The sequence below is a fragment of the Talpa europaea genome, assembly GCF_964194135.1.
Source record: "Talpa europaea genome assembly, chromosome: 1".
Taxonomy (NCBI): domain Eukaryota; kingdom Metazoa; phylum Chordata; class Mammalia; order Eulipotyphla; family Talpidae; genus Talpa; species Talpa europaea.
In genome coordinates this window covers 47,470,479-48,036,899 of record NC_140073.1, presented here as the reverse complement: position 1 = coordinate 48,036,899, position 566,421 = coordinate 47,470,479, and the positions used below count along the sequence as shown (strand labels likewise).

The 566,421-nt window shown below is 43.1% G+C and overlaps 6 protein-coding genes and 3 pseudogenes across 12 annotated transcripts in view; 5 read left to right on the top strand and 4 right to left on the bottom strand.

The window, feature by feature from the left end:
• Positions 1 to 25,099: 25,099 nt before the first annotated feature.
• WNT11 (Wnt family member 11) lies at positions 25,100 to 42,173 on the top strand (the record flags this gene model as incomplete). Of its 2 annotated transcripts, XM_084238657.1 has the most annotated exons (5): positions 25,100 to 25,182; positions 33,290 to 33,525; positions 35,025 to 35,302; positions 37,885 to 38,177; positions 41,999 to 42,173. In XM_084238657.1, the coding sequence occupies 5 exons, from the start codon at positions 25,100 to 25,102 to the stop codon at positions 42,171 to 42,173; spliced, it is 1,065 nt and encodes a 354-aa protein (XP_084094783.1). The 2 variants fall into 2 exon arrangements, with proteins under 2 accessions (XP_084094783.1, XP_084094784.1); XM_084238658.1 differs by lacking the exons at positions 25,100 to 25,182; positions 33,290 to 33,525 and having other exon boundaries at positions 34,983 to 35,138.
• Positions 42,174 to 84,515: 42,342 nt separating this feature from the next.
• On the bottom strand, positions 84,516 to 342,601 carry UVRAG (UV radiation resistance associated; the record flags this gene model as incomplete). 2 transcript variants are annotated; one of them, XM_084256101.1, is made up of 15 exons in its annotated part: positions 84,516 to 85,218; positions 108,560 to 108,651; positions 148,062 to 148,140; positions 186,339 to 186,504; positions 194,556 to 194,616; positions 195,509 to 195,596; positions 197,462 to 197,546; positions 206,635 to 206,761; positions 224,173 to 224,278; positions 273,012 to 273,094; positions 292,562 to 292,636; positions 297,543 to 297,704; positions 311,052 to 311,086; positions 317,375 to 317,492; positions 342,485 to 342,601. In XM_084256101.1, 15 exons carry the CDS (start codon positions 342,599 to 342,601, stop codon positions 84,516 to 84,518), a joined length of 2,097 nt encoding a protein of 698 aa, XP_084112227.1. The 2 variants fall into 2 exon arrangements, with proteins under 2 accessions (XP_084112227.1, XP_084112228.1); XM_084256102.1 differs by lacking the exon at positions 297,543 to 297,704.
• Positions 98,905 to 99,720, top strand: LOC311180283 (non-histone chromosomal protein HMG-17-like; annotated as a pseudogene). The gene is made up of 2 exons: positions 98,905 to 98,914; positions 99,006 to 99,720. The product of its transcript is annotated as a non-histone chromosomal protein HMG-17-like (transcript).
• Positions 279,094 to 282,354, top strand: LOC311180264 (large ribosomal subunit protein uL30-like; annotated as a pseudogene). The gene is made up of 2 exons: positions 279,094 to 279,183; positions 281,686 to 282,354. The product of its transcript is annotated as a large ribosomal subunit protein uL30-like (transcript).
• Positions 342,602 to 359,868: 17,267 nt separating the features above from the next.
• DGAT2 (diacylglycerol O-acyltransferase 2) lies at positions 359,869 to 389,072 on the bottom strand (the record flags this gene model as incomplete). Of its 2 annotated transcripts, XM_084254526.1 has the most annotated exons (8): positions 359,869 to 360,023; positions 361,574 to 361,776; positions 362,747 to 362,921; positions 363,512 to 363,716; positions 369,309 to 369,379; positions 369,708 to 369,815; positions 374,835 to 374,963; positions 388,952 to 389,072. In XM_084254526.1, 8 exons carry the CDS (start codon positions 389,070 to 389,072, stop codon positions 359,869 to 359,871), a joined length of 1,167 nt encoding a protein of 388 aa, XP_084110652.1. The 2 variants fall into 2 exon arrangements, with proteins under 2 accessions (XP_084110652.1, XP_084110653.1); XM_084254527.1 differs by lacking the exon at positions 374,835 to 374,963.
• A 36,181-nt stretch (positions 389,073 to 425,253) lies between these two features.
• MOGAT2 (monoacylglycerol O-acyltransferase 2) lies at positions 425,254 to 441,388 on the bottom strand (the record flags this gene model as incomplete). Its single annotated transcript, XM_084254550.1, has 6 exons — positions 425,254 to 425,408; positions 427,123 to 427,322; positions 428,003 to 428,177; positions 428,504 to 428,708; positions 435,525 to 435,703; positions 441,298 to 441,388. 6 exons carry the CDS (start codon positions 441,386 to 441,388, stop codon positions 425,254 to 425,256), a joined length of 1,005 nt encoding a protein of 334 aa, XP_084110676.1.
• Positions 441,389 to 458,535: 17,147 nt separating this feature from the next.
• On the top strand, positions 458,536 to 459,415 carry LOC311181511 (heterogeneous nuclear ribonucleoprotein A1-like; annotated as a pseudogene). Its single transcript has one exon. The product of its transcript is annotated as a heterogeneous nuclear ribonucleoprotein A1-like (transcript).
• A 21,743-nt stretch (positions 459,416 to 481,158) lies between these two features.
• On the top strand, positions 481,159 to 531,706 carry MAP6 (microtubule associated protein 6; the record flags this gene model as incomplete). The annotated part of the gene is made up of 3 exons (XM_084243995.1): positions 481,159 to 482,123; positions 529,219 to 529,432; positions 531,376 to 531,706. 3 exons carry the CDS (start codon positions 481,159 to 481,161, stop codon positions 531,574 to 531,576), a joined length of 1,380 nt encoding a protein of 459 aa, XP_084100121.1. The 3' UTR covers positions 531,577 to 531,706.
• Positions 531,707 to 565,498: 33,792 nt separating this feature from the next.
• The window catches only part of SERPINH1 (serpin family H member 1), a gene marked incomplete at its 3' end in the record, with an annotated part of 4,843 nt that continues 3,920 nt past the window's right edge, over positions 565,499 to 566,421 (bottom strand). The window contains exon 4 of the mRNA XM_084239982.1: positions 565,499 to 565,801. Within this exon, the coding sequence (XP_084096108.1) occupies positions 565,499 to 565,801 (303 nt within the window). The remainder of the gene's footprint in view (positions 565,802 to 566,421) is intronic.

The window sequence follows — 566,421 nt, the reverse complement described above, 5'->3', positions numbered from 1 at the left end:
AAAGAGTTAGGCCAGGGCCTCCCCTGTGCCCTTAGCTCCTAAACTCCCTGCCCCCTTGCTGCATGACTCCTGTCACAGCTGTGTTTCCACCAGTGTGTCAGGGAAGGGACTCCCTCAGGAAAGACAATGACAGTCTGAGCACACGGCCAGGCACAAAAGACCTGTGGAGAAGTGTTTGTAGAATGAGTGGTAACTTGTCTCTTTTTAAAAAAGCTAAAACCAAAGAAAAATGTCACAATCCCTCAAGCCTGGTGTGAGTCAGAGGTCCGAGGTTTGTTTACCCTCTCAGTTGGCACAAAATGCCTATTAGCCAGGAAACTCTGAGGGGTCTCTCTGTCCTCTCTGCCAGAGCTCGGACCCTGGAAGATGATGTCACTGGACAGAGGGGTGGCAGAGCAAGTGGGACCCTGTATGTGAGGTGACTTTCCAGCCCAAAGGGCTTCTGGCTCAGAGGCCTCAGCAAGGAGCGAGTCGGCCCAAGGATGTCTTGGGAAGACCAGCGCAGAGGCCAGAGCATGAGAGGGCCAGGCATGGGAGCCCTATGGGTGAATCTCCCCAGAGTCTGCAGAGAGGAAAGGGACAAAGGTATATATATATGTGTGTTTGGGGTTGGGTGTGGGAATTGTCTCTGTGTCTGCTAAGCCAGGAGGTGGGATTTTTAGTGCCATCAGGCCCAAAGGCCATGTCTTTAGGCAATTGTGGGCTCCTGACTGGGATATCTGAGTCGATGGTGTGATATAAATATTTCGGCCTGCTCACTATTCACATTCTACTCTCAGGAGGACCAGAGACTTCACAGATGCAGGGTTGTGATTAAATCCACGAACTTTGCAACAGTTGGAGAAGTGGCTTGGATATTGGAAATTCTTGGCCCTTGGAGCAGAAGGGAAGGGGTAGGAGAGAGAAAGAAGAGGAGAGAGTAGACCTTCACGCAAACCCTCATTTGTTTTGTTCCTTCAGTGAAACTGAAAGACGCACACAGAGAAGCTGCTTCCTAAGGTGCTCTGTCTGCCCAGGGTGCTGGTGCTCCAGAGAGGAGAGCATGAGTGGGAGAGAGTAGACAGGGAGCTAAAGGTGAGAGGTGGAGGAACTGGGGAGAACGAAAACCCAGCTTGTTGGTGGCTTCTCTTTTTTTAAGAGCCACAAGCTGAGATCAAAGGTGATATTTTTATAGCAACTGAAATAGAAAACCACTGGACACACAGTGGGAGGTGAGCGGCCAGGACACAGGCCCCTTTATACACCCTGTGGTCACTGCAAGCTTGCGGCCCTCTGTCCAGTGCCATGGGGTCTGGGGTGAGGGGAGGGCAGTGCAGCTTCGATCTTCCCAGCTCAGGTTTGAGAAGGAGTAAAGGGGATGAGCTGTAGCCCTCAGCGCCGGGAGAGGAGAAGAGCAGTGGTCACGGCCACCAAGACCTTGCGGCCATTGTTACTACTGGCGTCACCGCTGTGCTGGCCCCTTTTCATCCTGCAGAGCCCTTCGAGAGAGTTACCCTCTGGACAACGAGGAAACCAAGGCCACAAGGAAAGAATGACTTGCTCAAGTCCCGCAGGGAGTTGGGAGCAAATTCTGGACAAGGACTCTGGGGTTCCGGGTGCGACATGGTTCTCTCTATAATCACTCACTCACTTACTCAGCAAATTATTTCTTGAGTGTCTGCTATTACTAGTCCTAGCTGACCCTGGTAGAACAGGGGCCACACCCTGGTCTACGAGAGCACTGGTTCTCAAAGTGTGGGCCCCGAACCAGCAGCATCAGCAGCATTTGGGAACATGCCAGAATTGCAGATACTCAGGCCCCAGTCCAAATTCACTGAACTGTAGCTCTGGGTGTGGCCCCAGTCCTGGGTGGTTCAACTAATCCCCAAGGTGATTCTGATGCGTACCGAGTTTGAGAATCACTGTGCTTCATTCCGTTTCCACATCTGTACTGCAGGGAAAATGACAACATCTAGATCAAAAGGTTGAGCCTAGTACCAGCTAATTCCTGTGCTGGTTGTATACTCTATGCCTAAAAAGGCATCCTTCTAAGTCCTTTACAAATATTAACTCGCTTGATTTCATAACTCTAGGAGATAAGAACTAGTATCATCCTCATTTCATAGATGAGGAAAGGAGGCACAGAAAGATAAAGTAACTTGCCCAGGTCACACAGCTAAGAAGTGGCAGAGCTCTGGAATCTAAGCTTTTAAGAGCTGGCCCAACCCTCAGAGGAAGCTCCCGGGCGGGCGTGGCTGGGGATGTGATGATGGCAATTAGTATTACCTCACCGGAACTTGAGCTGATGATCCCTATTTTGTAAACGTGGAGTTGCTCGCTGCCTTGTCAAGATCTGGGAGTGAGTCAGCTGCAAAGACAGCCTGTGTCTAAAAATCCATACAGCCCACAGGCCCCCGCCATTTATGCAGCTCCGAGACCACAATATACATCCTGGTCTTCTGGATACATCCCACTTGCTGGGCTCTGACGGAGATGGGCTGGAACCCTAGTTTGGCGATTCGGGTTTGTCAAACCCTAGTTTGACATTGAGCAAGTCAGCTCACCTCTCTGAGCCTTCATGTCCTCACCTGTAAAGTGCGTGGCGATGTCCTAGCCTGCAGGGTCCTGAGAGGGTTGAAAAAGATGACATTTGTGCACAAACCATGCCCCTCCTATTTCTCTCTGCTGCTCCCTCAGTGGAAAGACCAGCTCTGGACCCAGAAAAGGTTTGAAAGAAGATATATTTTCAAATGATCAAAATGCAATTGCGCTCTGGCTTCCCTGACCTTTCTTAGATTTCCTTGAAACAACTGCCCTGCCCAGAGATTCTGGGGTTAAACATTGGCACCTGCTGCATCCGATTTGGGAATGAAGAAATCTGTGAGGACAGAGGCAGAGTCCTCTGTGTCACTGCCACTAGCCAGGCATCTGAAATCATCAGGAGCACCTGAGCCGAGAGGCAGCTTGGCCTGGACATCTGAAGCTCGTTAGCTGCCTGCTCCCAGGCGGCTGACTCTGCTTGGCTAGAAGTATCCCAGACAGAGTCACAGAGGATGGAGCAAACGAAGACCAGGTGAGGTGTGACCACAAAAGAGGGGGAGCATCTTTGAGCAGCCTCTGGGGACTCTGGAGAGCAGAGGGGGCTGGAAGAAAGTGCTGGGCTGGGCCTAGCTCCAGCTCAGCCCCTGGCTCCCTAGCTGTACATACTGGATCTAGGCAGTGGGGAGGGGCTCTTTTCCCGCTTTGGGCCTCGGTTTCCCATATGTGCATTGAGGGAGGCCTTCCACTGGCACTCTGGGATCCCAGCCTGACTAGCATTCCCCGCCTCTGAGGTTCAGCCCAGGGCTGGTGGGAGGTGAGTGAAGGGAGATGACTCATGTCACAGGAAAGCTGAGAAAGGAAGACTAGTTAAGTGACCCTGAGTTTCAAAAGAGTCAGAAGATGCCTTCTCAGTGCCCATGGGTGCCAGAAACAGCACGCTGCTCAGAGAGAAGTAAGAGAGTGGCGTGAGCTGAGCCTCCCTGAGATAGGGCTCCTGTTGGAGGGATGGCAGGATTGGGGGGTGCTTCCCTTCCTGGACTCAACACTCCACTCTGCTGTCCAGAGGGGCTGAGGCTGCTTTCACGCAGCAGTTTTTATTGACTCCTTATTTATGCCAGGAATTGTCCTAAACAATATGCACACGGAAGGCTCTTACCCCTTCCACAGGTCCTGGGTGCTTGACCAGCCTGGAGTCGCCCTCACCTGATGGTCCTGACATTGACCTTCTCAACTCACCTAGAGAGGTCAGACAGGCTGGCCCTGACCATGTCACCCGAGGCTGCTGCCTCCTCCCTGCACTGTTCTATCTGACACTGGCGAGGCAGTCTCCCTGTCCGCTCACGTGTGCGCTCTTGTTCCCTCCTCAGTCTCCTGCCCTCCTGTGAGCCGGGTCTCTGGGAAGGTGTTGCCTGGTGGGCCTGGAATCTGAACAAGGGGGCGAGGAGGGCTAGTGTAGAGGGTTGTCCACAGCCCTTGGCGAATTCTGCCGAACCCTCCCCATCCAAGCAGAGAGGCCCTTTGCGGGGACGGGGATGGGCACATCCCTCGGGCAACCACTCGCACCTTCCGGGGCACGCTGGATGTGCACATGGCCCAAGTGGGCTTGTCTGGCTTTCCTCTGAGTCCCTCACTCCGCGGGCGCTGTATCCTTTCTCTCGCTGGGTTAACATCTTTGGCGATCAGGTTGGAGAACTGTTTCCTGAGCTAGAGGGCCTTGCGATGCATTTTCTTCTCCCAGAGTAACCTTGTTACTGGCATTTCTAAAGAAAGGCCCAGAGATAAGGTGGGGAGCTGCCCATGCTCTCATGGACAGCCTGGATTCTTAGACCATTCCCAATTAAACAGTTTCTCACTTTCACATATGGAAAAGGAATTCCAAAACTGCAAAAAAAAAAAAAAAAATATGAGAAAATAGAGATAAGCAAAAGCAAAAGAAATAACACCTTTCATTGTTCTTTTTCTTTCCAGAGAAACTCACTGTCTTTTCCCATCTCTTCTCTCCCCCAGGCCCAGCCATAATCAATACCTCACCTTCTTTTGCCAACAGTGGTTCCCTGAGGAATAAGCCTTGACAGCACATCCTGGAAGACAGCCTTAGACCGGATTCTGGAAGGCCTGGCGTCTCTTCCAGAACTTCCGCCCAAACGGAACTGTTTAAGTGCAGGATATAGTGAGAAATACTCTCAGCCAGGAGTCACAGCCGGCATCCAGGCCTGCCTGGTGTGCCGGTCAGCTGTGTGACCTTGGACTAGTCCCTGCCCTCCCTGCTATAAAAGGAGACTTGAGCTTCACCAAGTGGCTTCCCCACAGCCTGTCTCAGTTTCTGGGCTTCTCTCGGGCGAGGACTATGCCCTCTCCTTTTAAGTGAACCACAGAATTTAGAATCAGAGGGCAGGGTCCCAGTCCCCAAGGCTGCCACTCTCACGCCGTGCTCCGCTCTCCCATGGAAGTACAGACCAGAGTACTTGCCACAGATCCCATGAGAAGTGATCCAAAAGACCTTTTTTATTTTTTTAAAGATTTATTTATTTATGCATACAAAAACTGGGGTACAGGTCAGAGGTGGGGGGGGGGTGAGAGGATTCACCAGAGACAGAGTGGGGAACAGAACAGGTGGATCTACTGTAATACACTGCTGAAGGGAGCAGCGGGTGAGACAGGAGAGGTCTGCTGCGTCATGTGTGTCACCTCCCTGGCTGGGGTTCGAACTCGTGTTGTGCTGCAGTGGCTGCAGATAACTTCATAGTGCTGCGTCTTAACCCTTTTAGGGAGGCCCCCTAAAATGCCTTTGGATGACACAGAGCAAGGTGTGCTATTGGGCTGTGACCCAAGGGTGCCCCTGCCTGCCTAGTGCCTGGCTCCATCCTGGCTCAGGGGGTCTAGCCTAGGCTTGTAGATGGAGCCACTGCCTGCCCGCAGGCTCACGTAGCTCTGGCAAGAGGAGTGTGTGGACCCTGGGCCCGGCCCACCATATGAAATGTCAGTAATGTTGCCCAGAGGGCCTGAGGGCCCATGACATCATGGACAGTAATTACCATGTTGGAGGTGAGACCATTTTAAAAAATAGCACTGTCTTTCTTTCTTTTTCCATGTTGACTAAGGCATGGAATGTCTAAGCTGCTAAATTACTGCAAGGAATAAAGGCTGGGTTCTCAGACTGACTCTGCTTTCTGGGGTCCTACAAACAATGGCAAACCCAGGTATTCTGGCTCCTGATTCCTCACACTCACTCCTACCCTACTCCAGGCTCCCCTAACAGGACAAAGCTGGGGATTACAGGACAGGGCGGGACAATCCTGGTCTGCCTCTAGTTCCCAACTGACCTCTCCACATCTCAGCTCGCCATCTGTTATGGACTGGGTAACTGTGTCTCCCCCAAAGTCATATGTTCAAGCCCTACCCCCTCCATACATACATAGTGTGATGGTATCTGAGGATGGGACTTTAGGGAAGTAATTAGATTTAGATGTGTTCATAAGGATGGGGCCCCCATGATGGAATTAGTGTTCTTATAAGAGAAGGAAGCTCTCTCCCTCCCTCCCTCCCTCTCTCTCTCTCTCTCTCTCTCTCTCTCTCTCTCTCTCTCTCTCTCTCTCTCGATCGCTCACTTGCTCTTGCTCTCGCTCTCTTGCTCTCCAAGCCCACAAAGAAGCCACATGAGCACACAGTGAGATGCCAGCCATCTGCAAGCCAGGAACAGGGCTCTCATGAAGAACCGATTTGCCAGCACCTTGATCTTGGACTTCTCAGCCCTCAGAATTGTGAGAAATACATGTCTGTTGTTCAAGCCACTCAGTCTACGTTATTTTGTTATAGCAGCCTGAGTGGACTAAGACACATCTATGAAACAAGCATGTAACCCTCCCCTATTGCTGACTATCGCTGATAGTAATAAAATGCAATAAAAATAAATAACCATTCATGTAGTCACTAATTCATTCAACTAATATTTATGAAACAACTTCTATGTGACAGGCGCTGTTCTAAAAGCTGGGTTTAGCAGTGAGGAAGCAGACAGAAATCCCTGCCCTGATGGAGCTGACATCTAGTGAGGGAGGCAGATAGTAGCCAGTTACAGAGGGGAGGGACACAGCGTGGCCTGCAATGGTGAGATGATCATGATGATCATGACGATGGGGTGGTAAGTGCCTGGAGGGAAATCCACCTGGTTAGAGCTAGAGAGTGCCAGCTGGGTGTTGGGGGCAGGAGAGGGCTCTTTGCATTTTTAAATAGGGTGGTCAGGCAAGCCTCCCTGAAAAGGGGGACATTGGGGAATACAGATGAGGTGAGAGGAGGCCATGTAGTCACTTAGGGGAAGGGCATTCCCAGTTAGGAAAGGACACGGGCTATGGTAGGAAGTGGGGTACCCATTGGAAATGATTTCTGGGTGTGGCTCCTTGCCTCAAAAGACCTCAGCTCCATTCTGGGCAGGGGCAGGCCCTGGCGGTTGAGGGTATGGCTACAGAAGGAACAGGCTCATCTTACCTGCTAGACTCATTCTAATAGCCTTCGTGAAACAGCTCTCTATGTCACATCCCAGAGAATGTCTGTGGTCGCCAGAGAGCTGAGACCAGCTGTCTGACCCAGGGGACTGGATGCCAGTGGCCAGGGCTCGAGTCCTGGCTCTGCCACTGCTGGTGATGTGACATTAGATAAGGCACTGCCACTCTCTCTGGGCCTCACTCTCTCTGTGGAAACTGAGCCATCTTAAAAATAAGATGGCTGGGGCCTCCCTGGTAGCGCAAGGGGTTAAGATGCAGCACTATGAAGCAATCCACAACCTCTACAGTGCAAGTTTGTTCCCTAGTCAGGGAGCATCCCACATGGTGCAGCAGACCTCTCCTGTCTTGCCCGCTGCTCCCCTCAGCAGTGTATTTCGTCAGTCTGCCTGTTCTGTTCCCCACTCTGTCTCTGGTGAATCCTCTCACCCCCTGCATCTCTCACTGTACCCCAGCTTTGTATGAATAAAAAAAAAAAATATGGCGGAGTGGAAGGGGAAAAGATGTCTGACCATTACTGGGTATGGGTTTTCTTTGGGGGTCTGGTAAAAATGTTTTGGAATTAGAAATAATTGCACAACTGTGTGAATACACTGAATCCACGTACACTTAAAAATAAAACTCAAAAAACAAAAGGGTGGTTGGTTGGACAAGACGTCTTAGAGGAAGAACACCGATATTTTTTGTGCCTACAGTAGCCCAGGTCCTGGACTCACCTTCCACGTGTTATCTTCTGATCTGAGGGTTCCTTCTGTCTGTCATCCGCCACGGTGACATTCACGTTGTGATCACTCATCAGTAAGTGCAGTTTCAGGCCCTGTTTCAGCCCAAAGGTAGGGTGGAGCCTGGGGGGAGGAGAAGGAAACGGGTGCGTCTCTCCCTGTAGGAGCTCAGAGCCTCTGAAAAATCAGACGCTACACTGTGCCCACGAGGTTATTTTCTTTAGAACTGACTCCTTTTTGTCCCCTCCCCTTGTCAAGGGAGGAACCAAAGAAAATAAGGGTGGCAGGCCAGGGGGCCCTGGAGATTGATTTCTTCATTTCGGCTTTGGTGCCAATTGGCTGGGTGTTCAGGATACAACAGTGAGCACATCAGACCCAGCCCTGCTTAGGAAGGGAGACAGACTTTAAAACACTCAGATACAAAATTAAAAATGCATTTCATTATTGTGATTGTGACCGCACCATGGAGGAAAACACACCCTGTGTTGAGTCACTTCACACGGCCATGGGTCTTATTGGAGTTGAGTTCTGAGGGTGGCAGGAACAATGAAGGGGTGTGGAGAGGTGTTGCGATGGCCTGGGGGGGACTCCAGAAAATGCCAGGCCCTGCGTCTGTTGAGAAAGGCCAGTATCAATGAAGTGTAGAAGCTGGAGCTGGGCTGCCACAGAAACAGGTCAAACAGGACTTTAAAGACCAGGGGCCCTATGGTCCCTCTGTTGTCCCCACTCTCTCACAAGTGTCTTAGTTTGGAAAATAAACTATTTACTGGCCATATTAAGGGGGTTGTCCTAAGAACACCCAGAGTTCCAGGAAGGCCTGGTCATCACTCCCTCCTCCTGGCCTCTAAATCTGCTGCCCAGCATGTCTTGGAATCAGGGCCTGCCAGCCTGAATAGCCACCACGGTCATTTGAGCTGGATGATGTGTGAAGAGCTCTGCCTGGTCCCCCCTGACATCTGGTCCTGCTCCTTTCCTCCCAGGCAGACCCTGACCCCCACCATGCCAACTTGTCCCCTTTCAATATCATGAGGTGAAGGATTTTCAGCAGGTCTCAGGCCAAGCATGGCTTTTGGCTCCAGGGTTGGTAAGCTGGTTTCCAGACATCTCCGCCCTCAGCTACTCTCCAAGGACCCACTTCAGGCCTTGGCCTCCGCTGTGGCTTCCGCCAGGCCCTTACGCTCTTTCCAGACTTGTTTTTTACTTTCACCTCTCTATTTTCCTCTCCATGTGACTCTCTCCCTCTGTGGGGTCTCTGTCTTGTCCTCCTTCTCTTTTTCTCTTTTCTCCCTGATCATTTGGCATTATGGGAAAAGTGGGTGCATCAGGATGCATGGAAATGGGTTTCCAGCCCTTGTTCTGTCACCTCTTGTCTGCATGATCTCCGGCAAACATGGCCTCCTCTCTGAGCTAATTTCTATGAAATGGAAAGGATCCTCCTAATTTTAGTTTCTCTGGGTGGTTGTGAGTTAACACGAAGTTAACAAAGTGCTTCCTACGAGTAGTAGGTGCCCAACCAATGACTGTTTCCTCTTACCTTCCCTTTGCCCTGTCTTCTACTTGAGCTTCTGAATGTTTTGCTTACTTACAAAGAAAGCGCAAACCAAAGCTCTGCCAAGGACCCTACCCACCTTGCTTCTAGGCAGCCCCACCACCCTCAAACTTGAATGGAGCCAACAGCATTGATTCATGGTCAAGAGCAACCTGCTCCCTGCTAGCCCTGTGGCTGGGAGGCATGGCTGGAGGTCACAGCTGGATCTCTTTGCTTTGGGGCTCTGGAGGGGGACTGGATGAGAGAGATGTCTTCTGAGCTGTGCTCTGATGCCTTGTTCTTACCCCTCATCCCATCTTCAATATCCTTCTCCCTCCCTCTCATTTTGGGCCTCACACCAGCTCTAGACCTAGACATGACAGAGGAAGAAACTAAGGTTCAGGGACATCCTGATGTTAGTTGTTTTACTTATTTTTAACAGAATGTGATCAGTATAATGGATTGTGCTGTTTCTTAAAAGTTAGATGAAACAGGGCCTCCCCGATGGCTCAGCGATTTAAGCGTAGTGCTGTGAAGCTGTCCCCAGCCTCTGCAGCGTAGGTTCAATTCCTGGCCGGCCAGGGAGATACCCACATGGCGCAGCAGACCTCTCCTCTCTCGCCCGCTGCTCCCCTCAGCAGTGTTTTTGGTCTGTCTGCCTGTTCTGCTCCCTGCTGTCTCTGGTGAATCCTCTCACCCTCTTGTGCTTCTGGCCTGTACCCAAGTTCTTGTACAAATAAATCAATCTTTAAAAAAAATGTTAGATGAAACAGCTTGTTTGAGGTTAGAGGGGCTCTGGTATTGAAACACAGGTCTTAGGGACTTTAAATTTCTCACTCTTCCTCCTCCCTCTGTCACACCATTGTGACAAGGTAAGACCCTACAGCAACGATTCCTGGGTGTCACTTAAAAGGTATTTATAAATAAGCCCATACATACATGTGTGGTCAATTGCTTTTGGAAAGGAGACCAAGACAATTCAGAGAAGAAAGAATGGTCTTTTAAACAAATGATGCTGGTACAAAGGGCCAAAAAAATAAAGATGGATCCCTGGCTCATACCATATACTAAAGGTAACTCAAAACTGAATTGAGGGCCTCCCCGGTGGCGCAGCGGTTGAGCGCTGGGTTGCAAAGCTGCCCGCAGCCTCTGCAGCGCCGGTTCGATCCCCGGCTGCTCCCCGGCCACCAGAGGAGGGTCCCACATGGCGCGCAGACCTCTCCTGCCGCCCGCTGCTCTCCTCAGCAGTGTACTTCGGTCCTTCTGCCTGCTCTGCTCCCTGCTCTGGCTCTGGTGAATTCTCTCACTCTCCCGTGCTTCTGACTGTACCCAGTGCTTGTATGTATGTATGTATAAATCAATAAATCAATCAATAAATAAATCTTAAAAAAAAAAAAAACTGAATCGAAGCTCTAAATCTAGAACTAGAAAACTCTTAAAAGAAAACATGGGTATAAAATCATAACCTTTGGATAAGACAATTTTTTCTTAGATATATTATAAAGCACAAGCAACTAAAGGTTAAAATAGAGAAATTGGACTTCATAAAAAATTTAAAATTTTGTAATACAAAGGACACCATCAAAAAAGAAAAAGACAACCACATAATGAATGAAAATATTTGCAAATAATATTATCTGGTAAGGATATAATAGTCTTGTATCCAAAACACATAAAGAACCCCTACAACTCAACAACAAAGGGCAGGTAGTCTAACTTTTTTTTATCCAATGGGCAAAAGAATGTAATAGACATTTCTTCAAAGAAGATACACAAATAGCTACTAAGCACATGAAAAGATGCTCAATATCATCAGCCATTAGGGAAATGCAAATCACAACCACAGTAAGATACCAATTCACACCCACTAGAAAGGTCAAAAAAAAAAAAAAGGAAAATAGCAAGTGCTGGTGAGGATGTAGAAAAATTAGAATTTCATACATTTCTAGTAGAAATGTAAAATGATGCAGCCACTATGGAAAACAGTTTGGCAAGTTCCCAAAAGTCATGTAGAGTTACCATGTGATCCAGCGATTCTACTCATACACATATTCAAGAAAATATAAAACACATTTAATTTAAAGTTTGTGTTTGAACATTCATAGCTGCACTTCTTATAGAGCCAAAAAGTATAAACAACACAAATGTCCATCGGCCCATGATAGGATGAACAAAATGAGGTATATCCTAGTAACCAGGTATGAGAAGAATAGAAAAAGTTCTGATACATACTACACCATGGATGAAGTTGACTTTGAACTCAAAATGACCAAATAGGAAAATGCGTAGATATGAAAAGGAAATTAGCAGTTCTAAGGGCTGAAGCAGTGGGTGGAAAGGCAGTGAAAGGTATGGAATCTCCTTTTGGGATGATGGTAAAGTTCTGAAATTAGGAAGAGGCGATGAGTGTACCCCTTCATGAATATACTCAACGCCACTGGACTGTACACTTTTAAAGGGTGAATATAGATTATGTGAATTATTTTTTCAAATTGTTAAATAAAAGTAGTCTCATAGATCTAAAGTGGATCTTGAAGAACATTAAATCCAACATCCACCCCAGCCTGCCCCCGTGTTAAAGACAGAGGAGGGAAGGGTCAGGACAGCCCTCATGGCAAGGGACTAGGTGGAGCCCAAGGAACACGTTCACAGCCCCACAGCCCCTCATGCAACTGAGGCCTAAGGGTATCTCAGGGACTCAAATGACTGCCCTCCACCCTGCCTGTTTCTTCTGTTCCTTCCTTGCTCTCCCTGCTTTCCTCACAGGGAAGGAAATATGGCAGCTGGAAGCTCTGGGGCTCACACGTTTAGAGCATGCATTCCAAGGGGGCACTTTCTCCTAGAATTCATTTGTAAACTGAGGGAAACTGCTCAGTTAACCCATATACTGTATCTAGGAAGACGCATTCTCAAAAAAGGCCAGGCCTACTGGGCTCTGTGGCTGGCAGACCCAGCAGAACCTCAGAAAGTGGGGGAGGGAGGGGGAATGGAGGGAGGGAGCATATGGGGAGAAGGTTTGCAGGCAACAACTCAGCTTCCGCCTCTTCTGGAACTCAGGCCACTGAGTAGCAGGATGACCTATGTGTGGGCCAGAAAGCAGTCACCTTTTGGGGATGCAGAATGACCGGAGGTTCAATACTAGCTTTTCGCTTTCTGTGAGCAGGTGGGCAATTGAGTGCCCAAAGCCTCTGTTTTCTGTGCCACAAAGTGAGAACAGCAACTCTAGCCCATTGAGCTGAAAATATTTGAGAACAGGAACATGGAGTGACAGTCTAGAGCCTGACACACAGTAGGTCTGGGCTAAGGGCAGCGATTACATTTGCTGGTGGTGCTTTGGGAGGGGTGATGACCAGGGCGGCAGGAGCCAGGGATTCTGAGAAAATGCTTCCGACTACAGAGACTTCCCAAGGCCTGGATCCTGGCCCAGGACTAAGAGGATAGCAGGGAGAGGGTCCACTGCTCCCTTGGTAAGGATTGTCAATGTGTCACATCTGTAGGGCATGGCTCAGGGTGAGTCCAGCTTGCTGGTGACCTTGACCCGATGGCTTGTGCTTTCTGAGCCCAATGTCCCTTGAACCAGATAGAGCTGCTCAGAATGTCTGCTCAGGGCTACTGTGAACTCAACAGTCACCTCCCTGGTTGGCCTGCACCCCCGTTCTAGAAAGAAATGAGGCAGCCCTTGCTGCAGAGCTGAGCAGCAGCTCTTAGTAAGGTCCTGTACTGGGGACCCACAGAAGACTCTGACGGGCCTGAGGAAGGGGGCCTACTGTGTGACTCCCTGTGTGACATTGCACACATCACCACCCAGTGCCGGAGCTCCTTGTGGTCCCATCTGTAAAGGAAAGGGTTAATGGAGAAGAGGACAGCCCCTGGCCAGGCCCACAGCCCCATCTGGTCCCAAAGAGATAGGTGGGTAGCCCACCACCCCCACACACACTCAGCCTCAGAGTCCAGTGACATCATCCTCAACCCATTCGTTTCCCCGGCAACTGGGGTGCTGGCCGAGGCTCCCCAGGGGCCCACACCGTCTGGATTTCCTTACACATAACTGTACCTCATCCACATTTTCACAATTAAATTGTCAGTTTGGGTTAAGTGTTGTCTGCTGACGGCTGTCAACCTCTCCCTGGCTCCCCTCATGCTTCAGCCAGAACAGGTAAGTGAGAAGTCTTTCCATGCGGCCTCTCAGTGGGGTGGAAAGATGTAAGGGTGTGAGCAGGAGGCAAGAGGTCGGGGCTCCAGCTCCGCTGTGCCATACCTTAGCTATGTGGTCTTGGGCAAGTCACTTCCCTTCTCTAGGCCTACGTTTCCCCATATTAAAAACAGAGTTAGTTCTCTCTGCCCAGCCTCCCACTCTCCCAAGGCAGCTGCAAGTCTCAAAGGAGCACGTAACCATGGTGGGGCTTAGAAAACTGAAAGCTCAGGTGCCTCCCTGGTGGCATGAACAGTTAAGCACAGCACTGTGAAGCTATCTGCAGCCTCAACAGCATGGGTTTGATCCCCGCCCGGCCAGGGAGCTACCCACATGGCGCAGCAGATCTCTCCTGACTCACCAGCTGCTCCCCTCAGCAATGTATTTAGTCAGTCTGCCTGTTCTGCTCCCCGTTCTGTCTCTGGTGAATCCTCTCACCCCCACCCCCGCACCTCTGGCCTGTACCCCAGTTCTTATATGCATAAATAAATAAATCTTTAATAAATAAAAATAGAAAACTGAAAACTCAGCGGATAGGCCAGGATGGTCCATAGTGGGCAAGCAGGCCGTGAAAGGCACTTCACTGCATCCCTGTCTGAAAAATGGGTAAGGTTACTTCCCCCACATGGTACTCTGCATCCCGCCTGCTGCAGATCTGGCCCAGGTCTTTCTGGTCTCCCTCACAGCCTCCTCCTAGACTGAAGAGGCGGCAGAGGTGCTCTTTCCAATAGAGTCTGGCCTGAAAGATGCAGAGCAGAGGTACTGGGCCAGAGGGTCAAAGACCCTGCTTCACATGATGGGCGTGCCCACGCTCCTGCCCCGCAATGGGCCCTTGACACTCACGCTCACACCTCAACTTTCCCCCGGACTCTCACTCCCAGGAACTCTGTCCTCCCCTCCCAGTCCACCCCCACATCTGCCCAGACTTGAATCCCATGCTCCCCTTCCCTGCTTCATCCCTCCTCCATGCACACTCTGTAGCCCAGGCTTCAGGGCCCTCCCTGGCATGGGCCTGTACCCTCTAGTCATTTCCCCTCTTGTCTCCCTCCTTGCCAGCAGCACCAAGCCCCCAATTGCCTTCCCCAAAACCAAACTTCTCCCTCTCGCCTTAAATTTTCCAAGTGCTGGGAATGTCCTCCCCCATCTCCGGCCAGCTGACAATTCCTCCCCCACCTGCACATTATTTATATAGACATGGATGCTAAGAACAAATGAGCTCTCCATCTGGAACTATTTATGTACCTGGCAGAGAAGGAACTAACCTTTATCAAGGACTGATTACGTACAGAGTATTTTCTGTATATCATCTCCTCTTTAAACCCACAGGAACCCCAGGCAGTAAATTTCACTACTCCTATTTTCCAGATGAGCAAACTGAGGCTCAGAGATAGGAAGTGTCTTTCCAAGGCCATGTCGAGGTGGGTTTGGAGTTGAAACTCCAAGCTGTGTGACCCCAGAGCCCATGCTTGCTTTAGGCCCTGGTAGAAACACTTCTCTTAAGTTTCTTGCTGTGGCCCTGATTCCATGTACATGAAATACTTGCTATTAATGGAGGTTGTGCTGCTTTGCAAGTGTCAGGGACTACTGTGATGTACTCAAGGCTATCACAGAAGAGGGAACCTCAGGGAGAGAGTTATAGCTCTTACCTCTGGATAGAGAAGGACCCTCTCCCAGGCAGAGCCACACTATAATGGAAGAGCCGACCTGGAGGGAGTGAGCACCCTTCCCTGGCGGTGTGCAAGCAGAACCTGGGGGAGAACATTCACTCATTAATTTGGCAACCTGGGAGCAACTACTGTTCTTTGGCCCTGGTGGAGCACGAGGGAAGCAGCGTGGGCGAGGCAGAGCCGGTGGAGACATTTCCATGGGTTCTGGAGGTCAAAACTTCAGGAAATGAGAGGTGGTAGCCTGGCTCTGAGATCCTGAGAGAACCTTACACAAGTGCTTATTTTTAGCTATTTCACTATTTGCCTGGCTGCTTCAGGTAGCTTTTGCTATGTAAAGAAGCATGACTGAAAACAATTGCTTGAGTCTCCCAATCCTGTGGCTGACGGAGGTTCTGACCTCATTGGGCTTTCTCAGATGCCATATTTGGTGTGCCCACCAGGCTTGGTTCTGTTGGGCAGCTGGGCCACTCTCCAGGTAGCCTCAGGGCCTCTCTCTGCACTGGTCTCATATCATTGATAGCCCAGCCTGGGCTCTGAGGTGTGCCTGGGCTGGGCTCTGAGAAGGTGACAGCAGAAGCTGCAAGTCCTCTGAGGCCTGCACTCCAGAGCATGTGCTGCTCCACCTCTGTCATGTCCATTGGTCCAAGTCACTGGCCAGCCCAGATGAAGGGGACTGGAAATAGACTCACCTCTGAATGGAGTCACATTTCAAAGGGGTGTGTGTGTCCTTGGATGAGAGGTGTTGGTGCCATTAAAGAGCTAGCTCACTGGCCTTCCCAGAAAGAGTTCCGAACCAGTGACAAATTGCTATTGGGTAAGGAGGATGGGCACCCCGGGACCCCCAACCTGCCCACTCTAAATGGGTTCTGCCATCTGTCTCATTGAGACAAAACACACTCTAGTCCAGAAGACCTTCAAGGAACTTTAATGCAATTATTGTGCAATAAAGAGAGAAAAGGGAAAGGATGTAGTTAAAATAGTTTCCAATTAAACACCCAAAAGTATCCATCTCCTCGTGCCCAGTCAGACAGGGTTGGCCCAAAGTGGGGCCACTGAGGCCCAAACACTTGCCACTAGTCTAAGGCACCTTCTGGTGGGGCCCATAGGAAGGGGCAGAAGAGGCCAGGCAAGTCTGGAGGGAAAGCAGCAAAATCAAAATCCAAGTCAAGATAAAAGCTGCCATGGTCAGCCTCCCCACGGGTCTCTCACCCACGGCTCTGCTCCTTTCTCGGGTCTCCTTCCCTGTCCCCCAAGTCCCTGCTATAAGTCCAAGACGTGAAGGAAGCGTAGTTTCCTCGCCTGTCTCTCTGCTCCACAGGCCTCCTCTGGGTCTTTTCCATCCTCTCTCTTTCCTTCTCGCACCCCTTTCTGACCTCTCCTTGCTCTTCAGCTCCACCCTTCCTTAGGGTAGGGCAGGGAACCTGGAACATGCCCTATACCCAGGGATTACCCTCTTACAGATGACAGCACAGCCTAGAGGTCAAGATTTCTCTTTTCTCCTGCACCGTATACATGCCAGGTGATGTGAGAAAAATTGCTGTCACCTCTCAGCCTCAGTTTCTCTGTGGGCGTAATGGGGCGCGCTGGGTGTCATGGGTCTCCTGCCCTGTGTGGTGCAGGTTAGACCTGGAAACCGGGACTGGCATTCATATCAGACAAGTGGAAGCTGAACTGTAAATGCAACTGCCAGCCCAGACACTAGCCCCCAGTGCCCCACTGCTTCCCATTCCTCCCATCCTGGAGACAGGCACAGCCCTCTGGCCATTCTCAGGGTCCTCTCCCTTTGGCAAGAACAGCTGTCAATCAAAGGGAGGGTATAAGACTCATGCAGGCCAATCAGTAGCTTCCCTGGGACTGCTATAGAGGCCCAGAGAGGTGGAAGTTCCCATCTGCCTGGAATTCCAGACTGGGGCTGTTAGTGGTTATATACTACAGTGAACAACACTTTCAAGGGGTCCCAGAATCCAGCCCCCAAATCTGGGGAATACAGTTTTTCTGGCAGGACACTAGGCACCCTGATTTCTCCTCCAACTGTGGGAACCATTTGGCTTCTCTTTTGTCTAAGCTAGTTGGGTTTGGGTTTCTCTCCTGGAGCTGAAACAGGCCTGGGAATCACAAACATTGTCTCCTGAGCAGCTACCACCATGATTAAACAATGGTGAGTTGAAAGCAGCCTTTCAGAAGCAATGCCCTCAGGTTTTATTATGCGCATCCAAGAAAGAAAGCTCCCCACTGACCCTGGCTCCACCCTACCCCCCAAGGGTGCTCTCTATTTATTCTTAAAATAATAACCTCTCCCCTGCCACAGGTAAATGAGGAGGATAACATACCCCAGACTCATGGGCCCACTAGCCCTGGGTTTGCAGCCAATCTCCACCACTCACTGGCTTGGAGATCTCCCATAAATTACCAGACAGGCCTGGGATTCTATGTGCTCACCTCACCTGGGCCCTCCCCCACAGGCCCAGAAATTGCCTGGCACACACTAGGTGCTTACTTCTTTCTTGCAAGTGGTTTAGGGGTTTTCCTAATTTGCAGATGATGAAGGATCATAGAAGTTGAAAGACTTACTCAGGGCCTTACCATGAGTGAGTGAAGGAGGAGAATCTGAGAGCCAGGCCCAGGGCTCTGACAGCATGCCTGTTGCTAATCCCCCTCTCTATTGCCTGGAAGGTATGGCACCATGGGCATGCCAACCCCTGGGAAGGGGGAGAGCTGGTCTGGTCTGCCCAAACCTCCTGCTTCCCAGGAAGACCTGTCTAAAAGACACCCTGGACTGGAAACCACACTCTTGAGTTTCACTGTGTCCACCATGCTCGTGGTTCATCCTAGGACTAGGTAAGAGTCAGAATCCCCAAGACCTGGGTTGTATAGCTGGAAAAGCCCTCAGAGGTTATCTAGTTACACACAGATGGGACGACAGGCTCAGAGAAGGCAAAATATATCTGTTATCACACCGCAAACTACAGACAGGACTGAGGCCTTTAACCAGCCAGGTTGCCCAGCCCCCACCCCACCCAGGAAGCCTCACCCCCACCCATGTCCACTCCTCCCCAAGGCTCTCACCTCAAGGGAGGGAAGCTGAGATGGGGAAAGGGGCCCATAGAAGTCAGCATGGTGAGCGGAACTGTGGCATCCCCCATAATTCCACCCCAAGGCCTTTCATTCTGCGTGGTGAGGGAGGGAGGGTGTGTGCAGGGGTGGGGGATGGCAAGGTGTGTGCCCTGACCAAAAGCAGAGGCTGAGAAGCCTGCTGACAGGAGCCCCAGCACATCTGGGAGATCAGATAATCAGAATTACCAGGAGAGGAAAATATATTAACATTAGCAGGAGCAGCAGCAGGAACACAAGCCAGCCCAGCCTGCCCAGCTCAGAGCTCCTCCCCTCTGAAGGGAGCTTCAGCCGAGGCTGAGCATAGCCTGCCACACCTTGGCCTGGGATGAGGCCCTGGTCAGGGGGAGGGAGAGGAAAAGGGAATGGGAAGCCAGTGGATTCTAAAGATGAAAAGAAAAGCCTCACAAGTATTTCAGAGGCTCTCAGAATGCCTGAGGTGATAAAGGGTCTCACCGGAAAGAATGGAGAGACTGGGGTGTAGGGAGAAGCAGACCTTTACCCCATGTCTCAGCAGACCCTCATTCCAAGGTTTTGCTTCCACTTCCTCAAGTGGCCCCTCCCCAGCAGGGCAGACATCTAGTCCTAGCTGATGCAGAGGTCTGGATTCCCCAGGCAGAGTGGGCGGGGGCGTGGGGGTAGCTGGATGGGGCCTGCCTGGAGGGGTCAGGGCTGGACTTCAGGGGTCCCAATTTCTTTCAACTCGAAAGACAATAGAAAGTCACTATCCTCCCTCCCAACTGTTGCATTTCATGTTCCCAGCTATAGGGCACGCTGATCCAAGAGAGCTGGGTTCAACTATCAGCTCAAGCCTTGCCAGCATCTCTCTTTTGAGCCCCAGCTTCCATATTGATGAAACGGGGATACTCATCCCCATCTTGAAGAATAGAGAGGATTTCATGGGATTATATTAATTCCATTTTATGAATGAGGATACTAAAGCTCATGGAGTTTAAGCAACTTGCTCAAGATCATTCAGCTAAAAATAAAATTGGGCAAATCCATCTTAGAACCCAAGTCTACTTCAAATAGCAGGAGCCAGATTTCTGACTGAAGGATTGCTTATGCAAAACACTTGCAAATTTAGCTTTTCAAATGACCTGAGAGTCAGACCCAGAGGAGTGCACCCCAGTTCGACAGAGGTCGCCTGGAATGGCTCTGGCTGTGGAGGCCAGAGCAATTTGGGGTTGAGGACACTCTTGATCCTCAGAGGCCTTTGTCCCCTGACTCTTCGGTAGAACAACCTTGTTTCTATCCCTCCAACTCCCACTTCCCCGTTGCTAGACACCTCACCCAAAACCCCACATCCTCCCCAGGGCTTTTATGATGGGATAGACTCCAATGCTCTGGTGAGGGTGTCCTGGCAAATGTTCAATGGAAATTTCTGTGATGGTGTGTGGCAGTGGCTGTATGTTTGGTGTTGCACACTTGGAAGTTGTGTGTGCATTCTCACTGGGCATGGAAGCACACAAGTGTTTGTGCACAACCTTGTTGGGGGCAGTAGTATGTTTGGCCTCATCTTGAAGATATGCAGGGTTATTCCATTCATATGTGCTATTGTGTGTGTGTGTGTGGGGGGTATATTGTGTGTGCAAGTATCTCCTGGGTATGTTTGGGACAATATGTCCCAGCTCTGTGTACAAGGGGGACTTGCTTTCCACACATGTAGGGGACTTTTGTGTTTAATAGCCTGCTATGGGCTTGTGGACACAGTTGACAGTGGAGGAACCTGTAGCCAGGTTGGGTAACCTATGGGTGTCACCTCATGCACAGCAAGGAATCGGGAAAAGTACCAGGCATTTGGTGAACAGACAAGCACTTTTCCATTAAGTGTATGTCTCCCTTTCTTTCTACCAATAAAGTTTGGGATTGAGCTCCCTTGGGTGGGGTGGGGTATGATAGGGTGGGATGGGAAGGAGACAGAGCCAAGGAAATCACAGCCCCTGACCCAGGAGTTAGAAAAATGGTGGAGGTTTGTCCTACACCAGGAAGACCAAGGTAGGTGAGGGACACCCAGCCAGTCCCAGGGAAGTTGCCCCCAAACACAGCCCTAAACCCAGGCCAGATCTACACCCCCAGGAGGCACCTCTCTGGTCCCCTTAACTGTGAAAGCCCTGGGGGCCAGGCACAAGGTACCTAAAGACTCCCAGTGGTCAGCCCAGAAGGTAGGACACCTGCCTCCTGGGTGCCTAAGATTCACAGGCTTTCGTAGGGCAGAGCCCTCCTGCCTCCTCTCTGAGAGCTCAGGATGGTTGATCCTTTTTCCTGAACTGGAAGCAGATCGGTAGAAGAACAACTGGGTCACCAACTCAACTCCTGGGATCCAGAATGCCTATCGCAACCAGGCAGCCAGACGAATGCCTAATGATGCCAGGCCCGAAACCGGCCTTCTCTCTGGGCCTTGGCTTCCTTCTTTGTAAAAACCTGCGGGGGTTGAGATTTCTTGCCCGGTTTGCTGCGAGGTTTAGAAACCCGCCTTGCCAAGCTGCACGCGCCTGAGACACACAGTAGGTTTGCTGCGGGCAGATTTAGTAAAACGTCAGCTATAGCCAGCAAGTCCCCTTTGTAACTCCACAGCCGCGAAGTCCTCGCGTGCGGCTGGCGCCACGGATCGCTGGTATCCGCGGGGACCCCGCCCCGCCCCCCGCGCGCGGCCGGAGCCACCCGGTGGGGTTTCGGCGCGCTGACGTGGGCGGATCAAAGCGGCTGCCCGAGCCTTATAAAGCAGCTCGGGCTGCGGGCGCAGGAGAGCGCGCCGGGCGAGGTGGAGAGCTCCGGCGGGAGGAGAGCGCCGGCGAGCGGGCAGCCAGGCCCGGGGAGCAGCCCGATCCGCGCCAGAACCCCCTCGGGGCCCGAGCCGGCCGCAGCTCGCCAGGACCCCGCGCGTCCTCTCCCCCCGCTCGGCGACAGAGACGCCCCCGCCGCCTGCCCAGCTCCGAGGGCGCTCGGGTCCATCGCGGGCGGCGCTCGCAGCCCCCCGGCCGGCTCCGGAGCAAGGCGCGCAGGGCGCGCGGGGTGAGCGCCCCAGAAGGCGAGCAGCGGCCGCCGGCAGCGCGCGAGGGCTCAGCCGGGACCTGCTCGGGCGAGGGGCCCCCGAGCCAGAAGGGGACGGCGCGTCCCGGCGAGCACCCACTCCCGGGTAAGCAAAGCCCCCCGCGCCTCTCCTCTGCTGCGCCCCGAGGAGTTTCCCGCACGGAGCGCAGCTGCGGGGGAACTGGGGCGCCGGCGTTACGCGAGGCGGCTGTGCAGCTCCTACCCAGCGCCGGGAGCTTTCGGGTCCCGCGCCCGCGGCTCGCCCCCTCCCTCCACCCGGGCAGCAGTGAGGTCACGCCAGAGCCTGGCCGGGGTGGGAGGCTTGGATCCCGCGGCAGGGCAGAGGGTGTGAGTGGCGGGGTGGGAAGGGGTGGCAGAAGGCAGAAAAATACGGCAAATCCTACCAAATTGGGGGGTGGGAGCCAACGCAGCGCTTTGAGAAAAGCTCTTGGGAGAGGAGGCAGGGGAGCCCAGAGTTTGTTTACAGACCTGAGGTCCAGGCTGGGGGTGGGGGAGTGGGCAGGAGGAGAGCCCAGGTCCTGGCCCCCGGACATTTCTGGAAGCGCCGGGAACACCTGGCAGAGCCCCCCACGGGCCCACACCGCCCGCCTCTGGGTGCCGGGATGCCACCGCGACCCTCACCCTCTGTGGGCGCTCGGAGTCGGGCTTCAAAGGGGTGGTGGGAGGTATCCCTAATCCCCTCACCCACCCTCCCCCTTCCAAAATAACCCGGCTCAGGGTGACCCGGCGCAACGTCGTAGCCGAACAGACTGTCTCGCAAGGCTCCGGGCTGGGGTGAAAGTTGGGTTGCGCGCCCGCCGCGTTCGGGGCGCAGGTAACCTTGAGCGGGCGCCCGCGTCCCCGGCTGGCTGGGGGTTCTGAGCTGCGCAGTCGAGGCTGCGGGCCGGGGTGGGGCTCACTTAGCCCGCGTCGTGGGCACAGACGCCCGCGCGGGGCCCGCTCGTGTCCGGCGTGCGCCCGTCTGGGTGGCGTGATCCCACAGCCTCGGCTCCGAGGGCCCCGCCCTGCCTTTTAGGCTGCCAGGACTTCCAGAGCCGAAGCCTTCAACCACCTGTTGGAGAGGGCTTGGGTAGCCGTTGCCGCGGGTGCCAGCGTGGGCGCAGCCCCGGCGCTGCGCTCTTTCTCCCCCGCCAGCAGCGCAGCTTTCCCCACCGGGGAGGGAGGTTCCCTCTCCAAGACACTCTGCCTTGGTCGGGTTCGCTGCGCTTTGGTCGGGTCCCCAAAGGCGCCACTGCGCCCGCCCTGCAGCAAGGGGTCGTCCCGGCGAGGGCTGGCCACGGCCAGGGGGTGTCGTCGCGAGCGACCAGAACCGAGAAGACGCTACCTCCACGCCTCCTCCCATCTCCAGACGGGGGTCCTGGGGCCCTGGAGAGGAGGGGGCTTGCCCAAATTTCCACCGCGAGAGGCGGTTGCCAATTCCACCTCGAACCCCGGCTTAGCGCCCCCTGGCGGCCCGAGGGCTCGGGGGGTGCCGAGTGTGCCCCAAGATGCGCGGAGCGCAGGCCGAGGGTGACCCCGCGCCCCGCGAGGCCGTCCTGGACGCTCTTACGCCCGGCAGGAATAATCCGCCAGGACCCAGAGGCCCGGGCCAGGTGCCGCATCCCATCTCCGAACCCCACGCCCACCCCTCACCCCCAGCGACTTGCCGGCGGAGGGAAAAGCTTGGAGCCCCGGGGCCCCTCAGAAAGAGCCGGGAACAGCTGGGGGCTGCTCTCGGTGCACGGCGAGACCCGGCGCCCCTCCTCCTTCTGCACGAGCTGGGCTGGCCAGCGACCTCCCGCCGAGTCCGCGCCTTCCTCCCTCCGCGTGAAGCCCTCTCCCTGCCTCGGAATGAGGGGCGCCTCACCGGGGAGCCCCCACTTTGGGAGAGAGTGGGAACAAAGACAGACAGTGACTAGAGTTTTGATTCTCTTTCTTTGCCCCATATTCGGGCGAGGCTTCTCTCCTTCTCAGGAGTGTGGTCAACTCGCAGGGCCAGGAAGACAAAGAGTTGGATGAAGACTGGGTGGAAGGAGGGGGCTCGGTGAGCCTGAGAACCCCGCTGAGACCCCCAGCCTGGACTTGGCACGGTTGCTGGAGCGGGCGCCGGGTTAGGTGCCCAACGAGGGGCTCTGCGGAGGGAAGGTGCGGGGGAGAGACTATAATTCAGGATTTCTCCCTGCCTTCCTCTGGGTCATGCCGAGGGCTCCAGAAAGCAGTGGGGTTTCAAATGCGCGCGTGTGTTTAGGGAACACAACACACAGGTGTGGGTGATGGTGGAAAGTCAGGCCGAGCGGAGCTCACACACCCGCAGGACTCGTGGGAGGCTGCAGAGACCTCGAGAGATGCTTGGCCAAGTCCAGCTCCTTGTTTCTCTGAAAGGGGGAAACTAAGACTGAGCGAGCCGGTGGAGGACTCGCCTGAGCTCACACTGGCAGAGGAGAAGGTCCCTTCCCCGCTCAATTACCCGCCTGCAAAGGCAGGAGGGCCCCTTCTTTTTCGGACTCCCCAACCCCTCTGGCAAGGAATCCCTTTGTGCTCCTCCCTGGGGGCGAGAGGCTGCGCTTTCGAAGTCTTCGGGCGAACACCAGGTGTTAGTAAATTTGGGAGAAGCTGGGGAGGGAGTTAATGAGGTGAGAATGTAGGGTGGGGGCGGTGGAAGAAGAAGAAAAAGAAAAAAGCCAGAAAAAGCCCCTCCGGGGCTGGCTAGGCCCTTGTGGTAGCCGCAGCTTCGCGGCCCAGGGCGCCTCCTGGCGGCCGAAGGCGGCATCGTGCCAGCCCCGCGCGCCCCTGGGCCCAGCCCACGCCGGGCGAGGCCGCCTTCGCGCGGCGCTGGGCAGCACCCGACCCCGCGGTCCTGAGCAGCCCCTGCTGCACGAAGACGGTGGCCATTGCAGCTCTCACCCTCCCCTTCACAGACTGAGGAGCTGATGCGCAGGCTGAGCCCCCATGTCCGTGTCCTCTCGTGCTTCATGATCCACGATCTCGCAGCGCGCGGGTAGAAGAGGGAGCGGCCCCTGGGCGCGTGGCCGCCGTGCGCTGGTCGCGAGCCCACCTCACACCTGCGGGCTTCAGTTTCCTCACCTGTGTGATGGGCCAGGGCTAGTAACCTGTCCCAGAGTTGCTGTAAGGAGCAAAGGTGACCTTGGCAGGTAAACAGTCTTAATAAAAGGGAAATGCATTGTGTCCGAACCACAAAATGTGTGTTCTCAGCTGACCGGGGGGCTCCACTGAGGCCCCGCGAAGAGGGAGAATTGCTTATTATTGTAGGGGAAATAATCCAGGTGCGGGCCGGAATCTGTTCCAGCCCCCAAGCTGGACCCCTTGGTCCTCTCCTTTCTGCGCTGTCCAGGTCCACGTCTCTTCGGGCTTCTCCTTCGGCCTCTGAGCGTCTGGCCGTCCCGCTCAGTCTCTCCCTGCCTCTCTCTGCCTCTCTGCCTCTCTGTCTCTCTGTTCTGGTTTCTTAGGGGCCTTTGGTCCCGACGCCCGGTCCTTCCCTCCGCAACCGGGCCCCAGCCGGTGCGCGCCAGGCAGCGGCCCGACGGCTTGGTGGACACGGCCCGCCGCGCGGGGGCATCTCCCGAGCCAGCCCCGCGGGATCGCGGCCGCGGCCGGGCCAGTGCGGGGCTGGAGGCGACGCCCGGCGCGCGTGCGGCCTCGCGGGTCCCCGACCCCTCCTTTGTAATTTGAATAAAACGCCCCCCCTCCGGCCCCCGCCCCGCGCGGCCCTAACCCGCCGCCTCCTCTCTCCGGCTGCAGGCGGCGCGCGGCGGGACTGTGCGCGGCTCCTCGACGCTGCGACCCCGGGCGCCCGCCGCGCCACCACGATGAGGGCTCGGCCGCGGGTCTGCGAGGCGCTGCTCTTCGCCCTGGCTCTCCACACCGGGGTGTGCTATGGCATCAAGTGGCTGTAAGTAGGGACCCCACGTCCACGCGCGCGGTCCCGGGGAGGGGCGGCCGGGAGGCGGCAGGGAGAGTGAAGGGGCACCCTGCGCGCACGCAAGACCCGGGGGCAGAGGTTGGCTTGGGGGTCGGAGGCCCCAGCCATTCTTCTCTTCGGCCTGCTTTTCCTCGGTGAAATACTGTCCCTGGCTCCCCGAGGGCTGGCGGCAGGAGCGAGACTGGGGAGACTGGACGTGGAGGGCCCCTGGATGCCCCAGCCCTGTGCCCTGAGGAGCGCGCAGGTCCTCGCAGGGGCGGCTGGAAAAAGACAGCGCGGAGCGAGGGGCGCAGGCAGGGAGGTCTGGGCCTTGCACACGGGCTCCTAATGTTTCCTTGCCAGTCTCCTTGCTTTAGCTGGAGATCCTCCAAAGCAATCCTGACCCGCACACCTGGGAGACTTTGGGCAGTGGCACCCCACCTCTCAGAACCTCAGTGTCCTCTTCTGCCAAAGGAGGCAAGAATATTTACCACCGCAGATCAGAGGAGAGGCGGCGCATGAAAGACGCCCCTACACTGTCAGATGTTGTGCACATGTGAGGGGTATTGCTTCAATGGCCATTATTAAAGGAGGGGTGGGTGGGAGAGGAAGCGCCCCTCCATTCAGCAGGAGGGAGTGCCGGTTCTGCGCAGGACTGCGGGCCAGTGCCGGCAGATGGAGAGAGGATAAAACCCAGCCCTTTCCTGGAGGAGCTGCCCTCCCGGGCTGGAAGAGATAAGCCCAGGCTGTAAATAACTCCAAGTGCCCAAAGAGAGACCAGGGCCTGTGTTGTGGGGGCCTAGAGGAGGAGAGGCCACCTGCTTGTGGGGGGGTCCATATTTGGGGACCTGGGGAGATTTTTCAGGCGGTGCCCTAGACCGGGCCTGAAGAATCTCTGGAAATTTGTTGGGTGGGGGCAGTGGGAAGGAGGGCACTTTGGGTGGAGAAGTCCAGGACTGGAGGAGGTCTGGAGTTCGGGCCGGGGTGGGGAGCCATGCAGATAAGACAGGCAGGGGACAGATTATGGGGGCTGGGGAGAGATTGTGAGGAAGGTTCGTGGATTAGCTGCAAGACAGGGCGATAGTGGCTGGGCCACCAGCAAACAGTCTCGAGGTCACTGGCTCTGCCCTTTCTATGACTGAGTTATCGATTAATTAACTGGTGATTCAGGAGGGGAACCCCTTCTTGTGTTTCCTGTTAGCATGGAGAAGTCTGGGTTGAGTGGCCTCCCACCCTGGGGCTCCGGCTCTACTTAACTCCTCCTGATTAGTTTTATTGAACAATCAAGCTCCTTCCTTCTGCTGACCCTGCACCGTCCCAGCTGATGGGAGAGTCCAAGCTGTCTTTGCCCGTTGCTAGCATTTAACAGATAAGGAAGGAGAGGAAAAGGTTCTGCTGAAGAGCGTAAGGCGTGGCAGAGGCTAAGATGGGGCTTGGGTAGCATTTGCTGCTCATCAAGCACTGTGGACACGGCTGTCACCCCCTCTGAGAGGTGTGACTTGCTCGAGCCCCCAGCCTGGCATGTGACTAGTAGGAGCAAATGGCCAATTAAACCCAACCCTGCTGCATAGCTGCCACAGGCATGGCTTCAGCTTAGTGATACTTTACAGGCGCCTCTTGGGAGAGATGGACACATGAAAACTATGAAGCAGACTTTGGGCTCTGTCCTAGGAGAGAAAGAGTGGGACCCCAGGGGAGAAGTAGTTCGTTGCACCTCAAGGAGTGATTTGGGGCTGAGTTTGGAAGCGCAGGTAGGATTCTGATGATCAAGGATGGACTGGAAAGGCGGTACAGCAGGAGGCAGGACCGTGCCTGGGGGGAAGCAGAAGCCAGGAATCCTATTCCTAGAGCTTTGGTCATTTACTTTTGAGGTCGATAATAAGACCATTTTACAAAGGAGGAAACTAAGGTACAGAGAGTTTCAGTAACTGGCTCAAGGTCACACAGCTAGTTTATGGTGGCTATGGGATTAGAACCCAGGTGGAGGCTGAATCTTTTGATAAATGGTTAAACACTTGCTAGATCTTAAGCTAGAGAGGGACACAGGAGAAGGAATGGAGTTTAAGACTAACAACGATGCCTGTGTGCGTGTTTGTATAGATTTGTATATGTTCATATGTACTATTTCATTTACTCTCCCATCCGCCTTGGGAAGTGGGTCCTGCTATCACCCCCTTTCAGGAGAAAAGACTATGGAGACAAAGGTGTCTCTAGCAGTGTCACAGCCAGTAGGCAGCAGAGTTGGGACTGGGAGTTAAGTTATCTGCTCTGTGTCCTGTTGGTCACCAGGATCACCAGGTGGTTGGGAACAGAGAAATGGACGGTGGGGGTGGGACCTAGAGCCTCGTCTAGGAGACTCAATGTCCTACAGTTGTCCCCGGGGCTCTGCTCCCGGGGCTCTGGAAAGTAAACTGAAGATGAAAGGGGCGTTTGCACAGGAACTAAAAGCAGATGTGGCCGCATGACCTGGAACGCCCACCTGTTGGGGACCCGGGACAGCCTGCGCTTCCTGGTGGGAGGATGTAACAGAGAGGGGTCGGAACCTGGCTGCCCCTGGAAGCACCTGACGAGAAATAACCCAGGGACCCCTCCCCTACCTCATCCCTACCCAGACCAGTTGCTGGGAGACTCTCACACCAGCCAGTGTCAGGGGACCCGGGTGGACCACCAGCCCCTTCTCTGGCCACCCTAGGCTAAGGGAGGGTAGAAAAGGCCCCAACTTCCTATGAACCCATAGGCCTGCCTAGCAAGGAGAAAGGCTCAGGGTAGCCAAGAGGGCCCATGAAAGCCACCCATTCTCTGGGACCAGCCTTTGGAAGAAGAACCCTAAGACCTCCCAGAAAGTGTATAACTGCTCAGAGTGCATGAAGGAGCAACAGACCAAGGCAGGAGCCGGGCCCCAGCCTGAGCTATCCCAGTTCACTCACCAGAAGCCTAAAATGGAACTGAAAGAGGCCTGGTGTGCAATCTGAACGTCGGCGCTAGCTCACCTCCACCTCACATTGGCTGTGGATGTGTCTGGGTAACTCCTGCCTTTCTCGGTCGCCCCGATAACAGAATGGAATGGGGAAACTGAGGCCTGGAGAGGGGCAGTGGCTTGCCCGAAGTCACATGTGGGGTGAATGGCCGAGTGAGTTGGAACCCAGGGTGCAATCTCTCAGCCAGTCCCAGGAGAAGCCGGACTCCCAAAGCAGAGACCCTCAGCCACCCCGGAGCACCCTTGGCACAGGCCTTGCCTGTGAACTCTCAGTTCCCTCCTGTCCTCTCTTCCACCCTCTCCCCCAGACCCCCATCCCTAGATAACCAAAATGTTTTCAATTAGGGGTCTGCTACAGTGAGGCAAGCTGGAGGAAAAGTCCAGACGGGTAACTCCCCCGCCTCCCGCTCTACTCCTTGATTACCTCCCCAAGGGGGACTTAGTTAGAAATGGTCATTACCACTAATTACCAGATGACCGCATCGCCCTCCTCAGGAGTGGAATCTGCTGTCTCCCGCCTCCTGGTCTCCCGGCCCGCATGCTCCTGTGGGCCAGCCATTCCCAGCACTCTAGCAGGCGGCCCCCCACACCCTGCAGGCCTCTCTGTCCCCCACCACATTCTTCAGCAGCTCCTTGGGCCTCCACCCGCCCCTCGCCCACAGGAGCCTCCCTCCTGAACTTTAGCTGGGAGTGCCCTTGTAGCACCTTCTCAGAGGCTGATGTTTGATGACTTTGGAGTGGCCCGGAGTCCCCAGCCGGTAGGACCCCAGGCACCAGGACCCCAGGGCACCCTCCTCAGGAGCGATGCAGCTGGCTGGCACTCAGGAGTTGTCTGAACAGAGGCCCTCCTTATTCTACTTGACTTTAGCAGGATTAAGCACCCACTGTGTGCTGGGGTTTTCTTGTGTGTCTCATGATTCTTTCCACTGTGAAGCAAGACTGGCCCAGAGGGGAAGGAGGAAGTTGAACAGAGAGGCTCAGGATGGGCTGAGTGTTGACTCCACCAGAGAGGAGACCCTGGAGGGAGGGAGAGGCCAGGTCTGCAGGAGGATGGCTACAGGAGGAGGTGGAACCCAGGTACTGATCGGATGGGGTGCCTCAGCGTCCCCTCTGTAGACAGTGGGGGGATAGTAACCCCCCAGGACAACGCTTCCAGTATATTGTGGTGATGGAATGAGGCATGAAATGAACAGCTCTGTAAACTGGAGGTGTTGTGCCCGCGTGCGGGCCTTATGTGTGGACAGTGTTTGCTGAGTGGGGGTGGAGAGGTTGTTAATAACCAAGAGGATGACATCACCCACCTCTGTGTGGCCACACTCACTCAGCCTGACTGCAGAAAATTAGACAACAGGTTCTCTGAGAAGGTGCCCCAGTGTAGGTGGCCCTGGTGGCTCAGAGGCTCGGAAACCAGATAGTTTCGTTTAGGCCAAGAAGGCAGGCCTGAGTCTGCTCTGTCTCTGCGTCCAGATACACCAAACATTTCCTGGTTCAAGATTTGGGAAGTGAAGATGGGACGAGGTGGCAGTGAGGTAGATTCCCCAGGACATCCACAGTTGATCTCAGGCAGGCTAGATTGTGTCACCTGAGCCACAGATCCTAGGCCAACCCCTCTTGCCCTGGGAAGATTTCTATATTTTGGAGTTGCAGGAGGGCATGGCAGGGAGTGCAGGCAGGAGGAAGCAAACTACCTTACTAGCCCTCAGTGGAGCAGGCATTCAGCCCTTACAAAACCTCTGGGGGTGTGTGTGTATGTGTGTAGGGGGATTGTCTCTGGACTCCCTCTGCCCTAAATTCACCTGGCAACAAGTTAGCGGATCCCTTTAATGAATGTTCCAAATGCTTCAATACATTTTTTTATCTAAGTCTTACCATCACTTCTTGAAGTAGAAATAATCATTTTCTTATACTGCAGATGAGAACCATGAGGCCAGACAGGCTGGATAGCTTGCCCATGTCACATAGCTAGTGCCCGGAGCCTGTGCTCTTCCTGGGCCAGCCCATGAGCTGGAACTTCTGGGCCATTACCTTAAAGATCTATGTCATGATGTCATGTTCATTATCAATAGTCTGAGAAGAATTGGTGCTTAGTGCATATTTCTTCCATAAGTAGGCCAAGTTCCTTTATTCATTTGGGTGCAGGAGCAGAAGGAAGGGCATTCCTGGCATCAGGGAAAGCTGGGGCAAAGGCATGGTGATAGGGCCCTCTGGGAGAAGCCAGGGGTCTGGTATACCCGGATCTATAGCACCTAGAGGATGAGAGACTGGAGAAGGTTGGGGGACAGGTTTCAAGGGGCTTTGGATGTCAGGTCATAGCCTTTGGCCTTGAAGAGATGGTCACCAGCAGCCCCTGGGGCAGTTACCATAATCGTCCACCTCTGAGCCCTTAGCATGTCAGGCCTGGACAGAGCATGTAATGCTCTTTGTCTGAGTTAATCCCTCAGATAATGCTGGGAGTTTGTGGGACAGGAGAGGTTAAGGGGCTTGCTCAGGGTCACAGCGAAGTGATAGGGCCAGGAGTCTACCCAGGTCTGTACTGTTCCCTGCTCACCAGGCTGCCTCTTTAGGGACCTCGGGCCAGGGGTTCTCAGAGCTGGGCCTCACCACGTCTCAGCCCTGCCTGGGTGACAGTTGCCATGGTCACACAGTACCGCACCCTTCTAGCCTCTGATTCGAGGAGGTGCTGCTTGATACCACCTGCTCCTCAGAGAAGGCCTGAGAGAAAGGCAGCTCCAGGCTGAAGGGCCTCAAGGACCTGGAAAGAAATTAGTTCCAATAATGTCTCCAGAGGTCATAGAGACCCTCTAGGCCAGCATGTCCCAAAGCATGGATGAGGTCTGCCCTCCTCCTTGTGCTTCGCAAACTTGAGTTAAACAAAACCAAGCCTTTTCTTTGCTACGAAACTCAGGGTCTTTATTTTATTTTATTTTATTTTTAAAGATTTATTTTTCATTTTTACAAGGCCAGATACACGGGAGGGTGAGAGGATTCACCAGAGACAGAGTGGGGAACAGAACAGGCAGACTGATGAATACACTGCTGAGGGGAACAGCGGGCGAGTCAGGAGAGGTCTGCCGCGCCATGTGGGTAGCTCCCTGGCTGGCTGGGGATTGATGTAACCGTATATCATGACTCTCCAAGGCAGAGGGGGGTGGGTTTGGGGGGTAGTATCTCATGTTCCTCTAAAGTACTTGACCATGGATCCCTTTTTTCAGTGTGTTTTACTGAAACTCATTCTGGGAATTACAGTTGGCAGGTACAGACATTGAGGCCAGAAGAGATTTTTTTTTTTTTAAATGAAATACCATTGTTTTACATCCTTGTTAATGTCTTGACAGTATACAGTTTCTCTCCTTGGGCGTAGTCACTGTAGCTCCCCCACCACCAAAGCACCCATAGTCCTCCACATTAGTACATTCTGCACTCTCTCCGCTGCAGCACCCCCCACCGCCCCGACTCCACTAACCCCCGCCGCTCCCCTGATACCTCAGCAATATGGTCAGTTTTCCAGGTTTGGTTTTAATGTTTGTCTTTGTCTGATCTTTTGTTTAGTTTCTCTCTATTCCACATAGAAGTGACAGCAAACAGTATTGCTCTTTGTCCTGACTTATTTTCCTTAGCACAATCCTTTCTAGTTCCATTCATGTTGCTGCAAATGACATGAGCATATCTGTTTTGATTGTTTAGTATCCTATTGTGTATATACACCACAACTTTTTTTTTTTTTTAAGATTTATTTATTTATACAAGCACTGGGTACAGTCAGAAGTGCGGGAGGGTGAGAGAATTCACCAGAGCCAGAGCGGGGAGCAGAGCAGGCAGAAGGACCCAAGTACACTGCTGAGGGGAGCAGCGGGCGGCAGGAGAGGTCTGCGCGCCATGTGGGACCCTCGCCCAACGACCAGGGATTGAACCGGCGCTGCAGAGGCTGCGGGCAGCTTTGCAGCCCAGCGCTCAACCGCTGCGCCACCAGGGGAGGCCCACACCACAACTTTTTGATCCAGTCATCTGTTTTGGGGCACTTGGGTTGCTTCCATATCTTGGCTATTGTAAATAGTGCTGCAGTAAACAGAGGTGTGCGGATTTCCTTTTGAATTTTGATCAGTGTTTTTTGGTAGATCCCTAGGAGTGGAATTGCTGGGTCTTATGGCAGATCCATTTTTAGTCTGTTGAGGAACCTGCACACAGCTTTCCATAGGGGCTGGACCAGTCTGCATTCCCAGCAACAGTGTAAGAGGGTTTCCTTTTTCTCCACACCCTCGACAGCACTTGCTGTTTCTGGCATTCCTGATATGGGCCACTGTCACTGGAGTTCGGTGATATTTGCATTTCCCTGATGATAAGTGATGATGAGCATTTTCCCATGTGCCTGTTGGCTATCTGTGTGCCTCCTTTGGAGAAGTGCCTGTTTAGCTCTTCTGCCCATTTTTTGATTGGGTTATTTATTTTCTTTTTGTTGAGTTGTATGAGCTCTTTGCAGATCTTTGATAAGAGTCCAGAGACAGGAATTTTCCTAAGGTCACACAGCAGGTTAGTGTTTAAGTCCAACTTATCACAAAATTGAGTCACTCTTTAACCCTTTAAAAAATCCTTTGCATGGATGCGGGCTTAATAATTAAATGAAGCAATAACTGGTTCATCATCGCTTAAATGAAGCGATGATGGGAAATTCCTAACACATATGGTACATCTAATAAGTGTTTGATTAATAGTATGATTATGATGATGATGATAATCTAGCACTTAACATGGTGTCTGGCACTTACGGGTGCTTGGTGTTGAGTGAGTGGTGAATAATGGGAAATAATTCACAGCTGTGGATGTGAGTGCTTGTGAACTGGAAATCTGTTTTTTTGTTATTATTATTATAATAAAGCTTAGGTAGACAGAAGTCATGATCATGTGTTATAAATGAGGTCTAGGCCCTTGAGAGGGACAGTGACGTCCCCCAGGTCACATGGGGGACAGGAGGAGTGAATGTCCTGCTGGAGACTGTGCTTTGCCTTCCAGCAAAGGCTTGCAGAGCCCATTGAGTTAAGGAGAGGCAGAAACCAGTAGAAGCAACGCAACTTTTCATGACCTTGTTTTCCCTTCCATTGGTTATTGGTTTTTGCCTACTTACAGGGCATTGTCCAAGACACCGGCGGCCCTGGCACTGAACCAGACACAGCACTGCAAGCAGCTGGAGGGCCTGGTGTCCGCGCAGGTGCAGCTGTGCCGCAGCAACCTGGAGCTCATGCACACCGTGGTGCACGCCGCCCGTGAGGTCATGAAGGCCTGCCGCAGGGCCTTTGCTGACATGCGCTGGAACTGCTCCTCCATCGAGCTCGCCCCCAACTACCTGCTTGACCTGGAGAGAGGTAGGGAGCCAGGCAGGGCCACCCGAGAATGTGGGGTATAGGTGGATTGGGGAAGGATGGGATCAGATCTAAATATATATGTGTTTAGATATGTGGGTAAATTCATGGGTGGATGGATGGGTGGGTGGGTGGATGATGAATGAATACAGAAGGATACAGGCATAACTGGGGTTGGTATTAGGCATACTCTGGTGAGTGAAGAAATACAAAGTGAGTGAATTACTAGCCCAGGGGAGGTTGGACGACAGACAGTGCAAATGCACGTGTATCCTAATGCATGAATGAAGGAAGAATGATTCCAGGGAGGCTCTAGGGAAAAGAGTATGTAACAAGAATGCCCACCATCGGGGCACACAGGTTTGCAACAGGTTAACTGGAGACCAGGGTGAGTACAGTTTCTGTGAGATGCACAAGGTGATGCAGGGACCAGGGAACATCTGTGGAGAAGACTTCCTGAAGGAGGTGGCCTCTGGGATAGGTTTGTGGGCAGCGCCATGTTCCCCCTGAATGCTCAAGGGGAGAAGGTTTCCTTGCCTTGGCTCTGGCGGTTGCCAGCTCTCCTCTGCATTCCTTGTTTCGTAGCTGCATCACTCCAATCTCTGTTTCTGTCATGTCGCACACCCCTCTCTGTGTCCAAAATTCCCTCTTCCTGTGGGGAGACCAATCATTGATTTAGGACTTGACTTGGTATGACTTCATCTTAGCTCAATTACACCTACAAAAAACCCTGTTTTTAAATGAGGAGTTATTCACAGGTGCCAGGGTCAGGACTTGAACAGATCTATTGTTGGGGGTGTGGGGACAGATTTCAACCCACAGCAGGCTCTCTTTGCATACTCATCTTGCCCATTGGTCACTGGTTCTTTGTAAAGGTTTATTTGTTTGTGCATATAAGAACTGGGGTACAGGCCAGAGGTGCAGGGGGTGAGAGGATTCACCAGAGACAAAGTGAGGAACTGAACAGGCAGATTGGCTAAAATACACTGCAGGTGAGGCAGGAGAGGTCTGCTGCACCATGTGGGTTACTCACCAGCGATTGGGGGATCAAACTCTAACTCGTGCTGCAGTGGCTGGCGATAGCTTGATAGCACTGTCTTTAACACCCTGTGCCACCAGGGAGGCCCAAGAGTTCTATGTGGAGCTCAGGGAGGGGCCTTCATTTCTGTAAAGGGGCCCCTAACTAGCATGGAGTACAAGGCAGCAGGTGGAAGTATGGAACTGTGTGTGTGAGTGAGTGAGGGTTGCCTGTGGGTGTGCACGGCTCTGTGCGCCTGCCGGTGCGAGCGTGTGCGTGGCAGCCAGTGTATTTATGGGAGAATGGGAAGGTGACAGATTCATGGCCAGAGTGTTGCCCAACCTCCCTCACCCTGGTCACAGTCCCTGTCCATACCCCACCCTGCAGAGGCCACTAGGCACCAAGAAGGAACCCTTCAGGCCTGGGTGGAGTCCTATCCCTGGGTCAGCCACACCCCACTGACCCTAAACCTGTGGCCCCACAGGGACCCGGGAGTCGGCCTTCGTGTATGCGCTGTCGGCCGCCGCCATCAGCCACGCCATCGCCCGGGCCTGCACCTCCGGTGACCTGCCCGGCTGCTCCTGCGGCCCTGTCCCAGGTGAGCCACCCGGGCCCGGGAACCGCTGGGGAGGATGTGCGGACAACCTCAGCTACGGGCTCCTCATGGGGGCCAAGTTTTCCGATGCTCCTATGAAGGTGAAAAAAACAGGATCCCAAGCCAATAAACTGATGCGTCTACACAACAGTGAAGTGGGGAGACAGGTAACCACCCACCCCACCCACCCCAGAGGGTTGCCATTCATTGGAAAAGGGCCACCAGCTGTGCCCTGATGGAGGGGGGAAGAGAGAGGGGGGATGGGCCCTGATCCACCCAGACTAATGTGCTCCCTGACTCCCTCAGCTCTGCCCTCGCCAGCTGCTTGGGCCCTGCTTGGCTCCTCCTCTTCCAGGGGGTGCACCGGGATTTGGGTTGGTGAAACGTTGGAGCAGAAGGAGCACTGAGTTTGGAGCCAAGAGCTCTGAGCTTCTGCCTTGGCTCTGGCACTCCACTCGCTGTGTGATGCTGGGCGAGTCACGTCCTCTCTGGCCTCAGTTTTTCCCATCTATAAAATGGGAGGGCTTGGTGCTCTCTAACCCCATCGGCTGTGTTCTTCAGGCTTTTCCTGGGCTGCAGTTGGGTGTGGGAGCAGGTGTGGAGTATTCCTTACTCTAAAGAGTCGTCTCCTTGGCTCTAACAAAGACTCTGAAACTCACACCAGCCCAAAACAATTTTCCCTCTCGTTTGTTATTAATAATGTGTCACTGATTCCCCACCAGTTCTACAGAAGGTTGGGAGAGTGAATGTTAAGTGAATGGAATGTTGTTACTTTTTGAGAATTGAAAAAAAGAACAACTGTATTTTAAGCTGCGCACCAGACACTGTGCTGGGTGCTCGGCTCCTTTCCTCTGCTGTGGTCTACAGAACAACCCTTCTTATAGATGGTCCCGGGAGAGGGGTGTCGGGTGCAAATGGCACCTCCTCACCTCTTTCCTGCAGCCTGTAAACCCCTTACAGAGGCACCAGGTGCGGCAGAAAGAGCTTAGGGAGCTCCACCAAGGATACACAGCACCGGGAGCCCAGGTCTGTGGGACTCCAGAAGTTTCCATGTCCTCACCACCTTCCTCACTGGTCTCCCACATGGAAGAATTCTGGGATGTCCAGTCCATCTTTGGGCTTTTGGGGAAACTGAGGCCAAATCATAATGTGGGTCTGTAGCAGACCCTGGCCAGGGACCCAGGACTCCTGCCTCCCAATCCTGCCTAGCCTTTCATCCATCCATGGGAACCTAGCAGGCCCTTCACCCATCCCTGTCCCCACCCATGTGCAGGCCCGAGCCTCTGGCTGCTGGACATGGCCATCCCTTTGTGAAATGCAGTCTGTAAACAATGGCCTCAGCGGCAGGCACACATTGGGCCTGTCCCTGGGCCCTGGTGCAATGCACTGGGCTCCCTGAGGCCATGTGCTAAAGGGCACCTACCCCTAACTGCAGAGCCTGAGGGCAAACTGAGTTTACTGCTCAGGCCTCATGAAGCCCTGAGGAATTGAACATAGTTTTCCTTTATTCCATGACTCAAAAGTACCCTTGAGAGGTTGCACATGCCCTGCCCTCACGTTCACACCAATCCTGTGCTCTCTACCTGCTTTGCTGAGCCAGTTCCAGATTGTTGCCCAAGTGAACTCCCTCATTCCTGGCCCTGCAAAGGAGGAAGGAGCCTTGGGACCTAACCATCTCCCTCACTAATTCTCCAAAGGCCTACCCTCTGTGTGCCTCAGTCTCCCAATCTTTCTGATACAAGGGTAGGCCTGGGTGACCCATAACCCCTGCAGCCATGTGCACAGGGCAGGCAGGAGGGCTGGCTGGGTGGAGGACTCCAGTCTTAGGTGCCAGAGGGAGGGTTAAAAGGCTGCAGAGGCATGTAACTTAGGTCCTTCGGGTACACATGGGGAAACTGAGGCCCAAGGAAGGTGATGGGGCAGATACTCACACAGCGAGGGCTACAGTCTCCCAAGCCCGGAGCCTAGCTAGTCCTTCCCGCTCAACCATAATTATTATTTAGACTGAGTTTTCAAATCCAACATGTTTGTAACTTTTATAGCTCACAAAATCCTTTCATATATGTCACCTCATTGAATCCTTAAAACTGCCTGTGCAGAGTAGCAATTACCTGCCTGCGCTGATGTGGGGAGATAGGGCTACTGGGGAAGTGGTTGCTTCAGGTCATGCGGCAGGGACACCCCAGGAATTCACCTCCTACCTCTTCTTCCCTCCTTTCCTTCTCAATTTTTTTTTACCCACCCCCTTCTTTTTTTCCCCAGCAAGCCATTAGCCTCAGTTTTGTGTGAGAGGAAAAAAACATGGAACAATTAAAGCCATGGCTTTTGGAGTCACCCTCAGATCTGGGTTCAAGTCCCAGCTCCATAATTCTATAGCTGTGAGACCTTGGGAATGAGCCAGCCGCTCTGAGCCTAATTCCTCTTTTTGAAATGGGGGCAGTAGTATCTCCTGTGAAAGGCTGTGGTGGTGATTAAGCCACACTATACGCTAGAGTACTTGGTAGACAGTAGGTGCTTGATAAATGAAATATTTTATCCCTGCAAATATCACTATCTTCCTGCCCCCCAGGTTGGAAAAGGACCTGCAATGCCCCATATTTAGAGCAACCAGTTCAATCACTGGAGGTCTGGGGCTGCGATGACTTCCCGAGAGCACCCAGCACTAGGGGAAGAGGGTGTGGACAGGGTGCTGGGGCAGGCCAGGGAAGGGGGCCCGGCCACCCAGCCCGAAACCCTCCCCTGTCCACAGGCTCTGCGTGCCTCTCTGGAAATGAAGTGTAAGTGCCACGGGGTGTCTGGCTCCTGCTCCATCCGCACCTGCTGGAAGGGGCTGCAGGAGCTTCGCGATGTGGCCGCTGACCTCAAGACCCGCTACCTGTCGGCCACCAAGGTAGTGCACCGGCCCATGGGCACCCGCAAGCACCTGGTGCCCAAGGATCTGGATATCCGGCCTGTGAAGGATTCAGAACTCGTCTATCTGCAGAGCTCACCCGACTTCTGCATGAAGAATGAGAAAGTGGGCTCCCACGGCACGCAGGACAGGTAAGGAGAAGGGTGGTTGTGTTGCTTGTGCCCCACCCCAAGTCAGGGCCAGGCCCACAGTGGGGCCTTGGTTGGCATTTGGGGCGTGGGGAGTCCCCATGGTTAAAGGGGATGGTCGAGGAATGCCGAGTGGAGGTGCCAGGGTCCAAGCGACCCTCAGCAGGGCTCTGGGAATGGCTGTTGTGTGTCTTGCCCAGAAGGGGGCCCCGGAGAATGGAGGCTGGGGTGAGTCTCCTAACCCCACCTTTCTCCTAGTGGGGGAGACAGACAGGAAGAGACCGTGACTATGTGGGTAAACTGGCCAGGAGAGAGGCTGCTCGAAGGCCTGGCTGAGAGCAGTTCTGAGGGGAGATTTGCTAAATGAGTAAGTGGAGGCTAAATATCATACGACTTGCTCATCAGACAAGTAAAGAACTGAGGCACAAGGAAAGGTGGGTGCAGCAGCGAGTCCCTGGCCACACAGGAACCGGGCAGTCACTTTTCAGAGGGGCAGCAGGGACGCCCCAGCATTCTGCCCAGAGATGGTGCTCCCTTGTCCCTGATATGCATGCACCCCTCCTGGGCCCAGCTGTTTCCCACTTTCAGAACTGGACTGGGGTCCTTATAGCCCAACGTGGCTGCTGCAGTCAGCTCAGGATTTGGGGTGGAGGGAGGCGGGGAGGAGCAAGTGGTGATTGCAGACCTACTGTGTACCCGGCAAAGATTCCGGGAAGCAGCATTTCCCAGAGGAAGCGCAGTCCCGGCAAGCTGCACCAGAGTTCTGTGATCACATGTTTGGGGAATTCTCTTTGGTGATTCACAAGGCACGAGAACATATCACAGGCTCAGGGGCTCCGTCTAAGCAATGTTTCCGAGAGGCGTTTGCTGTGGAACTCTTTTATTAAGGAGCCCCTAATAGCATTCCACAAAGCTAGTGTTCTGCGGGGTTAAAAGAATATTGAACCAGAGAGAGGGTGTCTGAGAATGTGTCTGGCACATAGTTGGGGCCCCGCCAGCGTTTGCTTCCTCCGCAGCCCACGTTCCTGTCTCCAGAAGAGGGGGGGCTGCTTTGGGGGCTCCATCCTCAAAAACCAGGGGAGCAGGGTCTTCAAGGAGGCCCGGGGTCCCATCTGGAGGCCAGATTGAGGGGTTCAGTGGAGTGAAGATGAAACCAGGAGAGGCCAGGGAGACGGAAGGAGCGGGAGTCTGGACTGAAGCAGCAGGGGTCGGGGGAGGAGGATTCCAGAGCCCAGAGGGCCTGGCAGGAGCCTATTGAGGACCCTGGGCAAAGAGAGGGTCTCCCTGGCTGCATGGAGGTCTGCGTGTGGTGGGGAAGGACAGTGTTTACCCTGATGCCACAGCTCTCTAGCTGGGAAGCCCTGAGCAAATCCCTTCACTTACCTGAGGCTCAGCCTCATCTTTCGTGCAGTGGGGACAGTAACCCCTTTCGTGCAGTGGGGACAGTGCTCCTGGAGGGTTGGTGAGTGCTCCTCGGTGCTAGACCACTGTCCCTGGGAAGGATTCATTAATGGCAGCCCCCTCCTTCCTCCCTGACTGCCAAGGCTCTTCTTTCCCAGCTTCCCCCACCCCACAGCGCCCAACCCCTTCCTTGCTTTTGCAGCACTCCCACCCCTCCAGGTCTCCTTCCATGCTCAGCTCTGCGTCATTTCTCTGGGTGGGCCTTTGCAGACATCTGTGTTTGTCAGCTTTTTTCTACAGTGACTAACGGCCCCAATATTTCAGTAGCTTACATTACAGACACAGTGCAATATATATATATATATATATATATATATATATATATATATATATATATAATAGCCAACCCTCTACATGAGGCTTTGCAGACCCAGGGGTGGGAAGAGACATCCAGTGCTCTGATTGTCACAGAGGAAGCCCAGGGGGTCCTGACCCAGTACAGATGTCAAGTAATATTTCCTGGAGGGGGGATACATGAGCTTTACTAAGTGAGGGGATTTGGGGTGCTGGAGGCTGGATGTAAAAGAACTTTGTTAACTAGAAAAGACATGTGTACCGGTGGCGTCTTTCCAGGGGCTGGCCCTGGCCGGGGAGGTTGCCCTGCAGGTCTCCTCATCTAGCCCCAGGAACTGCCGCCTCGGCAGCATCATTGTGCCAGACCCCAGCCCTCTTGCCCTGCTTCTTCCGGAGGCCCTTGCGACCTGAAACCTGCCCTCTGGCAGCTTGTGCCACCTCCGTCTGGGTGCCAAGCATTCCAGTAGTCCTTCCCGTCCTATGATCCGTTCTCTAGGCCTTCCGGGCCCTGGCACTATCATAGGCCTGGTCTGGCTCTGGCGTGGAGGCCGGGTTTTCAGACCTTGTGTATCAAGGTTTCAGAAATAGAAATGAACTTTGCCCCCTTCTTACCACCCAATCCCGGAGGAGTCATCCAGAGACCTTCAGGATAAGGCTGAAGGGAACCAGTGGGGTAGTGACTAGACAAAGCTCAGAAAGGCTAAGTGACTTGCCTTAAATCCTAAGTGGTAGAGCTGGGGCCTGAACCCAGATCTGTCTGACTCTGAGGCAAAGGTTTTTCCCTCTCTTTCCTCCTACCTCCTGCCCAGACTGCTTGCAGCCCCCACTGCAGGCCACCTCCTGACTCTCCCTCTAGGTGCTCTCCTCCTTCCCATCCCATGGCCTTATCCCAGCTCAAGCCTCCATCTCTTACACAGCTGCTGCCTGAGTGCCTACCTCCCTGTCTCCATCCCTACGCCTTCCATCATTCTCTCACTATTCTGACATTAGGTTAAGTCCTTTGCCTTTGCTCAGGCTGTTCTTTTTGTCCCCAACACCTTCCTCTTCCTCTACAGCTTAGATTCCTGCTCATCTTTCATGATATAACCTAGATGACCCCTCCTCCTCCAGGAAGCCTTCCTGGACTGTGTTTACCCTATGTGACCTTGGGCAAGTTTCGTCCCCATTCTGTGTCTTAGTCTCCACATTAATAAATATGCAGGTTGGATTTGGTCATCTGTAGAGCTCTCCCATCTTAGATATTCAGGCATTCCTTTCACCGTGGGACTTTGGGGACCCAACTGTCTAGCCTGAGTTGAACTAGAGGCTCTGCCAACCTGCACAGGGGTTTTTCACTGGATAGAAAAAGTGAAGGCAACAGAAGAATACTGTTTTAAGGAGCTTCAACATCTTCTGATGTTGTTGATGATGATGCAGCTGATCCAGGAAGAAATGTAGTCTTGGCAGACATGGGGTCTTCCCTTTTGGGGTAGAGGGGTCGTAGGACTTGGTTCTAGGACCCCTGGATTTAACCCTGCCTGCTCGCAGACTCCCATAAGACCTTGAGCAGTCTGCTGTCCCTTTTCCGTCTGTGAAGTGGGCTTACTGATTCTGCAGGTGCAGGACCCCACGTGCCTCCAAGGACCGGAGCACCTGGCTCCTAGGGCAGCTGACCGACAGCCCCCTCTCTCGACAGTGTGTCCCGCACTCACTTTGCCTCACCTTCAGTGCCATTTTGTCTATTTCAGAATTGATCCTGGGAATTAAAAGTAAAAAGGACCTTTACTTTTGTGAGGGTACAATTAAAACTTAAACATGAAGATGGCATTTCTAGACAGACTCATTTGAGGCTCCTTCAAATATTTAACAATAGAAGAAAGGAAAACAGACACATTCAAATAAAATACCGCTATCATTTTGACAAATGTTTATTAAAATACAGGGGAAAGTTAGAAGTGCCTTGGGGAAGAGCATCCTTCACAGGTTCCTGAAGTTCACGCACCTTCTGAGGGGACGGGGCTGCAGGCTGGTGTGGGGCTCTGAGCTGTGGAGGGCGTTTCGAGAGCACTCACTGATGTCCCCTCCCCCAGGCAGTGCAACAAGACATCCCACGGCAGTGACAGCTGCGACCTCATGTGCTGCGGACGCGGCTACAACCCCTACACGGACCGCGTGGTCGAGCGGTGCCACTGCAAGTACCACTGGTGCTGCTATGTCACCTGCCGCAGGTGCGAGCGGACGGTTGAGCGCTACGTGTGCAAGTGAGGCCCGCGCTACCCCTGCGGGGCTCAGCCCCTCTGGGGCCCCCGAGGCCAGCCGGCGTGTCCTGGTCGAGGTGGAGCACAGTGGATTTTTGCTTGTGAATTCCAGATGCCAGGCATTGAGGCGGCTTGGCCTTTGCCTCCACTCAGAAGCCACCAGAACAGAAGGCCTGGCCACCCTGCACGGAGGGCCTGGACATCAAAGGAAATGGACAGGATTAAAAATAACCTGGCAGCCCAAGGCCCTTGAGTGCCCACTTGCTGCCTTGCAGGCTGGTCTAAGAAGCCAAGGGCTTGGCAGGACTGCTATGAGCCTGACCTTTCAGGGCCAGGGACACCAACCTCCCAGGAAGGGAGTCTGCCTGCCCTCATCAGAATGTTCTGCAGGCCCAGCCTGTGCGACCCCTTGGCCCCCCGGGGTCTGAGCCCTCTGGGCCTTGACATGGAACCACTAGCTTGGGTTGTAAATGTTTTTTTTTGTTTCATTTTTTCCTTCCTCTGGGATGTGGGAGCTACAGAAATATTTATAAAACATAGCTTTTTCTTTGGGGTGGCTCGCCTCAATTCCTCTTTATATATTTTATATATATAAATATATATATATGATGATCTATATTTTAAACAAGCTTTTTAAACAGCTGTATGAAATAAATGCTGAGAGAAGCCCAGCCCGCCCCTGCCGTTTCTGGCCTTCTCAAGTGAACTCCTAAGATCCTGGGGCTGGCGGGGTAAACGCTCCGGTTTCCAGGCCAGGCGGCTTCCGATTGATGTCCCTTAACTTCCCTACTCCCCCCACCACGCTCTGGCCCCATCTCCCTGTAAGATCTCTTGGTCAAGGGCGAGGACAGACGTCTTGAAACATAAACCCAGCTGGCAGATTCTTTGTTCCTCAGGGACACGCACACAGGCTTGCAGAGCCTGGCCTTGTCGTCAGACCTGCTGAGCTGGCTTGGAGAGAAAACCCACCCTGGTGCTGAGGACACAGCCTCAGGAGGCTGTGCAGACCCAGACTCCAGTCAGCCCTGGCGAGTTCTCTGTGGGATCCCTTAGGCCTCAGTTTCCCCATTTGTAAAGAGGATGGTGGTGGAGAAGAAGGTCAGAAGTTGGGGAAAGCCCCTGCCTGCTGCCTGGACCAGGCTGGCTGCAGGGTGTGGGTGAGAAGTGGCTGGTTTCCGGTGCTGCTTGGAAGCTGTGGTCATCAGGATTTGTTCCTTGCGTGCATGTGGGGTGCGAGGGCATGGAGGGTCAGAGGGATGGCAAGGGTTTAGAGCAGAGCGCTCAGAAGGATGCTGAGGTGGTGGTGGAGAGAGGATTAGGGTTCAGGCTCAGACACGAGGAGATTGTGAGATCAGTTTGGTCCCAAGTGGAAACACTGACTAGATGGGCAGACAGTGGAGTTCTGGGGGGAGGCCAGGGCTGAGATAACCTGTTTGGGCATCATCACTAGGGGTGGGGCAGAAAAGCAAAGAGGACCAAGGCTTGGGGTCAAGGAGATGACAAGGAAAAGAGGCAAAGGGACTGAGGAAACAGCCAGGGAGACGGGAGAAGCTTGGGCTCCTGGCTGTTGCTCAGTGCAGACAGGTCCCGGGGCAGGGTCTCCACGTGCACAGAGGATCCCTGCAGCTCCAGCATCCTGTCCTGGCACATGGGCAGCAGGGATGAGCAAGAAAAGCATCTTCCTTGAGCTTGGTCCACAGTAGGTGTCCCCAAAGCATCTAATAACTCAGGAACAGATATTAATCTCCTTCATCTCGTTCTTCCTGTGGGGTGACCACACAAGACAAAGGATGTAAGAAGATGTTGTAAACTGAATTCCTGTGTGTGGGAGACACAAATTCTGAGGGGAGGGCTCTTCCCTGCTGACAGCCTGCCGAGACACTGCCTGCAGGGGCTGTGGCAGAGGGGCCCTCAGAGACTGGGGAGGACTCCGTGAACTGAAGCAGGCCCCCAAGGGCGGGCCACATAGCCTGGACACACCCCCAGGGATAGACCTTCAGAGGCTGGAAGCTGGGAGGGCTGTGTGGCCATCCCCCAAGTCCCTCCCGAGAGCTTTCAGTGGGGTGGCCGCACCGAAGAATTACAGGCTAGAAAGAACTTTGAGGTCAGTCTTCAGGCTGCCTCTCAATCTGTTGTGCAGATGAGGACATTCCAAGATGGCAAGGGCCTTTCCTGTGGTCATAGAGCTGATAAGACGCTGCAGGCTGAGGGGTGGGGAGGTGGGGGTGGGGGTTGTGGTACAGCCCAGCATGGGATTCCTGCCAGCATGTCCGCTGAAGACTCAGCCTCCACTGCACACACCCCTGCCTGGAGCATGCTTACTCACTGGCCCAGCCCTCCCCTGCTCCAAAACCTTCATTGGCTCACTGTGGTGCACAAAAGCAACCCCCAGTTCCCTTACCTGGCATGCGAGGCCACCCCACCTTCAGGGTGACCCTTCTAGTCTTATTTCCTGCCACTCCAAGGCAGGCCCTCCGCTCCAGCCACAGGCAGGCCACTCGTCCGCACCTAGACTATAACCTGACTGCCGGCATCTGCCAGTTCTCCTGCAGGTCTGCAATGGCATCCTCCCTGTCAGAGCCCCACTCAGCATTCACCGCCACTGCCACAGAGCCTTCTCGGTGCCCTTGGGCTCCCTGCAGCCCTCTGAACCTTTAAAGCAGCCTCATGCTCACAGCGGCCAGCCAGCCAGTCAATGCCCATTCTTTCTTCAAGGCCCAAGTGAATGTCCCCCTTCTGGGAGGGCTTTCCTGACTACACTCAGCCTGGGTCACTGGCCACCTCTGCGTCCCCAGTTTTCTGCTCCTGTCACATTGCACTGAGAAAAATTGCTGTACTGGTCCATATTTTGTCTTTGTCTGCCTCGCCCACATGTCTGGGCCTCCTCAGGGGCTGAGACCAGCCCAATGCACCTGTGAGGCCCTGGGATCTGGAGGCGGCATAATAATTCAACAAAAAAGTTGAATTTGGGGTGTCCTTTGTACCTTAACCAAGACAAGTAAATGAGGAAGCCAGACCAAGGACCCAGAATGACTCTCAAGGGGTGGGTGTAATCATATAATGCTCCGTTATTGCCAGCCCAAGCTGTGCAAGTCCTCATAAGCTGCACAACAGCCCCAGGTGGCTGTTGTCATCACCATGTGACAGGTGAGGAAAGTGAGGCTTTGGGAAACGAGGGAACTTACCCAGACCTTCTGATGAACTTCGCGCAGCTGAGGGCAGCTCAGGGCCGGCTGCCCCTGCTTCTTTTTCCTGAGTCCTCACTCTGCGAAGCAGGGGATGAGTAGGTGGAAGGCAGAGAAGACTATTTCTGGCTCAGGACAGGAGGCCTAGTTGGGCCCTGACTCAGTGGGCCCAATGTACTGCAGCTGGCCAGCGCCTGGGCCTGTTGTGAAGCCCCGCACCCTTCGGGCTGCTCAGGGGCTGGGCCACCGCTGGGGCCTGGAGGGCTGGTTCCTGCACTGCTCCTCCCCAGCCAAGTCCAGGTTCTAAGAATGTAGCCAGGCTGAACCCCCTCACTTGGGGGCTCAGTCCTCTTCTTGTATGAATTTCAGAAACTCAGGGTTCAAGTGTTATAGGATCTCATTGTGTTTAGAGATTTAGCACCATAAAACCTTGATAACTTGGACTTTCAGGATAAAAATTCTCAAACCATTGTATCCAAAGCCCTGTGAAGGCCTCTTGGGCCAATAACCAATCCAAAGACGTGAAAAGTCTCAGGAGTTGAACTGTGGCTGTCAGAAAGCTTGTCGCAGGCAGGATTCCCAGCCTAGGCCGTGGGCAGCCCTCCTTCCTCTGGAGGTAGCACTCCCAGACTGGCTCTGTGAAGCCCAGCAAGTCCAGGAGAGAAGGAAACTCCTCAGGGGTGATAGTACCGGTCACTCTAAGGAGGTTTCTGAAACCAAGTGTGGGAGGCTGGCTGGAGGCCTGGGAGAGAGGGCCTGGGGAGGGAGACAAGAAGGCGGCAGAGAGGAAACAGGAACTCTGGAGAAGAGGGAGAGATTACTTTGGTGGGAAAGGAGAGAATGGACAGATAAGCCCCCCTGGGGAGGCAGGGTTAGGCCAGAGGAACAACCCAGGGAGGTGGGGCCCAGCCCAGCCCTGAACTGCCTGAGGTCTGTTATTGCTCAGGTTATGGGGTCCAGCTGCCAGGACACTGACCACGCCTCCTGCAGGACATGGGCCCTCCCCTGGGGCCCCAGGGCCAAGAGGGGATGGGGGTGCTTAGGGATGGGAGGCAAGAATCCCCACATCTTTGCTGCTCTCTTGCTGTGTGACTCCAGGAAGCCACTGTGCCTCTCTGGGCCTTTCACAGCCATTCTGAGGGGTAAGATCCAGTATCTTTTTTTCATTTTTTTAAAGATTTATTTATTTTTTTAATACAAGAGCTGGGGTACAGGCCAGAGGTGCGGGAGGGTGAGAAGATTCACCAGAGACAGAGCGGGGAGCAGAACAGGCAGATGGACCAGAGACACTGCAGAGGGGAGCAGCAGGCGAGGCAGGAGAGGTCTGCCGCACCATGTGGGACTCTCCCTGGCCGGCCGGGAATCGAACCCACGCTGCAGAGGCTGCGGACAGCTTCACAGTGCTGTGCTCAACCCGCTGTGCCACCGGGGAGGCTCCACCAGTAACTTTGTTTTATTGATGAGGAAGCTGAGTCCCAGAGAGAGAAGTTGACTGACCCAAGGTTACAGAGCAATAACTGGTTCAGGATTCAGGATTCAGACCCTAGGCTGCCTGGCTTCAAGTCCTGAACCTGTTCTCACCTCCATGATGGGCATACCAAGGAGGGAGGTGGCCTTGGGCAGAATGGGTAGTGACCGCGCCGCTGGAGTGGCTGGGTAAGGCATCTCCGGGAGGGAGGAGTGATTAAAGACTGAGCAGTTCTTTGACATCTGACAGCAACTGAAGGCTGCAGCCCAAGCCCAGCATTGGGGGCCCATCCCCATGGCCACAGTCTTCAGCTCAGTCAACATTTTCCTATTCTGTCCCCCTCAGCTGAGCATTCACCATCACCTGGTGCTTGGACTCTAAGGCCCCACCTCTGCTTGGGGTGAAAGTGGGCAGGGGGAGAGGGTGTGAATAAAACAAGCATCTTCCCCGTCAGTGGGCCGTAGCTCCTTGTTAGTGTAGCAGAGAGGACAGAGGCAGAAGACCAGCAGTGTTGAGGGTTAGGAGTGGAAAATCTGGAAGACCGTAAGGAGGAGGTGTCATTTGAGCTGGATCTGGAAAGCTGCACAGAATTTCAAGAGGAGGAGGTAAAGCAGAGAGGTCTGCATGAGCAAAAACGGTGGTTATGATCAGAGATCATAAGAGGGGTGTGGCTGGCGCTCAGGGGGCCAGGGACGCACACGTCCAAGTCGGGCTGCCACAGGTCCTGTGCTGGTACACAGAGCCGGAGTGTCTAAGACTACCCCCGCTAGGGCGCCAGCAGCCTCCTGGCCCGTCCATGGCCCACCCGCCAGGCCACCCGCCCACCCGCAGAGATTCTGGCTTCAGGCAGAGCGATTTAACAGCCACAATGTTTAATGGGTCCCTTCGCTCCCGTAGACCAAATCAATATCCGCTCGACTCCCTAGGCCTATATTGCTGAAGACATTCTTCTTATCGGCCCCTCGGTTCCCATTGCCTCACCTGCTGGGCTCCAGCAGAGGGGCGGCAGGACTGGGACGGGGCCTGGGGGGTGGGCCATCACAACCATCCCAGACACCCCTATCCTGGTGGCCTGCCTTGCCCCACCCTGCCGTGGCCACGGGGCTGGCAGGTGAGGACAGGGCTCGAGAGAGGCCAGATCCCAGGGCTCCTGGACAGGGCCAAGGCTGTAGTTAAAACCCACGCGTTTATTTCATGCCTCCACCGTCTTTGCATCCATAAAATAATACCATCCTCGAAGGGGCTGTTGGGGAAGCGGGGGAGGGCTGTCTGGAGGTGCAGGGCCAGCAGCCTGTTAAGTGCCATCCCTTAGAGGTGCCTTCTAAGGCTCTGATTCAGCTTCTCTTAGACTCCAGACCTCCACCCAAAATTTTCTACTCTGAGTTTAGAACTCAGAGTTCAGTCACCTAGAATCTGAAAAAACCCAAATTTTTCTCACTTGAAGTGCGGGTGTCATTGTGATTTTTCTTGTGTTTATGTTGTCCTTCCCTCTCAGGCCTCCCCTCCCCCACGAGCTGTCCTTCCAATCATGAAACATCTCCCCGGATGTTTCTGGTGAGAGGATGGCAGCGTGGGCACCGTCAGACCCCAGGCCAGCTCCCTGGTTTCCACGTGGGTCTGTGTACCCACCAGCAGCCCACCTGCTCTTGGGGGCCAGTCAGGGGGCATCGCCTTCTTGGTCATCGCTGCCTTTCCCTCCTGCTGGCCCTGGGGGCCAGGGACGCACACGTCCAAGTCAGGCTGCCACAGGTCCTGCGCTGGTACACAGAGCCAGAGTGTCTAAGACTACCCCCGCTAGGGCGCCAGCAGCCTCCTGGCCCGTCCATGGCCCACCCGCCAGGCCATGGGACCTTCTCCCTACAAACAGAGATGCCCTGGTTGCCATTGCTGGGGGCCTGGGTTCTCAGGAACGGGATGAGTATGGCTGCCCTGACTCTTCCTGTTCAGGCCGAAGCCCAGGCTGCCCTGGTGCCACTGCACCTGCACCGCTCACCTCCACCCCGACTAACACACACCAGAGTCACCCCCGCCCCACCCACCACCCTGTCTCTTTGCAGAGCACACCCAGCAGGCAGGGGCATGGCCTGCTAGAGTCTCACAGCCGGGGTTTTATCCTGCCACTGCCCCTGACAAGCTGAGTGACCCTGGACAAGTCACAGCCCCCATGACTCCATTTCCTCAGCCGTGAAATGGGAGTGACCACGAGCTTGTTCTGATCTCTCGGGAGTGCCACACCAGAGCAGGGTCAGTCCCTGTTACTCATTCTGTCTTTCCTTTACCAAAGCTTCCTGAGCTTTGGCTCTGTGCCCCATCAGTGCTGGGTGCTGGGGACGTGGGAAAGCAGGTTCCAGCTCCTGATGACATCCCTCAGGGACCCCTAGGCAGGACGACTCCTCTGCAGGAGGGACTGGGAGCACAACTTTGTGGTAGGCCAGGCCTGACTCTGCTGACTCTGCTGGCTACTGTGTGACCTGGGATAAATTACTTACCCGTAGTTTGTTTGAGTCTCAATTTGTTCATCTGTAAAGGGGGATGAATAACAACACCTACCCTTTTGGATTGTTTTGAGCTTCAACCTAGATGATGCACATAAAAACACTTGGTAGACAGCAAGTTTTATTCCTTAGTAGCCATTGTTACTAAATCAGAATCGATCACTCAGTCAGTCAACAAACTTCTGCTGAGCACTGTACTGAGTCAAGAGCTGTACTGAGCAGGGGAGCAGAACTGAGACCAACATGGTTCTTGCTCTCAGAGCCCCAGATTTGGAACAAGCAAAGCAGGCTGGCAGACTGGGGTCAGGGTGTGGGGAGGCAGTGAGGGCAGCCCTCCCAGAAGTGGCCAAAAGGCCTTGTAGCTGGATCTGGAAGGATAAGTAAGGACCAAGTCCAGGTACCCAGAGGTGACAGCGTGGCACAGAGAGAGGAAGAGCAGGACCTCTTCCTTTGGGAGGAACATGCTTTGGGGCCTTGGGATTTATGGAAAATTCCAGCTCTGGGAGAAGAGGTCCCAAAGGAGGCTGTGGGGCAGCAAGGCCCAGCTCTGCCCACATGCACTGCTCCCTGGAGAGCTGGCACAGAGCCCAGGGAGAGGGAGTGTTTGTCTAATTCTTAACGTTGTCCTGGAGTCCCAAATCCTCGCACTCCTGGTTCTCTCCCCAAGTCCCCTTATCCCAGCTCTGCACAGAGCCCCCACTGGGACCTCAGACATTCCTGGGCCTCCTGGGGAGGCCATCTTGTCCCACTTTTCCCAGAACCCCAGGCTTGACTCTGAGATAGAGAAGAAGCACAAGCCTTGACAGGAGGAGGATCCACACCAGAGGGGCAGCCATCTCTCCAGGGACTGAGGCTGGGGTCCAGGCCACAGCTCTAGGCGGTGTTGCTACCTGACACACTGGGAAATGTGTGACTCCTGGAGGATGCTGCCCTTCTGATGACTGGTGGGCACCAGGGAGGCAGCCAGACTCCATCCTCCTCAGGTTAACTCCAATTTACAGATGGGGAAACTGAGGTGAGAAGACTGTTCCTTAATAGCCCTCACTCCCAGTGGCTCTGACACCCAGCCTGTGCGAAGGACATCTGTGCCCCATCTTGTCCTGTGTGCTGGGGCTCCCCCAGTGTCTGTGGTGGGAGCACCCCTAGGGCATCCTGAGGACCAGGATCCATGGAGAGTTTGAGGCAGTCAGGCATAGCAGAGCTCAGAGCCTCCTAACTTCGGCTCTTCTGAGGGCACAAGGCGGCTGAGACTGGACAGAACTCCCATGGGAGCAGGCAGGGGAGCAGAAGGCGTGCCTTGGAACATGGAGCTGAGACTGTGTCTAGGCTGTGGAGAGATTGCACAGCCAGCCTCACGGCGTCATGCGCATTCTCAGGGCCGGGCACACGTGTCCTGCTGGCTTCACCTGGCGACAGCCCAGGAGCCGCTCATATCGTTGTTTACTTGGAAGTAACTCCAGGGTGAGGCCAAGGCTGAGCCCCACTCCTGGGGGGCTTGTGCACCTCTGTGCCTCACTTTCTCCCTCTGTAAAATGGGGACAATCACAGCCCATCCCTCAGGGCTCCCAGGATGTTGCAAGGGTATGTGGGTCCAGGGCTCAGGCTGCTCCTCCTCCCCAGAGTCAAGGTCGTGTGAATATGAGCCGTGAAGATCACGGTGCTGGGATTTGATGCCTGGGTGCCTCAGACGCAACTTGACGCGACGTTGGTTCCACCAGACCGTGTCCACGGGCTTTGCACTCCCTGAGGAGTTGGAGGCCCAGCCTCCTGCTCAGCTCCCACCACAATTCTGGGCACAGAGCAGGAGCTTACAAGTGGCCGCCTTTATTATTTTGGGGACAAGGAGGAATAGGAATTCTATTTGGAGGTGCTTTTATGTTTGCTGACCCTCCCCCACAAAACACCCTCTGTCCTTTGTATAGACCCACATCTGTGTTGTCACCGGGCCTGCCGCCTCCCTGCTGAGCAGGGAGGGATTGTGACATTTTCTACGTTCCCTTCCCCAGTGCTCAGTGAGCGCTGGTTCTGCAGCAGGCCCCTGTGTGTGTGTGTGTGTGTGTGTGTGTGAGAGAGAGAGAGAAAGAGAGAGAGAGAGAGAGAGAGAGAGGCGGGAGGAGGGGGTTCTGAGAGGGAGGCCACAGTCACCAGAGAGCTAAAGGGGCCTTGGCTGGTAGCCTGACCAACACTCCTCTCCCTGCCCCCACTCTGCAGATGGGGAAACTGAGGCCCAGGGGGACAGATCTGCGGGTGCTACCACATCAATTGCAGATTTCAGTCCAGGCTCTGGCCTTTGAGGGACTGGCGGGCGTTGGGGCGTGGGCCAAGCAGGGCCTGCTGTGATCAATCTCCGCCACCCTGCCTGCCTTGTCCTGGGGGCAGGGCCCTCCCCCCCCCCACAGTCCCAGAAGCCAGGGTGGCCACAGCAGAGGGGGTCCTGGGTCCCGCCAGGCCGGGGAAGAAGCCCAAATATTTAGTCTATGCGGAAGGGAGCTGGGCTCAGATCCTGGCCTAGTGGCCCGTCGTCCCCAGGCCCCGTGCCAGGAGCCACATCACAGAGGGGCACGAGCCCCCTGGAGGCCATGTCCCAGGGCCCCCACCCCAAATATTTGTTTGCACAAAGCAGTTGTGGTGCCTGAAATGTCACTATTCATTATTCTTCTGGGGTAAGTTACAATGTGGCCCTGCCGAGTGCCCCTTCCCGGAGCAGCAGGGCAGCAGTGGCAGGAACAGCTCATGTGTTCCCGGGACTCGCAGCTTGCACAGCGTCACAGCCCCCCGCACCACGCAGTGGCTCTGTCAGGTGGCACTAGCATCGCCATTTCAGATGAGACCCGGGCTCCGGGGGTGTGAGTCGCCCATGGTCACAGAGCAGTCGCTGCTCCACCCAGGCCCAGGTCTGAGCCCAGCACTGGTCTCCTGGACACTGGCAGCCAGAGGCGGGGGTGCCTGGGGGTTCCTGAGGAGGGAGCCATCGCTACATCACTTCCCAGGGAGGTCTCCCAGACACAGCAGGGCAATTGTAGCCCAAGTCCTCCCCTTTTCCTTTGTAGCCAGACCCCTGTCCTGGCCTTGACTCTCGCCGCAGAGTGACACCCAGATCCTCATTCCCACTGGTGTGCTGGGACCTTCAGACTTACTCTTCCCTACCCTTTGGGTCCTTGTCTCCGTGAATGTAAGCTCACTATTCCCCGCCTCCCGTGTTAGAAATGCAAATTCTCAGGCCCCACGCCATTTCCACAGAATGAGACATTCTGGGGTAGATTTCTCCAAGTGAGGCTGCCTCTGAGCACCTTGCCTCATCACTCTATTTTACACCCTCCACGGCTGCCCACGGGTAGCAGGATAAAGCCTACCTCCCCAAGCTGGCATGGAGGGCCCCTCTGATTCAGCCTATGACCCTCCCCCAGACTGCCCCTCTCTACACCCCCCACACACACCCTCCACTCCTTCCCACCTTCCTGAGCGCCACTCTAATCCCAAGTGTCATCTCCTTTCACATCTCCCACCTGAGTGGGGCAGCCTGGAAAGCCCTAGATCCTGTAATGCCCTCTGTCTCTGGGAAGTCCCCCTCGACTCCCCTAGCCAGGGAGGGCCCCTGAGTGGTACCCATCACCCCTGCGCTCCCTCTGGGACAGCACTAGTCACCCTGTGTGTTCTGCTGGTGTCTACACAGGCCTCCTCCAACCGGTGTGCTTTGGCATCCCTACAAGCCCTAGCCCCGGGGGGCCTTGGTGAATGCCCAGCTGTAAAGAACAAGGATTTTTGGCTGTAGGGAGCAGGAGCTACATCTGCTAAACTAAGCCTGATCAGCTTAGATTTTCTATGAGGACCAGGCGCCAGGCTGCCCTACCACCCTGCCTTAGTGGAGGTCCTAGATGGATACTTGCCCCTTGGCCTTTGACACCTCACATGTGAGGGAGGCAGCCTTGAGCCTGGTGGCCTCTAGGTGTCCAGCCTCTGGGTCAAGGTTGCAGTGTCCCTCACTCCAGGGCCCCAGTTCTGACCGTCACTGCACACCTCCACGTGTGGTGCCCACAGCCCCTGTGGCCCACTTTAAAGGATCGGAAAATGAGGTGGGCAATGAGGTGGGCTCATCTCCTCTGGGATCTCATTAGGCAGCTCCTGAGGCAGAAGGTTGGGCGCTATGACTTCTGTCATTCTGGTCTTGAAGATGAACTTCTGGGATGGAGAGTTTGAATGCTCTTCTCCAAATCACATAAGGTGTGAGTGACTGAGCTGTTAGATCAATGACGCATGGGTAAATAGACAAATTGAAAGCTAGAAAAATGAATGCTCCCGTGGACAGATGGAAGGAAGGAAGGAAGAGTGGATGGAAGGACGGATGGATGCACACATGGGTGGATGGATGGATGGATGGATGGATGGATGAGTAGATGGGTGGATGGATGGATGGATGGGTGGATGGATGGATGGGTGGATGGATGAATGGATGGAGGGATGGAAGGATGGATGGATGAGTGGATGGATGGATGGGTGGATGGGTGGATGGATGGATGGATGGCTGGCTGGAAGGATGGGAGGTAGGATGGATGGGTGTGGGGGATGACTAGATACTTGGATACTTATTTACAGTTAGCCGAAGTCTCACCTTCACCAGGAAACCTTCCTGATGCTCTGCCTGGGCCGAGGACTGGTAGAGTATAGGCCCTGGGATTTTTTGTCTCAGGGGGCCGAGCACCAACTGGACAGAAATCTGGGTCATGTGTATCCTTGAAACTCAGGAAGAGGCCCCTGGGGAAGTTCGGGACAATGGATTCTAGACATGTAGGTGAGCCGGTCTGACAGGAGAGGGGCAGTAGGGCAAGCCCCGAGAGGCCCGCAGAGCAGCCGCAATGCTCCTGCTTGGGCTGGGGAGGGCGGCTTGAAGCGGGACGCGCTGCAGTTACCAGCAAAACCTGTCCCTGCCTTCGGTGCATGTGCCTGCACTGGTCTTTATTTACTCCTCCCAACAGAGACCATCGATGCCTGGGGTTCCCCCGTGTCTGAGAGTAGAACGTTTCTATCTAGTATGATTTGGGAGGTGATCTTGGAGGTCCTGGAATGCTATTACCATTCATTGATTTGAAAAACTATTTTGAGCACTGAGAGAGAGAGAGAGAGAGATGAGGTAACTAGTCCAGAGTCACGAGGCGAGGAGTAGAGGTAGGTGTTCAAGCCTGAGTAGGCAGAGCTGTCTGCATACCGGCCAGGCTGGAGCCGGTGTTTGAGGGCAGCGTGGGGCCTTGGAGGCGTCGGACCCATGGAGGGGTGAGGTCTGAGCATGAGGGGGGCTCTCGCACACTCTCCATTGCAGGAACCTCAGGGCAGCCCCCATCGGCTCCTCCAGAGAAGAAGTTATATGCCCCAGGCCTTGGTTCTGAGTTTGTCATGCTCCCCTTTCCAACCTTTTCCCCTCTCCACAGTTTAGAGGTTTCCGTCTTCCTGCAGCTGGAAGTCCTCTAGCCCCAGCTACACGGTGGCCCAAGGGCCCTGGAGCAGGACAGCCTCCCCTGGAAGCCTCCTACATAAACACCCTCTCCCAGCACCCCTTCCTGCCTCGACCTTTGGCCTAAGTGCCCACCCTGGTTACCCCCTCAGCCAGCCTTCCAAGCGGACGGTCCTTGCTTGGAATCCCTGCAACTCTCCTTACTAGTCAGGGGAACTCAGCCTGTGACTTCTCATTTCTGAGCCACAGTTTCCCCAAATAGTGCTGAAATGTGATAGCACAGAACCCTCGCTGAGTAGAAAAAGTGGTGGCTGAGTGACAGCACCTGGTTTGCGGGGGCCTCCAGCTCCTCCACTCGCCCCGTCACTTTGTGATGAGCTCTTAGTGCTCGTCCTCTCCTAAATGGGCGCGCTTTTATTTCTTCCCCAGTCAGACAATGCTAAGTAATTAACCCATCATAATTTCCTTTATTGCTATGGGTAACAGGAAGTTCAGAGCTAAACTTTATCTTAATCGCCGTCTTTATATAGGTTACTCTGTGGTTGACAGGTTTACTTCCGACTCGTCTAAGGAGTTGTAGCTGAGATTTCTATTGCATCCTTTCTTTTCAATGACATTCTAGTGGTGGAAAGTGAGAATAAGCAAACACTGAAACTTCGGGTGTTTTTTTTTTTAATCAGGTGGTGACAAATATTAGAAAGTTAATATAACAGCCTGAAGCAGGTAGAGGATGGGGCTATTTCTTTTTTATTTAGGTTGTCTGCAAAGACCTTACAAGGTAATAGGTGTGAGGGAGCAAGTCACATCATGGGGGGAATGTTCCAGGCAGGGGAACCCCGGGGCTGGTAGAGGTAGAGTGGAGAGAGTGAGGGGCAGGAGCTGGGCAGGGAGTCAGAGGTGAGCAGGGTCAGACCGAGGGAGCATGGGAGCCAACGCAGGCTCGGCAGCAAGGCGGAATGTGACGTGCCCTAGGCAGGGCGCTGAGCTGGGGACTTGATCTTCAACTTCTCATTTGCTCCTTCTGGCAATTCTGTCATCTGGGACTGGTTTTCTGATCCATGCCAAAGGCAGCCACGGTCCAGAGACGGAGGGGACTGTCCGAGGTCACCAAACAGTGAGGTCTTTCCCTTTGTCCTGAATCTGTGGCCGGGTGGCTGCTGGGGACAAGGAGGGGAACATGCCCTGAGACTGCTTATTTTTCCCCAGCCTCTCCTCTCAGCATCTGCCCATAAATCACTCTGACACCCCGACGAGGGGGGCACGGACAGTTTCAACATCACCTCCGTGGATGAGCAGTTCCCAGGCCCTCGAATTCCAGCTGAGCTTGTGGTTCTTGGCTGCGGACACTGGCTGCCCGGCCCAGGGCTCCGCACGCTGGGCTGAGAACACCAGGGGAGTCGTGTTTGCCCGGGGCTGGAAGGGGGTTCAGGAGAAAGGGGAGGACACACAGGGCCAGAAGATCTGTCTACCAGATGAAGGGTTGGAAACACTCGAGTCCTGCTGCCCTAAGACCCCCCCTGAGACCCCAGCCCGCTCGCTGGAAGGTCTGGAGCGCCAGAAGCCCCAGGGAAGGCCTGATCTCCCAGCTGGGGGCCTCCTCGCCCTTGGGTCACCTCCTCCCTGCCAGGCTGAGAACCCCGACTCCTACCAGAGACATCTGGGATTGTTTTAGGGCTGGCACTGGAGCAGAGGTACATAGAGAGAGGGGAGACTCTCTTCAAACTCCACTGTCCTCTGCTCCCCAACCCCGCCAGTGAGTTGGCAATACAGGGACCATCAAATACTTTTCCCCAAAAGTAGGCTGGGGGCTTTTGGGAGAAGATCCCGTGGCTTCCCAGGGCCTCTCTGGAGAAATGGGCTTCATCTGGACAAACCTTGGGGATTTAGAGCACTTACCCTGGATGGAGCCCCCAGTTATGCTGGGGCGGCAACAGGAATAAGCGTCCACACCGTCCACACCGTCAAGGATCAGCTGGTCTCCCACTGCTCAGCCCGCATTCAGGGCCTTGGCAGTGAGCTGAGCCAGCCTTCTCACTGCTTCTTCCCGCCGCCCCTCCTCCCCAGAGGCACCGAGCAGCATTGGATGGGGGATGCCGCCACACCCTCTGCCAGGCATGCCCTTCCTTCCACGACCATTCACCAGAGCCCATCCTCCCTTGCGGTCTGGACCACCCCGTCCCCCCTCACCCCGCATGTCACTGGGTCACACTGGATGGTGGGAGGAAGCACAGGATATGGGGGGTGGGAAATCATAGATTCTGGGACCTGCCAATCATCTGGCTCAGCCAGTTACTGAACATTTACTGGGCAAGTGTCTAAACCTCTCTGAGCTCAACTTGCTGCTGGCACACCAGTTACTAACCCTTCAGGGCATGCGGGGGTGTTAGAGGAACGTGAAGGGTCAGCAGGAGTTGTCATAGCTTTGCTGATCGCTGACAATTCAACTGTTCTCTCTGCAGTGTAGCCCCCCAGCCCCCCGCTGCTGCAGGCCTGGCTGAAGCTCTAGCCGCCATCAGCAGCGGCGGGACATGTGCCACAAGGAAAGGTGATCCCGGGATGCTGCAGGGAGGATGGGTGGACCCACATTTCTCTCTTGCATCCTCAGGAATGTGAGGCTAAGGCAGGCCCTTGGCTCAATGACTGGCTGTTAGATGGCACCAGAGAATGAAGCTTGTTGTCCAGGAGCCTCACCTGCTCTGAATTTGTGGGGTCCTGACCCCCCACAGCAGTTGTGCCGCGGAGGGAGCTGCCTGAGCCCAGCTCAGGTCCGTGGGGAGACTGACCTCGCGGGTCTGTAGAGGAGTCCATCCAAGTTGATTGAGGCTCCCTTGCTCAGTCAGAGCTGTTGGGACACTGCGGGGAGCAGAGGGGAGGGGAAAGCAGGGGCTTGAGGCAAGCTGGCAAGTCTGTTGGGGGCTGAGTAGAAGGGACTCTTGGGGGGTGGCAGGGGGTAGGCAGGAGGGCAGTGGAGGGTGAGCCGAGGTGGGGGTTGGTGGGTGGCCAGCCTCACCACAGGCCTCCCCGGGGTCCCCAAATGGACCCCACAGAGGCTGCCAGTCAAGGCCTCTTACCTCATTATCAAATCGTTCCCAGATCCCCTCCCATGGCCTGACCTCCTCCCAGCCTGAGTCTGTGAGGAAGCATTAAGCCCAGCCTGGGGTGGGGGACACTAGATTGCAGGGCTGCAGGGATCTGCCTGTATCCTCCCTCACCCCACACTCTTAATGAGCTAAGGGGCACTCTACCTCCCCCCAGCTACTTAGAGGCCCCCCAGACTCCTACCCCCTAATCTCAAGTGGGGCAAATGTTAGTTTAGGAGTCATCCCTACTAGGGGGACTGTGACTGGCTTCCCTGGTTCCTGGTTTGTTCCTCTGGAATGGGGGTTTCAACCCAGACCTCCCAGAGTCATTGAGATAGTTGTGTTTGCTCCCTGGGGGAAGCTGGTGCCCCTCTCCCTATACCCCAAACCAGACTCTGGGGATTAGAGTATAGACCATAGCAGACCACACCCCTCTGCCCAAACCTGTCACCGGCTCTATTTGCGCTCAGCAAGTGCTCCTGAGAGACTCAGCAGCCCCCCCTAACTCCCACTTCTGAAGCAGCTGAGGAGGATGCTCTCTGCGGGCCCCCACCCCAGGAGAGCGGGCACATTTGGGCACAGCCCTGCCGAGTGCCTGCTCTGAAGCGCACCTCTCAGGAACAAGGGGACAAAGACTCAGCTGGGCCTTTCCTGGGTCCACCACGAGCTCCTGTACAGCCAAGCCCATCTGTGAACCCCTATTTGGTGCTTCCCCAACTTCCCAATGAGTGCACACACACACAGCCTCACACATGAGTGCACACACACAGACACACGTGCATCTGCCCACACGCACACAGATGCACTCATGTGCGTGCACACACACAGGGCCCGGGGAGGGGTTATGGGGAGCTGACATCTGCCCGCCAGGTGCGCTCCAGCTGTTAATCAGGGCTTGGAAGGAGCTGCTGGCCCAGCAACCCCCTGGGGAGATGAGGGCAGCCAAAGGTCACCTGAGGTTCCCACAGCCCCTCACAGTGGCCCCATGGAGCAAGCCAGCAGCCTGTCAGCCCCTCTGCTGCCCTCTCCAATTTCCAGATGGGAAAATGGGGCTCAGAGGGGCGGGGACTTAGCTGGGGCTGCACAGCAGTGGCAGGTGGGGCAGGACTCCCTGACAGACCTCCTTGCCTTATTGGGGCCTCTTCCCTACCCCAGCTGCCTGGGTCTGCCGCACACCCATGATGGCCCGGGGCTCCCTGCCTGAAAGTGTAGGAAAAGAATGGGACCGGGGGCCTCGCCTGCTGTCTCCAGTCAAGGAGGCCACATAAAGGTGCAGGTGCTCACCTCTGTGGTACAGACACCCTTCCACCAGCGCTGTCCCATGAAGGCAGGGGCTGCCACAAACGGGAGGGAGGGAGCTCCCCATCCCTGGGGGTGTTCAAGCAGAGTCAAGAGGCTACTGGGGAGTGAGGCGGGCAGGTCCAGCGACTGTTAAGAATCCTAGGCAAGGCATTTCTCTGCTCGAAGATTCTGAGTGTTAGTGAGCCAGAGTGACAGTTCCTCTGAAGTTTGAATTAAATGTAACCCCTCTCCCAAGCTACTTCCAGAAATTTCAGTCTCTACAATCCTCTCAGCCAAGCCCTATGGAGCCTGAACAAATGGAAGGGGGCTCCAATCCCTACTCTATCGGGGCAGCCAGTGACAGACAGCCTCTCCAAGTCACAGCGGCTGCCTCTGTCAGTCAGGGCCATGATGGCAGCACATACGGCTCACATGAGGGTGTGATGGGAATGCAGTGAAAGCCTCGGTCACTCCGTCATGACTAGACCAGGCGCTGTGCACCTGATCCTAGCTTGGAGGGCTATGGAGGGGGAGGGATGGCTGGGGAAAGTGAAGAGGCTGAGGTGACAAGAGGGCTGGGTGTGAGCGAGGGAGTCATGCAAGGACGAGACTGGGGGTTTCCGGTGCCAGGCAGAGGCCCCAGGACCTGTGAGAGTGGACATGTGTTCCCCAGCAGGGCGCCAGGCGGGCACATCCATCATTGCCGGGGCCTGCCAGCCCAGGCTCCAGCCACTGGAGCTGGCGGCAGATCAAAGGGTGTTGAGGGGGAAGCCGACAGCTGAGCCAGGCCCACTGACCTCATTGACCCTCGTTGGCTGCCCAGGCTTCAGGAAAGTGGGGCTGAGAGGTGCCTGAGGGTGAGGCTTCAGGGAGGCAGATTCCAGTTTCAGCAAAGAGCTGAACTACCAGGCACAGACTGGCCAGAGGTGTGCCTTTATCATTGATTAGATACCCATTTTACAGATGAGACCACCGAGGCCCAGAGGTCTCCTTCTGCACCCACCTTCAGCCACAAAAGGAGGGTAAAACCCAGAAAAACCCAGGGGAAGCACCAAGAGCGAGTGGAGAGAGGTACTGGCACGTGGAGAAGCGGCAGGGTCTCCGCAACACCACCAGAGTATGTCTGACCCAGTCTGCTGAGCTCCCCAGAACCAGGACACCCCTCTCCTGGCTTGACCTCCTGATTTCAGCACCTACAGTGGACCAGGAGCGCCTCCCCCCCCACCAGGCCTCTGTGTCCCCATCCGGGAAACGGGTGGGTTGCTTTCACTGCTCTCCATGAGGTCTCCCAGCCCTGGAATGGGCCGGGGAGGACTGGCGAGGGGTTCCAGAAAGGAAAGGAGGCCTCTTCAGCTCAGATTTAACAAGCCGCCTGTTCGGTTGGAACTGATCAAAACCAGATTTGAGCTCAGCCGTGTCTCTGATTTGCACAGACTGAAGCCGCCAAGAATTCATCCCTCACTGTTTCCAGTAAATAATTGGGCTCCCGTGGGGTTCCCAGGGCAGGCCGGACGTCTCACCTCCTCTCTCACAGTGAACTTGACCAGGGCAGGCGGGTGGGAAGGAGCCCCAGCCAGTTGTGCTCCTACCACACCCCCGGCTCGGCCCTGCCCCTCACGTGGTGGGGCGGCCGCCAGCTGGACCGCCAGGAAGTCTGGCCCTGTTCCCCCTCATTCACGCACTCCACGAACCTCAGCTCCACCACTGTGATGGGTGGGTGGACCCGAGGGAGTGGCCCTGCCCCTCCGCGGGACCCCCCCCCATCCCCATCACTCCCCCCTGTCCCGGAAGGGTCCTCTTTTGCTGGTCCCTGACTTGTAAAAAAAAAAAAATGAAAATGAGGAAATGCCAAACCGGGTTCAAATAACCCAGCGTGAGCGCTGGGCTGTGAGCGTCTTTCCTTCGGCCCGGGGTGGCCTTGGAGGTGGTGCCAAACTGTGCGAGGCTCCCGCAAAAGCCCTAGAGGCCCTGCTCAGTGGAGGCGATGTTTTGAAAACACAGGGATTCTGATGAAGTGAGGTGGGTGGGGTCTGGAGCCTGCATTTTAATAAGCGTCCCAGAGGGTTCCCCCTGCCCTGGTTGGGAACTAAGGCTATAATAGAACTGTCCCGGACAAGAAATCCACCCTTACCTCCAGATTCTAATTTTGGAATTCTCGGGGCCCCTAAGTCACCCTTGTTGCTCCAGGGAAAAAAAGCAAAGTAACAGAGAGTATCCATATGGGTGCTGCCATTTCACACCCACCTGGGTGTGGGGTTCAACCCCATGGAGGAGAGTTGGCAGCTGAAGAGGCCCTGGCCAGCCCAGGGAGGCTGGGCTGTGCCAGGACCGTGTGAGCAGGACGGCTGGCCTCCTGCAGGTCCCCTCCCCTGAGAAGCGGGTCATGGGAGCCTCCTGGGGTCCTGCGAGGTCTCCAGCCGGCGCTGACCCTCTGCAGGGAGGAAGGCAGGAGGGGCAGGCCTGCTGCAACTCAGCACAGCTAAGCCCCCTGCTCTCATTTACATTAGATACAGGATTGAATTCATTTTGAATTTCAAATAATTTAAAAGATGGCATGAGATTTAGCAAAAGGGAGGATGCGTTTTAAAAGTTTCAGAAAACTTGTGAGGGGCTGATGACTCGGGGTCCTCCTCCTGGGCGCCACATTTGAGTTCAGGTGCTGAGTTACTTTTGATTCTCAGCTGCAGTTGGTTCAAACCAAGGCCTGATAAATCCTAGATGGTCCTCTGGGCCCCTCACAACATTACCTGAATAAACTGACCAGCTAAGAGGGGTCGGGGTAAAGGAAAGCTGAGGAAGGAGGATGTGTGCCAACCTGCTCCCCCCTCCTGGACCTGGGCTCTGAGTAGGGGCTCCATTTCCTCAGGATGCTGCTTATCTGTCCTCTCCTGGGTCTCAGAGTCCCAGTTAGGGGAGGTATCCCAGGTATCCCTAGAGAGCAGGCCACTCATTCTTGACACCCTGGGAAAGGAATTTGAATGAATCTCACTCTCCCCCACCAACTGGACCATTTTGGGCTCCTGCTTCCTCCTGTGCCATGGGCCCTTCTCTGACAAGCAGTCGGTCTGGCTGGGAAAGTAACTCTAGGCCTTTCCTGCTCAGGCCCCTTGCATGGCTCCTCGGGGAGCAGGGCCCCAACCACACTGCAGAGCTGTGCTGGAGGAGGAAGAGGGAAGGGACTCCAGCCTCTGCTTCCACCTCTGATGGACAGCTCTCCAGGAGATGAGTTGGGGGGACCTTAAAGATGGAGAGGGGGTGCTCATCAGGCATTGTCTCAGTCTCATGGGTTCCCTTCTAAGCCCTTCCTTGGACTCTGGGACCCTGAGAGGAATCCCACCAGGTGAGGCCCACGGGGGACCATCCCTGGCTCTCCTTGATCCCAGACGGGGGCACCACGTGAGTAAAAGTTGGGTTAGATGCTCCTCCATATCTCAGCACCCAACCCATGCAGGGAAGGTTCTGGAAAATGTTAGCAAGACTCTAGCCTCCCCCCAAACTTATCCTGTCTACCGCAAGATGAACCAGGAGAGAAAATGTGAGGAGCAGGGAACGTTCCTGCAGGGGCCCCTGCTGAAGATGGCACTGGGGATAGAGGCTTGGTGGATAGGGGAGCTGGACCCACACAGGAGCTGACCTGCTGTGCCCCAGCACCCTTTGTCCTGAGTGCCCTCCTCTCTGGGGAACCCCTCCCCACTCCAGGAAGCCTGTACTACTTGCCCAGGCTGCCAGGGTCTCTTGCCTCCCCAAGGCCTCCAAGTAGCTCCCCTGGAGGGGAGAGGTGACAGCCTGCAGACATCTGGCACAGGGCTAGCAGCAGAGCTTGCCCGTGGACCGCTCAGCTTCCAAGGGGCCAGCCTGCCTCCCTGCTTCCCTCTCACACCTGTAACAACAGGCGCGTGTCTGTGTTTCCAGTCTGTGACTTTTACTCCCTTGTTACCTCCCTAGTTTGACAGATTAATACTCGGGGAAGCCCCCGGGGATAATTGGAGGAGAGGCACTGCCCAGGCTCCCTGCCAGCTCCCCAACCAAGGGGACTTGGCTGCTGAGAGGCAGCCCCGGTTCTGCCTCATCTACATCCCAGACCTGCAGACGGATGGCAGACAAGGGCCTCGTGTCCCTGCCACCTCCCCATCCTTCCCAAGTTCAGCCAGAGGAAGTCACTTTCATGCAAGTAATTGGCCCCTGAGTGTCTGTTGGATGCAGTTCTGGGCCACCCAAGGGGAGGGGAGCTGGGCACCAGCCTGGGTACACCTGGCCTGTGCTCCTCCAATGAGGAGTGTTCCTTGATTTCATCAACAGGCCCAGTGCCACCCCCCTGCTGCCACAGATCCTGACCTCTACCTGGCATTTGTGATTCCTGATCCCGAGGGGCCCTGCCTGGATATCCTCTGGCAGCAGCCACACCCAGCTCCTCATTCCTCCGGAAGGGGTCAGGAAAGGGGCTGTTGATGGACACAGCATGCAGGACCCCGCCAAGCCTGGGGTTTGGGCCCATGTTTGGGTTAAAGACAAGGATGAGCCTTGCTGCAGTGGTTCCCAGCTGGCCCCATGGCTTCCAGCCAGCGCAGCCACTCCCTTGACAGGACAGACCCAAGGGCCCTCTCCTTCCTTATCTCCCACGGTTAGATCTGTTCACAGGTGCACATGTTGGCTCCCTGTGAAAGCTCAGATCCCCCAGGGCACACTGTAGCATGCTGAGTCATGTCCAGACTCCACCCTGGGACTACTCGATTCTCATCCCAGAAATAGTTCTTGACACTTCTCACTACCTGCTTTCAAGGGCCTCTCAGAGAAAGATATGGAGTCAGAAGAACAGACTTTATAACCATGAACCAGCCCTAAGAGCTGTGTGACCTTGGGCCAGTCACTGTCCCTCTCTGGGCCTTAACTGAAAAGTGAAGCCCAGTTTCTGGGCCTATTATGATCTCATTTTTCACTCCTCTCACTTCCACATCCCACCTTATGACCTTTACACAGCGGCTCAGCAGGGTCTCACACTATTTTCGCAGAGGGAAATGGAGAGTTGACACATCCAGACCATGTCCCCTTAGGGACCTTAGGGGCTCATAGCAACAGGCCTATGAAGAGGAACCAGGGCGCAGAGGGCCAATGATTGACCACAGCAATAAAAACAGCCAACATCTAGTGCCCGCTGTCCTTGTGCCATTGACTGGGCTAAATGCTGTGCTTTCTCATTGTTGTAAACTCTTCCCCCCACCCCCGTCACCATCTCTTGTACCTGTCCCCCCACCTTGATGTCAGAAACCTCCCTTCATTCATCAGTGGCTGTCAGCCTTTGTAAGTATTTGGCTTTGTTGATTCCTGCACATTCCTTGTTTTATGCTTTTATATAAACATCCATATTTTGTTGACACTTTCTATTGGGAAATATGCCGCTCCAATTACGACACTTTCGTGCCCCTTATAATATAAATTGCACCCTTCACAATTGGGGTCCCCAAGATTTATTGGTTATATATATAAAAAAAAACCTGGCATAGAGAAAAATGGAACTGGACTTTACCTTATTTGTATCAACACTCGCCCCTCTTGGAATCCAGGGTTTGCAGGCTCTACTGTCAAGATGCGTTGTCATAATACTACTAGATGCTCTCCATTCAAAACCAAGATCTGTAAAACTGCTCTTCTGTTCTTTCCTTACATTCTTTGACATGGTCCAGCCCAGTTTAAGGAAGAAAAGTTTCTATGAAATTTTACTGAGACACCTAAGTTTTCACGTATCTGCACCTCGCCCTTATCTATTTCTCCGAACTCCTTCAATTCCAGTTCCTCAAGCCCAACCCCTGACTTTCCCACCGGGTATTATTATTTCCTCATGCATCGATCACTCCATTCTTAATACATCTAAGTCTATTTTCTCTATTAAAGAACAGATTCGTGCCTGGCTACCAGTAAACCTCACCAGGCCTTGGGAGGGTGGATCACCCTTGATTTAAATAGTTAATGCCGTAGAATTACATTGAAAGAGAGCACAGAGTTTTTTGGCCTCCCTGATAGCAGCTATAATTTTTTTTTTGTTTGTTTGTTTGTTTTAAGATTTATTTATTTATTTATACAAGCACTGGGTACAGTCAGAAGCGCGGAGGGTGAGAGAATTCTTTCTAGTCTCACTGGCCGCTACTGCAGCTCTGGCTGCCACAGCTCTGGCAAAGTCTCTCCATATGGCCAGGGAGGTTCATCAATTTATGCATAACATCATAGAGGACCTCCTTGCTCAAGCCCGAATTGATCAGCAAACTCTTACTGGGCTCGATGCTCTTGAGTCCGCTGTCCTCTGGCTTGGTGAACAAGCCTTGTGGACTCTCTCCTGCAGCATGACGTGGGTTTTGACCGCTTATGTGTAACTAATATCACTGCCAACAATCTTACCTCCTATTTCTGGGCCCTCCAGCAACATAATTTGTTACAAGCCTTTGATTCTCCTTTGGAGGGCTCTGTTTGTGACCTTCAGGCCAAGTTGCTAAATCAGCTCCGTAAAATTCAACAAGTTTCCCAACAATCCATTGATGATCTTCTCTCATTTGCCAAACTTGCTAACCCACGTATGTGGTGGACAGGCTTCTCTTTACAAACTTATGTTCAAATATTTTTATGCCTCCTATTTTTTTTTTCTTGTCTGCCTAGGACAATGGTACCGCCTTTACCTCCAGTCACGGTGCTACCAACAAGCCATGGTGATCGGCCAGGCCCCTCCTTACCTTCCCCGTCTCCCCCTCACCCCCATAACAGAAAGGGGGGACATGTGGGTTCCTATGAGCTGGCCACTCATGGGCAATTGTGACCTACTTGCTACCTACACATCACAGCAGAACATTCCTCGACTCCCTACAGAGTATAGCTCCTATCACAAGGCAGGCCCGGGACGCCTAGGCCGCAGTTGACCTGAGTACGTGACTATCTCCATGGCGGGCCCGGGATAACTCTGCCTGTGATAACATCATACTTTGCTGACGCGAACGTCTCTTGACACATGGTCACAATTGTCCCCTTCCCTGTCCCTCGTAAAACTTTGTCCCCTATTCCTATCCCACCCTCCGAACCCTATTCCTCATAAAATTGTGGCACGATCAGCTTTTACTAGCCTGTATGCTTTCAATAAATGGCACAAGAACTTCTGCACAAGTAGCAGAGTCTTGCCTTGCCAACCTGCTCCTACTGTTGCTTCCCTCTGGCGTTCCCACCCCAAAGTGGCAACAAATTTCCTTTCCCAACAACCTCATTAGCAAATCTGGAGGTATTTGCTTCTTTTTGATGCAATTGTGAAAGGATTTATTTTCTTATTTTCTTTTCTTCTCTCATTTGTATGTAAAAATGTGTTGGATAAAAATGTGTATATTGATTTTACAACCTTTGCCACTTTGCTGTATTCATTTGATAATCTTAACAGCCCTTTTGGTGGGGCCTTCAGGGTTTTCTCTATAGATATACCATCCTGTCATCTGTGAATTAATGACAGTCTCACTTTATCTTTTTCAACATCAATTCTTTTTATTTCCTGTTGTGGTCTCATTGCTATAGCTCAAATCTGTAATACTGAATTAAACAGAAGTGGTGGCAAATGGGCAAACTGGTCCCGCTTCTGATCTTAAAGGGAAAGCCTTCAGTTTTGCACCCTTAAGAATTATATGGACTGTAGCTCTGTGCTATATGGTCTTTATTATCTTGAGGTAGGCTCCTTCCCATCTGTTAAGAATTTTTATCAAAAAAGCATGCCAAATGGATCAAATGTTTTCTCTGTTAAATGCTTTGCATTTATTAACTCATTTAATCCTCCAGGGAGTTTGGCCATGCTATTATCCTATTCCACAGATGAGGAAAGCAAGGCTCAGAGAGGTGAAATTATTTGCCTACAGCCACACAGTTTATCAGGTGCAGAGCTTGGAGTTGAAGCACGCTGTGCAACACCCAGAGCTGTCCCTGGCAAGACTCAAACCAGCTGCGCCTGCCCAAAGCGCTCCAAATATGTCTGTTCCAGTTTCTTCCAGTCTGGAGGAGACGCCAGCATGCAGAGTGGGATGGCCAGCAGGTACCCGTCCCCTGGGGTCCCTCCACACTGAGCATTTCCCCACTGAGACAGTGATCCCCAGGGAAGGAGGGTGCTGGGGGCCGCACAAAAATTCCTCAGAGGCGAAGAGGGTCTCCCTGCCCAGGGATGGAGAGGCTGAGGGCCTGGTGTCCCTGGGCAAGCGGAGGCAGCTGTCCTGGGGGCTCTGTTAGCTTAGAACCAGGAAGGGTTTTCTATGAGAAGGTGAAGAGAAGCTCATAGACACAATCAGAAACCCCCAAACCAGCCAGCATTATATAGCCACAGAACCAAACCCTGAACCCCCACTTCCATGTACCGTCTGGCCCTTCACTAGCTCTGTCCCTACCCACAGAGGAGAGAGGCGATCTGCCTATTGCCCTGGCAGGATCTCCTTCTCTGGTCAGGCGGGCCCTGCCAAGCATGCAGGCAGGGAGGTGACACTGGTGTCCCCATACAACTGTGTGGCCCTAGATAAGTCGCCTAACCTCTCAGTCTACAACACAGTCACCTAGCCTCTCTATTCTATCATGTCGTGCTAGTCACCAAGACCTCACAGGTGGCTTTGAGGCTTAAGTGAGAGGAAGGGTACAAGGGATTTGATTCAGTACCAGGTGCTCAGCTGCACAGTCACGTCACCCACACACCCCATGGGGGTCTGATGCAGGCTCGTTTCTGTCATCAGGCCTAGCCTCATGCTGGGCACTGGGAGAAGGAAGTCAGGCGGGTGTGGCTGCTGGGAGGTGGGACCCCAGCGTGGGATGGAGAACCTGGATACAGTGTGAATGACTCACCCAGTGTCATGGAGCAAGTCCGTGTCTGTTTTTGCAACTTTCTGGGCCTCAATTTTCCCATCTGTACAATGGTTCCTCTCTTCTGCCTGCTGGAGGAGGTCAACTGGAAGAGACGAAGGCAGGGCCTGCTGAGCAGAGCCAGACACGCAGAGGCTCTTTTCAGCTCCCACTGGGATCACCGGTCTCAGGATCCAGAGCCAGTGGAGACAGAATAACTCAGGCCACAGCACAGAATAACTCAGTGTCTCCCATCCCAGGGTGCTTGCTTGTTGCAGGCCGCGTATAGAATAGGCTGGCTCCCTCCTTCCACTCACTAGGACTAGAGATGTTGCTGTACTGAGGGGCAGAAGGGGGCCACCACCCCATATGCATTCATGAGTGTGGTGCCTCCCCCTCTTGGAGGCTCAGGAAGAGGGGTACTCTATCTCACCCCCAAAATGCAGGATGCATGCTCACAACATGCCCACCTCCTGTGCAGACCTGGCTTCCTCTGGGGAGGAAAGCGCTGCACTTGGGACAGAGTCCTGGCCCCACAGACCAGTGAACTTGGCCTGTGGATGGGGAACCAGCCTGGATGAGACAGAGAGGGAGAGACAGACTCCAGCTCCTGTGAGGTCCAGCCTGAATGCTTGTGGGCCACTTTCCCTCTCAAGGCTTCACTTTTCATGTGCAAAGTGGGGACATGAACCCTTGTTTGGTGGGAGAGCTAAGTGAGGGTTGCTGAGATGGTGTATTGAGGGCGTCCTCCATAATTTTAAGGGCATTTTTCTCAGTTCAGTGCTGGAGCCTCCCTACTGCCTCCCGACCTTCTCAGCGTTTACCTATCCACGTGTTTCATGGGGAAACTGCACTGAAGGATCGAGAACACTGCCTCTTCTTACAGGTAAGTCATTAGTTACCTCTCCAGCTGGGAAGTGAGACCCTGCAGGATTTTGGAGGAGGGTCTAGAGAATGTTAGAAGTTAAGCTGGGCCCCCAGAAGTGAGATTCTGTGGTCCCCTGAAAGCTTGTAGAGTCCAGCAGAGCCCCCGCCATCTGGAGCAGCCTGGACCAGGGCCAGACCTGCCATGCTGGAGATGAAAATGGCCCTGGGGTCTTGGGTGGGGATGGGGGGGGTGGTCTATCACCCACCGGGTGGGCGGGATGAGCGAGTCAAAATAAATCACTAACACAGGGGTGGAGAATTCCTTGAACAGGCGCCCAGGATTATGGATGACAGAGGGGGTGGGGATGAGGGAGGCCTTAGGGGAACCGTGCTGCGACCCCCTCCCTCTCAGGCACCTCGGCCCTTCCCCCTCCTACATTAGGGGCTGTGACTGTGGCTGTCTCTAGGTGGGAGTGGGGGAGGGGGTGGGCTCAGTTGGGGGCCTGTAGTGCCCAGGCCCAGCCCCTGATCCATGTGTGAGAAACTTGAAAAACCCTGAGACCATCCTAGGGGAGGGAGGTGTTGAAAGCCGCATCCTGCTCCAGGGTGGAGCCAAGGCCAGAGATAATATCGCAGGCTGAGGAGCACTACGGCTGGTTTACAAGCCCCCACCCACAGCCCAGCACTCTGCACCCCGCAGGGCCTGGGCCTGGACTTGAGCCTGAGCTGTTGGGCAGGGGGTGCTGCTCCCACCCTGGGAATGAGCCAGGTCCCTGTTTGGGGACCCGCAGGTCAGGGTCAGCGGTCAGCCTGGGGAGGGGGAAGCTGAGGTCTGCAACTGTCAGATCATCTTGGGGTTCCTGCCCACACCTCTCTGGACCTGTTTCCACATTTGGAAGGTGGAGTGGGGGATCCCCAGTTCACGTCTAAGGGTTTGTAAGTGCCTACAGGGCCTGCACTGGACCAGGGCACCAGGCTGGCTCTGGATTGCGCTGTCAGGCTTAGCTGTAGCTCCTGGGGCAGGGTTGGTGGCTGAGGAGTGGGTGGGTGGATGAGTGACTATTCAAGAAATAGCTGAGGGCCCATAAATCCTACAGTCCAAGCATGACTAGAGGTTGGGTTCAGCCTTTTTTCTGGCTCAGTAAGGAAACCTCACACTTCACAGTTTACAAAGAGCTCTGCATTCTCTCCCTTGACCCTGGGAGGAAGGTACAGAGAAGGCCTAATGCCCCCTGTGCCAGATGAGGAAAATAAGAAAGGCTTAGCTGAGCTTGGCACCTGACAGTCTCCCCCCAGGATTCCATGAAGCCCAGAGCAGCCAACAAGGCAGGAAATGCCACACTGCTCAGCAGATGACACCCCTGGGTCCAAGTTGGTCAATGCAGGGGATTAAAGGCCCAGTCAGGGCCAGAAATCAGGTGTCCAGCTCCCAGCCCGGTCTGCCCAGGCCCAGCTTGAGCCTGCTGTGTCTGCCATTTTCCTGAGCGCTGGCCTCATGGCAGGAAGGCCCTGCTCACAACCCTTCCATGCTCAGGAGCTTCCACAGCATCTCAAGCCCCTCATGCCTGGGCCCCACCAACCCCTGTGCTGTGCCTGCCTACTGCCCCTGCAGTGCTGAGACATGCCAGGCAGTGGACAGAGTCTTTTCTCACATATCAAATAACCTCAACACCGGCTCCCAGAGCTACTCCAGACTTCAGCCCCCTGGTGCCTCCCCACAAAACACATCTGCCCGAGGCCTGAAAATGCTGCACTGAAGGTCAACAGCCCAAGTCACCAACTTTTGTGTTGTTCCCTGGGGTGGAGAGAGGTTGGGCTTTAGCTTGGGGTTGGGTGGACCCTTACTACTTGGGTAAACTTGGCCCACTCAGCAGCCTTCTCTGATCCTTGGTTTCTTCATCTGTAAAACGGAATGATGATTCACTCCTCAGGGGATGCATGGTATTGCAAGAGATGTGAATGTACTTCACAAACTGTAAAGAGTTGTTCAAAATACAAGGAAATGTGAGGGAAGAACTGAGTGGGACTTCCCAGGGGCACAACGAAGTGGAGGACATTCCTGTGCAAAGGCCTGGAGGTGGACATCTCTGCCCAGGTACTGACTCCACACTGACAGGGCCCCACCACAGGCTCCTGGTCTGAGACATGGAAGCCTCTGTAGGGCCCGCTGACGAGCACATTCTCAGGGGACCACTCGGCCCTGGTTGGACGGCTCCTTCTCTTAGAGCAGGGATAGATCCCATCTTGTAACCTTCTAAATAACCCCAGTGAACCTCTTACAGGGTTTGAGGTTCAGGGGAGGGTTCTCAGGGGCAAACCAGGTCATAGTGTCACCAGCTGGGTGAGCACTGGAGCACCCTATAAGCACCCACATCTCCTCGGGCCGAGGAGCTCAAAGTACCACCCAGCCCTCCCCAGGCCATGCCTCCATCTCCAACCTTGAGTAGCCCGACAAGGTCCAGGCAGTGGCCAGGCAAGTGCCTGGAAGTACAGGGAGGTAGGACAGGCAGAGAGGTACCAGAGCGGTGCTGAAAGGGGTTGGAGGAAGCTGTTCTGGAAGAAAACAAGAGAACAATCATGGATATCAGGGACCCACGGGAGGGCTGCCCTGCCCTGGGCTCTCCCTGGCTGCTTACCCCTCAAGGTTCAGTCGGGGAGACTGAGGGCTGGCCTGGAGCCCAGCTCATCTTGGCTCCCTGGCTGCTGCCTCTGCTACCCGCTCACTGGGAGGTCCCCAAGGCAGGGTGGTGACTGGGAAGTCAGTGCAGGGATGTTGTGGGGGACAAAGCTGAGTGACTCTTCAGAATACTTTGTGGAACTAATAAATAAAGCCAACATGATTGCTTAACCTATAGAGGAGGCCCAGGAGGCCCTGAGAATGAATGAAACTAGGCAAATGAGTCCAGTGTCCTCTCCCTGCTGTGTGTCTTTACCTTCATGACATTGGTTTTATTTGCTCTCACAGGAGCCCTGAGAGGAAACAAGTATATCCGGATTTAAAGATGAGGACACCTAAATTCACAGATGTCAAGTCACTTGGGCAAAGTCACACAGCCAACAGAGGAAAGAACAAGAACTTGAACTCAGGTCCCTGGCGTCAGGAGCGTGGGCACTGGCTGGCCCTTAGACCCTCAGTTCTCAGGCCAGAGCTTCCTTGAAGACCAACAAAGCTCTCTCCCCACAGGCACCCATGGGGGGCTACTGATCATTGAGGCCTGTCATCTCTGCTGTCCTTAGAGCTCACCCTTTGGCTCTCAGTTTTTCCTCTCCCCCACAAAGCCTACCACCCCACAGCTCCTCAGGAAACAAGGGGAGCAACGGAGCTTCCAGTGATCGTTGAGGATATGAGGTCTAATTCTCTGGCTCCCTGTGACCTCCACCCACCCATAGCTTTTGGTCTATCCCTTGACTCAAGCAGAACGAACCCAACCTCCCTCTCACATCTGAAAATTCCTACTTCTACTTATCCTTCAGGGCCTAGTCAAACATTGAGGTTTTCCCTGTCTCTAGCTCACCTCTGAAGTTCAGGAGCTCCCCAGAGAGCCTTGCAATTACCGACCTACATGAACCCAGAGCTCAGTTCTGAACCCCCTCTTCCCTCTCTGTGGTCTCCCTACTGCCACTGACCCCTTGGCTATACATCCAGCAGCAAAGTCTAACAGGGACAAGTCTAACGCTGACGTCAGCGTTTCTGCAGATAAACCTGCCTCTCCTCTTCTTTGCATTATGCTCCCCAGCCTGTCTCTATTCTCCCTTCTACCCCTGAGTAATTCTGTGATCTACTCTTCTGAGTTACTCTTCTCCCTTCTGCCCCTCAGTAGCCACTGTGATTAAAAAAAAAAAAATCCACCTTGAGGAATAATTACATATAATAAACTGCACTCATTTAAAATAAACTATACTTATTTCATAATTTTTATACAGGCACACCCCAGAGATATTATGGGTTTGGTTCTAGACCACTGCAATAAAGCTATTATCACAATCAAATGAGTGACACAAATTTTTTGGTTTTCCAGGGCATAAACATGTTACGTTTCCCCACTATGCTGGAGTCTATTAGGTGTGCAATACCATGTCTACAAAAGCAATGTATGAGGGGCCTCCCTGGTGGTGCAGGCGGTTGAGCGCCGCACTGTGAAGCTGTCCGCAGCCTCTGCAGCGCAGGTTCGATCCCAGCCGGCCAGCGAGAATCCCACATGGTGAAGCAGACCTCTCCTGTCGCGGGCGCTGCTCCCCTCAGCAGGGTATTTCAGTCAGTCTGCCTGCTCCGATTCTCCCTCTTCCTGCACATTTTAGCATGTATACTAGTGATGCTTGTTCTAATTTTTAGAAATAGAATTTAATGGATCTTGCTTTCTTTGTTAATGGTAATTAGATCCTCTTCATCCAAAGAGATTATGATCATCCCATGTCTCTTAATGGGTTACTTAATGGTGCCAACAGACTCACTCGAGGCAGGTGGCCACAAAGCTCCAATTTGTAAAAACCAGTATCTGTGAAGCACAATGAATCAAAGTGCCATAAAACGAGGTATGCCCATAATTCCCAACCTACAGAGATTTTTATAGTTATTATGGCATGTTCTCCGTTCTGCCATTCTCAGGTCTCCTTCGCTTGATATTCATATGGCCGCTCCAGCTGTGTCCTGCTTGCCACTTGCATGCACTACTTCCATCCAGCCTCTTGTTTTCAGTCTGTGTCTATGCAAGTAGAATATGTCTCTTTTCAGCCTCATAGAATTTGCTCTTTTTATACCGAGTCTGACAATCCCTGTCTTTTGATTGGAATATTTGTTCAATTTGCATTTGTTGACATGGTTATAAGCCTGCCACTTGTGATTTATCTGATCTAAGTTTTGCTCTTCTGTTTTTCCTTTTCTTCTATTTGACCTTAAATGATTTTAAAAAGTACTTTGTCTGTATTTTATCACCATTATTGACAGGAAGACTCATGCAATCACTTCGTGCCATCACCATTACAGGCTGTCTCTCCTACTGCCTTCTTTTCAAAATACTAGAAGAGGTCATGCTTCATGCATAAGATCCTTCAAAGATTTCCACTCAAGATAAAATACAAAATCCTAGTAAGAACTGCAACACTTTTAGTAGACTCTTTTTTTTTTTTTGGTTTATACTTTTTTTTCTTTTTTATTATTTTTTAAATTTTATTTATTTTTTACATCATTTTTCATTTTTGCACAATGTCTGCATTTTCATCTTGGTTATAGTCCCCATACAATTCCCACCCCCCTTATTTTGACCCTAATCCTTCCTTCCCTCCCCCCAACCCCAGTAGCATGTCTCTGGTTTATAGTTGCTTGCTGATTTTGATTTTTACTTTAATATAGTTAGTCTTTCTCCTGGTCCCTTATTTAAGTTTTCTAGATTCCTGCTATGAGTGAGACCATCCGGTATTTTTCTTTTTCTTTCTGGCTTATTTCGCTGAGCATGATCCTTTCCAGCGCCATCCATGTTGCTGCAAATGGCATGAGTTTATCTTTCTTGATTGCTGAGTGATATTCCATGGTGTATATGTACCACATCTTCTTGATTCGGTCATCTTTTGGGGGGCACTTGTGTTGTTTCCATAGCTTAGCTATTGTAAATAGTGCTGCTGTAAACATAGGGGTGCAGGTGCTCTTTTGTAGTATAGACTCTTTTAAGGTAAGACTCTCCTGTAGACCACCTCAAGTTGAAAATTTGCCTTTATTGACAATATTGCCCAAGCAAGTCTGTCCCAGCAGTGGATCTCTCTTCCTCTCCCCTCCCTTCCCGGGGCCTGGCACTCACTGAAGCCAGAAAACAGAGGGGGCACTTGGGAGTGTGGCCAAGGTGAAATGAGAAAGACTCCTTGGCACAGCGATGCTAGGAGGGGCCTTCTCTGGAAACGTGGTGGGGCTGGGCGGTGGGTGCTCTGCCGCCCAGGCCCTCCAGAGGCTGAGGGGAAGGAAAGGTGGACCCCCAAGGCAAAGGAACCCAGGAGTTAATGGGACTAAGGGAAATGGGTTGGGGGGAGAAAGTCAGGGGCTATGCCCAGGGGGCACGCAAAGATCTAGCACAAAGGCCAAGGCTAGAGGGGTGAGCGCCCTGTCCACGTCTCAGGATCCTGCTTGTTTGTTCTGTTGGGGGCAGGGGTGCTGAACAACTGCAAGGAAAAGTTGTCCAGTGTAGAGTGTTCCACCCTCCAGTTTTTACCCTCAAGCACAATTTTTGAACAAAAAACTGAATATAAACCAATGTTTATAGCTTTCCTACAGCCATAAAACCAAAACAAGTTTGCAAATTAAAACCACAGCGATTTACAAAGTCAATTAAATCATATTAGCAATATTAATCTAACGTGATGGCTGATGTTTTGCTGAAACCAAATCCCCCCCCCCGTCACGTGACCCCGGCACCACCCACAGCCTTGCTGAGCCCCGCACACCCGCGGTGACTCACTTCTCCCACCCTCTCAACTGCTGGAATTCCTTTGTTCGGGCCACAGGCCCTGACATCATGTGGGCTTCACCCCCGCAGGAATGCTTCGGTATGTGTCCAGTTGGCCTCCTTTGTCCCCGCTCCAAGGCAGGGAGCGCTGCAGCGCTGAGAGGTGTTTTTCATTCCTTGCACCCTGTCCCTTGCCCCACCATTTACAGTCCCCGGGGCAGAGCGGATCCAGACAATAGAGGGAACTGAAGTGCTGGATGTCTCCAAAGCCAGGCTTGCAGCGCAAGGCCAGGCTGGTTACACAAGAGCAGCACTCGGGAGTTCTGACCAGACAGAGCTGGGAAGCTGGAGGATGCTGAGTGCACAGCCAGAAGAGGAAAAAAAAAGGGGAAGCGGGGTGGAAAGGAAAGGGAAGGGGGAAAAAGAAAGAAAAGAAAAAGCCATCGGGAGAGAAGAATGCAGGTGGGTGATGAGCCAGGGCTGTTTTCCCACCTCTGAGAAAGGAGAAGAGAAAAATGTAAAGAGCTTCGGGGTTGCTGTTTGGAGGGGGCAAAACTAGAACCCAAAGTCAAAAGACCGGTGAGATCTGAGAGGATCCTTCCTCCCCAGTCTGTCCCTATCTGGGGCCTACACAGGCGCTAATTTTGGGGCACAGACAAGGGACCGAACTGCCCAGGGTTGGCCAGGAAGACGTAGGCCCACCTTTGTAGGAGCTCCATGCTCCTCAGGCTGCTCGGCGGCCCAGGGGCAGTGGGGAGACGTCCCGGAGGCCCAGAGGGCAGTCTCACAGGGCAGTGAGGGAAAGTGGGCCGCGAGGCCTAGCCCACAGGGAGCTGACCCTATGGAGGAATGACACAGGGAAGGAGGACCTGGGGCCAGAACTGCAGAAGGACCTTGGCCAGAGGCTGGCGCCAGACACCCCGGGAGCAACACCACGGGCAGGTTGGAGAGAGTGGTCACTTGTCAGAGAGAGGCCCCGCACCTGGGGCAGGGCGGCCGAAGTCAGGGTCAGAGAGGAACTGGGAATTTGAATCTCACCCTAAAATTTTTCAGACAAAAACGACAGAACTGCCTTGCGGTGGCAGGATCAAGAGTTCTCTGTCACCAGAAAAGAGCATTCGTGGGCTTGGCTGAGGGCAGCTCTGGGGACATTCATACATCTTTGCACGCTGGACTCTGATACCTGTGGCGGCGCTCCTCGTGCCCGCCGGGGGACAGCGCACACGGGTCAGGGCCGTGCCGGAGCTCAGTTCTAAGGGGCCAGACGGGTCAAGATGTACTTTTCCTGTTAAAAAAAAAAATCAACATTAAAATATAAAATAAAATCAGAAAGAAACATCCCCGGTGGTGGGGTGGGGGAGGGTGATGCCTGATCAGCGGCTGCCCACGGTGACCTTTGAGTCCTTCACACGCGCCAATGCTCCTTTTTACTCCACGGCTTTGCACATGCTGTTCCCCTGGAATGGACTCTTTGGCTTCCAATTTATTTAAATTTTACTTCCTCAAAAGTGTTTTCTGAAACAAAGGGCAGGCTGTGCTTTGATTTGTTCAGTCAATGTTAGACCAGCAGCGAGCGCCCAATCAATGCTAACGAGATGAATGGATGAAGGTGGGTGCCCCATGTGTCAGAGACAAATGACTCCCAGGCTATAGTTTTAAGTCTGAGCTCTCATGTTGCAGCTTTGTGAACTTGGCTACGACACTGATATCTCTGGCCTCTACCACTCCATCTGTAAAATGGGTACTCAGCTCACACGCAGATCTAACAAATGTGCCAGAGCGCTCGCTGTGCCTTTTGACAATGCCTGTCCTCTGGGAGCTCACAGCCCCCCCAGCAGGTGACAGATGGGGGATATAAACTTAGAGAAAAAACAAGGAAAACCTGTGGTGAGGAGGTCACAGGGGTGTTGGAGGACCTCCTAGGAGGGAGAGTCAGGTGTGGGTTACGAGGCCACAACTACCCTTCACCCATCACCCCGGCTATCTATACCCCACTATACACCCATATCCGATCTCAAACATGTGCATTTCATCTGTAACTATTTCTCCGTGTCTCTAAAAGATGAAGACTCAAAATAATATGCCGCATTTTATTACTACTATTACATCACACAATAAAACACATAAATGCTGGTAGGATGTTTAGATGGTGAGGGCAGAGGGAGCAGGCTATATAGGGCCTTGATAAGCCTTGGGGTGCAGAAGAGGCCCTGGGGAGCTATCGGGCCTGGGTTGGTCCCAGTGTGGCCTCAGGAGCTGCATGACCTGGGCAGGTCATCAGGCCTTGGGGGCCCGCTGTTGGCTCCCTGGTCAAGTGGTGGTGGTAACATGTCACCCACCTCTTCCCAGGGCTGTCCTCACCATTTAACGTTATCAAGTAAGGGACTAGGTCAGGACAGTAAAACACCGCCCAGGTTTAAGGGGGTCATGCATCCCGGGAGAGGGAAAGCGAGTGACCCGTTCAGAGCTCAGCCGCTGTTCTGCTTTCCCAGCTGGTGGTGGCTCAGGCATCTATGGAGAACCTATGACAATCCTTCAAATATGTGGTTCTTTTCACTGTTAACAAAACCCCAGCTCCACAGTCCACAACTGATCCTTTAACAGCTCTGCCTGTAAAGGTCACATGTGATTTCTGATGCCAACTCTGGGCACCCTGGGCCTTCCTAGAGCTCCTGGGACTGAGTCAGACACATGCATGAGTTACAAAGTCCTTGGCTCTATGTTCTGCCTCTCCTCCCCATACCCCCCAATTTCATAAGCACCTACTGCGTGCCACTAAAGTGCTTAGACAGAGGGGGGTGCAGAGCAAACTGACTGGTGGGTTTCTGGGAGAAGAGGGGCTGGTCCCAAAGGTCAGCAGCCCCGGGGCCCTCGGTGGCGTGAGGAAAATGTCACTACCGTGGGCATGGAAGGTGGCCTGGCCGGGTCCTCACATCACAATAACCAAGTGAACTCAAGACCCTGACTCAAAGAGCAAGAAATTCATGAAAACACACGGTGATCCTGTGCTGGTTTCTTTGAGGAACAGGTGTTCCCTATAGAGAATTACAAAAAAGGTTTTGCAAATGAATTTTTGTGAGAACAAGTTGATTCTCTAAGCACCAATACTTGTCTTAAGCATTTTGAAAAATAAACTACCTTAAATTTTTATGCATTTTCCTGTCAAGCTAAAATGAATTTATCATTTTCCTCATGATTGAGGACTGTCTTTAGGAGGTCACACTCAGCTCGACTCTTGTAAAGCTATTTTATTAATTTTTGTTATACATTTCACAAGCCCGGTGTCAAGGCTCTGGAGTAGATAGGAGAGGAGTAGAAGGCTCTGGAGCAGATGGCAGGAGAGGAGTAGAAGTCTCTGGAGAAGATGGCAGTCGAGGAGCACTGTGCTACACATGAAACCCTGAGCAGACGCAGGCTGGGTCAGATGGTGTGTAGCTCAAGGTCCATGTAACAGGCAGGGTCATGGCTGGGGGTCCTCTCCTCTCCTGCCATGCTCTGGACCCCAAGGCGATGTGAGAAAGTTTTAAAGAATGAATAGCAATTTGTCCTAGGACAAGAGGTGTCTCTGTTCATGCCCAAGGGAAAACCTGAGCAAGGGGCTGACTTCATTTTTCAGAGGAGCATCTGGGCTCTGCCCAGGTCACACAGCAGCGAGAACAGGCCTGGGATCTAAGTGCCCTGCTTGCTGTTGTCAGGCCGCGTCCTCTCTCCGTGCTCAGACTGCATTCTGCCTGCGTACCTGCTGCTTGTTAGGTCATCTCTGAGCTCTGTCCACTCACGCCTGCCTCCGTTCACTTCTAATCTGCTATTTGCAACTTAACAGGGAGTGAGAAAAGCTCATTAGAATTGTTTTGTAGAAACCCCAAAGTATCCAAGCCTCAAGAAGATGTGGTACATATATATACTCAATGGGATGCTACTCAATGATCAAAAAAGATAAATTCCTCATGCCATTTGTGGAAACATGGATGGAGCTGGAAGGAATTATGCTCAGTGAAATAAGCCAGAAGTGAAAGATAAATATTGGATGGTTTCACTTATGTGTGGACTATTGAGAAACCAAACGAAGGGTCAAAGACACATTTTAAAACCAACCCTTGAAAGCGGATTATAAATCTGAGACTTCCAGGAGTGGAGGAGGGGGGAATGGATAGAAATTGGGGGGAACACAATGAACTATGGAGGACCTTGGGTGCTTTGGTGATGGGAGGGCTATGGTGACCGCATCTGAGGGAAGAAATCCTACATTGTCAAAAACTGAACAAGGATGCAAAACAACAGCACTTAATTAAAAAACCAACCAACCAACCCAGGCCTGAAGCCTGCCACTGTCACTCTTGTAGTTCTGTGCCTGGCTTGGCTGGCTATGCAGTTCACCAGGTGGCTTTCTTTCTCATTTCATCTGGATTGATGACCCTCTTTTTCTGGACATTCCCAGCCTCTAAGAAGTATGGAATTATTTCAAAGACATGTAGTTTTTATTCATTTAAAATCCACAAGGCTGAGCTATTTACCTACAAAACTATTATTAGATGGGTTAAGAGGAGGAAAAAAAAAAGAAAATGCAAGCTTCTATCTATTTCAAGCAATTTTTTTTTTTAATTTTTCTAGAGGCATGTTTTTATTTATTTGTTTGCTTGTTTATTTTGTTTATACAAGCACTGGGCACAGTCAGAAGCGCGGGAGGGTGAGAGAATTCACCAGAGCCAGAGCAGGGAGCAGAGCAGGCAGAAGGACCGAAGGACACTGCTGAGGGGAGCAGCGGGCGGCAGGAGAGGTCTGCGCGCCGTGTGGGACCCTCCTCCGGTGGCTGGGGGGCAGCCGGGGATCGAACCAGCGCCGCAGAGGCCGCGGGCAGCTTCACAACCCAGCGCTCAACCACTGCGCCACCGGGGAGGCCCTATTTCAAGCAAAATTAAGAGCTCTGGGCACCAATTCAGCATTCACGGAGGCCCCCATCCATATGTTAAAAAAAAAAAAACTTACGGACGAAGCGGTTCTAAGTAAGATGATGTCTGTCACACAAGAATCAAGCTAATTAGGCTGATAGGCCATGTCTCAACACTGTGTCCATGCCATCTCCCCTCTACTTTGAAACATTTGACATTTGTTTAGAGCTTAGATTTTCAAGACCATTTCAGCCCTGACACATTCTCTCCATGCACAGAACGAGTATCTGTATTTCAATTGTCTTTCCAATGCTTGATACAATGGAGGCAAGAAATCCTTCTTAACACCTCCTAGTGTACATGGTGCTTTGCAAAAACCATTAGTGCTTGCACAAAAATATTTTCCAACATCTATTCCAACCTGGGGGCAGGATGTGTGTCTCTGTGTGTGTGTGTTTTATCCCCGCTTCACACATTAGGAGTCAGATGCTAAGAGTTTTGGTGGTCGTTCCCAAGAGCTCAAACAGGGATTGGTGATAAAGGGTCTCCTTACTTCTCTGTCATAACACAGGGCCTCTCAGAGGACAAAAGGCATCCAACAGTGATGGTGCGGGTCTCATACAAAGTCAGGGAAGGCAGAACCCATTCCAATTTTTAAGACTAAGAAATGGGGTTCCTTAGAGGTTCGAGGATTTGACCAGGCGGATGAGTTGGGGGCATTCAGAATCAGGCTTGTCAGGAAGGGATGTTGGCCACACCCTGACCACAGAGTAAAAAGCCAGCCCTTTACTAAGTATTTACCATGAAAACATCAGGGACACCAGGATGAACCACACAGATTTCCCCCCCCCTAAACATAAAAGGAAGATTAAATAGATTCAAACATGTATTCCCAGAGCCCAGTCTCAACCTGGCTGCTTATACTGCCAGATCTAACCAGATCTTACTCTTCTGCTTTCAAGTTTGCAAGGTTGGAAAAGGCTGCAGGCATCACCCAGACCTACTGACTTGGCACCATCAGTCCTCCCCACTGGCCTGCAATTCAATGTCTTGAGACGTCAATGTCGCTCACCTTTCTTCACCTCCATTTGGGCGTCAAGCAAACTCCTTGCTGTTTTGCAAACACACATAAGGGTCTACTTGCCTCTATGCCTGCTCCTTCCTTCTGAAATGTGAAATCTAACCTATCTTTCATCTGCATTATCTCCACGAACATTTCCTGGTTCTTGAGTTAGAATAGCTTCCTCTGCATCCCACAGCTTGAGTCTGCATCAATTAGAATTGATCACAATGAATTTTAATTATAAATATACCTGTGCTCCTCACCCCGACTTGAGAATGTGGCAGAGGTCAAGGCTTAGTCATCTTCATGTTAACCTTGTTTAGTCCAGTTCCTGGCAGAAAGAGAACTAACTTAATAAATACAGAATTGCTGGCTGACTGTTGAAGAACAAGGCTTTCATAGTTAACTTAGCTTCACTATGAAATTCAAAACAATGAAGAAGACAGAACTCAAACATAGCAGGGAAATAACATACACTTTTACTCTTAAAATAAATACTAATCAATTTTATTTTATAAATACAGATGCTGAGTTTTCTTCCAATTACCAAAAGATCAGTTTCACATGCCATTTATTATTGGTGGTGGTTTAAAAAATTATTTAAATAACCAGTTAGGTCAGGATAAATGGGCACCATTAGAACTGCTAAAAAAAAATATAGCTGGATACAATCTTCCAAAACTAATATTCTGAGGGGGACAAAAAAAATCTCTGGAATTTCTAAAGTGGGTAAGAGGAAGCAGAAAGAGAAAACACAATCAAATACCCATTTGATAACATTTGTCAGCTGTTAGAAGTGTCTCAGCGACATGAAAACTGAAAAAGCTCTCAGCAGTTCAGAAATGGATAGTAGTAAGTTTTCATTTCAACTTATATCCTCAAAGCAAATTTTAATTTTTTGTATGATTTTCAAGACCAATTCAAAAGATTAGCAGAATATAGCAATTTAGCCCATTATTTTTAGGTCTTGGCCACTTGAAACAGAGGCAAAACAAATTCTGCAGCTTTGTAAAAAGGTTGAACAGTAATTCCTGGTGACGTGTAACACTGGAGGTTCTACCTAGGCCACAGCAGAAGCTGCAGACATCCAACTCAAAGGAAAATCCAACCCCCAAACTAAACAAACCCAAACCTAAGCGGTGTTTCATGGCACTCAGGACACAGTGAGATTCAAGCAATTGCATAGGTGACTGTTGGTCAATCGTCAGCAAGGTGATCACATTCTGAGGCAGCGCTCCATGCTTGGGGAGGAAACGCTGTGAACCCCCAGAGTCAGGGAAAACAAATGGGAGACTGAGGGAGGGAATCTCAGGGATCCTGGCTTATCTTGCTGTGTGGGACCCAAGGTGAACTGTCCCCCACGGGCACTCTGCACGGCTCCTGAGTCAGCAGGAGGGGCTGCAGTTGAATGCGCCTTGCCTTTGAATGTGGCCTGCAGTTTAAGGTGCACTCCCTTCTCTGCGGAAATCACATTTCGCACAAGATTCACCTTCTGTCATTCAATCCTAACACAGTCCTTCAAACACTTTTTTGGATGCAGATGTTACTTCATTGGAGGACCCCCCCCCAGCCCAGTCTGACTTACACCCAAGACCGTGTCTACCGTCACTCCCTGACTCTAAAATGAATGACAGTATCCTACAAAGAAGCTGTGTACATGCCTTCTGCCCCAGGTTTGTGGTAGTCCTACCTCATGTGGAATAAGATGGATTTCTTCAGATCAAGCTAAAGCTTTTAATTGCTTGCAGGTCGGGCCTGTCTGTCATGCAATGTTTCTGTGAGTTTCTACGCAGAAAAAAACAAATGAACTATTCTGTTTAACCATGTAGCTATAAATTAAAATTGAGTCCAGGAGTGCTCGGACAAAACATGAAAATGATTATGAAATCAATGAGTTAAGACGTTATGTAGGATGAATGCAGCGACTGGAGACCACACCTGTGAAGGTGTCTGTGTTGCTATACACACAGAACGTAAACTCAAACGAAGTCAAGGACTTTAGCTTAGATACAGCCATTGTTTTGTTCAGGCTAGTCCTGCCGTGATGTAATACATAGAAATGCAGGTTCAAGAGGAATTCCAAAGCTGGAAATAAAAATCAGGTCAGGTGATGTAAACTCAATTTTTATTCTTCTATACAATACACGGATATATGGATAAATTTCCCTTAAAGAGCTTGCAACCCTGAGGCGACATCCTTGGGTATATAAAGTATAAAGCAATAGCAAATAAAATCTGAGCTCCAGGAATGACAATTGGATTTCAAAAACATAATTTAATATTTATGCAATTGCACACATACCAATAATATTCTATGCCTCATCTAGTCTCTTAATCCAACTACATCAACTGCCTTGCAGTTTGCACATTGGACAGCCTGACCCTACATATATTTAATCACATACAATGCTTTCCTTTCCAACTAAAATTTAATAAATTAACATGGGATTTACATATAGGCATTTGTGTCTATTGAGTGCACTGCCAGGAAGCATGCCTAGTTGTTTATGGCAGCATCTACCCACGTAAATGCTTTGGTCCCCAAAATGGGTTGGACACTCTCTGACTGGAGCAACTTTGGGGTCCTTGAGGGTCCACTGGGCCGGAACAGAGGTGAGGTTTTCATCTAATTTGAGGACAATTTCAGGGTACAGCTGACTACAGGAGGTGGCAGGTCATGGTTTCTGTGTTAAATAACCAGTGAATCTCATGTCCTCAGTTTTCAGGATGCAGAGCCCCATCTACTGTGAGGTGGGGCAGCAGTGTCTGAGGGTGAGTGGCGCCAGGGGCAGGGACGGGGTGGATGAGCCTAGGTATCTAAGGACACCATTGTGCTTATTCATCAACGGTAGGGGTGGCAAAAGATCCTTCAGTAAATGGTGGAAAGCTTCTTCTGAATATTCATTTCCCCAAAGTTTTATAAACTATGGTGAGAGCAAATGCTTATGAGAAACTAAAGGTGAGTTCATTATATTATTTATATATTATCATCTTCCCTCTGAGGATAACGCAGAAGTGTAAATAAAAAAGCAGACAAATATCTATAAGGTGACTCGAGCTAGAGAGCAACTTTTGCTTTCAAACAATCGTCAGGCCTGAAAAGCAAGTCTTGCAAGCAAAATCTAACTTGTCTGGCCCACTGGTACACAATGACCCTGAGTCCCTTCTTGATTCACAAGGTCTATTTTTCCGAGGAATATCCTCCATTAATATTCATTTTGTGTCATAATCACTGAAGGGCAGCCAGTGCAGCTTTCTCTTCATTTTAGGCAGCAACTCTGTCCTCGTCCTACTGTCTGTCTGTTCACTTCACTTATCAGAGCTCCGGCGCGGCCTGCGGAAGCTGGACACATTTTCATTCAGCGCATAGATCCTTCGGGAGAACTCTTCAAATTCTCCCAGAACTTGCTCGTCACACTCCACTGCCACGGCGCTGTCCACCGGGATGCAGTTAAAGGCTTCCAGCTGATCGCCTGAGGTGAAACCCGTGGCTTCCATCCCAATGATTTCTTCTGCTTGCTCCACCGTGCAGCAGAGCTCAGCTTCTGAGGCGGGGGGGAGCTCACCCGGAAGATGGACGCCGGAGGAGGCGGCCCGCTCGCTGGGCAAGAGAGTGCCGTTCACTGTGGCTGGATGCCCAGGGAGCGCTTCTCCTTGCTCTTGGCTAGTGTCCACACTCACATGGTCCCCAGCTGAGCTGTCACCCAAATCTACTCCTTTTTTCTTATTTTCTTTGGAGAAGTCCAAGGAGGTGTCCAAAGAGGAGGACAGAGATGCTGTCTTCCCCTCAGATTCTCCCATCGGGGGGGTGGTGGTCACGGGCTGGGCCAATGCTGAGTTGTAACTGGGAGGAGGGGTTTTGTATTGGAGTCTCTCATTCTCCGAGCTGGCTCGTTTTCGGTGTCCTTTGTCTGGTGAAGGGATCACCCCCGAGAAGCCCATATCTGCACCCCCAAATATGGAGCTTTGTCTCTTTGGAACAGGGATTGCACTGGAGGTATGATGTCTGTCGCTAGAAGGCAAACAAAAAAATGAGAAATTACTTTTTCTACTTCAGAATACAGCATAAGCTTTTTATATCCAGAGACAGGAAACTGCACATTTAGGTCTGAGTTAATAAAAATTAGTAATAATCCTAATATTAATGGCAGTGTCTGAACACATGAAAAACATAAAGCATTCTGGGTTCAACTTGGACGCTTCCTTCAAGAAGGATACAAGACATGCTAGAACACATCCAGGAGACTGAGTGCCTGGGAGGACGGGGCATAAAAACCAGGTCACATGGCGGAAGAGTTGAAGTAACGAGAATTAGAACTGGAAAGAAAAATAGGGATATAATCAGTTTCACAGTTTGAAGGGTTACCAGTGTTCTTATATTGCTTTTCATATTCAACTCTCATTTTCTCTTCACAAAGCAGGCATCATCACTTGTCAGAGAAGTCCAAGGACTTGCCTGGGATGCCTCCCTGAGCCAGCGGCAAGACTAAGACGACGACTCATGACTCGATGATCAGCAATTTTTCCAGCAACAAATGCTAATCCCCTTGCAGTAGAGAACTGGTAGAAGAGCCCGGGGAGATATAATTAAATATACAAACTTTTTTTAAATGAAAATTTAACTTGGGAAATGACTTGTCCTTTATAAAGCTGGTCACACTGGTGTCTTCGGTCCTTCTTTTGACCTGAGTTCTCAGGAAGGGAGCTTTGGGCCAGCACTCACGATCATGACTGAGCTTAACAAAGCATTTTAGTTTTTGAAGAATTTCATAAACATCATTTCACTCAGTGCTCACAAAAACCCTGCCAGAAAGCAGGCTATGCATTATTACTCCTATATCTGAAATAATAAATAATTAGTGAATGGAAATAGAGTATCGAGGCCCTGGGAGGGCTATTTCAGGCACCCCTGGATGCTGAGCACGGGTCTGGGGGCTCGCCAGCGGCAATACAACGAGATGAACAGACTGAGGGAGGCAAAGGGAGGTGCAAACCCAAGCTCCAGCCGACTGCGATGAGGAAATGCACGGAGAATGGCTTGCCAGAAAGCAATTACTAGGCAGGGGTAGAAGCTAGCCTTGCAACTCTACCCACCCAACAAATAGCTACTATAAGTGCAGGCCTTGGGGAGGGTAAAAATGCAAGACAGAGCAGGCCCTGCCTCTGTGGAGTGTCAATTCTGCAGGAGAAAGACATTCATAATTAGTGAAATAATACATTTTCAAACTACAATAGTGATAAGTACCTGGGGGAAAAGAGAGCCTAGAGCCCTCCGACCTGTGCCCACAGGCCCTTACACCAGCCCTCTCTCTGTTCCTTCTTCTCTCAGGATTTTTCTGGTGCTGGATTATGCCTATGGTCTCAAATCCCTAGGCGAGGGTTATTCTCCTTGAGAAAAGCAACCACAGGCTTCCAAAGTGTGGACTGGTCAGACTCCCTTGCTTGGCTGTAAGTATTGGAGCCAGGAGAGATTTCATAATTAGGGGTGGTCACTGGGGTGCACCTAGAACTGTGTGAGTAGACCAGTAAATTACTGTTTTTAGTTCTCAAGAAGAACAAAACAAAACAGAGCAACATCTGCTGGTCTTAATCCAGGTTTTCAGTTAATATGTTGTCAAAACGCACGGTAATTGGGTAAGCCGCACATTTCTGCCAACCTTGTGTTTTCACTCTACCACTTGCTGACAGTGTTCCTCTCCAACGATTCTGCAGGGGGCCGAGGTAATCAGACCAAAACAGAGCATCAGCACTCCCCACAGACAGTCTGTTCTGGGCAGACAGGCCATGCTTTCAGTTGCCACCCCTACCTAGGAGGGATGGGACAAGCCAGGGTAGCAGGGAAAACAGAAGGTGACGCTGCTGGTGTGCCACTAGAGGCCAGGCACTTAACCCCTCATGGTTTTGAAGGGTCAATGACGTGAAACCCTTGCTGCCACCATCTCTTGTCCCCCACATGTGGGCTGGTAAAAGGCAGGACAATAGGAACAGGTTAGGGCCCAGCAAGCAGTGCTCATGATGCAAGGAGAAAGGATATTCTGTGGCCCTCTTTGATTTTGAAACTCCCCAAAAGTTTTCCTTAATAGCACTTGACACGAAGGGAAAGTAATAAAGTGTGACCTGCTTCCTCCCAGCTACAATGGGATGGGAACCACCATTTTCCTGAGCGTCAATGATGTTGAACCCTCACATTTTCCCTGTGAGAAAGATAGGCAGCTAGGAGGCTTATGTGATTTGTGCAAGGTGGCAGGGCCTGCATCTAAACTATTGGGTTATCGGAAATGCCATGACGCATTTTTGCTTGAAAAAATGTCATGACTTTTCTAACAACGCAACAGATTGGGTCTTATTCCGGAGTCCACACAGTCAGTTACATCCCACATGGGAAAATGATATTCAAACTCAACTAACATTTGCTAAATGCCAAAGAATGCCAGACATCAAACAAAATGACATTACACAGGCCTCCTTTAACCCACCCAACCTATAGGTAACTTCTAGGGTGTTGCCTCCATTTTAATGGAGAGATACTAAGACTCTGAGAGGTAGAGACGTCGATATTTTCTGATTTTGTACCATTATTTTCCAGTTCCCTTGGGTTTTTAGGAGAGAGCAGGCAATGACAGTGTCAGACACAATCTAGAAAACCCAACTGACAAGAAAACATTCTCTCTTAAAAATGGTAATGGAGGGCCTCCCCGGTGGCGCAGCGGTTGAGCACTGGGTTGTGAAGCTGCCCGCAGCCTCTGCAGCGCCGGTTCGATCCCTGGCTGCTCCCCGGCCCCCGGAGGAGGGTCCCACATGGCGCGCAGACCTCTCCTGTCGCCTGCTGCTCCCCTCAGCAGTGCACTTCGGTCCTTCTGCCTGCTCTGCTCCCCGCTCTGGCTCTGGTGAATTCTCTCACCCTCCCACGCTTCTGACAGTACCCAGTGCTTGTATGTATAAATAAATAAATAAATAAATAAATAAATCTTAAAAAAAAAAAAAAAGGTAATGGAGTGAGTCGTCTTCTTTTCCCATTTTAGTCAGAGACAATAAAACCTTTATTTTTTTTTTTTATCAAAGTCTTTCTTATAATCATAAAAAGAATAAGTGGAACAAAAACAGCTTTTTCTTAATCATGTTGGATCAAACAGGAACACATATCACTAAATGGTGGCGACAGTAGAGAGACTGGGTTTCCGGTGGCAGCAGCTTCTCAGGACATGACTCTGAGTTCTAAGGCTGCACCTCAGTGCTGTGCTCTCTCTTACTGTCAGTGCGACTTTGTCAGTGGCTTTTGTCTGAAGGGACATCTCAATTTTTTTTTGGGGGGGGGGTGCTTCCAATTTGCTGTATTCTTGTAACGCTAGATTGCTGAGAATTGTGAGCAAATAGGACTTGAGTGGTAGACCAGCAGATGTCACAGGCATAATACGCCTTCTTACATGTGTTTTATAATATTAGTTTTGGCAGCTCAGAATTTACTATTTCTAGTATTTCAGCAATGTTGCAGACTTTTAAGCTAGCTGAGTTCTAAATAGCTCAAGTGTTGAATGATTACATTAAAATATATACAAACACATGCATTTTTAATTATTATAATAATTTATAGTCTCTGGAAAACTCAAAAATTATAAACCATGTAAAAATAAAAATCACTCACAAGCCTATACCACTATTAGTTTTGGATATTTTCCCTTTAGACTTTGATTTTATATGTGTGCTTTTAACTAAAAAAAAACCCAAACAAACCTAAAGTTATATTTGTGGTATATCAAATTCTGATCCTGCTGATAGATGTTATTAAAATCTCTTGGTAAACAATCTGAAATGCTGGCTTCACTGAATAAAATATCATAATTCACTTAATAATTCCCTCATTTTTGTAGACTTAGAATATTTCCAAAATTTTACTATTAAAAAACAAACTGCTACAAGCATTTCAGTATAAAAACAATGTATAGATTTTGAATAAAATGATTTTGATTTGCATATGTAACAGATTTCCAGAAGGAAACTTCCCTATACATTTTGGTACAAGTTAAATTCTTACAAGAAAGAAGAATTTTACTTTTACTGCCTAAAAAAAAAAAGAGAGGTAGCAATTAATATGCAAAACAAATACAAATAACAGATCAAAAAATAATGCCCAGAGGTTGTTTCAAGATGCTTTTTGTCTGATTACAGTTGGCTCCATGATTATTTCATCTGATGGAAAAGAGGTTAAAAAAAAAAAAAACAAAAACAACCCACACAGAGTCACTAATTTTATGACCAGTTTTTAAGGGCTGTTGACAATTTACTTATCAAATGAAATTAGCACATTATTTAAGTTGTGATGAGTAACTTATAGGGAATTTCTACTCTTAGAAACAACCAGAGTAAAGTGGGTGTTTTTGAGCACAGTGGATGCAGCAGGACATGGGGGGCTTCCGTGTGTCCTACAGCACTAGACTTGAGGGCACAGAGCCTCAGTTTTAAGCAACAGGACTGAGTCTCCCAGTTCACTGCACATTCTCCTCATCAGATGTCTGCCTCGAGAGAATGTCTTACAGCTTGACTTAGATCCAACATGGAAACATAACACCTGGGGTTTAATGCTGCAATTAAAAGGAATTTATTAGAAAACAACCACCCGAAGATATTATAATTACATATTTATTGGGGTCTGATTTACTTGAAAGAAACATGTATGGGCTGCTGAGTCACTGAACCATATTGGTGACTATTGCTTGCTTAATAATGGAACTTCTGCTACAAGTGAAAAGGGATATCCCAGGGTCCTGAACAATAGCAATGAGGAACAAGTCAGTGGTTTGGAGTTTAAAGGTCTCGTTTAAATTTGGTTTCTTTGGATCAGGTCTTCTCCGATCTCTCGAAATTAAGGCAATTCATTTTTCATTCTGTGAGCTCTTATTGATGGCACCAGCTACCTTCCCTCATCTCTTCAGCTGTATCTGGAGATACAATGATGATGAGAGGGATGTTTAAAGACCTGGCTTCTACTCCTAGCTCTCTCACCACAATCCTTTCTATTTGGAGCTTAAGGGCAAACTCACCACTTACTAGTTACGTGACTGTTGGTAGTCACTTAGCTTCTCTGCGCTCCAGTTTTCTTTATTGGGAAGCAGATCACTGGGCAACAGTAAGTATGAAATAAAGAAAGGCACTTCAAGTCCTTGGCAGAATGCCAGGTGCATAAATTGATGGCAGTAGTAGCTGTAATTGTGGTTGCTGTCATTGTATTATTATTAGCTTCCATGGACTGTGGATTCTAAAAGTATTACCCTCATTTTACAGCAGAGGCCAGCGAGGCTCAGAGACATTGCCATCTTAGGTAGGAACACAGGGTAACAGGAGGCAGAGGGAAGGCCAGAACCTAGATTCCTTCCTTCCACTGTCTTCTCCTACACAAAATGCTGTCAGAAGCAGGAACAATCAGAACTCTTTCCACCCACCTACCCATGTCCAACTTCTGTGCATCAGGGTGCTAGCAAGAGGAGCAGTTAACAAATTAAGCCAAATATAAAAAGTTTTGAAGAAAAAATGCTTTATCAATCAAAAGGTTTCTTATGCCCAGCGGAAATGTCATTCTAGTTTTTTCCCCTTTGAAGACAGCGGTGGGACTGGCTTAGAATAAGATAGAAATGGTCAAACTGCTTCTATTTAGATAATGTGCCAAATGCTTAGGGACTGCAAGAATTTCCCAAAATCCTTTAAGGTGCATCCCAATTACCCCCGAACCTCTGATGTACCATTTCTTTTTGGTATGAATTTAACTTCAGGGAGAGAGAATTTTTAAGAGAGAGAATTTCTCTATTTTTCCCAAGCTAAGTGAGGAGAACCACCTTCGATACTCTCACAACCATCACACAAATACCCTGCCGGGAAGCCAGCCTGGGACACGGTAGAACCCAGTTCACTCCATTCCACCATCCTTATCCCCACCACCCCCTCATCCCTCTGTCTTTTTTGGTAGGCTTTATGGTCTGAAACTATAGCCCCCTTTTATACAAAAAGGGATGGGAGTATAAAGGAGAGTAAGAAGGCACTGGTCTAAAATATTACATATTACCTTTCATATGTAATATTCCTAGCTTCCCAATGTAGCTCCACCGTTATAAAGTCCAGGAAATTGGTAATCACTTCACTGCTGCAGACCTATGCTTTCCTCCTCTATAAAATGGGTGTATCTATTGAACAACTGTTGTAGTAAGGATTAATCTCTTACTACAATGAGTAAAAACTCCATAAATTATTATTAATGATAAGACAATCGCAACTGATATTTATGGAATATTATGGAGTAAATACACTGTTGACAGCTTTATACATGGTCTAATTTGATCTTCTCGTGTCTATGAAGTATGACATACATCATCATCATTTTACAGGCGAAGAAACTGAGGCACACAGGTTGGGTAACTTGTTCAAGGTCACACAGCAACTACTGTGATTTAAGAAAGGCAGTCTCACTAACTAAATATTAGCTCTCTTCTCTCTCCCAGTCTCTAAGACTTGTGACCAAAACACTATTTCATCTCTACGTCTATTTGAGGGAGACGTGAGAATAAGAGGAATTTTTAGATCAAGTGGCTTGGCATCTTTCCCTTTTCTTCTTGCTTACATTAAGTTTGGATGGTTTCTTTGACTTCTTAGGGCTTGCTATGCTCTTAGGCATTCTAAGTATCAATTATGAACAGAAATACATTCTGCCATGAAGTAAGATAAATGTGGAAACTTAGAGAAAAGTGAAATGAAGGGAAAATGTAAAGATTTATCATATAAGAGTTCTTGAAGCTGGGGTGAACTTTTAGGTATCTGAAAAGATTTTTTCCCCCTATTCTCTTTCAGAGTCACTTGTGCTTGTTTTAATCTGTCTACAACCAGGTCTCACACTATAAAGTATTAGGAAAGAGTACAATTCACAGTCTCAAATATGTGTCTTTCCCCCTACAAAATGCTTCCTCTGAGGAACATTACTGGATTGCAGCTGGTCAAAATGCGAACTCTCGATTGTCTGGATCCTGGCCAAAATCTACAGCTACAACTCAGTGGAATAAGAATACTTAAAAAGAAAAAAAAAAACTTTTAAACAACATTTGATCTTCTTCTTTCTCCCCCTTGTAGCAAGCTATGACCTCATGGCAGTGAGACCTCTACATGGAGGTGTTTAAGTTGGTTTACGGCCATTAGAAATGTTTGAAGCTCTAGCTACTACTCCGCGCCAATATCATGTCAACTGTGCTAAAAAGCAATAATAGTTTCTCACCTTCTTAAAGATTACTGCTTAAATAATGCAGAGCAACGACAGGGCTGCACAGAGTGCCAAAAGCAGGTTGCCAAGGCGAAGCTGAGGTAGAATTACGTCTTTTGGCAGCTAAGAAATTATGACATAAAGTTAGTTTTTTCAAAAAAACAACCTTCATAAGTTAGGCTACTATCCTTTTTCAAAATCTAGCAAAGATTAGAATTGCTCTTTCTCCCTTTTGACTCTCTTAGTTCAAGTAGAGTCACAGAATCCCTTTTTGGGAAAAGGCAAATTTAATAATTAGATCTTATCTCCCAGGAAGTAGCTGGGAGTTAACAGTTTTAAGCATGCCATCTCCTGGCCACAGGCAAGCAATCTAAAGCCCTCTCACCATTACCAGATAGTGAAAGTGCTTAAGCTTTGCCCTGGATATGCACACAATCATGAAACAAAATAAAAATACAAACAACCTTGGGCCAAAGGCATATGCCTAAATCTGTGCCAATGGTCACTTTCTCCTGGGCTGTTTGGAAGATTTCCTGCCAAAGTCTGACTACATAAAAACAGTTTTAAAAGATATAACTGAACAAGAGAGTTTTAGATTTTATTTAAACCGAGTATTGATGGCAAGATGAATCTGTGAAAGAGAAAGTTTCACAGGCAAAGGATAAAACAAGCAAACTGAAGAAATCCATTTCCCGAGGCTATGAGCCTGGTAATTAGGCCTCCATGGCCCAGGATAGCTTGGAAAAGGGAAGCCCCAGTACAGACCATTGGTTAGAGACTAAGGGGATCCCACAGCCTGGAACCCATCTGGAGTCCAGCTGGGTGTCAAGATTGAGCCCCGTGGGATGAGGGAATAGACAGCGATCATTCAAGGAGTCAAAGAGAAGTCCCAGGATGGGTCAAGTCAACTACTTCACCCATTGATTTTCACTTTAAGAAATCATCACAGAAATTAATGTATGGAAATGAGAGTCAGGCAACAAACATTATGAGGACTGTAAAATGGTCTGCAGAAACAGAAAGAGATGCCAGGATGATACCTGGGGACTCCTAAGTGTCTGGACAGCACTTGAGACATGGGATTAATAAAGCACTTACGCTGAAAACTAGAATAACAACCTTTGCCAGGGAAACTGGAGGAATAGCAATCTCACAGAACCCAGTCCTACAAAGAACTCAACAGGGAAATTAAAGGCTTGGTCAGAGAAAGCTTTCAGAATTTAAACACTAGACCTGCAAAGAGAGCTAAAGGAAGCTTTAGACTCCAGAGGCCAATGACAGAACCTGTGAAATGAAGTCTTTGAAAGATACTACGAAAGCTGAGCTACCACATTTCTAATAAGCTCTGACATGAAGTGAACCATGGGGCTTTAGGTGCCTGTTATTAAAAAAAAAAAAAAAAAAAGGGTAGCTCTGCCACCACGCTCGGAGGAGCTGAGGCCTTCGGAAGAAGTGACTGAATTACAGTCAGCCACCATTTCAATCACTGCCAATAAGAGCCTGTGAGCATCTAGGGATGACTTCTTGGGAATCTCACTTTCATAGTTCTCTGTTCCACTAAGTGTGTAGTATAAAACTGCATGCAAAGTAACAGAATACTTTAACAAATTAAGTGGTTTACTCCCTATTAAATATATATTGAGGGTGGACCACGCACTACGTGCTGTGCTAGACTCAGGATACAATGACTGAAACCAAGCCGTGGTACCTGCTTTTGTGGGGCTTACACTGTAGTAGGAGAGGACAGACAGGTATCACAGAATTACAGTCACAAATATAAAAGAACAAACTCTCTGACATGTGCTGTGTAGAAGAGGACACTGGCTAAGACAGCTTATAGCAAAACTGACCCAGAAAAGGCCAAGATTCAAAGGGCTAATAGAGCTCTTCACAGGTGAAAAATGGGCTGATGGGTAAAAGGATCTTCTAAGCAAAAGGAATAGCCCGTGCTTAGTCTCTATGTCAAGAGAGAGAACAATGTTTGTGGTCTCAAAAGTTGCGAGTTAAGAGTAGCACGGGAGAAGATAAAGCTGGAGAGGAAAACAAGGTCCCAACAAGACTACACAGAAGGCTGTTTAGAAGTTTTCTCTCTGAGTTATTGGTGTTTTAGGTAAGGTGTGCTTGTATGGGCGGATGTGCTTGTGTGTGTATGAGAACACACATTTGCACACACAAACACAGAGTTATCTATTTATATCTATATATATATTGATTTGTGCTTTGGAAAGTGCATTTGGCTGAAGTTAGAGAAAAGACTGGAAGGATCCCAGAGAGGAAAATAGGGGGACCACAATAGTAGTACAGGTGAGACTTGACGATGGAGGCTTGATCCAAAATGAAAATTACAGACACAGACAAATATACTTATAAAGGAAAGCTGGTGGCTAGAGTTAGCTATGGGGGTGCGCGGGAAAGGGGGGAACCAAGGATTATGTGCCCGGCTTTCTGGTCAGTGTAAAAGAACGGATGGAGATTCCATGTATTGAAAACAGAACACTGGAAGATCACAATGTTTATGGTGGTCTGGGTGGAAGACAGGAAGAAAAAACATGGGCCCACAGAATAGGCTGTGAAAATAGCCAGGAGGTAATCTGAAAAGAGATCAGATTGAAGGCATACATTTGTGCTCCATGGCAATGTGGATGATAACAGAAATAAAGGTTGTAGATAAAGAAGGTTGAGATGAAGAATAATGTGGGAGGAAAGTGGGCACAGGACTACACCTTGGGGAACTCCAGGTTTTTATGATGAAGTAGGAGTCTGCAAATGAGACAAGAAGGAGCAGTCAGGGAGGAATGAAGAAAAACAGGAGAAATTATAACAATAAACATTTAAAAATAAACATTTTATTTTTCACATAATTATGAGAGGCTGTATTGAAAATTAAAGTAGGGGCCCTAATACTGTTGTATCTAGGTTCAATTCTTAGCTCTCCCATTTGCTGGTTATGTTATCTTTAAGTTATTTTAACCTCTCTGTGTCTCAGTTTTCTCATTTGTAAGGTGAGAGGGGAGAATGGGCCCTAATTGACAGGGCTGTTGTGGGGATTAAAGGAGTTAACCCCCAAAAAATACATTTAAAGTACTCTGGAAGAGCACCTGGTTTGCAGTAATAGTCATTTGATATCAGCTATAACAATATTATTTATTATTATATATTGCTATCCACTAGCACAAGAAAGACCCTTGAAATAAACACCATATAATATGATCTTTACCAATTCCAAAGTGAAAGCACAAGAGACTACATCTAAGCTGGACTTGAAAGTCACACTGGCGCAGTCAGTGGTCATTTCTAAGGCTGCAAACTCTTGTTAGCTTTTGATGGGCTAAGACTATCTCTACAGCCTTCTTGAAGCTTTATAATAGAGGGCTGATCTAGAGGATGCTGGTCTGCTGACACTGAGAGCATGTTTAAGAACTCCTCCTGAAAAGCTCTGAGTTCTTGGTACAAGTTGCATAAATGACTTTTCTGTTAATTTCTTCTCTCCAGTCATTTAAGTCTGCCCATCTTCCAAAGACCAATTCTTACCTCCATCAAGCCTTCTTCAACTCTGAACAGCTACAGTGCTTGTAATTTTACCATACAACTGATGGTATATATGATCACTTGTATTTCAATGCATATATCAGTGCATACTATTGAAATCCACATCCACTCACTAACAGCCTGGTAGGCTCTGGGAATAAAGAGATGTATGATAATGTTACCTACCATTAAGGAGTTCTTGCTCTAGTATGGAAAGCAAAAAGTCTACCATAACCAGAACCCACAGTGCTTTGTACAAATATATATTACTTTATATATCACAATGGAGGAAGGAGCCACTAATCCTCTGGAAGATTCATCAGCGTCTCACTGGCACCTTGAAGGATAAGGGAGCATTAACGTGTGTGTGTGTGTGTGTGTGTGTGTGTGTGTGTGTGTGTGTAGAGTAAGATATTTAAGGAAGAATAAAAGACAATACGTGTGCAGCCCAACTGTGGAGTCAAGTCCCAGAAGCACTGCACAAAGGGACATGGCTTACTATTTCTTGAAATCCAGTCCTTCACTTTCCAATCTAATGTAGTACAGAGAACACAGTAAATACTAAGTGAATATACTAGCTTTATGAATAAATGGATTTAATTAGTTGTACTCAAAAGGAATAATTTGTGTTTTTCTTCTTTTGGCAGTATGTTGAGAAACATTAGTTAATATCAAAAAAGGAAGAAAAGAACACTACAGGGTTACTTAAAACATAAAAAGAAAACTATTAATAGAGGTATAGTATATTTAAATGCCTCCCTAGTGGTGCAAGGGGTTTAGACGCATTCTATGAAGCTATCCACAGCCACTGCAGCACGATTTCAATACCTGGCCAGGGAGCTACCCACATGGAGCAGCAGACCTCTCCTGACTCGCCTGCCGCTCCCCTCAGCAGTGTATTTCAGTCAGTCTGCCTGTTCTGTTCCCCACTCCATCTCTGGTGAATCCTCTCACCCCCCACAACTCTGGCCTGTACCCCAGCTCTTGTATGCATAAATAAATAAACCTTAAAAAAACATACACTAGATTAGTATAAAAAAAGATATGTAACATATCTTATAATTTAAAAAATATTGACCACATGCTGTCAACATATTATTTTATTGGTGTTAAATAAAATGTATTATTAAAGTTAATTTATTTCTTTTTACCTTTTTCAATGTGGCTGCCAGAAAATTTAAACTTACCTATGTGGCTCAGACATTAATTCTATTGGACAGCACTGGCACAGATGGTATGATGGCAATTACATAAGAAATACAGAGAAAACCTACAAACAGTGGTTTCTGTCCCTGAATTTCTGGGCTATAGTTTCCCCCTCTTCTGTGTATTTTTATACCTTCCAAATTTTATTCCTTGAACACATATTATTTTATAATCAAAAGGAATGAATAGGAAAAAAAGCAAGACACAAACAGAGAGAAAAAGACCTCAACTTGGTTCAAAGTCTTAGTTGCTGGAAGTTGAGAAAAGCAGGCCTGGGATACCCAGATGACTTTCTGTCACTGATGAAGGGTTAGTGCACAGAGGATGTGGGCCAGCTGCTCTCCATCCTAACTGGAGACAGAAAAAAGCGGAAATGGGTGTTAACCGCAGGAGGGGGCCTGTAAGTTAAATATAGGGAAGAATTTCCTGAAGCGAGGGTGTTTAAACTCTGGAATGAGTTATGGAAGAAGCCTGGTCCCCCAAGGTCTTTTAAAATACTACAGATACCCATATGCCTTGTGTGTTCCTGTCTAGAGGCAATGAGATGATTTGTCAAGGTTCCTTCTAAAACAGCTATCCTAGAGTAAATAATTCCAATAAAACTTTCTTTTTCATTTATTTTTGACTGGCCTTCACTTTTTTGATTAAGGATGCCAGCCTGCCAGAAGTACACTGAGAAGCAAGCACATCTGACACAGCTACCTTAAGAAATACTTCGCAGCCTTCAAAGACCCAGTCATTTGATCTAAATTTAAAAAACAACATCAGCTAGACAAAATGTTTTTTAGGTCCTTCAGGAGTCATCTCCCAGAAACAAATTCTGAATTCGGCACACCTGTGATAGAGGGAAGAAAAGAGGAAAGATCTACTTTTAAAAAGTAAGGCTTTTAAAAAATGTTAATACTGGATACTGTCATTTTTAAAGGTAGATGGTTTGGCCAAAGAACAGACCTGTCATATCTTTACCCTCTGACTTTAAAGGAAACAGATTGACTCACTTGTGTCAGGTTTCCATGATTCTCAAGTTTACTGGAAACGACACATTTTCTTAAATGTGAACAATATACTTAGGTTCTTTTTTCTTATTTATTCATTCATTTATTTATAAAAGCTGTTGAGTTTTATTCTATTTATAAAAACAAATGAGAGCAGATTAGATACAGGTCAGCAGCAGCCCTAGAGCTTTGACCATGGAAGCGAGACGGCTGACATAATGCCACTAGAGGTTTCTCTCATAGTCACATCATTAAATGCCAGAAGGAATTTGGAGAAATATTCTGGCAGGCTGCAGGATAGCCAAGGAAACTTCTCTTCAGTGCTCCATCCTCATTAAGGTCACTGAAATCGATTCAGTCTCTACATAAAACGGTACACCTGGCCCATACCCATCATATAAGTCAGTCTGAGGTTGCCTTCCATCACTGTAACAGACTGTCCGCCGCAGCTAGGTCGCAGCCTCAAAGTCCCACAGGACGGTGAGAGCCAAAAACGCATGGGGATATTTTTGCAAGTCATGGCCTTCAAAATGTTTAACTTATCCTATCTACTCATTTAGATTATAAACAACTGTCAACAAAGCAACGGCAGGGCCAATCTTACACTTTTGAAATTTCTCTCGATATGCAGAAGAGACACTTAATGAATTGTTAAATGTATGAATAATACTTAATAATCCTTCTCAGTTTATAAACCACTTGGACAGACAGTGTCTCGTTTGCTTCATACAGCATGCTTTCGGGTTGGTGCTAGTAGCACTGTTAAAACGACTCATACTCAGAACTGGAGATGACCAAGGCCCCTGGCCTGACAAAGCCTGCGTGCTGCTGCAGCCTGCGTCCAGGGCCTCCATTCCACCACCACACCCAAGAGAAAGGCTGAAGTGGGCGCTACAGGAGACAAAACCAAGATGGACAAACAACAGGGACGCTCTGCCAGGTTATCTGTTAACCCTGCTCCTCCAAAGCCAGAGTCCAATTCTAAAAAGGCCCCTGCAAAAAAAAAGGGGGAGAGAAGATATCCAAAGGGAAAAAGGGAGGAGCTGATGCTGGTAAGGACAGGAAAAACCCTGCAGAAAATGCAGATGCCAAGACACAGGCACGGAAAGATGAAGGTGCTGGAGAGGCCCCGTGAAGCCGTGTACTTGTGGTGACTGTACGTCTGAAATACTATTTTTTTTCATTTTATCAAGTTTTATAAAAATGAAGAATTTTGCTGCTGCTGCTTCTTTTTTTTTTTTGTTTAGCTATGTACGCTGTGAGCACTCAGAACAGTTCCCTGTTGTGTCTTGGGGAAGGAAGGGCATGTGTCATTAATAGAACGTCTCTGAAGCTGAACTGGCATCAGGGAAAAAACTCCTTCCCTATCTAATTTTGAGAGATGTCTTCTTGGTTCCCAGGAGAAGGGGGGAAGGTCCTTGATACTGACACATACTAGCCACCTTGCCACAGATGCCTTGTGCTATGGAAAGACTAAAATTCATTTTTGTACCCTCTTCTGCCTCTCTGCCTGAGCAGTTCTTTTTTTTTTCTTTTTTTTTTTTTAAGATTATGGACCTTCAGATTTATAAAACTGTTATTTTCATTTCACTTCCTCAAAAGTCAGGGTTGGCTTGTGAAAAGTTGTTAAACAACATACTAAATACGAAATGTTAGCCCTCTCCCTAAATTTTTTCTGTTCAGAGCATCTGATGAAGACTTCCCTGGGTTTTATTGTGGCTTTCAGATTTTGGTAGTTCAAGGAAAATGGGAGTCTGAAAGATGTATGCTGTTAACGACTGCTTACCCATGTCCTACTGGAAATACCATGATTTTTCATGAAAAGTATCTTTAATAATAAAGCTGGAACACAGTTTGACTTGGAAAAAATAAAAATCTGATACTCAGAAATGATAAATGAAAATTAAATAGTAGAGCTGAAGTTGGAGCCGGTATTTTCAGATTTTTATATCCAGTGGTCCTTCCGCTGTATCACACTGCCTTCCATGAACAGTAAGATAGCTTGAGGTTTACAGTCAGAAATAATTAAACATAGAATATGAATAAAGCAGGACAGATGGCTTTGAAAACCTGCTTTTATCATGTCTTATTCTGAAAAAAGAACATGAAATTTGAGAAAGACAAACACTATGGGCAAATATATGTTTAGGCTAGCCCATGTGATTCCTTTAGTTTTCTTGGTTCTTAACCAATGTAGTTGAAACATATAATCATTTTGTTTCTTCTGGTCTTAAAGTTCTTAAATTCTTCATAAAGTTTTATGACTTGGTTTCCTGCCTTTCTGAGGTAAAAGAGGGATGTGGAGGGAGGGAGAATAAACAACAAAGGATATTTTTACTAGAACCGTTGCCTAGATTTTGCGGTATATCTGTCTAGTACTTTGGATTTGACTTTGGGAGATGTCCCTGTGGAAGGTAACAGGTGTTAGAAATTAAGTGGCACCGAGACTGAAAGCCTGGGGGCAGGCAGAGAGGGGAAGAATGACCACTAACTAATAAGGGGAAGCTTGGTATGGTCAGAAGAACACGGGACTAGGAATGAGATAATCTGGGTTTCTGGTCCCTGGTCCATTACTTAGTAACATGTGCTCTGGGCTAGTCACATTTCTAAGTCTCAGTTTTCTGATCTCTAAAATAATGATCATCATCCTTGCCCTGCCTCCCTTGGGCTTATTACAAGTTTAAATAAAAACATGGGAAGTTTTGCAATTAAGAGTATCTTATTTTTCATAATTTCTAACTGTAGGTGGGTTATCTAAGAGGGCAGGTACCAAAAAAAGGGAGGTAGGTAAATAGACTTGTAGGGCACTAAACGCTAAAGCTTCAGAAAGGTCTTAAAAAGGACTTGAGGAAAGTGAGAGGGACACGGTGAATATTTTGTAACATTAACATAGTAGAAGCGTGAAACATCATTTTAAAAGGTATACAAGAGCCACAGTCTACGCCTCTCTGTAAGGAGGAGTATGTAGATTTTAAAGCAAAAAAATAAAATCAAGGATGGATTTAATTTTTAAAAGAGTAACTACAATTCATCTATCCATGATATATTTATAAGAACGGATGCTATTGATTCAGACCTACTATGTGCCGTGCAGTATGCTAGGTTTTTACATATTTAATCATTGTGGCAAAGCTATCAGGTTGGGACTTTTATTCCATGTTATAGATAAAGTTAAACTGACAGTGTAAACTTGCCTGAAGTCACTGACAGTATGTGTGGAACTGGTATTGAACCTGTAGCCTTTACATGCTCTTTACAGCTGTGCAGCGGCTTCCTTCACCTCCCCTATTAGCCTACACCATAGTCTGCACATCATCCCCGTGCTCCAGGTCCACTTGGACGCCAGCTCATCTCCTGAGTGCAGGCCTGTCCAGGGGCATCCATACCCCTCATCCAGGGAAGTACATGCCTTCCTCTAAATGTTTCAAGTCACTCATCTATCTTTCTTGTAGGACCTCATACATTCTATTATATATCGTTTGTTCCTATTTCATTGCCTCAAGAAGCATCTTTCAAGAAGAGGACAGGTGGTTTGTTCATTTATTCATGGGCTCGTCACCGACGAACATGTTTCCCTAATGTCAGGCGGGGACCGCAGGATGAGTAAGACACGGTGCCCAGTCTGAAGCCACCCACAAGCCGGTGGGAGAGTGAACCCAAGCTGCTGAGGGGTGGATATTTATCTCTGTGTCTGCCACCATGTCTCTTGGGGGAGTGAATGAATGAGGTAGGATATGAGCTGGATCTTGAAGTGAGAGTAACGTTCAGCTAGGGCAGAGGCAAGGGCAGGTTATTCTAGATAGCGGGAACTTGTCTGAGGAAAGAACTGAGATCAGAAATGAGCTCGGCATGTCTGAGGGTCAGTTGCGATGGGGTGAGAAAATAGTAGAGAGACAAAATCCAGGCTCTGTCCCAGGACCTGGAGACTAGGGCCCCGTCATACAGCCCATTCACAGCAACCACAAAGCACAATCTCCTCAATTCAGCTCTGAACTTATCATTCTGGCAGCCATCAAGCCACAACTTATGTGTGCATTCTTCCCTGACCATAACTCAGCACTAGCACCAGCCGTGCATGCACATGTCCATGTGAATCTCGGACCACTTGGTAGTTAGTAGTAAGAGAAAGAAAAATGGGATGGGTAAGTGGCAGTCTGACGACTCTTAACCAAAATATTCTAAGTACAACCTCTGAAATGAAATTCCCTTTTTCAAAATTGTGTTGCTCAGCAGTTACAGTGGGGTGAGTGATACTAGGGGACTTCTTTTGGAAACAGCTGGCAGAAAGCACTGAGGACTGTGCCCCCTGTAACTGTGCTCACGAGACAAAGGAATGAGTTTTAGGATTAACCAGGTCGATACTTTTGATATTACATTTAAACTCTGTAATGTGAAAGAAAGGCAATTGCTTCATTAAAAGAATTTTAATCACTGTCTTTTCTTAAAAAAAAAAAAAAAAAGAGCTGTCACATAACTTTGAAACTTTCCATAAGGTGGGATTCAGGGACTACAGTGATTCTTAGGTTGAAATCCTTAACACCAAAAGAACATACAGCAATCGGCTTCCACAGGGACCAATCTGTGCGTGGTAACAGCCACACAGAAAATGGCAGTATTTTCTTTTACAAAAGATGTAAGAGACTCCCTTAGGAGGGGTAAGTTTTTTTACCCTTTGCCCTAAGGAGCACAGGCACAGGAGGTATCTCCTCAATCCAAGGTTGCTCTCGGAAATTCTCAGATTTCCTCTGAGGCTAAAAGCGCTTGTTTCAGCTTTGTTTAGATTTGTAACTTCCAGGCCAGCTTCCTGCGGTGGTCTGTACTTAGAATCATTAACTAGCATTTATTTTGTGGCACTTCACATTTACCTTAGTAGCCCATTTTTCATCAGCGCACCATAAAGGGTACCATACTATTCATACAGTGTTAATGTGTGTGGCACAGTTGGCACAGAGGGCACTAGTGAAACATGTACTTCTGGGGCTTACTCAGTTTACAGCGTCAGTGCTAGGAGCCCTAGATTCTACTTTTATTGCAATAGGTTCATGAGACTTGGAAAGTCATTTAATGTCTCTGTAATTAAGAAATGAAAAGTTGCTGGAAACTACAGTATTTTAGGAGAGGAAGTGCAATCAGGTTACAGCAAGGAAACATTTCTTTGTAAGCATTTTGGGAAAATTGTCTAAAAAGATCTCAGAAGAAAGGGATATAATTTCTAAAGTCCCAGGAATTTGCTTGATTTTGTTTTTCATTTTAAACATTTATTTTTTTACCCTAATCTTATATTGGTAATTTAGCATTCTTTTTCTTCAAAAGGGTTTCCAAATCCTAAGTACCACATAATTTGGATTCTTTCTGTTCCTAAAATGAATTTCCACTTTAGTCAAGGTGGTCAATCCTTTGTCAGTGAAGCTGCTGTGTCTTTTCTTAAACTGTTTCCTCAAGGAGACTGGCAAGTTGGCGCCAGTGTGAAGACACCAGGCTCCCCTCCTCCATCCACTCACAACTGGATGACAGCAGACAAAGCCAAAATGCCCTGAAGGAAAAATAGGTGAGGACCGTACACACCAGGCTCCCAGTCCAGAGGAAAGGGCTGTGAAAAACTGAGTCAACTATGAGTAGTATGACCCAGGAGAGGATAGGAGGCTGCTGTGTGGAGGCCCCCACTATTGCTGACACTGTGACTCCCTGAGATCTTGCACTGGGCCGGACAGGGTAGCCTGCAGAGCTGGTGCCCAGGACAGAGGGTGCACTATAAGAGAGCTGTGAGAGCAGAGCAAGGACTACTGGTTTGAGCCATAGGCTCTCAGTAGATAACTGGAGCCTGAGAGAGGGGCGCAGTGTGGGGAGGAGACAGCAACACAAAAAACATATCCTACAATGTCACGGCAGCATTACATACGGTAGCCTGGACATGGAAGTGGCCTAAATGCCCACCCACAGATTATTGGATCAAGATGTGGAATATTCACACGATGGAATACTACTCAGGCAAAAGGAAAGATGAAATGCAGCTGTTTTCAGCAAAATGGAAGAAATTTGAGACAATGATGTGTACTGGAGCAAGTCAGGACAATGGCAACAAATACTGGACATTGACACAGGAGATGATTTGAACGGGTAAAATAATTGTAAAAATAATAAATAATAAGCATCAGGAGGGCTTAAAGGTTAAAAGGGAGTGGTAAGGGAAAGCAACAAGAGGATATAAGGGATGGAGGTTGGAGAAAAAAATAAATAAAATAGGCCAAAAAAAGAAATATAACAACAACCCCTGTTCTTTCTATATGAGGATGGTAGTAAGAGCGAAGGAAGAGGGAGAGCACATTCTAGACAGAGGAACAGTGAGTACTGAGGACCTGAGTCACAAAAGAACTTGTTGAGGTAACTAAGAGGAAGCCAGTGGAGTGAATGCACATGAAAGGAGAGCAGATCAGTGTTAGTGCAGTGGGCAGAGGTGGGGGTCAGGGAGACCATAGAAAAGAGCTTGGATTTTATTCTGGCCACTGAAGCTAGGAAATGGTTAAGAGAGAGCTAAATTTTAAAATGTCAATGTCAATGTCACAATGTCACAAGGAGAATGAACAGAGGTACAACAAGAGTGAAGTCAGCAGTACTATCAGGGGCCTTCCTTGTGGCCGGGAGGTTACGTCTCAGGACTACCACCACAAAGGCCTGAGTTCGATCCCCGGCCAGGGAGCTAACCCACATCCGGTGTGGCAGACCTCTCCTGGATGACTGACTGGATAGAGCACCTGGGGACATACGGTGCCATCTGCTGAAAGGAAGGCAGTGAGAGGAAGGACAGTTTCAGAGACACTGTGGCTGAGATGCCTGTGCCCCTCCAGGGTGAGGTGTCCACAGCTCACTGGCCACAGAGTATACAAGGGAGTTTATGCTGAAATTATAACTTTGGGAGTCGTAAGCACATAGATGGCTTTCGAAACTGCGAGAAGGGATGAGATCAATGGAAAGAGAGTAGAGAGAGGAAAAAAGAGGAGGACCTGAGATGGGGTGAGAGAGAACTCCATATTTAATGATCAAAAAAAAGGAAGAGAAATATGAAAAAAGGAAAAATAGCTGAAAGGAGAAAAACTGGGGGAGGGTAGTCTTCTGGAAGTCACGAAAGGAGAATGTTTCAAACAGGTAGTAAAGGTCAGCAAGACCAAATGCCACTGAGATGAAGAACAGAAGAACAAAAAAACGACCTTTGGATCTGGCAACAGAGTTCAGTATGCACTAAAAGGATTAAAGGAATTTCAATACACACAAGTAAAAATACTAGGTCTTTGCTGAGTTCTATTAGACCTTCAATCAACATAGAGATGATTCCTATCTCTTAAAAATGGTTACAGAGAGAAGAGAAAGAGCCTTAATTTATTTTATGACAGTGTTATAACCTTGTTACCAAAACCAGAACAGGATTATTATGAGAGAAAGATTATAGGCTAGTTTCATCCTAGTTCACAGATGTGGATTTTCTAAAAAGATCAGCAAATTGAAACCAATAATATAGGGAAAAAAATAATACATCACGACTAGAGTTTATTCCAGGAGACAAAGATGATTTAACATTTGAAAATGTATTACTTATTAACAAACTAACATATAAAGGACAACAAATATAAAGTTATCAATAGATTTAGAATGAGAATTTGATGAATACACACATACACGATTAAAAAGACAAATTTAGCAAGCTGGGGGATAGCAAGAAACTTCTTTTTGCTGATAAAGGATATCTATCCAAAACTTTAATAAATACTTAATGGTGAAAAGTTAGGAACATTCTCTTTAGGATCAGGAATAAGATAGGGATATCCACTCCCATAATAAGACACGAGACAGGAAAATGCAATAAAAATAAAAAGACAAAATTCCATCACTCACTAAGAACAAAATCACTCTCACAGAAAATCCAAGAGAATCTAAGACAAACTGTTGTAATTAATGTTAGTAAGGTTGCCAAACGTTTTAAGGAACATGTCCTCAAAGTATAAAACTCAGTGGTATTTTTATATATGAGTCACAAAAAAAAGTTGAATATTGTAATAAAAAGCTTACAATAAGAATCCAAAGCAGTAACTAGGGCTAGATATCTAGTAAAAGATGCAAAAGACCTTTATGAAGAAAATTTAAAACTTTACTGAGATATATTTAAAAAAGATAAAGAAAACATATATAAAGCGATACTGTATGCAGAGTTAGGAAGACACAATATCATAAAGATGTCAAATCACTTAAATACGATTCATAAGTCAAGAGAAGCCAAGTTCTGAGGAGGAACCACGAAGTAGAAGCCTCACCCTACCAGATAGCAATGAAGTTGAAGGCTCTTCATTTTCCCTCCCTATGAAGGAACATGATTTGGGGGTAATACTCCTGGCCTCTCTTCATCCTCTTATTCACTGTCTCTTAGAGGAGGAAGATCTTTTCTAATTGGTAGACTTAGAGGGGAAAGCAAAACCCGGATTTTTGTGGCTTAGCCCCACCTGGGTTCCTGTAGGACTTATCAGACCACTCTCTCCAGCCTACGTAAGGGCCTGCCTCTGTGGGGAAAGCCTGGGGTTCTCCAATTCATAATGTGACTGTGAGGGTAAGTTTAATTTTGAATGACATCTTTGCAGGCTGTTTTTATTACAGATCTAAAGCCACATTTTCCAAGAGGCTTTATCAGTAATAAAACTGACATTTTGATTTCTATTAGTCTGTCTCCTGTATTCTCCTCTCAAATGATTCCAAATGTCAGAGGGAAAAGGGATGCTTTATTGGACATCCTCAAACCTCAACAAGATGTATAGAAATTACATTTTACAATGATTAAAATTGTGATGCTAGCCTAAGGACAGACAAATAAAACAATGGAGCAGAATAGGGATCCTGGAAAAAGATCAATGTGTATAAAAGTGAACTTGGTATATGAAAGATATGGCATTATCAAACAGCAGACAAAGGACAGACTCTTCAATTAATGATAATGAGACAATCTGTCATTAACTGAGCAAGATTCATTTAGTTGTTAATCAAGTAGTTCCATAGCTTGCCTACCTTTCTTTTTCTTTTTCTATGTTATTTTAGATTATTGTTTCCAGCTAGATCACAAATCCTTCAAAGGTAGGGCTTGAGTCATATTGTTTTTATTATGCTCCAGAATAACTATCACAGAACAATACATAAAAACTGCTAAATAAATGTCTGTTAGTGTACTTATTATTTTGCATAAAAACTCAATGCCTATTCCTAATTTCTCAGCTCTCAAGGTCCCATATCTTTTATAAGCTTTTATAATTTTCTTGATATTCTGAGTAGAATGTTTGAAACAATTGTGTATTTGCTTAAACGGGAGTCCTATCTACAATCAGACATCTGGAACTTGTATTTTGAAGATCATGTAAGACAAAAATTTAAAAAACATCAAAATAAAGCTCAAGCATAGACATCACTTTTTATTATCCCCGAGGTCTATCCTTTCATCACAGAAGAAAATTAATCCAATCTTGTACCTTCTTTCCCAAAACAGTGCTTTTGTCTACTATCTCGTTTCATCGTCACCGCAACTGAGCAGGGATTACAGATGAGAAATTAAGTTTCTGAGAGGTAGGGCTTTAAGTTTACACAGGAGGTTAGAAAAAGATACAGGATCTGAAGCCAGTCCTCTTTACATGAAACTATGTGATTTTCAGCTATCCAGCTCTTAAGGTTTGATTTTCAGTTGCAATGTTTTGAAAGTTTCTGTTCATTACCCAAGGATTCAAACTTCAAGAACTATTAAGGGGCTAGAGCCAATAGCTTTCCATTGATTTAAGTCAAGTAAAGTCAAGACACTTCCTTTCCCCCTCCTTTTTAAAATGGTCTCATCTATACCAACAAAGCATTTTTAAGTAGCAGCCTGCCCATATGGTACAACAGACACTCATAGCCAATATAAGAAAATTCCAGTATGTGCCTCCTGATCTCAGACTAGGTCCTGACAAACTGATCTATTCCTTATGTGGGTCCTTCCCTTAACTCTCAGCGGCAAACGTTCTTTTGCTCCTTCCATAGTTATATCCTCCACTTGCTCTTTGGAAAAGACCTCGGGGCTCCCCATGTCTCCCTTTCGTGAATCACACTGGCTGGACTCCCGTCTCTGCCTCAGCAATCCCACAAGGATTCTTGCCCCATGAACTATCTGCTGTTCAAACCCACCCTCTGTCCAAGGGTGCTTCACCCATCTTTGCCAGGCTGGGGCTTACACCTACACAAGTATGGTGGCTGCCCTTTCTTCTCTTCAGATCGTCCTACAGTAGAAACCCTGAAGGCAGATGTGGAGCAATGAGGAAGTCAGCACAAGTTTCTCAGGATCACTACCTACATTATAGTTTCTGGTTATCAGAGATAAAGTTACTTACCACCTGACCATTAGTCCATGTTCCATGAAGTTTTTCAGGTTCGGAAGGGTTTGCCTCAAGTCTGGAGTCCCTAGTCCATGTTGGTATCTTAGCTGCAAAAGTGGAAAACAGAATGAAAAGAAATTCTGGCAGATGCTTATGAAATATCCATTAAACAAGTGTTTCATTTGTTTTTGTTTTTTAATTTAACTCTCAATAATTTAACTCTCAATTTTTTTTAACAAAAAGTGAATGTATGATCCCCATATCATCAGCCACACTGAGGATATTTAAAAGCAGCCTCTTAAAAGAAACTTCTCTGAAGAAGAAATGCAAATGGCCAACAGGCATATGAAAAAATGTTCAACATCACTTGTAATCAGGGAAATGCAAATCAAAACTACCATGAGATACCATCTTACACCAGTGAGAATGGCACATATTAAAAAAACTGTCAACAACAAATGTTGGCGAGGGTGTGGAGAAAAAGGAACTCTTCTGCACTGTTGGTGGGAGTGCAAACTGGTCTAACCACTATGGAGAGCTGTGTGGAGATTTCTGGACCTACTAAACATAGAGCTTCCATATGATCCAGCAATTCCACTCCTAGGTATTTACCCAAAGGACACAGAAACATCAATTCCAAAGAACACCTGCACCCCTATGTTTATAGCAGCTCTATTTACAATAGCTAAGCTTTGGAAACAACCCAAATGCCCAAAAATAGATTGCTGGATCAAGAAGATGTGGTACATATATACCATGGAATATTACTCAGCATTCAAAAAAGATAAACACATGCAATTTGCAGCAACATGGATGGCGCTGGAAGGGATCATGCTCAGCGAAATAAGCCAAAAAGAAAAAGAAAAATACCAGATGGTCTCACTCATAGCAGGAATCTAGAAAACTTAAATAAGGGACCAGGAAAATGAATAACTATAAGAAAGTGAAAATCAGAATCAACAAAAAACTATGAAACAGAGACACTTTTGGGGGGGTGAGGGGCGGGAGGGGAGGGATTGGGATCAGAATGGGGGGGTTGCAATTGTATGGGGAATATAAAAATAAAATTTATTAAAAAAAAAGATTTTTGATGATGGAAAAAAAAGTAAAAATAAAAGCAGCCTCTTTATTTCCTGCCTCCCTTTCCCTGTCAATTTGGGAAAGATGTGAGTGACCAACTATGGGGACAGGAGATTTTAAAACCCCCCACAGGGTTTGCTAACATCAACTCCAAGGACTTAGACCATAAAATCAGTATTTCACTTCAGATACTGAAGCCTGGTATCATGTACTCTGGGCATTCAGGCATTCCTTCACTGACGCTTCCTTTTGTATGAGCAAGGGTAAGGGTCATGCTGTATTCACCTCTGACTCCCAACCACGTCTGACACAGTGCTAGTGCTCAGTCACTCACTAAACAAATAAATCTCAGGCTATGTTTGACAGAGGCTGTGCTCTGTAATACCCCTGTATCCAAATTTTCTCTTTGTTGAGAACCAGAGCACAAAAGTCTAGAGCCAGTATGAGAAAACTATTGGTTTGTGAGCTATATCTGCCTTTCGTTTAACTTCTTTCTGATAGAGGTCAAGTTTCTGAAATGAGTGTCTTTCTACATACCTTGGGTAACTTGCTGAATGGTTTTCATCTGTCTGTTCCTTGTCTCCTCTCACTTTATCTCTAAATATCATTTGCTTCCTTAACTGGCCAGCAGAGAAGTGAGTAAGACATTATGTGTACAGTCACACACACGCTTACATGCATAATATCCAATACACAGAAAGTGTACAACACAGCCCTACAGAAATGAACTTTCAAACAACAGAAAATAAACAAAGAGAGGCCTCAGTAAACTGAATGCTGGTGTATAAATGCAAAGGGTGATCAGGTATTTTGCTTTTCCAGTACCTAAATTTAAAAGTAGCCAAGCAGAACTTTTAAGTATTTTCCTCTCTTAAAAAATAAGACTAACCAATAAAAAAATGAAAGTTTTTTTCTCCGAAAAAACGGAAGTTTTATTTATATCTAGTTCTCAAGTTGAGTTTTCTGGGTAATATTGCATGGAACGTTGTAAGGAAAACCCCCAAATCTAGTAGGTAGAAACACAGAAAGCTAAAGCAAAAAGCTATCTTGAATATTATTTAGGCTGATCCTTTCCTTTTGCAGATGGGGAAACTGAAGGCCAAAAAGGGAAGGAAAATCTCTATGGCCACATTTTTCAATGACAAAGTCATTATCATCCAGAGTGGCCTTTTCACAACCATATTACTCTACCATCTAATCCAAAGTCTGAGGGGAAAATTCATAAAAATACTTGAGAAGACAGAAGGAAAATATTCTTTTCCTTTTTTTCAAAGCTCACGTGGTGACCTAAATCACCTCCTGAGATTTGCTGACCTTGAATTATAAGCTCCACTCCATATTAAATGACATCATTTCTTGTATTAATATAAAAGCATTTTTTCCATACATTGATAAAAGCAAAATGGCTGATAGCCCAATATGACATTCCTGAATTCACTGTTTCAATAAAAAAGTCAAATTGTTTACACATGGCATGGAAATTTCACCTGTGATTCATACTGAAAAATATTAAATATAAAAAAAAAAACCCATACTGAAGTAACACCACGTTATGTGTCCCTGAGCCAGTACATCATCAATAGTCTGCCCCAGGCTCCACAATGGAAGTGGGGGTTGAATTCTTTTCAGAGACTACAGTGAAAATTTCTCTCCAATCTGATTTCAACCAAAAAGAAATAAAGGAAGAGAGAAAACACAGGACTCTCAAGCCTCCAACCAGCTCTTAACTTTTCATTTGCTGCTTAGCACTATTATTTTTATCACTGAATTGTAGGATACTGTAGCTTAAAAAGATTCTGGAGATCATCTTTTCCAACCTCCTTCCTTTCACAGAAGACTCAGTAAGACAAGTGTCCTGCCCAATGTCACAGAGCTGATAAGGGACAAAGCCCAGGCTAGAAGCTCTAAATAACTCTGAATTCTTTCTACTGTGTCACACTTTTGATTTTCAACATACAGAAATAAAGAGATACACATGTAACACATGTTTACTAATTTTTTATTAATAAAGTACACATACTGTTTAAAAGTCTAAAGTGCTATAGGCTCTTTTGAAAAGGCAAAAGTTCTTTGCTCTTTACTAGTATCACTTCTAATGTTTCTTCTTTTCATATTTCTAAACCATATGCTTACATTAGTATTTCTCACTCTCCCCCCACCCCAGTTTCAGACACCATCTACTGTGCTCCTTCTGTGAAAGACGAGAATTCAGCTCACCTATATTACTCTGCTCTTACACACTTTATCTCCCCACCCACATATTCTCTACTGACTTTTGTTTGAAGAATGTAAGGACTTAATTCTACCCTCCTCATGCTCTCAATATATTCAATAACATACTTTTTGTTTTAAATCAATACTTTAGCGTTCACCTTAGTACCCCTACAATAATTCACTGCTCAGTCATGTAATACACTATTCCTTTCTTGTGCTTTTTTTTTGTTTTTCCTAAAGTGATTAATTGCCATTTTCCCCACTTGCTGCAGAGCGCATGCGTATCTTGTTGATAGTGATGCTTATAGAGAACCTATGTACCCATCAGTACATCCTCCTCAAACCACGACAAACCCTGAAAATCCTTCTTAACCTGACTAAATATACCATGTAACCTATCAAGTCCGTTTCCTCTCTTGGAGACATTTCCTGAACTCCTTTTCTTTGCTCCAATCAGGACTGACTGCTGCTTTATTATCTTCCTAGAACTTTCCTCTACCATCATCCTGGAAATTCTGCTTACTTGATGTCTATATTGAAACTGTTCTTTCCTAGATGTCAAGGCTTCTTTCTCGAGTTATTGCCTCATCTTGGCAGAGAATCTCTCATAATAGCTGTCTGGGAAAAGGAGTATCTTTTTGACATCTGAATATTTAAAAATATCTTTATTCCATTCACACATGTGAATGATTGTTGACCTAGGTACACAATTCAAAGCTGAAATAATTTTTTCAGAATTTTTAAAGTTTTGTTTCACTATTATTTAACTTTGCAAAAGGTAATGAAGGAACTGGACTAATGTTCTGATCCCTGACCCTTGGTATAGGAGTTGATTCTTCCTTCTAGAAGCATTTAGGATATTTTATTCTTTAACCCCAGATCTTTTTTCATTCATTGTGCTGGGGACTAAGTGAGTCCTTCCAATTTGAAAACTCTTATCCTCTAATTCTGATTATTTTCTATTTTGTCATATTCTACTCCATTTTTTGCTACCTCTTGGTTTCTTCTTTCTTGTTTCAGATTCAAATGTTAGAAATTTTTCCTTTAACATCCAGTAATCTTGGTTGTTGGTTCATCTTTACAAATGAGACTTTATAAAGCTGACCAGATAGTCTAGACATAGGCTGTTTTTGCTGCCTAGGGGCTCTTTCTGTGGGGAACATATCAGTTCCAGAAGCTCTCATTGCTGGGACTACTTGTATTTTTTAGAGGGAATCCTCCAATCTTTTGTCTAGGGATATAATCTGGACCCCATTTTGGGAGTTAAGTAGGAAAAAAGCAGTGGGGAATTGTGTCGTATTGGTATATCAGGCTTTCACTAAATCCCCTTATGTTCTTGGGGTTTGATTCTTTTTCTGAATGTGAATCTCTAGTCTCCCTGCAGCGGCAGTTTCCTGGCTATGCAGGTGGGAGAAGTGAACTGAGAATCTTATTTCTCTTTTTATAGACTTTCAACTAAAGTCCTTACCCTACAATCTATGAGGTACTGTGTATCTTCTGGAATTCTACAGCTTGAATTGCATATTGCTTCTTGAAGACCGTAGGTTTTGGTTTTTCTATATTCTGCTAAATCAGTTTATCATTCATTTATTTGCATGTGATTTTCTAAAACTTTGTCAATTCTATTACCTTCTAGTCTCTTCTGTTCTGTTCATCCTAGAGTTTACAATTTTTAAATTACTTAACCTTTATTAGAAGCATTTCACTAGGGAGCTGACATAAATGAGTACATTCAATTTTTTTTTCTTATTTATAGTATTACCATGATGCCCCCTATATATAAGTCTTTCAGTTTGGGCTAACAACCTTCCTTACAATCTTTTACACATAACTCAGCACTCAGGCAGTTCTTTTCTGACTCTAAGTCTTTCTCTAGGCATTCCCCATCTAGTCAGATTCTATTCATTTTTTTTTAATATTTTATTTTATATAATTCTTACATCATTTTTCAATGTTGTACAATGTATGCATTTTCATTTTGGTTATATTCCCCATACAATTGCACCCCTCCCTTATTTTGAGGCTAGTTCTTCCTCTCTAACCCTCCCTCCTCTAACCCCCCCCCCCATAGAGTGTCTCTGGTTTATAGTTGCTTGTTGATTTTGATTATTACTTTGCACTGATTAGTCTTTTTCCTGGTCTCTTATTTAGGTTTTCTAAATTCCTGCTATGAGTGAGACCATCCGGTATTTTTCTTTTTCTTTCTGACTTATTTTGCTGAGCATTATCCCTTCTAGCTCCATCCATGTTGCTGCAAACTGCATGTGTTTATCTTTTTTGATTGCTGAGTAATATTCCATGGTGTATATGTACCACATCTTCTTGATCCAGTCATCTATTTTTGGGCATTTGGGTTGTTTCCATATCTTAGCTATTATAAATAAGGCTGCTATAAACATAGGGGTGCAGGTGCTCTTTGGAAATGATGTTTCTGTGTCCTTTGGATAAATACCTAGGAGTGGAATTGCTGGATCATATGGAAGCTCTATGTTTAGTAGGTCCAGAAATCTCCACATAGTTCTCCATAGTGGTTGGACCAGTTTGCACTCCCCCGGGGTAGGGGAACAAACCAGCACTGCAGAGGCTGCGGGCAGACTCACAGCCCAGCGCTCAATGGCTGCACCACAGGGGAGGCCCAGATTCTATTCATTTTCAAAAAGCCAACAGAAGTTCCATTTCCTATATAAGCTCTCTTTGATTAACTTCAGGCTAAAGGAGCATTTTACCCTTCTCTCCAAATCCTGTTATATACTACTTTTTTATTTGCTCTCTGCAGAAAGCCTTAACTAATTGACTAGGTACTTAATAAATATTTAATGAATGAAGTAATTCAGTATGGGCGGGAAAGAGACATTGTGACCCAGTATACGGAGTTAAATGTAGGAGGTCTGGGTTTGAGTATCAGTGCTACCATTTACTACTTGTTTGACTTTGGGAAAGTTACTTTACTTCCCTGAGATTCAGTTTCCCCTCATATAAAACAGGAATGTTATCTGCCTTGTAGAACTGTTGTAAAGTTTAAATAAGATAAAGTATATAGAGTATCCTACAAAATACTGGTACATAAGTGCTCCAAAAAAAAAAAAAAAACCACCTATTATTTACTGTTATACACAGTCTCTCTATGGTATCATCATCACAGCATCTATCACGAGGCTTGGCCTGAGGCTGATGCTTGATTATGACTTACACCTGCTAATTAGAATGGGAGTCAAGGGGCCTCCCCGGTGGCGCAGCGGTTGAGCGCTGGGTTGCGAAGCTGCCTGCAGCCTCTGCAGCCGGTTCGATCCCCGGCTGCTCCCCGGCCACCGGAGGAGGGTCCCACATGGTGAGCAGACCTCTCCTGCCGCCCACTGCTCCTCTCAGCAGTGTACTTCGGTCCTTCTGCCTGCTCTGCTCCCCGCTCTGGCTGTGGTGAATTCTCTCACCCTCCCACGCTTCTGACTGTACCCAGTGCATGTATAAACCAAACAAACAAACAAATAATAAATAAATAAATAAATAAGACATGCCTCTAGAAAATTAAAAAAAAAAAAAAAAGAATGGGAGTCAAAACAGGAAGAAAAGAAGAGTTCAAATCAGAAGAAAAATCTTAAGTACACTCTTCACTTTTTAAGTACTAATTTTTATTAATTTACTAAGCTTCTGACAGCAAGCTCTCTAGGGAGGCAGCAATAAGTCCATAAAAATGCCAGTATCTTTAGGGCCTCCCTGGTGGTGCAAGGGGTTAAGCATCTCATTATGAAGCAATCCACAGCCTCTGCAGCAAGAGTTTGATCCCCGGCCAGCCAGGGAGCAATCCACATGGTGCGGCAGACCTTTCCTGTCTCACCCGCTGCTCCCTCAGCAGTGTATTTCAGTCAGTCTGCCTGTTCCGTTCCCCACTCTGGTGAGTCCTCTCACCCCCCGCATCTCTGGCCTGTGCCCCAGCTCTTACTTGCATACATAAATAAATCTAAAAAGAAAAAAAAGAAAAGAAAATGCCAGTATCTTTAAATAACTAGATAGTGAAATAGAAAAGACCAGATATGATGAGTGTGGTCACATGTGGGTAATATACCCAGCTCTGCTACATGGCTACAGTGAATTCCTTCCCTGCTTGAACTAGTCAATTAATTTTCAAATTTTGTTTGTGGCCTTAGAATCCTCTGTTCAGAAGAAATACTATGTAGAAGCCCATAGTGTAAAACAAATAATAACAACTTGAATTGTAAGAAGTGTGATAGAATAGTTTGTAGCCTGCACAGGCACAATTTACATTCCCTTGGACTAGATCATCTTGAAGAGCCTTTCAAAGGTCTATGGGTCAACTTTAAATGCTCTAAAAATTGCAGGGTTTGCACCATGCATCTAAGATTTTGATATAAAGACATGGATAGGTAATGCACATTTACAAGGTGCTCCAGGAAGGAACATTAGCCCATTAGCCCCGTTTCTGGTTTTGCCCAGTTCCAGTGGTGTCAGAAGTGAAGCATGGCTAAGAGGATGTCAAATCTGTACATATTCACCTAAGGGGTAGATAAAATGGAAAAGTCCGCAAACATAAAAATGGAGATGTAGAATGAGGTTCGGTCTTATACTATATCAGATAGAAATGACCCACTGTTAAAATATAAATACTTCAGGAAAGGAACACATCTCAATTTTTATTAATTCTTTAATAAATTTAGTCCCTAGTAAGGCATTAAGTACAGACAGGAAATGGATAGAACATGAGAGAAAGAACTATACTTACTATGTTTCTCTAAGAACTATTTATTCATTCAACAAGTATTTATTTAGCATCCACTAAGCTAGGCACCGTGAACCCACTTTCGTCTGAATGCCAGGCACTGGGCTCAGTCTTTTCTCATCATATAATGTATATTACCTTGAGCAAGTTACATAACTAATCTGTGTCTTGTCTAGAAACGCAACCTACCATATTGGTCTCATAGGGTTGCTGTAAGAGTTAAATTGGAATTTCTATAGAGAATGGAAACTCCTGCAGTCTGACTTTTAGAGGGTATTCAATAAAACCAGTTAAGGCCTGGGGCTCTAAGTTCAAGAGTTAAGACTTTATCTCCCTTGTCAGCAGTAAGGATCTACTTCATGGTTTTATGCAGGAGAGTCAATGAGGAAGACAACTTCAGAGGCTGCTATGAAGGACAGGAACAAATGAAGTCCTCTTTTCTTTAGAAATCTTACTGCATATTTCATTAAAACCTGTCTTCATCAACCACTATCAATGCTACACTCCCCTAAACAGAGCTCCTTCTGCTCTCACTTCTGATTGGGAAAGGCAGATGCCAAGAAACCCCAGGCAATAAAATATTGCTTTGGGTCTGTCTAACTGCCTCAAATTAGTCTCTGAAATAAACACCTTTTGTAACAACTTCCTACTGCAGCACCATTCAAAGAGTCTAAGCAGTTTTTAAGTGGAATTTTGGTTTCAATTAGCTTGAATTTCAGCATTACTCTGATTGGTTTAAACCTCTATGGGAACAATGAAATTTCTGTTCAGTTCTGTGGCAGACTGGTAGGTGAAAACTGTACATAGATGATAAATCAGATGGGAATTGGGGAGAAGCAATGTTCCTGGTTATTCCTGGGAAAATGGTCAACTGCTATTGTCTACTAACAAAAGAAAAGCCCCCTACTAAAATAACCAGGAAGATCTGGCTTTATAATTACTGGAACAACAGAAGAAAACTGAGCAAAGAACACATTTAGAATGAAAAGACAATTACAGTCATGTCCATTCCACCAAGTACCTACTTTCTGTTTTTCTCTCTACATCATCTTTTTGCATAAAAATACAATAGTTTTTTGAAAACCACATGTGAGCTTTATCTGGAATCACTACACATTCCCAGTGAATTTCACTAAATAAGAGAGAGAGATCAACTATGATGTTAGAGCTCTTGTAGTTGAAATTAACTAGTTCGTACAGCTTGATAAATGGTGCGCTACTGATTAGGTAAGACCATTTGCAGTTCTGGAGATCATTATTTAAAAATAAAGTGCGATTGTATTTCTAAAAAATAAATGCTAAGTTCTTGTACTCAGCGAGCATCTTATTGAGCTAATTTAATATCAAAGTGCTCACATTTATTTTTATTTTTTAAACAATTTTGCTAGGCTAGGAAAGACTCTAGGCATTCAGGAATCATTTTGTTGTTTAGGTTTTGGATGGAAAAATTCAGCTTAGACATCACACACACATACACACAACCTTCCAAGTTATATTCCTCTACACAAGGCCACTTATTGCACGGCTTATTAGTTCCATATGGGGCTCAAGCTAAGCTGCATGATATGTTTGATACAAACCTTCTGTTACCATGAGGGAATGTGGATTAATACAATGCTTCAATAAAGGTTACTAAAAGATCAACACTTTCGTGATGAGATTACAATGAATTTGAGAAATGGTGTATGGAAAGTGAAAAAATAAGAAATTAAAAATGTACATATGCATCAAAGACTTAACTTTGGAGTTCTGGCTTATGGAGTAAAGGAAAAATCTCAGTAGGTCTAGTTACTAGTCTCAATTCATTTTTAAATGTTTTGGTTTCAATGGCACAAAAAGAACTAGATTAAGAACTTGAAAAAAAGGGCAACACCCATTCAAAAACAAAATTTGCCTTCCTAGAAAAAAAATACAACTCTTCCAGAGATGTGGAAAAGTTAAAGAATACTTAATATGAGCAATAATATTGTTTCTTACAGTGAGTCATTGCAATATATATCTCTAAGGAAAAGAATAAAAATCTGATTATGGGCCTCTGGTTGCAAGAACAACCTAAGTACTTTTCCATCTTCATCTATAAACCATGCAGTTCTTTTCCAAAATAGATATGTTATAATGTAAATACTGGACACAGCCAAGACCTGCCATTCTGGGATCTAAAAAGCTTAAAAGTAACATCTAAAGCTCTGAAGTCCAAGAAATGGAAAAGTTTCTTCAATTCTTCCACCCAATCAGATTATCAGCTCCTTTTAGAATCATGGAATGCATGTTAAGAGCTGAAAGGCACCTTGGAGAACATCAGCCCACCTGTTTCACTTACCATATAAGGTAAGTGAGAGGCTACATGTCCATGGTTGAACAGATGGAGTCCAGAGACCAGAATCTAAGTTTGCAGAATTTTGACCCTGGGCTCTTTTCTTTATATCATATGTTGCTTTGTTATATTTTTGAGCCACATCTGTCATATTAAGAACACTACAATTTTTTTTTTGCTTTGGAATCTTATGTTAGCCAGAAGACAACCGAGAAGCACTGTGACAATGACAACTCTGGGGTCAACCCAATTTATATGTGTGGTCTCTAATACTGCTAACTGTGAATTGCTAAAGAGGGTCACTAAAGCATATTGCAAATGAACAAGCAAAGCAGTGGAAATTTGTCAAGGCAGGGTAAACATACCCTTGACAGCAACTTTAGTTAGTTTTAATTAAGGATTACCAGAGAAAGGTTATGTTCTCTGGAGGCTAATGGCTGTAGGAGACAACAAACTTGCACGGGATCCATGAAAGCAGATAGATATTCACGCTGTCAGGTCTACCAGGCTCAACCTTGGCTCCCTACCCTTATGTTTATAGTCTTAGGCACCTTAATTTACCCAAACTACCTTCTACTGACCTATGACCCAATTTGAATTCCTAAATCCTTTAGGAACTAAACTGATCAAACTTAGCATTTCTGCATCATTTTCATTGACTGATGCAATCTTGGTGGGAAGAACAATATCAGATCAAGAAGACCACAGTCTTAATAGGATAGAATCAGTATTCTTGAATATCTAATAAATGGAATCATATGTAGTCAAGTGTGCCTGGATCTTTCATTTGCTTTTGAGATTTATCCAGGTTGTTGCATATATGAGTAATTATTCCTTTTTATTGCTAAGTAGTAATCCCCTACATGGAAGTTTTTGGCTATTAAGGTGCACAGGTTTGGGTACAGATTTTTGCCTGGACTTTTATTTTTGTTATTCTTGGACTAATAACTAGGAGTGGAATTTCTGGATTAAATGGTAGATATATGTTTAATTTTATTTTTAAAATGCTGAACTGTTTTTCAATGTGCTATTTGTGTGTTTCAGCTGTTCTGCATCAGCAGAAGGCCCTAGAAGCTAAGTGGTACTTGGATGGAAGGCCATGATCAGAACTTGATCTGTCAGTTTAAACATTTCTAGCCATTCTATTAAGGATATAATATTAAGTTTTAATTTGTGTTTCCATAATGACTAATAATATTAAGCATCTTTTCATTTGCTTTCTTTGCCATCTGTCTCCTGACCCCCCTGCACTTTCTGTGATAAATATATGAAATCCCATTAATATCCTCTGATTAATCTTAATGCCTTCTAATTAGTAATACTCTAACACCACCTCTGCAAGGCACTGGTTGCAGGCATCCAACAACCAAAGATCCTAAAACTTGTGATGTTCAAGTTCCTTATAAAAAGTGATGTAGTATTTGCATACACCCTACTGCACCCACTCCCATATACTTTAAATCACCTCTGGATAACTTATAATACCTAACACAATGCAACTGCTATGTAAACAGTTGTTACTATGTATTGTCCAGGGAATAATGATGAGAGGGGAAAAAAAGGTCTGTAAATATTCAGTACAGATTCAACCATTGTAGGTCCAACTACATAGTACAAACCAGAATCTAAGGTTACCAAGAGGGCCAACTGAATGTAATGACACTGTTTAGAACAGGAAAGATTTGGAAATAATTGAATACATGCTAGATCTTTTGCCAGGTTCAATGGTTGGAATGATGATTACATTAATAAAATGATAACGAAAACGCTGCTCCAGTTACAAATACATGTATCAAGTGGTTGTGTCCAGCATTATTCTAATTAAGCATTTCATATTTCATTATTTCATTTTGTCCTCATAATTCTCTTATTGTTGAGACTCAGAGATAGTTAATAAATGGCTGAGCTTGAGTTTGCACCCCTGGTTTGACCCTGGCACTCTGAACTCTTAACCACTTGAGAATGAAGATGACTATGGTAGTATCAATACCAATCACTGGTTTTCTCAACATTCAATCTGTGCCAGTCACAGAACTTGACCGCTTGCTTATGTCATTTCATTTAATCTTCTTAACAGGCCCATGAGGTAGCCTGCACAATTCCCATGGTGCATATGACAAATTTAAAAGGTTAAAGGAGTTGCCTGACATTTCACAGGTAGCAAGTAGAAAAGCTGGGACTTGAATTCAACTCTGATACTTTACATACTAGCACAGTCTAAATATTGCTTCCAAAATGGTTAGAAATGACTGTTTTCTCATTCCTCAGCTAGTTCCCATACTTAGAAAAAGCCCTTCAACTCTTCAGAGAAACACATTCCTTCTCTTGATGTCAGACATGTGACAACAGTTACATCTCCACTGAGCTGTTGTTCAGTTAAGCTGTACACATTTAGTCTTTTAAAAACTTTGCTTGTAAGTTAATCTCTACAGCCTGTTCATCATTCTTTATGTCTCTGAACTCCCTCCAATTTCCCGTAAAGAATCTGATGATGAGGTGCCCTAAACGGAACACAGTTTTCCAGAATGCTCCTTTTTTCTCACTAATGATTTTTCCTTTAAAATATTAATTTTACTATAGTATCTACTTCGTGTCTTTTAAGTTTTTTGTGGAATTCTTTCGACACACTTGAATTGCATAAAATCCAAACCCATGTGTCCACTGTTTAGTCTCTATGGTTGACCATAAATAAATGTAGCTTTAAAAAAGGAAAAAAGAAAAATGGCAATGTATTATCAAGTGCACATTGCTCCTCCAACTGGACAGATGTTCTGGAACAATTTTACTCATGTTTTAATTTTACAATTCATCTAACAAAAAGAAATTAATTCACTAGATATGTGCCAAACACCTACAAGGTATTCATGGTCTGATGGAGTATCATAGAATGACTCACCCATGAATGACACCCTGAAGGAGGTTATCTCTTAATGAACAATAACTAAGTGAAACTAAAAGAAAAGTAGAACCTTCTATGAGAATTTAAAGGATGAGGTAGTGAGTTTTAAATTTCAAGATGGCCCCAAGACCTTCATGCCTTGATCATTTTATGTTAATATCAAAGGGAGATTATCTGGGTGGGTCTAATCTAATATGGGCCTTTTAAAAGTAAAGTTTTCACTGTTTGAAAGCAGAAAATTCAGAGAGATTTGAATGGTCAGAAGTGCTTGATGGGACAGTATTGGTGTGAAGCTGAGAGGTCACTGAGAAGGAATGCTGGAGGCCTCTTGGAGCTAAGAGTGGCCCCTGGCTGAAAGCCAGCAAGTGAAAGGGAGGCTCATACCTATAGCTACAAGGGAACTGGATTGTGCCAATAATATAAATGAACTTAGAAGTGGATTTTTCCCCAGGAGCCTAGTCTGACCAACTGGGAACTAGCTCACCAACACCTTGGTTTTGGCCTTGTGAGGCCCTTAGCAGAGAAACCAGATGAGCCCACCCAGAATTTTGACATACAGAACTGTGAGATGGAAATGGAAGTTATTTAAGCCAATAACTTTGTGGTAATTTATTAAGGAGCAACGAAAATACCAAAACATGTGAAGATTACCTTTACTTTTTACCTGAAAATATTTGGAGTGAAATCATGGGTAGGATGTCACCCAAGTAAACCCTGACAGACAGATAACACATTTGTGTATTTACTATGTTATCAAGCACAATGAGGATGACTCTATACAAGGGCACAGAGGATTTCAGTTAGCAAATAATATTTTAAACATCAATCACTGCTGGGTCATACTTTTCCAATGGCTAATTTAAGCTCTCAGGGAGAAGGGTTTATGATACTGAAGAATCACCCCTAACTTTATCTATTTTGGGAAGTCTAAGTTTGTTCTCCAGAGATTATGGTTCTCTAAAATATCTGGAAGATTTTTTCAGGTTAAGAGCCAAATTTCAATACTCAAGTTAATGGAAGAGTGACTGAAATACTAACAAATAATGAATAACTTATTTGGAACAAGAAAAAAAATCTGCTTTTTAATAGAAAGCACACAGCATTATGTGACCTTATTTATAACACTGGGAAACCACAGCACATGAGCAAGCTGTATAAACTAGCTCTGGTAACCCCACTAAGTCTATTTCTTTTTGTTTCACCTTCAGCGTTATGTAGGTACAAGCAGCTGTAATCATGCAATCATTAGTCAATAGATGTTGAATACTTTCCATGTGCTAGACCAAGGGCTGAAGTTAAAACAGCAGGAATTTAGAAAACCTAAATAAGGGACCAGGAAAAAGACTAATTGCGATAAAGTAAAAAATCAAAATCAACAAGCAACTATAGACCAGAGACATACTACTTGGGGGCGTGGGGGTAGGAGAGGCGGGATCAGGGTCAGAATAAGGGGGGTGGGAATTGTATGGGGAATATAACCAAAATGAAAATGCATACATTATGCAAAAATGAAAAATGATGTAAGAATTATATAAAATAATTTATAAATAAATAAATAAATAAAGAGTTTCTGTTTTTAAATGAACCATGATATAAGGGAAAGACATTTAAAAATCAGAAATATGTTAAAGAATACATACCACATGAGAGGAAATTATAGGAACACAGTGGAGGAATCCCTAATCAAGTCTGGGGGTGCTTACAAAGGAAGTGATAACCTATCTAGATCACACAGCACTGGTTGGGTTTTACAAGGTGAAAGGGTAGGGACAGAGCAGCCTGGCATGCGAAAGACAAGGAAGGAGGCTAGAGTAAGGAAGGGTTACCACGGGAAGGCAGACCTCAAGCAAGGTGCTAAATAGTGAGTATCTCAAAGAAGTAACCAGCATGTCATAGACTAGATATGTCAGAGAACGGAACAGTTCGACAGCCTCAAAGAAGGATGATGGTTTTACACAAAGAGGAAAATGATGCGGTTTGAGAAAATGGACAAGCTACCCAGTCCTTCCTTCATCGTCATCACCTTCTTATTCTAGTGGAGTGTCAGAAAATGAGTCTCCACTGGAAGGGGTGGCAGATTTCAGTTAAGGTAAGTCTGGGGTAAGGTATCATCAGGAGCCTGTTCTAGTGAAAACTCCTGGAGGTTTTTGAAGCAGTTAAACCTGTTGAGGAAGAGACTACCTCAGAGTATTTGTGACAATCATGAAGGTCTAGAACAGGTAGTTCTGGGCAAAGTCTGAGGCAAGTATTATACCTAGATGACAGCAAGAGCTCTGATTAGATGTAGAATCATAGTGAATAGAGCATAACCTTAGAAGACAGTTTTTCTTTTTTGCACAGGACAGGTTTTGTTATAGCCTCTCTGACAATCATCTAGTTTTGGCACGTACACCGCTAGTGTACTTAATTCATGTCCAGGATTTCCATTCCATTGTTGGACAGTTTATCTGTTAAAAAACATTTCTCATATAAGCTAAAATTTTCCCCTTTCTAATTTCTACCTATTCTGTATTAACTTAATCCATGAGCAAGGTCTAATTTTACTCTTCTTCCTCCTGACACATTTTCAATATAAAGATAATTAGCTCCTTCTCTGGGACATTTTCTTTACTTACATTTTTGACTTGTCCAGAAAAATCCATATATTTAATATAAGTTTTTCATGTATACAATCATTATGATATTGATGTCTATAAGATAAAATTGTTAAAAAATGCTGCATTAAGTAAAAAAAGGGATCCTTGATTCCCCTGAGGGATCTTTGTTTAGTCTGTGTCTCTCTGAGTACTGCAATGTGTGAAAACGCCAACTTCTTTGTTGTTGTAGTTTATGTTGCTCAGGTGCCCTTTGTCAAAATCCTCTCAGTCCCACTTACATTACGCTGTACCCTGTCACACACTCTAAAATCCAAACACCTAGTAATACTTGCTATTCCTAAAATAAATCTCAGATTTTGATTCTTTCAGTGATTCCTTTGTCAGGTTATTCTTTCAGTCTGGAAAGTTCATCCTAGTCCATTTCTGGTTTATCTATTAAAATTTGACCCTACAGGTTTAGTCAAATGTTCTATATGAAAAGCTTTCTCTGACTGATCATTTAATACCAGCTTCTGTGTACCAAGTTCTTTGCCAGGTTCTTTAATACTGTATCTTATTTAAAGTTTATTATCTATGCCTACCAGATTGAAGATTCCAGTTTAGGTAAGTAATTCCTAAAGGTTACACAATTAATAAAACACACTGAAAATACACCAATAAAATGCTAGCCTTTTACTTAAAGTTCATGAACATCAAATAATGCTGTTCCTTTCTTTTATGGCATGTACGTTATGGACAAACATTGGAGAGACATACCCAAACTACCAACTTCCTTCTACTTCCTCTCTTCTTTCCTTTACAGTCTAAATGTATGAACTGTTTTAGAAGGTAACAAATACTTTGTTAATTGGAGTTTTAAGAAGAATCTCAGTAATACTACAGAAGATGAATCTCAGTAATACTATAGAAGAGGGTTGACTGTTCGAGGACATGTTGCTGATCTCTAAATTCTGTGACTGTATGGTTTTCAGTTTGTGACCAGGAAAAGATAAATATGCAGAGAAGACTGGTTGTGATTCTGGGACATCACTAGTTGTATTTGGATCTCATTCTTCTACTGTCGGAAATACAATAAAATCAGACTAAATAGGATATTTAAAATAAAAAATATTTTAAAGCCCGCTGTGTTTTCTTATATCTATTGAAAAAACCTTCCTCCTCCATTTAAAACTTTCTCTTAGGGACAGGTGGGTCAAGATGGCAGGTGGAACATTCACAACCTCCTGAAATTTGAAAAAACGTGCCAGTAATGGGATTTTCTATCTTCATGTTGCCACTGTTTCTAATGAGAAGGCAGCAGTGTTTTAAATTGTTGTTCTCTTGTATGCAGTTGTGTTGTTTTTCTCTGTCTGCTTCCAAAATACTCTTTTTGATTCTAACCATTTGACAACTATGTGTGTTGTGTGACCGTGTGTGTGTGTGTGTGTGTGCATGGACATGTGGGTATATGGTTTGGTTTATATTTATTCTGCTTGGGGTTTGTTGAGCTTTCTGAATGTATATATTTAGGTCTTTTTTGAAATCAAATTTGGAAAAATTATATTTTTCACTTATCTTTTAATTACGTGTATGCTAGACATTTTGATATTGTCCCACAGGTTGCTGGGACTGCTGTAATAAAATACTACAGTCTGAATGACTTATAAACAACAGAAATTTACTTCTCACAGTCCTGGAGACTGGAAGTCTGAGATTTGGAGCCATTCAACATGGCTGGGTGAGGGCATTCTTTTATGGGCATTAATTCCATTCTTGAGGGCTTTGCCCTCGTGACCTAATCACTTCCCAGATGTTGCACCGCCTATTACCACCACCTTTGGCACTAAATTTTCAGTATATAAATTTTGGGGGGACACACATCTTCATCTAAAACACGGGGATTCTATTAGGCTTTTTTTTTTTTTTAAATTACTTTCATTTCTCTTTTCTCGCAGTTGCACATACGCTAGACTCTGACACTGTCCCAAAGGCTGCTGGGGCGCTAATCATTTCTTCATTCAATCTTTCTATTATCTCTCTACTTATTCTTCAGATATGGTAACTTCTAGTGATCTACAAATTCACTGACTACTTTTGACATCTCTATTTTACTGTTAAATGCATTCACGTATGGATATTGTATTTTTCAGTTCCAGTATTCCTAAGTTGGTTCTTTTAAAAACATTTTGTTTCTCTGCTGCAGTTTCTTTACCGTTGCAGTCACTAAAAATAGATTTCCTTCACATATTTGATGGTTACAATAGTTGTTTTAAAATTCTTGTCAGCTAATTCTAACATTTGTGTTATCTTGGAGTTAGTTTTTACTGATTTCCCTAAATAATACGTCACATTTTCCTGTATCTTTGTATGTCAAGCAACTGTGGGTTATGTCCTAAACACTGGGAGTGCACGCTTTTGCTTAGCTTTGCTTTGCTCATCAGTCAATTAACGTCACTGGATTCAAAGCACAAACTCTGTCTCCCCTGTAGCGGGAGGTTTCTCAGAGTCTACGCTGCGCACGCATGGTTCGTGGAGCAGTTAAAGACTTGGGCAAAGGTTATACATAGAATCAGTTATCACTTTTATATAATTTGCTCCCTCACTTTCCAACAGCTAAGGTTCCCTGAGTTGTTTTCTGATTCTTCAAGCCAGAAAGATGATGAGTTCTATCAGAATTATGGCTGTCCTGCAAGGTACAGCCTGGGACCTACTGGGACTACAAATAAAATATTCACCAAGTGTTCCCTTCTCCCAAGTGATAATTTTGCTCTAGCACAATTGCCTGCTTATAGTCACACTCCAGTGCCTTCAGATAGTTTTATTATTATTTTGTCCTCAATTTATAGCATTTTTTACTCTTTTATTTTTCATTGATTGTATAGTTTTTATTCTGTAGGTAGGCTCATTTGATAAGTTACTCAGTAATACATAAACATAACCTCCAAGGGAAAGATATACATATGCACATATGTAAGACAAAGACAGAACAAAAACAAAATTTTGGAAACTAAAAAGTAGATGGATATGTGGTACATAACTTAGCAGACTTAAAAGTAAAAAAATAAACAAGCAAAAAAGGCTGACTTCTCAGCCAGAAGGGAAAGAAGAGGGGCAATCTGAACTAACCTCAATAATCCCCACAAGGATTAAGAACTGGTGTCCTCACATACTTCTTAATAAAGTGATACTAAAGTAGGGGCTAGGAACAGGAAGACTGGTTGAAAAATCTGTAAGTTCTCCAGATGCCCTCCCAACTCCAAAGAATCAGGCAACATCCCTCTTTCACCTGGAAAATAAAACTGGAATTTTAATCCTTCAGAGAAAGAACTTCAGCATAATTAATGACCCTAGGGTTGACAGACCCTACCCAATGAGCTTCCAATGTTTTCCAGTCCTCTCTTCTTAAAAATCAATATGTAATCAAATATCAATAAGCTTCTAAGAAAAGCCTCTAAAACAAATAATAACACTGCAAATATCAATATGAAAAATGATTTAAATCATTAATGTGCATACGAAAGATACTACATATAAAAAACAAGATGATATTCAGAGAAAAAGAGCTTTTATAAATTAAAATATTAAAGCAGATTATGAAAATGAAAAACAGAAGGGCAAGAAGCTCAAGTTAAGGGAATCTATCAGAAGGCAGAACAAAAACACAAAAAGACACCTCCACATGCTTTCTTAGGAAGTTATATTCGATGGTCTCTAATGAAACAAAAAAGTAAACTGAGAAAGAAGATGACATGGGTTCCATTCAGGAAATAGATTTCAACATGAGAGAAGTGGGGAATCCCGAGGATGCTGGTAAAGGCACAGAGAGCTATCAAGCAGATGTGAGCAGGTCAAAAGGCTCCAGAAGTTTCTTCGAAATATGAAATTTATTGAATACCTAACATGCAAATGACTGTGTAACACGTAAATGTCTGGTCATATTGAGAGAAGATTTAGATAACCAGTAAGCAGTGTTTGAGGTGAAATTAGTTATAAGCACACAGAAAACTGAGTAAAAAAAAAAAAAAAAGAGAAAATCATGCATTTCAAAGAAAACAAAAAAATCATTAGGTAGAAAAAAAATCATAGTACCTCAGGGCTCATCCATCAGTGGGATTTACATAGATGCAGTCATTTAAATATTAGCCTATACTGGTAAAATGGGGGATGGAAAAGGGATATGAATGCTGTAAAGAGCTGGTGAAAGAATGTCAAGTTTTCATCTGAAAGAAGCAGTGATAATCCTCAAACAAAATGCAAGAAGTAGCAATAGTACGAGGCTATTAGTGATGTGTACGCAGTTACTAAGAGACTCTGTTAAAATTGTTGAGAGAAGTTACATTTGGGGAACAAGGAAAGGTAGCATTTTTCACAATAAGGCTTAAAGAACTATTTGACTCTTGATACTAATAGCATGTATAAATTTTATAAAACTAAAAACAAAAGTGTTAATGGACCAGAACTCTAGGGTTAAGTTATCTAAAGACAAGACCCCTTCTCCTGCATTTTCCATTCTGCATACAGCTTCGTGACATGCATCCTCGTAAACCAGTAACAATGTCACCTATATTGCCATTATAAATACACTAGTTGAATTACACCAGGCCAGTAATTCACTACTATATCTGAAATAAATAAATTTGTCAGTAGGAAACAAACTTATTAGAGAATTCTGATAATACTCTGAAATTATCTGTCAACTCTGACTATAAGGAAAAAAGACAAATTTGAATATGTTTTGGGGAAAGTGCTCCCTCTATATAATTTCTCCTTAATCTCACCCCACTTTTCAACCCCCTGTATTGTCTTTCCACACACATGCAAAGCCAAGCGCATTTGCAAGTGAAGATAGTGATTTCATCTGGTACAAATGTGCACTCCCTCTCTCATTCAAATCACAGTCTATTCCTTTCATTAATGAATTCTTAGTCCTTACTCCAAGTAGGAAAGTCACTGATTCAGTCTACCTTCCACGCACAAACCTTTTCTGAGTCCTTATTATATGCTAGATATTGTGTCAGGATAAAAGGATGAGTAAGTTTCAGTTTCTAACCCTTAAGGAACTTGTTAGGACACACACATACACACTGACTCTGAAATAATAACAGAAATATCCACAATTTTGATTGATTTTTTTTTTTTAAAGTTCAGCAGGGCGAATAGAAGATGAATGATAACTGTTTAGAAGGGTAAAAAGGCTTCACAGACAAGAAGGTGGCCTAGCTGGAGAGCGGAGAACAAGAAGTGTGGCACATGATGACAGAGGAAATTCCAGGCACAGGGAGTAAAAAGCAAAAGCAGAAGGTGGGCCTCACCTCAGTGAAGGAGTTCAGCTTTCCTTGCATAAGGGGCCAGTGGCAGGGGTTTTGGGGTAAATGGCAGCAGGAGGTGAGGCTGAAAGGGAGGAAGAAGATAGATCGTGTGAAGCCTTTGCCATGTTAAAGTTTTTATTTTTTGAGGGGGGAGGATTATAGGAAGGTAGTGTATGGAAAATCATTAAGAAGTATTAAGCAGAGGTTTGACATAAACAGATTTGCCAGATATTTTTTCATCCCATTGCTTTTTCTCAGTATGAATGCTTGCTTGAATGTCAAGTATTTGAGACTGGACTCTCCGTTGGAGGCAATGAAGAATCTCTGAAGCAGCAGCCAGTGGGAAACCACCGCCAGTGGGTCACTACAGTGGTATGACCAATACCACTACTGGCCCATTAGCTTTTATAAATACCCAATAATGTCAAGGTTCAGAGAACAACCCTGAACTGTACCAGGTCTGCCACTGTAGTGACCATCGGTAAATTACTATACTTCTTTACTCGGTTCTAAAATGAAAACAGAAAAGAATGTATTCTGTCCACCTCAGGGACTATTATAAAGATTGAATTACTAAAACAATGGACATAAAAATCTCTTGATAAAGTATCCTGCTCCTTCATTTGTAAGCAGTATGACTTTGGGCAAGTTGTTGCATTTTTCTAAGCTTAAAAGCCCTCATTTGTAAGAGGGGATTAATCCATCTATCTTACATGGTGCCATGGGAACTGAAATGCTTTGTCTGACACACAGCATGTGTGATAGTAACTTAGCTATTTATGCTGGTTTGTGGAAAAAGCATTCATTGAGGACATTCACTGAGTTCTGATAAGTCAGAAGTCCTAGGAAAAATAAGCACAACTAGAATAAATTTAAAAATAATACCACATTGCTCAAGATCAGGTCGATTTAACAGCAACCAGGATCTATAAATTTAAAGATTTCTCCAGGATCTCATGCAGGAATTAACTAAGAATACGTCTGATTTCCTCATTGGCATATCCATGTACCCACACACATTCACAAGCATGCGGGGGTGTATGTGTAAGTGCGTGCGTAGAAACATTAGGACTCACTAAGGAAAAATAAATCTCTCACACTTGAAAATTAAGGAACTGCACAGGCAGCAAATCTCTGGGTGAAGGTGATGCAGTGGGTTATACAAGCCAATAATTTATGTTGGGGCTTCACAAAATGTTAGACACTAGGAAAAGAACCAAAATAAGTCAAATTACATCAATAAAAAGGTATGACTGGCTGTGCTGCCTGGTCTGGGATGCTATTTCTTGCTATAAACAGCAAGGGCTAGAATTTGGATGACTAAACAGTGCAATAGTAAAAACAAAGCATGTTATAATAGCTGCCTCTAGATCCACAACCTTGGGGATCAATGAAACAATGCTTATGGCCATATATACACAATCCCGTGGGTGTTTGTTTTTTGGGAAAAATAAGTTCACATCATTTCCAAAGTGTAATTTGTCTGCCTAGGTTTTGTTAAGACTGTTATGGTTACGATAAAATATGATCTTCCTTATTAAATCAGTTATGACCTTGGTAAAATATTACTTTATATTAACAGACTCTTGGGAAACTTTAATTTTATGAAACAAGCACTTTAGTTTTTAAAAGTATGAAAGCAAAACTAGATATTCCTAGTCTGTTATATCATGTTAACAAGCCATCAAAGATCTGAGGCTATATATTAAAAAATACACCAAATCTCCTTATAATTAGTTTTAAATATGAAAGGCTATCAACAATTAAAAACAATATATTGCTACTACTTTAAACGCTTAAACATCCAAAGCACAGTTCTGATTGGCTTCCTGGATTCAGATCTCCATGCCCAAGGTTATTCCATGGAAGAAGGTGGCCAAATAAAGTAAAAAGGTTGTGGGAAAACCTAACCACCACAGCTTTAAGATGTGTGATGACAAGTATTTCTGGAATAGTAAAGAAAGATTTTCTAGCCCATGGTTTAAGTTAAAGCATTCACAGTTCAAAATATATCTTACATAGTTCCATTAACAAGCTTAAATTATAAATTATAAATATGTAATGAAGAGGCAAATCATATTTATTTATAGAGCTTATTTAAATCAGTTTACTTTCTTAATTAGTCACCTATCTGCTTACTGACTCTGAGGGAAAGTGGATTTTGGTGGACCTCACAAGTTGAGGGCTCAGCAAAGTCGAGGAGAATTGTATGAAATCACTGGGCATCAGTGGGCCCATGGTATCTGGCAGGTAGCAGGAGCTCAACAAATACATGATGGTAAGTGAGTTGGGAAAATGACACATGAAAAAGAACCTGGAAAATATAACAATGACCAAACTACCTACTTTGATATTCAATCACAGTCCTTGAAGTTGACAAATGCTGAAGTTGCCCCTGGTTGCCAGTGACAACGTTCACATATAGCCAACGTTCAGTCTAGAATGATTTCTATATAGCAGACAAGCAGAGGTACATATGATAAAGCCCCATATACCGTGAAAAAGAAATTTAAATTTTTTAAAGGACATTATGTTTTGTTTTCATAGCTGACTAAACTCCAATGCTGCTCAAAGCGCCAGCAGGCAACAAATAAGGAGCTTGTGCCAGAATACAAATAATGTGCTGTTTCCTTCACTAAGAATGTTTTCATATGAAGAAAAAAGTGTCTGAACTGATCAGCATATTTACAGACATAGCTGATTTGCATTTGGTACAAGTTCATTACCTTGCTGCAGAATGGGAACAAGCAGCTCTGGTCTGGGGACACCACACTTTGAGCAGCGCCGGCACAAACCTTGCACAACCTCGCACAATTTTATTCCCTCATAGATGTTTTTCTAAGGGAAATATCTGAAAAGAACCATATGCTAATGGAAAGGTCTTAGGCATAAAGGAAATTAATTTTTATTAGGTATTATTTTGTTGCGAGGTTTTTATACATAATTTTTTTTTAAAGATTTATTTATTTATACAAGCACTGGGTACAGTCAGAAGCATGGGAGGGTGAGAAAATTCACCAGAGCCAGAGCGGGGAGCAGAGCAGGCAGACTGACGAAGTATGAAGTACACTGCTGAGGGGAGCAGCGGGCGGCAGGAGAGGTCTGCGTGCCATGTGGGACCCTCCTCTGGTGGCTGGGGAGCAGCCGGGTTTCGAACCAGCGCTGCAGAGGCTGCAGGCAGCTTCGCAACCCAGTGCTCAACCGCTGCGCCACCGGGGAGGCCCTATACATAGACTATTTTAATTAACCTTTCCTATTAGTCTGTGTCGGCAGTATTACCATTCTGAGCTCAAGTTCAGAGAGGTGATAAATTTAGCTAAAGTCGGGCAACTAGCATGGAAGCCATGAAATATGTCTTCAAATCTCTTCCTCCTGCAGCAAGGAATATACCTGACTGGTTTCTTCAGGTTTGGAACCTTGCTACATTCATGCCAGACTTCCTGCAGGCTGCTCCCAGTCCAGGAGTATGTCGAGGAGGGATGGTAAGGCAGGCCCACCTTGGTGAGACATGGGATACTTCCAATGGACACCTTTGACTTGAAAGCTGGCATCAACCCAGATGAAGGCCTACCAGCCTTCCTTTCTTCTTCTCTTCTTCCGTAAGTACCAGCATATCTGAAGGTTGTTCCCACTCTTTTCCCTTCCCTCCTCCAATAAATCTTTTATAGATCTAATGCCCTCTTGAAGTCTGTTTCTGTTGAAGCCAAAGTAATGCAGCTAGTAAAGGTATCATATGATGAATCATGATCATTTTGGGAGGAGAGAATATGAGTACAGAAAAGAGTCCAAGATATGGTTGTTATTTTATACACACACACACACACACACACACACACACATTATTTATTTATATTTTACATCAAAATTAGTGATGGGAATTTTATGGGGACTGCACCTTGAGAGGAAAGAGCAAACACTGTACAAAATTTGACACCTCTTGGTTTTATTAACTTCATATCACCAGTTATGAAAAAATTAGGAACAGCAAATACCCAAAGTAAAACAAAAGGGCACTTATTCTGCCACAGTTTTGCCATAGTCCATGAAGGCAGTTATTTATGGACTTTTCAAATGGAAAGTCACATCAGCAACTCTTCCAAATGTCTCCAATGGATATGAATGGAACTGAAGAGATATTTATTGAACATCTGTTCTGGTTAAGGTGATGTAGTGAGTAATTCATCAGACTAATTAGATTTTATACAAATGTGGACTACTTTTCATATAAGGCAACTTCTGGGATTCCTCATCACATCCCAATGCTTAGTATAGTCCATTCAATGAATACTTTTTGGCTTATATAGCCAATAATACACAAATTTGTGTGTGTGTGTGTGTGTGTATACATATATAAAACTCTGAATAAACTTAGAAAACCAAGATAACTTATAAAGACAAAATACAGGGAGACTAGAGTAATATATTTTGTTTTTTGTTTTTTTTTAAATATTTATTTTTCATTTATACAATACCTAGGGTACAGGCGAGAGGTGCAGGAGGGTGAGAGGATTCACCAGAGACAGAGTGGGGAGCAGAACAGGCAGATGGACCAAAAGCACTGCTGAAGGGAGCAGCGGGTGAGACAGGAGAGGTCTGCTGCGCCATGTGGGAATCTCCCTGGCCGGCAGGGAATCGAACCGGTGCTGCAGAGGCTGCGGATAGCTTCGCAGCAACCCGCTGCGCCACCGGGGAGGCCCTAGGGTAATATATTTTGTTTAGAAGAGATTACATGAAAGATTTTAAAGTAAAGGATATTATGTATATCTTAATGGCTATTTTTAGGAAAGAAAAGAATAAAAATGACAACATAATAATGAATGTCTTTGCTTTTCACATCTTCCACTTCTGACCAGAATAAAAGATTTTAGATCATTGCTAAAAGCTTTGTATTCTCTTGGGCTCAAATTCAGATATTACTAACTTCTTTATAGAAATAAATAAAAAAGCACTGATGGAAGATGTAAAGTGCATTAGTGTTCGAGTTATCTCTTGTGGTATGAATTTAATGGGTATCTTAATAAGGAGATATAAACTAATGTCACTGATTAGGAAATATATCCATTCACATCCTTGAGTAGCCTCCAATGAGGCTTGATGATGACGTCTGAATGGAATTCTATAAAGTAAATGATGAATCAGTATTGGGGCAAAGGAACACATAAATGTGCTTCAGAGATGAAACAATTCTATTCTGGATCACAAGTTAAAGGTCAGCTCGAAAGACAGTACAGTCAGTCCTAAAGCAGGGCTCACCCATTTGGCTAACCCACTACTTGGAACTTGCTGAAGTTAAGCTGTTTTGATAGCTGGGCCACAGGCTTCCTTGGCTTTAATAACCTGCAAGTAACATTTACGTGTTTCAGGTTTCTTTTAATCTCCTAAATACCATGAAGTGATGTTTATCAGATTTTAAGACACAGGCACATTCCACTCCAATGATTTCATTCCCAGGGGACCTCGTCATTCTGAAGTCTTATTAAAAGAAGGCGAAGGTTCATAAACCTTTAAGAAGAATCCTAACTAGCACTATACACCAAATCTAAAAAAAGCCTTGTTTGACTTGACTATGCAAAGTAATTTCCTTTTCGTGGTTAATTTAGCAGTCACAGTTCAGCAAACTTTGGATAAAATCACCAATAAATTAGTGCATCATCTCTCTCATCTTCCTCTTTTAATTAGGTTCAATTTTAGTACTTAGTGCACAGGCTGATGTACACGTGGTACACGCCCCAATACCACAAACAAATTTACAACTAGACATTTGGGAAATCTTTCATTCTCTTAGATACACTCTTTTTGGCACACATCTATCCCAAGCTCAGTCTATCTGTTTATTCAGAGCTTATTTTCATATTACCGATCTCTAAAAGACACTAACATTGTTTCTAAGGTTTCTTTCTATAACACCAAGGAGGCCAAAATATCAACAATTTGTTTCTGTTCTTTACTTAAAATTCTCCTCCACCAATGAATGAATGAATAATTCTAAGGCTCAGTATCCTCACTTGAAAAATGAGGGTAATAATAAAACCCAAAAGGCTTATGTGAAGATTACAGAAGAAGTGTTGGGCACACACAGGTAACCAGTAAAAGCAGATCTTATTTGTGAAGCTTAAGACAAATGAACTTCCAAGTGCACTAGTTCAAAATTCTTTCTTCTGGTACATGACAATGAAATATTAAGTCATTAGTAATGGCAAATTTTTCACTGGGACTACAAGAATTCAATGATATAGTGTCACACATACTTTTTTACTGTTATCCTATAATTTTTAAATGTCAAGATAAAACATATACAGCAAAATGCTTAAGACAGACATATTCATTGTTTAAAGGATCATTATAAAACAAACGCTGTGTAACCACAACTCGGTCAAGAGACAAAATGCTGCTGGTGCCCCCAAACCTCCCCATGAGCCCCTTTCTCATTATAACCCCTTCGCTCTCCCTGCTTTTTGTATAATTTTCATCCCAGACAATATAGTTTAATCATGCCTATTTTTGAAGTATATGTAAACAGAATAGCATTTTGTAGATACTCTCTGGGTTTCCTTCTTTTACTCAACATTGTGCAATTTGTCCTTATCATTTCATATATGGTTCTATGACTTCACAGTATCCCATTACATAAACATATTATGATTGATAATAAACCATTGCTGACAGACTTTAAGTTGTTTCCAGCCTTTGGCTATTACGAATAGTGTTGCCATAAACATTCTCATATGCAGATCTTTGAATTCACTGGATAATGCCAAACTGCTTTCTAAAATGATTACATGCTCCCATCGCCTCTACTTTAAGAATAACTAATTTAGTGTGTGTGTATGTGTGCTTTTTATCAAAATAAGATTGGGAAGAATCAGAGACTGCCACTGATAGATGGAAATGGAGAGATTATTTATTTCAACATTAGGCAAGTTTCTCTTACAGTGAGTAAGAGGCAAAATGAGTCAGAGAACCAAAGAGTTAAAGAGAACTCTGAGTTAAGAGGCTAGAACACAGTTTTGGGCTCTTTCTAAAACATTAAACAGCCTTGCAAGACAGTCTAGAAATAGTGGGATACAACTATTATGTACTAATGTGAACACAACGGGGACAAAGACAAAAATGTTTTAGGGCAGTTTAGAAAAGTTGCCAACAACATAGAGCTCTGTTGTACAATAGAGCTTTGTGAGCCTTGTAAGATAAATGAGGATATTGAAGTCATAGTTATCAAACGGCAACAATGAACCAGGAGTTGAACCCATGTCCATTTATGCCTACACTCCTAACATTATAGTGCCCTGAAACCTACCCAAGCTAGGGGGAATATTGTCTTATTTGATAAAGTATGAATAAAATGTTGACTGCTAATTTTACTAAGAACTAGTAAATATCAAAGGGAAAGTTCACACTATTAATTTAAAAAAGGTACTATCATTAAAAGTTCCAAAATCTAGAATTTCAAAACAACTGTGCTATCTTCTCCCAAAAGACAGCGATTCTCAGATTCCAAGTTTTGGCTTGAACACTTTAAGTTACAGGATCTGTGTGACCTTGACGTAGTGCACTTCTTCAAAGCTTAGTTTCTCTATTAGCAAAAAAGCACAATAGTAATCCTATACCTTACAGGGTTTAGAAGATTATAAGGAAAAGTGTCCCATGACCTGTACAACGCAAGGCTATAAATATTATTACTATCCAAATAGCATTATACAAACTAATAGAGAAGAGATACAAGTTTAATATTCAAAGTCCAATCTGCCATACTGAATCAAGTTCAGTTTTTAATCTTTTTTTTTTAAAGAGATTTATTTATTTATACAAGAACTGGGGTACAGGCCAGATGTGCGGGAGGGTGAGAGGATTCACCAGAGACAGAGTGGGGAACAGAACAGGCAGACTGACGAAATACACTGCTGAGGGGAGCAGTGGGTGAGACAGGAGAGGTCTGACATACCATGTGGGTTACTCCGCAGCCAGCTGGGATCGAATCCGCACTGCAGAGACAGCCTTACAGTGCTACGTTCAACCGCCCTGCACCACCAGGAAGGCACAAGTTCAGTTTTTAAAGATGAACAAAATAAAAGAGGTTATGTATGTACTTATGTTTTAACACACTGAGTACATACCACCACATTTTTTATACAGTTCTAAATGGCTTTACTTTATTCCACTTTAAGTTAAAGTATACTAATAGTAAAACAGAAAGAATACTGCTAAATGTTGGGGGAGTGCTCTAGGGATGCCATATTCCAAACGTGATTAAAAAATGCAATGTCCCAGAAAAGGGCAACATGTTTTAACAGATGTAGCGATAAAGAGAAGGGGACTTTATTGTCCAGAAACGCAGAGTTAAGTCATGTCATCAAGAGGCTGAGAGGAGGGAGACTAACCTAGCCTTGGGTGTCTGTCACCTCCAAGCTCTGTTCACACTGGCACCTCTGTGTGGAAGTCTTGACTTTCCCCTTTATCTTCTTCCCTCTCTTCTACTTCTCTCAGAGAAAGCTTTGATGGCCTTACAGTCCCGGCTTGTGAAGTGTCTCCATTAGGAATACTTCCCAAAGAAGTTTCTCATCTCTCATTACTAGTGTATGCTACACTGTGATGCGCACCAGGTTGAGGAGCCAAGTCCTGTTCACACCTTAACTCCCCTGTACCCAGTTCAGCACCTGACACAGAACAAGTAGTAAGCAATCAACCGGCCCTATTTAGAATCACAAAAACTCCAAGAGAGTAAACAGAAAGTCACACTCATCTTAGGATTCAGATGGAAAAAAAAAAACAAAACAAAACCCAAAGAACAGACACACACATAAAACCATTTTACAGTGGTTGAAAGTGCCAAGCAGAGGAAAAGAATGAATAAATGAGCCAGGCAGTGGGAGATAGGTGTTTAGATGTTTCTTCCAAAAGCTGTCCTGAGTCTAGTCTAGTTTTTGCCCTACCGCCATCGACTATTTATACATAGCAAAGGAACTGACAATCTGAGAGAGGATGGGAGGGAAAAAGGAGGTAAAAATAGACAAAAGACAGACATAAGTCTGTGACTAAGCAAATTCTGCACACTTAGTTGCAAGGCTTAAACATAATTTCCTTATATCTTGTACCATTTTAGGGTTTTCCCAATTTACTTATAATTTTCAAAAAAGGGGGAACATATTTATTGAAAGTGCACTGGTTATTCACAAAACAACTTAAAACAGTAAAAATACCTACAATATTAAATATAAACTTATATAAATGACACAGATTAACCAGCCACTAACAATCAAAGAGCTACAAATAAAAGCAGAGATACTATGTTTTTTCTCTCATATAAAAAGGTTATAAACAATGTTGACAAGAGGGTAAAGAACTGTGTCGCATATTAAAATGTATGTATTATTTGACCCAGCAATAGGATATTTACCCTCAGGAAGTAACAGAACATTTGTAGAAATAGTGAAGTTGGACATTTAGTCACGTCAATTCCATAACTGGGAATCTTGGAAATAATTTAAATATTCATTCATAATCGAAGAAACTGTTCACAAAACAATGCAAAGTAGACAACCAAGTTTTATACAGCTATATTCATCAACATGAAACTATCTTCACAATACAGTTAGGTGAAAAAGAAGTACACACAATAGAATGCGCAGTATGAAACAATTTATGTAAAATTTTACACGTTTAACTTATGTGTGTGTATTTGCAGAGATATTTGGAAAGACACAGGCTAAAATATTACAATGTTTATCTCTGAGTAATAGAATCCCAAGTGGTTTAAGTTTTTCCTTAATGTTTTGCTATATTTTAAAACAAATTTATATGGAGATCAGATAATTTATATTATTAAGAAGTTATTACTATTAAAAATAAAGAAAAACTATTACCTTAATGTGAAACTAAAAGCTCACTGATAGTGAGCAAGGTGTCTGAATACATTCTTTCCTTACACACAGTATTCTCACTGATGCAGTTAAAACAGCAACTTAGGCGCCCTCTTTATTTTCAACTTCATTTAGCCTATATAATACCCCCATGTTTTCACCTCATTTCATAATTTATGGAATATGAAATGTTTTTATCATAAAGATTCTACTGCACTTTGTGTTTTATTTATTGAGCAAACATTTTAATACTGTTTCAGGCATTATTCCAAGTGTTTTAGGAAGACTATTTAATTCTTAAAACAATTCTAACAGAGAGGAATTATAACCTATAATTACAGACATTCTTCTTATTTTTCCCATCACACAGATGAGGACACTGAGGCACAAAAAGATTATCTAAAAATCACATAAAGTGATAGTACTGGCATTTGAACACTTACAGTATAGACCATAGTACTTGCTCTACAACAGTTATATATACATTTATTTTAGTTCATTCTACTATAGAATTTTGGTCTCTCACTTGATACGTTTACATTAATTAGGGTACTAATTTTATCCTTCCTGGAAAACCAAGTCTGCACATTTAGAAATGCTTTCCTGTAATAGGTTCCAAAATTTACATAACAATTTTTTGAAGGCCATTTCCTGAAATAGCTTAAGCCTAAGTTATGCTGGCTACTTTGAGTCCAACTAAAATTAAATGAAATTCATTTTTAATATATATTATTTCTCATAATTCATTTCATGAGGCTTAACAAAAATTCAGAAAAATTATTTTCTGAACTAAGTAGTGTATTTCACTTCAGTTGAGATGCATTCTTTAAATATTTTTCTCCCAGCAAAAAATGTCACTCAGGTTGGCATGTACAGAATAAGTAATTTGTTTCTTTAGTTGAAAAAAAATTTGCTAGTTTAAAACACTAAAATTTGCAAAGTGCAATGCTAAAGTGAATCTTTTAAAACAACTAAGATAAAGGAGACAGAGAAGTTACCAAAGATGCTAAACTAAATAAGGTGCTACTTTTATAATTAGCTGTTAGGCACAGATAAAAGGGAAGGAGCAAGTATGGTTCCCTCCGGGTCCAGATTTCCTTCAATTATCTAAAAATAAAACATGAATAATACTCTTTCAGGTTCTCTGCAAAAGATAAAAGATTTAACATGTGGAAGATCTCTGTAACCTAAGTAAAGTTATATAAATGTAAGTTACAATTGTTATATTTTTCATTTGGAAAGCTATTTTTGGCACTGAAAATCCAGTTTCAGTTTAAAGTGGGAAAAATGTCCAACTGAGGTTAAAATAAGCTGCTTTATCTTGTCAATTTATCACTCTCAGCATTTGAAAAGTACAGTGATGACAGATGATAATAATACAGCATTAAAAATGTATAGTAAAGTGGTTAAGAGTTGATAGTTCTTTCAAAAAATAAATACAAGAACACTTAACCAATAACTTGCAACAACAAAAGGTAGCACATTATTCCTTTAAATATAGAATGAAACTTTTGGAAAACAAATATAGTTAGGTAGAGGTAGGTAAGTAGATATTCTTTCTCTCTCTCTCTCTCTGTTTCTCTCTCTCTATAATTTTTCCTCAATTAAAGTCAATTATTTAAGATTCATTTAAATGCATATTGAAATGCACATATTTAAATAGAAATAGATTCATTAATTATCAATATTCAGGAAGAAAGACCAATATCCTAACTACTCATTCACTGTTCATTCTTTTAAATAAATACTTACAGAGCACCTGAAGCATGCCCAGGGAGATTACAGACTATGATTAAATCCAAGTATAACAACCAGTAACTGTATGGTGCCAGGGCTTATGGTGTTTAAACAACAACAAAAAAATCTTTCCTTTGTCCACTATTAAGGTAATCTGTTCCAGACTGCTGGTATACCTTAAGCAGTTTTTCTTTCTTTTTTTTTTTTTTTTAAAGATTTATTTATTTATCCACATAAGAACTGGGGTGTAGACCAGAGGTGCTGGGGGTGAGAGGATTCACCAGAGAGAGTGGGGAGCAGAACAGGCAGATCTACTGAAATACACTGCAGAGGGGAGTAGCGGGCGAGTCAGGAGAGGTCTGCTGTGCCATATGGGTTGCTCCCTGGCTGGCCAGGGATTGAATTCATGTTGCAGTAGCTGGTGATAGCTTGATAGTGCTGTGTCTTTAAACCTTGTGCCATCAAAGAGGCCCCTACTTTTAAGCAGTTTTTCCTACACACCTCAGCTCCCTGTCCTCTCTCAATATTCAGATACTTCCATTCCTGAATTTCCAGTTCAGCGGCCATACTTTTCCACTGAAGTATTCCCTCTCCACATTAGCTAACAAGAATAACAGTAACAACATCAATAGCAAAAAATGGCCACTACCATTTATCAAGTACCCTTTTTGTGGACAAATCCCGAGCTGCAAACTTGACATTTATCATTTCTAGTCCCCACAAAAATCCTCATGATCCAACCTTACAGAGAAAAGGAAATGGAGGTGCAGTGAAACCATATGCCCAAGTCCATCCAGACAGCAGGTGGGATGCACATCCAAGTCTGCAGGAATCTAAACCCTACTAAGAGCTAGAACTGCACTTTATTTCCCCTTTTCTTTTTTTATTTTTTACATTAAGTTTATTTATTTATTTATTTTCTTACATTGTTGTTCATTTTTGTACAATACTTGATTTCTCCCCTTAGGTGCAGTCCCTGTAGTTCTCCAACTACTACAGTACCCATGAACAGGCGCTAAAGTCCCTTGTGCTCTACCCTTCCAACCCCTCCCTGCTGTACGCCCCAGACCTATGGTCAGCTTGAGATCTTGTAGAACTGCACATTGCACAGAATTTCTCCTTTGATGGTGATCACAGCATGTTTTATGCCATTGGCTATTAATGTATTATGAATATTTTTTATGCCCTCCCCATATTTAATCACCCTGAGGGTTGAGTCAGAATCTCACAAAACTTGCACCACTCAAACATTCATATGTTTGCAGATGAAATACATATATACACACACGAAAACATGACTTTTTTTACTCAAAGAAAAAAGTCACAGAAAGGAATAACTATAAGTGGAGTTAATTATCACCTTTCAAAGTGAAGATCTAACTAAAAAATTGTCCACAGCAGGATTAAGTCTGAACTGATTTATTGGGAAACTGTCAAAAAAGTTTAAGAGGTAGAATTTCTGTCACTATGAAATGCTTTAATGCCTACCTTATTAACCTCTTACATCTGATGTCACTCTAGAGAGCAGAAACATATTAATATATGTATATGTGAGACATATATTAGTGCTAACATAATAAAAAATTTTACTTTTAAGAAAAAACTTGGAGGTGCAGACAAGTCAATGCTAATAAACCCAGAGCACCAAATGCTCACGGATATAATAGTTAAATTATGATATATGCACACAAATGAAATATTACATATTAAAAATATTAACAGAGTTTATAATGGGTTGGGGAAATGCTTCTGTTCAGTAAAAATATACATACATATAGAACAGTATGTATCTGTCTTTTTTATATTTTTAAATTTTGTATCTTAAAAATTACTTAATCCAATATGCTTGCTACTGCACAAAAGTTCAGGTTGACAGGTGCAGCTGGGAAGGTGGATTAAAGGTAGTAGAAGACAATGCTTTTTTTCTCTCTCTGCTTTTTAAAACCTTTTATACAGAAATAATGCCCATACATTGACGACCAATAAGGAAATGAAAGTACTGGTCAGAAGATATTGGCAATTTCAGAAAAATATGTTGAAATATGTTTTATGAACAAAAGAAGCTTTTGTCTTCTGCTTTCAGCTTTCAATGTACTCAGAGCTTACAAAGTAAATTAAAAAATAACTACCTTGCCACATATTGCTCCAAAATTAGTTACAATATAAACTACATATCCTGTTCTTCAAATTCCAAGTATTTCAAAGGACAGGATTCAGATAATAGCTGTGCTTCACATAGTTTGGTATCTGGCCATCCCAAAGGATTTCATTTCTATTATGGAGACATTACTGATATATACAAGGGTGATTTCTTCCTGTGCAGTCTTCCAAGTACCCCAAAACTACTATTTTTTTTTAATTGAGGTAACACTGGCTTACATTATTATTGGTATTTTGGAAGTATATAGGATTCCCCCCACCCCAACCCCCTGCCTTGTAACCTTTAATCTACTTTCTGTACCTACGAATCTGCCCATTCTAGACAATTCATATAAATGAAATTATACAATATTTGCCCTTTTAATGGCTAGATTATGTATGAGGAAGGGATCTTATGGCCTAATCTGCTGAAATCTAACTCAGTAGAAAAAACAGAGTAAGTGTTCAACAAATACCTGTTGAATCAATTAATTCATCATTTTCAAGTAAGTTATTTGCCTTTTCTGGATCAGTTTCTTAGCTATGTGATAGTGTTATATCACAATCATTTATGAAACACCTTTGGAGAATTTACAGTGTTTCAGGCATTATGCTTACTAATTGAAATATTATAATATGCAAAAACAGATATTGTCTGTTTCCTTACAGTTCCCTCGCTCTGAGAATGTCATCTTCTTTGATTCTGTGACTTTTTAGCATAGAAACATGAATGGCAAAGACATATATGGAATTAGGGAAATCTCCATCAAGCCTGTCAGATTATGTGATATCATACCACTGTGATAGATGTAAAGATCACAGTACGGATGGAAGATCACACTGTCTATAAATTCATTTAATATTTCCTGCCCTTTTCACTTTACAGAGTCATGATGAGGGGCACATGGATATAAAATGTATGTATGTTACAAAACTATAAAGTTCTCTATGAGTGTTAGGTGAAAGCATTAATAAATTTTGACTTCCTACTTTTTACGCTTTGAGAATTAAAAACAAACTACTGTGCTACACACAAATATGAATATACTATAAACTGACTAAAAATAATGGCATGACCTGGTTTTTTAAATCAATGCTAATTAAACTATACCTGAAATTTGCCATGTCTGTGCTTATAATGCTACATGCCGACAACAAAGAAGCCGATTTCCATTCAAAGAGACGGGCACTTGAAAAATATCAGTAAACAGTGCTCTAAGCAAGACATTTTGCTTTATTCATTTTCAATACCCAATCCAGCACACACATACCTTTAGTCAGTGGTGACAGGAAGAGGGCAAGCAGGCCTTACCAATTCTCTCAACTCTTCAAACAACACTTGAGGGTTTCTACTAGAAGGGCTGTCTTTCTAAGTTTGTACTTTCAAGACTTAGGTTGGACTGATCCCAAAAACTGAAGTAACAAATATTACTAAATTCTGTCATTTCCTCTAACAAAAAAGTGATTTTACTACTACTTCTGGTTGTGATGAAAGGTCCTATTGACTATTCAAATCCTCAACCAAGTTATGGATGCAGTATTAAATGACTTCACTCCTTTTTCTCTGGTACTTTAACACATGCCAATGCTTTCATCCACCTCCACTAACGTGGTTTATAAATTACTGAGGTGGGGCCATTTTAATAGTATGATTTGTTCACATCTCTAGAGATGGAGTATAAATGAGGCTGACTGAGAAGACAAACTCCCCTTTGACAACATGTACTAATATAAATATATATAAAAACAAACCTTCAAAAGTTGCAAATATCTTATTGATATATAAATAACGAGTTAGGAGTCATAATAACTAATGGCGCTTTGATTTGTTATAAAGCGAAAAGTAAAAAATTGATGGTAGTAAGGCCAAAGACAAAATGAAACATTTCTCACACAAAATAGTTGTAAGAGATGGGAGATGGGACAGAGTTGAAGAGGAAGAAATGTTAAAGGTCACAAATTTGCCACAAGTTTCTTTCTAAGGGGGATCGGAAGGAGCTTCCTGAATGTACTCTGAAACTGAAGAGAGTCTGTTTATAAGAACTTAATTGCCCAGAAACATAGGTTTTGTACCTAGTTTACCACAAACACTGTAAAGTGACAAATGCCTTCCCACAGAACGGCAGTGGGAGACTGGCTTAAATTTGCATTCTTTGGTACCAAGAAGTAAGTTTAATAGAAGATCTTAGTTCTTACATTTCAGGTTGGGGCAATTTGGTTTACAAATCCTTTACATTCAAAGGCCTTGCTTGGGGAGGGGGCTCAGGTTAACCAAGAAGTCCTACAGCATAAAAGCAACCCTAGCAAAGGGTGTGGGGGTGGACTGTAACTATTAATGTGACTTCAAACATTCAATTTCCCTGAACATCCAAAGCAGAAAAAAATTGTGCTTTTAAAATAAAAGTATATCCCTTCGCCTACTCTTCCTAGCAAAAGAAAGAACTAGCATTACAGAAAAACATTCACACTTTGGTGGCGCAGCAAATGAGTGCTGGGTTGCCAAGCTGCCCGCAGCCTCTGCAGCGCCGGTTCGATCCTCGGCTGCTCCTCAGCCACCACCACCAGAGGAGGGTCCCACATGGCGCGCAGACCTCTCCTGCCGCCCATTGCTCCCCTCACCAGTGTACTTCGGTCCTTCTGCCTGCTCTGCTCCCCGCTTTGGCTCTGGTGAATTCTCTCACCCTCCCGCACTTCTGACTTGTATAAATAAATAAAGAAATCTTTTTTTTTTTTTTAAAAAAAAAGAACTTAATTGCCCCTCCTTTTAAAACTGCCACAATGGTGATTAAGAAAGAGAGAGAGAGAGAACAAGATGCCTGTTCCTGGATAACAGTGGTTAACCTATTGTGCATAGACACAGGTAAGTTCTCAATTTTCAAAATGAGTGTAAAATTACAGAAGATACAAAATTATTGTAAGTCATCCATTTTTAAACATATGAATAAAACTACTTCAGCATACAGTGGTGTTGGTTCAATTGAGAATATAGCCATAGGCTACTTGGGAAGTGCTAAAAGTTTAGACTCTGAGAAGGAAGAACAAAGTTTATATTTGTATGAATGCACATATGCATGCGTATGTGAACATAGGTTTTATGAGGTAACTCAGGCATTTAGCTCCATCTTAAGCAGAAGTAGGTATCACCTGGAAGCTTCCACCAGACTTCTGACCCTAGGGCCTATGTGCTTACAGCAAGAACTAGAAAATGGGGCAAGGAGAGAGGAACTTGTAAACTCAGATCAGAACTTAATTCTACTAAGTGAGTCCAACCCTAGTGACTGTGTGGCTTCACAGTTTGGATTCCAGTATTCAAGAGCTCTTTTCCATCTTGGGTGACATGATTGGGGATACTCTTTAATGAGATATCTTCTCCCTTCATGCACTCTTAATCTGACTAATCTTAAACAGACCTTTCTACTAAGCACTACCTTTCCCATGGTATGACAATTGTGATCAGTAGTAAGCTAAGTATTCTAGAGTCTTCTTTTTTTTATCTGAGATACTTTTTTACCAAAAATGGAAGGACAGAAATCATCAACTATGGGAAAATGGCATGTGGAAAAGTGAGTCATGGGTCGGAGACTGAGCAAGGTTGCTTGCCTGGAGTCAAGAGCATGCACTGGAGTGTCAATAACAACGAAAGCTGTATGAGTGAAAGGGCAGTGAGGGTGAGGTTATAAAGCAAATAACTATAAAAAGACAGCAAACTAGAAATTTGATCCAGTATCAGAAAAGGAAAAGAACCTTCAAAAAAATACACCGAGGCTGGATGAGAAGAAGAAAGGCAAAGATGATACCATATGGAGGAATAATTACAGATCTATTAGGAATTAATAAGCGAGTTAGCCTTTAGATTTATATGGATAAAAGGAAACAATCTATAAACACAAATGCATTGCAAAGCTTACTGCTTCTATAAAAAGGTTTCAGGATACAGCTAATAATGCCAAATAGCAGCCAAACCATGGGTATTTCTCCACTTGATATTCCATTTGGATGGATGTTCAAAAAGAAACAAAAAAGCATTCAGCTAAACTTTTACTCGAATATTTACAGAATGTCTACTTCTTGAAGTTGAATCAAGTATGCTAAACAACACTGCATGTTTCCTTCAGGAAAATGCCAACCCAAGCATTTATTAGTTTTTCTATGGCACATGGAAATACATTATTTAAGTATGAAACAGAGATACTAACTAGTGAGATGAGACAACAACAAAAATCCAAGATGGGCTGGAAAGACCATGTGCTTGGTCTCCCTTTTGGCCCTGGATATTAATTGAGATCACTGAGGATTTGTCGAAGGCATTCAATTTTTACTCCATAAATAACCCTCAATGTGAAATGAATCCCTACAAGTAATCTAAGAAAGCTGTGAGAAGAAAGCTATTACTAGTCAAGCTGCAGAGGCAGAGGTTATTACATATAAAACCCATATATTCAAATATAGTCTACTAGCAAGGAATAACTCAGTAAAGGGAATCTCTGTAATATTTATTACGGCACAAAATAAAACTGTGGTCAAGAAAGAACTCTGCATTATCACTGCAACTCACTAAAGAGTCAACTGTAGTAGTTATTTATAAAGTAAGAGGGTTAGCAATCCAAAGAAGGAGATTATATGTGTGAAGGAAAGGAGTGAAGAGGAAGGAGTTACTTACCTGCGCTATATTTTTGTTCAGAAGATAGACACCATAATCAAATTGTAACTTCTCCCCTCCTTTTGGGTATAATGGAAACCTAAAAAAGGTAAAGTAGGATCAGAAGTTTCCTAAAACTTAAGTAAAACCACCTGCAAGTTGTTGATGAAGTTTCTCGGATACGGCATAAATATCTGAAGACTTGTACTACATCATTTACTAATGGGTTTTAGAAACTATTATCTTAATATCTTCATAACATTAGTCAAATAGAACAATGGCTGCTTTGTTTCAAGGAATGATTGAACAGAGCATGCAAGTAAGGACAAATATATAAGAAAGTGACTCGCTGATCCCAAGAAGTTGAGACCACTATGTTTCCTATTTACCTATCACAAACTACCACCCTAAAATTAAGATCCTAAAAATCATTTTCCTCTAATGACTTGGAGCTCATCTCTCAACTTATAATAAATGTACAGGAAGATCAAAGGGAAAAAGCAAGCATTAGGCAATATATAAGATTTCCTTTTCTTTTAGGGTGGGCAATCAAATCAACAGTCAAATCAACAGCCACAAGGAACAAAAATTCATCACAATTTCATTTACATTTTCATGGATGTTTAATTTGGATGTCACTTCTCCAAAGCAATGTAGTTATGCCCTAGAGTTCGTATCAGACTTTCCATTTCAACAGGATGCAATGGAGCAACAAGGCCATGAGATCTGTGAATCTTTATAAAAAGGTTGAGACATTTTAGGGAAAAGGTTTTCTTCATTATTTTCCTTTCCCTACTCCTGCAAATGAAGAAAAGGCTAGAATGTACCTATATTCTAGTCATTTTTCTTCTTGATTCTCAAGAATATCTTTTATCCTCAGAAAGAGATTTTTTCATGTACAAATAAATCACAATTTAGAAAGGATCAAGAAGAAAACTTCATCTTTCTCAGTTTTGCAAAATATGATTGTTTTCAAGAATAAAGTAATCTTACTGAAATGTATGATTGATGACAACTTCTGGGTAGACTTAATTTCATTTGTATTTTAATTGCCTGAGGAAAAAAGATATTATAAAATTTAGAGGACATTGTATTTAGGAAAATAAGGGGAAGTGAAAAATTTAAGAGTTTTATATTAAGTTCTTGAAAGTTGCTGATTAATAGTGTTCAAAAGGTAAATTTATTGTGATATAAAATTACAGGCGGTGAGGAGTGAACAAGATCATAAACGGTCTTTATATTAAAATAACAGAATACCAAATGCTTAATACCCCCATCAAGAAGACACAGCTTTCACAATGGACTAGGACTAAGGCTACCAGAAGGAGGATGTGGTGGGGTGGGAGCAAAAGGGAGAAGGGAGTCTAATAGAGGATTATTGAGGCTTTGGTAGTGGCTGTGGTGAAAAAACATAGATTTGTAAATGTGTAAACCTATACCCCTAAGACATACATTGTGATGAATCCAATATTACCTCAATAAATGTAACTTTAAAAAAAAAAAATAGAGGGCCTCCCTGGTGGTGTAGAGGGTTGGGCTCAGCGCTGTGAAGCTGTCTGCAGCCTCTGAAGTGAGGGTTCGATTCCCGGCCGGCCAGAGAGAAACCCACATGGTGTGTCAGACCTCTCCTGTCTCACCTGCTGCTCCCCTCAGCAGTGTACTTCGATCCTTCTGCCTGTTCTGCTCCCTGCTCTGTCTCTGGTGAATTCTCTCACCCTCCCGCACCTCTGGCCTGTACCCCAGTGCTTATATAAATAAATAAAAATCTTTAAAAAAAGAGCTTTGTATTTAAAGTAATAAAAAATAAACTAGGACATGTGGTTTGGCCCTAAATTGAGATGCATAAACATGACAGCAAAGCAAATTCAGTATAAACAAACTAAATGACAATCATTCAAATTTATATGGGTATCTTGTAAAGAAACTACCTAACTGCAAAGGTATAACACCATCTGCATCTGGGGTAACTTGGAAGACTCTGTAAGAGTCTTAAAGCACTACAATGTAGTAATTGTTATTCTATAAACCATCAGAGTATATCTGCATAGCTCTCCAAACCCACAAATATCTCCATTTTCAATCTATCCATACAGCAACTCTTTGAAATGTTGGGACAGAAACTTGAAATAAGCATAAATTTAAGTGAGCATACATTGTATGAAGTAAGTATACAAGGCTCTAAATTCCTGAAAAGGGATCTCAAACATCAACTTTATTGTGATTTCTTTATAGAAAGAGCCATGAGGTATGTGCGTAACATCAAAATAAAACCAAATCTATCCTTCTAGGGGTGAACTCCAGTGGTGAACTAAGAGTAGCATATATGTGTGCTGATTTCCGATGGTGCACACCTGAAACTTCTGTAAGGCAAAGAAAGTTACTGCACTTGGGGGAAAAAACCCCACCAAACTGAAATACAGATAAGGACCAAAGGTTTGAATATGGCAACTGTTAAGACAGATCAAATATTAGGACAGAGTTCACATTTTATTTTGCTTTCAAATTCTTAAGTGGTTACTTCAAGTTGAACAGTATTAAACCTTCACCTTATTTTGCAAAGCCCATATACTTATAGATTTATAAGTGATCTAGAAAAATGAAATCTACTTTAAAGGGTAAAACCTATTACATCAGAGGATAAGATATAAATCAAAGGTACTCTATTTCAATATAGGCAGAAACTCACTTCAGAAAATTGTCAAAGCTTCTATAGGAATATGGTCATTCAAGTACAAAAAGAGAAATGTCCTTAGCACCACAGATAGGACTCACTAAAGGAGAGTATTACATTAAATAACTGGAAGAAGAACTATGTATCTCCTATCGTTGCATTCTTACAGAGAGGGTAATTAAAATAACCACTATTAAATTCTATTTCAAAGCAAATTAAATTCTATTTCCAAATTGCTTGAAAAATTCCTTGATTCTATGTGGCAAAAATAATGAAGCAGATTATGTGGTTTGGAGCTCTTGGTACATAATATTTTGGTAGGAATAAAGAATTATAACATGACTACCCAAGGAGCTAATGTGATTCCAGGCTATATTAACAGAAAACAGAGTAGAAAATATGGGGACATGCCAATTACTCTGTACTGGTTCAGACTATACTGAGAGTTCTATGTTCTGCTCTGAGTTGTCTTTTTTTTTTTTTTTTAACAATTACATTTGGGAAACCTTTTATAATTCTTTTTTTTTTTCATAATAAATGTTATTTTTATATTCCCCATACAATTGCAACCCCCCACATTCTGACCCCAATCCCTCCCCCCCCACCCCCCAAAAAGTGTCTCTGGTTCATAGTTTTTTGTTGATTTTGATTTTCACTTTCTTATAGTTATTCATTTTCCTGGTCCCTTATTTAAGTTTTCTAGATTCCTGCTATGAGTGAGACCATCCGGTATTTTTCTTTTTCTTTTTGGCTTATTTCGCTGAGCATGATCCCTTCCAGCGCCATCCATGTTGCTGCAAATTGCATGTGTTTATCTTTTTTGAATGCTGAGTAATATTCCATGGTATATATGTACCACATCTTCTTGATCCAGTCATCGATTTTTGGGCATTTCGGCTGTTTCCAAAGCTTAGCTATTGTAAACAGTGCTGCTATAAACATAGGGGTGCAGGTGCTCTTTGGAATTGATGTTTCTGTGTCCTTTGGGTAAATACCTAGGAGTGGAATTGCTGGATCATATGGAAGCTCTATGTTTAGTAGGTCAAGAAATCTCCACACAGCTCTCCACAGTGGTTGGACCAGTTTGCACTCCCACCAACAGTGCAGAAGAGTTCCTTTTTCTCCACAACCTCGCCAACATTTGTTGTTGCTAGTTTTTTTAATATGTGCCATTCTCACTGGTGTAAGATGGTATCTCATGGTAGTTTTGATTTGCATTTCCCTGATGACAAGTGATGTTGAACATTTTTTCATATGCCTGTTGGCCATTTGCATTTCCTCTTCAGAGAAGTTTCTTTTTAGCTCTTCTGCCCATTTTTTGACTGGGTTATTTTCTTTGTTGTTGTTGAGTCTCATCAGCTCTTTGCAGATTTTTGTGATCAGTCCTTTATCATATATTAGTGTTGGGTGCAAAAATGTTCTCCCAGTCAGTGGGGTTTTTCTTTGTTTTTGTTATTGTCTCTTTTGCTGTGCAGAAGCTCTTTAATTTGATGTAGTCCCAGCTGTTTATCATTGCCTTCACTATCACTGCTTTGGGTGATGTGTCTGTAAAGATGTCTTTAATGTGCAAATCACGTAGTGTTTCGCCTATATTTTCTTCTATATATTTTATGGTTTCAGGTCTTATGTCTAGTTCCTTAATCCATTTTGAGTTGATTTTTGTGTATGGTGTGAGGTAGTGGTCAAGATTCATTCTTTTGCATGTAGCGACCCAGTTTTCCCAGCACCATTTATTGAACAAACTTTCTTTGCTCCAATGCATAGTCTTTGCTCCTTTGTCAAAGATTAGTTGACCATAAATCTGTGGGTTTATTTCTGGATTTTCTATTCAATTCCATTGGTCTGTATGTCTGTTCTTGTTCCAATACCATGCAGTTTTGATGATTATGGCTTTGTAGTATAGTTTGAAGTCTGGGAGTGTGATGCCTCCATTCCCTTCTTTCTTTTTCAGGAGAGCTTTGGCAATTCGGGGTTTTTTTGTGATTCCATATGAATTTCATCAATAATTGTTCTATTTCTTTGAAGAATGACATTGAAATTTTGATTGGAATAGCATTGAATCTGTATATTGCTTTTGGTAGGATGGCCATTTTAATAATGTTTATTCTTCCAATCCATGAGCAGGGGATGTCTTTCCATTTCTTTGTGTCTTCTTCAATTTCTTTTAACAGTGTTTTATAGTTTTCTTTGTATAGGTCCTTTACCTCTTTTGTTAGATTTATTCCCAAATATTTGATTTTTTTTTTTGTTTCAATAATAAAAGGGATGGTTTTTTTTGATTTCTTCTTCTTCAGATTTATTGTTTGTGTATAGGAAGGCTACTGACTTTTTTGCATTGATTTTGTATCCTGCCACTTTACTGAACTGATTGATGAGTTGAATTAGTTTTTCTGTGGAGTTTTTGGGGTTCTCTATGTATATTATCATATCATCTGCAAATAGTGATAGTTTGACTTCTTCTTTTCCTATTTGGATTCCTTGGATGTCTTTCTCTTGTCTTATTGCTCTGGCTAGGACTTCCAGTATTATATTGAAAAGCAGTGGTGAGAGTGGGCATCCTTGTCTTGTTCCAGATCTTAATGGAACAGGGCTTAATGGTCCTGGGCTTTTGTTTTTGGGGAGGTTTTTGATTACCATTTCAATTTCGCTGCTTGTAATTGGTCTGTTTAGGTGTTCTATTTCTTCTTTATCTAGCTTTGGGTGATTGTAGAGTTGTAGGAATTTGTCCATCTCCTCTAGATTGTTGAACTTGTTTCCATACAACTCTTCATAGTAGTTACTGATTATTCTTTTTATTTCTGCTGTGTCCGTTGTGATTTCTCCTCTTTCATTTCTGATCCTGTTTATTTGTGCTTTCTCCCTTTTTTCCTTTGTGAGCCTGGCTAGGGGTTTGTCTATTTTATTGATTTTTTCGAAGAACCAGCTCTTGGTTTCATTAATCTTTTGGATTGTTTTTTCAGTTTCAATTTCATTTATTTCTGCTTTGGTTTTTATTATTTCTTTTCTTCTACTGGTTTTGGGGTTTTTTTTGTTGTTCTTTTTCTAGATCTTTGAGCTTCGAGATTAGGTTGTTTCTTTGAGTTCTTTCTTATTTCTTGATGTGAGCTTCTATTGCTATATATTTTCCTCTTATTCTGCTTTTGCTGCGTCCCATACATTTAGGATATTGGTGTCCTCCTTGTCATTCAATTCAAAGAATTTTTTATTTTTTATTTTATTATTTTTTTTTTAATAGAGGCATGCTTTATTTATTTGTTTGCTGGTTTGTTCGTTTGTTTGGTTTATACATGCACTGGGTACAGTCAGAAGCACGGGAGGGTGAGAGAATTCACCAGAGCCAGAGCGGGGAGCAGAGCAGGCAGAAGGACCGAAGTACACTGCTGAGGGGAGCAGTGGGCGGCAGGAGAGGTCTGCACGCCATGTGGGACCCTCCTCTGGTGGCCGGGGAGCAGCCGGGGATCAAACCGGCACCGCAGAGGCCGCGGGCAGCTTCGCAACCCAGCGCTCAACCGCTGCGCCACCAGGGAGGCCCTCAAAGAATTTTTTAATTTCCTCTTTGATCTCCTCATTAGTCCAGTGGTCTTCCAGTAGTGTGGTTTTTAGTCTCCATGAGGTAGGAAAGTTCCTTGCCTTCTTTTTATGGTTTATTTTCTTATTTTATGGTTTATTTCTAGCTTGATGCCTTCATGGTCAGAAAAGATGGTTGGTATGATTTCAATCTTGGTGTATCTGTTGATGTTTGTCTTGTGCCCCAGTATGTGATCGATCCTGAAGAATGATCCGTGTGCGCTTGAGAAAAATGTGTACTCCGTTTTTTGGGGGTTCAGTGTTCTATAGATGTCTGTTAAGCCCAAATGCTCTAGGTCCTTATTTAGAGCTTTAGTTTCTTTACTTATTTTTTGTCATGTTGATCTATCCATTGTTGATAGTGGTGTGTTGATGTCTCCCACTACATATGTGTTTTCTCTGATGTCTGTTTTCAGAGATGACAACAGTTGTCTGATATATTTTGGTGCTCCTTCGTTTGGTGAGTATATGTTAATTAGTGTTATTTCTTCTTGAAGTATTGTCCCTTTGATCATAATGTAGTGACCGTTGGGATCCCTTTTTATTTTTTTGAGTTTGAAATCTGTTTTATCTGATATAAGTATAGCTGTTCCTGGGCCTCCCTGGTGGCGCAGCGGTTGAGCGCTGGGTTGCGAAGCTGCCCGCGGCCTCTGCAGCACCGGTTCGATCCCCGGCTGCTCCCCGGCCACCAGAGGAGGGTCCCACATGGCGCGCAGACCTCTCCTGCCGCCCGCTGCTCCCCTCAGCAGTGTACTTCGGTCCTTCTGCCTGCTCTGCTCCCCGCTCTGGCTCTGGTGAATTCTCTCACCCTCCCGCGCTTCTGACTGTACCCAGTGCTTGTATAAATAAATAAAAATAAATCTTTAAAAAAAAAAAAAGTTTGAAAAAAAAAAAAAAGTATAGCTGTTCCTGCTTTCTTTTTTGGTCTATTTGCTTGTAGGATTGTTTTCCATCCTTTAACTTTGAGTCTATTTTTATCTTTTGTAGCTAAATGTGTTTCCTGGAGACAGCAAAAGGTTGGGTTTTGTTTCTTAATCCAGGCTGCAACTCTGTGTCTTTTTATTGAAGAGTTTAGTCCATTTACATTTAGGGTTAATATTGATATGTTAGCATCTGTATTTGCCATTGTGTTTGTCTTTCCTTTGATTTTATTTATTCTTTTATTATCTCTTTTTTTCCTTGCCTTCTTTCGTTGTTATTCGTCCCTCTGAGGTTCTGGTTTTAGGATTCCTTGTAGTATTTTTTGGAGTGGGGGTTTATTGGTAATGAAGTTCCATAGTTTCTGTTTGTCTGGGAAGGTCCTTATTCTTTCTTCATAGAGGAAGGAAAGCTTTGCAGAATAGAGTATTCTTGGTTGACCTCTGTTTTCTTGGAGTCTGTTGACTATGTCCTTCCACTCTCTCCTTGCCCGTAGTGTTTCTTCAGAGAAGTCTGATGTCAGCCTGATTGGTTTTCCTTTGAATGTTATTTGTTTCTTCCCTCTTGTCAGCTTCATTATTTTTTCCTTGTCCTGGATTCTTGGGAGCTTCACTATTATGTGTCTTGCTGTATTTTTCCTTTTGTCATGGAAGTTTGGTGTTCTTCTTGCTTCTTGTATATCAATTTTCAGCTCCTTCTTCACATTTGGGAAGTTCTCTTCAATTATCTCCTGGAATATTTTCTCTGTTCCTACATCTCTCTCCTCTCCTTCTGGTATTCCTATAACTCTTATATTTCCTTTCCTCATGGTGTCCAATAGTTCCCGAAGTCTTTCTTCATTCTTTTTCCTTCGTACTTCTCTTTCCTTTTCTGTTTGGTTCTTTTTATTTCTGTGTCTTCAAGAGAACTTATTCATTCTTCCATTTCATCTATTCTTCTTTCTTTGCTTTTCCCAGAATTCTTTAGTTCTTCCATTAATTCTTTGATATCCTGCATTTCTTTTACTTCCCTCTTTAGGGACTCAATTTCATTCTTCTGATCGTTGATTATTTTTCCCTTATCATTGTTTTCCTTTATGAGTTCTGTCATTTTTTTAATCATGGCAATTTTAAATTCTCTTTCTGGAAGGCTCAGAAGTTCTTCCAAGTTACTGTCGTTGCAATCTGGGGGCTGGTTTTCTTTTTGTGGTGTGTTTCTTCCCTGAGGAGTTGCTATGTTGCATGTGGTTCTTCTACTCCCTACTGTCTGTTTTCTAATTTGCCGTATGCGTTGGGACATGTGTTGCTGGGACTGGCCGGCATCTTGGGTGAGCTTCTCTGCTCCCCTCTGGCTCCTCCGGGAGCCATCTGTCAGTTTCAAGCAGTCTTTACTGAAGAAAGGTCCCTGTTCTAAAATGCCGATGTGGGGACACACTCCCCTGTGCTCCTGGTCTGCCCCGGTGGTGGGTTCCCTCTCCCCCTCTGGGCCTGGACTGCAGGCCAGAGGTGTTCTGGTGTGGGCGAACTTCCCCGGCTCACCTCTGGCTCCTGAGGGAGCCTTCTGCAGGCAGTCTTTACTGAAGAAATGTCCCTGTTCTAAAATGGTGATGCGGGACACACTCCCTGCGTGTCCAGTCTCAGGCACACTCTTCCGCAGGCCTGGTCTGCCCGTGGCTTTGGGTACTCGCTCCCCCTGTGGGCTCAGACTACTGGTCGGCAGGGGCCCGGCGTGGGCTAACTTACCAGCTGGCCACTGGCTCCTCCAGGAGCCTCTGCTGGTTTCAAGTCGCTAGGTGGTGCCAGAGATCTCTCCTAGAGCCCTTGGGGAGCTGTTTTTTTTTATTTCACCCCGTGGGACAGGAAACAGAGCGGGAATGGTAGGGTAAACCTCAACGGCTTTGGGGTGCTGTGTCTGCCTTGTGCCCCACCATCGTGGAGAACACACGCCCCGTATTTTGTGACCCGGATCTCAGTTCCAAAGCCCTCAGGTCCAGAACGTGGGCTGTAGCCCAGTTCAGTGTCCACAGAATGGCGTCTTTTGCACCCCACTCCCGTGCCTGGGTGCCTGGTTCCTGGATACCCAGTGAGGGACTTTCACCTCAGTGAGGGTCTTTGCGCGCGTCTCCCTGCAAGCCTAGGTCGCAGGCGCGGGGACCTGGGCAGCCGCGATCCCAATCCGTGTTTGCTTTTCAACCTCGCTGCTTTTCCGCGCGATCCCGATCCGCGTTTGCTTTTCTAGCCCGCCGCTTTTCCGCGCGATCCCGATCCCAATCCCGATCCGCGTTTGCTTTTCCAGCGCACCGCTTTTCCGCGTGATCCCGATCCTGATCCTGATCCGCGTTTGCTTTTCCAGCCCACCGCTTTTCCGCGCAAGCTTACTGGCCGGCCCGGGGCTGTGTGCGCGTCTCCAGAGTCTCTTTGTTCTTCTCTAATGGCGCTGGGAGCCATTCGCTCACGGCAGCAGCGAATCCTGCAGGGTTCTCCGCAGCTCCCATTCACGGGGTGTGGTGGCTGCAATAGTTCCTTTCCACTCACAGTCCCGCTTGCTGCGTAGTTTGTTCTTGTTGGTCGTTTTAGTGTGTTTTTTTTCCTCCTCTCTGCCGGTGGGAGAGTGCCGACTCTGTGGGTGGGGGAGGAGAGCAGGGTTCTGCGCTTTCCTCCCTTCTAGCCCTCTTTTATGGCAACTTTCTTCTTCGGGTAGTTTGCTGGAGTCGTCCGTTTATCTACCGTGTCCCAGTTCTCACTGGGACCTGCTGCTTTTCCTCCCTATTAACTTTTTTTAATGGGAGATCTTACTTGCAGCGTCTCCTCGCCGCCATGTTGCTCCGCCCTCCAAGACAGTGATCGGTTATAATTCTTATAGGTGTTGTAATAATCTCATCTTACTATAAGGAACATGCAATGAAGTAGAATGGTCCAGTGTTCTGTGTAATTGAAAAGGAACAGCCTTGCCTTGGTCACCTACTTAGTGGAAGAGACAGGACCTCAGTATTAGGTCTTCAATTGTAAATTCAGTATTTTTTCTATTGCCACTAAGTTCTTTAGAGACGAATAGCCAGAATGATTAAAGGATGTCCCAGTCCAGAAAGAAAGAAAGAAGTTGAAGAGGTATTTAGCCTGGATGATGGTGGAGATAAAAGGGTGGGCAGACAGACAGAGGAGCATAGAGTCCAGTGAACTAGAGAGATATTGCTCACATAATCACATTCACAGATATTATATTTAATTTATAAATTAAGTACACTGAAGGAAAGGAAAACTGTTTCAGGAAAAAAGTAGACAGAAGACTGAGTCAGGGATAATTTATGAGAGAAAGTGACTCTTTAACTGAGATCTCAAAAATGGATAAGACTAAGGGAAGAAATATTTCAATTAGAGGAAGCTACCTAAGTTAAGACTAGAATGACAAGCACTGCAAGGAACTGAAAGAAGGCAACTTGGACTGAAGGGAGCAGTGGCTGGATAGGAAGCCGGATAGGAAGGTAGATTATGGCAGGGCACTACAGACCATGTCAGATAATGGTGTGATTTATTTTTCCTAAGAGAAGTAGGAGATAATGAAAGAATTATAAACATAGTAACTTGCTCATATTTGCATTTTTAAAAAAATATTTATTTATTTATTTATACAAGCACTGGGTACAGTCAGAAGCACGGGAGGGTGAGAGAATTCACCAGAGCCAGAGCGGGGAGCAGAGCAGGCAGACTGACGAAGTATGATGTACACTGCTGAAGGGAGCAGCGGGCGCGGCAGGAGAGGTCTGTCATGCCATGTGGGATCCTCCTCAGAGGCTGGGGATCGAACCTTCACTGCAGAGGCCGGGGATCGAACCTGCACTGCAGAGGCTGCGGGCACCTTCTCAGCCCAGCACTCAACTGCTGCACCACAGGGGAGGCCCTCATATTTGCATTTGATACTTTCCTTCTTAAATTACCATTTCTCTTTGAACTTTGCATAAAATAGTAGATTTACATTTTCATGAAGATTATGTAGATTGTAGAGAATGGTTCAGAGAAAGCAGGACCAGGTAGTTACAGTAATCAGTTAAGAGATCACAATAGCTTGGAGTTAGGTGGTGGTATTGAAATGGAATAAAGGAGACTAATTGTAAGAATTTTAGGAAACAAAAATTTGGTTATAAGCTGGAAGTAAAGGGTCATAGGGAAAGATGATGGATGACTCTTAATGATTTGTTTTACACAAATGAATGTAGTAGGTTACTAGGGGCAGTCCAGAAGGGGATGCATTATGTGTAAAGATTTTTAAAATGATTTAATAAATAATAATAAAACAGATTAAGAAATCTTTTATCTAAGTTCTAAACAATTGCAATAGTGACTTTAATTTCAACATAGAGGTAAACTTCAAATTGGGATATTTTCATTATGTATTCATTTGTACACATAGATGTACTCATTCTAACATATATTATTTCTACATGGAAGTTAATTAGGAGAACACCCAATTATACAGTCTCCCCAACACAGCATACAAAGCTACACACTTCATTTCTAAGTTCTGAATGGTTCAGAATCTTTCAAACTGGCTTTGGGCACAGTTTGGGATCTTCAAACTCTGGTGCTACATATTCCTGTGTTAAACTATGGGCAATTTTTCTTCTATTCTTGTTTTTTTTTCTGGGGTAGAGTTACAAATAAGGTTATTCAGATACAAACATATTTGCAGTCTGCCTTGAACAAAGTACAGTGAAACATAAACCTTTAAATCTTCCTTGTAGATGAGCACACAGAAATTGTAGAGAAGGCTATTAACAATAAAATATAAGGGAAAGGATGTTTACATAGAAAAAAATCAAATCTCAAAAAAGAATACTATGAAAATGACAATAATCTTACATTGCCAAAAGAAATTCAAAGGACAATGTTTGAAATGCTTTAATAGTTTTTAAGAATGCGATATGAATTCTAAAGCAATGGATAAAAGACTGTCAATGTTCACACTCACTTGGCCATTCTACATTTCCTCTGATTTCCTGCAGAATAAAATCTCTGGAAGTTTTCTTTATTTGTTCATTTTACTATTGTGATAAAAATGGGGTGCTTTTTCTAAGAAAGATATTTTAATGGAAAATTTCTAACAGTGGAGCTCTTTCAAAGCTCTTCAAAATTGATCCTAAAAAAATATATATAACTACTCTATGCTGATTGCAGTGGTTGTTAAACAAATCTATAAATGTACTCAAATTCAAATCCACATACCTGTATACCAACAATAAAAAAGATTTTCTCTTATATGTTAATTAAAGAAAAACAAGGACCTGGATAGATCTTCAAATTATGGACTTTATTGTGAAATATAGCCTTCTGTTTGTGAATCTCTGCCAAATATAAGCCTTCTGTTTAAGGCATTTTCTTTTTATTTGTGTATCTGTTGCTCTATGTGAAACTTTGCAAAATTATAATAAAAAGGATTTTTCAATCAACTGTGAAAGTTTGATAAATCGGCCCATGCTGTCTACTAAACTTCAGTACAAGAAGATGGTATTGATGAAGATATTGACAAATTTGCAGAAGTTACAGCATGAAACATTAACTGTAATATTATTAATGACTATGAGATATCAGTATGTAGTTGCTTTTGAGTATATTACAGTAAATACTAATTTTTTTTCTTTTCTGCACTATATACTGTTACTAGTACTTACTGATACATTTACTGACATAGAAAGATCAATAAAAGGTAACATTCTACTTTTCTGGCTATTATTATTTGTTTCATTTCATAATCACTATTGAAATCATTTTGTCATATAAAGAGGCGGTAAATATCCAATCTAAGTGTCAAAAACACTTTGTACTGATTTACTAAAAAATGATTTTAAATTGCCATAGGGATACACAGAGGATATTAACTGCTGTGAACCCAGAGAAAGGTGGTGTGAGACAAGAAAATCCTCCCCATGAGAAGGCTCCAGAGTGATATTTTTAGAAGCGAGCCAGTTAATTTACTTACATCTATTTTACTTATATACAACTACAGTTGTATATTTAATTGTATACCACAGTTGTATACACAGTTCTATAGTAAAGAGGTTGAAGACTTGTGTATGCTATAACCATTGCAGAGGGATTTCAGATACCACGAGGAAAGATCTATAAGGGAAGTGAGAAACTAATATATCAGAGCAGAAGATGTAAACACAAAATAACAATATGGAAAATAATTCAGAGACAGAGGGTAACCAAAGTCCTTACAGGAGAATAAGAGTGGTTCTTCCCCTCCCCACCCTTCATCTACCCTCTTCTGGAGAAGGAAAGAGAGATTATACAAAAGATCATATATGGAAGTTCAAAAAGATTAAATTTGATGGCAGATAATAAGATGCTATCACAAGTTTTTAAAGGAGAATTACATAATGAAAAAGATTTGTTTCAGATTATTTGTAAATATTAAATATAGTTCTTTACAAATAGCTGCACAAAAAAAAAAAAGAATGGAACATCAGGGAAATAGAATTGCAGACAATTTCAGAAAGAAGTTTAAAAATAAACCCCATTTTTTTTCCCTTGGTAAGTTATAGGGTTATAGACACTGTTGAAGAATTCAATATCAACTTCCTTGTAGAACCCTTCCAGTTTTTCAACACCCTTTTGGTAACTGAGAACAGTACAAAATTAAAGGATGGAAACCATGTCCTTTTAAATAGTCAATTCTATAAAATAAAAATTCTGCCAAGTAAATCAAAATCACATTCCACAACATTAACAGCCATCCTGCATTTGCCTGACTTTAATAGCACCTGTTTCCCACAAAATCTGTAAATGTTTAAAAAAGTAGAAAAACAATTAGCATGCAAGGTACGTAAATCTACCATACTTGGTAATACCAGAATATATTTCCATCTGGAACATGAATTTGCAAGAAAAACATTCACCATATTAAATTTCTATAGACAATATTTTCTTCATTTGTTGTCTCCTGAAATTACAAAGCATTCTTATGTACCTGGCACTTCCTACTCTATATTTTAACTGTTTATACAAAAGTCTTATTTCATCTACTGGAAGGTAAGCTCCTTTGAGGACATAGATGTTAAATTCAGAATCTTATTCATAGTAGGTATTCAACAAATATCTGCAAATAATTGAATAAAAAAATAAATGTGAAAATTAATTAAATACTGAATGACTACTATCTAGACAAACAACCTTGTGAATTTAAAAAAAAATAAGATTTTAAGGTTCAGAAATACGTTCTTAAACAAGACAAAGAGTCAGACAAAACCAAAAATAACACTCCCTAGAAATCTGACTGTGGGATTAGGGCTACAAGACAGGGAGGGGAAGGGAGCAGTGCAAGAGGAGAGGGGGCACAACGGACTATGAGAGAGGGATGGGATGGTTTGGTGGTGGGTGTGGTGTGGTAACACGCCTCTGAGGAGGTGTGAGCCTTTGCCTTTGAATCATATACAGTGATGTAACCAATGATGTTACCTCAATTTAAAAAAAAAAACAATTTTGATCACTCTTCTTTCTTTCTTAACTTTACTATATCTAAAATATCCAACTCTTCTTTTTAGAAAATGCTTTGAGTTCTGCTAAAAATAAAATTGCTTGGTGGAGAGAAAATTTCAAGTTACAGAGAGTTATTTGCTATGGATTACTAGATAGTCTTGAGGGAAAGACAATTTTGACCAGTGGACACTGCCAAAATCACAGCATCAATAGTGCTGTTGATGTTGAATGGAATTTACTGAATATCTATCATGTATTTGGTATCACACGTAGCATACATTATCCATACAACCCATGCAACTGTCCTATAGGCAGTATTATTAAGGTGCCCAGAGTCACACAGACTTCCCTAACTCAGACACAGATCTTTCACGCAACCATAACTACCAATCCCACCCTTCCTCATTCCTGCCTTAATTTTGGATCCATTATTCCTCTCCCATGTGTTTTCACAGAATCCTGTATACTCACTCACACAGTACCTTTCACATTGTATTATAATGGTTCATCTTTTTGAATCTTCCACAAGAACTGAAACTGTGAACATAAGTCATTAATTCTTTATCACTGCATCTGGAACTCATTTGTGGAATGAAGGAAAAGGTGAATGTATGGATGGAGTGGTGAAGTTAGAATTCCAACTCCTGCCTATTTGCCTCCTCGACCTATGCTTGGAATTTTACCCCAAGTTCCCCTCTAATAAAAATCCCATTTTGTAAATTTGTATTATTTTGTAAATTTCACTTATCCAAGATTTCTATAAAATTTGTGGGATTTTTTCATCTCACAAATCAGATTTTCATAAACCAAATTATTACCAAATCCATCCTCCGATTTGATAAACGTGCACCTTGAAAAACATCAAATGCAGCTTTTATATGAACACATTCTGGCTTAGCACTAATTCAAAAAGTCAGAGTTCGTCGACAATAACAACTATAGCCCTCATTAAAGTCCAAAATGTAACTTAAAAAGTTCGAGAAATAAACCTGCACACGTTTATTTTTGAGGACTTATATAAGAGAAAGTGAATTTAAAAATTTGGAAATAAATCCACAAGTTTTTGAAATGTCCACTTTATTTCACTACATTGATTTTTCAATAACTGCGTACATAAATCTGCTAGCTATGTAAGTTTTAATGGTTAATTTCAGACCATCTATCGTAAAGCCTAAAAACTTGTACCTGCTTTCTGCATGTCAAAACTCAAAGTTATGTGCATAAATTAACTAAAGTCAGCTTTCTAGAATGAATATGATGTCTAGGGATTCCATATATTCAAAATATTTGAGACTGATTTCAATTATGAAATTGCAAAAGGAATCATCTCAACTCATGATTTTAGCCAATTTCAGAACACAAAAAGACAACTTACGAGACTCCTATGACATTGTTTAACTACAACTTCACAGGAGAGGGAAACTCAGAGCATCACTGATGTGACAGCCACATCTAGGTTGTCATAATCAATCTGCTTTAATTATCAACAAGTTTTTCCCATTTCTGACCAGTCATTTGTAGTTGACCTCTGACAAGTACTTACAAGTCATCGAAATCTCATTTTATTTTATAGCCTCATATTTGTTATTGGGCTAATCTTTACCTGTTCTACATCACACAACAGCTTAAATATTTGAATGGCCCAGCAATAAATTTCCATGGTCCCCCTGGGTCAGTCAGATGTTAGCTGTTAAGTAAAGCTAAAAGGATCTATGCTTCATAAATTTCCTTCAGGGTCCACATTTGCTCTTACAGACTAGGCTTTCAAGCCCAAACATCTTTATAGCTATGTGCGGTGATTTATTAACTCCTCCTTGTTTTTATCCAAAAAGATCAATCACATATGTATCAATAAGCTGGTGTGCTGGTGACTGCTTTTTATTGTACATATAACCACCTGCCTTTAATACAAACTTGAGTCTAAAGCTTTTGTAAGCGCTTGCTGGATTTTAACAACCTTCACCTGTTTCTAATTTGGTATATAACATATGGTTTAGCTCTGCTATTTAGTTCTAAGCCAGCCTTTCCTCTTATGGACCCAACAATATAAAAGAAAACAAATTCAAAGCACAAAAACCTAAATTTGGAGGATCTCTCTCTGTCTGTCTCTCTCTCTCTCTCGCTCTCTCTCTCTCACACACACACACAGACTTACTTACCAATTACTTTTGAAAAGCACTTGTGACAAATAACAGGAATATATTATTTTACAGTTATGCAATTAGTACATTTTTTTGCAAACAACTAGATATGCCCTACATTATTACTCTTGAGGGTTCTAAGAATCATGTTTAAACTGTGAAAAACAATGTTTAATCTCAGCCTCAAATAGACAACATCCATAGGTCAGGGAAGAGAATTCCTGCTTTTACATTTAGGAATCTATATTTGGTTAGTTGAAATGTAGGTTTTCTTTTCCTTTCCCTTATCCCTCTGTAAATTAGACCAAAAATTTAAGAGGCAGATTGCCAGTAGAGAGAGTACAACAACCTATCCCAGCATGCTAAAGTCAATACTAAATTCAGAGTGTCTGGGTGATAGGACAGGGAGGAGCAAATCCTCAGGAAAAAATGACTAATAGAAATGTCTAGGAAAGACAGAGAAGTCAACACAACCTCCCACAGCTCTACCAGACTTCTTTCCTACACACATTTACTTTTCCAGTTATGATGGGACCTGACAACACTGGTCACAGCTGGCATTTAATCTCCCATTCAAATGCCTCTCACCCTCTGAGGTCCAATGCAAATACTCCTAACCACCTGACGTCTTTCCAAATCAGAATTAATGGTGCTTCCATAAGATTTATCAGTATTTACCCATCATTTGGAAGCATGTAATCACTTTAGGTTTTGCAATCATATATTTATATGCCACTCCCTTATACAATGATCTAATAAAGCAGGCACTAAAAAAGTATTCACTGAATTGTTTTAAGTGGGTTTATAGACAAATATGTTTTGTATAAATGAAACACATAAAGTTAATCTTTATTTTTATCAAAATGATAAAAGTACATGGTTTATAAAGTCAAACTATTCTTCAAACATGATAGTAAAAACATTAGTTGACATGTTTATGAGCTTATAGCTTAATTCTACCTTCAATTCTTAGAATGCAAAGGCAGTTATTTTCAAAACTTTAAGCTTCTTTTTTTCTTTGGCATTTACCCTACATGTATCTAATTAATTTCCTTATGTTCCTGTTTCTTAATTCTCTGGGTTTAAAAATAACCTAATGACAACATATTGGGGGAAGATGAGGATTTAGCTCTCTTAAACATTTCATCCCCATTTCTTCCCACACTTCCTGTTCCTGCTATTCTCTCAACAGGGTCAACGTTACAATTTCTGGTTAAATCAATATGTAATGTTACAGGAATATAACCATGTAGTAATTATTTTGAGCTGAGCCATATAATTTATAAATTTACTGTTTATATGTTATTATATATTATTCTATCTTTTAAACTTTTTTCCTCTGGAGTTAACCATCCAGTTTCTTCATTTGCTAAATTCATTAATGTACTTCTCACTAACTTATTCCCTGACTCCCTGAAAACAAAAATTGTTGCCTCCTAATATAGTTAAAAACAGCAGATAATTATCAGTTTTACTTCCTCTGAGAGTCCAGTTACAAGTCTGAATTTCATTTTAATAATTAAATATCCATTTCTTTGTTTTAAATCCCTGTCAGGTTCATATTCTGTGTTTTACAAGAACCATTCAATTTTCATTTATTTTATAAATGTATTCATTTTTTAATTGAGTAATACTAGGATCACCCCCATGAGGTTATCAGTGCCAGCCTTATGGCAGGAGCTGCTATCATCCAGCAGTCATTTACTTCTATGGTTAACAGAACCCCTAATATTTAGTAGTATACTCAGAAAAAAATTTCAGTCTCTGGAGAATGTGGAAGACTTCACAGGAGGACAGAGAACCCATTTTCCTGATGGTTGAATAATGACTGTCTATACTCCAACAACCATCTTTGGCAGATAAGGGCCACATTCTAGGGATGCAGAGAAGGTGCTTAAGGAGCCTGGATTTTCTGAAGCATTTGTGGAATAGCCATTCCAGCTGGATTACTGATTCCTGGATTTTTATGTGCCATAATAAAATTTTATATGTTTAAGTCATTGTTAATTTGAGGTTTCCATTGCTACAGACAAATCCCAAACTGATACTGTTACCCCAAATAGAAGCCGGAAAATAACTTGCTCAAAGTTAGGGTGAGGAGGAAGAGAGCTAGAATTCTAACTCAGATCTTAAATGAAAGTTCATACTTTGAGTTACAGGATTTCTTCAGGTTATATCCTAGAATCAGAAATGCAATGCCATGATTTGAGTTTTGAGCATCATTTGAAAGAACACAAATTTATTAGTCAGCGTTTTGCTCACTCTTCCACCAGAGACAAATTTTTGTTTTGTAAATTTTACTTAGATAAATGATGGGAACAAACATGATTGTTTGTTTTAAATCATGCAAAATTGCTTAGATACAGTGGTGGAGATGATCAAATTTAAAATGTAGGTTTTAGGGCCTCCCCGGTGGCGCAGCGGTTGAGCGCTGGGTTGCAAAGCTGCCTGCAGCCTCTGCAGCGCTGGTTCGATCCCCGGCCGGATCACCCAGGTCCCACATGGCGCACAGACCTCTCCTGGCGCGCCCACTGCTCCCCTCAGCAATGTATTTTGTCAGTCTGCCTGCTCTGCTCTCCCCTCTGGCTCTTGTGAATTCTCTCACCCTCCCGTGCTTCTGACTGTACCCAGTGCTTGTATAAATAAATAAATAAATCTTTAAAAAAAAAATGTAGGTTTTAGTGCAGGCATATAAGAAGCTATTATATAGAACACTTTATAGAGACACATAACAATACATTATGATGGTCTTAAAAAATGTCAATTTCAATTGATTTCAAATACAAGCCCCAAAAAATGTCACAATACCTTACACACAGTGACTATTTATTAATTGGATACTAAACCTGACTTTTGATTTGCTGGCTAAGATATATTTCCCAGTTGCCCCTCAACTTAAAATAATCATTCCCACATCTTTGCTCCTAAGGTTTACACAGCTCATCTGGTACTCTTTCTTCCTTTTAAGTTAGAGAATAACAAGCAAGTAACTACATACCCACTACCCAGACTTGATAATTGATATTATTTTATAAATTTAATTAAAATAAATAAAACATTACAGATAAAGTGAGCCTCTTTTGCTCCTCCCATCCCTACTACCACCCCACTTCTGCTCTTGTTTAAGATGCCCTCAGAACAGAAAACCCAAATCAATTCACTTAAATAAGAAGAATGGCGACAGATTAGTTGCAGTATTGATTAACTCAGGAGTCTAGTGACCTTATCCAGGACCTGCTTTTCCTGTTTTTCCACGCTGCCATCCTTAGAAGATTGGTTTAGGCCCATTCATGGTTTAAAAAAAAAAAAAAAATTGGTTGCTATAAATCCAGGTGTCATCTATGGAGAAAACATCTAGTAGATGACAGACTTTTCTCCTTTGTCTCTTCTACAAATGCATGTGTCATATGTGGCACATTTTTTAAATTAATGGACAATAGATAGGTAAGTGAAAACCCACTACATTTTCATAAAATACTTCCATAAAACCAGTACTCAGATCAAGAAATAGAATATTGCTAGCACTTCAGCACATCTCTTAGTGCATAAAACTATTCCTAGGAACACCCAGAGAACTGTCCAGAACTGTAGAATTTATACCTAAACCAGTAAGTGGTGAATGTAATGGGATTACCATGCTGGGTGAAAGGTCAAAGGTAGTTTTCTCTTAGGCTGGGACTCAACTTTCATATAGCAAATGAAAAATGACAAAATAAAGCGCTGATGATAAACAGAAAGCTAAGAATGGCTGAGGGTAGACAACAAACTACATGTCATAGCCTCTTCTACAAGCCACGAGTTCTATAAATTCATGAACATCTGGGTGTATCACATTTTCTACTTTCAAAATACAAATGTTTACATGAATAGTAATGGACCATATATATGTATCATTCTACAGCTCACTTTTTCACTCAGTATTGTTTTCTGAAACCTTTCTGACATTCCGCTGTTATGTATACACACACACACACATCTAGTCCATTCCTTTGAATTCAATTATTATTCTATCTTTATGGATAGCTCAGATTTTATTTCCCCACTCCTTTACTGTTGAGGGATTTAGCGGTTTCTAATTCTTTCAAGAACACAAATAGTAAGCCATTTAGCATCTTCCTTTGAATAAGTTTCTGTAGCATGTATGTACAGTTTCTAAATAAGCTGTACATACATGCTACAGAAACTGAAGACAAAAGTTAATGATTAAACACTATAAGAGACACACAGGGGCCTTCAGAGTCCATCTGATGCATGTGCTCCGATTCTACATCTAGGCTCGTTTCAAACTCTGGCCTTGTTGTCAAATAGTAACTCCAGACCTACCACAAGATGCAGTGGAAACAATCTTCCATAGATATCTTTACCTGCTCTCCTTTGGGGTTGCATTCTGAAGCTGAGTTGTCCACCTGCCCTAGAGCTTCTGAAGAGCTATTTTTGGGACTTTGATCCTCCAACTTCCCTTTTTGTACTCTTCTCCAGCTTCTCTCACAGTTAGCAAGATCTATTCCCATAATAAATTCCTTATACCATAACACTCAGTGATTCTGCCTTCTTGACTGAAATATGACTGATATAACAACTTTTGATAATTTTTTTGAGGTATTGCTTTTAACTACTGAATCACAAGCTTCATTATAGCATCTGGTTGGTGTCTTTCTGTGTACTATTTATGTGCTAAGGTTTTCACATACTAACTTATAAAAGGAAATTTTATTGATTTCTCTGACAGAAAGAAGGGGTTCCCTCATGATTTTTTGAACAAAAACCAAAATCTCAAAAAAAATTTAGGGAATTCTATTTATTTTTGATAAGATGGTGGCAGAGTGGAAATGCCAGGCTAGCATCCTCCATATATTCACAATTAAACTGCAGTAGAAAAAAGTAAATAACTCCTTAAAGTTACCACTACAATATACAATAAGATCAACAGTCTGGCAGAAAGGAACAGTAATAGCTTTAATTGAACTCTGTTTGCTGCAATACCAGAGCAGTACAACTCACAATGAGTGGCAGCTGGCATATGAAGCCCACTTACAGCTTCAGAGGGACAAACACACTTTGGGGACTTTAGAGACCCAGCAGCACTGCTGGATAAGAGTTGGCATCCAGGGCAGGGGTGTACTATTGGAGAACTATAGGAGGAGGAATGCAGAGTGATCACAGGCTTGAACTCGAGACTCCTAATACAGAAGAGCTAGAGTCCAAAGCAGCAGAAAGAAGTAGGTCCATCACCCTTTCCTCCTCATAGAGAACACTATTACTTGCAGCCTAAGGCTATGATAGTCTAAAGACCTGTAGCCCCACCACACCCATGGGCCCAGTGTATGCAACTGGATTCACACACCCCCAGGCCAAGTGTAAGCACTTGGATCTTAACAACAGAAACAAACACCTCTGGATAAGAATCTGTACTGAAAAAGCAAAAAGAACAATGTTCAGCATGTGGCCAGGTCACAACTATAACTCATGCCCAGCACTGAAGTTAGTGCACAAGCATAGTCTAGAGGTTAAAACTGGCAGGAAACTATATGAGACACTCAGGTCAAGAGGAAGAAATTACTATGCACCTTACCACTCAACTCTGGCACCCATAGCACAGTAGGAAGTTTGAATCCATGATTCTTACTAGAGGTAACCTTTAGGTGCCCTACTGCCCTGGTCCTTATTAGAACCAGGCCAGCACCAGTTCTCCAGCAACCTCAGAAGTACAAAGGAGGCAGTCTAAAAGTTTATCCCTATTATAACCTGTAACTAAAATCGAAGGAGTAGAGCATATCACAAATGCTGGAGCAAAGAAAGCAAAATACCTCTGAAAGAAGCGTCAATCTAGCAGAACTGTGGAATACACCTGAAGAAGAGTTCAAGTCAACAGTTACAGCAATGCTTGCTGAAATTAAACAAGGCAAAACAAAACAAAAACAAAGATGAAAAAGAGAAGCAAAATAAAAACTGAGAAAATATGAGACAATTAGAACTAATGGATGTAAAAATACTAAATTCAGAAGAAGGTTAAAAGGGCAAACAAATGCAAGTAATAAAGAGAATTAATGAGCATGAAAGCATGTCAGAGAACACACAAATAAAATAAAGAGTAAAAAGAATTTAAAAAATGAAGAGAGTATAAAAGTCCTTTGGAATACCCTAAAGAAAAATCCCTATCATGGGGGGGGTGGGTGTGAGGAACAGGTCCCAGAAGGAGAAGAGAAAGAGAAATAAATAGATAATTTATTTAAAGAAATAATTGCTGAAAGTCATCTCAACTTGGGAAATGAACCAGACATCCTAAACCAAGCGGCCCAAGGAATTCCAAACCAAGTAATACCATACAGACACACTTCAAAACACATTCTAATAAAACCATCGAAAGCCAATGACAAGACAGGATACCAAGAGCATCAGAGGAAAACAGTGTAACCTATAAATAGACTGTCCATAGACTTTTCAGTAGAAACCCTACAGGCAAGAAGGAATAACATGGTATATTTAAAGTACTCAAAGAAAAAGATATACAGTTCAGAATCCTTTATCATATAAAATTAACATTCAAGATAGAAGGAAAGTTAATGAGCTTTGCTAAAAAGCAAAAACGAAAGAATTTATCAACAACAAACCCCCCTTGAAAGAAGTTTTAAAGGGATTATGATAAAGCAACAGAAACAAAGACATAAAAGATACCTCAATTATATAACATGGAGGATGAAGAGAGAAACAATGTAACCTAATAGAACAAATTGCTGAAGGGATTTTAAAACAAAGTACAATTCTGCTGCTATTTACAGGAAATCCATCTTATCACCAAAGACAAGAGCAGGCAGAGTTAAAGGCTGTAAGACAATCCTGGATGGATATTAAAAAAAAAAAAAAATCAAGAATAGTTATACTTACAGCAGATAAAATAAACTTCCAATTAAAAAAGGTAATGAGAGATAGATGGATATTATGATTAAAAGCATAATACAAAAAGAAGAAATAACATTCATAAATATATATACACCAAATGATGGAACACACCAAGATATATAAGATAATTACTAACTGAACTATAGAGTGATACTGACAATAACATAATAATACTAGGGAATTCAGATACAGCCCTTACAACCATGGACAGATCTACAAGACAGAACACAAATAAGGAACAAGAGCCTTAAATAAGGAACTAGAAAAAAAAGACTTAAAAGACATATAGAACACTCCTCACCAACACTTATGCATACACATTGTTCAGTGCACATGGAACATTTTTAAGAATAGACTATATGTTGGAGTACATGTCAACAGCCAATAAAAACTATGAAGATTAAAATTATATCAGGTACTCTTTCTAACCACAATGCCATAAAGCTAGAAATCAGCTTTAAAAAGAAAAAAAAAAAAGAAAAAATATGAATTCATGCTGCTTAATAGCTATTGATAAAAGAATAAATTAAAACAAAAGTCAAAAAAATCTTCATACTAATGAAAACAAGAATATAAAGTACCAAAACACACTGGATGCAGCAAAAGTGGTCTTAAGAGGGAATACATTAGGAAGAAAAATTCCAAATATATGACTTAATATTATAGCTAAATTAATTTGAAAAAGAGGAAGAAGACCCAAAATTTGTTTAAATAAGGAAATAATAAAAATCACAGTGGAAATAAAATAGATCAAAAAGACTACATGAATTATTTATGAAATGAAGATTTGGTTTCAGTTGGTAAGTATGTGGAGAAAAATCCTCACGCACTATTAGTAGGAATGTAGATTGGTTTAGCCCCTGTGGAAAAAAAAAAAAGGAAGTTTCTCAAGATATTAAAAATGCATCTACCACATGACCCAGAAATTTTTCTCTTAGGTATCTACCTGAAGAATACAAAAACACTAATTTGAAGGGAAAAGTGCATTCCTATGTTTACTGCAGTACTATTTATAATAGCCAAGCTATGGAAACAACCTAAGTGCCCAAAACAGATGAGGGTATAAGAAGATATAGTATCTATGCACAATGGAATGATACTCAGCAATTAAAAAAGACAAACTATTGCCACCTGGGACAACATGGATGGCCCTGGAGAGGATTACGCTAAGTGAAATAAGTCAGAAGGAGAAAGACAAATACAGTATGGTGTCATTTATATGTGGAATGTAGACAAGTGAAACAAAGGGTTAGACAAAGCCAAACAAATTAACACACCCTAGAAATCTGACTGTAGAACTGTCAGAAGGGGCTGGGGAGGAGTGAGGCTAAAGTGGGGAAAGAGCTCAATGGAGTATAGTGGAAGACAATGGGTTTTGATGAGAGGACAATGCGTTTTGATGGGAGGACGATGGGTGGTGGGTATGGTGCACCTGAAGGAGAAGATCTTACACCTGTAAAACACAATCAAAGTTGTAATAACTTTAAAAATAAATTTATCTCAATTAAAAAAATTTGGTTCCTTGAGAATATAAGCAAATTAGACAAAACTAGCTAGGCTAATAAAGAAAAGAGAAAACATTAATAAACAGAATCAGAAATGAGAAAGAAGAAATACAGATGGCATAGAAATACAAAGGATAAGAGATTACTGTGAAGAATCACACATCATTAAAGAAGTGAACAAATTTCTAGATCCATATAGTTCACTAAAGCAGGAAAACACAGAGGAGTCAAATAAACTGATCACAAATTCAAAAACTGAAACAGAAAAAAAAAAATCTTACCAATTACAATAGCCCAGGACTAGATAGCTTTATAAATGATTTTATCAAATGAATTTATCTTTAGGAAAAGAAAGTTATTGACCAATATCCCTGATGATATAGATGCAAAAACCGTCAACAAAATACTAAAATTTCAAATTTGACAATACATCACAAGGATTATACATGATGATCAAGTGGGACTTATTTCAGGGATGCAAGGATGGCTTAATATACATAAATCAATCAATGTAATACCTTATATTAAAAAATGATAATATCTTTATTATATCATATGATAATATATCAACAAATGCTGAGAAAGCATCTGATAAAATTTAGCACCCATTTATGATAAAAACTTTGAAAAAGATGTGAATAAAAGGAACATACCTCAACATATAATAAAGGCTATGCATCACAAACCTACAATCAATAGACTACTAACTCATGAAAAACTGAAAAGCTTTCCCTTTAAGATCAGGAATGATAACAAAAAAATCAGGAACAATACAAAGATGCCCACTTATGACTTCTGTTTAATTTAGTATTAGAGGTTTTGGGGAGAGATATCAGACAACAGCAAATAAAGGGAATTCAAGTCAGAAAAGAAGAAGTGAAACCATCAATATTTGCAGATAATGTATTAAGGAAACCCTAAAGACTCCATCAAAAAGCTTTTAGAGACAATATAGCCAAGTGGCAGGTTACAAAATTAACATACAAAAAAATCCGTTGCATTTTTATATACAAACACAGATGAGAAGAAAAAGAAATTAAGAAAATAATTCCATTTACAACTGCATCAAAAATAATCAAATACTTTTGGAACAACCTAACCAAAGAGGTAAAGGCCCAATACAACAAGAAAGAGAAAACATTATTATATGATTTAGATAATAACATAAAGAGACGGAAAGATATCCCATGCTCATGGATGAGGAGAATCAATACAATCAAAATTATCCTACTCGATCAAAACAGTACATAAATTTAATGCAATCCTCATCAAAAGAACAAAATTAGTCTTTTAAAAGAAACTGAATCAAAAATTGAAATTTATATGGACCTGAAAAGGATTCAAATTGCAAAAGCAAAAGTCCTGAGGAAAAAAGGAGAGAAACAGGAGCTTCATAATACCTGACTTTAAAATGTACTACAAGGCAACAGTTCTAAAAAACTATATGGCACTGACATAAATACAGGCACATGGATCAATGGAACAGTATCAAAAGGCCAGAAATAAACCCATGAAATATCAATAGTTTATTTATGACAAATCAGCTAGGACCATACAATGGGAAGAGTCTCTTTAATAAGAAGTGCTGGTAAAACTGTAAGGGCATATGTAAAAGAATTAAATTGGATCACTCTCTGACTAAATGCACAAAATAAATTCCAAACAGATTAAATACTTAGACATAAGACCCTAAATAATAAAATATATTGAAGAAAACATTGGTAACATTTTCCATGACATCAATATTAACCATATTTTTTTTGGGCACCTATGGCCAGGGAAATATAAGCAAAGATAATTAGAATTACCTTAAATTTAGGATGCAGACTAAAAAAAAAAATCTCAAATTAAAAAGTTTTTACACAGCAGATAAAAAAAAATGTATCTATGACAAGTGGTTAATACCCAAGATATATTAAAATAACTTACAGAATTCAACAACAGAAAACAACCCAATTATTAATGGGCAGCAGATATGAACATATGTAATTCACCAAAGAGGATATTCAGAAAGTGAATAGATAAATGGAAAAATGTCCATCATCGCTTCCAATAGGAGAGATTCAGGTTAAAACCACAATGAGATACCACGTCACACCTGTGTGTATGGCACATGATCAAAAGACCCCAAACAACAAGTACTGACGAGAATGTGGAGAAAGAGGAATCCTATTATACTGTTGGTGGAAATGTAAACTAATTCAGGCATTATGGGAAGTGATGTTGACTAACTTTAAAAAACTGAAAATGAATACACTCTATGACCCAGCATTCCCACTCTTGGACATCAATCCAAAGAACGTGAAACCATCACCTCAAACAACTGTATGCTCTACATGTTGATGGTAACACTACCTACACTAGCTAGGACAAATATTGGATTTTACACAGTGGACAATTCAACAAAGTAAGATACTTATAGAAACTAACATTAATAAACCAAGTGAGGTTTCCGAAGTGACGAAGGAAAGAGAAGCAGAAAGTGTCAAGGAGATATAAGGGAGGGTGAAAGGGTATAAATAAATGTTTGCTATCATTCACACATACCTACATATACTTTTTTTTTTATAGACACATTTTTTTTGTTTTATTTATTTGTTTGTTTGTTTGTTTTTTGTTTATACATGCACTGGGTACAGTCAGAAGCACGGGAGGGTAAGAGAATTCACCAGAGCCAGAGCAGGGAGCAGAGCAGGCAGAAGGACCGAAGCACACTGCTGAGGGGAGCAGCGGGCGGCAGGAGAGGTCTGCACGCCATGTGGGACCCTCCTCCAGTGGCCGGGGAGCAGCCGGGGATCGAACCGGCACCGCAGAGGCCGCGGGCAGCTTCGCAACCCAGCGCTCAACCGCTGCGCCACTGGGGAGGCCCCCTACATATACTTTTGAAGGAAAGGTTGGATTCAAACTCATACCATCTGGTTCCACAGTATTATGTTCCTAATCAAAGTCCATATTGCCTTTCTAAACAAGTATTCAATTTTACTGAATTCTTTGGCATTTATAGAAATGACCATATGATATATCCAATAATTTGTTAAAGAGAATTACATGAAACATTTTTTTTAAAAATGCTGAGCCTCTAACTCTTCCCTGAATTAAGAGGCTGAGCTTTCATACATTTTCTTTATTTTTTATTTACTTCATAAATTCATTGGTCTGTCAATTTTATTTTTTATTTTGATTTATATGATTCAAATTTGTATGATTACATGTCTTCAAGGCAAAAATAGCCCCAGTCTTTATTTTCTCTCTTCAGGTTCCTGCCTCACTGAGTTTTTTACCTAAATTTTGAAATTTTCTTGTAAACAGACACACTTATTTTTTTTCTAATCCTGTTTTTAGAGTTGGTCTACATATGAATTCTACCATACAAAGAAAACAAATCCTATTCAATTTACCCAATTCTTTTTAATCAATTTTGTTTTACTTTCCAAAAGAAATCCATTCCATTTAACTTTTATCATTTGTTCACAATCTTACGAGTATTCAATCTTCACTGTATCTAAAAATGTCCCCTTGTTTTTCTCTGTCATGTTTTCTCTGTATTTTTTCACTCAGTCATTAAAAAGTTTCTTCCTTGCCATTCCCTCTAATTCCCATTTCTAGAATTATTATTTTTTTAAGATTTGTTTTTATTTTATGAATACAAGAACTGGGGTGTAAGCCAGAGGTACGGGGGTGAGAGGATTCACCAGACAGAGTGTGGAGCAGAACAGGCAGCTCTACTGAAACACACTGCTGAGGTTGAGCAGCGGGGGAGGCAGGAGAGTTCTGCTGGCCGTGTGGGTTGCTCCCTGGCCGTGGGATTGAACTTGTGCTGCAGTGGCTGGCGATAGGTTGATAATACTGTGTTTAACCCCTGCATCACCAGGGAGGCCCCATTTCTAGAATTTTTATTAGATAAATGTTTATAATTCTTTATCATTCTCTATGTCCTATGATTTCAGTTTCATAATTTATGTGTTTGGGTTGTATTATGGGTGATAGTTTCATTTTTATTTTACTGTATACAAATTCTCTCTTTTTTTAAAGATTTATTTATTTATTTATTTGATTTATTTATACAAGCACTGGGTACAATCAGAAGAGCGGGAGGGTGAGAGAATTCACCAGAGCCAGAGCGGGGAGCAGAGCAGGCAGAAGGACCGAAGTACACTGCTGAGGGGAGCAGCGGGCGGCAGGAGAGGTCTGCGCGCCATGCGGGACCCTCCTCCGGTGGCTGGGGAGCAGCCGGGGATCGAACCGGTGCTGCAGAGGCTGGGGGCAGCTTTGCAACCCAGTGCTCAACCGCTGCGCCACTGGGGAGGCCCACAAATTCTCTCCTTATGTGGGTCTAGTCTACTATCTGATGCGGATTTTTATTTTTTAATATATAGATTTTTCTTTTCCAACATGACTTAAAAAAAAATCTACTTTTTGAGTCACAACTGCCTATTTCTGATTTATAAAATCCTATTCTTGTTTTATGTATGCTATTTTCTCTTTTATCTTTCAGAATTCTGAATATACTTAAAAGTCTTTTTGCAGATGATTTCTATTTTCTTAGGTGTGTTTTCCCCTATATTTTAGCTCTAGATTCTCTCACACCAGTATTCTTGGATTTCCCCTTTGGTTTTCTATCACCAAGATATTACATAAAAATGGAAAACACTTCAAGTGAAGGAGCCATAAATAATTTAACTTTCAGTAAGTGTAGTACTCCTAGATGGAGATAGTATATTGGATAATCCTTCAGTGTATCTATGATTAAGCTGATTTTCAGTATGTTCCAGGAGTTTAAGTGTTGAAAATAACATTAAGAAGAGGAATAACAGAAAAAAATGACATCTGGTAACATAATGATTGGTTGTTTGGGGACTTCTATACTTTTTCTAGTAACTCATATTGCTCTGTGTGTGTGTGCATGCATGGACTCAAGTACGCCCATGTGTGAAACTTATGACAATGAACCATGGTATTTCTAATTTAATATTTGTAACCTTTTGTTTCAACAGCTAGTTTTGAGTGGAAAAACACTATTGTTCCTCTGACTTTGTCTCATCGAATCAGTAGGTCACGACTGCTAACATATTTTGCAGAGAGGAGCACTTGGTTATTTAAGCATAATATTGTCATTTTGACTTAAAAATCAAAAGGCAAGCAATAAAAAGGGCACTAGAACTTTGGGAGTAGGTAAGGGGAGGCTTAAATACACATAGGGGTAAAGATGCACACCTGAAATTTAAAAGGCTTATGAATCAATAAAATTTACTCAAATATAAAAAAGTGCATTTACTCAAGTTATTAGATCTTTATATTTAATGACAAAATGTTGAGACTGGTCCCAAATCACCTAAATCAATCTAACCTTTCTCCTCTAAAAATCAGATTGTCTTCCTTGCTCTTTCAAGGAATTTTCTAATAAAACTTGCAATGTATTCACAAGACAAGGGTTTCGATGAGATTAAGACAGGAGTGTAATAAATAAAAGGCTCGAACAACGTAATTTTTGTTATCTCTCAAATTAGATAAATAAATTTAGGAAGTATGTTCTTTTTTTTCAGTCTGTATATGTTTTATAAAAACATCTACCATAAAGCATATTCATGTAGTAGGTATTTAGTGTTTACAGAATTGATTTTAAACCAATCATTTCTTCTAAAGAAGAAAAGATTGTTGTAATTGTTGATGTTGGTCACTACTATATTCCAAAAACCTAGAACAAGGTCTCTTACACAACACATATTTACTTAATTTAACATTGAGTGAATGAACCAGTAATTGAGCAGATTCATTTGTATATTTATAATTCTGAGACCATGAACTTTATTGAGAAGTATTTAATAATACAAAATTACATAACAAAAAGATAAGTAAATACTTTAAAAAATGATACAATGATAAGGAAAATGACTTTAAATTAATTGTGATCAATTTATATCTTCCTAAGATGGAATACCTATCATTTCCCTTAGTACTTGCTGAGGGAAAATCACATATTATTTACCCAAGTCCCTTTCAACCAACTCATGAATCCCCCAATTTGTGATTTATACAGAAAACACAATAATAATAAAAAAACAAAAAATTTCAAAAATTTATTCTGTCCCTCACAAACAGAACACCATTTAGCAAGCTCAATATTAGGAGGTGGCTTCTAAAAAGGTTTTCCTCTAGTAAGTAACTTTTTTAAAACCAGAAATGACAAAATTATGCTACTGCACACTTGAAAATAAATGTTCCTATATGGAATATCTTACAAGAGAAGTTTTCTCAATAAATTCACTCGTCATCTACACTTTTAAAAAGAGTTTTAGTATAGATGTCAATCAAACACCAAGAGAACTGTCATTTCTTATTAACTTACCAACCTTATTTTTATACAAATTAAAATAACAAAATGCTCCAGTTGCTTACTGGTGTGTTTAATTAACTTACAGCAGTAAATTCCTACAACTAACTACAGTGAACACTTGTAGTATTTCATTACTAGATTCTTCACATCATGAACCTGGGAGCCATCATTTATATTAATTGGAGTTACTAACATGGAGCATGAAAAAAATTAATTCTTTTGTAAGTCTTAAAGATTTCCAATAATATAAATAAGTAGCACTCAAAATTCTAGGCATTGTTAACATCAATATTCACTCAAAAGGAGCAGAGAGAACTACTACCACCACTATAAATTTAAAATGAATCAAGAGGCAGGAACTAGTGAATGAAAAGGACATGAATTATGAGAAAATATAACAATCCACACATCTATCCTGTGTTCATAAGGAGAAACAAAAAAAGAAACAGTCTATCAAGTCTTAAAGGAAGACTAGAATAAAGTCTATTCTAGTCTTAGAATAGAATAGAATAATAGACTTTATTCTAGTCTTAAAAGAAGTAGCTTTAAAAAAAAATGTTGCACAGTAATGGATATTCTGAAAGTAATTTTACAAGAGAACAGAAAAAGTTAAAAAAATTAAATACTAGCTCTATAATCATAAATAACCATAATACAGAATAATAGAGGTAACCAAGAGACAGTTTGTTTGATTTTCTATATAATACAACTGACCCTTGAGCAAAAAAAGTTTGAACTACACAGGCCGAGTTATTGAATTTCTTTTTCTCTGCAGGTTCTACATTCACAGATTCATCCACTCTGTTGGAAAGCCAACTTAGGGATTGGAATATCTGAGGATTCTGGCTTTGAATAAATTGATGACTGCATCTTGATACTGACCATTTAAAGCTTATAATTTTTTTAATTACCTTTATTTTTACACAGATTAAAGATTGAATTATAGACTCATCCTTATTTTATATGTGCTTCAAAGAAATCTGCCGAGTAATAAAGTGAAGTTGACTTACAGGCAAGGTAAGAAACTAGAAGATTTGGTCACAGAAAGGTGCAATCTGTGCCCATGTTATGTCCTTTTGTTGCTTCTAGTCTTTGCTGGGACAGATCTTAATCCTCTTCCACACTCAACAGCTTACATATTTAGGCCCCATCTCCTGAAGCACACCTTTTTGGGCCACCCCCAACTCAACCCCATGTTGATCTCCAATGTGGCCCTTATTGCACTCATTACAACTGTCTGCTGATTTGCCTTCTGTCACTGATGCCACTTTAGCAGTTGAGTGATTTTACCCAATACCAGCATTCTATACAGTGACTAACATGTACTCGTCCTTAATACATGACTTGACTGTTGTGATATAACCCTTTTGTAACTTAATTCTCTTGTGATTTAACTATATGTGAATTAAGTATCACATCAGTTTTTTATTTCAAGGAATTAAAGAAAAACACTATGAAAACCAACTAATTGTGTAATCTGATTCAGAAGTCACATTTGGAGATCTTATCCAATGTAAACTGTCACTGGGGAGAAGCATAAAAATTTGGCAGCGACAGAACTATCTGGATAAAAGAATGACATAAATTTGTTTTACACTGATACCGTTATCTGGGACATAAGTGTTATCCCTGGAAAACGGTCTAGAGAACTATTATAATAGCTTTGGGAAGTTAAGATAATTTCACATCTACCTAACAAATAATTTTCTTGCTCTTTCCATCCATCTATTTCTCCAGAATATCAAAAGATTCCACAAATCATCTGCTCCAAACTCTCTGGACTGATACACTGATCCTCATCTCTCTCATTGTCTATCAAAAATATCAAACATTGAAAGAAAAATGGTGCTCCTTTCAACATATAAAGTCATATTTATTAAAGCAAATATTAATTCACATCAGAACCCAAAGCATTTATGCTGGTCATGTGATATGTATTCATGGCTGCAAAACGCTTGTCTGTGGACTACCTGGAAAGCTCAGTGATGCTCTTGGGACCTCAAGCTGAGAAACACTGATCTCACATATTCTAAAATTGTAGCAATATTTAACCCATAAAAACACACTATTAACTAAATATATTTTTCCTCCACCCCATCCCAAGCATTACACTGAGTCTCTATTCTGATTTGAGTATTGCAAGCCAGAAAAGCAGTAAGTTCAAATTGGGGTCACATGTCAGAGTCATCTGGTTTTCTTTCTTATCCCACTGTCCCATTACATTACTGTATTTTAATTTAGTTGGTTGCAGAAAGCTGAGATGACAATAATACCAGAGAAGACTTCCTCATCCAGATAATAACATCAGCACTATAAAAGCACACTTCATTAAAAACACACACAACAATATGCTTCCAAGTGTCAGCAATGAAATAGTTGCCCAATTACTTTGGACTCACTTTCCACATTTCCCCTCTCTCAGTGGAATGCCTAATCTTCACAAGGTGTTCATTTCCTGTCTCACCCAGCAACCACCTTCTGCATTTTTATTTTGTTGATCTCTCTTGCCTGAATTTCCGTGGGGATTCCTCATTTTAAAACATGCTCTTTGCTCTCACTCCTGGACACCCCATCAGCACTGTTGCCTGTGCCTTCCATTACAACAGGCATAGACGTTAATAGCTTGCTCTGGTCCTAAGGGACTGCGTGAAATAATGATTGTCCTGGCCAGAGTATCTAGAGTTAAAACTATGGACTCAAGTCTGGAGTGTCAGATTACCTAATAGCATTTGCAAAAACTGAGCATCCCTTTTGCTCTTCTATTCAATTCCAGAAATATTTATTGAGTGTCTACACAATACAAGGCTCTCTGTAAGGCAATGGAGTAAGCTTAATTCTGAGTGAGATGCAATTTCTACAATGAAAATATTTCAGACATGAGTAAAACAAATAACTCTAATACACCTCCACATCACTGGGTTTTGTTAAGATGAAATGAGAGTATATTTAAATGCACTTTATTTCTGAGGTACTACCTAAAAAAAAAAATTGTTCATAGGATCACAAAGGCTATGAATGAGAGTACAACAAACCATGGGAAATCAAGAATTTATAAGGAAAGTTTCAGACTATAAGGAAGGGAAGGTCTTTATGTCCAACCACAATTTTGATCCTAGAGATATGGTTGGGGAAGGCCAGCCATCTGGCCTTCTGCTATTCTGATAAGCAGAATAGCATGGGCAGCGTATCAAGGTGGGAAATAATGTGATGTGTCTGGAAAACAAGAGCTTGGCTGAAAGCATAGGCTATAGACTGAGGGGGCCTGGGATAAGACTAAAAAAGCAAGTAGTGGGCCAGGCTGGGAACTCTTTAGTTTGAACATTTTCTATACTCCTTTGAAGAATAAGAGCTTCTGCATTCACTAACCATTATTTCCAAAATACAGATACTTGTTTTACTTATTAATAGGTAACAGATAACTGAGTAGTTGAAATAAAAGAGACAAGCTTTAGACCAGTTTTTCTCCTTGCATTCTGGGAAGTTCCATTAGTCCTACACATTTATACCACTAAGAGACAAAGTACCTCATGGCACTATTACAAAAGGAAACCTAGTAGCATGCCAGTGGTTGCACTTTGAATATTCCTTAACCATTTCTAAGGTCTACTCTTCCTTTTAGCAAGAATTAGTAATAATTTATATGGCTGCCTGGAATTTGTATTGCAAAGCTCAATATATACATAATAGTATTTGCAAAATTTTGTTCAGCATCGTCTATGAGCTAAGCACTATGTTTCATTTAATCCTCAGAGTAACCTAATGACTTAAGGTATTACACCAGGAAAACTGTGACTCAGGTCATTTCCATAGCCACTGGTAAGAGGTGAAGCTGACAAGATCCAAATGATTTAAATAATTGGAAACAAAAACCAAAAACAAATGAACTCCACCAAGTTTAAGCACGTTAAGGCAAGAGAGAAGAAAAGAGAGGTACTTTTGTGTTGTACCTCTTAGAAACAACTGATAAATAAGGCTTAAATTAACATTTTTAGTGAGAACTTAAAACGGTGATTGCACAGGAATTTACATTATGACACTTTTCACCAGGGGTCTTTCCTTACGTCAGGAAAAGGGGTAATATAGTGTCACACATAGACTCATTTAAGTAAACAAACTTTCATCTCCCATATGCTTGCTTAAAAGTATTATACTCAACAGAACATCTGGGTTGCTCTCCTTAGTGGGCTATATCAAAGTGACTTAGGCAACTTGCTGTGTGACCTCATTTTATCTTTCAATCTGCTTCTCCATTTGTAAAATGAAGAGTTGAATCATACAACCTACTAATAATCTGTCTTGTTCTAAAACACAGTAAGTCTGAAATTTTGCATAGACGTGAACACTTTTCTTAAAGCTTCATTTTATTCCATGGTGCATCCTTAGGTACCCTTATATCAGAGTTGGACTATAGACATTTAGAAACATTTTCACAGAAAAAAATTTTTTTGAGATTTTTTTTAACTTAGGGCACATTACTATAACCAAATGGAAAATGTGAAAGAACTAATACTTTCATTCATTTCAGTAATATTAATCATCCTGAAAAATACTTGTTTGATTATATTTTAAGATGCACAACAACAAAAGAAAAGAAAGCCAAAGCGTTTGGTCTGCCCTTCCCCACTGCCTCAAGTCATCACAACTCATTGTTCAACTTAAAGGTCTGAGGTCTGGGTGGCTAGGTACTCTAAATGCCAGCATCTGAGAAACAACCTATAATAAAATGAAGATGAAAGGTTATAAAAAATGCTCTAATTTATAGTATAAACAGCAGAAGAGTTGGAAATTAAAGCCACAGCACTTAAGCCTATACACGTTGTGAAAATCCCTCATTTCTGAAAGGAGGTCATCAGATTTAATTAGATACCATGAAAGCAAACAGATGCTAATTTAGTGGAAACAGCAACTATTTCTGAACTCTCTGCAAAATAAACAGAAGCTGAGAATTTTTATAGGAAAGAATCTATAATTCTTAATATAATATGTTGTCAACAGGTGTTTAAGTATGCCTGGAACACATAATAACAGAAATAAGAAGTCAGAATTATAGCAGTATGAAACTAGAATAATCTGAAAACATCTATGTTTTCAATGTAAGCTTTATACAAATGACATCTCAGTTCTAGTAATTATTTCTACCAAAAAGTTGTTACTTACATCACTACAGTTGAAGGTATTCTAATTACTTCAAGGAGACACCATTAGGAAAAAAAAAAACCTCATCCACTTATTCAACAAATCAGGGTTGCCAGATTAAGAGGGGCCAAGAAAATATGGATATGGAATCAGTCTGCTCACTGCCACTCAGTAAATTTCTTTTTCTCCTCCCCCCTGGCAAAATGAAAACTAGTTATGCTAAAGGAGAAGCTCCATAAACCTTTAGATATGTCAAGGTGGCTGCAAGAAATAAAAAAAGACTCAAGTCACACCCTTTCTGTATGGACAAGTATGTACAACTGCTCCAGGTACCCAATCACAGGAAAAAGATGGAGGATCATTAAAATGGATCATTTCATTTTTCAGATCCATGTGCCATGACTATGATCTGTGCCCAATACTGTCTGATTTTGGACACAACACAATTTCTTTGTACTATAGAATTTCTGTCTCTGAAATCCAGTTTAAAAAAAGGCAATTCTTGGGGTTTTATTCAAGGAATGAACAGAGTACAAAAAAAATCAAGCACTAACATTTCTCTAGGTTTCAATAATTCTACTATAGAAAAATAGCTGACCACTTTTGTGAGATCTGTAAAAGCCTTGCCAGCAGGTTTTCAAATTGCCTGCCAATTACATCACTCCCAATTTTTCATCTAAGATTAAAACAAAAACTTTCAGCTATCTGTTGAGGACATGAAAAGCCATATGTTCTGACTAGCTTAATTATTGTTTCACTAATCTGAATGTATTATCCAACAGACAGTCAGGAAGCACAAATAACGATGACTAATATATTTTATTTCAAAAAAATCATTTTAAAACCTACTTCTCAGTGGGTTTTAGTGAAAGAAGAAATAAAGGAGGGTGGGGGGGAGGGTGGAAACACTGCAGCTGATCTCTGGTTACATTTCTTTGTGTTTTGGGTCTAAGACTCAAAATCCAGTGAAGATTTCAGTTTCCCTTTACAGACTGCAGGTGCACAAGTAATGGTCTAGTCAAGGTATCAGTCCTGACCCATGTTTCTAATAGGTCAAAAGAAAGAACTAGATTTCGCCCCTTCTCCCCAACAAAACCAGCTAAATAGGGCTTTGAACTCTAATTTCACATGCCAGTAGCCACATGAGGCAGCTAATCAGAGGGCAGGGGCTGAGAATTCATAAGGCTATTACATTAAGTATAATTTGCCAAACGAGTAGTGCAATTCTTATTTTTCATCTCCCATAAAGATCTGATTCCATCTAAAACCCTGTAAAAGCTCCGTCAAAGTTGACACATTTAGGAATAAAGAAAACAATGTCTGATCTGCTCTTTCAGTGATATGTACAATCTGCTGCTGTCTCTCTTAATGAATCTTTAACCATTTCACTCATTCACAAATACTACATGAATATTTGCAAAGTATATGATACTTGTCCTCACAAAGCAAATTAAACTTAAATGGGTGAATTTTGCTACTATTAGTGATTTTAAGAAGTGCAGAAGTTGAACCATTACAAATTAAATGAATGAGTACATCCTATTTAAAAGAAATGGAGGACTTTATAAAAGATATACAAAATTTACCAAGATCTAAACCACATTTTATATTTTTAGTGTATTCCATGTTTCAAAACTGAATTGATGTCAAAAGTATAAAAAAAGATACATACTCTCTCTCCTTTTCAGTCAGTTTGTCATTGATATTATCTTTGATTGTTGATCTTGATCCCTTGTGAATTATAGGATATCTGAGGGGCACTTGTAGGAAAAAGGAAATCATGGAGACCAAATGTGCAGTATAACCAAGGGCAACAGCAATGCTTCCATCATCTTTTGCTGTGAATTCAAAAGCAGAGAAAAAGAAAACAACTATTTACCTTACAAATGTAGCTATGAGATCATAATAAAGCAATTTCAAAGGAGATTTTATAAAAACTGTTTATAAAAATTATGCACTTCATTCAAATCTAAACATATAAACATATGTTGACTTGCAATTTCAACTGCTGTATGTGAAACTATTTCCCAATAATTAATTTGATGAGATTAACATCTGATATATATGTATGTATGTATGAGTGTTTATATATAAAGAGTTCTCAGTGTCCTCAAATATCCATTACATTCTTTCTCAGCATTTTTAAAGGCAGAAAAACTTCTTCAGTGATCTATTACACAACGTGATAGAGGTTCAAACATAATGTACATTATATAAGCAATATACATTTTATTTATTAGCAACTTTATAAGCAAATACAGTTGTATTTTCTTACTACTATACAATACTATTAATTTTAAAGTGAAATGAAATAGCATAATATATATTTATGGGGTATGTTCTCAATATTCATAAAAATAAGTGTTGTGTAAATAAGTCTATGAAGTTTGAGAGAAGAAAAGGGGGAGATATTTTAAACAGTAAAAACATAAGTCCAAAACCACACTGTTAATACAAAACCTATTTATGCAATTCAAGTGCAACTAACCATTAGAAAAAATGTACAAACATAAGTATCTATCTTTTAAGAAGTCACAGATAATTGTATTTTTAAATCACCATCAAGATTTCTGGGGCTACCTATCAAGAGATAAATCATCACTCAGGTAACTCAGAACTGAGACTAATAAAACAAAAGGTTTTAAATTTGTCTTAGGAGGAAGGAAAAAAGTAACTGCTTGGTATACAGTGTTCTTAAAACACTTGAAAAAGTTCACAAAAAACGAATGAACACCCTCCCCCCACCCACACCCACACCGTTAAGACTTAATATGTAACTGGAATAACTCTGGCTAGAGAAAGACTAAAATGACTAAGATAACCTTGGTTTGCGTATTTCCTGACTTCTAAAGGTACCTTTAATGTCAATTATGAGTAATATTTTTCATATTTATAGTTATTTAAGCACTAGCTTCTTATTAAAGGACAGCCACAACAGTCATCTATAGCTCAGTGAATTTATTACCCTGGAATACCACAGCAGATTATACTATAAAAATAGGTAACTTTTTGAATACTTTTCTTCCATCAGCAATTGACCACAGTAATTTATTTATGACAATCATCATTCATCAACAATTAGTAAACTGGTCATCTTTCAAATTCCACTTAATTCATTTTACAGGTTAAGAAACAAACTCAAAAATTAACAATGATGTAGGAAGATAAACTAAATTAAAAAAATAAAAAAGAAACTAAAGCTCAAAGTAGTTAAAGAATCCATCCCAAGTAACATACTAACAGGCTGGACTGACAACAATGTCTGTCCTAAAGCAACCTACCATACTTTTTTAGAACCTTATTATGGGTTATATACTAATTTCTTAAATGTCAGAGCCTAGAACATACCAAGCATGAGACACACATGTACCATGTCAATTTCTTCAAACTTTTGTAGTAAGGGCAACAAATCTAAAGTCTGAGTCCTCAGTGACTTGCATAGATTTAAATAAAGAATATGTCTCTCAACTCATGTTTGATGTTTTCTCAAATCAAAGTGTTGAAAAGTTAACATTCATTTCAAGTGATGACTGAGTAATGTCTGACTGAAATCATTTTTAGTGACCACCTCCTCTTACTAAGTCCCACCCAAGGACCTTGAGCACCACGGCACTTGACTTCTGAAATATTCTACCCAAGTTTCTGTATGTCTACTTTAGAAACTAAAATTACATTGCAATTTAAAGTCATCACATTACAACTTAATCATATAGGAGAGGTAGGAGAAACCTTAGGAATCACTGAGTCTGGTGTGTTCAATTTAGAAGTGAGAAAAATGAGAACCAAGTGGTAAGCCAAAATCATATATAGAGATAAAACCATGAGTGATGGAGTAAGAGGGAGAACTGCATCTACACTTCTGTCCCCCTTAGTCTACCCCAGGAGTCACAGCTGGCATTATGAATTCCACGAGAGGTCGCTACAAGGAAAAAGGTTTATTGAATTTGAAATATTGTTTTTACAAAACTTCTTTTGAAAAGAAGAAGAAGAAGACTTACAGTAACAAAGGATAATACTAGGCTAAGCTCAAACTTTCCTGTATGGACTTTACACTAAGCTTTTCCTTTCCTATAAGACCCGATAAAGAACAGGATTTAGAAACTTTCTAAAAGTAGTAAAAGCAGATCTCTTAAATAGGCTTCAAATGCAAACTATGAATGTAAAATAATTTCTCCAATGCTAAAAATTCAAGCATCTGCATTTTTCCATATTACTAAAGGAGTAAAAGATTTATATTGCATATTTTGAGACTATATCCAAATATGTATTAAAAGGACAAAAATTGGTCTTTCAACATCACCTCCTATCAATGATCAAAACAGTTCTGCTTAAATTTAAACATAAAAAGGTATCTCTAAAAGAAACCTACACATGCAAATCAAAAACCAAACAGAAACAGCAAAAATTGAAAATTGGATCAAATCAACTTCGATTCCGGTTATTTACACTCACCACAGGACTCCTCGCTCCACCTCTTAAAACTTCTAGGTTGTTCCCCATGTTGGGGCACAGTGCTCAGTCATAGCATCACTGTTAAACACCATGGTGTTGAATTTCCAATATTGAAGCTTTATATTAAAAAGCATTTTAAAAGGACCACGGGTGCGGCATTACAGGACCCAAGGGTATTCCAATACCCTCAAAAGGAAAACCACCTCCTAGTAGGGAAGTTACTTTCATCACCCCAAGACCACTGAACCTCCAGTGGGAAAATGTGAGCTCATGTGGTTAATTATGGCTATTGCTGGCCACGAAACCTCAGATGTCACATTCTGTTGCCAATCACTTTAACTAAAAAACCAAAAGGTTTAAGGTTTCCAGCATTCCAAGATCTAAAAGACTTTTTACCTGCCAAAGCCAAAACCTGGCTCTCTGGGGTGTGCTTTTCCAGTAAGCATTAATGACGTCCCTAACACCTAATGCAGAGCAGAGGTTTGTGTGCCTTATGCTACTCTGGAGGTTGCAAAGGTCATAGATGATAGTTTTGTTAGTGAGACAAAGTTGAAGGGGGTGTGAAAAGGTTCAGGGAGGAACAGGAATAAACTGCAAGATTCAGGTATGTGAATAAGATGCTGATTAAAACAATGTGTGAGGGATCTTAAAAAAAATCTAAAACCTGTAGTTTCCTCTAAAATCTGTAGTTTCCTCATAAAAATAATTTCTGATTTGCTTTTTAAATGCAGAGATAGAGTCGCAGCTTTTTTGTAATTTTCATAATAAATTCCACAAACACATAATAGCCATGACATTATAAAATAATTCAAATGTTCCTTTGACTTATAAGTTGGATAAACTATTAATATTCAAAAGCATCCAAGTACAGTAAGTGATCTAAAAGCTCTTACCATCCTGCCTTCCCAATCACTGAGGCAGCTGATTTGTTAAGGAACCAAGCACCCACTGATCCAGACAGGACAAAATATTTAAGACTCTAATCACTGCCACAGCATCTATGGAATGATTCCATGTTCTGAATGAGACACTGTTTGACATATGGACTCTCCTTTCCAAGAAATCATGCCTGCATAAAGGGATACAGACACAGAAGGAAATCTGGGTCTCATTACCACAAAAGGCTCTCGTGTTATAGAGTACTTAAAAAAACACATACAAACTTTTTTTTTTTTTTTTAATGAAAATGTCTCAGTCAATGGAACTCAAATGAATACCCTTCACTGGACAACTTTCTGCCTGCAGGTTTAGGGCATACTTTCACAGTAACTTACCTAATTAGAAAAGCACAATAAATACTGGGCCACTGTGATGGAGTTTTCCAAACAGTATCGACCCATTCAGTGTAAAGCTCATGAATATCATAGAACACCAGTGTGGAGTTCCTTCACTAGAGCCTCACCAAGAATGCAGCTGCTACAGAACATTGAAACATGTTCAGAAGTTTAGAAGAGATTATCATTCAAAACAAGGAAGACAATTGCATCTTGACAGGAAATAGATTTTTAAATCAGGTAACCAAGGATGACTTTTTCCTCTGTCACTGACTAGTATGACTCTTTGGGAAACTTAACTAAGTCTCAATTTTCTTGCATTTGAAAAAATTGAGTTTAATTCTTTGCCCCACAAAAAGAATTAAATATTACAGTTGTGAGAATGAAATAAATAACATTGTACATGATATTCCATATTATGATATTTCTACTTACGTAACCTAGAATATCCTACCCTTCTTTCAATAGGGGAATACTATTTTATCTTTTAAAGACAACTTAAGCATTTTCTTCTCTATAAAGGTTTTCCTGAGCATCTCTTGATAAAATTGATTACTCCTACTTCTTAAAGTCCCAGGTTTAAATTGAAAAGTACCTGATACCCAGGTTGATTTAAATAAATATTTCTTGATTGGTTTGAGCACAAGTTTAATGTCCTCAATTAGACTTAAATCTCCTTGTCTTGCTCATTTTTGTATACTCTCTGTACTTAGCACAGTAGACATCGCACAGGAGAATATTCAATAAATTTGGTATATGCAAATGCCTGGTGTAATACAACAACATGTGCTTCTTAAATTATCAGATCCCTAGGAATCATGGGGCATGAATAGGGTCAGTCAAATTAAACATGCATTTGTTTTATCTCCCATTTCTTTTTTTAGCAACTACAATGAAATGTTAAACTAATTTTTTAAGTGGCAGAAGAATGTATTAAGTGTGTTAGGTACACTAAATATAGATAATGAAAGATACGTGAAAGTCATAAGGAAACAAAACACTTCAAAAAAGACAGAAACAGAAGCAAGACCTTCCCAGAGTAGACTGGGGTGACAGACCACCAACACTGACATATATCCCTGCTTCCCCTATTGCCTCTCTTTAAATCATTCTATATTTAATAGTCAGAGTGATTTTTGAAAATATAAGTTAACTTGTATCATTCCTCTTCTTGAAGCCCATCAGTGATTTCCCACTCTACTGACAATTCAAAGAAAAACAAACAAAACCTCTCCTTAGGCCAGCTTTCAGCCTCTCCTAGTTCCTCTGACATAAACCTTCCCTTTGCTCACTACTCTGGTCTTTTTTTTTCTTTTCTTTTCTTTTCTTTCTATTTTTTTTAAATGGCTGCTTGTATTCTTGATGAGCATTTATTCAAGCACCAAAACAGGTCTATTAATGATCACTCCATACCGTGCATTTTCTGGATAGTCCCCTTATTTTTTTATAAATTTTATTTTTATATTCCCCATATAATTGCAACCCCCTTATTTTGACCCCAATCCCTCCATTCCCCGCCCCCCACCCCCCACAGAGTGTCTCTGGTTCATAGTTGTTTGTTGATTTTGATTTTCACTTTCTTATAGTTATTCATTTTCCTGGTCCCTTATTTAAGTTTTCTAGATTCCTGCTATGAGTGAGACCATCCGGTATTTTTCTTTTTCTTTCTGGCTTATTTCACTGAGCATGATCCCTTCTAGCGCCATCCATGTTGCTGCAAATTGCATGTGTTTATCTTTTTTGAATGCTAAGTAATATTCCATGGTGTACATGTACCACATCTTCTTGATCCAGTCATCTATTTTTGGGCATCTGGGTTGTTTCCAAAGCTTAGCTATTGTAAACAGTGCTGTTATAAACATAGCGGTGCGGGTGCTCTTAGGAATTGATGTTTCTGTGTCCTTTGGGTAAATACCTAGGAGTGGAATTGCTGGATCATATGGAAGCTCTATGTTTAGTAGGTCCAGAAATCTCCACAGAGCTCTCCATAGTGGTTGACACTAGGTACGGTCAGAAGCGCGGGAGGGTGAGAAAATTCACCAGAGCCAGAGCGGGGAACAGAACAGGCAGACTGACGAAGTACACTGCTGAGGGGCGGCAGGAGAGGTCTGCGTGCCATGTGGGACCCTCGCCGGCGGCCAGGATCCAACTGGCACTGCAGAGGCTGCGGGCAGCTTCACAGCCCAGCGCTCAACCGCTGTGCCACCAGGGGAGGCCCTACTCTGGTCTTTTCTGCCAATCCTTCACTTATCTCCTCCTTCCCTTCCTCCTTGCAACTAATTCCAAATACAATTATTGAGTGCCTTCTATATGAAAGCCTTTTCAAATGTTATCTTATTCAATCATTATAACAAGGTGAGATGTAGCTATTACCTCATTTACAGGTAGAGAAATGAAGCTCTGAAAGAATGTATGATTTGTCCAAATTATACATAGATCTTCTCCCAAACCTTTACCCTGAGTTTTTCAGATATATAAAGGCCATTCCTCCATCATGACCTTTGACTCTTCCAAGGACTGCTCCTCCCCTTAGCTGTAGCACATTAGTTACTTTCAGCCTTGACATCTTCTGTTAATTGTTTATCCTCAGAGACCAATTTATCTAAAGTAAGCACCCCTTATTTTCTATAAGAGCATATTATAGAATGATTAAGTAGTTGTATATATTTACTTTCTTGTTTATTGACTGCTTCCCACAACAGTGTGTATGTTGCATGAAAGGACAGAACAGTTTTGCTTTTTCAGTCACTATATCTTCAAAACCCAGCACAGTGCCTGGCATATAGAAGCTCAACTAATATTTTTTCAATGAATAGATATTCTTTAGCTCTGGAATCTGGAGCAGGAATGAAAGTACTCAATGGAATAATGAATAAGGAATAAGACTCATGGAATGAATAAGGAAAATGATGTGTTATGAGCTTCAAGATACCCTGATTCTGCCTAAGATTAACACCAAAGCACATCTGAGTGAGTGACAGAGGGTGGAGGTAATGTAACACTGTACAAATGGGAACCATCAAATCCAAGTCAGCTCTTTACCTAGCTTTTGGGGTCTTGAGCAAGTCACTAAAATAGCTTATTTACCCATCATAAAATGAGTTTATAATACCTTCCTTAAAGGCTTCCTTTGTGTGTTTTGTGACCTCAAGCAGAACATGAATTAATCTGTTCATACAATCGAATAGGAAATGAACTCAAAGCTTAGATGACTGGTTCCAAATTTCATGGTTTCTAAAAGGAGAACCAGGGCTTTAATATAGGTTCTACTATCCTATTTTATCACCCTTCTAGCATATCCCAAACACTTGTAAAGACTGTAAAGGCCAAAGGAGAAAATATATTAAAAATCTTAAATGTTAAAGAAACACAAATAACAATATTTTCTCAATAGGGAAATGGAAAAATGTCCCAATTAAAACTAGTAATGTTCTCCTTTTGAACAACTTCTTCCAAACAAATAATATGCTAGCTTTGGGAATAATTGATAAAGCTACTTAACAGAACTGAGAACACTGTTTAGACAAAGGGAAAGGAACCTACTTTGTTAACAATAAAAATCTCTTTAAAAATATGCTAAATAAATTATTTTCTTTGATAAATTGGTAAGGAGACTAGAAGAAATAAAATATTCTTTAAGTATAGCAGTTACTATGAATCCTACTCTATAACACCTTCAATGTAAAAATTCGTTTCATTCAAAGGGAAAAGAAATGACGATATAACAACTAAATTTTCAAATACTTTTCACCCCAGCAGAAATACGACTTTCTAAATAACAGTAGAACAGATTAATGTTTGTTCTTCTTTGCTTCCAACCACATACAAACCCTTTACGAAAAATCAAACCAAAAGTATAGGGAAATTACTGGTATTCTGAAGAAATTGCTAGTATTCTGATTCTCTTAAAGCCCACATGAAAACTATTTGTTGTTAAATTTCAAATATAAGATTCAATAAATTTTCCCTCCAAGATTAAACCAAATATTCTCTTAAGTCTCTCACCATGCAATATTTATCTATCTACATATATTTATACATTTAGAATTGGGATGGGACAGAAGGCTAGGAAACCAAAATTTCAAGTGTCTCTTATTTTCCCCCTGCAACATACCCATAAATTAAATACACCAAGTCTTTATAAGAAAAAAGAAATAAAATACCTTGGAAGTCCTCAGAATTGGGCAACTTAACACCACAAACAAAGTAATCCTTATGATCATTCTGTGAATATAACCAAAGAATGATCTTAATTATTTTTATTTATGAAGCAAAGAAATTCTAAGCCAAATCTTAAAGAATTCAGATCAATGTTAACTCAAAGACAATACTGTCCTAGAATCAGATTATCATAATTATTGAAGCTGAATGATGAGTACATGATGATACATTATACTATTCTCTCTATAGTCACATATTTGAAATTTTTAATAAAATAAACATTCAAAACATCATGTCCAAGTGAAAAGTCATGTAAATTTTTATCATAAAAATATCCTTTGACAAATTCATAACTATAAATGAAATATGCTGATTGGAATTTAATATATGAGCAACTGAAAAACCTATTAGTCTTTTAAATCTCTTCATTAAAAAGAAAATGAAACTATTAAAATGAGCATATTTGGTTTTCTTAAAAAGAACCCTAGACAATCCTTTTTTTTAACTGAAATTTTACTGTTTATTCTAAGAAGTTAGATTTAAAAATTTAACATCCTGACAGTTACCCCACAAATATCTTCAGAAATATCAATAAATATAAATTAATTAGCAGTTAAATTTTTTAAGGTGTGCATATGTATCTGTACACATATGTCAGGAATGGTGATAGTGGATAATCTAGTTGAGCAAAAAGATCCCAAAAAAACAAGAAATAATCTGGTATCATTTCCTATGAAGATGAGTACATGCCACCATCAAATTGATATAAAAATCAAATGGTGGGACCTAATGACAACTAAGTCTAAATTTATTTTTTATATAGATACTAGTTTCTGAATGAATCATGACAGGATATGATAAAGATTAGAGAAATGAGGATTTTCCACTGAGAGGAAGTTTTAAATGGCAATCATCTTTTTAAAAAGAAACTATTTAAAGAAAATTTGAAACTTACCAAATCAATAGGATAAATGTAGGAAAGCTCAGAGAGTAATTGCCTGCAACGAATTGTCAACTGTGCATTAGTCTTCAGAAAAAGTTCTCTGTGGAGGAAAGAAAAAAAGCACAGTTGTTTAAAAAATATATACTTGTATGCTTTACAACATTTATTTCCACAAAACTGACAGAGGAAGATTAAATGGTTTGTAGAAGTCCACAAAAACTCAGAAGTATAGGCAAGAATAATAGCTATCACTAGTCCTTGACCTATCTCTAAATACTGTCAATAAGCTAAACTATACATTGAGGCCTCATGTGTGTCCAGCACCGTACTGATACAAAGGGTATAAATTATCACTGACTGAACACCTATCATTAGGTGCCAGGAACTTTACAAAAGACTTTATTAAATTATAATAACAACTCAAATAGGTTGGTATTATCACACCCATTCTACAAATAAGGAAAAAAGATTTTAAAAGGCTGGTTAAGCTAACCAAGGTCTCTTCCAATGTGAGACTGATTTGATTTCAGGAAATAGTGTTTCCTCAAAAAAGCATTCTATTTTTACCTCACATTTACATGTCACAACTACCTTGAAAATAACCTGTTGTGAAGTTAGAAAAATAAAATGAATAAAAAGAAGTGAGCAAAAAGTTGGGGCATGATATGCAGCTTCTGTCTTGAACTACTTAAGAAATATGACCAACAGATAAAATATCCATAAAACAAAATTACCAGCTGAACTGTATTTACAATTTAAGAAAAAAAGGTAATTATGGAGAACCTGTGATCAAAGTCTAATGTAAAATTAGCAGTACAATGTATTCCTCCTTTCCTTGTGAGCTGGACAAAAAAAGAGTAACTTTCAGCACCTTGCTTTCCTATCTGCAAACTCAGAGGACTACACTAGATGATCTTGAAAGTTCTTTCCAGGCCTACCATTTGTGAATCCTCAATTGCTAAAGTTCCTTGAAGCAAAATGCAGGATGGGATGATTTTCCAGGAAAAGTGAGTGAAGATGAGGAAAAGAACAAAGTTGGCAACAAATTATGTGTGTGCTGAAAAAAAATAAAAAGTTTTTTTGGGTGGGTTTTATTTAGCATTTTTTAGAGGAATGTTGGTTGTGGAGTAAAAGATATTAGCTACAGTTGCAGTGCAATTTATTGAAAGTAAGTTTATTTGAAATTTATTTGAAAGTAAATTTATTTGAAAAATTTATTTGAAAATTTATTTGAAAAATTTATTTGGCAAAACTAATATTTTAAGAGCAAAAGTCTGAAAGCAATATGGGAGAGGAATTGGAAAAAAGGAGAGACCAGTGTTGAGAGAGATAATCTACAAACTGTTGAGGTAATCCAAATGAGCTAACACTAAACGGGAGTAAGTCTGAAGAAATTACTGAAAAAAACCCTATAAACTCTACATGTAGAAGACAGTCAGAGAAGATTCAAACATTTTTAAGTCATGGTGCTGTTTGAAAACCAGAACAGCAGTATTCAACTTGCTGATTATGAATTTATACTAGAAGCTTTTTTTAACTATCTCTAACAGAAAATGACAGAAAATTTCCAATTTATCTCCTTTATTGCTATCAGACCTCTCCTCTTAAACTATTAGTTTTGCCATATTTTTTCCTTCTCTTGAAAACTCATGTTAATTGTTTTACTTTCAAATTACTTTCAATAAATTGCACTGCAACTGTAGCTAAAATCTTTCACTCCACAACCAACATTCCTCTAAAAAATGCTAAACAAAACCAAAAAAAAAAAAGTTTGTTTTTTTTTGTTTTCAGCACACACTTTTTTTCAGTAGACACTTAGAAAGTATTTTTTGAATAAATGAATGTGGCACTAACATATGTGTAATAAATACAAATACCAGCAGATTTTAAAGAATGCTTATTTCCAAATCCTATTTTCAAAGTAAACTCAAAATTTATAAAAATTATTCCTTGTTTTGTATTTACCTTTTTGCAGTACATTCCTTCCTCAGCTCATTTAGGGATTCCTTCTGGAGCTGAAGTTTGAGATGCTCAGTGGAAAATGCACTTCCTAAAGAGGGATCAAAGGAGACAATTCCAGATGTTACATGGAAGACAGACTGTTCAATCACAACCAAATATGCTGAGCCCCGTTCCCTGACTGTGAGAAGAAAATAGTTAAAAGGTAAAGTGGGTGGGTGGCCCAGGGTGATTAAGTAGAATAAACTGTTACTGGTTTAGTTTTTACACAAGTTCAACCTCCAGCAGGAAAACAAGAGAAAAAGTCTTAAGAGTCTTTGCCTTCAGAATTCTGGATTGCAGACCAGGAAACCCTGATGAGAATTTATAATTCAGATAACTTCATTTAAAGGGGGAAGGGACACCTTATGAATCCTGGGTGTTAATGACAATTCACTAAAGTTTCATCAAATATAACCCATGTACAGCTTTGGTGGGAGATGTTGGTAATGGGGGAGGAAATACATGTGGGGTGGGGTGGGGGCATATGGAAAATCTTTATACCATCTTCTCAATTTTGCTATGAATATAAACCGCTCTGAAACAGAGCTTTTTTAAAAGCAGTTAATTTCTTTTCAATCACAAATGCTATATAACATTACTTTTATTACTTTAAAGTATAAAAAAAGAGCAGTATAAAGTAGAGCAGGAAAAATTACCTGCATTGACTACTATAATATGTCTTCATAAATATAAGTCGCTTTTTATGAACTTTCATCTTGTTCATACATATAAGTAGTTTTAGTCACAATCATAGTATACAGGAAATGTATATTCTGATTTTTCCATATTATGTCACAAGCATGTCTATATGTTGACAGTCTGAGTTATAGTATTTTATTACTACGTAAAACTCAACTCCATGGATATAAATTATATATTCTACATTTTAAATGATAAGTTCTATTCTAATCCATTACAGAATATTTCATTTCCTTTAAGTATTTGCTTTTAGTATTGTAGTGATTAATATTCATGTTTATATGCCTGATTTATTGTATTTACATCAACTTTTATACCTTTCATTTCCATTTACATGATCATAAAATTCTTACATTGAAGAAAATGAGAACTTCTAAGTTCCTGAAAATCCAGGCGTGGTAAGTTCAGAGATTCTATATGACAGAGAAACAGTCTTAATCCCCAAACTTTCAGTTCTAGATCTTATAAAGAACATTAGTTAAATAAACTGTGATCTACAATAGGAAAAGGTACCCTAAATTCTTCTGTGCATGTCCTATAGAGAGGAAAAAGAAGTAGGTTAATTAACCTAATTATATTTTGGAACTTATCACTAATTTTACCAACCTAAGCAATTTTATCAACATATTTATAAACACTCCACTCTTCTCTATCAACTATACTAAATAACTAGTGAGTTGGTGATTCTATCCCCAAAACAAAACTCAATGAAAGAACACCACATAATTTTCTTTAGCCCCTTGTTATAATTTCTACCTCAAATCTTCGCACTCAAATGATTTCAGAAGACATTTAGGTTGACAATCTTCACTCTCTACCCTCTGTACTTTTGCCAAAAGCATATGAATTTTCCCACCAATAAAGAAATCTGCAATATTATTCTTCATCCCAGATAAATTAAGTTGTCTTAACTCTACCAGTGAAACTAAAAACAAGGACAAAACACATTTGGGCTTCAAAATGCAAATGTATATACCCGCCTCAGTTCTGAAGAGTCTTCAGGATATATTATATACTCAAAAGAAAAAAATTTTTGCAAAGTGACTAAAGAGAAATTAAACTTAGAAAAGTAAAGTAGGCAGCTAATGGGTAAAATGTTAACAGTAAGTAACTCTGGGTTAAGACCATAAGTGTTTTCAGCATATATATTCTGTAATTTTTCTATAAGTCTGAAATTATCTCCAAAATAAGTAAATAAATAAAAGAGTAGACCTAAACCCAAAAAAGGGTCATTTGAGGGGCTACGGTTTCCTATAGGCTTTATCAGAACAAAGACTTTTAGATAAATGTCTAAAGTCATCTCTCTAAAACATAAGGTTAATTTTTCTGTCAAACAATAATATAATTTAGTGGTTATAGGGTGGACTCTGGAACAAAACTGCATGAATTTGATTTAGTTAGACTGATATAGGAAAGAAGTATTTAAAGATACCTCAGAAAATTCAATCTAAATTCCAAAGGTTACATCACAAGGAATAAAAACATTGAAGCAATGATTTGTTCCATTTCTTTAGATGTTGTTCAGATTATGTATTACTAGCCTGAACACTACATGATTGATGATATGTCCTTCTAAGAATATTAAACATAAAAGCAATGATGTTCATCTTTAAGACTATATATACATTCTCGCACTCATCTAAATTTCTCCCTAGACTTAGCATCAGTTGGTATATTCTGCTTGATTTAATCTTTAATCTGAAGATGCAAACTAATATTCCAACTTCAGTACTCTCTCCATATTTATCAGTCAGTACTCAGCATTCTTCTGAAGAAAGAGCTCTCCCTGATCCATTAGCCCTGTATTATCAATAAATATTATGGATTGCTTCTTATTTTTCAATGATAGTCAGTTCATTACTATATGTAGTTATTTTAGTACTCAAGTGGCTCCAGATTTGGCTGGTGGAACTTTCTACAGTTTTGCTCCAGTGTCCTTGTGACATGTTATCATGTAGTATTTAAAATACCACTTTGTTATTTTAATTTCTGTAGGATTTCTAGTGATGTCCCCACTCTCACTCCTAATACTATTAATTTGTGCTTTCTCACTTATTTACTTAGTCTGGGTTGAGGCTGATCAATTTTAATAATCTTCTCCAAGAATACCTTGATTCTCTACTTTTTTTTTCAATTTCAATGATTCATGTAATTTGTTATTCCTCTCTGCTTAATTTGGGTTTAATTTGGTTATCTTTTCTAATTGTTAAGGTTATAAGGTTATAAGCTCATATTATTGATTGGGAACCTCTCTTCTTTTCTAATACAAGCATCAAATGCTTTAAATTTCCTCTCTGATAGTCCTAACATTTGAGTCATTTCTGAATTTTTTTCTGTTAACTTCTCTTGACAACATTTTCTTGGTGGTGGTAGTGGTAATGGTGGCATGAAGATTTTGTTTTGTTCCAGTTTTTTTGTCTCAAAAATTCTTACTGTTGAACATCATCTGCTAGAAAACAGGAATGATAAGGTATGCCTCTTCTTATGTTAATTTGGGGGGTTGAGACAAAACAATCAGGAACTGAGCTGGTTTTGGGTTTTGCTGTTGCCACGACTGTTTTCAGTGCACCACACTCTTCAATTTTCCTATAATTTTTCCTGTTGTGGGCTGGTGATGGTAGAGATGGTTTGCTGTTGGTTTTTTCTCAATGATCTTGCTCTGTTCTCAGAATTAGGTTATTTCCTATGTACCTGCACCTAAATAAGGGTGTCTCCTCATGTTCTTGCCTCTCCTCAAGTGGTAAACTCTGTGGCTTGTTATTTCATGCTTTTTAGCCTGACTAGGGAGAAAAGTAAGGGATTCTGCTGTAGTCCTGGTTGAGCAGGGACACCCTGACTCCCTAGGGTTCAAGTTAGGTTTTCTCAGTGATACTGTCCCTCTTTCCTAGAGATAGGAAAATTCTGATCAATCAGACCCAACACAGTTTTCTTCAACTAACAGTAGCGGTATTTTTCTTTTTCTTCCTTCATTAAAAACAGATTTTCACTTACACCCTCAGGACTATTGGGTGGTTATACTTCTCTTAAAATAGCATCCACTCACCTCCTCCAGACCAACATCACTGAAAGTGGTTTTCTGTAATTTTCTTCCTTGATTGCAATCTTTGTTATGAAAACCCAATGTAGGTTCATGTAGAATAAACTGTGAGTAGGTGTGAAATACTTTTTATCTGCCATAGACTCGCAGTATCTTATACTTGGTAATAACAATTTTTTAAAAATTGTACGTGAACTATTTTACCTTCTTATACAGTGGCCCTAACTTCCCTCCATGCTCTGGTAACTCAATTCTCAGATTTGGTCTCCACTTAGAGATGCCTGTTTTTCCTTACATCCAGGATATTTTGGTTGCCCTAAAGTCTAATCTCTCTGATAGATTGAAGAAAAGTTATGATTTTGTATATTATTCAGCTTTCTCATGTTAAGGTGAAGGCAAAGCTTCTTTTACCACTCCACATCCTCAGCAGAAGTCATGGAGATGCAGGCAAGTAAATGCATGTTCAAAAGCACTCTCTGAAATGTTTTGCCCTGTTCATACATATACCAGTGTTACAGTCTATTAAGATGGCCCTCTGTTCAGCAAGAACTCAAGTCAGGCATGTTAGTTTTAATAACCAAATGTCAATGCTGTCTCCTATAAATCTAATAGCCAAAGAACATGAATCTTGCTTCCATCAACCAAACAAAATGCAGATTCTTTAGGCTCTCTCTCACCAGAGAGTTTGGTCTCATTCTGGCCAATGGCCAGCTTCTGTCAAAATTAGTTAAAACCAATAAACTGCCGTTCTTCTGGGTTTTCTACATTAAGCCAGATAAGCAAGAAGCAATATACTTTGACTTTTTTACTTTCCCTCCCTACAGAAATGCCTTTTCTGTGCTATGATTTATGATGCTGCCCTTCTCAAGGGTTAATAGATATTTCTTGCTATAATTTAGCAAAATTGCAATTGACTGTATTTCATTATGATATTTAATATCTTGCACATTAGAAACTACATGCTAAATTCCTCTTGGAATTCAGTGCCAAGAGAAGATTTTTTTTCTCCCTAAAGAACTGATATCTTCTATATAGCAGGCAGTGGAAAGCACATGATACCATTCATGACTATATAATTGGCCTGACAACTAAGAAAGTCAGACTTAATTTTAGTGTTTAAATAGAACAGGCAGATCCTATCCACTACCTAACATGTAAACTCCCTTGCCCTTGTGTCATTTTCTTAGCCTCCTCTCCAGTTCAACAGAAAGGGCAAACATCTTCATTTCTGCTCTAAATTACTTCTCATTCCAATCCCATCTCATACTACTCTCTTCCTAACAAATTACACTCCAGCTACAATGAACTAACAAGGAACTATCAGAAAGCAAATTAAGAAAACAGAATCACTTACAATTGCATCAGAAAGAATAAAATACCTATGAATAAATTTAACCAAGGAAATGAAAGACCTGTACCACAGAAACTATAATACACTGATGAAAGAAACCGATGACACAAAGAAATAGAAAAAGATATTTCATGCCCATGGATCAGAAGAATTAATATTGTTAAAATGTCCATGACTCAAAGCAATCTACAGATTCAATGCAATCTGTATCAAAGTCCCAATGGCATTTTTCATAGATATAGAGCAAATGATTTTAAAATTTGTATGGAAATACAATAGACCCTGAATAACTAAAGAAATCTTGAGAAAGAAGAACAAAGCTGGATGTCCCAAGTCACCTGATTTAAAACAATTACAAAACTACAATAATTAAAACAGTGTGGTGCTGTCATTAAAGCATATACCTATAACAATGGCACAGAATAGACAGCCAAGAAATGAAAACACAAAAATAGAGTCAATTTATTAAGGAAAGTGGCAGCATGAATATATACCAGGGAAAAGATAGTCTTCTTAATAAATGGTGTTGGGAAAACTCAACAATCACAAGCAAAAGAATAAAATGGGATCACTATCTTACATCATATACAAAAGTTAATTCTTACAATTCTATAAGAAAAACATACATAGTAAGCTCTTAGATACCAGTCTTGGTGATGTTTTTCTGGATTTGACTCCAAAGGCAAGAGCAACAAAAGAAAAATTATACAAATAGCACTAAATCAAACTAAAAAGTTTCTGTACAGCGGGTACAGTGAAGGAAACCATCAACAAAACAAAAAGACAACCTATTGAATGGGAGATGATAATCATAAGTTTTATATATATGATAAAGGTTTAATATCTAAAATAAAAGAATGTCATATAACTCAATTTTTTAAAGAAAAAATTGGTATAGGCACTGAACAGACATTTTCCCAAAGAAGACAAGGCCAATAGGTACACGAAATAATGCTCAATATTACTAATCATCAAGATGATGCAAATCAAAACCACAATAAAATTAATACCTCATCTATCAGAATGCCTATCATCAAAAAGACAACAAGTTGGTGAAGTTGTGGAGAAAAGGAATTCTCATGCACTGTTGCTAAGAATGTAAATTGGTATAGCTACTTTAACAAACAGTCTGTAAATTCTTCAAGAAATTGAAAATAGAACTACTATATGACTCAGCAGTTCTACTTCTGGGTATATATATATATATTATATATATTATGGATATGGATTCTTTATTTGAAATATACAGTAAATATATGTATTATACTCCTGTGACTTGCTAATTCGACTTTAATAATACCTTCACATGAACATAAGCACCATTTATCAGAGACTTCTCTTTTATATTTAAGATTATCATTTGTTGTCTTTGTTTACACAAAGAAAACAAAAATTAACTTGAAAAACTATAAACATTCCCATGTGCATTGCAGCATTATTTACAATGGCCAGACTATGAAAGTAACGTGAGTTTCGATTGATGATTTAATAGTGACGATATTACATGTGTATATATGGCATTTTTTCATAAATGCACATACAGGAATACTACTCAAATGTGAAAGAAATAAATATTACCATTTGTGACATCGAAACTAGATCTTAAGGTATTATGTTAAATCAGAGAAGCAATACTGTATGATATCAGTTATATATATAGAATCATAAGAAAAAATAAATAAAACTAAACTAAAATCAAAGAGACAGAAAACAAATCAGTGGCTCATAGAGGGAAGGTGGGTTGAAAGAGGGGCAAATGGGTGAAGTGGACCAAGAGGTACAAATACCATTTATGAAGTAGACAAGTCAAGGAGCTATCAATAATACGGCACTGCAAATCTGAAAGCTGCTAAGAAAAGATGGTGTCACAATAGACTCATTGTGATCATCATTTCACAATGTATACAACTGTGAATCTTTGCTATAGGTCTGAAACTAAAAAAGAACTAAGTTAAAGAACTTTAACAAATATCAAGACCAATAATAAAATGAGAGAAAATAAAACGGTAAGATAATGGCAAAAGAATGGGCAGAAAGATCCATGATACCAAACAGGACATCCTATGACAGACATGCAGGTATATAGTCACCTGATTGATGAAAAGTGTTACTGCAGCGTAATAAAATTATGGTTTTCAAAAAATGGTGCTGGATCAACTGACTATGAAAAGAATAAAGCACACCTTGACTCTTACCTTTCACATCATACACAAAAAATCAATTCCTGATGAATTACAGACATAAAAAGAAATAGTAAAGTATTTAAAACACAGAAGAACATCTGCATGACATTAAGATAGGCAATTATTTCTTAAACTGGAGACAAAAAGTCTTAAATGTAAAAGAACAGGCGAAAAATGGTACTTATGTTCATGTGAGGATATTACTAAAGTATGAATTAGCAAGTCACAGGAGTATAATACATATATTTACTGTATACTTCAAAGAATCCATATCCATAATACATAAAGAATTCCTATTAAAAAAATTTTGTCACACCAATTTTTATAAAGTGGAAGATATCAATGGATTGTACTTCACAAAGAGAGTATCCCAATCAGTATAAAACACATGGAACACTGTTCAAATTCATCAGTTTTTAAAGAAATCAAAATTAAAACTGCAAGGAGATACCACAATATACCCACCAGAAAGGCTAAACAAACAAACAAAAAAAACCAAAAAACACAAAGTACCAATTACTAAGAAAAGATGGTGTCACAATAGACTCATTGTGATGATCATTTCACAATGAACACAAATGTTCAATCATTGTTATAGGCCTGAAACTAAAGAACTAAGTTGAAGAACTTTAACAAATATCAAGACCATTAATAACACGAGAGAAAATAAAACAGTATAGATGGAACAAGAGATCCAATACACTGCCAGATGTAAAGGGCATAAACTGGCATAACCACTTTGTAAAACTTTAGGACACAATCCACTAAAACTGAAGAGATGTGTATTCTATGTCTGCATTTTTGCTCTTAGGTTTATAGCCAAGAGAAATGTATTAAAAATCACATTAAGGGGCCTCCCTACTGGTGCAGGGGTTAAAATCTCAGCGCTATCAAGCTATTGCCAGCCACTGTGACATGAGTTCGATCCCCAGCCAGGGAGCTAACCCACACGGCGCAGGAGACCTCTCCTGTCTCGCCGGCTGTTCCCCTCAGCAGTGTATTTCAGTAGATCCGCCTGTTCTGCTCCCACTCTGTCTCTGGTGAATCCTCTGACCCCCTGCACCCCTAGCCTAGACCCCAGTCCTTACGAGTTCGATCCTAGCCGGCCAGGGAGCTACCCACATGGTGCAGCAGACCTCTCCTGACTCGCCTGCTGCTCCCCTCAGCAGTATACTTCAGTCTCTCTGCCTGTTCTGTTCCCTGCTTTGTAGCTGGTGAATCCTCTCACCTCCCACACCTCTGGCCTGTACCCCAGTTCTTGTAGGCATAAGTAAATGAATCTTAAAAAAAAAAATTGTCACTAAGAAACACGTATCCGAACATCCACAAAAACATTATTTTTCAGTCCCAAACTAAAAATCACTTAAAAGTCAACAGCAAAAATAAATAAATTCATATTCATAAAATGGAATACCACTAGCAGTCTGAATGGTCTAAGACTGTATTACACACTAGTAAGGATAAACCTTAAAACAAAATGCTGAACAAACATCATTTGTACATCTATATGATTCTATTAGTAAATAGATCAGAATTATGTAAGACTAATATTTGGTATAGCAAGTCAAGGTACAGGTTAGCCTAGCTGGAGAGCTACTGAATGGAATGGAGCACAAGGAAACTGTTGAGGTTCTGGGTTCCTGGTAACGCTATTTAGGTGTGTTCATTTTGAAAATGTGTGCTCTGTGTGTGTGCTCATGCACACCTTTCTGTATGTACCAATTTCTGTATGTACCAATTTCAAAAGATTTCAAAACAGTAAAGAGAACTACATAAACACATTTAGAAAAAGACAACTATTGCCACCTATGAAGAAGAAAATAAAACTACTGAAAGTGACGTAAGTCTGTATGGTGTTTTTACTCACCTTTGTCCTGTAATGCAATTTGTTGTTTATGCAATAATTCCACCTCCCGTCCCAAAGCTTTCTTCTGTCTTTCCAGTTCATTTCGAAGCACCAAAATTCTTAAATGCAGGCACTCACTTTCTTTTTTCTAAATTAAAAATAATCCAAAAGTAAATGTATGAATATATAAGTCACAACTATGAATAACTACATTCATAGTATTTCAAAATGAGCAATCATTTAGCTCTTTAATATTCATCTAATTTCTAATCAGTAACTTAAAACTGGCACCTGTCATTTTGGTGGCAACAACACAGATTAACAAGGAATAAGAGTGTAAAGAAATCTAAAGTCTAGGGACAGTTCTTTCTAAGAACTCAAAAGACCTTGCAAAATATTCTAGATCTCTTTATTGACATCACAGTATAATAGGACAAAAAGAAATGGAAGTTCTCAAAAAGTGAAATATCAAGTACCATAGGATCCAGCAATGCTACTCCTGGGTATATACCTGGAGAATGGAAAATATGCCCACAGAACTAAAAAGCATGTTTCAAATAAAGGAAGAAGAAATAAAACACTTGGCAAAGAAATAGAAAGTTCTGATAAAGAAATAGTAGATACATAAAGAAGTGATATTTACTTAAAATTTACTGAAAATAACTGGAATAAAAACTCAGTGAATGAGCTCAACCACAGAACATAGCGATAGAGAAAAGAATTTTTAACCTGGAAGATATAACAATAGGAACTGCCCAATCTAAATAACAGAAAGAAATAGACTAAAAAATACAAATAGACCCTCAAGGTCATGAAATTACAGCAAAGATCTAACATTTGTATCAAGTGCAGGGAGGAAAGGAGAAAGAGGGCAGGAGTAGAAAAGCACTCACAGAAGTAATGGTCAAAACTTCTCAAACTGGGCAAAATAAATATATCTACATATTCAAGAAGTTAGTGAGCCATAAAGAGAATAAATTAAATGCAGAAAATTATAAAATGAATGAGACAGAAAGCCAATTCTTTGGGGGTGGGGGGGAAGACAGTAATTACGAATATGAGGAATGAAAGAGCAGTCATCGCAACTGCTCCTGTGGACTTTAAGATATTAAAGAATACTATAAATAACTCTATGCCCATAAATTTGATAAGTTAGGTGAAATGGACCAATTCTTTCAAAGGCAATCTACCAAAACTCACACTAGGAGAAACAGATCATCTGCATAGGCCTACATATATTAATGTTTTGGAAAATCTTTCCAAAACAGAAAATTTAAGACCCAGAGGTTTCACTGGAGAATCCTATCAAACATCTAAATAAGAAATATTAACAGTTCTTGTAAAACCTCTTCCAAATATAGAAGAACTTCCTAAATCATGCTGTAAGGCCAGCATCACCCTAACCTCAGAACCAGTATCAACAGAAAATTATAGACCTATAGCTCCCCTCAGCTTAGATGCAAAAATCCCCAATAAAATATTAGCAAATCAAATCCAATAATGTAAAATTATACATCATGACCTAAAGACAGGTTAGAAATTTAGTAACTGATTAGTGGAATTCATCATGATCATCAATCAGGATATAGAAAAAGAAAAATCTATATATAATTATATCACAAGATACTGACGAAGCATATAACAAAACTGAACACCCATTATGATAAAAACTCTCAGCAAACTAGGAATAAAAGACAGCTTCTTCAGTTAAAAAATATTTAACAAAAATCCTAAATTAACATACTACTTAATAGTGACATACCAGAGGCTCCAGCACCATTTGGTGACAAGGCTATCCTTTTTTTTTTTTTTCAAAGATCAGTTGACTGTATTTGTGTCTATTTCTGCTCTCTATTCTTTTCCATTGATTCGTCTATTTTTTTACCCATCTCACACTGTCTTTATTACTGTAGTTTTATAGTAAATAAAGCTTGATATTAGATAGTGTTAGTCTCCAAATTTGTTCTTTTCTAGTATTGAATTAGTTATTCTGGGCTTTTGTTTGTTTGTTTCCCTTTCTGTATAAACTTTAAAATTGACTTTCTGATATCCACAAAATAACTTGGAATTTCACTGAATCTATAAATCAAGTTGGGAAAAACTGACATCTTAATAATGTCTTGCTCTCCATGAAAATGACAATCTTTTCATTAATTTTGGATCTCCCTTGATTTCTTTCATAAGAGTTTTGTAGCTTTCTTCATATAGATCTTATACATATTTTTTGTTAGGTTTATAAATGAACTATTTAATTTTGTTATGTTAATGTTAATGTATTTTTATTTTAAATTCCAGTTTTTTTTGCTGTTGCATAAGAATCTATTGACTTTTGAGTATTAGCCCTCTGCCATGCAACCTTGCTGTGATCATTTAGTACCAAGGTGGTTTTTTTTTTTCCTGTTGGTATTTTAGGCATTTTCCACATAGACAGTAGTATCATTTGTAAATAAAGATGTTTTTTATTTTTTTCTCAACCTGTATAACTTTATTTCCTTTTCTTGTTTTTTGCATAGCTGGGACTTTTAGTACATCTTTAATAGAGTTGAGAAAAGAGACATCTTGTCTTATTCTCCAACTTAGGGGGAGAGCCCCCCCCCAAAATAAATAATAATAAAAAAGTTATTAAAAAAAAATAAATAAAATCAAAGGAAAGACAAACACAATGTCAAATACAGATGCTAACATATCAATATTAACTCTAAATGTAAATGGACTAAACTCTTCAATAAAAAGACACAGAGTTGCAGCCTGGATTAAGAAACAAAACCCAACCTTTTGCTGTCTCCAGGAAACACATTTAGCTACAAAAGATAAAAATAGACTCAAAGTCAAAGGATGGAAAACAATCCTACAAGCAAATGGACCAAAAAAGAAAGCAGGAACAGCTATACTTATATCAGATAAAACAGATTTCAAACTCAAAAAAATAGAAAGAGACCTTAATGGTCACTACATTATGATCAAGGGGACAATACTTCAAGAAGAAATAACACTCATTAACATATACTCACCAAACGAAGGAGCACCAAAATATATCAGACAACTGTTGTCATCTCTGAAAACAGACATCAGAGAAAACACATACGTAGTGGGAGATTTCAACACCACTATCAACAATGGATAGATCAACAAGACAAAAAATAAGTAAAGAAACTAAAGCTCTAAATAAGGACCTAGAGCATTTGGGCTTGACAGACATCTATAGAACACTAAACCCCAAAAAAACCGGAGTACACATTTTTCTCAAGCGCACACGGATCATTCTCCAGGATCGACCACATACTGGGGCACAAGACAAACATCAACAGATACACCAAGATTGAAATCATACCAACCATCTTTTCTGAGCATGAAGGCATCAAACTAGAAATAAACTATAAAAAGAAGGCAAGGAACTTTCCTACCTCCTGGAGATTAAAAACCACACCACTGAAAGACCACTGGACTAATGAAGAGCTCAAAGAAGAAATTAAAAAATTCTTTGAATTGAACGACAAGGAGGACACCAATATCCTAAATGTATGGGACGCAGCAAAAGCAGTAATAAGAGGAAAATATATAGCAATAGAAGCTCACATCAAGAAATAAGAAAGAACTCAAAGAAACAACCTAATCTCGAAGCTCAAAGATCTAGAAAAAGAACAACAGAAAAACCCCAAAACCAGTAGAAGAAAAGAAATAATAAAAACCAAAGCAGAAATAAATGAAATTGAAACTGAAAAAACAATCCAAAAGATTAATGAAACCAAGAGCTGGTTCTTCGAAAAAATCAATAAAATAGACAAACCCCTAGCCAGGCTCACAAAGGAAAAAAGGGAGAAAGCACAAATAAACAGGATCAGAAATGAAAGAGGAGAAATCACAACGGACACAGCAGAAATAAAAAGAATAATCAGTAACTACTATGAAGAGTTGTATGGAAACAAGTTCAACAATCTAGAGGAGATGGACAAATTCCTACAACTCTACAATCACCCAAAGCTAGATAAAGAAGAAATAGAACACCTAAACAGACCAATTACAAGCAGCGAAATTGAAATGGTAATCAAAAACCTCCCCAAAAACAAAAGCCCAGGACCTGATGGATTTACAAATGAATTCTACCAAACATTCAGAGACGAATTAGTGCCTATCCTTCACAAACTCTTCCAAAAAATTGAGAAGGAAGGGACAATACCAACACGTTCTATGAAGCCAACATTACACTAATACCAAAACCGAACAAGGACTACACAAAAAAGGAAAACTACAGGCCAATCTCCCTAAAGAACACTGACGCAAAAATCCTCAATAAAATTTTAGCTATCAGAATCCAACAATGTATCCATAAGATAATTCACCACGACCAAGTAGGATTCATTCCAGGGGCACAAGGATGGTTCAACATCCGAAAATCAATCAACGTTATCCAACACATCAACAAAAAGAAATATAAAAACCATATGATAATGTCAATAGATGCTGAGAAAGCTTTTGACAAAGTGCAACACCCATTCATGATAAAAGCCCTTGAAATTCTTGGGATACAAGGAACATACCTCAACATCATAAAGGCCATCTATGACAAGCCAACAGCCAGTATCATTCTCAATGGTGAAAAGCTGAAAGCAATTCCATTAAGATCTGGAACAAGACAAGGATGTCCACTCTCACCACTGCTTTTCAGTATAATACCGGAAGTCCTAGCCAGAGCAATAAAACAAGAGAAAGACATCCAAGGAATCCAAATAGGAAAAGAAGAAGTCAAACTATCACTATTTGCAGATGACATGATAATATACATAGAGAACCCCAAAAACTCCTCAGAAAAACTAATTCAACTCATCAATCAGTTCAGTAAAGTGGCAGGATACAAAATCAACACGCAAAAGTCAGTAGCCTTCCTATACACGAACAATAAATCTGAAGAAGAAATAAAAAAAAAATCCCTTTTATTATCGAAACAAAAAAAATCAAATATTTGGGAATAAATCTAACAAAAGAGGTAAAGGACCTATACAAAGAAAACTATAAAACACTGTTAAAAGAAATAGAAGAAGACACAAAGAAATGGAAAGACATCCCCTGCTCATGGATTGGAAGAATAAACATTATTAAAATGGCCATCCTACCAAAAGCAATATACAGATTCAATGCTATTCCAATCAAAATTTCAATGTCATTCTTCAAAGAAATAGAACAATTATTGATGAAATTCATATGGAATCACAAAAAACCCAAAATTGCCAAAGCTCTCCTGAAAAAAAAAAGAAGGGAATGGAAGCATCACACTCCCAGACTTCAAACTATACTACAAAGCCATAATCATCAAAACTGCATGGTATTGGAACAAGAACAGACATACAGACCAATGGAATCGAATAGAAAATCCAGAAATAAACCCACAGATATATGGTCAACTAATCTTTGACAAAGGAGCAAAGACTATGCATTGGAGCAAAGAAAGTTTGTTCAATAAATGGTGCTGGGAAAACTGGGTCGCTACATGCAAAAGAATGAATCTTGACCACTACCTCACACCATACACAAAAATCAACTCAAAATGGATTAAAGAACTAAACATAAGACCTGAAACCATAAAATACATAGAAGGAAATATAGGTGAATCACTACGTGATATGCACATCAAAGACATCTTTACAGACACATCACCCAAAACAGTGATAGTGAAGGCAAAGATAAACAGCTGGGACTACATCAAATTAAAAAGCTTCTGCACAGCAAAAGAGACAATAACAAAAACAAAGAGAAACCCCACTGACTGGGAGAACATTTTTGCACCCAACACTAACGATAAAGGACTGATCACAAAAATCTGCAAAGAGCTGATGAGACTCAACAACAACAAAGAAAATAATCCAGTCAAAAAATGGGCAGAAGAGCTAAAAAGAAACTTCTCTGAAGAGGAAATGCAAATGGCCAACAGGCATATGAAAAAATGTTCAACATCACTTGTAATCAGGGAAATGCAAATCAAAACTACCATGAGATACCATCTTACACCAGTGAGAATGGCACATATTAAAAAAACTAGCAACAACAAATGTTGGCGAGGGTGTGGAGAAAAAGGAACTCTTCTGCACTGCTGGTGGGAATGCAAACTGGTCCAACCACAATGGAGAGCTGTGTGGAGATTTCTGGACCTACTAAACATAGAGCTTCCATATGATCCAGCAATTCCACTCCTAGGTATTTACCCAAAGGACACAGAAACATCAATTCCAAAGAACACCTGCACCCCTATGTTTATAGCAGCACTGTTTACAATAGCTAAGCTTTGGAAACAACCCAAATGCCCAAAAATAGATGACTGGATCAAGAAGATGTGGTACATATATACCATGGAATATTACTCAGCATTCAAAAAAGATAAACACATGCAATTTGCAGCAACATGGATGGCACTGGAAGGGATCATGCTCAGTGAAATAAGCCAGAAAGAAAAAGAAAAATACCGGATGGTCTCACTCATAGCAGGAATCTAGAAAACTTAAATAAGGGACCAGGAAAATGAATAACTATAAGAAAGTGAAAATCAAAATCAACAAAAAACTATGAACCAGAGACACTTTTTTGGGGGTGGGGGGTGGGAGGGGAGGGATTGGGTCAGAATGAGGGGGTTGCAATTGTATGGGGAATATAAAAATAAAATTTATTATTTAAAAAAAATTTTTGAAAACCACATATTCAATAAAGGAACAGCATCCAAAATCACAAAGAACTCTAAAATCCAATAATACAAAACCAACCCATTTTAAAAATGTGCAAAAGATCTAAACTGTCACCTCACCAAAGAAGATTTATAGATAGCAAATAAGAATATGAAAACATCATGTCATTAGGGAATTGAAAATTAAAAGTTAGAGTGCACTATATACCTACTGAAAGTAGTTAAAATAAAAAACACAATACAAAGCTGACAAACGTGGAACAATAGAAATTTTCATCCTTCATTGATGGCAATGCAAAATGATGTAACTACTTCAAAAAATGGTCTGGCAATTTCTTACTAAACTAAACATACGTTCACTATATGATAAAGCAATTGTGCTCCGAGATAGTTACTCAGATGAGCTGAAAACTTAGTTTCACACAAAAATCTACACATGAGTATGTATAGCAGCTTTGTTCATAACTGCCAAAACTTGGAAGCAACTGAGATGTACAACTAAACTATGGTATATCTATACAATGAAGTATTTATTATTCAGCATAGAAAGAAGTGAACTATCAAGCTATGAAAAAATATGGAGGAACCTAAAATGATTAGTGTTAAGTAAAAGAAGTCAATCTGAAAAGGCTACATGTATGATTCCAACTATATGACATTCTGGAAAAGGCAAAAGCATGGAAAATGACTTTTGGCAGTTGTGTGGAAAATATTTTATAGCTATCATTTCTCACCCAAAATGCTTTCTTCCTATCTCTGAAATGTTGATTCCAAACAGATGGCAAAATCATCTGTTAAAGGCATTCGAGCCAAAGGGGGACGGGGGGAACCCACCAAGCAGAAATGCTTATCTCCAATCATCATTACTGTGTTTGACTTGAAAATTTTATGAACTGTGAAACGTTCCTAAGCAACTTTTCCTGAGCAAAGCAAACACTTATGAAGAGCCTACTAAGTGCTACTAGATGAATGAGAAATAGTAACTGCTCTCTAAGAGCATAGATTTAGTGGAGACAAAAGTTACTTAGCCTTGCCAATTCCCTGTAAAAACAAACATCGGAAGTCAAGGAGGTTGTTTATTAATAAAGAAAAGCGAACCAAGAAACAATGTGTTTCCAATAGTGTGATCACGAAGTCCTAGGATGTTTTCACATCATTAAGGAAAAAATTATGTAAATTTTTAGAAAGCTTTTTCCACAAAGAGTTCAATTCTTTAAACTGAATTTTCCCAAAAAATATATAAACTGAATTCTACCTGGGCAGAGAAAGAAGAAAAAGAGTAAAGCTGCTCTTCAGAGACTATAGGGATATTCCCGGGTAGTAAATTAACCTGCACTATTCCAGGGGGCAAGCTCAAATTGGAATACATTTTCTAAAATCAAAGAACTAATAAGGGTAAAAGTAAGCTACAACTAAGCTAAAACTAACCTAAAACAGAAAGGCATGTATATGTTTGTGCTATGGTCTGATTGTAGAAACTGGCCCATTTACAGAAATATAGCAAGTCATTATAACCAAAATTGTTGGCTCTAATATCTGTTGAGTACAGCAAATAAACCCTGCCCAAGTGAGATTTGATTCTGCTTCCTAATGTATCAAAGACAATGCTCAAAGAGCTTAATGTTCTGTAAGTATTTTGCAATAGGCTTTTGTTAATGTCACATGTACATCACCAATGGATCAATTTTAGCTGGACTTTATTGTTTTTATACAAATTTTGTTGGATCCGAAAAACCACAGATACAAGCCATCTATTTATAAGCCCCAAAACTGCTGAAAGACAGTTGTGGAAATGATTAAAGACTCATTTTAGAATGATAAACTAATCTATACATGACATATTAAAGGAAACAATTTTCTTCTCATCATATGGGAGTTAAAGAGCCTCAAGGCAAACATTCTCAAAGCGTGGTCCAGGAAAGCATAGTTCCAGAGACCATTTCAGAGTCTGTGACTTAAAAAATATTTTCATATTAACACTAAGCCATTACCTCCTTTTTTTCTTCAAAACTGCATCGTAGAATATTCCAGAGTCTGTAAGATTTGTGATATCACATAAGATTACAGAAGTAACCATAAGAGCCATTTGTCTTTTACTAACCTAAGTATTGTCAATAAATACACCATAAGTTCTTTAAGGTATCACAACTTCTAAGAGTAAAGCTTGTGAGTTGGCAGCTTAGGGCATATTCATTTATATTAGTTTTCCTACCAAAATTGGAAATAATCAGCAATTTGAAAAAATCTTTAGAACTATGGCAGTTGTCCTATAAGTACACAAATTGGTTTTTAAATATTATTTATAAGTTGTCCCTATTACATTTAGAACTATAGAACCATCAAGAAAGGGAAAAATTTCCTTTGAAAGTATTTAATCCAATCCAATCCAGTGGCAATACCAGGTCTAAAACCCAGGTTCAGCTATGGAGATAAAGTAAAATGTGAATAATAATAAAATGTATAGGCATTCTACTTCTGGTATATGAGAATGTACATCTAACAAACTGGTCCTCCCATAAATAACACCTACAGACTGTAGACAATACTTAAAAATTACTACCTAAGGGTTCTGGAGATTACTCAACAGTTGGCCAACTTTGGAGGAGACTGTATGTTCTTGCAATTGGAATAAACCAGAAAAATTAAATAAAACACATAAAGCAGTCCAAGTTTGCAGGTATGGCTGTTTACATAGAAAATTCCAAAAATCAATAAAATAATTATGAAAACTAAACTCTTAATATAACCTTCAAGACACAAGGTTAATAAATTTAAATGAACTGTATTCTCATATACTATATACTAGTGTAACAAACCAACATAGAGTGAATTTCCCCTTTTCTGTGGTTCTCCCTATGGGTGCCCATAGTCAAACTCCAACTGAAAGCCAACTATCTTTCTGGTCAGAGAACTAGGAGAAAGAAATTGGTTAACAAGGTCACCAGCATTGAAGAAGTCAGAGAATGGACAACCCAAATTCTGTTTAAATTCATTCTGAGTCTGGCTGAATGTTAAGTAACACATGCATGAGGCAAACAGAAAGCAATCTGTGTTTACAGAAAAAAGTACTGAATCGCAATTGGAGTCAATGTCCATCGCAGGCATGACAGTTTGAGTCCAACCAAGATAACTGCTAAAATAAAAACCTCAACATTCTTATGAGTAAAGTAATAAAACCTAGAGATTTCACAAAATTACACTGCAATGTCCAAGATACTATGACATTATTATACAATACACAAAGAACCAGGAAAATGTGACTCCTTCTCCAGGGAAAAAAACCACCAACATATATCAATCCTGAGATGATCTACATGTTAGAATAATCAAATACCTTAAAGCCACTATTACAAATAAACTAGGTGAGAAAAAGTAAAATATCCCTATGAGTAAAAAGATAAGAAATCTCAGCAGAGAACCTGAAAATTAAAAAAATCAAGAAGGCTTCTGTTTCTGGTCAAAATGAAGTGGAAGAAGGAATATAACCCAACTAATTTTACCAGATCACTATTATCCTATCACTAATATGATAAAATAAGTCAAAATGCTGCATCCTAATATCCCCAATAAATACAAACACAAAACTCTTACATTATTACCAGATATAATACAGCAAGATACTTTAAAAAATTGTGTATCATAATCAAGTTCAGCTTTATTCCAGAAATGCAATATTAAACATGTGAAATTAAATCAATGTAGATCACTATATTAATAGAATCAAGGAGGAAAAAAATCAAATGATCACTAGATCCAGAGAAAACATTTGACAAAACCCAACATCCATTTATGATAAAAACTCTCAGAAACTAGAAATAAGAAGAATGTTTGAAAACTAACAAAGGGAATCATTAGCATTATATCTAGCAAAGAAAGAATTAATTGTTCCCCCCTATGATCAAGAGCATGGCAAGGATTTCCACTTATATCGCTTTTATTCAACACTATACTGTATGTCCTTGCTATTGAAAATGAGGCAGAAAAATTGATCAAAGCACATAAAGTAGTCTAAGTTTGCAGGTATGACTGTTAACATAGAAAATCCCCCCAAAACCTATAAAATAACAATGAGAACTAAACACCTAATACAAAGATTGCAACATACAAGGCTAATAAATTTAAATTACCTGTATTTTTATAGACTAGCACAAATAAAAGACCGGCCTCTTTGAACAAGTAATAATTCTAGCAAAAGATGTCCTAAATTAATTTCTAGTAAAAGTTGCAAGATATTACTGAGAGAATTAAAGAACTTTAAATAAAAAGGATACATTCACATTCATAGATTGGAGAATTTAGTCACAAACTAATTTACAAACCCTTGTCAAAATTCCAGCAAGTTTTTTTTAGAGAAACTGATAAAATCATTCTCCAATTCACTTGGAAATACAAAGAACCCAGAAAAGCCACAGGAATTTTTTTTTTTTTTTTTTTTTAAAGAACAAAGAGAACTTACCCTATCTGGTTTTAAGATGATGAATCTATAATATTAAGAGAGTTTTTAGTATTGGTGAAAGATAAGCATACATAGATTAGTGGAACAAAACAGAATCTAGAAATACATGCACACATGAATTGTCAACTGACTTTAGACATTTCAAAACAATTAAATGGGGGGAAGGAAAAGACTACTGAACAAAAGATGGTAAATCAAATGGATGAAAAAATTAACTTACATTTAAAAAAAACTTGAGATGGATCATAGATCTAAGTGTAAAGCTCCAAACTATAAAACTTCTTGAATAAAACATAGGGGAAAACTTATGTTACTTTGGACTGGCAAAGATTTCTTATGAAGAATACAAAAGGCCCGAACCATAAAATAAAATTTTAAATGCTACATTGGGTTTTATCAAACTTAAAATCTTTTTGCTCTTTAGAAAACACCATCATTAAGAACACAAAAAAGCAATCCACAGAATGGAAGAAAATACTCCCAACACATATATCAGAAAAAGGATTTGTATGCAGAAAGAAAAAATAATAAGACACAATCATAGACACTTTTGCAATCCCAAAATAAGAAAAAAATACTACTTAAAATGGGGGGGGGGGGGAATCTAAAACTATTTTACATACATAAGTAAATAAAATGTAAGTAATGAAAGCTAGTCCCTATCAGAAAAAGATACTTCAAATAATAAATAAAATTAAAAGGAAGGCTAGAATAAACTCTGTAGTATTGCAGCTGAATATATTAGTATCACCTCATGTTTATATATACATACATACATATATATACAGGTACTGTGTATACCAGCTCCCTCCAATGTGGAGGCCCAGAAGCAGTTATGGTCCAGTCAAGAAGCACACCAGTGTCCAGATCTTGTTTCTAAACACCACTACCCAAAAAAGAACAAAGGGCTCCTTGGAGAAATGGCCAATTTTAGGGCTAAGACAGGAAAAACACAAAATAGCTTATATCATATAATGCCAGAAATTAAGGAAATACTTTAAAAAACAATCAAAATAGTGATGAGGACAAGTTGAAAGGACGCAGGATATAATATGAAAGCTCTCTGAATGGCTAAAGCCATGAGTTGAGCAAGAAAATAACAATGTTGAATTATAACCTAAAGCACAAAATAATATACACAAGGCCATTACTAACAAATGATTAAATAAACAATTAAATAAACAGGAGCGGGGGGGGGGGGGGAGCGCAGATAGATTTTCCTTCCAAAGAATTCCAAATAACGTATGTAGACAGTCTGTGCTCCAGGAGGTAGAGATTACCTCTCTTTGTGACTGCAGGCTGGACTTAAAAGTTTCTTTCAAATTGTTGAATATGAAAAGGGAACTTTATAGTAATAAACCTGGGAAACACTATCTTAACGAAATGATCAACCTGAATATCAGCAGTAATTACTGAGGATGATTTAAAGATGGGGTGATTTCAAGGAAAGAATGAGAAACTGTCATAGGTCAGAGAAATCTAGGAAGACATGATGACCAAATCCAATGTGGTATCCTGGACTGGATACTGGTCCAAAAAAGGACCTGAGAACCGAGTCTATTCATGATAAAATATTAGACAAGTCATAATCAAGTGGTACTCTATAAAACAACTAATAGTCCTCAAACTATCAAAGTGATCAAAAAATGAAAAAGAGAAATTTTCACAGCCAAGAAAAGTCTTAAGGAAGCTTGACTACTAATTTTAGTAAGGTTTCCAGGGTGGGATCTGGAACGGAAAAGGGACATCAGCAAAAATTAAAGAAATCTGAATAAAGGATGGACTTTGGCTAATGAGATTTATCAACATAGATTTATTAATTGTCCTAGCTAATAATGGGAAAACTTGGAGGGAGGATAAACTATTGTAAAATTATAGGTTTGTTTTATTTTTTAAAAAAAGACACTAGTGGCAACACTAGTGAAAACTGAATTTAAAGTCCATTTTTACAATAATATAGCAATACTAATTTTGTGCTTTATGATATAGCATGTCTCATGTCAAATGTAACGTGGTTATTAAAAAGACAACACAAGGGTAAACAACTGGATGATAGGTATATGGAAACTAAATTATCTTTGCAAGTTTTCTAAAAATTTATATAAAGAGTATATATTATATTTTTAATGGACAAAATTATTCAAACTTGCACATCTTGAAAGATACACAAGTGACTAATAAAGATAAAAAATCTTCATCATAGAAATGCAAGTATAAACCAAAATAAGAAAACATTAGAACCCTTTACAATTGCTGAAATTTAAAAGACTGGCCTCTTAAATAAAATGGACAACTCTTTGAAAGACTTAAGTTACCAAAACTCACTGAGTAGAAAGGTAATTTCAGTAACCTAAGAACCACTAAAAATTGAACTCCTGCTTCAAAATCCACAAAGAAAACTCCAGGTCCAGAAAAACCTCCTTGGTAAATTCTACCAAACATTCAAGAAACAATTTCAGTTCTAGACATCTTCTTCCAGAAAACAGAAGTGGAAACATTTCTCAACTCATTATTTGTCACCAACATTAGCCAGACAAAGAGATTACAAGAAAACAAATCAGCAGACCAATGAATACAGATGCAAAGTTCCTTTAAATTGTTTAGCAAATTAAATCTAGTAAAATACCTAAAAAGACTAACTGATCATGAACAAGAGGCAATTTCCCCAGGAATACAAAGTTGGACTAACATCAAAAATCAGTTATATTTTATTATCACAATACAAGGAAAGAGAAAAAACATGCAATTGTCTGGACAGACACAGGAAAAGTTTTTGACAAAATCCAAAATACATAAGCAGGGCCTCCCTGATGGCGCAAGGGGTTAAGCACCGCACTAGGAAGCAATCTGCAGCATAAGTTTGCTCCCCGGCCGGCCAGGGAGCTACCCAGTTGGTGCAGCAGACCTCTCCTATCTCGCTCGCTGCTCCCTTCAGCAGTGTACTTTGGTCAATCTGCCTGTTCTGTTCCCCACTCTGTCTCTGGTGAATCCTCTCACCCCCCCGAATCTCTGGCCTATACTCCAGCTCTTGTATGCATAAATAAATAAATCTTAAAAAAAATACATAAGCAAAAAAAATCCATATGACAAGAGCAGAAAAATCATTAAAAAAATAACGAATGCCAAAAACAAGTTTGTTGGACATTGATATAACATGAAAAGATTCTAGATCTTTGAAAGTCATTAAGTAGGAATGCAATTTCTTATAAGAGTTAATTAGAGGGCCTCCCCGGTGGTGCAGCGGTTGAGCGCTGGGCTGCGAAGCTGCCCGCAGCCTCTGCAGCACCGGTGTGATCCCCGGCTGCTCCCCGGCCGCTGGGCGAGGGTCCCACATGGCGCACAGACCTCTCCTGCCGCCCACTGCTCCCCTCAGCAGTGTACTCCGTCAATCTGCCTGCTCTGCTCTCCCCTCTGGCTCTGGTGAATTTTCTCACCCTCCCGCGTTGCTGACTGTACCCAGTGCGTGTATAAATAAATAAATAAATATTTTTTTTTTAAAAAAGAGTTAATTACATTTGGTCTTAAGAGGTAATCTGATTTCACTGAGTATCAAATATTCCCTCTGACTGTATTTTTATATAGGTTAAAATTAAAATTAATTCTTATACACTGAAAATGCTTTGGTTGTTGTCTGGTAACACTGCATCATTTGGAAAGGGAACAAGAAGAAAAAGATAATAATAAAGGTTTCCAATATGTTGCAGGTAACTTAAATAATTAAGAAGTATAAGCATCAGTCACTGAGAGGTGACAAGTAAACCAAAATTTCTGTCTCTGTTTATGAAATTACTAATGGAAAATTTTTTCCTTTCTTTAGGTCTTATTTTTCTATTCTTTTATAAGAGGAAATTATGCTAATTCATTCTTAAACTCAGCAAATATTTATTGAGCACCTATTATGTGTCAAATGCTTTTTTAAAATTTATTTTTATTATTATTTTTTAAATTTTATATATATATTTTTTTAAACATTTATTTATTTATTTATACAAGCACTGGGTACAGTCAGAAGCGCAGGAGGGTGAGAGAACCCACCAGAGCCAGAGTGGGGAGCAGAGCAGGCAGAAGGACCGAAGTACACTGCTGAGGGGAGCAGCGGGCGGCAGGAGAGGTCTGCGCGCCATGTGGGACCCTCCTCCGGTGGCCGGGGAGCAGCCGGGATCGAACCGGCGCTGCAGAGGCTGCGGGCAGCCCTGCAACCCAGCGCTCAACCGCTGCGCCACCGGGGAGGCCTAATTTTATATATTTTTTACATCATTTTTCATTTTACACCATGTATGCATTTTCATCTTGGTTATAGTCCCCATACAATTCCCATTTCCCCCTTTTTTGATCCTACTCTCTCCTCTCCCCACCTCCTGTAGTGTGTCTGGTTTATAGTTGCTTGTTGATTTTGATTTTTACTTTATTATAATTAGTCTTTTTCCTGCTCCCTTATTTAGGATTTCTAAATTCCTGCTATGAGTGAGACCATCTGGTATTTTTCTTTTTCTTTCTGACTTATTTCATTGAGCATGATCCCTTCCAGCTCCATCCATGTTGCTACAAATTGCATGAGTTTATCTTTTTTGATTGCTGAGTAATATTCCATTGTGTATATGTACCATATCTTCTTGATCCAGTCATCTATTTTTGGGCATTTGGGTTGTTTCCATAGCTCAGCTATTGTAAATAGTGCTGCTAGAAAGATAGGGGTGCAGGTGCCCTTTTGAAGTAATGTTTCTGTATCCTTTGGGTAAATACCTAGGAGTGGAATTGCTGGATTCAAATGCTTTTTCCAGACACGGAGGAATACAAAGCAGTGTTTAAAAAAAAAAGACAAACCCCACCTTGCCCCATACACACAGAGTTTAAAGAGACAAACAAAATACATATGTAAAGTATACATCATATAAAAGGGTTAATAAATGCTACAGAGAAAAACAAAGCAGGAAAGGAGACAGAATGCATGAGGAGAGATTGGTTTTAAGTAGCATTATAAAGAAACTACATGATTTCTAGGTTCACGTTCAGTTCAAACAGCCAATGATTTTCTTCTGTGTTGAGTAGGCAGCATAAAAATACACAGTGAACCTCTGAACCTGACCTCTTTAAACTCCTACATTCTATCACCTTGTTCTGTGTGTCACCACTTATATTTTAGAAAAATAGGATTAAATATAAACTTTTCCATACTGAGACAAAGCATATGCTGTCATTTAATGAAATAAGTAATTTCCCAGTCTTGCCTTGGGAGAGGGACATAAGAAAAATAAAACTTGGCAATGTCTCCCCAGACAAAGGTTCTAAAAATGTGGCATTTCTGTACACTACAGAAAGGATTCAAATTAGCTGTTTTTTCCCTCCTCCAATATATTTGTGGTCTGGAATTCAGTCCTTTATTGGGTCTAAGTTACAACAAGAGGTGGTTTAAGAGCTTCTCCAAAATGGAAGATTTTCCACAGGCAAGAAAAGTTCTATGAGTAATACTACTATAGTTATTGCAGCTACCACATTTTATATGCCTGCTATGTGCCAGGTACAGCACCATTTTGTATATTAGGTCAAATTATATGAAACTGCCATTTATAAGTCAGAATCAGCAATTTTATATAGTTTGAGTATACTGTCATTCATTCATTTCAAATTCCATGAGAAAGAATTCTGTGTGCATTTCTGCTTTTTCATAGCTCATCTATTAAATTACCTATCTATTACAGAGTTTGTGTAAACAAATACACAAAAACTTTCATTATAACTTAATCTGAGGATCTGACTTTTAAGTATCATAAATTTCATCTAAGCAATATGGCTTCATTTGAGAAAAGCTCAATTACTAATTTATAACCACTATTCTGCTTAGAAAGACAGAATCTTCATTCCAAAATTAACACTTTTTTCTCTACTAGGAAGAATACAAAGCATACCAATATTATGTTAATATCTTAAATCTGTCCATCTTGGATTGAAATTTCTATTTTTTTGGAAATGGATCATTAAAAGGATCTTTCCCTAAAGAGAAGATTGAGCATAAACCAACCTATTAAATTTAATCCAAATAATTTTTAAATCATCTTTTAAAAGTAGATTAGTCCCTAAAGTTTATTTCTTTTTCTTCTGGCAGCTATTTTTCATTCATTATACAGTTCATGTCTAGAGTTCACTTTTATAGGACATTAATAAAATAGCTTTTAATTATCTTGTAAGTAATTACATGTAATCTAAAGTTTCATCCAGCAGAATAAGGCAGGCACTTTGTATGTTACATTATTAGCAGATGGGAAAGTTTATTTTCAACCTTTAAATGCCAACAGAAGTCTTAGTGAAACATTTCAGGTTAAAAAAGAAAAAACAACAAAGTCTTTTTTGGGAAAAAAAGCAATCTAAGAAGAATATAATGATTACTTTTAGAAATCAAGACGTTTAATTATACAGGTAAATATATAAAACCTACCAGCTCATTGCTTGTAGATGTGAGTCTTAGTTTTTCTTCAATTTCCTTTCCAATTTTCTGAACAGTTACCTGAGTCTGTTTAATTGCACACTGGGCTCTATGAAGCCTAGAAATGAAAATTGTAGAAAAATTTAAATAAAATAACTATAAACTCTGAACACAGAACCAAAGACATAAATGGACATTAGAGTATAAACAGAATTAAAAATGAACCAAGCTGATCATTTCACAATTCTCTAACGTTATCTACAATGAAATAACAAGTATTACAACATGCTGTAAAACCACCTTTTCTATAAACCTGCCTCTAATGTATTGAGAGCTAAAATGAAAAACTCACTGGAGTCTAGAAGTGACTTTGGAAAATAATATGGCTGGATCTTATGATTTTACAGAGAAATTAAGAGAACATTGCCACTACCCAGAAAACTGAATTAAAGCAGACACTATTTTGAAACAAGCAACATTGCCTCTTTCAAATGAGCTATTGTTACTTCTTTTTTTGCTTTAATTTTGTTTTTTTTATTTTTAGTTCTCTTTGTCTTCAAACATAGCTTATATATTCCTTATACATTACATAACAAAAATGAGCAAGTTGTCTTTCATCATAAATGACATGATTTCCATGTGGAAAATCATTAGAGATCTATAAAACAACTACAAGAATAAAATCACAGGGAAAAAAAGGCAATATACAAAAATCCTGCTGTATTCCATATATAGTGCAACACTATCACAATTCCCCTCAAAAACACAATAGGCTTTTCTTTTTTGGTAAAAATTAAGAATCTGGGACTATAATTTATACTACAAAGAATATTATATTAAAAAAAAACCAAAAAATCTTGAAGCACTAAATGTGATTTCAAATCTCTCTTTTTCATAAAGCTACATAACCAAAACAATATGCAATTGGCATAAGGACTGAAAAACTGATCAATGAAACAGAATAAAGAGTATAGAAACAGGCCTACATATAGATGGTCAATTGATGCTGGACAAAGGAATCCAAGCAAATTAATGGAGAAGGAAATTTTTTTTAAATAAATGTTGCTGGAACACTGGAAAAACACAGGAAGAAAAAAGAATTTCATTCCCTATCTCACAGCACACACACAAAAATCAAGTCAAGGAGATCATAGTAAATATAAAAACTAAAATCATAAAACTTCTAGAAGAAACCAGGACAATCTCTTGCAACTTTGGGATAGGCAAAAATTTCAAAAGAACACATAAAAAGCACTAACCAAATAAAAAATTAATAAATTGGATTTTACCAAAAAAAAAAGTTTATTCATAAAGATACCATTAAGAAAATGTAGAAACAATGCTCAGACTGGGAGAAAATACATGCAAAACATCAATCAGACAAAGGACTGTGTCTGAAGTATTTTAAGAAGTGTCAGAAATTACTAACAAAAAGACAATCCAATCAAAAATGGGGCATAAGAGTGAAATACTTCACAAAAGAAGATATAAGGAAGGTCAATAAATATAAGGAAGGGTACTCAACATTTTAGTCATAGTGGAAATGCAAATTAAAATAATGAAATACCAATTCAACCTGTTGAAGATAGCTAATATTGAAAGAACAATGTATTGTTGGTAAAAGTGTAAAACAGTACTATCATCTTGATAAACCTTAAAGTTAAACATACATCTAATCTATGACCTAGCACTTCTACTCTGTGGTATTTATTCAAAAAACCTTAAAGTGATACATTAAGATTTGTCTATGAATGTTCATAGAAAACAATACAAATGGTTATCAAATATGAGAATTAATAAATTGCAGGATATTCATACAATGAAATTCTACTGAGCAATAAAAAGGAACATACCAATGATAAACACAATAATACAAATGAATCTCAAAAACACTATGTTAAATTTTTACTAAAAAATGCCAACAACAGGTAAAGGCAATCTATCATGAGAAAGCAAAAGAATGACTACTTGCCTATGTGGGGCAGGGTTTGCCTGGTAGGGAGCAAGGGGAGCAAAGGAACTATCTGAGGGGTGGAAACGGTTCCATATCTCATTGGTAGTAAGGGGCATATGGGTGTGTATACTTAGCAAACCTCTGAAGAGTAAGCAAAAGATGTACATATTTCAATGTATGTAAATTTTACCCATTTTTTTTAACCTGGTCAGCAATGCTAATCTGAAAGTTATCCTTTATATGAGGTCAATTTTATTAGAGATCTGATGGCATCAATACTTTTACCAACACCATTATTATTATTATTGACACTATGTATTCATATCAAATACACTATGTATTCAATATCAAATATTCATATCATATTCTGCACTTTCAGAAATTGCCTAATCATTTCTGAGGATTTCTTAGGTCAGCAACTCTTATAATAAGTTTGCTTATGAGATCAATTATTCAACAACATCCTCAGGGTTCTCAAAAAATTCAATACAAGAGATTATACTCCATCTACTGTCTCTTGCTCTATGTGTAAGTCTCTTTTACTCTGTGTCTCTTGATCTCTTATTAGTAATACTCTCTTACAAAGATAGTTCTAAAGCAAGGAAAGGTACTTTGTGATGTGGTCCCAGCATACACCTGCAGTCTCATATCCTCATAATCCTTACTTTGCATACTCTACTCCAGCAATATTGAAACTACTGATATTTCTCCAAACATGTCATGCCATTTCTGGCTTCTCAACCTTTGAGCAGTTCTTTGTCTATAAGTTCTCCCTGTCTCTTAGCAGGTAAATGTATTCCCAAATTTATTAAGAAGCAACTCAAGTATAAACACTTGAGTTTATAGGCCTTCCTTGACTGCTCCAGACAAGTTGAGGCATCCCTTCCTCTGGAAATTTGCCACATCATGTATATAACATCACTAAAAAGAATACAAAAGAGCATTTCACAGCAACTATTCTTCTCTACTTCCTTACTAGATCTGAGCAGGAAAAAAAAAAGTCTCATTTTTTAAATAAATCTTTTCAGTGCTAAGCATAGAACATGGTACAAAGGAGGTACTCAATATATTTTCTACTGAATGTCAACCAATGTCTGAATATAAAAGCATCTTTCCAAGATTTCATATTTACAATGGACATCAGTAGGAGAAAGATTAATGTGATCAATTTCTATATTTAGTACTTCAAAATATTCTATTCAAAATGTAATTCATATAAACAGTGATCATTAAAGTAAGAAAACAAGGAATTTTTACTAAAAATGTTATCAAAATTCTAACAATAGTTGGTAGGCATTATCAACAAGAGCAGAAATCAACAATATATCCTGTTACTTTAAACGGGGAAAATGCTGCCTAAAATTCACTGGTACTATGCAAACAACCTTGTCAGATGGTAAAGACTTTAAAAATAAAAATGATTCATGACCATAATTAATGTATGACTTCAACTATTTGGCTCTCACTGCCCCAGACGCTTTCTGATCTTACCTTAGGGGCTTTAAACACACAGACAGAGTCACATTTCCTCCAATCTTCAGTGTTATCCAAATAGACTTTCAGAGTCCCTGCTACATCAAGACAGAGCTAATAACACCGCCCTCCCCTCCCCCCACCTTTCAAATCGAACAGGAGAATAAAAGTTTGAAGTGTCAGACTTTTAAACATAACCTGGGACATCCTGATCCCCCTAGGGGTTAGGAGGTGCAGGACTAACAAGAAAAGAAACAAATGCTTTACCTCCAAACCAGTTTCAGAGAAATGTTTCTTGATTTTGTAAACCATGAAAAGACACTATAAAGAAAGAAATTTACATGATCTGGTCACCTGGGTGATTGGTCAATACCAACACACTCCCAAGCTGACCTAAAACTCATCATCACTGGTGAAGGAAGTAGTGTATCTATCTAATAAGTAGTCTGATTATGGTAAATTAATGTATTCCTATTATTTTATTTTTTAATAGAGGCATGTTTTTCTTTATTTGTTTGCTTGTTTGTTTTTTTGTTTTTGTTTATACATGCACTGGGTACAGTCAGAGGCGCGGGAGGGTGAGAGAATTCACCAGAGCCAGAGCGGGGAGCAGAGCAGGCAGAAGGACCGAAGTACACTGCTGAGGGGAGCAGCGGGCGGCAGGAGAGGTCTGCGCACCATGTGGGACCCTCCTCCGGTGGCCGGGGAGCAGCCGGGGATTGAACCGGCGCCGCAGAGGCCACCGGCAGCTTCGCAACACAGCGCTCTACCGCTGCGCCACCGGGGAAGCCCTGTATTCCTATTATTAAATACGATTCTAGAAACAGAAAAATGGAAACTGAACTAAAAAATAATTATTTCAGGTTAGAGATAGAGCTGTTAAGATACAAAGAATCAGGGCCTCCCCGGTGGCGCAGTGGGTTGAGCACAGCGCTGTGAAGCTGTGCACAGGCTCTGCAGCGCGGGTTCAATTCCTGGCCGGCCAGGGAGATTCCCACATGGCATAGCAGACCTCTCCTGTTGCACCCGCAGCTCCCCTCAACAGTGTACTTTGGTCATCTGCCTGTTCTGCTCCCTGCCCTGTCTCTGGTGAATTCTCTCACTCTCCCCTACCTCTGGCCTGTACCCCAGCTCTTGTATAAAAATAAATTAATCTTTAAAAAAAAAAGATACAAATACAAAGAATCAAAGGTATTATGTCAAATACACATTAATAAAGAATGAGACCATGGCAGTCAATATTAATAATAATAATCTCAGTAAAGAAGTTAGGAGACAACTGAGTGGTAATCATATCACATCTGAAATGTTGTATTCAATTTTAAGATAGAGAATGACAACTTAGAACCCCTTAGAAAGGCAATGAAGAACGGTTCCCTCAATACCAAACACGTTCTATGAAGCCAACATTACACTAATACCAAAACCGAACAAGGACAACACAAAAAAGGAAAACTACAGGCCAATCTCCCTAATGAACACTGATGCAAAAATCCTCAATAAAATTTTAGCCATCAGAATCCAACAATGTATCCATAAGATAATTCACCACGACAAAGTAGGATTCATTCCAGGGGCACAAGGATGGTTTAACATCCGAAAATCAATCAACGTTATCCAACACATCAACAAAAAGAAATATAAAAACCATATGATAATATCAATAGATGCTGAGAAAGCTTTCGACAAAGTGCAACACCCATTCATGATAAAAGCCCTTGAAATTCTTGGGATACAAGGAACATACCTCAACATCATAAAGGCCATCTATGACAAGCCAACAGCCAGTATCATTCTCAATGGTGAAAAGCTGAAAGCAATTCCATTAAGATCTGGAACAAGACAAGGATGTCCACTCTCACCACTGCTTTTTAATATAATACTGAAAGTCCTAGCCAGGGCAATAAGACAAGAGAAAGACATCCAAGGAATCCAAATAGGAAAAGAAGAAGTAAACTATCACTATTTGCAGACGATATGATATTATACATAGAGAACCCCAAAAACTCCACAGAAAAGCTAATTCAACTCATCAATCAGTTCAGTAAAGTGGCAGGATACAAAATCAACACGCAAAAGTAAGTAGCCTTCCTATACACAAACAATAAATCTGAAGAAGAAGAAATCAAAAAAACCATCCCTTTTGTTATTGAAACAAAAAAAATCAAATATTTGGGAATAAATCTAACAAAAGAGGTAAAGGACCTATACAAAGAAAACTATAAAACACTGTTAAAAGAAATAGAAGAAGACACAAAGAAATGGAGAGACATCCCCTGCTCGTGGATTGGAAGAATAAACATTATTAAAATGGCCATCCTTCCAAAAGCAATATACAGATTCAATGCTATTCCAATCAAAATTTCAATGTCATTCTTCAAAGAAATAGAACAATTATTGATGAAATTCATATGGAATCACAAAAAACCCCGAATAGCCAAAGCTCTCCTGAAAAAAAAAAGAAGGGAATGGAGGCATCACACTCCCAGACTTCAAACTATACTACAAAGCCATAATCATCAAAACTGCATGGTATTGGAACAAGAACAGACATACAGACCAATGGAATCGAATAGAAAATCCAGAAATAAACCCACAGATATATGGTCAACTAATCTTTGACAAAGGAGCAAAGACTATGCATTGGAGCAAAGAAAGTTTGTTCAATAAATGGTGCTGGGAAAACTGGGTCGCTACATGCAAAAGAATGAAGCTTGACCACTACCTCACACCATACACAAAAATCAACTCAAAATGGATTAAAGAACTAGACATAAGACCTGAAACCATAAAATATATAGAAGGAAATATAGGCGAAACACTACGTGATTTGCACGTCAAAGACATCTTTACAAACACATCACCCAAAGCAGTGATAGTGAAGGCAAAGATAAACAGCTGGGACTACATCAAATTAAAGAGCTTTTGCACAGCAAAAGAGACAATAACAAAAACAAAGAGAAACCCCACCAACTGGGAGAACATTTTTGCACCCAACACTAATGATAAAGGACTGATCACAAAAATCTGCAAAGAGCTGATGAGACTCAACAACAACAAAGAAAATAATCCAGTCAAAAAATGGGCAGAAGAGCTAAAAAGAAACTTCTCTGAAGAGGAAATGCAAATGGCCAACAGGCATATGAAAAAATGTTCAACATCACTTGCCATCAGGGAAATGCAAATCAAAACTACCATGAGATACCATCTTACACCAGTGAGAATGGCACATATTAAAAAAACTAGCAACAACAAATGCTGGCGAGGGTGTGGAGAAAAAGGAACTCTTCTACACTGTTGGTGGGAGTGCAAACTGGTCCAACCACTGTGGAAAGCTGTGTGGAGATTTCTGGACCTACTAAACATAGAGCTTCCATATGATCCAGCAATTCCACTCCTAGGTATTTACCCAAAGGACACAGAAACATCAATTCCAAAGAACACCTGCACCCCTATGTTTATAGCAGCACTGTTTACAATAGCTAAGCTTTGGAAACAACCCAAATGCCCAAAAATAGATGATTGGATCAAGAAGATGTGGTACATATATACCATGGAATATTACTCAGCATTCAAAAAAGATAAACACATGCAATTTGCAGCAACATGGATGGTGCTGGAAGGGATCATGCTCAGCGAAATAAGCCAAAAAGAAAAAGAAAAATACCGGATGGTCTCACTCATAGCAGGAATCTAGAAAACTTAAATAAGGGACCAGGAAAATGAATAACTATAAGAAAGTGAAAATCAAAATCAACAAAAAACTATGAACCAGAGACACTTTTAGGGGGGTGGGAGGGGAGGGATTGGGGTCAGAATGGGGCGGCTGCAATTGTATGGGGAATATAACAATAAAATTAAAAAAAAAAAAAAAAGGAAAAAAAAAAAAGAACGGTTCCCTATGGCTTGCAAGGAAAGATAAAATGGGAGAATGTAGGAAAAGACATGAATCAATTGGGAGAAATAGATAACTTAGTCATTAATGACTTTGTATTCCATATAAGGAGCTTAGATTTTTTTTTAATTCTAAAGGAATTAGGAGTTTTAAGTTGGGAAAGATTTAATTACATCTGCACTTTAGAAAGATCTTTCTTTCTGTAATAAGGTGAATATGACACAGAGAAACAGACTATAAGCAGGAAGGCATTGCAAGTATCCCAGTAAAAGTTGAAGCACTGTCTTAAACTAACACAGTAACAGGAAAAATAGTATAGATACAAAGAGTGAGAGAAAAGGAGAGCTGAACAATGATGCTTGAAAATAAATCACCAACATAAAGATTTCAAAAGAAGACATCACTACAGATCCTATAGATGTTTAAATGGTGTTAGGGGAAATTATGAACATTCTATTCCAGTAAATTCAATGTAGATGAAATAGTAAATATGCTAATTAATTCCTAATTAATATACAAAAATCAGTAACTAATAACTAATAATAAAGATAATGAAAGACCTGTACACTGGAAACTACAAAACATTGTCAGGAGAAACTAAGACCCGCAATTGGAGATATTTTATATCTCCAATTTATATAAGTCATTTTATAATCTGGAAGTCTTAGTATTGTTAAGAGGTCAAGTCTCCCTAAATGTATTGATAGAATCAATGCAAATCCAATCAAAATCCTAGCAATATTATCCTCTTAACTCAAAAGGATAATAGAATTTTCTTCAAAGAAAATGATGAAGAACAACAAAGTTGAGGACTTATGGTACTAGATTTTATGATATTGGAAAGCTACAGTTTATAAAGCATTAGAAGTTGCACATGGCTAAGGACATAGATCAATGAAATAGAATTCAGACTATAGAAAAAAAAACACTCAAACATGACTTAATTTCTGATAAGAGAAAGAAAAGTTTAGCCAATAAATGACACTGATTAACTGAATATCAGTTACTAGGGGTATGAACCTTAATCACTATCTCACAGCATATGCAAAAAATAACTTTTTTGCAGGTCAGAAATCCCAACGTAAAAACTAAAACTACAAATATTTTAGAATAAAACAGGAAAATATATTTATGACCTTGGGCTAGTCAAAGATTTTCTAAGCAAAACACAAAATGTAGTATCCATAAAATAAAAACCTGATGCACTTTATCAATCAAAATTAAAAGTTCCTACTCATCAAAAGGCATCGTTGAGAAAATTAAAAATCAGAGTGGGGGAAATACTAAATATATCTAAAAAAAGATTTGTATGCAGAATATATAAAGAACTTCTACAAATCAACAAATATAACCAATTATAAAAATGGTCAAAATATTCGAACATTTCACAAAAGAAGACATATTAGAATGGCCAGTAAGCACAGAAAATGGTGCTCAACATCATTGGTCATGATAGAATTAAAAATTTAAATCCAAAACAAGATACTTGTATAAGCCTACGATAATGGTTAGAAGTTACAAAACTGATGATACCCATCCTGACAAGGAATAGAGCAACTGAAACTTTCAAACATTGTTAGTAGGATTACAAAACTGTATTACTACTTTGTTCACAATTCCTTAAAAATTAGATATATACCTCCCAAATGAACAGGTATAGAAGAAATGGAAACATGATCACACTTATATTCTATAAGAATATTTCTAGCAACTTTATTCATAGCAGCCAAAAAAGTGGAAACAACTAAAATGCCCATCATCAGGATAATGAATAAGCAAATTGTCAGATAGTTGTAGAAAGAAACACCACTCAGAATAAAAAAGAATAAACTATTGATCTATACAACATGGAGACATTTTAAAAATTGTATATTGAACAAAAATAGAAACCAGTTTGAGTTGTAGTCAGTTTGAGGTGCCTGTGCAACATTTAGGAAGAGGTGTTAGATATAAGGCTCTGAAGCTCAGGAGACAGATCTTGGCTAGAGATAAAAATGTAGCAATTATTAGAACACAGATGGTTATTAATGCTATGAAAGTAAATGAAATCATTCTAGAAGACTTTGAGAATGACAGGAAACAGAGCCTAGAATAGAATTCCAAGGTGCATCAATATTTAAGGATTGGGGGGAAAAATTAAAGATGCGAAAACATTCTGACCTGAAATAGCCAGAGAAGTAGATAAGCTGGAAGAATTGGCATTACAGTTGTCAAAAGAACTGCCTTATAGCAGTCACGAAGGAATGAGCACTGTCATAAAATCAAGCAACCTAACAGTCAGTATCTACAGATCTAGCAACGGGGACTTGACTAAAATCCTTTCAAATCTGCTCCACTCTCTCCAAGTCTACCACCACCATCACCTTTCATTTAATCAATATCCTCCTACCTGGTTTCTCAGCTCAAACTATTGTTCTTTGCAATTCCACTCTCTACTTAGTACCAAAGGTAACCTTTTTCATTTGGTCAGTAGTTGCAGCCTGCTCCCAAACAATCTTCATAACGCCAACTTTATAAGAGCTATATCCACAATCTGACATCACTTAAGTCACTGTGCATGTTGCAGCATGTCAACAAGAGTCCTAATGAAAGAAGAGAAACAGACTATAAAGACTGTTTCCCTCAACCAGCAGCATATTCCAGTACTCCAGGTTTCTCTTCTCATAGGCTCAAGAGAGAACAATTTCTCATTTAAATTGCAATTATAGAGGCTTTGATACATGTCTAGGATTAAATTCCCCTAGAGACAACTAGAAATATCACTACAAACTTATAATTTAAAAGGCTAGTACTAATGTGGCTATACCTAACCATGTTATGTTCATTTCTGATAAACACTAAATGCTTTAGATATTCTAAGTTCTCTAAGAGTGTTTGTCTATACAATTCCTTTCATTATGTAACATACCTAAAGGTAGCTAACACATATGTACTTCTAGTCATGTTTATAATATTTTCTTTCGTTGATGATAAAAGCGTTTTCTGGTGACTGAAAAGACTGCTAACCTACAATTTTTCCATTAAATACAATTTTCAATCTTTATATAATTCTATTTTAATAAGCCTAAACTCCATAATCATGAATCAACACAATGCTCCCAAACTGTTAACGGATAGCAGTATCACATTTGTCAAGTGCCTGCCTTTTCCTAAATCTGTTGTCATGTAAATCTATTCATTCTTCTTTCCCAAAGCTATCATCTATATCATTTCCTTTTCATTATTCCCACTATAAGCATTAATGTAAGTTCTTCTCTTTCTAGTATCTGTCTTCTTCAATTCACTTGTAATAATGACGTGCGATTATTCTTCCAAAAACATGTATTTTGATAGTGATTTACAGAAAATCAAAATACTGAATTGGGATAACAAAGACCTTTCAAATCTCAATGTCTCAATTACTAGAATGACTGCAGGCAAACTACACAAAAAAACAGGGTAATATATTAAATGATCATAAATTCTATGATTAGATGTTCTTCTTTGTCTGAAAACATTGCGCGGCTATTTTCATATAGATAAAACTCAACTGGGTTAGCCTAGAAATTCAAAGTCTAATAGAATTTAGTCAGGCAGAATAATATTAATATTTATTAAAACTCTTGGGTCTCATACAGTACCTGACACATAGTATATATATATATATATATATTTTAAAGGTTTATTTATTTATATAAGCACTGGTTTCAGTCAGAAGCGCGGGAGGGTGAGAGAATTCATCAGAGCCAGAGCAGAGAGCAGAACAGGCAGACTAACGAAGTACACTGCTGAGGGGAGCAGCGGGTAGCAGGAGAGGTCTGCGCGCCATGTGGGACCCTCGCCAGCGGCCGGGGATCGAACCAGTGCTGCAGAGGCTGTGGGCAGCTTCGCAACCCAGGGCTCAACCGCTGCGCCACTGGGGAGGCCCAGTATATATTTATACTAATAAAACATTCCATGAATAAACATTTATTAGAACTTGCTATGGGCCAGGCACTGGGCTAAAAACTTGAAATTGATGCAGTACTGCATCAGTCTTCACAACTAACCATCGATTTGGAACATTATCATTCCCATTCTACATGTGAGAAAACTGAAGCAAGTGACAGAATCAGGATTCATACCCAGGTTTATCGGACTCCAAAGTCGATGAACTTCATTGCTACGCTATCTTCTACCCATAAATCCATCATTCCTAATCTTGCCACCATCTCCCCAAAAAACCTTAACATCATTACATGTTAAATAGATTTTCAGTTTCCAAACAGACTCTTTTTAGGCTGAACCTATCAATGAGTCCGTTTAGTGTACCTACCATAATTTGCTGTGTGCGTTTCCTTCCATTAATCTCTGATTGCACTCAGAGATTATATACCTCAAATTTCATCTAAATCTGCTACCGCTTTCTACCCTGCTATCTTTGTGGTAAGCAGAATTCTAAGACCTCCCCACCCCCACCCCATCAGATTCCCATCCCCTGTGTTCTTGCCCTGTATAATCTCCTCCCCTTGTACATTAGCAACTTATAAATATGCTAGGGTATCAATCTGTGATGTTACTTTATAAGGTCAAGGAATTTGGGGGTTGAAATTGAGGGATATACTTAAGGATCTAAATCAGTTGTGTTTGAGTTAATCCGAATGAACTGAATTGTGTCCCTCAAGTTCATAAGTTGAAGCCCTACCCCCGCGGTGTGAGGGTCACCCTCAACAGCCCTAAGAGCACAACTCCATCCAGAACTCATACCATGATACAGTGGCCTTTCTCCAGCACTGGATTCCACATTCTTTGAAAACCTAGACCTACATCTTATTAGTATTTGTGCTCCTGAGCTTGCTTTGAGTGCTTGGAACAAATCTTCAATATATAGTTCCTCCCTACCTTCCCTCAGCAATAGGGAGGGGGGCCCTCACCCTTCTCTTAAGTTTCTGAAGTATAGTAGACACTCAATAACATATAATTATTTTGAAATTTCTTCTGATTCTGTTTTTCTCAGATTTTGTGAAATATGGGTTACCTGATAACTATATTATGTTTTTTAAATAAGTGTACCAAGCACAGAAAAACTCCTGGAAAGTGCCTTGAGAGTATTTTGCAGAGTTTGCAAATCACAAAACACTACAGTATAAATTTCTGACTGTCAAAATCCCTCACAAAGAATGATTTTTATACAGAAACACAGCAATCCAGATTGGTTTGTTTAAAACAGAGTTTCTATATGCTACATGCCTTATCAATATAGTCTTAACTTTTTCTACCAGTCACGTTTCACTGTTTCTTAACATTGACTTCACTAAATGTTCTATATCTTTTTTCATTCAGGTTGTGTGCCCATACTGCAAGTATTCCTCTTCTCAAACAGGTGGCTTAAGGCTCAAATATAAGACTAAATTTTTATCCTAATTAAATTTCACCTTGAAATTTAAGATGGGCTGAACATATATTCTACTTTTCTAGTGCCAAGATATTCTTATATACTGATTCTGTTATACAAAGTAATCACCATCTCTATGAGCTGCATAATACCATTCTAAGAGCTTTTAAATTTTTAAGCTTTACGTAAGTGTTCAATATCTCTGTTCAAACACACAGATTTTAGATATTCTAAAAGGAAGAGCTATGTCTCCCTTGTTCACTATTTTATCATAGTATATTACAGTATCCCAACATGCAGTACTCAACAAATATTTGGCAAATAAATAACTGAATAAACACATTGAACTAAATCAAAAACAGAGCCCTATGCCATGTTGTTAGAAATTTCCCTCTAGGTTGACAGCAAGTCATTAAGTAGTTATAAATCTACCTATCTTTACTATGATCTTATTTATACTTTTTCATCTTCCTTCCAAAGCTTTCATTACACAACTTGTCAAACACTAGAATCAGTGTTACCTGGATCTACAAATCTAATTACCCTTTCAAAATGGTAACATAAGTCTTAGGGAACTGGTTCTTGGGAAAGGTTCCTAAAAGGAAGAGATTTAAGCTTCAATTTGCAGGAAGAGAAGGTAGGACTCTGACAATTATGTGGAAGAGAATAGTCACCTGGGGCACAGGGAATACCTTCTCAAATCCATTAAAAGAACAAAGTGCAGCACATGCTCGGAACAGGACGTTGGGTGTGCTAAAGAAAATGTAGCAATGTCATGAGAGTCTGAGAAGGTTATCAGAGACAAACTTCTGTGGACTTTAAATGCCTGAGAAATCATGTGCATCTTCACTGCACCAACAGCAGTCTTGGATACATAGGAATCACTCAAATACTTGTTGATGGGCTTATTAAATATGATAGTTTCCCTAAAGACCAGAAGTCTACCCTAAAGCCTGCTTCTACATTCCTATGTCTAGACTGTGCACATAGTTGAGAATACATAGACTAATGGTAATGGCAGCAAATAAGACAGAACACTGCTGCTATTTATGAAATTAACATAATCTCATGAAAAGTAAATGGTAGCATCGTGGGTGGGAAAGTTCTATTGAGGAGCTGGTAGGTGGTGTGAAAGTATGTGATAATGAATGTGTCAGGTCTAGTCTAACCAAGATGAGTCCTCAAAAACTAACAAACAACGCTGATGAAGCAACAGTTATATAACAATAACCAACTCTTCAGATTTCCAATTTACATCTCAAGTAACTTATTTCAGGAAAGATTAACCACATTTGGCATATGAACATGCTAAATCATTCCCAGATTTTTTCATAATACCACCCATGTGCTAAAATGCAGGTTTAATTTAAAATATATTCATTGTATAATAAACATACTTGAAGAAGTATTCAGAAAAACACTTTAGAATCAGAAACAAGAAAGGGAACAAGCTACGATATGGGTGAGATTTTAATAATTAAAAAGAATATTACATACAACTTTGCATCAAGGAACTAAAAAACCCAGGAAAAGTAAAAGATTTTCTAACAAACTACAAATTACCAAATTGTTTCAACAAGAGGCTAAAAACCTGAATAGTTCAAGAAGGAAAAAGTTAGAAGGGTAACCAAAGGGTCATATTTTGGGAGACTGTGGGCACTGATGATTTTATAGGTGACATAACACCTGGCCTAGAAGTGTCTATTTACTCTGGAGTAATTTCACTCGAGGAGGAAACCAGCCTCCATGTAAGAAAACTGACAATTCTAAAAATGCCCTATATGAGAGGAAGCTCAAACTAGCTGAATGGAGAGGCTGACTGGAGAAAAAGGAGAGATGGTTGGCCAGTTTCCACTGTTCCAGTCATCCCAATTGAGGCAGCAAATATCGGGGTAGTGAAATATTCCTATGTCCAACCCAGCTGAATCTCCCTATGACACCTGTCACAGCTACCATGTGAGTGCAATGACATGAGAGCCTCCAAGTGAAAAACCATCAAGTTAAGTTCAAGTCACCCCACAAAATTGTGAAGATATGAGATTAACAAATCATTGTTTTAAACTACTAAATCTGGGGATGATTTGATATGTAAAAATAGAATACTTGCTATGGAGGACCTAATCAATGCAATCAGGTATAAGAAACAAGAGGTATATATGTAAAAATTAAGAGACAAACTGTTGCCATTTGCAAATGCTATCATTATCCACCTCATATACCCAAGTGAGTCAATGAAAAACTCTTAGAATAAAACCTTTCAGTAAAGTTACTGGATATAAGGTCACATGCATAATCTATAATGCCTTTAATTTCAAGAATTTCTCCATTCACCTCGGATGATACATTGAACAGACTACCTCAACTGGTGAAATCATGGTGCCGATGCATGATGAAATATAACTGCATTACCACAAATACACTGTTTGACTTTGTTCTGGCTGATGGTCACAGACTGTATCCTGGTTAACCAGTTTATAAATTTGAACCTTTGACCACAAGAAAGATGAGACAAGAGGAATATATTTGAATTAACAAATTCATTTATAAAAACTGTTTTAATCTCATTTATCTTGGACCTCATTAAAAACAACCCACCACGCCTCCATACAACCTATCACACCAAAATTTACAGTTCTCTATGTGAATTTCACCCTGTCCTACACTCTCATAACTTCAAGATGCTCCTTCTACTCCAATAGAATCTTCCTGTTATACTTACCTCCTCCTCTATCCCTATTATATGCTCTTATCCCTCCCGAGAGCCCCTCAAAATTCTTCTTTTAATTCAAGAGCTTTCCTCATTTCCTCCCTGAAGACTTCAAGAAAATCATATCAGCTTCTCTTTTTACAAGATCTGTTTAAAGACTACTAAAAATAAGGACATGATATATATGGTATTTCTTTTAATAAGCTTGTGTACCATGAAGTTCAACACTTGCTTATGTTTGTCTTCCACTAATTTTTCCACATATGAAATCTTTTCAACTAGATACACTTTATATCTTTTGTCATCTTCTCTTGCATCCTCTCTCTCTCTCATTGTATCTAGTAAAGGGGTTGTATACTTAGCAACTGTTTGATATATACTCACTAGGTCTTTTGTCATTTAAATAATACTCTTGAAATAATTGGCTTTCACATAAACAACATTTGAAAAAGAAAATCCTAAACTCGATTAAGTCTTCATGGAAAGTACTGGTGCTGAGTCATCAAAAAACATGGATTTGTAAACCACAGAGAGAAATTCTTCCCACAGGAGATGGCTGTGGAATTCCCAAGGAGAAGTTACCATTATCACATCTAAAAAAGAGAGGAAAGCTTGCACCAAGGAACTGACACACAAGAAAGAATACATTTAATTCCTAGTCATCAGATAGGACAGCAGCGAGATTTACTTCAGGTAAAAAAAAAAGACAACCCATCTCAGAAAACTGAAAAAAAAATAATCACACTTTCAAATTCATAGAAATATCATTAATCTATTCTTGTTTCTTGTTGAAGACTAGAAAAATCGCTGATAATCTTACTTCAAAAGCACTGGGAATAAAGCAGTACAGATATAATTAAGGTTTTTCAGGAAGAAACAAGGGAGGGTTATTCAGTAAATATTTTTTTAACTTCTTTTTATTTTTAAAAATATTTCTTTTCAAATGTAGTATTCAACTGAATTGCATCTGGTACCCCATATCTTTAAAATGCCTTATTTTGAATTCTAATGTTCATTATTACCATTAATTTTCATTGTTCTAATCTTCTATGAACAAGCCTCAGTCCCCTTCAACTTCTTTTCAGAAATTATATGGGTACATAGAAACTACCCTTTCTAGGATTCTGCATTTTCAAACTTATGACCAATAAGAGAGGCCAATACAAGGGGTCATGATGATTTTTCACTTGGTCTTGAGGTTCAGGCATGTGAAGTTCTCCTGGAATATGGTTTACAGTATAAAATGAAAGTTGGTCAGATTACACAAATGTGGGGAAATAAAACATTTCCTTAATTTTAATCTAATACTCTGGACCAAATGAAACTATCAGGTTAGTAAGAAAGATGACAGATGTGAGAATAATAATGATTAACTTTAAAGGAAGTTTTATGAAGAGACAACACATTTTAAGATGTGTTTTGAACTTGTTAGAAGCTCCCAGAAAAGTTCTAATTTCCAAAGAAGTTAATAATAAAGAGGGGAGAAGTAAATACAACAACAAAAATTTGAACAAAAAGAGATGGTTTCAGCCATGTTACTGGGTACACACAGGCTTTGACAAAAGCAAAGTTAGAAAGGTATTTTTAATGGAGCTTACTCCTGAGTGTAAATGAATAAAGCTTCTTTCATTGAGAAAAAAAATGCCTATCAAAATGTCAACTGAATTAAAGTGTGCTTAATGACACAGCTGAAAACACAATGGTGCAAACTCATTTTGTTGCAGAATGGTGATTAACATTTCAGACTGACAGACAATCCAGAGACTACCCAATAATTCATTATTCAAATGTGTATCAGAATCACCTGAGTTGCTTTTTCTTTATATAATACTTCAGCATAAATGATTCATTCTTGAAGTGTCTCAATCAGAATAATTAAAATGGTAATTATCTATAAACATGCAAAAATACACAATAAATACATATACACAATAAAGTCATATGATTTTTAAGGTAAAATTTTAGGAAGAGTATTATCTATTTGTTGAAATAGTATAGGCAAATTGATACATTTGGATTTTATGGATATAATAGGTAGTAAAGTACAGTAGTTTAAGAGGGGAGATTGTGACATCAGTGGTGGTTCAAATTCCAGCTCTATTTTTTATTAGCCATTTGATCCAGTGGAAATTACCTAACCTTTCTGTGCCTCATTTGTAAAATGAAGATAAAAATAGTACATTCCTCAAAGGTTTATTCCAAAGATTAAATACTTACAAAGCATCTATAGTATTATCACTTGAGAAGTACTCAAATGTTAGCTATGATCTAATTATTATTATCCTCTTAAAACCTATGTATTTATTCTAGCAAGAATGCCACTTTCCAAAGCATTTCGGTGAGTTGCCCACAAAATTTGCAGTTTAGCTCTATAATGGCAAATCTCTGCCTTTGCAGGTGGACTTGATATTACAGGAATCATCAAAATTGATATGAGCCAAAGTTTTGTAAATTAGATGGGCAATCAGTGCGGATAATAACCTTTTAACTGAAAGATAAAATGTGACAGCATAATAAGGAAAAAAATGTTATGCTGTTAATTCTAGAAATAACTAGGTAATTTGGCTCTTGTCCAATGACGTCACCTTTCTAATCAAAGGATCATGATAATGTTAGTAATGAGTTATTTTAGAGGTCTTTTAATCAATATTCCCATTTTAAATATGAAAAGGGAACCCCAGTTAGCTTAAGTGACTTCCCCCAAAGTCTCAAAGCTATGCCAGCCAGAAACCTGGGACTCAAGTCCAAGATTCCTAAAGTCCACTTCACACCTCCTTCTTGCACACTACACTGCCTCGTTGTCCTTTTTGTCACAATTGTATGCTAGATTTATATGTATGTAAATGGTCTTATTACTGGCATAAGAACGCAAAAAAAGTTGTCCCCCAAAATTGAAATGTTTTCAAGGAATCCCCTACTGCCAATATATGTGATTATCTTTGCTCTTTTTAGTTTTTGGTATTAATATTTCAGAAGTGATTTAACAAATTTCTCCATTTGGCCTAGTATCTAAAGAAAATGACCAAATACAGAATTCTTTCTAGATTGGCAGTTTTGTTAGAGTTTTAACTGGACACAAATCAAAATTACTGCAGTGTCTCCAAAGACATGTTCCTACCACCATACTACTACGTAGGATTCTTGAAGTGTGTTCCAAAAAAAATAAAATAGTGCAACTTTCTTTTCCCTCCCTTTTCATCCATCTAACCTCCAGTTTATTACCAGTCTCACACACTCACAAAAAATACCTCACAAGTATTTTAGTCATTGATAAGGAAAAAAAAAACCCAAAACTGAAGGTGAGAGTATAGTCTTGTAGTCTTTATACTATATATTCTGAGGTCAACTGAGTTCTACAGAATATATATGCGCTCGTGCATATGGCTTTTATGTCTATATATGTATGTGTAGAGAATCGGGTAAGGGCAATTTGCTACTGTGAAAAAGTTTTTTGGAGATCAAAAGATCTAGTTCAAACTCAGTTCTATCAATTTAAGAACTATAATTTAGAGATGATATAATCTCTCCAAGTATCTCTAGCTCTGAGTTCTCTATGGAAAAGGATTAGATAACATTAATCTTTTTAACTCCATTTCTACTGTGCCTGGCCCATAGATTTTCCATAAATTTGGCTCAGTTCAAATCTGAATGGGAAGAAAGGGAGACAATGAAAATGATATACAGATACAAGGTAAGGTCCACATTTCTCTAAGGAAGAATGTAAAGTCATTTTTTTACACTGAAGTCATTAAAATGTTGTTCCTCAGGACAATAAAACCTTTAGGACTAGCATTAATTTATTCCATTTCTATACAAAATAAAGTAACAGACTGAATTTATTCTCCCATCTGAAATGACTTAAAAAAAAAAAAACCAACTAAGAAAACATAGGAAAGAATTGTTCTCAATACACTGGTCTGGCTGTCAGGTAACAAAGGACAGAAATACCCGAGAGTGAGGAAAAAAATGAGATGAAACTAATGGTTGCCCCAGCTGACAGCCTGGAGAAAGGTTCTAGGCTGAGGCACAGGGAGAGGGTATGCCAACATAGCAAAGTGGTTTCTCCTAGTTGAGGAGAAAGTTGCAAGTCAAAGGAAGTCACGAGTGCTAGAGTCCTCAGTAGGCAGCACCAGAAAAGAGAAAGCTCTATAGACTACTGTCACACTCAAGATTTCAGTGGCATACTGACCAATGAATCGCCTGAAGAAACTGTCCAAAGCCAGGAAAAGACCCACCTGAAAGGACAAGAAAAATGGGCAGAGAGAGCACATGGCCAGAAGTAGTGCCTGTTCCCCAGAGTTTGGCACATAATTCACTGGTCATATAATAAAGTGCTCAGAAGTATTTAGTTTCAGGGGGTGGATAAAATTAACCCTAGATGAAATGCTATTCCAGCCCAGCCTTAAAGTTTAAAGCAAAAAAATGAAGGATTAAAATAGTTCCAAGTAACATAACTGTATCTCAGAATAAATCTCAAGAGTATTTACAGAACTACAAAAAGACCCAGTATACAAGTCAAAATTTACAGTCCCTAGCATCAATAAAAAAGCACTATATAGGAAAACAATCCAAGTTGAGTAGCAAAATTAATCAAAACTGATTGAGAATTTACAGAGACAATACAATTACAGGGACATTAAAAGTTATTACAACTATAATTCACACATCCAAAAGCTAAAAAAAAGACTAAATATGTTAAACAGTAAACTGCAAAATAAATAAATAAATAAATAAATAAACAAACAGCCAAACTGAACTTCTAGAGATGAAAAACACAATGTTGCAAATGAAAAAATTTCTTGATGAATGAACAGATTACAGGGAAAATGATTAGTAACTGAAGACTAAAAGTCTCTGGACATTTGGATAGGAAATATTCAAAATAAGAATGAAAGAAGATAAAAGAAAAAAACAAAAGTATCACTGAGTAGTGGGATAACTTTAGAATGTCCAATCATTTGTAACTGGAATTCAAGGAGAAAATAGTAGATGAAGAGACTAAAAAAACTGAACAAGAAATGAATGAAAAATTTCCAAATCTACAAATCCACAGAACTAAGAATCCCAAGAAATCCAAGGATAAGAAACAAAAAGAACACTATACCAAGGAATATTATAATCAAATTGCTTATAACAGTAATAAAAAGGAAATCATAAAAAACAGTATGAGAAAATGACATATTACATAAAAGGAAACAAAAATACATTTGACAGATTTCTCATTAAAAACTGTAAAATCTACAAGAGTATGAAATAATATTTTCAAAGAACTAAAAGACAAAAGTGAAACTGAAATTTACATACTCTGCAAAACGATATTTCACTGGCAGACCCCATGCCACCCCAGAGTCCATGAGGCCCCAGACGCCATGCCCACTACTGGACAGCACGCAAAACGGTGTGGAGGGGAGAACCCGTGCCCAGAAGAAGCTCCAACTACAACACCATAGCCGTGAAAACAAACAATGGGAAGAAAGAAATATATAAATGGGCACTTAAATCCTCAGGGGAACAATACACCACAGAGAGAGAACAAACCTCCATAATCCAATCCCAAACACATGGAAGAGCTTTTCTCCCTATCAGACACAGAATTCAAAATTAACACAATAAAGAAATTCTAAGAAATGAAACAATACAGAGAAAACACAAAAAAACAGACCAGAAATGTGCAAGAAAAATTAGAAGCAAATGAATGCTATGAGAAACATAATCAATAAAGCAGATCAAAATTGAAACTTTGAAAAGAAAATAATGGAATTGCAAGACTTAAAAAAAAAATCAATGGAGAAGATGAAATATTCTGGAGAAAGCCACATAAACAGAACAGACCAAATTGAGAAGAGAATCAGTGACCTAGAAGATACAAAAGTGGGAAAGAATCCAGATAAAAAAAAGTGGTGATAAGGGGCCTCCCCTGATGGCACAGTGGTTGAGCACTGGGCTTTGAAGCTGCCCAGCTGCCCGCAGCCTCTGCAGAGCCAGTTTGATCCTCGGCTGCCCGGGAGGGTCCCACATGGCGCGCAGACCTCTCCTGCCGCCCGCTGCTCCCCTCAGCAGTGTACTTCGGTCCTTCTGCCTGTTCTGCTCTCCGCTCTGGCTCTGATGAATTCTCTCACCCTCCCGTGCTTCTAACTGTACCCAGTGCTTGTATAAATCAATAAATAAATCTTTAAAAAAAAAAAAGTGGTAATAAGAAAAAGAAAGAAAAAACACTTAGAGAATGACTCCCTGAGGAAAGGAAATATAAGAATCATAGGAATCCCAGGAAGGGACGAGAGAGAGAGAAGATAACTGAAAAACACTTAAAAGAAATAATGGGAAAAAACTTCCCGAACTTGAAAAAAGACATCAAACACACAAATACAGGAAGATAAAAGGCCACTAAGATCCCCAAGTAAAAGACCTTCACTCAGCAAGACATATGGTGGTGAAACTTCCAGAAATCCTAGACAAAAATAATAATAATGAAGCTGATGAGTGGGAAGAAACAGATAGCTGATAAAAGACCCCAATTAAGCTAACATGGGACTTCTCTGAGGAAACAATGCAGACAAGAAGAGAATAGAAAACATATTCAAAATATTCCAAGACAAAAAGCACCAATCTATCCTGCAAACCTCTCTTTCAGATATGAAGGAGAAATAAAGGCCTTCTCAGACTAACATAATCCTAAAGAATTTGTAATCACTAGATCTCCCTTCCAAGAAATATTAAAAGGAGCTCTAGAATCTAAACCAAAGTGAAGGACAAACACAAAGAACTGAACAAGGAAACAAATAGAACCACAAAATTATAGACAGAACGGTAGTATCAGAGTTTCATATATCAATAATCATGCTAAATGTAAATGGACTGAACTCACCATTCAAGGGGCACAAAGCTGGATTAGGAAACAGAAACCAACATTCTGCTGTCTCTAGGAAACATACCCAAGTTCCATGGATAAACAGACTGAATGCAAAGGGTTAGAAAACAATCCCACAGCCTACAGCCATACCACCCTGAACGCGCCCAATCTCGTCTGATCTCGGAAGCTAAGCAGGGTCAGGCCTGGTTAGTACTTGGATGGGAGAAAACAATCCCACAAGTGAAAGAGATCCAAAGGAAGCTAGGGATAGCTATCCATATATCAAAAACATAGATATCCAGCTTAAAAAAGGTAACAAGAGACAGGGATAGATATTACATAATGACTACGGGAATAATATTATCAGGAAGACATAACACTCATCAATATATACTCAATAAATGAAAGAGCACCAAAATACACGAGGCAATTACTACCAACTCTGGAGACAGACATTGGAGGAAATACGTTTGGAAACTTCAAGACATCCCCCTCACCAATGGATAGATCAATTAGACAGAAAATAAGCAGGGACACAATTGATCTAAACAAAGAATTAGACCACATAGGTCTAACAGGCATTTATAGGGCACTGAGCCCCCAAAAAAGCCAAATACACATTTTTATCAAGTGCACATTGTTCATTCTCCAGGATTGACCACATACTACATCATAAGACAAGTATCAACAACAAATTCACCAAGATTGAAATTGTAATAATCATCTTCTCTGACCATAAAGGTACTGGACTAAAAATCAACTACAGAAAGAAAGAAGGAAAATCTTCTCAAACATGAAGACTGAAAAACACACTACTGAAAGACTGCTAAATCCAAATGCAAATCAAAGAAGAAATAAAACAAGATACCTTAAGACAAATGATAATGAGGACACAACCAACCAGAACTTAAGGGACATGGCAAAAGCAGTACTAAGGGGCAAGTGTATAACAATGCAGGCCAATATCTATAAACAAAACAATCCAGAATCTCATCTCGAGAAACTAGAAAAAGATGAACAACAACAATAAGCAAAAGCTAATAGAAGGAAGAAAATAATAAAAATTAGAGCAGAAATAAATTAAATAGAAATAAAAAAAGACAGTCCAAAAGATTAGGAAACCAAAAGCTGAATCTTTGAAAAAATAAATGAAACAGACAAATATCTACTCAAGCTCACTAAAAAAAAAAAAAAAAAAAAAAGGATGGGGGGAGTGGGAGAAAATGCAAATAAATAGGATCAAAAATGAAAGAGAAGTTATGAGACACTACAAAAATCCAGAGAATAAAAAGAGACTACTATGAACAAGTATATGCAAACAAGTTAAAAAACCTAGGTGAGATGGACAAATTCTTAGAAGCATATAATCATTCAATGCTGAATAGGGAAGAAATAGGAAACTTAAACCAATTACAAGCAAGGATATTTAAACAGTAATCAAAAATTTCCCCAAAAAACAAAAGCCCAGGACCAGAGAGCTTCACCAGGAACTTCTACCAAACTTTCCCTGATGAACTAATACCTTATCCTGTTCAAACTTTTTCAAGAAACAGAGAAAGAATACTCTCAAACACATTTTAAGAGGCCAATGTCACTCTACTACCAAAACTAAACAATGACAACACACAAAAAGAAAACTACAGACCAATTACCCTAAAGAATAGAGACACAAAAAATCCTCAATAAAATCTTAGCAAACCAAATCCAACAATGCATTAAAATGATTACACAACACGACCAAGTGGGATTTATATCAGGGACACAAGGATGGCTCAACATCTGAAAACTGGTCAATGTAATTCACCAAATCAACAGAAAGATTAAAAACTGTATGATCATATCAGTAGATTCCAAAAAAGTATTTGATAAGATTCAACATCCATTTATGATAAAACCCCTTGAAAAACTGGGAATCATTAGAACATATCTTAACATAATAAAAGTGATATATGACAAACTCACAGCTAGCATCACTTTTTGGTGAAAAGCAACCCCCCTTTTTGGTGAAAAACTGAAAACTTTTCCACTAAGATCCAGCACAAGACAAGGACTCTCATCCCATTTACAATACACACATACAAAAAAGTAAATACCTAGGAGTAAACCTAACAAAGGAGGTGAAAGAAAAACTATAAGACATTGGGCCTCCCCGGTGGTGGTGCAGCGGTTGAGCACTGGGTTGCGAAGCTGCCCGCGGCCTCTAAGGCGCTGGTTCGATCCCCGGCTGCTCCCTGGCCACTGGAGGAGGGTCCCACATGGTGCACAGACCTCTCCTGCCGCCCGCTGCTCCCCTCAGCAGTGTACTTCGGTCCTTCTGCCTGCTCTGCTCCCTGCTCTGGCTCTGGTGAATTCTCTCACCCTCCCGCAATTGCGCTTCTGACTGTACCCAGTGCTTGTATAAACAAAAACAAACAAACAAAACACATAAATAAATAAATAAAACATGCCTCTATTAAAAAAAAAACAACTATAAGACATTGTTTAAACACACACACACATACACACAGAGACATGGAAAGGTATCCCCTACTCATGGATTGGAAGGATCAACATTGTCAAAACGGCCATCCTATCCAAAGCAATTTTCCAATTTAATGCAATTCCATTAAAAATCCCAATGGCATTTTTCAAAGGACTGGAACAAGCACTATTGAAACTCATATGGAACCACAAAAGACTTCAAATAGCCAAAACAACCCGACAAAAAGGGAGAAAAATGGTGGCATTACACTTCCAGACTTTAAACTACACTTATACTTATAAAGCCATAATAATTAAATCAGCATGTTACTAGAACAAAAACAGGAACACAGGCCAATGGGATAGAATTGAGAGCCCAGAAATAAGCCCACACATATATGGACAGTTAACCTATAGCAAAGGAATAAAGAATATACACTGGTACAAGGAAAGTTTCTTCAATAAATGATGTTGGGGGCCTCCCCAGTGGCGCAGCGGGTTGAGCACAGCACTGTGAAGCTGTCCGCAGCCTCTGCAGCGCCGGTTCAATTCCTGGCCAGCCAGGGAGAATCCCACACGGCGCAGCAGACCTCTCATGTCTCGCCCGCTGTTCCCCTCAGCAGTGCTTTCGGTCTGTCTGCCTGCTCTGCTCCCCGCTCTGCCTCTGGTGAATCCTCTCACCTTCCCGCGGCTCTGGCCTGTACCCCAGCTCTTGTATAAATGAAATAAACCTTAAAAAAAAATGATGTTGGGAAAATTGTACAGCCACATGCAAAAGAATGAAACCAGACCACTACCTGACACCATATACAAAAATCAACTCAAAATGGATAAAAGACTTGTATTTAAGACTTGAACTACAAAATACATAAAAGAAAACATAGATAAAACACTCCATGACATAAACTTCAGAGATCTTGGCAGATTCATCCCCAGCAGCAAGGAAAACAAAAGAGAATATAAACAATTAGGACTACATCAAAGTAAAAGTTTCTGTACAGCAAAAGAGACCACAACTAAAGTGAAGAGACACCCTACTAAATGGGAAAAAACATTTGTACACCATAGATCTGCAAGGGACTGATACCAAAGATCTACAAAGAGCTCATAAAACTCAAGAAAAAGAAAACAAATAATTCAATCAAAAAGTGGACAGAACAACTAAATAGGCCCTTTTCCCAAGAAGACATACAGATGGCCAACAGACACATGAAAAAATGTTCATCATCGCTTATTATCAGGGAAATGCAAATCAAACCCGTAATGAGGCACCACCTAAAGTCAGTGAAAATGGCCAACATCAAAATGACCAAATACAAGTACTGGTGAGAGTGTGGAGAAAAAGGATCCCTCTTACACTGTTGGTAGGAATGTAGCCTGATCCAGTCCCTAGGAAAAGCAGTGTGGAGGTTTCTGAAAAGAATAAAAATGGATCTGCCATATGACCTAGCAATTCTTCTCGTAAGTATCTACCAAAATAGATAAATACATACATAAATACATACATACATTTATTCAAAAGTAAGCCTTTACTCTATGTTCACAGCAGCGCTCTTTATACTAGCCAAGACATGGAGACAAAATGCCCAAAAACAGGTAAGTGAATCGAGAAGATGTGTATATATACACAATGGAATACTACTCTGCAATCAAAACAGATAAACTCATGCCATTTGTGGCAACATGGATTGAGCTGGAAGGGATTATGCTAAGCAAAATAAGCCAGGAGAAAGATGAATACCAAATGGTGTCTATAATACTACAAATACTATCAATGTGCTGAATTCCTCATCTTTCCTATCCAAAGACAAAGGTCCCTATCTAAAGATTATCAAATAAACAGAAACGAAATAATTTATTTCAAGATTTTAGAATAACCATCATTAAGGAAAATACAAAGATGTAAAGGTGATTACTAAGGAGTGAGATGGAACAGAGTTGGGGTAGTTAGATCATGAACAAAAGTTCAGGGTTTGTTACTTTATAAACAAATATGCAGGATTTCGCTTTTTTACAACGTTCTGAGGAAAGAGTAGAGAAGAAAGGAAAAGAAAATAAGGTATTGTTTCTTCCAGGAAGTTTCCCTTAACTACCTTGGAACCACTTTCCCTGTGATCCCAGAGCAGGAAGCATAGGACACTGTGAGAGCATTTATTACAACTGTGTTTCTGTGCTTAGCTGTCTGAATAACTCACAGATCAAAATTCCTCGAAGGCTGGGAACGTATCTTGCTTAAATTGTTATCCTCATCACACAGCCAGTACAATAAGTAGTGGAAAAGCAATAAATTGTTGCTGGATGAATAAACAACATATAAAAGAGAGTTACAGTGAATCAAACTGATAATGCCAATTCTCCACTTGGAAAGAAGTATTTTAAAAAGGAAAACAAAAGAAATCATAAGACACAAATATTTGTAGTTGTTATGCTAAGTATATCTCACAAAAAAACACATTTTCAAAAGAAATTTTAATGAATTCCCAATATAAGTTAAAAGGAATTTTAAAAAAACAACACCTTGCTTTTTTCATTGACTTTCTATCAGAGACCCATTTCGCCACCTCCTTCAAGTAGTCTAAACTCAGTTTTAAATGCAGGCTGACTTGCAGATGCCATACACTGTGTCTGTTCAGAGTATTTTTGAGAGTGGTGAATTTATTTATGTATAAACAACGTTTCAAGTCTATTCAAATGGTTTCACAGAGTAATTCCACATGACAATGTGCTCTCTACCTCAAAATCTACTTGTATTAAAAAGAAAAGTAGTTTTAAAACAAACACTGAAAAGTTATAGTTTCTAAGACTACAGGGGACATCTTAATATTAAAGCATCAAAACTGAAATGCCTTACACACTTTGAAAAACATCTTTTCTCTGGGCAATTATAAAACTTTATTTTTGTCTGTTCTCTATAAAAATAGTTTTATAATAATAGTTTATCATATAAGGAATCACTAAGTTAAACATCTGGCCGTCTTGCTGTTCATCTCCACAAGTTTAGAGAAGGGTTAGGATTAACAGGGTCCTTTGGTCAAATAGAAAAACAAGGAAACAAGAATGGAATTGTAGTGAGTTCTAAAAGTATAAAGGACCTTCATTTGGCATATAAACTTGAATTAAAGTGTATCCTGTTAAAAACAGCGTAGAAGAGGTCTCAAGCTTCTGAAATAGTATAGAACCATGGACAAATTATTAAATCTTCCTAAGTCTCACCTGCCTATTACATATTATGCTGGTTAAATAAATGGATTAAATAAAATAATAAAATAGGTATGACACCTAGCCCAATATTTGCACATAACAGGCATTCAGAAAAAAGTTAATGTTGAGGTAATAAAGCATTTATACTATATAAAAAGATAACAATGCTAAGTGTCCACGATGCAGAATGCTGGCTAAGATCAGTAAGGGTACAGGAAATGAAGGGAGATCCAAGGTTTCCTAGAGCAGAGGAATGCAAGCAACATCTGGAAGAATTTATTTAACATGTCAAACAAGCATGCTCTACCTTTCTACATGCAGTTACCCAGAGTCACCTTCTGTTCCTTGTTCAACCTGACAAACTTGCATTTATTTTTTTACTAATTTAACACTTAGCATATTCTCAGGAATAGCCGAAGTACCAGAGGCTATAATGTGAGCAAGATAAACCAGACCCCCCCGTCCCCACAAAGGTTACAATCTATTGAAGGAAATAAAATAAACAGTTACACCACTAAGTAAAGTTATATAATACAAGATGGCAAGGTGCTTCCTTTCTCTCCACCAACACACTCCCCAAAATGAAGCTATGACTGAGAATTTTAAGGCCAAGTTGTAGATTTAGGGTAAGACAGAAGGCTCCCTGAGGCCCAAACTACCTACTCTAACCCAACCTTTTTCCAAAGAACTACACTATTCCTATGGGCAACTACTCACAAAGCAGCACTCTGGTTTTCACTTGACTATTGTGTATTTTATGCAGGGCTCCCACAGGACTTGATGGGGGGAAGTGTGACTGACAAGTAGTGCAAGACCCTCCTTTTAACAGGTTCTCAATAAAGATTTGCTCCTAGTGATATTTATTCAAATAATTGACCAGCATTCTTTTCATACGTTATTGGGCTTCTAAAACCTGTACCTATTTCACCCTAAAATTCTCATCTACAAAGTTTTATCATAGAGCATGCCCCAAAATATAAATATACAGTAAAATTCTCAGCCATCAGCATTTCTATACATTTTTACAATCACATAACCATAACTATTTAACCATCTAAAATGTTAGAAAATCTATAAGCTCAATATAATACTAGGAAAGCCATCAACAATCTCAATTGAGAGACATTCTACAAAATACATGACCAATAATCCTTAAAACTATGAAGGTAGTCAACAGAGAAAGTCTAAGAAATGACTGAATGATGGATGCAGTATAGTTAATAATATACCAGTACCTGGTCATCAATTATAACAAATATACCCTTGTGAGATACACACACATATACACACACACACAGGTCTCTGTCCCCTGGTTCCTGATACAGAGCTCCTAGACAGTCCCTGTTATTTCCTAAAGAGTAAAGAGTACTAAAAGAAACTTTTGATCCAATATTTGGTCTTTGACTCTAGTACCTAACAGAGATTCTAAATTCCTTGGAATTTCCTGGGTGATAACAGTTTCTTTTGTGCTAAAGACATGACTCTGGATTCCTAGACGGGGACTGGTCACCACAAAAACCAAGCCGTGATTAGAAAGAAGCTTTGGATTTTCAGTTCCAGCCCCTATTCTCCAGGGAGGGAGAGAGGCTGAAAATACAGTTAATAATTGATTATAGGTATGTGATGAAGTCTCCATAAAAATGCCAATGGTATGACATTCAAAAAGCTTACAGGTTGCTGAACACACAGGAGTGCTAGGAGAGTGGCTCACCAGAAGAGGGCAGAGAAGCTTCTTTGTGGTTCCAAACATAGCTTGCTTTACAGGACATTTTTCTGTATCCTTTATCATATCCTTTTATAATAAACTAGTAAAGAGTACATAAACTATTTTCCTGTGTTCTATGAGCCACTCAAACAACTTAAGAGAATCAGGGGAGGGAGTTGTGGGAATCTCTAATTCATAGCCAGTTGGTCAAAAGCTCATATAACAACCTGGACTTGTGATTGGCATCTCAAACTGTGGGCTCTGTCAATATCACTATCTCTGCGTAGATAGTGTCAGAATAATGTTAAAATGTAGGGGACCCAGCTGGTGTCACAGAATTGCTTGGACTAGGGGGGGAAAAACACACATGGAAGAGGGGGGGAAGGTATTGTGACTGTGGTAATAGTATGAAAAGTAGAAAAGCATAGGAGGAAGACTAAAATTTTTGTAATCAATCATACTAATGAAAGATTTAGGAATAAGAGAAACTGGGTGTGTAGTGTACAAAGGAACTTCTGTTAAAACACTGCAAAATAAGAATAGACATTTTAAAAATGAAAGTAAAATAAAAACAGCTGATTTTTTCTTAATAGCAGATGCTCAAGATGTTTGTAACACCATTGTGAAAAATTAATACTTAAAATACTAATAGAAATTAGTCAACAAAACCCAAGTAGTTTTTTTTTTTAAAACAAGGAATATATTTTCAAAATAAATTCTGCCACATTGTAAGCAAGCCTAACAAAAACACAACGATCCCCTATATTTTTGCCACAGAGTTCTTTCCCAGGGGATTTACCTAACAAGGTGCTCCTTTAAAAAAATATCAATTTAATCCTCCCCTACAATTTTTTGAAGTGATGTCATAGCTTAAACTTGATGATTTTGAAAACTGAGCAAATAGCCTGTCTCAAATTCTAACACTGAGAAAAAGTAGGACACCTGGAAAGATGTTTTGTGCCAAAGACACTGAGGTACAAATAGGTAGTGGAACCCAAGGGAGCTCTTATCCTCAAAAACTCGACAGCAATTATTTATACCATTTTGGGGGCAGGGGGTGCTTAAGATTTATCACCTATGTGATCAGTTAACACTTTGTACCAAAACATATATACATCCTTCCCCAAACTCTAAGTTCCATGAAAGCAGTAACTACCTTTCTACTTCTTTGTACTGAAAGGTCTCACATGTGCAATTCTATAGAATGATGGATTCAGCAGAAATGAAATGGAAATAAGCATTTTAACCACAGACATTTTTCAATTGAGGTGAAACTCAGATAAAATACAATTAACCATTTTAAAGCATACAATTCACAATTCAATGACATTTAGTGAATTTACAATTTTGTGTAACAAGCACAGCACAGACTATTATCTTAGAGATAACTGAATTCAACTCCTCCGATAGTAAATAAAATTCCCTTCATCCCTGACTACATAGTGATTTGCTTCTTATACCATTCTGTGATTAAATTTGCAGTGGTGATAGCAACAGGTGGACATCTGCTCCAGTGATAGGGAACTCACCTCCTCCACAGAAATAATATGCATACCTCTACTTACTAAAAAGTACATTTTACACTGAATCCTACCTGCTTCCACTGGACTCACATAATGCCACCTCTAATATTCACAAGCAGTAACTGTCAGCCAGTTATTTTAAGCTTCAGTTTCCTTTTCTGTAAATATGGGGATAATAATGCCAACATTTATGGTTACTGTAAGATCTAATTAAGATCATGCATGACAAAAGTGAACCCCCAGTGCTTTCCCCACACTCTGCCTAACACTGAACTTAGAGATGAAGTCTACCTTGCTTTCCAGACAACTGTCCTCTGTTCCCTAAACACAATTCATGCTATTCCTGCTACTCTTCTTGATAACTTCTACATCCATGTAGGACTATCCAACACTCCATCCTCTCAATTCTTTTTATTTTATTTCATATTTCTTAATTATTATTTTATTTTTTTAATATTTTTTACATCGTTCTTCATTTTTTTTAAAATTGTAAATATGTTTCTTTCTTTTTTTTTTTTTATAGAGGCATTTTTTTTTTATTTGTTTTGTTTATACAAGCACTGGGTACAGTCAGAAGCGCAGGAGGGTGAGAGAATTCACCAGAGCCAGAGCGGGGAGCAGAGCAGGCAGAAGGACCGAAGTACACTGCTGAGGGGAGCAGCGGGCGGCAGGAGAGGTCTGCGCACCATGTGGGACCCTCCTCCGGGGGCCGGGGAGCAGCCGGGGATCGAACCGGCGCTGCAGAGGCTGCGGGCAGCTTTGCAACCCAGCGCTCAACCGCTGCGCCACCAGGGAGGCCCCGTTCTTCATTTTTTTACAATGTATTCTTTCTCATCTCAGTTATAGTCCCCGTGAAATTCCCACCACCAATTCACCCACGTACCATCACCATAGTCCTTTGTGCTCTTTCCACCCCTGTTTTGATCTTACTCCCTTCTCCCCATCTGCAGAATGTCTCCAGTTATAGTTGCTTGTTGATTTTGATTTTCACTTTATTAAAATAACTTTTTTCCCCCCTGATCCCTTATTTGGATCCTCTACATTCCTCCTATAAGGGAAACCATCTGATTTTTTTTTCTTTTTCTTTCTGGCTTATTTCACTGAGCATGATCCCTTCCAGCTCCACCCATGTTACTGCAAATTGCATGTGTTTATCTTTTTTGATTGCTGAGTAATATTCCATGGTGTATATGTACCACATCTTCTTGATCCAGTCATCTATTTTCTGGGCATTTGGGTTGTTTCCATAGCTTACTTATTGTAAACAGTGCTGCTATAAACACAGGGGTGGAGGGGTCCTTTTAAATTAAAGTGTGAATTTAAAAAGTCCTTTGGGTAGATACCTAAAGAAGTAGAATTGCTGGATCATATGGAAGTTCCATTTTCAGCAGTTTGAGGAACCTCCACACAGCTTTCTATAGTGTCTAATCTCTCAATTCTTTACCTGCACACAATTCAGTCACTTAACTGCAGCAGCTCTAAAACCTCAATTTCAAACATCCCAATCTTTGACCACTACTCTCCCTCTGTCCAGATCATTTTACTCCAATAATTCGTCCTCAGAATTTCCAATTCACTATACATAACACTTTTTTGCTGACCATCACTTTCTTCATGTCCTCCTCTCCTGATCCAGCTTAGATTCGATGATCCATCACTGCAAATCAATCCTATATAGCCCTCTGAACTCACTTCGTAAAACTCTAACTGGTTAAATTCTACTCAATGCTTTCTCCATCTTTGCACCTAAATGGCTGAATACAGCTAGAGAAACACACTTGGCACATTTAATGATCTTCCTTAAATTTATAACTGAAGTATGGTTGCTGGACCAGAAGCACCAAATTCATCTAGGAGAGTTAGAAATGCAAATCCCGGGCCTCCCCGGTGGCGCAGCGGTTGAGCACTGGGTTGTGAAGCTGCCCACAGCCTCTGCAGCGTCGGTTCGATCCCCGGCTGCTCCCCGGCCACTAGAGGAGGGTCCCACATGGCGCGCAGACCTCTCCTGCCGCCCGCTGCTCCCCTCAGCAGTGTACTTGGGTCCTTCTGCCTGCTCTGCTCCCTGCTCCGGCTCTGGTGAATTCTCTCACCCTCCTGCGCTTCTGACTGTGCCCAGTGCTTGTATAAATAATAAAAAATGAATCTTTAAAAAAAAAAGAAGAAGAAAAGAAATGCAAATCCCTAGGCCTCACCCCAGACCTAATAACTCAGAAACTTTGGGGCTGGAGCACAGTAATCAGTGGAATACCAAGTCCAGCAGCTGATTCTGATGCACACTGAAGTCTGAGAACTACTGGCACACTAAATATACTCTCATTAGCCAAAAGGACCATTAAAACCTTCTTTTTTCTCTTCAATTTTTATAAATTCCTTCTACATTCCTGAAACCTGGCTGATAGCCTTACTGAAAAAGAGAAGCAATCAGAGGACAATGTATTCATTCTCCCATCACCAAATTTAGCACATGATTCTGTATCCGTTCCCATACTCTCTGCAGACCCCACATGTCCAGCCCTTCTTCCCATGGCCGAACCATTCGCTTATACGCTAGATTTCACTTTCATTTATGAAAAGTTTTTTTGTGCCCACTATTATCCTCCCCTTTCTTTCTCTCATATCCTCAAATTTTCCTTCAGCATAGGAATCTGCTAAATACCTCCTATATTAAAACAAAAATCACTTCCCTTGCCCTTCATTTCCCTCTAGCATAACTATCATTTCCCTGCTACTCTGTACAGAAAAAAAACTTCCCAAGAAATTTCTACACTTCTTGTCTTCATTTCCTCACTTCCATTTCACCTTATCCTACTCGTAGACACCACCACAACTACTCTTATAAATGTTAACAGTGAGCTCCAAGTTGCTAAATTCAGCACTCAACTCTCAGTCTTCAACTTATACTACCAATAACAGCAACTGACTCCATTCACTCCCTTGAAGTATTTAATTTTCTTTAGCTCTGTGACACCACATTATCCTAGAGTCCCCCCATCATTAGCTGCCTTTCTCCTGTGTATTATCCTCCTGCTCTTAAATGTTGGCGAATCCTGAAAAATCTGGAAGGTGGAAGTCATTCTTCCTATGGCAGTGACAAGCAGCCTCCAGTGTGAGTTTCTGCATTAGCCAGTTTCCTCACCCAGGTGCAGGTGGCAAAGGACAGCGGTTCCGCAGCAGCAGTAGGGTGATCACTGGATCACAGCTGTGGTGGGTTGACCATGAAGTCTAATGAGAGTGTGTCCCTGAAGCCTAGTAGCAGCCTTCCAACTTTATTTCTCCTGCCCTCTAATGATGTTCTGTATTAAATATCTTTCTGATAAAGACATCTTGAGCGGTTTGTTTCCTACACTTAACCTTGACTTCCATAATTCCAAATTCAATTTTCAGCAGCAATTGTTCCTTGAAATCAAAACTGTATACCCAACTGCCTCTCTGCACCCCTACCTTCATAACTAATACATATCTCAAACCTGACATGTCCCAAATATATTCTTGGTTTCCCACTTCCTGCTCCTCCTTCTCCCCAGGAATCTCACAGTATTTACTTTCATAAACACTAGAATTCACCTAGTTGCTCAGATTAAATATTTAGGAGTAATTATTTTTTTTAAGATTTATTTTTATTTATTTATGCATACAAGAACTGGGGTGTAGGCCAGAGGTGCAGGGACGTAAGAGGATTCACCAGAGACAAAGTGGGGAGCAGAACAGGGCGAACTACTGAAATACACTGTTGAGGGGAGCAGCGGGTGAGACAAGAGAGCTCTGCTGCGCCATGTGGGCCAGCTCCCTGACCTGCGATGGAATGGGGATTGAATGCAGATTGAATGGGGATCAAACTCATGTCGCAGTGGCTGGCAATAGCTTGATAGCACTGAGATTTTAACCCCTGAGCTACCAAGGATGCCCTCTAGGAGTCATTCTTAAATCTGATTTCTCTCAGATATCCACATCTAATCCATTATCTATCTTCAAAATATGTCAGGAATCTGGCCGCTTCTCTTCATTTACCTCAAGTGCTGGCAGGCCAGTCTCAGTCACTTTCACCTCTCACCTGGGCTACTACAATTGTCAATTAACTAATATCTCTCTTGCTGCTCTCACTCTCCAGCCCCTTACCCTCAGTCTCCTCTCCATGCCAGAGTCATTTTTTTTTTAATAGCAATCAGTTCACATCATTCCCTTGCTTAAAATCCTCCAATATCCTCCCATCATACTTGGAAAAAAGTCTGAAACTCTACATAATCTGACTTCTAGCAATTTCGTCCATTACGTTTCAACTAGACTGATCTCTTTGCTATTCTTGCAACAAACCAAGCTTGCTCTGAAATCACGGCTCTTATACTGCCTCTTTCTGCTCTCTGAAATGCTCCTCCTCCAAATACCCCCCACAAAGCTTGCTCTCTTATCTTTTTCAAGTGTCTGTTCAAATACTTTCTTCTCAGTGAGGTCTTCCCTGACTATCCTATGTAAAATAATTCATCCTCTCATCCTCACAATGACTCATATCCCCCTTAGCACTATCACTATTTTACCCAGAACAATAAATACCTACAGACTTTTTCTCAATTTATATTCCTTCAGAAAGAGCCCAAATTCTATAGAATGTGGGTGGCAGTATGGAGAAAAAGAAAGAAAATGGAGTAGAAAATCTATTTGTCAGTAAACAGGCAAGTCAGTTTTCATTTTTGGATCTCAGTTTCGTCATTTGCAAAATAGGAAAGTAAAGGAATAGTATTGATCTCATTAGTGGGCTTTGAGGACTCAGTGAGATAATGTATGTAAAGGATTCACCTAGTGCTCATATGACTATTTTTTTTTTTTTGCTGAGTTGGTAGGTTTTATTTTTTTTTTAAATAATAAATTTTATTTTTATATTCCCCATACAATTGCAACGCCCCCATTCTGATCCCAATCCCTCCCCTCCCGTCCCCCACCCCCCCCAAAAGTGTCTCTGTTTCATAGTTTTTGGTTGATTCTGATTTTCACTTTCTTATAGTTATTCATTTTCCTGGTCCCTTATTTAAGTTTTCTAGATTCCTGCTATGAGTGAGACCATCCGGTATTTTTCTTTTTCTTTTTGGCTATTTTAAAACCTCTCATCATCCTAGCCATCTCCCCTAGCTCTTTCGCATCAAAGTAAACTGGGACGCAAATGAAAGAGATTATTCCAAATATCATGTTCCTAATTAACACCAAGTCTAGGAAGGTTAATACTTCCATTGATCTCAACACTGCATTTCAACTAATGCAACATAACATCATCTTAGATCCTTTTTGAAAGCTAGGCAGTCAATTCTTGGCTTACGCTATCAGTAGAATCAAAGTAGTTTAGATAGAAAAATCAGGGCTACTGTAAAGAAGTCCCCTTTTCTATACAGCACTAGTCTGTTTCCTGCAAAATCAGAATTTAAGGGAAGGAGTTTGAAAATTGAGATTTGCCAACTAAGGAAAAATCATTGTATCTGATTACTTCATGCTTACCAAATTGAGGGAAAAGAAGTAACGTGGGCCTGCCGGTGACACAGCGGGTGAGCATAGCACTATGAGGCTGTCCACAGCCTCTGCAGCACGGGTTTGATTCCCAGCTGGCAAGGGAGATACCCACATGGTGCAACAGACCTCTCCTGTCTTGCCTGCTGCTCCCCTCAGCAATGTTTTCGGTCCATCTGCCTGTTCTGCTCCTTACTCTGTCTCTGGTGAATCCTTTCACCCTCCCATGCCTCTGGCCGGTACCCCAGCTCTTGTATAAATACATAAATCTTTAAAAAAAAAAAAAGTAAACAGAAGCACAAAGTTGTAGAGTTATAGACATACTCCCCAAAGCAAACCTACAGGCTTTAGTTAACACCTCCAGTACAGGAAGGTATAGGGGTAAGGAATATGTTGAGCCCACTTTGGATGCCTAGGAAAGTCTATTATAAAAACCTCCCTTGTGCAAGTACCACAACATTCTTTTGAGATATGCCTGGTAAATTTTATACTCATGTGCACCACCAGAGAAATTTTACTGGAAGGCGTGTGGGTGCTACAAGGCAATCTTAAGGAGGGAAAGGATTATCACAGGGAATTCTCATGTGGACAGAGCTGGACTCTGAATAACATACTAGCTCAGTATGCTTACCAGTAAAATAGAATTACAGTAGCACAGTTTTTGTGAGTATTATAAAAATACTTGTTTCCTTTTAGCATTTAAGCACCTTTCATATTTTAGATACTCAAATATTATTTTCCTTCCCTATAATGTGTGGGCACAGAAAAGGCTGAGATTGTGATTTATTCCTACAATATCAACAAAATGTTTAGAAATTCTTATTAACTTCTCAATGAATATAAGACCTCTTGCTTTGCTGTATCTGTTAATCTGTCCTACTTCTTATATTTGAAGTTTCCAAAGTAAAAATATGGCTTCTCATGTTAATAAGGTACTTGCAATGATAAAAGAATCCCCTAGAGGAAAGAGGTTATTAAGATGACCACTCTCTCATAGGTAAACACACTGAGTCTCAGATTCTCTTCAAAGGCAAAATATTCCAATTTTAGAATAAAGTTTACCTCAAGGACCAGGTGAGATTTTGGTGTGCGTAATATATTAATTCTCCATAATGTACAAATTCTCCTAAAGTTGATAACTTCTCTTAATAAAACAGTATGTAAAAATCAAGTAATGGGTGGGGTAGGTGTTTAATGGTAACTGGTTATTTTTATTGGCAGAGACATCAGGTGAAATCACTAAACCTTGGAAAGCTGCCTTGGAACATGCCTGGCACCAGTGGGAATGTAGAACTTAGAAGGCAGCTAGGAGGGGTGTGATGGTAAAGCCTTAATTTGCAGTGACATCTTAAACAAAGCAGTCTTAGTAAAGTAACCTGTGAATTCAAGCCAAAACTGAAGGAGAGGACAGAGAACATCTCTTGGGTAGAAGACTGACTCTCATGTACTTAACTGACCTCAAAGGAGGCTCTTTACCTCTTTATACTGATTTTAAACATTTCAGTGGCAGTTCGAACAACATTTGAAATTGACAACTGCTCCCAGTCCAGAGTTCTGAGCATTGTTTTAAGGAGGCTCACTTAAATTACCCACTATGTTCCTACTCCCTGTTGAACACTGAGCACACGAGAGAAACAGACTTTACAGCAAGAACAGCCCACAGGAAGTCCTAAAGACCATGAGATCTATCAGTAAGTCACGATTACTGGTTAACTCAATTTAACAAACTGGAGTTTACTCTGTATGATTTCATTAGCAAGCACTTTGTCTGAAATTAAGTATTCTGATATTTTGTATAAAAATATATTACAATTGAGGCAAAACACATCCAAGGTTAGTATTATTATCTTTTGAAAAATAAAAGATACCCCATTTTAAAATTTCCTCCCAAAACCTACCTATTATTCAGTTATCTAACCAAATTGCATTTCACCCATTCATTTACTAATTTATTCATTTATTTAACAAATATTTACTGAATATCAACTCTCAGTCAGATTGGTTCTATATACAAAACTATCAACTAGAGATACTATACTTAGTTTATGTTCTCTATTTTCAGTTCAAGAAAAATTTTAATAGCATTAAGTATCCCAAATATGTTAACTTAGTTCTCATCACACAAAAAGTTTTACCACTTCAGCATCAGAAAGCACACTGTGCAGGGCCTCCCCTGGTGGCACAGCGGTTGAGCGCTGGGTTGTGAGGCTGCCCGCAGCCTCTGCAGCACCAGTTCGGTTCGATTCCTGGCCACCGGCGAGGGTCCCACAAAAAAAAAGAAAAGAAAAGAAACCACACTGTGCAAGCAAGGTGTATAATATAATAATATTTTTAACTGAAATATTTTAAACTGAAATACCAGTGGTTTCTGAGCATAAGTAGAAAATGTGCTGTAAATTATACAATTAACAGAATTATAAAATAAAGTGTGTGTGAGAGAGAGAGAGAGAGAGAGAGAGAGAGAGAGAGCAAGCGCACAAGAGAGAGAAAGACAAAGCAAGTATTTAAATCAGTGGGAATAAAGTTACTAGAAAGACAAAGCAAGTATTTAAATCAGTGGGAATTAAGTAAGTACCTCATGTGCAATATATACAAAGCTATTTAGAATAATTCCAAGTTGTATTAGAAATGATTTTAAAAGTAAAATAATATAAATCTCAAATATGTATGTAGAACCAAATACAAGTATAGGAAAGACCTCTTAAACCAAGACAGAGTACCCAAAAGACATTTAAAAATAGAATTATGGGCCTCCCCAGTGGCGCAGCGGTTGAGCACTGGGTTGTGAAGCTGCCCGAACTCGGCAGTGCCGGTTCGATCCCCAGCTGCTCCCTGGCCACCGGAGGAGGGTCCCACATGGCGCGCAGACTTCTTCTGCTGCTCCCCTCAGCAGTGTACTTCGGTCCTTCTGCCTGCTCTGCTCCCCGCTCTGGTGAATTCTCTCACCCTCCCGCGCTTCTGACTGTACCCAGTGCATGTATAAATAAATAAATAAATCTTAAAAAAAAAATAGAATTATGCCACACAGCAAATAGAAACATGTTGGATAAGGTATACTAAGATGTAATTTACAAATTTAGAAAAATACCAAAAACCCTTAAAAAGCTATGAAGAAAATGCAAGCCTTGCCTCCAAATCCCATTACATTGGGACTGGACTGGGTTTCAACACCAACTGGGGGAGGTCAGAGAGGATTTCAAATTTAAAAAAACAGGTCAATTCCTACTAAACATAGAGCTTCCATATGACCCAGCAATTCCACTCCTAGGTATTTACCCAAAGGACACAGAAACATCAATTCCAAAGAACACCTGCACCCCTATGTTTATAGCAGCACTGTTTACAATAGCTAAGCTTTGGAAACAACCCAAATGCCCAAAAATAGATGACTGGATCAAGAAGATGTGGTACATATATACCATGGAATATTACTCAGCATTCAAAAAAGATAAACACATGCAATTTGCTGCAACATGGATGGCGCTGGAAGGGATCATGCTCAGCGAAATAAGCCAAAAAGAAAAAGAAAAATACCGGATGGTCTCACTCATAGCAGGAATCTAGAAAACTTAAATAAGGGACCAGGAAAATGAATAACTATAAGAAAGTGAAAATCAAAATCAACAAAAACTATGAACCAGAGACACTTTTAGGGGGGCGGGGGCGGGAGGGGAGGGATTGGGGTCAGAATGGGGGGCTGCAATTGTATGGGGAATATAACAATAAAATTTATTAAAAAAAATTAAAAAAAAAATTAAAAAAAAAAAAAAAAGAAAAAAAAAAAAAAGAAAAAAACAGGTCAATTATATGAATAGGCAAACTCACATAACACTAAATAGCCAACAAACTCAAGAAAAGGTATTCAATTTCCCTTGTAGGTGAAACTAAACACTTGTACTAAGGCGAATGAAAATAAAACACTAAGGTATTTTTTTTTTGTCTTTCAATGACAGTCTTTGGGTGATAGATAAGTCTTCTGTAGACAAACTCAATAGCCAACAGCATGTGGGGATTAACACTTATCATGTCTGGTGTTTTTTTGTGTTTTGTTTTGTTTTTTAATTTCAGAGTTTACAAAGTATACAAATACGTATACAAAGTATACAAAATATCAATTTTTAAATGGTTTTTGTAGTACTTTACTGGAAATACACATATTTACTCATATACATGGCAAAACTACCTACACACAGTATAAATCTCCATATACATGGACTCAATATATTAATTATTCTAAATTATAGATTGAGTGAGTGTTGAGTAAGTCATTTGAGAATTACATTCATCAAGTTAGTTTAAAACAAAACACAAAACAAAAAAATGATAATATCCATTGCTAGCTGGGATTCAAGGTAAAGAATAATGCCACGTATTATTTGTGCCCTTTGGGAAAACAATGTGGTATCTCTTAAAATTAAAATTATACATGCCTTTTTGGTTCAGAAATCCCATTCTTGGGAATTTAATCCACAGAAATAAAAACATCATAAATACAAGGCAATAGGCGCATATAGATATTTACTGCAGTACTGTACATAATAGCAAATCAACCCAAAAACCAGAGCCAGAGTAAACATTAAATACCTACCAACAGGGTAATGGTTGAATAATATGGCTCACTACCACTATGAACTATTAAGAAACCACTGAAAAGAGTCAACTGAGATTTGAATGTTGAATAAGAAAAACAAGATACAGAGCCATATAAATAATATCCATTTCAATTTTGTTTTAAAAAGGCAATTTAAATTGTACTATATATAGTACACACTATATATAGTGCAACTTTATATATATATATATATATACACACACACACATACACACACACACATAGATGGAGCGAGAGGGAGAGATATTACATGGAAAATAATACAGATGGACACATATCAACTGTTAGCCTTGGTGAATGGGTACCTAGTCGTCATGTGGACATGAGTTCTACGTTCGGTTGCTATCTTAGTCAGTTCGAGCTGCTATAACAAAATGCCATTAACTAAGTGGCTTATAAACAACAGAAACTTATTTCTCACAGTCCAGGCATCAGTATGGTCAGTGTCTGGTGAGAGCTTGCTTCCTAGTTGATGAACAGTTGTCTTTTCACTAACCTCACATGAAGGGGTAGGGCTCTCTCTGAAGTCTCTTTTATAAGGGCACTGATTCTATCTCCTAAAGGTCTAACCTCAAATACCATTACACCGGGATTATATTTCAGTGTGAATTTGGGGGGACTTGGGGAGACACACAAACATTCAATCTATGACTGGTAGATTTTGGCAGGATATGAGGGTAGAAGGTTTAAGGAAACAGAAGCCAAAAAAGTAAAAAGGATAGGGCGGGAGGGGTGAGATGCACCTGAAATTACTCCAATATTTTGTTAAAATCCTGTTTTTGTCAACATGTGTGTACATGTGTATGTATTATATACATGCATCTGCACTTATAGAAATAAATAAGAATAAAAAGTACTATTACATATAAATACCAATTTTGCTTATTCAAAGCTTACATTAAATACTAAATACACTTTCATTTTAAATTTTGATTGAAAAATCTTCTAAAAATTTATCACACATCTCCGCTTTCTGACATAGACTACAATAGCCACAACTTTATATTTTACTGATGATTTGGCATCAGCATAGCAGAAAAAAAGCACACAACCTGGACCTTGGCAGGCCATAATTCCAATCTGCTTTAAATACTTGTCTTACAGAGCTAAGCAAATCTTTTTACCTTTCTAAACCCCAGTTTTCTCATTTGTTAAATGGAGACCACATCAATGAAAACTAACATAATGCTTGTAATAATTCTCACTGTTAACTTTTGCTATGAACAGTGATGTGGAGCTGTGCTTGGTCAAAGAGCTGACACAGAAGAACCTCGCCTGCTTTTGTATTAGTCTCTTTTTACAGTTGGACTATTTCTCCCCTGCCCTCAAGCAGTAAGAAAGGGCTGTTTAAGAATCCAAACAGTGATTACAAAGGTAGGACAGTAGCTAATATGATTTATCACTCAGCTATATTCCAGAATCAAAGAGTAAATCACAAACAGAGCAAGCCATCAGCTTTCATTTCTCCTTGCTGCCAGTGTGTCTACCTTAACAGTAGTCCTACCAACTTCCCTTCTAATTTATTAAAAATGAGACACTGGGGGCCTCCCCGGTGGCGCAGCGGTTGAGCGCTGGGTTGCGAAGCTGCCCGCCGCCTCTGCGGCGCTGGTTCAATCCCCGGCTGCTCCCCGGCCACCGGAGGAGGGTCCCACATGGCGCGCAGACCTCTCCTGCCGCCCGCTGCTCCCCTGAGCAGTGTACTTCGGTCCTTCTGCCTGCTCTGCTCCCGGCTCTGGCTCTGGTGAATTCTCTCACCCTCCCGCGCTTCTGACTGTACCCAGTGCATGTATAAACCAAAAAACAAATAAATAAATAAAATGCTTTCTGTACAGTGTTATACTTTAAAAAAAAAAAATGAGACACTGGATAACAGTCTAGTCTCTACTATGAATGAAAAAGTACATGAGTTTCAGTACATAAATTTTGTGACACCCATTGCTTACAGCTGAGTTCTTAGCTTTAGTCCAAATAATTGCAATCACTCAGGTCGAGAGATCATTAGATGTTAAGAATAAAATGAACTCTTGCAGCAACCTCAAAGTTGGTTATCACATCCAAAATTGAAAGATTATAAATTACGCCCTTGTACATCTCCTCCTGTTTTCTAAACAATGTCCTAAGAATAATTCATTTGGTGTAAGCATTTCCCTTTTAAAATTGAAATTTTATAGGAAAAAGCATTTTCTACTACAGTGGGGGGTGGGAGGGAGGGAACTGGCAATTTGCCTCCAGACAGACAGAAAAAGATCTTCCAGAAAAATCTATAGAAGGCATAAGATTAAGTCATGAAAGTCTGAAATCTCTCCAGATGTTGCAAGGAACGCAGTGGCAGAAAGGCAGCTGTGAAGGGTCACAAATCTAATTGCATTTTTTCAATACTTTTAAAATAATGGCCTAGAAATTTCTAGCAAAATTCCTCATTTTGCTAGATGCAAACCAGTAACAGTGACAAAAACCTAGCTCTCCATAACTCAAAGAATAATTCAATTTGACCAATCAAAACAGCATATATTACCCCAATTTGATAAACATGACATGCATTGTAAGGGAATTAATGCAAAAATCAACAAAACAAGGATTCTTGCCTGAAGGAGCTCTTAGTCTGGGTATACTGAAAAGTAAGGAAAGAGAATTAGACAATGAAAAACTAACTATAACCAGGTAAGTGCTCAATAAATGCTATTAATTATACAAGTGATAGCAGAAGGACTTGAAATAAGGAGACTAGATTCTAGCTCCACACTAAGGAGAATACTGTATCCTGTATGTCATGGTTCAAAGACTTTTAAGCCTAATGAGTGACAAAACTGATAAAACTTTTAAAAGGTCATTCTGGGAGCAATGTTGGCAGATTGATGGTACTACAGCAGTGTAAAGGCTTATAAAGCAGTAAAACATGGGCGAGGGAGCTATCAGGATATGAATACAGGTAAAAACGAACTAGTTGTATGGTTCTGGATAAGCTATTTAATTGCTTTGTGCCTCAATCTCTTCATCTATAACGAAGATGTTCTTTTGTTCTCACCACATAACATTGCTGTGAGAATTAAAGGAGTTAACGTAAGGCACTCAGAATAGTTCCTGGCACAAAGTAAATGTTCAATAAATAAGATATTACCTGCATGAGAGTAGGCAGACTAACTAGGAGATTAGGAAAGAGTTCTGAAAAAAATGAGGTGACAGCAGAGAGGGGGTATGCACAGTTGGGTACCTGGGATGACGACAGCACCATTAGACAAGTGGTGGGACAAGAAAAGGAAGAGGAAAATGAAGCAAATGAGTGTAGCTCTGGGATGTTAGGGCTGAGGTTCCTATAGAATGTGAAAATATAAATGTATACTGGTCAGGAGGAAATAAAAGTCAGAAGGCCAAAGGAGAGATAAGAGTTAGTGACAGAGATTTGAAGGGTGTTTTGGTCAAAGGTGGTAACAGGAGAGAACTCAGGGAGAAAGAAAACTGTAGAAGAGGAGCCTCCCTGGTGGCACAAGAGGTTGGGACGTGACCAATGAAGCAATCCGCAACCTCTGCAGCACGAGTTCAATCCCCAGCCGGCCAGTTGCTCCCCAGGGAGCAACCCACATGGCGCAAAAGACCTCTCCTGTCTCGCCCGCTGCTCCCCTCAGTAGTGTATTTCAATCGGTCTGCCTGTTCTGTTCCCTGCTCTGTCTCTCGTGAATCCTCTCATCCCCCACACCTCTGGCCTATACCCCAGCTCTTGCATGCATAGATAAATAAATCTTTAAAAAAAAAAAAAAAGAAAACTGTATGAATACTTGACCCACGGGCCCTTGGCTGCAGACCACATTAGGATGCACAGGAACTCCAACATTACCAAGAACTGTGGATAAGTTAATTAGAAAGAGAAAATGTAACTGTATGAAATAAATCCTCTCTTCAAGAAGTTTCTGATGCCATTAGGAAATGAAGACATACACATGATAATTTCTATCATAATTTTTTAGGAATAATCAAAATAACTCTAAAAGCGAAGGATGCAGACATTAGAAATGACAAGAGAGAAGGAAATTATGCTTAATATTGGAAAAGCTAGTGCCATAGAGGAGAAAGTTAACTCTGAGTAGAAGTAAAGGGGAAAATGAAAACTATTCTTTGTTGAATGTCTATTGTATGCCAGTAAGTTTTCCAGGATCTTTCAAGTATATAACCTTAATTTAATTCTCCCTATATTCCTACAAGACAAATATTACCCTCATTTTACGAAAGTAGTCTGAGGCACACCAAAGTTAAATAACTTGTCCAAAGTCCTGTATCGAGTCCCCTAATAGGGCAGTCTTAGGGCTGGAACCTCGGGAGAAAGCCCAAAGCCCATGATTTCGCCACCATTCTTGCACTTGTTGCACTGGCCAAAGTAAAGCATGTCAAAAGGGGAATAAAATAAAACAATAAAAACTAGGCTAGAAGGAAACCAGAATGAAAAAAAAAAAAAAACCAACTTCTAAAAATAAATGCTCACTGTAGTTTATAATGCCACTTTTCTCAATTCAAAATAAACGAAATTTCATACACCAGTTAAAGAGCAACATTGACACCTTGTGGTGAACATCCTAAATTAAAGTTTCAGGCCTCCCCAGTGGCACAGGGGATTGAGCACAGCGCTGTGAAGCTGTCCCCAGCCTCTGCAGCGGGTTAGATCCCCACAGGCCAGGGAGGTGACTCACAGGGAGCAGCAGACCTCTCCTGTCTCACCCACTGTTCCCCTCAGCAGTGTATTTCAGTAGATTCGACTACACTGCTCCCCACTCTGTCTCTGGTGAGTCCTCTCACCTCCCCCACACCTCTGGCCTGTACCCCTGTTCTTGTATAAAAATAAATAAATTTTTTTTTAAAAAATAATAAAGTATCCAATGTAGCAAAGATTATAGTGACTACTAATTGTCTGTCTACCTGAAAACTAACACTTAAAAGAGGGATTTCCAGGGTTAAGAAGCAAAAATTCACTTACCATCACACAGACTGCATGTAAATTTGGAACGCTACCATAACTTTGGCAATACTAAAACTACGGGCAAAAGAAGCTGAATAAAACCTCCTACAAAACAGTACAAGACATTCATCTGAAGGAGCTTTAGTGTCCAGGTTTAGGTGCTCCACAATACTTGCTTTCTTCAAGATTTCCTATTTTTCTGTGACATTCACACAAGAAGGCAGAAGGAATGCATGAATACTAGCAGCACAAGGCAATTAAAGTTATTAACTTGAATACAGACATCAGAATAACAGAATCAGAAGACCTGGATTCTAATCCTGACTACCATGAGCACAGAAAACTGTGTAGAGTTCAGGTGATATTAAACTCTGTGTTTTCACATAAACTTACAGCTCAATAAGTAACAATTCATAAACCCAAGAAAAAGCATCTGGAGAAAGAAAAGATAGCACCCCTTCCCAGAAAAATGTTGCCTGAGTTAAAGAGGTAAACTATAAACAAAATTGATAGGCACAAAATTAATTTTCCCAGTAAGCACTTCTCACGTATCACCAAAACTGTGGGAAGAGGAGCATTAAATGACCGAGCAGATAATGGTGACTCTACCATCGTCTAAGAGAATTATGAGGAAGTTCCACTTTACTCATTAACTTTGACAGATATGATGTAAACTTTCTGGTCCCAGTATAACTCTAGATTTAGATAATTTGGTTGATAAAAACAGACAGTTGATCAAGTTCAGTTTTATCCACTCTGAATTACTTCCACAGTGATCATGAGAAGATCGCTGCTAATAATAAGGCAAACTTAGATTGCCACCACCTTAGTTTGCTGACACATCCTAGAAACGAAACTCCCAAAAATCATTTCATTACAAGGTCCATGTTAAATAACTGATGATTTTGCATTAATGAAGCACTCTATGATTTTCAGAAAATTTTCTTTTTTATTAAGCTATATGTACCACATAACCACCAGTCTTGGAAGATAAGTGAGACTGAAAAGAATCCCCAAACCTTACTTCATACCAGCCTCCTGTCTGGTTCTTACTTCTTTGTGTCCCCAGATAAATAAATTATTTAACATTTTTTGGCTTCAGCCTTTACATTGAACACAAAGGCCGATGCCTAATGCGTGAACACAGAAAAGTTTCTAAGAGGATAATATGTGAAACTGCTGTAAGTTACACAACTTGTAATCATTGCTTCCACCTTTCAAAAGAATCAGAGGATACATGAATTAGGTTCATTGGCTAAATGAGGATCTGGTTAATCAGCATTCTCTAACACACCATGTTGTTTTCCAGGACCCAAAAGTCTTTCCTCAGTTCCTATTCTCTTGTACCACACAGAGTTGGCAATACTCCTCAATCTCTATTCTCTTAGCTTTTATGAGGCTATCTATCCCAAAGCTTCCTCGTCACACTGGCTTTGTATTTCTTTTTTCTTTTAATTCTACATATTTCTCTAACAAGATCACACAATCAAAATTATTTTTAAAATAGCATCTATACTCTCAACTTGAGTTAGGTCAAGAAATATTCTTAGCTTACTCACATTTCAGACTATGTCTGTACACTCCTATTTTCAATAATCAAAGTTCAATGTAGTTCCAAACTGAATTGGCTCAAAAATATGGGTTATATGTTTTGACTTTCCTGCTTTTTATCTCCACCATCCAATTCTAAATCCTGTCCATTCTTTCACATATCCTAAGAAGTCACAGTGAAAGCATCTTGCAGATAAGAATCAAATGTGCATGGTTACTTTAGTCAAGATCAGTGTCTTTTAAAGGCAATTTACAGTCCATGTACCAAGCTCCCTACCATCATGTATAATAAGGTTCAACATTTGCAAAGGAAAGGCCCATTTCAAAATGTTTATAAAATAAACAATTAACCAATTGGACAAGCATCCCATCATCCTTCTGGACTCTTCCTCTAGAAGATACATAGAGGATGTCTAGTGGCCCAAAATTTATGATGTGTTATGTAAACATTAGGAAAATACTGCCAAAATCAAATTTCAATGAACCATTTGTCTGAGTAGGGTGAACATAGGTTGAGTGTCACAGTTATTTTGAATTGCATTTATTTTGGTAGCCTTCCCCCTGGGAAAATGTCCTTGATGATCTACCACATTAAAAATTAAAACCAAATTTAAAATCCTTACAAAATTAAGTCCAGACGTTATGAAAATATAGAGCTGAGGCAGTTAAGCAACTGAGCATGAGATATGTGAAAAGCTCCTTTGCCTTGCCAAACATGATTCTTTTAAGAACAACAGTAGGTTAGACCTCTAAGTCATGTCTGGGGCTATTGGAGGACTTTTCTGGTAAAGCTATATATAATTGTTAAGATTTTGTTAAGTCTAAATTTTGTACCTCCAGTTGCTGCTCCTTATAACACAGAAGCGCAGGAACAGATCATGACCCCACTTTAAGATCACTGGCTTCCAATCATTCTCCCCCACCGTCCAGAGAAAAGAAAGGGCTTTGCAGAGGCTTTATGAAAGAGATAAACTTAAAGCACTGTAGCTACAAAATTTATGAAGCTCTCACTAAAAAATGTGAAGCCTGAATAACAACGTCTAAACCTCCCATACATTTCTTCACAGTGAAATGTCACAAACTCAAAAAAAATAAGATTCTTAATGCAGGAGGGCTCTACGTAGTGTCTTACCGCAGCAAACAGAAGACATCGTAAGAATTGCGAACACAGTTCTGATCCACCTGAAGAATAGTCTTCTGCGCATTTGAAGAACCCTGAAAGAAAGTTATCAACAAATTAATCAAAGCAGAACAAAATGTATGCACAAATCAATTATATTTATCTTTTTTAAATTATGATATATAACACCTCAGTAAATGCAAATCACTAAGAAATTCTTAAAAATTAAGCACATCTTCCAATAACTGAAGTTCAATCTTTGAGGTAAATGAATTTAATTTCTTCTAATATTTTCCCACAGAAACATTTCACATTATAAATTACAGTAAACTTCCCAGGGAAATCCCAGAGAGACTTTTTAATATATTATGTGACTGAAAAAGAGTATTAGCAATAATGTGTGTGTGTGTGTGTGTGTGTGTGTATACACCTAGCCATTAAATGTAGTCTTTAATGGGGAAAAAGGTATTCCAGGTTATCATTAGAAATCCCAAAAACAAACAGTTACACTCAGTGTACAAGGATAGTTTCTAGAGAGAACACAGCAGAATTCCATAAGAAAAGCAGAACAGATATCTGTCATTTAAGAAAGGTAAATAGTGGTTAAGCAAATAGGACTGTGGACCTAGACCACCAGATTACAGAGTAAGCTCTTAATATGCCAGTTCTGTAATCTTGAGCAAAGCCCTAAACCTCTCAGTTTAACCTTGGTTTCTTCACCTATAATATGAAAGTGGTATTATCAAACTCAGTATTGTCATGGAAATTAAAAGCATTAAAATTTGTTAAGTGAAAGAAAGGTATGTGATAAGCACAACATATATGTTTGCCATAATGCTAATTTAAGTACCTTTTACAAGTTATGTCACTAGAGACATCAAAAGATTGGTTATTAGGAGAATATTATAAACAACTTTATGCTAACAAATTTGATAACTCAGATAAATCCTACAAATTCCCTGGGAAAAAAAACAATAAAAAAAAACTTTAAAAAATAAAAAAAATACAATATGCCAAAATTGACAATGAAACAATATCTGGGAAACTGCTATTTTTTAAGTGAATAAGTAATTGAAATCTTCCCTTATCCCCCCAAAAAGAAGTCTAGGTCACGATTTCACTGATGGATTTTATTAAATATTCAAAATATAATGCCAATTTAACACAACTCCTTCATAAAACAGAGACGGGGACAACATTCATATCACCAAACCAGCATTACTAATACTAAAACTTGACAAAGACATCACACTCACAAATAGGAAATTATAAAAATCCCTCAAATACAGAGACACAAAAATCCTTAGAAAAATACTAGCAAATGTATTACAAGGATAAAACAATATCGTTATTGACTCAATTCTGAGTACACATTTAAAAATCAATCACACAAATACATGATGCAATCATAAATCTGTCTCAAAAGGGCATACAATTTTAAAGATATAATGTGTAACAATTACAACATAAGGATGGGAGATCAAAGTTATACAGAAGTAACATTTTTGTATAGTATTTAAACTAAGTTTGTGATTTAAACTAATCAGACTATTATAAAGATGTCAATTTTAATCTCCAGGGCAATCACTAAGAGAATTACTAAAAGATATATAGTAAAAAAATGAGAAAGGAATAAAATTTACATGAGAAAATATATAACACAAAAGAAGGCAGTGATGGAGTAATGAGAAACAAAAAAAGAAAACAAATAGAAAAATGGCAAAAATCCTTTTAAACCTGTAATTAATTCCATTGAAGTGTACACAGATTAAATATTCCAATTAAAAGGCAGAGATTTGCAAAATAGACACTGTAAAGATGATCCACTGTATGCCATCTACAAGGGTGCACTTTAGAACAAAAAATAAAAAAAGCAAATAGTATGAAAAATAAAGACTGAAAAGATAGTCCATGGAAACATGAACCAAAATAGAACTGGAGAGGCTACACTAATATCAGACAAATAGATGTGAAGACAAAAAAGAACATTATATAATGAAAAACTGGTCAAGAAGTTTATAGACAATTATAAACATGCACACATGTATCAGCATATAAAAAAAATATATGAAGCAAAACCAACAAAACTAAAGCGGAAAATAGCTGCAGACATCAACATCTTCACAATGGATAACACAACTACAAAAAAGGTGAACAAGGAAATAGAAGACACATGAACAATACTTATAAATCAATGAGACACATAAGTGTACAGAATGTCCCATCCAATAACAGCCATATACACATTGTTCTCAAGTGCACATGGAGCATTTCTCAGAACAGACCATATGTTCAGCCACAACACAGGTCTCAATGAATTTTTAAAAACTGAAATCATATGAAGTATCTTCTCTGACCACAATGGAATGGAACTAAAAATCAATAACAGAAGTATATGTAAAATTCACAAACTACAAAGTAAATGATCTTAAACAACCAGAGATGAATTATTAAATATTTTGAGATGAATAAAAATTAAAATACAACATGTCAAAACACAGGATGCAGTAGGAAAAGTGCTAAAAAGATTTGTAGCTGTAAACATCTATTTCAAGAAGAAAATGTCCAAATTAATAAACTAACCTTTCACCTTAAAAATCTAGGACAAGAAACAAAACAAAACACTAAACCCAAGGCAAAGAAAGAAAGACTACAGATCCATGAAATAGGGAATTTAAAAAAAAAAAGATATAATCAACAAAACCAAAAGCTCATTCTTTGAAAAGATCAACAAAGTCAGACAAACCTAACAAAACTAAATCTACACCACAAGTAGACTTAAGATTCTCAGGAAAAATGATTGATGGTGTTTTACTTCATTTTTCTTATTTTATGCAAAAAACTGCCCAACATTTTAAATTTTTAACATTAAAAAAAATCATCCACAACCACCAATATACAACTAAACACAACACACTGTCACAAGTAAAGACCATTCAAATGAAAAGAAAATATTAAGACTCAAATTACTAAAATCAAGAATAAAAAAAGTGGGAACATCATCACAAACCTTATGGAAATAAAAAGTATTCTAGAAGAATATTATGAACAATAATCTCCAACAAATCTAGATAAAATAGGAGGATCTAGATGAAACAAGAATCCCTAGAAGCACACCAAGTAACTCCCCAAAATAACTGAAAAAACAATAGAAAATCTGAACAGATCTACAACAAGCACTAGAGATTTTGGCTAAGCTACTCCATGGTACTTGGCGAAGAGTCCTACAAAACACTCATTTCCCCTAGGGAAGCACAGGCCCTAGATAGCAGCAAATGTAAATTCCTGGTATAACTTCCCTAGAGCTCTTGGGATCGGCAATCTCCCCTACTTCCCATGGTAAGTCATATGTAGCATTTTGATATAATTCCCACACGTCTTACCAAAACTACCACACTCACACCCCCACTGCAGTGTGACCCCTCGAAGCATGTTCTATACTTTCCAGGAACTGTGAGTAATATTTCTCTATTTCAATTTCTCTTGTGGTCTACTGTTGAATCATGGCTCACTATCCATCATCCTGTGGTCCATGAAACAAGTGTTAATTTAACAAAGTGATAACACAAATAAAGAGGTTGAGTCAGTAATGATAAAACACCCAGCAAAGAAAGGCCCCAAAATACCTGTATTGGCAAGGACTGTGGAAATTAGAACTCTTACATATTGCCGCTGGGAATGTAAAATGGCCACCACTATATGGAAAAATGTTTGGCAACTCTCCAAAATGTTAAACAGAATTACTCCATGATCAAGCAATTCCATTCCTAAATATAAACCCAAAAGAACTGAAAACAGGTACTCAAACAAATACGTGTACACACATGTTCGTAGCTGCACTATTCATAACACAAAAAGGTAGAGACAAAGTGAATCTCTACCAACGGATGAATGGATAAGCCAAATGTGAAATATCCATGTAATAAAATATTACTCAGCCATAAAAAGGAACAAAGCAGTGACCCATACTATGCCTACACCTCAAAAACACTATGCTAAGTGACAGAAGCCAGACACAAAATGTTACATATTGTAAGATTCCATTTACATTAAATTCTAAAAAGAGATTAATCCATGGAGACAAAAGCAGATTAGTGTCTGACAAGATTGGAGAAGATAAAATGGAGAGTACTAGTTCTCTTGTCAGATGATGAAAGTGATATGCAACTTGGCAGACACGGTGATTGTACAGCATTGTGAACACCCCCAATGCCACTGAACTGTATACTTTAAAATGGTTAATTTTACGTTATGTAAATTTCATTTCAGTTAAAAAAAGGCAGATGGCTGTGAAATAATCCACGTATCCTGAGAACAAGTGAGGAGAAAGGGGGCAGAGACAGGAGACAGTCCTATAAATGGGTTACAAAATTCATATAATAAAAGATACTAAGAAACAGATTTAAGATGCTCAGGAGAAATGATTAATAATACTCCACTTGATCTTTCCTATTTCATTCAAAAAGTTGCCAAACATTTTTTCTTTTAAAAAAGTTGTCCATACCCACTAACACACAATTAAAAGCAACATATTGTTAAAAGGGCAAGAGCATTCCAAAAAAAGCAGCGATCCATCCTCTCTGCCTGTATAAGAAAGCCATTTAACTCCTCCAGGCCTCGGTTTCTTTAATGATAAAATGAGATGAGACTATTACTAATAAAAATAATAATAATAATAAATGACAGGAATATACACACGTGTACCATTCATAGGTATTTACAGCATCCCAGACAGTTTTGTGTTTTCCATGTTAACCTTAATATTTAAAGGTTAATATGTTCAATGCTGACATACTTAATACTTACAAAACTCTGTGAAACATGTGCTATTATTATCCCCACTTTAAAGGTGAAGAAACTGAGACACAGAGAGGATTAAGCAGAAGAGCCATGCAGTCTGGCTCCACAGTTCATGTTCTTAATGACCATGCTATATTTGATGATCTCTAAGACCTTTTCCAGTTCTAAAATTCTGGGTCCAGGACATTTAAGGCAACTCTTAAGGACATTATTAAACCCTTCTGCTTCAGCCACCACTTAGCAATTAACATTCTTGAAATATGCTAAGAGCCTTGTTCTGAATGACATCTAACTTCACCAGATGTGTGATCCCAACAGACCTCTGATGAAGGATTATAATGGAAAGAAATGGCTCATTTGTATCTGGTTATCTGTGTGAGATACTGCCAAGTGCCAAAGAGCCCAGAGGAGATTTACATGTCACTCAAAATTCTTCTGAAGTCAGGCCTAACAATTCTTTTTCAAGGAAGGGAATAATCACCAGTCTGGGTGAGTGTCTATTAAACTGTTTAAGGAAACATAATTTCACATATCCAATGAGCAGGAGTAATTCCAGGTAGATAATCAGTTGTGTTTCTAAATCAATGGTCTGTCTACAAACGTAATCAATTAATGGCCAGAGAGTAAGTATTTTAGGTTTTATGAGCCACATGTCATCTCTATAGCAGTCTAATTTGTTTTCTCCTTCAAATTCTTTCATAAAATGTAAAAACCATTCTTAGCTCAAGTCACACAAAAACATATGCTGACCTGTAGTTCATAGATCAGCATTTTTTGAGTATTTTAAATTGCAGTGACAATCACAAGACTGCCCTTTACTATCATTGTAATTATAGTGAAACCCAGATGATAAAAATAACTAATTGTGAAGTAAACAGCACTAGTATATACTTATTCAATTTAGTATTTACTGAACAGCTTATTTTTTTTTTCAATGAAAATAACTGTATGAGCCCTTTGTTATAACCGAAAGAGAAACGCTTGCTATACTTCTGGGGGTTCCAAAAAGAGAAGAGAAAGAGAAAAGTATAGAAAATTTATTTAAAGAAAGAATGTGCTGAGCACTATCTCAACCTGGGAAACAAACCAGATATCCTGATCCAAGAGGTCCAAAGTTCCAAGCAAAGCAATACCAGACAGACAGACATAGTCCAAGACCACTAACACTACTACAGAAAGCCAATGACAAGGACAGAATACTAAAACCATCAAGAGAAAAAAAGGGTAACCTATAAGGCAACAACAATTACACTGTCCATGGACTTTTAAGTAGAAATCCTACAGGCAAAAGGGAATGGCAGGAAAAATATTTAAGGTACACAAAGAAAAAGCAGAGAATGCTTTATCATACAAGATTAATGTTCAAGACAGAAGGAAAAGTAAGGTAAAGAATTTCACTGAAAGGGAAAAACTAAAAGAATTTATTAATACCAAGCCACACATAAAAAAATGCTAAAACGATAATTATACAGCAACAGAACAACAACTATGGAGATAATAGTCACCTAAATTATAAAATAAGGAAGAGGAGGAAAGTAACAATGTGGTCCATCAGAGTTTGAGACACAAAAATAATCTATCTCGTCCAAACCTCAGCACGACATTCAAACAAAAATGAACAAAGGTTAACATATAAGATACAGAAACGGATCCTAAACAAAATCTAAGAGGAATGCATCTAAAAAAAAAAAAAATAGCAATGAGTACTTATGTCTCAATAATCACCTTAAATGTAAATGGCTAGAATTCATCAATCAAAAAGTATAGAATGGCTGAATGGATTATGAAACAAAGTCCAACCTTCTGTGGCTTACAAGAAACCCATCTAGCCACCAAACACAAACAAAGACTCAGAGTTAAAGGCTGGAAAACAATTCTACAAGCAAATGGATATCAAAAAAAGTCTATTAATATCAGATAAAATAGACTTCCAATTAAAAAAGGTAAGAAGTAACAGACATTACATTATGATTAATGGTCTAATAAAACAACATGAAACAACACTCAAAAATATATGTGCACTGAATAATGGAGCATCAAGATACATAAGACAATTACTAACAGAGCTAAAGAGAAATACTGACAATACAATGATACCGGGGGATTTGATGGTCTACCTACAAGTATGGAGAGATCAACAGAGAATAAACAAGGAAACAATAGCCTGAAATGAGCTAGCCCAAATAAGTCTAACAGACATCTACAGAGCACTCAATCCAAAAGCTGTTGCACACACTTTTTTCTCAAGTGCACATGCAGCATTTTCAAAACTAAACTAAATGTTGGGACACAGCTTTGTCAATAAAATGACAAAGATCAAAACTATGCCAAGTATCTCTCTGACCATAATAATGACATTACTAGAAATTAACAATTAAAAAAACATGAAAAACTAAATACATGGAGATGGAACAATATGTTACTTAACAGCTACTGGATAAAAGAGGAAATTGAAATAGAAATAAAAAAATACCTTGAAAATAAGGATACAACCTATCAAAAATCTAAGGATACAGCATAAGTAGTGTTAAAAAGGAAGACAGGGGCCTCCCTGGTATCAAAAGGGGTTAAGTCTCAGCACTAGGAAACTATCCACAGCCACTGCAGCACTAATTAGATCCCTGGCCAGGGAGCTACCCACATGGCACAGCAGACCTCTCGTGTCTGGCCCGCTGATCCCCTCAACAGTGTATTTCAGTCAATCTGCCTATTCTGTTCCCCATTGTTTCTAGTGATTCCTCTCACCACCCGTACCTCTGGCCTGTACCCCAGTTCTTGTATGCATAAATAAATAAATCTTTAAAAAAAAAAAAAAAGGAAGACAACTGCAATACAGGCCCACGTTAAGAAGCAAGAAAAATCCAAAATAAACACTCTAATACCAAACCTAAATCAACTTGAAAAAGAGGAACAAGACCCAAATTTAGCAAAGGAAGAAATAATAAAATAAAAGTGGAATTAAACAAAATAGAGATCAAAGACTATATAAAATTTAGACCAATAAAGCTAAGAGATGGTTCTTTCAGAAGATGAACAAGACAGACAAACCTTTAGCTAGAACGCCAAGGAAAAGACACTAATAAACAATATCAGAAATAAAAGAGGAAAAATCACCATTGATAGCACAGAAATAATGAGCATCATAAGAAATTACTATGAACAAGTATCTGCCAAAAAACATAACCTTGAAGAAATGGACAAATTTCTAAGTTGATATGTTTAGTTTATCAAGTAGGTGAAACAAAAGAGTTGAATAAATTGATTGTAAGCATGGAAATTGAGGCAACAATCCAAAATTTTCTCCAAAACAAAAGCCCAGGACCAATTACAAATGAATTTTATAAAACCTTAAAAGAAAAATGAATTTCCATCTTTGTTAAATGTTTCTAAAAACAGAGTAAGAGGGAATGCTCCCTAGTACATTTTACAATGCCAACATCACCTTAATCTTAATAGTGAAACTAGATAGATAGCACAAGAAAACCATAAACCAGTATCCCTGATGAACTGAAATACAAAAACCTTCAACAAAAAATAAACTAATTGAATTTGATAATATAATGATCAAATAGGATTTATCTCAGGGATGCAGGGATGGTTTCATAAACATAAACGAATACAACATCTCATATCAACAGCAGTAAAGGTAAAAATCAAATGACTTTATCAATAGATACAGAAAAGATACTTGATAAGACTCAGCACCAGAATGGTGAGCAAGAGCAGTAGCAGTGGCATTGGAAGATGGGGAGGGTGGGGGGAGACAAGAATAAGTCTGCACCCCACCCAACAGAAACTCATGACACTGTAGTGTCATGAAAGGCTGTGGTAGTAAAGGCACCATTGATGGCTGTGAGGAACCGTGGGCTGAGGCACTGAATAAAAGATCACTTTGGTTCCAGAAAATCTCCTGAAAAAGAGAAAAGGCTACTATCAGGCCCTCAAAGCCCCAGGCAAACCAGGCACTTTTGGAAAAGAAGGAGCAGAGGAAAGATGAAGAACTCAGTTTAAACAATTAGAATGGTTCCTACATGATTGCTGGCAGCAACTATGTGTGCCTCAGATCACTAGACATGAAACCTCATGGCTTGGAAGTGCCAGATAAACATTCCTTGACCTTTGTTGTACACATCCAAAGGATGAACGGGGTGAGTTTACTTGTGCAGAACGTCATTGCATGCTTTTGCCTGGAAATGATTTTCTGTGGTGTCGTTGTCCAAGTGACCCCTCAAACTGTAAAAATGCTTCTAACAGTGGAGCCTTATGTGACCTGGGAATTTCCAAATCTGAAGTCTGTGTGGGAACTCATCTTGAAATGTGGACAAGCCAAGGTCAAGAGTAATACTATCCCTCTGACAAACAACAGTGATTGAGGAGTACCTGGGGAGATGGGGTGTCATTTGCTTGGAAAACCTCATTCTTGAAACTGCCTTTTGGGGGAAGTATTTCCAGGTGATCTCAGAGTTCTTGTGCTCTTCCAGCTTTCAGCAGCTCATCATGCTACCAAGAATGGAGTGGGCTTCCTCAAAGAGAGATGGACTCACCTGGCTATTAAGGTGAATGTATCAATCAATTCATCCAGCAGCTGACTATACCCATCATACCTAAGCACTGTGCACTGGAAGCATGGTTTTGTCTTTTTGGAACTATTATCTATATCTTCAAAGAAGGTTATTTTCTGCTCTATCTTTAGAAACTGGAGGGGAAGGATCAAGGAAAAGACTGAAGCTCATGCAGGCACTTCTCATCACAACCCAGCTCCAAGGAAAAATTCCTGTTTTTTACATTGGCCTTTGCTGCTTCCTCTGAAATGAGCAAAGGATTCATCCATAGGGGGAGACCTGTTTTGTCACATCTTATATCCTGGCATTTAATACTGATGAGTGAAAACCCCAACATGTGTACAAGAAGGCAATGGGCCAAGCCCAGGCGTATTCTTGAACCTGCGGGTGCCTAGGGTCTTGTTTTAGAAAGAACATAAGATGTACTTAGAGGAGCACAGGAACAGTTAAAACAAAAAATCAGCACTGATGATCATGATGAAAACTTTTAAAAAGATGGTGACAGAAGGAACCTACCTCAATATAATAAAGAACATATATTATAAACCAATAGCCAATACAAGAATGGTGAAAAACTAAAAGCTTTCCCCTTGGGTCAGGAATAAGACACAAGTCTAGTCACAGGGAAATATAGACTGAGGATGCAGAGGGAGGGATTGCACCACCCAGACACAGGGTATTAATGAGAAGACAAAAGACTCAAGTGGCAACCTGAGGACAGTAGTTTAAGGTTCCCCTGAAAATTTTCCCTAGCAGGACTGACAGTGTTCTTCTACATGTTACTCTTGAAACGAAAATATTCCTTCTAGTTACCTAGATAGGATAAGAAATTATGATACAAAGTGGGGAAATGGCTCATTCTACTACTTGCGCCAATTTTCAGATGCAATGAATATACCTTTTTAAATATATAATATTTATTTGTACAACTGCTGCTAAAATAGCTACCTGATGAGTCAAAAGGCGGCCTGTGTTCCTATGTGTATATGTTCATTTGCACATCAACACACTTTTATGTGTCAGTCAGGTTTAAAATGAGAAAAAGTGTGCAAGTATCTCTGACAAGCAACTTCATTTGAAGACACCCTCTGCCTCTGAGCTCTGGTGAGGCCCAGATGCTGAGCTGTTCAGGAGAGGAGGTGAGAGGTCTCCATATACACCCAACCTGAACGGAATATACATTCCCTTAGATTTGTTCTAAAGTTCAAGACAACAGAAGATGTTTTCCTCTCCCTCAAAACAGAGGGATACAATGAGAAATAAGAATAGTGTTATTAAGCAAAAGTATACAGATCCTAAAACTAAAATCAGTTCTTTTCTTTTTAATTCAAGTCAACAGAGATGAAGAGATACATGTTCATGCTTCAAAGTTTTAAATAACCTCAAAAAGTAATCACAATCAGAGTCATACTCTCTAAGAACAACGTGGACTAAACGTCATCAATGCTACTGGTGAGGACGGAAGGTGACCCTGGGAAAGCAGGCATTTTTTTAAATGGAAAGCACATTTCAGAATAGACACAGGAGCCGTGGATTACACAGTCCTAACAGATTTCCTTCACTCGTGGAAAAAAAATTACTGAGCAATGCTACGTGAAACCCTAAGATTCTAAAAGTAAGCAAGACACAACCTCAGTCCTACAGGAGCTTACCTTCTAACAGGAGGACAGATGTATATACAAGTCAATCTAACTGTCAGAGAGTGAAAGAGAAGGCAACAGTGATGTGTAAACTAGCATTAGTGAAGAGATTAAAAGAAAAAAAAAAAAAAAGAGACTCAGCTTTACAGAAGTTTAAACCAAAATGACTATGAGAAACTGAAATGAAGGTTAAGAAGGTTAAGAATGCCCTCATCACAAATCTAAAAGAGAACAGAAAAACAAGTTTTCAAATTAAATTTTTTTTAAAGAAAAATTTAAACCTTCTGAGTTCCCTAGTAAGGATGAGTCTGGAACTCTGCTTCTGTTTACTTTTCAAGAATCTAAAACATCTATAAAGAACCATGCTTGGCTTCAAATTTTCCAGTATTAAAATTCAGAAAGGCACAAAAATTGTGCTAAGAAGACAAGATCCTCCAAATTCATAACAGGAAATGTGGCATTTTCCCAGATTATTCTCTGGCTTAAATGAAGAAAGAATGGGGACCACACCGCAGCAGCAGGATTTATAAATATGAATTACAGGATAAGATGATTTTCCAAACATCTGTCAGAAGTCAACTGATCCAAGAGAAAAGTAGAAAAGAAAAAAAAGAAGACTCTGAAGGAAGCCAAATAGAATGATTAATGCATGGAGCTTTTGTGGACTTCAGTGGATTAACTGCCTTATGGGTACTACATGCCCATGCTACACTCATACACCCCGAAAGTCTGTGGAATAATACACTTAACACCATTCAAAGCACTTTCACATGTGCTATCTTATTTGATTCTCACAGTGCACATAGTAGAGAGTTTGCTAAATATAAAGACAGAGACTTGGCACTTTGACACGCTCTATAATACAGTAAGAAGAAATGGAGAGATGTCACAAAGCACAGTAGCGAAGAGAAAAAGTCTGAATAAATCAGCCTTGGGTTCAAATCATGGATCTGCTACTTACTAGCTGACTATAATCCTAGATCCGTAATGTTATCTTCCAGTGTAGTATATTTATAAAATGAGTAAAATAACTACCTTGTGGAGTTGTTATGCAGAGTAAATAAAAACAAAGTATCTGCTACAGTGTCTGCCACACAGAAGGTACTCAGTTGAAAAGCAGCAATGGTAGTTTTAAAAAGTTCTACACCCAGTGTAATACCGTTACCAGGGTATCACACCAGCTCATATAATTCAAAAATGTAGCTCCACCCTGGATTTAAACCTGGATATTTTATAGTAAAGCAGGAAGCTACTACAAACTCCCAAGGGTGTGTCCAGACTTTGTTTCTTGTATTTTGTAATGGGGGGTACGGGGACAGCACGCAAGGAAAGCTGAATATGTGTAAGACTGAGTTCTTTTCAAGATTTTCCGAATTATGCTTGATAGATGCTTTCTCTTATTAAAACATAAGACACTTAATCCCTGCTTCTGAATGTCCTGCTTGTGTACTATGTGGGATGTGCTTTGGAAACAAGTTAGTACCCATTAATCTGACTAGAAGAGGAAATAGCCATCTTTCTAATTTCTCAGTTCTATAGAGTTAACTACATGAAAATATCCAAATTTTCTGGGCTTAGCATCTTTAATTAAAAAATGAAAACACTAATACTTGTCCACCTGCATTGCTATAAATTAAAGAGGACACCTCTAACGACTTAATCACAGTTGATCAAGTTAAATGATGGTGGGAACCTCAAAAAAACTTAAATGATAAAAATCATCTAGCTATCACTTTTTTAGAGATGACATGTTATAATCAAGAACTACATTCCTAGAAAGCGAGTTCCTCAGATCCTGGTTCTGTTACTACCTCATCCTGATATTTTGGGCATTTATTTATTCTCCACATACTTATTATAGATTTATGTCTGGTAACACTACAACTAAAACTACTACTACTAATAGTTGTACTACCTTCTCTTAGAGATTGTTGTAAGAATGGAATGGAAAAGATGGAACACAATAAATTCCATCTTTAAAGGCAAAAAACTATGAAAGTACATGTGTACTAACTTTATGATATGATCAATTATGTACGACATGATAATACATAGTGCGCTCTGAGTTATCATCTGCACCATGAAACTACCTTACTATGTTGTCAACTTCAAAATTTGAAGAGGATCCCTGAGTCTTGAAAATATCCTCATCCATGAAATATGGGCACTGAACTAGATAATGCTAATATTCTCTCCAGCTAATTAGGATTTTCTTACTTTTGAGAAAAGGAACATAAAACTAAGAGAGGTTAAATGATTTGTTCAAGGAACACAGCTGTTGGGTACTAAAATGAAGCTGATATTAGAATTCAGGTTTTCTACTTTACAAAGTATCGTGCCTTGGAAAATATAAAATATGGGAATTTCATGTTAAAGGCTCTCAAAACAGACCCTGAAACTTGTCCCTTAACCTTCCATATCAGCTTGAGTCTGTAGTTGAGGTGGTAAAGTTATGTGGTTATGTTTGTGAAATTAGTCACAACTGCTATTTCAATCTCTTGAGGGTATCACATTCCAAAAAGATTTGATCCTCTTCACTTGGATTCTACTTCTAGTCTAATTATGTTCCATTAAAATGAGAAAGCATTGCCATCTACTGGACTCTGAAGACATTACTGCTATCGTTTTAGTCTGAGAAGGAATTCTTCACAACCTAAACCTAAAGCTTTTTCGCAGTTTTCAGTAACACAATAATCAGAGCTATTTTGACAGTGTGACTTCATAAAAATAAAACTCCAAAAGTTGAGCTGGTATAAAGTAGGGTGGGACAGAGAAATCCCTTCACCTCAAGATTTTTAATCTCAACCATTGCTTATATCTCAAGTAATTCTGCATTCATTAACAATCAATGCACCAACTACATGCTAGAGAGACAATACTGACACGCTGGTAAGTAACAAGAGATGTAATCCCTCTTACATGGTTCAGAGCCGCCTGAGTAGTAATTTCCCTTTACTAACGCTTGTATTATACATTATCACCTTTAATCCTCAAAAACAACTTATGATGAGGTAGAAATTGTTATCTCCATTCACAGATAAAGAAACAATTACTCAATTTACCCAACATGTCTCTCAAAGGTAAACAGAAGTAGTACTTGAAATTAATCTTACACCAGACTCCAAAACCCATATCCTTAGCCACTAGGAATGTGTATTCACCTAGGTAGTTATCAATATTCCCTCAAAAAGAAAAAAAGTTGTCAAAAGGAAATTCAAGCAATGATATCTTACAAGTTTATTAACGACAAAAATCCTGCATTGTGATCTGAAAGTTTTCCTGTTGACTGAACAAGTAGCTGGCCAACAGTTTTTCACTTCCCATGGTCCCCCAGCTGCAACCCTAACAATTAAAATACCTCTCCAGGCCACCTTGCCTTATTCACCAACCTCTACCAAACCAACTTCAAACTACAACAATTTTCCTCTCTGGCTCTCCACAGTCCCCAATCATTAAAAAGAGCACATCTTTCTAAGGTGTTGTTCAAATCATTTAAGGGTTTGGTATAGCTCATCTGCATTATCAGCAGATTCAAACATATCTGACATGAAAACCAATTTTCAGGCTAAATCCATCTGTAAATTGGCGCTATTCTGGAATATAAGTTGTTTCATCTTCTCAACTAAGAGAAATATATGTTTGTGAATCTGTGTTCTATACTTTGTATCCCACAGTACTTAGTCCAATAATGGGTACATAGTAGGTATTTGATATTTACTCACAGAAAGAAAAAAATCATGGATCACTTTTATAACTATTGATAACAGTATTAATTTCATCCGTATTTATTCAGTTATCTCTTTGCATTTGCTGTTAAATATTTAAGAGTTCCACATTTATATGCCAAATAAATGAAATGTTACTATAAAAATTAACAAGAACACATCACGCCTACTAAAATACCAGCAGAGATTATTAAACAAAGAGAATTCAAACCCACAGTGTATATTTTAGTCAAGATCATATTTTTAAATGTATTGGTTTCTAAACACACCCCTGATAATAAGAATGAACTACTTATCCACTGAATATAGAGTTAGCAGGTCCCTAAAAACTCAACAGAAAAGAATAAAGCCTCTTTAGGAAGTAGATAAACAGAAGCAAAAGTTCTCAGTAAATGGTGTGATTTCAGTTTTTAGGTCCTTAGTGGCTGAAAGAAGAATAGAAAGGTAGAACACAGATGAAGCAGCAGTTTAATAGCAACATAATGAACAGCAGGATTTTTTTTTTAAAGATTTTTTTTTTTTTTTTAATACAAGTACTGGGTACAGTCAGAAGCACGGGAGGGTTAAGAGAATTCACCAGAGGGCCTCCCCGGTGGCGCAGCGGTTGAGCGCTGGGTTGCGAAGCTGCCCGCAGCCTCTGCGGTGCCGGTTCGATCCCCAGCTGCTCCCCGGCCCCTAGAGGAGGGTCCCACATGGCGCGCAGACCTCTCCTGCCGCCCGCTGCTCCCCTCAGCAGTGTACTTCGGTCCTTCTGCCTGCTCTGCTCCCCGCTCTGGCTCTGGTGAATTCTCTCGCCCTCCCGCGCTTCTGACTGTACCCAGTGCATGTATAAACAAAACAAACAAACAAATAAATAAATAAATAAAAACATGCCTCTATAAAAAAAAAAAAAAGTATAAAAAAAAGAGAGAATTCACCAGAGCCAGAGCAGGGAACAGAACAGGCAGACTGATGAAATACACTGCTGAGTGGAGCAGCGGGCATGGCAGGAGAGGTCTGGCACACCATGTGGGACCCTCTCCGGGGGCCAGGGATCCAACCGGCGCTGCAGAGGCTGCGGGCAACTTTGCAGCCCAGTGCTAAACCACTGCGCCACCAGGGGAGGCCCCAGCAGGATTTTTTTTTAAAGTGTTTCTGGTCATAACCAATGTAACAAACAAAAATATTGAAAGAGTGCCAACAAAAATTTTAGTCATTATTTTAAAAGTTGCTTTAAAATGTACTTCATCATGGCTTCACAAGTTTAACTTTTCCCATCTTGTATAGAACACATATTCTTAAAACTCAACCCTGTTCGAAAAGCCTTGGTCCTTTAGCATTTTTCTAATCTTTTATGAGATATCTCAAACACAGGCCTCCCTGGTGCCGCAGGGGTTAAAATCTCAGTGCTATGAAGCTATTACCAGCCACTGCAGCAATGAGTTCAATCCCCAGCCAGCGAGCTGAGCTACATGGTGCAGCATACCTCTCCTGTCTCTCCCACTGCTCCCCTCAGCATTGTATCACAGTAGATCCGCCTATTCTGCTCCCTATTCTGTCTCTGGTGAATCTTCTTACCACCCCTGTACCTCTGGCCTGCACCCAGTTCTTATATGCATAAATAAATAAAAATAAATCTTTAAGAAAAAAGAAATATCTCAAACACAGGTAAGATATTCATTTGCAACTACTGGGATTACAAATACATTTGAACTTATTTCTACCACTGTAGTACCTGTTTCTGTTCACCGTTGGTTTTCTCTATTTTCCTTTTGTCTCCTATCAAGTTGACAAAGTTTTGTATTCTTTAGTTCCTTTGTCCCCTCTGCTAATTAAAATTTAAAAAAACCTGTACTCTATATTGTTTCTATTCTTTATGAGGTATCCCTAACTGTTTAATGCCCTTTAGTAATAGGGAGAGCCCTATCTCAGTTTTTAGTGCTCATTTAGTGTTCATTTCACTGAGAAGAGTTGGCTTTCAACTATGCCTACTTCTGAGCAAGGACACCAGAAGGCTCAAGGCTTCTGCTTCTACCCACTTCTTCATGTTTTGATTCTGTTTCTCTTCCAGAAATGTTTATTATCTTGCTTTTTGTTTTCTTGTTTTAGTAAGGCTATATCTCTAAATTTAAAGTGTTCTGATTTCATCAATTATTTTTGTCTGATGCAATGGAGGGTCCCAAAAGTATGTACTCACAATGTCATCTTGACTAGAAACCCTCATGATTTTCTTAAAACAAAGAGGAAAAAAATGCTTTTAAGGTTCAGTCTATACGTCAGATGTTCATTTGAAAACTGGCGAAGGGGCAAGGTAAATTGTGCTTATACACTGACGAAGCCCATTAACTAAAGGAACACAGAATAATGTACAACTTTTACAATCACATATTCAATAAACATTTCTTAACCATGTAGTGTTGAATTCCAGCTTGGCTAATAAGCAGCTGTGTAATCTTGGAAAAGTTCCTTAACTTCTCCATGCCCAGTTCCTCTTCTATAAAAGGATAATCGTGAGGCTTAAATGAGGTAAACTATGTAAACAGTTCAGAATAGTGCCTGGCACATAAGTGCTGACTAAACATCACCTATTCTTACCACTATCAGGAAAAATATGGCACTCACATGTCCCCACAAAGGGGAAAAACTTCCCACTGCATTTCTCAGGAGAGAAGGTCACAAAAATATTATTTCCAGTTTCTCAGTGTCCTTAATTCACTGACTCACCACCAGGACAGCAGGTGACTTACCTGACTATTGAGCTTGGGAGATGAAAAGGTGCACAACTGCTTTAGTACTCTATAGGTTCCTCCCATGCAGAACAGCCTGTCTAAAGCACACATAAATTCTGCTTTGGGCTTGGAGGATCCGGCTTTGTTCCGGTACGGACAAGATCCCAGTTTTGCTTTGTTTTGCTGTTTTGGGGTGAGGGTCAATTTGGAAAGTATATACAACCTTTCTGAGTTGCAGAATTTAAACTACTTTGCCAATAACCTTTATTGGCAAATTAGTAATAAAGCTAACATTCTGATCTCTACCTATTAGGTACACAGATGTTACATAGCAAACATATCAGGGAGGGAGGGAGGGCGAACAAGAGAGCGAGTTCTCCAAATGCCTATTTAACACTTCCATATGGGTATCTCCCAGATATCTCAAACTCTGTGTGATCTATCTCAACTCACAATCTGCTTCCACCAAACCTGGTCTTCCTCCAATCACCCTTACTTACTTCTCCCAGTGCCTGGCACCTACCCACAACATGGGAGTTACTTCATCCAAGGCAGGAAGGAATCCAGAAGGTTTTCTTAAAAACTCCTTTTTATGCTCTAAATTCAAACTATCACCTAGTTTTATGACTTTACTTCCTAAAACTTTCCTAAATTCATCTCTCTATAACTCTATTCCAAAGTATCAGCATCTCTACCTGACACACTGAAAGATTCTCCTTACTGCCTTCCCACATAAATATTGCTTCTCCTAAATCAGTCCTTTCTGCAGCCAGAGTGAAATTATTAAAACACAAATTGAATGCTTCCATGCTAAAATCCCTAACACACTCCACTACTCTTAGTAGCCTAGCCTCTGTATGAGGTGGACCCCACCTCCCTTTCTAACCTCATCTAGTAACATTTTTTCCCCATCACTCTTACCTTTCTTTAACTCACCATGTCGCATTTCCACTTCATAGTATGACAACAAGTTAGCCTCCTCTGCCTAGAAAGCTCTACCTAGTCCCCTCTCCCTTAATATACCTCACACTTCCACTCATTAAAAGTTAAGTTCCCGGGCCTCTCCAGTGGTGAAGCGGGTTGAGTGCAGCGCTGTGAGGCTGTCCGCAGGCTTTGCAGCGTGGGTTCGGGTTCGATTCCCGGCCGGCCAGGGAGATTCCCACATGGTGCGGCAGACCTCTCCTGCCGCACCTGCTGTTGCCCTCAGCAGTATCTTCGGTCTGTCTGCCTGTTCTGCTCCCCGCTCTGTCTCTGGTGAATTCTCTCACCCTCCTGCACCTCTGACTATACCCCAGTTCTTCTATAATTAAATAAAATCTTAAAAAAAAAAAAAGTTAAGTTCCCAAGATCTTTCTGACTCACTAGAATAAGTAAAGAGGTCCTTGTTAACTGCTTTTACAGCACTTACCACCATTTGTGGTAACTTTATCAGTGTTTGTCTCCTTACTCGATGACAGCAGGGAAATACCCATTTGCTCACAGTTGTACTCCTAGCATTACAGCACAGTGGCCAACATAATTAAAAAAAAGTACTTAATAAAAAGCTGTTGAATGAAAGAAGCATTTCAGACAACCACGAATTATGAAGCAATATGATCACTAAGAGCAAATAATGTAAAAAGATCATCTCACTGGTTTGTGGGTAGCATTAAGTAGGATAAAGAACATGAATCACCTGGCACAGAACCACTGCAGTAAATACTTGGTAAATATGAATTATCTTCCCTTTCCTTATTCTAATTGCCTTAAGATACAGAGACATCATTGATGATAATGTAACTTGACTTATGATTTTTTAAAATTATTGAAAGTTGTAAAAGATACCCAAAACATTTAATAAATTGTGTTACATGGAATTAAACTTCCCAAAGAACTATATAAAATAAGAGAAAATAGCTAGTTCAGACTTTCTGTTAGAAAAATTAATATGGTCTAGGTTTACAAAAGATTGCAGTGGTTACAAAGGAGTTTCAATTTTAAAAAGGGTTCACCCTAAACCCTAAGCCACATCAAACAACACGTTTATGATACTTAAAACATGGTTCTATTTACACAGAGCTTTCTACCCTATACATCGAGGCCCACCTGCTCCAAATAACACTCACAGCATTAGAAAAATCCTCTTACCTTATGTTCAAAAGGAGCACCATAGTAGCCATCATTCAGGCCAAAAATTATTTCATTTTGGTTGCGGGCATGAATCTAAAAGAGGAAGAGAACATATTATTAATTCTTCTCAATCCAACCAAGTTTTAATATGATCAGAGAATGCCAGTTGCAACAGGATCTACTTCAAAGCTGAGAAAGAGGCAGACTACAGCTAACAAACCAGCAGAAAACAAACCACTCATCATAAGACCAGGTAATTAGTTGAGAGCTTCCTGTTTTAGTCAAAGGCCTTGCAAAACTGTCACAAGATCACACCATCATTTATACATATTTCCCACAAACACTTTTTAAGGCTGTTATGGCAAGCTATTTCTGAAGTATAGGAGATTCAGAAGCAGACCATACATTCTCTGATCTCAAAGAAAACACAATCCAGTTAAACCTATAAAAAAATGTTTCTATATACCAGAAACAAAAATTGAAACTAGAAACATTTTTGAAAGGAATACTATTTATACTGGCATCAAAAAACATGGAATCAACATGTATAGATCTAACAAAATATGTACAAAATTGGTCTACTGCAAACTACAAAAGATTGATGAGTGAAATCCAAGAATTTCACAAATGAATAGATATGTCTGTAGAAATATCCATTGCAGTTAAGATGTCAGTTCTCCCCAAATTTTTTTCACTTCAACACCTATCAAAATCCCAACAGAATTTTTGTAGCAATTGTCAAACTAATTTTTTTTATTGATTTAACTTTTTAAATTTTCTTACATTGTTATTTTTGTACAATATTCGATTTTTCTCAGGTGTAGTCCCCATAAATCTCCCACCATCACATCAACCATGAACCATCGTCATAGTCCCTTGTGCTCTTCTCTCTCTCCTGTTTTGATGCTTCTCCCTCGCCCTCATGTATGCCTCACATCTATAGTTTGCCTTCAAGTTTTGTCTTTTTATTTTTTGACGTTTTGTTTGGTTTCCCTATATTCCTCCTATAAGTGAAACCATCTGGTATTTTTTCTTTTTCCATCTGACTTCTTTCACTGAACATAATCCCTTCCAGCTCCATCCATGTTGTTGAGAATGGCATGAGTTTATCTTTTTTTGACTGCTGAGTAGTATTCCACATCTTGATGCACTCATCTGTTTTTGTGTATTTGGGTTGCTTCTATATCTTGGCTATTGTAAACAGCTTTCTCTAGTAGTTGGACCAGTTTGCATTCCCACCAGCAGTGTGAGTAGTTCCTTTTTTTCCATATACTCGCCAGCATTTGTTGTCGCCAGTTTTATTAATATGGGCCATTGTCACCCATGTGAGGTGGTATCGCATTGTGGTTTTGATTTTGCATTTTGCATGTAGTAGATCAGATTTCCCAGCACCATTTATTGAGAGACTTTCCTTGTTCCAGTGCACATTCTTTGCTTCTTTGTCATAGATTAGTTGAAAGCATTGTTTTTTATATAAAAGTTAATTTAAAGAGGATTGTAGATATAAGCATAAGAACCTAAAACCATAAAACTTCTAGATGAAATCATAGGAGAAAATCTTTGTGACCCTGAATTAGGCAAAGATGTCTTAGATGAGACACAAAAGACATGAAACATAAAAGACAAAACTATATAATTGACATTTAAAAATTTGTTTTTTGACACTTAAAATGAGAGGACAAGACAGAGTGGTGGAAAATACACATCTTATGATAGACTAACTCATATCAGAATATATAAAGAAATTTTACAACTCACTGATGAGAATTCAAACAACCAAATAAAAAAATGAGCAGAAGATCTGTACAGTATTTCTGGAGAGGGGACAGGGGATGGTGCAAGTAAACATTTTTTTTTAAATGCCCAATATCATTTCATTAGGGAAATTCAAATTAAAATCATAATGAGATACCTCTGTAAACACATTAGAATAGCTAAAATTAAAGAGACTGACAACATAAAAAATATGTGGAAAATGATAGTCACTTTAGGAAAGTTGGCAGTTTCTTATAAATTTCAACGTATACATATCATTAGATCCAGAAATACCACTCCATTCACTCAAAACACAGGCCTCCCTGACTCTATCTAGGCTTATCTAAATACTCTTCCATGGGCTCCACAGCTCTCTATAGAAGTATTCCTCAATCATCACTTCACAAGTCTCAGAATCATCTTACTCATCTCTGTATTCTTAAGAATACAGAGAACAATGCCTGGTAAAAGGCAGATGATCAATCAATGAACCTAAGTGATTCTGGCTATTATCATCATATAGCTTAAGTCTTACTTCCCTCTAAAAATTTATAATTCTTTTTATGTGATTTTCTAGTGGTATGTTAAGTTGGTATAACCCATTTGATAGATGAGTTTTGCCTTTCCACAAAATAATATTTTTTAATTTTTATTGAAGTAACATTGTTTATAAATATCAATCTATATAGGTCTCAGATGTATATATAGGTTTCATTATATATGTATTTAAAAGCATACAGATAGTTCAGCTATACAGCATTATATGATTTTGACATCTATGAATGTTACATTATGATCGTCCCAAAAGTCTAGTTTCCAGCTTCCATCATGTAATTGATCTCCTTTATCTGATTAGCAAAATAATGTTTCTAATTGGCTTTAAAAACATGCTTTTTTGGGCCTCCCTGGTGGTGCAGGGGTGAAAGTCTCAGGCTCAGCACTATCAAGTTATTGTCAGCCATTGCAGCATCCCCAGTCAGGGGGCTAACCCACATGGCACAGCAGACCTCTCCTGTCTCGCCCACTGCTCCCCTCAGCAGTGTATTTCAGTAGATCCGCCTATTTTGTTCCCCACTCTGTCTCTGGAGAACCCTCTCACCCTCCACACCTCTGGTACACACCCCAGTTCTTGTATGCATAAATAAATAAATATAAATCTCTGAGGGGCCTCCCTGGTGGCGCAAGGGGTTAAGACGCAACCTATGAAGCTGTCCACAGCCTCTGCAGCACGAGTTCCATCCCCTGCCTAGCCACATGGTGTAGCAAACCTCTCCTGACTTGCCTGTTGCCCCCCTCAGCAGTCTACTTCAGTCAATTTGCCTATTCTGTTCCCCGCTCTGTCTCTGGTGAATCCTCTCACACCTCCCCCCCAACACCTCTGGCCTGTACCCCAGCTCTTGTATGCATAAATAAATAAATCTTTAAAAAAGAAATAAATAGGGCTTCCCTGGTGGTGCAGCAGGTTGAGCGCAGCGCTGTGAAGCTGTCCACAGACTCTGCAGTGCAGGTTTGATTCCCGGCCGGCCGGGGAGATTCCCACATGGTGCAGCAGACCTCTCCTGTTGCGCCCACTGCTCCCCTCAGCAGTATTTCAGTCTATCTGCCTGTTCTGCTCCCTGCTCTGTCTCTGGTGAATCCTCTCCTGCACCTCTGGCCTGTACCCCAACTCTTGTACAAAAATAAATAAATCTTAAAAATAAATAAATCTCTGAAAAAAACCCAAAAACCTGTTTTCCCTCTTTTTTTCCCTTTTCTGTTGAACCAATATCACCAACTTTTTACGAAAAAACTGAATGCTGACTCTGAAATGAGGGCAGGTTAAACATAAGCACAGTTGGGTATTTCAAGAAGACTACTGCCTAAGGAATGTGTGAGTTGAAAAGAATGATGACAGCCATGTTCTCTGGCCATAAAACTTTCCTATACTACAATCATATAGTCCTGAAACCCTAATGTTTTAGGGATGGTTTAAACACCATTCTCCACAAAATGTAGATATTTTCAGAAGAAAAAAAGCAAAACAAGTATTTATTAGCATAATCTAGCAGTAAGCAGCCAGTTATGTCATATGGGAAGATAGAAAGGATGTGTGCCTCAGTGCAGGGGCTGGCTGGCCTGCATGATGGGACAAGTATCTGGCCCTGACAGAGAAGTGAAAGGTCATATGCCAGAAATGATTATTTTATAAGTTTTAATTAAGAACAGCCCTAAAACAGAGGAGAAAATACAAAAATAAAAAGATTAAGATTTTATCCCAGGAGAGGATTTAATTAAGGACAAAATAATGACAAGCAAAAGGAGGGCAGAGACACTTTATAATTTGAAAAAGATATATACAGTTCTTCCTTTTAAAAAAGATACCAAAAGAGAATATATTAAATAAGTATTTAAAAACATCAAAGATGACTAACATTTTAGGGCTACCTTTAACAGCAGTCTCACAGGCATTCATTCCAAGCCAAGGTGGGTGAATATCAAGGACTATATACATATACCAGTGCAGTAGAGTACAAAAGGAATGAATTTTTAAATCATCTAGGCCTGGATGTAAATCATAGCTCCACCAAACAGCAGAATCTTGAGCACTTTCTTAAACCCTTAAGGCTCAACTTTCCCATATGGAAAATAAAGGCAATAATATCAACCTTCACAAGGCTGCTTGTAAACATTAATTGTAAAACCTATGTCATGGAATGGCAAATAGGTTTCATTTCATATGCAATTCTTACATATTTCTAGTTGTGTACTGGAACACTATTTGAAGGGATTATGGAGTCATTTTTGAAGTCTGCTAGAAAAGTACTATAATCAATAAACGACATCACTCACAGAGAATGGATGACAGTGTGTGAACTTGGCATTTGTCATCTCTGGGCTCAACAAACAGTTTATTCCTGGAATAACTCAACTCTACTGGTCATAAGAGAAGTATTTTATAGTATGTTCTTTATTTTCAACTCATTTCAGGTTTGAGGTGAGGAAAAGCCAAATAAGAAGCAGAATATAGTTTCCTACCAAAAAAAAAAATCCTTTTCCACTAGCAGTTTATTAGGGAGCATTTTTATAAATTTCTTCAATTAAAGGTTATATTTGAAACTTGGCAACTAAAATTTCTAGAACTAAGTAAACAATCATTAACAGGTCTCTTTACAATAGGAAATGTCAAATAAGAAGGATCAACAGAAAGGTTGGACAGGCTAATTTAGAGAAGAGAACTACTTAAAAACCACACCCTAAAAATTACCTGCTGACCCAAGTATTTCAGCCCATCCAAGCAGACTTTCCATTCAATCAACAGCTGATAGATGTCTTCTCTTCCACCCCATATCTTCACCACAAAAAAAGACACAGATGTGTCAAGATGGTTGGGCATTATTCCAAAATCAAGACTCCTCCAAGTTGGGTTCTGGTGAAAGAAATGAAAACATGCTTTAGAAAGATTCTCATTGTTTACAGGTCTTTCAAACAGGTTGCAAATCAGTTTGTTTTTAAATATAACTAAATATATTAGACATCATAAATATATTAAATTTCAAATTTAAGTGAAACAAGAAAACATTCCAAATAATACAAGAGATAATAATAGTACTTTTGAATTTCTCTCACTATAGTCATTAAAAGGAGCATATATTCTAATCTCTCATTAATAGTTTCATATGAGAAATCAATTATCTACTCAACACTTAACAAACAATTATTAAGAACAGCACATAAACAATGCATCAAAATATCTCCAATGTATTGTTGGATTCGAGCCTCTGTTTAAATAATTATACTGCCTGATGAAATGATGAATTAACAGATATTTGCAAAAGGTTACACAGCAGCGTAGTGTATATGTTTATTTTTTATAGTGCTAAAGGTTAGCAATTCTAACTGAAGTCACATTCTGTGTATTCTAAGCATGAGAGTAAAGATGATGAGAGTAAAGATATGAGAATGGTGGGAGCCAGGTTTTTCACTGTTGGAAAAGTGAGTTACAAAGAAACTGAAAGTTCAGTTGGACTACAACTGGAGATAGTGCTATGGAAATATGATTTATAAAAGACAGATCAACAGAGCAACAGACATAGGTGTGTTTGTGTGCGCATGTAAACTCATGTATATTTCCTTGCTCAGTTCCCCAAGACAGTCTAGAAGGGCACACTGGTAACAGGGAGCATGCTCAGATCTGACTGTCTATTCTCACTAAAAGGAACTAAGATTTTATTTGAAAAATGCCTGATTTTAGGGGTAGAAAAGGTATAAAACAAGTCAGGCACAACTTGTGCCAAAAAGTAAAGATGTATTAAAAGAATGATGGGGACAGACATCAAATTAACAAAGAAAGCAACTTACAATATCCTCACTAATTGTGGGACAATTTAATCATCAAAATAAATTATAGTAATACATCATAACCTACTTAATAACATAAGAATCTATGAGTCCATAATGATGACTAAAGAAAATGTGACATATATATATGCAATGGGATATTATTCAGTCTTAAAAAAAAGGAAGTAAATCCCGCCATTTGCAACAACATGAATGGATCTAGAGAATATTAAGGAAAGTGATCCAGACACAGAAAGGCAAATACTGCACAGTATCACTTAACATTTGAACATAGAAATGTAATATAATGATGTCTGCCAGGAACAAAGGGCAAGGAAAACAAAGTTTCAGTTAAGGAAGATAAATAAATTTGGAAATTGAAGCTATAACATGGTGGTTACAGTGAATAATACTGACTTGAAGCTTGCTAAAAGAGCAGTATTAAGTGTTATCACCACATACACGAAAAAGGAAATTGCTAGCTAATGTTAATTAACTTGTTAATTAACTTGAAATTGCTAATGTTAATTAACTTGTATATACTTACATATATCAAAACAACACATATATTTTAAGTATATACAATTTTTATTTGTATAATTGACAAAGTAAAGTTGGGGGGAAGAGGACGATGGACTAGATAATAGTATTGATTAAATCTTCCAAATTTTAATCATTTTAATTTCCTACAAACAATGACAATCATGTAAGAGAGCTTGCTTGTAAGAAATACATACTGAAATACTCAATGATAAAGAAATGTACATCTCAGGTATTTTTTTTTTAAAGATTTATTTATTTATTTATACAAGCACTGGGTACAGTCAGAAGCGCGGGAGGGTGAGAGGATTCACCAGAGCCAGAGCGGGGAGCAGAGCAGGCAGAAGGACCGAAGTACACTGCTGAGGGGAGCAGCGGGCGGCAGGAGAGGTCTGAGCGCCATGTGGGATCCTCCTCCAGTGGCCGGGGAGCAGCCGGGGAACAAACCGGCACTGCAGAGGCTGCGGGCAGCTTTGCAACCTAGTGCTCAACCGCTGCGCCACCGGGGAGGCCCCTTTCATCTCAGGTATTTCTGATGCAAGGGATGGTGGCCCACACCAAATACTGACAGCATATTCTGATACAGTAGATAATGACAAGCCTTCCTTTGAAGCAGGCTGAATTAATTTAAGAAGACAAAAGCTATTCCAGACAAATTTATTTTAAAATATGGATAGGAAGAAAACAGAAAATAATGTTTTGGTAAAACATGAGCGGTAACTATAAAATGATGAAACTAATTCTCATTCATGGCCCAAGGTGTAAGTGGAAGGGAACCATCTTATTTCTGATGGTGACAAGCTAGATAACACTCCCATTGAAAACACTGAAAAATGCTTAAGATATTTTTAAAATAATACTAATCATCACCACCAAAGAATTCCCAAGTCAAAAAGGAAAGCTAGAACTCAGAGAAATAAATCGAGATAGAGGGGTTTTGTCTCGAAAGAATTTGCCAACTGTGTAAATTTGGAGCTTTGGTTTTGACAGGCTTAAATGCAGACAAGCACATAATTCAAAACCCAGGTGCAGGCCCCAACCATGTTTAAAAGAAGTCCCTGTCCACATTGAGCTGGGACCACAAAAGAGCTATCTGCTCACAAGGCATGAGTGAAACAACATTAAATCCACCCAGACCCCTGCCTATAAATTTCTGCAGAGTAGGTTGCCATATGGTAGAGGAGGTTCTTCCTTAGAAGAAATTATACTGAATGCATCACAAAAAGAAAAGAAAAATATATAGAATAAAGGTTAACAAGACATAGATGACCAAGTGAAAATATCTGATGTACATTTAATCAAAGGCCCCAAGGAAGAAACAGTCAGGAATTATTTGATGAGAAAGTGGCAATTTTCCTGACTAACAAAGAAATATTCACATTTCAAAGGGAAGTCACAGAATACCAAAACAAAAATATCTTAAAATTTGCCTTAATAAGAAGACCTTCCAAGAACAAGCTAATCACTGACTTCTCAACAGCAAAAAACAGAAGAACCAGAAGGCATGAGAATTTTATTTCCAGTGTTGGGGGTTGAGGACTACCAACCTAGACTTCTACACTTCGTAAAAATACTCTTCACAAAGAGTAGAATGAATATATTTTCAGACAAGAAAACTTGTGAGTATGATACCAGAATATGCTCATTAAAGAAAATTCTAAAGGATGTACTTCAGACATATGAAAAATGAATCCAGATAGGACATTTGTGCTGCAAAAAGAATGAAGAGCAAAATGCTAAATATAAAAATCTAAAAGAGGGAAGGGATTTCTAACATGGCAGAGTAAGTAGTTCTTTAAAATTTTCCCCAAAAAACAGTAATAAAGCTGAAAAAAAACTGACAATAAGAGTAATTCCAGGGTTCTGGAAATCAACTACAGTATATATCAAATTGAGAAATAGCCATTGATGAAAAACTACTTAATATAGATAAGCATAGCTGACTCTGAAATTCTTGTCCAAGGCTGCTTTCATCCTCAGCCCAGGTATGCAAAGATGTTCTATTTGTGGAGAGGAGACAAGTGGTAAAAATAGGGAGCTTTACTGTTGGAGGCAACTGCCTTGATATCAGAACAGAATATGGAAAAGCCCCAGCTCCATGATGTAGTCAGTTACACTAGTGATCTCAGTGACAAATGAAAGGGGAAGAACAACTCAGGTAGGTGCAGCTGTGGTTGGGACTAGCAGAAACTGGCTGACTAACCAGAAACTTAATAGGAAGATCTGGAAAATGAGATCATGACAGAGGGCCTTGATATGGTCTCCATGCAGCCATATGGTCTCCATGCAGCAGTGGCCAAAGAGTGTCTAAATAATTCATGCATCCCTGGCTGCCCATGAGCTCGCACTCACACACAGCAGAGATCTGGAGAGTCTAGCAGAAAGTAAAAGCTAGGACAGACTTTAACACTGCCTCAACTTTTTAAATGGATTCCCAATCCACTGGCAGAAGTTATTGGCTTGAGGTATTTTAGCACAATCTCTGAACAATCACTGGCCGAATGTGATCCCTAAGCTATGCAGCACTTAAGTGGTCCCTAGAAATGCGGATGAGCTTAAATAGCAGCAAATCAGCCTATCAAACCACTGTTTGTGGATAGTCATTTAACTTCACCCCTTGCTGTCAAATAAAGCAAGTTGAGAGGAGGTGCAGTACAGAAGGCAGTGCTATAGTTAAGCTCTACTACTAAATTACTTAATGCCCTCAGTGTCCTGAGTCTTCAGTCATAAAAACTGGGACAACTATAACCTCACAGGGATTTTATGAAGCTTAACTAGAATAACAATAACATCCAATAGGATTAGCTGCCTTAAACACTTATTAGTGGCAGGTATCATACAAAGTCACATCACACATGAAAAGGGCACAGAAGAATATCTATTCTAGCATTGGATAGAAGTATCTGTAACAGGGTGGTCCCCAGGAAAAGGGGAGGTTCCAGGTTCCCTGCCCCACCCAAAGGAGGGTGGGGCTGAGCAGGAAGGAGAAGCAGGTGGAGCTGAGCAGGAAGGTGGAGAAGAGACTGAGAAAGAAGGAAGCAGGAGGGAGAGCCAGAAAGGAGGCCTGGAGGAGGCACATGGAGTCAAGAGACAGTGAGGAAATTGCGCTTGCCTTTTGGTCCTGGACTGGTTGAAACAGATGTGGGTAAGAGACCCCTGGGGAGGTGACGATGGCAGCTTTTATCTTGGTTTTAATTTTGCTCTTTTCCTCACAGACTTGTCTGGCTTTTCTGACCCTTTTTCTATGGGTCCCTGCAGAAAGGTGCTTTAGATTTGGGGCAGGCTTTCGGGCCTTGCTCTGGGCCAGTTCCATTTGGCTGGACTTTTACCCACAAGGAGACGGGTAATTTTGGGTGCTTGCTTTAGAAACTATAGCCTTTGTCTTTTCTGTATTGTTTACTATTTGTATTAAAGTTCCTTTTCATTAAAGGTCTTACATGTTTTGTCTTGATGCAGCAGATGGCAGAATCTATTTAGAGCAGGCAGGTTTGGGGGTTCTGGAGTGCCCCTCTTCTTGCCCTGTAACAGATTTAACCCCTGAAGGACAAGTCAGGTATAGTACCTGATTGATGTGCTATATTGCAGGCAAACAGATGGAAATACACTGGTGAGGGGAGCAGCAGGCAAGACAGGAGAGGTCTGCAGCGCCATGTGGGTAGCTCTCTGGCTGGCCTGGAATCAAACCCCTTTTTTTTTTTAAAGATTTATTTATTTTTATACAAGAACTGGGTACAGGCCAGAGTCACGGGACAGTGAGAGGATTCACCAGAGACAGAGTAGGGAGCAGAATAGGCAGACAGACCGAAAACACTGCTGAGGGGAGCAGCAGGTGAGACAAGAGAGGTTTGCCATGCCATATGGATATCTCCCTAGCTGGGAGATCCAATTCATCCAATAACATGGATGAATCTAATTAAATATTATGTTAAGCAAGAGAATATATGCCATATAAAGTTTTTATAAAAGCAGAACTAATCTGTGAGACCAGAAAGTCAAGACCGTGGTTCTCTTTGAGAGACAGTAACTAGAAGTACTTACTGACAATGCTATTTCTTCATTGGTTAAACTGATCTGGTTCCCTTTGAAAAGGCATCAAGCTACCATTTGTGTACTTTACCATGTGTTATATCACAATAAAAAGTAGGGCATCTCCAGTGGTGCAGCAGACAGAGCATAGCCTGTGAAGCTGTCCACAGCCTCTACAGCGTGGGTTTGATTCCAGGCCAGCCAGAGAGCTACCCACATGGCGCAACAGACCTCTCCTGTCTTGCCCGCTGCTCCTCTCAGCAGTGTATTTCCATCCGTCTGCCTGTTCTGCTCCCTGCTTTGTCGCTGGTGAATCGTCTCACCCTCCTGCACCTCTGGCCTGTACCCCAGTTCTTGTATAAATGAATAAATCTTTTTAAAAAAAAGCAATAAAAAGTAGTAAAACTTTTTTAAAAGATCCAATAATAGAAAATATACAGCATCTTAAATGGAGGAGTCAGCAGAGGTAAGCAAATAAAATAGCACTTCATCATGTGATTTTAAGCCTCAAGGTCTAAAAAGCAGAGTTGGAGAATCTCCCTGGCCTTCAAATTAATCAAGGCAGTGATTTGCTTCCCTATGTGTACAACTGCTTCTCAACAAAAGCACAATAGCTTTAGAATATAAAACAGACTCACTTTTCTCACTATCAGAGTAATAAAGCACCAGGAAAAAAAAAAAAAAAAAGGCATGAAACAACCACCCTTTCCAAAAAGAAAAAAGTAAAGAATTGTGTCTGCATCTACAAGAAGGGTCATACTACATGAGGAAAAGGGATAGTTGGGAAGCAGTTGTACCAAATCTTTGTAAACACTTCTTTCTAAAATAAATGATAAAGCTTTGGAGGGGAAAGTTGGTTGTTTTTTAGTTTAAGTTATTTTATGTGGTTGAACAGATGACCTGGGTTGCCCTTCTAAGCCAATACAACATTAATACAGTTGAGCTATTGTCAATCGTCTCAATACAGAGACTTTCCTTCAATGCATCTATAAAATAGCTGCCAGACAATGAGCAATAATCCCCAAGTGGGTACATTCAGATACAGGCAACTACAGCTGGCCACACAAAGACTTTATTGCTCAATAATGTTTGTAAAAACCCAGATGACTTTTATTAATATTTAGCCTATGCATGGCAGTCTACTTTTCTAGGTGGAACAAATATCCAAGTACCTAACATCAGGTATGAGCCTATACCATTTTCACTAAAAGCCCAGTGGCAAAATACCAGGATATTTATAGCTTTGAAAAACTTACTATCCACCAAAAAAACTCCTAAAATGATTATTTATCATCAGAACAATTTCTCTATTACACTGCTCAATAATTGCTCAATTGAATCCTCTTACTTATTAAAGAAATACATATATACAGATAAATATTAAAACTCACACAAACTAGTTATCACAGTTCTTATCACTCACTGAACAATAATAAATGTATAGTCATAAGAAACACAGATAAGAGTCCATAAAAGTTACCCTAACTTTCTTAAAATATACAATTCTCTGTAACTGTATGCTGATTTAATAAGCAGTAATTATTCCTCAGCCCTATAAACTCTTTCCCCTGTCTCATTCATATTTATTCATCCTTCATATCTCAATTTTGTGTTACCTTTTCTAGCCACCCTCTCCCCAACTGAGATAACAATGCATGTTTTAATAGAATCCTACTCGTCCCTGGCACTATAATTGCACAAGATAATTTTCTTAGTCTCCCTCTAAATCATGTAGCTGACCAGACAGAAGTTGATAAACCCTGAAGAAGATATAGTTTAACACAGGGTTAATAGAATTTGGCATAAGCAAGAGAAACCAAGTCCCTACTCACATACACACAACCCCAGGCTTGAAATGTTAATTCATTTGATCACAATTCAACTCAAACATAAACTTGGTATGAGAATTGGTCAGGCCGATAATTCATCAAAAGTACTTACACTGTTCGGTCAGCTTTTTCCCAAATATTTCAAAACAGTTCCTTCAGTTAAACTTCCAACTGAAGTTTATAGTTTATAGTTATGATAATTATGTCACATGCTTTCCCTAAAAACACATGCTCTAGAAGTTTGTTTGTTCAACGCTAACTCACTCATCTGTACCAGACCTGTAGCAGACATTTAATCAGTTGAAGGAAGTTTGATGTAAGAGAATCAGAAAACGCTGCACAAGAGCCAGCCTTTCAAACATCAGCTTTATCCATCACACTAACTTTGCAATCTGCAGCAAATCCCTCAGCCTATCTGAACCTGTTTCCTTAACTAAAAAATAAAAACAAAAACAGGCATATTTCTTATCTTGTGGCATTGTTATCAGACTGAGGAGCAATGTATATAATACATTCAACATACCACCTGAATCACAGGTGAGTATTTAATAATTGATATCTGTTTATTCATTAAAGAAACACAAATAGACAGAAAATTTTCATTCAAACCACCTGTTGCTGTTCTTATTCCCACCATGAGATTTTTAATTTTCTAACAAAAATAAAACCCCTTTTTGTAAGAATATCTAATTTTTTTTAAAGATTTATTTATTTATGTACACAAGAACTGGGGTGTAGACCAGAAATGCAGAGGAATGGGGGAGTGGGTGAGAGGATTCACCAGAGAGAGTGTGGAGCAGAACAGGCTAATCCACTGAAATACACTGCTGAGGGGAGCAGCAGGCAAGACAAGAGTGGTCTGCTGCGCCATGGGCTATCTCCCCAGCTGGGGATCAAACTCTATGTCACAGTGGCTGGTGATAGCTTTATAGTGCTGAGACTTTAACCCCTGTGCCCCTGGGGAGGCCCCCATCCATACTAACTTCTCAGCCTTACTTGAAAACTCATGTACACTCCTGGTTTGTAATTTCCTGTTTCTTAGCCTGGAACAGTCATCCCTCACATAAATAGATACATAGCCAGTTCCCAACTCTTTCAGGATTCTGCTCAAATTATTTCATCTATGTCATCACCACTTAAAAACAAACAAAAAAAAAGACAACCCTGGAGCCTCCCTGGTGGCACAAGGGGTTAAGTCTCAGCACTATGAAGTTATTGGCAGCCACTGAAGCACAAGTTCAATCCCCAGCCAGGGAGCCAACTCACATGGCACAGCAGACCTCTCCCGTCTCATTGAGAGCAATGTATTTCTGTCAATCTGCCTGTTCTGCTTCTCACTGTGTCTCTGGTGAATCCTCTCACCCCTCACCCCTTACCCCTGCACCTCTGGCCTACGCCCAGCTCTTGCATGCATAAATAAATAAATCTTTGGGGAAAAGAAAAAAAAGCAACGACCCATCCCTTAGTCTGTTTTATTTAACTCCTTTATATTTATTATCATCTAACATATTCCAATTTATCTTTAATTCTAACATGTACTTTTCTTCACATTGTGAGATGAATTCTGATTTTAGAAATGTTAAAACCAGTAAGGTCCTACAATCTTTGACCACCAGGTGGCAGTCATCAGGTACAACTGGCTACTAGCACAACCCTAAAAACAGCTGTTCTTAATCAATCCTATTAAGTTAGGCACACTGTGGGCACTGCATGTACTGAGTTTCAGTGCCCTTTAAAATATCTCTTGATTTAGATTGTAACCAAAAAAATTTCTGTACATAATATCTATAAAAAATTTAAATTCACAGGATTTTTTAAATTATCAAAAAATGTGGAATAACCAGAATTCTCATAAACTGCTGGTAAGTGTGTAAACGAAAGAGTAATTTTGGAAAACTGTTTGGTAATATATACTAAAGTAGACCATATGCATATTCCCAGCAAGTTCACGCCTACATAAACACCCAACAGAAATGCACACATTTGTTTAACCAAAGATATATACAGGTATGTTCACAGCAGCATTATTCATAATTAGCTCAAAACTAGCAGCAAACCAAATACCCACCAAGAGAAGAATGGATAAATTCTGGTATATTCACACAATGGAATACTATGGAGTGAACAAATGACAAGTACACCCACAATATGAATGAGTCTTACAATATAAAGTTGAGACTCAAAAGAATGTACACTTGTATAATTTCATTTCTATAAAGCCCAGAAACAGGCAAAATCAATTTAATGGTGTTAAAAGTCAGGAGAAAAATAGTGAAGGGGCAGACTTTTAGGCATTAAAAATATTCCATTTCTTGATATGGATGCTGGTTACATGTATTCATTTTGAGACAATTCACAAAAGTTATATACTTAAGATTATCAACTCTTCTCTATATATATGTTAAATGTCAATAAAATGTATTAAGTTTTAGCATAGGCAAAAAGGCAAATAGCAAGGAGATATGAATTTGATATCAGAGAAGCAAATATTTTTCAATGGAGAAACACCTTCAGCCATTTTTGTACAAGACATAAAAAGTTCCCACAAATTGAGGAAGTTGGTTTACATTTTATTGTTAAAATACATACAGTGGATTCCTATCACAAGTCAAGTAATGCATCTGAAGGAAGGAAAGATGCCAAAATAAATACCTTAGAATAAGTGAAAGAAATTTCAAAGCAACAAAAAGATTGAATTACAACTCATACAGGACTATTGCCAAGGCCCCGTGTTTCTGTCTAATGAGAAGCATTTATTTTTTGTTGGTGAACATAAAATAATGGTGAGTCTTACAAATGACAGCTTGGATTAGGTTATAAGTATGGTATGACATGTAGATATAGATATATATACATTTTTTCCCTTGCTTGTTTGTCAAGCACAAGCCAATACAAGCACAATGCAAGGCCTATGAAGGTTATACAGATGAAGCACACAGTCCTGACTTTATAAGGTTTATCTTAGGTATTAAAGGAGCTAAGACAACCATACAAACAGCTATTATATTGACTTAGAAAAGTATTAATGGTATGAGTACAAAGTTTTTTTTTTAAAGCACACAGAAAGGGAAATTTCTAATGTTACTGATAGTAGAAAGTTTCTCAGAATGATCTAGTACTATGCTTTCCAATTGAATATCCAATAGCCAGTTATGGCTATTTAAATTAAAATTAAGTAAAAATGAAAATGTCAGTTCCTCAGTAGGACTTAACTACATTTCACTTGCTCAGTAGCTTGTGAAATGTGGCTACTGACAATTTTACTGGACAGTGTACAGAACACTATCATCTTTGCAGAACATTGTTTGACACTGATCTAAAGTATCTAGGAGTTAGAAAGTGGTACAGTATAAGCACATATAACAGTTTATCTAGGCTTTGAGAAAACAGCTTTTTAATCTTGTGTTCATTTTTCCATATTTCCTTTCACATCAGAGTAGTAAAACCAGATAGCTCAGCTCTGGGAACCAAGTTCAGAATAGAGTTAAAAGAATATTCGCAAGTTCACCGGAGTCCAACTTAAGTTGACCAGAGTTAAAATTTACTCAGAGCTTTAGCTAGAAACAAAGGATTGTTGTGTTTAATCCTTTAACAGCTAACTGAGGGTGGTTTAGGGGTTGAGGATATAACTTGGATGTCAGTCAATGAATATATTTATGGAAGAATCCATTCACTAAGAAACATTTGCTGAGCACCTGCTAAGTTATTTCTACTAATTAGTAGAAATAAAAGCATTTAAACCACTAACTCTATTCGGAGTTAACAGCTTAATAGTTTAACAACTTCAAAGTCCTAAGAAGGGAAGAAACCAACAAATTTCATTAGATCTGTGTTTCTGTAGAAACAAGAAGGAAGGTATCAATGTGATGTCTCCAGAATATTCTAAGTGTAGTTGATTCCTATGGTGCCCAATGTCCATTAAACAGACTAAAAGGTATCAAACCTACAGTAAGCTATAAATGAAATTTTTAAAAACCCTTGTCAAAATATTATAATCTCAAAGAACATCCCCAAAAAGAAACAATCAAAGAATCAACATTTACCAAACAACTACCCAACAGAAAAGTTATACGGGACATAAAGATAATCAGGCATCTAAGAGCTTTTTATTTACTAGGGAGGTGAAGTGTTCATGGACAATTACAGTGCAAGTGAGTATTTTTAAGTGGTATACTCAGGGAAAAAATACAGCACAAACTTAAAATTGAAAGGACACTGGAAGTCTTTTTATCCTCTCTCTTATCTGGAATCCATTCTACAGTATTCTTATAAAACATTATTAAGCCTAAGTATACCGGGAATGAAGATGTCACAACCTCATAGACAGTTCAGAAGCAATTGAAGATAGGAGCCAACAGAAGTTGAAGACATGAGTTACCATTCAGAGATATGAGATGATACTTAGAAATAAGGTTCTGAAAGTCAAGCGAATATCAGTTATAACACTAAGGAGGTAGAATAATACACTAAAGTACCCCTACAGCCTCGGGTCCACATGACACAAATCCAGGTGGAAAGGAATGAGATACTGTAAAACCAATTAAATATTTTACTATGGAAAAGGGGGTAGGAATAAATCAAGGCAACATTCTGTAATTTATCTACTCCCTAAACATCCCTCTCCCCTGCCCCTCTGCCTACCCTGTCAGCACACTACATTTATTCCCACCTGAGGAAAGAGAGGTAGAGAAACCAGTATTTACTCAGCAGTTACTGTATGTCAGGCATGGTGCTAGTTATTTATTATGTATCATTTAATGTATACTGAACAAGAGCTTAACTGGCGCTCCTCAGAGATGATTTCAAGGAAACTGTCTGGTCTAGAATCCAAATCTAATGTAATATTTTAGAGACATTTAGAAGACAGCTTGATGAAGAGGAAAGAATAGTAGACATCTGAAGACAGAAGGTTTGGACTGGAGTTCTGGTCCTGCATTTCTGGGACTTTGCAGAGGTTGCTAGGCCTCTGTGGATCTATCCCATCTACCTTACAAGTTGTTCTAAGGGTAAAAATGGAATAACATGTAAAGGGACTCTGTAAATACAACACATCACTGATATTGATTATTCATCTAACAAATATTCTCTGAATAGCTGTACTACTTTAGTCTCAGTGGTGAAAAAGACTAGCAAGGTGCTTGCTCGCAGTAGGAGGGAGGCAGATAATAAACAAATTGAACAAGAGTTTTCAATAAAAAGATGATGAATGCTCTAAAGAAAATAAAACAGTATGATGTGAAGAAACATGACTGGGAAAAAGGGAGTAACTTCAGATGAAACAGTCACAGTAGGCCTAGCTGCAGTGACATTAACTAAGACTTCAAAAATTTCTTCAGTCAAGTGAAAAGCTCAGAAACAAATGTTCTAGGCAAAAGGGACAAGACAAGCAAGGCATGTCTGAAACACTAAAAAAATTAAGTGTGTCTAGAACACAAAAAGTGAGAAAAAGGAGATAAGGCTGAAAAAGTGGACAGTGACCAAATACAGTATGATCCTGGGCCATTAAAAAGATGCATTAATATAAAGCGCTCCTTTTTATCAACATTGCCCAATAAATTGAGCCACTTATACAAATATCTGGTGTAGACATTATCAAAAGTAGGACATTTTCAACTTCACTGAGGCTTGCCATCACCAAAAATCAAGTGGAAAAATGCTATACACTGGTGATTGACATAAAATTCTTTAGAACTACATCTAAAACAAGATATCACTTATCACAATGTTTGGTAAGTCAGTCAAAAGATTATATAGAAAACAGAAGTTAGAGAATTTGAGTTGGAAAAATTCTAAGGTTTTTAACAGAAAAATGATCAATTCATTCAGCAAATATTTACGAAACACCTACTAAGGGCCAGGCATGTTCTAAGAACTAGAGATTCAGCGTGAACAAATAAATGAAGATTTGTGCAATAACTGAGCAGAAGGTTTAGCTGTTGAAGCATCGTAATACTAGAACTTCAACGAACTTTATGTCTCAGCATGTTCTAAAACAGTAGTGATAAGTTTAGTCATATGTACCTGTCAAAAAGCAAACTTACCAAGGAATTCTTAATAACTTCACTTCTATAAAATTCTGAAAAAGAAGAAAAAATAATAAGTGATGTGGAAGAAAATAAGCTTATTAACTCTTAACCCTGTAAATGTTTCAATCATATGTTCCATGAAGACATTCAAAACATTTTAAAGGAATCTATTTTTTTCTTTATCCTTATCTATAAAAAATAAAATAGAAATAAAGATTTTTAAAAACATTTTAAAGGGGAAAACATTAGTAAAGAAAAGTCAAAAACAGTTAAAATTGAAAATAGTGATTTTTACCTTACTGTCTTCCTTTTACCCAGATTCTAACTGGAAACTATAAAAACTCTCTTCTCCCTCACCTACCACCACACTCTACAACTAATTCTATATGCTCTGTTTTTCTCAAACATCTCTAATGATTACACATTGTTTAGTACTGTAGGGATGAATAGCGATCCAGCAAGCAGGAAACCTACATTCTAGTTCCACCTATCCTTAACATTCTGTCATTAACTGCTCTGGGCTCACCTTCTTCACTAGAAAACCAGAGAGACTAATCATCGATGGTCCCCTGTAAGCATTATAAATTCATGACTCCACAAATCTTCCTGTATACCAGTAAATGTTACAAAAACTAAAGACACAATCAAAACAGAGAAATGTGTCAGAGGTTCAAACTGGCATTTTCAACAACCCTCCAACATTCCTGCTGCTGATCCTGCCGAAGATACCTCCATGATGTCACTGCACAGTAGACAAGGAGCCTTATAGGCTTATGTTACTATAGCACAGTGTTTTTCCCACATGTCATATACATACTATTGGTCCTTGAGGTGATTTTAATTATTTCTAATTATTGAAATGTATCTCACTTATCTCCAACCCCTAACTGCAAGCTCCATAAGAACATTTATTTTGTAGAATTGCTCAGCATTTAAAACCATTCCTGGCAAAATATAGACACTCAACAAATTCTTTTTCTAGAACCATTAATTTAACAGATTATATTTATTTATTTATTTTTAAAAGATTTATTTATTTATTTATTTATTAAACAAGCACTGGGTACAGTCATTAGCGCGGGAGGGTGAGAGAATTCACCAGAGCCAGAGCGGGCACAGAACAGACAGAGTGACGAAACACACTGCTGAGGGGAGTAGTGGGCGGCAGGAGAGGTCTGCGCGCCATGTGGGACCCTCACCGGCAGCCGGGGATCGAACAGGCGCCGCAGAGGCTGCGGGCAGCTTTGCAACCCAGCACTCAACTGCTGTGCCACCGGGGAGGCCCCACAGACTATATTTAAATGTAAGTTTAAGAATAATGATGCATTTAAAAATATATTAAGTATGAAACTCAAATACAGTGAAGTTTGTCAAAGTGGTCCACCAATAACTAAAGCTTGGGAATCATTATACAGTAAAAGAAGTAGATTAAACTTCAAACTCTGATGGGCAAGTACTTTTGGCTAAAGCACTTCTTGACATATACCATCTATATTACTCTATGCTTGCTTTCATTTCACAAACAAAAAAGATCAAGATTTTATGGAGAGAGAGAGAAAACAGGCTCTAAGAATTTACAACAGGATCCAAATATTCTTCATTCTGTTAAAACATGTATTTTAGGATTAGGTTGCAAACTTTTCTTTTTTCGTTGGCAGTTTTCTAATGTTTCTATTTTAAACAATTATTTTAAATAAGAAAAGGGATGATTCTAATTGTTTTTAAAAAAGAACCTTCTGATAAACAATCTTTTAAAGTTTTATATCCAAGGCACTTGAATCTGTAGTATAAACTTTTATAAGTAAAAAATTGCCAAGACAAAAGAACAGTTTGAATTTGATAAATTTTGCCAAACTGTTCTCGAAAAGCCATTATTCCAACTTACAATCCCATTATGAAAACATCCAAAGTAATCTTAAGAATAATTTTTTTTTCTCCCAAATAGTTAACCAATTACTCCAACATGAATTGACTATATAAATGTAAGCCTCTATGTATGTGGAGATATATACTTATATTAATTTATAAGTACCATGTATATTTTTAGGGGAAAAAAGACTAAAGGGGCTAAGAAAAGTATTTTTTATTACAAGGCAGTTTCATTTTATAATTAGTACATTTTGTATTGTTTAAGTATGTAGCAAATAAACCAATGACAAGAAACAAAGAGAATATTTTTTTCTTTTGAGAGAAAATTACTCAGCTAAAGGCTGCAACGTATCTAAATTAAACAGTTCCCAAAAAACATATTCTGAGCGCAAAGAAGATGAAGAGTATTCATTATTTCTTCCCAAACACTGCTGACAGAGTCTATGAAAAAATAAACTAAGCAATTTGCCTTCTCCATTAGACCTTCAAAATGAATTTCCTAATTAAACAAAGAGAAGTAAACAAAGAAATCATATGACTTGGGGGTGGGGGGAACAAATATGAGGTAATTTCCAACATGGTAATAAACATGAGCCTACACGATTTTTTTAATTTTTGTTTATTTTTTATTTTCTTACATCTTTGTTCATTGATGTACAGTACTTGATTTCTCCCCTTAGGTGTAGTCCCCATAGTTCTCCCACCATCACAGCACCCCTGATCCATCTCCACAGTCCTTTGTGCTCTTCCCTTCCTTCTTTTGACCCCTCTCTTCCTCCTCCTTCCACATCAGATCTATGGTTTGCCTGCAAGTTTTATCTTTTTCCTGACCCTCTATCTGATTTCCCTACATTCCACCTATAAATGAAAACATCCGGTATTTTTCTTTATCCTTCCGTATACTATTATTTTGTTATATTATACCTAAAATATTTTCAATAAAATTAGCAGCATGGCGCAGAATAGATTAGTGAATTCTGGAGATTTTCAAGCAAAAAAATAGTTCCATCTGCTCCAGTCCCCAATCTAGTATGTATAAGCTTGACCATAGACAAGTAAATGAATCTTTTTGAGTCATAGTTTCTTTATCTTTCAATTGAAAATGACACCTGGGCTGCCGTGATGCTCAAATGAAATAATTAATTAAAAATACTTTACAAATTATAATTTTTATTAGAACAGTTCTATTCATTTTTATTAATTCAATTTGAACAAAACTATTGGAAGGTATATTTTCAAGAAGATATCATTCAAGTCCTATTTTCTATTCATGCTAAGACCTAAAGAAACAAAGGAGAGATTAGAGAGAACTGTTCCTATGGCATCTTTTGGCTATTATGTAACATTCCTTTCATTCAGCAAATGCTCCTGTAGTTCCTCAACTTCCCTCATATTACAAGAAAAACTAATTTAAACTATACTTTGAAACATTTTCCCCCTATCAGATTGGCAAAAAATCAGAAGCTTGATTACACAGTATGTTGGCCAGACTGTAGGGGGAAAAGCACTCATCCATAGCAAGTGGGACTATAAATGAGATAATTTTGCAATATGTACCAAAATTATAAGTACATACTTTCTTCACACTTCCATTTCTTAGATTATACCCTATAACTATACTAACACTCATGCAAAATAACATACTTATAAAGTTGTTCAATGTGGTGCTGTGTGTATAGCAAAAGACTGGAATAGCCTACCTGCCTACCAATAGGAGCCAGTTAAATAAATTATGGTATAGCTACTCGATACAAACTACACAGAAGAAAAATCAGGGAAGGTCTCTATGAACAATATGGAAAAACATCTAACATCAAGTGAAAAATGCAAGTCACAAAAATATATATAGTTTGGTACTATTTTTTACTTGTATTTGCATAAAGAAGTTAAGGAAAGTATAAACAAGAATAACAGTAGTCATCAGCATGGAGTGCATATGGGAGACAAGTGAAAAGTAAGGCTTTAATAGTATAAAAGGGTTAGTAAGTGATCAAGGAGAGTTTCTCTGAGAAAACATTCAGAATGGAGATCTAATAAAAGGTGGAAGCAGTTGTCATGAGGATATGTGGAGCAACTAGTGCCTGGGGCCAAAGTACAGCCAGTGCAGAGGCCTTTAAATTTAAGTAAACTTGATGTTTTCAAGAAACAGCAAAAAGGTCAGGGTGATTTACCAGAGAAAACTTGTTGCAGGAGATATGTCCTGAAGGATAACAGTCACATCATGACAGGTGATACAGCTAGCGTTGAGAAAGAACTGGTCTTCTAACATGATTCTACACCAAGGGCCACATAATAATCATGAAATGGATATGAGTCTGTCATCCCAAATCCAAGAAGATAAGGCAGTGTTAGGTTTACCAAGGAAAGAGCTTCCTGGCTCCTCCTACAGTATTTATTAGAGTGCAACATGTACCCTAAGAAGAAGGCCATGAAGAGACTTCATTCAACCCTGACGTTTTAGAACAAGACAGAGTCTCGGAAATCCTCAAACTTTTCATTTCAGAGATAAATTAACTAAAGCCCACAAGAGAGACTAAATGTCCTAGCCAAGGGGCTTGCCAGATCATGAGCGATTCAGCACCATAACCAGACACTGGACTTCCCTGTGGTCTGTTCACCAGCTATTCCCTAACTGTGTTCATGATCACTTTTGGGAGAACTTTTTTGAGGCTATGACAGCTTCTAACTTCAAGCTGTAATCTGATTTAGAAGACAAAATTAAATATCACTTCTTGGTCTTCTGGCTAAGATCAAGTGTAAAAGACAAAAATAAAGATAAAAAGTCACTTTGGTTTCATCACGTCTCTAAACAAATATTTGCATTATGGTCATCGGTGTCTTTTTTTGACTAGTGTCTTTTTAGAAGCTGCATTAGGATTGTTGACAATACAATTTTAATAATAATTGCTATCATTTACGAAAACATAAAATACGCTAAGTACTACGTTAATTCCTATTGTCACAAGAAATGCTCAAATAAGGACACAGGCATTTTTAATAAAGAACTAATTATATAGAAACCTATCAAAAATTTAAAATCCTCTGGGCTTATATTGCTAGCGATAAAAGCAACTAGTTGAACAGTAGATCAAATGTATTAAGATCTTCAAAAATATTTATACCCTTGAACCAAATAGTAACCAATAGAATGAGTCACTTTCCTTCTGGACACATAAAAAGACATTTCCCAGTCTCCTTTTCATCTTAAAAAAGAGCAATGTGACTGATTTATGGCCAGTAGGATATAGCAGAATTGATGTGGGCTATTTCCATTAAAAAACTCTCCCTCAAATAATCTTCTCTTGCCATCCAGACGCCATGTGTTGAGGATAGCAGATCCCAAAATAGAAGGAGTCTGGATACCTGACTCAACACAAGATAGTACCTGATAAATAACACCCTTATTGGGGTTAAGTATAAGAAATGTATTATGGTAGGTCACTGAGAATTGTGTCATCTGTTATAATAGCAAGCATTATTCATTTAGATTAATATACTTGTTTTAAAAATATGAAATGGTCAGAATGAAAAATAAAAATGAAATAAAATTACATAAAAATGATAGTATTTAGATTCCTTTTTTTACCATTAAAATTATTTTAATACTACCTTTACATTTACATGGGGAGGGGGAATTTCTATCTGCTTATTGATTGAATTTTTTAAGAGCAAATACTGTAATTGAAATTTTTGGAAAATAGTTGTTAAACAACTGCTGGAAGTCCAGGAAGTCCAGCCCACTGTTCCTGTCTTATACTAATCCACATATCCTCTCTTATACCACCCTTCATAGGACAACTAATTACATCATTCACACACACAGATATACACACATCTACTCAGTATGTATCTGTGATTTTAAATTAAATATTTGGTTAACTCTTTAAACATTAACTTATGGAATAATTCGCAGTATAATTTGCAAAACTGATTAAAAGAAACCATGACTTTCTTCTAAATATGGCCCTTTGCAATTACACATCTGAAGAAATACAAAGTAGGTTCTAATTTTACCATAATATTAAAGAAATCAATTACATTTTATTTATTCATTTATTTTTTTATGGGATCCTCGCCGGTGGCCGGGGATCGAACAGGCGCTGTAGAGGCTGCGGGCAGCCTCGCAACCCAGTGCTCAATCACTGCTCCAGCAGGGGAGGCCCAAGAAATCAATTACATTTTAAAGAAAGACAAAATCAGTACAGGATACTAGATTCATATTTTCTATATACAATATATGTAGTAGAATAAATGTATTAATTGCTTACATTCATAAAGGAATGACAAACTTATCCATGTAAGGCTCAACTATGTGAAAGAACAATCCAATAGCCATGTTTCTTTAATATACACAACTGCTAGTGAAATACAATTTAGTTTTCCAAAAGGCAATAACAGAGAATCATTTTATCAAAATGATTAAAAAGAATGAAATTTAAAAAAGAAAATGAGATGTGTGAGTCCCTTACCTTTATATATCTTTTCAGTACTACACAAGTGAAGTGTGAAGTAGGTGTCAAGGAGTTGATGACCATTTCTATTAACAATGTTCCGGGCTGCAATATTCCGAAGATGTCTGAGACGCCGCTAAAAATTAATAACAAAGAGAAAGGGGTATTCAGCTTTTTCTGCCTATAAAATTCTCTGAAAGTTACAATTCAAAACTAAAATATAACAGACGTCCTAGTCATGTATTTGTTGAGTTAGCAACCTTAACTTAGTCTCTTATTTAAGCCTCAGCATTCTGGTTTTTAAATAGGAATTAAATCAGCCCTTTCTCAGACATACAAGGAATCCAAACAGGGAAGGAAGAAGTCAAACTATTACTATTCACAGATGATAATATACATAGAGAACCCCAAACACTCTATAGAAAAATTAATTAAGCTAATCAATCAGTTTAGTAAAGTAGCAGGATACAAAATCAACACACAACATACAAAATCAGTTGCCTTCCTATGGGCAAACAATAAATCTGAAGAAGAAATCAAGAAAACCATTCCTTTTATTATTGAAACAAAAAAAAAATCAAATACTTGTGAATAAACCTAACAAAAGAGGAAATGGACCTATATAAAGAAAACTATAAAACAAAGAAAATTATAAAACTATAAAACTGTTAAAAGAAATAGAAGAAGACACAAAGAAATGGAGAGGCATCCCCTGCTCATAGATTGGAGGGAAGGAGGAATTAAGGTCAAAATAAGAGGGGGTGGGAATTGTATGGGGACTATAACCAAGATGAAAATGCATACATTGTGCAAAAATGAAAAATGATGTAAAAATTATATAAAATAAAATATTAAATAAATTTAAATAAATAAATAAATCAGCCCTTTCTCATTTACAAGGTTTTTATAAGCATGAAATGACAACAGATTATAAAATATTTTCAAAAGGCATGAATATAAGTGCTGAATACTGTAGAATAGCATGTTAGTATTTCCTGGAACATAAACTAAGTAGTACTTTGTATTTTCTTCAAAGGGATGCTGATGGACATACAAAGTCCATCTCATAGTTTAACAGGGTGGTCCCCAGGAAAGGGGGAGGTTCCCGGTTCCCTGCCCCACCCAAATGGAGGGTGGAGCTGAGCAGAGAGAGAAGAAGCTGCAGAGGAGACTGAGGAAGGAAGCAAGATGGAGCCAGAAGGAGACCTGGAGGAGGTGCATGGAGCCTAGAGACATGTGAAGAAACTGTGCTTGTCTTTTGGTCGTAGACTGGGTGACACAGATGTGGGTGAGACCCGTGGGGAGGTGACAATGGCAGCTTATATCTTGATTTTGATTTTGCTCTTTTCTTTCCAGGCTTGTCTGGTTGTTTCTGACCCTTTTTTGTGGGTCCCCACTGGAAGATGCTTTAGACTTGTGGCAGGCTTTGGGGCCTTGCTCTGGGCCAATCCCATTTGGATGGAGTTTTACCCACAAGGGGACGGGTAACTTTGGGTGCTTGATTTAGAAACTAGATTCTTTGCCTTTCCTGTATTGTTTCCTAATTGTATTAAAGTTCCTTCCCATTAAAGTCTCATGTTTTGTGTTCATGCGGCGGACGGCAGAACTCTCTATAGAACAGGCAGGTTTGCGGGGTTTGGGCTGCCCCTCTCCCTGCCTTGTAACAATACCAACAGAAAATGAGCAGTTATTACACACATAGGACCCTGTTGCTAGTTCAGTCTAGATTCCAGATCATGTGCACCAAACAGGAAGAGTTCAAAGCCAAAAAATAAAAGCAATAACCCATTGGCCACTCCATCCAACCAATAACCCAAGTGTTGTGAGATTAAATTAAGTGCTCACTTGAGCAATAGCTAAGCAACCTTTCTTTCCTAATCAGGTACCCTTCCCAGCAACATCTCCAACATAAACAACTGGAAATCACCAAAAACATAAAATATGTTCAAGAGATAGCCAAATCATCTCATATCAAAAAGAGAAAAAAAGTTGGCAACGCTGAAGTCTGACACATCAGAGTCATTCCCTAAAGCTAGTTCCCTGAGTCAGTTAATTTTCAGAGACTTAAAAATAGAAACTAAGAGCTCAGTCTTAAAATATGCTTAAAGTATTCCCTTTGGGCTAAAAGACAGCCGATTCTACTGAGGTAAATCTATCTTCAGTTACCTGAGCAGTCACCCAGAAAAGCACAGCTCTTTTTTTCTATGCATGCCAACCCAATTCTTTCTCCCAAGCAAGAGATTAAAATTCTTTGAGAAAGGGGGTTATTGTCTAATAAATTTGCTTAATCCTACACGTATGAAAAGTCCCAATATATTTACAAAAAAGTTCCCAAGGGTTACTCTAAAAACTCATTGTTCTACAACCTGCCAACGGTTTCCATTTCACATCCTGGAGTACAGCAACTGCTTTCCCCCTGCAATATAGTTTTCATTAGTCCTTACGGTCAAGAATTTAAGTTGAGAGCCTCCCCAGTGGCGCAGCGGTTGAGTTCTGGGTTGCGAGGCTGCCTGCGGCCTCTGCGGTGCTGATTTGATCCCTGGCTGCTCCCCGGCCTCCGGAGGAGGGTCCCACATGGTGTGCAGACCTCTCCTGCCGCCCGATGTTCCCCTCAGCAGTGTATTTCAGTCCTTCTGCCTGCTCTGCTCCCCGCTTTGGCTCTGGTGAATTCTCTCACCCTCCCACGCTTCTGACTGTACCCAGTGCATGTGTAAACAAAACAAACAAATAAATAAATAAAACATGCCTCTATAAAAAAAAAAAAGAATTTAAGTTGACAGGAACCACCAACTGCCTATATATAATTATCACATCTATTTTGCTTTAAGATTTCAATCTTGGTCCTCTGTTTAAAGACCTAAAAATATTACCCAAATTGCATGTGTTTATCTTTTTTGAATGCTGAGTAATATTCCATTGTGTATATGTACCACATCTTCTTGATCCAGTCATCTATTTTTGGGCATTTGGGTTGTTTCCAAAGCTTAGCTATGGAGCTGGAAGGGATCACGCTCAGCGAAATAATCCAGAAAGAAAAAGAAAAATACCGGATGGTCTCACTCATAGCAGGAATCTAGAAAACTTAAATAAGGGTCTAGGAAAAAGAGTAACTATAAGAAAGTAAATATCAAAATCAACAAACAACTATGAACCAGAGGCACTCTATGGGGTTTGGGGGGCGGGGAAAAGAGGGCTTGGGGTCAAAATAAGGGGATTGTAATTGTATGGGGAATATAAAAATAAAATTTAAATTAAAAAAATTACCCAAAGTCTTTAAAAAAAAATACAAACTTTTCATTGCTACTTTCAAAGTCCTGTGCAATCCAGCCTCTCCACATCATATCCTTACTACCCAGATCTTCCTTATGCCCAACCCACCCCTCAGTCACACATGGGGCTTAAAGTTCAAGAAAAAAATCATGTACATTTCCAGCTCATTGTTCTTTGCTCATGAGAGCCCTTCAATCCAGAATATTATTCTCTTTAAAGAGATCCTATTCATTCTTCAAAATTTTAAAGGGTTCTTCCTTCCAGATTCTCTAACTTGAGACTTCTTGATTACAATAGGTAAGAACTTTACTTCTATCTCTACTGTAGCACTTGTATTACAGGTAGTGGTTTACAGCTATCTTCCCTGTCTATCTCGCAAGAAAAGGCTTGTTGACATAGAAATTACCATCACTTATACTACTGGCATTTCTTAAATGCTTACCATGAGCCATAAACTGTGTTAAATACTTCATACATGTGATCTTATTTAATCCTCATAACAATCTTCATTATCGTTATTCTTATCTTTATCCCAACCTTTCTAAGCAAATATAAACAAAGAAACAAAACAGCAAATAATAAATGAAAGAGGTATCTTAAAAGCAAAGGAGTTATTACTCCTACCTTATGTAGTTATATATGACTATACACCTAATAGACACAATTTGGTCCTTATAATCTCTTCTTCTATCACTACAGAGAACAAAGCAATAACTTCAATGAACTCAAGAAAACAATTTTATGATTATATAATCATAATGGAACTGCCTTACAATATTGCTGAAGAGATCTTCATATTATGTAGGAAGTTAGCATGACCACTCCCAAGGTACTTCCTGATTCAAAGCTCTAGGTTTCTTTTCTTTTTTTTTTTAAGATTTATTTATTTATTTATTTATACAAGCACTGGGTACAGTCAGAAGCATGGGAGGGTGAGAGAATTCACCAGAGCCAGAGCGGGGAGCAGAGCAGGCAGAAGAACCGAAGTACACTGCTGAGGGGAGCAGCGGGCGGCAGGAGAGGTCTGCGCGCCATGTGGTTCCCTCCTCTGGTGGCCGGGGAGCAGCCGGGGGTCGAACCAGCGCTGCAGAGGCTGCTGGCAGCTTCACAACCCAGCGCTCAACCGCTGCGCCACCTGGGAGGCCCAAAGCTCTAGGATTCTGAAGTCAGCAGTAGAGTCTACAAACACTGATATGGGAGGATTACCCAAGTATTGTTATTGTTTCTGAGCATTTTATAAGTCCACAAAAATCAAAATGCCTCCATACAAATTAACCAACTATATTTAAAAACTGACTTTTAGTTGTTTATTTTTGACTTTATTTCAAAAGCATTAAAACATTTTCATTACACCATGATTAATTAAAATACAAAATGCTCCCAAGGTTGTCCACTCCTGAAATGGACAAAGTAAATCAGCTCTTCATGGATAACTTACTGACACAGAGTCTCAGTAAAGGCAGTAAATGTTCACTTGAGCCCTCTTGTGCCCTTTGTTTTAGTTTCTTCTTTAATGAGATTCATTCCAATTTTTTCATAAAGCTGTTTTTTATTTTTCAAATGCTAAGTTGTAACAATGCCAAAACAAAAGAATATTTCATCTTGTTATAATTAAGTTATAACTGTAAAAATATTGTAAAAAAATTATTCAAAAATTTTATTCAGTTGAGTTGTTTTTTAATATTGTTGACTAATAATTTATCCAAAACAAGATGATAAAGAGTAACATTCTAATGTAGTAGAAAGGTACAAAGAAAAGCTTCATTTTGTTAAACATCCTCATAATTTAAAAAATAATTGCTCTGTTGGGTCAAACAATTTTTGTTGATATAATTTTGATTATCACATCAGGGACAAAAAAGCTTAAAAATTAGTCAAATCACACCCCAAAAAAGATACCCAAAGCAATTTCCATAGTGAAATATGCCATTAGGGTTTGACTTTTCTCCCAAGTGTTACCTTTCCCTTGCAGGCATCGAACATTTTTTGGCTTCTGAGGCATAATAATGACCAAGATAACTGAGGTGTCTTTGATTTTGTTGCTCATCATGCTGGAAGGAGCATGATTCAGGGAGAGGGAGGGCCAGTAGGAGGAGAGCAGATGGCTCCCTTCCCTCTCCCTTCCCTGGACTCCTTGTTTAAAAAAGACAAAAATACTATGATTGTTACATATAATTGCTCCTCCACAAATCGCCACCATCACCAAACTGAACATCCATCCTACACACACATTTTATTCCCAAGGACACAATGAGATATCTTCAAAAATTTTGGTCTATTTGATTTCATCTACAAGCATTTTTATAAATCAATAATATCATCAATAATCTCTAGCCAAATATAAAAGGGGGCAATGGATATAAATAGGCAAGTCATGGAAAAAAAATAGAAGTGGTCAATAAACATATCAAAAGATGTGTAATCACATTCTTAATTAATGATATACATCAAAAACATTTCACCCTGTGGTCAACTGTATTTTCCACTTGGAAATGGCCACGCCAACACATCCATGCCACATGCTCTCAACATGCTGGAGTCACTTCTCCACTACCAAGTGGGGTCTACGTTCCTTCCTGCTTAAATGTGAGCAGTCTGTGACTGTGGTAGAAATGACACTGTGATTCCTGAGGCTAAATCATAAAAGGTGACAGAAAGACACGGTCTCCACCTGGGCCCCTTAGGAGACCCTGCCTTAGAACACAGTAGCTCTACTGTGAAGACACCAAGCAGCGATCCAGAAAGGACTTTATAAGTATGTTCCCCACAACCCCAACTAAGCTCCTGTTATCATCAGACACATGAAGTGACTGTTTCAGCCCTCGAGTCACCAGAAATGACATTAAGTAAAATACAAACAAGTTGTTTCTGCCCAAACAAAAGTACATATTTGTGAGCAAATTAGTGATGCTGTTTTTATTTTTTAATTTTTTTAAAGATCTATTTATTTATGCATACAAGAACTGGGGGACAGGCCAGAGATAGAGCGGGGAACAGAACAGGAAGATTGACTGAAATACACTGCTGAGGGGAGCAGCGGGCAAGACAGGAGGTCTGCTGCACCATGTGGGCAACTCCCTGGCTGGGGACTGAACCCATGCTGCAGTGGCTGCGGATAGCTCCATAGGTTGCATGTTAACCCCTTGTACTACCAGGGAGGCCTTAGTGATGCTGTTTTTAAACCAATAAATTTTTTGACTGTTAGTCAACAACAGAAAACAAAAGACCTATGTGATTAAACAGTCAAATTATTTCAGTCTCTGTCAGTGTTGATCTGAGTAAGGAAAGCAATCTGGAGGGAAGGCAATTCAGCAAAATTATCAAACTCTCTTAAATTGCATATAATATTTGACCAACCTATTACACAAATCACAGCAATTTATACAAATATGTTTATTCTGATACTGACTACAAAAGCAAAAACTGAATAACCACTCTTAAATTATGGCACATTCATAATAGAAAACTACATAATCACTAAAAAAAAACAAAGTATTAATATGGTAGACAAAAAAAGGCAAGAAATTTTAAAAATTTATTTTATTTATTTATGCAAACAAGAACTGGGGTGTAGGTCAGAGGTGTGGGTGTAGGGAGAGGGGTAGGATTCACCAGAGACAGAGTGGGGAGTAGAACAAGTATATCTACTGAAATACACTGTGGAGGGCAGAGGCAGGAGAGACAGGAGAGGTCTGCTGCACCTCATGGATTAGTTCCCCGGTCAGGGATCAAACTCATGAGGCAGTGGCTGGCAACAGCTTGATAGTGCTGAGACATTAATCCCTGCACCTCCAGGGAGGGCCCAAGAAATTTTAAATGTTCATGTAAAAAGAAATGTTATCATAAACCTTGAAAGGCTCAGACCAAGGGCTGGTCAACTTATCCATAAAGGATCAGAGAGTAAATTTCAAGCTTTTCAGGGCCCACTCATCTTGTCTCTATACATTCCTTGGTTGGTTGGTTTGTCTACTTATTATCCTTTAACAAGTAAAAAAAACTTCTTAGCTCACGTTATTACAAAATCCAGTGACAGATGGCCAGAGTTTGCTGATGCCTAATGTAGATAATCACAGATACTAGGAGATAACTGTTTTTTAAAACAGTATTTGGTTTGCTGGATCATATGGAAGCTCCACCTTTAGCAGATTGAGGAATCTCCACACAGCTCTCCATAGTGGCTGGACCAGTTTGCACTCCCACCAGCAGTGCAGGAGATTGCAAAGGTACTCAAATTTGTCCTGGACATCTTCTCCCTTTCCTATTCTTAATTCATTTCTTTTGGAAGTCAGGCATTTATTTACAGGCTAAATGGCATGGAAGAATTAAGGTCCGAGGTGTTTCAGGTAAATTCTGATTACTATTATTTAGCTGTTGTTTTATTGTTGTTGAAGGGCAACAAAAGCACTTGAGACAAAATTAGCTTTCAACACTTCTACAGAAGGTGACAGTGCTCCTTACTGAATCAAAAACTTAAACTTCACAAACTAGGTCAGTCTTTCTTAAAAACACAATGCCCCTTCTATATTACAGGACGTGCAGTTATCTATTTTCCTAATCTTTTATTCCCACCTGACTCACTATAAAGGAGTTTTGAAAGAACACAAAAATACTATAAAACTAGTATAAGCCAATAGTGCCAACAGTTAATGTTACAAACATAAACAACCCACAAATCTAATCTCTCATGAAATACTTTATAGCACCCATCCCTAAGTTGGAGCTCCCCCTGGCACAAATTACATAACCTTGGAACTAACGTCTTTGTTTTGACCCAAGTTCAAATCAGTCATGGAATTTAATTCAGTCATTTACTAAGCATCATTAACTTTTAAAACAGGCCCTTCCACAGAAAAAAACAAAATAAGTATCTCTGAATTCTCTACATTTTGCCTTTGAGGTTTTTTTTTTTTTATCTCCAGTCTATTTACCCCCAGTTTTGGTGGAAGATCCAAACCTGCCCTTTCTCTTCCATGTTTCTGTTGGGCAATGTCTCTTGGGGAAGGCCTTGCACTGACAGATCTGCCACGAGATGGTAGTTACTGAAGCTGAGTAAAAGGTATCTGAGAATTCATTAAAAATATTATATAGATATGTATGTGCATTTAATATACATTGATATATACTCATTTAATCATGTATTGATATCGCCGTAACAAAAAAAAAAAAAAACTTTAAAGTAATGTCAATAGGAACAGAAAGAATAACATCAGTGATGTACGAGCCTTAAGGGACAAATGGGCTTATATGGGTTGGTGGGAGACTACTTAGAAAATGCATTTGGTTAAAGGATGAAGAGAAGATTGATAAAAGAGATCAGGAATTCAAAGAACACCCAAGGAAGTAAGAACTAACCAATAAAGGTGCTAGATCAGTAGAGTTGCCAAGGAAAGAAATGGAAAAGTTAGAGAAGGGAAAGTGGAAAGGAGAGGAAAGGAAATATAAATATACCTTATATCGTATTTCAGAGAGCCTAAAGATATTTTAATGTAAATAATTAATGCATAAAAATAGAAAAAGAAACCGTAAAGAATGATTTCATAAACTCAAAGGTCTAAGAATGACACAAAACTTAGAAACTACAAAAGAAAAAAAGGAATAAATTTGTCTTCATAGAATGTTTACTTGTTCATGACCAAAACCATCCTATGCATAATCAAAGGAAAAAAAAAACCTAACCAAGAATGTTTAATTCACATAATAAAGACAATTTTACTAGGACATAAAAAGTCCCTAGAAGTCAGTAAAAGTCTAAATAACCCAACAAAAAACAATAGTTAAGAATATTAACACACAGTCACAGAAAATACAAACGGTGCTTAAACACAAAAGATTGTCAACCTCACTCATAAGAGAAAAGCAAATCAAAACTACACTAAAATTGACAGAGACCAAAAAATATATAACATATTCTGAAGCAAGGCACTGGCAAAAAAGACACATTTTGCTGAAAAGAGTGTAATTGGTACCATCTCTACAGATGGCAATCTGGCACTATCTACCAAAATTACAAATGCAGACAATCTGTGACCCAGCAATTTCACTTCTGCATTTGTGCGTGTATCTGTATACTTACAGACATGCTGATGATGTACATAATACAGTATTATTTATATTAGGATAGAACTAGAAATAAAGGTCCATCAATAGGGGACTAGATTGCCACAGAGTATATTCTACAATGGAGGGCCATGGGGCAATAAAGAATTATGTGGCAGTTCTTGGAGCAATGATACAGAACACTCTGTAAGATATACTATTAATTAAAAAAAAGAAGTAGGGAATACAGTCAGTGTATTTAGCAATGACATCATTTGAGCTTCATAGGTGAAAAAAGAATATAAGATATAATTATTAGAAATGAATAAAATATAATTAATTACCACGAGTTGTCCCAGGGGAGGGTAAATGGGTATTTACCCACAGAAGTGGTATAGGGACCCGACCCTTTAACTGCATCCTCTTATAATACCTATTGAATTTTGAATAATATAAACATATTATCTATTTTAAAAAGTAAAACTGAAATTTCTATTAAAAAAAAATGACATCTAAAACCTTTCATCACAGTAAAGGTATCTGTGATAGCCATTTCTAGAAGCAGGGGGACAGAGAATCAGAAATCCTAACTCCAGGGTGGTTCTACTGCTCACTAGTGGACACAGCACTAATTCTAGCAGAACCTGTTCCCCCTAAAAATGCGGATATTTCCTGCATGCCTGCCTCTGTGGGTTATTGCAAGTATCAAATGAAATAATGGATATAAAAGCTCTCTGAAAAATCAGAGAGTACTTTATAAATATATAACAGAAATAGGACATCAAGAGAGGGATGTGGTTATCAGTGTAAGATGATGAATTGATTTAGGCATTTCTAATGTGAAGTGAAGAGACAGATTTAGAATTTATCCACCTAAATAGAGGTGATAAAGTCACAGGAGTGTAACAGATCTCCAAAGGACAAGCACTCAATAAACAGAATTACAGAACTGCAGCACTGGAAAGGTTCGTCAAGGTCCTCTTTGCTACTCAGTACCCCTGGGAACTTGATGGCAATGCGGTCTCTCAGGTCCCACCATAGACCTATTTATTCATCATCTGTATTTTAACAAGATTCCCAGGTAGTTTGCAGGCACATTTAAGTTTAATAAGTACTAATCTACACCATCTAACTCATTTTTCAGGAAATAAAAGGGAGGTCCTTAAATAATTGAACTAACCTATGTTCATGCTGCTAATAAGAAGCAAAATCAAGATTTCAACCCAGGCCTCCTCCCCGGGCTGTGTATGTGTATGCATGTTCACCATCTGTTTGCTGCCCATATGCCATGTTGCAAACCTCTGGGACAACTTTACCTCTCAGATATTCCATGGCTGCACCTCCATTTCTAACTAGCCACGCAGTCCATCATTTCTTCCTTTGCAATTTTTTTTCATACATTTCTTCTTTTCCACAGCCTTTATTCACTATCCTAAAGCAGTTGCTGCATATATTTTGAAAAACCAGCTTCCTTCTTTTATGCATTATCACCTTCTTCTGCAAACAGGAATTCACATACAAATAGCAAGCTGTATAGAATTCCTTGAGAAGGTACAAGTCATTAAAAAAGTACAAACTTAACATGTTTAATTCAAAACTATGTTTGGAAACTACCAAAACTAGCAAACTATAACTTGGTATTCTGACGCAGAATCTTCATATCATCATTTCTTTCCCATTACCTCCTTCTCTTTGCCCCAGAAGTAACCCAGATTACCCTTATTTAATATTTGCCCACTATGATCACATTTTACCAAATAAATAAACCCAAAAGCCCCAAATCTACTTTCCAGTACCATCTTCTGCCTCAGTCTTTCCCAAAAAGTTCTCTCCATTCACATTCTCATAGCTTCATGGTTCTCTCCTACACACAGTGACTAATACATCAAAGTATTTCAACATTTGCGTACCCATGATGTAACAGGAACAGCGCAGCAAAGCAGAAGTCTAAATACCACTGACTGCACCTTTCCTACAGAAATTTAACAAATTTAAAGTTCTGCAGTTAAGATGTGAGAGAAGTTTTGACTTAACCATGCGTGGGAAAGACGGTCATTGTGTACCACAATGTGTTGTGGTACAAACTTAGCAGAAGTAAGTTTGAAACTGAATCTGCCATTTAATTTGGTAATGTATGTAACCTCTAAAATTCTGTAAAATGGAGCTAATAACAGTCTCCACCTCACAGAGTTGTAATGAGAAAAGGGAGTAACTGCAAAGTGCTTATAACATACTACTAGTCCATAGGACAGCTCAAAAATATGACTACCTCAGTAAGTCCTCAACCTCTACTATAAATTCTTGGAAACTGCAAGTTTAAGCAAAAGGATATAAAGAAACCCAATTTACCACAGAGTAATTGATATAAACAAAACTTGAGTTCCTACAGCCTATTTCTCATTAAAAAAAAAAAAAACCAAGCTTCTAATATCATTTGAACAATGATATCATATCTAAACAATCATTTATACTCATTTATTCATGCATTTATTTTCCAGCCCACTCATTCCAGTTCAGGGTCACATGTGGCAACAGCATAGCAGGCAGCTCCAAGGTGGAACCCAACCTTAGACAGGATGCCCTTCTACCCAAGGGCACACTCACACACCCACATACTCACATGCCCATACTTGCTCACAAAGGACAACTGAGAACGCCAACTAACCCCACAAGTACATCTTTGGGACGTGGGAGGAAATTAAAGTACCCACAGAAAATCCATGCAGACATGGGAAGAACCTGCAAATTACACAGACGGTGACATTGGCCAGGAACCACCTTTTAACTCAAGCTTTCCAGATTAGTGAAGGTAGAAATAAAGATGAAATTGAAAAATTGGATTTTAAATACAACAAGAAATAGTAAGATAGTGGGAAAAGCTCTGAAAAAGTTGAACCAGAATAGTTGTCTCTGAAACCTAACTCTTTCATACTATTTTCTGGCCTTCATTTTCTTCCTGTTAAGTGGGGGAGACAGTTCTAACTACTAACTACTACGACAAAAAAATAGAATTTTCTGGGCCTCCCTGGCGGCTCAAGGGGTTAAGCACCACACTACAAGGCAATCCACAGCCTCCGCAGCACGAGTTCGATCCCTGGCCGTCCAGGGAGCATGCCACACAAAAAAATAGAATTTTCTGGGCCTCCCTGGCGGCTCAAGGGGTTAAGCACCACACTACAAGGCAATCCACAGCCTCCGCAGCACGAGTTCGATCCCTGGCCGTCCAGGGAGCATGCCACATGGTACAGCAGACCTCTCCTGACTCACCTGCTGCTCCCCTCGGCAGTGTATTTCAGTGGATCTGCCTGTTCTGTTCCCCACTCTGTCTCTGGTGAGCCTCTCACCCACTGCCTCTCTGGCCTGGGAGGGAGGGAGGGAGGGAGGGAGGGAGGGAGGGAGGGAGGGAAGGAGGGAAGGAAGGAAGGAGGGAGGGAGGGAGGGAGGGAGGGAAGGAGGGAAGGAAGGAGGGAGGGAGGGAGGGAGGGAGGGAGGGAGGGAGGGAGGGAGGGAGGAAGGAAGGAAGGAAGGAAGGAAGGAAGGAAGGAAGGAAGGAAGGAAGGAAGGAAGGAAGGAAGGAAGGAAGGAAGGAAGGAAGGAAGGAAGGAAGGGAAACTGCAATTTAAAAAAAACAGAATTTTCTTAAAGAGATTAGATACTAAAAAGCACAAGGCCATGTGGCAAAAAGTAATAAGGTAAAATTGGAAGACTTGTTCATGAAAAATTTTAAAGGATATTTATATAATGGTAAGTGACAAGCCATGAATTTTGAGTGATGGAAAATATTGCAGCAAATGGTAATAACTAAGCTGAATTAAAAGACAAACATCAAATCATTCTTCATGACCCAGATCTAGACTCTTCACTTTTGAGACATCCTTCCAGACGTCCTACCCCACGCACTACCCCACAAGTGATCACTTCTCCCCTCTGAGCCCTGTCTGTATTTAAATGTACACGTCACCCTCACCACACTGACCATGGTCACATTTTACTGGCTGTGTTTATGTCCCTGTGCCCCCATCCCAAAGAAGGATTATCCCTAAAAACTAAAATCAAGTTTTATTCCTCTTTATACCAACAGAACTTGGCACAGTCCTGGCACAGGTACTCTCGTGAGACATAAACCAAAGAGTAAACCCCAGATTTACTATTAATATAGACTACTATATAGTATTACATATTTCCCAGTGCCGTATAGACAATACCCTTAAGCAAATGGTAACCGTTAAAGTTCTATTCTATACATAGCTCTTAATGGCACTTATATTTTATTACGCCTCTTTGTCTTTCTGTATTCTTAAGTGACTACTGTACAGTCACACAAATGTTCAATAAATGTTGACAGAATAAGAGAAAAATTAAAGAATGAATACCGCTGCCTCAGCAGTTCAGGCCACAACCTTCCCTTGTTTAGAAACTTCAGCAGTTTTCTAATCATTCTTCTCACTACCAGTACCTCAAGATTACCCTCTCTCTTGTTACAAGACTACCCTGTCTCTCCTATTACAATGCCAAGGGCAGACTGGTAAATGTGGAGAGCTGCGAAATCGTTGTTTTGTCACAATCATAGCCAAAACTGGCCGAGACGAGAATCATCAATGAATGATAAATGGGTGGGGACAGGGAGAAGGAGCACAACATATCTATACGATCTCAAAGTGTCTTCCCCGGGCTTTAGTTGTGTGTATGCACACACAACTGACAGAATACAAACAGAATCACTAAATTGAGAGACCAGATAACAGCTTCACGGGTGACCAAAATTAACACCACCAGCGAGGGAAAACGACAAGCAGTGAGCGCCCTCAGAGTGAGAGCCGAGGAAGCATACATCAGCAAGCATGCAGGATTCCACTCGAGAATGCAAAACCTGACTCTAATCAAGAGAAATCTTGAGATAAATAGAAAATGAAGTGTTTTATTTTTAAAAACAGAGGTGGGGTCTACATTATGACACTGACATTTTAAAAAGACAAAGAGAAGTTGTGGAAATGTTCTACCTTAAAGAAGAAATAAGAAAACTAAACGACCTTACACTGAATCATGAACTGGAGGAGGAAAATTTCTATAAAGGACATTATGGAATTTATGGACAAAACTGGAATATGAAGCACAAAACTGGAATATGAAGTATTCTATCAATGTTAACTTTACCAAAGTTGATAACTACACTATTGTTATAACACATAATAAATCTATTCTAGGAAATACATAATCAAGTATTTAAGGGTGTTTTTATTTTTGTATTTATATTCGATACCTTTCAAGTGAATGCACGGAAACAATTCTGAAATACCTATTTACACAATTCTGTAACTTGACCAACTCTATCCTGTGATGAATATAGTCCCATAAAATAGCCTCAGTCGAGTGATAAGCACCCCACAGCCTATCTGCCTACCTTGCTTTGTGATTTTCAGAAAACTGAAAATAAAGTCTTCATTTTGCTCATTCTCACATATATCTAGATATTAACATTTTAGTGGATGAAAGCAGTACCAATTTTCTCAAAGGTGGATAAAGTTAAAAGCAGTTTTATAAATGTTTTTATGAATGAAAATAAAATGATTTTCATGTATTTTTTTAAAAGTTCAGTTTTCGTGTATTAGCTCTGAGACAGGGCAAGCTAGGATTATTAGGCAGTTTTAGGAACAGTGCAGGAGAGGACCTATGAAGAATTTAGGGAGGCTTCAGAGATAAGGACAAGCAAGGAAATGAAACCAATTCCACTGGGAAAAACAAACATCCTAGCACCACAGATAATCTTGTTAAGGATGGTCCTGGTTTTCTTCAGTGGAATTGGTTTCTCCCTAAAACTGCCTAATAACCCTAGCTTGCCCTGTCTCAGCTCTAATACCCACCCCACACCCCAAAAAAAGATCAGCATTGTGACAGGAAATAATTCATAGCCTCTGAAAGACCTAAGTTTTTTGGAGGAAACCAGTTTTCTAAATCCATGCCAACACAATGCAAAGAAAGCACTTTACGAATATCTGTTGAATAATGCCTAATTCACTTTCTTCTACTTCTGCACTTAAAATCCATTTTAACACAAGCTAACATGAGCACATGAATTACTTACAGTTCAGTTAAACTCCTTAGCACAAAAATATAGTTAAATTAAAGATCACCAGGTTTTATCTGGAAAAATAGATCATGAAAACGCTGATTCCCAACTGAACTTATTTCTACCTTCTCTCTTTTTCTCCCCAGGAGTTCACTGACAATAGGCAAAGGTAGCTGCCAGTTTCAACTTTCTGGTTTTTCTCATTATTTTCAAAAAAGGTTGACTGCATCTTTTAAGTATCATTTAAAAACCACAATGCAAAAAAATGCCAGATATTTCAGTGGACCAACAAACAGATTGAGACTCCTACGAGCTAGGTTCTAGTTCTCAGCTTTGACATTATCGCTCAGCCTCTTAACCAATAAACACACTTTACTAAAGTTTTCAGTGCGTAACAACATTACTAGTAAAAGAGGTCTATGGCAATGAGAGCCAAATATTACACAGAACAAAATTCCTGCCATCAAAAACCCCACATTCACCAGATGGCTGCTGCTTGCAAAATTTAAAGAGGTAAAGAATTAGAAACTTCTTAAGTGAAATATCAAAAAAAAGGACAGCACAGCAAGTACTCAGGAACAAAAATAAAGACTGATCACTTAAACTACAAAGGGACATTCCAAAGTTTCACTCTCAATTCACGCCATAAAAGGGAGTTATGAGGTGTTCCGCTTGTAAAGGGAAGTTTAAAACACACCCTTTCCCCATTTTAATTCTAACCTAAAATCCCCAAAGCTGAGTAGATGATGCATCAAGCACAGTGATAAATTTAAGAAGTTATCAAAACACCGAGCCAAGGTCATAGGGACTGTGACTGACAGACCCAGGATCTGGAAAGTTTCTGCCACAAGCAGGAACAGCAAGCCACTCAATTCTAATGTGTTTACTAACTCCTTGAAGCAGCAATAAGCAGATGGACCAAGTCTATGGCCAGGCAAACAATTTCACCTCTGAGGACTTGAGATTTTGCCTCTGTAAAATCCTATGATTCAAAATTCATGTCACTACCGTAAAGATGAAAAATAGTTTCTATGATAGTAAACCAAGAAGACATACACTATGAACATTTTTTTTTAATTCCAATGTCAATTTTTCCATTCTTCATGTGTTCCAATATAATCTAAGGCTACAACTGCTAAAATGCAAGGCATTAAAAAATAAACTTGGATTTTGAGATAGCAGGGCATTAGCTGCCTTATCTGTAAAAAGTAATACTCTGATTACTTTTTCCTGGGCTTTTTTGTTCTATGTAAAAGTGTTAATATAAACAGCTATTCTTTATAAATTCAAAAAACATGTGTCCATTGGTATTCCATGTGTTTGTGAAAATTTTTAGAGAGTGGTATGTCTGTATATGATACATCTAATCTGTTGCAGGCAGGTTTTATCTAAGCATGATTGCATAATACTTCTTTAGGTTATTTACATATAAATATTTTTTGGAATGTGGCTTTTGTAATTGTCAAATCCAATGTCTGATGTATATGGTTAATCTTGAGGTATAATGTTCCAGCATTAGGTTTTGAGGAAAATAAATGCAGATTTAAAAAAAAATTATCTGAGCTATTACTAACATCACTAAACTGCCTCCCTAGTGGTGCAAGAAGTTAAGCACCACACTATGAAGCAATTGGCAGCCTCTGCAGCATGAGTTCCGAGCAACCCACATGGCGCAGCAGACCTCTCCTCACTGCCTGCTGCTCCCCTCAGCAGTGTATTTCAGTCAGTCTGCCTATTCTGCTCCCCACTCTGTCTCTGGTGAATCCTCTCATCCCCCACACCTCTGGTCTGTTCCCCAGTTCTTATATGCATAAATAAATAAATCTTTAAAAAAAATTTTAAAAAGTATAAAACCTAAAATCTTTCAACTCCTCTCAGTAATAAAGCTATCTTTAATTTTTCTAAAATACCTCTAATTTGTAGCTGCACACATTCAAGGACATTAAAATAATGACAAATATTTCCTTTTTCCTTCCAGTAGCACTATGTCTGGCAGATCAAAATCATGCATTTGTTAACTATAAAAGTCTAATTATTTTTTATTTTCCATACACTTCAGGCCCTACTTATTAGTTTCAGTTCTGTTCTTGCTCTATTTCCAGTCAGTTGCACTTCTGTATTTTCTGCCACAAAGTTAAGAATTGCGACCCTGTGAAGAAAGTTTAAAATACACACTAAATCTTCAAAGGAAAATTACACATTTTCACAGGAAAGAAAATTCTCAAATTCTTGATGGCATTTTGTCACCTGAATGTTTTTAGCATGCAGATGATTTAATTTTCTGAAGCGTCCTTGGATAGCTTTGTTTACAAAGCAAAAAGCTCAAAAAAGGGCCATCATTTTATTTTGTAAATACACACTATATTTAATTTTTTTATCTGAGTCACAAAGAATGGGTTTAAAAAATATTTGTAGAGAAATAAATGCACACACTATGCTCTGCGCTGCAGGGGGCTCATGTTCCCAAAAAGAAACGGCTGTCTATCTATAGTGGCCCTACTGACTAAATAGGCTTTTTAGAAAACATAATAAAAAGATGATTATATTAGATCAACAAATGTAAGATCTCTAATAAACATGGAGAGAGAAACATATATACAACTAAATGAAGCTTTTTTTTTTAAAGATTTATTTATTTATGCATGCAAGAGCTGGGGTACAGGCCAGAGGTGTGGACGGTAAGAGGATTCACCAGAGACAGTAAGGAGCAGAACAGGCAGATCTATTGAAATATACTGCTGAGGGGAGCAGCGGGCTAGACAGGAGAGGTCTGCTGCACCAAGTGGGTCACCTCCCTGGCAGGGGATCGAACTCATGCAATAGCTGTGGATAGCTTCATAACACTGATGCTTAACCCCTTGAGTCACCAGGGAGGCCCCCAACTAAATGAAGCTTTATGAAGTTTTTTCTGCTTCCATAATTTTTTCTTTCATGTGTTTTAATCCCATTTCCTTCCTTGTAAGCTTATAAAGGTCTTGAAAGTAAAGAGCTGTATTGAAAAAGCATCAAAAATCCAAATTTACTAAGTTACTACTATGTAATAAGCACAGTATTATGTATGAATTTGTTGTAGGAAATAAAATATAAAGCATGATAGTTCTAAACCTGAGGTAACTTTTGGTTTTCACCAGAACCCCGTAAAGAGTGGGTGCCTACAGCAACTGGGCCTCAAAGACCTAGAGTATATCCCTGTGTTCACATTCTGTGAGTCTGAGAAAGTCACCTAGACCATAGAGTTCCCATTTGCAAAAGGAAGGGACTACTGATAAAATTCTCCCATGCAAAAGATTTCCAAATAATTTATGCAGATACGCTGCTCTCAGGAGGGAAAGCAAAATTCCCCACTCAAGTGTGGGATGTACATAGTGACTTCCTTCAAAAAGGACAAAGACAGTGTGAAAAGACAAGCAGAAACAGGTATCCTCATAGCAAAGAAACCTGACAAGTACAATCTCAGTTAACGGTGAAGAAGGTTAACACCAATGGAGATGAGTCATGTTAATGCTATCTACACTTGATATGATAGGCTGAAAATGGCACTTTAACTCTCTGACCTTCCTGTCAAAATCCCATAATCCAGTCTAACATTGGGGTGGGGGAGAATGAGATTAATTGTAAATGTTTGATCAGTACTCAACTCTGTTACCCCAAACAAGGAAGTATGAAAAATTATCACTAGGTTAGTACTAACGATCTATCAATAAATTAATGAATAAACAAAGCTGTTCTATACAGTCATGCCCCTCACAACATTTTGGTCAACAAAGAAGTGAATACATGTCAGTAATCCCTATATAAGCTTACCTATGTAGTAGACTATACTATCTATGTAAGAACACTCTATGACATTCATACAACATAATATAACACACTTCTCAGAATATATCACCATATAGTCACATGAATATACATACAGTAGAATATTGTACTGTCTTAAAAAGGAATAAAATTCTAACATGTGCTACAACATGGATGGATATTCAAAACATTATGCTCAGTGAATAAGCCAAACACAAAAGGGCAGACTTCTGATTCCATTTATATGAAGTACCCAGAATAAACAAATTCGTAGACAGAAAAGAGAGTTTACCAGGGGTTGGGAGATGGAAAATGGAGAGTTATTGTTTAATGGGTAGTTTCTGTTTGAAAAGATGAAAAATCTGGAAATGGTTAGTATGACTGTACAATGTTGAGACAAGTATTTAATGACACTAAATTGTACACTTCAGAATGATTAAAATGGCAAATTTTGTTATGTACATTTTACCAGTTTTTTAAAAACTAAGGAAAATCAATAAGCTATGGACTTTAGTTAGTAATAATAAAGTATCAATATTGGTTCATTAATTGTAGGAAATGTACCATACTAATGCAAGATGTTATGAATAGGAGAAATATGGGAAATTCCTTCTCAGTTTTTCTATAAATCTAAAACTAAAGTCCATTTAAAAGATTCCATAATACATACAAATAGCAAATCATATTATACACCTAAAACTAACATAATAGTATGCCAATTACATCTCAACTAAAAAAATACATGCAGGGGCCTCCCCGGTGGCACAAGGGGTTAAGCACAGCACTATAAAGCAATCCACAGCCTCTACAGCACAAGTTTGATCCCCGGCTGGCCAGGAAGCAACCCCCAGGAGCAGCAGACCTCTCCTGACAAGCCTGCTGCTCCCCTCAGCAGTGTACTTCGGTTAATCTGCCTGTTCTGTTCCCCTCTCTGTTTCTGGCAAATCCTCTCACCCCCGGCATCTCTGGCCTGTTCCCCAGCTCTTGTATGCATAAATAAATAAATCTTAAAAAAAAAAAATACATGGGGCAAGGGAAACCATTCCCCAAAGAAAGGGTAGGGTAGTAAATTACAGTTATCAGAATAAGTGCAAGAGGGATGATGGATAGACAAAATAATAACAAAAACAATAAAAAAGGCATTCATATGCCCCCTAAAAATTCAAATACTTCACCTCCTTTCCCCCCAAAAGGAAAAAATGCTCTTCAAAAATTAATGAAAAATACTGAGTAGCAATTAGAAAACTTAATGCCAAGAACATGAAGAAGCAATTCACAAAGAAATTAAAATGCTGCGAAAATCTATGCAAAGATATTGAAACTCATAGGGCTGTGTAAGGATAAATGAGATCATGTACTTAGAGTGGTATGCAATAAACAAAGTTATTAAAATATAAGTAATAATTTAAGAAATACTAATTTAAATAACAAAAATATGTGTCTATGCAAATTAATATATGTTTTTAAATCTGCATACATTAAACTAAAACTAAATTGGAAAACACTGAGAAAACATATGATGCCCAAAGTTGACATAAACATAAACAGGTAAGTAGAAGTCATAATTTGGTGGCAGAAGTAATAAGCATGTTCTTTTTGAGAAACACTTCGCTAATGTCTTCTAAAGTTAGAAAAGAAATATATATCCTTTGAGTTATTTCACTGCTCAAAATTTATCCCATAGACATCATACACACATACTAATTCCAAACAATAGAACAGAAAAACTTGAAGTAATCCAAAAGTTAATAATGGGATGTTAAACATAACTGAACATTGTTATGCAAAATGTGGCAGATGTGTATATAGTGACATGGACAACTGTCTAGGAAAAATAATAAACTGAAAAGGTTAATTTTTAAAAGATGGGATTAGGGCCTCCCTGGTGGCTCAGTGGTTGAGCGCTGGGTTGCAAAGCAAAGCTGCCCCGCAGCCTCTGCAGCGCCAGTTCGATCCCTAGCTGCTCCCCGGCCACCAGAGGAGGGTCCCACATGGCGCGCAGACCTCTCCTGCCGCCCGCTGCTCCCCTCAGCAGTGTACTTCGGTCCTTCTGCCTGCTCTGCTCCCCGCTCTGGCTCTGGTGAATTCTCTCACCCTCCCGCGCTTCTGACTGTACCCAGTGCTTGTATAAATAAATCTTTAAATAAATAAATAAATAAATAAATAAATAAAAGATGGGATTAAAGCAGGATAGAACTATTTAATCTGGGGCCTTCCATTTATATTTAAAAAGAACCAAACCTGCACACAAGATTGTGTTTAAGTATGTAAATGTATTTTCGAAGGAAAGTCTATAGCTTTTACCAAATTCTTAAAGGAATATGCAATTCCCCAAAAGTGAACAATCACTAAAAAGACTCCCCAGCTCAATATCTGAGAAACACAGTTAGATTATCTTCAAGTGAGGAAGTCTTTGGGGAGGAAAGAAATGCTCTCACTTAAGCTTTTAACTATGTATTAAATGTCTCTACCACAAAACACATTTTTATTTCAAGATTCCTAAATCTAAGGGTATGAGGGAAGTTATTCATCCTTTCTTATTCTTCAGAGGAATTTATATCACTAGTTACTTACAAACTTCAACTACAAATCAAAGAGCCAAAACAATCTTCAAAATGTTTGAATAATTCATGCTTAAATTTTAGCTAAAGACCACACAGAAACAAAAGGAGACAAAAATTAAGAGTTTCATATCAAATAGTAATCAAATAGTTACTCTGGACTATAGTTAGTACTGCAGCTTGTAAAGGCTCAAGAGCTGCGCAATCTTAATTAAGTTTTCTTTCAAAGATAAGTAGATTGAAACAAGAATAAATCCTTAGACATAGTTTTATGGACTTTCTTTGAGCAAAAATAAAGTTGTTTTTCTGGAGGCAGATGTGAAGGGGGAAAGTCCAATGCTTTTGGAACATTAGTATTTTAAACATTACAGCCATTAGAATCAATGGGACTTAATAACTGATAATAGCAAGGATACGCTATCCTAAAATGAAAATACTGTATCTTAGAACAGTGGTTTAACCAGGAGCAAAGGTCTTCCCTAAGGGACAAAAGGGAACATATGAAATTGTTTTTTGATTGTTCGAAATAGGCAGGGGGGTAGTGGCCAAAAATGTGGCTAAAAATTTTATAGCCCCATCTACCCCCTCAAAATGTTGAAAAAACCTTGTCTTAGAAGAAGGCTGGGGGAACCAATGAAGTTATGCTTTGAGATAATCAACTTATTGCAGAAATCTTAAAATAACAGGGTTTGTAGAAATAAATAGTGACACCTATCAAATAGCACCAGATCTATTAAAATAAAACAATTTTCCAACTATTTTTAAGATAATTATTGGAATTCTAATTTATCTAAACCTTTGAAAATTTTATTATTTCTTACTTATCAAAACCTGTGAAAAGCCACAGGCAAAGACAGTAAATTAATGCTAAAACATGAGGTTTATAAAGACACATCCTATGACTCTCAAGAACATACTGAGCAAAAGAAAACAGACACAAAAGACTATATTGTGCATGACTCAATTTATATACAGTCCAAGAACAGGAAAAAACTGATCTCTTAAAATGGTCAAATCAAAATGGTCCTTCGGGAGAGAAGAAAAGGTAACCCTGTAGGGGAGAGAATATAAGGGAAGCTTCTGGGACTCTAATAATTCTGTTCTTAATCCAGGCAATAGTTCTATAACCATTCACTTTGTAACAATTCATTAAGTTGTGTACTAATAATTGGTGTTCTTTATTGCATACAGCTAATACTTTAACAAAAATGTTTAGTTTTTTAATGTTTTATATTTGTATACTAAAACCTCAGCATTTTGACCTAGAAAGCTAAATTACAGTCAACTGCAAAAGTAAAAGTTGTTGTGATAGACTGCCTTCCAAGGTTTCAAGAGGATGACACCCCCAGAAAGCTGCAAATACCACTCAGGGCTCAACTGCATTCAGCTGTACACGCAGGCCACTACATATCCTTCTGCACTAATCCAAAACTGTGATAAATGCTTACAAAAGCTGTTGAATTTATCCCGCTGGCAGTCTATTTGGAATTGTTTCACCTAATGATGGAGATCAGGCACTATCCAGCAAATGCTTTCTCTTTCTCTCTCCTTTTTTTGGCTTGCTTTCACTTTCTTAATCTCATTTTCTCAAAAATCCCCCAAACTAAACCCCCCTAGGCCCTCTGTCACTCAGGATTTTCTTCAGTGTTCACCATTACCTCTCCTAGTATCCACCCTTACACACCTCCCCACCCCCCCACCCCCCCACCCCCCCCCCCCCCCACACACACACACACACACACACACACACACACGGGCGCGCCTGCAAAAAATTAACATTAATGTTCATTCCAAAGTCTAGCCCACCACTACCATCAGACTTTTATTCTCTCCTAGCACCTCATAAATACAATTCAAACCAAAGTACCCTCAAACTCCTCATACTCCCTACCCTCCCAGAAGCATCACAGCATCAAAACACCGGGACACATGCTATCCTAGTCTTTTTTTTTTTTTGCCCATTTTAAGAAAGTTTATTAAGGTTTATTAAGAAACAGAGATGCCTGCATAGGCACATTTAGGTAATCTTATAGCAAGATCTGCCTATCCCAGATTTTTAAATCACAAAAAGTTCTTGCTTCTGCAAATAACTCAAATCAATGGCCACCACTGTATTGACTGATTATCTCTAACTCCTCTCACTCAACTTCCCTCGATTCAGATCCATCTCATTTCTCACCTACACTTTGCTCCCAACCTCTACCTCCTTCCTTAGGTATCTCAGGGCCCATGGCAGGGATGGGGAGTTGGACGGAGAGCGTGAAGGAGCTCTCACTCTGTCCTGCGTGGCAGTGGAGAGGTCACTGATGTCTCAGACACCACGACCACGTGCACGCGCTGCCTGCTCTGACTCTAGCCCCACTACTTTCTAACCGCGAGGCTTTGGACAAGTGATTTTACGTCTTTAACTCAACTGCAAAATGGAGATAATAAAATTAGCTCTCTCATAAAATCGTGAGGATTAAATGAACGACAGGCTTTGATCACCTCGCATAAATTCAACGTGGTAAACTCTCAAGAACTGACACTTGCCCTCAAGTCCTCTCCTAGGAAGGAGGAACCTGGACAGGGAGCTAGATGATGACTCTCAGTCACTTTAAAAAGCTAATCCTCCTGCAAAGTCTCCTCTCCGGGGAGCGAAGGGCAAGAGAGAGATAACAGCAAAGAATTTTGTCAGATCGCCAAAGTCAGTCTCCCTCTTTCTTATCACCATGCAACGTGGATCCAAGAAGATCCCCACGGCCCTTGCTGAAGGGTGGGGGACACAGGAACACAGACCCCAGCTCCTCACTCCACGGCGGCGCCTCTGAGGGAATCGAGTAGGAAAGCGTCTCCCTAAACTGCTAAAATGCGTCGCCCGGAGGTCTGAGGACCGGGAAGAAAGTCCCAAATTGTGTCTCTTTTAAGGAATTGAGGAGCAATGCATAATAAAAGGGGGTTCAAAGTAAATGCCAGCAATCCTCCAGACGCCACGCTCCTCGGGCTGCGAGGACGGCCAGGCGGCGTCCCCGCCACGGGGAGAGAGGAAAGCGCTCTCCCGGTGGGACATCGGGGCGTCGCGGGCCCCGTCCCGGGAGGGCCAAGGAGGAGGGTCTTCCCAGCTCCCCGCAGAGCCGCGGGCTCGGGAGACTCGGGGTGTCACTGGCTCTCCCCGTCTCTGACGCCCCATCCCCTGTAACGGGATTTCTCCGGGGAAACTGAGACCTCCCAGGAGTTCGGCCGTCCCTGGGCATCCCGCCCTCGCAGAGCCCCCGACAGAGCCCCCCGGCGCTCCCCGGCCCCCGGGAGCACCCCGAGTCGTCCGCGGCCAGTTCTCAGGGTGTCCCGGCGGGCGCACGGTCAGCACGCCCGCTCTGGGGCTCGTCGCGGCCTCCCAGCGCCGCGGCCCCGGGTTACCTGCTGGGACGGCAGCTCCACATGCAGGGCCCGCGCGGCGGAGCCGGGGGGCAGCGCGGCGGCCGGGCCGGGGGGCAGCAGGGGGACAGGGCCCCCCGCCGACGCCGAAGCGCTCATCTCGACCCGCGGGCCGCCCGGCGGCGGGGCCGGCGCTCCTCCGGCATCCGCCACCACCTCTTAGCTCGGCCAGCCGCGCCCCGCAGCCCAGAAGCCCGCCGCCGGGGAGGCAGGACTGCGCTCGCCCACCTCCGCCGCCGCCGGGGGCTCAGGGAAGAGCCATATTACCGCAGTGCCAGCCCCTCCGCCCCGCCGAGGCCTGACGCGCCCATTGGTTCCACTCCCACGGGGGCGGGACCCAACGGCAGCCAAGGGACGAGCTATTGGATAAGAGGCCTGTCCGTCGCCGCTCGGACTGGCTAGGGGAGGCGGGACCCGAAGATGGCCTAAATTGCGTCTGTCAAACCGGAGTGAACCCGGGGGCGTGGCTTCTCTTTCTCCCAGTCTAATTGGTTCTTTCACTGCCATGGGGCGGGCTCTCCTGGTGGAACTGCAGTACCATTGCTTGAGGCGGCTGTCAATTACCAGTAAAGTGAAAGAGAGGCGGGATTTGATTAGGTAGCGAGCGTGTCTAAGCGCCGGCGTCACGTGCAGGGGGCGGGAGAGTCACCTGATTAGTAAGAGTCTAGCGAGCCACTTCCGCCCTCACCTAGTTGCCATGGTACCGTCCTGCCTGCTGGGTGGCGAGGGCTCATCTGCAATTGCAGACAGCTTGAAGTCTTTTCCGAGGCGTTGCTGTTAGCTGGCCGGGATTGAAAAGGGTTGATTTTATGTTTGGGCGGAAAATCACCACGCAGGATGCACTGAAGTCAGAAAGCTGCCAGGCAGTCCGATCTAGAGTTTCACAACTAACTCCTCGCCCCTCCTCGCGGTTTCACAAACCAGCATGCTGAGAGGCAAAGGGTGTTCGGCACCCAGGACGCTGTTTCACCTCTAAGATAGGTTACTTATGCTGTCCCCTAGAAAGACTTTCTTTTCCCCTCCTAGTGCTAACTTACACCTCAAACCTCAACAAGGGCTGGGGGCTCTTCTGCCCAAAGGCTTCTCTGCTGCACAAGGTCCCTGAGTTAGAAACCTTGCTTCTACCGTATTTCTCTAAGTAATATATTGCATTGTTTTTTAATAAGAATATCACCCTCGTGCAGAAACAAACACACCTGGATTCCTCAAACCAAAGGACCTTATCTGATTCAGCTCTGAATTCCCAGTGCCTAAGAAAGTATAAGTATATGGTTTTGGTTTGTTTCGTTTCTTAACTTTTTATTAAATGTATTTATTTTCTGTATCATGCCTCGTTGGTGGTAGAGTGGTGAGTGAGCATAGCTGCCTTACAACTATATGGTTTTTTTTTTTGAGGTGAAGAACCAGCCCTAACGCCACCTCTTCCACGAAGAGGTTTCCTTGACCATAATGATAACATCTATAGCAATCTATAGCATTCCTTGACCATAATGATAACATCTATAGCAATCTATAGCAATTGTTTCTACATTAGCATTGAGTCATTCGAAAGGATACCTATCTGCTTTTCTCCCCCCTTAGACTGAATTTCCTCACCTCTTAGACTGATAAAGCAGAAAGAACACAATGTTTTAGAATCAGATACAACAATAATCAGACACTTTGGAATCTTATCTCTGCAACCTTCTATCTATGTGTTCCTGGGCAAGCCAGTTCCCCTCTCTCAACTTTAGTTATCCAATCTGTAAAATAGAAACAGGGTCTCTGTAGGAATTAAGTAAACCCATATATATATATATATATATATAGCCATGTGCAGGACTTGGCATATAATAATTGCACTAAAAAATCTTTAACTAAAAGGTAAGCATACTCTTTCCAGGGTATTTAGAAGTCTTAAGACATTTTGGATCTAACATAGATGTCACACTGGCTTCTGTTATGGAACGCTGGGTTGTTCTCCATGGTTGGAGCTTAGAGTGTGTGGTCAGGTGTTTGTTGAGAAGGAAATAAATGAAAATGCTAAATCTCTTTCAGTTCAATTCAGTGCCAATATCTGGTGGGATTGCACAGAAAATATATTTGTTTCCAAGTTCTATTAATTTCCTGAAACTCCTGTATCCACACAAATTGGGCAGCTTTGTGGTTTTTTTTTTTTTTAGATTTATTTATTTATGCATACAAGAGCTAGGGTACAGGCCAGAGATGCGGGGGGTGAGAGGATTCACCAGAGACAGAGTGGGGAACAGAACAGGCAGATCGACCCAAGTACACTGCTGAGGGGAGCAGCAGGCGAGTCACGAGAGATCTGCCTTGCCATGTGGGTGGCTCCCTGGCCGGCCAGGGCTCGAACTCCTGCTGCAGTGGCTGAGGATTGCTTCATAGTGCGGTGCTTAACCCCTTGCACCACCAAGAAGACACAAATTGGGCAGCTTTAAACTACAGAAATTTTTTTCTATCACAGTTTGAGAGACCGGAAGTTCAAAATCAAGACATCAGCTGGGCTGTGCTTTCTCAGAAGACTCTAAGGGAGCATCCTTCCTTCCTTGCCTCTTTCATCTTCTGGTAGTTCAAGGTATTCTTTGGTGTGTGGCTGCTTAACTCCAATCTCTGCCTGTCTTCACATGGACTTCTTTTCATCCTATGGCTTTTCTTCATTTCCTTATAAGGACACTTGCTAATTGGATTCGGGGCCCACCCACATCATCCAGATCTCATTTTGAGATCATTGGAGACCCTTTTTTACAAATAGGGCATTGTAGACGGTAGAGCATAAACTAGCTGTTGTTTGGGGTGGGGGGGGGCCATCATTCCACCCACCACTTATGAAAATGGGCCTGTAGAGAGAGAACACAGAAGCACTCTGTAGGGTAAGGAAAAATGTCAGGCTTTTCTGCCCTCCCGCCATCAGGATAGATGATGGATCCTTGTCCTGAATGCATGCCTGATGGCGGCACCTGGAATAGGGTGTGGGTATAGGTAGTTGGGATTCACCTGGGCTGAGACTGGGCTTTTAAGGGCGGCGTCACGGGGATGCCAGTAGAAGTCAAAAAAGAAGCCGAGAGAGAAGCAAGAGCAGCAGAAGCCGAGAGAGAAGCAAGAGCAGCAGAAGCCGAGAGAGAAGCAAGAGCAGCAGAAGCCGAGAGAAGGCCAGAGAGACCAGAGTGAAGACCTGCTGGGGGCTGGGAGGCCTGCCAGCCTACCGGCCCCCCAGCATCCCTGCCTGCCATGTACCTGGTAATCCCAATAAAAGCCTGCAAAAGCCACTGAGGGCTCTAGGACTCTGATTCCTCCTTTACCCGGTCTGCTGGATCATAGAAAACCTGCCTTGTGGCCGTTCCTACCCTTACACACTCCTTTAAGGGTCAGCTCTGAATATTCACTACCTTTATTACTTCATTTGATCAACAAATGTTCATTGAGGGCTTTTCCAGGTCAAACCTTTTGCTACGCTAGGAAATCTAAGTCATACATCCCCAGAGAAACTGCCCACTCCTAGTAGGGGAGTCCAGTAACAAACAGAGTGACCCACTTGCTCAGCGCTGCCTCTGAGAGAAGTCCGGGGGTGCTGTAAGAACTAAGGAGGGCTTTCACACTAGACGTTACATTTAAACAACATTGAAGGACCAATTTAATCTCACACTCATCAGGAAGGAAGGAAAGGCTATTCCAACAGAGAACAGGATGCATTTCCACACGCCTTTACTGAGGTTCAGCTCAGCACAAGCTGGTTGCTGGGCATTGAAAATAAAGACCTCAAGTAAACAACCCTTTTTAGACTTTTGCACCCGTTACAGACAGGCTCCATACAAAAGGGAGTTTCCATGTTTCCTGCCCCACCTAGGGTAGGGTGGAGCTGAGCACAGAGGGGAAGCTGAAGAAGATTTGAACAAGGAGACTTGGCGGGGACACATGGTGCAGAGAGTCATGGGAATGAAGGTAAGCTTGCTTCTTGGCTTTGGACTTAGGGGACATGAAGGAGACACTTGGAAGAGACGGGGGTGAGAGAGCCATGGGAGGCTCCCATCGGCAGCCATTAGCATGATTTGTACTTTGATTTTGCTTCTTTCTTCACAGACTACCCTGGCTCCTTCTGCCCCTTCTCTGTGGTCCCCTGCCAGAATCTCTTCCTCATCCCTCCTTATTCTCCAAACTCATGGGTACAATTATTGAGTAAATAAAAATAAGAACAGATTGGTCTTTCTACATGTCGAACTGAATTAAGTTAAATCTGTCCCTTTCCTTTCAAAATAGTCTATTTTCTTCCAGGTTTTACTCTTTTAGTCAAACACCCATCAGATCTTGACCAGGTGTGCCCATCTTACTATAACGCAGAGAGCATCCCTGATGGCTAGGCACTCACAGATAATTTCAATAGAAAGTGGTAAATGCAGTAATTGAGATGATGTGCGAAGTATAATGGCACAGAAGAAGAAATTGCTAATTGCAATATGTGGTACAGGAAGGTCCGTGGAGCTGGGCAGAAAGAACAGCATGAGCAAAGGCACGACGGCAGAGAACACGGCGTTTGCAGAGTTTGACAAGGCTGAAACAAAGGTTAGATGGAGGCGCAGAGACTTGAAGAGGAAGGTGGGCCAGGTAAGCACGTGAATATCAGACTGAGGAACTTGGGCTAAATCTTAGGTAGCAGGGAGTCCTTGGCAAAGATACTCAGGCAGCCCTAAAGAGGCATCTTTGAAGGGGCAGGAATAAAAAAATGATTTTTTTCGTGGAAGGCTTTTGTGGAAGGCCAGGTGAGAATTGTAAACAAAGAGGTCATTCCCCAAAAAGCCCACAAGCACCTAAGGACTCTGAAAGGCAGGTCCTTGGTCAGCATATCTCTGTGGCTCAATTCTCTCTCTTTTTTTTAAAGATTTAATCATTTATGCATATAAGAACTGGGGTACAGGCCAGAGGTGTGGGAGTGAGGGGACACAGCAGAGACAGAGTGGGGAGCAGAACAGGCAGACTGACTGAAATACACTGCTGAGGGGAGCAGTGGGTGAGACAGGAGAAATCTGCTGGGCCATGTGGGTTGCTCCCTGGCCGGTGGGGGATCAAACTCCTGCTGCAGAGGCTGCAAATAACCTGGATAACCCATTGCGCCACCAGTGAGGCCCTGTATCTCAGTTCTTTGAGACACTTTTTTAAAAAGCCTTCCTAGTTCTGAATTAATTGCCACCTCCTCTGAGTGTCTACAGTGACCTCCTGACCTCTATTTACTACAGGTCTCCATGTGCCTAGCTAGTCACATGCTGAGGGATATGTGGTTTTCTCTCCACTCTGCTAGAAGGTCCTGCTTTTGAATTTACTCTGAATCCCCACCATCCTGCCACAGAGAATTGGCTCCATAAGCTTCAGTGAGCAAGTGACTATTGAATAAACAAAATTGGTGCATGGATGGATGACTATTGAGTAAGTGAATGATTCCCCAATGAGAGGAAATCACTTTGCCCAAGGTCACACAAAATTCTTGTATTATTTGTGGCAAAGTTGAAACAAGACTTGGGCCTCTTAGCCCCAAGACTCAATTCCAGTGGTTTTCACACTGCTATGGACTATGAATGTGCCCATGTGAGCACGTGAGCTTGTGAATTTATGGGCCAGCATGGGTGACACACACTGGATACAAGCACATTTAACCCAGGAGACTATTACTGGGAGTCACCTGGAGAAAATTTTTCAGGGGAGTCGATTTCACAGTGGAGTCCGAGGGATGAATAGAAGTGGACAAGGTGGCTACAGTGAGAGCAAGAGGAGAAATTTGGGCAGAAGGAACAGCCTACAGAAAGAGCATGAAGAATTGAAGGAACTGAAGGGGAGCAGAATTTGTCACCCCCAAACATGTCTCTTTGACAGAAGGATTGTTATGAACTGGCTATTTGTAAAAAATGACAGACTTAGGAAAAGTTTTGAAAACCAAGTTACCCTTTTATAAGAGACATTTGCATTTATAAGGGCGTTCCCCTCTCTGTACTAGGAAGTGGAAGATGTGCAAATGTCTAGAAACTTATCAAAGGAGAAGGCTGAGGCTTTAAGTCTGCACTACAACTATAGGGAGAGTGAATTGGTCAGGCTTTTGCACCGCTGGCCTCTGTGGCTATCACCTGGGCCTTGAATGCAGAAGGCTCTTGGGAGCGTGGGCCTAGGCACAGGTGCCTGACTGTGGACACATGGAGTATGGTGTGGCCACGTGCAAGTGGGCACACCCAAGCCTGGAGCTGATATCACTCAGAGACAAAAATGGCTATGGTAGAATGGCTATGAGAGGAAGAGGCCATGAGAGGAAGCCAAGAAGAGCTGAGAGAAAGAGTAAAGATTCCCCGGGGTCTACCAACAGCCTGCCCCCACCCCCGCACCCAGTCACCCCTGCCTACCCTGGTTGCCTGGTTGCCCCACTACAACAACCATACCCAGGTGTGCTGTGCACTCCCAATAATCTGCCACAACTGGCTCCTGGCTCCCTCATCTGTTGTCTTTAACTGAAGATGATACTTGAGGTGATGACTTGGGTCATTTCTGAGAGTTACTCAGTTTTCCTGGGTCTCTCTCCTGTGTACAGGAGGTATACATGTTAGTAAACTTCTGACTATTACAGGGGGTGTCTCAACCAAGAACCCAGAAGGCTAGAGGGAGAATTATTTTTTTTCTCCAACAGCAGTAAAAGGAAAGACCAGTCAGGAACAAGAGTAGGGAACAAGAGGCAGGCCGGACAGAGTAAAATATTTTTGGAAAGAAATCAAAAGTAAAATAAAAGCCAAACCTCCTTTACAATTTAGTATTGCTTTTATTTGTAATCTCATATGGCAGAAGCTGCATCATCATTTCAGTACTTAGAACTTCTGAAATTGTGATCCAGACTTACTGGCTCAGAACGAGGTTAGAGGTTCCAGCAGGGGGGCCTTCCTGGTGGCGCAGGGGTTAAAAGAATGGGCTATCAAGCTATCACCAGCCACTGCAGACAAGTTTGATCTCAGGCCGGCCAGGGAGCAACTCACATGGCCCAGCAGACCTCTCCTGTCTCGCCTGCTGCTCCCCTCAGCAGTGTGTTTCAGTAGCTCCACCTGCTCTGCTCCCTACTCTGTCTCTGGTGAGTCCTCTCACCCCCCACACACCTCTGGCCTACACCCCAGCTCTTGTATGCATAAATAAATCTTTTTTAAAAAGAGAGAGAGAGAGATTCCAGCAGAGCCATACCCTGCCAGATGATACATTCCCCATTGGAGCCTGTATTTGAGGTAGGAAGATAACTATCGAAGGGTTTAAGCAGGGTAGTGACGTGATCTGATCTGTGATTTAGAAATATTTCACTGGCAGCTATGTGAAGAACACATTTAAGGGGGGGAGGGGGAGCAGTAAAAAATAAGAACAGTAAGTTGTGATGTTGCTTCATTGGGTTAGGAACAAACTGAGTTAGAACAAAGGAATATGGCAACATTCCTGGAAAGAAAGAAACTCACAGGATGCCTGATTTCCCTTGTTTACTCCTGGAGACAGGCACATTTTCAGAGGGTTTCTGAGAAAGTATTCTTGATATGCAGTGGTGCAACTGAAAGAATGTCAAGCCAGGGATAAACAAATAAACAGACAAACATGTCAGTCTGGGCCAGCAGCTTATAGTCTGCATGATTTTATGCAAATTGACTTCCTTCCTTGATTATTTTCTCTGGGGGCTAGAGAGAGCTAACTTTTGTCCAATACTTTACATATAATAAATACTACGGTCAATTCCTGAGGAATATTGTAAAATAGGCATCATTGTCTCAGTTTTACAGAAGCCTGAAAAGTGGATCAGCAAAAGGAAACTAGCTGCACAAAGTCACCTGTTTCCTAATGGTGGATTGAGAGTGAACCAGGCATCTGGCTTCTGGGCCAGGATTCTCTCTCCCCGTACCACATTTCCTGCTCTAATTAGAATACACTGTGTAGGACTGAATTTTACCAAAGGAATAAGAATCTTACTCCCATCAACAGCAAAGTATAGCTGCAAAAAATCCAAGGGATAAAATACTCTAAATCGTTCTTTTAATCTCTTTTTCTTCCTAAATAATTTAGTCCAAAAGCCCTTAGGGTGGGGTCAGAGAACAGGAACCTGAAACCTGGGTGAGGGCAGCACGGCAGCCCTGAACAGAATGACAACCAGAGTGAGATGAGGGTGTCGTGCACAGTGGAATAGAAAGGGAAATCCAGAATACGGTTCAGAATTGGAGGGGAATAACATGTTCATGTGACAGGGCAGGCTAGAGCAAATTTTCAGAGTCCAAACAAAACTAGATCCATAATTTGCAAAACCTAATACAAAATGAAAATGTGGAGTCCCTTGTGCAAAAATTAAGAATTCTTATAAGACAACAGCATTTAATCAAGCTTGGGCCCTTCCAAACTTGGGGTCCATTGTAATTGCGCTATATCCCATGAAACTGGCCCTGAGGAGAGCATTAGCCGTGGAGCCGGCAGTGGAAGACAGTGGTAGCATGAGAGATTGGTTATGCACATTTATGGGAAATGTAAGTGAAAACCACAATGAGATACCACCTCACTCCACTGAAAATGGTCCATGTCAAAAAGAACAAAAACAGGGCCTCCCCGGTGGCACAGCGGTTGAGCGCTGGGTTGCGAATCAGCCCGCAGCCTCTGCAGTGCCCGTTCAATCCCTGGCTGCTCCCCGGCCACCAGAGGAGGGTCCCGCATGGCACGCAGACCTCTCCTGCCTGCTCTGCTCCCCGCTCTGGCTCTGGTGGATTCTCTCGCCCTCCCGCGCTTCTGACCGTACCCAGTGCTTGTATAAATAAATAAATAAATAAATAAATAAATAAATAAATAAAATCTTTATTAAAAAAAAAAAGAACAGAAACAATAAGTGCTGGTGAGGGTGTGGAGGGAAAAAGAACCCTCTTATACTGTTGGTCATAATGTGGACTGGCCCAGCCCCTGTGGAAAATGATATGGAAGTTCCTCAGAAGATTAAAAATAGCTATGCCATATGACCCAGCAAGTCCACTCCTGGGAATACAGGCATAATATAGGAATAATACAAAAACACTAATTTGAAGGGAAACATTCACTCCCATATTCATAGCAGCACTATTTATAATAGCCAAGCTAAGGAAATAAACTAAGTGCCCAAAAACTGATGAGTGGAACAAGACGATGTGGTATAGATACATAGTGGAATACTACTCAGCAACCAAAAAGGCAAACTTATGGATGGAGCTGGAGGGACTATGGTAAGTGAAATAAGTCAGAAGGACAAAGATAAATACCATATGGTGAAACCAAACAAAGGGTCAGGTGAAGCCAAACTTAAAGCATAACCCTTGAAAATCTGCCTATAGAACTGAGGAATCCAGAGCGCGAGGGGGAGGGTGAGAACAAAGTAGGAGGAAAAAGGGACTTGAGCGGTGGGCGATGGATGCTTGGGCTGTGGCTGCACTATCATAGTGACACCGGAACGGGGTCCTACATTCCCAAAATACAAACAACAATGTCAGCCAATAGTACCTCAATAAAAAAAAAAGTTAAAAATAGGGTTCTTACTTCCCTGGTTTTGACTTGCAACCTGGCACTGCTGAAAGGGGACTTGCAGGAGGCATGTAGAGCTACTTGTAGGAAACATGTAAGTGAAGAAGCAGGTGGGGAGGCTGACAATGGCAGCTACTGTCATGCTTTGTACTTTGATTTTGCTCCTTTTGCCCCAGACTTGCCAGCCCCCTTTCATCCCTTTCTTGTGTTTCTCTGCCAGAAAGTGCCTCAGACTTGCAGCAAGTCTTCCTGTCTCCAGGGCTCTATAACAGTGTAATCTCCATAGAAAGGGGAGGTTGCAGGTTCCCTGCCTCATCTAAGAAAGGGTGGAGCTGAGCAGAGAGGGGAGGCTAAAGACGTCTTGAGAGAGAGGCTGGAAGGAGAGAAGACCAGGAGGGGGCACATGGAGTGGACATGTGAAGAAGCAGCCATGCTTGCTTCTCAGTCCTGGACTGTGTCAGTGACTTGGGGGACATGGAAGGAAACACTCAGAAGAGACAGAGGTGTGGGTCAGAAAGATCCGTGAGGAGGCTGGCAATGGCAGCCTTTATCTCGACTTGATTTGGTTTTGCTCTTTTCCTTCTAGACTTGCCTGGCCCCTTCTGCCCCTTTCCCATGGGTGCCCACCAGAAGGTGCCTTAGACTTGTGGCAGGCTTTTGGGCCTCAGTGGCCCTGCTTTGGGTCAACCCTGTTTTTTGTTTTTAAGATTTATTTATTTTTATACAAGAGCTGGGGTACAGGCCAGCGGTGCGGGAGGGTGAGAGGATTCACCAGGGACAGAGCAGGGAACAGAACAGGCAGACTGACGAAATACACTGCTGAGGGGAGCAGCAGGTGAGACAAGAGAGATCTGCTGCATCATGTGGGAATCGCCTTGGCGGGCTGGGAATTGAACCCACCCTGCGGAGGCTGTGGACAGCCTCACAGCACTGTGTTCAACCCTCTGTGCCACTGGGGAGGTCCGGGTCAACACTGTTTGGCTGAACATTTACCCATGAGGAGATGGGTACCTTTGGGTGTTTAATTGGAAACTATTATCTTTCTCTTCTCTTTATTGCACACTGATTCTATCAAAGTTCTTTTCTATTAAAGGTTTAGACACTAAGAGTAAGTTTTATCTTTATGTGGCAGATGGCAGACCCCATTTAGAGTTTGGGGGTCTTGGGACACCTCTCAATCTTCCCACTCATTGCCCCATTTCAGGCTAAACCTGGCTGGACATTTGTCCACAAAAGGATGGTAATTTGGTGGGTCTTACTGAGAATTTTCTCTCTTCTCTTCCCTCTCTATGCACATTAATTCCATTAAAGATCTACCATACTAAGAGTATGCTTTCTTTGTCTTTACATGGCAGATGGCAGATCCCTCTAAACCATGCATGTCTGGGGATCCCTGGATACCTCTCAGTCACCCACTAACAGTAGGAAGAATCCATCATCCAAATCTATAATATTTCTGCTAAAGATGGATAATATGAGTCAACCATAAGGAAATATGATTAATAAAACTAAATGGTGTTCTACAGAATACCTGGTCTGTAATCTATAAAACTATCATGATCAGGGCCTCCCTGGTGGCGCAGGCAGTTGAGCGCAGTACTGTGAAGCTGTCCGCAGCCTCTGCAATGCCAGTTTGATCCCTTCCGGCCATGGAGCAACCCACATGGCGCAGCAGACCTCTCCTGTCTCGCCTGCTGCTCCCCTCAGCAGTGTGTTTCAGTCATTCTGCCTGTTCTGTTCCTCACTCTGTCTCGGGTGAATCCTCTCACCCTCCACATCTGGCCTGTGCCCCAGTTCTTGTATAAATAAAATAAATCTTTAAAAAAAAAAAAAAACCACCATCATGGTCATGATTGTCAAAGAGAAGATGAAGAACTGATTCAGACAAAAGGAATATGATATTGCCATTTATAATAAGAAAGACATATAGTCTTTATTCACTGATATTGGCACAAAGTTCAAAAAACTCTCATAATCCCCTATGTAACAGCCACAGGGGTCTCTATTTTTACCTTAGTTTTGTTCCAAGCTCATGAAAGAGCTTCAGAGCTTCAGAGCAATAAAAGTGAAGTGGATGTCTCTTGTTTTTAATAACAAGATATATCCAACCATGGATGAGTTTATGTTAATGAGTGAAATTTGGAAAGGGTGAGTAATTAGGAATCTCAAAAATCATCTGCTATTTTACAACTGAGAAATGGAACTTATAAAATGTATGCTACTGTGATTTAATGTTACATAAAAAATGTAGGCGATAAAACTATGTGTAATACATGTAAAAATATTATTTAGAAAGACACATACCAAAGGCTGTAACACTGATTGTTGGAAAATACCTTGTAGAAGAATTTGCAATAAAGGGAAATAGGATAATGAAAAAGAAGTCTGAAATATGTGTGGGACAGAAATTTGTTATGAAAATCATTGGTTGAAGCCAAGGGGTGGAGGAAATTGCTATTTTTCTCCTCCCACTGATCACATTATATAACTCACTAAATAAGAATTTCTTCCACCCTCTCAGGAGTATTAGGGAAAAGTGCCTCTTAACTAGCAGCTTCCCATGGAAAGAAAAGTGAAATATTTTGTTGGTGAGAAGGCCCGACACTGCCACCCACTGGCACAGATCCTCAATAAGTGGATAGAAATATATGGAAGGTCACTCTATTAGTTTAAGTCATATATTTCTGGTTTAAAACAACAGAAAATTCTTTCTTTTTTTTTTTAAGATTTATTTATTTATGTATACAAGAACTGGGTTGTAAGCCAGAGGCATGGGGGGGGGGGTGAGAGAATTCACCAGAGAAAGTAGGGAGCAGAACAGGCAGATCTTCTGAAACACACTGCTGAGGGGAGCAGTGGAAGAGACAGGAGAGGTCTGCTGCGCCATGTGGGTCAGCTCCCTGGCCAGCTGGGGGTCGAACTCATGGGGCAGTGGCTGGTGATATAGCTTGATAGTGCTGTCTCTAACCTCTGCGCCACTAGGGAGGCCCAACAGAAAATTCTTTCTCATAGTTCTAAAGGCCACAAGTCCAAGATCAAGGTGTTGAAGAGCTCCACTCGCTCAAAGACTCTAAGGGAGAATACTCCCTTGTTTTGCAGTTTCTAGTGGCTCTAGGTTATAGGGGAGCAAAAATTGACAACCCAAAACATGGCCTTATTTTTTTGATCACTACAAAAGTTTAATGAAAAAACACAGTAAGAAAATGCACATGACCCAATTTTTATATCATAGTGGAAAGATGCTGTGGTGAGGGATAGCAAAAAAAATTGATTTTTCTTACCATCTTAATTTTTTTTAAGAGATAGACATTAAGCAATATATTTTTTAAAGATTTATTTATTTATTTTATACAAGAACTAGGGTACAGGTCAGAAGCGAGGGAGGGTGAAAGAATTCACCAGAGCCAGAGCGGGAGCAGAACAGGCAGATGGAGCAGAATGAGCGAAGACACTGCTGAGGGGAGCAGCGGGCGAGGCAGGAGAGGTCTGCTGTGCCATGTGGTGTTCTCCCTGGCCGGCGGAGAATTGAACCGGCGCTGCAGGCTGCGGACAGCTTCGCAGTGCAGCGCTCAACCACTGCGCCACCGGGGAGGCCCTACCATCTTAATTTTATCTTAATTTTTTTTCTTTATTGAGGTAACATTGATTCACAATTATGTGATTTAGGGGAACACTTTTACTCCTCCTCAGATGTGTGTTACCACACCACCCCCACCAACAAAGCACCCATAGTGCTTGACCCTAACCCTGGGGCCCTCTCCTAAATGTAATAGTATAATCGCCATAGAAAGGGGAGGTTCCAGTTTCCCTGCCTCACTGAGGAAGGGTGGAGCTGAGCAGCAGGAGGCACCTGGAGCAGAGACATATGAAGAAGCCACATTTGCTTCCTGGCCTTGGACTTGTACCAGAGACGTGGGGAACATGGCTGAGAGTCTTGCCAGTCTGTGGCAAGGCTGACAATAGCATTCTTTATTTTGATTCATACTTTGCTCCTTTTGTTCCAGACATGCCTGGCCCCTTCTGCCCCTCTCCTATGGGTCCCCACTAGAAGGTGCATTAGACTTGTGGCAGGCTTTAGGCCCTCAGCGGCCCTGCTTTGGTCCAACCCTATTTGGTTGGGCATTTACCCACGAGGAGATGGGTAGCTTTGGAAGTTAAATTACAAACTATTTTATGTATATAATGCTTTACAGTCTGCTTCCCTAATTACAATGCAAACACCTTAGAACAAAGGACATTGAATTTGGAAGTCCTTTATTTCCTGTCAAACTGTAAATGTTGAAAAGCTGGGCCTCCCTCGTGACTCAAGGGGTTAAGAGGCAACCTATGAAGCTATCCGCAGCATATGCAGTACGAGTTCAATCCCTGGCCAGGGAGCTACTCACATGGCGCAGCAAACCTCTCCTGACTCGCCTGCTGCTCCCCTCAGCAGTGTAGTTCAGTCGGCCAGCCTGTTCTGTTCCCCACTCTGTTTCTGGTGAATCCTCTCACCCTCCACACCTCTGGCCTGTACCCCAGTTCTTGTATACATAAATAAATAAATCTTTAAAAAAAAAAATGTTGAAAAGCTGTGTGATGAGAGACAAGTCCTTGGACCTCTATGTGCCTTGTTTTCCAGATTAGGAGGAGTTGCGCTACAATAATTTGAAATTCCTGTCTAGCTGGGAACTTGTGAGTCTGTGATTTTTATCATCTTTAGCTTCTAGCCCAGGTTGGAGCTGCATAAATGTCAAAATGTGGAAAGTGTGAAATGTTTCTCAGAATCATCTTCCTGCCACCCCCTAGAGGCCTATCTGGGAACTACATGCCAAATCACAGAATAGACTGAGGTTACAGCACCATTTTCTCATTCAAAGGCAGACTTTCTTCTAGGTTTCAATTCCCTCTCCCAAGGTAACAACTCCCAACCTGGGCCTCCCTGGAGGCGCAGCGGTTAAGCACTGGGTTGCGAAGTCTCTGCAGCGCCAGTTCAATCCCTAGCTGCTCCCTGGCCACTGGAGGAAGGTCCCACATGGCGCGCAGACCTCTCCTGCCGCCTGCTGCTCCCCTCAGCAGTGTATTTCGGTCCTTCTGCCTGCTCTGCTCCCCACTCTGGCTCTGGTGAATTCTCTCACCCTCCCGCGCTTCTGACTGTACCCACTGCTTGTATAAATAAATAAATAAACAAACAAATAAATAAATCTTTAAAAAAAACCTCCCAACCCAAGGCAGTGTGCACAGAGTTTACTTAGAGCTGCCCCCACACAGTGGGGCTGGCCTCTGCTGTGTCCAAGCTAACATTGCCCTGGGTGACCCCTCCAGGATTTGGTCCTGGTTATTCACTCTCTTCCTTGGCAGAGATAGCCAAGTTCCCTTGTAGGTTCAATTTTCATGAAATAATTGCTGAGAATAATGGCCTGCCTTTCTGGGGTGACCTAGGTTAGGGCCTGGGGTTAGCCTGGAGCAGAGGGTAAGGATCATGAGTTGGGCTGAGACTGTCAGAAACAAGCTGTTCCATCATCCTAGAGGAGGAGGAACAGACCTGAGCTCTACCTAGTATGACAGAGTTCAGCCTCTGTTGGTTGGCCCTCCAGAGGACCTGCTTTCACTGCCCTGTCCTTTGGCCCACCTAGAAATACCAGAGAAGCCAACTTAACCACTGTCCCCTGTCAATGAAGCCCCACTTCAGCCCTCTTTACCACCACATGACCTCTCTGTCCTTCAAATCATCAATGCTGTCTCCGGGTCTTTGTACTTACTGCTCTGCCCTTTAATTCCTTTCTGGGAAACTTCCAGTTACCTTTTGGATCTGGGCTGAGGCCATTATTTCCTCAGGGAGGCATCCCAGGTTAGGTTAGGGATATCTCTCCACAGTATTGACCGCTCTGAGTGTCCTCAGTTGTTTCAAATGTTTCTGCTTCCAACAGCTCGCTCATAGCCTCCAGCACAGAGGAGTGGTCCTTGAGGTGCATGAAGAGCAGGAACAGGCACTTAGGCAGTGGGAGGGTTGGAATGAAGCCCTTTGATCTCAGCTGGGAAGGGAAGGATTCCCAGAGGCTTAGTAAACACTGAAGTGAATGGAATTAGAAAAGACAGAACTGGCATCTTGTGAGACCTGGGTGTGACATGAAATTACTAGGGTGAGAGCAGCCCACGCCTCCCATTTTGTGGTGTAAGTGAAGCCAAAAACAGTCTGAGAGAGCCATAAGGGCCTTTCCAGCTCAGTTATCCTAAGACCCTGCAGCTAGACCTTTGCCACACCTCATAGCAGCTGTGAAAGGACATCAGTGTCTCCTGGTATTCATTCTGGTGTAATCTTGAGTGTGAGCTGAACTGAGTGACTTGCATGCATGCTGACTGAGTGACTGAATATAGGAATTCTAATGAAGAGACAATGGAAAAGTGATAGTATATTATTTCCAAGATAATAGGTTGTAAAAGACTGACTTCTGTGGTGCACATTCTCTGGCTCTTGTTTTTTCTCTCTGAAGCTGGTTCCCATGTTGTGAGCTGCTCTAGAAAAGCCCATGTGGCAAGGAACTGAGTGGCCTCTGGTCAACAGTCAGTGGGGAAGCGAATCCTGCCAACAACCAAAAGAATGATCTTTGAAGTGGGTCCACCCCTCAGTTTGAGTTTTGAGATGGCTGCTGCCAGGCCCACACCTTGATTTCAGCCTTCTGAGAGGCCTGAGTAGATGACAGCAAAGCTGTGTCTTGTCCGCTGAGCCTCAGAAACCGTGGCCACAATGCTATTGAATTCACTAAGTTATGGAGTAATTTGCTACACAGCCATAGGTAACACACCACATTGGGATCAGCAGGCCACCCAGCCAGGGCTATGGTCTCCCCAGATGTCAGCGGCCAGATACAGAAGCAGCTCCAGCAACAACTCACAGAGGACTCTTGTTTTCATTTATTCATTTATGAATATACAAAAGTCTGACATGGTACAACAATCTCATCAAGAGAAAACAGAACACAGAGGAAGGGCCAGGTTTCTTCCCAGCCCCCACCCTCCTCAGAAAGGCACAGATACATAAGGCTCAGGCTTAAGGGTCTCCTATCCTGGGACCAATCTGGTGCTCAGAAGGCCAAGTCCTTCTCTGAACAGGAGGAGGGGCCTCTTCCTTGCTCACACTTGGGGTGTGGGTTAAGCAAACCAAGATCACTGAGAAGTAGGTGATTCAGACCAAGGCTGGGACTCTGCTGGTTGCGTATCAAAAGCCCACTGAGGAAGCAGTCACTCCCACAACACAGAGTGGTTGGATAATCCAAGAGATGCTGCCCTGTTTCCTAGCACAGAATTAGTGCCGCTGCCATTCTTGCTCTGACTCAGTTTGAAAGTCTGGTGGTGTAGGGAACTGGCAGGAAGGAGATGCAAGCTGGAGCATTCCAGATGCTTAGCACTGTGCTCTCCCAAATGGCGATAACTGTGCCTTCCAAGTCCTCTCTTTGTTAAGAGAGGTCAAGGGTGGGGAGCTAGGAATAGAAGTGTCTTTGTTAGAAGTAGCTTTTGTCCCTCATCCCCCTGGGCAAAAAGCAAATAGTCTAATTGGTCAGAGTCAATTAACCAGGACTGAGTTTTCTCTGTACTTTTGGTAAGGGAAGAAGAGCGGTTTGTTGTAAAACCATAAAGGCCCAGATGTGTTAGCCACCACCTAGAACAGGACAAATTGGAAGTGAAAGAGCTTGAAATATTCACTTTTTCCATCTTAAAAAAGACCTAACATTGTAAAGGTTTAACAAAATTATTATAATTTCTTTTAAATAACCCACAGACACCCATGAGGCTTCCAAATTTACAGAACAAAAAGCACTCGAGAACTTGGTAGAAAACGATTTGCAGTTGCCCCCTGAGGGCTGGGCTCAATTCACCTCCAGGACCTCGGTCTCTGGGAGGCCAAACTTGGTCTTGTGCTTGTCGAAGAGCTTCACCAGGGCCTCCATGTACATGGCGTGGTACAGGTCAATGTCCTGCTGGGTTGGGTGCTCCAGCTTGGGGATGGTGATGGGCTCACCCACTGCAGGGATGGGCAGAGGCCTCTGGTTAGTCAATGCTATTCAGCCCACCCTTCCTGGACATCTCCCACAATGTTGCAACAGTGACCCCGTGTTATGTGCCAACCATGTGCTGGTGCCATGTTAGTGGGCTGTGTCTCAGGTTGTTCTTGTTACAGGTGAGAAGACTGAGGCCCAGGGCCCAGGGAAGGTACTTGCTCAGGACTGCACAGCCACTGAGCCACAGGTGGGGCCAAGACCACTATACCTACTGCCCTCAGGTGTGAAAGTCGTGGGTCCAAGTAGCATGTGTTTTTGCCCTGCTCAGGGCAAGTCACTTCACCTCTCAGAGCCTCAGTTTCCTCATCTGTCATAGAGGAACCTTTCTCCTAGGGCTCTGATGAGGATTCTGTACAATAACATGAATTGCTTTGAAAAAAGTAAATACGACAGGAGAGGCAGGAGGAAATCAACATTTGTATCTACTCTTTTTTTTTTCCTTATCCTGCTTCAGCTCCAAACCCAACTCCTCTCAAATCCTGTCAATTTCTCCCAAGGTCTTCCACCTCCCCATCATTCCCCCAGTCAATGCCACCAACTACCACAGAAGCCTCTGGACTGGTCTTGCAGCTTCCACTTTTGTCCCCTCTAACCCATTTTCTATCCAGCAGCCCCAAGGATCACCTTAAAATGCAAATCTGAACTTCAAAAACTCTCAAGCAGTTTTCCATCCACAAGGTAAAAAGCAAATTGCCACTGCCCACAGGACCCTGTCCCTTGCCAGCCCCCTCACAGAGACCAACCCTAGTATGAATTCACGTATAACAAGAATCTAGGGTGAGTTTGGATCATGTGACCTAAAAATGCAGGAAGTCAGTCTCTATCTAAAAGTACAAAGCAAAACACCTGGGCTGATAATCCAAAGTATCTACATGAGCTTTGGCCTCTAAAATCACACGCTCCAGTATAATCTCTCGTTTGTGAACCATTAACATACACACATCTCCCTACAACTGATGAGTCTTTGGAATACTCTAAAATGTCCCAAATAAACTCAAAATAACACAGATGAGGGCCAAGTGCAGTCAATTTTTGCTACCTTCTCACACACCTCTACTAGGGTCATTTTCCTTTCTGTTCCTGAAAAAACTACACAGTTTTGCTGCTGGAACATCAAATAGACCTTTTTTTCTCCCTGAAAAAAAACTCCTCCTCCTCTTTTTGCTGGATCATTCCTTTTCAGCTAATAGTGTGAAGAATCACCTCCTCCCTGGGGTTCTCTTTGACTCTCCAGAGCCCCCTACACATGCTCCTCACATCTGCTGTTGGTCTCTGCTGTCACAGGTCTTCCCTGATACTCATGGGTGCTGCAAACACAGTCAGCACAGCCTGGCTGACAGCAATGGAATCACCTCCAAATTTCCAACCCCATGGATCATTTCCATTACATCCAAACACGTCCTCATGGTCTAGAGCACAGATACCAGAGCCAGGTAGCCTGGATTTAAATCTTAACTCCACCGCTTAACTGGGTAGCACCCCGAGTTTAAGGTGTGTGGGCTGGGGGACTTACCCACAGTGGTGATGGGCTTGGAGTAGGGCACCAGGCCCCAGGTGTCAGAGGAGAAGAAGCCTCGGCCATGGAAGATGCACGGTGCAAAGCCGATGTACTTCTGGAACTTTTTCTGGACCCATCGGCCCCAAGAGCCCTCTTCAAAGATTACCTGCTTGTACACCTCATTCTCACCGAAGGAGTAGGTGGGAACCAAGTCCGCTCTGGAAGGAAAGGCCAGGGTCTGTCGCACCACAATCACAGGCTTCAGTTCCTCCTGTCAGCTCTAGGGCCCCTGGACACCACTCAAGCTCTGCTCCCCTAGAGGTGCACTTGGGGGACCCTGAACCACATGTCCCCTCATGACCAGATTCAGATGGGCCCTTCTGTCTTTCGTTAGCAGCTAGGGAGCATGTCAGGGCTTTGGAATCACTAAGCAAAGGGAAAGCTGAGCACCTTACGCTGAAGTGCTGTTCTTTCTGGTCCTGCGAGGTCTGTCTCTGCTGGAAGTTCTTGTCCCGCCCGCAAGCCAGGCATTGCTCAGCCCCGAGTCACAGCCCTCAGCACACAATGTATGGTTGTCTGTCCCTCCCCTCCTTCCTCGTCACCCTGAGGCCAGGCACAGGATCTGATCTGATTGTGTCCCAGGCCTGGCACAGAACCTGCATGGAAAGAGCAGCTTTCTCTGGCATCTAAGGTAACAGCCTGAAGAGACGGACACGGGAGCTGGGTGGGCCCTGGATGACATGGTTAGCGCCATCCCTAACTCATAATGTGACTACAGGTCACACCCTCTTCCACTCCAGGTGCATCACTGTCCGAGTGATGCAGGGCCCTCTTCTGGGAGGTGTCTAGAGCCCAGGTGTGGGAAGAAACAGCAGACGTGGAGTCCAAAGAGGCTGACAACGTGGCCCTGCCCAGGTCACTTAGCCTAATGTAGTTTTTTCAAATAGGGACTATAGAAATGAATGTGCTTGGTCAAGTGAAATGTGTTGAGCATGTGGCCACACAGAATGTGTCTCTGGTTTTCTAGAAGAAGGTCACAGAATTCTAAGCTTCGTGTCCTCATGGCACCCTCTCTAGGAAACCTTCCTCGGTGTTTCCAGCAGTACCGCCCTCCTTCATGGTCTCTTGCTCTCCTAGCACATGAAGGGGTAGGAGGGGGTGTGAGTGCGCATGTAGGCAGGCACTTACCCATGGCGGAGGGCCAGTTTCACAAAGCCCTTGCGGTTGCGCAGGGTGACTGCATTCTTGCCGGGCATGGAGCTCAGGGACTCAGCTGCACCCCCCACCACGATGATGATGGCATTGCCACTCCCATTCTTTGAAAGCAGGTAGTCTATGGTGTCCCGGTTCACAGGACAGATGCCTGGGGAGAAGCGAGGCGTGGTCAGGCTGCGTGTAGCTGCACTCCCCACCCCCTGCATAACCAAGCGTGAACAGAAAGAGCCTTGGACTTTGGCCCCAGACCTAATCTAGTCACTTATAAGTATGGGCCAGTATGACCTATTTCTTTTTCTGAGCCTCATCTTACTTACCTATACAATGGGAGATAATGACACAAGATTATTTAGAGGACTCACTCATTTAGCAAACATCTGCTAAGGTCCTAACCACCCGGCTAGTGCCTGGATCTGGTGGGCTCAAAGGCAGGTGGATAATGACAGAACTAAAGACAATGAAAAGGTTCATAAGGGCAGCACTGCGGGGAGGGTGCTCAGAAGAGGAGAGGCGCTAGAGGGGTTCTTGCGGAAGATGTTATCCAGATTGAATCCTGAGGAAGTGTAAACAGCTCTCCTGCTTAGCCTTGACCCGCACTGCTGGAGATACTACAGGATCAGCTGCCAGGTGTGGCATATGGGCTTCTCGGCCTCTCCACCACCTTGCTCAGTGAAGCAGCTCAGTGAAGCAGCTCTCAACAAGGGAGCCCAGCAGGGGCAGGCAGAGGGGGATTCTCACCTCCAGACATCAGGTACTCTCTTAGCACTGGCATCCGGAAGTTGCCAGCCAGTGTGGCCAGGTAGGGCCTTATGCCAGGGAACTTCTTGCTCACTTCTGTGGCCTCTGTGCTGAAGTTGCAGAAGGCACCCAGGCCCATGATGCCATGGGGGTGGTATCCAAAGATGTAGTTCCTGGTGGTCAGCAGGTTGTGGGTCTTCACCAGCTGCAGGAAAAACCTTGGGTCAGAGGGGTTCTGTGGCACCACCAGAAGGGAGGGGAGTAGCTGAGTGTGCCACACCTCTGGGCTCTCTTGGACCCAAAGGAATGGAGTGACCCTCTATTATAAGCTGCAGGCCCTCATCACTGAGCCATGAGGCACTTGGCAGTTGCCGTTTTGGCTGAGTCCCTGGGAAGGGAGTAGGAAACTTTCCCTCTTACTCCTTTCCTCTGGACTCCATCTTTAGCACAGCCAGTGATTGTTCCAAAACCCAAATCCAACCCCTGTCACTCTCAGATAAAGAGAGGTGACCAGCTTCCATCAGGGTAAAGTCCAAGATGTTAAGTTTGGCTGGGGAAGGGACAGTGCAGCTGTCCTTCTAGGCAGCCAGGTTCAGCTCTGGCTCTGAGGCAGGAATGACAAGGGCAACCAATAGCCCTTGTGCCAGTAGCAGTGGGGAGTCAGCTGTACAGCTGGGGCAGCTGACCTGTGGGACTATCGACAGAGCTGTCCTGGGCTGCTCTCAAGAATGACTGGCCTCCTTTGGGGCCCATCCCTGCCCTGGTGCTGGCGGTTTGGAGGGTGGGGTGGATGGTGCTGTTTCCCTAAAACCTGAACGGTAAGGGGTACCTATCAGCATTACCAGGAACACCAGAGGGATGGAGGGATAGAGATCAAGATTATTTTGTTCAGAAAAGATTGCTATTTTTTCTGAATAGAAAAATAAGATACACACAGAGAATTTTTTTAAAATACAGGAAAGTAAAAAGAAACTCAAACGCACCCATAAAGACTGAAACTTAAATGTTATAATACAATATTACTTCAAAAAAAAAAGTACCTATAATACCTGCATCCAGATAAACCAGTCAGAGTCCTTTTTCTATGCAAACACACACAAGCTCCTTTTTAAAAACCACAAAATTTAGGTCAAATGGTGCTACCATTTTCACATTACATCACAGCTGATTTTCCTCATCAAAATCCCCCAGTAACAAGTCTTCTCAGGCTATGCTCCTCTGTGCTAAAGCCAAGCTACATGTAACCAAATGCAGACTGATGGACCTTCAAAAACTTTCCAAGTCCCTTTTAGCTCCCTCTTCCATAAATAGCTTGTTATTTGTCCACATAGCTGATTTTCTTGAGACAAACTTCTAGAAATACAACTCCTGGGTCAAAGGGCATGAACATTCTTGACTCGTGGGCTGCCCTGCCTCTAGCAAGGTGGCCCTGACCACATTTCCACTGGCTGTGCTGGAGGTGCCCGCTTTCCCGTACTGGTGCCAGCTGGAAGCAGAGCCACTGCCCATCACAAATAGCCAGAGCCTGGGTTTTCCATGACTTCAGATGTGGGGGCCTCCCGGCTGAGGGAAGGCTTTCTGGGGATGGGTGCTCGTGGTTAGTTTCAGAAAACTGAAACCTGAATCTTCAGGTGACTGGCCTGAGTGGGAGGGAATGGAGGGTGACTGGCACCAGTCCCAACTCTGAAAGTGCCATAATGAGAAAAATCTCCTTAGTTTTACCCCCTGGTGCTTGGGAACTTTGTATTCTTTCTCCTACTTTCTCTTTGGCAAGCTGGCTAAAGCTGTTCAAAAACCCAAACAAGTCTTAGCCACCCTATGGCATCGCTGGGGAACAGAGCAGCCTAACGCCTGGCTAGTGGGGTGGAGTCTCAAGGGAGCCAAACTCTACCTGAGCTTAGCCAGGTGGTAGCTTGAGGCTCTGGGATGTAGCTGGCTCTGTAAATAATTTTTCCTCCCTCCTCTAACTCTCTATCCAGGAGGACATTTGATCAATGAGGAGCCTTGAGACTCAGCGCAGGGAATGGCCTTGGTGCGGGCATCAGTACAGCTTCGATCTGCCTCCATGTCACACACCCCGCCTCCCAAGGCTGGACACAATGTTCACTCTGGAGGGAGGACACACTGATGAGAGTTCTGTTGACATCTGCTCTCATGCCCCCTGACTGCGTTCCATGGCAAAGTCTCACCCAAGTGGGTACCCAGGCCGGGCATGCTGGGAAACGTGACCTGGGACACATTCCTGGCAAGTCACTCTTCACTCCCTGCCTCCCACAGCAGGAAAGGTGCTCACATAGGCTTGTCCCACTCTGAGCACTAGAGCAAGGGAAAAACTCCGCCCCAGAGAGGCACAAAGTCTGTGTAAGCCAACAGAGCAGAGGAGCACAGAATGAGAACATGGGCCCTGAGGCACAGGCCAAGGTCCTATGCTAGCCTTGCTATAGACGTGCTTTGTGATTTTTTTTTGTGTGTGTGTGTAGAAGAACTGGGGTGTGGGCCAGAGGTGCGGGGGTGAGAGGATTCACCAGAGATGGAGTGGGGAGCAGAACAGGCATTATCTACTGAAACACACTGCTGAGGGGAGCAGCAGGCGAGACAAGTGAGGTCTGCTGCACCCTATGTGGGTAGCTCCCTGGCGGGGGATCGAACTCAGACTGTAGTGGTGACAGTGCTGAGACTTAACCCCTAGGTCACCAGGGAGGCCCACTTTGTGATCCTGCAAGGGTCCCTCCTCTCTGGACACAAGCAGGCCCATCTGTGACATGAAAGATGGACAGAAAAATGATTCTAAGCTCTGAGAGTCTTTCCTGGTCTCCTGTCCAAAGATCCTGCAATACCTCAGGGTAAGGTGACCGGATACTGCCCTCACCTCTTCCAGGTAGCCAGTGTTTTTGGTGCTGCTGCTAACACATGAGCCCCACCTCTGCTGGGAGTAGAGGCACCTGCTGGGGCAGCGGAGCGGCTCTGGTGGCAAATAGCAAGTGATTCACTGAGAAAGGAGTGAGGAGGTGTTGATGGAGATATGTAAATCCACATTACATAACCACTGGCATGGGGCTGGGTAAAGGGGGTGGGGCAGGAGGGCCACAGAACCCAGGAGTGTTAGCACTGACGTCAAATTCTCAAGGTCAGATCCTCCCTGCACAGAAGAGGGGCCTGAGGCCTCAAAGGGCAGGGGTGTGGCAGATGTCACCAATAGGCAAAAGCAGAGCCCAGGCTGTTTTTCAGGTTGAGGGCCAATGCCCTAACCTGCCTGGAGCACAATTTGTTTGGCTTTGGTCCTGCTTCAAGGAGCCCTCACATGGCCGGCTTACATATGCTCTGGGGCTCAACTCCCAGCTGGCTTCTTGGAAAGTAGATGCGATAAGAGCCATGGGGTTTTGGGGAAGGTACCCTGCCTGTCCCAGCTCTGACTGACGGCGCAGGCGGCTTCCTGGGGGGGGCAGGCCACTCTGGATTCTGAGGCCTGGTTCCTTAGCTCAGGGCCCCAGCAGAGAGAACAGAGTCCCCAGTCCTTCACATGCAACCATAATTTATCACTTTGTATCATCTCAATAGCTCCATTTTGCAGGTGAAGCAAATGAGTCTCAGCAAGCTTGAGGGAGTATGCCTGAGGCCCCACCGCAGAAAGAGAGTAAGTCTAGCATGATCCCTTTGATGGTGGGACCAGCAGAGGGAGGGCCTGGGGCTGACTCTCCCATGTTCCTGTGCCCAGCACTTCACAGGGGGCAGCAATGGCAGGGCAGAGGGTATCGTGACAGAGCAGGAGCTCAAGCAGGTTTCCAACAGTCAACAGAGAAAGAGACGCATGAAGTGGGGCTCACTTAACAAGGAAGTTGGGGATTGAAACCTCCCTAGAGAAAACCTCCCTAGACTGTAGGAATCCTGTGGGAAGAACCTGGGACCCCAGACTCAGGAAGCCCAGATCTAGTACTAACAAGGTGTGGTCTTGCTCTGCATCCTGGACCAGTCTGTACCCCTCTTCGGGACTCAGTTTCCTCATGCCCAAAACAAGGGGTTAGGTTGAGTCTGATGATGCAACGTTTTCCCAACAACAACAGCCTTGAGTTCCCTGCAGCTGGAGAAGACTGAGTCAGGAGAATGGAGGAAGGGAACCCTGATTCTGATGGTCCTCAGGAATCAGGGCTCAGGCTGAAGCAGGCAGAGGGAACGGCCCGGGTCCCCACAATATCAAGCAGTGCAGGAATGTGGAACACCTCCCTTGGGCAGCATGCCTGGGGACCTCAGGCTGCTGACTCACAACCGCAAACACACCACCCTGTGTCACGCACCAACACTTTCACACACACACACATCGCTACTCTTCAGCCCACGGCAGGGCTGCCTGCGCAGCGCAGCGAGGGCGTGCCTGGACTGAGGTGCTGAGAAACCAGCCAGACAGGTCTTTCTCCTACGGGGAAAGCCTTCAGGATTCTGCCAGAATCATCTATAATCTAGCATCACCCACATGCACAGGGCCCAGAAAGAGACAGGACAGACAGCCAGATCAAGCCAGAACCTTGAGGTTAGTCCCGAGAAGATAGGAAGACCGTGTGAGGCCCCAGAGCAGCTGGCAGGATAGCAAAAAGGAAACCCAGAGACCAACTTGTTCTAAACTTGCTTCATGTGAGGAGACTGTGCCTGCGAGGGGATGGTGCCTGGTGCGGGGTCTTGCCGCACCCTCTGAGTCCGAGGGAAGCCTGAGGATGTGGCCAGGCTCCCTTGCCACAGCTCTCAGCACAGAGAGGCAGTGTGATGTGGCGCTAGAGCCCAGGTTTTGAACAAGACAGCAATCAGAACATCAGCTCAACCCCCTGCTGGTCGCACCCAGCTTTGATGCTCTCTGACCCTCAGTTTCCTCTTCCGTGAAAAGGGAATGAAGCTCACCCCTGCCTTACAGAATGCTGGAAGGAGACTCCTTGGGGAAAGGTGTCAGCACCTAGAAGGCTTCCTCTCCACCCCATCTCCTTACTCTCTCCTCCCATAGCCCCAGCTTCCTCTCAAACTCAGGAGCTGGTGCTTGTGTTCCCTGTCAGTGGATTTCTAGGAGTGCCTCCTCCAGAAGGCGTCCCCAAGCGTGTCAGCACCCAGGGTGTCTCACTGTTCTTCCACCGCACATCAAATTTCCCAGGGCCGAAGTCCCATGGCCACAACCCCCAGAGACCCACCCAAGACTGGCTGACAGAAGTGATATTTTTAGAAGATCCATGGAAGGAAGAAGGCCTCACACCTGTTGCCTTAAGATCTATCCTTGGCTCAGGTCAGATAAGCTTGCCGCTATGCTCTTGATAAATCACCTCCATTTTAAGTTATGCCTTTAATATTCACTGCAGGGCAGACAAACAATCGTCATAATATCTGCTATTGTACCTACTCCTTACATCCCTCAGAATTGCAGTCTCTGGAACATCTCTTAGATCCAAATACTATAAAAAGTCTTTCCAAGGAACTAAGAGCTTCTTCCTTTCCCCAAAGAAGCCAACAACCATCATGTTTCCCTTTTTACCTTGGCTGCCAGAAAGCTCAGAGCTGACTATGAAGATCAACCACTGGAATTCTGTTGATCTTTATAACTGAAATACTCTTCTTTTTTGCCCAGGGCTTGATTTCTCCCTCTCCCTGCTGGGCATTGTATGTATCCTAAAGCCTTGAGTCCCACCTCAGGGGGTGAATATGAAGGAAACCGGCAGTGGGAGTTGGCATAGGGTTCAACTCCGTGTGTGCAACCACTAAGGATGGTGGGTTAAGGCTTCAGTTTAGATTTCTCATCCATGCTCACCCTCCCACAAGTCTTTACCTGGATGGGAAAGTAGTCTCGAAAGTAGCGCCACACAGCCCAGTTTCGTACCCACTGTGACCTCCTGCCACCTTCCAGGGGAAAAAAATACAGTGTTAGAAGGAGATGGGGTGGGGCATAAGGCAGCCAGCCGGAATCAGAGCAGAACCCTGAGGTAGGGGACCATCACCACGCACAGCCTCGCCACCCTCTTTCACATTCACTCGTCTTCATGCAAACCCTGGGTCGAGTGTAAGCTCCAACAGAGACCAGGATGGTGCCCTCTGAGGAACTTTTAAGCCTGCTCCCTCTCACTCCAAATCACACCCTGGGCCAGCCCAATACATCTGACATAGTGGGTGTGGAGTAGATGGGGGCAGCACCAGGGTGAGGGGTGAGGTAAGAGGCCTGTGTGCTTACCTTTCTTGGGCGTGTTCCAGTCAAACACCAGCCAGGTGAAGTAGAGCACGGCAATGAGCCAGCAGTCGGTGCAGAATGTGTACATGAGGATGACACTGCAGGCCACTCCTGGAGGGGAGGCAGGTGACCATAGTCAGGCCCTCAGTCTCCCCTGGGCAACGGCTCACTAAGTGACCAAGTGAGCGTTTACTGCGATATCACATTAGGCATAGTCAGTATTGTGGGTAGAGGATCCTGCAGCCACAGTCTGGCAGGAACAGGCTCGTGGGATACAGCCTTCGTTCTCAACTCTGGTGGCCTGTCCTGGCATTGAGGGGCATCCCAGGTCCCTGAGGCTGACATCAGCTTCTGTGAAGCTGTTTTCAGAGCTGGGCTTTCTGCCACCCTGGTGCCCAGCAGTGGATAAAGGAAGGGACCAACTGAGTATCTATCTCTGGACTTGGGCTGAGCCATGGGGAGGCAGGGTGACTTTTACTCCACGTTAGAGATGAGAATACTGAAGCTTGAGGGGGAGGAAGCTCGCCCAGGTTATCTTGTAGGACAATGGCAGATCCAGGGATTCAAACTTAATTCTGATTATAAAGTCCATTATCTGCACCAGGTTTTACAAGTTTATCATGAATTAGAAGCCTCAGTCTGCCACTGGCAGGGTCTAAGGCAGAGATCTGGTCCTCTTCCAACATAAAGGTAGGTAGGCAGGCCCAGCAGCCCACTCTCATAGAACCACCCCCCAGCACCCTCAGACTCTCCAGGGATCAGCTTCCACTTGGTCACTCTGTTCAGCGCCTGCTGGCCATAAGGCTGAATAACTTGGCACGGAAAGGAAAGGAAAGTCATGGCTTGCCCTCAGATGCCCTCAACAGTGCTTCCAACCTACAAAGCCTAGCTCAGACCTCATCTCTTCAAGAACTGTTCTCCAATATCACACTGTCCCACTGGATTTCTCACCTGACTTCCCCATACTACAGGGAGCCACAGTTTCTGTGCCCCCTGGCACAGTGTGGGGACTCATGCTTGCTAGAAGCACACCCTCTCCTGGGCACTGGTGATGGGTGCTCTAGGGCTACCTGGCTCTGGAGGCCTCTTCTCGCCACCCTGAGCCTCCTCTGGTTTCCCAAGAGGAGAGGATCAGGCAAGACTCTTGGTGAGCCCAAGGACAGGGAAACTGTGATCCTCAGTCATCCTCAATCCTGTTCCAGACCTAAGTTAGCCCCTTCCCTATGGTAGCCCCAAACAGTACAACTGTCTTGGGGGGCACCGTGAGCACAGTGACCAGGTGTCTGGTTTGTCAGGATTCCTTTAAGAACGTGACGCCACAGATAGGGAAGAGGAGTCCAATTTGGAATTTGCAGTCCAAGAAACTTCGGTAAAGACAAACCGTGAAGTACTTGAGGTGGCTCAGCGAATGGCAATGCTAAGCAAATGTCACTTACAAAGTCACCTTGTGAGCAGTTGGCCTCTTGGCCCCTCTCTTAGGACTAGGGACAGGGTCCCCCAGCCTCCATGGGTAGCCAAGTTCCTTCTGATGCTAGGCAGAGGCTCCCCGCAGGCCTGGGCAGGGCCACGTGGGTCAGGCCAGGGCCCGAGAGCCTGGAAATCGAGCTGCCATCAAAACTCCAACTCTCCTCAGGGTGGAGAGACTAGAGGCGGCTGAGCCCCAGGCCCCAGCCCCAGCCCCAGGCAGTTGCTAGATCCAGACTCTCTGGGAGTGGGGCTGCGTACCTACTGTCCTCACTCTGACGCTAACCCAGCCTTGATGGAGGAAAAGAGAACATCGCAGAGTCCGCAGTCTGCATTCCAGTTCCCTCCCTTCTCTGCTCTCTTCTCCACCTTCCCCACCAGCCGCACCCCAGTGTCACAGCGCCCTTCCTCTGACCCTTCACTCCCGCCATGACACTGCCTCCGGCAGACAGCCCTTCGGCCCATGAGCCCCACGGCTGCTGGAACAGGTCAGGCTCATCTCTCCAGCCAGCAACCAACACAGCAAAGGTTCACTGTACAAAAAATGAACTAGCCCATCAAATGACCTTCCTCTCCTAGAGCCTAATCCCTATATTCTGAACCACTGGCCTCTGTTCCACCCTCTGAGGTCCTGGACCACAGCGCTATTGGGCCCAAGAGAGGTAAACCACTGGCTCCGCATATGGAAGGTCAGGAACAGCTCCACAGCCCCTCACCCCACTCAGCATGGTGCAGCCCAGGAGGCAAGACTCTGGCCCTGCAAGGGGGCACGCCGGGGAGGCACAGTGGGCTGCGGAAAGCACAGACATGCTCTCCGATAAAGTCTTGAGCCCACTCTCATGGCCACGGCCCATCCTCGAGTCTCAATCTCCTATGGGGCGCTGGGAAGATTATATGCGGTGAGGTCTGAAGAGGACTTAACACACCATTAAGCATCCAATCTACAGCTCCATGGACTCGGATAGGAAAAAAAATTGACATCTTACTCTTCACCCATCTCTTATGGAAATTTAATATCTCCTTCATTTGCCAATGTGGTGGATGACAGAAGTGTTAGCAGTATGTGCTGAGTGTGATACCAATAGAAAGCAAAGGTATTTTCCTATCACATTTACGGCAGTTGCAGATACTTTGAAAAATCATTTATCCTCATCACTACTTAGGAATTATAATAATGATTATACCTGCTGCTAGATAATTTTAGGTAATGTAATAAAAATGCACGTGTTAAGTTTTCTTTCACTCTTGCAATGAGCTCTTCAACTTGAGCTAATTTAAATTCTGGGTCACAAACATTCTAATAGCTATTTTATTTCCTTCCATAATTAGATTTCCTAATGTGTGCACATTCGTATTTCAATATCACTGGTTTCCTTTGAAATCCAATGCTTTTGTATTACACATTTAAAAAGAGTGAGAACAGTTCATAGCCTTCACCAGAATGCCAGAGGGTTCGTGGCAAAAAAGTGGTGAAAATCAGGACCTCCCTGGTGGCCCAGGTGGTTGAGCACCGCACTGTGAAGCTGTCCGCAGCCCCTGCACTGCCGGTTCGATCCCTGCCGGCCTTGGAGCAACCCACATGGCGAGCAGACCTCTCCTGTCTCGCCTGCTGCTCCCCTCAGCAGTGTATTTCGTCAGTCTGCCTGTGCTGTTCCCCACTCTGTCTCTGGTGAATCCACTCACCCTCCTGAGCATCTGGCCTGTACCCCAGTTCTTGTATAAATAAAATAAATCTTTAAATAAAAAAAAAGTGGTGAAAACCTCCAGTGCAAAGGGAGGCCGATGGGACCCCAGCAGCCTCTGCAGCTCTAAGCAAGCTTCTTCAAGGACTGGGCGGCAGAGAGGGAGTGCTGGGCTCAGGGTGCTAATTAGCAGCAGTCAGCAGACCTGTCCATCCAACTAGGCTTGGCTCCCACCTACACAAGGGTGTTGGGGAGATGCTAGGCTGGTTTCTGGGTTGTGGTGGGGTGTAATCAATCATTAACCTATAGCTTGGGGCAGTCCCCATCACACACTGCAAGGGTTGAGGTTGCTCCCCATCAGCCAAGCCCTGACCCACTAAGCTGGGATAGTGGTGACTTCCTGCTACACATGGGGCAAAGGGAGCCAGGACTAGGCAGGGATCTGAGAGGTTGGAGTCCACGGAGTCTTTCCTACTCCCAATACGTCCTTCTCATGTGATTTTTGGGTGAGGATCTGGCCTCCACTGTGCCCTCTACTCCAGGATTCTAGTGGCTGAATGCAGCCGAGTTGGGGGTTTGAGCCCTGAGGAAGCCAGTTTAATTTGCTCTCTTCCCCAGACCAGTGTTTATCTTTGTAGGCATGTTTGTAGGAATCTAAGGACAGCCCTTCTCCCTAGAAAACATGCACATCCTCTCATGTACAGTTGTGCCTCCACTTTCAGGAACTGTGGACACCCCCTCCACTCCCGCTCTGGGCCAAAAGGTAGAGACTTGCATTTCAGACCAGGACCTCTAATTCTGGACCTTGGGAAAAGTGGACTCCCTGGTGAGTGCTCTGGGTTTATATCCACATCCCAACTCTGTCAACTTCACGAGCGTTACAATCCCAGAGTCGCTAAACCTCTGTGAGTTTCCTTCCCTCACCTGTGAAGTGGGAACTCAAGGAAGACGCCAAGTGCCTGGTACTCTGCCAAGGAAGGGAGGGACTGTGTGGCCCTGCCCTGGAGTATGGTCCCAGAGGGCCCTGCTTACTGGAAGGACACTGGTCAGCACAGACTCGTAACACTGGATAATCCCCAGAGATCTGGACAGGGCAGAAGAGAAGCCGCCTGCAGGGCCTCGCCCACGGGCACTGGAAGTCATGATGCTGCAGCAGGTTTGTCTGCCCTGACATGCTGGGGCAGCTACTTCTTCTGCTTAGGATGCAGGGGCCTGGGGAGCAGAAGAGGCTGGGGCTGCCCAATCCTGGCCCTTTCCTCTTCCCAGACCATACACTCTGCCCTGACCCTCATCTGGATGGCAATCCAGGGAGTGAAGGCACCAACTCAGGGCTGCAGGAGCAGCAGCCTAAGCACTGACATGGGAGAGCGAAGAGAAAGGAGCCAGCACTCGAAGGGCCACAGGGAGCAGCTGTCACGTGCTCTGCAGAGCGGGGTGGGGGCTGAATGCATGTTCCAACACCAGCTCCCATATGATGAGGGGCGGGGGCAGCACCACAACCAGGCCCTGTGCTCATGCCACCATTTCATCTCTTCAATCTGCACAAAAGTGACATGAAGTGGGCAGCTTTTTCCTTACGTCAGAAGTGAGGAAACTAACAGAGAGCTCACGTCACCTGCGTGAGGTCATGGATGATGTCTGTGAAAGAGTCAGGAACCCAGCTGGGTACCACACTACCCTAAGGCAAAGCAGCACATCTGATGGAAAACATTGGTTGGCAGCAAGATGGCCCAGGGAAAAGAGACCTGTGAGACTTTGGGCAAGAGACCGACTTTCTCTGAGATTTGGGTTTTCGTTCACAAAATAGGAAGGGTATCACCACCAGGCATGGAAGCTGAGTGCTCATGCACATCTAGGAGTAGAGCGCTGGGTCAAGGGCCTGGAAGGTAAAAGTGGCGAACGGGCGGGAGGAAGTTCTGAGCCCTCACCCCTGTGAAGCGGAGCTTCTGCTCTGTCCCCGCGGGTGGAAGCCCTGCCTGCTTACCCAGCACGAGGAAGGACAGGACCCATTGCAGCACCGAGATGACCTGCAGCTGCTTTTCCACCTTGGACCTGTTGAGCCAAGTGATGGAGAAGAGGTCCTGGAGGGCGGAGAGGATGCTGGAGCCAGTGCCTGCAACAGAGAGGACATGTCAGCCTATGGGCACCTTCCCTCCAGCCTCAGCGTCCCCAACACCAACCCTGTAGGTACCTTCCTAGGTGGAGAGAAGCATGAACCACAGAATCAGACATGCCTGGGTGCAAATCCTTTCCTGCCACCTAATAGCTCTGTGATTCTGGGCTGCCCCAGTTTCTATACATGCCCAGTGGGAACAGTGTCTCTCTCCCAGGATATTTTGGGTGAGGTATCCAGAGAGACTAGCCCAGACCTGGGCCAAGAGGAGGCTCTTCCCTCCCATCCACCCCAATCAAACTCCTGTCCCCATCCTTTATCTGGATCCAGGGCAAATATTTAATCTTTGCTATCTGTGTCTGTGAGGCCAAGGACAGAGGTTCAACTTCCAATTTACAATGTTTTTTTCTCTAAGTGTACTTTGAGCACCCCCAGTCTCTGCCTGGCTCCGCTTAGCCCCAGGAACGATACCCTTCCCCAGAGAGTCGAGTCCAGTTGACCCCACCTCCCACATCCACCTCTGCCACCATCAGAGGAGTTTATATTTTATTTTCATTCATTTCAGTGCCCAAAGCTTGGGGTCCAGAGAGCAAGCAGGGAGAACCTTTGCCCCCCCCACCTCAAAGGGCTCAGTGACTTGCAAACTTCGGGAGGACAGAGACTGCAGTTATGTTCACTACTAAACAAGTGGCAAACTTGGAAATTAGGACATGACGTCGCATTAAATTAGCTGTGGCTGTGCCCCCAGGTGATGCTGGGCTCCAGCCGCTGATGGGCAGCCAGGCCAGGAAGCCTGGGGAAAAGCAAGGGGCATGGATGAGATTCCTCAGCTACACCCCAGTCCTTTGGGCAGCTGGACCCAAGAAGAGGGCCACTTCGACACTCACTAATATTAATTGATTTTAAAAGTATCTATTTGTAGTCCCAATCACTGCTCATTTTGGTCACAGCTATATCTCTTCCACTGTTCATCGGATGAGCTCCAACTGATGTCTCTGCTCAGCACATTTTCACTGAGTGCCTACGATGTGCTGGTCCAGTGTTCCTTCACACCATGCCCTCTGCAAGGTCCAGAGCACCAATGACTTAGTTGTAATCTTGTCCTTGAGGGTCTCATGACCTTTTACCTGGCCTACTGCTGGGAGAGGGGTTTAGGGAATTACACTCAAGCCTTCGCATTTCTCCAAAATCTGTAGAGCAACAAGGTCACAGCAGAGCTTAGAAAGGGACATAACCCTCATCAGTTGAAAGTTAACAATTGTTTTGACTTTTAGAAGGCAGGGAGATAACACCAGGCCTCAAGGTGGACAGACACACTGGTGCTGGCCCCTTTACTTGGCCTGATGAAGCAAAGGGAGGGGAGCAGAAGAGTCAGACACTGGCTTGGAACTAAGTTCCACCCACCATATAAGCCAGGCAAGAACACCGGCTCAGTGCCCCATCCCCAGGGCATGGCTTATAGTGGGTGCTCAGTAGCATCTAACACTCCACAGGCGTAATTGGCTGGAGGTGGCAGTACGTGAACTCACAAAGGCTAATAAAGAGGCTGGACCACAGAGGCATTCCAACCTCATAACTACTCCCTCACCTTCTACATGAAAATCATATCATCACAGGCACCTCCCACCATCTACCTCCATACTTGCCCAAGAGCCATCCTGGAGCCCTGGGTGGGATCTAGTATATATATAGGCCTGGACCCCTCTGGGATCTAGCATAGATCTGGCAAGGAGAGTGGGAAAGAGCACTGACTTGCCCAGGTTACACAGGTGGTAGGCAGTAGAGCCAGGGTTGGAACCTAGGATTCCTTACCCCTGCTCAGAGCACCTCTCCTTTCCCTGATAGCAGGTGCAAGGATGGGTTGTGCTCAGGGTCTGGTAAATCTATCCTGAAGTGGGGAAAGGCCTGGGTGAGTACATGGGGTACGGAAGTGAGGCCCAAGTGTGGGCCTGAACCCCTGATGCTGGCCTGCCAAGTCCAGCAGCTGAGCGGGATAAAGCGAGGGGGAGGAGCCGTGCAGCTAGGGGTAGGCCAGTCCCTGCTCTGGATCCGGGGCAGGCTGGGGGCCCTGGCTGTAGAGAACACAGAGTGTACTCTAGCACCCTCCTACTCAAAGTGTGGCCTAGGAGCTGTTCAGAAATGCAGGACCTCTGGCTCCAGCCTGGATCCAATGAATCAAAATCTGCAAAATCTGCATTTAGCAAGATCCTCAGTCCAAAGTCTCAGGACAAGTGAGGAGAGAGGTGGGGGATGGAGAGGGTGGTGCTAGGGGATTTCTCCTCTGTTGAGCAGGGGGGAAAAAAGGTAATGGCCCAAAGGGCCTCAGACCTGGTCTACTTTGACTACTTTCTACTTCAACCAGTAGCCAAGGCCAATAGCTTGAGTAGTGGCAAAGAAAAGGTTGGCTGTCCAGACGCTGCCTTTGGGTAGGGCCAACTGATTCCACTCACTCTGTGGAGCACTCCCGCTCCGTGGAGCGTGTGTGGTAATTCCATGTTGGAGACATATGTCACTTTGGAACTGAAAAGACCTAAAAATTCTCTCTCCTGCTAACCCAAATCCATCTGTTCAGCTTATTCTAGAGCGCTTGAATTGGATAGGGTCAGAGCACAAAAACAAGTACCGGGGTCTTGCTGAACCCCCGCCCTCTTATCCAGGCCTGGGGACTCACACAGCCGCATGGTAAGCTGGCCGGAATCCGGCTTTCCCACCCCACTCAGTCTGGTCTCTTTCTGCCTTGTCCTCCCTACTTCCCTCAACCTGCTCAGCAACTAAGCGGGAAATGCTTGGTGTGCTGAAGAGTGGCAGAAGTTTCCATCTGAGTCAACGAGGCCTGCTTAAAGGGAGTGGCCACTCCTGTTCATCGGCTCGGGGTTCCCTGACCAGGCTATCCCCAACCTGGTTGACCCAGAACCCAGCCAGCAAGCTGGCCCAGCCCAGTGCTGAGTCTTAGCCCCCATGTAAGCTCCCTATGGCCCCATTGCTCTGCCTAGAAAACCCCTCTTTGCCTCCCCTGCCAGATGATCCTGAATGATAAAATAGCACATCCTTCAAAATCCAGATAATGCAAGCCTTTGGAGAGAGGTCTTCCCTTCTCTGGGATAATAAACTCTAGGGCCCATGCAAGCCTGCACTGCCAGAGGCTACCTTACTATACCCACACCCATGGAAAGAACCTAATGTGAAGCAGAACTGGAAAAACGGGAGAAATGGTATCCTCCCTCTGGGCTCCCACAGCCTTGTGCTAACTGCTGGTACTGATACAAGGCCATTCTCCATGCCCCCAGGAGTTACCCCGGGGGTAGGCTGGGGTCTGATTCACGATGGATTCCCGGGGCCTGCCAGGGCCTGGCCCAGAGTACACGCTCAGGAAGGTTTGCGGAATGAGAGGAAGAACAGGTCTCTGTGCTGCTGTTTCTTGAGCCCCTGCCTCCTGCCTGCAGGCTGCCCACAAGGTCAATGACGTTTGGGACCCCAGCACTTCCACAGGCGCTGACTCCTCAACTGGCCTGTGAGTCTGGCATCATCACTGCATTCTGATGGTGATAAAAAAAGGTTCAGCTAAGTGACATGGCCAACCAAGGTCACTCAACCAGAGTGGGGTGGAGTTGGACTCAATTCATGTCCAAGTTCCAAGTCTGCATTCTGCCCCTATGCTGCAGGTCCCTCTAAATACTTTCTCTCTCCTCTCCCCCCTCCCAAGAAACCTGTGGGAGGTTAGAGGGGACAGAGGGAGGGGCAGTCTGGGAGCAGGCACTTATGTATTAGGTTAAGCAGTCTTTGGGGTTCGAGTCCCAGTTCTACCGCCGATTCCTCAGTCACCTTGGCCAAGTCTCATCACCTCTCTAGGCTTCAGCTGCCCCATCCATAAAACAGGGGCAGGGAGGATGAACTCACTGACAGCTTGGACTCCAGTATCTACCTTCTGGAGGACATCACCTAAGGTCTGTGACCTTGCAACAGCTTGGGTATAGTTGGCTGGCAGATGGGAAGTGAGGGTTAATTGGGCAGCCCCTGGCTGCTGCCACCCCGGCTGCAGCTAGGAGAGTCCAGCAGAAGCTGGCATGGATGCAAATGCTGTAATGAGATACAGCCACTACTATACTGGGCCTGATGCTCCCTGTCCTTAGTGGGGCCAACAGAGTGCCTTGGCACCCAATCCAGTCCCAGCTGCCCTGTTCCTTCACCATCCCTCCCATGGCCTCTCTTGGCATTCTGCACACCCTCTCAACACTGATGCCACTGTAGCCAGGGTCAGTTGACTTAGTTATCATCTCCTGCCAGTGCCTCTTGGGTGCCAGGGCTGGTACCTGATTCATCTATGCACCCAGAGGCCTGCATGGGGCCTGGGGAGACAGGGGGCTCGCTCACAGAGGTTTACTGCATGAGTGAACAAACCCATAAACCTCAGAGACAGGGATGGCCTAGATGCCCAAGCTAGACTGAACATGCCCAGTCCCACCACTGATGATGGGAACAGAACACTACTGGCATGTCATTTTCTCATGGAGGGAAACGAGACAGGTCATAGAATGAGCCGACTAGTCCCATGAAGAAAGGGTCCCAAGTGCCCATTCAAATAGCCGCTCCCAGTACCATTTACTTTACACAGCTCATGTGGTCTGAGAGTGGGGAGGGTGGAAAAGGGGAGCCGCCACAGAGCCCCAGAGCAGCAGAAAGGAGCCCCTTCCCTCCATGCGTATAAAGGGCTTCCCTGGGAAGGCAGAGGCAGGGACGGGCGAATTTCACATGAAGGACACAAGGCAAGATGAAGCCAAAAGAGGTTAAACTACTCGCTCGAGGACAGAGTGAGGGGAGTCAGGACTCAACGCAGGCATTTGGGCTCTGCATCCTTCATCACTTCCACAATGCCATGCCAGGGAGACTGGTCCCCACAACACAAGCAGGTACACACCCTGACTTCAGGAACACACCCCTGGCTAAGGGAGGGCTGCCTGCTGTGCCCTGTATCATGCCCAAGCCTAGTGGAATCTTCTCCTGCATACTGGCTATGCAAGGAACGTGAACCCCCAACCATGCTTCTCAACAAGTGGAGCTACTTACTGCAAGGCAAAACCAGAGCAGCTTGAATAGTCCCAGGGGCCTTACACCCCTCAGCCCTGGAGCTCTACTCAGGGGTGGGGGTGGATATGGGTGTGTCTCCTTGCCCAACATCTGATAGCAGAGTGTCCAGAGAGGCCGCACCAGCAGCTGACAAAACCAGGGTTTCCTGGGCTCCCTTTGGCACATGCTGAGGGGGGAAGGGTCTGAGTCCCAATCACCTGACTCTGAGATAGGGCTGGTTCTGCCTGGGCGTGGCTGTGACCTTGATCAGGTGACTTAACCTGTTTCAGCTTCAAATTTTCTTATTTGTCAGATGAGGCTAAAAATCCTCACAGGGTTGTTGGGGGAACTAAATGAAAAAAAAAAAAATGTACCTAAGGTACGTTTGGCATTGTGGGATGATTGAACGGTCACTGCCAACACTGCACCTTACCATCAACCAAAGCGAGAAGGGTTATTCGTAACGAGCTGGCAAAATTTTCAAGAGGTACATGGACATGAGATTTGTGTTATGAAAAGAGGGTGGCAGTGAAGGCTCCAAGGCCTGGAAGACAAGATCTGGGGGTAAGAGGAGGAAAGTGAGCACTGTGCTTGGGGGAACATGCCTGAGAAGAGACTCAGAAGGAGACCCACGCATGGAATATTCATCAATCCAGGAATGGGGGTTCACATTTACCCAAAACAGAAGCTGAGAACAGAGATGTGAGGAAGGGCTTCAGTAACCAAAAGTGTTTTCCTGGAGAAGGCCGGTGGGGAGGGATAAGACTTGAAGCACAGAGCACTGAGGAGGTGTCCGGCACCAGACAGCAACAGGGGAAATAGCAATGAACAGAGCAGGTGGTCTCACCTGTTAGGAGACTTAAATCCTGCAGAAGGAGAGATAAAAGCACTTATAGGTAAATATCTCATGTAATGTCAGGCAGCAATGAGAACTATGAAAAAAATAATTGGGGTAATGAGCTGGACGGAGGGGCAAGAGGAGGAGGAGGCACTAGGCAAGGGGAGGAGGCACTAGGCAAGGCGGCCCCCACAGTGAGGCAGGGGACCTAGTGGCAGCCCCAACTCATGCCTCTGGGGCCCACACCGCTTCCTCCACCCAACTGCACCACTGGCATCTGGGGGGACGCGCCGACTTGGGGACATTGCAGAGCACAGAAACCTGGGCATCAGGAGTGCCTGACCCTGACTTGCAGGAAGTGCAGTCTTAGTGAGTCACTTCCTGTGCAAGCCTCAGTTTCCTCATTTGTACTAATATCTACCTCACCAAATTATTGAGAATTAAATGAGAAAATATATAGGCAAGAAGTTTGTAAAAAGTAAAGAGCTTCTTGAAAGCTGGGTAATTATCAAGGGAGCCTAGGTGTCCTCTCCTGTTAATGCCTCTAGTCACCCCTGCCCAACCACATGTGGCAGGAGCGCGCTATCAGCAGAGAGCATACAAACCCAGGCTCCAGCTCCTACCTGCTATGAGATCCTGAAAGTTACTTCCCCTGAGACTCAGTGTCCTTGGTAGTTATGATTCGGGATTGTTGTAAGGAATCTAAACAACTTATGGAGACGAGTCCTGGAGTGTCTGGTTTTTCAGGGAGCCAGAAAGATGCAGGGAGGTCGCAGAGATGTGAACGGTCTCATGTGCCCCCAAGGCTGCCACATGTGGGACTACCAGGACCAACGCTCTGCCCTGAGGCACCAGCTTCCAAGTGGACTGTGAGGAAGTCACTCCATGTTACTCCAAAAGGGCTGAGTGCCAGTCTGCAGAGAGGTAAAGGCATGGACACCTTGACCCCGGCAGCCCCTTCCAACCCCAGGGAGGCCCAGGAAGCTAGGCCAAGCGCCAAGGAGATGTCACTTCTTCAGGAGCAGAAACAAGCTCTGCCCCAGGCCTCCCGGGCACTGCTCAGAGGGAGTGCACACAAATGACGGTGAGAGGGTCAGTCCTGGCTCTGGACGGTGACATGTGCTGTCTAGAGTCCAGTTTGGGGCTGGGCTCCTGCAAGCTTTTCACATGCTGTACCTTACCAAAGCATGTGACCACACTCACTGGCTCACTCAGACAGACCTGACCACACTCCTGGACCTGCTGGTAGGCCCCCCAGGCAGAGTCCTGTCACCTCAGGTTGAGTCTGGTCAGTTAACTCATACCAGGCATCTACCAGGCACCGAGGGGGCTGCCGGGGGACATTCCTCACCCTTCCAGGATGAGGCCTCCTAAAGGAAGCCTCTTCTCTCCGCGCCATATGCTCTCACTCCTTCTCATTATGGGAAAGAGTATTTTTTGTTTGCAGGGACCATGTCTTGTTCATCAGAGTTCCTCTGCCCAGATGGGGCTAGGTACAGAGTGAGGGTCCTGTCAATGTCTGCCGAACAATGGATGCTTGAGGGGACTGAGATGAAGATGGGGACTGAGATGAAGATGGGGCCCGGGTAAAAACAGACAAATCCAACCCTCTGACCTGGGCCATGACAGAGGGTCAAATGGAACTTTCTCAGGCATCAGGGAAGACAGGTCCCCTTCAGCTGGAGGAGTCAAGGTAAAAGGCTGGGGTGACGGCAGAAGCTCACAGGGCAGGAGAGAAGGGTGGAGCCCAAACATTAACATCCATTCAACAAGCACTTTCTAAGTACCCTGCACAAAGGCAATGGCAAAAGCATAGAAGGGAGAGAGTACACGTTTGAGAGATTAATTGTAAGCAGTTCAGCCCAGCTGGAGCAGAGAGACTGTGTGAGTGTCTGCATTGGGTTGAGAAGTGGAGAGGGAGCCACGAAGGATTGGGCATGCCAGGAGTCCTGGCCCCAACCCTGAAGGCTAAGAAAGTTGCCACCCATTCCTCCCACTCCCTTCATCAACTTGGCAACTAAAGGACCCAAGGCACCCAGCCAGCCATTCACGGGGTCCTAATACATGGGCAAACGCTCTGGAAAGACTAATAATCACCCCCTTTAAGTGTTCTGTTTTGCAAGGTAGGTGTCCTAAAGCAGAGCCCATTGGGATATCTGGCACAAAAGAGAAGCCAAACCATTGGGAAGCCAACACAGAGCTGTGGAGGGCGTGCTCCTCACTTGACCAGCGGGACCTGCCTGGGCTCAGTGGATTTCTGCTGGTTGGTCCTCCAGCCTCCTGCACAGGGGCCTGGCGGGAAGCCATAGATTTGCTACAACCTGGGCCTCCTCCCTTCTCTATGTCTCAGTTTCCCCATTAGGGCATTTGGGTTGGAGTTGGTTTAGCTGAAACCTGAGGTCCTGGTACCGTGGGGCTTCTGCGTACTGCTAGAATCTACTAATTTTATCCATGAAAGATCCTCCTAAAGGGATAACCTGCCCCTCCATGGGCCACTCCAGAAACCTGGCTTGTCAAATATTTGGTTTTCATGAACTAGGGTAGAGTCCTGGGAGGTAAGATCAAAGAAGTGGGGCACATGGAAGGCCAAGTTCCTGATACTGGAGCTGCAACCAGGCCCCTCGATGGGACTGCTGAGGACCCCAGAGGCCAGTTTCCCCATACCCACCTCCTGACATATTAAAAAAAAAAAATAGCTCCCAACTACAGTGGGAAGGGCTCCCATGGCAACACCACTAGCTTACAAACATGTCACCAAGGAGTCTCATCACAACAGATGAGCAAGTGTGGACTGGGCCCCAAGCAGGATGTGAGCCCATTTTCACAAGGGCAGGCTGAGGACAAGCATGAGGAGGAGACTGACACTCATGATTGTTCAACTGGCAGGGGCAGTACTGGAATCACATTTCTGAACCCACAGAGGCTGCTTATCCAGCTCCCTTCACTGCATCAGCGGGCAGGATCTTCCACGGTCACAGGGGAAGCAGAGTTAGGCCGCTGGTCATTGCTCAGGACGACTAAATCTGTTCTAGTCATGTAAGGAATTCATTTTTCCTGCCTCTGTTGATATGCCCAGAGGGTCTGAAGGTTCAGCTTTCTTGAATCTGTACAATAGCCTGGCAGATGCTCTTCTCATACAGATGAGGAGACTGAAAATCAGGAAGGGCTAGAGACTTGCTGAGATGCACAACTGCTTAGTCACAGAGCAGGGGCTGGACAGATCCCAGGCCCTCAAATCTGCCAGCAGCAGCTCCGTGCCCAAGAGGTGTCAGTAGTGCTGGGGGTCCCGGAAGACTGCTGTATCACACTCCCTTCCCAGGAGCTCTCATATCCCCCAGGTGCAGGTACCGCAGGCCTGGAAACAGCATGCTGTCTCTCCCTCAGCCCACCAGGACCTTAGCCCAGATTGGTCTCCTAGAGGACCTAAAGCTAGACTGTCCTTCTCACACACATCTCTTACCTCTATTTATATTCCCTCAACCTGAAAGTTCTTGCTTGCCTTGCAAACACCTATTGACATCACAAGATCCAAGTTGAATGTCATATCTTCCAGGAAGGCGTTCCTGACTGCAGGATGGCTCAGCTGCCTTACCCTCACCTCTAGGCTGCCTCAGTTCCTTGTGCTTCCTTCCCTGTCCCTGCATGGAGCACTCTGCATTGTCATCCTGTGCACATCCCCTCGTCTCACTTCCTCAAAGGTGGGAACCGGGACTGGGGGACTGGTGTGTGTAGCACAGGGCCTGACACCCAGAAATGCTCCATCCATAAGGGAAGGACCTGAGTTCCCACCTTGATGACGCCCTCCTGCCTGCTCCAGAGTAGTGTGCTCTCCCCTCTCACCCTGTGTGGGGAGAGTTGCACATGTCACACAGGATGAATGACAAGGACTAACATGAGCGTCGCAAGTTAGCTTACAAAGCACTTTCCACTTAGGTTAACTTGAATATTCACACCCATGAGAATTCTGAGATTTATGATCCTATTTTCCATATAGGGGGAGTGAAATCCCAGAAGAGAAGTCGGCTACCCACCCAGGGCCAGAGGGAGGCCAGTTAGGGCCCCTGCTCTCTGGCGTTCAAGTCCTACAACCGAACAGGGGGAACAGAGGGAAATCGGCTCTTCCTGCTTGGCACTGAGCCCCAAAGCCAGCTGCTTGTGAGACTCTGGGTGTCTCCAGCTTAGGGACAGCTGCATTCTTAGCATTCAGCTGAGGTGGGCAAAGAGGACACCTGAAGAAAAACTGAAGGATCACAGTGCAGTTTAAAACAGGGTTTCCTGCCACGAACAGGGCAGCGCTCAGGAGGACTGAGGTCCATTAATGATTTATTTATCAACAAATATTTACTGAGCACCTACTACATGCCAGGCACTGAGCTAGAGGCTGGGGGACACTATCCTGAGAAAGCAAGGCAAGGTCCCTGTTGCCAAGGGGCTGACATTCTTATAGAGGCAATTGCTTGGGCAGATATATACACATGATTTAGGCAATGATAAGGGCTATAAAAAATAAAATAAGATGTGTCAACTAGGGGGAAGCTCTCCAGATGGGGTGGCTTGAGAGGAGACTGAATGATCAGAAGCCAGTCATGGAAAGATTCAGCAGAAAGGCAGCACACAAAAAAAGGCCCTAAGCTAGGACTGAATTGGTGGGATGCTGAAGCCCAGGCCCCAGCAGATGAGGCTGAGAGGCAGGGGGACTGCCCATGTGGCGCTTCATGGCCATAAGGCAGCATCTAGAAGATTTGACGTATGATGAGGGGCAACTAGCAGTCACTTGGCAGTCAAAGCTTGGGGTGGGGGGGCAGGGGGGCGGCTCATGGAATCTCTATACACCGGGGTAATCTGGGGAAGGCTTCCTTAAAAAGTATAGCAAAGGGTGATAGGTCACCCCCACCATGGATATTGGGGGTAACTGTCACTCATTCAGGAAATCACGGAGCAGCTACAATGGCCAGTAAGAGCCTTGAGTGCTCCCTCCAAGGCCTCACCACACTTCTCTCGGGTATTCACTTCGCTCTCACTTGTCTGTCTTTTGGCAAGGCACAGAATGGAAGGTGGATCTGGGCTCTGGCGCCGGCTTTGGTTACCCTGCAGCCCCCTCTCGCTTGGGTCCCCAATGTTCCCATTAAAATGTGAGGGCTGGGTGGGATCCAGTGCTAACTGATAGTTATGATTTTATGACTCAAGTACTTGCTGCTGAAATCTGGAGTGGGAGGATGGAGGTGGAGCAGGATTTCCACACTGGTCACTGAGTCACCCAGCCACTAATAAAATATTACTCTTGGCCCTTCTTTCCCAGCCCAGGGGAGCCCACATTAATACCTCTGAGGGTGCAGTACCTGGGGAGTGGGGAAGTGGTGTGGGGGAGGCAGAGGGGCACACGAGAGGATATGCTAATCCTCTGATTTATGACTGGGCTAGGTGACCACTACCCTCAGTTCCAGAGCTACCCCCCAACTATCTAGCCTCTAAGTTTCACCCCTACCAAGCCCCTGCCGGCATACCTCAGTGATGGGGTGCCCCATTCCCACCAAAATCCAGCCGATCACAGTCATCAACAGCTGTTTTAGGCTGTTACATTACATTAACACTGCCAACGGCCTCCTCGTCCCCCCACCACCACTCCGCAACCCCACCACATTCCTGACTTGGTTGTTTGGCGTCACATAGAACAAATCAGCTGATATTTTATTGGGGCTGCCCTTATTTCATGCTGGGCTCTGTACTGAACCCTGGGGATACAGGCAGGTGTCAGAAGATTCTGACCTAACAGCCTGTGTCTAGAGGCAAAGGCAGGGATGCAAATGTGACTAACTCTGCAGCCTTCATGCCCGGCACATGACAGTCTTCAGAGACTAGAAGACATCAACACAGACCTCCACCATCCCCCTGCATACACCCCCTACCCATGTTCCCACTGCTAGCCTTTCCTTTCGGCCCAAACCAGACACCCAGGTATCTATTTCAATCTCTCACCCATCACAGGACTTCCCTTCACGGAATCCATGGTCTCTCCTTGCATACCGCCACTGACAAGGGTGTTCACCACCTCACCAAGGTGGAATCTTATTCACAGAGGCAAACCAAGCCACCGGGGAGTGTCTTCAAGACCAAGGATGTAGAAATCAGGTCTAATGGAGATGCGCAGATAACGTAAAATTTTTCTTCTGCACCCTCCCCTACCCCTCCCAGTCTTTCACAAAATAAAATCAGGGAGCTAAAGTAACTGGTTTGCATTTCATACCAGTCATTGCCACATCCCGTAATAGAAGTCCATGCAGCCAATTAAAAAAAAAATTTCCAAGACCTGTCACAACATGGGGGGTGCTCCTCATGTAATAGTAAATGATGAATAAAATCATTTGCTAGAAGCCCCCCTGAAAAACAAACTCTAGGTCAAATATGTGAGAGCCAGGGTCGCAGGCGCCTGGAAGCCGGAGCTCACAGCCTATGGACAACATGAGCGGGGGAAGGGGCTCTCCAGAAGGCCCACCACAAAGAGCATGCCTACCCAATTACCTGGAGATACAAAAGAATTTTTCAAAGCATGAACGTAGGCAAGTCACTTACTCTGTAATGGGCATCAAAGCACTCTCAGTGAGAGACCAGTCTGTCAGAGGTTAGCAGGGACTTGGCGTAGCTCAAGCTGCCAGCCCCCGAGACAGTGAGCAGCTTGCTATCTCTCCAAGGGCAAGGAGCAGTTTCGACAGGGACGAACACCCGTACTAGCAACTGGCTCAACCGAGAGCTAACTCCAAAGCGGTTACCTTGCAGTCACTAGAATATAATGAGCGATTTTGAGCAATAGAAGGAAATATGATGTAACATTAAGAGGGAGAAAACCGGATTTGGAACTATAGCTACAGCATGCCCCCAACTTTATATGACTATGCACAAATAAAATTATAAAGAAATATAGTAAAATGCCAACAGGAAACTGCCTCTGGATAGTAGATTTGCTAGCACTTTAATTTTCATTCTGTTTTTCTATATTTTTCAAAGTTCCAATAATTGACATGTTTTATTTTTATAATGAAGGTGGGCAGAGTAGGCGACTGTTAGTTACTAAAGAAAAATCCTAAATGGGAAAGGTTCAGCAAGCTGAATAAAGACTCGGGGGTGGGGGGACTTCAAACAAGAAATGCAGAGCAGGAGCGCTGTGATGATGCCACCGGGTCTCCCAGATTTGTACTTAATCCTCTGGCCAAGGTATCTGTTAAGGAAACCTTGAGTAAGTTATGCCTCCCCCTGCCTCAGTTTTTCCAACTGTAAGTTGTGTGGGGGTGGTGGAAGGGATGCTCTTCCTGATGTGGGAAAAGCTCTGGAGCTCCATCTCACCTCTGCTTCGGATTCACTGACCCAGTTCGTCTCTGGAGGGCACCCAGAGTCCCCCTCCCACCTTTAAGGTGTGCTAGGCTCACAGTTGCTGCTGAATGGGCTCTGCTGCCTGGGTGGGAGGCTGGGCGTGGGGCACAGGACAGTGGGGCACACCTGTCCCAGCAGGTTCCTGTCCGGTGGCTATTTCAGGGGATTGCAAAACTCTTGTCACTCTGCCCCATCCGGTCTCTCGGTCTCTCGCAGCTTACTCCTCCTGGTGAGGGGCAGGGGAGGCAGCTGCCAGGGGCCCCTGCTAATGTTAAGTGCCAGAGAGAAGTTCTCCAATATCCCTAATTATTGAGAAGGGTGGATGGTAGCACCCCCATTTCACAGATGAGAAAAACAAGCTGGAGGAAGGAAAGTGATGTGACAGATCACAAAAATTGATGCGTGCCAGAGGGGAGAATGACCCCAGACTTGACTACCACGCCAAGCTGCTTGGATCAGGCTAGGTAATAATTACTCTTCCCTCATCCCAGACCCAGATGATGGGGGGTGGCGGGACAGAGGGAGGAGATTCCCAATAAGAAAACTAAAGGGTTAGGACTTCAACCTGCCCAGGGACCAGACCTGGAGCAAAGAACCCTCATCAGAGCACCACTCCCGCCTGCCTGGGAGTCCTTCACATCATTTCTCTGAAAACCCTGCAGCTTCACGACCCCAAGGGGAGCGCCCCCACGGGCCCTGCAGACCCTTCAGGAGTCCTCACCCCAGAGCCTGGACCCTTCACGGGACAGCATCGATCCTCCTTTCGGGCTCTCTCTCTGCTCAGCCTGAGCCCGACGCTCACCTCGCAGGACCCCGGAGTAGGCGGCTATGAGGGTCTTCATGCCGAGGCCGGCCCGGGTCACAGCCCTGCGGGAAGCCGCCTCAGCCCGCGCCCCTGGCCCATGCCCCGGCCTCCGGGGCCGGGCCTAGCGCCGCGCACGGGAGCCCGCGGACCACGCCGACGCGGGGCGGCTACGGCAGCGGCAGCAGGCGGCGGGCGGCCCGCGGCGGCCGGAGCTGCTGCCCTGCGCGTGGCCCGGCGGCTGCCACCGTGCGGGCTGCGGAGCGCGCCGCTTTATAACCTCACAACGGGGCGGGGCGACGCGGGAGGGGCGGGGCGACGCGGGAGGGGCGGGGCGTTCCAACCCGCGGCCGGCCCCGCCCTCTGGGGGCGGGGGAAGCGCGGGGGCTCGGCCGGGCTCGGGGCTGGCGGCGCGGGGAACCCCGCTGTGCGCGCGATACCTGGCGTGCAGGCGGCGCGCGGGGCTCGAACCCCCGCAGCAAGGGGCGCGCCCCGTTGCTCCCGCGGCTCCCTGGGGCGCCCGCCACCCTCCCGGCAGGGATGGTCTGGCCGGCGGCTGGGCGCGGGCGGGGAAAGCTAGCACGTGCGGCGCAGGCAGAGGGCGCGTGGGGGCTGCTGTGCCTTTCGTTTGGCCGGAGATGCTCAGGGCCACCTTGGTGATGGGATTGGTTAGCTTAGGGCCAGGATCCTAAGTCTCCCAGGCTGCCCCTGTCTTGCCACGGGTTTTTAAAAAACACCTGTGCGCACTGCTGAATGCTGGGGAGCAAGTCCTGCCAGCCCCTCCCGGAGCCCTGCCCCGGGGATGCGCGCGTGCGGGCGCCTGTGGCGGAGGTGCTGAGACAGCCGCACACAGACACTGGCAGCCACACTGGGGCGAGAGAGAAACCGGGGAGCTGTGGAACCAAAGGCAGAGTCCCCTTCTTTGGGCAGGGGTTTGGGTGCCCTTCCTGCGTTGGTGAGTGCACAGCAGTGTCCAAATCATACCTGGAGTCCAGTTCTGGCCCTGCCTTTCTTGAACCTGTTTTTTATTATTGCTATTATTTATACAAGAGCTGGGGCACAGGCCAGAGGCGTGGGAGGGTGAGAGGATTTACGAGAGACAGAGCAGGGAACAGAACAGGCAGACTGACTGAAATACACTGCTGAGGGGAACAGCGCGTGCCATGTGCCATGTGGGAATCTCCCTGGCCAGCTGGGAATCGAACCTGCGCTGCAGAGGCTGCAGACAGCTTCACAGAGCTGTGCTCAACCTGCTGAACGACCGGGAAGGCCCTCTTGAACCTGTTTTTATCTGTAAAATGAACATAATAATGATTACTTTTGTGAACTGCTTTGAATAAGAAATAAGGTATTTTTTTAAAGCCTAGCATAGTGCCAGGAAGATAGAAAGTGTTCCACTTTTTTTTTTTTTATTGCCCACTGATGAGTAGACAGAGGGTAAGGGAGAAAGACAGAAGGACAGGCATTAAATTTTAATTGAGAAAATTAAGAGTTGATGATACTGCTACTGGACAAGGGATAATGAATATAATTCTGCCAGGCAGTGGGGAAGGAGAGTTTCATTCAGGCAGAGGCTCCAACATGTGTGCATGTCTGGGGATGGGAATTATGGTGTGGCTGGAAGAGGGATGCAGCAGGGGAGGAGTGGGGGATGAGGGTGGAGTAGTCAGCAAGGGACCCAGATCTGAAGGGCCTTGTAATCTGGCCAAGCAACATGGGCTTCATCTGTGGAGGGTGAGGGGTGTGAAGGGCAGAGCACCTTGATTAGATTGATGGGTTAGAAAGGTCAGGCAGGGCCTCCCTGGTGGCGCAAGGGGTTAAGACACAACCTATGAAGCTATCTGCGGCCACTACAGCACGAATTCAATCCCTGGCCAGCCAGGGAGCAACCCACATGGTGCAGCAGACCTCTCCTGTCTCGCCCGCTGCTCTCCTGTGTATTTCAGACAGTCTGCCTGTTCTGCTCCCCACTGTCTGGTGAATCCTCTCACCATCGCCCCCACACCTCTGGCCTGTACCCCAGTTCTTGTACACATTAATGAATAAATCTTTAAAAAAAAAAAAAAGTCAGGCAGCTTGGTAGTATGGAATTGGGGGCTTAGGGAATGGCAATAAAATCTGGTCCCTAGTTTGAGCCCTTGACACATGTGGGACATCCGCCAAAGGATGCAGAGGCAAAGCTAAGAGCTGGAGAGCAGTCCTCACATCTTCCTCCTGTTGCTCACCCCTCAGCCCCACTGTGATGCTCGAAGTGCTGCTTAACCAGCTTGGTCCAGATTGGCTTTGAATGGAAAACCAGACCCAGATTTAAAGTAGCCCAGAAAGGAAGTTTCTTGGATGCTCTCTGTCTCCCGGGACTAACCTCCCATGTGGGAGGCAGGTACTGGGGGCTCATTCCTGGTGCTGACTTCTCCTGGACCCTCCTCACACATCATGACATCCCTACATTCCTGACTGTAATGGCTGTAATGGTCTGCTCTGCTCCCCCTCCTCCACCCCAGCAGGGGAGGTCAAGTCAAGCTGCCAAGTGAGTAAGTTGTAAAGCTAGGACTCAGGCCTTCCTGAGTCTCAAGTTCATAGGCTTCCCCTGTCTGAGCTGGGAGATGGACCACCTCCAGCAATGAAACTACTTGACAAAAGCAAATACCCACCCATTATCTTCTTTAAGCTCTCCCCATAGCCTTGTGAGGCTGTTCCTGTTTTGCAGTTAGGAAAACTGAAGCTTAGGGAATTGAGGAGTTTGCTAGATGTCAGTGATGGGGCTGGGATTTGAAGCAATCCTTATGACCCAAGGCTAGGGTTTGTCTGGGTCAAACTCATTCCCAGTGCTCAGCTCACTTGGAGGGTGGAAGATCAGAGGTTATAGCAAGGGAAGGGACGCCTAGCATGGCCCTGTGGTCCAGAAACTCATCTACATCCTCCTTCCCCATTTAAGCATTTGCCAGCCAAGACTGATTTGTGGTGTGGCCACACCCCTCCTGGACTCCTTACCTACTCTACAAAGATCCCAAATACCCACCTTCCAAGTCATTCCAGCATATGCTGCTGGGTCTTCAGGCTAGATGGTGTACAGTCCCCGGTACCTGGCTAAGGAACCCTTAGAGCAATGGGGAACCAATAGGGTTTTAGCAGGAGTCACATATGCTTAGTTTTGAGGTTTAGAAAGATCATCGTCCGGGCAAGAACACCATCAGTTGCCATTTTTGTGTCACTGCGTCCTCACCACTTCTACCTGTATTAGGGTCCCTGCAGGAAACAGTCCAACTATAATTAGGAGATCTGAGGAAATTTTAGTACAAACACTATTGCCAAGTTATAGACTAGGTACAGGGAAAACTCAAGGAAATGTGCATTATCCTAAGGCTAGTGATACTGTGGGGGGATGTGGTCTGGAGGACAAATTAGAGGGAGCCAGGTGGAAAGGGAGATCTGTGGGGGGTGGGGGCGGCATGGGGGGAATTGCCTGTAGAAACTGTGGTTTTCATTGAAGGGATTCAGACAGCCCATAGTGATTACCAGGGTCACTCTCTGCCCTCCCTCCTGCCAGTCTTTGGCCAGGGCTTCCCATTGGCCAGGGAATTAGGGAGCCCACAGATGTTGTCCATACAGAGAATCAGGAGGAGTTAGGGCTAGAGAAAGGTGGAGAGAGGGCCTGGAGGTAAATGGAAGGTCCTCAGCACATGGCGCTGGGAGAATTCTCTCCCACCTCCATGCCCCGTAAGACCCCTAGCTTCTCTCTGATTACCTGTAACTCTTAATGTTTACATAATTGGCTTGCCCAGAGGAAAGGTGGAATCAGAGTGCTGTCTGTGTCCGAGTGCCCAGTGCCAAGCCTGGCCCGTGGAAGGGACTTGGGTAATGCTGGGTGGTAGGAAGCAGTGGGGTGACAGATGCATCCTGAATTAAAGTGGTAGCAGGGCAGTTTAGAGAGATGCGGAGGCTGTGGACTCCCTCAACTTGGTGACATGGACTAGAGAAGAAGTTCACAAGGAGATGATGGAAGATGACTCCAGGTTTCAAACCAGAAACCAGGAACTCTGACCTCCCAGCACTGAGGCTAGGCCTTGGAGAACTCGTAGCAGCCTCTAACTCTAGTGTGACAGGTCTGCCTTATTGGAGAGGAGTAGGGCAGGGCTGAAACTATTGGGAACCTGCCATCAAAGCTGCCCAGGCCTCTGTTGCAATATGTACAAAAAGCTCCCTTGCATCATTTCTGTCTGTAAGTTTCTTACTCAACTCTCCCAAGACCTTTTCCCTGTGGTGAAAGGAGGGGGTAAATTCTACATTGCATTATCTGTCTCTCTGCCTGACTCACCTTTCCTAAAGTTCTTCTGGCCCTAGGGTGGTCTAGGGGTGCAGTCCCTGCTCTCTAGTAGCCTAGATCTGGGGAAGAAACATATGTGTTAAAAGATAATTACCATGTATGTTATGTTGATGAATGTTAACTATAGTGTTGATCATTTCACAATATATACATACATTGAAACATTATACACCTGAGACTAAAGTTATATGTCAACTATATATACATGTATATATATAATTTAAAGATTTATTTACTTATGCATACAAGACCTGGGGTACAGGCTAGAGGTGTGGGGGGTGAGAGGATTCACCAGAGACAGAGTGGGGAACAGAACAGGCAGATTGACCAAAGTACAATCTGCCCACTGAGGGGAGCAGCGGGAGAGACAGGAGAGGTCTGCTGCACCATGTGGGTAGCTCCCTGGCTGACTGGGAATAGAACTCATACCGCAGTGGCTGTGGATAGCTTCATAGGTTGTGTCTTAAGGGAGGCCCATATATATACATATATATATATTTTTTTTAAGACAATTGCCATCAGCAGTTTCCCTAGCTTTCTTTAGCAGTGAAAGTCTTTTTACAAATGCAGTCTTGTTCTGAAGTCCACGGTGTGGCACAGACAAGGGGGGGCTGGTCTGGCTCAGCAAGGGTAGTCCCAGGCTTTAGCATGGTCAGCTTCTCACTAGTCCAGCCCTCTGTACCCCAAGCTTCAAACACACTTTCAAATTCTTGCAATACAGAATAGTAAGTGCTGGGACAGGGGACTCATGGAAAGGCTGATTCTCAATACAAGAGGAGAAAAATGTAGCTTCTGGTGAGTGGGAACTGATGTGATCAGCTGGGATCCATCTCTCTGAGCAGGGTCTCAGGACAGGTTTGTTGACGGCCAGATAATAATAATTCTAATAAGTATGCCCACACAAGACAGCTCTCCTAGTCCATACACGCTGGGCTCTAACTGAGGCCCCAGACTGAAAAGACCCTAATCTTCATGTTGCTTCCTGTATTCCAGGCTCAGTTTCCCTGTGCTCCACCTGCATGGAAATAAGTAAAGTACCTGCTTCTTAGGGCTGTTGACGGAAGCAATGAATCCAAAATGTCCAGCACATGGGTTGGCATATAGTGCTTGACAAGTGTTAAGAAGTACTATGATTAAAAATAAGAATTGCGAAGACAGATTTGCCTGGAGATAGAGCAACCTTCCAGATGACTTTGAATAAACATCACGGAGAAGGGAAGAGTAAAATGCCCAGAGAAACCAGTGAAAAGGGGTGACCCTAGGAATGTTAAAGAAATAGTCTTCTGAGCAAGGGAGATGACCACAACCCGCAAAGGAAAACCACAGAGCAGCAAGGTTCCAAGGAGCCAAGGCCCAGCCAGAAGAAATTGGCAATGTTGTCTTCTTGACTCAGCACATCTTTCCTGGGCAAACTGCTAGAGGTTGCCCAGTGCAGGCACAAAGGTGGGTGAGAGAGAATACTATATATACCATTCCATACCATACCATACCATACCATACCATACCATACCATACCATACCATACCATACTATACCATACCATACCATACTATACTAAACTATACTGCACTGCAGTGTTTCTCAAACTTTTCATGTGTTTCAAAATCTTCCAGAGGATTTGCTAAAAACCAGCTTGTTGGGCTTCCCTGGTGGCGCAAAGGGTTAAGCACCACACTATGAAGCAATCCGCAGCCTCTGCAACACGCATTTGATCCCCAGCCAGCCAGGGAAATACCCACATGGCACAGCAGACCTCTCCCATTGTGCCGGCTGCTCCCCTCAGCAGTGTATTTCAGTCAGCCTGCCTGTTCTGCTCCCCGCTCTGTCTTGGTGAGTCCTCTCACCACCACGCATCTCTGGCCTGTGCCCCAGGTCTTGTATGCATAAATAAATAAATCTTTTTTTAAAAAAAACACATCTTGTTGGATGCCACCCCCAGAGTTTCCCATTGAATAGGTATAGGGTGGTATAAAGAATATGCAATTTTGACAAGTTCCAAAAGACACCACTGCCCACACTTTGAGAACACTTGCTGAGCTGCTATGAAGTGAGATTAGAATGTGGCACACTATGCTCTGCTGTATCAAATTGTTCAAGTTGCATCTCAGAGAAGCTGCAGGAGAAATCTACAATCTCTGGGGGATGGTTTAAGTTGGAGAAGCGTTGGAGACTGGACACCTTCAGCTGCAGATTTTCCAGAAAGAGAAACAGCAGGTTTCATGAACTACAGTAAATAGTAACAGCTGCTAAACTTCAATATTTATCTGCCAGCTATTATTCTATGTATGGATTTAGTTATGCTTCACAACAACCCTATGGAGTAGATACTATAATTAGCCCTATTTTACAGGTGAAGAAACTGAGGCACAAAGAAGTTAAAGCACTTCTCTATGGTCACACAACTGGTAAGTGGCTGAGTCAATATTTAAACCCAGATGTTCCTGTTTCAGAGCCTCTGCTCCACAGTAGCTGCAAAATCCTGACTGATTCTGAGTTTATGCTGAATATGGTGTACGTGCATACTTTAAAGGATGTTCTATGGCCTTCAAGAGAAGGAAGCATTGGTTAACAGGAACTAAGGTTACATTACCATGAAGGAGTAATATTAACGGGTCAGTTCCTTCTCCAAAGACCTCATTAGATTCCCAAGCTGGTCTAGTCCTAGGCCCTGGGGTGTCAGCATATTTCCTGAGCATGGAGAATGACCAGCAGGTCAGTGTTGGCCCTGCAAGGGAGGAACAGCTGTCCCAGATGGAGCTACTCCTACAGCGAAGTTTCCTGGTGCCTCCAGTCCTCACCTTCAACTTGTCCTGTGTGTGTGTGTGTGTGTGTATTTTAATATCAACCTGCACATGGATTTTGATAACAGAGCATACAGGTGGCACAAAGGACAGGAAGCAAGCATTTTAGATGAGATAACCAAGATTATAGGAGACCCCAAAACCCTGCAGAAGCATTTTGAGTCTGACAGGAGAATATAGAAGAGGAAGATATACAGGCAGGCATTGGTGCATTGGTGAATTGGCCTCCCCTAGGCTTTTGTATATGATGGCCTGTGAACTTGAACTTGGTTGGGATTTCTGACTAGGCTGACCTGCTGTGGAAGAAACATACATTCTGACAAATTGACCCTCACCAAGCAGGAAATAGTTTTCTTCATCCCTGCTGCCTTGGGCTATGCTGCTTAGCCAACTTCACTGGGCCTCTATCTCCAGCCTTTGCTCCTTACAGACACTTAGAAGGATCCTGGGAACACACAATCCCTTAAATCTTAGGATGAAACCCAGGTTACGTACTTGGTATTCAAGATCTCATGTGGCCCCCTGCCACCCTTTTCAGCCTTCCTCCACTCCTCTCTCCACTGCCTCTCTGATAGGAACCCTGCTTCTCTCCACATCTGGTCACTTGCTGTATCCTTGAATGTGCCTTTCCAACCTCTGGGTCCATCTCAAACTGAAATGTCCTTTTCCAGCCCCAGTCTCTCCTTTTCCACACCCTTCCCATCCTTCCTATATCTATGCATCTTCCTCCAAGAAGACTTCTTTATAACCAAACCCACTTAAATTTTTTTTTCTACTTAAACTTTAACATTGGGACCTGGCTGGGACCTCAGAGGTATGTAGGGCAGGTCCCTGCCTTCTGAAAGTCCACAGCTTGAAGAAGTATGTAAATTGGAATCACATAGTTTGGAGAAACGGTTTGCAAAATAATTTATCTGACAGATTCCTCTATGTTCCATCTAACTATAGGCAGGAACAAGGCTAATTCAGAGATGCCAGCACCTAACATAAGATTTGAAAAAGAGAAGGCATCAGAAAAAAATTATTACTTCTTCAAGAGTAAGGCCAAGATCTTACTCATCTCTTTGCTTATTCCCTGTCTCTGAAATTACATGCATTCCAAGAACTAGGAAAATATAGTGTGGGATCCAGTATTACATCTCATGATACTTAACTTAACATCATTTACCTATTTATTCATTTATTTATCAAATACTTGCTCTTCGCCAAGACTTATGAAGGTACTGGGGATACAACAGTGAGGAGAGAACAGACCCAGCCCCTGCCCTCCTAGAGCTTTTGAAGTCAAAGTTCAAATTGAGAAGAGTGAGTACAGCCATCGCTGGGATTTTCATGGAAGTGTTCCTTTAAAGAAGAGACCAGAAACTGATAATGACTTTAGACTTGAACTGTGCATAATACTAGACATATATCATGTTATTTAACCTTCCCTAACCTGGAGGTATAAGTTCACAGCAACCTTAAAATAGAGATGAATAAAATGAGGCCTAGAGAAGTGATAGAGGAGAGCTGGGTCTTGAATCCTAGTTGTTCCAGTGCCTAAACTCTTGTTTGTTCTAATTCACCTAGGTCTGGATGGGCAGGGGAGGTGGAGTGAGGGAGAGGAGAAGGGAGAGAGGAAGAAAGAGAGAGAAACTGAACCCAGGTTTTTAGCCACCTGCAAAGTACTGTATTGGGATGTGGCAGTGAAGGTGACTTGGACAGGAAGAATAGTCTACATCTGGGGTTTTTCCAACATTGCCATTGGGCATTTCCCAGAATTAAATTCATGGTTGTAACTTTCTGTGTACTTAGTGTTGAGAAAGAGGCTCAGACCTGAGACAAACTCAAGGGAAATTGAACATGGGCAGCTAGCCCAGTGTGGTTTCTGCCAGGCCAACCCCCTTGGCCTAGAGGCTTGTTCTCTATAGCAGTTTGGACACTCCATAGTCCATACTTCCCTTCTTCTCTGCCCAATCCCCAGTGTTAACCAAGCACAGATGGGGGAGAGGTGACATGGCCACTTCTGAGAGCCCTCCATTGAGACGTTTCAACTAAGATGTCAAATATATTGACTCAAAAGTTTTTAATAATAATCATCACTTATCCTTTCCATATCTGTAGGAGCTATAATGATGTCTCTTATTTAGTCCTATTGTTGGTAACATATATTCATTTTTTTCTCTTGACCATCTGACTAGAGGTTTATCGATTTTATTTTTCCAATTACAGTATTTGATTTCAATGATTTTCTCTATTTTTTATTTTATTTACTTCTGTTCTTTATTATTTCCTTCTTTTGACTTGCTTCAGTTATAATTTGCTCTTGTTTTCCTCTTATGCTTAAAATATTGATTCCAAGTTTTTATTTTCTGGCATAGCACTTAATGCTATAAATTTCCCTCTAAAAACTGCTCTATTAGATCCCATAAATTTTGATCTGTTGTATTTTCATTTTCCTTTTACTCAGAATATGTAAAAATTTCCTTTTGTAATTTCTTCTTTGACCCATTGTTTAGTAGAGTGTAATTTCTAAATATCTGGGTTTTTTTTTTTTTTCAGATATCTGAGTTTTCTTTTTGTTACTGATTTCTAGTGTGATTCCATTTGATTAGAAAACATATTTTGAATGAATTCGATTCTTTTAAATTTGTTGAGGGTTGTTAAATGGGCAGAATTTGACCCTTCAAGATTTTAATGTGCACTTGAAAAGAGTGTTTATTCTGCTGAAGCTTTATGTATACTGTGTTATAAATGTCAGGTCAAATTGTTTGGGCTTTTATATTATTGTGATTTTCTGGTTAGTTGTTCTATTAATGACTGAAGAAATTTGAAATCTATAATTACAATTATAGATTTGTCAATTTTTTCCCCTCAATTTCACCAGATTTTGCTTCATGTGTTTTGAGGAGCCATTATTAGGATTATTATGACTTCTTAATAACTAATCATCTTATCATTATATAGTATCTTTATTTCAAAATAGAATATTACCTACAATATTTCTTATTCTGAAATATACTTTACTGATATTTATTTAACCATCCTATCTTTCTTTTGATTAGTGCTTAAACAGTGTTTACATGACATAACTTTTTCCTATGTTTTATATTTAAAGTGAGGTTCTTATAGATAATCATAATTGAGTCTTTTTTAAAAATCCAGTTTGACTATCTCTACCTTTTTTTTAAATAAATTTTATTTTTATATTCCCCATACAATTGCAATCCCCTTATTTTGACCCCAATCCCCTCCCCACCCCCAAAGAGTGTCTCTGGTTCATAGTTGTTAGTTGATTTTGATTTTCACTTTCTTATTCATTTTCCTGGTCCCTTGTTTAAGTTTTCTAGATTCCTGCTATGAGTGAGACCATCTGGTATTTTTCTTTTTCTTTCTGGCTTATTTCACTGAGCATGATCCCTTCCAGCGCCATCCATGTTGCTGCTAATTGCATGTGTTTATCTTTTTTGAATGCTGAGTAATATTCCATGGTGTATATGTACTACATCTTCTTGATCCAGTCATCTACTTTTGGGCATTTGGGTTGTTTCCAAAGCTTAGCTATTGTAAATAGTGCTGCTATAAACATAGGGGTGCAGGTGTTCTTTGGAATTGATGTTTCTGTGTCCTTTGGGTAAATACCTAGGAGTAGAATTGCTGGGTCATATGGAATATCTCTACCTTTAAATTGGGTTGTTAGATCTTTCTACATTAATAGAATTAATGATATGACTGGATTTGAATCTACCACCTTGCTAGTTATATTCTATTTTTGCTATCTGGTCTTGTATACTTTTTTATTTTTTCCAGTTTTCATGCCTTATTTTTAGGATTTTATTATGGTTTCATTTTATTCTACTACTGGGTTATTGGTTATACTTCTTTTAAAATTATAGTGCTTGATATAGGGTTTACAATATACATGTCAAATCTATCAGAGTCTACCTTTGAATAGTAAGGTACCTGTTTCATGTACAGGATAAAAACCTTACAACAGTACATGTACTTCCATTTCTTCACTCTTATCCTTTATACTATTTTTGCTATAGATTTTCTTCTATAAATATTATAAACCAAATAATATGTTGAGTCATTTTTGCTTTGGACAAATATCTTTAAAAATGATTAAAATAATAATAAAGTTTTTCATATTTACATAATTTTTGTTTTCTTTTACAATTTCCAGAACTCTTCATTTCTTTATGTAAATCCAGATTTCCATCTACTATCATATTCACTCCACTTAAAGAACTTTCTTTGACATTTCTTGTTATAAAAGACCGCTGGGAATGAATTCCCTCAGTCTTTAATTTTTAAAAGCCTCTATTTTACCTTAATTTTTGAGAGATATTTTCTTTTTTTTTTTTTTAAAGATTTATATATTTATGCATACAAGAACTGCGTGCGGAAAAGGCCGGAGATGTGGGAGGGTGAGAGGAGTCACTAGAGACAGAGTGGGGAGCAGAACAGGCAGATTGACTGAAATACACTGCTGAGGGGAGCAGCAGGCAAGACAGGAGAGGCCTGCCACACCATGTGGGTAGCTCCCTGGCCGGGTATTGAACTCGTGCTGCAGTGACTGTGGACAACTTCATAGGTTGCATCTTAACCCCTTGCACCACCAGGGAGGCCCTTGAGAGATATTTTCACTGGAATAGAATTATGAGATAACAGCTTTTCCTTTCAGCTCTTTAAAGATGTCCGTCCATTGTCCATTGTCTTCAGGGTTGCATAAATTCTGACAAGGATCTGCAGTGTTATTATCTATGCTTCTTTACCTCATTATTTCTCTGGAAGCTTTTATCATTTGCTTTTTGGTTTCAGCTTTTGGAAGTTTGTGTATCTAGGAGTGTATATATTTTGTACACCTGTTTGAAGTTCTTTGCCATTATTGGATCTGTGATTTGTTGTCTTTCATTAAGGTTTAAAAAATTTCAATCATTATCTCTGAATATTTTCTCTTCCTTCTCTTTTCTCTTTGAGACGCCAATCTTTTTATTATTTGGTATTGTCCCAGGAGCTGAGCTAGGTTTGGGTAGTGTTGTTGCTTTCATTGTCTTGAAGGCACCACAGGTTTCAAATTTTTCCAGTGGTTGACCCTGTTAACTTGTGTTTCAAGTGGAGTGTGGGGTATAGGAGTCCTTCCTTCCTTCCTTCCTTCCTTCCTTCCTTCCTTCCTTCCTTCCTTCCTTCCTTCCTTCCTTCCTTCCTTCCTTCCTTCCTTCTTAGACAGTTTTATTGATATACAATTCACATGTCCTATAATTGACCATTTAAAGTGTATAAGTCAATGGATTTTATTATGTTCACAAAGTTGTGCAACCATTGACACAACCGATTTTAGATCATTTAATCAAAAAAGGGAGGGGAGAATAGACATGGAGTTTCTGTATGGGAGATGAATACTTCTGGTGTTGATTATACAACATTGTGAAAGTATTTGATGCCACTGAATTTTATAGCATAAAATTGTTACAATGGTACTTTTTAACTAATGTGTTATTTTATCACAACTGTATTAATAAAAAGAAATCCTGCCCCCTTTAGCTGTTACTCTCCAATCCCACATCTCTACTAACCTTAAACTGCCACTCGTCTACTTTCTATCTCTGTGTATTTACTAATTCTGGTCATTTCATGTAAGTGGAACCATATAATATATGATCTTTTGTGTTTGGCTTCTTTCACCTAGCATGTTTTCAAGGTCATCCTTGCTATAGAGTGAATTCTGCCCCACCTCCATTTGCCCCATTCAAATATTGAAAATGTATCATCCAAGGTGATGTTATTAGGAGGTGGAATCTTTGGGAAGGATTACAATAAAAAGTATTATTTTATTATTTGTAAAATGTGCTACAAATCTTTACATAGGTAAAATTTATAATAAAGTCGTATGTGCATATGTCTATATGGACATTTGTTTTCCAGAGAACGAGCTGTTACCAGAATACCACTGCACAGATTTTCAGTAAATTAAGTTACTGTCAGTGTTTTCCAGATGAGGAAACTGAGAAACATAATTAAGGGACTTATTCGGAACACACAACTAATAAGAGGTGGAGCTAGGTTAGAGCTGCAGATATTCTTAGTGCCAAGATATCTGCTCTTCCCACAACCTTTCACTGCTTACAGTATCTGATTCGTTCAGTTCTACTGAGATCAGTTGCAGTGGGAGGGCTGATAGAGCTGTAGATGGAACTTAAAGGGTACTGCTTGAACACAGATATTTCAATGGAGGTCAGTCCTGGATAACAGTCCAGAGTGGAGGCAGTGGGCAGTTGTAATTAACAAGAGACCTTTATGAACCTAACAGTGATAGCAAAGGTAATAATGACAAATGACCAAAAAGGAAGAAGGCACTGAATTTTTGTCTTAGTTTCCTATTCTGTAAAAGAAGGATCATGGTATCTACTCTAATGGACCTCAACCTTACCCAGTGTCCTACCACCCTGAGACTCTGCCTACCCTGTTGGCTCAGAAGTATCTCCTTATTCCTCCTGTGGATGGTTTCATGACCATATTCACTTCTGTGTCTCTTTGGAGGGAAGACAGGAATATGTAGAAATGTAAAAAAATGTGGCTTAATAGGAAGGCTAGGACCTCGCTGGCGGTGCAAGGGGTTAAGTACAGTCCTGTAAAGTTATCTGCAGCCTCTACAGCATGAGTTCGATCCCTGGCAAATACCCACATAGTGCAGCAGACCTCTCCTGTCTTGACTGCTGCTCCCCTCAGCAGTGTACTTCAGTCGATCCGCCTGTTCTGCTCCCCACTCTGTCTCTAGTGAATCCTCTCACCCCTCCCACCTCTGGCCTGTACCCCAGTTCTTGTATGCATAAATAAATATTTTTTAAAAATAAGGAGGCTAGTTAAATTTTACAATCAACACTTCTAAGGAGTTTTAGAGTTCACAGGGCTCCTTCATAAACTGTCATATCTCTCCTCATCCCTCACTTCACTCTTGTGGGACAGAAAGGAGAGGGATGTTCACCTCTTCCTTCTTTTTCCCCTCACTACCATCCCTTATGCCCCTTTGACCCTTCCTCCCTCCCACCTTTCTCTTAACCTTGGAAATCTCACTTCATTTGTTATGACCCATTAGTTTTTTGTTGTTGTTGTATATAATTTTTTTTATTTTTATATTCCCCATACAATTGCGACCCCTTTATTTTGACCCCAATCCCTCCCCTCCTCGCCTCCCACCCCCCATCCCCCATGGAGTGTCTCTGTTCATAGTTGTTTGTTGATTTTGATTTTCACTTTCTTATAGTTATTCTTTTTTCCTGGTCCCTTATTTAAGTTTTCTAGATTCCTGCCATGAGTGAGACCATCCAGTATTTTTCTTTTTCTTTCTGGCTTATTTCGCTGAGCATGATCCCTTCCAGTGCCATCCATGTTGCTGCAAATTGCATGTGTTTATCTTTTTTGAATGCTGAGTAATATTCCATGGTGTATATGTACCACATCTTCTTGATCCAGTCATCTGCTTTTGGGCATTTGGGTTGTTTCCAAAGCTTAGCTATTGTAAACAGTGCTGCTATAAACATAGGGGTGCAGGTGTTCTTTGGAATTGATGTTTCTGTGTCCTTTGGGTAAATACCTAGGAGTGGAATTGCTGGATCATATGGAAGCTCTATGTTTAGTAGGTCAAGAAATCTCCACACAGCTCTCCATAGTGATGACCCATTAGTTTTTATAAGTATTTTGCTTTGTCAAATTGTTTGCTATGTCCATTGTTTTTCTTTGTTATTTTGACTTTCTTTACTTCACATAATCCACCTGAATGCCTTCCATGTTGCTGTAAATAACATTTTTCTTTCCTAATGACTCTGTAGTATTCCATGAAGTGAAGATAACACAGCTTCTTGATCTAATCATCTGTGTGTGGGCATTTAGTTTTTTTCCATATCCTAGTGATTGTAAATAATGTTTCAGTAAACATTGTTTCAGCATATAATGATTTTATGTTCTTCGGATAGATGCCCAGGAGTGTAGGATATATAACATTTCCATTTTTAGTTGTTTATGGCAAATCCAGATCGCTTTCCAGAATGGCAGAACCAGTTTACATTCTCACCAGCAGTATAATAGGGTTCTTTAATATGTGACATTCTCATGGGTGTGAGATGATTTATTATTGTGGTTTTGACCTGCATCTCCTTTATTAAAAATAATGATGAACATTTTCCCATGTATCTATTAGCCTTCTGGCTATAGTGTTCTGTGAACTGTCTATTGAGGTTGCTTGCATTTATTAAGTTGTTTGTTTTTAGATGTTGAATGAGATTTTGGTATATATTGGCTATTAACCTCTTGTAGGTTGTACAATGTGTGAATATTTTCTCCCGTTCGGTAGAATGAATCAGGACATCTGGTTTGCTTCCCAGATTGACACGGGTCTCAGCAATTGTTTCTTTAAATGAAATTTCTGTGCTTTTCTCTTTCCCTTCTCCTTCTGAGATTCCCCTGATGTGGATGTTATTTCCCTTTAGGTTATCTCAAAGACCTCTTACACTGTGTTCATTTTTTAATCCTTTTTTGTCTTTGCTGTTCTGTTTATGTGTCATCTGTCACTGTGCTTTTATCTCACCAATTCCTTTTATTACTTGTGCTTGTTTACTCTTGAGGCCTTCTATTGTATTTTTAAATTCAGGTATAGTACATTTAGATCCATTAATTCTAGTCGTAATGGTCTCATACCGGTTCAATCCCCAGCCAGTTCAATCCCCGGCCACTGGCGAGAGTCCCACATGGAGCGACAGACCTCTTCTGCCGCCCACTGCTCCCCTCAGCAATGTATTTCTTCATTAGTCTGCCTGTTCGGTTCCCTGCTCTGGCTCTGGTGAATTCTCTCACCCTCCCACACTTCTGACTGTACCCAGTGCTTGTATAAATAAATAAATAAATCTTTTAAAAAAAATTTATTTAAAAAAAAGAGCTCCAAACATATTATATCTTATAGATTTCAGTCCTTTATCAGCATATGCTTTGCAAATATATTCTCCCACTCTGTGGGTTCAATTTCTCAATAGTATTCTTTCAAGCATTAACTTTAAAATTTTGATGAATTCCTTTCCGATTCTCTGCTCCTTTGTTACTTTTCCATAATGCCTGTAATCCTATGCCACAGAAGGCATCGCTCCCAGCCTTCTCTGCATGGTAAATATATTGGCTCATTACTCTGTGATTGGGTCAAGCAGGCACAGTATGTTCTCTGTTATGCAAGTTCAGCTGCATTTAGGCAGTCCAGCACACCTCGGAGGTCAGGCTTTCTTAGCCCTCCTGAACCTCTTCGCTATGGCGACGATCTGTTGTATATCTGTGATCTATCTTAGGAGGGAAAGAGCTTCCTGTCCCTCTCCCAGTGGTAACCTCCCTCTGCTTGGTATGAGTACAGGATCTCAGGCGAGATACAATTTCTTATCTCTTCCCCAGGGACCTCAATTTTTTTTTTTTGCTTGTTTTTTCTATCCTTTCTATAGCAACAATGATTCTTGGTCTGTGTCCTAGGGGTGGGGACAAAGTTTCTTATCCCTCCCCCAAGAAATACATGAATCTTGCTTCTACTCCTTCCCCAGAGGCCCGGGCCCTGAGAACCTAAGAGTGTCTCTTCCTCCCTTGTAAACTGAAAGCTGGACTATAGAGAGGAGGGTCAGAGCAAGGGGTTGGGAGTTCTTGACTGTTGAAAGCTGTGGTGGTCCATTTTCTGTGATGCCCCCTTGAACATTCTTGTTAGCGCCTGTGCTGAAGGCCTGTGGAGAAGTTTGTGAGAAAGTCTGAACTCCCCTTGTATCTGAGGTTATTTCCAACTGACAAGCTAGGCTGCACTAGACCTTTAAGAATTTACTAAGATTTTTATCTGATTTCTTTTTATCCACTTGTAATGTGGCCCCTTTTCTTCTGAGTACTGCCAAAAGTGAAAGAGTTCACGTGTCCTGTTGAGAAGGACTTGCCACATGAGCTCCAAACATGAACTCTTGAACAGAAGTAGAACTGAGCTCCGTTAGAAATCGCTGGGGACTGACTGACCACAAGGGCTACAGGTCAGGGGCCTGAGAGTCAAGTATCCATGTGGTCTGACTTTGAGCAAATTCCCTCGGTCTCCTGCACTGAGGATGCAGCCCTCTAAGGAGGGGTTTGGGTGGGGGACTTTAGCTTAGACGGTCTAGGTTCGTATCACTGTATAGCAGTGTGACCTAGGTGAGTTACTGAGCTCTCATTGTCTCAGGTACCTCCTCTGTCCCATGTGGATTATAATAATAAACCTACCTCTTAGGGATGGTGTGAAGATGAAATGAGATTAAAGCTGTCACCGTGATGTCTGCCACAGAACATTAGCTCCTGTCACCATCAGCAGTAGCAGTGAGAGCAGAGTAGAGGTGCTACCATACTACTAATAGTATCATATCACCATCACTGTCACTCCTGCTTTTGATGGCCTCCAAGTTTCCTTTCAGTGTGAATTATTGGGGGTAGTATGAAGTATGTGTTCACTTATCTTGGTGAAGGACTCTGGATAGGCCAGGTCATGACTTACCTGGGAAGGGGAGGTCAGGCTTCTGTTTGCTGTGTGACCTTTGCTCAGTCTCTGGCCAATGTTGAATCATAGTGTCCCCTGTTGAGTGCAGGTTGTACCCACAGGCTAGGCTATTTGAATCTGAGTCAGGGAGAAGGATGGGAGTTGGAGGAATCAAGTGGTAGCTTTGGAGCTGTGCTGCCTACTTCCCAAAATTACAAATCACAGAAGGTGGGTAATTAGAGCTCTCATGTTCACAAAGCACTGTAGTCAACCAAGTTCACTCGTATTCAAGATGTAAGTTAGCCATTTAGACAAGGGCTGTTTGCTGTGTCGGGGATTGTTGGTTTAAATTTATTTATTTTTAAAGATTTATTTTTATTTGTGCATACAAGAGCTGGGGTGTAAGCCACAGGTGTGAGGGTGTGTGTGTGAAAAGATTCACCAGAGACAGAGTGGGGAACAGAACAGGCAGATTGACTGAAATACACTGCTGAGGGGAGCAGCGGGTGAGACAGCAGAGGTCTGCTGCGCCATGTGGGTTAGCTCCCTGGCTGGGGATTGAACCCATGCTGCAGTGACTGTGGATACCTTCATAGTGCTGAGACTTAACCCCTTGTGCCACCAGGGAGGCCCATCAGTTCCAATTTAAAATTTAGTGAAGTGAGGTCCAGAGAGGGGAGGGGATTGGGCCAAGGTCACCCAGTGAGATTAGAGTATAACTGGGCAAGATCCTAATATCTACAACTCCCTGCAGTGCTCTTTCAGGAGCACCAGGCCAGGCAAGGGGATGCCTGCTCCCTTGCCTTTCTGCAGCAGCTTGTGCCTCCCTCTATGGGAAGGTGGATAGAATCCAAGGAAGCAGAGGCCTGGGGAGGGGAAACTTGGATGCCAGGAGTTGGAATGGCTCCTTTTCTTGGCACCAGACAGGAGTGCCTCCAGGGCAGGGGGTGGGGGTCCTTCATCACAGGATTTTGTTGACTGAAGAAAAGAAAACATTTCTCTTCCATTTTTGTTCAGGCTTATTGACTCCTACACCTTCAGTGCTGGTGATGAGTTCCTCTGTGTAGCAGGCCTAGCATCACGCCAGGCACATAGGAAACCTCTAGTAAGTATGTATAAAAGAGATCAGCCCACCAAGCCCAATTCTTGCACAGATTTTAAAAAGGAAAAGCAAAGACAAGGTCTAATGCGAAACAGGGAGTTAGTGTTTATTGGGTACAGACTTCAGCTTTGCAAGATGAAGAGCATATGGAGATGGGTGTGGGTGAGAGTTACAGCAGAGTAAATGCCGAATTGCACACTTTATAGTGGTTAAGGTGATGAATTTTAGGTTACTTACATTTTGCCATAATTTAAAAAATTAAAACAGAAATCTGACAAAATATGTGTATTTTGCAATTTGAAGACTCAAAACAAGGTTAATCCTGCATTATTTCTATCCACTTTGCCAAATGGAAAGGAAACAGAGTTGGGCGTTGCCTTTCTGTGGACCCTGTCAGATGCTCACTGGATTAGCCCCCACCTCGCCCCCCAGGACTGCTGGGCACCCAGCCCTGGTCTGGAGCCCCTGGGAAAGTGGTTTCTTTTTTCTGAAGCCAGAGAGGCATTAGAAGCGAGCAGGTGGGACAAGAAGGAGGGAAGCCCTTTAAACTCTCCCTGCACTGGACAGTGTCTCCTCTGTGCCTCTGACTTTCAAAGAGCAAAGGAGTTGTGTCAAGTCAGTGGGGCCACAAGGCCAATCCAGTTAGTTACACAACCCTGGAAGAGAACAGGACTGAGTAAAAATAGCCACCAGCTTTCCTAAGCACACTGTATGGTGGGGACCAGCCAAGTGCTCACAAGAAGCGCGAGGGCAGTCCTGTGGTCAGCTCTATTAACAGTGAGGCAACTAAGGTGCTGGGTCATTCATTCAGGATGCCACACACTGAAGCAGTGGGTATGAGCTTGACTTGTGCTCTGAAAGCCTTGCTTCGCTGTCCACAGACGGGGAAACTGAGTCCTGCTAATGGCTGATTGCCTCTGACAGTCACTCCACCAGGTGATGACAGAATTGGCAGTTGGGATTCAGGTCCCCTCATTACTAAAATGGTCTCTTTCCTACATACAGGGCCTCACCTGAGGAGCCCCATCTATCTCTTTGTCATGCACCCATTGAAGATAACACAGGGAAGGGTCTCGCCTGGCTGTCCCTGACCTTGAAAAAGTTGTCTTTTCCCTATTTTGACCCTAACTAACTTGGTTTCATTTTTCAAGGAGAGATGATGATGGTTCAGTGGGCAGCTCCACGAATGGGGAATCCACACAAACTCAAGAAACCTTTCTAGCATGGGCTGTTGGGGGCTATTGCAAAGAGGAACTTGAGCCCACAGGGGAGGCCGGGAGTACACTGCCAAAGTGGGCTGCAGAGACGAGGGGCACAGCATGCTCAAGAGGGAGGAGACACATACTCCTCCTCTGGGCCTCAATATCCTCTCTGCTCAGGGGCCTTATAGGGAGAGAGTTGAAGTAAGTGGTTCCCAGCCCATCACACAGTTTTAGGTCAGATTTCCTAGAAGCAGACCCTACGGGGAGTAGTTTCTGTGAGTCTGGTTTATTGAGGAAATGCCCGCAGGAGAAATGAGAGGGAGTTGGGGGAAGCAGGACGCGGAAGGAGAAGAAGCCAAGCGGGTGATGGCAGAACAAGAACAGCCTCAGCACATCCCGGGGGGAGCTCTACAGTGAAAATTTTCCTCCCAAGTTTGTTCCAGCGTAGATCAAGGCAGCTGGGCTTTTAGCAGTTCATCTTGGCCAAGGGTCACCTGGGGGGGGTGGAGACATGAACTCCCAGATGTCTCCTCATGCCGCATGAGGAGCACGTGGGGAAAATGGCCTCAGTAGAGTAGCAGGTGGCTAGAAGGAAAAGCCAACAGCAGCACAGAGCGGAGCACACAGCAGGTCAAAGAGCACCCAGTGACGCACTGACAGTGAGTGACCCCTGCACCACCCTCAGGATTAATCTTATTATTTCTTTTCTTTTTTAAGTCCTATTATTTCTACTTCTTTTCACCAAAGATGAAAAGAAAATACAATAAAACTGACTAATCCCTGGTAAGTGGCTCTCCAAAGAATCTCTACCAATTTGCTCTCCAGCATCAGTTTTTGATTCCTGTTTGGTATCATTAAATTTTTTTCCTGTTTTTTTAATAAATTATTTTACTTTATATAATTCTTACATCATTTTTCATTTTTGCATAATGTATGCATTTTCATTTTGGTTATATTCCCCATACAATTCCCACCTCCTTTTTCTGACCCTAATCCCTCTTCTCCTCCCCTGCCCCCACTGTAGTGTGTCTCTGGACTATAGTTGTTTGTTGATTTTGATTTTTACTTTATTGCAATTAGTCTTTTTCCTGGTGCCTTTTTCCTGGTTTTCTAAATTCCTGCTATAGAGTGAGACCATTTGGTATTTTTCTTTTTCTTTCTGGCTTCATCATTAAATTTTTTAATGTTTGTGTCCATATGCAGTCTGAAAATGTAACCTCATGGGTAGTTTATTTCTGTATAAGTTGTTGCTTATTCTAGGAATAAGTAGTCATTTGAAGATGGGTCTTTTTCCTTCCTTTGTCCATAAAGAATTGATAATGTATTCCAAAATCCAAGACCACAAAATTGCCCAAAACATTTATGGTCACAAAAATGTCCCCCATCTTTGTCTTTTCCCGGGTTGGCATGCTCTCAGCTGTACCAACTTTAGTCATGACAATTGTGCTGATTGGAGGGCAGATTGTTGGATTTTCTTAGAAGCAAACAAATTTTTTCAACTATTGCAGGAGGCAAGATCATGAATTGTGGTAGTGAAGTACATGAGTTTTTGTTACGGATGTGTATACATTTATTTATTTTTTCCCTCCACCAAACCACCTATGCCCATACCCTAACCTATTATTCTAGATCTTTCCCAGAAGCACTGGATCGATGGGAGAGGAGGGAGGGCACAGATGGACTAGAGCCTGGCACATATGGCTCTCAAGTAGTTGTGGAGTGAGATTGGAAGTACAGGGCCAGGGGCCCTTAAAGAGCCAGATGTCACAGTTTAGCAGGAAGCAAGGGGGGTTGACCATCCTCCTCCATCTTCACAACTCCTGCTGTTACCCATGGGTAGAGTCACACACACAGCTGAGTACACTCGGACACATGGGGCACTGAGGAACACATTTGTGTGAATATCTGTGGAAGCACACACACAGTTGTGCACAGATGTGCATACTCAGATTCACGCACAGGTGTGTGCGTGCTTTCACACAAGCCCATATACACACAAGACTTCTCTTGCATAAACATATCCATACACGTGCACATTTACTTGCACTCTTGTGTGCCTGAGCTCACTCTGGAAGCATAGCCACTTACAGGCCGTTTTATTCCTGGTTTTCAATGGTGGGGAGGGGAGAGAGAGGAGCAGGCAGGGTTCAAACGGGCCAGGCCAGTTTCTGCTGGCCACGGAGGATTGACCTTTGGCTGGAATGGTGCAGATCACACCTGTCCAGAGCCCAGACGCCTGTCTGGGTTGCTTGTGGAGGACTGATAAAGGTGTCTGGAAGTTCAGCTGCTGCCTCTCCTGCCTCCGCCAGGTCCACAAAGTTCTGCTACCACTTTGTTTTTTGTTTTTTGTTTTTTAATATTTATTTATTTATACAAGAACCAGGGTACAGGCCAGATGCGTGGGACGGTGAGAGAATTCACCAGAGACGGAGTGGGGAACAGAACAGGCAGGCTGATAAAATACACTGCTGAGGGGAGCAGCGGGCGAGACAGGAGAGGTCTGCTGCCCCATGTGGGATTCTTGCTGGCTGGGATCGAACCCACGCTGCAGAGGCTGTGGGCAGCTTCACAGTGCTGCGCTCAACCGCCTCCACCACCAGGGAGGCCCTGCTCCCACCTTTGATCCAGACCTTAGTCCATCAGTGAACCTGGGGGCCCCTGTTCCCCTGGTCCCATTGTACAGATGAGGATCTACAGTCCAGGGGAGAAAATGAACTGGGGCTCCTTATAGGTAGCTCCAGCCCTGGCCTGCTTCCTTCCCAAATGCCAGGAACCAGCAGAAGCAATGCCATTAGGAAGCAAGGGACATTAGTGCAGAACTGGGCTGACCCTGGTTCTGAGGAGGTCACAGGCATTTAAAAAGTATGATCTGTGCTGATTTGCAAGGGGCTAGAAACCCTCACAGCCTGGAGGGGTGGGATCAGGGAAGGCTTTTTGAAGGTGATGTCTGAAATGACTCAATAAAAGACTAAGAGAAATGGAAGGGAGTAGGGTAAAAGGCATTTTAGGCAGAGGGAACAGATTGTGCAAAATGCTGGTGTTAGGGAAAGCAAGATGCCCTAGGGAACTGGAAGAAGTTCAGCTGGAGGAGGGCAGGGAGAAGCTGGGAAGGAAGGCAGGGGCCAGGTTGTGAAGAGCTGTATGCCAGCCACGGGGCTAAATAGACTCAGAGGGTACAAAGAAACCACTGGAAAGTCTTAACCAGGGGAATGATTTTGTCAAAGGTACACTGGGAAGATCCTCTGGCTCCAAAGAGGAGGTGCATCTGGGAATGGCTGCAGACAGAGTTGAGATAGAACACTGGGCAAGTGATTAAGTGGGGGATGGTGGAGGCTTTGTTGGCCAAGAAGCAAAGTGAGGATATTATTTAGGTACTTACATAATGAAAGGAAATGAACTTCCACGAAATTTTAATTGACAAAATTCTAAGTAAACCATTGAGTACAATTTTTTCTAATACAGATTTACTAATGAGAAGAATGGATTTTTGTTTTGGAAGGATGATATTTTACTTAACTGAGGTTCACAGTTAGTGTTCTCATCATCAAACTGATTACAAATTAGATTGTTTGTCTGTAAAAATCATTATCAGCTTGCAGGTCATTCAAACACAGGCTGGAGTTTGCTGACCCCTGGTTTAGACTAACAGGGCCCTTGAGTGGAAGCAAATGAGAGACAAAGACGGCGCTCCTCTTCCTTGCTCCCACATAGACCACAGAGGCTGGATCATCCAAATACTGTGTTATTTGTTTAGTTGCTCAAATTGTTCCAGCCACAGACTACAGGGAGCCTGGTCAGTTTGTTTCTAGTTCCACTGAGAAGATCCCATCCTTACTGTTGCTTCTTTGAGAGAGATCACTGCTTCCAGAAGGCTGCACTCAAAATATGCCCTTGCTACAAGGAGGGATCAAGATCTGTTAGTCACAGGAAGTCACCGGCAATATGAACATCTCTGGTCTGGAGGGAACCTCAGACTTCTCCTCCAGGCCTCTCCCAGGGCAGCATGGCAGAGCTGTGTCGTGGCATCTCACTCCATCCCAGGTATAGAAAGTGACTAACTTGAGGTCACACTGCAAATTGCTGCCAGAGTTGGGATTTGAACCCACATCAAAGGATTCCTTTCCCTATTCTATCACATCCTCTCCATGGACCCCATGGAACTTGGAGGGGAGAGGTACTTGGGAAAGGATTCGTGTCATCTGCGCAGAACAGAATGCGTTTCAGACTCCTGCCTTCCCCAACTAGCAGTCCAGCAACAGATCATGTCCCCCATTTTATTTATCTGCATATATAACTTTCAGATAAGGAATATGACACTTAGAATGAATAACTTGCTTCACGTTGGTGGTAGGGTAAAACATGGCCTCCCAAAGATATACACTTCCTGTTCCCCAGAACTTGTGAACATTGTCTCATATGGGGGGAGGAGAGGATCTTTGAAGATGTGATCAAATGAAGGATCTTGGGGTGAAGGGATTCTCTGTATGAGCTCTAAGTGTAGTCACATATATTCTTTTTCTTTTTCTTTTTCTTTTTCTTTTTCTTTTTCTTTTCTTTTCTTTTTTTTTTTTTTTTTTTGTGGGACCCTTGCCGGTGGCTGGGGAATGAACCAGCGCTGCAGAGGCTGCAGGCAACCTCACAGCCCAGCGCTCAACTGCTATGCCACCAGGGGAGGCCCCTATTCTTTTTCTTTTTAAGATTTATTTATTTATACAAGAAATGGGGTACAGGCCAGAAGCACGGGAGGGTAAGAGGATTCACCAGAGACAGAGTAAGGAGCAGAACAGGCAGATGGACCAAAAGCAGTGCTGAGGGAAGCAGCGGGTGAGACAGGAGAGTTCTGCCACGCCATGTGGGTATCTCCCTGGCCGGCTGGGAATCGAACTCACGCTGCAGAGGCTGTGGACAGCTTCACAGCGTTGCACTCAACTCACTAAGCCACCGGGGAGGACCCGTCACATATATTCTTCGGCGGAAGAGGCCGCAAGATCTTACTCGGTACAGAAAGCCCGAGGTGAAGTGACAGTGGAAATGGAGATACTACCCTACTGGCTTTGAAGATGGAGGAAGGTCCCACGAGCCAAGGAATTTAGCTCTAAAGCTGGAAAAAGCAGGGAACCAGATCTTCCCCTTGAGCCTCTGGAGGGAGCACAGCACTGCGGACACCTCGAACAAGTGATACTAGTGCCACTGATTTCAGACTCTGGCCTCCAGAACTGTGAGAGAATAAATACGTCATCTCCAGTGGCCCAGATTGTGGTAACTTGGTGTAGCATCCTAATGCAATTTTTCTTATCGTACACAGAAAAGAATAGTTTTAGATTTTCAGGAAAGTCACAAAGAAAGTATAGTGAGTGCTTCTGTGCCCCTAACCCATTTTCCTCCATTTTTAGCATCTTCTATTACCACAGTACATTTGTCACAACTGAAAAGCCAAGGTGTGCACTTTACTATTAACTAATCTCCACCACTAGTTTTTCTAACAGTGTTTTCTGGTGCTAGGATCCTGTCCAAGATGTCCTGTTACAATTCAAGGCCTGTTTCTTCCTAGCCTCCTGTGGCCTGTGACAGTTTCTCAGAATTCCCTTATTTTTTGATGACCTTTGGTTTTGAGGAGAGCAGGTGAGGTGTTCTGGAGAAGATTACTCGATTTGGATTTATCTGACATTCTTCTGACTAGACTGGGGTCACAGGGCTAGGGAGGAAGGACGGAGTCGAAGTGGCACTTCACTGCACATCACGTGGTATCTGGGGCACGCACTCTCCGCATGACTTACCACTGCTGATGCTGACCTGATCGCAGCCGAGGAAGGAGTTGCCAGGTTTTCCACTAGTAAGTAACTCCCTGACCTTCCTGCCCCCAGCCCTTTCCAAACTACTCTTGGAAGGGGGCCACTGATCATATCCCAATTCAAGTGGGGCGAGGGTTATGCTGCATCTCCTGGAGAGGAGAATACCTTCATAAATAATTTGAGATTCTTCTATAAAGGAGAGTTGTCTCATCCCCTCCCCATTTATTTATTATTCAATCATTACTATCACTGTATTGTCATGGGTATTGATTTTATACTTTGGATTATCATCCAAATACTATGTTATTTGTTTAGTTGCTCAAATAGTTCCAGCCACAGACTCCAGGGAGCAGGGTCAGTTTGCACCTAGTTCCATTGAGAAGATCCCATCCTTTTGTTTTTTAAATGCTCCCTTACTTTCTAGCACTATAAGACACTCCAGCCTCATCGTGTATTTTCCCTGCCCCGGCCCTGGAATCAGTCATTTCTTCAAATATCACAGGGAGGGCCTCCCCGGTGGCGCAGCGGTAGAGCGCTGGGTTGCGAAGCTGCCCGCGGCCTCTGCGGCACCGGTTTGATCCCCGGCTGCTCCCCGGCCACCGGAGGAGGGTCCCACATGGCGCGCAGACCTCTCCTGCCGCCCGCTGCTCCCCTCAGCAGTGTACTTCGGTCCTTCTGCCTGCTCTGCTCCCCGCTCTGGCTCTGGTGAATTTTCTCACCCTCCCGCGCTTCTGACTGTACCCAGTGCATGTATAAACAAAAAAACAAACAAACAAACAAACAAATAAAACATGCCTCTATAAAAAAAAAAACTTTAAAAAAAAAAAAAAATATCACAGGGATCCTTTTAGTAGAGGATGATATTAGAGACCATGATCTGGACTCTATGCTGACTAGTTGCTGCTGGAGTGCCCTTGCTTCTGGGCTCACTGGGAAGGCAGGGCTGGGAAATGTGCATGTTTATGAACCCATGCATATGTACATGCCTATTACTATGTCTCTATCCACCATCTGGGTCTATGTTAAGCTAAGCTTGACTTCATACTTACCACATGGATCATTCTAGCCTTGCCCCCTTGCTTATTTGAAGTGTCCCCCCAACAGTGAGAAAACTCTCACCATCCATTTACTTCCTTTGCAACCTCAGAAGACGAGAATAGCAATTTTCGAATTATTATCCTGTTCCCCTGGGAGAAATCCAAATTTACTCTACTGATGTTTAGAGACATTTTATTTTTCATAATATTCTTATAATTTCCAGTATAAACACTATTTTCCAAAGTCACTTGGTTCAGTTCCTACCCTCATTCAGTGAGGTTTTCTCATACACTAGGTTTTTGTTTGTTTATTTATTTATTTTAATTTTATTTTTGCATAGAAGAACTGGGGTGTAGGCCAGAGCTATGGAGGTGGGGTGAGAGTGAGAGGATTTACGAGAGACAGAATAGGGAGCAGATCAGGTGGATCTACTGAAATACACTGCTATGGGGAGCAGCGGGTGAGACAGGAGAGGTCTGCTGCACCATTTGGGTTAGATCTCTGGCCTGGGATTGAACTCAGGCCTTAGTGGTGACAGCTGTGAGACTTAACCCCTAGGCCACCAGGGAGGCCCTCTCATACATTAGTGAATCAGTTTATATTCCTCCCTGGATCCCCAACTTCTTGGTTGACTTTAAAACCTAATTTCTATACGCTATGTATGCTAACGCTTTGTGAATTTATGTGATTACATGACACAAAGTCACAGTGTCATGTGTGCACCACTAATGCCGCACATTCATCCACTCCCCTCCAGCTCCCTGTGCTTTCCCCTGTCAGAGGCTCCCCTCCCTAAACCCTCGGCTGCTGATCTGCTTTCTATGACTGTATTTTATCCTTTTCTAGAATGTCGTGTGAATGGAATCATTTAGAGAGGACAGCTTTTTCACTCTAACTTCTTTCACTTAATAAATTGCATTTACGATTCATCCATGTTGTGTGAACTCATAGCTTATATGTCTCTTTATTTCTGAGTAGTACTCCACTGTTTGGATGTATCACAGTTTGTTTACCATTCACCTGCTGGAGGATATCTTGGTTGCTTCCAAGTTTGGACAATTATGAATAAAGCTTTTATAAATATTGATGCTCAGGCCTTTGTGTGGCCTTGTTTTGTTGTATATATAGTAGCTTGTGCTTATATTTAACTTTACAAGAAACTGCTGAGCTGCCTTCCAAAACAGCTGAGCCATTTTGAATAAATGAGTTACTTAACTGAAATCCAACTTTTCTTACCCTTTTTTTCCCAAGCTGTTGATGAGGAGGTCATATCACACAAGCAAAGAGCACAGGCTTTACCATCAGATCTGATTCCTAAAACTTAAAAACTGTGACTTTGGACGAGTTAGTTAAGCTCTCTGAGCCTGCTGTTGGGATTTAAGTCTTCTCACGTGCGTATGTCACAGGCTGAGTTCGTTAGGAAGCAGATACTGAGACAGTGTTTAGCCTACAGGATGTTTGTTAGGGGGAGCTGTTGGGGTCAACAGATGTAAGAGGAAGGGAAGACAGCAGAATTGGGCGGTGGGAGACGTTGAGGTGAAACGGCCCATTTCAGCACCATCCTGACTTGGGTTGAAATAGCCAGGCCTCAGCACCCTGTCTGGATCAGTCGTCAGCTCAGTGGGCATTGCAGGGCCTGCTCTCTGTGGCTGGGCAACATGTCCTTACTGGAAGGTGTATCTGGGTGGAGCCTCCCACTATCCCCAGCACAAGACAATGGAAAGAGAACTAGATGAGAGCTGGGAGACCATTCCAGTGTCATCTGCCACTTTCCAGCTGTGCAGCTTCAGGCAAATCCTTCCTTCCCAGAGCCCCCACAGATTATCTGGGTGTAAGTAGCTAAGAGAACAGCCCCAATCTGCGCACCACCACTTGCATGTTCCCAAGTAGTTTTGTGTCCCTTAACACAATACCATGCCAATAATAGTCACCCCAGGGAGTTCTCAGGTGATACTGTTTCAGTGTGATCTGAGACAAGCATGTGACCATAAACCTTAGTGCTGGTTCCTGGCAATGTATGCAGAATTCAAGAGTAACTGTCCAGGGCCTCCCTGGTGGTGCAGGCAGTTGAGTGCAGGAGACCTCTCCTGTCTCACCCGCTGCTCCCCTCAGCAGTGTATTTCATCAGTCTGCCTTTTCTGTTCCCCACTCTGTCTCTGGTGAATTCTCACACCCTCCCGCGCATCTGGCCTATACCCTGGTTCTTATATAAATAAATAAATCTTTTTTTTTTTTTAAAAAAAAAAGTAACTGCCCAGAAACTAGAGCAATGTGACAGAGCAACTTTATGTCTATAAATAATAAAAAATTGAACTCATGCTATGCTTGTCTTTGCTTCCTTCTTTCACTCTCTAGTAACTTGTGTTTTACAAATGGATAGGTCCATGACAGTTTAGAAAGACACACACAAATCTGGTCCTTTACCACAGACATTTTGAGAATCACTCATCTAGGTTACCCCTAAATGCAAACTTCGGACCATTTTTACATTTTTTTAGAGCAAGGAGGCCATTTCTGATCCTCAATCATTGACACTTTATTGATAGCCCAGGAGGTGTTCATGGGGTTTGTTCTTTTCAGGCCATTTTCAAAGGGACGGCTAGATAGTGTCTCTTGTCTATCTGTCTGTATTCACTTTCTCACTAAGGATGTACCCGGATATACATGGCACCAGTTTAGCCGGTTAAAAAGGGAAACACTCAGGTCTGTTTTCTGGCAGGGAGTCTGTGTGTTGGGTATAGACTCTTAAGAAAAGTCCAGACCTGGTTTGCGATAGAACACATTTTCACGGGTCTTTCACAAACCATTTCCAGGCATTTCTAAAGTAGGGGAGAGGTGAGGAAGAATTAGCTTTTAAGTATTTATTTATGGATGAATCATTCCCAGGTAAGGAAACTGAGACTTAGCAAGTGGACTCAAGCTTCAGGGCCACACAGCCAAGCAGGGGAGGGGTAAGCCTTGCTGACAATCTGGACCCTGGCATTCCGTTCAACATTCAACCCTATTTGAGACCAGAACTAGGCAGGGTGGGAACGGCTTGTAGGAATTGGGCAGGCAGCCTTCATATTGGACAGGGATTCCAGAAAATGCTTTAACTTCTCTGACAAGTGAACTTCATTTATTATAAAGAGATCACTGTGGGCATCATTGAGATAATACGTGTAAACCTATACAGAGCCCAGTACATAGTAGGTTCTCAGAAAGTGACTCAGGGATCCTGCTCACTCCGCCCTTTTATGGGGTCATTAACACAGATGTCTGGTTCAGCTCAACGCAGCCACGAGCGCCCTGGCCTGGCTCATGACCTTCTCTAGTTCAAGGACTTCCCAGGGCTTCTCTGTAACTAGGAGATAAATTCCTGATCCTATGGGACATGAGTCCCACCAGCTGGAAGGCAACGCAGTCCCCTAGCTGCCTTGCTCACCATGCTATGGCGATGAAAGTTCACTGAACAAAGGCTTAAAACCTCCAGCTTCCTGTTTCCTAAATCTCACCCTTGTACCCTGAATCATACTCATAACTGTCGCCAGCATTTGCCTTATATCTTCCCCATCTCCTCTGCTCACTCAGCAGCTTCCATCTCCCGACCTTGACTTCCTCCTGAGCCTGAGCAGAACGTTTCCCTTTGGGCAGCTGAGGCTTGGCCCATGCCACGTGGCTGCTGGCGCTGCTGGCTGACCTGTCCCACCTGCCACCATAAAGCAGTGTCAGGTGTCCTGGGGGCCAGCCAGTCCTTTGTCCCCTGTGGATAATGATGTCTGAGAACTTTTCTCCAGGTCAAAGGCAGCCTGATTTCTAGGGGAGACTCCCAACACTTGAGAGTCTCTGACCATCTCTGCCACCCTGACAAATATTGTTATTTTCTGAATTTCTGAATCTGCATGGGCATTCAAGTGGTGGAGACCATTTTTCCCCATCAGGCAGGCTCTGGGGATCCTCTGGGGACCAAGGAGGCATCATTCTGGGCATGCTAAGTTAGTAACTGAACTCTTACATGTGTCATTTCTGGCACACTTTGTTAGTTTTGGGGAGGCCAACTGTTGTAACAAACAACCCCTAGTCTCAGTGACTTTCCATGATAAAAGGACTTTTCTCTTTTCCGCTTAAAGTGCAGTGTGGCTATTCCTACTTGGGACCTCTCTTGGGCTGTCCCACCTCTGAGATCAGGTCTTTATCCTTCATCTTAGGCTGCTTTAACATGGAGCCTCCCACTTTGCTGTGAAAGGGGGAGAGGCGGTGATTGGGTTAGGTTTCTACTGCTGCATAACGCTACTCCAAAACAGCTGCTTTCAACAACATTTATTGCCTCATAGCCCCTGGGAGACAGGGCAGGCCATTCAACCATGGCCCTTTCACCCCCAAAGCTAGCCCCAAAGAGGAGTAACTAACTCTGATTCAGGGAGAGTAGAGTTGGAGAGGGGGTGGGATATATTGAGGCTTGGACAAAGAGGGGACATTTGGAGGTGAGTGACAGTGGAGGGTGGAGGAGGATGTGTCCAGGAAAGGAACAGCAGGCTCCAGGACAGTGCAGCTGGGAGGGCAGTGAGGGATGCAGAAGGTGATGGAGTCGTGGGGCACAGAGGAGAAGGCCCAGAGGTGAGTTTGGGGAGGCACTGGATGAGAAAGGACCTAGAAAGCCAGGGAGGAGGAGTTTAGGCATTTCGTGGGCTTAGAGACCATTTTAGGGAGTCGGGTTTTCTCTAGGACATGGGTCGGAGGTATGCAGGCAGGCCGGAGGGAGGAGAATCTGGGTACTGTGACCACCCGGTGATCCCCAGGGTGCTGAGTGCTGTGGCAGAAGAAAGGGAGGTCTGAAACTCAGCAGGAACATCAGGGAAGGTTTCTGTGAAGGGATGAAACCAGTGTCGGGGCAGGGATCACCCAGACAACAGAGAGGGGACTGGTAGCAAAGGAACAGGTTGGGAAAAGACACCCCCCCCCGTGGGGGGTGCTGATAGAGGGTGAGAAGAAGGGGAGAGAGAGAGAGAGAGAGAGAGAGAGAGAGAGAGAGAGAGAGAGAGAGAGAGAGAGAAAGGAAGAGGGAGAAGGAGATTCGTGTAAAGAACTGCAAATGGTTCAGTGTGACCAGGGACTAGGGCATAAGTCTCAGGGAGATTAGGACAAAGAAAACCCGCCAGCTAGTGAAGGGGGTGATGGGTGGGCTAAGAATCCTGGGACATCTTCTGTCTCCATTGACCCCTCTAGATCCACTGTCCACCTGGCTCTTCCTGGAAGACCTACTTTCATGAACTGCAGCTATAGGCCCATGTGCCCCCAAGCTTCTGACAACAGATGGGGGAGGGGGAGGTGGGGAGCAAGGAGTGTCCTTCCTTGCAGGGCCTCCTAGCACTGCCTGTACTCCTTGACCAGCAACGGGCCCTGCAAGTGACACTGCCGTCTCCGTTTGTCCTTCCAGGCTGGGGTGGGGCTGGGATACAGTGCTCTGCACCCCTGCACAGCCCTAGTACTGCACCATTTTGTGTGGTTTCCTGCACTTTGCACATACCGTGGAAAATCATTCCTTTGTCAAGTCCTCAAACTATCCTAACTGCAGTATGCCCTCTGGCCCGTGCTGGATCCAAGGTGACACAAACTGCTGGGACAATGGAGAGCCATAGGAGACTTTTGACAAGGGGTGACAGTGTCAGATTTGTTTAGACTATTGACTATGGTTGTGCTTGGAGGATGGTGCACCGAGGAGGTGGCAAAAACACAGTGCAGGATTTGGAGGCTGAGCTGGGTCCTCAAGATAATTTGTGACCTTTATCAAGGTCACACAAGGAAACCTGGACTATGTGGCATGGAGGAGGGGTGATTTTGTTGCAGGCTTTCATTTATAACTTTTGCTTTTCATTTCTGTATACATTTAAGAGGTAGATACAACTCGCAAAGATGCTTAGAGTAATTTGAACACCAGTTTCTCCTCTACGTCAAGCAAAGAGCCCAATATCTGGTTGAGTACAACAGAAAGAAGAGTTTATTCAAGATCATTAAGACAGAGAGCAAACTGGCAAGGATTTAGAAGACAGATGCCCAGCAAGTGCTTTGAAGATATTCTAACTAGGTAGAAACTTGTTCTAATAAACAGGCACATTGCTCTGAATTCTCTGCAGCTTTCTGACAACTGCAATAGACAGCCTGGACAGGCCTGCTGTCTACATAGAGCTCCAGGTGCTGAGAGAGGGTTCAGGCAGGGGTATACCCTTCCCTCCCCATCCCCCAGTAACACCTCCAAATTCCTTCATACGAGGACTTCACAAAGGCCAGAGAATTTCTAGGATGTTCTCAAATCAGTTTGAGAGGTCTGTGTGGCCTACATCATCAATCTGAATAAAGAAGGCTAGAAAAGACAACTTTTCACAAGAGTCAATCTAGTCTTCAAATCGTGAGGATACCTTGTCTACACTGGCACCAATAAAGATCTTTGAAGGGAACATCCCATTAGTTCTTTTTTTTCTTGAAAGTTACTTCCCTTCTCCTTTGAAAGGACTGTAGTACTTACTTGGCTTCCCTCGGAGACAGAAAATGATTCACTTCCTTTGCCGATCCCTTTATCTGCTGAATGACTGTTTCTGAATTATCAACTCCTTCAATTTCCAACTCCTTCCTGCTCATTTCTACTTCTTTAGCCTCCACTTGCATCCTCCTTTTCCTTACATTGACCTTTTGCTTTGACTCTTTGACGAAAGTGTAATGGGATGAACCCCGGGAGCAGAGCCTTAGTGCACGGCATTGCCTAATGAATAACACACCTTGCCTGGGTTCCTCTGTGTGCTGTGCACACCGTGGACTCCACAGTCTGATCCCCGTCACCCTGCAAGCCCTGAGGGCTTTGTGTCAGCCTGTTCTTCTTCCGAACATTTGTATGTCTTTTCTTGAATGTCCTCTAGTGATCGTTTTACGAGTAATCTATAATACATTTCCCTGTTCCCATCTTGGTGAAGCACATCAGAATCCCCAACTACTGCTTATCATCCACTGCTCTCTGATTTTTATATTCAGAAATGAACACTTTTCTGAGAATCTGGTCGTGGTGGAGGGCATCCTCTTTGTCACTGTCATCCCTGTTTTCCAGCTGTCCAGCTGCACCTGCAGGGACACCTTGTGTCCTCGTTAACCCTCACCCAGCACTTGGTATACGTTGGCAGTGGGAATGCCCCCTCGCTCTGTTTCAGCAGCCCTTGGGGGCCGAAGTGTGGCAGGACAGTGTGGGCAGATTGAAAGATGGCCGTAAGCAATGTGCCATTTCTGCTCCTCCCACACAGAGGGGACCCTACCCCTTACCTTGCATCCAAGTAACCTCTGAACTTGCTTTGACCAACAAAAGGCAATGAAGGTGTTGTTAAGCAGTCACACCACCTGGGATTTCAGAGACTTGCAGTCTGGCTCGCAGTTTTGGAATCTAGCCACTGCTGGAAGCTAGGAGGTGAGTCAAAGATGCCCACAAAGAGGCCCAACCCATCTGGCCCCCCACTCTCCCAGGCCATCTGAATGTAGCTGTGTGAGAGCCACACAAGACCGGGAACCACCCAGTCAACCTGCAGGATTGTGAGAAATAAATCCTTGCTGTCTGCAGCCATTAAGTTTGGGGAAGTTCATTATACAACTCTTAGGGGACTTGAATGGGCAGGTAACTGTCCCCTTCACAAGCCTTGCCTTTCCTTCACAGCCTGCCCCCCTGTCACTTCCTCCACGTCTCCCCCCAGCACTGCCCTTTATTCCTGTTCTCTGTGACCTTGAGACCACATGGCCTCAAAGGATAATGACAGACACCTCCATGAGGCACTGTGTGCCATGTTATTCCAGACAGGACGTGCAGTAGCTAATCATCTCATAAAATTATCTTCTACTTACAACACTGCAAATGGGCAGGGCATTGTAATCCTTAGTTCTCAGATGAAGAAATTGAGGTTTGAGGTGACATGACTTGCTCAGGATTACTAAAAAGGGGTGGGCCAGGATTTGAACCCAAAGTTACACTTCGCAAATCATTCCCCATGTTGTAGTTATTGGTATGATCTGCTCCTGGAGGGAAAGGACACTGTTCCCTGGTGGGGGGTGAAGGGGATTCACAAGTACTGATCTGACCTCAACACCCTGACCCCTCAATATTGACTGGTGTCCTAAGCCCAGGAATGCGGAATTCTCTCTCCTCCTGTCTCACCCATGCTGCAGACACACACTCCTTACAGCTGGTCTTCACTCTCTGTCTTTTTTTTTTTTTTTAATTTTTTTTTTTTAATAGAGGCATGTTTTATTTATTTATTTATTTATTTATTTGTTTGTTTGTTTTGTTTATACATGCACTGGGTACAGTCAGAAGCGCGGGAAGGTGAGAGAATTCACCAGAGCCAGAGCGGGGAGCAGAGCAGGCAGAAGGACCGAAGCACACTGCTGAGGGGAGCAGCGGGCGGCAGGAGAGGTCCGCCCGCCATGTGGGACCCTCCTCCGGTGGCCGGGGAGCAGCAGGGGATGGAACCGGGCCGCGGGCAGCTTCGCAACCCAGCGCTCAACCGCTGCGTCACAGGGGAGGCCCCTTCACTCTCTGTCTTAACCTCTCTGTCCTTCCTCCCTCCTTTCCCAACAGAGCAGCCAGACATGGCAGTTGGGGTTGACAGATCAGAAGGGAAGAGCCGGCATGGCTTTTCCACATTTAGCAGGGCAGCTGAGAGTCAAAAGTGAGGCTTGCCCAGCCCTCTTGGTTGAGGGATGCAGATGAGGAAGGCTTATGTAGAATCCTTTCATTTATTGAAATGATACTGATTTTCATGCAACATCAGGGTGAAGTTACAGCAAACTTCACAACCTATGTGATGCAAGAGCTGAGACTCAGGGGTCATTAGTCAACATGGGACACTGAGGCAAAGAGGCCTGCCCACATCAGACAGCCAGCGACTGAGCACCGTTCCTCTGACTACATTTGGGGCCCCTCTTGCTGCCACTCCATAGCTCAGAGGACCCAGAAATTCAAAGATGCTGGTGGAGGGGGTTGCAGGAGTTTCATGGGGGAGAGGAAATGGGATGTCCAGGGTGCAGGATGGGGGAGCTTGTGGGAACAGAGCTGGTGGCTTCTTCTGTGCCGTCACTCGAGGTAGAGGAAGAAGAATCTAGTAATGGTTTGCTGTTCTTTTCCCTGCTTATTGGGTGACATTAAGCCAAAGGACTGAGACCCCAATGTCTTTCTGTTCCAGTGCTCTCTTCAGCATCACAGGGGAGCAGACCAAGGAGAGAGGGACTAGCAGAGTCATTGCAGTAGGAGTGCCAATCTCAGGGCCGGTGTTTGGACTCCTGTCATGATGCCAGAGAGACTTGGAATCCAGAGGGGGTTGGTTTTGGAGGAGTCTGGGGGAGCTCTGGAGACCTGTTCAACAGATACCTCCAGGAAGCCTTCTCAGATCACAGTGCCTCTTACTGGACTTCCTCTGGCCAACTCTGCCTTCCGGGGCAGCCCCTGCTCTGGGAGGCAGTCAGTAGAACTCCAAATGTTTGTCGGTGGGGACGTTATACTTGAGCTTGTGGGCTTCAAAGAGGTCGTACAACTCTTTGATATACTGCTGGTGTAGCTGGTCCACCTGCTCCTGTGAGGGATTTGGGGTCTTCTGCACCTCAATGGGCTTCCCCACTGCAAGACACAAAGATGGTGGGGTGCCAGATCAGAAACCAGCAGGGTCACAGAGGTCCTTGGGCCAGATTTCTACCCTGTGGACAGCTACATTGGAAAGTGCTCTGCCATATCTTTGACTCCTAATGCCAGGTGATGGGTTCCAAGATGTTAGGGTAACTGCAAGATTCTGCTATAAGAACAGCACCACCAGCTGGCATTGCAATGTGCCAGGCAGTGCGCTGGATGCTTTACACGCATTATCTCCTTTCATCCCATAACAATCCTACAGGGGGAGAACCTCTTATTATTTCCACTTGACTGGTGAGGCACTGAGGCTCAGAGAGGTTAAGTAACTTGTACAAGGTCACAGATCCAGGAAGATTCAGCGCCAGATTTTAAATCATGCAGATGTGCTCTTGGCTTCCAGGCCATATGCTTCTGGGAATCTAAGACACCACATTAATAGGGTCTGTCTTTCTAGAATGAGGTAGAACCACAGCGTATACACCTCCACTTCTCCCTGCTTCTTCCATTCTGCCCTGCACTGCCCGTCATTCTAAGGAGGAGTCAGGAAACTAACTTCATCCTACTAGTTCTGCTTGGCTTCCTTCTCCCCTTGAGAATAGCTCTGGAGTCAGCTGCAATATTGATGCTCATGAAAATATTCCCACACAAGACAGGGATGGTCATGGTATAAGGATTTACCAAGACTGTGTTCAATTCGCAAACAAATGGAGGATGGAGATGGATGGATGGATGGAGATGAATGGACCTCTTTCTACCAATTTTGTCTTCTGGAGAGAAAACAAATGAGGTGTCCACATAACTAAGGCCATTTAGTGCTAAGTCCATGCACTAAATATCATGCCCATTATTTACAGGAAAATCCCTCAGCTATTAATTCATGGCCTATCCATTGCTACTTTGCACACAATTCTAACTGAATTGGAATGCCCTTTTTTTGTATCCATCTTTTCCAATAAATTTTATTAGATCCTCTAGGCTGAAATTAAGCTTTCCTTTTCTGGTATAATAAAAAGCCAAAAAGACCCCGAGTCAAACCATAAATTTGTTATTCCATAGCAGCCTGATTTTTTGGAAGTTAGTTAATTTTTTTGAGTCTCAGCTTGCCATTCATGAAATGGGATAATAGTCCCTGCCTCAAAGACTGTTAGGATAAACTGAGCTCCTGCATGTAAGGGAACTGTGCAGTGCCTGGCACCTGGCAGCTACCCAGTGGTCAGTAGTGGCTAGTGATTGCTCTTCCTTGTACCTGTTAAAGTTTTCATCCTGCCTTCTAGTAGGATTAGCCGCTTGTGTGTCTGTTTTCCAACCTAGAAGGTGAGATCAAAGTGGGATGTGTCTGGGCCTCCCCCGTGGGCAGCGGGTTGAGCACAGTGCTATGAAGCTGTCCACAGCCTCTACAGCACGGGTTCGATCCCAGCCAGCCACGGAGCTACCCACATGGCACGGCAGACCTCTCCTGTCTCTCCTGCTGCTCCCCTCAGCTGTGTATTTCAGTCAGTCTGCTTGTTCTGCCCCCCACTCTGTCTTTGGTGAATCCTCTCGCCCTCCCACATCTCTGGCCTGTACCCTGGCTCTTGTATGCATGAATAAATCTTTAAAAAAAAAAAAAAGGGATGTGTCTGGCCCATCTCCATATCCCCTTGCAACACAGAACCAGGCCCCTTTCCCTGCAGCCCACTCTCTCCCAGCCTGAGTCTTAACTCACCCACGGTGTTGATGGGCTGGCGGTAAGGTATAAGACCGAAGCTGTACTGGAAGACACCACGGCCATGGAAGAGGGGGAGGGAGATGCTCATGACCTTCTGCAGCCGGTTCTGGATCCAGCGCAGGTAGGAGCCTGGAGCATTCTCTACCTGGTCATATAGGTTGTTCTCTCCAAAGGAGTAGATTGGCACAAGAGGCACCCTGAAAGGAGACAGAGAGGGTGTATGTGGGAGGCCCCAGGGCAGGCCAAGCTGGTCACCTAGCTTTCCACAGGGACCCAGTGACCAAGAATTGGAGCAGAAGACAGAGCTCTGGGCTCTGCCTGAATTTGGAGGTCCGAGCTTTCTTACAGATCTGCCGGGTTCTGCTTGAATTTGGAGGTCTGAGCTTTCTTACAGATCTGCGGGGTTCTTTGAACCTGGTCAGTTCTTGGCCTCCTCTCGGAGCCACAAACTCCCAGGTGTGCCACTACAGCTAGACCAGAAGGCTTCAGAGTCCTCCCAGCTACAAAACATCTGCAAACTTTCTAGAAAAATCTCTCCTGCCTCAGGGGCTTGTATTCTTCCAAGAGGCTGGAAGGTGGGAGAACAGCTCTATGATATGCCCCAGACTGTATTCTCCCAGATTCCCTGGGTCTCAGATCTTGCGCTGGCTAGTCCCTTCCCATCTAGGCCCTTTGACCACGAGTCTCTCTTCTGGAATCTTTTCTAGGTATTGGTGCACCAGGCAGTAACATTGCTCATCAAAATAAAACCATCGTTGGAAGGGATTCAGAACCTCCCTGCCAAAATAGGATCTGCATTAGTCTCTGCTTCTCTCATCCCACCAAAATAGTATCCTTGCTAGTCTTCGGTGGAACAGAGAACGCCTTCTCCAGATACCCGTGTATCAGGGCGAGCTTGATAAAACCCTTGCGGTTTTTCAGCAACAGCGCGTAGTTTCCAGGCCTGGCATCCAGAGCCTCCTGGGCACCCCCTATAATGATGGTCAGCAGGTTTCCACCACCTTTCTTGTTCAGAATATGGGCCGCGCTCTCCTTGTCTGATGCCACCAGCCCTGGGGAGAGAGGAAGGTGATCAGGTATGGGGTGAAGGGACAAGGATGTGACCCAAAAAAGAGACCCCTATAGCACCCACAGAGACATGGATCTCCCATCCCACCCACTCCAGCTGGGAGTCTCCCTGAGGGCTGGGACGAGCCCTCCTCCCTCTTCCCAACCCCCTCTCTGAGCTCATTCCCTTCACCATGTCACGGGAAGTGTTTCCTTGGGTCTAGCCTCCTTCTCCTGCATATGCTCTTGGATGAAGTCCAGAACTGTTAGCAACCGTCCCTAACATTCTTCCAGACTCATCTTCTTGGTTACCCAGGGTGGGGAGACTCACCCGCCAACATAATGTAATCCCTGAAGAAGGGGATCCGGAACCACACGTTCAGCATCATCAGGTGGGAGCAGATGCCAGGGAACTTGGAAGAAAAGCCGGTGCTCTCCGTGCACAGATTGATAAAGGCTCCCGTGGCCAGGACTCCGTGGGGGTGGAAGGCGGCGAGGTAGTTCCGGGAGGGGTCCAGTTCAGCAGTCTTGATCAGCTGCGGGGATAGCAACCCAGTGAGCCAGAACCGAACCTGCCTGCTAACCCTGATCTGCCATTCAAGTGTGGCCTTGAGCGAGTCACACGCCCTCTCTGCGTCTCAGTTCTTGTGAAGGTTGAGATTCGGCGGGTGAATGTGCCCAGTGATACCGTGATGCAGGCCGCGTCTAAGAGTTGCTGTTGGCTTTGGACAACTGGCATCTGTAGAATGGGGACATTTGGGACATTTGGCCCTGACCCATTCGCCTGTCAGGACTGCTGAACTACGGCCTTAGGGTGCCCTGGGGATTACCAAGACTATAATTTGAAGACATCAAAAGGCCCCGCGGGGGCACCAATTTAACAAAATTCAATAAGAAAAACAGGCACTCGCAAGCATTCTCAAGATGCACCAGGACGGGGTTCCTGTTAGGAAAGCTGACCACAGATATGAGGCATCCAGGAGGGGAGGGAGAAAGAGAAAAGATGGGGCCGCAGTGAACAGCGGGGAGGAAGAGCATAAGGAAGAGCACAATATGTGCTGTAATTGCTGCCTTGCATCCTCAGTTTGCCTAGCAGAGGGAGGTGTGGCCACACAAAGATGGACAGAGGCTGGAAAGTCCTCACCGGTGCCTGCACTGGCAGGCTGGACTTGGCACCTGGGATGGTGACTGGGGAAGGGGAAAGCTAGGTTGTGAGACTGAGGAATTGTTTCTTTTTAATTGATATAATTAATGTACCATAAAATTCACCTTTTAAGGTATGCGAGTCAGTGGTTTTAGCATATTAAAAAAAGGATGCAGTCACCACCACCATCCAGTTCCAGAGCCAGACCCCTGTCCCCTAGCCCTGACAACTACTCATCTACTTTTGTCTCTGTGGATTTGCTTACTCTAGATATTCCATATAAATATAATCATTGCTGCAGACCAGCACAGCGGCGGCGGGAGATCGAGACAGTCTCAGGGTTGAGTGAGAACGAGCAAAAGGTGGTCGAAGGAATTAGGGCGAGGGACAAGAAAGAATGACACACAGACACACTCAAGGGAGAGTGAAAATCTGAGTGTAATTTGCTCAAATCATTACGCATATTTATACATTTTCAAAAGGCATTAGGTCACACAAAATCTATTTTCCCAGCATAACAATGTTTCTTGTTACCTAGGCATAGAATACAATTTTCTAGCTAATAGTTTACAAGTTGCTAAGCATATGTGGTTACAATACATTTCCTGAAACTGATTTTTACATATATAGAAAAAGTCAGGTAAGAAAATTAATTATGGACAAGTTGCTAAGTTACTACTTATTCAGAAACAATGATTGACTGGTTAATGGTTAAACGGCTTTGTAGGTAATTCCATCAGGCTTGTTTGTAGGCAACAAAGAAGGGGTTTTTTACTGCAGGCTTATTGCCTAGATTGATCTTATAGGCTTGTAGGCCTTGTTTGATCTGAACGCCAAAGTTTATTATGATGAAGCCCCTCGGGGACTGCGCCTGTCTTAGGTCGTCAAGAGTCACAGACATGAGGCTGGCCAGTGCCTTCTTTAGTCTGCCCCCGATCTTACCCGTCATTGACTGTCCAGTCCAGCGCACAGGGGAAGAGGGTCTTATGTACTCTATTTGTGAGCATCCACAGTACAGCCACTCTTTATTTCATCCAATTACTGGCGAGCAATGGTGGCAACAGTGGCATTGCCAACCATGGAGGCAGGAGCTGCCACAAATCATATACCATGTGGTCATGTGTCTATCTTCCTCACTTAGAATATTTTCAATGTTCCTCCATATTGAAGCATGTTTTGGTACATCATTCCTTTTTCATGACTGAATACTATTTCATTGTATGGATAGGTCACATTTTGTTTATCAGCTGATGGACATTTGAGTTACTGCCATCCATTGACCATTACAAATAAAGTGGCTCTAAGCACTGGGGTATAATTCTTCGCTGGAACATATTTTCAAATCTCCTACAGTAGGGGGGTTTGCTCCTTTTAATGGTAAAACCCTTGCCCAGGAGACTAGAGTGCTACAGCAGACTCCAGAGAGAATGGTGAAGAGACTATTGCAGGCTCTTGTCTCTACTATGTTTACCTAGTCTCAAGTGCTGTTGTCACTGTTCCCAAGAGCTCCCTGTCCTGATGGCTCCTTTATGATTCACAAAGCACCCACACCAATCTCACTGCAGCCAGGGAGTCTGGCTGCAGGGTGAGAACCCCAAGGAGAGAGGTGAGCAAACTGAGATCAGAGGGGTAAGTGATCTGCTCAAAGCCCCATGGCTGACCCAACACAAGTCCTGCTGTTTCCTGCAGAGCCCACCAGAGATAGAGCCAGGAAGCCCCGTTCCTGACCTAGGGAGATATTCCAGGACTCAGGACTATTTCAGCATCTTTTTCTTTCTAAGTCAAACTTGGAAGGTCCAGAGCTCTAGGGTTTCCTCTCTTCGAGGAAGGTGGTTTTTGCATCAGCTCCAGGGCCTGACCCTGGAGAAGCTGTTCATGTGTTCATGGCCTATTTATGTACCGCTACTACCTCTTGGCAGGTTAAAAATGCAAGCAGAACCTGATTCGGTGGATCTGGCACTAGTTTGGGGCATCTGAAATGTGACAAATTTCCCAGAGGATTCACTATACATCAGAGTATGAGAAGCACCACTCTGTGAACCTTTCAGGTTCAGGCAATTGGTTATCTCTCTCTCTCTCTTTCTCTCTCTCTCCTCCCTCCACCCTCCCCCCGCCCCCGTGGCCCCAATGTGGCCTTGGGGCAGGCTTTTGTCCCCCTGGCCTGGTCTCAGCCCTGTTTGTTCACTTTTCCACAGTCGTGCACTCACTTAACAGACTCACAGACACAAAGAGATGTTCCCTCAGTTCTAAAATACACTTTTTTTTTAGCATTTTAATGTTTTGTTATCAAGATGCATTTGACAATTCTAGTTGGCAGTCAGGGATGGGAAGAGAGTCCTGCCCACTTACACAAATAATCACCCAGCCAAAACTGCCCATGGTACCCATTCCCAGGGGAGAAAGCCTCCCCTCCAGCTACCTTGCTGGGAGGGCAGGTGGCAGGAAGAGTGGTGGAAGTGAACAGGGAGGGAGTGACCCCGCTCCCTGCTAGTCTGCCCTACAACTGAGGGGCAGCTGTGCTCTGGGGCAGTGCCTCCTGCCATGGCAGAGGTAGGAGTCCTGGCAGGGACCCTGGCAGAAAAAAGGGAGCATCCTCTGGGTGGGCAGCTGGTGCCCTGACCCCTGACTCAAGTGAAGTGAGCCCAGTGTGCTGGGAGGTGGCAGGGCTGGGAGGCAGGGCATGATGTCCCCAGCGATGCCTGCAGGGCTGTGGAGGAAGTAAGGGCTCTTCCTAGGTGGCTGTGGTGGGGGCGGGTCAGGGAGGTGCCCTGCACTGCCCTGCACCTGCAGCATTTCCTGACGCCGGAATACAGCTCTGGCCACAGTGCTTTGCCCCTCCTCAGGCTTTGGCCTGTGTAAACAGTGTTTACTCTGAGACGATGACATTTTCCTGGGCAAACTCAGCTCCCAGACTGGTCTTCACCAAGAAGAAGAGACAGCTCCTCCTACATGACATATTGCCTGACTCTCCCAATTTATTCTTTTGGAAGCTGATAAGGTGAGCTTAGAAAGCCCCAAGGCCCACAGTTGCCTAATTTTGCTTTAAATTCTACCACTTGATGCTAGTTCATGTAATCACAGTAAGAACTGAGAGAAACTAAGAAATCCCACATGTATTTGAGAGCAGAGGCTTGTACATGTGGGGGAGCTACAGCACAGCTGGTACTCCCTACCCCAAGTTGCTTGCAGGACCTGTGCTACAAAGGGGTGTGGAACTTACAGGGTCTCCTGAGAGAGGGTTAAGAGGCAAATCTGCAGGCACAGCCTTACTCCTGCAAGCTCCCTGCCTAGGAGGGTCAACAAAATGCATGCCATCTCGCCCTCTGCTGGCCACAAGGTGGTACTATCTGCCTTCTGCAGGTGGTGATGCAACAGACCCACAGTGGGTGATAATCCTGAAACACTTTCTGAAAATTGAGTCCAGTGTTCTACCAGAACAGTAGTGTCAAGGTGGAGAAATTGTCCTCGAGATCTCCCTGGCTGGGAGGAACAGAAGGATCGTGGATAGGACGGGCACAAGCTATCTCTGCTTCAGGTGCAAAGAGGGCCAGCTGCGGGCCTTTGGGGGTCCGGACAGACCAGGAGACAGGCTCCTGGAGAACATTTAGTTCAAGAACCCCACTTCTGGGGGCCTCCCTGGTGGTGCAGATGGTTGAGCACAGCGCTGTGAAGCTGTCCGTAGCCTCTGCAGCATGGGTTCGATCCTGGCCGGCTGGGGAGATACCCATATGGCACAGCAGACCTCTCCTGTCTCGCCAGCTGCTCTCCTCAGCAGTATACTTCGGTCAATCTGCCTGTTCTGTTCCCCACTGTCTCTGGTGAATCCTCTCACCCTCCCGCACATCTGGCCTGTACCCCGGTTCTTGTATGCATGAATAAATAAATCTTAAAAAAAAAAAGGAACCCCACTTCTGGGCCTCCCTGGTGGCACAAAGAGTTAAGACGCTGCTCTATGAAGCTATCAGCAGCCACTGCAGCACAAGTTTGATCCCCAGTCAGGGAGGTGACCCACATGGCACAGCAGACCTCTCCTGCCTCGCCCACTGAGACAGTGTTATTTCAGTACACCTGCCTGTTTTGCTTCCCTCTCTGTTTCGGGTGAATCCTCTCACCCACTGCATCTCTTACTTACATCCCAGCTCTTGTTATGCATAAAAAAGTCAATCTTTAAAAAAAAAAAAAGAACCCCAGTTCTGTGGAATGGCCTCTACTTCCCTGATTGCTTTATACCTGAAAACCTCTTCAGTTTCATCCCCAGGCATACCTTCTGCTTTAGTCATACTAAATGCATATCAAGCCAACTGCTCAAAGATTTCAACTTCTGGGCCTGTGCTTGTGCATTTCCCTTTGCAGGTCACCTTTCTTTCCCTGGTGAACTCAGGATTCAGCTCGCAGTGGGAGGTGAAACCACAAAGCCAGCATCCACAGAACCAGAAAGCTCTACCAGACGCTAGAACCTACCCACGGTTTTCTTTGGCATAGGAGCTGATGTCACATCCACTCCCGGGCCACTTTCCCATGGAAACTGACCTCCCCAACACAGCAGAGTGAGACTGGGAAGAGAAGGAAGGAAGGGATTCCAGAATCTCAAAGCTCAGAGGTCTTGAGCAGGGCTGGGAGACCCTGCCTATGACCCGCCCCTGCTCCACCGGGACCCAGCAAGCTATGCTTGTCTTTGCTGACAAGATCCAGGAAGGGTCTCCTGCAGAGGAAGCACTTCTGGGGGTTGAAAAAAACTGACTCCTCCGCCTGGGTCCCTCAGGCTAGCTCAGTACTGCCCACTTGCTCTGCCTTCAACCCCTCTCAGCCCTCGGGAGCATGAAGGTCTCTGTCAGCCGCTCGCCCAGCCCTGTGCCCAGCCCTTGACCTCTGCCCTGCTGCCCTGCCCTGTCCCGCCCTTGCCCTTTGTCCAAAGGCCTTGTTCACCCAGGTGCCCTGGGGTTCTGCATCACAGGTGCTGCCCAGCCTTTGCTAGAACTTCTAGGTCCCAGGATTCCCAGAAAGGAGGGAGCCCTGGCTCCTGCTGCTGAGGGCCCACAGCTCAGGCCACTTGCTTAACCTCTGTGAGTCTGTTCTTCCCAACCTCTCCTCCCCCTTTACCAGCTGGGGGCCAAATTCCTGGAAGGGCAGGAAGAGGTGGGACTCCTGGAGAGGTTGGGAGGAGCCACAGCCAGACCTGAGTCAATTCCCCACTGACTCACTCAATGTGAGCCACTGGCTGCCTGAGCCCTCCCGGGCGCTGTCCCGCCAGCTCACTGCATCCGTGCAGCCCAGGGCTGGGTGTTGCATCATCTCCTTTGAATCAGAGGAGACTGAGGCGCAGACTCCCTCAAGGCCACACAGCTGGTGTGTGGCAGACCTGGGACTGGCACCTCTCAAGAGTCAGCCTAGATCCGGCGAATCCTTCAGAGCTTCCTTCCCTCCTGCTACCAGAGGAGGGTCCTGCCCGGCTCCTGTGTCCCTCGGCCTCCCCACCCATTCCCGTCTGCGCAGTGAACCCTGCCCGGCTGCTTCCATCCAGGGGTTTACTCGGTCTGGGACTGAGCAAAGGAGACAAAGCACAGCTTCACTCCATTCAGGGGTCTGCTTCACTCGGGACTGATCTTTGGGTCCAGGGTCCAGGGTCCCCATGGCCAGAAGGTGCCCCGAGGCAGAATTAGCCATATGAGTCAGGGTGCTCACTGGAGAAGGGAAACACCGGTTCAGAGTGTGCGAGGCTTTGCTGGAGGACACCTGGCTTTCGAGGCAGGACAGAACCCGAAAGCCAGTTCAGGCCTCTCCCCTGCCCCTTTACCATAGTTAACACACAGACTTTAAAACCAGTAAAGGGGCTTGCTGTGTGACCTTGGTCACATCCCTGTCGCCCTCTGGGTGTCAGTCTCCTCATCTAAGTAGGGACTAAATGGTTCTTTGGGACTTGCCAATTTATTTATTGCCAAAGAGTTTATACCTATATGAAATGCAGGCCACATCCTATGCCCTACAGAGACACCCCCCCAAATCCTGTACATTTACTACCCCTCATATTGGCCCCACATCTCACAGATGGGAAACCATGACAGAAAAGAATCTGGACTCATCCCCAGACTCTGTAATCGCTGCTTCCTGCCTCCCAGCCAGTATCCTGCTCAAGCACACAGAGCTGTTGTACCCTGTGGAGATGGGGTGCCATGATCCTGGCCACATCCCAGTCAGTGCCCACACTCACCGAGATAGGGAAATAATCCCTCATGTAATTCCAAACGATGCTACGCCTTCCGAAATCACGGGATCTGCCCCCCTTGCTGGGTGTGTCCCGGTCGAGGTACCACCAGACTGAGTATAGGACACTGATGAGCCAGAATCTTGTGAAGAGGAGGCCTATGAAGATCATGATGCTGGTCTGGGCTGGGGAGGGAAGCAGTCAGAACTCAGAGGCATGAAAAGAAACAGGCGAGATGCCCAGACCCTGTGCTCACCATGCCCAGCCAAGAAGCACTGTTCTGTCCATCCCGTGGCCCCAGGAGCAAACGACCAGCTGCCGGGCCTTCAAGGAGGAGACAATGGAGTCAGTCAGTGCACCCCAGGAGCCTGGATTTGAATCCAGGTAGGTCTAACTCTAAAACTAATTTTTGCCCACTGGAATAGGCTGCCTTAATCATTCTGGTCTTTCCTCTCCACTTCCTCTTTCCAAAAAAGTCATCTGCATCCACCAGGTTCTCATAAATGCCCAGTGGACACTGATGGGATTAGTTTCATTCCTTTAGGACCTCAGAGAAAAGAAAGGAGACGCTCTTGGTGCCCAGACCTCTTTCTATCCCCTCTCAGGCCCGTCTTCCCAGAGATAAACGGGGCCGGCTCCCTCCTCTTGCTGAAGTCTTCCCAAGGCTGCCCTCTTCTGAGGCCCAGTCTCAGCAGGCCAGCCTGTGCTCATGCTTTCTGTGAGCTGGCCCTGTTCCAGCTCCCTTTGCCACACACCCAATACTCTGACTCAGTGTTCCTAAAACCATCTAACTCTTAGTTTTTTCTCATGCTGTTTCCTCTGCCTGCAATCCTCTTTCCTGGTGAAGGAGGGAAGGAGGAAGCCACCTCCTGTTTCCTGTAGGTCAGCATAATCCTTCTGTATTTTGTATCTGTGTAGTCTATGAAGCCAGTGCCTAATCTGATACCAATGGCGCACCATTCCCAGAGAATATCACTCCTTCCCCAGTCCATGCCTTCCACCCAATACCCATAGTCTCATATTCTCAAAGAAAGCCAGTTTCTGCCTGTGTATTTCATTTGAAAGTAGTGTACACTAGGCCTGTCATTCCTGGCTGGCTTCCTGGAGGAAAGAGCTTTTGACATAGTCTGAATAGTGGTAGAATTTATAAGCTGGAGGATGCAGGTTGGGGCCTACAAATATATACTTTCATGGAGTACCTGTGATAAGCCAGGTATACCTGGGTATGCAGCCATGAAGAACAGACATTCCTGTTCCTTATGGAACAGACTTCCCAGTCTTGTGCTTGGGATACTTCATTTTTCACATTTTTATTGTGGTAAAATTCATGTAACATAAAATTTATCATCATAACCACTTTTAAGTGTACAGTATCACTGACATTAAGTACATTTGCATTGTTTTGTAACCATCATCACCGTCAAGTGTTAAACAGCCTCCCATGCCCTTCCCCGAATGCTTGTCAATTCTATTTTCTGTCTCTATGAATATAACTATTCTAGGTAACTTGTCTAAGAGGAATCATAAAGATCTTTTTGTGACTGGCTTATTTCATTGACAATAATATCCTATAGGCCCATTCACATTGTAACCTGTGTCAAATTTCACTCCTTTTCCTGGCTGAATAATATTCCAGGGTATGTATGTACTAAACTCTGTTTATCGATTCAGCCAGTCAATGAACTGATGGATATTTGGGCTGTCTTTGCACTTTATTTTTTTTTAAAAATATTGAATTAGTGACTAATAATGAAAAGTGGGGAGACTAAATATACAAACCTAAATTACCTGAATTCTCTTGAAAAAACTGGAAGATGTTAACAACCCTGCATCACCTAACAGGGTTTCCAACCACCATGGCCTACTAGGGCACTGTCCTTTTGGGCAAAACCAGAAGCTGGGTGGGTGGCCACACTTTAGGAAAGCCAGTTTAGAGAATAAAAATAAATTGTTCACGACAGCTACCTGGACAGTGGGGTGATGAGAAGTCTTTCACTTGTAGGGTGCTCTTTTAGTTGGAGTGTGCTCTAATAGCATGTATTCATTTTGCAGTCGGGAAAAAATAAGTTTGGGGAAAAAAGGCATTCGGCCTTGAACAGAACAACCTCTTCCTGCTCCACCAGCCCTCCGGCCTGAGCTCACCCTGTCACCCTGCTCAGCAAGCCAAAGGTAGGCTTGCATGTCTTTTCAATTGCTTAGCAAGAGAGACACCTTTCACCTCATGTCTCTAAGAGGGAAAAAATTTAACCTCCCTTTACAGGGGCCCAGAGAGAGCGTGAAAACTGGCTAAGGTCACACAGCAAGCGAGTAGAAGGGGGCCTGAGATTCCATCCACCCTTTTGGGTACATCATGCCCCAACATTCACTCAACAATGGTTTATTGGTCCCAACTCTCCTAGAAGCTTGAGATGCTCCTGAGAATGAGACAGACTGCTTGAAAGAAGTTTACCTTCCTTGGTGAATGTGTGTATAGAGAGGAGAGGAGTGGAAACAGGCAGTAAACAAGTAATCCTTTGGAAAATATTTGACTCTAGTCCCTGCATCAGAGGGTCCTAGTTGACTTCTCTGGGTACTTCTTTGACCCTCTCCAAAATGTATCCTCCGACTCTAACATGAACCAGTTCAGCGAATGTGCCCCTACTCTCCTGCCAGCCTCTAATCCTTACTGTTCTTTAACACTCTTCTTGAATTCCACTTCTCTGTCTCCCTCCAAGCCCCATTCCCCTGTGCTAAAACACTGCTCACACAGACAAGCAGCTCCATGGCACCTTCTGTTCCAGGTCCCATAAGGCTTGCAAGATCAACTACACCCAAAACTAAACTTGACCTCTCTCCCCCGAGTTCCCCAAGTCTTTCCCTCCCTAGGTCTTTCATTCAGTGAGGATGATGCACCAAGCTGTGGACAAGGCCTGGGCATCAATCTGACCTCCCCTTCCAGCCCTACTTGTGGTCACCTACCCTGAGAACATCTCCTATATCTTTCTGGTATGGGAGATTCTTCCACCACCCCATTGCCAGCCTCCCTAGACCAGGTTTGGCAAACTTTTTCTTAAAGGACCAGATTCTATTTTAACTTTGTGGCAACTTGGTAGATGTCATATAGGTACTGACCCCTTTAAAAAATGTAAAGACACTTCTGAGCCCGCAGACCACAAAACAACCAGCGGGTTGGATTTGTCCCCATGGGCCATAATTTGGGGACCCCGATCTAGATTATGACTGTCCCTCGAAATTGCTGTTCCCCCACACCCCAAACATGGCAGCTACCTTGGCTGCAGCCATAGGGACCTTTCGCACACAGGCTGGACCTTATCACTCACCCACCTAAAACTCTCCTGGGGCCACCCTTTGCCTGAAAGATAAGGGGGAAGGAAAAGCCTCTGCCTCTGGTGCTGTGGGCCCAGATCCCTTGGCTCAGCGGCCCTCCCTCTAGTCCTGCTGGCTCAGGGCTACTTTTTTTTTTTTTAATATATATTTTTTACATCATTTTTCATTTTTGCACAATGTATGCATTTTCATCTTGGTTATATTCCCCATACAATTCCCACCCCCCCTTGTTTTGATCCTACTCCCTCCTTCCCACCCACCCCCCACCATAGTGTCTTTCTGCTTTATAGTTGTTTGTTGATTTTGATTTTTACTTTATTATAATTAGTCTTTGACCTCCCTGTGCCACTGACACTCCCAGCCATGGCTCTTCAGGCCAGCAGTGGACATGGCAAGTCTGGTACATTCCTGCTTGAGAAGCTCACACGAGGCAAGCTGCGCATGGTGTCCATCCTCTCCCGTGATTGCCTGGCCATAGCCTGCCTTCTCTGGGCCCCAGTGCCCTTTGTCCAGGAGCCAGCAGACCGGCCGCCTGCCCTGTGCATCGGCCTTCTCCCCGTGTTCTCTCCACCCATAGGCCCACACTCCTCCAACCCCCTCAGCTCTCCCTCCTCCCTGTACCACCTTTCCTCTTTTCCTTTGGCAGGAAGAGGACATCAGGGCCCCACATCTACAATCCTGGGCATTTAAGGCACTTGGAGTCCCTGGGTAATGGGAGGGTAACCAGAAATATGTAAAATGTTTAGCAACTCTTAGGATAACACACACATCAGTCATAAGCAATGCTAAGGCTGGGGGAGAGGAATCCTTTAGGTACAAAATGGAATTTTTGAGGGAGAGAGACAGTGTGTGTGTGTGTGTGTGTGTGTGTGTGTTTTTACAATGGCTGTTGACTGCCTGTACAGAGTATGCCATATTTTAACACCACAGTGTTGGTACCTGTGTACACTCTGAACACCAGCCATTCCTGTGGCTGCCAACCCGTTGCTGGCAGACAAGAATTCCACAGCCTCCCAGTCACTCTCTCTTTCCAATCCATAGCCCCAAGCCCTTCTGGGAAAGATTCCCTTAATAGAACTGGAGTATGGGCAAGTGTAGCCTCTCCTGCTGCAGTTGATGTGTTCACTGTGGGATGGAGCTATTCCTGACACTCCCAGGCTCCCAGGCCACAGATCTGCCGGTCTTGGGGTGTGCAAAGCCAGCTGGGCCTACCTGGTTCCAAAAACTCACACAAGGCAGGCTGAGATGATAGCAGCTGCCCTCCCTCTCATCCTAAGTAAGAGGACAGAATCATCCTCTTGCCCCAGTCCAAGGGCCAGGCCAGGTCTGTGTGGGACAGAAGTAAGTACATTTCTTCATCTCACAACAGCCCTGTAAGGTCAGTGTTATCATCCCACTTCTACAGATGGTGAAGTAGAGACCCAGAGAGGTCCTGAGAGGAGTGAAGGATGTCCTGAGCAAACTCCAGACAGGCTTTGTGGCCTCCACCCCCACAACACTGGGAACTACAAATCCCATGATCACCAAAGGGAAGGTTGCGAGGACCAGAGGGCAGAGTTAAGCAACTAGGTTCTCGGTTTGGGTGTTTAACTGGCCATGTGGCCGGGGATCGCTGGCTTGGCCACCAGGCATGCTAGGTTTTTGCCAGCTTACTGGGTCACTGGGATTCCAGGTCAGCGGACCGGGTAGGACACATTTACGAATTTATCTCCCTCTTTTTCTCCCTTAATTATTCACTTCCCCTTCCCTTGTAAATAAACCTTTTATCAACCTTTTGTGTGTGTCTGCAGTTTAGCATTAATAAGTCCCCTTTAAGCACATGGGTGAGGATCCACAGTCAGGCAACCCCATTTTATATCAGGGTTTGCCCTGTTACAGTCAGGCGTGGTCCCCCTGTTACAGGGCAGCCCCGATACAAGGACATCCTTTCCCCCTAACACCCCAAGTTCACACAGCCAGTCAGTTGCTCAGCCAGATCTCTGACCTGAGCCCAGGTTTGCCTCATCACTCCCCAATCCACTCTCAGCCATACCTGCTCTCCCCCTCCTGTTGTCTAGGATCCCCTCTTTCCCCACCCCCAATCTCCTTTTCCTCCTCTGTGAAAGAAAGGAAGGAAGGAAATTGACCCCTCGAACATTTTGAGAAGCCTGGGGCTTTCCCACAATCGCCTAGATCCTTCCCTGCTTCACCAGCCCATCTGCGGCAGAGGCTCTGTCCTAGCACCAAAGTGAACCCAAGACCAGTTGAGTTAAGCAATCTGCCTAAAGCCACAGGTGGTACCTTCTCCCTACCTGAGGACCTCCATGGCCTCCAGAAGCCTCCAGATAGGTCCAAGCGGGTCCTCTGGGTAGGGCTCTCATCTCCACTAAGGTCTTTCCACCCTCTGTGCACTGTGTGCGGACCTGGAGTACAGGTGCCATGGTCTCCTGCCCCCCAGCCCGTCCCACCTTACCCAAGGTCAAGAAGGAGAGGACCCACTGCAGGACTGCAAGGGTCTGCAGCCTGCGCTCCCAGGGCACGGACAGGGGTGCGAACTTCACCATGCTGGCCCCTCAGCCTCTTCTTCAGGACTGCTGTGGCCCCAGGTTCCCACTGGCTTTTGGTGTTGCCTGAGGTTGTGTAAGCACTGGGGGAGGGAGGAGGTGCCTCACCCAGCCCAGCCCAGCCCAGCCCAGCCTCAAGTCCTCCCTGCCCTCCCCGCCCCCCATCCAGGGACCTGTTTCCTACAAGAAACCTTTGACTTCACCTGCCTTGGGCTGAACCAAAGAGGAAAAGAACAACCCTTATCCAGGGCAGCTGCCTCCTCTGGAAAAGCCATCCTTATCTGCCAGGCCACCTTTCTCTGATTGCACGTATCTGGCCCTTCACTTGGCAGGTAAAATCAAAGTACAATGCAATGCTGTCCTCTTCCCACTCACCCAATGACCTGACTACAATTGTTTCTTCTCTCTCCTGTCATTGTTACCCATAGGTCAAAGGGAAACTGACATTAGGAAATTCTTAACATTAATTCTTAACGGACATTAGGAAATATTCAGTGGTTTTTCAGAAACTCAGGCAAAATTCTAAAGCAAAATTAGGTTAATTAACATCCATTAATATGTCAAAAGCCCTGCCCCAGGGGCCAAAACACCACCATTTTCTTATGTAATTGACCTGTGTCTGCCTAGCTCAGCAGGATTTATCCTAGGATAAATGCTACTTGGCCTTTATATACTATGGTCTGCTGAGAAATTGGAGAGACTAAGCTTTGAGAGCTATCTTCCTATCTCAAGTAATAAACTCTTTACCCTGGTCAATTGGCTTGGTCTGATCTATCAGCAGATACATACCAAGCCACCAAGCCACAAATCCCTTGAGTTCAGTAACACCATGTCCACTGTTCCCCTTCCACAAATTTCCCATATAAAAATCTTTTGGTCAACCCTTTACCTGCCATCTCCTCCACCTCCTGAGCCATTGCTCTGCTGGAAAAAAAAATTAGAAGAGTTGTCTGCATTCCATGCCTTCACTTCCCCTTCTGTCTTCTCCATACTTCAGATACTATTACTCCACAGAACTACCCTGGATGAATTCACCAATGGTTTCTATGTCACTAAATCCACTGGCCAGTTCTCACATCTCAGATCTTGACCTATAATCTGGCTTAGCGAGAATTACTCCTACCTCTTTGAAATTGCTTGGCCTATGGACACCACACTTTCTCGGTTTCCTTCCTAACCCACTGGTTGCTCCTTGTGTTAGGGGGAAAAGGATGTCCTAAAGCTAATTCCATACAGCTTTGTGGACTCCACCCCCACCCCAGGCCAAAGCCAAAGACACTGGGAACTCCAAATCCCATCACCACCAAAGAGAAGGTGGCTGGGACCTGAGGGTGGGGTTAAGCAGCCAGGTTGATATAAGGCAGACATGTGGGCTTTGGAGGGGTCCCCCATTTTGGCTCTCCACCAGCTCGCAGCATCTGGCCAGCTCGGCGGATCGGGTAGGATGCATTAAAGACTTTATTTCCCTATTTTCTCCCTGAGTTGTACATTTTCCTTACTTCCTTTTTTCTTGTAAATAAACCTTTTATTAACCTTTTGTGTGTGCCTGTAGTGGAGTATTCATAAGTCCTTTTTAAGCGCGCGGGTGAGGACCTGTAACAGGGTGGTCTCCAGGAAAGGAGGAAGTTCCAGGTTCCCTGCCCCACCCAAGGGAGGGTGGAGCTGAGCAAGAAGAGGAGAAGCTGCAGAAGAGACTACGGAAGGAAGGAAGCAGGATGGAGCCAGGAGACCTGGAGGAGGCGCATGGAGCCTAGAGACACGTGAAGAAACTGCGCTTGTCTTTTGGTCGTGGACTGAGTGACACAGATGTGGGTGAGACCCGTGGGGAGGTGACAATGGCAGCTTTTATCTTGATGTTGATTTTGCTCTTTTCCTTCTGGGCTTGTCTGGTTGTTTCTTTTCTGTGGGTCCCCACTGGAAGATGCTTTAGACTTGTGGCAGGCTTTGGGGCCTTGCTCTGGGCCGATCCCATATGGATGGAGTTTTACCCACGAGGGGATGGGTAACTTTGGGTGCTTCATTTAGAAACTAGACTCTTTGCCTTACCTGTATTGTTTCCTAGTTTTATTAAAGTTCCTTCCCATTAAAGTCTCATATGTTTTGTGTTGATGCGGCGGATGGCAGAACCCATTTAGAATAGGCAGGTTTGCGGGGCTTGGGCTGCCCCTCTCCCTGTCCTGTAACAGACCCACAGCCAGGCAACCCGCTCAATATCAGGGCTGCCCTGTAACACTTGGTCTTCCCTGTGACATATATATATGCTTTAACAGTCGAAATGCTCAAAGGCCCTTCTGCCCTCTCAGTCCTGAACCACCTTTCTTCTCCCCTTACTTGCCTGGAGAACTCATCCAGGCTCTGGTCTTGTATTCTAGCTAAGATTTTGAAATCTACATCTCCTACACTCTCCAGACTGGAATATGTAGGTAGCTACTTGACACTGTAAAGGCAGGAATGGACACAGTGTAGGTTTTCTGATCCAGCAGACCGGGTAAAGGAGGAGTCAGAGTCCTCAGTGGTTTTGCAGGCTTTTATTGGGATTACCAGGTACACGGCAGACAGGGGTGCTGGGGGGCCGGGAGGCTGGCAGGCCTCCTAGCCCCCAGCAAATCCGCACTCTCTCTGGGGTCTCTAGCGTTCTCTGCTTCTGCTTCTTGGCTTCTCTTCTGCTTCTCCTGCTTCTTTCTCAGCTTCTGCTGGCGTCCCCGTGATGCCGCCTTCAAAAGCCCAGTCTTAGCCCAGGTGAATCCCATCTACCTCTGCCCACACCCTACTCCAGGTGCCCGCCATCAAGCATGTATTCAGGACCGCAAGGATCCATCATCTAGCCTGATGGCGGGAGGGCAGAAAAGCCTGACATTTTCTTTACCCTACACCTTCCCTAAAAGGCTGGTTAGGCATTCCATCATAGCATGTCTGAAGCTGACTTGATTTCCTCTCTTGTCCCAAGCTCACCTTTGCTCTTTGGCAACTCAGTAAAGTTTAAGTCCATTTAATTAAACCCTTAGCATCACACTAGATTCTCTCCCTCTTCATCCACCTCTAGCAGTGGGTTCTCCTAAGTCTCTCTTATTAAATGTATACTTTGAATTGAAGTATGTCAAGCATACAATAAAACACACAAACCCTCAGTGTACAGAATGATGCCTTTCCCCAAGATGAACAGCCACTCACATAACTACGCCTCCAACCAACAAGTAAAGCATGACCAGCACCTGTGTCCTTGCCTGTCCCCCATCACCTGTTCATCATTCTGCTCCTCCATCCTTGTCTCTGTTCTTGAGCTTTGTAAAAGAGGTTTTGATTCACATTCCTTTATCACAAATGTTGAAGATGACTTTTCACAAGCATTTCTTCTGTGAAAAGCTTGTTCTTCATTTTTTCCCATTTCTCTACTAGGCTGTTTGTCTGAATTTGAAGTTTTTAATGTGTACATGCATAGCAATCCCTTGTTGGTTGTGTATTGTGAGAATTGTTACTCACTTTTCCCAGTTTTTACCTTGTCTTGTAAGGTGTCATTTGATGAAAAATAATTTCATTTGAATATATTCATATTTATCCGTCTTTTACTAAATATGCATTGGCCTGATTTTGAAATCTTTTTCTATCTAGATTTCCCATGAACAATGTAAAGACTTGCTTCTCATATGTGAAAACAAATAATTATAAACCCTATTTAAATGTATTTAAATGAGGCCAGGAGGCTATCAGAGTCTGCATGAATGTGTGAGATCCAGAGAAGGCTCCTTGACAACTCCGAGGCTGGGGACAAACAGGCTTCGGTGTCCATGGGGTCCATCATGCTATTGCCCCCTGGTCCTGGAGTCTGCAGGGATGACTTCTCCTGGATCTGAGCATCCACCCTGCTATTACCAAGCTTTCAACAGGTTTACTCCAGAACACTCGTTTGTTTGGTTAAGGTCTTACTGTCTCTGGGGGCAGCCCTGGCACTTCAGCCTGGGTTCCACTCTGGAAATCAGGTTGCCCTTCATTGGATCTGTGTGAGCCTTTGAAATCACCTTACTCCTGCTGAGGCGTTACTGGCCTTCCCCCCTGTAGGGTAAGGTAAAAGGTATCAGGCTTTTCTGCCCTCCCGCCATCAGATAGATGAGGGAGCCCTGTGATCCTGGGTGCATGCCTGATGGCGGGCACCTGAAGTGGGTCCACCTGCGCTAAAAGACTGACAATATAAGGTTGGTGCAGCAGAGTGCGGGGTGGTGGTAGTGCAGTGTTAAGAGTGGAGGAGTAGAGTGTACGAAGGAGTGTTGGAGCGACTACAAACCACGGCGAAGAGCATATGGCTGCTAGAACCGTTCATAAACCTGCTCGGAATGGGTTGGTTGCCTTACAACTGGCGTAGACGGCAGGACGGTTCGAGGCAGGACATCTCTATGCAGACGAAACCCTTTGAAATCTGGAGAGGGATCCCCGGATGGCCAGCCATGAGCAGATGGTACCCGGGGGCCGACCTCCTCACCCAGTGGGCACCTCCCCAGCAATGGCAGAGGTAGATGGATCCCCGGGGCAGTTGGAACAGGCCCTGTATGAAATAGAAGAAACCCTGAGTGGATGCAGTGCCCGCAAGGTGGCAGGAGCCGTGGGATGGGTGTTTCTCACGGCTCTGCAAGAGTCCAGGCAGAAAGAGCAATCTACCCACCCTGGAGTGGCAGATCAGCAGGCAATCCTCAAGGGGACATTTGTAATAACTCTGTGGCCCATTATGAGCTCTCCACTCCTGCTGCATGTAGAACCCACTGATGCCTCTTCACTGGCAAAGCGAGTGTGGTACTCACGACCTGGAAGGCCACTGATGCCAGCGACAATATTGTCCTCAGATGCCAAATTGGCATGTATATTGCCCGATGGGAGGGCTCTCCCATTGCTGGTACCGGTAACTTCTCTGTCCTTCCGCCCCTAGGAAAATTAAGTTTAGTCATTTTGTGATGTATTTGCTTTTGTGGTCCCTGGCTGCACTGTTTATGTTTGCTTAAAAAAATTGTACATACGTGGACTATATGGCAGAAAACCCTGAGGGGGTGGACTGTAGGGTAAGGTAAAAGGTATCAGGCTTTTCTGCCCTCCCGCCATCAGGATAGATGAGGGAGCCCTGTGATCCTGGGTGCATGCCTGATGGCGGGCACCTGAAGTGGGTCCACCTGCGCTAAAAGACTGACAATATAAGGTTGGTGCAGCAGAGTGCGGGGTGGTGGTAGTGCGGTGTTAAGGGTGGAGGAGTAGAGTATACAAAGGCATGTTGGAGCGACTACAAACCACGGCGAAGAGCATGTGGCTGCTAGAACCGTTCATAAACCTGCTCGGAATGGGTTGGTTGCCTTACAACTGGCGTAGACGGCAGGACGGTTTGAGGCAGGACAGCTCTATGCAGACGAAACCCTTTGAAATCTGGAGAGGGATCCCCGGATGGCTGGCCATGAGCAGATGGTACCCGGGGGCCGACCTCCTCGCCCAGTGGGCACCTCCCCAGCAATGGCCAGAGGTAGATGGATCCCCGGGGCAGTTGGAACAGGCCCTGTATGAAATAGAAGAAACCCTGAGTGGATGCAGTGCCCGCAAGGTGGCAGGAGCCGTGGGATGGGTGTTTCTCACGGCTCTGCAAGAGTCCAGGCAGAAAGAGCAATCTACCCACCCTGGAGTGGCAGATCAGCAGGCAATCCTCAAGGGGACATTTGTAATAACTCTGTGGCCCATTATGAGCTCTCCACTCCTGCTGCATGTAGAACCCACTGATGCCTCTTCACTGGCAAAGCGAGTGTGGTACTCACGACCTGGAAGGCCACTGATGCCAGCGACAATATTGTCCTCAGATGCCAAATTGGCATGTATATTGCCCGATGGGAGGGATCTCCCATTGCTGGTACCGGTAACTTCTCTGTCCTTCCGCCCCTAGGAAAATTAAGTTTAGTCATTTTGTGATGTATTTGCTTTTGTGGTCCCTGGCTGCACTGTTTATGTTTGCTTAAAAAAATTGTACATACGTGGACTATATGGCAGAAAACCCTGAGGGGGTGGACTGTAGGGTAAGGTAAAAGGTATCAGGCTTTTCTGCCCTCCCGCCATCAGGATAGATGAGGGAGCCCTGTGATCCTGGGTGCATGCCTGATGGCGGGCACCTGAAGTGGGTCCACCTGCGCTAAAAGACTGACAATATAAGGTTGGTGCAGCAGAGTGCGGGGTGGTGGTAGTGCGGTGTTAAGGGTGGAGGAGTAGAGTATACAAAGGCATGTTGGAGCGACTACAAACCACGGCGAAGAGCATGTGGCTGCTAGAACCGTTCATAAACCTGCTCGGAATGGGTTGGTTGCCTTACAACTGGCGTAGACGGCAGGACGGTTTGAGGCAGGACAGCTCTATGCAGACGAAACCCTTTGAAATCTGGAGAGGGATCCCCGGATGGCTGGCCATGAGCAGATGGTACCCGGGGGCCGACCTCCTCGCCCAGTGGGCACCTCCCCAGCAATGGCCAGAGGTAGATGGATCCCCGGGGCAGTTGGAACAGGCCCTGTATGAAATAGAAGAAACCCTGAGTGGATGCAGTGCCCGCAAGGTGGCAGGAGCCGTGGGATGGGTGTTTCTCACGGCTCTGCAAGAGTCCAGGCAGAAAGAGCAATCTACCCACCCTGGAGTGGCAGATCAGCAGGCAATCCTCAAGGGGACATTTGTAATAACTCTGTGGCCCATTATGAGCTCTCCACTCCTGCTGCATGTAGAACCCACTGATGCCTCTTCACTGGCAAAGCGAGTGTGGTACTCACGACCTGGAAGGCCACTGATGCCAGCGACAATATTGTCCTCAGATGCCAAATTGGCATGTATATTGCCCGATGGGAGGGATCTCCCATTGCTGGTACCGGTAACTTCTCTGTCCTTCCGCCCCTAGGAAAATTAAGTTTAGTCATTTTGTGATGTATTTGCTTTTGTGGTCCCTGGCTGCACTGTTTATGTTTGCTTAAAAAAATTGTACATACGTGGACTATATGGCAGAAAACCCTGAGGGGGTGGACTGTAGGGTAAGGTAAAAGGTATCAGGCTTTTCTGCCCTCCCGCCATCAGGATAGATGAGGGAGCCCTGTGATCCTGGGTGCATGCCTGATGGCGGGCACCTGAAGTGGGTCCACCTGCGCTAAAAGACTGACAATATAAGGTTGGTGCAGCAGAGTGCGGGGTGGTGGTAGTGCGGTGTTAAGGGTGGAGGAGTAGAGTATACAAAGGCATGTTGGAGCGACTACAAACCACGGCGAAGAGCATGTGGCTGCTAGAACCGTTCATAAACCTGCTCGGAATGGGTTGGTTGCCTTACAACTGGCGTAGACGGCAGGACGGTTTGAGGCAGGACAGCTCTATGCAGACGAAACCCTTTGAAATCTGGAGAGGGATCCCCGGATGGCTGGCCATGAGCAGATGGTACCCGGGGGCCGACCTCCTCGCCCAGTGGGCACCTCCCCAGCAATGGCAGAGGTAGATGGATCCCCGGGGCAGTTGGAACAGGCCCTGTATGAAATAGAAGAAACCCTGAGTGGATGCAGTGCCCGCAAGGTGGCAGGAGCCGTGGGATGGGTGTTTCTCACGGCTCTGCAAGAGTCCAGGCAGAAAGAGCAATCTACCCACCCTGGAGTGGCAGATCAGCAGGCAATCCTCAAGGGGACATTTGTAATAACTCTGTGGCCCATTATGAGCTCTCCACTCCTGCTGCATGTAGAACCCACTGATGCCTCTTCACTGGCAAAGCGAGTGTGGTACTCACGACCTGGAAGGCCACTGATGCCAGCGACAATATTGTCCTCAGATGCCAAATTGGCATGTATATTGCCCGATGGGAGGGCTCTCCCATTGCTGGTACCGGTAACTTCTCTGTCCTTCCGCCCCTAGGAAAATTAAGTTTAGTCATTTTGTGATGTATTTGCTTTTGTGGTCCCTGGCTGCACTGTTTATGTTTGCTTAAAAAAATTGTACATACGTGGACTATATGGCAGAAAACCCTGAGGGGGTGGACTGTAGGGTAAGGTAAAAGGTATCAGGCTTTTCTGCCCTCCCGCCATCAGGATAGATGAGGGAGCCCTGTGATCCTGGGTGCATGCCTGATGGCGGGCACCTGAAGTGGGTCCACCTGTGCTAAAAGACTGATAATATAAGGGTGGTGCAGCAGAGTTCGGTGTGGTGGTAGTGCGGTGTTAAGGGTGGAGGAGTAGAGTGTACGAAGGAGTGTTAGAGCGACTACAAACCACGGCGAAGAGCATGTGGCTGCTAGAACCGTTCATAAACCTGCTCGGAATGGGTTGGTTGCCTTACACCCCCAATCCTCTGGAAGCAGGCTTGGAGTTTCTGCTTGGGATTATTGCCCTGTCTGAGCCATAAGATCAGCATATTTGAATACAGACCTTTTCCTTATTGGAAAAGTTGTGCTGTCTAGATGTGAGTCCTCCGGTAGGCTTCCACCCAATACCCTCTTAGAGATGGGGGCTTCCTAAGAGGAACTCCCCAGTTAGGAATTCTTAGCTCTAATAATGAAAGATAATTGGATTCCCAGCCATCTAAATGTGTTAGGGATGGTCTTCCTTCAGAAACCCTACCAGATTGACTTATCACAACCATGGTCATCCGCTACATGCTCATTTCCAACTGCCGGGCCAAATTGACCAGAGGTGATTAGGATACCAAAGATCACCAGTGGGGACCTTTTGACCTTCTCAAGTTGCTTTCTTTGAACTGAAATGAACAGTGATGACTCTGAAATAGATAAAACTCAACAGTGGAAAGTCTATTTCTCTTGGTATCTAGAGGTCTCTAAAAATCACCAGGCATCTAAAATTGCCTCTTTGCAAAATAAAAATTTCAAGTTAACTTAAGGGAAGAAACAATGAAGGAAAGGGAAAAGACCTCTCTTTCTCCTCTCCCACTTTGTTTGCCTTTGGTCATGCAACAACCACGTGCTCAGGCATTACTTCCTCTCTCCCTTCTGTAGGCCAGTACTCATCCTCCATACCCTCAGTTTCTGCATTTAAATTTACTTGCTGGACCTTCCTGGTGGCACAGGGGTTTGAGGTCTCAGGGCTATCAAGATGTCATCAGCCACTGCAGTATGAGTTCGATCCCCCACCAGGGAGATAACCCACATGGCGCAGCAGACCTCTCCTGTCTGGCCCTCTGCTCCCTTCAGTAGTGTATTTCAGTCAACCTGCCTCTTCTGCTTCCCACTCTGACTCTGGTGAATCCTTTCACCCCTCCCCCCACCCCTGGCCTACACCCCAGTTCTTGCATGCATGCATAAATAAAATAAATCTTTTAAAAAAATTTAAAAAGTAAATTTTCTTGTTGCTGCTCCCTTTGCTCTTGAACCTCCTTCTGGTCCCTCTTCCTCTGAACTTACTAAAACCAGCCCTTTTAAGGTTAAGTCTTCAGAGAATTCAGACAAACCGCACTTTTCTTGTGTTCCCTTAACTAAGGTCGAATTTACTAAGGTAACTGAGGATAGTCACAGGTTTGCTGAAGAATTTGACATAGTTATTCAAACCTATATACCTGCTTTTTATGACCTATATCGGTGAGTTCACCTCTCTATTAGTCCACATGCTTATTTCATCCAAGTCATACATTGGTTGAAATGTGTCAGAAAGGATTTGGATAAACAAACTTTTGGCAAGAGACTAGAAAACTCTCTGATAAACTTTGTCAAACAATTCCTACAGGCTCTCCTACACCTGCCAGTCAGAACAAAATCAAATTTGTACACAAAACCCAGCGAACCTGTTCATGATTATTATAATTGACTTCAAAGTGTTTTAAATGAAAATTCAGGTCATCCTGTTAGATAGTTAAAGCAGGAAGGGCCATGTCCAAAGCAATTTAACAGCCAACACACTCAGACCCCAGAAAACACTTGTCAGAACCGATGAAGCCTGGGGAGAGCCAAGACATGCCCAGAGGTGAGAAGGCAGTCCCCTACTTCCACCTACAGGCAGGCTGATAAAGCCCGAGGAAGAAGCAGCAAAGAGGGAAGGAAGACCCCCACCCCAATCTATTCTTGGGAGCACAGTGGAAAGGGGAGTGACTTAGACTAATAAACCAGTGCCCTGGGAGCACCTTGCATAGAAAACCCCAGAAAAGGACACAGTGACCCCACTTAAGCCAGGAGTCCCCCCATCATTCCTCACAATTGTTCCATGGACTCTACCCACCCCAACCTCTTCCCGAGTGTACTTTCGTTCTGTCTCTAATAGACTTTACTTTGCCTGCACATGGATTTGAATTCCTTCATGGTCATTGTTAAGGACAGAGGCACCCTCAAACCTGGAAACTTTCCTTACTATTTGGGTAGCCTTCCACTCTGCTAATGGACTGAACAGAGATGCTTTCTGTTCGTTAAAAGAACTACGTGGAGTGGAAAGCTCTGTCTACCCCAGATCTAGTTAATTTGGCAGTCCCTCAAATGAGCCACTTAAAAGAAATGTTGCAAAAATACTTAACCTCCACCCCACAAAATGAAGGATCCTTTGTGCGACCCAAGACTTCCTAATTTGTCATTTTGTAAAGAATCCAGGCATTGGAGAAAAGTTGATGACAAACTTAAGCATTTCAAAAGCCAACAACCTGGGCCTCCCTGGTGGTGCAGCGGGTTGAGCGCAGCCCTGTGAAGCTGTCCGCAGACTCCATAGTGCTGGTTCGATTCCTGGCCAACCAGGGAGATTCCCACATGGTGAGGCAGACCTTTCCTATCTCGCCCGCTGCTCCCCTCAACACTGTTTTTGGTCTGCCTGCCTGTTCTGCTCCCCACTCTGTCTCTGGTGAATCTTCTCACCCTCCCGCGACTCTGGCCTGTACCCCAGCTCTTGTATAAATAAAAATAAATATTTTTTTAAAAAAAAAGCCAACAGCCTTCCAAACAGCCTTTCTGATGTCCTCTTAATTCCAGTGATGGGGCCCTGAGGAACCAATGGGTTCTCCCCAGTTTTCTCTCTTCATCAACTCAGACAGACAACTATCCAGATTGGGAATGAAACTCTCTGTTTTTATTAACAGTGGGGTCACACTTTCGGTACCCAACCCCTATATGAAACAGTCTACCATGAATTAATAAAACAGTTCAGATTGTGAGGATTTCTAATAAACCACAAAAGGTTCCTGTCACTGAGCCTATAGCCCTTTGAGAGATACCCATCCATACCTATTCATTTATTTGAGACTTCTTAGAAAGGTATCATGCTGGGATTTCTTTCTCCTGAATGGGGGAGTAATTCTAAAAGTTGGTAGCAGCAATCAAAATAGTCAACCCAGTGAATTAAATGAACCTTTAATATCTTTTATTTGCCTCTGTCTCTGATGGTTGATTCTGGAGACACCTATAATTTGTATCTCTTGACTCTCCTTATGGACAAGTCCTCCTATCAGAGTTGGTAAGTCTTCTATATACTTTATTAAAAAGCAACTTTGACCAAATTCTATAGGAAGAACAGAAAGATATGGACTTTAAGGCCTTAAGGAAGCATTTAATACACCCATCTGTCCTGGGACCATCCAAGGACTGGATTCCTTTTTCCTTTTTTGTGTATGAAAAGGAAGGGGAAGTCCTGGAGGCGTTCACCCAGAAACATTAGGCCCACAGGTGTTACAGCCCACAACTGGACCCCATGGTGTGCCTTAGAGTCACTGCTGCCACTATCCTTTCAGTCAAGGCCACTGAGGCCAGTTAGCACTTGCTAACTGCTTTTCATATAATTTTCACATGTAATAGCCTTAACTTACCATTACTGACAACGTTCTTTGCTTGAATCATATGGATCCTGACCCCTCACAATGAGCTATAAGAAACTCCTTTGGATAATGCCAACTTCTGATGACTCACTGATGGTGCATATTTGAAAGATGAAAGTGGTCAATTTTGTGCTGGTTATGCAATATCAGTACCTTTTGTTATACTTGAAGCCACATCTTTGCCTTTGGCTACTACAGCCCAACAAGTTAAATCATATAGGTTCATGCCTGTACCCTTGCCAATATTTATACTGATAGTAGATATGCTTTCTGAATAGTTCATGATGTGGGAATGTTGTGGAAGCAATGTGCCTTCCTGACTTTCTAGTGGAGACAAAGTTTTCATTGGACCCTGTGTTCAGGAATTTTTACATGTTATGTTTTTACCTGTTGCCTGAACTATGATTAAGATTCCAGGACATTTCTGTAAGGAATGCTGCCCTTAAAGGAACCAGCAGCCAAACCTCTGTCATGATCTCAAAGGGTATTTCTAGGCTTCTGGAGGCTGGCATGAGTGGGAGCTATGCCTAAATAAACATTGTCGGACTTGATCTTTTGCCAAGAGCAGGCTGGTGTTGCCATCAGAAGATGGTGTAAAGAGTCTGAAGGCAAGTGTGTGATCAGTGACTCCTTTGTGAGCCTCTGTGTTATTGGGCAGGGTGAGAGGCACCCCAGGAGCCCCAAACCTACCCACTTTAATTAGGTTCTGCCCTCTGCTGCATCAAGACAAACATACTCTAGCGCATAAGACCTTTAATGGAAAGGAAATTTAATGCAATTAATGTGCAATAAAGAGAAGTAAAGGGAAATAGATACAGCAGCTTTCACACAAAACACCTGAAGTTACCCCTCCCCTCATGGGTAAATGCCCAGTCAAACAGGGTTGTCCCAAAGCAGGGCCAATGAGGCCCAATAGCTTGCCACAAGTCTGAAGCACCTTCTGGTGGGGACCCATAGAAAGGGGCAGAAATGGCCAAACAAGTATGGACAATAAGAGCAAAATCAAAATCCAGATAAATACTCCCATTGTCAACCTCCCCACGGGTCTTTCACCCACATCTGTTCCCAGTGTCTCCTTCCGTGTTCCCCAAGTCCCTGGTACAAATCCAAGGCCGAGAAGCAAGTGCAGCTTTTCCACATGTCTCTCTACTCCATGTGCCTCTTGCAGGTCTCCTTCTTGCTCTCCATCTTCTTCCTTCCTCCTTCTCTGTCTCCTCTCCAGCTTCTTTGGTTTTCTGCTCAGCCCCACCCTCCTTGAGTGGGGCAGGGAACCTGGAACCTCCCCTTCCCTGGGGACCAACCTGTTACACCTGCATGCTCCTGTGCCTAGGTGGTGGATGTGACTCTATGGCTCTCCACCACGAGCTCTGTGTGACCTGTGCACCCTGGAGCCTCTGATACCATTACTGCAAGGAATGTACCACTCAGGAAAAGCATAAACATTACTCCAGAATTTGGGGCGCTCTAAGACAGATGGCTTCTATGAATGCATAAAATATGGCTTCATGAAGAGGCGATTGGTGGGCTGCCTTTTCCTCCCTTCATCAAGTTGCAGCTGCCGCCAGAAAAGACGCCTGCTAACTGCTGGCAGGAAGGGAGAGCAGGACATGACAGTTTTGGGATGGCCTGTTTTTACACTGGCACTTTTCCACCCTCTCCTTTCTCTCCTCACACCCAGACATGTGGCAGAAATGGAAAAGGATTTTTCACCTAGCACTCTGGCAGACTGTATCAGAAAAATGCATAGATTAGTTCATGGTTTATCTGGAATTCAAGGAGTAAGACTGTATTTTCCCCACTGATATGTTCTCTACACCAAGAGCTCTAAAAACAGGAACAATCTCAATTTCAGTCTTCTCTTTGAGAAGGTGCTTCTGAACCTCCTCACAGCAGCTCTGATAGATGTTTCCTAATGAAACTGTTGTGGTTAGTGGGAGAGCTCAACACAGTAGCATGGATATTTAACCTTGTAATGCCAGTCCCTGAGGGTTCATTTTATTTATTATCTATTTATTATTATCATTTTAGTTATCTCCTAAGAAACTGGAAACATTTTCTGTAGCTATTGCATGAATAAAGTTTTCTTTTCTGATAGTCACCTCCTCAGTTTAAGTTTAACTCTAGGAGTTTATTGTAGTCATCCAGGAATTTGTGACTCAAAATAGAGGTAATAGAATTCATTTAAAAGAAAAATGCCAGGGCCTCCCTGGTGGCGCAAGGGGTAAGTCTCAGCACTATGAAGATATCTGCAGCCACTGAAACACGAGTTTGATCCCCAGCCAGGGAGCTACCTACATGGGGCAGCAGATCTCGCCTGTCTCGCCCACTGCTCCCCTCAGCAGTGTATTTCAGTCAGTCTGCCTGTTCTGCTCCCCCCTCTCTCTCTGGTGAATCCTCTCACCCCCTGCACCTCTGGCCTGTACCCCAGTTCTTGTATGCGTAAATAAATAAATCTTGAAAAGAAAAGAAAAGAAAAGAAAAGAAAAGAAAAGAAAAGAAAAGAAAAGAAAAGAAAAGAAAAGAAAAGAAAAGAAAAGAAAAGAAAAGAAAAATACAGAGCCAGGTCTCCAAATGATAACTTAAGGGAACTGGTTGAAGAAGTGCAACAATTGACCCCAGAGAGGGAAAAACAATATTGGAAATTCAATAGTTGTTGGTATGACAAAAGAGTGAAAGCTCTGGTTCTGCCCAAATGACAACATGGTTCTATCAGAGGATCTAAAATTTTCACTCCTAACCACTGTACATATATTAAACCATTGGTCCACTGATAAAATGATAGCATTCATGGGTCATTTTGATAGGGCGTGACTAACAAGGTTGCAAAAAGCACCTATCTTACTTGTGTCACCTGTTCAAAACACAACACAGGAAGGCCTGTTCACACCGCTTCTGGAGATTTTTAATTACCTGATGAACCATATAAGATCTGACCATTAGATTTCATGCAGTTACCCCTGTCTTATGGATGGAAATATGCTTTAGTCAGGGTCCATATATTTTTTTTTATTTTTTTTTTATAGAGGCATGCTTTTTATTAATTTATTTATTTGTTTGTTTGTCTTGTTTATACATGCACTGGGTACAGTCAGAAGCGCGGGAGGGTGAGGGAATTCACGAGAGCCAGAGTGGGGAGCAGAGCAGGCAGAAGGACCAAAGTACACTGCTGAGGGGAGCAGCGGGCGGCAGGAGAGGTCTGCGCGCCATGTGGGACCCTCCTCTGGTGGCCGGGGAGCAGCCGGGGATCGAACTGGCACTGCAGAGGCCGCGGGCAGCTTTGCAACCCAGCGCTCAACCGCTGCGCCAGCAGGGAGGCCCCATATATTTTTTTTTTCCCTGGAATGAGGTCTTCCTTTGCAAATAGGCTACAGACTCTTCTGTGGTCAAAGTCCTTTTCTAGAGAACTCCTCTTGAACTTTATAGCGTTCAAGGAATGCATTTTATTGGCCAGGTGCTCCAACAAGTCTGTGCTGTGGCTGACTTAGCGACATTTTTACGATCTTATCATCCTCAACCTTGGAATTTGATTAAATGCACCAACAGAATTCTTAGATCTCAACTGGCCAAATTTGTAGAGATTCTCCAAGTATCCTGACAAAAACAGTGTTATTGGTCCTTCTAAATCTCAGATCTACCTCTCCTGGAAATCATACACTCTCACCTTTGAGATCCACAGGGATCTAGGACCCATAATCTCTGCCTCTTTTGACCCACAGCTGATTTAAGGAGATATGCATCAGTACTGTAAAAGTCTAATTGATTATATCAACAATAACCAAATTCTAGTTGAACGATGTTTCCACATAGTGTTCCAGGGAGACAAAGGCCTTAAGCAACACATCCTGCAATCTGGAGATTTCATCTGTGGGAAGATATCTCCAGACTCTTCAACTCTGCTGGCAGGATTCCTATCAAGTATTTCTAACAAGCCCTGTGCAGCCAAACTTCAGGTTACAAACTCTTGGATTCATTTAACACATCTAAAGAAAGCTCCAAGCCCTGACTGGACCTGCACTCCATCTGTCACCACAATCTGTGCACACTCTTGCCCCTGGGGAACACGACACCCAGGAAAGCCCCTTCCTGACATGAGGAACACAAAGACCATTGAATCCAGAATAAACTTGAGTCTTGATCAATGAAGTTTTCAGAGAAAGATCTTGATAAAAGGCAGAAATGTGGAAGTTAATATACAAACATCCTATTTAAATGAAGCCAGGAGGCTAGAAGAAAGTTTCCATGCATGCGCTATCAGCAAAACTACAGAACCCAACATGACTTGCACCTCTCATGGGAAGTGATTTTGCTTTAGTGCTTCAGTGGAAGGAATGTGTTCCTCTCTACCAGGCAGGAACTCCTCTCAACAGGTCATATAAGGGAGTGGTAGCTTTGGTTCTAAGGAAGTGTCTTGCCACAAGAATGCACTTTCCAAATTGCCTTTATGTTGTTGTTTCTGAATAAATCTATTTTGTTGGTAAAGTAACTAATTGCTTTTTGTTTGAGGTCAACACATACGTAGATACTCAGTTTGCCTGGATTTTTATATGGTGTGAGTTAAGTTCCAATTTTATCTTTAACATATGAATAAGCATTTTTCCATTTCTATCTGTTGAAGCCTCCTCCTTTTCATCTCTATCATATAACAGAGTTCTGCACATACATGATGCGTGTTGGGGCTTTTATTCTCTCCTGCTATCTATCTCTGCCAATGTCACAATGTCTTAATCATTTAGTCATAATATTTGGGGAGCAAACTTTTCTCTTTACTTTTCTACTTTAGACGTGTCCAGCCTATAATTAAGCCTTTATTCTTCCATATACATAATCTTGACAAATTCAAAATAATCTTTCTTAGAATGTTGGAATTCATAAAATGTTGAATCCACAGTTCATTTTGAAGAAACATATATGAATAAAAATGAAAGAGTGAGGACATGAATTAAATTTCCAGGTCATAATATCTAATAAAAGAGCAACAAAGAAACCCAAAAGAAAGCAGGGAGAAAATAATAAAAATAAAAACAGAAATTAATGAGCTCAAGAATAGAAAAAAGACTAGAGCTAATTAAAAAATTAAAGTTTTGGTTTTTTAATAATAAAATAAACTACTAAGTAGTATAATAAGGAATAAAGAGACATATAACAAATAGGACACATAGACAAAATATGAAAGTATAGTAGTGAAGTAATTGAGACAAAAGAAACTTTAAAAAGCAAAAGACGCTACTTTGCAAACTTCTATATATACTTTGCAAACTTCTATATATATTTCAAATATATGTATTAGATTAAATTGACAGTTTCTGTGGGAAATACAATTTACAAAAGTGACCCAAATATAGATTAAAAACTTAAACATAAAAGGGTCCCCTTTCATTGCCATCATGTCTAAGTCAGAGTCCCTTAAAGAGCCCCTACAGCTGCAGAAGCTCTTCATTGGAGTTAACCTTGAAACAACCAATGAGTGTCTGAGAAGCCATTTTGAGTGACGGGGGACACACAGACTGTGTGGTATGAGCGATCCAAACACCAAGCAATCTAGAGGCTTTGGATTTGTCACTTATACCACAGTGGAAGAGGTGGATGCAGCCATAAATACCAGGCCACACAAGGTGGATGGACAAATTGTGGAACCAAAAAGTGCTGTGTCACGAGAAGATTCTCAAAGACCCGGTGCCCACTCCACTGTGAAAAATATTTTTGATGGTAGCATTGAAGAGGACACTGAAGAACCACTGATAACATTTTGAACAGTATGGGAAAATGGAAGTGATTGGAATCATGACTGATGGAGACAGTGGCAACAAGAGATGCTTTGCTTTTGTGACCTTTGATGACCACGATTCTGTAGACAAGACTGTCATTCAAAAATACCATACTGTGAATGGCCACCACTATGAAGTAAGGATAGCCCTACCTAAGCAAGAGACGGTCAGTGGTTCATCCAACTAAAGGGGTCAAAGTGGTTCTGGAAACATTGTGGTGGTCATGTAAGTGGTTTTGATGGGAACTCAAAATGTCCTCCATGGTGATGGAGGAAACTAAAGTGGTTGAGGTGGCTTTGGTGGCAGCCAAAGTGGTGGTAGACTTAGTGGTCGCAGGGATGGTTTTAATGGATTTGGTAATGGTGGAAGTACATTTGGAGGTGACGAAGTCGACAATGATTTGGCAATTACAGCAATCAATCTTCAAACTTGGGGCCCATGAAAGAAGGAAACTGGCGGCAGAAGCTCTGCTAGAGGCCATTACTACTCCAAATCATGAAACCGAGGTGGCTATGGTGGTTCCAATAGCAGCATAGCTATGGCCATGACAGAAGGTTTTAATTAACTGCCAGAAAACAAAGCTTAGCAGGAGAAGAGAGTGAGAGAAATGACAGGGAACAACAGATTACAACAAATTTGTGAACTCAGACAAGTGCAGAGGTGTGAGGGCCTCGCTGCTACAGAGAAGACATGTTTTAGACAATACTCACATGTATGAGCAAAAAACTCAGCGGTTGTATTTGTGACTAATTGTATAACAGGTTATTTTAGTCTGTTCTATGGAAAGTATAAAGCATTCCAAACGAAGTGTTTTAATGTAGTTTTTTTTGCACCCATGTTGTTGATTGCTAAATGTAATAGTCTGATCATGATGCTGAGTAAATGTGTCCTTTTTTTAATGTGCTATGTGTAAAGCTACTCTACTCTGAAGTCATCTTGGTAAACTATCTCATTAGTGTAACATTAGAATTCCTTCAAGGTGGTGCCAGTTCCCATCTGAAATTTATTTGTAACCTACTTGGGTCGAGAAGCTTTAAGATTTTTGCTTTACCTTTGATTTCAGCAGTTTAGTAAATTACATCTATACATTTTTAATCATTTGAAATTCTCTGTGTTCTTGAGCCTATGATTTCATAGTTTTCATTATTTTTGGAAAATGTGTAATCATTACATCTTTAACTATTCCTTAAGCTCTGTTATCACTTTCCTTTGGAGATTTCATTTATATGGATGTTATACTGTTTGAGATTGTACCAACAGCTCTTGGATGTTCTGTTTTGCCATTGTTTTTCCACCCCTTTTTTTGTGTTTCAATTTGAATAATTTTTATTGCCTTACCTTCAAATTAACCAATCATTTTTAGGATGTATTCATTCTACAGATGAATTCAGGTTTTTAAAAATAATGAATAAAGTACTGGAGTAAGTAAAAGTATGCTTCTTATTTCTAGTATTCCCATTTGGCTTTTTCTTACTGTTTCCATCTGTTAATTTTAACACTGGGTTCTCAGCACAGCAACTATTTTATGTGGAGACACACATGCTCCTTTCGTTCTATGTTCCCTTATGTCCTTCATCAGGAAAGTAGTTTCCTCTACCCCCTTACTTCTGGGTCTGCATGGGTTGACCTCATTCCTCTTTATTTATTTTGTTTTTTTAAGGATTTATTTATTTATGCATACAAGAACTGGGGTACAGGCCAGAGGTGCGGGCAGTGAGAGGATTCACCAGAGACAGAGTGAGAAACAGAACAGGCAGACTGACTGAAATACACTGCTGAGGGGAGCAGCGGGCGAGACAGGAGAGATCTGCTGCACCATGTGGGTAGCTCCGTGGCTGGGGATTGAACTCGTGTTGCAGTGGCTGCAGATAGCTTCATAGTGCTGCATCTTAACCCCTTGCGCCACCAGGGAGGCCCCAGCACATTCCTTTTTAAAAGGCTAGAGATCCTAGCTGCAGTCAGGTGGCCTTCTCCATAGAGCTATTCCTACCAGACTCCAGTGAGACTTCTTTCCCCTTACACTTTCAAATCAAGAAGGGCAAGACTTCCCTGTTCTGACACTTGGCAGATACTTAAATGCTTGTTGAATTAATTAAAGTATCTGGAACATAAATGTTGGGGGAATGGAGGAGACAAGCATAAAACTGGGAGTTAAATTAGGGTCAACTGGTAAAAGCCCTCGAATATCTCAGAGCTGACAGGTAGCATGCTGAATTGTCTAAACAAAAGTAACCAAATGAATCTGAGACCAAAGTCAAGTGCTGTAGGTGGGTGTTATGCAGAGGACTCTAGGCGTAGCTGTGAGCTGATCTACCACCTCTATGGACAAAGTTCTGCCTGGTCTGCCATCTTGGTAGCCTCTCACCTTCAGCAAAAGATGAAGGAAACTTTTTTGAGAATTTGACCCTAATAGCCCAGGATTTCTGTCTGTGCTACTGACTGTGCTGGGCATGGAAGAAAGATGTGGACAAGTGCCTACTCCTCATTCCCCAAGTGACCTCAGTTTCTACATCTGTAGAAAGAGATGGGGTTAGGAAAAAGAACTAACATTAAGGATTACTATGAGTTGCTCTTTATATCAATACTTACTAAAAAGCTAGTATTTTTGAGTGTCTGCTATGAAGGAGGCGAGTTATGTGATTACTTCCATTAATTCTCAAAGCAACCCTATGAGTAGGTGCTAATAATATCACTAACTTACATACGTAAACTGAACTCTCAGTACTCACAACCCTGCAATGTAGCTGTTGGTCCCATCACAGCTCTGAGAGGTGCACTGACCTACCTGAGACCTCCCAGTCCATAGGAGCCAGAATTAAGTTTCAGTTTGGGTCTTTCTTATTCCAGAACTTTCTTTCCCCAGCATCATACATGACTATAACTGGTTTCCTTTGGTGACCACAATGTGAAATCTTCAAGATCAGGAATCCTGTGTCCACAGAATGAGACAGAGTGTGGAACAGAGAATATGAGATGATGCATCTTTCATCTCTTTTGATGAAATTTCAGAAGACAGGAAAAGGGTAGAGGGAAAAGGAGAGTAGAGGGAATGAGGAGAGCCAGCAAGGACAAGTTGTGAGGAGGCACTCCCTCTGGTGGCCATTCTGAGACTCTCTGGGCAGAATGGCCTAGATTTCTAAGTCAGTGCTGGCAGCAGCTGGAGAGAATCCTGGCTTCTGTGAGAGGGACTCCCAGAGGGGGTTAGGGGATCTCTTTCTGCTGCCTTTGGCTGAAGAAGGGCTAACTCTGTCCCTCTCCTGACTTTGTCAGAATGGAGAATTCTGAGCCCTCCTTGGGCTGTATGGTCTATTGAGGCCCTGCCCTTGTGTCCAGTGCTTTACAACACATCCTCTAAGGAGGAATTATTATCTAATTGACAGAGGAGGAAACAAACTCAGAGGTGTTAAATGGTTTTCTCCAGCTCACGACACTAATAAGAACATTTTTATTTGTTTGGCTTTTGGTTTGGTTTTGTTTGTTTTTAGACCCCTTTGAACTCACCTAAGTCCTGGCCCTCTCCTCTCTTCATTCACACACTCTCTCAGGATTACTGGCTTGTGACATAGTTGTTAAAATTAATGAATAATTTGATATTTTTTATTGAGGTAATGATGTTTTACCGTGCTGTCTATGATTTAGGGAAATAAGCTCACACCTCCTCAGATGTATGTTACCCCACCACACCCATCACCAAAGCACCCACTTTGCTTTGAACCCTCTCCACAGTTTGCTCCCCACCCTCTACTTTCCCCCTCTGGCAGCACCAATTCTACAATCTTATTTCTACGGGTTTTGTTGTTTGTTTAATTTTTTCTGTTCCTTTCTTTTGTTTCTTTATATTCCACATATGAACAAAACCACCCAGCTCTTGTTTTTCTCCTTCTGACTGATTTCAGTCAGCATGACCCTTCCAGTTCTACCCAGTACTACAATCATGACGTGGTTTTAAAGCCCATCTGTGCATGATGACTCTCAAATTTATAATTCCAAGCTTTACCTCTCTTTTGGAATCCAGACACCCAACTTGCTCTCTGCATTCGGCTCTCTCCAAGGCATCCCACACCTAATGTGTTGAAGAATGGCCCACTTCCCCATGTCCAATCTCCACACTGTATTCCTTAACTCCTCCCAATATTGCCCTTCACAGAAAATGGCACCACTTGCTGCAGAAACCCAGGAGACATTCCAGATTTCTCCCCTACTTATCTATCACCTTCAACCCAGCAGCAACTTTTGTCATTTCTAGTTCCGAAATGCATGCTGGATGTCCCCACTTCTTCCTGTCTCCTTTCTCCATATTCAGCCCAATGTCACCTGCCATGGCTGGTCATTACCTCAGTAGCTGCTGCATTAATGCTCCTACTTCTCTTATTGATTGGTCCACTCAACAAACACTTGTCCAGTGACCTCACATTGTTTACCAGACACTGTTTTGGACACTGGCAACACAGTAACAGCAATACCTTCTGACTGTTTACAGTCTATTCTCCAAACAAATCCACAGTCATTGCTGTGTGTGAATTTGCTTTAAGTGGTGCAACACCACACGGTGATGGCCAAACTCTTCACCTTGACCCAGAAGCACCTATATAATCAGGTCTTTCCAGTAGCTCCTCCTGCCAAGCTTAGCTTATCTTCTCCATCCATGTTCACGGGCTTCAGCCACACTGCTCTCTTTTCATCCTTCAGTTCCTTAAATATGCCACACTCCCTTCCACCTCAGGGCCTTTACTCACGCTGTCTCTTCTGCCCAGAGTGTCCACTTTTCCCAGCCTATGTATTGCTTTCTCCTCCTTCTTTGAGTCTTGGCTTAAATGACATCTTCTTTGAACACCTTGTTATTTTTTTAAAAAAAAATTATTTATTTATGCATACAAAAACTGGGGTACAGGCCAGATGTGTGGAAGGTGAGAGGATCCACCAGAGACAGAGTAGGAAACAGAACAGGCAGACTGACTGAAATCCACTGCTGAGGGGAGCAGCAGGCAAGACAGGAGAGGTCTGCTGCGCCGTGTGGGTAGCTCCCTGCCCAGGGATCGAACTCGTGCGCAGAGGCTGTGGATAGCTTCACAGTGCGGTGCTTAACCCTTTTCGCCACTAGGGAGGCCCACCCTGTTATTTTTTTCTCTTCATATCTTGGGCATTTCCTCCACAGCCTTTAACTCAAAGGGTAGTATTAAAATCAATAAATTTTTACTTCTACTATAGTAGATAGTAAAGTCCTTGTGGACAGGAAACATCGTTATATAATTTGTTAATCTATACCTAGAATCTAGCACCTGAAAGATACATTCTTTCAATAAAGTAATCTGGAACTAAGATTTTCTCTTCCCCACTGACTCTCCTGCAGGCAGCCTGTTTGAGAGCCAAAGAAAGCACCTACTCCTCTGCTCTATGCCACATGGACTAAGCTGTGTTCCATAGAATGCTGCTCTCTTGAAAAGGTTTCAGAATCACTTGAGTTTGGAGAGAGACACAGCATACAGCTAAGAAAGACTCTGAGAAGACCTGATTAAAGAAACCCATTTAGCTCTGTTCAACTCCTCTGTTTCCAATCTTGTGGGCCTGATAATCAGCATACAATTCAGTGAGAACCTGAGGTAGTCTCTGAACTCAGGGTCTGTGGGCAGACTTGGCACTGAATCACTGCAGGTCAGCCTGGAGCAGGGATGGAAAGCCTTGACCTTGGCCTCAGGCTCCCAGGGCCTGAGTGTAGCTCTCCATGTCCTGGTGGTGATGAATGTGGTGGGCACCTGTAGCAAACTGAATAATAACTCCAGTAAATGACCCCTAGAACTGGTAAATGCTATCTTTTGTGTTAAAAGGGGCACAGCAGATATGATTAGACTAAGGCATTTGAGATTATCTGGTATTACTTAGGTGGGCCTGACATAGCCACAGCAGTCCTTATAAGAGGGACATTGGGGGTCAGGGTCACGGCAGAAGAAGTGATGATGGGAGTGGAGATTGGAGTGAAGAACTTTGAACATGGAGGAAGGGTCGCAAGCCAGGAAAAGAGACAGCTACTAGAAATTGCAAAAAGCAAGGTGACAGGTTCTCCCCTTGGATTCTCAAAAGGAAACAGTCTTGCCAACACCTTGACTAGTGAAACTGATTTCAGGGTTCTGACTCTAGAACTGTAAACCCCTAAATTTGTGATACAGCTACAGAGATAAATACAGCACCTTGCAGGGCTATAGGAGGTCTGGGTTCTGAGCTTTTCTTTTTTTCCTGACTCCCAAACAGCCATGGCAAAATCCTTAGCTGCTAGTCTGCTCCATGAGCTCGACGCTCCTCCCTCTGCCTTCATTGTTGGTCCCCTAGATGGACTCCACTCCAGACCCAGTTCCAGTGCTGCTCCTTAAAGTTGCCCATGACCTCACCACCTCTGTAGGCAGCAATGGAGACCCACAGTTCTCAGGAGGGGGGGGTCCTTTCCACCTCACAACCCAGTTGCCCTCATTCTTGTCTCATTCTCCACCAGACTGAACATCAGCAGAGGTTTTGTGGATGGAATGAACAGATGAAGGGTGTGGAAGAGGAGAGTCCAAGTTGGAAGAACACCCTGTGGCCCTCCAGTGAAATGCCCATGACTCTGACTTGAGTGGATGCCCTCCTCCATGCCTTCACCTTGGGTCAAACTTTCGAAGCCAGCAGCTCACTTTGTATCCCAAATAATTTCTGTTGGGCATCTCACAGGCCCTTCAGCTGACATCAGCATATCCCAAGCACTTACATTTGCTCGCTCCCATCGGGTCCCCACCCAAACCCACCTCCAAGCCGGGACTCTGCAGGGACTCGTCGAGGACTCCTCCCTCCCCTTCACTCCCCACATGCAGCTATTTAAAAAGTCCTGCCATGTCTACCTTAGATACATCTCTTAAATTCCTTCCTCTTCTTGACTGCTCCTACTGCAAACCAGCCCACTATCACCTCTCATGGACCTTCAGCAGCCTCCTCCTTGGTCTTTCTGCCACTAGGGTGGCCCTCACCAGCCTCTTCTCCACAGGCGTAGCCAGAGGGAGTTGCAAAACCCCACATCTGAACATGTTGCTGTCCTGGCTGATGCAGGCAGATGACAGAAGGGTGTTTAAATCTCCTTTGTGTAGCAATGGGCTGCCTGCTCTTTGCCTTTCTCCAGTATATCCTAAGAGAGCAGAACTGCTGATGGCAGATGGCCCCAGCCATGTCCCTGCAGACTGAATTGTGATGCCCAGTCCTACCAGGAAATTAGCTGCTGCTTCCTTCCTCTAGGCTGCTGCTGTGACCTAAGGGGACCCTGCAGGGTGAGGGCTGCAGAGCCCAGCTAAGACCTTCACAGCCTGCAGACTCAGGACAAGCATAACCAATGATTCCTATATCCAATGCCTTTTATTATAGCAAAAGTTCTGAAAAGGATTTTCATAATTTTGAGGTTTGTAAAGGGTAAATTATTAATTTTGTTTTGTAACTTCAATTTCATTGCATTTGTTATTTAAACAAGAACTGATTTGATTGAGTGGCCTGTGCCTAGTTGGCAAAATAATGCATTTGTTGTCACTTACTTAATTTTGATGTAGCTGTCTTTCTGTTCACATTTTGGAGTCAATATATATTTCTTCTCAAGGTTGAAATATTTGTGTAAGCTCTTGAGAAGTTCATGGACCCCAACCCATGAGGCCAGAAGACTATTAAAAGGTCCCTGGAGAACCCTCCCCATCCCCGGAGAGTTTAGGGCAGGCCTCACACCAGAGCTGGGGTGCCTGGGGAGAGAGCATTCTGAGTTCCTTATCATTCAAGGTCACCCCGTTGTGCCACTGAGGGCCTGGGGATGAGAACAAGAGGAAAGGGGCGGAGGAAAGGGACGAGATCCAGAAAATTCCAAGAACCACCATCCTTACCTTTTCTCCTCTTATTGTCCTCTCACCCACCCTGCCCTTCCCCCTGTGTTCCTGGTTCAGACATAGATCTCTTGAAGTTTGGCTCCTTGAAATACTTCAGGCCTGAGCTAAGAGAGAGATCCTCCACATCAGTCTCCTTTTCAATATTCCGTTGAGTTGCCTCATTTCTCAGCATTCCAAATTCACAGATCTGTAAAATGGAAGGACTGGACACTTTGGTCAGAAAGACCTGAACTTATATGCTGGCTCAGTCTTGAGTTGATTCCATGATTTAGGGCAAGTCACTTCCTTTCTCTGAATCCTGATTTTCTTATGTGCAGAATGACTTAAATATTATCAACTCCTGAGTTATTGTAAGGATCAACTATGAAGCCACTAGCACAGTAGCTGGCAGTCTGAAACCACTTAATTAAGAGTAGTTTCCTTCTGTCAAGCCATTTGTGAACCCAAAATCTCACCAGTCAGCGAGTTTGGCCACCCTGTCCTGGCTTCTTTTCCTATTTAGCTGTCCTTGCCATGGAGACAGCCAGATGTCAATCTTATGTGAGGAAGGGAATGAGAAGTCTATTTGCTGCAGAGCTGATGTACACAAGCTGGATGCTTTAAGCATGTGATACTGACAGAAATATTTATCTTTTCACAACAGGATCTGCTCTTCTTCTTCTCTACCCTCCATACCCCCAGTGTCCTGGCCTTCTGCAGAGCTGTGGAATGCAGAATGTGGATTCTCTTGGGCAAGTTCCAAGTCACACTCCCCCCAAAGACTACCTCTCCTGACCATTACACTTGATCCTACTTATTATGACCAGCAGGAAGCCATATCTTTTAAAATAGAAAAAAATGTAATCACTTAATTTTAGCGTTCGTCATGAAAGACTTGGAGTCAGCAAACCAGTATGATGGATCGTGGCTAATGCATTTTCCTTACAGAAAGCAAATGGCTGCTGTCCAGATACCATAAAAACTGCAGCCATCCTGCCAAAGAAGGCCGCACAACTTGGCCCACTCTTCTGCTCGCTCCCAAAACTTCATGTGTCATTCCTACATCCATGGGTATTGGCTCAGGAAATCCAAGTCATTACTGCTCAACCAGCAAGAGTCTAAACTGTCCCCAATTATAATCACCACCACCACCACAACCACCACCATCATCACTATCATCATAATTACTACCGCTCTCACGATCATCTCCTAAGAGCAGTAGGAAGAGACTGAAGAATCTTAAAGAAGAGAATCAATGGCATATTGACTCTCCTGGTGGGTAAGCAAGAAGTTGCCCACACCTCCAAAGACTTCAAACTATTCAAAATATTTTATGCTAAAAGTCAACCTTATGGGGCCTCCCCAGTGGCCCAGCGGTTGAGCGCTGGGTTGCGGAGCTGCCCGCAGCCTCTGCAGCGCCAGTTTGATCCCAGGCCGCTGGGTGAGCGTCCCACATGGCCTGCAGACCTTTCCTGCCACCCGCTGCTCCCCTCAGCAGTGTGCTTCGGTCCTTCTGCCTGCTCTGCTCCCCGCTCTGGCTCTGGTGAATTCTCTCACCCTCCCGTGCTTCTGACTGTACCCAGTGCTTGTATAAATAAATAAATAAATCTTTAAAAAATCAACCTTATGCCTAATGCTCCGAAAGTCCTGAACTAGAATTCTAGAAGTACATAAGGAGGATAAGAGAAAGAAATGAGAAGTATAAATAAGAAAAGAGGCAAAGCTGTCATCTTGGTGATCAAAATTCAAGATCACCTCTTGATGAGATAGAGATCAATACATGCAAATAGTCAACAAACCTGCTGTTTATAATTCCAACTGAGGTTATAACTTAAAAACATGTCAATTCAAAGAAGCACAAGAAAAGATGTTCAACATCACTAGGCGTTGGGGAATGCAAATTAAAACCATGATGAGATACCACTACACACCTATCAGAATGGCTGAACTGAAAAAGAATGCTAGTACTAAATACTGACAAAGACGGAGTAAGTTTTCTTTCAGTTACCATCACCACCATTTTCATCATCACTACCACCACCATCACCACTATCATATCACCATCCAGCCACCAGCTATGAGTACCTACTATGTATCAGGCAGGACCTACCCCATAACATCGCTAAAAGGTTGGTACTATTATCTCTATTTGCCAGGAAGACAACTGAGGCTCAGAGAGGATAAATAATTTTTCCTAAGTGACCCTGTTGGTTAGAAGCAGGATTAGAACTCAAAGTCTGTTCAATCTGACTCTAAAGCCCAACTTTTTCTACTGTGATATAATTTCTCCTCTGTTTCTCCTTTTATTGCTCTGACCCACTTCTTTCTTTGCTTATCAGATCCTGTCAACTCCTCTGCTCCAAAGCTTCTTAATTTCTGGCATGACTTCAAAATTAAATTCTTTTGTTTCACCCACATGTTTTCAACTATGCTTTGTATAATGCACTTATGACTACCTCAAAATAGTGCCTACTACAGTGTATTATTTATTTATGTCCACTACTCTCCCATCTCCTCCAGACTTAAACTTCTTAAGGCAGAGATAGTCTATTAGACAATATACACCCAGTGCATAGGGCTTGACTCATGAGTTGTTCAAAAGTTTATGTCTGGGGCCTCCTTGGTGGCACAAGGGGTAGAGTCACAGCACTATGGAGCTACCTTTAGCCACTGCAGCATGAGTTCAATTCCCCAGTCAGGGAGGTGACTCACATGGCACAGCAGACCTCTCCTGTCTTTCCCGCTGCTACCCTCAGCAGTGTATTTCAGTAGCTCTGCCTGTTCTGCTCCCCATTCTGTCTCTGTTAAATTCTCTCACCCTCTCCCACACTTCTTGCCTGCAACCCAGCTCTTGTATTCATAAATAAATAATTTTTTTTTAAAAAAAAGTGTTTACCATCTGAATCCATGAATGAATGCATGGATGCACAGACAGAAGGAGGAAGAGACAGGTTAATGGATGAGTGGATGGGTGATTTAGTGCATTAAGAGATGATTAAGGATAACTCTCAAATCTATATTCAAAACTCTCCCCACTTCACTCCATTCTTAATCTTGAAAATGCCTATCAGAACTTCCCACTTGGTCCCTTGCTGTCATCTAAAACTAAACCAATCAAACCTGAATTCCACCCTAGCTATTCCTTCATATCTCTTTTTCTCACAATGAGACTATTCTTCCCAGTGTCCCCTTCACTTGCCTTTTCCTTTTCCTTTTTCTTTCTTTCTTTATTTTTTCTTTTTCTTTTCTTTCTTTTTTTTTTTTTCCTATCTTCCATGTATCAAACACAGTTCCAGGGAATGGAAGCAGATGAAATAAGACAGGCAAGCTCTTCAGGTACTCAAAGGAGCTTACAGTCAATAGTGTCACAGGAGCTTACAGTCAATGGTGGGTGGAAGGTGGTATAGCAAACAATAAGCAAATAAGAAATTAAGATGATAATTACAGAATGTAACAAGTGAAATATTAAGGAAATAAACAGAATGATGAAAGAGAATGGGGGTCCTTACAGTAGAGAAAATGGGGTGGGGTTTGGGTTTGTTTGAAGATGTGATATTAAGTAAGACCTGAAGGACAAGAATAAGTCATTCAATGTAAGAACAGAAAAAAGATTCTAGGCAGAGAAACAAGCAAGTGCAAAGATCCCTGAGCTGGATAAAGAACAGAATGAGAGCCAATGAAGCTGGAGCATAGTGAACTGTGGGGTATGAAATGAGAGGAGGTTTTTAAAGACTTGAGCCAGTTCTTGAGAGACCTTGAAGGCCATGGTAAGCAGTCTAGATTTTATTCTGAGAGCAGTGGGAAGCCATTGAAGAGTCTTAAACAAAGGAATGGCATAACCCCCTGGCAGGTAGGCAAGAAACTAACCCCCGAGAACCTCCAGGACAGATCATTCATAGGTGAGTTAGCCCAAGTCATTAGGAGAGGGATAACTTCAATTTCACTTAAACTTTACAGTGCCTGGAAAAGGAGGGCATCTAACTGCTTTTTATTGCGTCATGATGCTATTGGCCACTCTGATAAAGACACAGCAAAAAGAAAACAGACCAAGTGATTTATGATTTTAATAAAAAAAAAATCCCTTGAAATTTTTGTCAGTAGATTTCTGAAACATATTAAAGGAACACCACACCACAACCAAGTTGTGATGGGCTCTATACCAAAAAAGCAAGAAAGCTTAATATTAATAACCCAATTAATATATTTAAAGATAAAATGTCCAAGGTAGGAAAGATGTGATCAAGTTTGAAGAGTATGAAAATACATTTGATGAATTCACCATGTAGACTTGATTTTGAAAAAAAATCTTAGTACAATTGGATAGATGGATAGTTTCTAAATATTTTATGCCAAAAATCAACATCAGTGTCTTAATGATGAGACACTGGAAACATTTCCATTAAAGTCGGGAACAATAATTTTAGAGGTGCATTAGGTGATATTGGATAAGAGACAGAAATGAGAAGTATAAGTAAAAGAAGGAGGCAGAAATGTCATCTTTGTGAACAACTTCCAGATCATCTCTAAACTATGAAAACTATTGAGAGTTTAAGAAAGTTGCTGAATAGAGATCAATACATGCAAAGATCCAAGAAGCTTAATGTTTATAATTACATCAAAATATATAATTCAAAAAATGTCACTTCTCTAAAGAAGACATTCAGATAACCTGCAGACATATAAAAATGTTCAATATCACTTATTATAAGGGAAATGCAAATTAAAACCACATTGAGGGGCCTCCCCCCGTGGCGCAGCGGTTGAGCGCTGGGTTGTGAAGCTGCCCACGGCCTCTGCGGCGACGGTTCGATCCCCAGCTGCTCCCCGGCCACCGGAGGAGGGTCCCACATGGCGCGCAGACCTCTCCTGCCGCCCGCTGCTCCCCTCAGCAGTGTACTTCGGTCCTTCTGCCTGCTCTGCTCCCCGCTCTGGCTCTGGTGAATTCTCTCACCCTCCTGCGCTTCTGACTGTACCCAGTGCATGTATAAACAAACAAACAAACAAACAAACAAATAAAATACATGCCTCTTTATAAAAAAAAAAAAAACACATTGAGATACCACCTCACCTCTGTGAGAATGGCTCATATAAAAAAGAATGGAATTAACAAATGCTGGTGAGGTTGCAGTGAAAAAATGAACTCTCATCCACTGTTGGTGGGAAGGCAAGTTGGTATAGCACCTGTGGAAAATGGTATGGAGATTTCACAAGAAAATAAAAACAGAAATTCCGTATGATCCAGCAATACCTCTAGGAGGTAGTCATCAAATAATATCAAAACTCTAATATGAAAAGATGTATCTACACCTATGTGCATAGCAGCACTGTCCATGATCGCCAAGTCATGCAACCAACCCTTGGGCACTTCAACAGATGAATGTATAGAGAAATTGTGGAACATACAATCAATGAAATATTACATAGCTTTGAAGAAAGATGAAGTGGTGGCATTTGGGACAAAATGGATGGATCTTGAGGTGATTATGTTGAGTGAAATCAGTCAAAAATTGTAATAAAGATATTGGATGGTTTCACTCATCTGTTGAATATAAACACCCAAGAAAACTATTTACATCCAAAGAACTCAGCAATAAGAAGATAATGTTTACTAGAGAGAATATGGCAAGGAGTGGAGGGGCTGGGGAAGTGAGGCAGATGGGGAATGGGCACAGATGGTTTGGTGGAGGGGAAAAAAAAGAAAGGAAACATGAGAAATATAACCAACTATTACAAAAATTAAAAGTAGAAGCAGAATCATGAATTACAAAGGATACTACAAAAATTCTAATATTATACTAATTTCTCTGACCCATTTATTTATATTTCTCAATAAACATGAATACAATAAAATTCTCTTGAAAAAATGTCATTTCAAAAAAGCACAAAAAAGGGGCCTCCCAGGTACCGCAGTGGGTTGAGCGCCACATTCTGAAGCTGTCCACAGCCTCTGCAGCACGGGTTTGAATCCTTGCCAGTCAGGAGCAACCCACATGCTGTGGCAAACCTCTCCTGCCTCACCCACTGCTCCCCTCAGCAGTGTATTTCAGTCAGTCTGCCTGTTCTGCTCCCCACTCTGTCTCTGGTGAATCCTCTCACCCTCCCACACCTCTGACCTGTACCCCAGTTCTTGTATAAATAAATAAATCTAAAAAAAAAAGCACAAAAAAGATGTTCAACATCACTAGTAATTGGAGAAATGCAAATTAGAGAATGGCTTAAATAAAAAAGAATGCTAGTACTAAATGCTGTCAAGGATGTAGAGAATTGGATTGCTTATCCATTGCTGGTGAGAATATAAAATGGTGCGGTCACTCTGGAAGACAAATGGTAGTCTCTTAAAAAGTTAAACATACACTATGATCATACGCCTGAGCACTCATCCTAGAGAAACAAAATCATGTTGACTGAAAAACTTGCATATGAGTGTAATAACAGTTTAATTTATTGGAGTAACTTAATTTATTTGGATTAACTTAATCCAAACTGGAAACAACCCAAATGTCCTTCCATGCAGGAGTGGTTAAAATGTGGCATATCCATAAATGCATTAATACTCAGCAATAAACAGACAAACTACTGATGAATGTAATCACTTAGGTGGAACTCTGGGGAGTTGTGCTGAGACAGAAAGACACTCAAAAGATTATACACTAGGGCCTCCCTGGTGGCACAGAGGTTAAAGTCTCAGCGCTATCAAGCTATCGCTAGCCACTGTGACCTGAGTTGGATCCCTGGCCAGGGAGCTAAGCCACATAGCACAGCAGACCTTTCCTTCTCCTGCTGCACCTGGTACTCCCCTCAGCGGTGTATTTCAGTCAGTCTGCCTGTTCAGCTCCTCACTCTGTCTCTGATGAATCCTCTCACCACCCCCACCCACACCTCTGGCCTATATCCCAGTTCTTGTATGCATAAATAAATAAAATAAATCTTTTAAAAATTATATTAATTTTAAAAAGATTACACAATCCATTTATAGACCATTCCCAAATGTCAAAAATTCAGAGATGGAAACAGATCAGTGGTTGCCCAGGAAACCAGGGAAATCCCAGAAGGGTGCGACTATGAAGTGGTAACAAAAGGGAGATCCTTTGTGGTGATAGATACTCCTTGATCTGGATTCTGGTGGTGTTTATACAAATCAGTGTATGTGATAAAAAGTCAAAGAACTATAGACAAAGATACCAAAGATGAATGCACGCAAACTTGGTGAAATTCAAGTGAGGTCTGTCATCTAGTTATTTGCATGGTATTAATGTCATTTTGTGTGTATTCATAATGTGCTTTAGTTATTTGACATGTTACCATTGGGAGAAGCTAGGTTACAGATACAGGGGGTTTCTCTGTAGTATTTTTGCAACTTCTTTTAAACATATAATTATTTTTCGGGCCTCCACAGTGGCTCAGCGGTTGAGTGCCGGGTTGCGAAGCTGCCCGAAGCCTCTGCAGTGCCGGTTCAATCCCCGGCTGCTCCCCACCCACCGGAGGAGGGTCCCACATGGCTCGCAGACCTCTCTTGGCGCCCGCTGCTCCCCTCAGCAGTGTACTTTGGTCCTTCTGCCTGCTCTGCTCCCCGCTCTGGCTCTGGTGAATTCTCTCATCCTCCAGCGTTTCTGACTGTACCCAGTGCTTGTATAAATAAATAAACAAACAAATCTTTAAAAATAAATAAATACATATTCTTTTTTTAAAAAAAAAGATATGCAATAAATTTAATGCAATTCCATAAAACATTTCATAAAACTTTTTGGTTCATAAAAGTTTTCCAAAAATTTGACAAACTGGCTATAAGATTAATGTCAACTGAAGGCAAAGTCTTGCAATGCATTGGAAACACCGCGAGAAAAAATAAGTTTTATCTATTTTGTTCCATTCTTTGTCCCAGAATGTGAAACAATGCCTGCACCTAGTGGGTACTCAAAAGATACTTGTGAACAAGTGAATGACAGCTTACAACAAGAAGAGGAGTAGGAGAGATTTGAACTTCTACATAAAAAGATACACAATAAATTTAAATAATAAAATATCGGCACAGGAATAAATAAAAATACCAATAAAACAGAATGTTTGTAGTTAATGAACAGCTCCAAGATAGCTGAAAACTTATTATATACTAGAGGAAGCATCACCAACTAGTGAAGAAAGGACAGACTATTAAAATAACTTCTTAAAGAACTGGCAGTTTACATGGAAAACATTATATCCTTATCTGTATCAATTAGGATTTGCATTATGCTACAAGACACAAGAAGGTAATCTATCAATGATAGATTTATTTTCACTCATAAAATAATTCTAAAAATGAAAAAAACAAATACAGAAATTGAAAAAAATTCAGAGCTAGGCAGGTGTAGCAACCCCATGATGTCAATCATGTCCAGGTTCCTTCTGTCTGTCCCTCCACAAAACTTAGCTTGCAGCATCAGTTCTCAAGCTTGTCAACTCATGCTGAGAAGGGGTGAGTAACCTCTAGTCCATGTCCATTTTTCAGAAAAGAAAAAGTAGAAGATATGCAGGAAGGTAGAAAGGAAAACACCTTATCAGGAAAGCCAATATTTTTCTAGAAAAATCTGACAGTCTTCTGATTAGGCCTCATTGGGCAGAATCATGTCCTCTGACCACTTCCGGAAATCAGAAAAGATAACTATACTGCTGACCCACACCAAAATAACTTGGGGTAACTATAAGGAAGAAGGGTAGACAACAACACAACCTCACACCATAACACAAAACATAGATTTAAAATATAAAGATCTATTTTAAAAAAAATTTTGGCAGTACTATAATGTATGATTGCTTTATATTTAGTTATCTTGCTATTTTCTTCAGTTTTCTCCCTTCCACTTTCTTTGGGTTTGCTCTGTATTTCTAATTTCTTGAGTCTAATCACTAGAGCATTTTTAGTGGTTTTTTTAATGTTTTGTGTATTTAGGTTATACATTTTCCTGTGAATATTGTTTTTAGCTGCATGCCACAATATTGATATGCAATGTTATCATTTTTTTCAGCTGTGAATACTATCTCACATCCATTATAATTTTTGAAAAACCGAAAATTAATTTAGAAGTATATTTTCTTTGTTTAATTTCTAAATATGTGGAGGTTTGTGATCATCTTGTGTAACTGGTTCTTAACATCATTAAGTTAACATAATTTGCGTTTCTCTAATTACTTAACATCAGAAAAAGTGATTTGTATGAGTCTTCAGTATTTGTTTTTATTTGTTTTATGGAATAGGAAATTATCAATTTATGTATATTCCACTATATTTGAAAAGAACGTGTATTCGCTACTTGCAGAGATCAAGCTTACTGTTTAAATTTTCTACATTCCTAGCAACATTTTATGTGTTTTGTTTGTATTTAAATGTGTTTTTAAAGAAAACCTAAAGATGCTGATGCATTTCTACTTAAAATATGACCAAGTTTTGCCTTATATATTCTAAAACTGTATTACTAAATGCAAATCATGTTATAAATTTCTGGTTGAATGTTTCTTCTATCTTTATGCATTGACCATTTTTATCCCTAACAATGTTTTTTGTTTTAAGACCAATTTTGTCATTTTGGTATGATGGTATGACTTCTTTTCCCATCATTTTGCCATATTTATGTGTCATTATGTTTTAAATATCTCTCTTGCAAATAGTGTAAAAAAAAAAAGCATTTTGCTTGATTTTGTATTTCCCTCCAATCTGACATTCTGTCTTTCAGCTAGATAATTTTGACCATGTACATTTGCCCCAATCACTAATATATTTAGAAATATTTCAACCACCTTATATTGTTTTTGCTATTTGCCAGGTTTTTTCACTGCTTATTTTTCACCCTTTCTGGCCTTAATAAACTTTTCTGTATGCCCTTTTCCTACCTTTAATGTGCATTTTAATGTCAATAAAAATTTTAGGTTAATAAACTAATGAAGATCTCTACTCTCCTCACAAACAAATGAGACATCAGAATATTTTAACTCTGACCACTCCCTCCTATCATACATGATGCTGTTTTCCAGTATTTTAGTTCTATACTGTTTTCATATACCTCAAATTAGTTCAAGAATGGACAAGTCCATATGTTCAAATGACTAAAACGCTAAAACAGAGACCCCCACCCCAAAGAAGTGACTCTAACAAGAGAAAAGTGTATTTTTCTCCCTCAACAGTCTGAAAGCAGACAGGTGATCCAAGGCACCATCCCATGATGTCTAGCAAGATAGATTTCTTCTCTCCTTTATCAAGGGTTAAATCCTGGCACCTGAACAGTCTTTTTTTTTTTTTTTTAAGATTTATTTATTTATGCATACAAGAACTGGGGTATAGGCCAGAGATGCGGGGGGTGAGAGGAATCACCAGAGACAGAGTGAGGAACAGAAAGGCAGATTGACTGAAATACTCTGCTGAGGGGAGCAGTGGGTGAGCGAAGAGAGGTCTGCTGCGCCATGTGGGATGCTCCCTGGCTGGGGATCGAACTCGTGCTGCAGAGGCTGCAGATAGTTTCATAGCTGCTGTGTTTAACCCTTTGTGCCACCAGGGAGGCCCTAGAACAGTCTTTTACCATCATATCATGGTCATGTTAGTGACCCAAATGGTAATTCAACTCTACCAAGTCCAAATTCTACCCTACAGAAAGGGAAAAAAATGAAGTTGAACACAAGCAACTTCTTTTAAAAAAGTGGTCCGAAAGTCTACTTTCTAGTCATCACAAGATCTGTTTCTATAAACAACATAAGCTGATCTGACTATTCTCTCACCTCTACAGAACTACCTGAGGTTTGAATGATGTCTTTCCAATAAAAGTTTCTACAGCTAAAAAGAGGAAATAGGGGGCCTCCCTGGTGTTTAGGGGTTAAGTCTCAGCACTACCCCGCTGAGGCCCACTGCAGCAGCCTGAGTTCAATCCCTGGACAGGGAGCTGACCCACATAGCACAGCAGACCTCTCCTGTTTTGCCTGCTGCTCCCCTCAGCAGTGTATTTCGGTGGTTCTGCCTGTTCTGCTCCCCACTCTGTTTCTGGTGAGTCCTCTTACCCTCTGGCCTACACCCCAGTTCTTCTACACAAAGTAAATAAAAATCTTAAAAAAAAAAAAAAAAAGAGGAACTAGAAATTGGAGGGTGGACTCAGCATTATTGAGACTCTCCCCTTTTTTCATTTGGTAAGTCTAGTCTCCTATTGCCCCTTCTGTGTCTTGGGCCTACTTAGGCTTGCTCTTTGTGTAAGTGACCTTACGAAATACAGTTTCTGACCAGGTGACCGAAAGCACAGGTAAAACTCTGAGGCTTGGGTAACTAGAGGGAGGAGGGGAGAATGGGCTCTGGAAACAAATTAGTTTTTCTTTTCTTTTCTTTTTTTTAAGATTTATTTTATTTTACAAGAGCTGGGGTTTAGCAGAGGTGCGGGAGGGTGAGAAGATTCACCAGAGACAGAGCGGGGAGCAGAACAGGCAGATGGACCAAAGACACTGGTGAGGGGAGCAGCAGGCGAGACAGGAGAGGTCTGCTGTGCCATGTGGGAATCTCCCTGGCTGGCTGGGAATCAAACGGGCGCTGCAGAGGCTGTGGACATCGACCACTTGCGCCAACAGGGAGGCCCACAAATTAGTTTTTCATGGACATCATCAGCATCCTGTGCCTTCTGGGTTTTTTTGCTTCACCCCTAGCAACATTATAACTTCATGGTCTCTCACTCTAGCATTTCCAGCAGAAGGGAGGGAGGGAGGGAAGGAAGGAGGGAGGAAGAAAGAAATTAGGGTGGGGGCTTTTTATAGATATTCCGGTTGAACTCTAGGATTTCCTCTTACTGCTCTGATGTGAGCCACATGCTCATCACTGAAATAGTCACTTTTGCCCAGGGGAGGTGCAGTGCCCTGGGAAACAGGTATGGGGCTCATAGTTACTCTAGGAAGGTGAATTGCATAAGGTTAACCCCATCCAAACTGTGTGGAAAGTAGGAAAGGGATGGTTCCCCAAAGTCAAATAATAAGATGTTATTTTCATCAAAATAGATGGCTGAGCAAGCCACCCAAAGGATAACCATCAGACTTGTCTATCCCCATCAAATCCAAATAAATGAATGTGGGAGATGATCCTGATGATAAAGTTGCCTAGAACACTCTTACACTTCTGCTAGGAGAACTCCTACTTCTCTTTTATTAGGCATTCATTCAGTACCTATGAATGAACCTGTGTGATACTGACCACATGGTTTCCTAATTACATGTGTGTCTATCTCCTAGTGCTCCCATACCACACTCCTTCAATGGAGCTAGAATCCATTTGTGTCCACAGGTGCAAGGCATAGAGTGGACAGTAGAAGACTATACTTACTAAATGAAAGAAAGAGAGTCTCAATGATGCTGAATCCACCCTCCAATTTCTAATTCCTCTTTTTAGCTGTAGAAATCTTTATTGGAAAGACCTCAGTCAAACTTCAGGTCGTTCTGTAGAATTGGGAGAAGGAATGGTCAGATAAGATTATGTTCTTTTATAGAAACAGATGTTGTGCTGAAAACAGTGCCAGAAATCATTTTGTTTATGGAACTCAAATCAAATCACCAAGAGGCAAAGACCCAAGTAGGAGGAAGTTCAGCAGATAATTGACTAATCAGAGTTGTCTTCTCATCCTGTTTGATTCTAAAGTTTAAAAAAAAAAAAAAGGTTGTGTTTAGATTGGGAATTGATTTCAAAGCACAACCTGGGGCATGCTGGGCATACTGTTCGTAGAGAAAGCTAAAGGGCAGGAAGTTGCAATGATATGCCTTCAGTCATACAACAAAAGGAAGGCAAATACTAGAATCTGAACCCAGGTGGATTTGATTTCACTCACAGCTTCTGCTCCGAGGCCTTAATCATCTTCACTAAATCACTTTGAAGTGACTATTCCTCCATTCTTCAAGTGAGATCCGGGCCCAGGGGTGACCAAGCTTGCTCAAGTGACACAGAGGGTGTCAGAACCAAACCAGGTGTCTGATTTCTAAATCTATTCTGCCTCCCCAGGTTGGGGAAGAGCAAAAGCCAGTGGTGCTGGAATAGGTGAGAAAGCCCCTACCAGTTAGGCACCACCCTTTCCTAGGACACTGTCTCCCTGCTTCCCCCTCACCCCCAGCCTCCCCAAGTGGGTCCCTTCCAGGACTCTTTTCGCAGCCTTTCCCATGGGTTGCACAGGGACTAGAGGGTCCTTGGGAGACTCTAAGACACACGATCCCCCAAGTGTCAGCCAGGACACCCCCAGTCCCAGGGTTCCCAACGCTACACCTCTGAGCTAGGCTTGTGCGTAAGAATGTCAATTGGTTGGATTAGGTGTCAGACTGGGCTCAAATCTGTCCCCCAAATTTTGGCTAATATCAGCAGCTCCCTTAAAAAAAAAAAAGCATCTATTCTGGCACAGACATTTCACCAGGGTATATATACATATTAATTAATTAATCCTCCTCACCCCCTTGATTGGCCCTATTATGCAAAAGAGGAAGGAGCCTGAAGCTCCTGGAGGGGGGAAACCAGCAGTAAGGAAAACAAGCGGTCACCAGCCTGGGATTTGAACCCACTTAGGCCCCAGATTCTGCTGTTGCCTGGGAACGGAGGAGGAGGAGCTGCCAGAGAGAAGGGAGGAGGAGAGAGGGCGCGTTCCCAGCAGCGCGCTCTGACGACAGCAGGTGATTTTTTTTCTGCAGCGCGCTTTCTCTCAGCATCTTCCCTGGATTTTTTTCCCCCTGCCGAACGGCAGAAAAGGGTGGGGCCGCCTCCCTGCAGTACAGACGGCGGCGGCGGTGCTTGCAGCATCACTGCGAGTCGCGGCGGCGGCTGCAGCAATGCTGGATCTCTGCAGGAGGTGATCCCCCTGGGCCTGCTCGGTGGCCAGCGGCGAACGGACGCCGGCGGGAAGGAGAACCGAGCTCCGTCCAGCACCCTCCGGCCACACCGCCCGGCCCTTCCTCTGCGACATGGCTTAAGTCCGGGGCCACCTCGCCTGGCCGCCTCGCTCTGCCGGGGTCTGAGCTCCGCCGCAGCAGCAGGGAGGGGCGCGCCCCAGACACCCCGAGGGGACTCCGGGCCGCCTTGCCTCTCCCCTTCGGTGCCCGCAGCCGACTGCGATCTCAAGACCTTGGAGGGCAGCTGGGAAGGCGTTTGCAGCCGGTAATCGAGGGACTTTACAGACTCTGTCTCTGCGGCAGCTTTGCCAGCCCGACCTTGCCAGGTGCTTTCTGAGTGAGGAGGGCGAGGATCTCAGGTTGACCAGGAGGGAGGGGGGAAAAAAAAAAAAAAACCTCACAAGAAAATAAAACAGTGGGAATCAGGTTGCCTGGTCGAGGGCCAGGGGCTGAAGGAAGGTTCGAGGCTTGCTTTGAACCACAAAAGGACAGAGGAAAGGCCGGCTTTGCAGCGATCACCATGGCGTGGCCGTGCATCACGCGGGCCTGCTGCATCGCGCGCTTCTGGAACCAGCTGGACAAGGCGGACATCGCCGTGCCCCTGGTTTTCACCAAGTACTCGGAGGCCACCGAGCACCCTGGAGCCCCGACGCAGCCGCCAGCGCCGCAGCCGCTGCAGGCACCGCCGGCTCACGCGCCCCTCTCGGCGCGCGCGGTCGCCATAGAGACGCAGCCGGCCCAGGGCGAGGCGGATGCAGTTGCCCGGGCAACCGGGCCGGCGCCCGGGCCCAGCGCCGAGCGCGAGGCGGCGGGCGCCCACGGCCGAAGTGGGCAGGGCCTGGGCGCGGGCTCCGGCTCCACCTCCGGCGCCGGCCCCGCGGACTCGGTGATGCGCCAGGACTACCGCGCCTGGAAGGTGCAGCGGCCGGAGCCCAGCTGCAGGCCGCGCAGCGAGTACCAGCCCTCGGACGCGCCCTTCGAGCGCGAGACCCAGTACCAGAAGGACTTCCGCGCCTGGCCGCTGCCGCGCCGCGGGGACCACCCCTGGATCCCCAAGCCCATGCAGGTGCCCACGCCCTCCCCGGCCTCGGCTCCGATGCTCGGCGCGTCCAGACGCCGGCCGCCCAGCCAGGAGCGCTGGGCGGCGCATGCCTCTGCCGAGGCCCACGAGCTCGAGGCGGCCTACGGGGGGTCGGCGGGCCCCGCCGCGGGAAAGCCTTCCGGAGGGGACGAGGTGCGCGACACTCGCAGGAAGGCGGGGCCCGCTTGGATGTTGCGACGCGCGGAGGGACTGGGGCCGGAGCAGACGCCGCTGCCTGCAGCCGAGGCCCAGGCCCTGGCTGAGGCCCAGGCCCAGGACCAGGGCCCCGGCCCGGTCCAGGCCCTGCCAGCGATGTCCGAGGCCAGCAAGGGGCGCGAGGCTGCGGACGCTCTCAACAGGCAGATCCGTCGGGAGGTGGCGAGCGCGGCCGGCAGCTCCTACAGGTGAGACCCGGGCCCGGGGCTGGACGGGGCTGGTCACCGTGTCCCCTCAGAGAAGGCCCCAGGCTTTGTGTCTGCACCGCAGACCTCATGTTCAGCCTCCCCGCCCCCACCCGCCATCCCAGGCCACACCCTTTCCCCAGCGCAGACCAGACTTCCTCCGGCAGGCTACTTCTCTTTTGCTTTTCTCTTTTTGAAAACTTGGCACTGTCCATTCCCGCTTGCCCAGGTCTTCGCTTTCACCCTTCAGCTGCCCTGTTCCCAGTCCCGCCCCATTTCGGACCCCTGTCTGCCTAACAGAGACCCTCTGCGGTTTCCACACAGGCTGCGCTTCCATTCTGCCCCACCCAACTCACTGGCTGTGTTAGTCTGGGTACTGCCCTTTGCTGACTCAGCTGCTGCCCACAGGCTTTGTGACTTTCCATAGAGTCCCATCCTCCCCAAAGTATTTACAGGATTCTTTTTCTGTTTCATAGATTTCCCCTCCTTCCTAGCCCAGTCCACTTCCTCCCCTCTCTGAGTCACTGAGAGACACCCAAACACCACACCCTTTTCTAGAGTCCCTGCAGGGCACTGAGAGATCACCCTCCCTCTTCTGACACTTGGGCTTTCAAGTCACATTCTTTATGCCTGTTGTGAGTTGTGACACAGTAGACAAATTTCTTAACCTTTCTGGGCCTCGGGTTATTATCTGTAAGATGCGATTAATAATAGATTGTTCTCTTAGAATTGTTCTTACATTTATTGATTTAATATTAAATATTCAGCATGGGTTTGAGCACCTACTGTATGTCAGACATTGTGCTAGACATTGTAAAGAGTAAATGAGATGAATCAAGAAGAGCGATGTGCCTGGCACATAGTAGGTGATTACATGTCTTGGTTCCATTCTGACCTTTACATGCCTCATTATTCTGATTTCCACTTCCTGAATACGTCCAACCTTCTGCCCTATTGATACATCTCCTTTCTCTTTTCCCTTTATGTTCTCCAGATGTGTTTCTTATTCTCTTGCCCCCAAGAACCTCTCTTTATCACTTTTATATTCCTTATAAATTAATGTCTTCGAACAATGGCATTTTTCAACCCCCTCCTTCTTCGTATCCCCTCCTCCCAGTGTCTCTGTCTCAAATTCTCCCCATGCTGCAGCCTCAGCTTTTTCAGCTGCCTTTTTCATCCTTTATCCATCCTGTATGTATTTCTCAATGCTTACCTTTCAATTTTGCCCTTATGTTTCAACCCAAATTAATGACCTAAGATCACTGTTGACGCTGAATATGTATCATTGGGCTTGGGTTCTCTGGAGAAGCAGATGTGCATGATGAGTAATTGAGTTAGAGGTGTTCAAAATGTGACTTATGGGGTTCTTCATCAATGCCACAGCCAGTTGCCTCCTTCCTGCAGGAGGGTGTGGTCAAGAGGACTGCAGAGCTAGTGTCTTTTGCCAAGACCCTATATGTCACTTCATGTCAGACTGATGTCCTTCTCCAGGGGCCATGATAAAACCCTCATATGCTGAGGAAAGAATAGAATAGACATCTTGTTTTTAAAAAAATAAAATTTTATTGCGGTGATGTTGGTTTATGACATTATATAGATAGCCTCTTTTGTTAAAACAAAGTCTACACCCTTACCCCCAATTTTAACTCTGGAAAGGACTTCACAATGAGAAGGGAACACTAATTAACTGATTCCTACTTCTTCCTGAATTCCACCTCCCCCTGGTATCTCTCATGGTTTGTTGTTATTTCAACCACAGTTGAAAATAAAGCTCTGGGTCAGGCAAGGACATATGTCATATTTCGTGGCTCATAGCAATCTGGAGGTGGGATTTTCAGAATATTTTTAGGCTGCCACCAAGGGAAGAGCAGAAAGAAAAGAAAGAAAGAAAATAAGCAAAGGGCATAAAAAACAAAGCCAAGATGTAGTTTTGTGATTCTGCATTGACTTTCTTGTTTACAAGGTCCTTGATTCCTGAGAACCCTAAAGGTGGCCCAACATCACAGATTTCTGGTTTGGCTTCATCCTGTCCTACCACTCTGTCACAGGTAGAACTTTATCATCCACCAAGTAGGAGCTACCTCTCTTCAACTCCATGTAGCCTTACCAATCAAGAGTGTTTCCTTGATTTTCAATTCTCCTTGGGTGATCCTACTCAGTTTATGTTTCCAAGTTGGCAGGACTTACTTTGTCCATGGCTGATTATCCAGGCCATCAGGGAATGCCCCACCCTTCAGATGCAACTCACAATCAGTATTTTGGGTTTTACCTTTGTTCTGTGTAGCTTCTTTCCCCTAGACAACACCTCAACTGTGCAATAAACATGCCATGCTTTAAGGTAGAATTAATTATACACATACTGATTAGGTTATGCTGTCACAGCTGGTGAAAATGATTATTTTTAGTGGTTATCAAAATTCCATCAACCTGTCAAGAAAAATCTCTGGGCACCTTAAAAATATTTTTTTCTAATTTGGGTCTTCTATAAAATTTAATTATGCATATGACTTTGGGGCCAACAGTTCTATTTTACTGTATAATTAGAAGAATTTTGAAACATTAAGACAATGAGTGTTGCTAAGAGACATTGATTTCTCTAATGGGTACTTTAAGTGCATGACAAATTTGATGTGAAATTTCGTATTATTTTTTGTTTCAGAAGACAATTAACCAATAATAGGGAAATGCACATTAGGTGAGCAGAAATATGAAGAAATAAGATAACCGATACATCAAAGATACTATAAAGAAAAATGCATGTAAATTATAGTCTTACCTAGAACATTGATTTTCCTTCCCTATTGTCTCACATATTTTCCTTGTTATGATTCTGAATATCTCCTCATGTCTGCTGTAGATGAGCATTCCATTACCTTTGAAGCCAAGTTGGTTCCATTTCAATGATAATTTGATTTATAAACCCTTTTCTTCTGCCACTCTACATAAATCATGGTGTTTTACACCATGGTGACTGGTTCATCTCATGGGCTTTACAAATGACATCTGTCACATGACATTAGTGTGCGCGGTTTGCTTAAAGAGAGAAAGACTACATAATCTAGCAGCTTAATATATCGGTATATAATGGAAAATATACATTTACTATCCAGAGTCATATATGTGCTAAACGGTTTTCCCCTACAGTATACGGTTGGCATATAACATGAAATATCCTTTCGAGCTATGGTTTTGAGAAACGTTCCCTGTTCAACAATTCATCTTATTCATGACCTATCCTCACTAGCCTGGGATTTTTTCATTTAAGTGGTATCTCAGTGCAAGTTTATCTCTAGAATTATTCACAGTCATGAAGTTGATTATTTTTAATACATTTGTATTATATAACATTATAAAATTGAGAAACATGTCTTTGTTATCATTTTTAATGTTAAGGATGGACTTCACTGGGCAGCCATTTGTGACTTTAGACCTAGTGTTCTCAATTAGAAAACAGATGAGTCATAAGGAGAGGATTAAAATTCCCTTCTCAGTCTACCCCATTGCCTTAGCCATCCATTAATAGGGATAGATGGGGGAGCAGGTGCTCCCCATAGAAATGCTAATGAGAGACTTTTTCCTGGAAGAAATTAGATGAGACACCAGGAGGTAGAATTTATAAACCAGAGGCAAAATACCTGGGAAAAAAGAGAGCAGTTACAAGGAAATCAGAAAGAAAAGGAACCTTTTATATCTGTCCTATAGTCTTCCATAAAGCTTCGAGAAAGGCCCATCTACCATGGCTTATATTGTGCAGAATTGTTCTATATCTATAGAGTAACTCCTCAGGTCCCTAGCTTCCTCCTGGGTAAGTTCCAGTCTCTGCTAATGAATCTTCAATGACCTTTTCCTAGTTCCTGCCGTTGAGAATTTATTTTTCTTTTATTCCTTTTAATAGTCTGTACACTTCTCATTGTCTGCTTGATTGTAGGATAGTTTTGTCCATATCTGCCTCTTCTACCAGATCATGAAGAGAAGGGCTATATTCTGTTCATCTCTGTGTAGTGTATTATCCCTCTATCACAGTATATGTATAACATTGTGTCTAGTTGCCATAGAAGCTTGTTGAATCCAATGGAGTTTTTAGAGTTTGGCAAAACATTTACTCACCCACATGTTGATTCACTTTTGTTCAGTTTCATTTTGTTGAATTTATGTGTCTTCCTTAATCAAGATAAGTCTAAATCCTGCTGGATTATCACAAGAGGTAAAATGTTCAGACAAGGAAGGGCAGCAGATCTGACTCTCACTGCCCCTTCACCCAGGTCCTCAACCTTGGATGCACATTGGAGTCACTGGAGAACTTTAAAAATGCTGATGTATAGGGGCCTTGCCCAGAAATTCTGATTTAATGAGCCTGGGGTGTAGCCTAGGCACCTGAATTTTAAAATGTTGTCCCAAGTCATTCCACGTGCCATTTAGGTATGACCTACTTCCCTAAAGCAAAGATTTTCATATTTTAGTACACAAAAGAATCACCTGGAGAACTTTCTAAAATGCAGATTCTTGGGTTTTATCCTCAAATATGCTGATTCAATAGGTTTAAAATGGATTCTAAAATCTGCATTTTAACAGTCATTCTAGGTATTTTGATGCAGGTAAACTTTAGACTTAGGAAAACACGGGAGAGATTTGTTGTCTCTAAGGTACTGAATTTCCCCATTTTCGAACATGGTATCATTTGCCATTTATTTTTGCCATTCATTTAAGTCTTCTATGTCCTTCATTTATATTTTGTGACTTTCTGTACAAAAGTCATGCACACAAGTTTCATGTTTTGTTTTTCTATATTTCAGTCTTTAATGATCTAACTGAATTTCAACCTTATGGAATGAGGTAACTTTATGGAATTTTCTTTTTTCCCATCTGGAAAGTTATTTATACCAATATCCCTTTTGAAAGTTCATCCTTCCCCTTCTATGATCCCCATTAATATTTCTTCTGTCACCTAAGGGTCATGTCAGCTTGGATGTTTTTCTGGGCTCTCTTGTTCTATTCCAGCTGAGCTAATGCCTCACTATCATTTTCTCTTTTATCTAAGCTATTTTTAAGTATTCTTCATATTGTGGAAAGTATCTCTTAATACATTTTCTTAATTGTTATTTCTCAGAGACTTAATTTTTGTATGTTAATCTTGCATTCAACAACCTTACCACATTCTCTCATTAGTTTTGTCTAGAGGCTCTCTTGAATTGTTTGTGAGGTAATGTATGTTGTTAGCAAATACCAATTTATTATCTTCCTTTCCAGTATCTATATATCTTGTTTTCTGTTGCTGCATGGTTAGGACATTTAGCGACTTGATAGTAGGTGATAGCGGGCGTCTTTGTCTAGGGCTTGGGAATGCTTCTGAACTTTTGCCATTAAGTATGAGGTTTCTCTGTGTTGTTTTTATGATAGGCTCATATCAGATTAAGAAACCTCTCTTTCTCTCTCTTTTTTTAAGGTTTTATTTAATTATTTATGCATACAAGAACTGGTGTGCAGGCCAGAGGTGTGGGTGTGAGAGGACTCACTAGAGACAGAGTGGGGAGCAGAACAGGGAGAGCTACTGAAATGCACTGCTGAGGGAGCAGCCAATGAAACAGGAGCGGTCTGCTGCACCATGTGGGTCAGCTCCCTGGCCAGGGATCCAACTCAGACTGTGGGTGGGCCTTCGTGCTGGTAGCACTGAGGCTTAACCCCTAGGCCAACAGGGATGCCCAAGAAATTTCTCTTTATTTTGGTTTATTAGGGACTTCTAAAAATGTGGATGGGTGTTGAATTTATTGAGCGGTTTTTGTGTATCAACTGAGATGATCATATTTTTTTTTAATCTAATAGATATTTCTGATGTTAAACCATTTGTGAATTCCTGGGAAAAACCTGGCTTAGATAAAAATATATTTTATGATACTGGATTTGATTTCTTATTTTTTATTTCAAATGTTTGTGTACATATTTGTAAGTGAAATTTGTATAGTTTTCCCCTTTTATATTTTTATATTGGTTTTGTACAATATTGGGGTCAAAGTTATGTTTATAAAATAGAAACAATTTTTAGTTATTTGGAAAAATTCATGTAACAAGAGCTGATCTTTAAATATTTGATAAGATTCTCCTATAAAGCTTGGTACGCAAACCTGGTGTCTTTTACATACATGGATTTTTTCCTACCAATTTTATGTCTTTAATAGTGATTCATTTATTCAAGTTTTATATTCCTTGAGAAATTTTCATAATTGATGTTTTTAGTAACTGAAAATTTTACATTTCTTCTAATTTCTAAATTTATACACATTCTATTGAGCACAGTATTTTCTTTGAGATTTTAAAAATAATATACTTATTTGCAATTATGTCCTTTTTTGTACCTTCTCCATTTTTTTCATGATTAGTTGTATTGATGTTTCCTTAATATAGATTTGCAACATCCCATGGATATTATTAAAGCCATAGGAGGAGGTAAAATCATCCATGAAAGGGAATAGAAAAAATTAGCATTAGACCCATAGGTGTCAGGGTGGGTGGGGAGTAGAGGAGATAAGAAGAGGAGAATGCTGAGCCCAGAGCCCAGCAAGTGACATTTCAGGGGTGGGTGGAAGAGTCAGTTGGGTCCTGTGTGCTGCCCCATCCAGAAGTGAGACATTGTCCCAATCGCTCACCTCCCTTGTCTCTGGCCTTGTGTGTTACCCACAGGTGCTGCCCCACATGTGTATTGTATAATCGGACTATTCTCTGTCCTCCCTTAGCCTATAATCATCCATTGTCAATGTGTATTTGTTCTGAACTGAGTAAAGAAGATTTTGCAGGACCTTACCAGGTATAACCTCTTTGGGTGGGAAATTTGGGGCCAGGCCTGAAGCCACAAAACCCACCACAAATCCTCCCAACAGCACTCCCTTCTCTGCTCAGCTGTTCGCTGTGGTCACTGTCCATTTCATGCAGTGGCTTCAGAAAGTTGGCCCATATTGTGACATATCCTAGAGTGCCTTTTTGTAATCTTCTTAGCTCCTAAATAATAGGTGAAAGATGACGATGGCCGAGTGTAAAAAACCAGAAAGTTAGCACAGAGACATAATTGAGTTTCAGCTTCATTTGCTGAGTGCTTATTCTGTGCCAGTTGCTTTTTATTTAGACTTTATTATCACCTTTTAAGGCAAAAGCCTCTCTCTGTAAAGGTGAGGATGAAAGAGTCAGGGAGGTCTGGGGACTGAGATCATACAACAAGACCCAGCAGGCTCAGGATCCTGGTTCTCCTAGCCCACAGCGCTGCCTGTTTGTGCAGCTCAGCAGAACCTTGCCATGTCTTCCTGACTCAACATGCCATTCCTACCAGGAAGGCTGCTGCCTCCCATCCTTTCTGCTGCCTTTTTGGCCCCCACTCGTTTAAACCTGTACGGTCTTCCTCCACCAACCTGTTTCTGAGTGGGTGATGGGTGGATGGTCTCACTACTTCTTATCCTGAACTCTCCGTGGATCCCCATCCCCACCAGAGCCAGGTTGAGTCATCTCAGCCTGCGATCAAGGTATTCTGGAATCTGACCTATCTAGTGTTTCTTGTGCATTTGCCCACTGCTCTCAACTCATACCAGATGCTTTTTCCTGGGAATTCTCATTTCTGGTTGCATATTAATAGCATGGGCCCCCAGCAGGTGATCTGGCCAAATCACAGTCTGAGTTGGGCCTTGACAAGCCCCACATATAACTGCTGCTGGATTTTGCTCACAGTTTTCCTTCCTGCTGTCCTCTTCTCCTTCCTAAATCCTCCCAATCCTTCAGGGATTTTAGTTCATTGTAAAAGAGGCTTATACTATAAAAGCAGGGAATTAGATTGGATTTATTTGATCATAATATAGTAATAATAATAATGCAGTGGGCTTAATATTATTTTTATTCCCAGTTCAGTGCAGCATCTTGAGAGCATGCAGAGGCTAGGGCCATGAGTTATGAAGATTCAAGGTGAAGAAAATGGATCCCTGCTCATGGGACATTGCTATCTTGGCAGGGAGGTAACTGGAATGCAAGTATGTAAAGTACTGGATAAGGATTAAAATCAGGAGCCAGAGTCTTCTAAGGACAGCAGAAGGACTGTTAATTCTTTTGGAAGATTCATGCACTATATGGTTTTATGAGTTCCAGAAGGTATCTTGGTATCCTGTGAAGGATTTGGTGACCATTAAAGTTGGGTTTGAATCATGTTTCTGTAACTTAAAATCTGTGCAACCTTGGGAAAGCCTTTATTTTTCTCATGAGTAAAATACTGATAGTTATAGTATCTCAGAGTGATGAGAAAGATGGAGATAGTGCTTGTCCCCAGTTCATGTCCCCTGTGGAGTAGAATAGGTTACCAGTAGAAAGCCTTTCATTCATTCAGTAAACATCTCTCATATATTTTGTATCAGGCACTGTGCTAGGACCTGGGGATATGAAATGAATTGCACGTAGTACCTGTCCTAAAGGAACTCCTGCTCTAGTGAGAGAAACACATGCTAAGAGAATTGTGGTAATAGCAGTAAGTGCAATAATAGAAATACACGCAAGATATTGAGGAGATGTAGAGGAAAGGAGGGTCTGACTCAGCCCTCAGTTGAATCAGAGGCTACTTCCAGCATCAGTCTGGAAGAGGTATATCTGCACAGTGTGTCAACAGTGTGGAGTTAATTCCATTGGAAAGAAAAAAGATTAAGTACTAGATACTCCTTTGTAGGGGTCTTTAACAATAGACAGGAACAAAGAAGGCATTTAAGAATGCAATTCTTACTGGTGTTTCCAGCTCCTCTCAGATGTCTAGCTTAATTTGGGGCTTTGACTTTGAGCGAGTTACTTAACCTACCATCTTTGATTTTGCTTTCCTATTGGTGGAACACAGAACCAATAATACCTATCTTGCAAGGTTATTGAAGATTTAACATTCTATTAAGTCTTGAATCTCTTACCTTCCTTTTTAATCATTGGAAGCTTAGTGCATAATATTTGAGAGATGCTTAGTAGATATTATTTGAACAAATGAACACTGTCCATACAGCACTTAGCATAGTGCCTAACCCATAGTAAGCTCTAAATAAATGGCAATACTGTAATCATCATTATTACCCCAGTGTGTCAAATATAAAGAAGTACTTTAGGCCTCTGTGTACACACAGACTTTCTGGGAAGAAAACCATGAAATGCTGTCAGAAAGATTTTTTTTATGAGTAATTTTTATGAGTAATTTTGACTTCAAAGGAGAACTCTAGAAAGGAAGTCATCTGAGATAGACCTTGAAATGTCAGTCTGGCTTCAGGTAGGCAAGGAGGTGACACAATCCAGGTGGAAGGCACTATTGGAGTATGGAGAGCTAGATGTGAATTTGGGGAACCACAGATATTCAGATATAACAAACGTTCCCATTGTGAGGAGTGATACAGTGGGAGGTGAGTCTGGAAAGGTCTCTGTCAGTCAGTGGGCAGCAAACTTTCTGTAAAGGGATTTGCGGTCCCTTATATGTTATATAACAAGAGAGAACAAATTTCCAAAAAAAATTATTGCTGAAATTCAAAATACAATTTACAAAATACATTTTTTTTTTTAAGTAGAGGTCTACTAATGAGGAGAGTAGATTTTTTTAGGGAATAGCATTTGCTGGAATGGGATTCAAAATTAGGGTTCCCTTTCATCAAATTGATGGCAAATGTTTATTTACAAAAATCATTCTTAGCTCACAGCAGAACATAACAGGTGGAAGACCAGATTTGGCTCATGGGACATAGTTTACCAATCTGTATATTGTTGAGGATAGAGTACTGTGCTACATTTCAGACTTTGTATTTAAGTAGCAAGTAACATCCCGAACAGAGTGCCTAGAATGCTTGGTTGGCCATGCCTTATTAAGCACATCATTTTTTCCTCCCAAATGACATAGATGCTCTCTTGTTTCCTTACAATTGAAAAGCAACAGGCCTCTGATCTATGTGTGAGTCTCTTTGTCCTCACATATAATGGGTAACCAACCCATCTCTCATAGCAACCAAGAATACAAGGTACAGGAGTCACCATTGTGAAATAGTATTAGTCCCTCGCTGCTACGACGATTTGTGTGGGCTTCTTCTGGGAGTGGTAGCAATGCTTACTTACACTTGCCTCCAATATGCAGTAACATTTACCTCACCATTGCTTTTGAATTCCACTCTTGCCTTCTAAAAGTATTTCCTTTGTCTGAAATATCATTCTCTCTCCCTCAGGCTTTCGCGATAGTTAGCTAAGGGAAGATTGTAGGTAGAAAGTAATTTTTTCTCTGGGCCTCCCCAGTGGCCCAGCGGTTGAGTGCTGGCTACCCGCAGCCTCTGAGGCTCCAGTTCGATCCCCGGCTGCTCCCCGGCCACCAGAGGAGGGTCCCACATGGCACGCAGACCTCTCCTGCTGCCCGCTGCTCCCCTCAGCAGTGTACTTCGGTCCTTCTGCCTGCTCTGCTACCCGCTCTGGTGAATTCTCTCACCCTCCCGCGCTTCTGACTGTACCCAGTGCTTGTATAAATAAATAAATAAAATCTTTAAAAAAATAATAAAATAAAATGATTAATTTAAAAAAAAAAGAAAGTAATTTTTTTCTCAGCGTTTTGAAGATATTCCACCATATGTTGGCCTCTGCTGTTGCCCATGATGTCTGTTATCACTCTAATAGTCATTCTTTTCTATGTAAGTTTTCTTCCTTGTTTTATTTTAAAGTTTCTTTTTCTGTGTTTGCTGTTTCACAGTTAACTATAATACATTTAGGCATGGATTTGTTTTTATTTTATGTATCATGTTTGAAACTCATTATTTTCCTGAATTTGGAGGTGCATTACTTTTTCCATTCAGCCTGTGTCTCTGAGCAATGCCTTGCTCCATTTTCTCTATTCACTTCACTGGAACTTATCTAAGGCACAGTCCCCTCATTATAACTTCCTTCAATCACTATTTCTTATTTTTCATATATCTTACTCTGTGCTTCATTCTGGGTAATTTTCTCAATATATCACTTATTTTTTCAAATATGATTTTACCTTATCCACTGAATTTTTCATTTTTGTGTTTCATTTTTAGAAGTTTTATTTGATTTTATTTTTAAAACCTACCATTTTTTCATAGTGTCCTATTTTTCATTATTTCTTTAATTTTTAAAACTATTTATTTTCTAGTCTCAGGTCACAATGTTATTTCAAGTTCTTAGGATGTTAATCATCATGGCAGATCATGTCCTCATATTTTTTTTCCTTTAATTGTATTATTTTTATGGAGGTAGCAGTGATTTACCACCTCGTAGATGATTTGGGAGTGCAGGTTCACACCTCTTCAGATGTATGTTACAACCCCAGGCCAAACACTAAAACACCCATGATTGTCCCTTCTCTGTTTCTTTCTCTCTCTCCACCTTCCCCTTTTGGTAGCTTCACATCTATAGTCAGTTTTCTAGGGTTTGTTTTGCTTTTGATTTTCTGTCTCTTTGTTTAGTTTTGTATATTTGACTTATAAGTAAAATCATCTAGTATTTGTCTTTCTCCTTCTGACCTAATTTACTTTACTTACCCCTCCAGATCTCTCCATGTTGTTACAAATGGCAAGATTTCATCTTTTTTTTTTTTTTATAGCTGAGTAGTACTCCAATGGGTATTTGCATCACATCTTCTTAATCCATTCATCTATCTTTGGACACTTAAGTTGTTTTGGTAACTTGGCCTTTGCAAATAGTGCTGCGATGAACATCAGAACACATATATCCCTTTGAATTATTGTTTTTGCATCCTTAGGATAGATAGTTAGGTGTGCGATTACTGGGTCATAAGGCAGATCTATATTTTGAGGAATTTTTCCTTAGGGACTGACCCAGTCTACATTTCCATCATTGGTATACAAGGGTTTCCTTTCCTCCAGGCCTTCCCCAGCACTCGCTGTTACTGGTCTTTTTATTATGGGCCATTCTCACGAGAGTGAGTTGGTATCTTATTTTGGTTTTGATTTGCATTTCCACGATGAAAAGTGATGATGAGCATTTTTCCATGTGCCTGTTGGCCATGTAGATGTCCATGGACAAGTGTCTATTTAGTTCTTCTGCCCATTTTTAAATTGGGCTCTTTGTTTCTTGTTGTTGCACTATATGAGTTCTTCGATCTTGAATAATGGCCCCTTGTCAGACTTATGATGTGCAACTATTTTCTCCCACACAGTAGAGTATCTTTTCATTTTTATAATCATTTCTTTCACAGTGCAGAAACTTTTTAGTTTGATATAATCCCATTTGTTTTTTCTTTCCTTTGCTGTTGGAGTCAAGTCCCCAGGAACATTGGAAGCCAATGCCATAGAGTATTTTATTTATGTTTTCTTCTAGGTATTTTTATGGTTTCTAATCTTTTTTAAAAAATTTTTGTACATACAAACACCACCAGAGGTATGGGAGGGTGAGAGGATTCACCAGAGTAGGGAACAGAACAGGTGGATCCACTGAAATACACTGCTGCGGGAACAGCAGGCAAGACAGGAGCAGTCTGCTGTGCCATGTGGGTCAGCTCTGTGGCCAGGGATCGAACTCATGCCACAATGGCTGGCAATAGCTTGATAGCACTGAGACTTTAACCCCTGCGCCACCAGGGAGGCTGATTTCTAATCTTACATCCAATTCTCTAATCCATTTGAGTTAGTTTTTGTATATGCATAGGATATCAGTCAGTGGTCTAGCTTCATCCTTTTGCATGTGGCTGTCCAGTTTTTCCAACACCATTTGTTGAAGAGACTTTCCCTTCTCCAGTATATATTCTTGGTTCCTTTGTTGTAAATTAACTGTCCATATAAGTTTGGGTTTATACCTGGGGTCTCAATTCTATTCCATTGGTCTATGTCTATTTACTCAGTAATATACTATTTTGATTTACTACAGTAATCTTTGTGGTATATTCTTTGTAGTATGTAGTACTATAATCTATGTAGTACTATTCTTTGTAGTATAGTTGGAAGTCTGGACATATGATACCACCATTCTTTTTTGTCTGGATTGCTTTGGCTCTTGGGGACCTTTTGTAGTTCTTTATGAATCTCAGTAATGTTTGTTCTGTTTCTTTAAAGAATAGTTTTGAAAGTTTAATAGGGATTGCATTAAATCTGTCTATTCCTTTGGGTAAGATGGACATTTTAACAATCCATGAGCAGAAATATCTTTCCATTTCTTTGTGTCTTCTTCTGCTTCTTCTGACAATGTCTCATCATTTTCATTGTATAGTTCCTTCACCTCCTTTGTTAAGCTTACTCCCAGGTATTTAATTATTTTTGTTGTGATTATAAGTGGGATTGTTTTCTTGATTTCTTTCTCTTCTAGCTCATTGTTTGCATTTAGGGACACAACTGATTTTGTAAATTGATTCTGCAACCTGTCACTTTACTATACTGATTTATTATTCAGTTAGTTTTTTAGAGGGGTCTTTAGGGTTTTCTATGTATATTATCATGTCACCTGCAAATAGTGATTGTTTTACTTCTTTTGCAATTTGGATTCTTTTTGTATCTTTCTCTTGCCTAATTGCTCTAGCTAGGACTTCCAATAATATGTGGAAAGTAGGGGTGAATGTGGACATCCTTGTGTTGTACCCGTTCTTAGAGCAAAAGCTTTCAGTCTTTTTACCATTGAGTATGATATTAACTTGTGGGTTTCTCATATATGGCCTTTATAATATTGAGATATGTTCCTTCTATTCCCATTACCCAGCATTTTTATCAGAAATGAATGTTGAAAAGAACACCTGTACACCTATGTTTATTGCAGCACTATTTACAATAGGTAAAACCTGGAAACAACCCAAATGCCCAAAAATAGATGACTGGATAAGGAGGATGTGGCATATATACATAATGGAATATTATTCAGCAATCAAAAAAGATAAACTCATGGCATTTGCAGCAACCTGGATGGAAATAAAGGGATTATGCTCAGTGAAATAAGTCAGAACGAAAAAGAAAAATATTGGATGGTTTCACTTATAGCAGGAATATAGGGGAACCAAATAAGACATCAGTGTAAAAAATAATAACAGTACAAAACACAACAAAGCAAAAACAGACAATTATAAATCAGAGACATCCTGCAGGGGAGGAGGAGGGAGAGGGATCGGAGGGAGGGAGGGTGGAGCACAGGGGACTGAGGTGATGGTGCACGGGTGCCTTGGGGAAGGAAACTCTATGGGGACTACACCTGAGGGGGTGGGGGGAGAAGCAAATATTGTTTAAAAATGAACAATGATGTAAAAAAAGTAAAAAAATAATATTAAAAAAAGGAAAAAAAAGTAAGGTTGTAAGGAGAGTCACAAAATTATCTGTCACCTTATGTTGTTTCTTATCCCAATCAAAGTAAAACAACTATTATAAATGTCAAAAAAGAAAGAAAGAGCCACAAGTGACCCTTCCTTGGGTCCAGTGCTATAAAGGATGTTCCCGGGACATTGGCAAAATTGGGTGGGGCCTCAGGGTGAAAGAAATATGAGAGCTCTTTATATTATTTTTACATTTTTTTTAAGTTTGGAACAGTTTTAAAATGAAATACATTTTCAATTTTAAAAATAGAAGAAATGAATGTTGAATGCTTTTTCTGCATCTATTGATTTGGTATATGACTTTTACCTTTCCTGTTGCTGATATGGTAAATTACTGATTTGTGGAGCCATCTTTGCATGTCTGGAATAAATCCCAGTTGGTCATGATGTATGATTCCTTTGATGTATTTGTTAGATTTGGTTTACTAAGACTTTGTAGAGGATTTTTGCATCTATGTTCATCAGGTACATTTGTCTAGAGATTTCTTTTTTGTATGATGTACTTGCTGCTTTTATTATGAGTGAGGTGGGCCTCATCAAACGTGTTTGGAAACTTTCCCTCTTCTTCAATTTTGGGGATGAGTTTGACAAGGATAGATATTAGTTTGCTTTTAAAGATTTGGTAGAACTCACTAGTGAAACCATCTGGCCCTGAGCTTTTGTTTTTGGGGAAACTTTTGATTAGTGTTGCAATTTCCTTACTTGTAGTTTCTATTTCTTCCTGATTCAGTCTTAGAAGGTTATATGATTCTGAGAATTTGTCCATTTCTTCTAGATCTCCAATTTATTGACATAAATATATTCATAGTAAATTCTTATGCTCCTCTGTATATCTGTTGTAATTTCTCCTCTGTTCATTTTTTATTCTATTTATTAGAGATTTCTCTTTTTTTCTTAGTGAGTCTGGCTAGAGGTTTGTTTATTTTGCTTCTCTTTTCAAAGAACCAATTCTTTGTTTCATTGATCTTATGTACTGTCTTTTGAATTTCAATTTCACTGCTCATATGGTTTTAAGTTTTTATTGTGGGTCGTAAAAGTGACCCTCTCAAGCAATTATGCATTAGTTTCCTGAGAAGTATTTCAGAGTTTTACTAGCCTGGGATCCATTTTTTTTTTAACCTTAATTCCTTAGCTTGAAACTGTACTGTGGGGGTACTGCAAATAGTGGCTTTATACCTACATGTGACTCATGCTTAGAAGAGTGACTGATTGCAGCAGATTTCATCACCCAGCCCACCCAGAACCCCAGACAGAAAGGGACTTCCTTGTTACTCCTGGGCCAATGACTCCCTCACATAAAACAAAGAAGGGGCATCAGCAGTAGTGTGCTGGCAAATGTTTAACAACCAGCCCTCCAAGAAAAAGTGCATAACAAATTTTATTGATGTAAAGGATGTGAATATAAAATGTAAAAATAATAATAAAATACACAATATTCTTTACTATAAATCTGAAACACCTACAACTTCAGTGTGACTTTACATTTCTCGCAAAAGCCATTGTCAGTTTTTATAATTTGCTTGGCAATAAATAGTGTTCCAAAACCAGACTATGACTACAAGCTTTGTTACTGTTTGATCCAGCAGAGAACTCACTCTTATTACTGACAAACAAGTTTAGCTCTGACATGAATATTGGCTAATATTTTTGCTTATATCAAGGAGTAGGTGAAAGAGAAAGAACGAAGATGAATGGAGACATGTCAGATCTTCACTCCTTACTTGATGGTGTGGGCTTCTTAATCAGATTGCAACTTTGAATGCAGGCATACATTGCTAAACATGTTTTCCAGTTGAGGACAGACAGCATCTGTGATTGTGCTCCCAGTAGATACACTATATAGGAGAGGTGTGAGTAGGCTCTACCTCGTTGGTGTGTGTGAGTATACTCCATGGCATTCACACAATAGTGAAATCAACTAACAGCACATTTCTCAGAACACATCTTTACCCTTAAGTGCTATATGACTGTACTGGGAAAATTTTTCTCAATTTTTTTTTTTTTGCTGTTATCAATATCACAGCTACAGATATAACACACTTTTAAGTTTAATTTCATTAATAACATTTGTTCCACCACTTTCTTAAGTGTCGATAATCAACAACACAATAAACCCAGTGCTGATTTGTAGCATTTGCTGCTTTCCATGGTGTGAATACTACCACATGGCTAATTTCAAACTGTGATATTACCTACCACAGAGTTGGGAAGAGTTCCACAGTAGTATATCAGTATGTAGCACTTCCATCCAAAGGATGCAGTAGACCTAGGTCATCTCAAGAGCATAGATAACAGTAAAATGTGGTGATAGAACTAGAAAGTGGTGCATTTTGAGTATTTGTCACCTTTATTTTTAATATAAATTATATCATTGTTTTTATTTTTTTATATAAATGCTGTGTTTAACAACTGGCTCAGAAAATTTAGTAATTGACTCTCACAAGATCGTCTGGGCTGGCGCCAGCATTCTAGTCATGTCTGAAATAGACATGGAAACCAGAGGAATGAAGGACTGGCATTTGAGAAGGGTTCTGAGAGCTGAGTTGAAATCTGCTGGGTAGAGGGAGGCCTCTCAGGCAGAGGGAACACAATAAGGAAAGGTACATCCCAGAGCTTCTGAGGAATATAGGTAGCAAGTAGGAGGTCTGAGAAATAGGGCCAGGCTAAGTCATGAAGGGTCTTGTGGACTCCGAGCTCCACAGCTCCAAAGAATCATTGAAAAATATTTAACAAGAATGTGAGTGATTGGATTTTCACTCTCAAAAAAAAAAACATATCTGGGATGTATGCAGTAAGAAGCTTGCTGAGGGCCAAGGCTGAAAGTAGGGCATGTCATGATGCTGTGGGGCAGTCAGCAAGGTGCCCTGGAGAGAGGTCAGGTGGTAAAGGAAGCGCATTCCCTATACCCCAAACACATGCAGGGACTTGAGATGCGAGACACCCAACATAGCAAACGGGGTAGTGTGGAGGCCTGGCGTAGACTTTGTGCTGGGGCATAGCAGGAGTGTGACCGGGAATCTGGAGATGGCTAGTACAGTGTCAAGGCCTCTTGTGCCAGTGGATGAGTTGGATACAGTTCTGCTCATGGAGTGTGCTAGCAAGGAGTGGGGTCAGTGTTCTGCACTCTCTGAACCAATCCATTGAATAATTGCTAAGGCCTTTGTCTTACCTAATTGGGCTTTTGGCAGGGTAAGTGGTGTACAAACCAGCCTCTGGCTGGCTGACCATTTAGATTCTTGTTACTCAAAGTGTGGCCCATGGACCTGCAGCATCAGCCTCAGATCCTACCCTGGACATACTGAGTCTGGCTGCATTTTAACAAGACCCCCATGGACACAGTAAAGTCTGAGGACCTCAGAATGACAGCAGGCTTTCTCTCAACTGATCCAGACCATGTGTATAAGAATCCCATGGAGTGCTTATTTACAGTGTATATTCCTAGGCCCCACCCCAGAGTCCTGGGTCCTACCCCAGGCCTGATCCTGGACCCAGGATCCTGAAATTTCAATATGCCTCTGAGATTATTCTTAGGCATATCAACAAGCCACACTAATCCCAAAGAGAATTGGCTGGGCTGTGTTTGAATTGGGTAAAAAAAACCTGAACTTCTTAAACTGTCCTGGCAAATTATTTTCTTCTTGTATGCAGAGTAACCTCATAGGCCATTGTCTGGCAGATAGTAGATATTCAACAAATGTTAGCAACTGGAGCATTTGTGACTGGTGGTATTAGAAAATCATGAGTTCCTTGTCAAGTTCAGAACCAAACAGAATTTTCAGAAAAATGTGCAGGCTCACACATTTTGGGAAGAGGTGGTCAGAGAGGCAGGCTGCTGGATAACTCAGATGTCCCCTCAGCCTGTTCCCCGCCCAGTGCCAGCAACCATCTGCTCCCAGCAGCCGCCTGTCTGGGAGTTGAGGGTATCCATGGGAACCAGTGTGAAGGTTGCCAAGAAGACTCCAGGGCTGCCAGCCAGAGGGGAGAGTGGAAATCAAGTGGAAACAAAAGTGACAGACTTGTGTGTTAATAGAGTCGGAGGCCGTCAGCTATAAAAGCAAGGATAGGCCTGAGCGCAGGCAACCTAGGTCCAGGACACCCGCAGGAGCTTTATTTTTAGTGCTAGTTCATATTTTTCTCTTCTTGTTTCTATAAGTTTGAAATCATGCATTTCTAGTTCTGTATTCTGCTTTCTAAAAAGTTGGTTTTTGTCAGGCATTAGCCTTGAGGAAGAACATGTAAGCTTTGGAGTGAGATTACCCTCTGCATTTGCATCCCAGATCTGCCTGGTTTAAAAATTAATGACTGGGCCTCCCTGGTGGCGCAAAGGGTTAAGACGCAACCTGTGAAGCTAACAGCAGCCACTGCAGCATGAGTTCCATCCCCTGCCAGGGAGGTGATCCCACGTGGTGCAGCAGATCTCTCCTGACTAACCTGCTGCTCCCCTCAGCAGTGTATTTCAGTCAGTCTGCCTGTTCTGTTCACCATTCTGTCTCTGGTGAATCCTCTCACTGCCTGCACCTCTGGCCTGTACCCCCGTTCTTGTATACATGAATAGATAAATCTTTAAAAAAAATTAATGACTGAGGTGAAAATGACAAATTTATCCAAAATGGGTTTTCCTGAGTGAATCTTAGCCAGAGATGCCCATTTTAGTTGTGTCACTAGTTTTTTTTTTTTTAATTGGGTTATTTCTTTTGTATTTAAACAACTTTGAAAAGCCTATTTATAAAAGGAACAGACACGTCCAACAGAGAAAAAACTGGTAAATTATTTTGTTCATATATTTCTGAAAAGAGCGTTAAGAATTAAATGCTGTCTTGACCCTAGAATGTGAGTAATGGGGTAAGAAATGTGTATTTGGGTCATTTCTCCTGAATGTAGTGGTGCAACCAGAGACCTTGTTTTTCCTGTCACCCCCAAGAGTGCTTACACCCTAAGGGCCAGTGCTGCATCCTCAAGTGGCCGTGTTTCAGGGGAAAGTGGGCACCACAGGCTGAAATGTACAAGCCTATTGGTGAGACCAACAGCTATTTCAATCAGTGTTGCTCACATGGATTCATTTAGACTTTTTTTGATCACTTCCCCTTTATGATCTTGAGCAGGATGCTTGGTGGAGGGGGGGGGTAGTAATAGTCATGAGCACTGAGGAGAGGTGGGGAGTGAGGGGGGCTCAAGCAAACAAGGGCTCAACAAGGACCATTGTAGTGTCCTTGAGTTTCCCCAAGGCATTACAGACTCCTTATTTACATCCTTTAAATGATTGCATACTATTCCATCATGTGGCACATTTTATTTAAACATTTCTCTATTATTGGTCATTTTACTTGCTTTCAAATTTTCACCACTGTTAGTTCAAAACATCATAATACCTGTCCCTCCCTTCCTTCCTTCCTTCCTTCCTTCCTTCCTTCCTTCCTTCCTTCCTTCCTTCCTTCCTTCCTTCCTTCCTTCTTTCCTTCCTTCCTTCCTTCCTTCCTTCCTTCCTTCCTTCCTTCCTTCCTTCCTTCCTCCATTTCAAAGCCTTAATTTTTATTCACTGCCAGTGTAGTGACCAGAAGGTGTTTTAGAAGTTTCCTGTCCCAGACTCCCATGTTACAGATGTGATAGCTGAGACTCACAGCTGGCTTTGTGATTTACCCATTGGCACACAGAGGTGGGTTTCAGTGTAAGGAATTTAATCTAAATCTTTTTGTATATCTGGCCCCATGCTCTCTTCTCTTATCACGCAACCTCCAGCTCCATCATCTTGTTTTGCTTGCTCACACATCCCATCACACAGAAATACTCCCAAGTTAGCTTAATCAAAACACTATAAATAACTGGGTTTATTTTATTGGATGTGTTTCTGCCTTTTAAAAATATTTCTGTCCTTTTAAATGTTTATTTATGAATCAATACTGTCTGTTTTCAGGGAAACTAGAAAGCAGAGACTGCGTCTTTTTCAACTTAGTGTCAGTAAACAGTTATCTTGCATGATTGAAGGAAGCCTGTGATAACTCAACCATTCCATCTGGTCTGCCATTCACTTTTACAATTTTGCTTGAGAAAAACAAGTTTGGGAGCAGCTTAAAAATTGATTTAAAATTCTAACTCCAAGGCCTCCCTCATGGCACAAGGGGTTAAGTCTCAGCACTATGAGGCTGTCTGCAGCCACTGCAGTGTGGGTTTTATCCCCTGCCAGGGAGATGGCCCATATGGCGCAGCAGACCTCTCCTGACTTACCCACTGCTCCCCTCAGCAGTGTATTTCAGTCGATTCACCTGTTCTGCTCCCCACTCTGTCTCTGGCGAATCCTCTCACCTCCCCATAGTTCTGGCCTATACCCCAGTTCTTGTATGCATAAATAAATAAATCCTCAAAAAAATTTCTAACTCCAAAGTGATCAAAACCAGTGATATAAGATTCTTCATTAATTTTTAAAATTAATTCAACAGCTATTTTGAACAAAGAACAAGACACTGAGTGGCTAAATGGGAGAGTTTATCCTTAAGTTGCTTCTAAATCATCATTAGAGGAGATGAGGAGAGAACTGCCATTGAAAAGACAGTTTACTCTCAAGGGGAGGGGGCAGGCCATCTGTGCCAACCAGGGCCACCTGGGGCAGCATCAGCTTTGGTCAGGAGGCAGGAGTAAGGGAAAACACGGCAAGAACCTTTACTGTGCTTTCACAGGAAGGAATGGGTGAGGCCGGAGCAGAGTAAGCAGGTTTAGGATTGGCTAGTTTGAATAATTTGAGCAAGCTCTGGGGCATAGGATTTGTCCAAAGTTGTCTCTGGCCTGCCCCTGGGATGACTGGGACAGGAGGATGGAGAGAGCCCTGTGAAAGCCTGATAAAGGGAGTGGTTAAGGAAAAGGCTTTGGATTTGGCTGATTTGCGTATGAAAGGCTTGCTCACAGGGGAGTCGTTTACTATCACTAGGAATTGTCTAACCCTGGGTCAGTAAGACCCCAGATGACAAAACCTCAAAATAAAAAGACATGCTTAATGCTGAAGCAAGGCAGGTGTTCAATTCTAATGTTGTATAAGGTGGAAAGCTGTATGTAACAAAAAGGAGGCACACTTTGGGAGTTAAGATGAAGAAGTTAAGAATGCTTGCTCTGACAAAGGCTTCATGAAGAATGGCTTTTCAGCAGTGTAGGGTGAGGTGCAGAGAAATCTCTGCTCCCACTACTCATTGGCAATTTCCCAACCTTGAGTAAATTCCTTGCACCCTCTGAATACTATTTATTTTGTTTAAATCCTAAAACTGTGCACAGATCAAGTCAATACCTGAGTGTTTTTCTCGGTGTTCACCATCCATGGACCTGTATCCTAACTGCATGGAGTGTTGTTTAAAATGCAGCTTCCTGGGACCTGGAATCAGACTGGGTCTAGAAGTCTGCTTATCAGTAAGGCCCTCCTTACCCTCCCTCCCCCAGCTGATTCTTAGGACTGCCAAAGTGAAGACCAGCCTAACAAATGCTAGGCACATTCTAGAATCTAAATGTGAAGAGATTTTTATGTACTTGTTACAACCATGGCCTTCACCGTGCTTTAGTATCTTACACATGCATCTAACGCTTCAGCCCCTTCAATAAGAATTATGTTTGGGTTGCCTGCTTCGTGTTGCAGCTGTTGCGCTAGGTGTTAAACACGTGGACAACAAAAAGATATTACCCTAAAGTCCTGCTTCCTGCCATTCTGCCGTGGTAGGCCAGCTGCTAGGGGAGGCTAAGGTTACAGATGTTCCGATAGACCTCAGGAAGGAATGCAACCAAGGAACCAGGTTCTCAAAGGCCAGCGGGCTTAACTCAGCTCTGTTTGGCCTGTTTAGTTTGGCCGCTGATGCAGCTGTGAGATTTCAAATTCCATGTTTATCCCCATGGGTTGCTATTTTTACCTCAAATTAAAAAGATACGAACCGACAGGCTAACTGAAAATGATTTTGGCAGCTTCTAGGGAAAATAAATGGGTAAGAATCATTGAATAATTGCTAAGTCCTCTGGCCTTGCCTAATTGGGCTTTTGGCAGATAGGCGCAGTGTAAATCGGTGGTGATTGAAAGGGAGGGATTCAGGAGAATAATACTCAGTATGCCTCAGATGCCACTTGATTATTTAAATCCTAACAGAAGACTGCGAGGTAAGTTTTTCCCATTTTACTTTAATAAAGTGGGGTTCAGGCAGGTTTAATTAATTGTCAAGGTATCATGGAGGTCGGTGGGATCATGTTTGATTATAGAGGGTCCTTGCTTTCCCAGCCAGGCTGACTCCAAGAAGAGGCTGGATCCTCAGGGACGGTTAAAAGACGTGCTTCTGAGGAGTTACTTTTATAATCCCCAGGACAGGTCTCTCATTTTATGAATTGATACTGACTTTCACAGAGATAATTCTTATCAGATCTCTGATGGAACAACCAAACCCTGGCTGCTTATTTTGTTCTACATTTTCCTTCCTACTCCCTTAATAATTATATGGTAATTATTGTGTTGGTAATTACCTCATTAGTAATTTAGTGTGAGAGAAAACTCAGTGAAAGAATAAAAGGGTGTCTCTTTATAGCTTGGTGATTACTGATAAAAAATTGCAGCCTTTATAGCCCTTAAACCCCTGTTAAAGGAAAAAGAGAATTTTTCCTACACAGTACTTTGAAAGTGTCAGCATATCTCTTGATCAATACATGTCTCTCTAAAGATTCCAAGTTTTTTTGTGATCTGAAAAGTCACTTCTAAGAGAAGGTGCCCGGCAGTTCTAGCAGAGAATGGGAGTGACCACCATTGGCCTTGGGGTAATATGCGTTGAGTAAAGGGCTGAGGGGATTACTGAGCATCTTGACCAATCTCTCTGCTATTTACTGATGGACACTGATAAATTTGATTATAATATCTTTCAAAAGAGGGAGACTGGTTTTCAAGTTACGTTGAGTATTAACCCGAAGACCAGAAAGCAGATGGACTTGCTGAGTCCATTACTTCACAAGTCCTGTGAGGTGTGAATTTATGAGTAAACAGCAAGAAACTTGAAGAACACAATAAAAGAGAAGAAAAGAAAAACAAAACAAAACTCAAATACTGGATTAAGTGATCTCTGGAATGTCTACCAGCGCTGAAATTCTTAGCTCTAGGAACGGCTGGGTAGGTGGAAGGACGGGTAGTTGGGTGGATAAGGCCTCTAGTTCCCACCTTCCCTAGTCTTAGCTCCCCCTGGTTGGCTCTAGTTTCTTACCTCTCTCCTCTCACTATTTCCTATTCCAGAAGAGTCCTACTCTTGATCTGAAAATGTGTTATGTACACATACCTTCAAGTAGTGGACAGTTAGAAACCAGCAGATAATAGAATCATAAAAAGCAGAAGTGATGGTCACTAAAGGTTTATTTATTCTGTGAGGGAGGAAGGAGGGAAGGGAGAGAAGAAATAAATGGATATGCTGACTTATATCCAAGCATTGGGTGAGCATATAAAGAGCCTGTGCATATAAAGAGCCTCATGGAGCCTGTGCTGTTTTTGAGGAATTTCTTCACGTACTTTTACACAAGGACTACAGAGAATTTAAGTCTTCCCTTTCATGGATTTTCATCTCAGAGTTACACATGAAAAGATCTAGACAACATCTGAATGCAAGATCTTACCTGTCTAACTGGGTGCACTTGGGCAAGTCCCCAGAGTTGGAATGGATGAGAACACAGAGGAGGCTGGCCCAGGTTCAGGCCTGCCACTCTCTAGCTAGGTGACCTGAGGAAAAGGCACCCCTGCACCTCATTTTTCTCAATAGAATAGTCAATGGGGTTGAAGCGAGAATTAAATAAGAAAGCTCAGGGAGGTAAAGTGACTTGCCCCTGAGGTCACAGAACTAATCATTTGAACCCAAAAGCCTGAGAAGGAAGTGGAAATAACAGGATCAATGATTAAAATCCTGATCGTCCTTTTCGGAAACCACACAGGCTGGAAGTTGAAAACTTGATTTCAGAGAGATCAGCACATGCTTGCAGATGTAGCTGAATGCTGTTTTTTTTAAATACCTGATGACATCTAAAAATCTTGACAGGCTTCCCTCTGGACTCCTGGAAGAACCTGTGGTTTGCTTCAATCTTTAACCTTTGCTCTTTCCATTGTTTCCATAAAAAAAAACTATTTTTGTTTCTATCCACCATTAGTAATGTCTCCTGTAGAAACTGAACAAAACAGTTTAATTGGACTGTGAGTTATCTAACATAGATAAAACACGAGTAAAATCAATGTAACTGGAAAATAGAATTAAACTCTCCAAATAAAACTATTTCATATAAAAAATAAAATAAAAGGAATCAAGGGCCTCCCCTGGTGGCGCAGCGGTTGAGCGCTGGGTTGTGAGGCTGCCCGCAGCCTCTGCAGCGCCAGTTCGATCCCCAGCCACCAGCGAGGGTCCCACCAAGAATAAAATAAAATAAAATAAAATAAAAGGAATCAAGAGACTGTCTTATAATTTGCTATTGATTAAATTAACTGAAAGAAATATCTGTATGATGCTCACTCACACACTTGGTGTATGTTGCAGAAAGCATATCAGAAGTGCCCTTGCAGGTGGTATTTGCTAGATGGAATTGTATTATTCCATCTACGTAACATAATTGGATACCCAGTGCCTGCCTCCTGGGATAGCAGAAATGCTCTCTTCATTGATCTTCTTTTAGACCTGACCTTGATATTCCTTCCTCTCTTCCCCTAAATATATCAAAGCACCTGAGGATAGAAGAAAGTTTTTTTCAATTGAATTTTACTGGTCTCATGTAGAGGTTTTTCTTCAGAAACAAACCTGTGATCTAGTCACCAGCCTTTGAATTTCCTATGTTTTTTTTTCTTTCCTATGTTTCAGTTTTGTCAGCTGAGAGCCCTCAGACAGCTAGCTATCCATTGGCATGGCTGTGAAAGTGCATGATGTGTCCTGCTGGCCTAGGGATTAGGCAAAGGGCCAAGGTCAACTTGTAACAGGGTGGTCCCCAGGAAAGGGGGAGGTTCCCTGCCCCACCCAAAGGAGGGTGGAGCTGAGCAGGAAGAGGAGAAGCTGCAGAAGAGACTGAGGAAGGAAGCAGGATGGAGCCAGGAGACCTGGAGGAGGCGCATGGAGCCTAGAGACACATGAAGAAACTGCACTTGTCTTTTGGTCGTGGACTGGGTAACACAGATGTGGGTGAGACCCGTGGGGAGGTGACAATGGCAGCTTTTATCTTGATTTTGATTTTGCTCTTTTCCTTCCGGGCTTGTCTGGTTGTTTCTGACCCTTTGCTGTGGGTCCCCACTGGAAGATGCTTTAGACTTGTGGCAGGCTTTGTGGCCTTGCTCTGCGCCATTCCCATATGGATGGCCTTTTACCCACGAGGGGATGGGTAACTTTGGGTGCTTCATTTAGAAACTAGACTCTTTGCCTTATCTGTATTGTTTCCTAGTTTTATTAAAGTTCCTTCCCATTAAAGTCTCCTATGTTTTGTGTTGATGCGGCGGATGGCAGAACCCATTTAGAATAGGCAGGTTTGCGGGGTTTGGGCTGCCCCTCTCCCTGTCCTATAACAAACTCAGAACAATACTTCTGTATTTCATTAAATCCTCATATTACCACAGCAAGGTAGATGACATTATCTCTGTTTTGCAGATGAGCAAACAGGCTTAGATATGGCGGGTAACTTTCCTAAAGTTACAAAGCTGGTAACATATTTGAGGCTCCAAACCCAAGCTTCCTGACAGGCCATGCTTTGTTAATGTTGAGAATGAGTGGAGGTTGTGGAAGAGTGATCCTAAAATACCTAGACAGAGCCTACAACCCTAGCAATAATTAAAATTTTATCATGGTGTAGGGGACTTACACTGGCCACACTGGCACCCACAGCATGCTGCCTTGAGCCAGATGCTGCCCCAGTCCCTTTACACACACTTTTTCCTTTATTTGTCACCTTTCATCCATGTGACCATGATGATTTTAAAGTGATGTTTCTCAAAATGTGTTCCTCTGACCAAGCAAATGCAAATCACCCAAGGAATCTGTAGAAACACAGATCCCAAGGCTTTACTCCCAGGTGGGAACAATGGGCTTTTCATTATTAACAAATTCTCTGTAAAGTTGGTCACTCAAAGTTTGAGGACAGTTTTTCTTAAAAAGTAAGAATCCTTATAATTAATGAAACACTTAAAATCACCCCCTCCTTTTTACTAACCTTTCTAAGTTAAGCATTTTGCATTTAAAATGCAGTGATGGATTCTTTTAATGAATAATGAGTTTAGGAAGGATACAGGATTAGAAGCTGGAACTTAGTGCAGGGCTTAATTGGGTGCATTTTACTGGATACCCAGAGGAATTTGAGGGAATTAATTTTGGAACTGATTAGTAGGTCACAACTATAAAATTTAAGTCCTGGTATAAATAGCCTGTAATTTGGCCAGTCTAGAATTTTGTAATATTCAATGATATATAATGTAAACTCTTTTAAATACTTAAGTAAAATATCCATAATAGATTATATCAAGATATAAAGTTATAGAAATAAATTCATTTCAACTCATTATCCTTTAATGCATATCAACTATTGCTAGGTCCAGTGGGTTATAAAAACAAACCCATGAATTCACCAAACAGTCAAAAAATTAATACCAATCCCTCATATACTCTTCCAAAAAATAGAGGAGAGAGCACTTCACAACTCATCCTGTAAGGCCAGTGTAACCCTGACACCCAAACCAGACCAAGAGAGGATATTCACCAGCGAGAGTAGCGCTATTTAAACCGAAATCCCCCCTGGTTCTCTGACTCTGGCTGGTGAACATCAGGAAGACTAGTTAGGAGACCACAGTCAGAACTGGGACGGCAGTGATTCCAACTACAGCGGTTCCTGCACGCGCACTCACACACACACACACACAGGTTGGAGATTCTACTGTGCACTTTTGAGCATCCTTCCCTCAGGTAGACGCTGGTCTTTTCCTTGTTCCATAGATGCCATTGCTCCGAGTTAACCTGTAGTGACAGAAAATGTTAGATATGTGTGTTGTGAAAAAGAATTGGGACTTAGCTCACTGGCTTTCTCTTTTCTCCCTCCTCAATCAACATTCCCCTCCCCTCATTCTCTACTGTCCTGCAAGAAGCTCCTCTACATAATAGAACCCCCCAGGAGTCCATCTCCAGCTTTGTTTCACAAATCCAAACTCTAGAGCTCCAGCTGGCCTCTTTCATTGTTTTGTTTGGTTATGACAACTGCAGTTTATATCAACCCTTTGACAGTCAAGTGATGGTAGCCATGGAGTAAGCTGTTTCTTTCCAATTCCTTTGGTCTCAAGAAAAAAACAAACTCAAAACATTTCATGTCAGTATTTAGAGCAAAACCTTTTATCTTTGTAGTGAAGTCTTTATTGACTGGATGAGAACAGAATTAATTTGGAATAAATGGCCTCGAGATTTCAGCATACTAAAAACTACTCCCATCCTGAGAATCACGTTGCTTAGCATAGATTGACCTGCTGGAGTCTCAAACAAAAGATAAGAGAAAGATCCAGGCTTGGAGTCCTTATGAGTCTGGGCCCTTGCCAGCTCTGTGTTTTTAGACAGGTCACTTTAGCAATCTGAGCCTTCATATCCTGACCTATAAAATAGGAATAATAACTCCTATCTTGAAAGATCAGGTTGAGATTAAATGAGGCTTCTGGCACATAGTAAGTTTTCACTCATTATAAATGTAACATATACATTGAACAAATGCAACTTGGGAGACATAATTGTAAGGTGACTTTATTTTTGTCTCCCATATCCCTTTACATTTATTCCTTGGGGTATATTCTTCCCTTACCCTTATATGACCTTTTGGGTCATTACCATAATTTGTACAGCAAATTTCAGTAAATGAAAGTCCTCCAGTTATTAAAATATCCAGTCTCACCTTATGTTAGTCTATTTCAAGTTAATTATTTTCTCTCTCCTATAGTCTGTTCCAGAGGAGAAGCCTACTGTGGGGCTTCTACCCTTCCCTACCCAGCCCCCCCAACATCTAACCTACACAGGTTGGGATTCATGGTGTAAAAGCAGAGGTCCGGGAACACAGGAGAGCTCTTGTGTGCACTGGTGTGGCCTTGGTGATGGTGTTCTCTGCACTGCACACGGCTGGGGTGGACTTGCTCATGGGTGCTCTGCTGAAGTCCCTAGCGGGCCCCCATTTGTCACAGTAGATCTTTCCCTGTGGTCCCTTGTTTAAGGTGAATCCCTCTGGCTGGTTCTGTTCTGCTCCTTCCAACCTGTGCCTCCTACAACCCTTTCGGCTTTTCTGCTGAAATTATTTATTTGCCCCTTGAAATGGCCCTTTTGACCCATCTGTTCCAGGGAAACTGACCTAACCACCCCAAACACCAGAGAACACACCTCAGCACGGCCACTGTGCCTTCCCTGTGCTCCTGTACAGACCAGCCAGCCCCCCTGACAAGTCATTGTCAGTCCACCACGTTGCCCAAGACCCAAATGTCCTTGAGCCCAATTCTTGGTTTCATTTGGAGAGAAGGTGGCCTCTTTGTGGCGTATCAAGTGCTGCCCCTCCACTATTCCCTGCTTTTCCTTTGAAACTCCAGTCTTGTGATCTTGCCTTACTTTGGGATGTACTATTGTCTCAGCTGGGCAATAGCTGGGACATGGCTATTAGCTGCATTGCTCTTTTTAATCCCAGCATCTCTACTTAGTGCTGCCCAAGGACACGACACTTAGTCACCCTCAGCTCGTGTTTCCTCATCTGTAAAATGAGAATGATAATGATAGTGCTGACCATCTAGAGTCTCTGTGGGGATTAAATGAGATAATGCATAAATTGTACATCATACAATTCCTGCCACTGAAAAGGGTCTCCTTAATGTAAGCTACTTACACTGTCATCACAATTATCATGATTAATCTCAAAACTAATTGGTTTCTGAGACAGACCCCTTATTCTCATATCCCTTTGTTATCAACCCTTTTTCCTCATGTTGTGTGGCCAGAGCATACACACAGACACCCACAAACCCACCCAGGGACATGCACATAAGCACAGCTGCATGTGCAGAGTAGTAGCTGTTTAGGGGTGTCTACACCATGACCCCTTCAATGTTGACACTCTTACAACAGCACTCTCCGTGCCCTGTCTTCCACCACTAGAAATTCATTTGCCTCTCTGCTCACAGTAACCTAATTAGGGGGTGGGGCTGTGTAAGCCATCTGCTGCTGAGCTGTGGGTCATCTCTTTCCCAGGGTTCTTGGGATACCCCTGATGGCCCCATAGTTTCTTGAGACAGAAAGATAAAGCTAATCGCATTGTTGGGAAATCACATGTAGCAGTTTCTGTGTTGAATGGTTACATAAGCACAAAGGTGATTTTTGAATCTTGCGCATTGATGCTCTGATATTTTCCCTGCTGCTTTCGGTCACCAGAGCCAGAGTGGGGAGCAGAACAGGCAGACCGCCAGAGTGGGGAGCAGAACAGGCAGACCGACGAAGTACACTGCTGAGGGGAGCAGTGGGCACAGCAGGAGAGGTCTGTTGCACCATGTAGGACCCTCACTGGTGGCCGGGGATCGAACCAGCGCTGCAGAGGCTGCGGGCAGCTTTACAACCCAGCGCTCAACAACTGCGCCACCAGGGGAGGCCCAACTTGTGATGCATTTTTTTCTGTAACCTATCACACCCTCAAAGTGCTTAGAGGCTCTACTCTGGGTCCTCTGAGGTGCTTTATTTCTGTTATAACACTAACATATGACGTGGATCTATTTATCTTGCTAGATAGCAAGCTAGCTGTTACTTGACTTAGGTCTGTTTATCTTTTTCTCTGCTCCTCACTAGACTTGAACTCTTGATCCTACATTGCCAAGCACCAGCACAGACTCTGACTCCTACTCTTGGACAGGAGCTTCCCCTCTCTGGGTTTAGTTTCCTCATCCACAAAATAGAAAGTAATAGATTACATCTCAAAAGGTTGTTCTGAGGACTAAATAATGCAATCAAATCACTCAGTGCTCCATAGGCCCTCAGTAAAAGGAAACCATCTTATAATTGCTATATTGTATAATTGCAATAGGTGGGTTAAATAATTTGTTAACAGAGTTGACACTAAGTTTGTAACATCATTAAATAAAATGGACATGAATCTGCAACCTCTGTCCTCTCCTCCCCATCCTCTTCTTGTCCCCTGCAGGCTCAGTAACCAAACCACAGCACCTCCCAGGCCCCATCATCACATCACACACCACCCCCCCCAGGGAGTTCCCAAGTGGCTCCTGCTGCCTCTAGTTAAGTCCAAGCCCTGGTACTGGCCCCACCTCACCTCTTCCCCTAACTTGCCTCCATCACCTTTCTGTAATCCTCGACTGTGAGTTGAGCCGTCGTGAGGCACCCATCCAGCTCTACTTCCTTGTGAGTCTCACGTAATCACATTCACTCCAGAAGCCTTTTCTGAGAGCCTGCTCTGTGCCTGGCTTGTCAAGAGACAATTGCATCAGAGAGGGATGCGTGGTGGGAGCTGGGTGGGACTCCTCGACCTGACTGGGATGTAGTGATGGTTTCACAGAGGTGACATTTGAGTGGGGTCAAGCAATGAGCATGAGGACTAGGAGACCATTCTAGAATCAAAGAACAGGATAAGTAAAGACTGGAGGTGGGAGTGGGCCTGGTGAGGTAGTGTGTGGCTGGACTGGACCTGATGCCTGGTCGGGGAACCCAGCCTGGCCCCTCCAGGTGTAGAAGTAGCAGCGGTCATTTGATCAGGCCTGGCACCTCTTCCACTGTGGCCAAAACGTGCCTCCTTTGTCACAGTTGCGGTGCACACAGTGGCTGGGCACTGCACTCTATTCTAATATTTAAATAGGAGGAAAAAGTCATTAAGGTATGTCTTGCTTTGTATATAGAAACTGATTACTATAGAACAACAGGAAAATGTCAGGTGTGTAGTTATTTGTTCACTTTTGAGTTGGATTTCTGGCCCCTCCCTTTACTAGCTGTGGGCCCTTGAATTGTTTTTTTATAAAAATGGAGGAAGTTCTCCTCCCCACCCCCCAGACACCCACATGCACTCCTTAAGGCACTGTCAGGGGCTAGCGGTGAGAAGCATCTGGCATCTGTAGGGCCTTGACACTCCCCCTCCGGTCCCTCTCATCTGCTGGGCTCCAGGCACCAGGCCTCCAGCTCAGTGACCTGCCCGGCGTAGCAGGTGAAGAGCACCGATGGGAAGGAGGCACTGGTGGGTAGGAGGCTTTCTGTGAAATATTAACTGCTTCCCCCAAAAGACAAGCTGTTTTAAGGCTTTGTTTGCGCTGCTAGTACCTGCCTCTGCAGGCAGCTGGGCAGACACACCCTTCGATGGCTCCATGTGCTGAGCTCGTTGATGTAATTTCTTCCTGAGAACAGCCCTGGAGAGCTCAGAGGAGGGAAGGGTTGTGGGACTTTCAGTGTCTCCCCTTCTCTTCTTCATGCTCTCCCCCACCCCCACCCCCACCCCCTCAGATTCTTCTGTGAGGTCCTTGTGCTCCCAGAGCCCTCTTCAGGCCATGGCCTTCACCTTTGTTCCCTGTGTTTGACGTGGCTCGCTGCTGCGCTCAGCTGAACCTTCCCGAAAGGCAAGTACATATCTTTATATTACTCTGGAATGCTTCATAATTGCTTTCCAAACAGAAGAGCCATCAGAGGCTCAGAGGCATGAAGCAATTTTTAAAATATTGTTTGAACACTGCTGTGTGCAAAGCGTTGGGTTCAGAATGTTTGCTGACCGGTGGGGCGTGAGCTGGAGGATTTGGGTGGGGATCTAGTGTACAGGGTGATGCTTACCTTTCTCAGGAACACAGTGCTCTTCCTGGTGGCCTTGTGAAAGGTGCGGACTTGTGTCTATAACTTCTTTCCTCTACTGCCTTCTTTGCCTGTATTTCAATAGCAGTTTCCCCAGTACAAAAAAAAAGAAAAAAAATCAAGACATGTCCAAGCGCATGCAAGGACACAAACTAATGAACGTTTCAAAGTTTCACAGGGCAGCTCATGGAGTTTAAAATGTGGAGTTAAACGACTCAGGTTTAAGCTGACCCTCACTGACCCCAAGTTCTTGCACCATTCTGGCCTTACAGGGTCGCACATGTGTGGTAGTGCCTTCCCCGCCTTGGCCCAGAGGGGAAAGAAGGGAGTAACACAGCCGGGGCCCTTCCGTCTGGCCTATAAATGTGTCAGCCACGCCAGATCACCACATCCTGGTGCTGGCACAGGCAAATGGCCAGCAGTACTGAGTTTTACACTGCAACTTCTTGAACAGAGTCTAGATCCTATTTCTGAGGAAACCCCTCTGGATTTTGCGGCCTGAAAAACATTCTCAAACATTTCCTCAAACTCGGGTGCTTCTGAGTATATCCATTATTCTGTAAAGCTAGCAGGTTTCTGAAAGACTTCAGGAAGGAAATTACAATGTGAAAAGAAAGGTATCGAAGCCCTGAACCCCTGAACGGTTGGTTGTCCTGGGTAAATGAAGTCCATCATTCACTCAGCAGCCTGCACCACTCCCCCTCCTTTTCTGCCAGGCTGCAGTTTCCCTGCTGTGCCCCAGAGCGCCCATTACCTCAATGAGGTGGAGTGTGGGCAACCAAAGGTGGAATTTAATGGTTTTCACTCCCCATGAATCATTAGCAACAAGAACAAACGTGACATTAAAGGCAACAAAAATGGCATCATGGGAATCACCTATTTAATATTTTTATGCTCCATGTTATTTAATAATTTCTGAGATTTAGTCGCACTCAGCACTATAAGACTTAGAATTCGTTCATTTTTTCCAGACAAAGGAATGATCTACAGGCTTCACGTATGATGATAATAGAGTTTGCAATACATAAAAATACTTTCTTGACCAATTATTTCTTCATGACAAGTTCCTGGAAATGGAGTTGCTAGATAAAAGGAGAGCAATTTTAAAGGCTTCATTTATTCACAAATTCAACAAACACGCATTGAGCTTTTATGATGTACCAAACACTCTGCTGGGCCCTGTTTCTGCAGCCCCTGCTGGGTGGGACTAGGCCATGCACCCCCAGCCTCACCAGTAGTGGGTACTGATATGTTTTAGACTCCACTTGGGCAGGCTACATGAAAAGAGTAATGTATTTCCAATGACTTACACAAATACATAAATATGCTAAGAAGAAATTCCACATAAATATGTATATGATTATGGCATAGGGAGACTTTTAAAGCATAACCTTAAGAGTAAATAGTATAGGAGAAAACATTGATAGATTTAGTCATGTGCAAATTTATTTATTTTAAAGATTTATTTTATTTCTTTATGCATACAAGAACAAGGGTATATGCCAGAGGTGCTGGGGGTGGGAGGGGATGAGACGATTCACCAGAGACAGACTGGGGAGCAAAACAGGTGGATTTACTGAAATACACTGCTAAGGGGAACAGTGGGTGAGACAGGTGAGGTCTGCTGCACCATGTGTGTTACTCCCTAGCCGGGAATTGAACTCACACCACAGTGGCTGGCCATAGCTTGATAGCACTGAGACTTTAACCCCTGTGCCACCAGGGAGGACCTCATGCAAATTAAATCATATATATATATATATATATATATATTTATATATGTCATGCAGATAGTAAAGACAAGCTGTGAAGCATAGTTGCAAATAATCATATTTTTATGTTTAATATGTATGGAAAATTCTTACAAAGCAATAAGAAAAAGAAAAATAGAAAACTGACTGCCCTGTCTGTGTTGCTTTTACAATTAAAAAAAAGCAAGGACGGTGTGGAGTGCAAGCAGAAGTATTCTAGTCTCCAAACCAGAGACTGGGGACATGGAGGTGGTGCAGAAGTCCCCTCTGCCTTCCCAGGCCTCACAGATAGGCTTGCAAATAGCTGGTACAGGGAGACGATAGCAGACAAAAGAGCTGGTACAAGGAGGCCCTGGGGCCCAAGGGAGGCAGGAATCACCTCCTTGAAAGGGGCAGGATATCAGCGAGAGGATGCTGGATTTTTTTTTACTAACTTTACTGAGGTATAATCTACATTAACATCTTTTAAGTATATAGTTGAGGAGATTTAGCACATGTATGCGGTGGTGCAGCCATGCCTGACAGACACTGGAAATACTGGCACCCATGGTATGCAGTTGAGATCTGTCCTCCCTCTGCTCTCAGACTTAAGCAGCTGATCCTTTCTGTTTCTACATTTGCCTCTCCTAGAAATTTCATGTAAGTGGAATCAGATAGTGTGTTTTTTGTTTTGTCTGGCTTCTTTCGTTTAGCATGATATTTTTGAGACATTAGTTCGTTCATTTTTTTATTATTCCATTTTCTTTTTATTGCTGAGTACTTTTCTATCATATGGCTTTGCCTATTTTTTAATTCATCTATTAGTTGATAAATATCTGAGTTATTCCCAACAATAATGTTAATAACATTTGTATATAAGTTGTTTGTAGACGTTTCTTTTCTCTTTGATAATTGGGAGTAGAATTGCTGGGTCAGAGGATAATAAGCCTATGGTAGCTTTAAAACAGTATTTCTTCCAAAGCAGTTGTGCCATTTTATACTCCCATTGTTAGGGACAGAATGAGGGGCATGCCAGGACCCCCAACCCTGACTTCTCTAAATGGGTTCTGCCATCTGCCGCATAAAAATAAAACACTCTTAGTGCAGTAGACCTTCAGTAGCAAAGAACTTTAATACAATTTGAGTGCCATAGAGAGAAAAGAAAGAATATAGTTTCCAAATGAAGCACCTAGAGTTACCTATCCCCTTGTGGGTAAATATCCAACCCAACAGGACTGGCCACTGAAAGTCAAAAACTGGTCATGAGTCTCAGGCACCTTCTGGTGGGGACAATAAGAAAAGAGCAGAAGGGGCCAGGCAAGTCTGGAAGAAAAAGAGCAAAATCAAAACCCAAGTCAAGATAAAGGCTACTATTGTCAGCCTCCCCACGGGTCTCCCACCCACGTCTCTGTTTCTTCAAGAGTCTCCTTCCATGCCCTCCAAGTCCCCAGTACAAGTCCAAGGCTGACAAGCAAGTGCCGCTTCTTTTTCACACTCTCTGCTCCACGCGCCTCCTCCCCATCTCCAGGCTTCCTCTTTGTCTTCTTCCTTCTTCAGCTTCTCCTCATCACCAGCGCCACCCTTTCTTGGGCGGGGCAGGAACCCAGAGCTCCCCTTTCTGTGGATGTTACACTGTTAGACCATCAGCACTGCACAAGAGATGCTTTTTCTCCACATTCTTGTTCACATTGAGTGTTGTTAGTCTTTTTTACTTTAGCCAGAGTCAGGATGCGCTGGTATTTCACTGCAGTTTTCATTTGTATTTCCCTAGTGACCATTTGTGCGGGCCATCTTTCCATGCCTTATTTGCCATTTGTGTAGCTTCTTTAGTCAGGTGTCTATTCACATTTCCCGCATTTTTAATTTTTTTTTGTCTTCTTATAATTGAGTTTTAGGAGATCTTTATATATATGTTTACAAACATTTTCTCTCAGTCTATGGCTTGTCTTATCCTAATGGTGTCTTTTGTAGAGTGAAAATATTTAATTGTGACAAACTTGAATTTATCATTTTTTCTTTTGTTTTGGTTTTTGTGTTACATCTAAGAAATCTTTGTCTAGCCAAGGTCACAAAGATTTTCTTCTGTGTCATTTTTAAGAAGTTGAATGGTTTTAGGATTTACATTTAGGCCTGTGGTAATTTCTTATTAATTTTTGTATATGATGTAAGATAATGGTTGATGAGAAAACTGTCCTCTCCCCCCTTGAATTACCTGAGCAACTTGTCAAAAATGAATCCACAGCTATGTAAACACCAATATAATGGTAAATGTTTAACAACTAACTACAGGAGAGAAAAGGAGGGGCCTGACTTGTAGTATTGGCCAATTTCCTGATATGAACACTTTCACGTGGCTGATTAGAAGCTATCAATAGTTTAACAATCAATTCTCCAAATTCCTGAAAATGTAACAGTCAACTCTGTGAACCTATAAGCCAGTATCAGTATACTACTATATGTGAAGATCTGTTTCTGAGCTCTGTTTTATTCATAGATCCATGTGTCTTTATGACAGCAGCACCCTTGATTGTTGTAGTTCTGTAATAAGTTTTGACTCACATAGTGTAAATCCTCAGATTTTTCTCTTTCTCAAAATTGTTTTAGCAATTCTAGATCTTTTGTATTTCCATATAAATTTTAAGGTCAATTTGTTATTTTCTACAAAAGTTCTGTTGCAATTTCAATAAGGATTGTTTTGTATTTATGGATCAATTTCTCAAATTGTCATCTTAAGCATAATGAATTTTCCAATTTATGAACATGGTACATCTCTATTTATTTTGTTCTTCAATTTCTGTCAACAGTGTTATGTAGTTTTCAGTATACAGACATTGCATTTCTTTTGTTAAATTTATTCCCAGGTATTTTATCTGATGCTATTGTAAATGGATTTTTAAATTAAAAAGCTTTCCCATTGTCTGCTATTAGTCCATAAAAATAAAATTAATTTTTATATCTTGATCAGGCATCCAGAAACCTTGCTAAGCTCATTCATTTGTTCTCTACATTTTTGTAGATGTCAGAGATTTCCTAAATGCAAAATCATATTATATGATAATAGTGACAAGTTTACTTCTTTTCTAACCTGTGTGCCTTTAATTTTTTTGTAGATTTATTATATAATAAGCACCTGTAAAATGTTGAATAGAATTGATGAGAGTGTACATTCTTGTCTTATTCCTGGACTTAGAGGCATTCTTTCATTTCTTACAAGCATTCTTTCATTATTGAGTATGATGTTACTGGTAAGTTTTTGTAGATGTTTTCTATTAGATTGAGAAATAACCCTCCGATTCTTGTTTGCTGAACTTTTCTTAAGTTATGAAAGCATCTTAGATTTTATCAAACGCTATTTTTATGTCCATTAAGATAATCAGATGGTTTCTTTATGCTGTTAATATTGTGTATTACACTAATGATTTTTAGGTGTTAACCAACCTCATATTTATGGGATAAACTTCACTTGTCATGCAATGTCCTTGGCATATTTAATAGACCATCTCATAAGATTGTACTCCCAGAATTTTGGGTTTATCCCTTGAAGGAGGAGGTAGCGCTGCTTCCCACCTTTCAGGGCACACTTTCAGTGTTTCCATTTCCTATCAAAGCCATCTTTCTGCAAGTAGTACTTGGACTTAGGCACTTGGACACAGAACCAGAACAGTAGACTCCCTCTCCAACCTCAACCCTGAAACTCCAAGGTCTCCAACATAACCCCCCTCCATCCCTATCTTTGATACATTAAACAATTCTGGGGAAGTGGTGGGAGTAAAATAAGGAAGTGATAACTAAAATTCTCTTATAACCTTTCATCTCTTATTTTTTTTCTACTTGAGGTACATTTGATTGTGTTCTTATCTTAATTACCACGTTCCCCTATTCATCTTCCATCTCTGATAAATTGAAGTTTTCTTAATTCTACCCCTTCCCTTCCCTTCCCTCTAGTTCTTACCATAGTGCCTAGTAAATATTGCTACCTACATTAATTTGTATAGAATCAAATTGACACTAGTGTGAATTGCTTTAATTTTTTTTTTAGATTTATTTATTTATTTATATAAGCACTGAGTAAGGTCAGAAGAGCGGGAGGGTGAGAGAATTCACCAGAGCCAGAGCGGGGAGCAGAGCAGCCAGGAGGACCAAAGTACACTGCTGAGGGGAGCAGCGGGCGGCAAGAGAGGTCTGTGCGCCATGTGGGACCCTCCTCCCAGTGGCCGGGAACAGCCGGGGATTGAACCAGCGCTGCAGAAGCTGTGGGCAGCTTCACAACCCAGCGCTCAACCACTGTGCCACCGGGGAGGCCTGAATTGCTTTCATTTTTAACTATCTATCCTGATAATTCTACGCATGCTGTACACATGGGCTTTCTTTGTTTCCCCGATGCATGGGGGCCTGGGTGCCGCGTGCAACCTACAACAGGGTTTATTCTGCAGTTACCTGCAGCACAAGTCATTTACCTCATAAGGGTACCTAATCCTGACACCCATCACTGCCAACTCTTACCCATATCAGATCTCTCCGTGTAGGGGAAAGGGAGGGTTCTTTACCACTCAGTCTCTATTTGCATTAGAGTAACTTCAAACCTTTCTTTATATACTGACATTTACCTCCCTCAGGTTCGTATGTACCTCATTTTAGAAAACTATCCTACATGGTGCGCATGTGTTTGCTGGATAGTAATGGATAAGAAGGGCAATCCTAAATGACTGTGTGTCATCATTCGCTATGTATTTCTCCCTTTTGCATAGAAGAAACTGAAAGATGTGCAGACAAGTGTACATGCGGAATCACAAAGCCTCCTTGGCCCAGTCAGATTTATACTCTCCTCTAAAAGGAGAGCGATGCCTCCCTAAGCTCCCTGCCACCCTCATTGCTCAGGGATATTCTCTTTTCAATCTACAGTCCTGCTGCCTTTAACCAACCCCCAACAATAGCTGGCAACTGGCAACGTTCACTGACTGGTGCTTCGCAGCTCTTGAAGGAGCCTGCTTCCTTTCTTTGAGAAGACTTTCCTATAACAAATGTAGAGAAGATTTTTGAACAGGTATTGAATATGTTTCCATGACAACATAAGTTACCTATGGAAATCTGTAGGAAGATTTTAGACCATTAAGACTTAAAAGTAGTTTTCTTTGTAAAGCGGTCAAAGAATGTTTTTGAAGATTTCGTTGCCAAGAGGATGGGGAAAGAATTTTATTCTTCAAGTACTTAGATAACATAATAAATAAATCTGGGGCTCATGGGTAAAAAAATGGAATTTATGTATGTTCAAAGTTGGCAGTGATCCATTATTCTAAATCTCCATATTTGTCAAGAAGTGATTTGTACCAATTAACACATGCAGAGATTCTTCATAGCAGTAAAATTGTTCCTTGTATAATTCTCTTTCACTGTTTCTTAAAAATGTCAGGCGTTTTCAAATTAGAAATGAAAGAACAGCCTCTATTCTCTTCAGCACTATCTTTCCAAGTCCCAAGCCTCCTGCTTTCCCCTCCCCCTCTTCTGGGACCAGGCTTCATCAATCACTCAGCTCTCGCCTGTCTGTCTTGTCTCTCCCCTGCAATTGCTCTTTCAGTATCTCTCATTGAATCACTGCAAGAAAATGTGCCTAAGTGGGGTAAGGCCCTGAGAAGCGAACATCTGTTTGTAGTGGACGCTCAGTATTGGAGATTCAGTTAATCAAGCATTCACTGAATGCTACTTGTTCAAGTCTAATGTGAAAGGAATTGAGAAATTAACCTGGCATTGGAAGCTGCTGCTCAAATTTTGCCCACTCCCAGTTCCAGAGTGTTCACTGCAGTGATCAGAAATATGACAATAGCTGTATGGATATTTGATCATCTGTGTAATTGTTTATATCTCCCCATCTGACTACAAGGTCAGTGGAGACAGGAGCTGCATCTGCCAGTTCCCACTGCATTTCTAGCTCCGTGCTTGGAATGTAGAAGATATTCAGTAATTTTTCTTGAACAAACAACTCTGTGTTGAAAACCAAATAGTTATTACACGATTATCTACCATGGGCTGTGTAATTCTGACACAAAGTCTAGGCCCTCTTTAACTAGTATATTTCCATTTGACCTCCATATCAAAATAGTGAAACAGGCCTTATGTAAAATCTTTCCATGTGTTCAGAGCAGGCGAGGAAGGGACCTGAGGGTGAGGGTTAGCACTAGGTCGAGCCCAGGTAAATCTTCCTCCAGAGCCCATTCTCTTCCCAGCAAGCCCGTCTCTGGTCTGGCCCAGGCTTCCCACCTTGTTAGCATCTGCCCACTATCCTGATACCTGCGTGTGCTGTGTGTGCTGAGAGTTCATTTTTCTCTCCTGAGGGGCTGTGTTTCTTTGTTTCTGCTTATGACCTGGCCCCAAGACAGGTGCATTTTTACCACCTTTGTGGCATAGAACGCTTTGCTGCCTTCTAGTGAGGCTATTCTGACAACCAGAACATGACCCTGTCTGTTAACTGGATGTCACAGCTCCACTGGGAACTTGAACTTCTTGTGCTCTGCTCACCTCAGTGCTGTCTGTCTTGCTGACACAAAGCCTGGATGTTCCCTTTTAAAGAGGAAGAACATTTTTTCCTGGGAGCCGGTATTAGTATTTATTGCAGTGTAAGAAATGACTCCAAAATGTAGCCGTTTCAACCAACAAATATTATCTCATAGAGTTTCTGAGGGTCAGGAATCCAGGAATGGCTTAGCCAGGTGGCTCTAGCTCAGGGTCTCTCGGAGGCCATCTGTGTGCTTGCCTGGGGCTGGAGATTCCCTCATATGGCTTTGGCAGGAGGCCTCAGTTCCTTGCCATGTGGACATCTCCATGGAGGTTGTTTGACTGTCCTTGTGATGCAGCAGCCTGCTATCCCCAGAGCGAGCACTCCGAGAGAAAGAGCAAAGGAGGCGGCCGCAATGCCTATGATAGTCCCTCACACCCATCACTTCTACCATATTCTGTCTGTCTCCATGCCCAACCACCTCGAAGGGAAGGGAAATAAAGTTCCACCAAAAAGAGGACTGTCAAAGAATGTGTGACATATTGTAAGAAGCGCTATAGGTGTTGGATGCCCTGAGATGCTTGTGTAGCAACTACACGCACCCTCCCTGGCTGGGGGAGCCCAGGTGCTTCCCATGTAGCTTCACGTCGGTGAGGTGGAAGCTGCATTTTTAAATCCCTGTCATGGTCAGTCCTCAGCACAGTGAGGATTACAAAGATGCAGAAGGACGGTCCTGGCCCTCAGTGAGTACACAATCCAGGATGGAAGAAAGCTATTTACGTGGGTAGTACTATAAGGCAGAGTATGCTGAGTGCCACAGAGAGATGAAGGTCAGAGAAGGACAAGCTTGATTCAGCAATAGGACTGGGGAACACTCTCTAGGGGGTAGAGCATTTGAGCCTGGCATGAAGGTCGTGTAGTATTTCAGTAACTGGAGGTATGGAGCCTGCCAGGAACAGGACAGCATGGCCCAAAACTCAGTGGTGGGAAAGTGCAGAAGTGTTTGGGGAAGAGCAGCACAGTGTACTCATCAGCAAAATCAGTGGCAGTAACTATGGGGCAGGGTTGTTGCAAGAATGTTGTAAGGTAGCATTGAAAGAGCTTTGCATAGTGCCTCAAAACGCTCACAAAATGATGATGTGACTAACTGATGAAAATGAAAAAATAAGCTTGGAATCGCCCTGAGGAATCTGTACATGTGGGAACTAGAAGGGATCTCATTTTAGACTTTGTCCTAGGAAGCTGGATCTGCTGAGAAGTTTGGTAGAGGTGCAGTGTGCTCACAGCCACATTGGAGGGAAGAGTCCTCCTGTAGCAAGTGTCAGATGAGTCAGGAGTAAGAGATGGGGGATCCTGATGCTGCCATCCAGGGGGAGAAGGTATTGAGGGTCCAGGTGAATGGGGCACAGGGACTGGACAGGAGATGAAGGTAGAATATCTTCTGACTTCTTTAAAAACTTTGGTCCACATGATTCAAAAGTCCCACTTTAGCAGCTGCTCTGAACGTGACTGTACAGCTGCATAAGGGTCCTGAGGGATCAGCGCAGGAGATTTGTGTCTGCCGAGTCTCAATGAGATGGCTCACACTGGGCCTGGCTCCACCATCCCTTGGTGTGGACTTGCAAGCTAGGCTAGGCTTCTGTCCATGTTTATTCCAGCACACATGAGCAATCAGCGGAGTCCTCTAAATGCGGACATGAGTGGTTGAGTCCACTTCTCTGTTGCAGTTTACCCAACCACAGAGGGACATTGCAGTGCAAGATCCTCCTCTGCCCCTGCAGGGATTGTGCAGGAGATAAGTCATGCACCAACCCACAAATGAAAGGGCCTACTTGTAGACCCACTGTAGAGGGGACAGTGGGTCCTTGGAAATGCAGCTAGAGACCATCCTATCCCTGTGACTTCCCCACAGCATGACATAGGAGAAGCTGCGGCATGAGGACCATCTCTGGGATGCCAAGGGCAGCTGGCTGCAGATGTGGGGCCCTCCCAGAGTGCCCAGATCCTCGCTGTGGTATGCACCCAGATTGGCTGAAGGAAAGTGCTTTTGTGTAATTGTTGTCAGGAGCCAAAGTTGCCATGAGCTAGAAGGTTGGTTACACACCCAACCCCAGGAGTGGGGGAGTAGAAATGGTGACGGCTTTGAGTTGGTGGACTCACTGGCTCACACAACTGCCTCGCCACCAGATCTGCCTTGCTCAGGCAGGTCCTTGCTCCATAGCCCTGTGCTTAGGTCCCTCACCTATAACATGGGGCTAGAAACAGTGACCTCATAAGATGATGAAAGAGCAGAGCCAGTTAGGTTCAGAAAGGGTGCAACCTACAGAAAGTAAGCGTTAGACAAGTGTCTTTTAAGTTTCCTCGCCTTACCTGTCCCATTCACGGGGGCTCATTCCTGCCCCCAGTCAGTCCCTTCACACCTGAAGTCGCCTCCCACAGCAGGGACACTGGGCTGCCTCCTGTCAGTCTAGGGAGATGGATCTTATGACGGCCTGGAGATTTCAAATCTGTACTTTAGTAAGGGAAACTCGTCCCTCCAAGGACATCAAGACTTCAGGCATATGGATTTTAGGGTGTGGTTATCAGTATCTAAAATAGAACAGAATACTTGATTTTCTTCAATTCTCCAAATGTTTTGCATTGAAATCATTTGGCACCTCCTTGTACAGTCCAGATCATCCCCATAGCAAGGCCAGCAGAATCTTCCTGATCTGTCCATCCTCTTGTGCTCTTCCCCACCAAGCTTCAACCCAGCCACCTCACACTGCAAGTCCCCACAGGGGTTTTGCCTCCCTTGATCCTCTTCATGTACTGCTCACTCACCTGGAGCTTAATCCCCTCTTCTGACCAATGTCCTGTCAGCCTCTCTAATGCCCAGAAACCCACCCCCTCTTCTGGGCTGGTATAGGAGCTCCCTCTCTGTATTCCCCACTCGTTTCTCTTTCATGACTCAGCATGGTGCCTGCACCCTAAACCCAAGATCTTCTTACTCACTTCAGGCTCCACAGAGCTCTTCATCCTGCTAGGCAGATGCTAAGCATTCAGTAAATATTTTACAAATGAATGAATGGGTGAAATTGAGCAATGAGGAAATCCAAGAAAAGACAGTTTGGCAGATGAAACAAGATAAGCTGGTTGCAAAGACATTGAGTTTGAGTTGTTGATTGCGCATCTAGATGGAGGTCCCAGCTGCACTAGAAAGGCGAGCCTAAAGCTTGGGGGATGGTCTAAAGACACTGATTTCTCTGCTCATATATGAGACAATTCTCTGCAGTAGGTCAAATGACCAGCAAATAGCTCAGTATTACCAATTCAGTTCTATCAACTCAGAGCCTTAAAACTAGAAGGATGTATTCAATAAAAAAAGGACAGTGCATGATGAATAGGTACACCTCGAGATATTGTGAGTTCTGTTCTGGACCGCCACAATAAAGTGAGTAAAATAATAAATGTTTGGTTTCCCAGTGCATATTTCAATAAAAGCTATGGTCACACTCTACACAGTCTATTGAAGAGTACAGTAACATCCTGTCTAACAAAAAATGTACTTAGTCCTAATCTTTTTGCTGGTGAGAGTTCTTGCCTCAATGTTGATGACTGCTGACTGATGAGGGTGGTGAATGATGAAAGTTGGGGTAGCTGTGGCAATTTGTTAAAATAAGACAGTAATGAAGTTTGCAACATCAAGTGACTCTTCCTTTAATGAAAGATTTCTCTATAGCTGGTGATGCTGTTTGATAGCATTTTAACTACAATAAAACTTTTTTCAAATTAGGAGTCAATCCTCTCAGTCCTGCTACTGCCTTATCAACTAAGTTTACAGCCTTTTCACCAGAAGTAGCTTCCATCTCAAAAAAGTACTTTCTTTGCTCATCTGTAAGAAGCAACTCTTTGTCTATTGTGTTTTATCATGAGATTGAAGCAATTCACTTGCATCTTAGGGTCTACTTCTAATTCATGCTGCTTCCACCACATCTGCAGTTATTTCCTCCATGAAAGTCTTGAACTCCTCAAAGTCATTCGTGAGGGTTGGAATCAGCTTCTTCCAAACTCCTGTAAATATTGTTATTTTTACCTCCTTCCATGAATTACAAATGCTCTTAATAGAAAGTGGTATCAAGAATGATAAATTGACTTTGCCCAGATCCATCAGAGGAATCACTGTCCATGGCAGCTATCACCCTTATAAAATGTATTTCTTAAATAATAAAACTTAAAAGTCAAAACTGGTCCTTGATCCATGGGCTGCAGAATGGATATTGTGTCAGCAGGCATGAGGACAACGTGCATTCCCTTGCACATCTCATCTCCATCAGAGCTGTTGGAGGTCAGATGCACCGTCAACGAGTAGTGACATTTTGAAAGGAATGTTTTTTTTCTGAGCAATAGGTCTCCACGGTGGACTTAAAATATTTAATAATGTCCCTGTGTTTCCTTTATTGTTTCCTTTAGGGAGCACAGACATAGTAGATTTAAGGGCCCTGGGATTTTCTGGAATTGTCACTGAGCATTGACTCCAACTTAAATCACCAGCTGCATTAACCCTTAACAAGAGAGTCAGCACCCTTTGAAGCCAGGCATTGACTTTTCCTCTGTAGCTATGAAAGTCCTCGATGGCATCTCCTGCCCACAGAAGGATATTTTGTCTACAATGAAATGTGTTGTCTAGTGTAGCCACTTTCATCACTTTCTAGCACTTAGCTAGATCTTCTGGGTAACTTGCTGCAGTTTCTACATAACACTTCTTCTATGTTCTGCAGATGGCTTCTTTCCTTAAAACTCATGAGCCAACCTCTGCTAGCTTCACATTTCTCTCCTGCAGCTTCTTTACCTCTCTCAACATTCAAAGAATTGAAGAGTATTAGGGCCTTGCTCAGGATTAGGCTTTGGCTTAAGAGAACGTTATAGCTGATTTGAACTTCTATCGAGACCACTGGAACCTTCTCCCTGTCAGTGATAAGGCTGTTTTCCTTTCTTATTCGTGTATTCACTGGAGTAGCACTTCTAATTTTCTTCAAGAACTTTTTCTCTGCATTCACAACTTGACTGACTGACACAAGAGGCCTAGCTTTCAGCCCATCTCAGCTCTCAAATTGCCTTCCTCACTCAGCTTAGTCATTTCTAGCTTTTTATTTAAAATAAGAAACATGAGACTCTTCTTTCACTAGAACACTTAGAGGCTATGGTAGGGTTATTCATTGGCCCAATTTTAGTATTGTTGTGTCTCAGGCATAGAGAGGGCCAGGTCAGAGTCGACTGATCAGGGAACGGCGGGTCAGTGGAGTGGCCACATCTATCAGCTAAATTCACAGTCTTAAATGGGGGTGTGGTTCATGATACTCCAAAATAATTACATCAGTAACATGGAAGATCTCTGATCACAGATCACCGTCACAGACATAATAACAATGAAAATGTTTGAAATATTGAAGGAATTACCAAAATGTGGCACAAAGACACAAGAGACACAAAGTGAGAGCCTACTATTAGAAAAATTGTGCTGACAGACTTAGCTGATACAGAGTGGCTACAAACCTAACATTTATAGAATGTACGGTTTCTGTGAAGCACAATAAAACAATGCATGCGTGTAATTCTTTCATTTGACAATGAGGAAACTAAGGCTCAGAGAAGGAAGGGGTCTGATGAATAGCTAGTTAGAGGCAGTGTTGGGGCTCTAACCCACATGTCCCCATCACTGTCTAAGCTCTTTCTGCCTCCCGGTGACCTCCTTTCTGGCATTCATCTCTGAATCTTGAAGGAGGACTTATCAGTGAGGGAGAAGAGGACACTGGAAGAACAGAACTCCACAGATATTCATGCATTAATCCTCCTTTCCTCACAACACAGACTCAAATTTGTGGCCCCAAATGAGAACAGACCTGATAAGACCTCAAGAGCCTTATGCTAATCTGACTCCTTAGCAAAGAGCACAGACCCTTGTAGCCTTCAGCAGCAGCTACATTTACTTTACCCTGTTTTGAACATTGTTGGCCATCTACTCTCCAGCCCCATAACAGATCAGAATTAGCAGATTATAAATCATGAGAGAGATTGCTGTGAACAAGAAAACGGACACATTGACCAAAAAAAAAAAAAAAAGGCAGCAGATGGGGGTCACAGACCAAGAGCCACTCACACCAAAACCCACCTACACTTACATATCCCAACACATGTCCTAGCGGTGAGATCCATGTTGTGCTCAGTACATTTTGCTTATTTAAGGGCTGCACGCATTTAGACATTTCATATTGATCTCCATCCAAAGTGATTAAGATTGTTACATTTCTGGCATTCTAAGAAGTAAGCCCATTACTATCAAAGAGAGGAATTATCCTGAAGGATTGTAAATAGCAAAAGTTCTTCATCATGACAAAGGGGGAGAGAACTGGCATTCACCTGGAGTCTGCCTAACACTGTCTCATTTAAGTTTCCCAATTCTTTAACCTTGCGCACAGCCAACTTCAACCATATATACGATGAACCCATACAGAACTGAATGGATTGAGTTTTTCAGTATCATTTTAGACATTTTAGAATCGCCATTTCCATGATTGTACTGTACCTTATGGAGCTGGGAGCCTGAGTTCTTTCCCCAAGGTGCTGCTGCTATTGCCACAGCCTGGATTCACTCGGCGGGAAGGAAAACTCACCTTGGCTGTGAAGTTCCCTCCTCACCCTCACTGCAGTCAGCACCACAAGCACTAATTGAGAGCAGCCGTGTTTGCAGGCCTGTGTGATGAGCACTGGTTCCAAGCATACCATGTTTCATATCCCTTATGCTTTCTTTGATTCACAGGAATGAATTCAGAGCATGGACGGATATCAAGCCTGTGAAAGCAATAAAAGCCAGGTCCCAGTACAGGCCTCCGGATGATAAGATGGCGCATGAGACCAGCTACAGTGCCCAATTCAAGGGCGAGGCCAATAAGCCAACACCAGCTGACAATAAGGTCATCGATCGCAGAAGAATACGCAGCCTCTACAGTGAACCTTTCAAGGAACCCCCGAAGGTGAGACTGATCTTGTGGGGAGCCCATCAGCACAGCCTGGAATGGAGAGGTTAGCAGCAGAGCGTGGGGGCGTGGCTACTGCCAACTCTGGCCCAGCCCCCATGGGCTGCTTTAAAATTCCTTCTTTTGTTTGCAGCACACTGAGACCGAGGGTTTTCGTGATAGAAACCTTTGTTAATTCAAAAGGAATGTAAAAAAAATCTATGATTAAGAAAGATTAATATGCAGATTTCCAGAGAATTCATTTTTTTGATTTTGAGAAACCCAGTAAAAAAGTGACAGAAAATCTCACCTGAACCCTAAACCCCCTTCTCTTAAAATAGCTGTGTTTTTGCCCCTGAAGTGCTGGTCCAGTACTAGAGGCATTCTTGCCTTCCACCTGGCCCCTGCCCCATCTGCAGCTCCATTCACTGGTCACTTCTCCTGCACTTCCTGAGTCCCTGAAAGTTGCTGGCTCTTTCATTGATCGACACCATCCACCAGCAGCTCTTTGTCTGTCACAACACACCTGTCACATCAGCTACAAGATGGTTCCAAGTAATTGTTACTATAATAAACAGTTTGTAAATAATGTACATTTCTAAGTAACTTACAGTTGATTCAGAGATTGCCCTATAATAACACTATTTTGTCTCATTTGCATCCCAGTGTGAGAGAGAGAAACATGTTGAAGATACAGTTGCTGAGGCAGAAATCATTTATTCCATAGCTTATTTTATCAGGTCAAACCAAAAGGGACCGTGCAAATATCAGCTCTCCTATCTGCAATAGCTGAAAGAATCAGCGTCTAAAGGGCCTTTTCTCTGCTTTTTTCATAAAGTCATGACCTCAAGTGGAGTGTCCTATTTGGCTCTGGACTGGTGTCCAAGTAAGGTAACTAATCAGCCCAGTTTGCCTGGACTCCTCCAGTTGTACTATTGAAAGTTCCTTGCTCAATGAAAGCCCTATGTCCTGGGCAAACGAGGGTGGCTGGTTACCTTATTTACAGGTCAGCGGACTGGAAATCTCTGGACCCCAGTGAGTGAACGACTTAGCCTGTGGGGCCCAACATGACCTCCATGCACCTTTCACACTTGAGGAGGGACCAGGACAGGGGGTTGGCCTTAGACAAACAAAGATTCAAGGGGAGAGAGGAGGGAAGACGGGAAAGTCAACGAAAAGCTGGGTGGTCGATCCACAGAGAGAGCGCCTACAGGATGCTGATGCCTCGACTCCAGAATCCTTGGGAAGGGGAAGGCAAGGTCAGCTCCTGGGAGTGAGGGGACAGAGGTGGAAAGGGGAGCCTGGAGAGTGGAGAGGGCTTGAGCAGTGGTTCTGGAGGAGGGAGTCAGTGAGAGGAGGAACGGAGGGGCAAGCAGTGCCAAAGACCTGACTGAGATGAGGGCGCCGGGCCCTCGGTGGCTTCTCTGTGGCAACAATTCTCACTATGAGCTCACCGCCCTACACAGAAACAGGGAAAGGCCGCTTATGCCCAGGCAGTCAGCCACCCCAGAATCTCTGTCCTACACAACAAATGTCCCCGTCTTGTGGTGATGTTCATCGTGGGCTGCAGCGCCTTCGCCTCTCATCAGCCTGGGACTCGGGCTAAGGACTGGGACTCGGCCTGCCTGAGTTGAGCAGGGTGATGAGATAAAATCTTCCACAAGGAGGAGCAACAGATACTGCAAAATAGTAGCACAGTCCCCTGCTCTGTGGCCCAGGGGTGAGAGCTGGCAGGCGAGGGCCAACGTGGCCAGCCAGAGTGTAGCCAAAATGACTGACCGGGCCATTCAGACAGGAGAAGCCACATAAAGTATTCACCGAAAATACTTTGCACACTCCTCGGCATCACATTTTATCATTACTGCTGTCCTTTAATTAATCGTGTCTTCTCCTTAAATTCTCTCTCCCGTCCCTCTCCTTTTCTGTTTCTGTATCTGCGCTCTGTCTGTCTCTTCATGCAGGTGGAGAAACCTAGTGTTCAGAGTTCCAAACCAAAAAAGACCTCAGCGAGCCATAAGCCCCCAAGGAAGGCCAAAGACAAACAGGTGGTGTCGGGCCGGGCCGCCAAGAAAAAGAGCGCAGAGGCCCCCAGTGCCGCCCAACCCGACGACAAGGAGCAAAGTAAAGAGATGAACAATAAACTGGCTGAGGCGAAAGAGTAAATTTCACTGCACTTTCCTTTTCTTCTTCTCTCCTTTTTTTCTTTTTAACCGACCAACAAAAAGGCCACAAAATTGATTAGAGGCTTCTCATCTGCCTTGGCCCTGAGTGTTCCAGGAGCTTTTTGGCTTGGTTTCCTTTAATGCAGGAACTGGCTTCAAAGACTATGTGGCATGCTCCCTCTTTGAATCGAGACGCTCCTGGCCAAGCGTGGCCCCATGTTCACTCTGCGGGGCCCCTGGAACACCAGGAAGTGTTGCTGACTGGCCGTGCCCTCCTGCGCAGCTGAGGCTGCATGCTGCCCCGCAGGCCTCAGGGCGCAGGGCACTCCCAGTGGCTGCGAGAATGTTCTGGCCGTGCTTGGTAATACCTTAGGGTGTCCTCCTATCTTCCCCATGGTCTGTGTCAGTGGTCAGTTTTGAACTTGAGGCAAATGTGTTCTTTTCCAAATTCAGAGAGTTATCATGTGCTCTGGAAGCTCAACCTGGGAATTGTGGGAATATTTAAAAAACAAAAACAAACAAAAAAAAACCTCAGCCTTAACGTCAATAAAATGAGTTGTCAAGGTTAAGTAACTTTTTCACAGAATCTTCTGTTAGAAGCGTGTGACTGCATTTAGATTTCTGTCTGTGGACTTTAAAGTGTGTATCAAGTAATAGATATGCCACTGATGACTAAAACTAGGTCAGGGTAAAAAGGCTAGGCATTGTAAGTACATTCTAGACGTCATAGGAAGATGACAAAAATGAGGGAATCGTGTTCCTCTGATTTCCCTCCACAGACTGCCTAACCAGTGCTGCCCACTTTGCAGAGCAGCTGGTTCCAGGTGACTGAGGAAGAAAGCTCAAGGTGTAGGGATAGTGCATTTAGAATGTGACTTTCTTGCTTCTGAGGAACATGAGGTGGGATGTAGAGGTAGTTGGCAGGTGTGGTGGTGTTTGCTCTCCCTTCCTGAGCTGCCCTTGCTCTGTTCCTCGGGAAGAACAGAGGATGCCCAGCTTCAGGTTATGGGAGACGCCTTGTGACTTAGCTCAAGACTAGGAGAGTTCCCTGCTCGTAATTAGCAAGGACTTTTGACCTCATTCATGAATAAAAGCTCTCGATGTTTATATGTCACGTGTCGTGTCGCCAGGCCCCAGTGGTGGCAGGTGCCCCCTTAGCTATGCTAGAGTTGTGTTGTAGGCATTAGTCAGAGAGTTGTTGTGAAAAGTCCCCCAGTGCTAGTGAGGGAACCCAACATAGCTACAGAAAAGTTACAATTGCAAATATAAAGCCTTGTGACATGTATATCACTCAGTATGCTTTATTTCTTATGTCTATAAAGTCCTTACTGTTGCCGGCATCCTGAAATGACTGGGCTGTTTCATGACGCCGAGCCTCTGCTCAGGCTTACTGTTCTTCTGAATGAAAATGGCGCAGCGTGAAGCTTCCAGTGTTCCTTGCCGTGGAAGCCCCTGTGGGTCCTTCCAGTTTGGAGGAAACAAACCCTCAGTGAGCTCTCTTGTGCTCTGGCCATTGAAGCTGCAGTCTTCCATTCTACCATTTTGTTTGTCACCATGGGGCCGATTGAGAAGTATTTTGCAAATGAATTCAGTGTGCAGGTGCGGGCTGTATTTCTGAAGAGAAGAGGAATGGTAGAATCACGGTGCTCAGCCAGCCTGCTGCCATCTTCCTTTCTGTCTCAGGGTCTGGGACTGTGAGGAAAGAGAAGCACTGAAGGTAGAAAACGTTAGTGATTTCAGTGTTTATGAATCACAAACTTGGAATGTCTGCCTAGAAGTGACTAGAGTAGACCTCTGTACCGGTTCCAGCTGTTTGTTAGTGAATCTTAACATGAACCAGAGAACTCTCTCAAAGTGATGGAAACTTCTTCCAGAGAAGTTGCCTGTGTATGTTTCTTCTGTCCAGATCCCGGCATCAGTCAGACATGCTGAGGGTAGCCACCATTTGGATTTCTCCATAGACAAGACATACCTTTTTTGAGGATCAAGTAAATGAGAGCTTACAACATGCAGGAAAGCATTCATTCCATTCATTGAATGCCTGCAGGCCAGACTCAGTGCTAGACATGATGGGCAGTGTAAAGAAATCTGTCTCCACAGAAACACAGCTGGTACCTGGGAGTCCATCCTGTTTGTGTTGCCCAAATTGTAGTTTCCTTCTCACCTTGCAGCGCCAGCCCTGCTCACCTTGCTCTCTCCTACCTGATCCACCTGGGACTGTAGCTGACCTATATGAAAGCTTTTTTGGCTCCTTAGTGTCCCCGTCCTTTTAACAGCCCCCAACCAAGAAGACCCTATTTGTAGTTCACTTTGACTCTTGAATGTGTCCCTTCACTGGCAAGAAACTTCCTTTGATTTCTACTGTTTACAAATAAAACTCAGCCAGTCTCACTCCGTATCCCAGACAACTGATTGAAACTGATTGCAGTTTCACAAGCAGTGTTTTGGTTTTGCCTTTCTGAAGGTACCAAGCTTCTAAAGCCTGCTCTACCCATTTTTGTACACTGCCCTGGCCAGAGGGCCAGGACTGAAGCTTTCCCACTGTCTGCTTCACTTGCCTGCAAAAATAATCCCAAAGCAGTGCATTAGCTCCCCAAAGCTTTCTGTCAACTGCCGGTGCTCGCATTCAGTCTGTTTTACCTTTGCCTCTCCAAGGCAGACAGGAAGTGTCTAATAATCACTTTGTGGCCTGGATTTTGTTGCATACCGCAGATTGTCTATGTAACATGTAGCGCACACCTCTCTTGGTGCTATTTCATTTCTGCTGTTAGTAAGACAATGACAAAAATATTCATGTATAGCCAATTGATTGTGACGTGCTTGTGGTCTGTGCTTGCTCAGAAACAAACAAACAAACAAACAGTTTTTCCAATTATAAATAAATGCTAAAGACGAACAACACTTTCTTGATCTTATTTCCTTGGTAAGGCCCCGCTGAGTAAGTGAAGGAACCAACTTTTGCCATTTGAGTGGTTGCCGGGGGTTCTCCATAATGCAGCTTCACTCTTTTAGATTGCCTCTCAGATACTAATTGCAAGCAGTCAGAGCTAAGTGTTGGGGAAGGAGAAGATGGACCGGGAGATCCACTGGCCAACAAGGTAGTGTAACGTTTTGATCCCATGTTGCTGGGGATGAGTGACCGCCCGTGCCAGCGCTGCCTCGCTTCCCTGGAGGTTGACCTCTGCCTCTCCACCTGCCCTGTCAACCTGCAGAACAACGGTTCTGGCTTTTTCTCCTCCCAAAGGATGCAGAGATGCCTTTACTTATTGAATCTAGTCATGAGGCTCCACCCTCCAGCGTCTGGCTCACTGTGGGGGTTATCTGGGTGATGGCCTTGTGTGTGCTTATCATGGGCGCGTAGACTCCGTCACAAGAGAGGCCCAGAAAAGGTAGAACAGAATAGGTAGCTGGGAGCACAGACGAAGGACAGGTTTCTTCCTACCAGCTGGGGACCCAAAGGCTTCCTGGCAGAGGGACCTTTGGAGAGGTGGTGGGGAGTGGTACACAGGGGGCAGGCCCACAGGCAGGTGAGTAAACAGGATAGAAATGTCACAGCTAGGGACAGGTTTGCCTATTCCGATCCTTCTGCTAAAGTGAGACACAAAAGATTCTTTTGTATGGGGTTCCTCTTCCTTTTTCCAACATATGTTGAATAAATACCTACTATGTGCTAGGCATTGTGTAAGCACTAGGGAAGCCAGGATGACAGAAATCCCGCCTCTGGTCACAATGCGGCACGAAGGAGGAATCCATACTAGCTGGTTCCATGGAGCAGGGAGGACGTCAGTGGATAGGTAGGTGATGACCCCACGACCAAGGCATGCCAGACAGAGGTTGCTGCGTGAGCAAAGGTATAGTGAGCGCAACACCAGGTGAGCTCAGGTCCCAGGGGAGCAGTTCACTTGGGAAGGGTCAAGGCCAAGGGTGGAGAGTGGCAGAACTGTCATGAGAAGTCCTGTGCCACGTGAGTGGGCGGCCGCTGACTGGGGTCTCCATTCCATGTACCAGATTGCACCCCCTCCTGTGCATGCTCCCTACCATCATGCTTCTCGCCTCAGCCCCACGTCGGGTAACAAGCGCAGGCCCTCTCTTACTCTGGGCTCGGAGCTCTTGGCTGGGACTTTTATTCTATTGCTGGTCCCAAATTTCTGGGCTTTGGGGGGAGCAGTGGTCAGAATCAATCAAATGTCATATATAAGAAAAATCACAATATATTTGTCTTCCAGATGAGTAGAAAACATTCTGCACAGCTGCCTGTTTTTGTATAAGGCAGAAAACACAAAATACTGTTCAGTAAATTAAATAAACTGATAAAAAAAAGTATACTGTTCAGATCACTTAAAGTTTGTTTTGATCAAAACCAACGATTGAGAAAGGTAGAAAGATAGGAAAAAGCAGAAAGGTAGAAATAGAGGCAGAGCTAGAAAAAGACACACAGAAAAACACACATATGAGGACACTGAGAACAACCTGAGAGAAGGTGAGATCCATTTCAAACGAGTGGGCCCAACCCTCTCCACTTGCAGCCGCAGGCTTGTGAGCCAAACCTCTGCCGTGTCGCTGCCACTTGACGCGTAGACCTTCCTAGCAGCTGGGCCAGTCTAGAATTCCCATCAGAACAGAATTAACATCATGACATGTTCTGTTCTTTGTCCCATGGCTCCTGGTTACCAGAGCAGTGCACTCGGACAAGTCACAAGGTTCGAGAATGGAAATCAGTGCTGGCTGGGCAGCCCTGTGTTCACTAACCTCCGTGTGTCCTCCTCCGAAAACGGAGACATTAATACCTGCTGCCTCAAAGGAGAGCAGTGAGGACGAAATGGACTGATGGCTCTAGGGGACCCACAGGCTACACAAAGCACAGGTCATTTCCTCCTTCCCTTGCAGTACGTGAAGGGCCTGCGTCCGCCATCAGCGTCACTGTGCGCGATCTCCGACAATACATGAAGTTGACTGAGGCAAACACTTTGAGAAGATCACTTTGAAGGAATCCCAGCTGTTGAATTACCTGGCCCACAAACCTAAAGATTATGTTGTATCATTTTACACATACTGCTTACAAAGCATTTCTGTGCTGTTCCATTGACCCTTCCTCATGCTCTAGCGCAAGTGTGTGGCCAGGTAACAGGCAGGAGAACTCAACAAGGAGGGGCACCTGCTAGCTCAGCCTGGCTCTGAAAGAAGGAAGCAGGGAGCTCCACAGCATGACCTGTTTCTCCCCTTTGCCCGAGAGAGCAGATCCTGGGCAGCCCAAGTGAACAGTTTCAGACAAGTTGTACTCGTAACTAGAATCACACCCACACCTCACAGTGCCCACACCTTAACCTGTTCTTAACCCACACCTCACAGTGCCACAGTCTGGTTTGGCTATTGCAGGCCCTCCAGCAGGCTTTTCTGAAGTATCCTCTTTAAATATTGGGGCCCAGAGACAAAGGGGAAATAAGCTGATCAGGTCTTCACACACAACTGGCTCAGTCATCTGGTCATCTGACTGAATTAACCAAATTCTGTCTCAACCAAATATACAGGTTTTCTCATTTGAGTACTAAATTGACTGACTGGGTGACTGAAATGCATGGGTATCAAATATATAATAATCCAACAAATTGTTTACTTGTAAGAAATACACTTGGGACTGGAAGTACCAAGATCAACTTGTGTCCCTTACCTGAGGCATTGGGTCAAAGACAGCCATTTTGTGCATTTTATTTCAAAGTGGAACTAAGCTTACATTTCTGTCCTTTGTCTTCATAAAAGTGGCCTCAACCACTGTTAACTGTCTCAACCCAGATATCTTATGTGGGCAGGCGAGCTTGAGCTTCGGAGGCGCTGAGATAAAGTTAAACCACTGCTACTGGTTTAAACCGCCAGAGGGACCTTTAGAATATGCAAATCTGTTGCACCCTGCTTTAAACCATCCGTGGGCTCCTCCAGGCCTACAGAAGCTTATTGTCCCCTCAGTGCACCATGCTGCTTCTCACCACATGCCTTTACCCACGCTGCCCCACCTACTCAGATTGCCCTTCTCCTGCTTCTCCACCTGGCTAACTCATCCTTCAAGACTCCGCTCAGGGGACAGCTCCAGGAAACCTTCCCCGCACCTCCCAGCCTGGGTAAGATGCTCCCTGTGTGTCTTCCTCATGGAACTCACCACATGTACTGTCATCCACTCATGCGTGTGTCCCCGCCCAGCGACTGTGCCCCCCAAGGACGAGGGTCAGGCCCTTCTCTGTTCATCTCTGTAGCCCTAGCTCCTGGCCCACTGCCTACCACAGAGAATGGCTTCTGAATTATATGTTAAATGAGTAATGAGTGAGCGAATGAATGTCTGTATTCACCATCTGCCTCCACATTCACCACGGTGACGCCACAAGGCTTTATTCTGCCTGACAACTAGCGCTGTTCACATGAAGGGGTGGCTTAGAGAGAGCCCGCAGGAACAGCAGAGCACAGGGCAGTCAACGGCTGCTTTCATAATGGCCAGCCTTGGCACCAGCTCAGCTCGCTACATTTCCTTAAGAGTTTTGAGCCACATTTCTTTAAGAGTTTTGACTTCAAAAAATCATAGACTCCATAACAGAGTCATCTTAAGAGGCTGGCTAAGCCCACCCCCTTCCCGGTGCAGAGCTCCTAACCCACAAGAGTGGAGAGGCATCCCGCCAAGGGCTCGTCATAGGAAGGGGGCTCAGCTGTCCCAAGCCAGCAGACCTGGTTCTAAATTCCAGCACTACCATTTACTAGCTGTGTGACCTTGGCTGAGTCTGAATTTCTTTGAGCCTCAAAGAGATAGCAGTGACACAAGTATCCATCACTGTCCAAATCTTATTTGGTTCCCAAATTCAGGAGGTGTTAGATCAACAAGGGATAAGTTGTTATTCAAATCTGTTTGGTTCCACAGTTGGGGAGAGCAGGTTGGAAGAAGTTCTGATAGCTGGGGATTCCTATTTCTAAATCACAGGACTATCCTGAGGGGCCACCGAGGATGCAAGGGAAGTCCTTTGTAAAGTGCAGTGGAGCACACTGGTGATCGTGAGTTTTATGGATAATTTTGCTGACTGCCACTTCCCCCTTACTTACCACCCTTGGTCCCAAACAGTGTGGTAGTTGGAACTACGTGTGGTAAATCCACTTCCTCTGCCACCCCCCTGCTCCCGCAGCCCTCCTCCCCTTCCCCTGCTCTCCCCAGCCTTCCCTGGTGGGGATTCCATTCTTGCAGTCACACACTCGTTTTCACTCATCTCCTCTGGGCAGATGAAACCAATTTTGATTAATTGCTCAAGATCCCATCCTTTGCTTTAGATGGGGTGGGGAGGAGGAGAGGAATGATTGTTCCCAGGAGCTCAGAGCTAGACAGGAATTGAACCATCCCTGTCTGGTGACCTTAGTCCAGCACTTTATGTCATCAGATTCCTGGAAGCCCACGGAGACAGACAACTATGCCCTTGACGTTGCCTTCTTGGTGTTAAAACAACAAAGGATGCTTTTTAAAATAGAATCCAACTGGGAATCTATTTCCTTCATACCAGTTAGTATCCAGAAAAGGTACTTAGTAGCAAAAAGAAAAATTCAACAACATCGCAAACATAACCAGCTAGCCACCTAGCACAGCCATTTACCTGAACCTCAGAGAACACATCTGCTTAGAGGAACCCAGAACAGTGGGGAAAAACCATGAATCTGCGCTTCCACTTTCGTAAAATGCAGACTTGGTATAGCCCAGGGGAAGGAGTGAATATTTGGTCTTTACACACTTGTCATTTAATCCTCATGATAGTGCTAAAGAATATGTAGGTATCATCCCCATTTACAGATAAAGAAATGAAGACTCAGTCATTAAATATTAAGTCACACAACTTGTAAGAGCCAGTGTTTGAAGTCAGGTTTGGGTGAGGAGACCCATTCTTTCTCCAGTACCTGGGACCATCTCTAGGATTCCTGTGGTAGGAAGATGTGCCTCCTGCTGAAATAGCAGCATCTCCACTCCGGCCCTTCCTTGCTCTCAAATCTAGGCGACTCTAAGCACTCTTTTTGCTCTGAAATGAGCTAGGTGAAGGTCACAGAGGCTGAGTTTTATCAGCATAGTTATTACTCCCTTTCCCCCATCTCTAGGCCAGAATTAAGCCTTGTGGTGGCAACATTTTCCCTAGCTGGGTCCTAGCTGCTCCTATGCTGACGAGTCACATCTGGGAGGCCTCTGTGTGGCCCGGGCTGGTAGACCCATAGGCAGCCCGACAGGTAGGGCTTCTGGGTGGGGGCAGGTGGGCACTCTTAGAGCAGGATGTGGCTGCTTTCTGGGACTATCTTCTTTGCCAGAGTCTGTTGACTGCCAGGAGGTAACCTAGGGGCCCTTGTGTAGTAGATTCAAGAGGGGCCAAAGAGGGCAGGGCTGGTTGTTGGGGACCTGGTGCCCAGAGGGGCAACACTCTCATGAGCTGCTTTGGGGAGCTCAGAGGTTGGGACCTGCAGAAGTCAGTCAGCTGGAGTCATCTCTAGGCTGATCCAGTTCAGACATCTGCAGACAAATTTGCTATCTCTATGGTAGGAGTCACACTCGTGAGGGATGTTGTCATAGGCAGGAAAGAGCATGACAGAAATTCTGCCATCCTGGGTTATGGTCCTGACATAGCCACAAACTGACTGTGGGACCTTAGTCAACTTAGTCCCATCTGAGCCACATTTCCACCTCTGGGAAAACGAGGGTTTGGGTGAGCCCTGTCCACCTGGCAGATAGGGCTGCTGTGAGAATGCAGTGTGCCACATTGTGCGTGTGTATGAAGTCCTCTCAGAAGCCATGGAGAGGTCACAGTGTGGGAGGACAAAAAAGGTGCTAAGGCAGTTAAAAATAGGAAAATGTGTGTGTGTCCCATAAACATGGTGGTTGGAATTGGATCTTGTGCAAATTATTTTGGGAATTTCTCATGTAGGATGGAGGTCTCCTGCTATGTGCTGCCCCCTCACGAGGGCTCTCTGGTTCTCTGCACTTTAGTGGCCTGGAGCATAGGTTTGTTACATGTCTGTGGAAGGAAGGAGAGAGGGGGCACGGGCCAGACTAGAGAGGCAGCTTCAAAATAGTTTCTACTCAGGTGGTAGGGGCTGCTTCAAGGGCCCAAGGGCTGGGCTGGGTGGGGAGGGTTTGGGGAGCTGCTTTGGGAACTAAGGAAGAGGACTATCCCCAGGTCAAAGGTGATTCCACTAGGAAAGTGACCTTGGGTCTGAATCTTCAGTGGCTGCTAGGCCCGTGAGGGGAGGAGGTGGTATTTGGGGGCAGCGCAGATGTGCCTGAGAGAAAGCTGAAGCAGCTGAGGCTCTATCAGTAGAGGCACAGACACCAGGAAATAGGCTGTGTGTCTGCTTGGATCTCACCTGCAATACCACTTGCCGCTCTGCCAGGTGCTGCCATGAGCCAGACACTAGGTACTGGTGATAAAGTGGGGAACGGAACACAGCCCGCGGACTAGCAGGGAGGCAGCGAGTCATCCAACACCATGATGACTGCTAAAATAGAGGCTCCCACTGCGGCTGTGGGGGCGGGAGGTGTGAGCGACAGTTCTTGTTTTGAGAACGCCGTGTCTCCTGCAGATTCTTCCTGAGAGCCAAGGGCCTTTCAAAGCTGGCTTCCTTGGCACCTCCCCAGAGCTGGTTCCCGTAACTGTTGGGAGACGTTGTGTCTGGGAGCCGTGGGCGTCTTACAGGGCCCACGCGGGCAGAAAGGAGGACAAAGCCATGAGACCACCCTGTCTACTACCTGCCTCCCCTCCCCGTCTCTCCTGCCTGCCTTGGCTCCATGTCGGGAGGCCTGGCACAGCTGCTTGTCCACTCTGCGGCGGGTCTCCCTCAATAGGGTAACAGACTTGGACTAAATCACCGAGTCCCTCTGTGGAACTAACATTTACTAACATCACCTGTACTTCGGAGATTATACTGTGAGTGTTCACGATAACAATTCTCCCTGGAAGATAATCCTCATTTTATAGATAGAGAAACTGAGGCTGGGAGACTGGCATGAACATGATGACACCCCATGACTGGAATGGAGCGGGGTCAGCATTTGAACCCTGCTCTACTGGCTTCCACCCCAGTCCGTGGCCTTTCTCCTCCAGCAGACTGCTCTTTCCATCTGGAAAGAGTTCTGTGCGGAAACGCTGAGCACCAAGCCTGGCCCGTGGTGATTGCTCAGGAGATAGGAATCTCTTTCTTCCTCAGGGCTGTGCCAACCTGTGGAGACAGAGGCTCCAAGGGCCCAGACTAAGAGCAACGGCCCAGCTCTGGTTACTTTGATGGCACAGCAGGAGATAGTCTGGGGAGGAAAACCCGCAAGGGCAGATGATGGGATTAGAATTATGTTTGAGGGCAGGAATCAGCAGGAGGGAATGAAGTCCTTTTTCCAGACCGCCTCAGGCGGGGCTGAATAATCCTGACTCCAGACTCTGATAAAACTTGGATCCAAAGTCAGTGTGTGTCTGGGAGGCATCGCCTCTCTCCATGGAAATAGGAAGGACAGAAAACAAAGCGTCCAGGGTTCAGGATGTCGGGTGTACCCTCAATATTAAATCTTGCAAATAGGAACCTGGCACAGAAGAGGTTCTCACTTACTCATTTAGTCACACACTCACCAGCTGTGCGGGCAGGACCTGGCCTGGACCAGGCACTGTTTTAGGTGCAGAGGATGCGATGAGGTGTAAAGCTGCCATGGTCACTAGACTCTGAAGACTTCAACCTAGTAGGGGAAACATTAACCCCAAAGAAGGCACAAATACCTCTGAGAAGGAGAAGGGTCTGAGAGGGTGCCAGGGACCAGGAGAGCCTAGAGCAGGGGACCCAGTTATTTCTGCAGGTTCAGGGCCGGCATCCCTGGGAAAATGCTCCAGTGCTGAGAGATGGAGGATGAGTAAGGATCAACCAGGGGGAGAGGGAGCAAGAGAAAGTTCTAGGAAGAGACAACAGCATGTGCAAAAGCCCTAAATGGAAAGGAGCAGGGCACACTGAGGATCAGGCGTCCTGGGTGGCAGGGCACATAGAGCCAGGCAGGCTGTGGAGCATCCTGCTCTGCCAGGTAACAGTTTTCATTTCAGGGCAAGGAGAAGCCACTAAGAGCTGTGAACAAGGAAGGGATTTGTTGTTTTGAAAGCACCTCCTGGTTTCTGTCTGAAGAATGGCTGAAGGAGGAATAGGGCGTGCGAGTCAGGGGGCTGTCACAGCGGTGATGGCACGGCCGGTGCAGGGAGGTGGAACAGTCCAGCGGTAAACATGAGGAGCTGAAGTATGATTCTTGGTCGATTGCGTGAAGGGTTTGCGGGAGAGAGGAGCAAGGCCTGATGTGGGGCTTCTCACTGGGGCCAGGAGGCCAAGGGGTAAATAATGAACCAGGTTTTAACGGGAATCATTTGTAAGTCCTCCTGCTTAAACTTCTTGCTTCCAGGTTCTATGCCAGGCATTGGGGCTGCAGGGGAGGAAGATGGCCCCTGCCTCCAGGGAGCTCAGGGTATATTGGGGGAAACCTGAGATGTGACTGGGGTACCTATCCATGTGGGGAGAGAGACTATAAAATGGTGAAGAGACATATCCAGAGGTCCTTGTGAGAGTGGGATCTGAGCCGAGCCTTTAAGGACGGACAGGGTAAAGTGGGTAAAAGAGGACAATCCAGGAAGCAGGAAAAGAAACAAAATGTTAGGAATGTATACAATGCATTGGGTGACCCCCACAGTGCAAGGAGGGTGAGGCTGCAGGCAGGTGCCACCACCCCTTCCTTCCTCCGGGACTGCTGGCAGGGAGCTGAGCGTGTGTGTGTTTAGTTAACTGTTACAACAGTTTGCACTTAGTAGTGCACTTATTCAGGTGAGGCACCCGAGCACCCTACAAATACCAAGAAAAATGATTTCAGATCCCTGCCTAATAGGATCATATGATCCTCTGTTGTAAAAGTCCCTGACGTTCATATTGTTATCCCCATTTTACAGATGGAGAAACTAGTCTGTTGTGGTCGAGATCCCAAGATCTTGCAGGCAAGAGCAGTACAGAAGCAAAGTCCAGAGGGTTATTCTGGTTCCTGAGAGGGTACACAGGCTGGGGGATAGAAAGGGTCTGTGTCCCAAGCTGTCTTGAGATGTTCTGCAGCTGGCTCAGCTGGCTTAGCTGGCTCAGGGCACCAGATTTGGATGAGCACCCAAAGACCGCGGGCCTGTGGGCTGAGCCAGAATGAATCAGCCCACCTGCACTCACTGTGTGTTTGGCTTCCACCCTGGGGCATGGCTTTGTCTCATCCACACAGAGGGCACTGAAGGGCAGCCTCTGCCAGCCTTACTGGGCGTGAGGACATTTCATAGATGGGAGACTGGCAGGGCACTATGGAGCCAAAGGATGCCCAGTGAGTGTCAGTGAGAATTTTATGTTGCCCTTAAGCGTGGTGTGTTCATAGGAAAACCAGCCAAGTCTATTTTGATCTTAAAAATGAATGCTTAATTTATAAAAGTAACAAATTTTGAAATCTAGGAAAATGTAATAGTCTCTTTGATAGGGCAGTTTTATAACTTAATTCCCCTAAATAGTTAAACTTAGATTATAAATAAAATAAGCTTAAAAGTATGATGACTATTGGGTTGTCATAAAAGTTCCATCATTGTTTACAAATTTTATAAAACTGTCTTGTATCTTCCAATTATGTCTAAATTAATGATTCCATTACACATTTTATGTTGGAATCACAATACTAATTTGCTAGATATTCTAATATGCCACATTATTTTAAACAGTACTAAAGCCTCACAGATTTTTCCTAAATTTAATATCTAAAAAGGTAATGTTTTGGATCTTAATTCTAAACTTTCCCCGGATTAAAGACACTTACTCATGAAGGACACAAGTTTACTAACCCAAGCAATAAAGTATTATATATTCAAGCCAGTTTGGGGTTAGCTCACAGCTGGTTGATAGTGCTTATGAAACAGAAATTGGGGGGCTGGCTTGGGAGCCCCAAGGAAACATCCAAGGGAATCTATTTTGCCACCCATGCTGTAGGGCTGGCCTTCTTTTTAATCTCTGCGTCAGCAGGAGATGCTGAATCCCTGTCCTGTCAATAGGGGAGGTTTTGCAACCCAAGATCCTGAGATTAAGTGAAGCCCTGGTCACTTCTTTTGTCCCCTGCCTTAACCTCCTCACCCCTTTAAGACAACCCAACCCAGGTCACTCATGACCTGACAGGATTCACCTAATCAGTCTCCTGCTTGAATCGATTCCTAATTAACTTTTATTTTTCTGCTCTGGCCAGTCCCCAAGTATTAGAGATATTTTAATACCACCCTTGGATTGTGCATGCTTCTAGTGGCTTCGCTTGGCTCTGTCTATAAACACTGAGATCCTACTGACGGTAGCCAGCTGTGATCATTTGGAAAGAGCAGCTGTGCTCTGTGTCACCCTGGGCCAGGGAGCCACCCAGACCCTCTCTGACCTCTGTGACATCAGAGACAACAGGAGGGACAGGATGATGGTGTGTGCCTCTGCTGAGAGATGTCAGTCCCCTAGTAGCTAAGGTGCTAAATAAAGCAAAAAGTTTCTGGATCAGGATGACATTTCAGAATAAAAATAGTCCAAGAGTGTATAAATTTACTTTTAAGTAAATAGAAAAAAAATTGTAGTTGTAAAATGGCACGAGGTGCTCTGTGTACATGATCTCTAATCTGCATTCATGTCTAAGTAAATGTCATTATACACAATGAATAGATGAAAAACTAGAAACCCACAGAGATTAAACCATAATGAGCTAAGAAAGTACTACAAATTGAGATCTTATTGGTCCAGCTTTAATAAGCATAGCCTAAAAGCTGATAGGAATTGTTTAAATGCTGAAGTGATCTTGTGCTTAAAGACTTGATTGGCCACAAAGTATAAAAGGGTAATAATTCCCCTGCAGTGAGCACCTACTCTGTGCCAGGCACTATGGGAAACAGCATATGCCCTGGGAGCAGAGAGACCATAGGGATGACATGCCTGCCTGCTTCCCAGGCTTGCTGGGTTGCTGCGTGGCTGAAACGAGCTTTGAAAAGGAAGGTGGTATGTGCTGTATGTGTGCAGAGGCCCGTTACACGGGCCAAGCGGCCACTCTGGAGTAGTGACTTTCAGCCTGACACTTGAGGAAGAAGTGTGCATTCTAACTAAGGCTGAGCCAGTCTGACTTCAGCAGTGTTTGCCTTGGGTGTCAGCGACGTCACCTGCTCCCCACTATGTGGCTGGGCCAAGGGATGGGCCGATGTCCAGAGTAAGGCAGGCGGAGCAGCCCCTGAGGACTCTGGTGAGAGGTCTCTTGGCTGCAGAGAAATAAGCCTGGAAGCTTTGGAATAAGCCAGGGCGAGGGCCCAGGGGGTGCAGAGGAGCCAGAGTGGGGTAGAGTGAGGGGAACGAGGCCTCTTCACTGCTTAAATGGGGAGTCCAGCCAGCCATCTACCACAGGTGGGGTCAGTGGTGGTGGAGCAGACAGCAACGGGTGCATTGTCTTTAGGGAAATTTAAAGCAATAATAAGAGCAATTAAGAGCCTGTCTACTTTTTGTTATCCATGCGCTGGCTGTTCTAAACTATGTCAGTGACGAAACACTTTCCTTGCTCCCACTCCTTCTTTCTTAGCCTGTCATAGACCCCGACCCGTCCCCTTAACGAGAGGACCAGGCAAGCTTGGAGTCCATGAGGACAACGAAAGAGCTCTCTGGCCTACAGGGTCACCTGAGTGGATGGGCCCAGCCATCCCAAAGGAACAGGGGCCTGGGTGGAGTGTGGGATGGACAGACTGCGGGGTGCCTGCTGGAGGACCCTGAGTCCAGTACTGCTATTGTCACCTGCGTGCCACCCTCTGTGCCACGTGCAAGTTATAATCAATTGGCAAGCACATTGAATGACTGCCCTCCCCCTGCACCCTGCGTTCTGTACGGAGGATATAGAAACCAGATTCTCCTCCCAGCTCTCCATCAGAGCTGCCCTGCCCAGGGTCCACTAGACTGAGACTTCTCAGGCAATCTGTGCCCTGCCCTATCCCTGTCTGAGTCCTGGCCCTCACAATGACCACCTCTCTCTCCTCTGCAGGAGCCAGGTGGAACCCACCAAGGATTCAAGTAAGAATCAAGGTCTTATAACCACAGAGCCAGATAAGGATCAAGGGCCTGTGGGTCTTGGGCCTCTGAAAGATCAAGGTCCTGTGAGCCAAGAGCCTCCAAAGGATCAAGGCCCCTCGATCCCAGGGCCTCTGAAGGATCAAGCTCCGATGGTCCCAGGGCCTCTGAAGGATCTAGGGCCTGTGATCCCAGCACCAGTTAAAGATCAAGAGCATGTGGCCCCTGCGCCTTTAAAGAATGAAGGTTCTGTGATCTCAGCACCAGTCAAGGACCACGGTTCCTTGGCCCCAGTGCCTCCAAAGAATCAAAGCCCTACAGTTCCAGCAAGAATTAAGGATCAAGTTTCCACTGTACCAGAGCCTTTGAAGGACCACGGTCCTGTGCTCCCAGCATCTGTCAAGGACCCCTCGGTCCCAGGGCCTCTGAAGGACCACGGTCCTGTGTTCCCAGCATCCGTCAAGGACCCCTTGGTCCCAGGGCCTCTGAAGGACCACGGTCCTGTGCTCCCAGCATCCATCAAGGACCCCTCGGTCCCAGGGCCTCTGAAGGACCAAAGGGCCATGATCATCGCGCCTGTGAAGAATGAAGGCCCTGTGCTCACCGAGCCTGTGGAGAGTCAAGGTGAAGCCCCAGAGCATCTAAAGGCTGCTATAAAGAATGAAGGCCCTGTGATCCCAGCACTAATCAAACATCAAAGTCCCATGGTCCCAGAACCTCCGAGGAATCAAGGCCCTGTGGCCCCTGAGCCTCCGAGGAATCAAGTTCCCGTAATCCCGGTGCCTGTGAAAGGCCATGATCCTCTGGTGCCACCAGCAGCAAAGGACGAAGGTCCTGTGGTCCCCGAACCTCTGAAGACTCAAGGTCCCAAGGGTCCTCAGCTGCCTACGGTCTCACCCTCACCCCCAGTCATGATCCCAACTGCCCCCCAAGCAGAATATATTGAGGCTTCCCCTTGATGCTCTCCCCTTGACATGCCGAGAAAGGAGCCGGCAGTGAAAGTGCCCCCTCCCGGGGCAATGAAGACACATATTTAATTTGCATGAAACATGTACCGTATAGTCTTGCTGGCATCTAATAAAACTGGTCCCTCTGGCTCAGCAATGTCTCCCTCTGCCTCCTTTTGAGTGTGTGTGTGTGTGTGTGTGTGTGTACACAAATGCACCTGTGTGGTGTGTATGTCTGTGTGCATGCAATGCACATTCCCAAGTGGGCATGAAGGACTTGCACTCACCCACCTGGGCCAGAGAAGTCTGAGAAATCTCCAGCGCCTGTGAGTTGCTGATATGAGATGGGAGGAGACAGAAGAGGCCAGGAGATGGAGGACAAGACCCAGAGTGAGGCTGTGGGATAGGACGAGGTAGGGGTCACATAAAGAAAAAATTCCCACTTCTCCTTTACACTCATGCTTATCACACTTCACTTCTGGCACGATGTGTGGGCTTCACACACCAGGCAATTCTGTGACACCAGCTAGGTGTCCTATGACGTAAGTTGGCTCTGACGCTATCTGCCTGGAGAAGCAGCAGATCCTATAGATTAAAAGAGCAGTCCCATGAGACTGTCTCCCCAACTTCAGAGGTCGGCTGAAAGTCCAGAACGGCTGGCCAATTGGCTATAAACTGGGGTTTCCACAGTCCTATCTTATCCTTGGGTTCAGATAATTTGTTAGAATGAGTCACAGAACTTTGGGGAACACTAATGCTTACTGGTTTGTCTTAAAAGGATCTGATAAGGGATGGTGGAAGAGATGTACAGGGTAAGGCACAGGGGAAGGTATGGAGCATTGTTCCGGCCCTGACCAGGCATTCTGCCCTTCCAGAACTCCACGTGTTCAGCCAAAGACTGAACCAGGGGGCTAAACACCAATGCATACAGATCTCCCCCACAATTCAAAAGTACCATGTTCCTATTTGATATGATTTGATAGGTTCTTTTTGAATCTGGAAATGCTATTACTATTAATTTACATGGAAACATTTGTTAGTTTTCCCAGACTTTTCCTCAGCACTCACTTTGTGTCATGTTCAGTGCTGGACATTGGAATCACTAGGGTGAAAAGTCCCTGTCTTAGGACAATAAAATGCGGCATGGGAGGGGACTCTGGGACAAGTAAAGGCTTGGCTTTGAGAGGGCCATGAAGAGAGGACACCTGGTGGAGCAGTCAGGAAAGCCACAGATCAGGCAAGCGGGGCCGGGGTAGAAAGGGCACTAGGAGTGTGCTCCGGACCCTTCCAGAAGTCCTCGAATCAAAGGAGCCTAGTTTGCACGAGGGCGGGGCCAAGGGCTGTGGCAAGTCCTGGGCAGAAAACTGGGACCAGGCAGGGCACACCCATCTTCTAAACCCCAGGACCTCAGAGTGAGTCAGGGGGTCAATCCGTCAAGGGCCTGTTGGGCTGAAGCTTAGCCTTCGTCAGAGATGAGTCCCACGAGGATCCCACGGTGTGGGCTACACTAACCTCCCCTTTAAAGTCCAGTGCCCTCAGGCACTCTGGGTATTGATTGGGCAGAAAAGCTCTACCTGATGCCCCCACTAAACCTGGCCCCCAAGGAAAACTACTCATTTAAGACGTGGGGTCCTTGGTATGAACACTGACCCCTTGTAAAGATATTTTGGTTTTTCTTTTAAAGGTTTTTTCTAAAGGTTCTCAGCTCGGTTCTTACAGAGAAATCATTATAGAAAGTGCTGATTACTTCCAGATAGTCCTGTTTTCTGAGTAAGTAGCCCCAAGCCTGCCTTTTTACACCAGTCCCAACTGTACTGGGTGGGGGGAGAGAGAGAGAGAGATGAGGTTTCTGTGTGGCCCAACACAGAGGTAGCCCTCAGAACTTGCTGCCATGATTTGTGACAGTCAGGACCTGCAGACAAGAAAGGCCACACTGAGGCTAAAGGAGGGGTGAGACATGTCTCATGTCTCTCCTGCTTTCGGTTCTCTAAGACACTCACGGAGTCCTCCACATGCCCATCCCCACAGTCCAGTCACGGCACCATATCTGAGTTGAGGAACATCCAGAGGCCAACTGCAAGAGGCCACTGCCTACCTGGGCTCCCTGCTCCAGAGAGCTGCCTGGATACAGGGCCTAGGAGTCAGCCGGAAGGAGAGTGTGGGCACTGAACTCCCCAGCAGCAGTCGGATAGACAGACAGGAAGAGAAGAGGTCCCAGTTCTAAGCTCTGGAGATATTTTATTTTTTATTATTATTTATTTTTCATTTTTTTTAAAGATTGATTTATTTATTTATACAAGCACTGGGCACAGTCAGAAGCGCTGGAGGGTGAGCGAATTCACTAGAGCCAGAGCAGAGAGCAGAACAGGCAGACTGATGAAATACACTGCTGAGGGGAGCAGCGAGCAGCAGGAGAGGTCCGCGTGCCAAGTGGGACCCTCAGCCGGTGCCCGGGGATTGAACCGGCACTGCAGAGGCTGCAGGCAGCTTAGCAACCCAGCGCTCAACCACTGCGCCACCTGGGAGGCCCTCTGGAGATTTTTTAATGGACAGGAAAAGAAATGTACAAAGGCCGCTGGTTCAAAGCTGTGAGGAGAAACCAGGGATCTGTGGTGCCAGGGGAGATTCAAGGTGAGTGATGCCTAGTGTCAAAAGCTGAGAAGGTGCCCATGAGGACCAAAAGGTGGTGGCTGGATTTAGCAGCTTTGCTTGGGAGAAGGCAGACATGGGCTCCAGCCAGCTGCCTCAATGTCTTCATTTGTAAGACTGTTGTCATTATTAGGCAGACTGATTGGGCACCCCAAGGCCCCCAAACCTTCCTGCTCTAAATGGGTTCTGCCATTTGTCACATAAAGAGAAAATACACTCTTCCTGCATAAAACCTTCAATAGGAAAAAAACAAACAAACTTTAACACGATAACTGTGCAACAGAAAAGAAAGAATGTAGTTAAAAAATAGTTTCCCCATGAAACACCCAAAGTTTCCCACCCCCTCGTGTGTAAATGCCCAGCCAAACCGGGTAGGCCCAAAGCAGGACCACCCAAGCCCAAAAGCTGGCCACCGTCTAAGGTACCTCCGTCTTTTGGGGACCCATAGAAAGGGGCCAAAGGGGCCTGGCAAGTCTCGAAGGAAAAGAACAAAATCAAAACACAAGTCAAGAGAAAGGCTGCCGCTGTAAGATCCCCTCCCGCCACCCCATCTCTGTCACTTTCAGGTGTACCCATCCCTGCCCCCCAAGTCCCTGGTACAGGGACTCAGCCGAGGCTGAGAAGCGGGGTCTTCCTGCCTTCTCCCTCACCCCTCTTTAGCCCCCCCCCCAAGTTCTTTTCCCAGCCTTTTCCAGCTTCTCCCTTGGGTGCTGCAGGGAACCCCCCTTTCCATGGGGCGTACACTGCCACAGCCTGACAATGACACACCCTCAAGCAGAAAGCCTGGGGGTGAGCTGCAGACCCGCCTCCCCCTTTACGGCCTGGTCACCCCGCGGAGGAAGGTCCAGGAGAGGCAATTGCACAGACAGGCGAGAAGGAGCTGGACTCTCTGGGCCCTTCTCGGGGCGCCTCGTTTCTGCCCGGGTTCTTCCCGGCCCCTCCCCGCGCCCGTCATCCCCAAGCACCCCGTCCCTCCCGGAGCCCCAGGACCCCGAGAAAGGGGGGTGGGGGGTGCGGCGGGGGGCCTCTCAGGGTCACTCCCGAGTGGTCGAGCGTCTGAATCTGCATCTTAGAGGGGATCCCAAAGATGCCCAGGCTCCGCCCGGACCCTCCGCCCCCCGGAACCTGCCTCTGGGCTCAGAGTCTTATTCCCGGGGATCCACCCCTCCCCGATCGCGGTCTCTCCGGCATACCCTGTACCCCCGACCCGGGTGGGGGGCTCTAGTGCCGGGGCAGCCGGGCCCCGCGGGGCCGCGAGGCGCGAGGTCCGTCTCAGGAGGATTAGCAGGGCCTCGCCCCGCGGCCCCCGCGCCCCGCGGCCCCCGCGCGCCCCGCGCCCTCGGGGAGGCTGCGCCACCTGCAGGCCGGCTCGTGCGACCTCTGGGAGCGCCCGCGAGGCCTCCCTGGAGCCCCTGGGGGTGCGGGGATTTTACTCTTTCCTCACACACTGATCCCTTCACCTAACCAGCCTGCCTGGCACCCTGCACCGCCTTGGCCACTGACATTTGGGGTGCAGCAAAGAGACGGCCCGTGAGGATCGAGGGAGGCACTAGGAGCCAGGTCCCCCTGGAGCAGTACCCTCGCGAGTCCAGAGCAAGGAGTGGGGGACACTTTGGTTAGCCCACTTCTCAGAAAGGTGGAAACCCCAACCTTCCACTTCCAATCCGTCACCAAGACCAGCCCCCTCTACCTGCTCAACAAAGAGCAAATCTGGCCCTTCCCCCATCTCTACGGACACCCCCTGTTACCTCACACAGCACTATTTGTAATTCTAAAAGTCAATCGCATCACAGCCCTCAGGGCGTAAGAAATGTGGCCTTTCCTTTTGGTAAATCGAATCAGATCTAGCTGCAGTCCCCTTCTCTCAAGGCCAGAGCTGCAGGAACTGTAACATTAGTCACTTTCCTGGAGCCTCACCCCAGGTCTGGGGCCGGACACAATTCCAGGAACTTGGGGCATCTTGAAAAGACACGGAAGTCGTCACTATGGCCCACCTCAGGGCAAGCCAGGGGGCGCTGGCAGCCTCACCCTAGGCCAGGGAAGTCTAAAGCCTGCCCAGGAGGGCTGTTCCTACAGTTTCCTCAGGCACCCTTGTAGCAGACCCATGGCTGGGCCCATCCCTCAGAAGCCCGGTAATCTAGCCCCCTAACCCCCTACCCATTCAGCACAGACCCCTCCCCAAGTCAGCCCACTCTACCCCCTCATCCTTCAGAGTGCCACACTTTAGGGCCTCCCTGGTGGCGCAGGGATTAAAGACAGCTATCAAGCTACCATTAGCCACTGCAGTACCAGTTCCATCCCCAGCCAGGGAGCTACCCACGTGGCCCAGCAGACCTCTCCTGTCTCACCTGCTGCTCCCCTCAGCAGTGTATTTCAGTCAATCCAGCTCTGTATTTCAGAGCTCCCACTCTCTCTGGTAAGTCCTCTCAACACCTCCCCCAACTATGGTCTACACCCCAGTTCTTGTATGCATAAATAAATAAATCTTTTAAAAAAAAGAAACAAAAAAATTTGGAAATACCATATGATCCAGTAGTTGCACTCCTGTGCATATACCCCCAGACATGAAACCATCATCAACAACAAAACCCCATATGTTCCACTATGTTCACAGCAGCATTATTTTTTTAAATAAATTGTATTTTTATATTCCCCATACAATTTCAATCCCCTTATTTTGACCCCAATCCCTCCCGTCCCCGCCCCCCACCACCATAGAGTGTCTCTGGTTCATAGTTGTTTGTTGATTTTGACTTTTACTTTCTTATAGTTATTCTTTTTCCTGGTCCCTTATTTAAATTTTCTAGATTCCTGCTATGAGTGAGACCATCCGGTATTTTTCTTTTTCTTTCTGGCTTATTTCGCTGAGCATGATCCCTTCCGGCGCCATCCATGTTGTATGTTCACAGCAGCATTATTTACAAAAGCTAGGACATGGAAGCAGTTTAAGTGGCTATTGACAGAAGATTGGATCAAGAAAATGTGGTCTAAACACACAATAGAGTATTATGTAGACATAAGAAAGGGTGAAATGCAGTCGTTTTAAACAAAATAAAGGAATTTGAGAGAGTTATGTGTTGCAAAGTAAGTCACAATGAAAAAAACAAATACTGGACATTTACATAGCAGACAATTCAGTAACATAAGACACTTTCCAAAATTAGTGGACATTAAAAAACATCCTGTGTGCTCTGAGATTAAGAGGGAGAGAGCGAAAGGGACGAGGAGGCAAGGGATAGGTGGGAAAAACACAAAAGGGTGATTTTATGAATTCATTTTTTCTTACTACACTTATTAGCTGGTGTTCTAAGGTAAAAATAATGCTTTCTCAGGCATCCCTGGTGGCGCAGGGGTTAAAGTCTCAGCGCTATCAAGCTATCATCAGCCACTGAGGCATGAGTTCGATCCCCAGCCAGAGAGCAACCCACACACACAGCAGACCTCTCCTGTCTCGCCCGCTGCTCCCTCAGCAGTGGATTTCAGTCATTCTGCCTGTTCTGTTCCCCACTCTGTCTCTGGTGAATCCTCTCACCATCCCCTGCACCTCTGACCTAGACCCCAGTTCTTGTATGCATAAATAAATAAAAATAAACCTTTAAAAATAATAATAATGGGGCCTCCCCGGTGGCGCAGTGGTTGAGCGCTGGGTTGCGAGGCTGCCCACGGCCTCTGCAGCACCGGTTCGATCCCCTGCTGTTCCCTTGCTGCTCCCCAGCTGCTCCCTGGTCACCGGGGGAGGGTCCCACATGGTGTGCAGACCTCTCCTGCCGCCCGCTGCTCCCCTCAGCAGTGTACTTCGGTCCTTCTGCCTGCTCTGCTCCCCGCTCTGGCTCTGGTGAATTCTCTCACCCTCCCGCGCTTCTGACTGTGCCCAGTGCTTGTGTAAATAAATAAATAAATGTTTAAATAAATAAATAAAATTTAAAAAATAAATGGGCCTTCAAAAAGAAAATTTAAAAAATAACAATAATAATAATAATAATAATGCTTTCTCTCATTAACTGGAGCTAATAGGTTAGAGGAAAGCCAAGAATTTTTTTTGAAAGAAAAGATTTAAGAATATACAAGTAATATACTGAGAATATACTAGTAATTAATCTTAAAACATTCTGAAGATAGTAAGGTTGGGGGAGAGGGAAGACGTATGAGAGGCATGAGGGAAGGTGCATTTTTCCAGGGAGAGGGCAAAGCGAAAGAAGGAAGCTCCAGGCCAGAGCCCCGGGAAACAGTAACATTTAGGGGACAGGAGCAGAGAGAGGACCCAAGTGGAGCCTGCCATGGACCAGCAGAGTGGTCAGAGGAAGGGGGTAGATGTGGTTTTGTGTTTTATTTTCATTGTTTTTTATTTGTTATCCAGATGAAGGAGGACTTAGAGGCTGCCGGTCAGGTTCATTTGGTCCTGCCTGGCCCTTGAAAAATTAGCCTTTGCCAAAGACTTCTGCGGCTTACACCCCTCTGATCCCCACTTGAGGTCTGATGCCCCGGGTGTTCAAGTGCTGCTGCATGTGCCTCACTCCCCTGGGACCCTATCATTTCCACCCAACCACGGAGCCCGTTCCCATGGCACCCTAGCTCCCCTCGCCTGCAGATACAAGTACCACGCTGTGTTTCAAAGGCGTTGCTCCCAATAATGGAATGCACACTTTTTTATTGCACTTTGCAGATACGGTATTTCTTTTTTTTACAAAGCCTTTTACTAGCAAAAAGATTAAGACTTGCTTCTGGCTCACATATTAGTTAGCATTTTTAGGTAATAAAATATTTTTTATTTTGTACGTATGTATGTATATATATTATTGTTGTTTTTAAAGACATAATGTTATTGCACACATAATAGACTGTAGTATAGTGCAAAGATAGCTTTCATTTGCACCGGGAAACCCAAACATTCATGTGACTCACTTTATTGCTAAACCAGCAATCTCCCCGAGGTGCATGGTATTTCTCACTGCCTTGCTGAGGGCAGTTTCCTCCAGGCTCTTACAGGAGGGCATTGGGAGTGTGGCCTGTAGACTGGGGGGAGACCAGCGGCTCACACAGCCAGTGTCTCACACAGACGAGTGGCTCCACCTCAATATTCCTCACTCCCTTAGTCTTTGGATTCCCTCCTCCCTAGTAAAGCAAGGCATTTCTGATATTTCAACATCAAATAGCACAGGCCTCAACTGAATTCCAGCTTCAGTGCCCACAGCTGAGCAAACAATGAAAACCACTCAGAGCTGCTCAAACTGGAACACCAAATCTAGACTCTCAGGTAAATGTACACATTAGTCAATTCAGGCCAGTGAAAATTTCATTCCTCCCTCCATGGACCAGCACCCACAGAAAACACCCCCACTTATGTGATCCAGATATTTTTGCAAATATAAATGAACAAAATCTTGCAGTTCTTTTGATGCATATGCCTCTTCCTCTCAAATTTGACTCTGGAACTAGTGCCTTGGGGCAGGCGAGCATCTGACTCCAGTTATGGGACTCAGGCAGGGAGCGTGAGCATGAAGAGCCCCTGGCTGCCCCTGGGTGGAGGTGGAAAACGCCTGTGACATGTCCTCCTTCCACCCAGAGGTGGAGTCCCTTCCTCTGCCCTCCAATCGCTGCTGGTCTTGCTGCTGCTTGGACCAACACAATGTGATGGGAGAAACAAGAGGCAGAGCCTGGAGCCAGGTCCCAGAGGCTTTGTTCTTGCCTCACCCTCTCATGTGCCTCAGGGCTCCATGCTAGGAAGAAGCCAGGATGCAGGACCTTGTAAGAGAGGCTCACAAGGAATCATCCCTGTGTCCCAGCCAGGTCCAGCACCCAGTGAAGGCTGTAGCCTAAGCAAACCAGAAGAAACAATGGCAGCACTGTCCACACAACCCACAGAACTCATTGGGTTTAAAGAACACATTGTCATTTAAACCACCATGTGTGGAGTGGCTTGTTGCTATGCAATAAACAACTAGAACACTCTGCAGGGTAACTGCTAAAGTAAGGTCATTTCTGGGCAAGGCAGAGGCAGCCTCACCAGGCAAACGAGGAGGGTCTGCTTCTGCTCCAGGGGCTAAGTGGGCCTGAGGATGAGGGGAACTCTATATTATCCAAATCCTCCACCCACTGTCCCCTAATTCTGTTCCTGAGATCAGTGCCCTAATTTCACCAGAGACCTGGCAGGGCTGTGAAGTCAACTGACAAATGCCAATGTAATTTTGGAACTGCAGCATGAGAGTTACATCTGGATAAATTATAAAATGTAGTTCAGCACACCCTCCTGTTCGTGGGCCACCTCCCCTCTCCCCTAATGAGTACACGATTCCCGGTTTTACCAAGAATGGGGAAACGGAAGAATGACAGGAAATAAAAGAAAGCCTGGGAGCTGGCCACTTCTCGGCCTGTGTATTTTTTTAAATTAATTTATTTATTTATACAAGCACTGGGTACAGTCAGAAGTGCGGGAGGGTGAGAGAATTCACCAGAGCCAGAGCGGGGAGCAGAGCAGGCAGAAGGACCGAAGTACACTGCTGAGGGGAGCAGCGGGCGGCAGGAGAGGTCTGCGCGCCATGTGGGACCCTCCTCCGGTGGCCGGGGAGCAGCCGGGGATCGAACCGGCGCTGCAGAGGCTGCGGGCAGCCTCGCAAGCCAGAGCTCAACCACTGCGCCACCGGGGAGGCCCTAGGCCTGTGTATTTTAAAGGTAAAGGTTCTGTGCAGAAGAGTTCCTTTTTCTCCAAACCCTCGCCAACATTTGTTGTTGCTAGTTTTTTTAATATGTGCCATTCTCACTGGTGTAAGATGGTATCTCATTGTAGTTTTGATTTGCATTTCCCTGATTACAAGTGATGTTGAACATTTTTTCATATGCCTGTTGGCCATTTGCATTTCTTCTTCAGAGAAGTTTCTTTTTAGCTCTTCTGACCATTTTTGGACTGGATTATTTTCTTTGTTGTTGAGTCTCATCAGCTCTTTGAAGATTTTTGTGTGCAAACTGGTTCAACCACTATGGAGAGCTGTGTGGAGATTTCTGGACCTACTAAACATAGAGCTTCCATATGATCCAGCAATTCCACTCCTAGGTATTTACCCAAAGGACACAGAAACATCCATTCCAAAGAGCACCTGCACCCCTATGTTTATAGCAGCACTATTTACAATAACTAAGCTTTGGAAACAGCCCAAATGCCCAAAAATAGATGACTGGATCAAGAAGATGTGGTACATATACACCATGGAATATTACTCAGCAATCAAAAAAGATAAGCACATGCAATTTGCAGCAACATGGATGGCGCTGGAAGGGATCATGCTCAACGAAATAAGCCAGAAAGAAAAAGAAAAACACCAGATGGTCTCACTCATAGCAGGAATCTAGAAAACTTAAATAAGGGACCAGGAAAATGAATAACTATAAGAAAGTGAAAATCAAAATCAACAAACAACTATGAACCAGAGATACTCTATGGGGGGGGTGGGAGGCGGGGAGGGGAGGGATTGTGGTCAAAATAAGGGGGTTGCAATTGTATGGGGAATATAAAAATAAAATTTATTATAAAAAAATAAAAATAAAAATGCCCTACCTGAAAAAATAAATAAATAAATAAAATGATATTGATAATTTAAAAAAATACCAAATAAATAAAATGTAGAAACATATTAAGTTCAAAAAAATAAAAAAAAAATAAAGGTAAAGGTTCTAATTCCTGCTGGAACAGTCAGGTGAGTCAGGCCATGGCTGGGCGTGTGAACTCCATGCTCTCCTACAGATGGGGACAGGGGTGTGATGGCACAGAGAAGACATGCCCTTGTCACACTGAGAGAAAGGAATAACGAGGACAACAGGCATAGTGACGGATCCCCCAGAAGGGAAGACCCAGTTGTGCTGTACAGGGTAGAACGGAAACTCCCCCACCCCACGCCTCTGGTTCTTCCTGGACAATCAGAGGAGCATCAGGCACATGAACAGGAGGAAAGAACAAACTTCACTACAAATCTATGAGTATCCACTGGGTGTCAATTCTAAAGCCAGTGGGGGAAAGTGAGGGAGAACTAAGGAGTGGGATAGGGTGTGAGAGGGGCAGTTCTCACACACCGAAAGGGCCCCGTACTCTGGAATTAGATAGGTTTCTTGATAGAAAGTTTGTTTCTAGTACAAATAATCATTCTGGGTATTACCCCAAATTTTTATTCCTCTAGTTAGTTAAGGGAGTAGTAAGTTTCTCACGAGCCTGCAGGATCTCAGCTCAAAATAATCCACGTTAAAGTAACAGGTCTTGGAAAGGCCTGATTTAAACATTTCTTGGGGTGGCCTCTCTGTCAGCAGCCAGAGATGCTTCAGCTGAGCGCTGGGAATGGGGGGAACCAAGCTTCTGAATAGGGGCTTGTCTCTGGGGGACCTGTTGACCTCTGACATAGACCTCGAAGATGAGGAGGCGCTCTTCGAGCAGAGATGGGAAAGGCACGATGTGGGGAAGGAAAGACAGTCTGAGCAAAAAGGAGGAGGAAAGTTCAGGGGCAGCAATAAGAAATAGAGGTGGGAGTGGGGAGAGGAGGAAATGGCGGGAAAGAAAGTTGGCGAAATTGGAAAGGTGGGGATGGCAGCGGCCATCCCCTCTGCTCCTACAAAAACGTTCCCTGTCCTTGCTGTCATCACCCCCAACCCAGCCTCCCTTGAAGCAATTCAACCCTCCGCCTGGCACCCAGGCCTTCCCTCCATCTCTTACCCACCCTGCGCACCAGTCTCGCGTCCTGAGCTCTCCAGTCCTTCTGGCTCATATCATCCCTCTCCTCTGGAAGCCTCTTTCCCTCTGTCTTATCCAGCTCCCGCACCTCTTCTTCCAGGGAAGTCCTGCCCTGACCACTTCAGCTCACTCCGTCTCCCATGTAGTGTGGCCTCAGGGAGAGAATCAGACTTAGAGCTGCGGGTTCAAGCGGCGGCTCTGTGGTATGATCTTGAGCACCGGGAACATGGAAGGAGCCATGTTCTTTATGAAGAGGAAGTTTTCCTTGGCCACACCTTATTTGCCAAGCACTAAGGGTTACCTCACTTAATTCTCATCACAGCTTCATGAGATTAGCACTGTTGTTATTCCCATTTTACTAGCAAGGAAACTGAAGCTCAGAAAGATTAAGTAACTAGCCCAGAGTCACACAGCTAGGCAGAGTTGGGACTCCTATCAGGACTGTCTGCCACTAAGCATCATCACCTTCGCTGAGCCTTTCCTTTATCAGGCAGCTCTGCGCCAGGCATTGCTCTGGGTCTGGAGATGTGGCAGGACACAGGCAGAGAAAGGTCTGCTCCCAGGGAAGGCTCAGCTGGCGTCTGTTTCTTCACCCATAAGGTGCGGATACTTTCCATACAGCAGGCACTAGGGTAACGGTTTTACAGACTCCACTAGTGATTGACAAAAAAAAAAAAAAACAGAAGATTAGGAATGCAGCAACTCTTGGTACGCATGCCAGCAACTTCCTGGTAGTCAGGAGACCTGGGTTCCCAACTTGGCCTGCTGAGTGGCCTGAGCTGATAGCTTTTTCCTTTCTGAGCCCATTTTTTTCTCTTTTCTTTCTGTCTTTTTTTTTTTTTAATGCATACAATAGCTGGGGTGCAGGCCAGAGTTGTGGGGGGTAAGAAGATCCACCAGGGACAGAGCAGGGAGCAGAAGAACAGGTGGATCTACTGAAGTACACTGCTGAGGGGAGCAGTGGGTGAGTCAGGAGAGGTCTGCTGCTCCATCATGTGAGTCACCTCCCTGGTTGGGGATTGAACTCATGCTGCAGTGGCTGCTGATTGCTTCATAGGTTGTTCTTAACCACTTGCACCACCAGGGAGGTCCCTGGTGTTATTGTTGTAATTTTTTTTTAATTTAGGCAACTAATGTTAGTTGCAACATTAAATATGGCTGGGGGGATAGGTTCACACTTCTTCAGATGTGTGTTATCACACCCTACCCATCACCAAAGCACCCCTAATCCTCCTCCATAGTCTGCTGTCCTTCCTCTTTGCTCCCCACCTCTTAACCTCTCCCTCTGGTAGCCTTATCCTCTGGTAGCAGTCAGATTTCCAGGGTTTGTTTTGGCTTGGTTTTGTCTGTTACTTTATTTTTTTCCTCTATATTCCACATTTTCCCTGACTTATTTCACTTAGTATAATTCCTTCAATTCCATCCATGTTATCTTGAATGACAAGATCTCTTTTTTTTAATGACTCAGCATTCCATTGTGTGCATATACCACATCTTCTTTATCCACTCATCTGTCATTGGGGCGTAGTTTGTTTCCATAACTTAGCTGCTTTAAATAGTGCTGCAGTGAAGTTAAGAGTGCATATTTCTGCAAATCGGTGTTTTGGCATTTTTCAGGTAGGTATCTAAAAGTGGTATTGCTAGATCATAAGGAAGATCTATTTTAAAAACTGAAAAATCTCCATAATGTTTTCATAGGGACTGGGCCAGTCTCCCTTCCTACCAGCCCTCTGTATTCTCATCAATACTTCTTGTTCCTGGTGGTTTGTTTTTTTTTTTTTTAAGATTTATTTATTTATACAAGAACCAGGGTACAGGCCAGAAGCACAGGAAGGTGAGAGGATCCACCAGAGACAGAGTGGGGAACAGAACAGGCAGACTGACGAAATACACTGCTGAGGGGAGCAGCGGGCAAGACAGGCGAGGTCTGCCGCACCATGCGGGCTTCTCCCCAGCCAGCCGGGATTGAACCCGCACTGCAGAGGATTGAACCCGCACTGCGGACAGATTCATAGTGCAGAGCTCAACTGCCTGCGCCACCAGGGAGACCTTGTTCCTGGTGTTTTTTGATATGGGCCTTCCTAATGGGGTGAGGTTTTGATTTGCATTTCCCTCATGGTGAGTGATGTTGAACATTTTTTCATGTACCTGTTGGCTGACTGTATGTCTTCTTTGGAGAAGTGTCTCTTTAACTCTTCTGCCCATTTTTTGATTGGGTTATTTGCTTTCTTGTTGAGTTCCATGAGCTCCCTGCGGATCTTGGTCACTAGCTCCTTGTCAAATGTGCAAATATTTTCTCCCATTCAGTAAGGTGTCTCTTCATTTGAACAAGAGTTTCTTTTGCTCTGCAGAAGCTTTTTATTTTGAAGTAGTCCCATTTGTTTATTTTTGCTTTTTTTTCTGATCATTGAAGTTGAGTCCCCAAAGACATCTCTGCATCCAATGTCTGAGGATTTTTGCATGTTTTCTTCTATGTATTTCATGGTTTCAACTCTTTCATCCAAGTCTTTAATCCTTTTTGAGTTAATGTTTATGTATGGTATGAGATAGTAGTCTAGTTTCATTCTTTTGCATGTGGCCGTCCAGCTTTCTCAACAGCATTTGTTGAAGTGACTTTTCTTTCTCCATTTTATGCTCTTGTGAGCCCCAGTTTTTTCATGTATAACATTGGACAGTAACAGCCACCCTGAGGGAAGCTCCGAGGATTAGAGCCATGTGTCAACAACAAAATAGGAAGGTGGGCCTCCCCAGTGGTGCAGCGGTTGAGTGCTGGGCTGCGAAGCTGCCAGTTTGATCCCTGGCCACCTGCAAGGGCCCCACATGGCGCGACAGACCTCTCCTGCTGCCCGCTGCTCCCCTCAGCAGTGTATTTCGTCAGTCTGCCTGTTCTGTTCCCCACTCTGGCTCAGGTGAATTCTCTCACCCTCCCACGCTTCTGACTGCACCCAGTGCTTATATAAATAAATAAATAAATCTTTTAAACAAAACAAAACAGTAAGGCGTGCCTCCCCGGTGGCGCAAGGGGTTAAGACGCAGCACTGTGAAGCTATCCACAGCCACTGCAGCACGAGTTCAATCCCCAGCCAGGATGGTGACCCACATAGCACAGCAGACCTCTCCTGTCTCGCCTGCTGCTCCCCTCAGCAATGTGTTTCAGTACATCTGCCTGTTCCCCGCTCTGTCTCTGGTGAATCCACTCACCACCCTGCACCTCTGGCCTACACCCCAGCTCTTGTATGCATAAATAAATTTTCAAAAGTAAGGAAATGCAACATTTCAGAGACATCTTGAAATGTTCCAAAGGCCACACACTAGGCTATAAATCCTGAGAAGCCATGGTTGCACAATAGGTTATACTCACTCCTGTTTTTCTCAGTATGTTCTTCCTTATATTTGCCTTCCTCTTCTCTACCTTGTCCAGGTGTGATTTTGCACTCAAGAATTTCTTTCCCATCTTTGCCCAGTTTCAGCTTTGTGATAAGCACATTGCTTTGGTGAATACCCACGTGAATAGCTGCACCTTAGCCTTCTGCCACATCTCTGTGGAGAACAGGGACATATCATCCCACACACATGCAAGGAAGCACTGCAGTGGCACTTGCGGTTTGGCTGTGGTCCAAGGAAGTGGTTGAACTTCGTGATGTCCATGTGGTTGTGGGCTAGCTCAGACTCAATGCCTCTCCATACTTGGGACTCACTTCCAGGACTCACCATCCAGCAGCAGCCAAGTCTCTGACACTTTACACCTACTACAGCAGGTGTGAAGAATACTGAGCTCCTGAGCTCCCTCAGAATGGCCCCAGGCAGCAGGAAAGCCCCACACTGGCCATGCCACTGGGTAGTCCCCACCAGCCTCCATTCCTATCCTGATTCATCCCCCTGCCCTGGCCCTCTCTACTCCAGCACCTCCACCCCTCACTGTGAGGTAGGGGCATGGAACTTTCACCACCTTCCCGCCTGTCTGGATAGACACAGATGGTCTCAGGGTCCCCTTTGTGTCATCTGGCTGACCCCCCACATCCAGGCCTGCCTTCTTTCACTGCCCTCACCCACCTGATGCAGGGAAGCAGTTAAACTTTGGGTCCAGCTGTCCCGGGTCTCTGCCCCACTCCGGGCTGCATGTACAGGTCAAATGAGTGCCCACCTAACTGGCCTGCTGTAATGATCAAGTGGATTGACATGGAGATTAAGAAAGTCTGGCCAGTTCTGCTCCTGCCCTTCCTGACATGCAGGAAGACCAAAGACCCAACTGACTAGAAGCAGATCCCAACTCATCCTCAGCTAAATTCTTTCAGCCTCAGCTTATCACCTGAAAATAGGGGCTAATCCCTCCGTAGCCAAGATGTTAGAAGACTTATTCATCAAGTGAGTAGCATTGTATGTAGAGCACATAGAAGCAAAACACAAAGGTAGCACCAGCTATTATTTAAATCACTATCCTAATCAAGAAATGTCTACTCTCCTTAAGGGAGACCATGTCTCCTACTCCGGGGAGCCTTCCTTGATCTCCCCTTAACAATTATGGCTTCCACCTGTGGACACTTACAGCCCTGGTGCCCTTTTACAAAAGCCCTTTGACTTACTCAGCAATGCATGTGTGTGTGCGCGCACGTGCACAAACATGTGTGCCTCTTAGGTGTGTAAGAGGTATATGATATGTATGATGCTGAATCTAGGTGTAGGACATACAGTGATGAACATGACAAGGTCCCTATGCTCATGAAACTTCCATTCTTGTGGGGACAGACAGTATGTCAATCAGTGGATAATTTCATAGCACATGGTAGGGAAACTGAGGCAGGGGAAGGTCTCAGTGAGCAGATGGCATTCAAGCTTGGTTCTGGGTGACAAAAAAGCAGTCCTAAAAAGATCTGCAAGAACCACTAAACATGCAGAAAAAACAGCTGGTGCAAAGGCCCAGAGGCAGGGGACACATGTGGCATGTCTGGGGACAGAACTATCCAGGTGACTGGGAAACAGGGAGTACTGAGCACTATCCCTAAGTCTCCGCCCCTAGATGGAGCCACTTGACAGCAGAGACCTAATTTACTGGGTTCACAGCACTGTACAGACCTGGGACTCTGAACCATTTACAAATTCCATTTTGATGACAATGAATCAGCTGGCACTTCTGCAGCCCCATTTGCATCTTGGAGGATTCCAGCTCAGTTGCCCAAGAGGCGGAGGCTACCCCCCACCAACCTCTGGAACAGAGCTGTTGAGAGAGGGAAGCCAGAGAGCTTCCCAGAGAGCCTGAGTGACCTACCCAAGGTCACACAGCCAACAAGCAGCGGAAATGCTCTGCTCCACCACTTCCTTGGCCACAGTATCCCTGTACCCCACTCACCCTCTCCCTCGCTGAGGTGTGGTGTGAGGAGCCCAAGGCCTGTGAGAAAGAACCAGTATGAGGAAGGCCTTGTCGGATCTCTCCTCTCCTGCCACCAACCCAAACAGCAAGGATCCCACAAGTTCCTTCCTTCCAAAGGCCTGTCTGAAGTCAGGCAGCCTGAGCTCGTGCCTTCTGGTCCTGGATATGGATGAAGTCAGCTTGGACTAAAAGCCTAGGGGGCCGAAGACTGGGCCCTGCAGAGCAGGACAGGGAGCCCAGCGCAGCACCATCCTTGTGGCCTACAGCCCCATCTCTCCAGGGCTGCCAGGCCGAAACCATTTCCCGAGTCAGCATGCAGCGGGCTGGCCGCATGGTGCTATCTGCCAGCATTTCAGGGCTGGATATGGGCTGTTCATCACAAATCTGACCTAAGAGAAAGAGCCCTTGTCCTCTGGGAAGAATGTCATGGAACTCTCCGGATCCAGTCACCTTCCAGGCGCTAGCCCATTTCACTGGAAAAGTTTTATTGAAAAAAATTACACAAATAAGTTCTTGGTTTGACAGCAACAAAGGCTCATTTCCCCCTTCCCTCCCCCTCTTTGAAAATCTGTAAAAGGGGGAAAAATGTTCGTCCCTACAATGCCTAATGCAATGCTTCTTGAGTGTGCCTGGGAGACCCCCAAAAGTTATTTCCTGACCCCCCTCACTGGGGCCAGGGATATGATGGGAGTGCCAGTCCCGGGGACCACAGCACCTAGTTTAATAGTTGAGGGAAGTCGGGAGAAGACAGGGATGGGGGAGGGGAAGGGAGTGTGGGTCGTGTCAGGAAGAGAGGCCCCATTTCACCAGGGCTGGGCTAAGCCCGCCCCCTAGATTCTGTCTCACAGAGGAGCGAGTACGTGGCTATAAATATGAACACTGGCTGAGGCAGGCTTGCTCCTAGGACTTGGAGCGCAGGGCACACCACCATTGCCCAGGTCCCGCAGGCCGTGGGCTCTGGGCTATCTGGAGGCCATGGCCAAGCAGAGTAGATTCTGGCCGGAACGGTCTGCTCACCCACAGGCCGCCCACTGCTTTCCCACCCCCACCCCGTGGAATATCCAAGGTCAGTACCTTAGTGCCCCCCACCCCCATAGCACCCATGTGTCTCAGGAGCCTTCGCCTGCCTCCTGCCATCCCATGCCCACGCTGGGCCTACAACTCATCTCGCATCTTGTCACCCTTAGGCCGGACCAGGCGCCCAATGAACAGTAGGGAGCCGCTCTGGGTGTCTCGAACCAGGAAGATGAAGGGGTGGTCGGCGTAAAAGAGCTTGGGGCTGCGCAGCTCCTCACGCCCGTAGATGTCCTGGTCAAAGGGGTTGCCCTCTGTGTCCCACTCGAAGGCGGTGGCGTGGAACACGCTGGCCAGGTAGAGGTCCTTCTTGCCCGACATGCGTGACAGGTCTGCCTTGTTCTTGTCAATGGCCTCCGTCAGACCCAGCCCGGCCAGGTGTTTCTGCGGGACAAGGTGGGTGCCAGGTGAGACAGTGGACCAGGCTCCCGGGCCCTCACCCTCCACCCACACCACCCCCCTTCCTGTTGTCCTAGCAACAAGACCACCACTGCTTGGCCGCTTCTGTGTGCCACACGTGGCTTGGACACTTCACTCTACTATTTTCGTGATTCTCTCAACCGCCCTACAAGAGCTTCCTGTTGTCGCTTCAGAGGAGGAAACTGAAACTCGGGGAAAAGGCAGAACTTTCCCTGGCGCTGACAGTGCTTCTCCAAGTGGACATGGACACCCGCCTCCAGCATGACCTGGGGCTGAGGTGAAATGTACCCGCCCAACCCCAGCCCAGAACGACAGGAGCCAAACCACCAGGGCTGGGCCTGGGAACTTTTCAAACAAACTCTCCAGGTAATTCTTAGCACGCTCAAATTTGAGAAAGGCTAATCTAAGGATAGTCACTCGGGAAACCTTTCTGGAGCAATATGATGTCTGGGATTTGCTTCAGGATAATTTGATGGAAGGGGGAAGATGTGTATAATAGATATATCTTTACTGGCTGTAAGTTGAGATGCTGGTCAGTGCTAGGTGTGGGTATGTGAGGGCTCATTATGCTAAACTCTCTATTT